Source organism: Pseudorca crassidens, chromosome 18 (genome assembly GCF_039906515.1).
Source record: "Pseudorca crassidens isolate mPseCra1 chromosome 18, mPseCra1.hap1, whole genome shotgun sequence".
Taxonomy (NCBI): Eukaryota; Metazoa; Chordata; class Mammalia; order Artiodactyla; family Delphinidae; genus Pseudorca; species Pseudorca crassidens.
Genome location: NC_090313.1, coordinates 78,308,615 through 78,860,597, shown reverse-complemented (window position 1 = coordinate 78,860,597; position 551,983 = coordinate 78,308,615). Strand labels below are relative to the sequence as shown.

The window sequence follows — 551,983 nt, the reverse complement described above, 5'->3', positions numbered from 1 at the left end:
GGGAGACAGATGACCCTGTTGAGTGAGTCCGTGACCTTGGCCTCTGGGATGGACCTTGCCGCGGAGGGAGCACAGGAAGGGCAGGCACTCATCCCTGCCCAGGGCGTGGACGTTCATCTCCCCGTACCGCGTTCTTCTCTTTCGTGACGAAAGCAGATGGACAACGCCTGTTTGCCAGGCCCTAAGCCAGGTGTTCTAGTTCATGTAAAGGGGACAAATCATGTCCCAGCCAAGGCGGCTCCCCCATACCGCCTTGTGGGACAGCTTCTTCCTTCAGGACCGTGGCGTTCAACAGAGCCTGGAGGACATAGGGCAGCTCTCCGTCCCGGAAGTGTGCAGCTGCCCTGAGGACTGCATCTGCAGAGTCCCCACTGTCACCGCCACCCAGGAACTCCAAAATGCCATTTTAAGTTCCCGTTCCGAGCTGAGGCTGGGGAAGAATAAGGGCAACTAGAGGTAGCTGTGAAACCATTAGACCCAGTTTACAGAAGCCATGTAGCTATAAATATGGAGAGTGAAGAAGAAAAAACCCCAGAAACTCATAAATTTAGAATTAAACTACAATTCCAAAACACACACACAAATCTAATACTAAGAGAGAACGCAAAAAAATAAATAAATAATAATTAACAATAAGAACTTGAATTTGGGACTTCCCTGGTGGTCCAGCGGTTAAGGCTCTGCACTTCCGATGCAGGAGGGCTGGTCGGGGAACTAAGATCCCACATGCCGCGTGGTGTGGCCAAAAAAAAAAAAAAAGAACTTGAATTCACTGAAAATAATTTTATGAAGCAGTCTTACAAAGGCTTTTAAAAACAGTATATGGCACGAGTTCCCTAGTGGTCTAGAGATTAGGATCCAGCACTTTTACTGCCGTGGCCTGGGTGTGTGGTGTGGCCAGAAAGTAAATAAAATAAAATAATAAAAACAGTATATGGCATGCCCAAAGGGGTAAGTGAAAAAATAATTTCCATCTGAAAAGAACAAAAATTTTTGAAACAAAATAATAAAAATTGGGAAAAGAACAGGTGGATTTTAAAAGTAACCATTTAGAAATCTTCAGAATATTAAAATATTGTCAAATTAAAAACTCTGAATAGACAGATTCTAATCTGGACACTGGAGAAGAGGGATTTAGCAAGTTGGAAGATGGTTCTAATTCATCCAGAACACAACACAGAATAATTTTTAAATATGAAAAGCATGGAAGATATACCGGCAGACTTAAACATACATTTATGATAAGCGTTCCAGAAGAGGATGAGAGGAATGTCAAAGAAATGAGTTTTGAAAAGATTAAGTATGAGAATATTCCAGAACTGAAGAAAGACATAAGTCCTTAAAACCTAGACACAGAGTAGTGAAACTATAAACATTTAGAATAAAGAGAAAAATCTTTAGGATTTTTCAGATTCCAGAGATAGAAATCAAATTTCCTTTGGTAACCAAAGGAACACTAACTACACTGGCAGCTGACTTCCCTCTCAGCGATAACAGATGCCAGAAGACAACAAAGTGGTATTTTCAGTGCTGAGAGAAAGTAATTAATATCCCTAAATTTTATAACCAGAGAAATGATCACTTAAGAGCAAAGGCAAAGTGAAAAGGCAGCCAATGGAATGGGAGAAACATTTGCAAATCATATATCTGATAAGGGATTGCTCTGCAGAAAATGTAAAGAACTGGCCCTTCCCCTCCCCCTGGCATCTCCCACCCCTCCGTCAGACCTGGCCCATCTCTGCCTCAGGGGAGCCTTCCCTTAATCCCTGTCCTTGCCTGGCTGCTAAGGAATTGGTCCCAATCTCACAGGACCAACTTTCCCCCAGACCTTGACTTTACTGAATGTAAAAGTAACATTTCCACTACCCATCCCTTAAACATCAGAAACGCTCCATCCATCAGCAGAGATGGGTTCCAGTTTATGGTGCCTTTTCCGCCCTTTTCTTTTTTAATCTTTTTATTTTGAAACAATTTTAAGTTTGCAGAAGAGTTTTTAAGATAGTAGAGTTCCTATATAGCCTTCACTCAGCCTCCCTAATGCTAACATCTTATAAAACCATGATGTATTTATCAAAACTAAGAAATTAACATGGATACAACACTTTAAACTACAGGCTGATTTTTACCAGTTTTCCCACGAATATCCTTTTCTGCCCCAGAATCCCACTTTGCATTTAGTCGCCACATCTTCTTAGTCTCCTCCAGTCTGTCTTCCTTGCTTTGCATGGAAAAACACTTTCAAAAAGTACTGGTCAGAGGGCCTCCCTGGTGGCGCAGTGGTTGAGAGTCCGCCTGCTGATGCAGGGGACGCGGGTTCGTGCCCCGGTTCGGGAGGATCCCACATGCCGCGGAGCGGCTGGGCCCGTGAGCCATGGCTGCTGAGCCTGCGCGTCCGGAGCCTGTGCTCCGCAACAGGAGAGGCCACAACAGTGAGAGGCCCGCATACGGCAAAAAAAACAAACAAACAAAAAAAAGTACTGGTCAGGTATTTTTCAGAATGTCCTTCAATCTGGGTTTGTCTGATGTTTTCCCATGACTAGACTGCGGTTGTGGATTTGGGGAAGAAAAGCACAGAGATGTGTGCCTTTCTCATCATGGCAGGTGGATGTGATGTTGACAAGCCTACTGTTGACGTTAGCCTTCATCACGTGCTTAAGGTACTGTGTCCACTGTAAAGTCACAATTTCCCTTTCCCTGCACTCTGCATTAGAAAACAGTCGTCAAGTCCAGCCACATTCAAAGGGAAAGGAATTAAATTCTACCTCCTGCAGGGAGGAATGTCAAGGACTTTGTGGCCATCTGTTCAACTTTGGGCGAGGTACTTTGAGGCTATGCAAATATCCTGCTTCTCTGCAAAGTTTCTCCCACTAATTTGAACATCCATTGGTGGCCCTTGGCCGCACCAGGCCTTTTTCTTTTTCTTTGCTGTGTAGTTGACTAATGATCTGTTTGTTGACTAATGAAATGCAGCCAAAAAGTGTGTCCAGAGACTCAGCTGTCACGGTGGGATGACAAATAGATTCCTGACCCTGATGACTGCAAGAGTTTCTGGTTTGGTTAGATCTGTGTTTGCTCATCTGGAATCTGTCCCCAGAAAGCTTCTGGGCCACTGGTTCACTGATCGGTCCAGGCACGTGTTACTGACTGCATTTAGGCTACAGGGAAAGCCTGGGTTTGGCTGCTGCCTCGGGGAACATTGACTCCCTACCAGAAAAGAGCAGGTTTTTAGGAAACATTACGCAGCTCTACTGTCTGCATTGCTGTTATCTGTCTATGATTGTTCTGGATTGAGAACTGACAAGTTTCTGGCAAACAAAGGCAGAGTGGACACGCCATTCCAGACAGGAGAGGGGCACAGGCCAAGCTCTTGAGTGTGTGTCTGTGCGTGTGTAGGTGTGTGTGTGTGAGGGAGTGTCAGTATTTGGAACTGCCCTGCAGTCATTCAGCCTCTCTATGTTAAACCCCTGTATGATACACTCAGGTACTTCTCCTATGTATGATTATTTAATTAAAGATACTTTCCCCAGACTGTGAGCTTTCTGAAAGAGGGACTAGGTCTGTTTTGCTTCCATGGTGAGCCCAGCACACAGTCGGGCACAGAAGAGGCACTGAATCATATTAATTGACATAACCTGGAATTAGGGGTGTCCATGCTTTCCCCACAGTTTTCTCAAACTCCCCATAACTCTGATCACAGAAGCAGTCTTGTATACGGTGGTGATGTTCTTAGTATTATTAGAATAGCGTTAAAGCTTATTTATATCATGAGGTGAAGAAACATTTGTGGACCAGCCTAGGAATGGAACCATGATGTGGATAAAGTGACTTGGGCATAGTGGAGAAAAGATGGGTCGTGGTGTCAGTGACATTTGGATTCAAGCCCCAGCTTCCTCACTTGTTAGCTATATAATATCGTGGGATTTATCTAAGTTCCCTGAGATTCAGTTTCTTCTATCAGGGATAATAGCATCAATCTCACAGTGGGAGGGTTAGATGAAATTTTATATACAATGTATGTATATACAGGTATATATGTAGTATATGTAAAAATATGTGTATATGTACTTGTATGTATACATGAACCTGTACATCTACTGTGTGTATATATACTAGTATGAATATACGTATGCTCGTCTACCTATCTTGTGTACCTATAGTTCCTGTTGTATGGTCATTTTATCAGTTAGGATTCACATTAAGTATTTCGACAGAGAAAATTTACTACAAGGACGTGGTTAAACAGGTGTTAGAGAAGCAAAGAGCAAAGGGGACTGAGGTCCCACAGAGGAAGCACCTGCAGGAAGAGCCCCCCACCCCTGAGGCTGGGGCACAAAGAGAAGAGGGGCAGTGTGTTAGGATCCAGAAGCTTGAAGGAACGGCCCCGGGCTGCTTAGTGAGGGAAGCCTGCCAATGGTGCTGGTTGTCCGGGAGAACACAGCGATCTGGTTCTGGGAGTGCCAGAATGTTCACAGCAACCGGAACAGTGGGAGACTGGTACCAAGGGCTGCTAGGGTGCCGGCTGGGGCTCTGGGGACATTGGCAGGACAGCAGCAGATGGGAGCACGGCCCAACCCAGCATCACAAGGCTGACTGTGTATGGGAGGGAGGGCTGGGAACAGAGACAACAGCTCAGCAACTAGCAAAATCACGGAACTTAATCTGTTGCGTTCATCACGTTAACCACTGCCTGGAATTCCACTGTACAACTCTAGCACAATTTATTTATCACTTTCATGGTGCTGGACATTCAAGCTAGTTCAAATGAATACAAATTAAATTTGTATTAATTGAAATGATGCTGCAATGAAAATTCCTTCAATTCACTTTGGATTGTAATGTTTTGTCACTGGGGAGAGCTTGTATGACATGCTGTAAACCATAAAGGAGTTATTAATTAATACTATTTTCTCCCAAGATTGAATGTCTAAATATTATGTAAATCCAGGTGTTATAAATGTTAGAAGGAAAATATTTTCTCCCGTTTCATCCTCTTGGAAAGAAAGCTTCCATACAGGGAAGACTAGCACCTCGCAGAGTGCACTGGATAGAGCAGGTTCAATAGAGATTTGATACTAACGCTGCTGAAGAAATAACCTACCCCAAATACAATGCGTCACCTAGAGATTCCAGAGGTTAATTTCCTTCCTCACTGAACATAAGCAAACACAAATTTCACGTGAATGGGCACCATGGTAGTGCCCTGTGTTCATTTCTCTACGAGCTGGGGGATATTTAACCAAGGCTCGTCCGGCCAAAGTCTCCTACGGGGCTCCTTCAATAAGTCATTTTTGAAATACTCTGTAATTTTCTGGGTATTTGCTTGGTTTTTCTGTTAAAGGTCACGCTTGGTGCTCAAGGAAGATAAACTATTTTGGAAAAGCAAGAGTGCCACCTTGTGGAACATTTGTGCTGAAGTTCTTTTATTTTAAAGGAGCTGCCGGGCTACGTCCCCGGACGGGCAGGGTTCTCCTCATTTTCTCCCTGAATCTCATCTTTCTGTCTCATTTATTCTACGGCACTGGGATGCTATTGGTGTCAGCTTGCCCCCAGCTTTTGAGGACGTGCCGTTTCCCTTAAACACACCTTAGCTCCTCGTCTGCCCTGTGCTGCCTTTATCTACTTCTCTGTTTCCTTCTTAGCATCAGACTCTGATTTTGCTGTTTGCTTCGTACCTCCCCGGGGAAGATCGGGGAAATTTCTTTAAAAATCCACGTAACCGTTACAATTTAGAGAGAAGTACCTGCCGCTTAGGAGGAGAGCGGGGCGACCGGGGAGTTGAACAGCCCTCCAGAGGTCAGGAATCCTCCGCTGAGCTCCAGCCTCTGTCCCGGGCTGACTGGAGGTCGGCTCAGCTGCTCACCTTGTGCTTTCCTTCGGAACAAGGTCGGCAGACAGGGCGGCGTCTGGAGAAAGGCCTCACGGGTCACTAAGAGGAGGTTCAGGCGCCCGTACTGCAGGGCAGGTGCCGCCTTTTCTCCCTTCTCCTTCCTCCTGTTCATCACCACCCGGGCGGAGGTGAGGGGTGGCGGGATACGGGACACTCGGAGGCTTAGAAAAGAGAAAAGACCCGGGGCTACAGGGCCTGGCCGGCTCCTCTCTGCTTCGCCACGTCTCACCGAAAGTCTAAAACGTGCCCCAGTAAGAGGAGGAGAAAATAAAATATACAAATCAAATGAGAATCTTTTCCATAGCTGTTAATTTAGGGAACACTTTCAGATATACTGGTGACAAAGGGTTACATATGGAGAATTCTTGGATCAAGTCCTCAGTGGGCAGCCGACTTCTTGAAATCGCCCCTGATCTCTGGCGCTGAGTCATAGACCTGCGGGCCCCCGGAGACCCCCAAACTGGTCTCAGCCGTTAGACTCTCCACGTGGGGAGGAAGCACCCACCCTCGCCGCCCTCTGGGGGCAGCAACCCCCTTTTGATAAGCCTCCTTCTCTGCCCCCTCCAGCCCTGGGGGTCAAGGAAGCTGCGCGCGTTCCGTACAGACGCCACCCTTCGGGGCACACATGATTGGCCAGGGGTGGACCCTGGCCCCGGCGGCAGCCAAGCAGCACTTCCCTGGTCCTGCGCTGGGCCTGGCGCAGCCAGAGAGGATGGAGTGACGCGCAGAGCAAACGGTGGTGCGGCCCGGTGGGTCCTTTAGTATAGTAGTGTCTGAACATGTGCATATTGATTATACGCTATTTTATTATAAATTAAAAATATAGGTTAGTGCTTTATGTTATTAAAAATATGTAAGGTTATGTTACGTATAAATTTCATTTCAGGATAGTATAAGGGCATTAGAAAAAGAAATTAAAAAAAAATCGTGGTGGTGGGGAAAGGATATTAGGTCTCACTTGGTGGAGAACCAAGATGTAGATATGAATCCCTTCTTGGCTTCTGACATTTCCAAATACTTTTTCTCAACTATTTACCACTGGTTAACCTTGTCCATATCATACATTGTTTTTTAAAAATAGCTTCTTTAAGGGGCTTCCCTGGTGGTGCAGTGGTTAAGAATCCACCTGCCAATGCAGGGGACATGGGTTCGAGCCCTGGTCCGGGAAGATCCCACATGCCGTGGAGCAACTAAGCTCGTGCGCCACAACTTGTGAGCCTGCGCTCTAGAGCCCGTGCGCCACAACTACTGAGCCCACAAGCCACAACTACTGAGCCTGCACTCTGGAGCCCGTGCTCTAGGGCCTGTGCTCCGCAACAAGAGAAGCCACTGCAATGAGAAGCCCATGCACTGCCATGAAGAGTAGCCCCCGCTCGCCGCAACTAAAGAAAGCCCACGCACAGCAATGAAGACCCAACGCAGCCAAAGATAAATTAAAAAAAAAAAAAGCTTCTTTAAGATATAATTCACATACCATATAGTTTACCCACATAAACAATTCAGTGTCTATTGGTGTATTACAATACTGATTTTTAAAAATTACGTTAAAAAGGATATATATGTATATACACACAAAATTGCCCTTTTAACCATTTTAAGTGCACAATTTAGTGGCATTAATTAAATGTGCAAACATCACCATTATGCATTTCCATAATTTTCCATCACCTTAAACCCGAATTCTGTAACCATTAAGCAGCAATCCCCCATCCCCTGTCCTTCCCAGCCCCTGGCAACCTCTAGTCCACTTTCTGTCTCTATGAAGTTGCCTATTCTAGGGACCTACATAAGTGGAATCATACAGTACTAGTCCTTTTGTGTCTGGCTTATTTTACTTAGCATAATATTTCCAAGGTTTGCCTGCACCTGTCTTGGAATCAGCTGTTTATCCAGAGAGTGGAACATGTTTTAAATATTTGCACTATTCTTGAGAAGCATATTAAAAATAATTTTTATTTGCCATATTTAAAATATTTATATTTAATGCCAATTAAATTCTAGTACAATTTTAAACATTCACCCATAAACCACTATATCCCAAGAGACCCTTATCATGTGATCAAGGTTCTCCCGATCACACTTTAAAAAAAAAATTTATTTGTTTTATTTATTTTTGGCCGCAATGGATCTTTGGGGCGGTGCATGGGCTTATCATTGCGGTGGCTTCTCTTGTTGCGGAGCACGGGATCTAGGCACTTGGGCTTCAGTAGTTGTGGCACGCGGGCTCAAAAGTTGTGGCTCATGGGCTCTAGAGCGCAGGCTCACAAGTTGTGGCACAGGGGCTTAGTTGCTCCGTGGCATGTGGGATCTTCCCGGACCAGGGGTCAAACCCGTGTCTCCTGCATTGGCAGGCGGATTCTTAAGCACTGTGCCACCAGGGAAGCCCCCCAAAATGTAGTTTTAAACAGTACATATAAAACAAAATGCACCTCAGTAATTTTTTATCTTTATAAATACTTTATTCTGTTTCCAGAACATTCCAGAATACTGAAATTTACATATTACTTTAAAGACAACTAATATACAGCTCACTGAAATAAAATGTACAAGAAGTCTATGAGATGTAAGGTACAGATAAGAAAGCCTGAAATGTTTTAACTTAATTTGCCCTACTAGGAGCATCAGGACTGCAGAATTGATCCTGGCCTCACGTCAGTGACTCTTCCTGTGCGCCTGTTGACTGCTCCAGAGAACGTGCTGTGCTGCTGTGTTGACACCAGTGAATGACCAGGTCTTCCATCTTATCAAAGTGTTACTTCAATCCTAGGCTTTGGACAGAGTGCACTGTCTGTTTTTTTAAAAGAATACTTTCTTTTTACGAAGTTCTGTAATGAAATCTTACTGAGAAATTATTGAATCAGAAAGCAAATACAAGGCATCTTTATATTACAAAGGAAATCAATGAAGACTTAAGAAGATAACCATCTAGTACTTTAAGAAATCCCCAGTTCCGACACTTGGAGCAACGTAATTCCCACATTATGTTTTTCTACAAAGGACCTCTTCCTGCTTGTTTCCAGACTTCTTTCACTCCTTTAATGCTTTCTTTTTTCACACATTTCCAGTATTCTTGTATACTGAGCTGTTGCGGCACCTGTTAACCAAAAATGAAAACGAAGGGTCACAGTCTGCGAGTTAAACCCGGTTCACACGTGCTTGTCACTGCACAGTCCCACATTCCTCCAGAAAGGACTGGAGGTGATGGCGCTGTGAAGGTGACTGCAGCAGACTGTAAACTAAAGGTAAAGGATGAGAAGTGAATGTGAGTGTGAGTATCCCAGGGTACCGAGAGAATAGAGGCTCCTCCCCAACAAGGAAACAAAGACTTCGTGTGGCTTTCTTTCATATGTTGGTTTTAAAATGTAATTATTTCATAATGTTTTTGGTTTTCTGGTGAACTTCAGTTAGCTATGTGGAACAAAAATTATAAGCCTAAAACTTTGACCTACCCTTGGCTAAAATTAAAAAGAAAGAAACCATAAGTCACAATATACTTGATGAGAAGCCTTAAGAAGAAACAGTGGGTTGGCCAAAGAGTTCGTCTGGGGAAACACGAATGAACTCTCCGGCCAACCCAATGATATGGTGATATATAATATACTGTAGTTCTCACAAGTACTGTGTGGCTGTGATTTCTCTCAGTTAAAGGAGAAGCAAAGATTAGACACCATCTGGCTCCTGGTGGTCATATGCATAGCATGGCTGGAAATCCACCAAGTGGAAGCAAAAGTCGATTTCAGATTATATTTATGTCCTTTTCCTATCACTGATTTGAAGCTCTTCTCTTTAATATGTTTTTGAGAAACGGCAAAGAGGCTGCTGGATATGTTAAACTGTTAACTGGAAAGGCTGGTTTAATTTCCAGGAATGTGATCGTTAACTATGAGGTGCTGGATAAGCACAAGCTAGTGGAAATCACTATTTGTTCATTTTCCGTAAATAATGTTTGCAGCAGGAAAACGAATGTGCTCTTCTAAGTTGTAATTGAACAGCTCTGTTTACATGAACCCACCGCAGTCTCTCTCCTGTTCTCTCTCCTGCCTTTCTTCTGCACTCATTACCTACTTATCATCTCCTGGAACCTTGTTTTCAGCCTGCGGATGGCTTTCATGAGTGTCCCTAGCAGATTCTAATCTAAACAAAATTTTGAGTTTGATTTGTCCCTCAGTTATAGACCACTACGTGAATCTGAGTGAACAATGATAAGAGCTAACATCTACTTCAAGTGTCTCAGCCACTACATTAAATATTTTACGCTCAACTCTCATAATAATTCTTTCTGGTAGATTCTGTTTCTCACTGTTACAGATGAGGAATCTGAGGCTCAGAAAAATTAAGTGTCTTTTCAAGATTTGGCAGTTAGTATGTGATAGGGCTGGGGTTTGAGTCTAGGTGTCTAACTACAAAGCCCAAAGCAAAATTCTAGGCTAAGACTTCTGAGTAGCGCTTCCTGACTCAGACTATTTTAAAAAAAAGCAAAGAAAAACGGTGGATCCCACCTGTAGGAGATACTTCAGTTTTGTAACTATAGCTTATGATCTCTTTAAAAATGATGAAAACTCCATTTAAGACTGTACATTTGCTCAAATTCTAGGTTTACTTCCATTCATTCAACTACATGTGAACATGTAACTGTTTAAAAACTCAAAATCTGTTACCCATAAACCTCGATGCATCCTGTTTTTTAACACCCCAAGAAACTCTTCATGACTGAGACACTCATCACCATCCAAATCAAAGATCTTGAAGACGGTGTCCAAGATATTGTCGGAGAGTTCTTGTCCCGTTGCTACCTTCACAGCTCTCTTAAACTCCGCTAAAAGGAGAAAATATAAAAACTCATCAACAATGTAAAATAGTCTAAGTCTAAATGTTTATTATTTGAGAAGTAAAAACAACTCTATATATTTATCACTTGGGAAGTAAAACAAGAACAAAAATGTGTTCAAATAATAAACCTGGCTGAGAAATGTCAGCACACTATTTTAATGTAATCAGTGTTTTGAACACAGATATTTAAATATTTTCTTCTACTTCTCAGGGGAAAGGTAAAGTAAAAGCAAAAAAGTAATTGTTAATAAACTGTTGTAAATCTGGAATAACCACATTGAATTCATTGAAAGGCCAATCAACTGTTTTTTCTGGTAAGCGGTCCCTTGATTGGTATCAACCAGGTGAAGAACAGAGTGATACTGTTTACAGATGATACAAATTAAGTGATTCATATAACTTACCTAGTCTGACAGGGCGATGAGCTAAACTGAACATCTGCATGGCAATAGCGAAGTCTTCCAAGTGGGTCGCAAAATGACAAAATGACTTGAACTCATCCAAACTAATGCTCTAATAAAATAACAAAGTGAGTTTTTATTACAATCTTGTAAACACATTAAATGATTTTATGAATACAACTGTGCGTCCTCTTTTCTGTCATAAAGCCTGTGCACTTACATCTTTCTAAGCAAGTCTATTGAAAAATCTGAGATGCAGGATAACAACAGAACTATAGATTCTAGAGATTAGGAGGAACCCCAGGAGGTTACGTGCAGGGCCCCTGGGTGTGCCCGTGCAGACTGAGCACTGTGTGAGCATGAGTGCATGGCTGGGGGCCCCGGGGCTGTGAGCGTGGGGCTGTGGGCGTGTGTTACAGCCCCGCTGTATCTCCTCAAAGGTCCTACGTGGGGCTTCCCTGGTGGCGCAGTGGTTGAGAGTCCACCTGCCGATGCAGGGGACACGGGTTTGTGCCCCGGTCCAGGGAGATCCCACATGCCGCGGAGCGGCTGGGCCCGTGAGCCATGGCCACTGAGCCTGCGCGTCTGGAGCCTGTGCTCCGCAACGGGAGAGGCCACAACAGTGAGAGGCCTGCGTACCGCAAAAAAAAAAAAAAAAAAAAAAATTGAATTGCTGGAATGTGACTCACTCCTTTCTTTTCCTGCCTCTGAGGCTGGCGTTTCTAGCAGATGGGGGAGCTCCAAAGGGGCGGAGACTCGGAGAGTGTGGGTCCCCCAGCAACTGCGTGGGCAGGGTCTCCCACCAGCCCACAAGGGATGTGCAGCATGACTGAGAAGGAAGCTCTCCCGTGTCAGCCTTGGGCTTCCAGGGCTAACGTGAATGTGCAGCAAACCTAGGCTGTTCAGACTGTACAACATTACATTTACAGACTGATTTAAGGGACAACTGCTAGGTTTATAATAGTAAGACATTCTAGTCAATACCAGGGGGTGTCTCTACAGTTAGATAAGTTTTCTTTTCTATCCATCAAGGCTTTAAAGTTTTTTCTATATATTTCTTGTTAAATTTATTTCTAATTGTTATATATCTCTATTGCAATTATAAATGAGATCTTCATTATATTTTATTATCTTTTTCCTCATTACAGAGATAGATTTAAAAAAATTATATAAAAACACATGCCCACTAAGAGGTAAAATGAGGTCTGGGTTTAAAAAAAAAAAAATTATTCATTTATTTATTTTTGGCTGTGTTGGGTCTTCCTTGCTGCACGCGGGCTTTCGCTAGTTGTGGTGAGTGGGGGCTACTCTTCATTGCAGTGCGCGGGCTTCTCACTGCGGTGGCTTCTCTTGTTGCGGAGTGCAGACTCTAGGCACGCGGGCTTCAGTAGCTGTGGCACGCGGGCTCAGTAGTTGTAGCTCGCGGGCTCTAGAGCGCAGGCTCAGTAGTTGTGGTGCACAGGCTTAGTTACTCCGCGGCATGTGGGATCTTCCCAGACCAGGGCTCAAACCCATGTGCCCTGCACTGGCAGGCAGATTCTTAACCACTGTGCCACCAGGGAAGTCCTGAGGTCTGGGTTTTAATTTGGGGTAGTGGGGCACATAATGAGGGAACTTAAAAAACAAAAAAACCCCCCAAAAAACCACCTGCCCATTTGAAAAAAAAGTTTTTTGGAACAATAAAGTAAAAAATTACTCAAAATCTTACCACTGTCCATTAACCATTATTAACAATCATCATTTCATGCATCACACAATTATATAATAGACAGTAGGTTCGTCTTCATTAATTTGGAAGTTACTTTATTGAATTATATAAACACGTCTAACTTACTGTTTCATTTTCATCATGAGCGTAATAAAAAGGCACACCAACCTCTCCTGCGGACAGCTTCTCTCTCACATTTTTCCAATAAACGTCTTTATTTTCAGTGTTGGTGAATAAAAGGAGCCATTCTGCGAAGTCTTCTTTTCTCATGAAACTCAGACCTTTAGAGAACTGAAGGAACTCCATTTCTTGGACCTCCGTCTGCAAGTTTTCCATAAATCTAAATGTTAAAATATGAGATGGATGTCAGTAACTCATGGCTTCGCCTTAGTGCTATAAAATGGACTGCAGGCACCTTAAGCAGCACCTCTATGAGTTTCAATACGTTGCAGATCCCCTTACGTACCTTCCACGTGTTAAAAGATCTGTACTACATGTCATGTCACAATTTAACAGAAATATACATGGGGAGCAAAATATATTCTCGTTCAATGGGAGAAGAACTGTCACTGTTAAAAATTTACTTGCTTTAGAGCCTGCATTTATTCCGCAGACCTTAAAAGTATGACGGGGAAGTTTGATTTCAGGCTTCTACCTATGTGATAGGTAAGAGTCGGTTTCCTACAACATTTTCTGAATGTACTGGATACATGAATTTATTTATCAATGCCGTGTGTCTTTGGGTCAAAGCAGAATTTTATCTAAAATTTGAAACATTTCAAGTTTGGGCTGATCAACTAACTCTTTTAGTGATACGCTTTGTCCTCCATTTTACTGAGTTTTACTTTACTGGGTGCTGTGATGGCATCAACTGATTCTTACAAGGACTGTTAAAAGGGTGTTTTACTTGCAAATGAGTGTACAGTGATAAAGGAAGTAGAAGATAAGGTATAAAAACATTACTAACTGTTCCTTTCCTTTTTCTTTTTCTTTGGGCTCTACCTGAGGTTGAAATATTATAAACTTAATTGTTGTTAAACCATCCACTGTCTGGTTTAAGCTCTTTCATCTTAGCTAATTATACTACTTCTGAAGAACATTAAATATGCTTAATGATAAAATCTTGTCTCAAATTATACGTCTTGTCAAGACATGAAAGTCTGGGACACGATACTGGCCATAAATATCTGAATTGAAGAATTTACAGTATAAAAGACCACCAAATGCATCCTGAACAAATTAAATAGTTTATAAATTAGTGTCTTAATTGGAAGACAGTGTCATAATTGGAAACAACGGGAGAAGTCTGTTTTGCTTATCTGGGTTTTTTAGGCCACAGTGTCTTGTAGAGTATTTACTACTAATTTGCAAGTTTACCAATCAAGGCCATTCTTCCCGAGAGCTGATCGCGGAATATATTTACCAGCACAGCACTGCTTACAGACATCTCTGAATTTATAAAAGCTCTTCATGAATTTAGAACATCCTCAACTAATCACTGGTATTTCAGAATAAAAAAAAAATCCCAGTCCTAGAAAGCACATCTGCATCAATATCTTCCTAATTTTTCCTGATGAGAAAACTTGAGACCAATTTTCTTCCCTTTCCAACCACTTCCCTATCTTCAGTCACAAAGTTATTTTAAGCTTTAACTATTTATTGGAATAAAAAATGAGGTCAAACATACCACACAGGAAATAAACACAGGGGTTATTTCTGGTCACTAGTTTTAGGGCTAACCGTTGAGTTTAGAGGAAGAGAAAAAGAAATGCAGAAGACAAGTCCCCAGTAAAGTAAGACGACAGGGAGGAAGAGACAGGAAAAACAAAGAAGACAAACAGGCACTGGCACAGAGCAGGTAAACACCATGGCCAGCTGCCTGCGGAGTCTGAGCTTCAGTATTTTTCCCCCTGAACTATATATATGCTGATAAAGAACTGAATTTTCACAATTAAATTACCTGTTGATTTCATAACAATGAATAGACACCAAAATTCCAGGAGATAGAACTTAAATTATACTTTAGCTTTTACTGAAATGGCTAAGTGGTATTTCAGCTGGAGAATCTGACTAGTTGTAGAAGTAAAAAAAAAAAAAAACCCAAACAAGCCACCAATTTATCCACATGTTCCCTCAGTCACTGGTAAGTTTCTCTTGACACCTGATGGCATCTACTAAGTCCATCTGTCCCTCTGGTCACCTGGGGGGACTACTTCCTTGAAAGCCTACCCAGTGCCCCCAGCCACCTAGCCAGCAACTGCAGGACCACCTCTTTCAGAAACTCTGTGACTGCTCGAAACTTAAGACAAACCTGTGTCTGAATTTCACCTCTCCAATTTCTAGCTACATGATCTATTATAATAGTTATACCTACATCACATATAAGCTTGTGAACAGCCTCACTGAGTGGGTCTCATCATCACCATCTCACTGGTGAAGGAACAGACCCGACACTCAGGTCCAATCGCTTGTCAAATCAAATCACACTTAGCAAACTGTCAAGTTCCGCACTGGAACCCAGGTTTGTCTAAATCATAAATATGTGTTTTTTTTCAAAGTATAATATTGTTTCTCTAAATAAGAAAACTAGTATCTCTAGGTAAATACCATAATTAGCTACCACAATGCTAACTCTGTGTCACCTTCCCTGCCTTTCCTTGAGACTTATAAGCTGTACTTTATAAAACAATATCCTTTATCAGACAAGCTGTAAAGAGGATGCTAAGACAAAGGTCAGAAGAGAGAAGCAAACATCTTTTTATAAGGAAGGATTATACGTTATACTCCCATAAAAACAAAACTATAAGCTCCACATAACACATACTGAAAGAACTTCTTGTGCAATTTCAATGAGTAATTTGGCCACTATAATGGTGACCGGTTAAAAATTATATATATAATTTTATATTATATTATATATACATAATATAATATAATATATGGAAGCTATTTTCTGTTACTTTACGACTTACACAAAATGTTAAAGACATGTTATGATTACCGAATTCTAGCCCAGTGCACCTGTAACGTTAATTTCAGGGGCGGCCTCCTCCATCTAAGAGCCAAGTCCCTGAAAAACTGCATTTTTTGTTAATTGGATTCTTTGTTAATTGGATCTTTTTTTTAATTGCGTAATGGTATTACAAATTTCACAGGGCCCATTAATTACAGAAACTTTAAGAAAAAGTTTAAAGTAAGAATTCTAAATGAAATTATTCCCTTTAAGGAAAGTTAAAGTTAGAAGCAACTTTAAACAATCACTAAGCCCTACAATTTTATCTCCTAAATGTGTCTTGAAAACTCCCAGTCCAAAGTCTTTATCGCCACCCCACTGGTTCAGGGCTCCTCTCACTCCTCATCTGCAGTAGCCCAGCGGGCTCGTGTCGCATCGGATCCCCCTTGTCGTTGCCCACCATCTTGCCAGAGTGACGCCCATCTGACCAGGCACCAAGTGCGGGACGCCTGCGGGGCCTCCCTTACGGAGTAACTCAAGCTGGACCTTCTGGTGCGTGAGCCCTCACACAGGAAGCGTACGCCTCCCGGGCCTCCACCTTCCCCTCTGCCCACCCCTCATGCTTGTTTATTTCTCTACCATGCCTGCCCTCTCTGATTCCTGGACAAGCCATATGTTCTCCCGCGTGTCCTTCCTCGTGCTGTTCTCCGTCCCTCCCTCCCCGACCATTTCTCCCTGGCTAATTCCTGCTCACCTGTCAAGATCGGCGTAGAGCTATTTCCCCCAGAAAGCTTCCTGATCACCCACTCCAGAAGTGATCTTCTGCGCTGCCCCAAACCCTATCCACCTGTGACAGCACTGACCGAATGCGTTTAAATGTTCTCTGCACGTTTACTAGATGGTTCCCAGGAGGGACCAGCCCTGCGTCTGAGGCACAGCCCGGCACATAGCAGCACGTGGAATACACTCCGTCAGTCTTCAGTTAGCTGCACTGAGTTGACAAGAGGCGTCTCCTTCCTCCCAAATCGGTGCTTTTCCACCATTCTGAGCTGCTTCCTGGTATTTGTTCTAAGACTCTGGTTAGTGGGGAAGCCCGCGAGCACAGGGTCTGGTTCCGCATGGAGTGGTGCTTGCCGGGGAGGAGGTGAACAGGACACGACACTGCGGTGCTTACGATGCCACAGACTGTAAGTGCGATTCCCTCCCTGCAGGTGAAGACGTGAGTGCAGCGAGGTCCGCAAGCTGGACTGGACCACAGACACGCCCACCACGTACCAACGCATCAAGAGGCCTGTGCTGTCCACAGCTGCTTTCACGCTGTGACGGCTGAGCTGCGCAGCCAGGACAGAGACCGTCCTCACTGCCTGGCCCTTTACAAAGAAGGGCTGCCGACCCCTGGGCTGGGGGCGGGGACGGCGGGAGCAGAGCTGGGCTGTCCCAGCTGTGCCGTCTCAGCAGAGCCGGCCCCAGCTCCTGCCAACCATCAGCAGACGGCAACAGCAGGGGCCCGTCCAGTCTAGAAGGCCCGATTCTGGCCCCCGCTGGAGAAGCACCCAGCTGACCCAAAGACTCATGGCAATAACGAATGGTCACTGTTTTAAGTTGGGCTGGTTTGTTGTGAATTAAGAACTAACTGATACGAGGGGCATCTCTCTCGTCTAGCTGCAAACAGTAAGTTACTAATTATTGTAGTCTGTAAAATGAATACTACTTTTCATAATAGGTTAGAGGTATTTTTGAGCATAGTAACTTTAGTTTACATTTCACAGGTTTTGCTCTCAGAGATACTGTATCTGGTTTTATGGCCGGCAGTTCTGGGACATAAATAAATGTATTCAGTTGTTTCTTTACCTCTTACCTATAAAATTTCTCTAAATGAATATAAATATTTGCATTTACCTTCGAAATTCTTTATAGTGAAGTTTTCTTTCTCCTCTTTTTCCAAAGAAACGTATCTGAAGGGTTGTGTTAATTTCAGGTTCTTTCACTGTCGGTTCCTGTAAAAAAATGATACAATAATTTCAAGTAATTATATAACCAAGAACAAAAAATGGATCCTGTAGCCTGGAATTCTTAGGACAATACCCACAAAAGATTCTTGTAACAACAACAAGAGGGCGAGAACAGATGTCGCCATTCTGTCTGTTACTCTGCATGACACTATTCTATATCATGGCTCAAGCAGGAGGGAAACAACAGGGCTAAAACGCTCAAAGGATCCAAGGTGGACTTCAGCAGTGAACGACATTTTGGATCAGGCCAAAAAGAGAGCTTAGAATAGTGAGATGAGTTATTTTCAAATGTGACCCTTAGGCATTTTCTAGTAAAGCAGGACTGAGAGAATTAAAGCAGGGAAGTCTTGGACCTTTTGCTGAATGCTAGAAATGAAGCACTAGCTTTTCCTAGTTATAAAGTTACCGGCTGAGGATTCCATTCAAGGCTACGAGAGAAGCAGATTCACAGACTCTTCCTCCTTCAAATCTCCAATAAAATAAACAAAAATAATAACAAAACAGAGCTGCTAAAAAGATTATCAGCAGCAACTAAACAACAAGTGGGGGTACAAACTTAAACCAAATAATCTGAAAAAGAGCATCTGCAGAAAGAAATTCAGGCACTGGATGGTCCAGCCTGCTCCCCAATCCTGCCCCCACTTCCCAGATACAGCAGCAGGTGGGGTGACTGTCACATGGTGAGAACTCATGAAAGCCTGGGTGTAGTGGGCGAGAAGGTGGCTGGTACCCGCGAGGCTCCGAGACAGCGTGTGGGCTCAGGCAGAGGGCGGGCCGGCTTCCGGACTTAGAACCTTCTGGGCACTGTTCAACTGAAGGATGATCGGGAGCCCAGAGAGGGGAATGCGCCTTGGAGGGCGGAGTGGGCTGTGGTCTAGGGCCTTTACGGCAGCACAGGAAAGTGAGCACAGTTTAGTCCTCCAGCAAGGGCTGCAGGGCAGGGCATCAAAACGTGACCACCTGCAGCTCAGAACCAGAGCTGGCCCGGGGAAGGCAGCGACAGACTTGAAAAGAGCCTGAGGTGGGACGGGGGCCCAGCCTCCCAGCCCATGAGCAGGGCTGCATCTGCAAGCGGACACCCTGCTCAGTCTCTGCTCGACACCGGCCATGCGGACATGGGGACAGCTCCCAGGAGGCCAGGCAGAGACGAGCGCAGCCTCAGGTTCTGGAGGGGACAGACTGCAGAGACTCAGCGCAGGCAAGTCACCCACACATCCAGCAACCAGCTGGCCACAGCCCTGGGCCTGCAGGGGGCTCGCCCACACCTCACCGCCCCTGCCAAGGGGTCGGCTCATGGGGAGGAAGCGGTGGTCCCAGTGGGGCTGATTGACACAGAGCCTTCCACAGTACTGACTCTTAAACACTTGACTTTGTGTCTAATAATTTTATAAAATAGTCACTATAAATACAAATGTGGATTTTAACTGGACTTCCACACAAGTGTGGGCAGGAAGTCATGCCTGGAGTTTTTTCTTAATTCCCATATAAATGCTCAGGAGATATACTAAAACACAAAACCGTATGTATTCTCGTTAAGGTTAGAATATGATCAGGATGTCTACCAAGAACACTATTACTAAACATTTTTGGGGGTAATTTTGTCCAATACATAAAGGAATAAACTAAGATTAATATTATTTAGAAATAATTTTATACTTAGAACAACCAGGAAAATCAACATAAAAAATAAGAAAATTCAGTAAAGATAGACTGGTACAGAAACATTAAAAATTAAATGAATTTCCCGCTTAACAGCAATAATTTTTCCTTTGAGGGTAAAGAGTCTATTTATAATAGTAAAAAAGTTAAGTAATGAAATATCCCTAGGGATGCCCTTAAGAAACAAATTTCAGATGAATGAAAAATTTATATGTAAGAAAATAAAACCACAACTAAATCAGAGGATAACATAGGTTAGTATTTAACAACTGACTTTGATGTGGGGAAGGCATTTTAAAGAATGAAAGTAACTGAATAAATAAAAAGACAGCTAAACATGACTACATTAAAAATAAAAACATCTATAACCAAAACATCATAAACAAAAACAAATCTGAAAAATATTTCAATAATTTTGACAGACACTAGGTTAATATTCTCAAGTATATGAAGAAAAACCCTAAAGAAATTCCCAAAGAACAGAAACAGAAAATTTGGGTGTGAGGGAGACCCAAGAGGGAGGGGATATGGGGATATGTGTATACGTATAGCTGATTCACTTTGTTATAAAGCAGAAACTAACACACCATTGTAAAGCAATTATACTCCAATAAAGATGTTAAAAAAAAAGAAACAGAAAATTTATAAAATAAGAAACATGAATGGTATACATAACTATCTTAAAAAACAATCTGGGATACCTTTTCCCCGGTCATACTGACACAGATTAAGAAACAAAACAAAAAAGATACCAACCCTGGAGAACCTGCCGGCAGGCCCGTAGACTGTCACAACCTTTGTGGAAGGCAGCCTGACAATATGGGTCAAAGCCTTACAAGTAGTCATGTCTTCACCCGACAACCCGACTCTTAGATCTCTGTCTTAAATTTACACATGTAGCTATTTACTGCATCGCACAGCAAAGATTCGGAAACAGTCTTAATGACCAAGAACAGGCCAATGGTTAAAAGTGCTATATCTGGGGCTTCCCTGGTGGCGCAGTGGTTAAGAATCCACCTGCCAATGCAGGGGACACGGGTTCGAGCCCTGGTCTGGGAAGATCCCACATGCTGCGGAGCAAGTAAGCCTGTGCCCACAACTGCTGAGCCTGCCCTCTAGAGCCCGTGAGCCACAACTACTGAGCTCACATGCCACAATTACTGAAGCCCACAAGCCTAGAGCCTGTGCTCTGCAACAAGAGAAGCCACTGCAATGAGAAGCCCGCGCACGGCAATGAAGAGTAGCCCCCGCTCGCCGCAACTAGAGAAAGCCCGCGCACAGCAACGAAGACCCAGAGCGGCCAAAAATAAATAAATAAAATAAATCTATTAAAAAAAAAGTTTTAAAAAAGTGTTATACCCATAAGATTAGGTATTTTTTCATTCATTAAAAACTATTTACGGAGTATATAGGGTACGCCTGGTGCTTTACCAGGCTATGCAGATACAACTTGTATAGTAAGGAATTAACCTTACCCAGATGTCTGGCCTTTTTGCCCTGGGCTGCTAGGAGGTGGTCCCTAAGAGAAGGTGTCTTTGTTTACCTGGGGGCCTTGGGCCACAACAGGTAGTCCAACAATGAGATTTGGGGTGGAGGCTTTGGGCCATAGGGTATCAGCTTGACCTCCAGAAGGGCTAGAGTCTGAGGTCAGCCACGAGGACAGCCAACCAGGTTTCCATGGCTGACCCCAACAGTCTCTGGACACCAAAGCCCTGGCTGGCACTACTCCGTGTGTGCTGTCACAGTCACTGCTGGGAAAGTCAGTGCTTTCCACACTCCCCTGGGAGAGGATGACCAGAACCTCTGGATTCTGCCTATGAGTCTCTCCCCTTGGCTGATTTTAACCTGCACCCTCTCGCTGTAATAAACCGTAGCCCCGGACCTAACAACTTTTGGGGAGTGCTATGAGTCCTTCCAATGAATTATCAGACCCAAGGTGATACTGGGGGGCCCCTGAGCCTCCAGCTGGCATCAGAGGTAAGGGTGGTCGCGTGGCCTGCTCCCTAACCTCACACGACCTCAGAAAGAATGAGGATGCGCACGCTCCAGAAGACACAGACCATTAAACGATTACCCTAAGGAGGGGCAGGTGGTGTGGCAGGACACGCAGGGAGCTGAGGACACAGAGGAGGTGCACACCTGGGAGGCGGGGCACCATCAGAGGGCCCGGACACACGAGAAACAAGTCCAGCACAGGGCTGCTCAGAGGGAACGAAATACAAAAAAATTGTGATTCTAATAATTTGCAAAATTTGAAGCAGACATGCTCTAAAAGATGAAATGATTTGGAAATTTAAGAAAATCTAACAGAAAGCAAATTGTGGAATTACAACTGATTAAAAGATTATCAATGGAAAATTTAAGGATATACATTGCTGGTGGGAATGAAAGTTGGTTCATTTTCTACAGAAGATATGTGCCAATATTTATCAAAGTTTATCAACAACCTTAGAAATGTTCATACCTTTTGACCCAGCAAGTGAATTTCTGGGAAGTTACCCCTTGGATATATTCACATATATATAAAGTGATATGATTACAGATTATTAACTGCATTATTTGCAATATCAAAAGACTGGATACATGTTAAATATCTTTCAAATGGGGAATGGTTACATCAACGGGTACATCCATCCATACAGCGAAGTACTACGGAGCCATTAAAAAGAATGAGATATTCGGAGATGGTAAGAAAAAATGGGAGGATATGGAACAGTGTATAGTATGCTACTGCGTGTATAAAAATGGTAAAAAGAACACACGGAAATGTTTAGTTGCTTATTTACATACATGCTTATATACACATGAAATATCTCTGGAAGAATACCCAGGACCTGGGTCATGGGGAGGAAAGCTCTGCCCTGCATACATCCTCTTGTGAGTCTTTTGAGGTCTGGATCATGTGAATGTAGAAAATCTATTTAAAATATTTAGAAAAATTAAGTTACTGTTAATTTCCCCAACTATTTGGGAATACTTATTTGAGCAAACAGAATAGAGAAGCTATTGTAAATAACATCTGCTTGGAAATATTTAGTTCATTTGCACATACCTGGCATTCTGTTTCATTAGTTATTCTTGTCTTCGAGTCATCCTGTTTACTTATGATCTTCTGCAGCTAGAAAGAATGCAAACATGAATTTAGATGCATGTCTACTGGATTTTAAAAAACAACCTAAAAAACAGATGCTAAGTTTTTATTATAAAATGTTTACTAGTTATTTGTTAAATATTAAATTATTTTTGCATTGTAACTCCTAATATTAGTTTTTACCCCTTAGATCATATAAGAATCAAAGGAGAAAACAGATATGCAAGTATTAACATTATTATGAGTTGGACCATTTGTTCTCCTAAGAAAGCTGGCTTACTTTATGTGTGTATCTATCTATCTATCTATATAAAATATATACACACACATATATATATTCTAAAGGCATCACTGTATAAAAACTTCATGATTACCCTCATTCTTCAAGAGAATTTTTATTCCCTTCTTTTTTTCTCTATCTCTTCTCTTCTTTTTCTATCTCTGGTGCTTTATGACCACATTTCAAGTACCTAGCTCTTAAAAAGCTATTCGTATCATATAAATGCTCTTCCTTTTTCTCCTTATGCATTTACAAAGCATTAAAATAATTTAAAGGGCTACATTTCTACTAATTATAAACTGTCAATAGTACCTTCAAAAAAAACCCAAAAAAACAAAAAAAAAACAGTACCTTCAGACTGAGTATATTAAAAAACCTACCTACCTTTCAGAGTCATTTGTACCAATCCTCACATGGAAAGCAAATTAAAAAAAAAGTTTTTTAAAAAAATTAAATGTAGACAAAATCTCAAACTATGGATTCAAATCAATTAGGAGACAAACCTTCACCCATTTTTTCTAGGCTACTTCTTTCTTAATAGTTTGAAAACTGCTGCCACTAAATTCCAAATTAATGAAGTAGTTGCTTCTATTTTATTTGTTTTAGGCATATGGTTTATCTCTAGTTCTCTAAAGCCCTCAAACTTTTCAACATTCTCCCACCCCCACTTATTTTAGGGAATGAAGTTGAAAAGCTTTCATTTGTTTTATCCTTTATTTTTAAATTGACCATCAACATACTGCCAAGTTCAATACCCAAACACTTCTTGCTTTGCTTTCCACACCTCCTCTTAAAATTTTTAATAATAGAAATTTCAGACATAGCAAAGAGACTCCTATAATAACCCACCATATATACACTATTCAGCTTCCACAGTTCACAGTATCCTGCCATTCTCGGTCCAGCTATACTTCTACTACCTATTCTTGGTTCCCTTCTCAATTATTATTATTTATATCTCTTCTGGAAAAATTTTTATCCACTGAAACGTACACATCTTAGCCATACAGTTTTAACCTGAGTAACCAATCCTCTGCCACAGAGCAGAACATTTCCTTTCCTCAGAATGCTTCTTGTGTCAATTCCCAGGCAATGCATTCTAGCTGCATCCCCACAGAGGCAGAATCAAATTAGTTTCACTTAGTTTACAAATTCAAATAAATGGTATCAAGGAGTACGTGTTCCTTTGCGTCTCTTTTCACTCAGTATAATGATTTTGTGATTTATCCATGTTGTTTGCATATCAGTAGTTTGTTCTCACTTATTGCTGAGTTGTATCCCATTTGTATAAATACACCAATATTTATCCATTCACTCATGATAGATGTTTGCATTGCTGTCTCCAGTTTTTGGCTACTGTGAATCAAGCTGCCATAAACTTTCCGTTTTCCCAGCTTTACTGAGGTATACTTAATATACAGAACATTGCACACAATAATGTACACGTTTTGATGAATTTGTACCTAGGCATACACCCATGATACATCACCACAATCGAGGTAATAAACGTATCAATCACCTCTGTTTTTGTTTGTTTGGGTTTTTTTTTGGTGGTAAGAACACTTAGCATGACACTCAGCCTCTTAACGGAGTTTCAAGTGCAGGGTACCATATTGCTAACTACACCCATTATGTTGTACAGCACAGCTCTGCCACCAATTTTCCTGTTTTTGACATGTTTTAATATTTCTCTTGAATAAATACCCAGGAGGGGAACAGTTAGGTCTGTGCAACTTTACAAGAAACCACCAAACCCTTTTCCAAAGTGAATTCTCGTTCCTTCACATCCTCACCATTTGGTGTGATCGGTTTTTTTAATTTCAGCCATTCTGTTGGAAGTACTGTACTACTTCACTATGGTTTTAACTTGCATTTCCCTGAGAACTCACGTGGAGCACTTTTTCAAGTGCTATCTCCCATTTGTACATTTTCTCTCGTGAAGTTTCTGTTGTAGTCTTTTGCGTACTTAAAAAATTTTTTTTAAAACTATTAAGTTGTAAGCATTTGTTATATATTCTGGATACAAGCCTTTTGTTAGATATGTTTGGAAAATATTTTCTCTTATGCTACAATTTGCCTATTCGTTTTCTTAATAAACAGAAGTTATTAATTTTGATGATGACTACTTTATCAGGTTTTTCTTTTACGGTTACTGCTTTTAGTGCCCTAAGCAACTCTGCCTACCCTAGATTCTGAAGATATTCTCTTATATTTTTTCCCAGAAGCTTAGTGGTTTTAGTTTTTATGTTTATATATATAATACATCTCAAATACATTTTTTTTCAAATACATTTTTTTTCAAATACATTTTTGTATGTGGTGTGAGGCAGAGGTTATGACTAATCGTTTTCATATATACATCCTATCCGTTTGTTCTAGTGTCATTTGTTGAAAAGACTTTTCCCATTAACTGATTTGGTGTCTTTATTGAAAATTAAGTGACCATGTAAGCGTGGACTCTTTACTATCCTCCACTATCTACTTGTCCATCCTGTGGGCAATATCACAGTGTCACTGTTACTATAGCTTTGTAGTGTCTTAAAGTCAGGTAGTGTGAGAGTCAACCAGATTTGTTCTTGTTTCTCAAGATTGATTTGAGTATTTTAGGTCCTTTGCTTTTATTTATTTATTTATTTGGGCCACGCCTCATGGCTTGCTGGATCTCAGTTCCCCAACCAGGGGTCTTAGGCTCCCTGCAGTGGAAGTGCAGAGTCCTAACCACTGGACCGCCAGGGAATTCCCAGGTCTTCTGCTTTTTTCTTTCTGTCTTTTTTTTCTTTTATAAATTTATTTATTTATTTGGCTGCGTTGGGTCTTCCTTGCTGCACGTGGGCTTTCTCTAGTTGTGGCGAGCGGGGGCTACTCTTAGTTGCAGTGCGCAGGCTTCTCCTTGCAGGGGCTTCTCTTTGTTGCAGAGCACAGGGTCTAGGCACGTGGGCTTCAGTAGTTGTGGCACGTGGGCTCAGTAGTTGTGGCTTGTGGGCTCTAGAGCGCAGGCTCAGTAGTTGCGGCGCATGGGCTTAGTTGCTCTGCAGCATGTGGGATCTTCCCGGACCTGGGCTCAAACCCTTGTCCCCTGCATTGGCAGGCGGATTCCTAACATTGCACCACCAAGCAAGTCCCAGGTCCTCTGCTTTTAAATATACACTTTAGGGACTTCCCTGGTGGCGCAGTGGTTAAGAATCTGCCTGCCAATGCAGGGGACATGAGTTCGAGCCCTGGTCTGGGAAGATCCCACATGTCGTGGAGCAGCTAAGCCCATATGCCACAGCTACTGAAGCCTGCACGCCTAGAGCCCGTGCTCTGCAAAAGAGAAGCCACTGCAAGAAGCCCGTGCACTGCAACGAAGAGTAGCCCCTGCTCGCCTCAACTACCCAATGCAGCCAAAAATAAATTAACAAACATTTTAAAATCGGCTTGTCAACTTCTATAAAAAAAGACTGCTGGGATTTTGCTTGGCAAAGTTTAATCTCTAGACCAATTTGGGAAGAACTAAATCTTCTAATCCATTAACATGGTATATTCCGCCATTTACTGAGGCCTCCTTGAATTTCTACCAGCGATGTCTGAAGTTTTTGGTGTATGTTTTTTGTTAAATTTATTTCTACTTATTTTATACCATCCAAAAAGAACTGATCTTAATTTCATTTTCCAAATGTTTGCTACTAATTATATGGAAATACAATAGATTTTTCCATACTGATCTTCTATGCTTTGATTTTGTTGTTGGTTCCTTAGTCATATTATCTGTGAATAAAGTCAAATATACTTCTTCCTTTCTAATATTTTTATCTCTCTATTTTCTTTTCCTGTATTGCTGTTATCTTTAGAATCTCCAGTAAACTGTTAAACAGCAGAGGTAAGAAAAGACATCCTTTGCCTTGTTCCTGATTAAGGGGAAAGCATTCAGTATTTTGTGTTGTAGCATGACATTAAAAAAATTTTTTTGTAAATGCCCTTTATCAGTTTGAAGAAGTTCTCTCCTATTCCTACTCTGAGTTTTACACAAAAATGTTTATTTTGTTAGATGCTCTGTCTGCATGTTCTGATATGATCATGTTGGTTTCTCCTTTATTCTGTTAATATGATGGACTGCACTGACTGATTTTCAACCATGAAATGAATTTTGTATTCCTTGGATAAATCTCACTTGGTTGTGATGTATTATTTTATATGGTGCTTGATGTGTTTTGTTCTATCTGGTTAGGTATTTTCATACCTCTGTTCATGAGGAAAGTTGGTCTATAATTTACTTCTCCTGTTAGGTTTTTGCCAAGTTTTAGTTATCAGGGATATGTTGGTCTCATAACATGAGGGAAATGTTCCTTTTTCTTGTATTTTCTGAAAGAAACTATGCAAACTGGGCACAGTTTGACAGATTTCACCAGTGAAACCATCTGAGCCTGGACATTTCTTTGTGGGAAAGTTTTTGATAACAAACCCAATCCTTTGATACAGGACTATTTAGATTTCTACCCCACCTCTTGTTTTGGTAAGTTTTGCTTTTTTTTTTTTTTTTTGTGGTACGCGGGCCTCTCACTGTTGTGGCCTCTCCCGTTGCGGAGCACAGGCTCCGGACGCGCAGGCTAAGCGGCCATGGCTCATGGGCCTAGGCGCTCCGTGGCACGTGGGATCTTCCCGGACTGGGGCACGAACCTGTGTCCCCTGCATCGGCAGGCAGACTCTCAACCACTGCGCCACTAGGGAAGCCGTGAGTTTTGCTTTTTTAAGGCACTTGTCCAGTCATCTGAGTTATCAGGTTAATAGTCACATACGAATCAGTTGTTCACAATATTCCATTTTTATCCTTCTGATACCTCTAGGATCTCTGGTGATTTCTCTCTTTTCATTGCTAATACTGGTAATATGGATCTCCTTTTGTTGTTTGTTTTTGCTAGATCAAGTACTGAAAATTAGTCAAAATTTATCATATAATTAAAAAAACAATAGATGTTAGTCATAAAATGATAAATTTTATAGAAAATTCAAAACATCTTTTTTATTATAAGACACTTAATAATGTTATAATAACCTTCACATAGTTATGATAAATAGTTAAAACCAAACAAACGAAACAAAAAAGCAAATAGGATTAGTTGACTGAAATACGAATTTTTTAGGAGGCTTATTACAGTACTGGCTTATTCCAATTTAGTGTAATTTATTAGAACAAGGGTCTGTCCTAAAGTCTACCCATGTGGGTTTAGTGCCACATAAAGCTTGTCCTGTCAGAGTCGTATCTAGAACATTTTGGTCTGGACTCAGGGAGAGTGTTACCCAGGTTGGTGCATGTTGAAATTACAGTGCTGTATATTTAGTTCTATAATAGCCCCATTAGAAACTATTTTGTATCCAGGTATCCTCTTAGGCCAAAAGGTCTCTCTGGTCTACCAAGATACTTTCTAAGATGGCTTGTGCATGATGCTGATTCATGACAGCAACGGACTAAGTGCCTCTCCTGCAACCATTCTAAGTGCTGGGATATAGTGGTTACGGAAAGATAACATCCTTGCTGTTGTTAACTTACATTCTAATGGGCCAGAGGTAACAAACAAGTGAACAAATAAATAAGAGAATTTCAGATGGGGGAAAGGGCATTCTAGGTGGAGGTAAGAGCAAAGTCTGGCAGAAACAGGGGTGCTTTCTTAGAGAAACCAAAAAAGGTAAAGCTTTTATACATAAGTGGTAAAAGAAGCAGGAAGACACATTCAAATACAAATTCTGAATGTCTAAAAAACTACCAACAAATTGACTGACTTTATACTGATCCATACTTTCAATTTCAGGCTGAAAATGAAGAAAGTACATAGGGTCAATCTAACTTATTTTTGCTTCCAGGATGGATCATACTATTAAATTCTGGAGTAAGAACACTGTTCCAAAATCAAGAAGGATAAATTCTACTGAAGGCCTTTATATTTAATAATAACTCTAGCAGGTGTATTTAGCATGATAAAATTATAACCTGACTGCATTAAGAGCAGTCCTTCCTACCAGTATGGAAACAATGTGAAACCAGAGGACCACCTAAGGAGAAATTTATACTAGTAAACAGACTTGTCAGTCTATCTATTTATTGTTTAAAGAAGTTGCACTGAAACCCTGGCACTCATCCCAATAAGCAGATGTACTACCCATCAAGGTAAAAATTAAATGGACTTACTATTACTGGCTTTGATCATTGCTGGCACTGTGTGTTATTATCTGACAGAGAATGGCTTATACGCTTAGTTGCTATTTTACTTGTTCTTGGGAGAAAGAAGTAAGCGATACACTTACCAACACAGTTTGTAGATCTGGATATTAATAAGACAGGAATGTACCACAAAACACAAAAGTAATAAACTAAGGCAATTTGTATTTTAGGACATCTTTACAAGACTTTATATTAATACATTTCTTCATTACTTTTGCATTTGCTGTTCAAATCACGTTGTTATATCTATGTTTTGGGTATAAAAGTAACTCTCATTACTTTTCTAGCAACAAATAAAATGCACAGGGGAAACATTCAGATAAGCTGAAAAAAAGAACAAACCCACAAAACTCTGCCTTTTAAATATGCTTTTCTGATCTGAAAAGAACTGTTTGGTGCTTTCAATAAACTTTCAGGGCTTCCCTGGTGGCGCAGTGGTTGAGAGTCCGCCTGCTGATGCAGGGGACGCGGGTTCGTGCCCTGGTCCGGGAAGGTCTCACATGTCCCGGAGCGGCTGGGCCCGTGAGCCATGGCGGCTGAGCCTGCGCATCCAGAGCCTGTGCTCCGCAACAGGAGAGGCCACAACAGTGAGAGGCCTGCGTACCACAAAAACAAAAAACTTTCAAATAGAAGATGCTACAAACTTAGGTGTCCTAACACAAGGACCATGGAAATGAAATAATTATTTAAATAATTAATGTAAGCATAGTTTTTTCTCCTCTATGCTGTTATTTTACTTTTTATTTAAAAAAAATTTATTTATTTATTTTTGGCTGTGTTGGGTCTGCATTGCTGTGCATAGGCTTTCTCTAGTTGCGGCGAGCGGGGGCTACTCTTCATTGCAGTGTGCAGCCTTTCTCAGCCCGGTCCTCCTCTGAATTCTCCCACATGCGAGGCAGGGTAACACTGAAGAAAGAGCGAGCTCCAGAGCTGGACAGACTTAGAATCAAACCATGCGCTGCATAACAGTTTCCTCATCTGTACGGCGGTGACGTCTCTTGTTGTGGAGCACAGCCTCTAGGTGTGCGGGCCCAGTAGTTGTGGCTCGCGGGCTCTAGAGTGCAGGCTTAGTAGTTGTGACGCATGGGCTTAGTTGCTCTGCAGCATGTGGGAACTTCCCAGACCAGGGATCGAACCCGTGTCCCCTGCATTGGCAGGCGGATTCTCAACCACTGCGCCACCAGGGAAGTCCCCTATGCTGTTATTTTAAATCGACAAACTGCATCATGCTCATGGGTTATCAAGTTTAGTGTTTTATTCCTAAGATCAGCACAAAGAACCCTTTATAGACTTAGAAGGTTGAGCTTTATAAACTTAAACTTAAAAAAAAAATCAGTGATGTATCCTAACATTCTTTTTCTTGTTTCCTTAATTCATGGATTGGTCATCTAAGAATTTCCCAAACATTTAAGGAAAAAACTGTAGTATTTAGAAAGTGTTCTGTAAATTCAGAGTGTTCAACTATTACGTTAAAACAAGTACTTGAAAAGCTTTTGAGGCAGGTTTGCTCAACAGGTGCAGGAGCAGAGGCTGCCCACACAGAAAGGAGACTGCTGGGTGGCCCTGAGTCTCCCCGAGAAGAGGACTGAAAAAGGAAAGGGGACGAGGACGTTCAGTGTCGGTCGGGGCCACCGCGTGACCGCGCTGCAGAGCACCTGAGCCTTGGTGCTGCATGTGTGACAGTGAGGTCACCAGGGGCCCCACTGTGTCCACTTCATGACGCTACCTCAGCTTTCCCGTTCTGGGGGGGCGGACAGTGGGGACAGCGCTTCTAAAACCTGGCCTCCTCTTGTGACTCCCAGGAAGGAACAGAGCAGAAAGTTCACCCAGGGCTGAGGGGTTACGGTTTGCGTGAACTTACACCCTTACCTAGCCCAGCCTTTCATGATTCTTAACCTCTACTTGAATAATAACGACCATCTCAAGCACATCCTTCTCCCGGACCTGAGGCAGCCTGAGGTGCTGGAATGTGAGGGGCTCCGTGACTTATGACACTGGTATTTCAGGTCCTACTTGTGCAGACAGACACATTTTCACCCTCAAGCTAACCTCAAACCAGTTTCCTTCCTTAATCATCAGACATCCCAGAAGAGCAATTTTTCTCTGCTGCCACCAACTCTGCATTTCCCATTCACGTCTTCTGTTCCGCAGCCTCGGTCCCCAGTGACCTGCAAGTTTAAGGGGCTCCCCGCGGCCCCTGTGGCACCTGAGGACGCCTCAAGGAGATGGATGCTGCGTGCTCTGCCCCGAGCCCACCGCCCGCACTCTGCCGTGCTTCTCCTTCTCTACCTGCTCCTTCTTTCAGCCCCTGGCTTCTCACCCTCAGCTTGGTCCCTTAAGCGAACCTGTTCTCTAGACTCTGGCTTACCCACCTCACTCTACATTCTCCGCTCTGAGGTCACACACGCTCAGGACTTAACGGTCACCTCTTCCAGGACGCTTCCTAGTCCCAGCCCCACTCGGGGTCTGCAGACAGCTGCCTGCATGGATGTCCTACGAGTTTAGCAGGCTCACATTCCCAAGCTCAGAGTTAAGGCCTTTCTCAGCCCGGTCCTCCTCTGAATTCTCCCACATGCGAGGCAGGGTAACACTGAGGAAAGAGCGAGCTCCAGAGCTGGACAGACCTAGAATCAAACCATGCGCTGCACAACAGTTTCCTCACCTGTAAGGTGGGGACACTACTACTGATTTTGTAGGCTGCTGTAAAGATCTAATAATATAGCACAGACGTCATAACCGATCCTCCAGAGAATGAGTCCTCTGTGCCCTTTGATCAGTTAGCACTATCATGACTCCTGGTCAGGCTGGCCGGAAAAAGCAGTGACCACCGTTGATTTCTTCCTCATGCTGGAGGCTGGGCCCCACAGAGCCTGCACGCAGCACCTCGTGCGGGATTTCCCACTTCTCACTCCCAGCTGAAAACTGGATGATGACAACAGCCTATGGGCCTCCTGGCCTCCAGGCTCTCCACTTCCGGTTGGTCTTTCACACTGCGGCCAGAGATGAATCTGGAACACTGACGAGCCGGCTGGTCTCCCCGACAGAGTGCAATTCACATCCTACGTGTCTGTGCACATTTCAGCTGCACAGCTTCAACCACAGTTTCAGACAGCAGCCTATAGGTATTATTTCCCCAAGGGAACACTAACGACGGTCACTTAATCACTGTTTGTGCCAAACACAGCAATGTTATTTCTGCTTTCCTTCACCTGAATGGAACTGATTTCAAAGATAAATTTATGATGACTATCTAGTATTTCCCTTCTTTCGTGCTTTTCGAGTATTTTTAACCCAAGGTCCTGAGTAAGAGCTATGTATGATATCTGGAAATTCTTGGTTCTTTCCATTTTGTCTGTTTACAAGTACCTTCAACTTCTTGGTGGAATTCCAGGCTGCTTTCATAAAGCAGTTGGTAACTGGTTAACAGTGATAAACTTTACCCACGCTGCTTCTTTGGAAACAAACAGATTTGGTAATGTTTGTTCACAATGACCTAATGAAACACATTTTTGTTTTCAAATCCATATCTCTTACATATGACATATTTGAATAAATGAAACATTCAAAAGATTCTTTAAGCAGTTAAATGGTACGGTTTTCTCTATAGATTTTCTATTACATTAAAAAATTTATTATTATTTATTTTATTTATTTATTTTTGACTGCACTGGGTCTTCGTTGCTGTGTGCAGGCTTTCTCTAGTTGCGGTGAGCGGGGGCTGCTCTTTGTTGCGGTGCGCCGTCTTCTCGTTGCGGTGGCTTCTCTTGTTGTAGAGCACGGGCTCTAGGAGCCGGGCTTCAGTAGTTGTGGCTCACGGGCTCTAGAGTGCCAGCTTAGTAGTTGTGGCACACAGGCTTAGTTGCTCCGCGGCATGTGGGATCTTCCAGGACCAGGGCTCGAACCTGTGTCCCCTGCATTGGCAGGCGGATTCTTAAACCACTGCGCCACCAGGGAAGCCCCTCTATTACTTTTAACTTCTCCCACTTTGAGAAAATGAATTCCACAAGATCACGACCTGTTTCTCTGAACAGTACAGTGAAACCTCACGTATCTAGAGAAATACTTCAGGCAACTCCAATCCTTGGGAATCCTCCAGCTTTCTTACCTAAGCTGAAAACCCAGAAGTAAGAAAAACCTTCTCAGCATTTGAGACAACTGTCATAAAGAGCATGTAATAAGATATACTAAAAAGTTTCTAAAAATCTACAGCCTTGTGTGTTCTAAAGCAGTGCTGACCAACAGTGATGCAATGGAGCCACACAGTGATTTCAATTTTTTAGTAGGGCATTAAAAAGAGCAAAAAGACAAATCTGTATCACGGTGCTTAGCACGTATTAACTACTTAGACAAGCACTGACGAATTAATGAGTACTCACATAAATGACTAACTTATGACTTTTAAAAAAAGCCTTTGAGATATGAAACAAATGGAACTCTCTTACATTGCTGGTGGGGATGCAAAATGGAACACAGATTTTGGAAAACAAACTGGCAACTTCTTACTTTATACTTAGCATATGACCCAGAAACTCCACCCCCACATATTTAGTCAAAGAAAACATATGTTCACCCAAGACCTGTGTATGAATATTCACAGCAGCTTTATTTATAACAGCCCCAACCTGAAAACCACCAAAATGTTCATCAAGTGACTAGATAAACAGATCACATCCACACAATACTACTACTCAGCAATAAAAAGGAGCAAACTACTGACAAATGCAACACACAGATGAATCTGAGTCAAACAAAGAGTACATATCAATACTTTCTGATTCCATTTATACGAAACTCCAGGAAAGGAACACATCTATGCTGGAAGAAAGCAGACCACTGGCTGGTCTCCTGGGGCCAGGAGACGGGAGGAACTGAGTGTAAGGATACAGGAGGACTTTGTGGAGTGTGGAAATGTTTTAGATCTTGACTGGGCTGGTGGTGACATGAGCAAGTGGACTCTTTGAACAGGTACATCTGATTGTATATAAAGGATCCCTCATATCCCTTTGATAAGGATCCATCCACAGGCTTTGCAAATTTAATTACTAAAATATTTGGTTTTATATGTAGGAAACTATCTCAAAGATTAGAAACAAACAATATAGCAAAAAAGGTCTTCAGTAGGGAATACATTTATAAATCAGTGGGATCCCGCAAAAATTAGGTTTATAAATATTTAACATCTTTAGAAGTTATCTGGAAGAGGGTGTATAGTATATAAATCTAAGCGTAAAGTAAATGACAAGAACACATATGTGAGTGGGCAGTAAAGCAGCAGGTGAAATTCTCAGTGTTGCAGCTTGAAGTGCAGCAGAAACCATTTACTGCGGCCAGTGTCGGTAGTTGTTCAATTATTCTAAAAAGTTTGTTAGGTGGCGCAGTGGTTAAGAATCCACCAGCCAATGCAGGGGACACGGGTTCCAGTCCTGGTACGGGAAGATCCCACGTGCCGTGGAGCAACTAAGCCTGTGCGCCACAACTACTGAGCCTGTGCTCTAGAGCCCACGAGCCATGACTACTAAGCCCACGTGCCACAACTACTAAGCCCGTGCGCCTAGAGCCTGTGCTCTGCAACAAGAGAAGCCACTGCAATAAGTATGCGCGCCGCAATGAAGAGTAGCCCCCGCTCGCCGCAACTAGAAAAAGCCTGCGTGCAGCAACGAAGACCCAACGCAGCCAAAAAAAAAAAAAAGTCTGTTAATCTGGGGAGTCATTTGAAAAAATAGATACCTACATAACAAACATTTAAATTAACTTAAAGAAGTAACATCCATTTTAGAACCAAAGCCTTTTTTCTTTGGAGTGAAGCCACTGATTGAAATTACTGGTTATTTTTCTTGCCTAAGTATTTTATTTATTTATTTTTTTGCGGTGCATGGGCCTCTCACTGCTGTGGCCTCTCCCGTTGCGGAGCACAAGCTCCGTATGCGCAGGCTCAGCAGCCATGGCTCACGGGGCATGTGGGATCTTCCTGGACCAGGACACGAACCCATGTCCTCTGCATTGGCAGGCGGACTCTCAACCGCTGCGCCACCAGGGAAGCCCTTATAAAAGATAATTTAACATCTGTAGTTTCCAGTTTCATTTTTGTTAAAGTGCAGCAAAAAATATAAAGAAACAGGTGAAATTAATATCTCAAAATTATGACTTTATCATGTACTCAATACAAGAATCAAGATATTTTACATTCCCTTCTTTCTTCTTCAAACTCCAGTGCATATTTTACATTACAAGACACTCAGATAGTGTATTTCATTGGCAATATGGGCACACGTCGTTTTATTGTGCTCTGCAGATTTTGTGTTTTTTACAAACTGAAGGTTTGTGGTAGCCCTGCATTGTCAGATGATGGTTGGCATTTGTTAGCAATAAAATATTTTTAAATTAAGGCATAGACATTGTTTTTTAAAGATATAATGCTATTCCACACTTAATAGACTACAGGATAGTAAAAACATAACTTTTATCTGCCCTGAGAAAGTAAAACATCTGTGTGACTTGCTTTATTGTGGTGGTCTGGAACCAAACCCACAATTTCTCCAAGGTGTACCTGTACTTGATCCATATTTAGATTTTGTAAAATTTAGAAAAGTAAATAAAAAGTAAATAAAAATTAAAAAGCAGATCCACATACTCAAGTTGTTTCAAATATACTTGAAAATCTGCCAATACCTGAAGTGAATGTCAGTTTTTAAATTTAAATTTAATTAAAATTCGGAAACTCAAGTTTCTTAGTCACAAGTTATATTTAACAGCCGCATGTGGCTACTGGCTACTTGACCGAACAGTCCAAGAACGACTCGTTTTAAATATAATTTCAACAAGCCTTGTGGTCTGTCTTCCCAGTACACTGGGGACTGGGAGAAAGACACAGAGGACAGAACTGACTTATCTTCTCCATAAAGCGCTGCTCTAGATCGGGAACAGTAAGCTCTGCCTGGCATACTCCCCGCTGTTTACATGCACTGACGTACTTTTAACAGTACCATCGACTTCCTTGGAACGGAGTAAAATGTACTGCTGGCGTGTTACAGAGTTATGTCTTGGGAAATATCATTTAAACATATTTCACCTTTTCAATTATGAGCCTTCACAAATTCCTAGAGAATCTGAACCAATTTATACCTTTTGTGGCTTTTTCATTTTCCCTCCCTATTCTTCCTGAAGGCTTAAGGTTTTATTTTCCTTATTCTTTTTTTGGTGGGGGTGTATCAATAATTTTTAACCATCTATAAAGTGCTTTCTGTTGTATTATCATTTGCTGAAATCATAAAAATAAAACTCTAAAACATTGCAGATGCTTAAGTTCATTTCTCCTTTTGGAATCTCATGCTCTGTTCTGTAACTGTTTCCTCAAGGCTGTATTATAGAAAATTTAATATTTTTGAATGTATAAATGATTTCTTGACATTTCATATGTAAGCAGTAAATATAATTTTCATTTTAATGGAAATGTAAAATTATCACACAAACATCCAGGTGTTTTATAATAAACCAAAAATAACTAGAATCTACTTACTTTAAAAAATTCCTTTTTCTCAACCATCTCATCACCATCTGCATCCAACATCTGAAATGCAACATGAAACCCAGTATGGGGTTCTGCAAGTGAAAAATGAATAATTATGTAAATGTTGGTGGAATGCAAGTTACCTGAAGATCTACAGGTCTTCAAACTTGAAATAAGCAACCAGAAACAACATGAGTAAGTGCCTAAAGTAGAGGAAAAACAACCTCTTCTCAGGATAACAATTTTCAAAGGCTGATATGTTTCCATGGTGTGCCGTTCTGCTATTAAGTGTTCTGCCCTTCAAAGCAAAATTCATTTCAGAACGTATTTCTTCCGCTCTACTAGGGGCTTTCCTATATTCTTACAGTATGTTCTCTATTTTCACATTGATTACTACTCTTTATTTCCCTTTCCCAAGAGTAGGGTTTTGTAAAAATTATTTTGAAATAATCTTAGGCTTACAGAAATACTGCAAAGCTGGTACGGTGAGTTCCCACGGGCCCCCACCCAGCCTTCTCTCATGGCCGCATCTTGCATAACCATAGTACCTTTACAAAAACTAAGAAATTAGCACCTTTAACTAAACTACAGACTTCATTTGGATTCCATGGTTTTTCTATTCTAGGGTCAAACACAAGGAAGCCTGTTGCGTTTAATTGCTATGTCTCCTTATCTCCTCAGAGCTGTGAAAGTTTCTCAGTCTTTCCTCGATTCTCATGACCCGGACAGTTTGCAGAGAGTTACTGGTCAGGAATTTTGCAGAATGTCACGTGAGGGATTTTTAATATTCCTAAGTGAAGGCTGCGTCTGACTCTTCAGTTCAATAAGCCTTCAATTAAGGAGACAAAGTTGTGGGGAGCCTGAGTGCAGGGGAGGTGGTAATCTCACCCAACAGAATCATCCTGTAGGTACAGAACACAAGGCACCAATAACATTTTTCACGATAAAGATATAAATACCAAACTTCCAACACTCTGTCTGGTAAGACGAGAGAATTCCACATGATCGATGAGAAAAACTGTGGAATACTTACTAGTGAGGATTGTAAGTAAGAAAAGATATTCGGTATATGAAACCAGCCCTGAAAGAGATAAAGACATCAGAAAGCAAGTTTTAGATGGTTTAGAAGTAATCATATACATACTATATGGAACCTTCACCTAATTAAAAACACACACATTGTTACTTTAAATTACCTCTCTGGTATAGCGGAAAATTTTCATAAGAGAGTTAAGTATAGTACTAATACTTCAAAAACAAGGAGACTTTTATTAGGTCACTATTACTAGAAAGGAAGGGGAATGGTCATTGGTCAGCAAGTACAAGTGTCCACTAGAGGTTTTATCTGCATGGCATTTTGTGTAATTTCACCTCAAATTTTACTATTCATAACAGCTCAAGTGAAGCAAACTTATAAATTCAGTAGAGTGACAGAGAATTGGATATACCAGAGGTCAAACCATGTTATTTAAAATGAAGGAATCAAATTTCTGTAGCAGTGACTTGATTTTAATCTATAGGTTCTCCCTGGTCTTTCTTCCCCTCAGTTTCAACTTAATTGTTGAAGAAGCCTGGTCATTTGTCCGGTAAAGTTTAAGTGTAGAAGATTTGCTAACTGCATCTTTTTGGTGTCATTTCACATGTTCCTCTAACGTCTATATTTTCTACAAACTGGTACTTACTTAGATCCAGAGCTGTGCTCAGATTCAAGTTTAGTTTTCGGCAAGAATTCTTTTTTTTTGGCCGCACCGTGCGGCATGCGGGATCTTAGTTCTCCAACCAGGGATCAAACCTGTGCCCCCTGCATTGAGAGCGCAGAGTCTTAACCACTGGACCACCAGGGAAGTCCCAAGAATTCTTAATAGATGGTGCTGCATACTTCCACCAGGAGGTCAAAATGTAAATGTTTACAGAAGATGCTAAATACCACTGAGAGATACTGATAGTGAGTTCCAGGACTTAAAAAAAGGTGAAGTCTTCCAGAGTTTAGATGACCGAAGATGTCTCAGAGGAAGTAGTTCTAAAAATGGTCTTTGTTCCTTTTTATGGTTGAGTAACTATACTCCAATAAAAATTAATTAAAAAAATGGTCTTTGAATGATAGGTGAAAACTGCAATGAAGCCGGGGTGGTATAAGTGGGAAAGCCATATGTATAGGAGAGATGAAGCTGCATATGAACACTGAAAAGCGAGTATTTGTCTGCAAGGATGTTCCTGTGGAAGAGTCAGTGGGAAGCACAGCTACCTGGTGGCTCAGAGATGAAGAAGGAAGCCTGGCAGAGGGTGATGGCAGCGGATCTGCACCATCCTGCTGTGAAGGAGGACCAGCCCCTATGGGCCCCCGGTCAGATACAGCAGAGACACACGGCCGAAAGCAGTGCAGAGCAAATGAGGCAGGTAAGGGTTTGACACCCAGGTAGTTCAGTGCTTCAGCTAACAGGCAACTTCCAGTATGTATTTAAATGCTCTTAATGACTTAACAGTTTTTTACATTAGCAATTTTTCTGTCATTTTCATCTTGGAGCAGTTGTGCTTCCCTTTAATAAAAAGCCTAGAGTAAGTCTTCAGGTATTTTTTCCTAGAAATATTCAGTGTTTATATGAAGGGAGAATAAATTAAATGTGTTTTGTCATATCTCATACCTGAGAGAAATGCTCTAACGTTAGTTGAAGGATCAAAGTATTTCATATCTTGGCAGCCTCAAAAAAGTGAACAGTTTTTTTCTGATTTTCAAAGGAATACAGCAATGTGAAAAAATGGCCAAACTGCTGGACTGAACTGGGCTTGGTGCCAAAAGGAGACCTCACTTTTCTTTTCTCGAGACATAGGTACATGTCCTGTGCAGAGGGGAACTTCTTGAAAAGGAAAATTCTTTGAAATACTGACTTAAATAAAATGCTTGAATAAACACAGTTGAGACAGTGTAAAAACAGCTCCCTACACTCTCAAGATAGATTATAGACAATACAGCTCTCCAACAGCATTCTAGGCACCTGCCTCTGAAAAGCTTTTAAAGGAAACTGACACTTCTGAATACTTATAGGAGAAACAGTTTAATACATATTTGTTGCACTGAATTGTAAAATAAATGCCGTTAAATGTCAATGTTTCAAAACTGCATGTCAAATAGGAAAGTATTTTAAATAATTTATATTAAAAAAAAATTTTTTTTGGCTACACCGCACGGCCTGCAGAACTTCCCTGACCAGGGACTGAACCCCCTGCAGTGGAAGCGTGGAATCTTAACCACTGGAGCACCAGAAAAAGTCCCTATATTTAAAAATTTATTAAAGAATCCTTAAGGGTCACTAGAAGAGATGATTAAATTCTGTTAGTTACTATGCTTCTCTAGAAATATTTTAAATTTGGAACCGTTGAAAAATATGACTTGCTACTAACTGCAATTTTGAGAACTCTGTTCTCCAAAGAGAAATTACTACATGTATCATAAGAACACATTTATATCTTACAATATATGTTATAATTTATATTCAGTATATCCTTGAGGATGGTATTATGTTGAGAATTCTGCTCAGTTTCAAAAAATACATAATAATTATAACTTATAATTTACTTTTCTTTATAATAATGCATGGAGGTGGATTATTTTATTTCAAGACTATACTACCCTTTTGTTAGTTATGATGTAATATACATTTTGATAGTTCTTTTAGGTGGTAATATAGAATATTTTAAATTGTTCCAAATGTAGCTAAATTTTACATTCTTTTTTTTCAAATGACTTCACTAATATCAACAAAGGAGTATATCTGGAAAAAAGTGTATCTTGAATCTTTCCTATAAAATATTCAGTGTTTTTTCTTTAAGCTGGAATGTACATTTCAACTCACGTATTTCAGAGAAAAACTAAAAAAATAAGTCTTGTTAAGTCCTTCCTCAACATTTTTTCTTGTCCTGTAAGTTCTCTAGAGGTGGGAGAAGAGAGGATGAATTCAATAAATATTTAGAAGGCAAAATTAGAAAGATCTGTGTTTGGCTGCATATGAAGGATGGAGGGGCAAAGAGAAAGGGTTCAAAGCTATTTCCGGGTTTCAATGAGCTGGGTGAAAAGTACCACCACCCAGTAAGACACAAACAAAGCCTGGGTTGAGGGCAGCTGGCGTCTGGAGAAGCGGCAGTGCTTGGGGAGGCCGCAGTGGTTCTTACTTGGCCTTTTCACTCACTCTTCTTCTGATCCCTCACCACCACGTGGCTCTGTTCTCCTGCATTTCCCTGTCAGTGGCTTAATTTCCTTGTCACCAGTAAGTTCTACCATCAAGTCCCGATTTCCTTACCAGTCCTAATTAGTGACGGCTGTTTTTAATACACCCCCGCGTGAACGGCAGGAAGTTAGGTTGAATTCTCCTCCTGCCGCTGCCCAGCGCACATTTTCATTCGTCCTCTCTGACTCTGAAGTGGATGCTACCATGGTCTCTCTCTCCCTGCAGTCACTTCTTTCTTCTAGTTTCCCTTAAAGCCTCTCTTTCCTCTATTTCTCCTACTAATATCCTTACAGATTTGCCTAAAGGGGGAAAAAAAAATCAACTTTCTGCTTTGGACTTACATCTTCTGTTTATTTTTCGAACAGTCCGTCACTAAGGGCTTTCTCCCCCGTCATCCAGAAATACTGACTTTTTATTCTTTAAGAAATCTGTGTGATGCCCCTGTTCATTTTGAGAATATAAGTAGTCCTCCAGTTACATAAAGAACAGGGAACGAGAACTATCGAGTGAGAAAAGTGAGTGAGTAGGCTAATGGATCTGTCTCCTATGGTTAGAAAGCGGTACGTACAGATGGAGAGACAGAGCTGGAGATACAGATGTGTATGTGTCTGTTACTGAAAGTTAGAGACAGTAAATAGAAGTTACTAACCACCTTTCTCAGTACCCTCTGTATTTCCTATGGTATGGAAGCAGCACAGCTGGTAACGACACAGATTCACAACCCTCCTTCCCGAGACCAGACCGTGACTGCGGACATGGCCCGGGCCCAGCAGAACCTCTAACTGAGCAGCTCCAGGGACAACCCCGCCCCCGCCCCCCAGCCCGTCTGAAGCGCTACGATTGTAACTAACACAGTTCTGGAAGCTGCACTAACTGTCTACTTCCCCTCAGGTCGAACTGCTGCATTCAGGCCTCCACGAACCAGGAGCCCGGAAGCCTGGCCACTCCACGCTGTCATCTCCGAGCCAAGAACACGACGGTCTGCTCGCTGCTCTGAAACCTCCACTCCCCCGTCGTATAGGAGGCCTCAAAAACATTGCCCTTCGCTTGCCAGGGAGCCTCCCACTTCCTTCAGTTTGTTAAATCTTGCTTTTAAACCTCGGTGTCTCCTGTGAGAACAGAGTGTCTGCCGGCTTTTCAGGGCTGACGAGTGGCTTTGCGCTCTGCCTCTGTCCACCGTGCCGCCCAGCGCGTGGCCCCTGCAGTCACTGCGGAACCTCCCGCCGTCTCCTCTTCTGCGCCCTCCGCAGGCGCCTCGGCCCCCTCTGCCCAGACGAGAGGGGTTTCTCTCATCTGACTTGTGGCCTTCTTACAGCTCCCCCACGGCAACCCGCCGTTCTCAGGACAAGGCCCACGCTCCTGGACACTCCCTCCCATGCTGCCTACGTACGGCTGAGGCTCTGCTCACCTCTCTAGCTTAGGTCCAACCGCCCTCAGCGGCCACACCCCACTTTCCAAACGGCCTCTGTCCTCTTTGTTGACACACCTGCAGCTGGTCTGCACTTCATCCTTCCGGAACCAACCAACCTCCATGCCTCTGCTTCTCCCCGGACACTCTGCGACGCTCTCCCGAATGGCCTTCCTCAGTAAACACCTTTAACTGGTTGCCGTGTGCTGAGCCCTGCCGCACCTGCAAGCGGCTTCTCCGCTTGGGACGCCGGCACCCTTGCAGACGGCTCAAGTGGTGACTCCTCTCCCCACTGCCATGCTCATCCCAGACCTTTGCTCTTCCAACCTCTTGCAGAAACCTGTTACTCCGAGGCTGATGCCGTCGAGCTGACCACCTCCGACTTTCTTCCTGGTCACCTACCCAGCTCCCTCTCTTCAGCCTTCCGTCGCCGGAGGCCTGAGCGCCTGGTCCATCGTCCAGCACACAGGACCACACTCTACTCTCAGACCTGGGGTCACCTCGTCACATTCACGCTGCCACTTACTCTGCTCCAGCCGGCCGATTCCATGACCGCACCCGAGGCCAAGCTCACCTGCAGCGGCTTCTCCGAACCGGAGCGCAGACCCCGGCTCTGCGCGCACGGTGGGCCCCGCTCCTGGGTTCCCAGCTCACCTGCTCCCACCCTCACTGGCCGCTCTCTCCTGAATTCCCACTTTCTTTCCATCGCTCTTCCCATCTTACTTTTTTCTCTCCAAGGCTTGTTACTTAAAGACTCTCGTGTTTTTAAGTAAAACTGCTGCCCTCGACACCGTTAACCCCCTAGCCCACGACTTTTCTTCCCTGTGTTTGCCTAGTAACACCCTAACCGCATGCTTCTGTGTACTTCCCGGCCTGCCCGCGGCCAGGGGAGAGCCAGCTGGTGGCCACTTCAAACCTCCTACTTTCTCCACACCCTCCACTTTACGAAGGAATCAGGGCCACCCTCCAAACCCGCCTCAACTTCTCAGCCCTGCTCTGCAAACATGTGCGGTAAACACCCGCACATCATCCCTCCCCACGCGGTACAACGCAAAGCTCCCCGCTGAGGGGCGCGCCCTCCACCGAGCTCTGCACACCCTCCGCCCCCTCACACCCAGACGTGCGCTCAAAGCCCTTCGTGCAACACAGACTGCCAGGACCGGCCTCCAGCTCACACCCGCCCCGCCCCGCACCACTGTCCTCCACGCTCTGCAATCTGCCCCCAGAACCCGTCCCAGCACCGCCCCTGCCCTTGCTGACGCGCGGGAGCACCTCCCCACCGCCAGTGCTAACCACGTTCTAACCCCCTTCCTTCACGGGCCCTGCACACTGATGCTCCCTCCCTCCCAGGCTCCCGAGACTCCCTCTCCCCCTCTGATGCCTCTGCCTCCTCTCCTGCACGGCACCTCCTCCTCCTCTGCTCCCGTGAATGCTGGTGTCCTCTGCGCTATCTCTGAGGCTTTGTCTTCTTACTTTAGAATAATCACTTTACTTACTTATCTGGCTGCACCCCTCGGCATGCAGAACTTCCCTGCCCAGGGATCAAACCCGCACCCCCTGCAGTGGAAGCACAGAGTCTTAACCACTGGACTGCCAGGGAAGTCCTTTCTCTTCTTCTTCTTCTTCTTTTTTTTTAAAAATATTTATTTATTTGGCTGCGTTGGGTCTTAGTTGCGGCACTCGGGATCTTTTGTTGCAGCGTGCAGGCTCTTAGTTGTGGTGCGTGGGCTTAGCTGCCCTGCAGCATATGGAATCTTAGTTCCACAACCAGGCATCGAACCCGAGTCCCTTGCATTGGAAGGCGGATTCTTAACCACTGGACCACCAGGGAAGTCCCAAATCCTTTCTCTTCTCTTTTTTTTCTTTTATAAATAAATAAATAAATTTATGTATGTATGTATTTATTTATGGCTGCATTGGGTCTTCGTTGCTATGCGTGGGCTTTCTCTAGTTGTGGCGAGCGGGGGCTACTCTTTGTTGTGGTGTGCAGGCTTCTCACTGTGGTGGCTTCTTTTGTTGCAGAGCACGGGCTCTAGGTGCACAGGCTTCAGTAGTTGCAGCACGCAGGCTCAGCAGTTGTGGCACACGGGCTTAGCTGCTCCGCAGCATGTGGGATCTTAGTTCCCAGACCAATTGAACCCGCGCCCCCTGCACTGGCAGGTGGATTCCAAATCATTGCACCACCAAGGAAGCCCATCTCTCCTTATTCTTTTTTTTCTCTTTTTATTTTCTCTCTTTTTTTCTCTTTTTTTTCTTCTTTTTTTTCTCTCCTTATTCTTGATGCTCTGCCTCACCTTTCTCTCCAAGCTTACTGAAATCAATGTTTAAATAATTTTTCTGTGATTGCTCAAAGAGTTTAAGAAAAAGTTGCTTCAAATGTAATGAGTATTTTATTATGATTTAAAAACATCTATTAAATAACACACTTATAACATTCTCTCTGCAGATTCTCTAATGTATGTTCTTCAATATGCAGCTGCAAACCTCATAACTTAATTCCTTAATAATACTTTGGTTAAATAAAACACAAGTAAAACAAATAAAAATTACCTTTATCGCCAAGGTCTCTAAAAAAAGTTGATCCACAACCAGCTCCTTTGATTCCTGCCAGTACGTCCTCAATATCCTTTGAATAAACATATTAAAATCTTTCAATTTAACTTATAATAGTTGATTTTCTATCTTAAAAAAAAAGAAAAAGAAAAAAGACCTTCACCTCCATTGCTTACCTTATTTGTCAGCCTCTTGACTAAAGTTTTACCTATAGCAAAGAAGAAATATTATTTAGTACCCATATACCTTGGTAAAATTCAACTTCCATTAAGAAGAAAATCACTTAAAAGACAAAACAAATAACTAAATATTTATAAAAAATAGAAGTCTGGCAATTTCAGCTAATATCTTTAAACAGAAGTTATGAGCCAGAGAATTCTAAGTGTAAACACAAACACTGTAGTTCTTTGTAAGACCTATGTTCACTTTCACTCACTCCCTTCCAGAAATATGGAACCTTCTAACCATCTCTCACTCATCATAGCTGTCTAAGAGAAATAAGTTTGTGCCAAACATTATTTCTTTCTTTACATGATTATTAAAATCTGTCTCCTTTTGCTTTCATTGACTAAAAAAATACACATTCATCTTTCAGAAAGCTACCTTTTTAACCCTGAAAGGTTCTTAAGGTCACAGCTCTGCAGTCAGATCTAAAGGCTGGTCGGGGGCTTCCCTGGTGGCGCAGTGGTTAAGAATCCACCTGCCAATGCAGGGGACACGGGTTCAAGCCCTGGTATGGGAAGATCCCACATGCCGTGGAGCAACTAAGCCCGCGAACCACAATTACTGAGCCTGCGCTCTAGAGCCTGCGAGCCACAACTACTCAGCTCGTGTGCCACAACTACTGAAGCCCGGGCGCCTAGACGCCATGCTCCCCAACAAGAGAAGCCCGCTCGCCGCAACTAGAGAAAGCCCGCGCGCAACGACGAAGACCCAATGCAGCCAAAAATAAATAAATAAAATAAACAAATAAATAAATAAAATAAAAGTAAAGGCTGGCCAAGATGGCTGTTCATTCTAAAGTGATGTTACTTTTAACAGTTTCCTACTGGATAACAGATTAAAATTCTTTCAGGCTTTCTGCCATCGTCTTTAGGCTGACTTCATTTTCCTCTTATCCACTGTAATTCTAAAGCAATCACCTTGCTTCTTTTGTTGAGACTTTTTCTGAAGACAGCCTCAAGCCATTTACACATCTAGAACACTGAAAAATATTTTGTTAATTTTATTTCTTACGTAAGCCATATGCATCACAAACTTCCCTTCTTGCTCTCAAAATTATCCATGAAGTTTGTTCAGTGCAATTACATGGTGTGTGAAAATTCAGGTGACAGGTTGAAAAAAAACAATACTTTTAGATGTGGCTTTTTGCAGTTCGGGATGCTTAAATTTGGATTATAAATCTACTGGGGACAAATTCTATTATTTACTGTTAATAAATTATCAAGATTTTATTTTTGCTTTAATAATTAAAACATTAATTGTGAACATGACCATATAATTTTTAGAAACATCTATGACCATGTTTGTAAGCTTAGGAGTTACTGTTTTGGAAAAATTGTCACTGATAAACTATTGTTACCCAATGACAAATAACTCGATTCTAATGTTAGATGCTATTATAACATGAGATCATCAAATAGATAGAAGTTACCCGGTAATTTCATGTTGACTACAAGTTCTGCCGGATACCTGTATATGTATTTGATTATCAAAAATGGAGAATCCATGTACTAAATGAACTTGTCTTGAAAAAAATTTTTTTCAAAATGGAATATTAGAAAATGGTAAAGAAATTACCTTTGCTGATAAAAAGTCTGGGGTACCTCTGTTACAGAAAATTCATTTTTAGGTTAAAAAAGAAAAAGACAAGGCAGAGCTCCTAGGAGAACACCCTGTCTTTCTTACTTCCTTTCTCCTAAGTCAATAAACATTTCTCTGAGTAAGAGAGGAGACTGTGGTGTTTCCAACCCAGAACCCTCTGCTGGGGTTTCTTAGTGCGTCTCACCCAGGCTGCCTGGTTTTAGACCACTCGTTTATGGGCTCCCCAAGGAGAGAGACCAAGTATCAGATTTAAGAGGGGTGTGGTCTGGTCGGCTACACGAGGGGCATGACCTTTGTCCATCTGACAACAGTAACAACACAAAGACACATTAAATATACTTAAATATATGTATTCATTTTTGCCAGTCCTCTCCCCCCTACTTTTTAAAAAATTGAGGTAGAGTTGATGTCCAATATTAGTCTCAGACATAAAACATAGTGATTAATAATTTTGATAGGTTATACTCCATTTATAGTTATTGTAAGATATTGGTCATATTCCCTGTGCTGTAGCAGGGGTCCCCAAACCCCGGGCTGCGGACCAGCATCGGCCCCGCGGCCTGTGAGGAACCAGGCCACACGGCAGGATGTGAGTGGCGGGTGAGGGTGTGAAGCTTCATCTGCTCCCCCATCGCTCGCATCACCGCCTGAACCATCCCCCCCCCCGGCCCCGTCCCGGTCCGCGGAAAAACTGTCTTCCACGAAACCGGTCCCTGGTGCCAAAAGGGCTGGGGACTGCTGCTGTAGAGTATATCCTTGTAGCTTATTTTACACAGAGTAGTTTGTATCTCTTAATCCCCTATCCCTATATTGCCCCTCTCCTTCTTCTCTTTCCCCACTGGCTTTCTCTGTATCTGTGAGTCTGTCTCTTTTTTGTTACATTCATTTGTTGTATTGTTTAGATTCCACATATATGTGATAACATAGTGTTTGCCTTTCTCTGTCTGACTTAGCATAATGCCCTCTGGGTCCATCTATATTGCTGCAAATGGCAAAAATTCATTCTCTTTTATGGCTGAGTACTATTCCACTGTATGTATACACCACATCATCTTTATCCATTCATCTATTGATGGACACCTGGGTTGCTTCCGTATCTTGGCAATTGTAAATAGTGCTGCTGTGAACATCTGGATGCATGTATCTTTTCAAATGTTTTCTTTGGATACATACTGAGGAGTGGAATTGCTGGATCATATGGTAGTTCTATTTTTATTTTTTTGAGGAACCTCTATACGGTCTTCCACAGCGTGCATCAATTTACATTCCCACCAACAGTGTAGGAGGGTTCCCTTTTCTCCATATCCTCGCCAACATTTGTTATTTGTGTTCTTTTTGAGGACAGCCACTCTGACTGGTGTGAGGTGATACCTCATTGTAGTTTTGGTTTGCATTTCTCTGGTGATTTGCAATGTTAAGCATCTTTTCATGTGCCTGTTGGCCATCTGTATGTCTTCTCTGGAAAAATGTCTATTCAGGTCTCCTGCCCATCTTTTAATTGTGTCTTTTGTTTTCTTGAGATTGAGTTGAATGAGCTGTTTATGTATTTTGGATATTAACCCCTAATCAGCCACATTATTTGTAAATATTTTCACACACATAAGAAACGCATTCTTATTGTTTTCATAGCTATTTCATATACATTTATGCTGTCATATAAAAATAACAGAATGGGAAAAACTTAACAGCAAAAAAGGCAGATCTAGAGTTGAGGATGCCTTGCTTCACTGTGCTAGTATGAAAGGATGGAAAATACATTGTAGCTTTTCTTGGTAGGGGAAGGGATAAATCTTCAACACTATGATAGAATTTTGGCTCAAGAAGTAGAGTGTTTTAAAAGGTCTCCACCTACTCTGGAGATTCCACCACGTGGTTTTCACTGTTTACAGAGGATTTCTGAAGTTAAAAACCAGGAACAAGCACATCTTGTTACAGGCAAACAGCCATTTTAATACTTTAAGTAAAACTGCAACAATACATATTAAGTGTTGTTACAGGTCAAATAAATCTTTGCCTGTAGCCAAAATAAAGTTATTTGATAACCATAACTACAAAAACATTGCTAATAGTATCTAATTCAACTTCATTTTGCTAGAGATAAGTGGACTTTTGACACATAAAAATTGCACAGTAGAGACATTTACATCATTTCACATCTTGCATAAATACATGGAACAACTTAGCATCAATATTAGAATTGGTATAAGAGCTGATTACACACTTGCTTGAATTCAGTCTCAGCTATGATGGAAATCAAGGCAGAAAATAGCACATTAGCAAAGTGACTGAGCTCCCGAATATCACTAATAAAAGTGATAACTGGAGGAAAAAAAGGAAGGCAAATTTCAGTGGTGCTATTTTCTTTCAACAAAGCATATGGCTTGTTTATTTTGCTGGAATATTTAAATAGTGAGAGCCAGAGATGACCTCTGGTTGGCATTTCTTCTAGAGGAAGACAAATGTGATGCCCTAAAATGCCTAAAACTGGCCTCCTTGCCAACTTTGATAAGTCGCTTCTTGAAATACATTTACATCTTTTTTTTTTTTTTTTTTCGGTACGCGGGCCTCTCACTGCTGTGGCCTCTCCCGTTGCGGAGCACAGACTCCGGACGCGCAGGCTCAGCGGCCATGGTTCACGGGCCCAGCCGCTCCGCGGCACGTGGGATCTTCCCGGACCGGGGCACGAACCCGTGTCCCCTGAATCGGCAGGCGGACTCTCAACCACTGCGCCACCAGGGAAGCCCACATTTACATCATTTTTGAATGGACAAACGAGAAATGTGACTTTCTTTTTTGCAACCTTAAGCACTGTGAAATAATTAATAACATTATACATAACAAATAATTTAATTACAGCTTGAAAACTGATATAAAGGGGGAAATAGAAAGCTAAGAAACTAAACAATGGGGAGCGGGGAAGGTGAGGAAAAGCTTCTCCAAATGAGAGTTGCTTAAGTTAAGACCTGACAGATTAGCAGGAATTAGCCCAGAAAAGTGGGGCTGAAAGCGTTCCGGGACTAGCAGGTGAATCGGGCCTGAGATGGAAGGGCTGGAACCCTCTGCCAACACAGCAGGCCCTGCGGTGCCCCCCCACCCCCGCCATGAGGTGGAAGAGCGCCATGGTTGTGAAGGGGGTGTTACTATCTCACGACCTCTACTTTCTCTTTGAGCGGCGATCAGGTCCTTTGCTGGAGTGTGTAGGACAAAGTGTAAGGCCACGACACAGCGGAGATGCTGGTGTACAGAAATACAACCGATTTTCATACAGAGGTGCTGTGTCCTATGACCTTGACAACTCCCTTACTAGTTTAGTAGTCTTATTATTTGTGGATACTTTGAGATTTTCTACATAATCATGTCTCTGAACAAAGACAACTTCCCTTTCCCTTTTAAATCTGTAGGTCTCATTTCTTTTCCTTGCCTTTTTGCACTGGTCGCTACTTCCGGTAGCATGGTGAATACAAGCCGTGAGACTGGACAGCCTTGCCTACTCCCTGATCTCAGAGGCAAAGCATCTAATCTTTTACTATTAAGAACGATACTAGCAACTGGCTGTAGGCCCACATGGCCTTTCAGGACCTAGCCTTCAAAGTGCCACACTGTCACATCCATGCATCTCTAGGAGTGGAAGTCGCAAAGGTCACGGAGAGGGGATACAGGTCCCACCTCTTGATGGGGGCTGACAAAGTTCTGGAAGAGCATACGGGACCAGAAATACCGTTGCAGCCATTTTTGGAAATACAACCTGCTGCAGCATCTTAACAGATTTATCCCCTCAGAGGGAATATTCTTCTCCCTTTTGTTGTTTGCTTAAGGAAATGTATCCATTTTTCTCACACCCTTTGTGAAGTCATGATTCCTCCAGCTCTCTGATGAAACTACCACATTAGATAGTCTATTACCCCAACTCTACACTAGATTGTGAATTCCATTAATATCTGTTTTATTTACCACTACATCCCCAAGGCCTAACACAGTGCCTCTTACATGAGGTGTAGCCAATAAAATTTTTAATAAAGGTGTGGATTATAACTCATCATTTCATTATATAATAACTGTTGATATATTTACTTATTAAGCTGTTTAATAAATACTTGTGCCAGGCACTGTGCCAGTCCGGGAACACGGTCGAACGAGAGACCGTGACGGGGCCGTTCACCAGCAGAGGGACGGCGGGCGGGGAGGCGCAGGGCACCCACAGCACGTTTACGGTTGCTGACCTGAGATGCCTCTGGTCAGATGAGAGGTCTGGTCTGGAGACACACACGTGAAAAAGTCAGTGTTCAGGCACAGCTAAGTCACTGATGGGGGCAAGGTCCTCGAGGAAGAAGGCAAGGAGGAGAGAGGACGACCTGAAGATGGAAGCTTAAGAAGAACTCGTAAGGGGGCATCAGTTTTGTCCCCAAGACTAGACCGGAGACTCTCTGAGGGTGCGTGTCACATTTACTGTTTACATCCTCCAGGATTTTCATTTTGGTGTGAAATTAAACACCAGACTGATCTGATCTGGGCTGCTCTGTGTGTCAGGTTCCCCATGTCCCCAAACACCATGGAAACCAGCTGTCCTTATGAGGGATTAAAGTTGTTCCTCGTGCCACAGCCTCCACTTGATAAAGACGCCACAGGATGAAGCTGGGACCAGAGCTCAGCACTTCAGTGTGGACCGAGCTTGGCACTGGGGAATAAACCTTCCAGGCTAATGCTTCTTGATGCCACATTCCAAAACCGTCCAAACTGTTGATAAATGACCTTTGAAATACATACAGTGAACAGTTCTTCCAGTTTCTTATGACAACAATCACAAAAATAAGCCAGAAGTCATATGTATATGAATGTTAGAAAACAGAATCCAAGTTTTAATTTTTTTCTCAGGATGCTGAATGAAAAGTTGAATCATTTTAGAATTAAACGTCTTAATTTTTACTTTTTATTTGTTGTATACAAGCCCGGTAAAGTAGGCTTACATTGGATGTAATTCCAAAGAATCTCATATTTAGAATGATTTTTTTTTTTTTTTGCGGTACGCGGGCCTCTCACTGTTGTGGCCTCTCCCGTTGCGGAGCACAGGCTCCGGAAGCGCAGGCTCAGAGGCCATGGCTCATGGGCCCAGCCGCTCCGTGGCAGGTGGGATCTTCCCGGACCGGGGCACAAACCCATGTCCCCTGCATTGGCAGGCAGACTCTCAACCACTGCGCCACCAGGGAAGCCCCTCACCCCTTCTTTTTAATGATTCCTTTTTATATCATTCAGAGAACAACAATAAGTAAGCTGATTAAAAGCATAAGAATATAAGGGTAGAGGGAAACTGACCCTCCTGAATATCCTTCCAAGGAGGAGAAATCTGTCTTTAAGAAATAAAAGCATGGCCCGTGGGCTTTAAACCTGTTCTTCTCACACAGGAAAATGCATCCTCCCCAGTCAGGGTGAGGGGTCATGAGCTAGGTAGGGGACAGACAAACTATTTGCCACCCTGCAGTCTGACGACTATGGACGTGCTCACCACGCCCCATCTTAGGTACGTGTGTGCATGTGTGTGTTTACAAGAAGACCGGGAGAGGAGAAAGTATTTACGTGTGGAGATGGGTCAGCACTCAGATGCTGCCAGGGCAGTGTGCTCACGGCCCACTCTTACCCACGTACTGATTGGATGGGAAGGAGACTACTTAGTGAGTCCTTGGAAGCCTAAGCAGCTAATTTTTTTGGCAAATGAATTTATCAGCAATCTGTGCTTTTAAAACTCCTGAGATGGCTCCTACAAATCAGTTCACTCTTCTGTAAGAATTGACCTAGATGAATATGTTTCGGTTTAGACCCACAATGAGTTCTCTGATATTGGAAATGCATATAAAGAGTCATGTTTGGGCTTCCCTGGTGGCGCAGTGGTTGAGAGTCCGCCTGCCGATGCAGGGCACACGGGTTCGTGCCCCGGTCCGGGAAGATCCCACATGCCGTGGAGCGGCTGGGCCCGTGAGCCATGGCCGCTGAGCCTGCGCGTCCGGAGCCTGTGCTCCACAACGGGAGAGGCCACGACAGTGAGAGGCCACGACAGTGAGAGGCCCGCGTACCGCAAAAAAAAAAAAAAAAAAAAAAAAAGAGTCATATTTTTATTATTTTAGCGTCTCCATTTATTTTTTGCAAATAATTTTATTTATTTATTTATTTACTGTATTCATTTTTTTCACACACACACACTGTATTTTATTTTTACAAGAGATAAATAAACTGATGCCAAGCATTGTAAATGGATGGCCACAACAATGACTGCAATTACCAAACACGAAACACACTCACACTGTGTCATAATATTGACATTCAGTCCAGGAATCCTCCATTGTAACAGCTCCTTTACTCTGCAGTGAAAATTGATTTGTATGTTTTTTTGCCTCTGGGTCCTTGTGGGATTTTTTTTTTTTATTCAAACAGAAAGTCACAAAAATTATAATCATCCTCATCAGTTCACTCAGTCCCATGTAATTAATTTTTTTTCATCTTGGTCTTTTGTTAGCACTGTTATGAATTCATCAGTTTTCCATTAGAGTTCTGAAAATGCTTATTCATTCAGTTCAGCAGTATGGTCAGTTACCAGAAACCTGTACTTGTCAGAGTCATTTCCATGAAAATAATTTTAAAATTAATATTTTCAACTGGGAACAAGGATTGGTATTTTTCTATGTTTTTATAGCTTTATTGCGATATACTTCATATATCACAAAATCCGTCCATTGAAACTGTATAGTTCAATGGTTTTTAGTATATTCAGAGTGGTACAACCATCACCACCACCTACTTTCAGAACATTCTCATTACCCGCCAGAAGAACGGAAAGCCCATTAGCAGTCACTCCTTTTCCCCTACGTGTGGGCAACCACGGATCTACTTTGTCTCTACAGATCTGCCTATGATGGACACTTCATATAAATGGAATCACACTACCTTTTAGCTGCTCCCACTTACTCTCCCCAACTTGTAAATGCTGGGTCATCCCAGAGCTCATTCCTTCCACCCACCTTTCCCATCTAAACTCACTTTTGCAACCTCATGAAGTCTCAGCTCTCATGAATCCACTGAAGAGTCTTCAACCTACATTTCAGTTCCGTTCTCTCTCCTACTTGTACATCTAACTGCTCACTCAACACTTCTTCTTGGACGCCTGACAGAAACTCCTGTGAATGAATGAATACCTACTATGTGCCGGGCACTACTCTGGGTATTTTGTTTATGTCACTGAGCACAAGGGACACACATTCCTGTCACGGAGCAGACGCTCTAGGGGGAGAAACAGACAATAAACAGTAAACTTCAAAAGTAAGGAAATTGTAAATACATATTATAGTAAACATTAGGGTGTGACAAGTGCTATGGAAAATAACTGAACAAGGTAAGAGGGATTGAAAGGGCAGCAGCGTGGAATAAGATGGGGCTGAGATGTGAGCACAGCACTGTGCTTGTAACAAAAGCCTCTGGAAAGAGGGGTAGGCATTTATCTTGTGGCTCCTGGGGAGCTGGACAGTCTCGTCACTGCTGTTTGCGCTGGCGAGTCAGCAGTCGGTCTATCCTGCATTTTCCACCGCAGTGCCTGCAAATGAGGTAAAAGAACCCTGACGCATCCTTCACTGACTTCTGTGCATCCTGCCTTGCTTTGGTCAGCTGGATAAAAATGCAGCTCCGTCTGACTAAACAAATGGAAATAATGTGTCCTTAACAAAAGTTACTAAGGTAGAAAGACACAGTATAAACGCTCTCTCTATGCTGTTACAACAGCATTAGTTCTAAGGTAGAGCTGTACACATTTCATAGTAACAGAACATTACATTTGAGCGTGCAGGCCATTAAGGCAAGAAGGAAAATTATGCTTGACCACAACATTTTCTAATATAAGATAATCTTTCTAATAATATAAAGCCTCATTATGGTACCCTTAAACACATTTTCAGCAAATTTTTAATTCTGAAGATGCTAAAATTAATTCAATAAAATTGCAATGTAGAAGGAATACAATAAACATCATATTCTACTAAAATGAGCTGCATGCTAAAATTACTGTGAGAAAAAGTCATAAGAAATTTGACTTTTAATAACATTTCTCCAAGTAAAATTTAAGTGCTTTCCTCATGACAACGACATATTGTTGCTGTCTTACATAAAGAGCTTTAAATGGAAGAGTTGGTTTTTAAGTTGCTCTGTATGACGGAACCAAAGGGTACCACCCACAGGATAGACACAGGCACAAGTCAGAGCAAGAGGGCTCCGAGCAGTAAGTTAAGAGCTCCTAGAACCGCTAAACGCGTTTACGGAGAGTAAAAGGATCAGTGTGTTGTTCAGAAGAAGGAGGTCCAGCCTGAAGGAAAGGAGTCCTTCGCAATAATCTGGGGAGAAGTGCTGAGGGCCTACCCTGAGCAAAAGACACAGAGGACACAGAGAAGGACAAAGAGAAGTGGAGGAGGAAGAATAAGCTGCTCTTGGTGACGGAGCAGATACAAAACATGAGGCAGCTGGACATGTCCACGAAAACTCCCCACAGCCTGAGTGAGCTGGGGGAGCGCCACCGCAGGGAAAGGGTGTGATGGGGAGGAAGCGGGCTTCAGTTTCGGATGCGCTGAGTTCCAGATGCCTGTGGGGATAACGCACGAATGTAAGTGCCTGATGCACAGCGAGACCAGAGCTTCTAGGGGCCAGCGGAGAGCTTGAGACACGAAAAACGACCCTGAAGCAACGGTGAAGCTGTGAGCAGCAATAACCCCCTGGGGGACTGTGTCTAAGGGAGCAGCGCTGAAGGGAGGGAGCATTTAGGCGCTGGTAGGAAGAGGAAGCACAAAGGAAACTAACGGCAGGAACACATCGCTGAGAACAAAACCACAGGCGCCCAGGGAGAGACGTCCACAGCAGCAAGTGCTGCTAGAGGGTCAGTCAAGAGTCAGGCGAACAGCAGCCGCCCGTCTTGGCCATTTGGGGGCCACTGCTGACGTTCAAGAGAATAGTCAGCAGAGAGGGGAGGCAGGAAGCCAGACTGCGGTGCAGGCCGCGAGAGCAGGGGCCGCCCGCTGGAAAGCGAGTAGCTGGCGGGGCTGACTGTGCTGGGGTCGTCAAGGCAGTAAAGACACAAGAGGGTCTGTAAGCTTCAGACACTGAGACGGTAGAGGCAGAGAGAACGAGGGAAGGAGATGCAGAGAGGGTGGTGGAGGAACGAGTCTCAGCAGGGCAGGGAGCAGCGCTGGCAGAAGGCTAGGCAGCGATGTGTAAATGCCTTGGAGAATCTAGGCCAAGTTGAAGAACATGAATTTAGTGGCTCCAATCTGCATAACCATGGGATTTTCTCCAACAGTTCACAGCAGTCTAGGTTCAACAAGGACAAAGGGGAAAGATACTGGGAAGCAATTATTAAAGAGTGACAAAATGACAAACCATGTGGCTACAGGGAAGGAAGAAGGTCCAGAAGGAGTTGAGAACTTGGGAAAAATGGGATAACTGAGAGCAGAAGCTTTTATGAAGTCAAGAATAGGTATGCTGGGTATGAGAAAGTGGGTAAAGTGGGATTCTGTAATTTGGGATTTCAAAACTGGGGCAATTCTAAGTAATGGACATGGGAGGTGAATGATAAGAACGAAGGTCACTAAAATTGAGAACTAAGTACTGTAAGGCTAACGACATTCAGTAGAAAACAGCATCAAAGCTTGGAATTCAATAGAAAAGAACTTAAATAAGGGAAGATGGTGTTTTAGCTAGATAACCTAATTCTGAAAGGAGCACGTTTTTATGGTTTTCTGAGTGTGCAGTAAGGGATTAGGGTGACACTGATCTCCCCAAACCTAACAAATAATGAAGGAGAACAAAGAGCCAGCATCCACCTGAAAGAGGCGTGGGGAGAGGGTTCAAATAAGCCCCATCATAAATAAAGTATATTATTTGTAAGAAGTCCAGGAAGATAAATACCAGGTAAAAATGAGTTTAGGAGCTAATAGATTTCAGACTGCTTTATTTCTTTCTGTTTACACGCGAGGATCACAGGTCATTGGGGTGCCTCCCTTTTTTCTTGTTTTGCTGTTCATCATGATCCGTAGGAATGCAACCAAGATTCTTCGTCTTCTTATCCATGATGAAAAATGAAGAGGAAGGACATCATATGCATAAAGGATGTATTATTCGGCCTTCAAAATTACTCAATTCTTCATTTAGCTAAATGCCTTCTGATAGAGTTTAACTGCATTCCAATGAATAATAAAGTGGAAACATTATAAGAACCTAAATTGGTTGAATCAAGGGTTGCATGAAAACAACAACAATGAAAGAAAGAAAAAGCCATGTAAACTTTGAACTTCATTAGAAGAACCTGGGTCTATGGCTAAAACAAAGTAGAGCGAAGTAAAACTTCGATTCAATTGAAAGAACATAAAATGGGAGAAAATTCTTTTTTTTTTTTTTGGTGGGGGGCCTGTGCTGCACGGCTTGTGGGATCTCAGTTCCCCAATCAGGGATTGAACCAGGGCCATGGCAGTGAAAGCCCGGAATCCTAACCACTAGGTCACTAGGGAAATCCCAGGAAAATTCTTGAAAGAACATAAAACGGGGCAAATTCTTCGACGACACTGAGCACAAGACTAAATAGCTCCTGTTACATGAGGAAGAAAATACAAATGTTTGTGAGAGAAAGTCAAAGGAGTGAACCACTGAGTCAGGTAAAGAGAAAACAGACATTAACACATACTGTTTACAAGTATATGATATGTTAATATTCTGCTAATCAAGCTTTTACAACCTCCACTTGAAACCCTAAATGAAAAAATTAGAATAAATTACAATACAGGTCACAGCACAGACATTTCTGATAAATAAGAACTGTTTGCCTATTAAGTATTTCTAAAAAATTCTTTCATTATCCTTTGTTTTCTTTCATAATATCATCCTGTTTTGTACCTTTCAGATAAAAATTTTTAGAAAAAGCAATCTATACCTGTCATTTTCATTTCTTTCTAATTCTTTCTTTAACTGTCCACCACTCTCTTGACACCGATCTACCAAAGGTCCTGGTGACCCATGCTGATGACCAAATCCAACAGCCTCTCCCCAATTCCCATCCTACTGGATCTTTCTGGACACCACACTACTGACCAAACACTTCCTGCTCCCGTGACACTGCACTCTCATCCGTGGCCAATGGTCTTATTTAAAAAATCTCTGTAACTGGCTCTTCTTGCTTCACTCACCTTCTAAATGTAGATTTCTTTAAGACTTTTTTTTTTTTTTTGCGGTACATGGGCCTCTCACTGCTGTGGCCTCTCCCGTTGCGGAGCACAGGCTCTGGACGCACAGGCTCAGCGGCCATGGCTCATGGGCCCAGCCGCTCCGCGGCATGTGGGATCTTCCCGGACCAGGGCACGAACCTGTGTCCCCTGCATCGGCAGGCGGACTCTCAACCACTGCGCCACCAGGGAAGCCCCTAAGACATATTTTTAACTTTTTCTTTTTAATGCAAATAACAAATATTTGTTGCTGATGAATTAGAAAATTACAAGACAAAAAGAAAATACAAAAACTGGTAATTCCAAAAGTAAGAGTGAACTACTAGCAATGTGGCGAATATCCTTGCAGACTGTATGTTACTTACACGTATATATAAACAAGGAAAAATGGGATCTCACTCTTCATATGCTTTTAGAAAGTTGCCTAACTGACAGACTTGAAGGGAAAAAAGACAGTTCGACAATAATAGATTTCAATACTCTACTTTCAACAATGGACAGAACCGCCACAGAGAAGATCAGTAAAGAACTAGAGAATGCGAACAACACTATAAACCAGCATGCTGAAACTTACGGAACACAGTAAAAAATAGGAAATGTGAATGTATCCAAACAAGTATGGAGTGTGAATCAGTAACCAAAAACTTCCCAACGGGGCTTCCCTGGTGGCGCAATGGTTGAGAGTCCGCCTGCCGATGCAGGGGACACAGGTTCGCGCCCCGGTCCGGGAAGATCCCACATGCCGCGGAGCGGCTGGGCCCGTGAGCCATGGCCGCTGAGCCTGCGCGTCCGGAGCCTGTGCTCCGCAACGGGAGACACCACGGCAGTGAGAGGCCTGCATACCACAAAAAGAAACAAACAAAAAACAACCTCCCAACAAAGAAAAGCCCAGGGCCAATGGTCTCACTAGTGAATCCTACCAAACATTTAAAGAATTAACACCAATCCTCCTCAAACTCTTCCAAAATCTGAAGAGGAGGTAACATGTGTGAACTCATTCTAAGAGACCAGCACTACTCTGATACCAAAGCTAGACACAAACAAGGAAAGAAAACTACTACAGGCTACCACTATCTTTTATTAATATTGGTGTAAAATTTCTCAAAAAAATACTAGAAAACAGAATCTAACAGTCCATTAAAAGCATTATACACCATGAGCAAACGGGATTTATCACTGGAATGCAAGGTGGTTCAAGATATGAAAATCAATCCATGCAATAGACCACATTAATAGAATGAAAGAAAAACCCCACAAGATCATCTCAATAGATGCAAAAGAAGCATCTGACAGGGCTTCCTTGGTGGCACAGTGGTTGAGAGTCGGCCTGCCAATGCAGGGGACGTGGGTTCGAGCCCTGGTCTGGGACGATCCCACATGCCGCATAGCAACTGGGCCCGTGCGCCACAATTACTGAGCCTGCGCATCTGGAGCCTGTGCTCCGCAACAAGAGAGGCCGCGATAGCGAGAGGCCCGCGCACCGCGATGAAGAGTGGCCCCCGCCTGCCGCAACTAGAGAAAGCCCTCACACAGAAACGAAGACCCAACACAGCCATAAATAATAAAATAAATAAATAAAAATGTTAAGTGGAAAAACAGTATAAAAATTGGTCTAAAAAAAAAGAGAAGCATCTGACAAAATCTAACACCCTTTCATGGTAAAAACACCCAATAAACTAGGAATAGAAGAGATCTTCCTTAACATTATAAAGGGCACACATATGTAATATGAGAGCTAACATCATACTCAATGATGAAGACTGAAAGCTTTAACAGAAACATTAGGAACAAGAAAAGGATGCTGCTTTTGCCACTTCTATTTAACATGTGACTAGAACTTCTAGCCAGAGTAATTAGGCAGGAAAAAGAAATAAAAAGCTTCCAAATAGGAAAGGAACAAGTCCAGTTAAATCTGCTCATAGAAAACATGACCTCATTATGCAGGAAATCTTAAGAAATTCACAAAAAACTGTTAGAGCTAATGAGTGAATTTATCAAAGTTATAGCATACAAAATCAACACACATAAATCAGTTGTATTTCTATATACTAGCAATGAGTAATCCCATAATGAAATTAAGAAAACAATTCCATTTGCAATAGCATCACAAAGAATTAAATATTGGGGAATAAATTTAACCAAAGAGGTGTAAAACTTGCACAGTAAAAGCTATAAAACTTGATGGAAGAATTAAAGATTTAGATACATGGAAAGACATCTTGTGTTAATGGAGTGGAAGACCTAATATTGTTAGGATGACAGTACTACAAAAAGCAATCTTTCTATTCATTGCAATCCCTATCACAATTCCAATGGTGCTTTTTTTTTTTTTTAACAGTACGTGGGCCTCTCACTGTTGTGGCCTCTCCCGTTGTGGAGCACAGGCTCCAGACGCGCAGGCTCAGCGGCCATGGCTCACGGGCCCAGCCGCTCTGCGGCATGTGGGATCTTCCCAGACCGGGGCACGAACCCGTGTCCCCTGCATCGGCAGGCAGACTCTCAACCACTGCACCACCAGGGAAGCCCCAATGGTGCTTTTTGAAGAAACAGAAAAGGCCATCCTAAAATTCATATGGAATTTCAAGAGACCTTGAATAGCTAAAAGAATCTTGAAAAAGAACAAAGTTGGAAGTTTCAGACTTCCTGATTTCAAACCCTAATACAAAGCTACAGTAATCAGGCCTGTGTGGTACTAGCAAAGGATACACATACAGAACAACAAAACAGAATTGAGAGTTTGGAAATAAACCTATACATTTATTTTGGATATTGACAAGGAAGCCAGGAAAATTCAATGGGGGAAACAACACTCTTTTCAACAAATGAATAATCAGATCATTAGATAACAGATAAAAATAATTAGATAATAAATAATAAACAGAGAGCCACATGCAAAAGAATGAAGTTGCACCCTTTTACTTCACACCACTTACAAAAATTAACTTAAAATGGATCAAAGACCTAACCTCAATAGTTAAAACTATAAAACAGGGGCAAATCTTTATGACTTTGTATTTGGCAATATTTTCTCAACTATGACACTAAAAATATAGTCAACAAAAGTAAAACAAATACATATGACTTCATCAAAATTAAAAACTTTTGTGTATCAAAGGACACTATGAAGAGAGTGAAATGATAATCCACAGAATCAGAGAAAAACGGAATTTGCCCATTTCATCTAAGTTATTTGCATACAGTTGTTCATTGTATTCCTTTACGATCCTTTATGATCTAAGTTATTTGCACACAATTGTGTTCCTTTATGATCTTTTAGGATCCTTATGATTCCTTTATGATCCTTTATGTATTCCTTTATGATCCTTTTGACTTCTGTTAAGGTTGTTAGTAATGCTCCCTCTTTCACCGTTTTCTAATAGTTTTGAGTTTTCTCTTTTTTTTCCCTTGGTCAATTTAGCTAAAGTTTTTTCAACTTTTGACACCTCTTTTCAAAGAAACAGCTTTTAGTTTCATTGATTTTCCTCTACTTTTTCTAGCCTCTATTTTCTTTATCTATCATCTTTGTTATTTCCTTTCTTTTGCTTGCTTTAGGTTTAGTTTGCTCTTCTTTCTCCAGTGCCTTAAGATGACAGGTTAGGTTACTGCTTTGAGACCTTTTTCTTTATTAATACAGGTATTTACTGTTGTAAACTGTCCTCTAAGCACTCTTTTAGCTGCATTCTATAACTTTTGATGTATTATGTCTTCATTTTCATTCATCTCAAAGTATTTTCTTTTTCTTTCTTTTTTAAGAAATTCAAGTATAGTTGATTTACAATGTTGTGTTAGTTTCAGGTGCACAGCAAAGTGATTCAGTTATACATATATACATCTGTTCTTTTTCAGATTCTTTTCCCTTATAGGTTAATACAAAATATTGAGTATAGTTCCCTGTGCTGTACAGTAGATCCCTGTTGGTTATTTATTTTATATATAGTAGTGTGTATATGTTAATCTAAAACTCCTAATTTATCCCTCCCCTCCATTTTCCCCTCTGGTAAAGTTTGTTTTCTATGTCTGTGGGTCTATTTCTGTTTTGTACGTAAGTTCATTTGTATTTTTTTTTTTTGGTTCCATCTATAAGTGGTATCATATGATACTTGTCTTTGTCTGGCTTACTTCACTTAGTATGATAATCTCTAGGTCCATCCATGTTGCTGCAAATGGCATTATTTCCTTTTTTTTTATGGCTAAGGCTCCACTGTATATATAGACCACATCTTTATTCATTCATCTGTGGATGGACACTTGGGTTGCTGCCATGTCTCGGCTATTGTATACAGTGCTGCTATGAACATTGGAGTGCATGTATCTTTTCGAATTAGAGTTTTCTCCAGATGTATGCCCAGAATTGCTGGAATTGCTGGATCATACGGTAACTCTATTTTCAGTTTTCTGAGGAACCTCCCTACTGTTCTCCACAGTGGCTGCACCAATTTACATTCCCACCAACAGTGCCAAAGGGTTCCCTTTTCTCCACACCCTCTCCAGCATTTACTGTTTGTAGATTTTTTTTTTTGTGTGTGGTACATGGGCCTCTCACTGTTGTGGCCTCTCCCGTTGCGGAACACAGGCTCCAGACGCGCAGGCTCAGCCGCCATGGCTCATGGGCCTAGCCGCTCTGCGGCATGTGGGATCTTCCCGGACTGGGGCACGAACCCATGTCCCCTGCATTGGCAGGCGGACTCTCAACCACTGCGCCACCAGGGAAGCCCTGTTTGTAGATTTTTTGATGATGGCCATTCTGACTGGTGTGAGGTGATACCTCATTGTAGTTTTGATTTGCATTTCTCTCATGATTAGTGATGTTGAGCATCTTTTCATGTGTTTGCTGGCAATCTGTATATCTTCTTTGGAGAAATGTCTATTTAGATCTTCTGCCCATTTTTTGATTGGGTTGTTTGTTTTTTTGATATTGAGCTGCTTGTATATTTTGGAGATTAATTCCTTGTCAGTCATATTGTTTGCAAATATTTTCTCTCATTCTGTAGGTTGTCTTTTTGTTTTGTTTATGGTTTCCTTTGCTGTGCAAAAGCTATTAAGTTTCATTATGTCCCATTTGTTTATTTTTATTTCCATTACTCTAGGAGACAAATCCAAAAAGATATTGCTGTGATTTATGTCAAAGAGTGTTCTGCCTACATTTTCCTCTAGGAATTTCATAGTATCAATCCCACATTTAGGCCTTTTGAGTTTATTTTTGTATTCATCCTGCTTGGTATCCATTTTGAGTTTATTTTTGTATTAATCCTGCTTGGTATTCTGTGAGTTTCTTGAATCTGTGGTTTGGTGTTTGTTAATAATTTTGGAAAATTCTCAGCTGTTAATACTACAAATATTTCTTCTGTTCTTTCTTCTCTTTCTGGTATTGCCATTATGGGCATGTTACACTTTTTGAATTATACCACAGTTTCTGAATATTGTTTTTTCCAGTCTTTTTTCTTTTCAGTTTGGGAAGTTTTGACTGACATACCTTCAAGATCACCAATTATTTTCTGGGCCCAGAGGATTATTCTGATGAGACCATCAAAGGCATTCTTCATCTCTGTTACAGAGGTTTTTATTTCTAACATTTCCTTTTGACTCTAAGAGTTCCCCTATCTCGGTTTACATTACCCATCTGTTATTATATGTTGTGAACTCTTCCTTTTAGAGTCCTCAGTATATTATGGTTATTCAGAATTCCTGGTCTGACAATTCCAAAATATCTGCTATATTTGAATCAGGTTCTGATGTTTGCTTTTGCCTCTTCAGATGACGCTTTTTGCCGTTTAGCATACCACTTGATTTTACTGTTGAGAGCCAGATATGATGTGCTGGGTAAACATTACTGCAGTAAATAGGCCTTTGGTGTGAGGTTCTATGTTTACTTGGCTACCATTAGGCTACCATTCTTATTAGTCATCCATTTTATCCACATCAGTGTATACATGTCAATCCCAATCACCCAGTTCATCCCATCACCACCCCACCCCTTGTGTGACCCTCCTAATTGCTCTAACCTAGTTTCTTTTTTTTGCCCAATTTAAAACATCAACACCACCAAAACGTAACATCTTGGATGAATTAGTTACCCTATTAAGAACTTATTTAGTGACATTTAAAAACTTACCTATTTTTTCCCTCTCTTTAGGATACTTTTTTTTTTTTTTTTTGCGGTACGCGGGCCTCTCACTGCTGTGGCCTCTCCCGTTGCGGAGCACAGGCTGCGGACGCGCAGGCTCAGCGTCCATGGCTCGTGGGCCCAGCCGCTCTGCGGCATGTGGGATCTTCCCGGACCGGGGCACGAACCCGTGTGCCCTGCATCGGCAGGCGGACTCTCAACCACTGCGCCACCAGGGAAGCCCTTTTCCTCTTTTTAGAAAAACCCACATACAAAGCAACTATTTCTTAGATAAATAAATAAATAAAAGTTTAGTCTCACAAGGGTTGAAAGTCTAAATAATTAAGTAAACGCATGGTACAAAGAATGATGATAATTAAGATGAAGAAAAGCTGTTACCAATTCTATAAAACAGAGGTTTTTCAGCCCTAATATTTGATTTTTTTAACTTAAAAAACAAAAACACAACTTACGTTCGATTTGGTCAAACATTACTGAGAAGAGGAAGTCCCGTGGTGTCATGTAATACTCTCCCCCGTGTTCCAGTGAGGAAAACTGCATGAAGCGCTGTTTACGAGGAGACGGTTTCCCTTTCATCTCTCCAGAGTCCACACTTTCCTAAAAGAAAAAGAAATTGCAATTTCAGATTTTTTTCAGTATCAGTCCCCAACTTAGCTACTTCTACAATAATCTTTAAAGAGTAATTTTAGTGTTTAGGTATAACAACCTCCAAACTTTGAAGTCATTTACTGAACAGATATTTACTGAGTGCACAGGCACTGAAAACAGAGCAGTGATGAGGCTAACCTGAGGAACCTGCATTCCCAAACAGGAGAATGACAATTAACGAATAAATGTATAAAATAATATAAGACACTAAGAAGTGCCATGAAGAGATATAAAGCAGGATAAGAAAGTGATTAGTAACATTTCGGGGCTTCCCTGGTGGTGCAGTGGTTGAGAATCCGTCTGCCAATGCAGGGGACACGGGTTCGAGTCCTGGTCCGGGAAGATCCCACATGCCGCGGAGCAACTAAGCCCGTGCGCCACAACTACTGAACCTGCGCTCTAGAGCCCTCGAGCCACAACTACGGAGCCCGTGTGCCGCAACTACTGAAGCCCGCACGCCTAGAGCCCGTGTTCCACAACAAGAGAAGCCACTGCAATGAGAAGCCCGTGCACTGCAACGAAGAGTAGCCTCCACTCGCCGCAACTAGAGAAAGCCCGCGCACAGCAACGAAGACCCAACGGAGGCAAAAATAAATAAATAAAATAAATAAATTTTTTTAAAAAGTAATATTTCATTGGGATGGACAAGGAGAGCCTTTCCGAACAGGTGACATTCAACGAGACTAAATGAGGCAGGCCTTGTGGGCTTGGGCTCTGGAGGGAGAGCATTCCAAGGAGGAGGTAAAGAAAGAAGACAGACCATGGGACAGGAACAAGCGTGGTGTGCTCAAGGGTGGTATGGCGGAAGAGAAGCTCAGGGAGACAGGACGGCAGCAGATCATGTAAAGATGAAGTACATCCATTCTGATCAGTGGCCCTGATTTTAGGAATATATTAACATCATGGGTGCACAGTGCTAAGAGAAGAAGAATGGCTAAGATATTGTTACTGTCAGAGTCTGTACCTTAGACAATGGGACCTGGGCCTTGACCCAAATGCTGATAGAGACGATACTGAAATATTTATTGCTAACCTTTCACGGAGCACTTACTATGTGCTAGGCACTGTACTAGTTAAGTACCCTCCGTGGACTATTTAGTTAATCCTCACAGTAACTGAACAGTAGATACTACAGTAGATATGAAAACTGTAAAGTAAATGCAGAGCCAGGATAAAAAACCAGGTGTGTCTGACTCAAAAGTGTTTCAATCTCTTAACTACCACAACTACCCTCCTACCCATGGCTAGGCACTGTGCCCTAGGCAGCCTGGAAGAAGACGACATACCAGTCAGCACACGTGCCAAGGTCAAAATAGGAACCTTGACTCAGAACATGTCATCTGTGAAATCCAAGAGCACACTGGCACTCGGGACCGCTTTCCTGAAGGTAACAAGCTAAATCAGACCACGACATCCTTCCTGGACACATCGCTTCCTTTCCATGCTGACACACAAGTCATGTTCAGTAAGTGCTGAGTGGAGTGAAATGGGGAAAAACGGCAATTCCGGTTGCTTAAAGCTCCAAATTCAAAGCCGTCAACAGCTCCCTTTAGCTGATCTCAGTCCTCTAACCAGTATTAATTCTCTCTCCCCAGTTTGACAACTGGCTTCCTTGAGTGCCTACCAGAATACTGGCCGTATACAGAACACTCAATAATACTGCACTGAGAGTGCCCTGTCTTCTCCAGATCTTGCCTCTTCATGTCTTTCCTTTTCTTTCCCCTTAAATTACTACTATAAAAATAACTCAAGGGGCATGTCTTAATTATATGAGTCGATACTCTTATCTCAGTCATCAGAAAATTGAATTTTATTAATATTTTCTGAACATTTTATACATGAAGTAGATAAATTATCATTTGATATATTATCAAATGGATAGTATTTGTAGGAAAACAGTGGTAAACAAGACAAACAGTAATTCCTACTAGAATGTACTAAGTGCCTTGGCAGTGAATTTACAGAAAGTATACAGATGGGATAGGGAAGGGAGAGGGGTAAGAGTCTTCTCAGTAAATGTCACAGCACTGGCAAAGTCCTAGATACAAGAGTAATACAGTGTATTGAAGAGCTGAAGAAGTTAAACACGGATATATACATTATTAGCTTAAAGAATATTTGTGTTTATTATACTAATGTTAATATATAGTCTATTAGATTTTAAAAGGTAAATAATCTATATAGAAATAGGTATATGAATTTCCAAATCTTTAAATAAATGTTGGTTCTTAAAAAAAATTATTTATTTATTGGCCACGCCACACGGCATCTGGGATCTTAGTTCCCCCACCAGGGATTGAACCCGTGCCCTCTGCAGTGGAAGTGCGGAGTCTTAACCACTGGACCGCCAGGGAAGTCCCAATGCTGGCTCTTTTATATTATCTTGTATCTAAGTTGTTCATGACTAGTTAAAAAAATATCTTTTACCAACCACTTAATCCCTTTTATGCAAACAAACATATTCTTCTTTCTAAACTTCAACCAACTAAAAGGGGCCAATTACTCATTTATCCTCCTCAAGTGCTCTCATAACAGGATGGATCGTTATTCTGTCTCTTTTGGTTTTCATGCTGTCCTCTATCTTGTGGCAATCTTCCTCTTTCCTGGTCCTAATCTATACTGAAAATGACCAACAAGTAAAAACACAAACCTCCCACTCTCTTGCAGCAAGACATGAAAACTATTCCTCCATCTCATGGTTACCATGTTCTATACACTTGTATGCGTCTATAACTTGCATAAGCGTAACATTTCTGAAGATTCTTGAGAAGAGTCAATTATTCTGGGAAGTGTCATTTTATTTTTATTTTAAAAATATTTTTAAACCCTTTACTGAATTTGTTACAATATTGCTTCTGTTTTATGTTTTGGTTATTTGGCTGCAAGGCATGTGGGATCTTAGCTCCCCGACCAGGGACTGAACCCACACCCCCTGAAATGGAAGGTGAAGTCCCAACCACTGGACCACCAGGGAGGCCCCCTGGGCAGTGCCATTTCAGATAATGGTTGATTGGGTTGCCATCCCTTCCGATTTTGGTTAAATATCCTCCCCAATGAACAAGAAAAGGTAGAAACTAAAGCTCCCTTCCCTGGGTTGATTTCTGAACTTGAAACTGCCATATGAATTGTAGCCCATGAATTTAGAAGGTCACTTACAAGCAAATGACCTCCACATTTGCCCACCACCATGATCCTCTACCAGTAGGCGATGTGGCATAAAACTATCTAACGACCCCCTACTAACATCCTTACAACTCAACCTGGTGTCATACCTTTAATTTCTGCTACTTCATAGTATAAATAAACCTATTCTACTACCCCCAAATCCTGCAACTCCCTTTGCCAGCACTAGCAATGTCTCTCCTTTTTCTATTCTTTTCCACCACCTCTCACACTGCTTACTGAGGACACAGCTATCAGTTGGAGGCCATCACCTGTGTAGATACTAATCCCACCATTTCCCTTATGCAATATATAGTGGAAGCCTCCAAGTCACCACCTCTTACTACTAGAGTCTTTCCCTTCATCGTAACTTCTACCCGCCGACCTCCCAAGTAAATACGTAATCAAGCATCTGCTAGTGTGAGGGCACTCCAGGAAGAGACAGGACACATACTAATCAAAGGGGCAACAGGACAGTAATAAACACTAACAATAGAGCTAATGTGAATTAAACACATGCAAGGTAGGGTGCTAAAATCTTTACATACATGGTCCCACTCAACCTTCACAATGACCCCAATAGGAGACTTCATTTTATCAGCCTCATTTTACAAAAGAAGAAACCAAAGCTTGTCAAGGTTAACCAGCTTGCCTGGGTTAACATGGCAAGTCAGCGGATAGCATAGAGGCAATATGACAACCTCAGCTCAACCACTATCCTATGCCCGCTCCTCTAAGGATTACATAAACTAGGAAAATAGAGAAATCAGTGTGGGTAATGACAGTTGAGAAAGTTTTCATAAAAAGAGTGGGATTTAAGTTAGGCTCTAGAGAATAACAAAGAATAGAACTAGAATTAGCCATCCTTAAGACCTGGGCTAAGAGTTGTCCATTTCCTAAATGACATGTATTGTTTCCCTTGTTCAATAAAATTTAAAATAAGTAGGATGTTATGAACACAATTCTTCGCTACAGCAAAATTTACGCAGAGGAAAGAAGAGTATTGTTCTGAAATTTCCAGAGCCTTTCTAATTCCAAGTTGACGAACCAACAAATCAATTTTCTTTAAGTCCCCTTTGTCATACAGCAGTTGAATTTTAAAGGACCACAAATTGATGTGTATTATATATTTATGCTTACTTCGCAGAATTTGGAAGATCAATTGGCATTTTGAATCTTTTATCTATAAAGTTTATTCTTGCCATACTTCACATGTATGACCACTACGATCAAAGCTCCGATGGATGGATTTAACATCAAGAATTAACAATGTCTGTCTGCCCCCAACCCTTCCATCCTCTCCCCTGGTGCTCTCCTGCTCACGTGAGCATGCTCTCTCTGCCCACATCCTCCTGTCTCTCCCCTCCTTCCCGCGCACGTTTCAGGTGGCTTTTTTCTGTTGCTGCTGCTTGCGTATTCCTTGAACTGACCATATGGTTTTGGGCACTCATTCTTCTCTCTCGTTTCCCCTGTCTCTCTCTCACAGATATGTGTACATGTGGCGTATCTGTGGTCAGTTGTGCTTGGTAAACTGAGTTTGAGTTTGGTTAAGTGCAGGTAGAGGATCAGTGTGGATGCGGAGGATGGGGAGGAATAACCAATTCTATCTGAGACAACACAAGGGCAGATGCCCAGCTTAGTGCCGTTAGTACTGCTCCATACCAGGCGGTGAAAAAGTCCACAAATTCATCTTCAAACATTTAAGAACCTGTTATGTGTCACTGTTCTGCAGATATACAGATGGACACTGTGAGGTCTCGGCCTTTAAGGAGCTCACAAAAGGGAATGCTGGAGAGCAAACAAACAATTCAGAGCACTGGCTCCAAGGTCAAACTACCCTGGATGCAAATTCCAGTTCTGTCACTCACTAGGTATGTGACCTAGGACCAATTATCAGCTGACTCACGAACAGTGAGGAAACAGGAATCAAGCTGCCTGGACTTAAATCCCAGCTCTGTCACTTGGCCAAGTTCGAACTGTGACTTCTCCCTAACTAATCTGTAAAATGAAGAAGACAGTAGTATCTACTTAAAGGGTCTTTTATAAACCGTGTGGTTCAATGAAATAATACACATACTACGTGCTCTGGAAGGTCAGCCATTACTATCATGATCGTCGTAATTCAAACAAATGCTCTAACAGAAATATGTAAAAAATTGTAGGAGAAGGCAGAGAGAGGACCAATTAACTGCCTTGTTAATTGGAAGACTTAACAAAGGCATCCCAGGCCAGGAGAAATGGGACCTGGGCTGCAAACGGTGAGGAGTCGCCAAGACCGGGAGCAACAGTAGAGCAAAGCGTGCTACAGCCAGTCTTGAGGTCTGGGCAGCAGGTCCAGGGGGCAGAGAGTCTCTGGGGGACGCGACCAAAATGGACAGAAGGGGAGAAGGGCAGACACAGTGCACCAGGAAGACCGTCTTGGATGTGGGCATTTTCTTTTAATTCACACAAGAGCCAGCGTAGACGGAAGACACTGGAAGGTACACGGCTGATGCTGCAGGATATCTCATACCATGATTCAGCACTTAGTCTACACATCCATCCAATACGCTTGACTTTTCAGTCTCAAAACCCCAGCATATTAGAAACATTACATTACAAATGCTAGAGTCAAGTATACTAGTGGCAGAAGGGAGATCTTACAGCCTGAAAGTGAGACAGGAGAGAAAAATTAAAGAAGCCAGACCTGGCCACAATAGTCTGGATCAATCTATGTCATGACGACCAACAAACAGCCACTAGGTCTATTTATGTGATGATGGTCTTCAGTCACTTAGAAATTGCTAATTATGTAGGGAACATTTTGTTAAAAATGTGTAATGTAGCTTAACTGTTTTTAATGTAAATCTTGCATTAAAAAAAGATGTTTTATTACTTACGAGGGTAATTTTAGTTGTCTGGAAGATTCACTTACAGGGCATAACTCATACCCCACTGACGCTGTATAAACTCAGCATTACTCTCTAATCTACTATATATATCCAAAGCACTTTGTAGAATGTATGTTACATAAAAATACCAGGGCCACGCTTATATAAACTGAAAATGATTAGAACTGTGAGTAAAAGCACAGTGTCTTTCAGAAAAATACAAGTAGACATAGTTCGGGCTCGTCATAAACACTATTACATGTCATATAAAATTAGACCACAGGATACAAATCTTTTCATCTTCCAACACTGTTAACAGTCACTTTTAAAAAAACTTACTACTAGTGTATTCTTAGTCATGATGAGCTCTCACTTACAGGAAAAGCATCTATACAAATAGCCATTCAATATGCTGACACCTAGGTTTCAGGATGTCAGGAGAAATCTGAATGTCATCTCCTAGGGCTAAATCAATTCCTTTCAAACATAAAAGGTATCATAAGGCAAACCATAATTTTAAGTAGTTGATATAGGATATAAATAAATGTTGCTATGCACGTCTAAAAATCTGTTAAATTCCAGGAGCCGTTTCAAGGGTATGGTGAGAATACCAGCACTGGAGGAACTCGGAACCTCCAGCTTTTATTTTTAAAAATATTTATTTATTTATTTAGGCTGCATCGGGTCTTAGTTACAGCACGCAGGATCTTCACTGCAGCACGTGGGATCTTTAGTTGCGGCATGTGCGATTGTTTTTTTTAGTTGCAGAATGCGGACTCTTGGTTGCAGCATGCATGTGGGATCTCGTTCCCCAACCAGGAATTGAACACAGGCCCTGGCATTGGGAGTGTGGAGTCTTACCCACTGGACTACCAGAGAAGTCCCGGAACCTCCAGCTTTTATAGGCTCTGCTACAAAAAACAAGTTTTCTTTTTCCCTTTGGATTTTTGGTTTTCACTCTCAATCTATACGATTATCCACTTGCAAATAAAATTTGGGAAGGTCCTTTCTCTATGCTAAAAAAAGAAAAAGGTATAATGTACCTTCCTGAGTTAACTCTTAATGCAATCAAAGGGTCATTAAAAACAACAAAAACAAAAACAACAAAAAAAACAAAACCATAAATTGATGAGAAAGCAGTAAGTAAAACTTCTTAAAATCTCCGTCCCAAAACCTGACAAAGAACCAGAATGAAAACCAGAAAATAAGGACAGCCATGCTGATGCTAGCTCCTACCTCCCACTCTAAACTGTTCTAGAAAGATCTTCTATTGATAGATACTGATAATGCTGACCCACCTGCACGACAGTACTAGGAATGAAAACTAGTTTCCTCCCCCAGAGTGTGATGGAACGAGAGGACGAGATTCTGGAATCCCTTGCGGATGGGGCAGCTGGGCCTGGGTGTGTGCACTGCACGCCTCCGGGGGCCCCCTCACACTGGGATCGCAGACAGCTGTGGAGCAGATGGCAGGAAGGTGCACTGTGGAAGGTGACTACCTCTAACCTGCAGGGGTAACGCTGTCACTGAGAGCTCCCAAGTGCAGGGATGTGCAGGCCAGAGAGGACCGTGGGGAGTCCCCCCGGAAACCCCTGTCACTCGCTGCTGTCACTAGAGACCCAGCACATGCCTCTTTCCCCTCCTGCGTCCTGTCAAAGGAGGGCTGGCATCAGCAGAGGATGCCGGGCACGGCTGGGCAGAGGAAAATACTGCGTCCACAGCCACGCTGACCAAAAAGCCAGCAACTATGTCCGAGGGCACTTCTCTAAAGGGGCAGGCACTCCAAACAGGGGGAATCGCAAAGGCCACCCCTGGGGATGCGCTAACCCCCAGCGTGGCAGGAAGGCAGAACGCCCAGAGGAGAGCCAGGACACACCTCGCTCCTCCTCCAGTCCCGCAGGCAGCAGACTGACCCACAGTCCATGGAAACTATGAACATCCTGCTCTGCAGCTAATGTTCTGATGTGAAGGTAAAGAGTGCTCAGTTCAAGATGGAAAGGGTCAAGCTTATACACTCACAATGTCCTTGGCAAATAACGTACCTGGCTAGACCATCTGTTTAAAACCTGATGTTGGGCCTGTCCAAATTCTCTGGGAAAATGCAGAGCAATAGGAAACAACAATGAAAATCAAATTCTGAAAGAAAGCAGAAAAAAATCACAGAAAACAAAAGACGTGATCGATGCACTTTAAACATCCGAGAGCAAAGATAAGATGCAAGATGACAGAGGCCTCTGAAAGGGAGCCAGCCCAGCCGCACAAGCGGAGTAGACACGAAAGATGCCAGTATGAAACGAGAAGCTCTAAGAAACAGGAAAGACTAGAACCAACACTGCAGAAAATACACAAACTACGGATAGGAAAAAAAACCACATAGAAGGCAGAAGAAAAGCACAGAGAAAAGCATTTAGGGAAAAGAATATCCACATGTGTGACAGACACCAAGGATTCAACATGAAAACTGCTGTACTTCAGGAAGACAGAGAACAAATCAGCAACAGATTTGCTCAAAAACAGCGTGGGAAAACCTCACTGAAACCCTCAAAGACCTGAATTTACTACCCTATCTGCCACTGCCCTATGTGAATATACTCAGGTTTGAATAATCCTAGAAGACCTCGGGGGAGATTGGTCAGTTTTAGTTCTTTCAGAAAACCTAAATAAGGCAGATGTTAGAAAATCTAAGTAAGGTTAGAACTATGATGCCCTTATTGCTGGATTCAACCTCTTAAAAGCGGTTCTCAGAGAAGATAGTACAAAAAAATGACACAGTAAATGATTAAGCAAGATGTGGTTCTAAGATAATGCTTAAAAGACACACATCACCCTTGTATACTAAGTGAGGAAATGAAAGCAGTGTGAGGGGGTAACATTCTCAAGCTATTCAACCCGAAAGGCTGGGGAGAATTTTTTTTGCCCCTCTTCACTCCAACTTATTTATTGCAGTGCAGGAGAACTATTCAGTAGGAATGGACTAAACGGTACCAATCTTAATGTTTACCTGAAGGAGATATCCTAAGTTACTTGGACTCAACCCTGTCGGCCTCAGGAAGAAGAGGAGCCTATGGAATGTGCTTGTGGAGATCAAAGCACTGCTGAGGGTCTGCTGGGGGCTCTGCCCCTAAACCTCCCGGGACTGGGTGGAAAGTGATGGGAGCGGGGATGAGTCCGTCCCAGTACCACTAGATTTGCTTCTCAAACCTGCATCTAAAGCTAAATGTATGGGAGAGGAGGGGCAGAATCAAAGCTGGGACTGGAGCTATCCTCAACATGTGAGAACCGTCCACATGGTTCCGGTTAAATGTAAAATGCTCCATGGCTTTCAAGGATTACTTGTAATGCAGTAAAAAATGTGACAAAGGAATTAAGAGCAATGAGTGATATGAACTAGATAAAAGAGATCTTTGAAAGCTGATGACTTCTGTGAAAACATTTCACTAGTTTATTGCCTTTAAAGCAACAGGTGCTTCACCATTCTGTCTCTACTTTTCATCCATGAAGTGACAAATTGGAAAAAGTGTTCTGTTCTTTGTTGAACATTCTTTGGTCTCTACATTTCTAATGAAAAAAAGTGGGAAAAGAAAAGCCCTTCCTTACAATGCTTTCAGTATGCCCAACAGATATACATTGCATCAGGCAAAGTGTAGTAAAACCTATTCATTTGCGGTTTTTATTTTGGAATTTGCAGTAATCTGGATAAAATGTAATTGTTTTGTTGTCTTTGAACTTTCTGTAGTGTAATTAAAGAATATCTTTTCTTCTTAAAGAAAACTTCACAACTGGAAATTTTCAGTCATTAGACAGAACTTTTCCATTTCACTCTGAATCAGGGAGTTTTTATTGTACATGAAACAAAATACTACCAGAGTAAATTAGAACTATTCACTGCATAAGCTATGCTTCACGATAAATTCTACAAAATGACAGAGTATTAGTGAGGGAGACAAAAGTCATTCCTGGGAAAACTGGGAGCAACTAAGTAAAGCTTCTCCTGAGAAATGATGGAGTCGCTTTAGCCTACTGCCCTACTCGCAAGGGAAATACTACTCTGTGAACTGCTCCTACAACCATTCAGTATCAACTTATTTAATAAATATTACATGTCTCCTACGACCAAGCACTGTATAAAGTGACACATGAACAGACACCCCCTTTCTAGTGGGGGGAGGCCTAACACAAGTGGGTGAATGCTAGACAGAAGTATGAAAGGAGCACTAAGCACTTAGCAAACGTGAAAGTCCCACAGTGATAAATTCCAATCTCTGATAGTTACTTTTCCAATATTACTTATCAACCATGACATTCTGACTTCTTTCTTTTCAAAATGAGAGATATGTACACGTACCACAATGTTCATAGAAGCACTATTCACAACAGTCAAGACATGGGAGCAACCCAAGTGTCCATCGACAGATGGATGGATAAAGAAGATGTGGTATGTATACACAAAGGAATATTATTCAGCCATAAAAAAGAATGAAATAATGCCATTTGCAGCAACATGGATGGACCTAGAGATTATCATACTAAGTGAAGTAAGCCAGACAGAGACAGACAAATATCATATGACACCATTTATATGTGGAATCTTAAAAAACAAATGAACTTGTTTACAAAACAGAAACAGGGACTTCCCTGGTGGTGCAGTGGTTAGGAATCCACCTGCCAATGCGGCGGACACAGATTTGAGCCCTGGTCCGGGAAGATCCCACATGCTGCAGAGCAACTAAGCCCGTATGCCACAACTATTGAGCCCGCGTGCCACAACTACTGAAGCCTGCGTGCCTAAAGCCCGTGCACCGCAACAAGAGAAGCCACCGTAATGAGAAGCCCGTGCACCGCAAGGAAGAGCAGCCCCTGCTCACTGCAACTAGAGAAAGCCCACACGCAGCAACAAAGACCCAACGCAGCCAAAAATAAATAAAAAACAAAACAAACAACAACAACAAAAAAAAACAGACTCACAGACATAGAAAACGAACCTATGGTTACAAAAGTGGAAAGGGGGCAGGGATAAATTAGGAGTATGGGATTAACAGATACACACCACTATATATAAAATAGATAAACAACAAGGGTTTACTGTATAGCACAGGGAACTAAAAAAAAAGAGAGAGACAGAGATGTACCGAACTAATATTTTTCATTATTATATAATTAAATTTAAATAGAAGACTCCTAACAGGTCTGGTATCAGCAAATTTATCTCGGTTGTGATCTCTCTTCTTCAGGCAACTGAGAAGTACAGCAGAGCCTAACAAGGAGCCTTTTGTGATATAAGCTACGATCTAAATTTCAGGACCCTTACAAACCCATGCAAAAAAGTCTCCTCAAAACTGAGAACTTCAAGTATGCCTGGGGAAAGTGCTGCTATCAAAGGGCTGAGTCATAAACAGAGGCTACCATGAGGGTTAACAACATTTAGGATATTATATCCTACAACACACACAGTGTGGAGCGAAGAGGGGATGGATTAAAGGACCCCTTCTCGCCTTTCTCCCATCCCTCCACAGGCAACAGCTGCAGTCTGTAGCTGTATGTATTTTATAGTTTAGGATTCCAGAAGGAAAGTGATTCATCCATACAGTATTTTGCATTGCTTTCCCCCCATGCTCCCACATTCTCCATGATCCGCTCAGGCTTCCATACCCCCAGTCCCCAGCAAAAGACTGTCCCCGCTACATGCTTCCTCGGTTTACAGGAAGCACAGAGTGAGGATGGCTTTCTAAAGCTTGTGGCTGAATACTGACGGCAGTTTGCCTCTCTACCACCAAGTCCCTTAAGCCCCACACCCTAACCCTACACAAAATTTGGTCAAAGACTGGAATTAGTTAAAAAAACAACAAGAACAAAAAACCCCAAACAGCAACACGTTGCTTGCATACAAATTTTATCCCCAAAATAGAACACATTTTTTGAAAACCTTCGGATAAATGGGAAAATAATGAAAGCTTGAAGGGGCAGATATGCAATTTCCTATTAAAAACAAAAATTACATTTCTATTTTAAAATTCCATTGATACTATTATTTTTATGAATTGGTCTTGTACGAAACAAATACGGTACTAATTTTAAATGTCAACCTTAGTTTTGGTCTTTGCTAACATAATTTTCCTGAAACTGACTGGGTTTGCTGGTGTGTCCTTAGCTTCAGTTTTCGCCTTGCTACCTCTGATGAGCTTTAATAAACCTCTGCTGCACATCTTTCCAGAAGACAGATTAAATAACCACTAACCGCTTCTGATGGTAATTAAACCTCACGAAGCTAAGCGTGTGATAGCTGCTTCTGGCCCTTTCATTTGTTAGGGTTCCGGTACTCCCTCCTCTAAGAGCCCTCCCCCAGTGCCCATTCTGGGTTAGGGTGTCCTAGAGCGAGTGTACAGGACTCAGTAAATGCTTATCAAAGCCCTGGTGACTCTGCACTGCATCTGTCTGCCCCCGGCATGCCTTCCTTTGGTTAATATGTTAAATGGTTAAAAAAGTGTGCCAGGAATGAGTGAATCTTTATGAATGGGAACCAATTCCAAACTTGAAGTGTGATATTAAAAAAATAACAATTTAAAAATAGATTTCAGTCCTTGAACCAATACGCGAAAGGGTTTTGTGCTTATGTATTTTAAACCCTATTAATAATTTATTAAAATATCTTTAGGTAGCTAGGTATGTACAAGTGCACCCAAGTGTGCACACAATTATTTCCTCTTATTACAACCACAAATTACTGCATACTGTTAATTACTTTAGATTTTAAAAATGCCTTCATAACAGGAGCACAGAGGCAAAGCTGTGGACAGGGGGTGGCAGTGTTAACTGTACCAAAAGGATATTGCTCATTTTGCGCCTGTTGCACAAGCCATGGAATCTCAGAAACAGATGCTCTGAAACTACGCTGCACCAGCTGCTGCGCACTTTCTGTCCGTAAATCTGAATGATCTGATGGATTTCAGGCCTTATATCATGTTTGGCTTGGGTTGTAACGGATCTTTTCAGCTTCCGCTTGGAGTTTGTGGACATAACAATACAATATGTCTAAGATAAAAGTTTTGATTAAAATGTATTTGTAGCAAATGAGCAGGGGATGAGCTGAACATTTTACCAAGCATTGACAAAACACATAAAGATACTGCTTTTACAAAAAAGGTACTAAGATGCATGTCATTTCTGTTGATGTTTATAAATTAAATCACCAGTAAATAAAGTAATACATAGATTACATGACACAAAAAGAGTAACGCACATATATGATTACACATTTTGGCAAATTAATTTACTATTCAATAAAGCTCTGCTTTGTGTCTGTAAACCATGAACACAGGACAAACCGTTTAAGACCTGGCAAGGACTTGCCAGAATCTCCCTCTTTGCTTTCACCTGATTCTTTGGACATATTTCATGCTCGTAAGACACCCATGCTCTCATTTAGTAATTTCTGAAGATACTTTAACAGTGAAGATTTTAAAAGATTCCATAATAGAATCTGCTATATAATGGCTGAAAAACCAAACAGACTGTTTGCTTGTTTGTTTGTTTAAGGTAGCACCTAACATAACTAAAGTAAACAACCGCTAAATAAACAAGCTGAAGAGAATCCCCACTTTCCCACTTCTACTGCCAGCACTGCTAGCGTTCAGCCCCTTTTCCCTTCAACTTCACCACCCTTCTCTGCCTTTAACGACAGGTGGTATCCAACGAGGATACACGAGTTTCCACATCTAGCCTTCATGTACAGGGCAAAAGCAGGATAAAACTGTGCCAGTTAATCATATACTAAGTGAGCAGAATTGTTAGCATTTGCCCAAGGCAACAGTGAGCCTGTACCAAATACGAAGTTTTTGGGTGCATGCTTCAGAAAAATCCTTATCTTGACCCTTAAGAATTTTTGAATCTTATATGAGAAACAAAACCACTGAAAACTTACAGTTTATGGTAAGTTGTTACATACACATTTAAGGGTTGGCATGGACAGAACGAGCACTTGGGTAATCTTTCCCTTTTAAAATTTATTTGGTGGTGAATTTACTCCTGTGCTCTTTATAATCAAGAGAATAATCCTAGTTAAATCTTAACTAGGATTAGGGAAGAAAGGGAAAAAGAAGGAACAGATACTTGTAGGCTAAAATAGAGCCTGAAGTTCTGAAATGATTCAGGCAACCCTAATCTCCAAACTTGAACTGCTAGTGAAGTCCCAAAGAGTTACTCTGAATATTTAAAGACTCGGATGAACTTTGTCACCTTGTTTAGTGTGAAATTAGTTTCTAAATATTCATGGCTGTTGTTTAGATACTCTTTTAACTTATAATAAAAAACTTCATATAATTATATTAGTACCAATATTAAAACTGTTACTATGAAATCATCGTTTAGGCTCTGAGTTCCTGCATGACCCACCTCACTCGCATGCTAGAGGGTAAAGAGAATAAACCTGAAGACACTTTCTTGGATAATGGACCTTTATGATTTAAAGGAGAGGGATATGGTAATAGACCAAGGCATCTGTGACACTTACAAAGGTGTAAACAGGATAAGCTAGTACAACAGGGCTAACAGAAGGCACACTGGGCTAGAAAAGAGAATGTACAGTCAGAACAGAAGTGAAGTACTGGTAAAAGGGAAGAGTAAATATCATAAAGTAAAGGTAAATATTGTAAATTATCTGATCTGAGGGTAATATCCAAAACCGAAGAGTAACGCAGTGACAGGATCAAAACAGTTTACTTGAAAATAATTTTAGATATAACACCTGAAACATTTTGCAATGTAAAGAAGGACAAATATTAAGAACCTAGAAGGGACAAGAATATAACCTAAAAATTTAGAGCAGAGCCTCATAACCCCACACTACAATGCTTCCTGGTGCTTGTGACTCCTGGAAATTATAGGTGAAAACACTGTATGAGCTTTTTGGGAGACAGTACATAACTTTTATCATATTCTCAACCTATTCAAAGAATAAATGACAGGGGACTTCTCTGGCAGTCCAGTGGTTAAGAATCCGCCTTCCAATGCAGGGGACGTGGGTTCGATCCCTGGTCGGGGAACTAAGATCCCACATGCTGCGGGGCAACTAAGCCCACGTGCTGCAAACTATAGAGCCCTCACACTCTGGAACCCGTGTGCCACAACTAGAGAGAAGCCCACGTGCTGCAATGAAGAGCCCGCGTGCCACAACGAAAAGATCCCACATGCCACAACTAAGACCCAATGCAGCCAAAAATAAAAATAAATAAAATATAAAAAAAGAATGACAAAGATGAATCAGCAAACGTGAGTAATAATATGGTAAAATACAATAACAATTAGTAAAAAGAAAAAAAAGCTCCAATTCTAAGCACTGCTCATGTTAGAACAGCATAGAGTTAATTAACTCTAAATAACTGAGATGATCCGTTCTCAACACATGGCTGTAGAAGACTTAAAATTGAACAGAAAAAGTTTTCTCCCGCAGGACTAAATATAAAATGAGAAAACAATTAATTCCAAGTCCTTTAAAAATCTTATATTTTCCACCAGCTAAAGCACATTAATTAAAATAAAAAATACACAACAGCTGTACAGCCAGAATAAAGCAAAGTACTAAAGGACATCATCGTTGTATAAAAAATTCAAATAAAAGCTTGGTCTTAATCAAGTCTTATATGTGTATCTGCACAATTCTGATTTTCACATTGCTTTCTCTTTCCGCTGATATGGGCTAAAGCCATGTAGGCTGCCTTCCCCAAACCAGGCACTGCCCTATATAAGCAAGCATAATAAATACTCACAGCCTCTAACAGAGAAACAACTAAAGAGCAATACAGACGAAAAGAGCCTGGAGAGCAAGGAGACAGGGGCAAGAGGTGGTCTCCAAGAGGGTAGCGTCAGCTCACTGTCACTAGAACGACCTCTCTGCAACTACACTTATTTCTTTTTTTAAAAAATTTATTTATTTGTTTTATTTTTATTAATTAATTATTTTTTTGCGGTACGCGGGCCTCTCACTGCTGTGGCCTCTCCCGTTGCGGAGCACAGGCTCCAGACGCACAGGCTCAGCGGCCATGGCTCACGGTCCCAGCCACTCCGCGGCATGTGGGATCTTCCTGGACCGGGGCACGAACCCGTGTCCCCTGCATCGGCAGGCGGACTCCCAACCATTGCGCCACCAGGGAAGCCCTATTTAATTTATTTTTTGGCTGCATTGGGTCTTCAGTGCTGTGCGCTGGCTTTCTCTAGTTGCGGCGAGCAGGGGCTACTCTTCGTTGAGGTGCACAGGCTTCTCGTTGCGGTGGCTTCTCTTGTTGCGGAGCACGGGCTCTAGGCACGCAGGCTTCAGTAGTCGCAGCACATGGGCTCAGCATTTGTGGCTCGTGGGCTCTAGAGCACAGGCTCAGCAGTTGTGGCGCATGGGCTTAGTTGCTCCGCAGCATGTGGGATATTCCTGGACCAGAGCTCGAACCTGTGTCCTCAGCATTGGCAGGCGGATTCTTTTTTTTTTTAAAACATCTTTATTGGAGTATAATTGCTTTACAATGGCGTGTTCGTTTCTGCTTTATAACAAAGTGAATCAGCTATACGTATACATATATCCCCGTATCTCCTCCCTCTTGCGTCTCCCTCCCACCCTCCCTATCCCACCCCTCTACGTGGTCACAAAGCACCGAGCTGATTTCCCTGTGCTATGCAGCTGCTTCCCACTAGCTATCTACCTTACGTTTGGTAGTGTACATATGTCCATGCCACTCTCTCACTTTGTCACAGCTTACCCTTCCCCCTCCCCATATCCTCAAGTCCATTCTCTAGTAGGTCTGTGTCTTTATTCCCGTCCTGGCAGGCAGATTCTTAACCACTGCACCACCAGGGAAGTCCCCACACTTATTTCTTAACTTCACAGCCATTGGCTATATTTCTATAACATGAGAGAACGATAGTTGTTAATACCTTAACACTGCCTTGCAAAGTTTTAAATAAGTTTTAATCAAAACCTTCTCACTCAAGATACAACACCCAAAACTTTAACAGTAACTAGTCTCTTCAAGTCATGAAGAGGCAAAATGGTTCTTATGTGTTTCTTTTTGCCACTTTTCCTAAATTTTCTATAACATATGCATATCTCAATAAGAAAAAAGCCAACATAAGTAATCTTTAAGAATTAAGAAAGAGCCAACAGCTGGAACTCCCTTCCTAATATATTTCAAGAAATTTCAATAACCATAATAAAACAGCATTTCTTTAGGGTTTTAAGGAGCAATCTTTTCATGACTGTAATTGAAGACGGATTTAATCACTGCCTAATGGCAGTACTAATAAAATACAAAGTCCTAATTTAAAAACAAAACAGTTGCAGTATTAAAGTCAAGCTTCAATTACAAATAAAATATGGTTAGTATTAAGTTTTTAAGAAAGAAAAGTGTGTCTGGCTCACAGGCTAACCCTCACTGTCGTCTTTCCACTGCAGCAGTTCCTGGTTAAACCGCAATGTTCCCTTATCACCACCCGCTCCTGCTGCTCACTAAAGTAGCTCACTCGAGAGGAGCTCAGCCTTTCACATCATACTTCAGCGCAAGCGGGACTGTCACTGGAGGAACGTTAGGAGGTGTTCAGCTGCTCACTGCCTCTCCTCGGCAGCTGCCGAAGCCACGCACTTAGAGCAGGATGTACCACAAGAGCAGGCTCCTGACCCTGACTTCAGCCCTGGACCAAATCCCAGCATTCCAGAACTCCCCACCAATGTGGGTCTGAACAGAGGCAGAAGCCCTACTAGGGATCTGCTTCTGATCTGAGCTGGCTCTTAATTGGTCAACTATGACCAAATTTAAACTGAAAAAGATTTTGTCTTTAGAACACCTAATGGTGTGATTTAATCTCTTGGTATTTATACTCTGCACACACTCAAAAACATAGAAACCCCATTTATAATTTCTTATTATGTATAATCTTCTAATTGTGCATAGTAGCAAATGAGAAGAATGACTGATATTCCCAAATAGCAGATAGACTAAGCCAATCATACTTTGCTTTGGAATATCTACTGATAAAACAATTTGTGGAAAAACACTGTGCTTTCCTATTTAAGGTTCATTTTATCTAATTTAAAAAATGGTTTGCATGTCTAGGGCACACAGCAGCCAAGTGATGAGGACAGAGGAGGGAGCCTCCTGGAACTATGCTTGTGTAGCAGGAAACACTGAGGCTGCACAACTGCTACCACAGGCACATCACTCATACAATACACATGTGGATAAACTGAAGATTTTATAAGGCTGTATTTCTTTTTTTTTTTTTCGTCGTCTTCTTCTTTTTTTGTGTGTGTGGTACGCGGGCCTCTCACTGTTGTGGCCTCGCCCGTTGCAGAGCACAGGCTCTGGACGTGCAGGCTCAGCGGCCATGGCTTACGGGTCCAGCCGCTCCGCGGCACCTGGCATCTTCCTGGACCGGGGCACGAACCCGTGTCCCCTGCATCGGCAGGCTGTACAGGCTGTACTCTTCTTAATGGAGAGTAATCACAACTTTTATTCTGCGTACCACACATTCATGAAACTTTCACAGATGTCAGTGAAAAGTTTCTATATAGACTAGGGTGTGCTTAAATATAGGATCCACTAAGTATTATTTCTATATTGAAATTATTTATAATCTGAAACATTTAACTATCTTTTTTATGGAGAGCACATTAAGAGAAGATATCTGCTATGGCTTACTTTACCAAATATTTACCACTTTTTAAACTGTAAATTTTAAGTTCATATACTCTACTATTGATGGCTTAGGATATGTTTATGCACTGTTACAATTCATAAAACTCCAAACTCACAGTAACAAAAGCATTAATTTGAATGCATTATCTACCAGAACATATGCTTTATAGAATAAGAGTAAATAGTAATTTTTTACTCAGGTTCAGCTAAATAAATATAATTGCAAAAGGAAAGATTAAAAAATGCTTCTGCTTTTACATTACAATTTGTTTTTCTTCCCTTCTTGGCCCCCTTGTCCCCCCTCCCCAAGAAGCACCTCCACAGATGTGCAGTAAAATACAGAAAGAGTGTCATATCACACAAGGAAGGAAAGTAAGACAACCTCTCATTCATGCAGGACAAATAGCTATGCCAAAAGCACAAATTACATCTAATTAGAGGGTATAACTTTGTCATCTTTTTTTTCATAATCTGGCCATTTACACACTTTGATTTTTGACTTCCATTTGGGTTTACTAACATCAAAGCTTTGTCATCACTTATATATTTCCAGAGACATTTTTACCTGAGGCAATAAAGTATAAAAACTTCTTTGCATTCTTGCTGTACTGCTGTAAGAAAGCTTTAGTCTTCATTAGGCTTACAATGTTTCACGGTTATTAAACTTCTGTATGTTGCTATAAAGTTCATTGCCCTTGGCATACCAATTTTAAATGTACTATCGTTAAACCCAATGCACTGCACACAAATACACTCCAACCAAGTAGACTCCAATATATTATTGTTTTACTCTTGCTAAAGTCTTACTAATGTCCTTTTCTCCCCTTTTCACAAAAATAATGACCACAAATATACTCAGACAACTCGAAATAAAAGAAAGCAATGCCAACTTAATTTTATGAATTGTTTAGGGCTCTTATAGCAAATTAAAATAGTTCCATCTCATTAAATACATTATTTGAGCTTTTAAAATACTCATTGATATGCAATAGAAAAAGAGTCCTGCATCTAATGACACTTGCAAAATCGCTTTCCCAGTTAACATATTTCTGTTTGACTATTTAAACATGATGATCCACATTCCTTGCTTTTATTTATTTAAAATTTGTGATCACCATTTGTTTTAGTCAGGTTGTACTCACAAAATGTGAGTTCAAAATGTGAATTTAAATAATATCAAAGAAACACCACATTTGATGTTCTCTTACTATTTTAGAATTTTAAAATTTAATGCCACGATGCAATATATTCTTCTCATTAAACTCATAATACCAAGGCTTCTTTTGTTTTAGACATTAAAATTAATTAATTAATTAATCTGGCTGCATTGGATCTTCGCTGCTGTGTGCGGGCTTCCTCTAGTTGAGGCGAGCAGGGGCTACTCTTCGTTGCGGTGCGCGGGCTTCTCATTGCGGTGGCTTCTCTTGTTGCAGAGCACGGGCTCTAGGTGTGTGGGCTTCAGTAGTTGTGGCTCGTGGGCTCTAGAACACAGGCTCAGTAGTTGTGGTGCACGGGCTTAGCTGCTCCGCGGTGTGTGGGATCTTCCCGGATCAGGACTCGAGCCTGTGTCCGCTGCACTGGCAGGCATATTCTTAACCACTGCGCCACCAGGGAAGCCCAAGGTTTCTTAAAAATAGTTCGTTAGGTAATATTTTTTAGCTACATTAGAAAAACTCACCAAAAGCAAGCCATCAGAAGTTTGTGGCCAGTGGTCCTATATTCATCCTAACTACTGTTTCGAAGCTCTCGTTCTTCATGAACGGTGTTAAACCCGTCGCTCCCTTCCTCTCTGGGTTTTCTCTCGGGCAGCAGTCATTACTGCTATGACCCTTCTGACCCGCCCACGTTTCCCTGATTCTACCTCCTAGTTTTCTGGAGCAGCTCACCATCAGGGTCTCCTGTCTACAGCCAGCTGGTAGGGTTAACCATGCCCTCTGCTTTCACTCCTGTCAGGTTGAAGGAGGAAAACTCGTTAGTCTCAAAGCCCAACCTTCTACCTGGGGTCTGACTCCAGGTAACCTCCTTCCTCAAAGACCTCCACCTATAATCACCCCCACAGAGCTGGACCAATTTTTGCCTCCTTATATCATTCTCCCAGCCAGCGTCTCTTTTGATACCCTTTACAGCAACACTTCTAGAAAGAAGCATCTCTATTCACTTTCTTTGCTTCCTCACTTCAGTCTCTCAACACATTCCAATTAAATTTGCCCCCAGTATTTCACTGAAATGCCTTTTGTCAAGGTTACCAACAACTCCCCTACTGCCACACCCGAAGCTCAACTGTCTGTCCTCACCCTCTCAGTAGCAACAGACTTAAGTGAGTTACAGATTCGAAGCAATCCCTATCAAAATCTCAATGACATTTTTTATGGAAATAGAAAAAAAATTCTAAAATTCATCTAGAACCACAAAAGACACTGAAGAGTCAAAGCAATCTTGAGTGAGAAGAACAAATCTGGACGCGTCACACTTCCTGATTTCAAAATCTATTCCAAACCTACAGTAATAAAACCAGAAGTAGCAGGTGCTGAAAAGTATGGTACTGGCATAAAAACAGATAATACGGACCAATGGAACAGAAAAAGAGACCAGAAGTAAATTCATGCATTTACAGTCAACTGATCTTCAGTAAGGGTGCCTAGAACACGCAATGGGTAAAGGATAGTCTCTTCAAATAATGGTGTTGGGAAAACTGGACAGCCACATGCAGAAGAATGAACTGGACCCTCATCTCACACCTTATACAAAAATTAACTCAAAATGGGTTAAAGACTTAAATGTAAGAACCAAAACAGTAAAACTATGAGATGAAAATATAGGGAAAACTTCTTGACATTGGTCTGGGCAATGATCTTTTTTTTTGGATATGACACCAAAAACACAGGGAACAAAAGCAAAAATTCTCAAGGCTACATCAAACTAAAAAGCTTCTGCACAGCAAAGGAAACAATCAACAGAGTCAAAGACAACCTATGGAATGGGAGAAAATATTTATAAACCATACATCTGATAAGAGGTTAATATCCAAAATATTGAGGGAACTCAAGTCAATGGCAAAAAAACAAAACAAAAAAACCTTGATTAGAAAATGGGCAAAGGATCTGATCAGCATTTTTAAAAAGAAGACATACAAAAGACCAACAGATAAATGAAACAGTGCTGACGATCACGAATCATCAGGGAAATGCAAATCAGAACCACAGTGAGGTATCACCTCCCACCTGTCAGAATGGCTATTATCAAAGAGACAAGACATAAGTGCTGGTGAGGATTGGAGAAAAGGCAACCCTCAGGCACTGCTGGTGGGAGTGGAAATTGGTGAAGCCACTGTGAAAAATCCCTCAAAAAATGAACACAACTACCGTATGATCCAGCAGTCCTGCTTCTGGGTATGTATCTAAAGGAAGTGAAATCGCTATCTCTAAGAGACATCTGCACTCCCAGGGCCACTGCAGCTTTATTCACAAGAGCCAAGCTATGGAAAGAACCTGTTTGCATCAGCAGATAATGGATAAAGACAATATCGATACACACACTTACCCACAAGATGGAACACTATTCAGCCTTGAAAAAGGAAATCCTGCCATTTGTAACAACATGGATGAACCTGGAGGACATTATGCTCAGTGAAATATGCTCAGCCAGATACAGACAGACAGATACTACATGGCTCACTCATCTGTGAAATGTGAAGAGTCAAGCTCACAGAAGAACGAAGTAGAATGATGGTTGCCAGAGGCTGGGGCATGGGGAGATGCTGATCAAAGGGTAGAAGTGTCAGTTATGCAGGATGAATAAGTCCTGGAGATCTAGAAGACAGCATGATGACATATACACCATACATACAATACTATATCATATGCTTGAGGTCTAGATCTTAGACCTCAAGAGGGTAGATATTAAGTGTTCTCACCAACCCCCCCACCCCCCCAATGGTAACTTCATGAGGTGATGGATGCTAATTAGCTTGACTGTGTTGATGATCTCTGTTACACAAAGAAAACATCAAGTTGTACACCTTGAATATATACAGTACACCTCAATAAAACTGAAGGATAAACAAAACAAAAACCCCTTCCAGGAATGCTTTTAAAAACCTGGGAATGGGAGGGACTGCCTTCTCCAGCCGCCTCTCTTGGGCATCGCTCCATCCGATGCCGCCTCTGCTTAAACCACAGGAGCCGTGTGCAACTCTGCCCAAGCCCTGAGAATATACCAGACTTTAGACTGGGTGGGAGGTGGGGAGATCAACAGGTTGTAAGAGAACACACCCTTTCCAGTCCCGTACCCAGACTTGCCTGCGTGCTCTAAATTCTCCTGCCCTCAGGCAAGCAGCCCGCCCTCACCAGTGGAGCCTGAGCCACACTCACGTCCTTAGGGGGCTGACTCTTCACGGGAAGCACTGGCCATGCAAACCCAAACCATTCTTCCCCAAGAGGAATTCAGCCAGTTGTTAACAGACAGACCTTGTTGTATTTAAATCTTTAGTCAGTGTAATCAATACTACACAAAGTGTGTGTCATGCATGTAACTACAATATCAAAATATAGTGTCTATTAATACAGTTGGTTTTAGGCATATGTCAGGATTATTTTCCAAATTTAAAAATAATTTAATTGGCTTGAGGTTTAAAAGTTGAAGCATCTCAATAATTTGAATGAAAATGCAATTAATTTTATTCTAAAATTTATTCTGATTTTTAATGTGATAGCTCCGGACAAAAGCTTGCTGTATAAAGACAGATATAAACATTAACAATATGAATTAAAATTAAATATCATACACAGTAATAGGTGAAATGGACCCACCTTTAAACTTTTGAGACAAAGGTATACCAATTATTGTTTCATTATAGATTTCATCAATTTATTTACCCATTCAATAAATACTTAGCACACCTACTATGCACAAGACTCTTTTCTAGGCTCTTGGGATATAGCAGAAAGGAGCAAGGTTTCTTATTTACTTAGAAGGTTTCTTTACAAGGTTTCCTACTGGGAAAATGGCATATGTCTCTATGACTCTAAGTGTGTAATTGAGTGTACATAGGACATTTAGTAACTGAGCTGATTCTGAACATTTCTAGAAACTGCCTATTATTTCTACGAAGACTAATCAAACCAAAGTTAGACAAAGTCACTTCATTACATAGTGCAGTTCATTTATTTACTCTTTGGATAAACATTTATTATGTGCCATTGTGTGACTGTGAATGTTTCAGGCACCAAGAATATAGAGATGAAAAAGATAAGAGGCCATTCTTCTGGGGGAGACAAAATAAACAAGTAGATAAAATAATTTCAGGGAGTGGTAAGTTCTACAAAAGAAAAGAAAAATGAATTAAATGTTAAGAAAAGCTTCCAAGGATTTATAAATACAAATTTAAATAAACATATCAAAGGGAATCTGATACTTATGAATCTACAGAATAAAAAATTTGGATTTATTTAGAATAAAAAGCATTTATACAGTATTATAGACTAGGTTATATAAAACAATTCTACCTTAAACATGGTGGAAAAATTTTTCATTAAAAAGCAAACCAAAAAAATCCTATTATGAAGTCAGAGAAACATATATTCAATATCACATATAATTTGAAAATTAATATAAGGCCAAAAATTATAAAAATTTAGAGAATAAATGAAATACTCATTCAACAAATCAATAAGAACAAATAAAATATTATCACTGCTGTCACCTGCAAACTGTAATGCATTTAACTTTGGCTTTATGGTTTTCTCTTTACTTTTTCTCCCCCCTCAGTTTTAGGCCTTATTTACAAGGATTTATAATATCAAAATGATTCAGAAAAGCTTTACTTTTAACTCTGATCTTACATGCCATTGAGGATTTACTTAGTAATATGGAAATGTTTGTTTTCATCAGTTTTTGGTTTACCAATATATTATTTCTAGCTTGCAATAGCAAAATACAGTAATAGCAAAAAAACTTTTACATAGTATTGAAATTCCTGCAGGAAGATTATTTTGCCATTGCAACTTGAAAACTCTAGAGCTCTGTTTCTCCATGAAATAACTTTCTATATTTTTTAATATACCAAGGTTTATTAAGAATGCAGCTATCCTTTTAAGGCAGAATGGACTGGAATAATAGAATAATTTTGTCTTCTCTCTTCTATCATTTATCTGATTTTACTATGCCAGAATCAAATATAATAATACTTAAAGAGAGTAATACTAAAATCTAGAACAGTTTTCAAATATACTTAAGTGTTTCAGAGGAAGCAGCTTACATACAAGTAACTGACAGGCTGACATGCTCTAAAGCAAGTCATGCCCTAAAGGATATCTGTAGGAGCAATATGTTGTTGTCCAGATGTAATCGCTTGTTCAGGACTCCTGTAGGGATCCCCCGCTTCAGGCCACTTCGCTTTCACCAAATTCACCAAAGACCTACACAGTACTCGCTCCCGCTAACCCAAAGAAACCTGGAGATTTTCGCTTTTACGAAAAAAGGCAAAAATCAAAAAAATTGCTCAGCCTTTGTTTTTCAGCGACCCATTAAAGGGGCAGCGCACAGCCCAGGCAGCAAGAGCGGCCCTGGGGACTACACTCAGCATCTCAGCATCAGATGCCAGAGCTCTGAACTGTGTCTGTGAGCTTCTGTGCTTCATCTCCATTTATTTTCTGCATCCGTTAGCAAGACGTGTCCTAACGGCTCCTTCACTTTATGCCATTTCGGCTTACAAAAGGTTTCACAGGAATGCTCTACTTTTGGATAGTGGGGGAGAACCTGCATATGTTCTGAAACAATACAATTACATTTTACACAAGACTCCTGCAACTTAGACTCTGCAAATTTATCTTCTAAACTTCTTTCAAATTCATCCACTAATTTAGCCATCACCAACTCTCTCCTGAATTATTTCAACAGCTCCTGACCTCACTTTCAATCCATTCCCTTCACTAAAGTCTCCATATACTCTTTCCAAAGGTCCAAGTCAAATCTGCAATATAGTAATATGTGTAATTCTTGATTTATGCGTTAAATAACATGATATGGTGGCATGTTTAATAAGCACTGTAATTTCAAAGAAGTGATACTTTGAGATATCTGTAACAACTGTATCAGAATAGGAAAAGATCTGAGGTTGAGGTTGTTACACTGTCAGTTACTGTTAATACTTCTGTAGCTAGTTGCCTACATTCACAATTGAAGAAAATGTTAAGTTATAGGTCAAAGAAAACAAAAATGTAATCTTTTTCTATTTAAATTCAAAGACTCCCTGAATTCTATGCCTGTATTCTTGGGGGACCATGAAGGTTAAGAAGCCCTATGATGGCTCCCTGCTGTCCTCAGGATAAAAATTTCTTCATGACCTGATTCCCTGCCACCTCTACCTGTTCTGAACCTCATCGTGTACAGCTCTCATCCTACTGAGTCCAACTCCTCCCACCAGACCTTTGCAACACTGTTCCCTTGCATGCAGTATTCCTCCCCTTCTCTTTGCCCAGCAAACTCCATTCATCCCACAGGCATCAGTTTACAGGTCACTGCTCAGGAACACAAGCTTGTGGGAGGGGCTCTTCCAGGTGCCCCCAGAGCACCCAGCACTTACCACCACTATCGCCCTGTATTAAAATTGCCCCCGCACTAAACTGTAAGCACTTGAACCGTGTCTTGAATTCCCCACTCCTTGCATACTGCCTGGCACACAGGTAGCACTTCAATAATTGTGGAAAGAAGAAAGAAAGAAGGGAAATGCCAAAATATCTGCTGTTTCATGAGCTTGAATTCTACCCTTAATTCCTGACTGACCCTCACAAATGCAAGCGCTGGTCACAATGGAAATCTGAAGCGTATGAGTCAGTGAGTATAAATTCACTATTTTTATTGGAAAAATCACTTACTGTGATGACTGAAAATGAAGGACATTATCACTATTACTAAGTCCATGTCAGGAAGACTGTACCACCTTGCAATGCTAAGCAAAATAACTATGTAATACATAAAAGTGTATCAAGAGCACATCTATCTCAGCAGCTTTCGACCATGCACACATGACTCCAAAGCGGCGGTGGTGCTGACGGCCGGGGCGGCGGCGGGACTGACAGGCCCTCTCTTAGGGAAATGTTACCCCAGCCAGTGAGGTGGAGGGAGTTTTCAAACTACAGGCCCCTCAATTCCTGCTGTATTCAGCCACTGCTGCTGAGAGGAAGGTGAGGTCGTCTTCAAGTCCACTGGGGTGGCAAAAGGACGAAAATCACTGTTTTAATCAAAGTCGTCCAACAGCAGATCAAGCAAATGCTGTGTCAACAGACCTTGTAAACCCACTGATCATACAATGGTTTCTGTATTACTTTAGCTGGGCTGCAAGTACCAAAGGTTGCAGGGAGGGAAGGGAGCTGGGGAGAATTCAAAACACCACACTGGTGTAAAGTTTTAGCGTCCTGTCAGGAATTGAAAACACAAACAGGCTAGCAGTGGGCCACAAAAACAGTGACAAGGATGGACTGAACCCGGAATCCACAAATTGCTGAGGGGGTAAAACCGAAGCCATTTCTGGGCACACGGAGTGAACCCCTTTGATAGACAGTGTGTCTGAGGAGCGCTAGGTCAGAGCGTGACGACAGATGGCTCTGCGCGACAAAATTTAAAAATGTGGATTTCGTCCTAGGAGCACGAGGCACTAATGGTTTCTGAAGAAGCGTATGTCATGTAGTTAAAGTGATACTCTTGGGAAGATTAAACAGGATGAGTTAAGCGGTTGAGAACAGAGGCAGAGAAACCCAAGATGGATAGTAAACTTAACTGCTTGACACAAAATGAACAAAAATACTATAAAACACCGTTAGACAGATCCTTCCACCTGTAATCAGAACTGGTGTGAGAATGGGGGGAGAGTTATTGCCCGTTTTAACACTGTGGCCTCTTAATTGAATACAAGTAAACATACTGTATGTCAATACCTAACTTTAATTCACAAGGCCCGCCTTCCTCTCTTTGGTTGTATATGACCGTTGAGTTTTTCAGAACTCAAGGCACTTAGAAAGGCATAATGTAAATCTAACCAACAGAAAAAGAATACTGCTTTTAATTTTCAAAAATATTCACACAAACTTAAAAGAATTAAAATGTCCTTTAAATATTTAAAAAGTAGTACTCTTTTTCAAATGTTTTGCGTGACAATTTGATATTGAACCAGGGAACATGACCTTTACTTTCAAACATGGTAGTTTTAAAAGAAACGTCTTTTGTGTGGTACTCAGAGTCCGCGGAAGCATGAAGGTTTACGACATGTGATACTGTTCGTGACAGTTGACCATCAAACCTGGCAAGCATCGACCAGCCGATTGCCTCTTTTATTATTAAAAAGGTCACCTGTTAGGACAGCTGGACCACGGGGCGCAGCTGCGGGCCCGGGCCCACGGGACACGCCCCCACCGTCCCCGCGGGTCCCTGGCGCAGGCTGCCGGGGTCCGCCCCAGCCCCCCACTCTTCACCCGCACCCTCCACCCGCCGGGCGTCCGAGGACTGAGGGGCGCGGCGGGGCTGCCGCACGGGGCCCGTCCCGTACCTGGGCTACCACGGTGAGGCCGCCCTGGGGCGCCGCCATGTTCACGCGGCCGTGGTACCACGTTGCTCCTGCTCCCGCCAGGGCCACGCCGACCACTGCCGCCGCCACGGGCCCGGAGTTTGGCCAGGCCCGCCGGCCGGCAGCCAGCCCGCGCCGCAGCCTTCCGCCCCAGGCCGCCAGCCGCGCGCCGCCCACCGCCACCGCCATTTTTGCGGAAGCGCCCAGTAGCCGCGTTCGCGTCGCTTCCCACAGCGGCCCGAAAACTCGCCCGCGGCCGCGGTGTCGCGAGACCCAGGCAGTCTCCGTCCCGCCCCCGAGCCCACGCGCTGTGCTGGGGGCGGGGACGGGGCGGGGCCTCGGCGAGGGGCGGGGCCTGGTAGGGGCGGGGCGCAGTGGCCGGGAGGGAGTGGGCACGCCGCCGGGTGTGGCACCAGGATCGCCTTGCTGTGTAAGGGGGGGCGTGTCCTGTGGGGCCAGGGCCGGGCGGGGGTCAAGGGCCTGGGGCCGGGGTCGCGCGAGGCGGCTGGCTGGCTGGCACCGGGCGGCGGTCGCGGTGAGCCGGGAGCCGCTTTCTCGGGGGGCGTGATCAAGGCGGTGCGACAGGGTCCCTGGTGTTGGGCGCTGACGGACACGCCCTGCGAGTCCTGGGAACCGGGTCGGCTCGGCAAACAACGGGCTGCGTTCCGAATCACTTATCTGAGTCAGAAAGCTGCTCAAGCTCTACATGTTTCCGCACAGGCCTCGAGGACACAACCTGGTTTAAAAATATTGTATTCTATTGTCTCACTGTGGCAGCTAAGCAAACTTTTTAAAAAATGTATTTTTCAGTTGGTGAAATATACATAACATACATATCATCTTAACCATCTTTTAGCTCACAGTTCGGTGGTATCAAGTACATTCACGTTGTTGTGCAACTATCACCACCATCATCTCCAGGACGTTTTTTGTCTTGCAAAACTGGCGAACTTAAAAAAAAAAAGCGTCTTCCCTGTCTTTTAAATCCTTCCAGTCCTTACATTCTCATCTGCTCTTTGGTTTTTGCTAAATCATCTTCTTTCCCAGCCGTCTAACTTTGACGAAGTAGTTTGTTTTTTTTTCTTTTGCGGTACGCGGGCCTCTCACTGTTGTGGCCTCTCGCGTTGCGGAGCACAGGCTCCGGACACGCAGGCTCAGCGGCCGTGGCTCACGGGCCCAGCCGCTCCGCGGCATGTGGGATCTTCCCGGACCGGGGCACGAACCCGCGTCCCCTGCATCGGCAGGCGGACTCTCAACCACTGCGCCACGAGGGAAGCCCTGTTGTTTTTTTTTTTTTAATAAAATTTTCTGTTTTTAAAAAATGTATTCTATTTATTTTTTATTTTTTAAAAATTTTTGGCTGCATTGGGTCCTTGTTGCTGTGCACGGGCTTTCTCTAGTTGCAGCGAGCGGGGGCTACTCTTCGTTGCAGTGCGTGGGCTTCTCACTGCGGTGACTTCTGTTGTTGCGGAGCATGGGCTCTAGGCGTGCGGGCTTCAGTAGTTGTGGCACGTGGGCTCAGTAGTTGTGGCTCGCTGGCTCTAGGGCGTAGGCTCAGTAGTTTTGGTGCATGGGCTTAGTTGCTGTGTGGCATGTGGGATCTTCCAGGACCAGGCAATCACTATTTGCAGTGTTGGCTTTAAACTCTTCTAATAAAGTGTTTGATGGTGTCTATTATCCCACCTGGCCCCGAGTCAGATGCAGCAGCACACCTTCCCCATGTCTCTAGCATCAGGGACCCAGGTGTTTTCCCCAGCACAGGCTTGGGCAACCCTCAGTCCTGGCCGTTCCACTGATTATAAGAAATGATTTAGCTGAGGCAGATGGCTTGGCTTTGTTTTGTGGTCTCTGATCCTCAGATTCACTGCTCTTTACTTTTCAGAGTAAATTTACTTAATAAACTTGGTTCAGCCTCTGAAATGTCCCTAAGCCATCAGAAGCTTTACTGGGGCATGCAGTAACTTACAGCCCATGTCAAAGGTGCCAAGAGTCCTCATCACATAATCACTGCCATCTTGAAGTTATGCAAAACAAACTAAAACCCAAAAACAAAGAACAAGTACCACACTAAATCTACTTTGACCACTTGATGCCTTGGGTCCTCTTGTCACGATCCGCCCTTCCTTCTTGCTCCCTTTCCTTAGCCAGCTTGTCTAAACTGCTCTGCAGTTGGAGCTTCCTCATTTTACCCAGCTGCTGGAACCACTTTTGGTGTCCTTCCCAGGCAGGAAGTAGAGGGACTCAGTGCACAGCTGTCTGATCCAGACCACAGGGTTTGCATCCTGCCTCTACCGGCATGATCACTGTGATTAGGGGCAAATTACTTAAACTCTCTGAGTCTGAATTTTCTCAACTATAAACACTGTCTCAGGGTTTGGGGTTGGGGGATTACATGAGATGTCCCACAGGAAGCGACTAGTCAAGTGCCCTGTAGACTCACCGCAGATGTCAGCTTACCCTCTTCAAGATTTGGTTCACTGCTGCCTTCTGATCACAAATGAGCTTGGCCAAATGCCAATGAGTCCAGAGGGCTGGCCTGTCTAACCCGAGACCTTCCCGCTCTTTCCTACCTGACTTGACCCCGTAGACCTCTGGTCCGTTTTCCACCTCTGCTGACTCTGGTAGCTCTCGGCATATGTCCTGCTTTTCTGGGTTATTGACATCTAGCTCGTTTCTGTCCCTGGGGATTATAGGGTTTCTAGGACATGTTTGTACATCCTGGATGTCTTACCTTAAAGCTTATTCTTTTTTTTTTTTGGCATGCGGGATCTTGGTTCCCTGACCAGGGATCGAACCCATGCTCCCTCTATTAGGAGCACACAGTCTTAGCCACTGGACCACCTGGAAATCCCAAAGCTTATTGTTGATTTCCAGGAACCACAGTTACAACATGTAGTTGTGTGGTTGTGTGTATACATGCCACCTAATTCACAGTTCCTCTACACATTTAATGAAAGCTGGCATCTATCACGTAGTCATGATTCCAAGCCCCAAATAGGGGTCTATTCCTATTAGAGCACTTGGTGTCTTTAAAAACATTGTATTTCTCCCACAGTTTGACATCCTCGTGGGCGAGGATATCTTATTTTTCTGAGCACAATGCCCCGCACATATTAGACATTCAGTGAAGGAGTGAATGTGTCACCAAGCGAGGACGGCACAAGTGAAGCACTGCTGTGGCGATTTCCATTCTTCGGGCATCAAACATACAGAAATATTACTATCGTGTAATTTATTTTCCAAGACAAAAGCCTCATTTTAAATTATTTTCTTTTGCTGAAAATCTTTGAACCTACTTGAAAAACTGTGCTTTGTAATTATTATTATTATTTTTGTGTGTGTTATGTGCCCAGGCCTCTAGAACTCTCATTAAGACTTAATGCATTCCAACTTTTCTTTTGCAGAGGAAACACATTCTTATAATAGAGCCAGTCTCTAGCCGACTAACCATTCTAAGTATGAAATCTTCCCTGGCAGCTGCTGACATTTGTCTGAACACATTGAATGTATTGGTCTTTTTAGGCTCTGGCTTTGTTCAGTTCTTCCTCACCAGCTGTAGAGAAAGTCCCTGGCTGGGATGTATTTTCAACCACGTAGTTTATAAACCAATCCCCGAATGAGGAATGGCTTCTAAAGCTATCAGATTTATGCTGTTTTAAATGGTGATTGGAGAAAGACAGAATATAAACACCGATCGTTTCAAAGTATCATTCTTAATTCACTTACTCTGTGCTCCTTTTCTGTAGGAGGGACAAAATTTATATGGAAGAAAAACTGTGCTCAAGGGGCGTTACTTTCACTGGAGAGACCAAGCCTGAATTTCAAAACAATGCAGGATGGCGTTGAACTATTGTACTGAACAGAGGAGGAAGAGTGTGGTGAGCTTGAATAGAGAGGAAGGCATCTAGGGAAGCGGGGAGACTTGATCTAGAACTTGGGAAGCCAGAAGGGTTTCTACAGGTAGAATCCTCCAAGACTGGAGGAACACTAGGGTTGACAGCCTGGGCACGAGGTAGATATGGTGGGTGTTTCCATGGCTTGGAGCAGAAGGGCTGGTTCAGGGCTGCCCTGGAGTAGCTTGAGGGCGGGGTCATGCAATAATCTCCACCAATGTATGGACCGGTTGTCATCTCTCTTGACCCCTCTACATGTTTGTCTTTGGGGTATTCATGCCTCCTTTCTGGCATCCCCACCCACCTCGTGCCTGGTCTCCTCTGCAGCTCAGACCCTCTCTGCCCTTGTCTTCTACCTGTCCAGATTTTATCCTGGCCTTTCTCGCCCACTGTCCCATGGGCTTCTCTAAATCATCTTCCTTCCTGCTGACAACCTGACTTTGATTTTCTCTGGGTTGCTGGTCTTGAACAAAAGAGATCACCTAGCTTTTCTTTTTCTAGAAAAAAAAGCTTTTCTTTTCTTTTTCTAGAAAAAAAAGCTTTTTTTCTAGCTTTTCTTTTTCCTTTTTTTCTTTTTTCTTTTTTTTTCTTTTGCAGTACGTGGGCCTCTCACTGTTGTGGCCTCTTCTGTTGCCGGAGCACAGGCTCCAGACGTGCAGGCTCAGTGGCCGTGGCTCACGGGCCCAGCCGCTCCACGGCATGTGGGATCTTCCCGGACCAGGTCACGAACCCGTGTCCCCTGCATCGGCAGGCGGACTCTCAACCACTGTGCCACCAGGGAAGCCCCACCTAGCTTTTCTTATTGAAGGCATTTATTCTATCGTATCTCCATTTAAAAAGATGAAGTTATCAACTCAAATGCATCTTTAATCCTAGCATGTGTGGGGAAGATAAAAAAAATTGCTATCCTGATTCTGAAAGATTGTTTGCTGTTATATTACAGAATAATGGGTGTTAAGATTGATTATCTTAGGTGGAGGAGAAAAAAATATGGAGGGTCTCAAAAGATAAATTAAAGATGTTGGACTCAGCCCTGTAGTAATAAACAGTATTTGAATGGACATTATAAAGAACTATTGCTTGGAATAGACAGAGGTTAATCTATATTTATGGTGGATAATTGTGTAGCAGAGGGTATGAATCATCCTCAGAGGCCCTAGATGAGTCAAAAGAATTGCTAATTATGTCTTTTTTGTGCAGCTTGGGGCCACGGGTAAAAATATCTGGGTATCGTGATTGATACCAGCATGTGTAGAAATAGGTCAAGATGAAATCTTCCTGACAGTGAAAAAGCAGTGCCAAGAGTTGCATTTTCAACGTCTTTCAGATCCTCCTCTGCTTCTCATTCCCTCCCCATCACCCAGCTCACAGTCTCGTCACTGCAGGCTTTGATGATCGCCGTCGTCTCTTACCACGGACTGTTGCTTCTACTCTTTTTCTCCTCTGAAGCAGCCCATAGATCTATGTCAGATCAATCTTCCTAAAACATTTCTTTCACCATACTTCCATTAGCTGTGCGATTTAACCTTCCTAAACCTCCGTCTCCTGGTTGGAAAATGCGGAGATTGCTTTCAGTTTATTTTTCCAGTTCTAAAATTCTCACTCTGTGCCACTCCAGAGTGGCTTTTTCTTTTCGTTTGGCAAATAATACTGAGTGTGGAATCCATGCCAAGCAGAGTGCCACCCCTTAGAGATGCAGACACAGCCCGCGGCCACAGTGCCCTGTTATGGGCAGGGGTCTCCTCACACTGGATTGGCCCCTAGGCTTGGAACTTGTGGACGTGTGTGACCCCCATTTGTGTATGTTTTTTCCCAAATCTACACATTTACAGCTAAATGTTAAAAATCACATAATAAAAACTTAAATGGTGAGATAAAAGATGAAATAGTATTTATAAAATTTAAATTTTATTATTTAAGGTGCAATTAATGTTTTGCTCTAAAACTGTTAATATTATTTTAGTGAGATCGGTGTGATTACATTGGCTTCATTAACTTAGAAAATCTTTTTCTAAAATACTTTTGAAAAAAATTTATTTTGTTTATTTATTTTTGGCTGCTTTGGGTCTTTGTTGCTGCGCGCAGGCTTTCTCTAGTTACAGCGAGTGGGGACGACTCTTCGTTGCTGTGCGCAGGCTTCTCATTGCGGTGGCTTCTCTCGTTGCGGAGCACGGGCTCTAGGCACGCAGGCTTCAGGAGTTGTGGCACGCGGGCTCAGTAGTTGTGGCTCGTGGGCTCTAGAGCGCAGGCTCAGTAGTCGTGGTGCACAGGCTTAGCTACTCTGCGGCACGTGGGATCTTCCCGGACCAGGGCTCAAACTTGTGTCCCCTGCACTGGCAGGTGGATTCTTAACCACTGCGCCACCAGGGAAGTCCCTGTTTTGTATTTCTTAATAATGTTTGTAATCCAATGAACACACAAAACTTCACCGAGAAAAAAATGCTGGGAAGTTAGGGGACACCAAGGAGTGGAGAGAAGAAGAGTGAGTGAAAAGTCTTGTTGTACAAGCATGTGTCACACTTCCACATCCCTGGGAGAGCTGTCTGTGTGTGATGAAGTGCACTAACGAAAGCGTGATAGCACAACGTTTGAAGTTGCAAGCAGGATTTTCTCCAGAGAGCACATTTATGAAACAGACTGTGCATGTCCGGGATATTTGATTGTTTTCAAATCACTTATAATGTCTCCAAAGTTATGTATATTCCACCAAGAAAGAAAATCAACACTTTTTTTTTCCTCTGCCCTTTTTCAACTGTAAACCATACATCTCAAGCAAATCAAAGACGGTGACTGAAGAAGAGTTAAGGAAGGTGGCGCGTCTGTCCAGATGAGCAAGGGAAGACGGGGACAGGAATGAAAAACCTAATGAGATGTTCTTTGATCGCAAGATTTCAGCAGAAATTTCCAAGTCCATGATATGTGTTTATGTGATCAAGACACCCAGAATACCGTAGATGTCTTCAACTGTGTAAAAAACTAAGGCGTTAAGTTAGTGCAAAAGCTTTGCTACTTTCATTGTTTCACAATAAAAAAATTTCAATTTCATTATGCTTTCCCTTCCCCCAAGGGTAGATCTGTTCTTTTTCTGTCTTCAGGCTACCACGCTATGTGACCATGTGGCCTAAGGTGACTTGTCCAGTGGAGGCCGTCAGGGTGCAGGACGGTCATCTGACAGCAGAATCTCAGGTCCCTCCAGAAGCTTCTCTCTCTGTCTTGGTTTCCCGAGTTTCTTTTGTGCTCCAGGGACTCAGAAAAACACACGGAGATGGTCACCATTCAGTGGTTCCCCCGAGATAATGCTGATCCCAAGGTGCTGAGACTTGTTGCGGATCTGGTAGGGAGGGTGGGGTCTGGGGGACAGGCGACCCTCCAGTACATCACCGTGAGACAGCAGACTGATGGCTGGGCATGTCGGGGACCTGCTTGGTAGGCAGGGAGGTGACGCCGGTAGCCTTGAGGGATTCGGTCTGGCTATGTCCTCCTGGCCATGACCACAGTGACCTCTGCCAGTTGTGAGGCCTTCAGCTGCGACCTTTGGGTGCTGGGGGGAGGGGAGGGCCAGGACGCTGAGGCTAAGAGGAGCTGGGTGGAAGCTGGGTGGCTCTCGAGAGCCAGCAGCCCTGGCCACGCCAGGGGGACAGCTTCAGAATTTGAGCCAGTAACCCGAGTCTGTGAAGAGACGTGCAGAGCAGCATCCCGTTTGGGGCTGGGCTTCAGGACGGGGACGTTGGTTTGTAGAAGAGCCGGCACAGGGGAAGGATGGGGCTGCTTCTGGGCTCCTTGGGGGAAGGGGTGACCGTGGAGGCCTGTCTTCAGGGAGACAGCCAGGGAGACAGCCACGGGGTGGGGGGGCAGGCCTGCTGGTTCCCCCAGGCCCTCTGACCTTCCACACCAGCTCAAGTGGCTGATTTGCCGTTACTCTTTGGGGGTCCCCGGGGCCTCCTGGGGTGCCTGAGATGTTTTGCAGGGTTGGGCTGGCAGGGCCACGTGCCTTCAGTAGGAGGGCTGGGGTGGGAGACCCGTCCAGAGCCGGGGGGCAAGTGAGCAGAGGCAGCAGGAAACGGAGGGTGTGAACGCTGAGCCCGGGCAGGAAGGCTCGGAGGCTGCCGTGCTTGTTCCGATTGCTGGGGTGACGTTGAGGATGGCGGACTCTTGGCAGGGCTGCAGGCTGGTGGCGTCTCTGTGGGCCAGTGGCTGCCCTCGGCTGCTTACATGTGGTCCCGCGTGGATGAGCTGTGAGCCCACGGCTGGGGCCTGGGGTGGCGTGAAGGCAGTGGGGACATCGCACGATCGGCGCTTCCGACCGCGTGGCCCGGATTCCCACCGTGACATTTACGTAGAGTCCCACCTGTCACCGAGCCAGCCAGGGTCTGCTCCCCCATGCCCAGAAAGCCAGCCCACCGCCGCCGGGGGATGGGAAGGGCAGCTTTTATCGCAGAACCAAGCAGGAGCCCGGGGGACACGGAGCCACGTACACAGGGACTGTGGGACTTTCCACCTTTTTGTTGGACTGAAATAAAACGACGCGTGGGAACTTTAACATCTCGCTCCTGCGTCATCCGTGGTGCATACCCTCTCCTTTGAGAACAGCGGGTCTGGTGCATCCTGGAGCAAGTCCAGCCTCCCAGCTTAGCGTTCCCAGTGGTGGGAAAGACAACCTCATAGATCCGCCAAACCCCAGTGCTTCCCTCTGCGGGGGGCACGCAGGCAGCTGCGGTGAGATGGCGTTGGGCCACCAGGTCCGGCCGCGCTACATCAGGGGAGCTGGTTTGCATCCATTCCGAGCTGATGAGTTGAGAGCCAGCGAGCCATACTTTCCTGCTAAAAAAAATAAAAATAAATCACTCTTTTAATGTTTCTTTAAATACCTCAAATACTTGTTGGTAAAGAAGTTGATATGAACACATTAAGAAATATGGAGACTTTTACTGTTATCTGTCCTATTTTTCAGTTAGAATATAGACTAGTTTGTAACAGGTTTTCTAGGTTTTTGTAGCTTTCCCAATAACATATAATAAATATTTCTTGGTTGATTGATTAATAAAGATGTTAGTATATGTGTTGATTTAAAAAAATATGATTGATTAATAAAGATGTTAGTATATGTGTTGATTTTAAAAAAACACAAAAAATGTGTTGATTTAAAATTCCATTTTAAATTTAAAATGGAATCAGATGGGATAAATGGAACAGAAGTTAGGAGAAGGGATATTATAATAGTAAATGATTAAAGATCAGACAAACTGTAGGTATATTTATATGGTGTACATGTATTTTGTGACATATATGCTTTTCTATATTTCAGTTCAAATGATCTCAGTGTGTATTGCAATCTTTTTGTAAGAAACATTTTGTTTCTCACTCAAATGTAGGTATTGAGAAGCATAATAACTTATTCAGGCAGAAAAGTAGTGTTTACAAATTTCATTAAATATCTTTTTATGAAGTAAAAGGAGAAAAGTAGTGGCATAGTACGTGGGACATTTTTTATTAACGTAAGAATTGTTTAAGTATATTTTCCTCTAGTGCAAATACCAAGAGCACAACGGCTGCAGAGAAACAGATACTGAAACGCTGCATTGTGATTTTTTTTTCAAAAAAGATGACAGCAATGATGAGTTTCATAGTGAGTGAAGGAGAGGTCTGACAATAGCCGTATCTACCTGCCAATGTCAGGCGGAACAGCAGCTATGCTCAGCTAGAGTAACGGCCACCAGGACACAAAGGAGGTGCTGCAGACACTTCCTTCATTCCTTGGACGGCCGTGATGTCCCCTGGGGTAGGCACTGAAAAATCGCCAAGGCTCTGGGTCCCTGTTAACGGTAACTCCTTAAAGAGCTGCCTGCAGCATCAGAAAGATACACGATGTTTGAAAGCATGGTTTTCATAGGTGAATTACCAGAAGAAAAATATATGTGACTATGTAGTGTGTGTGTGTGTGTGTGTGTATGTGTGTGCGTGTGTGTGTGTTACATTTGCTTATTTGTGAACAAACGTTTGTTTGAATTTGTTTGTGTGAAGTATCTTTTTGTAAATGATAATATAATGCGTCCAGAGGGTGTCAAATTCAGGAATGAAGGATTACTTATCCATATATAATACAGTATATAAGGTAGTAAACTGTATAGTATAGATCTGAAGCATTCTTGGTAAAATAAAAAAGGTGCCCTTTGTTAAAATTTCACAGTGCTTCTTTCTTTGTGAAGTCTTATCAAAGTTCTAAGTCCTTTTTCTAGCATGTGTGAGATTCTTCAAAAATACTTTCCTCAGAGATCAAAATTCTAAATTTCAGATTGGGTTAAATACATTTTATAATTCATCCTGCAGCTGTCGGAGCTATAATGGGGTAAAATGAGAATTGCTTTTTAGGGCGTATTTCTCAACAGAGCAGTTTTGAAAATGAAACCAAATTTTCACGCTCCACTTGACATTGGAATTTAAAGTTATTTTTACAGGCTCCACTGCAGTCACTATGTGAAACATTAAAAAAGTTATTAGAATATAGTAAGTTAATAGTTAAAACAATTTTCTTCCAGCATCTTATTCGGTAAATAAAAAACAGCAATACAAATTATATCTTGCTATCACCTTTAATGGGTTTTTGTATTTATGCTTTAACCAAATAACACATTTTCTTGTGTTGAATGTTTCCTCCCTTTTAATTATAGCCAGATTCGCTGCCTCGGCAGGTAGAGCTTTTATTAACTTGAAAGTATGTTTGTTTTAAGTAAGGGCTGTGTGACAGACCCTTCAAGGGAAACCACATTTTCTCTGAAAGGCAGTGCGGTGTCTAAATATAGCCCCAAGTCCCTAGAACATTGAGGGACTGGAACATTGTCAGGTATCCCTACTGGAGACAGATCTGCTTTCGATTTTACAAAGTAGTGACTGTATGAAATCACTGAAGCTGGACCAAAAAAAAAAAAGGCTTCCAATTCATGGTAAATCCCAGAGAAGACAGACAAGCCACAGAGCAGGAGCGAGAAGACCTGGGTCCAGCCTCCTTTTTGTCTTTGATTTGGAAGGCCTCTGACCTTGGGCACCCCCGTGAAGTGGGGCACCACGTTTTTGTCTTATTCTCCGTCCTCCTTCCGTGACCTCCCGCCCCCCGCAAGAGCCTGTCCCCGAGGGCTTGGCCCCCTGACGGCCAGCTAGTCTGGGTAAGGGATCTGTGAAGGGCCCCGTTCAGAGAAGGGGGCTTGCTGACCCTAATCCCCATGACTCTGAGAAATCAGGCTCAGGCTACAGCTTAAGGATGGAAGGATTTGGGTTCTTTTACAGTGGAGACTGTTAAGTATCACTCCCGTAGTAATTCCGGAAGGCTTATAAAATGAGAGAATTTCTCCTATGTCTGAGACAGCTTAACTCTTGACATTAACCTGGGAGGCCATGAAGATGTTGCGGCGAAGAGTAAATTCTGGGTGACCTACTGGGCTTAGATGTGTGACTTCAGCGCCAAGCCCTTTAGATACAAGAGACCATCTGAGGTCCGATCACTACTCCTGTGAACTTCCAAAGAGACTGTGGGTCCCAGTATGAGAGCAACAAGTAGAAAACCCTAGTTTCATATATTTAGATGAAGAGTAATGAAACAACAAAAACAAAATAACTGAAACCTAACAAAATGAATGGCTTGCCCAGAGTTCTAGCACAAAATAAGGATGGCATCAAGAATAAAAAATCCAGGTTTTCTAGTCTCAGTGGAACTCTCTTTTCACAACAATATACTACTTCTCAAATTTAAATTACGACAAATGAACTTATTTACAAAACAGAAACGACTCACAGACATAAGAAAACAAACGTATGGTTATCAAAGGGGGAAGGGGCTGGGAGAGCGGATAAATTAGGAGTTTGAGATTAACATACACAATACTATATATAAAATAGATAATCAACAAGGACCTACTGTATAGCTCAGGGAACTCTATTCTAAATATCTTGTGATAACCTATACAGGAAAAGAATCTGAAAAAGAATACATATATATGTATAGCTGAATCACTTTGCTGTACACCCGAAACTAACACAACATTGTAAATCAACTATACGTCAATAAGAAAATAAAATAAAATTACCATTAATTAGTCAATTGATGAGCTTTTCACGAATGATTTAAATATCCCCCCAAATATAATACTGGCTGAAGACCAGCCGATTACCATTTTTCTAATAAGAACAAATATTTAGTGGCATCAGTGTGGACAATTCTGAATAGTTTAGATCAGTGCTTTTCGACCGTAATGTGCAAACAAACGACTGGGATGTCTTGTTAAAATGCAGGTCAATTTCTGCAGGAATGAGGTGGAGCTTGCATTTCTAACAAGCTCCCTAGAGATTCTGATGCAGCCTGACCAGCAGGGTTAAGACTGAGCACGGAAGACCCTACCACCCTCGGAAAGTTTCCTGCCTTTAGAGAACTCCCACTTATGGCAGTAGATGAGACAAATGAACAGAAGTAAGACAACAATAAATATAACTTGAATTCATCTGATTTTTTAAAAATGTATATTATTTCTTTCTGAATGATAGATTTTTCCCAATTCGCTGAACGTCCCTCCTGGCCAGCTCCTTTTTTTACTTTTTATAGAGTGTCTAGAAAATCACTCTGTACATAGTAGCTGTTAAGAAATGCCAACTACCTGTCATCACAGGTCATTGCAAATACCAGATGGAAATTCCAAGAGGAACCGGATCATTCAGGCTCGTGATAAAATTCCTTTCAGTAATGGATTATCCGAATGGCTGGATGGTGGGTTTCTTTGCAACTTCATTAACTCCCCCCAAACTCGCCCCTTCACAGGCAGAGCAGGGGCAGGCCGCCTCTTCACTGCCTGGGGACATTCTGCAGATCGCGAGGCTGGTAGGCAGAGTGTGTGCAGATGGATGGCTATGCACTGTCTCCTGGTTAGACCGGGGCTTCAGGGTGAGGAATCAGGAGATGAAAGCCATGAAAAAGCCTGGGATTCTCTCAAAAATAGTCCAGAGCTGTGCTGTCCCGGACAGGAGACACTGGCCACTCGCAGCAGTTTAATTAGCATTAAATGAAAAATGTAAATTCAGTTCTGCAGTTGCTCTGGGTACATTTCAGGCACACACATGGTTAGTGCCTACTGTGTGGGAGGATAGCGGTGCAGATACAGGACATTTTCATCATCCCAGAAAGTTCTGTTGGACACAAGGGGCAAAAAAGGAATGAAAAGCCTGATTCGTGTGGTGGCTGGAAGTTATCAAAGAAACGTTCAACTAGACAGAGATTGCTCAATGACGGCATTTCAGCCGGAGAGCAGGGTAGTGGAATGGGGCAGGTTTAGTTTGGGGGGAAGGGAGAAGAAGGATAAAATTAGTTGCTCACATCATAACCAATTATTTTGACTTTTTACATTCTTTTTCCTGAGCAGTGGGTACACACTACAGAACCCATCCACTTAGAAAACATTTTCTTTCCCTGACCATATAGTGCTTTCTGCAGTGCCGTCGTGTATTGCTTTGCACATAGTTTATGCTGTGTAAACTGCTCTTGACTTTGGGGGTCCCCCATGCCCAATCGTAAGCCCATGTTCTTGTGTAACTCTGATTAACTTATGAAAACTCTTTATGCTGGTGGATCAGAGGTTCTGCCTTTATGTCTTATGACATTTTCTGATAATTCTCTTTCCATTCACTTGACTCATTCATTTGACGAGCGTTTATTAAATACCTCCTAGGTGCCAGGCATCTGTTAATTCTTCTTCTTTCTTCTCTTCTCCCAAGACGGCTTCTTTCTTCTAGTTGAGATTTTAAACAGTAATAAAATGAAATTTCCCAGCCAGAACTTAATATTACAAAATCTGTTCTAAGTGGAGCAAACCACACTCTTTAGCAATCTGGGCAAATGGATTGACTTTGATCTTAGGAGGAGAGAACTTTTATAGCGTTCTTCTCTGGCCTGAGATCCCCTCTGATGACTTAGCATCCTTAGGGCCTGTATCAGTTTCCTAGGGCTGCCATAATAAATTACCACAAACTGGGGTGGGGGGGAGCTTCAAACATAAGAAACGCATTCTCTCATGCTTCTGGAGGCCGGAAGTCTGAAATCAAGGTGTCAGCAGGGCCGTGCTCCCTCTGAAGGCTCCAGGGAAGAATCCTTCTTGCCTCTTCCCACGTAGTGGCTGCTGGGAATTCTCAGCACTCCTGGGCTTACAGCTGCATCCTCCAACCTGTGCCTGCATCATCACATGCTGTCTTCCGTCTGTGTGTGTCTGTGTGTCCGTGTCCAAACCTCCTTCTCTTTTCTATTACAAAGGCCCCAGTCCCTGGGTTAGGGTCCATTTTAGTCCACTATGACCTCATCTTAACTTGATTACATCTGCAAGGACTATTTCCAAATAAGGTCACGCTCGCCAGGACTGGAGCATCTTTTTGGAGGACACAATTCACCCACAACAGACACACCCACACAGATGTATACATGCAGGTCGTTGATTTTAGCCCCGGTAAAAGCAGCAAGGAAGCAGGACTCCAGGGCGAGCCTGACGTTCGACAAGAGAAGAAGCAACATTGCTCTGACCCTTGGTCCTTCCAGCTTCTCTAGGGAGCAGATGGGATGAGCCGTGAAGAAGATCAAAGACTGCTGGGGACCAGAGGGCAGAGTGCTGAGCACACGGACACCAAGTGGATTGTAAATCACTTCTGCCCCTTTCGTTCTCTCCTACTACTCTTCGTTCTGCCTCCTCTGTCCTCCCCTCCTTCCCTTCTCCTTTCAGTCTCTCTGTCATCCCTTTTCTTTGAGCCCAAAAGCAAAGAAGAAATATATTATGTGACCAAAGAACTTCTGAGGGACACTAGCTTATTCCCCATTAGGTTTAATGTTTAATTTAATTTAATTTAATTTTAGTGTTTAATCCAGAATTCTGAGGACAAATCATAGGGCAGGGTTTGTAAATTTCATTACGTTGGCCGTCAACCAAGTTTTGGTGGGACTGACTTTCTCAACCAATTTTCTCCTTTCTCCTGTCTTACTGATTTCCATAGCACACAGTAGCAACGTACAGTATCTTGTTAATCAATACATAGACATAAAACATTTGTAAAACAGGGCATCTTCTCTTAACATTTCCTAAAGAGCTGACTCGTTATAGGTTAATCTACTCCGATTTTCGTGAAACTTTTGTCCATTCCTATTACAAATATTTATAAAGCACCCACTATGAATAAAGGATTTTGCTAGAATTTGTGGATGATGCAGAAATAACTAGGATATAGTCCTGCTTTCAGGAAGTTTCCGGTTTGGTGGGAAAGAGACTCAGATATAAATTACTATGATATAAGGTGAAATGTGATAAATGCTGCAATCCAGGTTCAGATGTTTGGGGACAGAGGGGTTGATAATGACTGGGAGGGCCTTGGAAGAGGTCAGGAGTTTGTACTGGGAATTCAGGAATGGAGAGTGTGTCAGCTAGCAGCTGTTCCTTGAAGGACGTTGCCCTTGGAATACGTGGGCAAAGGTGTTGATTTGCAGAGTGGGCAGGTCCTGGGGGAAGGAGCAACAGGAGGGTGTGGTTAGAAGGATGTGAAGTGGAAATAAGGCTGGAAAGAGGTCGAACGATCCAGAAGACAAGGGTTTTTCTTTGAATTCCAGATCGAAGTATTTGGACTTCATTCCATACTTAACGGAGAATCATCAAAGTGTCTCACTGGCGGCCCAGAAGGTCAGTTGGGAAGCTGTTGAAATGGTCCGCGAGTCAGGATGTAAAGATCTGACCTAGAAAAGGAGTGGAGGATGTGGAGAACAGGGGAAATCGAGGCACAGGTGGAAGTAGAATCACGAGAACCTGGCAGCGGACAGGATGTTGACGAGGAGGGAAAACGGAGTGCCCGGGAGGGGCCTCGTGCAAGGACGTGGTGAGGGGGCCATGGAGAGTCTATTGCGGTCTTCTGGTATTTTTGAACCATTGATGTAGGGAAGTCCAGCAGGGGGTGAAAAAATGCATGTTTGGAGTTGTGAAGAGCAGTCAGAGTTAGGGATGAATATTATTAACTAAAGAAAGGATTTTAGAGAGAAAGGTGATGTCCAGCCTTTCTACACTATAGAAATATTGTATGCTTAAGGTAAATTTATCCTGTCGGAAAAACACTTAGAAACAAGAGCATTATTACTTACTAAACATAACTGTGTCTAGAGAGGGAAAAATATATAAAATGGAAAAACACCAAAGGGATAAGAAAAGACTTAGGATCCTAGGGAAATAAGGGTTAGTCCTCCCCAGGGGCTAGTTTAAAAAATTATGTGTTGATTGAAGGGAGCCTTGTTATTGATTTTATATTTCTGATTATATAATTGGTTATTGAGTTTATGTTTTATGATGGGTCCCTGAAAGGTTGTAGAACATGTTTAAGTAAAAGTATCACAACCTTAGTGTTTGGATGGGGCCGTCAGATAGAAAGCCGTGCAGGCAGCCCATGACCTGGAAAGTATTCTGCCTGCAATTCTTTTTTTTTTTTTTAAAAGAAGATGTTGGGGGTAGGAGTTTATTAATTAATTAATTAATTTTTGCTGTGTTGGGTCTTCGTTTCTGTGTGAGGGCTTTCTCTAGTTGTGGCAAGCGGGGGCCACTCTTCATCGCGGTGCGCGGGCCTCTCACTGTCGCGGCCTCTCTTGTTGCGGAGCACAGGTTCCAGACGCACAGGCTCCGTAGTTGTGGCTCACGGGCCTAGTTGCTCCGCGGCATGTGGGATCCTCCCAGACCAGGGCTCGACCCCGTGTCCCCTGCATTAGCAGGCAGATTCTCAACCCCTGCGCCACCAGGGAAGCCCCCTGCCTGCAATTCTTAAGTCCTTTTTGTCAATTAGAAAGCATTTCTAGTTTTATGTAATTTGAAGATGAATTTCCCAACGGTTATGAATGCCCAACAATGGAAGTGGCTTCTTCAGGAGGCCTTAAACTTCCCGCTCGGGAAGTGTTTTGGGAAAACAGGATTGGCTCTCTGTTGAGGTTATTTCTGAAAGCGTTTTATTTGGATGGAAGTTGGCCCTAATGACGGTCACCCTGGGACTGAGCTCTTGGCACTCCCCGCCGGATCAGGAGTTGAAGGGCGAGTTGGGTGCTGCACGGTTAGGGATTGGGTCCTGCCCTCGGCCCAAGGACATTTCTGTTCAAAGGCTCACAGGAGACTAGAAATAACCTTAGTGCCTTTCATCTTTCCTTTATTTTCTAACCTTTTAACATTTTCAGTCCTTGGGTGTGGAGAGTAAGACTGGACACACGTTTTAACGGATGTTTTGTTTTGTTTGAATTTTGAAGGCAGCCACAAAGAGAAGCTTTATTTTTAAATTATATCTTTAAAATTTTATCCCAAGCCAACTTTTGGAGTTTAAATGGAAAAATTAACAAAGTATGTCTATGTTATGATATTTGAAGACATGGTATCAGTACAAAATACCTTAAATTTCTGAATTGACTGTAACACTGACCATTTTGTCTATACCTAAGTGGTACAGTTCATCACTTAACTTATTTGCTTTTTCACTTGAATTGTAATCTCTTTTCTATACTTACCATTTGCTTACCATTATTACAAAATTAGTCAACTGAATATGGCAAATCTCAAATAAAAAATGGTAAATCTCAAATAAAAACAGACATAAAATACAACTACTTAGTATTTTCTCCCACTGCAGTAGTCTTCTTTTTTTAAAATTAATTAATTGATTTTTGGCTGCATTGGGTCTTTGTTGCTGCACGTAGGCTTTCTTTAGTTGCGGCGAGCTGGGGCTACTCTTTGTTGCGGTGTGCAGGCTTCTCATTACAGTGGCTTCTCTCGTTGCAGAGCATGGACTCTAGGTGCGTGGGCTTCAGTAGTTGCAGCACACGGGCTCAGAAGTTGTGGCTTGCAGGCTCTAGAGCGCAGTCTCAGTAGTTGTGGCACATGAGCTTAGTTGCTCCACGGCATGTGGGAATCTTCCAGGACCAGGGCTCTAACCCGTGTCCCCTGCATTGGCAGGTGGATTCTTAACCACTGTGCCACCAGGGGAGCCCTTAAATATTAATTTTTAAAAAAGATTTGTCATTTAATTCACTTTTTCTCTGTCTGCTGGCTGGAAATTACACATTCTCTTTTCACATTTGAAATCTTACTATGCATACTTACTTTATCAACATTTAAAGTTAATATTTTAACCCCTTGTAAACAATTCAGGTCCTCAGAACACTCTAGCTTTGATCATTTTCTCCTAGTTTACATGTTGTGTTCATCATCCTATCCTTTTCTTTACAAACCAGACATTATTATTAATTCAAAAAGCAAATATTTACTTAGGTTTTCCTACATTCTAAAGAAGTTATTTGCACACCTTTCCTTCCTGCACCTTGGTCCCTCCTGAGACCATTTTCCTTTTTCCTGAATACATCTTTCAGAAGTTCCTCTGGTGTAGTTTATTACTGGTTAGCACTCATTTTTTAATTTATCAGAACACGTCTTAAGTTTGAACTTTTCCTTGAAATTTAAGTTTTCTGGGCATACAATTCAATACATCTGAAGGCACTTTGCTGCTTTCCTGCCTCAGTTATTGCTTCTGAGGTGTCCACTCACAACCCAATTGTGGGTTCTTGGTGATGTGTCATTTTGTTCTGAAGAGTCTCATTATGTGTTGTGAACAGTAGTTTACTAAAATGTGTGTAGCTGTGGATTAAAATTTGTTTTCTTGTTCAATACATGTTGTACTTCTAACACCTGTGAAGTCATGTCTTTCTTTAGTTCTGGCAAGTTCTCAGTCATTATCTTTCCAACTACTGTCTCTTCTCCGTTCTGACTAGTTTCTCCTTCTGTGAGACTTTTACTTTCCATTCTCCTATATCTATTAGTGCTTCTTCCAGATTTTCTACTTTCCTGTCCCTCTATGCTGCCTCCAAGTAGTTTTTTCGGATCAGTCTTCCAGTTCATGATTTTCTCTTCAGCTATATTTTCTGCTATTTAATCCACCAAGGTTTAAACATTTTAACAATTATTATTTATTCATTAAATTAAAAAAAATTGTGGTAAAATACATTTCAATAAAATTTACCACCTTCACCATTTTTAAGTGTACAGTTCAGTGGTATTAAACACAGTCACAGTGCTGTACAGCCAACACCACCACCTGATACCAAAGCCAGACAAAGACACAATCAAAAAAGGAAAAGTACAGACTAATATACCTTATGAACATTAATGCAAAAATCCTCAACAAAATACTAGCAAACAGAATTCAGCAGCATATTAAAAGAATTACACATCAAGGTCAAGTAGGATTTATTCATGAAATGCAAGGATGGTTCAACATACGAAAGCTAATCAATGTAGTTTGCCACATCAACAGAATGAAGGGGAAAAAAACACATTATGATCTCAATTGATGTGAAAAAAATCATTTGACAAAATTCAACACCTTTTCATGGTAAAAACACTGAATAAACTAGGAATAGAAGGAAACTATCTCAACATAATTAAAGCCATATATGAAAATCACATAGTAAACCTCATACTCAACAGTAAAAGATGGAAAGTGTTTCCTGTAAGATTAGGAACAAGGCAAGGATATCATCTCACCCTTTCTACTCAGCAAAGTACTGGAAGTTCTAGCCAGAACAATTAGAAAAGAAAAAGAAAGAAAAGGAATCCAAATAAGAAAGGAAGAAGTAAAATTAAGTCCATTTGCAGATGATATTATCTTATATGTAGAAAACCCTAAAGATTTCACAGAAACCTGTTAGAACTAACAAATGAATTCAGTAGCAGGATATAAAGTCAACACACAAAAATCAGTTGTATTTCTGTGCATGAACGATGAACAGTAGCACCAAAAGAATAAAATACTTAGGAATTAACCTAAGCAAAGAAGTGAAAGGCTATCTCCATGGGAGGCCTCTGCCTTTATGACGTAAAGGGAAGAGCGAGCACAGAGAATTATACACAAAACTCTGCTCTGTAAACTCTCCGGTGACACTTGTCATCCAACTCACATTTATTGGGGGAGAGACCTGGGAATACCGTCTTCCATACGCCCGGGGAGGGGTAAGGAGGACCAGAGACTAGTCAGCCTTAGTGATGACTAACCATACCTTAGTCCCATAAACCCAGCACTGAAGCGAAAGTGGTGTTTCATGCAAAATTCATTTGTTCCGCGGTGAGTTGTCCTTTCAGACTCTCTAGCCTGTGATTCCACCGGATTGGGAGGCCCCAGCACATTCTCAAGTGCGCTAAGACTTGAGAGCCATGCGATGTCACAAATCCTACTTTGAGTTTCCAAAAACTCAACTGACTAATTTTGATAAGGTGTATGGAATATGAGATAGTTCCTAATGCTATTTACTCAAGAGCAAATGCTTGAATTATTTAAATGTAATGAAATAGATTATAGTGGATATCAATTTGGGTAGAGAAAGCACAAAGTAGTATATATAAATATAAATGAAGATATTGGGAAAAATACAGGTCAAACAGGACTGAGAAAGGTAAATGACTTTTGGAAAAAATTATAAGGCACACATGCTATCACTCACACTGCTCCTTTGAAGCAATTGAATATTCCAGATTCCTCTCTGATAAGTATTGATAATGGTACTTGGGTGAAATGATTATTTCTAGAAAGTTTAGGATGTGTAACAGTAGTGGAATTAGTTCTTGTTAATTCTTATTAGAATTATTAATTTTGTTACTTCTTTTATTGACCGTTTTCTTTGTAACATGTGTTATAATATGAAATTTTATATATATGCAAATCATATATATATGCAAATCATATATATATATATATATATATATGTCTCTAGGCTCTAAAATAAGCTGAATTAAGAAGCATGATAGGGCTTCCCTGGTGGCGCAGTGGTTGAGAGTCCGCCTGCCGATGCAGGGGATACGGGTTCGTGCCCCGGTCCGGGAAGATCCCACATGCCGCAGAGTGGCTGGGCCCGTGAGCCATGGCCACTGAGCCTGTGCGTCCGGAGCCTGTGCTCCGCAACGGGAGAGGCCACAACAGTGAGAGGCCTGTGTACCGCAAAAAAAAAAAAAAAAGAAGCATGATAAATCATGTCAAGATTAACAATGTTAATTGATATATTTTGCTCCAAACTCCAGTAAGATTTATTAGGGTCTCTGTATCTAAGTCTAATGTGAATAACAGAGTTTTGGATAATTGCTATTAAGTAGAAGAAACAAGTTAAGTAGGAAATAAATCTATTAGGTCACAACACTATTAAGGACACAAGTATAGAATTACTAGTGTTTAAATCTATTTTCAGTATTTCAAAATTATATGTTGCATGAAAATGCTAAACTCGGAGAAGATTATTGAGTCTCTAGTTTCTCCGTGTGAGCAGCTGCTAAAGGCTAATGATTATAATTAATATGATTATTGTTAATAATAATAATTAATAGTAAAGTCTATCTTAAAATGTGATGCTTTAAAAAATAATATTGGAGATAACAAGTGTATGTAATTTTTTCCTCAATAAAGTTTAAGATTGTAAAACTACATCACAATTATTGTTTCCTATAAAACACATCATATTTTAACTGGGATTATTTCCTGTAGTCAAGGTAGTTAAAGAAAATACTTCTGAAAAACACATGAAGCTCCTTGGGAAAAGAGATGCCACCTGAATAGAGGAAAAGGTATTATCATTCTAATATTTGTACTAATGACAAGGGAAAAAGACCCATTTGACCTTTGTATGTAATGATAGGAAGGTTTGAATTCTCTGGAAGTTAATTTTATTGTTGAATGGCTATTTAATTGAGCAGAAAATTAAAAACACTCTTTTCTCATGATAAATTTTGTTATGGGATTCTGCAAATTTCTTATATTACTAACAACAAAAAAAGTTTTTTCTTAGAACTTAAGTGTGGTTCGTAATGGCCACACGGCTGGCAGGATGCTCTGGGTGTGAGGCCGTTCACTCTCCCCCGCAGCCGGAAGGGTAGGTCACCAAACTGGGTGCAAAGGGACCGAGGATCGGAACTGGGGGGAGTCTGATTTCCAGCCATCTTCCCCGACTCTGGGGCTGTGTCCCCCGCAGCGAGGAAGGCTTGGAGCCACCCACGGATTTACTGCTCTTTTTAGAGTTGACCCTCCTGCAACTGGCTAATTTTCAGTGGGGTCACAGCTGACTCGTGTACATACAATAAAAACAAGGCAAGATACTGGATACACAAATCTAGAGTTAAGAAAAGAAAAAGGTGAAATTTGAAATCTCTTGTTCAATTGTAAAAGGCATTATATAATTTTAGATTGGGAGAAACATTTGACATTTTTTATTAACTCTAATTTTACAAAGGAGGTAAATGAACCCAGAGACTGGACGGTTTTTGTGCTGATCTTGCAATAACCCAGGCCTACCGACTCCTAGTTAGTGACGTTCCTCTAGATAAAGATTTTCCTTTTTTTTGAACACCGTCTTGTTACTAGGCTTTAATAATTTTGTTTTCTACAAACAGACGAGCAAACCTGAAGCCTACGGCGTCAGGCTGTGAATGACCAAGCTCTTGTTTACTTCTTTCCTGCCTTCAACTTTCTCTTTTTTCTTATGTGTCTTTATGGATGTATTCGTGTGTAATGTGCATCCGGCTTCTCGAAATGGGTGGTGACCGGAAGATGTGTTTCCTTCTTTTGACTGACAATAAAAAATCGTGATATGAAATTAATGCTCTACTTGTCCATGACAGTGTCTTTGGAAGATGTTTTGTCCCACGGGTGCCCCATTGGAAGGCAGAGGGAGGTCAACTCCGTAGCTCGTGGTCGCCAGCCTGATGGCTCGGGTGACACTATTTTGGGGCGGGTCTACACCTCACATCCGGTCAGCCACGGTGTCACTCTTCTGGGCTGTGTGGTAGGCAGGTTCTCACACTGCCCGTGCTCTGTCCTCAGCTCAGACTCACAGACAGGAGGGAGAGGCCAAGCGTGTCTCGCCCCTCCTCTGCCTGCTGGGCCACTGTGTGCCCATCGGCCACCGAGGGACCCTGGTTCCCTTTTGCTTCAGGTGTCACTGCTAATCTCCGTCACTTCCTAACACCTCCATCTCAAGTGCATTTGACTCTGGAGCTGAATTTTTAAAAGACCAGTCCTCCGAGTTAAGTCCAAGAGCTGCCACTTATAACCTGACTGCTCTTCTCTTGAGTTGAGTTAAAACTTTTCCTTCCTTTCTCCCGGGATTGTCTGTGGCTCCAGTGAGATAATGTCAGGGGAACCTTTGTAGTAAAGAGACGCATTGTTATTGTGTGTTTCTGTCATCAAAACTGATAGCTTATCTGGGCTTGAGCCCCTGGCATAGAGATTCTGATGTCAGTTGTCCTGGGGGTGGTCTGGGCACCACATTTTCAGAAGTTTCCAGGAGGTTCTAACAGTGAGACTCACACTGCACTTCCCATCAGTGGTTCTCCAAATGCGGTCCTCAGACCAATAGCATCACCTGGAAACTTGTTAGAGGGGCACATTCTCTGGCCCCAGCCAGACCTGCTCCCTGGGGCTCTGGGGAGTCTGCCACCCTCTCAAAGGGGCGGGCAGGGGGTGGACGCTGCCCGGCCTCCACTCCTTCCCCCCTGCTCCCCTGTGGCTGGAGGAGGGGAACTTTTCCCTCGCAGGCCTGACCAGTCCTTCGTGCAGGTCCCACCTTCTAGCAGGCCAAATTCGGACATCGGAATGGGGTTCATTTGTGTGACACCCAGATTCCAAGCACCCAGCATATGCCAGCAAGGCCTCCGAGTGCTACAGTCAAACGGGGAGAAGGCCGCTGCCCCCGCGGCACTGACGGGCTGAGGACAGAGCACCCCACGGCTAATGCTCCCAAACAGCTCTGGCCCCGCTGTGCCCTCCGGACGTAAGGACAGCACTGTCATGTCTCTGAGGACAGGATCACGAGATTTACTCAGGTCAGGTTTTCTTTTCCACATAATGAAGGTTCTGTGAATGCACAGTGTTCGACAGGGGGGCCCTGTTTCTTCGATGTGCAGCCATAAGGCCAGGGCGGCTTCGGGGTGTCCCGAAAGGGTGGGCGCCTCTCTCAGCACAGGGGCCACCAGCCCCTGGGGCTCTGGAGATGCACAGTGGGTCTGCTAAGGAGACTTTGGGAGGCAAGGCCCCTGATTACACAGCACGTGAAGCTCCAATGTCCTTGCTTAGCGGGACGCGTGTTCATCTGAGCAGTAATTAGGAAGGTGAACGTCTTGGAAAACTTACCTGTGATTTGGGCCGTAGTCTGATGTGGACGAGCCATCCTGACGTGCAGTGTCGACTCCGTCCACATGAGGGCGCCTATATTCTTTGGTTTTATTTTCCACCTGGAAACCACCATTTATATTTTCACCCCGGCACAGGATAAACAGAAGAGTGACTTAGCTTTTGCTGTTTGCACAGCTGATTGCGTGTCACTTTTGACAGTTCTGTTACATTCCAAACAGTTGTGATTTTTTTTTCCATCGGGACTTTGGGATGTTAGTTTAGGACATCAGGAAATATGCGTCCCTATGAACAGTGTCCCTATAAAATATGAGTTCTGTGCTATTTGGATTATCTGTGAAAGTATCTCCTTCATCGGTGCCCATGAGCAAGAGCTGTCAGTAAAATGCTAGTCTCCAAACTGCGCTGCCGCATATGGGAAAGAAATTGACATAACAGAGAAAGCAAGTGGATTCATTTAAGATAGTGAAACAATGGAATGATACATTTCCTCTTGTCGAGACCGTTACAGCTCTGGAGACATTCCGTTAACAGGGTCAGATGTGAGTCACATGACGCTTTTCAGATAGCTCCCAGCTACGAGGAAGGGGCTGCAGGTGAGGACACAGGTGGACAAACACAGACTCCTTGAGGTGGCCAGAAAGCTGGAAATTCAAACTTGTGGCTTTTTTTCGAACTCAGTGTGAAATTGCAGCACAGATAGAGGACTAAGCAGCTCAGAGGTGGAGGAAGCAAGTTAAACTCGATGACACCGGAGAAAAGCATGTGCACAGCAGTGCCTGAGGCCCAGGGGCCTCTGTCCAGTGGTCCAACCCACGGCACCTGGTGGAGATGCTGCTTTTAGAGCAGATTCACGCCATCTTCTGCTTTCCCGGGAAGTGTTTCCCTCTCTCCCTCTTGGCTTCCCTGCCTCCCCTTTTACTCCTAAATTAATGTGACACAGGGAGGGGTTCGGGTTGGCTTTTTGTTTTGTACCGTTTTCTGCAAAGAGAAGAGACATTAAAAGCTCTGCAACTCATGGTTTGCCCCCCCTGCTCTGAAGACGGGGAGCTGGAGGAAACTTTCTACACTCCTCTGCGTGCCCCGCACTCTCCCTGCAAGTGCTGGATGAGGCCCAGTGCTCTGGGCCCCCGTTCCCAGCTGGTTAGGAGGAGGCCGGGGTCTGGGGCTGAGCTCTGAGGATGCGCTGACGAGATCATGGGTGAGGGGAGAGCTGCATGGCTCTGGGGGTCTGCAGCGGGACCCAGTCCATCATTATCTGGGGGTAATTGGAGTTGAGAGGGTAGGACCTCTAATGAGCTGCTTCGCTCCCTAATGGCCGGGGGCCTGGGAATTAGCGCGGCCGCTCTTCCACATGAGTGAGCCCCGGCCCCCGGCCACCAGCGAGCCCCTCTGGGAAGTTCTCAGCAACTGCCTGATGGCAGCCACGCTGATGGCGACAATGACCGCCGGGCCTTTGCAATGAGGCCGTGGGCACCAGTTAGAGACGAGCCTCATGGAGTGACAGTGGCCTTTCAGCGACGAGTGCCCCAGCACCAGTGGCTGGGGGTCCAGGGGTGCCTTTCCAGCCCCCGAGAGAGCCCAGACAGACAGACGGACTCTAGCCTGCCTGCCCCCTCGTGCACTGACAGACCCCCGAGCTCTGCCTGCGGAGCCCTGCCCCTCCCCCAAAGGCATCGCTGCATCCCCACAAGCACAGAGCCCGTGCGCCCGGGCCTACTCCTCCATTTCCCTGCACCATTTCATCAGGCGCAGTGGAGACAGGAGACGGGGATCCCACTTAAAGGACTTGCCCAGCTCAGCATCACGGGTTTAACGCCACAAAGGGACCGGACGGGGGCTTCCAGGCCTGGCAGTGAGGGTCACTGTCCTTTAAGGGACTGTTAGTGGGAGCAGCCCCGCCTGGTCCCATCGTCCTTGCCGACCCCAGCATGACCTAGACTCGGGGAAGGGAGGAAGCAGGCGTCCCGCTTGGGGCCCCTCCAGGGCAGGGTCAGCTCCTCGCCAAAGCCTCCTAAACCTCGCATCCTGGGCGACTCACTTGCCCACCCCAGTCCCTCCCGGGAAGAGACCTTCAGTTCTAGTCACTCTTTCTCGAAGTGAATTCACTCATTTATCTTTACTGCACTTAACACCTTGATAAATTTGCTGTAGCATGGACACATATACTACCTCCTCTGTAGAGAAAGACAGGAGTTGCATGAATTGCAAACTGTTTTTAAATACAGCAACTAAGAAAAAAAATTAGGACAGTATTTTTACTGGGTGGATTTGGAGATAAGCTGGGGTTTTTTTGTTACAGGAATTTTTCTTGAGCGTAACTATTGACTCAAATCCAGGCTTTTTTTTGGGGGGGGTGAAACGAAACATGTGAAGCTTTGAATTTATTTTAGTTTTTTGGAATTTGCATGTGTGACAGGTGTTGATTTATCATCTCAGAAAAGCCAGGAGGAGAGAGAATGACAAATACTTTTAGCGTACTACTAAGTTTTAAAGACAGTGGTTGCTGTCTTCTTCAGGGTGGCTGGTTTCAGCTGTAACATGCAGACACAGCCATTGCTTGTAAAAGGTCATTTCACTCGAAGATGATTCCTGTTCGGTCGAAATGAGGAGCCAGTGCTGAATTCAGCTCACAAGTGACCAGTTTAACTTCTATTACTTGTGCCTGAAAATAGTTGCAGGTGCAAAAAGGGAGGGGCCCTTTTAAGAACTGGACTTTGGTGTGCTGGGTGCAGACACCCCGTCCAGCCGGGTCCTGCAATGGTCCTTCTCTGCTTTGGCTGAGTCATTCTGGTGACTTGCAGCTTTAAGGGAGGGGAGGTAAGAAGAAAAACAGACTTCACCTGATTTACAACAAGAGTTTTCTATTGACTGGTTTTATTCTTTTCACTGCAGCATTTAGAGAAAGCAAGCAGTTCACAAAGCACCTATTTCTGGTTTGAAACGCAACTTGTGGTTTCCCACTTGTTAAACGTTTGCTGTATTTTAAGACACTTTGCCTAAGAGTTGATAAAGTACTTGTAAAGCAATGGTTGTTGGGGGAAATTCCCCGAGGAACTAATTTCTTATTGTTGTTATTCTCCAAACAGAATGGGAGTTCGTCTGAGAGGACAGTGATTTCCTGCCGTGATTTCTAAATCAGAAGTGGATTCAGGATATGAAGTTGCTTGTGTGTATGTGTGTGTGTGTGTGTGTGATCTCTGGGTGAAGAAGCAAATTCCTCACTTTGAAAGCTCAAACAAATGCTTTCCTCCGGAGAAATAGAAAAAAAAAAAAAATCCAATGGGCTGGGTAAACATCCTTGAGTCCATAGAATGGAGCTCGACCCCACAATTAAGTGGTCCTGACGTGAGGTGACGGTCAGGTGCAGCCCTTGGTCCACAGAAAAAACCCAGCACATGAGCAGAATGGTGGCCATGGGCAGTCATCAGGCCAGGAAAACAAGAGGCAAGTACTCGGGAAAATAAAGAGCCCGCAGTTCCTACACACCCGTCAGGAGGTATGAGTAACAGAGCACATACATTTTTAAATGTGGCCCATTTTTGCTGCTCAATAAATGTATCGTAGTAATCACCATCACATTTTTATTAGACACTGTGCACTCAGAAGCAAGCTTGGTGGTCTCCTTGGGTGTCTGCCAAGGTCTAATGGAGCCTTCAGGGTTGCTCAGATCCCTCATTTAGGGTTTTCTCTCCTTTCTGCAGGGTCTAAGGAACGATGGCAAACGTCCCTACAGTGAAGGGAAAGGAAGAGGGGAGCTCGTATTTTACCTGAGGGTCAACCTGCCCCAAAGGTGAAGAGGAGATAATCACCCACAAAGGACGAGGAAGACGTTAGCATTAACCTCCTGCTGAATAATGGGTTTCTGAGCCGGTGTCAACATTCGCTGACCTATCGTGCCAGAGGGTATGCTTACTTAGAAGGATGGCAAGGCTGGGGCTTGGCATGAAGACATCGCCTTCAAAGTCAGTGCTGTAACATCAAGGCCGACGAGTATAAAATACCTTGAGTGGACGAGGAACGTTTTGGAAAGCAGCCGCAGGCACTATCTTAGAGAACGCAAAAGCTTCTCCTCTTGTGAAGGGCAGTCAGGCACCCTGCCGACCAGCACAGTGGTGTTGGGAGACGGGAACTGAAGGCCTGGAAGGTAACAGGCCCTCTTGAGGAGGAGGAGCCCCTTCTGGGGACTTGGACGTGTGGGTGACAAAGCCTGACTTGCAGGGCTCACCCCCCGGTGGTGTTGGGAGCATGTCCTACTGCATGGGACGTGCAGAGAAAATCCAAGACATAGTGTAAGGTCGGAAATTGAGGACCATGGAAGTGGGATGAGGAAATCGGTGGAAATGAGACTTATTGATGGCATTCAGATCACGAAGAATTGTTATCCGAAGAGGACAGTGAATGTCTCTGCTGAGGACAGGACAGAAGGAACAAGTCAACTAGGAAAGAAATCTAAACGTGAGGGTGTGGAGGGATGGAGAGCGATGCCAGCAGGGGAGAAACAAGGAGGTCAGTCACACGTCGTACCTGGAACAGCCCTGACATATTGAACATAAATGAACAAAGAATCGCCTTAGAGAGATAAACACAGACCGTGAACCACACACAGCTCTGCATGTTAGAGAGCGAATGCGTTTTGTGTCTGACCTGCAGATGGGAATTCCCGGAAGGAACGTGCGGCATGACATCCACGTGAGGGGCTGGGTCTCACTTCCGGGTGTGTTGTCTGTGCCCACCCCCCAACGCAGGTGTGTGTAATGTATATTTATATTCTTGTTTATTTACTTACTTATTGCAAGATGTACAGCCAGCATCTCCCAGAGGAGAACTGTGTGGGATGCTCTTGGGTGATTTCATCTCCGGAAAGGCGGCCAGGTACTGGGAGTGGCCGGGTTCATGGGGCGGGCATAGTTAGTGGAGGTTTGTAGGGCCATCGCCCCTACCTCTGTTCTCCCTCTACTCTTGTTTCCATCACCAGTTGGCACCTGACAGCATGATGGCGAATCCCCTGAGGGCGGGGACATGCAGCCTTGAATTCCCAGCACGTCGCATGGGGCTGTGCACTTAGCAGGACCTCAACCCATGTTGATCGGCTAGAGTTGAATATTACGAACAGGTTAGGAAAGCCTCCTGGTGAGAAGGGTGACACCACGAACGGCGCTAAAGGGGAAGGTGCTTTGTGCTGCACGACCCCGGGCGCACCTCTCGCCTCTGAGCATCGTGTCCTGCGGTCCTGCGAGGAGGGGTTCTGACTTCACGCCAACCGATATTGCCTAGCATGGTCCATAGAGGGAAGAACTGTTGGCAGTCCAAACACTAATCAATAGGAGAAATCGTCGAATTACAGTGCATCGATTCTACAGAAAATGATGTGGCTGTGAAAAAAGAATGAGGTAGAGCTTCCCTGGTGGCGCAGTGGTTGGGAGTCCGCCTGCCAAGGCAGGTGACACGGGTTCGAGCCCTGGTCCAGGAGCATCTCACATGCCGCGGAGCGGCTGGGCCCGTGAGCCACGGCTGCTGGGCCTGCACTCTAGAGCCCGCGAGACACAGCTACTGAAGCCTGTGTGCCTGGATCCCCTGCTCCGCAGCAGGAGAGGCCACCGCGGTGGGAGGCCCGCGCACCGCGGCGAGGAGTGGCCCCCTCTCGCTGCAACTGGAGAAAAGGCCACGCACAGCAAAAAAGACCCAATGCAGCCAAAAGTAAATAAATAATTTAAAAAAATGTGGATGTTTTGGTCCCACTCCAGACATATTGAATTGGAATCTCTATGGGTTGATCGCAGGAATGTACATTTTAAACAAAGATCCCAGGTAACTTCCAGGTAAAGTTCTGGAACCCCTGGTGCACAGACCTGGTTCAGTAGCATCATCTTTATTTGGTGGCCACTTAGAGGAAGCTGTCTGCTGTGGGAAGGAAGGTCTTTTAATAAATTATTGAATTTGGTTTAAGAAAAATTAATTCATTAACCTCCCTATAGAGGTAATATATTTCAGTAACTGGTTTTGCAAAACTAAAGAAAAATTTTCTGATTATGTTGACGACTGTAGCTATAATAATGCTGTAGCTTCAGAGTTTGGGGCTAGTAGCACCTTTTTGTCTAAAGATCTTAACGTATTTTATCGACATTCTTCTTTGTTAGCAGATAGATGTGTTATAAATTTATAACTGAATTCTGAAAGGCTGGTCCCTGACACTGATCAAGTTAAAGTCGATAATCTTTTTACTTTTTTGTGATTAACCTCAGAAATGACTTCAGTAAGACTCTTTCTGATAAAAAAAAACAAAAAACCCTCTGTTTTAGACGTGGGAAAAATGTAGTTGTGAAAACACTGTTTCTGAAATTGTAGGCCTGTTTTTTTGTATCGTAATTTGCATGCCCAACACCCCTTTTTTTGCTTTTTGCTTTGGGCATGTCTGAAAAAAGCAAGTCAAAAGTTTAAGTAAAAATCTAGACCAGCATTCTCACCAGAAGGGGAGGGAAATCCTAGCAGTTCATCTGAGATGAGTCCCAAGCAACTATATTTTTTTGTCACCCGACACAGAATCCTCACGCATCATCAGCAGGACGCAGACCGATGCCTAGGGTTTCCTTTGATGGTAACAATACTCTGCTTAGCACAAATCAGTCCCTGCCGTGTAACAAAACAATAGGAATTTTTTTGTGTGTGTTAACAAAAAACAGGAATAGTGAAGCATTATTTTGCCATGATAGGTGTGTACTTTTCCCATGCTTGTTAGTGGTCAGCCTCAAATCTTAGTCTGATATTTAAATGCTTATTATTTTAAAGTGTCTGAAATCAAGGTTCCATCAATAATTTAAGGGAAACAAAAATCACCGTCTTATTGTTCTTTATCACTCTGAGAGGGTATTTGGATGACATCATCACAAACTTTCCTTCCAATTACGTGATTCCATGTTACTGCTCTGATAAGTGAGTACCTGAGAGCATTAAATAGATTTAAATTTCTACGCCTGGATGAGTTATATATCAAGGTACAATAAGAATCCACGTCTGTAATGGTAGAGCCTGTGCAATGGTATTTAAGAAACTTTTCCATGATACTAAGCCATCTTCTACTACACTAAAAAATAATGGTTTATGTATATCAGTTTGTGGCTGAATTAGTCTATTTAACTGATTCCTTATTATTGGACATTTAAGTTATGTCTGTTTTTTCTTCCCTTTTCCTGTCCTTTTTTCCCTCAGTGGGTGTGATGGTTAATTCTATGCGCCAGAAATTTGGTCACACATTATCCTGGGTGTTTCCGTGAAGGTTCTTTTGGACGATGCTGACATTTATATCAGTAGCCCGAGTAAAGCCGATTGCCCTCGAGGGTGGGCCTCATCCAATCAGTCGAAGGCCTGACTAGAACAACAGGCTGACTCCCCCCTCCTGAGTAAGAGAGACTTTTCCCACCTGACGGCCTTCAAACTAGGACGTGGGCTTTTCCTGCTTCTACAGCAGCTTCGAGCCTTTGGACAGCCCTGCAGATTTTGGACTTGCCAGCCTTCCTAATCGCAGGGGCCAGTTCCCTACAATAAGTCTCCCTCTGTGTATGTCTTTAAACATATAATGCAATAGTATTACATGTAATCAATCTCTCTTTCTCTCTCCATATATGAACACACATATATCATATTGATTATATTTCTTTAGAGAATCCTGATTAATACAATGGGGAATGAAAACCCCACAGTTTTCAGTTTATTTTCAGCCTTTATGTTTTCCTCAATGACAAATATATTGGATTGTTAGCAGAACATGTATTACACATAAATTAGAATCACTGGGCGTGAGGATGCTACAGTTATGATCTAGAAAACTTCCTCTCCTGCCGCATTTGAGATGAAATGGATTTTGAAAGGAGCACGTGATATTTAATGTAGGTTCTGTTAAAGAATAGGTGAAAATTGAGTAAATCACTTGAAATATGTTACTTAAAAAATCAATAACATAAATTATGTTTCATGATAAACTAACAGCACTGTGGTGGACATCTCATACATGTGATCATATTTAAAGATTTAATACTACAATCAATAACAGTAACTTTCACTCAGAACATGTGTGTTTCAGCTAGTTTCAAAGCAGACATATTTTCTTCATCTTACTCTTTCAAAATCACTAAAAACTCTAATACGATTCTGAAGGGAAATGTCAGCAACGTCTGGAAACTAGAAGTTAAGAAAATTTAGCAAGTTTATTTTCTTTATAGCCTTAGTTTTTGAGGAACTTGAGTGGAATTTGTGGCAGGACTCATGCTAGACCAGGGTTTCTTAACCTTGGCACTAGTGGCATTTGGGTTGGATAATCCTTCATTGTGGGGTCCTGTGCTGTCCATTGGAGATGCACCTCTACCCGTAGATGCCAGCAGCACCCCTCCCCCTGCAATTGGGGCCACCAAACAGGCCTCCAGCTGTTGCCTAGAGTCCCCGGGGGCAGAATGGCCGCAGCGTAGACACGTGTGACGAGAGCAAGGCTGGTTACGTGGATAAGTAAGGGACCACAGCCTCAAGTAAGCTCAAACAGGAGACTGCCCGATGAAAAGGTAAAAATAGAGGTTAATGAATCTATTTTTAGAGCCTGCAGTGTTGGCTCCTGGCACGTGATGTGCGGTTAGTAGGAAGTGGCTTTTGCCGTTCGTGAACTTTCCTGGTTCCTCTCTACGTTGGTTTCGCCAGGATCAAAGCAATGGCCTTTGTTTTTACCCAGAATAAGAACACCGTCCAGTGACAGAGCTTTTATACCCATGTAGTAACAACACCGTATGTGATTAATGATGGTTCAGCTACGTGGAAAGCTCCCGAACGACCAAGTGTTGTGTCCGGCTGGCCTAGGGAGGGAAGACGGGTTTAGCAAGGACCTTGCTTCCCGAGAGCCCTGTTTCTGGTGGGGTCTGAAATGAGCTGAGACACCAGCGGCTTTAAGTAAATGAGGAAGTAGGAGAAGATCAAGGAGCGCAAAGTTGGGTGCCTGCGGGTGGGGGGTGGGGCGGGTCAGTGTGAGTGTCCACCTGGAGAGGCCGCAGCCCCCAGTTATCCAATCAACAGTCCTGCAGGCTTGCTCTCAGGTATTTGTAGGTGGTGTTAACATCTGGATCAGATGGCGTTAAGTAGATGAGATTGTCCTAGGTGATCTGGTGGGCCTGATCCAATCAATTTAACCTTAGAAGCAGAAGTAAGGTTTCCCTGAAGTAGAAGAAATTCCTCCTGCCCCAGACTTTCCGGCCTGCAGGCCTGCCCTGCAGAGTTTGAATTTGCCAAGCCAGCCCCCACAATGCCTTGCGGTCAACCTCCCGGCCTTCCCCTCCCTTCCCCTCCCTTCCCCTCCCTTCCCCTCCCTTCCCCTCCCTTCCCCTCCCTTCCCCCCTTCCCCTCCCTTCCCCTCCCCCTCCCCCTCCCCCTTTCCCCTCCCCCTCCCTCCCTCGCCCCTCACTCCCCTCCCCCTCCCTTGCCCTCCCCTCCCCTCCCCTTCCCCTTCCCCTCCCCTCCCCTTCCCCTCCCACTCTCTCTCTCTCTTTCTCTGTTTCCCTGGAAGCCTAATGAACAAGCTGATTTACAATAAGAGAACTACCACCATTGTTATTGTCAAGGGACATATTGAGGACAGAACCCTATCTCATTTATTTTGTTTCCTTCTGGACTCTGGCCCACAGGCTCTCAATAAACGATGAATTGAATGAAATTATTATTAGCAATTACGCAAACAGCTCTGGAGTATATAAAACAATATTTTGAATGTCTCTGCTAGGAAGTTGGTAATTTTTATGAGAAAGGGCATCATTTAGCTTTCAAAATTCAAAAACAACTTTTTTCATTATGTAAGTAACATTAAGCACACGATTGAAAGCCTGTGAACTAGAACACAAACGCTCGGCAAGGTCAAGATCGTAACAAGCAGGGCCTGGCATTCCGTTTGTCCACCAGGCTTCCCTCCCGAGCCCCTACCCCATTCAAACGTGGGTTTGTATGGGGGGATCACACTGTGTTACAAGGATTTTTGGTTTTTGCTTTTCCCTTTGTTATTACCTAGTCTCCATAAATACCATTTCCTCTTTATCTTTCCTTTGTCGAAAAGAGCTTTACTGTTTATGTAAAATTAATTTCTGCTCATCAGTAAGACGCACTTTTATTGGGCCTCTTTTAGGTATCAGGCATTTTACATGGTCTCTCTGTTTTTATTCTCAAAACAAGTACGGGGCAAATATTATCATCGTCCTCACTGTACAGATGAGGAAATTGTCTTAGGACCTTTAAAGAGCTTGTCTCGTCTGCCAGGTGGCGGGGTTCTGAACCGTCCTCTTTCTACTCTGCTGTAGTGTCTTGTTTTGCTTATTTGACTTTATCTTTCCTTCTGTGGATACAGGGGTTTATGAATTGTGGGGGGACATCCCTTTGCATATTGTTCTGTGGAAAAGCGTATGTCAGAGATTCAGGCTCTGATTCCATAGTTTGTCATGTAGTGTAAGTGGTTTTCTACAACTCAGCAAAGGGGAGCACACCTTTCTGTAGGTGCGTGAATATTGATGTTTACTTCAATTTATGTTTGCAAATTTAGTTCACATTCCAATAATTTTTACAGAGGAAAAAGCCATAGTTTTTAGGTTTGGGCTTAGTCACTGGTAACTATCCCATTCGAAATCCACATAATCACGTACGTACTTGAAACCGACAGAAAAAGTGCTACGTGAGCATCCAACCCAACTGGAAAGATAGAAAGTAAAATAAATAAGTAAAATTCAGCTATCGTTAAAGAAATGTTCAAAGATTAAGAATGGGCACTATCAGATGGCTCTCCTTGTAGTTTTTCCCATGAGAACTGATTCAAAATATAGCATTCTCTCCATATTAGGGTATACTTAGAAATACTAAGAACTTTTTATTGTCCTTTCCCTGTGTGTATTAATGTATTGAAGTAAATGATGCCATACTAAAGGAAACACCCCAAATGTGGGCGGTTGATTAAAATACGTACATGAACAAATTACAGCACTGTGGAGAGGGGAACATCACCGCTGCTGGTGTTTAAAACATGCTTTCAGAGAAAAAACAAATACCGTATGCTAACGCACATATATGGAATCTAAAAAAAACGGTACCGATGAACCTACTGACAGGGCAGGAATAAAGACACAGACGTAGAGGATGGACTTGAGGACACAGGGTGGGAAGGGAAAGATGGGACGAAGTGAGAGAGTGGCATGGACATATATACACTACCAAATGTAAAATGGACGGCTAGTGGGAAGCTGCTTCATAGCAGAGGGAGATCAATTTGATGCTTTGTGACCACCTAGAGGGGTGGGATAGGGAGGGTGGGAGGGAGGCTCAAGAGGGTGGGGCTATTGGGATATATGTATACGTATAGCTGATTCACTTTGTTATACAGCAGAAACTAACGCACCATTGTAAAGCAATTATACTCCAAAAAGATATATTAAAAAAAAATGATTACAGAAAGAAATAAAACCACTTTCACTTCCTTTGCCCTCAAGTTGCTCCTGTATATTGCAAATAAGAACGCCTCACCAACATTAACTGTCTACCGTGATGTAGTGTTCTGGGCGTCTCTGTATTTTCTTGCTTTTCTTTAAGCCCATGCTATTTAATTATTCTGGATAAATGCTCACATACCACTTGATACTAATGGTGTCTTCTGGGTCTGGCTAGTTCATGAATAAGACTCCCTCTCTTTTCCCCTCTGATTTTGTGGTTGTTGTTGTTTGGTTTTAATTGCAGTAGTGTGAGGGGAGAAGTTTTGGGCAGAGAGACTTTCTGGATTTCGTTCAGAGGCTACTGCAGAAATCCTGCGCACCACCATGCTGAGGACCAGCTCTGAGAACAGCTGGAGGCTGTCCAGGAGCAGCCGCTGTGCCCCAGGAAAAGGGCTTTGTGGAATTGGCCAAGATATCTACAAGAAGATGCTTAAAGATGCTGTGCTTTCCACTTTCTTGCAAGGTTAGCTTGGTAAAGTTCTCTAGAGAGATTGTAAGGATAAACAATATTCTCTCTGTTTTATAATATCGAGAAGCCAGCATAGTTATCTAGAGGTGAGTTTACATACCAACGTAATTCATGAAATTAATGTGCCAGGAGGTTCATATAGGGTACAATTTTACTGCCATACATATATCCTTAGGCAAATTTGGAATGTAATTTTTGATTTTGTGTTTTCTCTGTTCAGTAACTCAGTGGAAAATGCTGGTTGAGGTGATTGTTTCATGAATGTTGTAAAGCCGCCTTTATGAAGACCTAAGAAGGTAATTCACTGATGACCTTAACCTTCACCTTGAACCTGTCTGCATTCATGCAGTCTTATAAGTGAAGGCTGGCAAGTCTAAGTTAGTTGTTGAAGGCTATGCTTTTAGCCTAGTGAATAACCTCTCATTTATTTTTATGTCTTTAAATTAGCATCAGTGCAGACAAGCTAGGTCTTGGAAGAACTTGGACAAGCCCGCTTGGCTTTTCTCAGGGACAGTCATGCCCAGGGGGTAGGACTTCAGTGACTCCTCTGAGGCAGGTGCCCAGGTTTATCCATGTCCCAGACTTGGGAAAAGGTTCAGTTGAGATAGTGGATGTGTAAGATCTTTGAAAAGTGGAAGACACTATGAAATAGACGGTAGGATCCTTGAAATAATAATTCACCACTATTTTTAGATAGCAGGTGGTTGGTTGAGGCAGGACAGTCGTCCTACTGCAGCTAGGAAAAACTGGAGAAATTACAAAAACGATATCTTTAAAGACACAGAACGTTGTGGAAGAAACTAGATGGAACTAAAATTACAGAGCAGGGACATTGTTCCAAGGTAAGCTGGTGATTTATATATATATATATGTATGTATTTTTAATAAATTTATTTATTTATTTTTGGCTGTGTTGGGTCCTCATTGCTGTGCACGGGCTTTCTCTAGTTGCGGCGAGCGGGGGCTACTCTTTGTTGACGTGCACAGGCTTCTCAGTGTCGTGGCTTCTCTTGTTGCGGAGCACGGGCTCTAGGCGCGTGGGCTCAGTAGTTGTGGCACACGGGCTCAGTAGTTGTGGCTCGCGGGCTCTAGAGCACAGGCTCAGTAGTTGTGGTGCACAGGTTTAGTTGCTCTGCAGCATGTGGGATCTTCCAGGGCCAGTGCTCGAACCCGTATCCCCTGCATTGGCAGGCAGCTTCTTAACCACTGCACCACCAGGGAAGCCCTAAGCTGGTGATTGACAGCTGTTTTTGGCCCCGGCGTACTCGTTGATTTTGGACACAGGTTGAGGCTCAGACTTGGCTCAGGCAGAGGGTCCTTGTGAAGGAAAGAGAAACTGGCAAAGCTTTAGCACCCATGGGACAAACTGGAAACTGGAGCGGCTTCAGACTCAGAAACTTTCTGGGGCCAGGAGGCTGGAGAGCTGGTTTTAATACCTCTGAAGGGTAGAGAAAGATTTCCCATAATCTTTCAGGGTTGAGGAAACTGATACCCACCAGCCTGCCCTTCAGAAGCATGGGGTCGGGGGCTACACCAAGGAGCAGCGATGAACCACAGGTCCAGAGTCTGCCTAAAAGTGCAACCCAGCACCAACCTAACTCAATTCCTGGTTGGATTAAGGTGATCAGCCCCTCACCCAGTCCTTCCAAAAGAATGGAACTGCACTGTGTTGTCCATTGTGTGGACCCTTTCGAGGGAATCACTATCAGTCACAATGGTTGTTCATCACACCTGGAATGACGCCCAACTCCTCAGCAAGGCTCCCCAGGTTCTGTAAGATCCGGCCCATCTCTCCTTCGTCTGACACGACTCCAGCCTGCACTTATGCTGCTGCCGCCATTGGCCTCTCTTCCCCAGTCATTTCACTCTCATTCTTGCTGTGGACTCTGTACAGCTGGAATTCTCCTCACCCAGGTCTTAGCAAGGTCAGCTCCTTTCTGTCATTTTCTTAGAAAGAAGAGCTTCCAGGCACCTCTGCAGGACTCTTATTTTCTGATAGCTCACGATACTCTCTAGAATCACCTTCTTTACTTGTTTGTTGTCTGCTTCTCTGCATGGAATGTAAGCTTCACGACAGCAAGGGCCTTGTCTATTTTGTTTATTGTAAACATATTGGCCAGTAATGATTATTGTGACAAAAACTCATGATAGTGGGTGACAGAAGCGCTGTTTTAGGTAGAGTGACCAAGGAACTTCTCCCTAAGAGGACGGCAATTCCATGGAGACCTCCACAAAGCCATGGGGTGTTTGAGAAAAGTGTTCCGAGCAGAATGTCAGCCAGAAGATGGAAACATACTCGGCACCTTAGGGAAACTCAGGGAGCCGGCTTTGGGGAAGCAGAGGGACCATGTGGGAAGTAGGAGATGATGTCGGGAAGAAGTCGGGGCTCAGGCGCTCACAGGTGTTGCAGGTAATTAGTGTAAGGGCGACGGGGGAGTGACAGGATCTGACGTGTTGATGTGGCCTGGATGACGCGCTGAAGCAGAGGAACCAGAGGGCAGGCATTGCAGCATGTGGGGAGATGCTGGTGTGAAGCCAAAGTGGCATCAGTGAAGACGGTGACAGGTGGCTGGGTTTGGGATGTGTCTTGAAAGTAGAACTGTTAGGGTTTGGATGAAGGGTGACTCGCGTTTGGGGTCTGAGCAGCTGAGTGAACGCCGGTGCCTCGGACTGAGACAGGAGATACCTGGGTGCCCAGATTTCCGGGGGGAGTGGTAGCTAGGGTGTTGGAGGCCCCCTGGACAGTCAGGCGGAGGTGGCAGGGAGGGGGCTGGTTACACATTATTATTTAGGGGAGAGGGAGGTCCAGAGAGGTAATTTGGGACGTCTCAGTTCCTGGACTGTATTTAGAGATTTGGGAGGAAATGAAATCGTCTAGGAAGGGAGTATAGAGAACGGCTCTGGACGCTCCAAGTGTTGGATGCTGAGAAGCAGAGGGGGATGCGGCAAAGGAAACCGAGAAACTGAGAAAGTGATGCTGGAGGAGGAGGAAACCGAGGATGTTCATAGTCGTGGAAGACGCGAGACAAGTGTGTGCAAGCCGAGTGCCATTAGCTCTGTCAGGTCCAGCAGGGTCAGTGCAGAAGGCTGAGAACCTCATTCATTTCAGGAGAATTTGGGTGGCACCAATGAGACCGATGAGTAGTGATTTGCTACTTGTTTCTAACCATCCTTGGAGAATACTAGGTACGTTCCATCAACTATAAAGGAAGAAGCAAATATTGAAGAGGCCTTTAGAGAAAAAGGGAAGCTTTTTTTCACCTAATTGGTCGAATGGAAGAATCCCTAAGTTAGCTATTTAAAAAGACCCCACCCCCGCCTCAGTTTTAAGTTATTGTTAAATTTCACGAGATATTAAAGGAGAAGAAAACTCAAGATTTGGTGTTGGAAGGTCTATGTTAGAATCCTCTCCCTCACTTAGCTGTGTGACTTCAGTCAGGTGTCTTAACCTCTCTAAGCCTCAGTTTCCTCCACCTTAACAGACAGATAATAATGTCTGAGTCACACTGTAATGAAGTTTAAATGAAATAATGTATGTGAAGTTCTTTCTGTAAATATATATCTCTATAAATATTAACTTTCTATAAATATGTTTTATACATATTATTGTTTTGTTGTTGTTGTTGTTATTGTTTGACCTCCATCTGTATTCTAAAATTTAGGGAAATAGGCAAGAAAAGTTAAAATGGGCTACGCTGGACTGACCAAAATGAAAGTGAAGAAAATTGGAGTTAAAGAGGCAAACAAGAAGGGGAGACCCCGTGAGGAGGCTGGCAGCTTGCTGGCCACGAGGATGCCCGCGGAGTGGGAGGTGGGCAGCAAAGTGATGTAATGTTGGGACAATTGTAAGTGAAGAAAGTCCCCGGCTTTGTCAGCCACGTTTTGTGACAGGAGAAATAGGGACAGGCAGGAAGGCAAGATGCGCAGGAAGAGAGCTGAGCACGGCTAAGGAACGACAGGCACTGCAGTGGAAGAGACAGGGAGGAGAAGCAACCCACAGAGCTGCCCTGGAGCCTGAGGGGTTAGACGTTGTCACGTTTTCAGAGATGTGTCAGTTCATGCTCCTGGGGTTGTGTGTGGGAACGTGGTCCCTAATCACAGCATCTTCTGCGGTTGCTCCCAAGATCTTTGCATCAGGCACTGTGCTTCCACTCCTTTGAAGGAGGGAAATGTAATTATTAAAAAAATTAAACCGGGCTTATGCCTTTGTAAATAGATACTATATTCACGTGGTTCAAAAAGGTAAGAAGTGTATATAGTGAGAATTCTCCCTCCTACCTCTTATCCCTCAGCTATACAATTTCTTTTCCTGGAGGCAACCAAAGAGATTGCATGTATTTATAGAGATATTACTTACATGTATAAATAGAAAAGCTTTCTTTTTAGGACAGAAATGATGGCATAACATATGCACTGTTCTGCACTGTACTGTTTTCCTTCACAATATTCTTTGGAGATTAGTTCATAGCATATACAAAAAGCTTCCCTTTTTTTTTTCCTTTAACAAACTGCTCAAGATTTTACTTTATGGATTTATTATAATTCATATGACCAGTCATTCATGATGGACATTCTTGATGGGCTGTTTCCAATCTTTTGCTACCACGAGTAGTGCTTCAGTGAGGAATCTTCTACACACACGATTCTGCACATGTGCCCATAGACATCTAAGATAAATTTCCAGAAGAGAGATTGTCGAGTCAAAGGACCTGGGTGTTTGTAATTTTAGTAAATATTACTGAAGTAATAAATGCTGTCTCAATTTCATCTCCACAGTAATGAATGAAAGTGCCTGAATCCCCCAGACTCTAACACCAGTTCATATTATTTTTAATATTTGTCAAATTTATAGGTAAGAAATGGTACATCAGCACAGTTTTTTTTGTTCCTTTTTGTTATGAATGGAGTTGAGCATATTTACTAATGTTTAAGAACCATTTGCATTTCTTTTCTTGTAAACTGACTATTTTATCCTGTTGTTCGTATTTTTCTTTTTTCTTTCAACACTTTAAATATTTCATTCCACTCTTTTCTTGCTTGCATGGTTTCTGAAGACAAGTCTGATGTAATTCTACCCTTGTTCCTCTATAGATAGGATATTTTTTTCCCTCTCTGGCCCTTTTCAAGATTTTCTCTTTGTCTTTGGTTGTCTACATTGTAGACATGGAATATGATATGTTGAATATGATATACAGCATAGATTTTTTTTTTTTTTTTTTTTTTGGTACGTGGGCCTCTCACTGTTGTGGCCTCTCCCGTTGCAGAGCACAGGCTCCGGACACGCAGGCTCAGCGGCCATGGCTCATGGGCCCAGCCGCTCTGCTGCATGTGGGATCTTCCCGGACCGGGGCACGAACCCGTGTCCCCTGCATCGGCAGGCGGACTCTCAACCACTGCGCCACCAGGGAAGCCCAACAGCATAGATTTTTTGGGTATTTTTCCTACTTAGTATCTCTGAGCTTCCTAGATCTGTGGCTTAGAGTCTGTCATCAATTTTGGAGACGTCTTAACTGTTATCAATTCAAATGTTTCTTCTGCTTTTATTCTTTTTTCTTCTCTCTTTCTTCTCCTTCTGATCTTCCCATTATGTGTATGTTATACCTCTTGTAATTGTCCCACAGTTATTGGCTATTCTGTTCCAGTGTTCCTTTCTTTCTTTTAATCTTTGCATTTCAGCTTGAGAAATTTCTATTCACATATGTTCAAACTCACTGGTTCTTTACTTGGCTGTGTCCAGTCTATGGATGAGTCCATCAAAGGCATTCTTCATTCTGTTAGAGTGTTTCTGATGTCTAGTATTTCCTTTAGAGCCTTTCCTTTAATCTTGATCTCTCTGCTTACACTACCTGCCTATTCTTGCATGCTGTCCACTTTTTCCAGTAGAGCCCTTAGCGTAGGATCATGGTTATTTCAAATTCCTGGTGTGATAATGCCAAAATCTCTGTCATATATGAGTCTGTCTAAGTCTGGTTCTGGTGCTTGCTTGTCTCTTCATACTCTGGTTTATTTGTTTTTTTAAGCTTTTAGCATGCCTTGTAATTTTTTGTTGAAAGCTAGTTTGATGTATTGGGTAAATCTTACTGAGGTAGATAGTCCTTTAGTGTGAGGTTTTACGTTTATCTGGCTAGGAGCTAGTCTGTTTTTACTGTTTGCAGTAGCTATGGTGTCAAGGGCTAAAATTTCTTCTGGTGTTCTTGTTTCTGTCTCCCCTGTTGTCTTTGGGTTTCCCTGGAGACTCCCTAAATAGGGTCTGCGTCTTGCAGTTCTTTTAGCTCTAATCCCTGTTATTACATGGAAGCCCTGTGGATGTGGTGGTGAGGTGGGGACACGGAAATGTTCTGTGGTCCTATGACTAGGTCTCCGTCTTTCAGTGAGCCTGGGTCCGGTGTTTCCCTTCCCCACATTGAAGGCTGGAGTGGGCTGGAGTTGGATATTTCCCTCCCCCCAGGTGGGTTGGGTCCTGGTAAAATAGGTCCCCTTGAAGGCAGGCTTTGCTAAGGAGAACAGAGAACTCTGGGCATGTTTCAAAATGATTACTTCCTCCCTCTTCCTGAGGGAAGCAGGAGGGGATTTTTCTCAGATCTCCTCAGTGAGAACCTGATGGGGCTTCTGGAGGTAAATCTCAGGAGAGTGTGAGGACCCATCTAAGACTGGGCCTCTTCTGGGTTTTTCAGCTTGTCCACACTGAGCTCCCAGCAATTCATCATTTACAGTTTAAAGTGTTCCTACTGATACTGGTTCCAGCTGTGGGCTTCTGCTTCAGTAAGAATTCTCTGTATCTGTCTGTCTTATCTCTCCAGTTTCCAGACCAGCAGTTTGTCCTGTGACCTCAATTCTTTGATGGATCTAAGAAGTGTTGTTGACTTTCAGTCTGTTCAACTTTTTTCTTTTTGTGAGCAGAGGGGACCTCCAAGTTCTGCATGTCAGACTGGAAACCAGAAGTCATATTTTTCTTACTGATGTGTGGGAGCTCTTAATATATTAGGGAAATTAGTCCTTTATCTTGATATGAGATGGCCATGTTTTTCTATTTTGTCATTTATCTCTTAAATTTGTGTTTTCCCCTGCGCAGTTAAACAAATGTTTTGTGTGTGGTTGAATTTATCATTACTCCCTTTTAGATGTTTTGATTCTGTGATACAATTACTAAGGCCTTCACAACTCAGATTATAAAGGAATTCTTCCGTTATTTCTTTTAGTACTTGTTATGGCTTTATTTTTTATATTTAAATAATTGTTCCATTTAGATTTTACCCTCATGTAGAGTGTGAAGGATAGGTACTACTGCTTTTTTTCTAGTTGTCTATTCAGTTGTTTCAAAACTACTTACTCAATAGTTCATTTTCCCCCCATTGATTATCATGTATTAAATTCCAATATGTATTTGAGTTTATTTCTATAATTCCTATTCTGTGTTATTGCTTTATCTCTTTATTCATATGCTAATATGAATAAGTCATAGGATAATACTACTCTGTTTTAATTAGTACAGCTTTAAAATATTTAAAATATTGTATGGCTAGTTACCCTTTTATTTTTCTTGTTAATTTCAAACATTTTTTTTCTCAAGTTAAATTTAATTTTGTATATTAACTTTAGCAATCGGTTCTTCTAATAAAAAAACACTTATTGGTGTTTTTATTATGATGTTAAGTGTTTTTTAGAGTAATTGCACATTTATGAAATTGAGTTTTTCTATCTAAGAACATTGTGTGCCTTTCCATTTGTTCATGTTTTCTTTTGTGTCCCTAGAGAGCTTTAAACACATTTATTCATATAAATCTTGCACATTTTTGTTCATTGTTTTCCCTAGAAATCTTATCTTTCTTTTCCTATTGTAAGTGTGGTCTTTATTTCTTAATTATGCATTTTAACTGGTTGTTTATACATGTAGATAAGCTGTTTATTCCTATATGTTTATTTTATGGAAACACACTGTTTCTGAATGTTTAGAAGCATATGCGCAGTATAACAGAGGGCAGCTGGGGGTCTGCACCGTGGGGCTCTGAGGTCTATGGACTTGGCCCCGGGGCACTGCACCTCTTACTCAACCTTTATAAGCCAGTTTCCTCATGTGTAAAATGGGACGATAGCAGTACCTACCTTGTAAGGTAGTTTTGAGGATTAAAAAGATAAAGCAGGAAAGCACTTAGTCGAACCTCTGGAGCACAGTAAGCCATAGATTAATGTTGGCTACAGTGGTTCTGTCCTCTTAACCACTGAAGCTCAAACCTAGTCAGACATGGGGGTCAGACTGGGAACAGACTTGAACCTCCCAACCAGTACTCCCACGCACCACTCCTCAGAGCTCCCACACCAAAGCCCGCCAGTAGACAAAAGGCTGTGGGGTGGGAGGATGGGGGAAGTGGACACAGAAGGACCCTCACCTGACTGTTGTAGGAAAGGAATGAAAGGGTTCTGTGGTGGTCTGCATGTGGGGGGTCCAGGGAAATCAAAGGAGGAGACACATGCTAATGAAGTAGTGGAGGTGGACAGGGCACTTTTCCCCAGTGGTCACCTTGGATCACCAGGCCGTTTCTACACACAGGCATCCTAGACCCGTCTTTGCGTCCGCTCAGCAGTTCCGTGAGGGGGGAACGGGCAATCACAGGGGGTGGGTGGGATGGGGGAAGCCGGGTCCAGACGTGCAGACCCCTATCCAAGTGCACATTCCCCTCCGGATCTCTCTTCACTTCCCTTGTTACTTCTCCTATTTGGGTCTCAGTCCCAAATTATCAGTAGGGAAGACAGGTGACAAACTGGAAAAAGGAGAAACAAGAGGGATTAATATGCTGGGAAGAGGTAGCCTAAGGGACCGTTGGGGTTCAAATCAATAATACCATTTGCTAAATACCCCATGGGCAGCAGAAATCCACAGAGCTATATTAGGAGTAGTGCACTAATAGCTACCGTGTCTTAAGTGTCTATTGTGTGCTGCCTGTTTCATGGGCATTTTTTCTTTTATTGCTAACAAGTCTTCCAAGGCGGTGTTATTAAGCCAATTACACCACCTGTCTCTAGGAAGCAAGGCCTCAGTCCTCCTGGAGCTTAGCGTTTGTGTACTAACTGAAGAGTATTTGTGAGCGGAGCTCTCGACCACGGCGGGGCTGGGCAAGATCTTGAGGGAGTCAGCCCTGGGCAGTGGGTGAGGTCCGGAGAAACGGGATGTGATCGGTGAAAGGAAGGATACCGTGCCTATTACTGTAAGAGGAAAGCTCGACCCGAGAGAAGCAGGGGGAGAAGCCCGATGGGCAAGTTCAAGGGGCGAGGGAGCAGCACAGGCTTCCTGCAGCTGGAGTTGGAGCCGCGAGGAAACGCGGGCTAAGCAACTGCAGTGGGCAAGAGGCGCCCGAGGAGGCAGCTTCCAGCCGGGAAAGTGCTCCATCAGCTCCCAGCCCGCTCGCCCACTGCTGCATCGCTTTTAAAGGGACAGTCACCGGGCTGCCGAGACTTCGGAAGCGGAAATGGTCTCTGCTCACTGGCTGACGGTCTAAATTCAGACCGAAAGAATGTGCTTGGAGACAGCTGGTGGAAGCTGTCCCAGGCCTGTCTTCAGTGGACATGTCCACGTGCTGCTCGTCTTGCCCTGTCAAGCGTCTCCCTCTCTCCATCGCGCCCTCCGTCTGCCTGCCTGTCTTTCTTCATTAGGCTTTACAAAAAAGTAACCAACCCCGCGCCTTGTACCCAAGCAGTCCAGTAACGCCTGCGTGATGAATGCGAGCTACTCGGGTGCTTTATGAGAAGTGACACTTCCTCCCCAGCTTCTTGTATCTGCCACTGAGCAGTTAAGGTGAAAGCCCACCGCCGACGTGACTGCTGTAAATACCACGGGGCAGGGCTCTGGAGCTCACTAAACGCGTAAGCGAGACGCACGAGGCAGCCTCGGACGCCCCATGACCCGGGACTGCGGCAAAGGGTGTGGGAACGGAGAGGGAGGACACTGCGCCCCCTCCTTCCTCCCGGCGGGCCACGCACACCTTCCCGCCCGGGGGGCAGGGGCAGGTCGCTCCAGGTCGCCGGCACCTCCGGCGCCCGAGAAATCTGCAAATTCATTGCTCCCTTTCATCTTCCGGCGAAAGCCTTCCGTCCCGAGTAGGGCCAGCCCCATCCTTCGCCGCCAGCCTCGAGCTGACCGCCGAGGCGGATCCGACTTCTCCCCATAAAAAGGCTCCGGTTCCCTTTCCCCGCGCAGGGGTCCTAGGCTGCTTTCGACTTTGCTTCTCACTCGCAAGTCCCGCGGTCTGGAGCGGTGCTCAGTCTCGGCAACTTTCACCAGCTCGCCCCGGGAGTCGGGCCCTTTCTAAGACAATGTGAACAAAGAGGAGCAGGGGCGAGCGGGGCGCGCGGGCAGGCTGGGGGCGAGCGTCGGGGCGCCGCGCTCCAGCCGGCCCCGCGGGGATCGGGCGCAGAGAGCGCCGCGCGGCTCCCGGGCGGCTCGGGCGGCGGGTTTCTTTGTCCCAGCCCCGGGCCGGGCGCGAAGGCCGCCGGCCGCGAGCAGAACCGCGAGCCGGGCTCGGGGCTCAGGCTTCCACATGCGCCCCGCGGGGGCAGAGCAGGAAGCAGCGGCCGCGACCCCGTGCGCGACCCGCGCCGGGCTCCCCCGGTTCGGCGGCGGCTTCGGGCCGTGGGGGACTCGGGGACCTTGCCTCTCGCGTCCCCGAGGGCAGGCCCTGCTCGCCCTCGGAGCGCGGTTCGGGGTAGGGAGCCCCCGGCGCGCGCTCCTGCACCCGGACTCTCCGCAGACGCGCGCCAGGCGAGCTCGGGGACAGAGGCGGTGCTCTGGCGCCCCCCAGCCGGCCGCACCGCGGGGCGGGACCTAAACGCAGCGCCGGCCCGAGATGCCCAGGAAGCCCCGAACCAGACCGGGAGTGCGGCCACAGCGGCCTGTGTGTGCGCGTGGGAGGGGGCTGGGTGCACGCCCCCGTCTCACCTGCCGCACAGCTTGCGCCTGTGTGTCTGCAGGAGGAAGGAGAGAGGAACTGCGGTGTCTGTTCAAGCTCATTAGACCAACCCCATTCCCTCCAACTCTCAGCTAAGTTTTATTTCATAACGCAAAGTAGCATCAGAGCCCAAGTGAAAACTAGTTTCCCGATTTCAGTCTGCACCTCCGCCACCGCATCGACCGAGGGTTCGGTTCCCGGCTTCGACTCCGCAGGAGAGCGGCCGCCCCGGAGTCCCGGGGCTCCGGCCTCGCGCTCCCTTTGTGAGGCCCAGGCTCGGGGCGCCCCCGGTCCCGCGCTCGGGCACGCGGCGCGGGGCCTGCCGCAGCGCGGCGGGCGCGGCGGGCGCTAGGACCGCGGGGAGCGCGGGCGGCGCGGCGCTACCTTAAACCCAGCCCAATGCCGCTGCCTGCGCCACTCTGCGCGCCGCGGGGCTGCGCAGGAGGAGCGCTCGCCGGCCACCTCGCCCCGCGCCCGCGGCGACACCTGTTCGCGGCCGCCGGCGGCACGCGGGTCCCGCCGCGGCGCCCCTCGCTCCCGCCGCCGCCCGCCGCCCGCGCTAAGCCAATGGACGCCTGCCGAGCCCCTGGAGAATTCTGGATACCAGCTTTGGACGCCTAAAGTTTTTCCTTCTTTTTGTTTTATTACCATTATTCTCATTTTTGGAGGGAGGACGGGGGCAGATTTGTCGCCGCCACCAACGTGAGATTTTTTTTTTCCCCTTGAAGGATTCCTGCTGATATCTGCAGAGTCGGTTAGAGTGAAAACGGCGCATGCCTTCCTGGATCCGTAAATTCTGACGTAGCCCGTGCATCTTAAAACCCCCTATAATAACGCCTAGGCATTTAAGTTGCTATGGTCATTCTGATCTCAAACCAAATGGAGAAACTACGGATTTTTTTTCCTTATTACGGTCGGATGGGATGAAGACCTTCCTGCCTGCTGAGAGCCGGGGAATCTATCTGTAGAGATACATAGATACGTTTATCAATATGTCAGTGTGTGAGTATAAAGTGGTGGCTTCTTAGACTATCCGTGGTTTGACCTTGAACCTGTGCCAGTGAAGCAGCAGATGACTTTTATTTATCCATTTAATGGATTGAAGAAAAGGACCTTTTTTCTCTCTCTGCAACTGCAGTAAGGGAGGGGAGTTGGATATACCTCGCCTAATAGCTCCTGGGTTGGCACCATCATTATTGTTTATCGCTGTGCTCCGAAAGCCGAGTCTTCTGATGGCTCCCCTAGGTGAAGTTGGGAACTATTTCGGTGTGCAGGATGCGGCACCGTTTGGGAATGTGCCCGTGTTGCCGGCGGACAGCCCGGTTTTGTTAAGTGACCACCTGGGTCAGTCCGAAGCAGGGGGGCTTCCCAGGGGACCTGCAGTCACGGACTTGGATCATTTAAAGGGGATTCTCAGGCGGAGGCAGCTCTACTGCAGGACTGGATTTCACTTAGAAATCTTCCCCAATGGTACTATCCAGGGAACCAGGAAAGACCACAGCCGATTCGGTAGGTACACCATTAACCCTTTACTGTCCGTGCTGGCATGTTCGGATTGTAACTACCGAGAAGGTGGCTGGGCGGGGGATGCGGGAAGGGGTCTCTCCCTCTCTCAGTCTCCGTCTGTCTCTGTCTTGCTAGCTCAAGGGGGGGGGGTGGGGGGAGGGAAGCCTCCGGAATTGCAGATCTGCCGCTGGCACTGATGCGGGTCTACATTGAAAGGCCTTTTTTTTTTTTTCTTTGTAAAGGAGGGCGTGATTTATAAATATAACACAAGCCCCTAGTTCTTTTGCATCAGATACACGGGAAGATCGGGTTTAGGAAGTTTCTTTTGAATGGACTGATTCCACGAGTTTAAAGCTTTAATGATTAACTACTGAGAACTTAAAATGCATTTTCCTGAAGGCAGTTATCATCTTGTGTCAAATGAAGTTTTTGCCCCTTCCCTTTTTTTCCTCCAATAAGTATCCTGCTTGAATTTTAAATTAAGCGTATTGCTTACTCCCACCGTGAGGGTCTGGAACCCTTTAGCCGAAGGTTGCTAATTGTTCTGTTGGGAAGAGGACTAAAGTCGTATTTTAGACTCTGGGCTGCAGAGGCACTGGGGGAAAATGACTCGGGAAGGGGCAGGGCGCTCACCAGGGGCGTTTGTCCATCCAGCCACGAGTTATTCCCTGTGCTTTGTAATTTCCATGGCGTGCAGCCCTGTGTGGCTCTGGTGTAAGTGTGTGCGCCCGTGCAAAAGCTGCGAGCTAATTTTAAAGGGCATTCCGAGGATTTCATTTCCCGAGGAGGGTATTTGTGACTCAGCATGGATAGCTGCAGACCCGAGGGCTGGTGACTGCCCCCTTTAATGAGTGCACACACGTGTCTGCTGGGCCACCCTGAGCCCGACAGCAGCGACTCGGCGAGCACAGTCCCGGGGTGGGGGGAACTGATGGTGGAGGGGCGACTCGGGTTTTCTCCTTACTTACCAAAAAAAAAAAAAAAGAAAAGAAAAAAAAAGGAGGGGGGCGTTTGGGCAACCAGACTGTTGGAAGGAGTTAACTTATTGAGTAAACCCACCTGACAACACTTAAACTAGGTCGTAAAAACAAAGTCCTGTGGTGACTTCTTTTCCTCAAGCTTTAACGCCAGATGTTGAACACGATCTAAACTATCTGTATAGGTTCGTGGGCCGCAGACGATGCAGGAGGTGAGGACGGTTCGGGCCTGAGACGGGGCTGGTCCCGGATGCACGAGCCCCGGGATTTTCTGCCTCGGCTCACCCCGCACTGAACCTACCGGCATGAACGGCGGGCTGCCTCCCTTCTCTGCTTTGCAGCTTTCAATTACGGAAACGTAGCCCAGAGAAGCGGAGGCAGCTCTGGCCGCTGCGGAACGGGGACGAAACTTTCCTAAAGTGCTCTCTGCGGCCGCTCCCGGGGCTGCTGCAGGACCCGGGGCGGCCGTGGGCGGGGGCGCCGAGCCCAGACGGGTCCCCGGCGCGCCGGCCGGCAGGTGCCACTCGGCGGCCGCCGGCCAACTCCGCGCGGTCCTAGACGCGCTCGGGTTCGGCGGCTTGCCCCCGCCCCGCGCGCCCTCGGCTGCGGGGACCGCTGTGTCCCGGGCGCCCGGCCGGCTGGCGCGCTGCGGCCGCGCTTAGGGGTCGGGCTCCTTTTGCCTGAGCCGCGTCCCTTCGCGCTCGCCGCGTGTGAGTGCGGGTCCAGCGGATCCAGCCGCCGCCCGGGCAGCGCGGCCGCGCGCGGGGTGGGAGCTGCCGGAGGCGCGCGCGGCGGGGGACTCGGTGGCGGGGCCGAGGCCCCTGAGCCCCGTCCCGTCTCGGACCCTTCTCCCTCCTTCGACGCTCACAGCCGGGTCTCGGGAGCGGTGGGCTCGCGGCGCCGGAGGTGGGTCGGGCCGGCCGGCAGGGCGGGAGCCGCGGGGAAGGGAGGGGGACAAAGGGCGGCGCAGGCGGCGGGGGCCGCGTGCCATTGTTACCGCTGCCGAGCGGGGCCCGGCGCCCCTCTCCGCGCCCTGCGTGGCTGGGCCCCGGCCCGGGGAGCCCGCGGTGGGCGCCCGAGTGCGGCCGGCGGCCTAGTGTGCAGTCGAGCCCGGGCCGGGAGCGCCCGGGACCCGCGTAGAGTGGGGGGGGGAAGCTCCGGTTGGGGCTCCTCCACCCCGCCCCCACCGTGGGTGTTTTTTTTTTTTTAAACGCAGTCACCTTTCGTGTAGGACGTTCGCTACACGCAGCCGAGTCATTAGGAATCCGGTGACTCCGCCACGGGGACAGAGAGGGACCAGGGTGGTTGAAGGGGACCGGGGACCGGAAAGCGGGGAGCCGAGAGGCGCGCTCTGGGATCAGCCGGCAAGGACGCTGGCACGGTGGCTGAACAGAGACCGTAAAACAAAAACCCGGCCTCGGCACCCCACCTCCGACCCCGGAGATGACACGTCCACTCCTTGTCCGCCCGGCACTGCCGGCGGGCTGGTAGGCGCAGTGCTGGGTGGGAGGCCGGGCAGCGGAAGCCCGGCCGGGGGTGGGGTGGGGTGGGGTGGGGTGGGGGCCCGGCCCGAGCTCGGGGGTCGGCCGGGAGCTGGCTGCGGGGGAGGGGCGCGCCCGGCGCTCGCCGCGCCCTCACCCGGGTTTGGATGCGGCTGAGTGGGTGGTGTGCGCAGTGGGGGCGGGGAAGGAGGGCGAGGCGGGAGGCTTATTTCAGCTTCCATCCGGTGGCAGGGAGGAGCGCCCCCGGGGTGACAGCAGTGCCGCGGTCTCCCGCTGCGGCAGGTCCCAATATTAGCAACCTCTGCAGCGCCGCGCCGCCGAGCCTCCCACCCTGCCTCCCGGCCCCGCCCGGGGCGCCGGAGGGGGCGGGCGGGCGCTAGGACCCGGGTCGGGGCTGCGGCCGTCGCACCTGGCGCTCCCGCCCCCGCCCCCCCCCGCCTCACCTTGGGCCCTCCCCCTCCCCCGCGTGCGCCCCCCTCCTCGCCCGCTGCGCTCTGGGGACTTCGAATGCAATCCCGGTTTCTCTTCCGAGTCCATAGGAAAGAGTAGCTGTGGGTAGGGGCGAGGAGGGTTTGCACCCTGATTAAAACAGAAGGTGCCTTTTCTACCTGAAACGGAAAGGCAGGAGGAAGCGTGCGGGGAAAATGACGTGCTACCCCCCGCTGCAGCTGCAGGTGACCGCAGCTGCTGGCAAGCGTGGCGGTGGCACTGCGGCGGCGGTGCGGGTCGTGGGGGGGGGGGAACCTTACTGCTGTCCCAGCAGGAGCCGCGCGGTGACAACTTAGGTGGGACCTAGAGGGAGCTCTTTGTTTTCCTTTCGGGGGTGCTGGCGTGGAGCTGAGGCCCAGCCTGGAGAACGGGAACCGGCACTCGTATCTCTGGGTGATAGGCCAGGGGAGCCAGACGGTTCGTTTCCTTTTTTTTTTTTTTCCTCTTTAGAGCACTTGCTAGACGGAAAAAGTGAGCAGAAAATCAATTGAGGAAATGGTAATGTGGAATAATAAAAAAGTGAGCGTCGGGCCTGATCCGTTATTTGACTTGGCACGAGGAGCCTGAGCGGGGTGACCCCGGCCTGGTGCGGAGATGCCTGCGTCCCTGCCGGGCGTCTTCCGGCCCTAGTGCAGCTCCGCCAGGCCGCCTGCATCAGGACCAGGGCTCCCGGCTGGGGCTGCCGGGTCTAGGGGTCAGGTGAAGTTGTACCAGGGCGGAGAAACATGATAACAGTACACTTTAAAAAGAGGTTCAAAAAAATCTTACTTCCAGGGTTTCGCACTTGAAACAATGCCGTTCTGGGTATCTGGCTCTTCAATATCTCAGTAAGGGAAAGGCTGCCTATTTAAGGAGCTGTTTCAGGATAGGTTCAGATTCTCGAAAAATCGGTGGGGTTATGGCTCCCATTCAGCTAGTCATTTCCCACATGAACTCTGGGATTTGCTCAAGTTGCTGCAGACTCGGGCTTGCTGGGATTGGGGCTCTGAGCTGATTGATTTGGCAACCCTGGTGCGGGATTCTCCCGGCCAGCAGGGAGCTCTGTGTGTGTGTGGGGGGGGGGGGGGGCGGGCCGGTTAATCTATTTTCGAAAGCCTGTGTCAGGCCTCTCTCCACAGCCTGCACACATTCTTGTCCTCTGAAGAATGCAGCTCTGTTAAGTGTTGGGGGCTTTTAGGCTGGAGGGTTGTTTAACACGGGCCAGAGTGGAGCTGCTTGGGCTGGCCCTCCCACTTCCCATGGCCAGCGTGGAGGTGAGGCCCATGCAGAGGGGCTCTTGGGAGCTGGGCCAGCTTTGGGGTCATGGTCCACGTGAACAGAGCTTGGGGGCTGAGCACTGCTACCTAGTGAGTCCGGGGCGAGGATGATGCTCTGCTGAGGTCATTTTCCTGCAGTGGTCCCAGGAAGTGACCTGGCCTCTTGCGGATCACAGATGACCGTGGACCCCACCAGACCCCGTCAGGCTTCCTGGGCCCAGTGAGTGCATCCTCACTGGAACTGTTGCCTGCCGTGAAAGGGAATCGCCAGGTGCCACTCGTCACTGACCTCATGCTTCCCAGGCCGCTCCATCACTGCCCATTGCTGTGGCCCTTCTGACCTGCCTAAGAGAGCTGGGCCACCCTGGGACACATGTGAGGGCCACACTTCAATCTCAGGCACAGCCCCACCATTCCCTCCCTCCCTTTCCTCCTTCTTCTCTTCCTAGCTCTTTCCTTCACTCCGTTCCTCTCCTGTGGATGGTGAAGCCTGTCACCGTTAATACCCAGAAGCCTTCTTCTGGGCTTTTCCCGAGCCTCACGCCCACGTGAACAGCCACTGGCGGAGCGGCCCCGCTCAGACCAGTGCGGTTGGGATCACTTGCTCGGCAGTGGCTCAGGCCCAGGGAGAGGTTAGCTGACCTGGTTGAGGTTCTAGAGTTCATGGTGGACACGATGGTAGCAGGGATGATAAGGATTGCAGTCTGCGGGGGGCGGGAGCTGGTTCAGGTGGTCAGGGCTTTCTGGCCTCGCAGCTTTGGCCCCCTCTGCACGTGAGGGAACGGCTGTGACTCAGGCGTTCTGAGTTCTGCTTGCCCTCGGATCGTGAGGTGACCCCATAAAAAGCTGGGCTGCTCTTTCGAGGTCTCTGCTTCTCAAGGAGCTGCAGAGATAGGGGTGCTGGTTTGAGATGATGAAACCTTTTCCACCTGGGGTCCCTAGATGTAGCCCCTTCTCATGTGGAGCACGCCTGGGAGGCTTGTCTCGGCCCGATTCCTTTTAGGAAGCCCCTCTGGCTCTCCTGGTCCAGCCTGAGTGAGCCGCCCAGAGCGTACCCTGAACACCTGCCTCTCACCGCGTTTCCCACATTGTTATTACATTTATCTGGTTATTTGTCCTTCCTCCCACTAGACAGGAAGCTCTTTGAGGGTGTAGGCTAGACCTTGTTCATCTCCATACCCTCAGCAAAGGGCATGGTGCTCGGCTTACAATACAGTCACTCCTTAGTTTGCTGACTGAATGAGTGAGTGCATATCTTGCTGATGCCAGGAAGAGATAACAAGATAGATGTCTTACTACCTTCATTTCCAAAATGTATAATAATCGTTTCGGACCTTAAGTCCTTTAAAAAGAAAAAAACCCATGTGCACAAAGAACAACGTGCGAAGAGTGTGCACACACAGGTGCCCACCTTCCCAAGTCCTGTGTGATGAGAGCACGGTCCCAGGAGCTCACGTGTCCCTCACTTCCTCTGCTTCTAGTCCTGTGCACTGGGCCTGCAGAGTCTCACCTGGGTAACATCTTCCAGTCACTAGTGAGGGACTAACTATATAAAAGTGGTACAGAAATCACGGATCCGTGAGAAAAGGTAAAAGTGATGGGAAGGTGTACCTAGTCAGTAAGGACCTAGGCTTTGGAGTCTGATCGCTTGGGGGCAAGTTATCCTTGAACCTACTGTCCCCACGTGTCATCTGGAGATTAGCGTATGGTAATGCCTAGGGCTGTTCTGAGGGCTGAATGACATCAGGCCTCTCACTGGGCACAGACTAGATGCTCGAGGAGTCCAGTTGTTAGGATTGTCACTGTTGATATTATTACTTCTGATGTTCTGCTGACCAGCCAGTTACATGGTTTTGCGAGATCACATGCACTTATTTTTTCTTAGGTCTGATGGGCAATGTCAGTTAATAGTCTCAGAGCTGCCTCCTGCTTAGGGAAAAGAGAAAGATCATCAGATACCCTCTTAGAAGGTGCCAGTATTGTTTATTTTAGTTTTATGACTTTCAGTTTTATTGACATGGTGTATTAAATCGGCCAGATGCAAAGGGGCCAAATGCTTTCATTTTACAATGAAAGTTGGACATTAATGAATTCCTTATACTATTTCAGGATAACAATGACTTATATTGTGTGTTTTCAGGTAGCTAAGAGAGTCACATGTGTGTGACTCCTATGGTAATAAAATGCTACAACATAAGTTATTTTTAATCATAAGAGTTAGACGTAGTATAATGAAATAAAATGATTCATCAATAAGGATGTGCATCTCACAAGAAATGACTCTCATGGAACTACTGCCTTATTTGTCTTTCCATTAGGTTTGTGAGGTAGGGATGGCTGGTAATGAACTTATTTCACATGTATTTTTCACTAGAGAGTCACAGGTTATCAGATCCAGAACTCAATTTGTAACTTCTCTTTATATTTATTCACACACTATTTCACATTCTGTTAAAATACATAGTTTTGCAGGTCCAGATAGACATTCTGTAAAGTGTAAGCTCAAAATATTTGTTGCATTTTGTGCTGATAACAGAATTAGGAATACCTCTTTATAAGAAATCTCTTTCCCTTTGTCCGTCACCTTGGAACCTTTGCTTTATTACATTTATGTAGTTCACATCTTCTTGTGATTGCAACACAGTCTATTTTGCGAGAGTTGCAAAATTAATTGTTTAAAACTACATGTAAGTGCTTTTCTATGAGTCACGTGAGACTGACTCTAGCCCAGGGTTACCCTTAGTTTCTTTCTAAATTCTTAAATGTAAGTAAGTTTTTTAATATTTGGAGATATTTTAAACAACTCAGTATTTGGTATGTGTTCATACAAGGTTTACACAACGTGTAGCACTTTAAGACAAAATGGAAAAAATGGTCGAGCATGAGTGATATTAGCATCGTCCCAATATACCATTGGGTAATCATGTTAAAACAACAATATGGTTATAGAACCTGGAACTGCTGTTGTATGACCACAAAATTCTGGGTTTATGCCCAGCTTAGGTATTGTTATTCTTAGTGAGGTAAGCAAGGTGAAAGAAGGAAATAAAAGAAGATCGTTATGTTGATTTGATTTTGGGATATAGTATTCCACGCCTATTTTAAATCAAGAGCATTTTTGGAATCAGCATTTTTTTCCCCCAGAATATTGTGTTATCTTAATTGCTTAACTGTCTCTTTGGGGCTTAGATAAGCACAGTGAAAATCAATACTTTGTTTAAGCAGAAATATTTGGGATATGTGTGGGCTTTTTAGTTTTCCAGATGGAGCTCAATACAGTTATACAATAGAGAGCTGGATAACTTTCGGTGTAAACCAGACAAGTCTTTGGTTGTCATCTCCTATTCTTATTATGAGGGGCATAGACCCTTCTCTGAATAGAATTTTGTTTTTCCAATCCATGGCCATACACAGATACTTAATTTCACATTTTTAAAGTGGAAGTAAGTTTTCTCTCATACATTATACTCTTTTAAGTTAATTAGAACACGTGCATTGGTTTACTGACATGTCACTTCTCACCATATCTATGTAAATGCTAGCTTTTTTACTTAAAAAATATTTTGTTACGTGTTGTGTTGATAAGTTTTTTTGTCTCATTACTGTAAGATAAAATTTAGTTGAAAAATCAATTCTTTGGGGCAGTGGTTTTAAGAGAAGACACTTCTCGAGTGAAGGTGCGGCCTTCCTCTTAGATGCTCCCAGGGATGTGGACGCTCCAGGGGAGATGCTCTGTGCTCTGACCTGTCTCCCTCTGCTGTTGGTCTCGCAGGCATCCTGGAGTTTATCAGTATAGCGGTGGGCCTGGTCAGCATTCGAGGCGTGGACAGCGGACTCTACCTCGGCATGAATGAGAAAGGGGAGCTGTACGGATCAGTAAGTACCGTAGAGACCTTGCCAGCCTTCCTGACTCACGTTTGCCGGAAACTGCTCTTTCTCTAGCTTATAAATAGAAATGAAACAGTGGTGGGAAGGGGAGTGTAGGTTTTCACTTTTTGAAGAAAACCACTTCATTTTTATTAATAGATATCAGCCCTGGATCTTCACGAGACCAAAGTTTCTAAGCAAATGCTTTATTTATATGCCAAGCCATTTTCATTGTCAAGGAAATAAAAAATTCACAACTGTGAAAAATCCCATCTTCTTGTATTGAATGGGAGTTATTTTTGAAACGAATTGAAATGATCTTCCAAGCTTTGCCAAGCATTGTAATTAAAACTAGAAATAGACCATGCAGTGAGTATAAACCCTTTCTCTGAGCTGCATAAAATTTTCATTATGTAGAGAGAGAAGGGAGATGGAAATTATTGTCAGATATTCTTGTATGTGAATAAGAATATAAAAATATAATAATTATTTGCAAGTGTTAGGAGTTTCTTCCTTCCCCGGTCTTACTTCCTATCTCCACTGGGTCGTAAGCTCCTTGGGTGAGGCAAAGAAGAGCGCTCACTGTAGCCCGCCAGGCACGGCTCTAGGTGCCAGGGTTGGGAGGGCAGAAATGAACGAGAGTCCCCCGCTTCTGCTTTGAGAGGAGGGGCAGACTTTGTATCTCTTTACTGCACAGTAGGAACTGGACACATTTCTGCTAAAGGTATGAGTGTGAATACTAGGTTATCAGTTACTGTATATAACTTGAGTTTTCAACAAAAGATTTGTAGTGAAGTCAGCCTTCGGTTTCTTGTTGCCATTATTGGTGGTCAAATGGGGATTTAATCCATGTTATCTGCAATATGAGAACTTTGGCTAGAAGCTACAAAAAGTTGAAAATTAAAAGACGCTCAGAATGGGAGAAGTTCTGGAGTCCTCTGTTGGCAGAAGTGAAGGCCATTTTTATGTAGAATCAGGAGAAATTTTTTCTAGATATCCTTTTTTTTAATCCATATACTAGTAAATACACACACACACACACACACACAAGGGTTGGGAGTAGTATCCAACTTTTACTCAGAAACTCCAGGAGACAATAAATGGTATAGTTTGAATATAACACCCACCATTTTTCATGACACAAGGATGGTTTTTCTGCTTTGGTAAAATTTGAATGTAAGATTGATTGCTTTTGTTAGACATTTGTCTTTTTAAAAAAGTGCTTCCTCGAGAGGCTTATTTTAAAATAGGTTTTTAAGCATAGGATTGAGTTTAGTTTTTTAAACACAGTTCTTGGTCTAGATGAAGTTATTTACTTCCTAAATTATCTTCGTCAACGCTTTTAAGTGCAAAGATTCAAGATGTAAGGAAGCTTTTAGATTTTTAAAACATTCAGTGATGTTCTCCTTTTGTCACCCCTCACTTTTTCCTTCACTTTTAGGTCCATAATGTGGATTTAATTCAGTCAGTCATAGGTGGGCTCAGTAGAAGGCTTTCTGTGTTGGGTCGCAGTCTGACCTTCTGTGGGTGGGGGGGTGGAAGGGACTGTAGTTTATCACCGTGGTCTCCAGATGTTTTGAGTGTGGATTTCAACACTGCATCTTAAATTATTTGAAAATTGCATATGGAACGCATAGTTCGTATATGTTACGTTATTTTATAAAACACGCCTTAAGGCAAAGTGTTTGGAAGGCAGCGATGAGTGAGCAGACAGAGGCCATGCTGCTTGTCCTCAGCCCTCGGGCCACGCGGACAGCCGATGGCCTTGCGTCCGTGAGGCCTCGGCCTGGCGCAGGGGCGCTTCCGGGGGCCGCCGGCCCCCTCCCTAATGCCGCCCTCCTCCCTGTGGCCCCATCTGAGCCCCGCTGGGACGAGACCCGCTGACAGCGGGGTGGCAGCCAGGCCGGGAGGCCGTCTCCTGGGAGGCAGGGAAGCCGGACTGGAGGCCCTGCTGCCTGATTTAGGCCTTTCAAGACCCGCCTGCACCCAGCAGAGCTGGGACAGGGCCCTCTCCCTATCCGTCCCTTCTCACCCGAGGGCCCTGCTGGGAGGCCGGCGTGACCGGGCCGCTTCCGTGCCGTGGGAAAGCGTCTCAGGCGGCTCCACTGCTCCAGCCTCTCCCGCCTCCACGCTCGTCCCCTTCCCCACCCCAATGGGAGGGTCCCTTCAGACCCAGACACGGGCCACTTCCCGCTCGGATTCCTCAAGCCTCTGCAGGCCGAGCCCCCCGTCTTGCTGTGTCCTCTCCGCGAACCACGCTGCTGGTCCGCTTTGCTGTGTCGCCTGTGTCCCTGTCGCTGTGTAGGCCGCGTCCGCCTCGTTGCGCTTCTGCGGACACTGGCGGGCTGCTGGGCCGCGCCGTCAGGTCCCCCGCCCCCCCCCCCGGCCCCGGCCCCGCCGTCCCCTCCCCGCTGTGCCCGCGGAGGCAGCCTTCTTTCTTTCAGATTCCGTGAAGATGCTGCCTTTTCTGCAAAACCTTCCCTACGCCCCTAACTCGGACCCTAGTTTCTGGTCAGCGTTTATTGTGTTGGCCTCTGGGCCCCGGGGATGCTTTGTTTGTGTTTCCGTCCTCACGCGAGGAATGTACACTTCCGGTGTGGCCGCGTCCCCAGCGTGTCGAGGGCCTGGGCTGCAGCTTTCCTTTGAATATCGCCCCCCGCCCCGCCACAGCCCGAGCCCCGCACATGTTGGGTTGAAGGCGATCGAAGTCGGGGTTCATTCGTGGCTTCACTGGCCCTGGAGGTGCAGCCCTTGAGGTCATTGTGTCCCTAGGGCCCCGCTGGAGGGAGGAGTCCCTCCCGGCCACCCTCGTGCTGAGCTGGGCTGTAACGCGTCGTCCGAATGTCCAGCCCCAGGGGACGTGGCCGAGTCTGGAGAAGGTGGTGTCTGGGGGAGAATGGGGACGGGCATCAGGACATCAGTGGGTGCCCTGCCTGTTCCTCGCATCCGCGAAACCAAGGGCTGGACTTACGTGGCCCGAATGCTCCTGCTCTGGATCTCAGGACTCTGCAGGCTTCGCTCCCGAGTCTTGCCTGCCTGGCCCACAGGGTGCTCTACGGCATGATGTTATGCAGCAGGACCATCTGTTCCCAGCAGCCGGCCTGGTTTGCCTGTGGCCCGTACCTCATGCAGGTGTGCGGAGGCGTGGGGGAGACCATCTCCTCGGGGGCGAGGAATCACTTTCCACTGCGTTTGTGCTTGTCATCCTGGCGTGGCAGTGAGAATGGGGGGGACACCCACATGTCCCCTTTTCATCCTGATGAGATGGAGAGAAGGAAAGAGAGAAACAGGCAACGACACTGTTATTAAATACGCTGGAAACTAGCCCGAGGAGTTTGCTTGTATGAAGCTGTGTGAAGCTCCGTAAAGTGGAAAAGGTGTGTTTCTAAACATTGGGGAAAACTTGCAAAGACTGATCTCATTGGGAAAGAAGGTAAATAGATTTGGGGAAACAGCCATCACTTTTATAAAGTAAGTGAATGTGTAAATGTAGCAAAAGTTAATCTAAAATGTATTTTGGGGATTATTTTTCTCTTTTCATCTATGTAGATCTTTTGTTTCCAAGTTTACATTAGGATTAGATCTAAAAGGCCAGAGGTGAATGGGGTAATACTTCTTCAGAAAAACATGTGGGATTGTGACATCCTATTAGATTGTGGAAATAGGAAAAACTCTATTGCTGGTGTGTATCATTATATGATTCAAGGAAAACCTGAGTTGTTCTACTTCTGGGATGGAGTTTGATTATTGTATTCATGTGTTCATTCATCCATGCCTCCATTCATTTGCTCATTTGTTCACAAACATTTATACCTACGATGTGCCCAGCATTGTACTAAGTGCATGACAGTGCAACAAATATCTCAAAATCTGGTAGGAGAGATACAAATAATTCAGTGCAATGTGATATGCACTGTATTAGAGGAATCACAAGTATCTTGGGAGTCCAGAAGAGTGTTTAAATAACTCCTTGGGGAAATTGGATGGGAGCACTTAATTGGGTCTTGAGGGATGAATAGGAGTCTCAGAAAAGGGAGGGCAGACAAGGAAGGGCACATAATGTTTCAAATGTAAAGATTAGAATATCCTGCCTGGGTGAAATTTAGGGAGGGTATTAGATCTCTCACATACACACTCATTTGGGTGCACACTTGGGCAGAGGATTAGAGTATTAGTTTACATTTGTCACTTTCGTTCTTATCAAAGAGACTAGAAGTAAGGCTCAGTTACTTTTAGGGTCTTAATCTTAATTATCCGAGTATCATCAAGATACTTCAGTGTGTCAAGAATAATTGACTGTAATAAATATCTCATTAAAAAAGAATGCCTTGAAAAAAAGTTAATCTGTTTCAAGGAGCCTGCATTTCATGAGAGATATTGACCTTTTCATTAAAAAAAGGTAGCACAGTCACTAAAATTCTAATGATACAGGAAAGCAAGCATGGGATCTGTAAACATGGTGAAAAGGATGACATGGATTTCTGGTTTGTATCCCTGTTAGCACTTACTGTATTCTGTCCAGAGTTTTCATTCCCCGTTGGTCTTTCCCGCTGGATTAAGTTCTTAGGAGACAGACTCTGTCTTTACAGTCTGTATGTTTCCTGAAGGCTCTGCATGAGCAGCTGGCACATAGGGTTTGTCACCCCAGCTATCCAGCCGGTCATGCCCTCGTGGACAGCGCTGCCCAGGATGTCGCTGCCCACCTGACCGTCCTGGACTTCCACAGGCGGGACCCTGCTTAACTGTCACGGCTGAAGGGTAGGGGGTGGGGTGACTTGCTCCGAGGCTGGAGCTCGGGGGCCGGTGGGCCAGAGCGAGGACTCAGACCAGCTCTAGGGGGCCTGGCCACCGCGCTGACAGAGGTGCTGCTGTTTGTTGTTCCGTTTCCAGAGACACAGCTGGGCCCGATTCGGTTTCTGTGAGTCCGTGTAATCAGTAATCAGTAACCAAGGTGTGATGGATTTGGACTGTGTTTCCAGTGCACAGGAACTTAAAAAAGCCCAAAGCATTGGGGCAGTTGTGGACTGGGTGAACGTGTGTGAGCCAGAGCCGTCCCTTGTGCGGTGTTTCCACGTGTGCAGTGTTTCCACGTGTGCGGTGTTTCCACGTGTGCGGTGTTTCCACAGTGGGCGCAGCAGCAGGGGGCCCAGGATGAAGGAGTATGTCTACCTCTGTAAGAGGAAAACGGTGAAGTATCTCAGATCCTCAGAACCCCATTTGCCTTAGATTATTTTTATTATCTTATTTGAATATGTACAAACACGAACCCCTTATGCCTCTTTGGCAACTGCAATTCAAAACATATTTATATTAAAATTCACACTGGACTATAAGACCAATAGACTCTGAAGCAGTAGGGTGGATCTGATGTGATGGCTGAGATGCTGCCTCAGTGTCCGGGCTTTGAGCTTGGCACACCTGTCCCCCAGGGCTTCTGGGGGAGGAGGTCCTCCCCCCGTGTCTTCCGGGGCGAATTACTGGGAAGCCAGGTGTCACCTGACCTTCACCGACGTTCCAAGGATGTCGTTTCTCTTCCCGGTAGCCCTGATGGTGAGAGTTGTACTGCTTAGCGCTGAAGGTAACTTTAGACACACGCACATTCTTGGGCGGCAGTATGTGGTTATGCGCGGTCATCTGGAAGGTCTAGAGTGGCCTTAAAATGACCCCTTTACTTTTTCATGAAATGAAGGGTCAGAGAAAACGCTCTTCCAGGAAGCTTGTTGCCCCCAGATTTGGTCCTTTATCCTCCTGGGATCCGTAGGTGCCAGTTGTGAAAACGCCTGGGGCTGGGAGGCCCTGGCAGGGAGGGTCCCTGTTGTTTGCATTAGGTGCTGCGGTGCCCTTGTGAGGGGCTTTGGAACAAGCAGAGTGAACGTGTGTGTTACGGAACAGGACACCGTACCCGATGGCCTGTCCACACTGGACTTAGCAGTTTGTCATTTTGCTGTGTCAGTTCAGATGACTTTGATGGTGGATGGTGAGGCGTGTCCTGTAGGTCGAGTCTCCAAGGAATGTCATTCCTGTAAAGGGTCATTTGTGCAGTAATCTCCTTGATGGCGGGCGTGCTCTGGAAGTGGGCGGTTTTAAATAGATACTTCGGGTGATAGAGCAAGGCCTTCAATTGCTAGTGTAGTTGCCAGCGTTCAGAGGATCAGGTGGTGACTTTGAAGACAGGAGGGCAGCGCCTCAGAAGAGCATCTGCTGTGTGAGCTGATTTCGTTCATAGTGTCCTTGTTCTAGAGGTGACGGGAATGAGAGTTTAGTGGCTTAGCGACTGAGTCAAGGTAACACAGAGTACGTAAGGACTTACTATTTGAACCTAGGTGAATTGGTAAATCTTGCCGGGTACATGTGCATGAGTGGCCAGCCGTTCTTGTGAATAAAAGATATATGTGTATATATATATATTATTATTTTTTTTGCCAGAAATAACCCCGTATTAGAGCAGGATTGTAGTCTCCCCTTCACAGATAGGACTTTGAAACAATTGTCTCTTTCTAGTACTAGTTTCTATTTAGTGGTTCATTTGTTTCCTTAGCATCTATACTCCTGGCCGTTAATTAGTGGAAAATCATCTTTTAAAATCATACCTTCTTAGTTGAGTTTACATACGTTTACGTTGTGAAGCATGGGAGCTGCCTCCCCTGACGGTCTGAGGTGCGTGGAAAACCTCGCAAGTTAGTGGTGGCTGGACTCACCCAGCACAGGTCTTCGTGGGCTTCGGGAAGGACCCGGTTTAATGGTCGAAGCTCACGGGCGGGGCCCTCTCCGTGTGGCAGGAGAGGCGGGCAGGGGATGGTTCCAGGACCCGGGGCTGTGCTCAGTGCGCAGGGAGGGTCTGTCTTTAGGGTCCGGGGTCTCCGGCCCGCCCCTCCCTGCACCCCGCGCACATCGCGCCTCTTTGCAGAGGGTCGTCTGTCGGGCACGCAGAGCCAGGCCGCTGCTTGGATGCTGGGGACGCGGGGCTTCCGCTTCTGCTTCCCACCTCCCCGCACGCTCCCCGCCACACTCGGCTGCCCTCGCTCGCACACTCGTTTGCTTTCGCAAAGCCAGGGGACGTGACCGTGTCGCTGCTCACACGGGCCGGCCCTTCCGTAGGTGCCAGGAGCACAGGTGGCCCTCGTGACCGCAGGCTGCGTGCGCGCACGTTTGTCTGCTGGCTGCGGTTGCCGCGTGACCCTGCAGTCGTGTCGCTCGCCGGCCTGCACAGAGGGGCAGAAGCCGCGTCTCGAGGGGGCAGCTCCCACTGGGCAAGCGCCCCTTCTGCCACGGGTATCACGTTTTTTGTGCTTTTGGTGGTGGTTTTGCTGGTTAGAATGCCCCCGGGGCCGAGTGCTGAGATGCTGTTTGGTGTCCCAAGTGCCGGAGGCTGGGCGAGCCTCACGGAGGATACGCGGACCTCAGAGGAGCCTCCGTCGGCCTGAGTCACTGCCTGCGTCCACGGCTAATGAGCCAGCACTATTAACTTGAAACACAAGCAGGCGTAAAACAAGGTTATGTATTGATTTGTTGACAAAAATGTCACGAGCAAAGGCTCACAGGACCCTAACCCTGTGTTTCCCCGGGAGCCGCGGTTCGGGGCCCCGATCCACACACAATACCCCGCGCAGGTAAGTGCTGTTTTCTCCTGGGGTGACCTTGCAGCTTCGGGGGGCAGTCAGACGTGCACACCAAGGCTTATAATTTGGTGCGACTGGTGTTGTGACAGAACTGTATACAGAAAGGCCTTGGGGAGCATGGGGGAGGGAGCTCCATCCCTGGCCTGGGAGGAGACGTCAGGATTACTCACAGAGGAGATGGAGAAAAGTAGGCAGGTGGTCTCGGGGAGGGAAAGGCTGGCGTGAAAGCAGCTTCAGGGCCGCAGGCTTTGGAGCCGTGGCTGCCGGGAGGAGCCTGATTCTGCCATCTTTACTCCCCCTCCAGCCCCAGTGGTCCTGGCTCTGCTTCTGTTTCTCTCAGCTGCTGCCAGAGGCCACGACACTGACATTTGGAGGGTCCTCCACTGTCATCATCATTGCCATCTGGGGGTGCTGCAGCCTGGCTGCTCCCGTGTCCTGGCCCGGGAGACACCCCCTCCCAGAGAAAGCCCCACCCGCTCGCCCCAGGGCCGCCCCCCTCCTGCCCCCTGCCAGGACTGGCTTGTCCGCTGCGTGTCCATCGACCTGGGCGTCCCGCAGCATCCTTGCAGGCGGCTGAGAAGAGTGTCTGCCTTCCCAGCACCCCGCCGCCGAGGCTCCCCAAGGACGGAGAGGTTCTGGCTTGGAGTGGAGCCCCACAAAGGGCTCCATGAATGCTTTCAGTCCTGACATAAATGCATCCCCTCCTTCCTCAGTCTTTTGTTGTGACTTTTCAGAGAGCTCTCTGCTGCAGTCTGCTTTTCCTTTGTGGGGAACCGCCCACGGCTCAGTGCAGTGTTCTGAGCTCGGACTTGCCAAGGTCATGCCAAGGGCACCCTCCCCGGTGCGTGCTGGGCTGGCTCTGCTGTGGCCGGGAGTGGCTCTGTCCGTGTGGCTGCCACACTGCCCTGCACGTGTGCACGCTTGCTGTCCACTCCCAGCCCGAGGCTCCTCTCTGCCCTCCCTCCCTCTCTTCCATTTTCCTTGTGAGTCGCTGTGTGGCAGGTCGTTTTCTCTGGACCCTCTGGGGTGGCTTGTATTCCTTTTCTTTCTCTCCCTGTCCTTTGAGTAGATTTTCAGTTTGCTGTGTTTCGATGGAAGGTTCAAGCCTGTACTTGCATCCTGAAGGGTTTGAACATGGAGATGCAGTGACGAGTAAGGGCAGCGCAGGGCCTGGGCCGCTCGCTCCGTGGCTCGTGGGCTGTGCAGCCTTGGGCGACCTCCTCAGGCCGGCTGGGCTGGGACTAGGAACCAGGGTAACGAGGACAGTGGAGACGGGGCCCAGGATGCGTCCGGCGCTGTCCTGGCCCCCGGGGCTGTGCAGCTGCTGCTTCGCCTCCTTCAGGGATAAGTGTGGTCCCAGAAGGAGACGCCTGCACGGAGGCGCACGGAAACTGTGCTTCTTGCAAGTCTGAATTCAGAAGTTCAGATTTAGGACACAGTCTGTGAAAGTAAATAAACATTTCCCTTCAGATCGAACTGTGGCGCCCCTTGCATTACACTTGAAACCGTAGAGCTTCATCTGCTAGGGTTAACTTTATACACCTTCTCCTCAAGTGCAGCACGTTACTATTGTACCCACTTAATTAAATGGAAAAGTTGGACTGTGTTTTAGGGGCTTAGCTCCCATCGTGGTGGTGGTGAGCATGACTTCTCATGCCTGCATGTCGGTGCAGTCACTACGCTGTGGCAGCGCTGCCCTGGCCTCCCCCGGACTCGGCGTTTCAGGGTGAAGGTGCTGTTGTGGAAGCGGCCCACGTTGGTGTGTGGCTCCGGTGCCTCGGGGAAGCAGGCCGACTGGCCGATGGTGTGAGCTGGGATTCGTCCTGGAAGGGGGCCATTTGCAGAGGGGCCCCGAGAGAATGGGACAGCCACCCACGTGTGAGGAAGGGACAGCAGCACCGGTCACTTTCCACGAGCGTGGGGCCATTTCTCTAGCGCTAGGCGGGGGCTGGGAGGAAGAGTCTGGTTCCAGAGAAATATGGGCTGACGCGAGTCCAGCTGGAGCTGGTGGCGGGCAGTAGGGGGGGCCCCGGGGAGTCGAGAGGTGCCGGAGACACGCATGTGCTCGTGAGCCCACTCGGGGTTCCTCTGTGCACCTCGGAGGGGGTGTGACTGGGTGTCTGAGAAATTCTGGAGCCCTGGTGTCGCTTCTCTCCAACATTGCCTTTTATCTGTCTTGTGCACACGTCCAACCTTGCCTCCAGCTCTGGGCACTCTGTGACTTTGATAACTTCTTGTTTTCCTCCAGGATTTGGTTTTTCTTCCCAGTAAGTCCTCTGCGGGCAGCTGATGACGTAGGGTTTGTTGGTCAGGCAGACGTTCATTTGTGAGCTGTGTTTTGTGAGGCCAACACCGGGGGACATCCTATCGGTCTCCCAGGGAGGGAAGGAGGGGCCCCTTGTGCCGAAGCTGTGTCTTCTTCCCCGAAACAGCAGCCTCCCCGCTTGGCTGCTTCTGGAAGCATTACTTAGCTGTCCGTCTCTGCAGAGGTAACGGAGCCTGAACGTTTGGGCGTGTTTCTTCCCCTGTCTTCCAGCAGCTTCTTTTCCGTTTCCTGGTCAGTGCGTCCTTCCCAAGTCGTTGTGGGTGGCTAGGCCTCCACACTGGATGCTCTAAGGCCGGGTCACTCGACCTTAGACTCAGAGAGACCGTGGACATCCCTGAGTCCAGTCTCCTGTCTTCACAGAGAAGGAACTTGAGGCCCAGGGTGGCTAATCAACCCCACTGTGTGTGTCTGTAGGAGGCTGACATTCCTTTACCATAGAAATTCCGTGAATCTCTTAGTTCTTCAGAAATTGCCTTTGCGCTTACTTTGCCGTCATCTTTGTTAATCTTTCAGTTGGTCTAATTTTATTTCTGCACTCAAGGCCTGAATTCAGCCTGCTTTGTCTACCGTAGAAGATCTCTGGTACGTGTTTCTGTTTCGATTCTCCCTCCTGCGGTGCGCCTGCAGACGCGGTGGTTGGGTTCCAATGTCTCTGCCTGGTGTCCTTAATAACAGGAATTATTTCCTTCATTCCACCTCCCAGCCTTGAAGCTGTCCACTTCCCCTCCATGGTCTGTCCTTCGACTTTCGGTTTTTACAAAGAGTAATATTTAGCTTGAAGTGTTTTCAGCTTTTGCAAATCTCTGATGTGCATTTTAAGTGGTCACTGAATGACTTACTTCTCTTATCAGATGATCATTTATGATAAGAAATGTTACCTGTGCTCTAGGACCCTAAGAGAAACTTCACAAACTTTTCCTGTAGGGCTCTCGGCAGAAGCACCAAATGTGCACAGTCTACCCATTGGCAGAAGCAAAAATATTTCATAAAGTGAGTATTAAACTTCTCTGCCTGAATTCTGTTCAACCTTGGGCAGGATTTTCTTTCCCCTGTGGGGCTCCACCTCTGAACATATATCGCAAGTTTATGAGCTCACTTGATTTGCTAAACAAATGTCCGTTTCTAGGGTGGCTGCTAAGGACAGCATCTAAGTTGTCTGGTCTGCTCTGTGGTACACGCTGCGGGCGCTGTCCTTGGCTGTGTGGTGGGTACCATGTGGCTGGTGAGCCCACACCATAGGAGATGTCCAAGGCCGGATCAGATTCAGACTGGGCCCTACCTTTGAGTCCACAGGTACACCTAAGTACGCAGCTTCTGGAGCGAAGCTGAATTCTGTCTTGTTTTGTCTGGTTTGGTGGGGGAGGAGTGGAGAGAACGTAGGAATTCTTACCTTTTTGTGTATTAGACGAGACAGACGTTGCCCGCCCACTTGCTTCGTTTGTGTACGTTGACCAGACACAACTGATTCAACCGTTCCCACAATTCCAGTGGCAGTTTTGATGGCCAGGATCATGGGTATGAAAGCAGGCCCGTGGGAATGGTAGGGATTTTAAAGAGGTTTTGAAAAATGGGCCTTGAATGAGGCGTGTTGAGGGCTTAAGGGGGCTGGATCCGAAGGGAGCTTCAATAAAATGAGAAATAGTGCCTTCCTGCCTGTTCTGTGTGTTTGTGGCTTTCCGTTTGGGGACTTCTCCCAGGAGAGAAGCGTTCAAATACCTAGCTTCTTATTAATGATCCTTTCGTCATTATATTTAATCACCGCAATGCTTGCAACAATTCCCATGAAGACTTTACTGCTAGATTATTAATGAGGAAGGTACATCTCTACGAGTAATTGTAGTTAAGGGAGGTTTAAATACCATGACTGGGGTAAACGGTAGGCAGAGAACAAGCGATTACATCAAATCAGTAACTTACAAAAGGTTCGGGAACTCTATCAAGGCAGTTTCTGACCTTGGGCTTTATGTGTTGTGAGTTTATGCAGGGAGGTCAAACAACCCGTTGAGTTGAACACAAACAACCATTTGGATGGTGTGGTTAAAGCTACACCATATGTTTATATGTATGGCAGCATAAGTCTATACATTTTCAAGGAGGACTCTTGAATCTCAAATTTTGAAAACTTCTGATTTCAGTTTTTAAATGGGTACAGATAGGAGTCAGGCATGGTAACGCCCATGTGGATTACACATTTTCCAATTGTCAAATAGTTAAGATTAGTGTCCATATGAGTTGATGTCGTATAACATTCCTAAACATTCTCTGGGGTATACTATAATTTTCACATTATTATCTCATACTTTGGTTTTAATAGGATTTTGGTAAAAGTTTTGAAGTTTTAATTTCAGTTTTTCCCACTGCTCAGAATTTGATGATATAAAATGAAAAGGGGTTTCCATAGCTGCTCACATTCACCAGATTTTGTTCCAAAGCATGGGCTTTAGGAGACTTTTGAATTAAATCCACATTCTCCACCCAAGCTGAGTGACATAATCCAGCAGTTCAAAGATAGGTATGCCATAAACAGCTATAGTTAAATAATCCCCCCAAAATATTAAAACATGGAAATACAATAAAAGAAGAATTGATCACTTTATAGTGGAATACTCTATAAACTGTCTGCATTGGAAACATGTGGTGAGTTTTAAAACATCTGAGTTTTATAATTCTAAAGTGTATAGTTTATTTGAAGGCAGAAACTGTTTTTTCTCCTCTGTGTATATATAAGAATACAGCTTAATGTATATTTTTTGCCGTCGCAGTTTGCATTCACTTTCTTATTTTTAATTTAGAGAAATCACTTTGGAGTACAAATATGTAACATAAATATATTCACCTCAACTAAATATTTTATCGCTAAGTACTAAAGTCTAATCATAAAGATTAATTCTGTAAATCTTGTTGCTTTGTCTACCTTTGTCTGAAACAAAAATCACAAATAGCAAGAAGAAATTATTTGAAAGCATATACATGGTATAGAAAGGTATCAGGGTCTTTAATTTTTATGATCATTTAAATTAAATTTTTTTTTTAAGGTCTGCAGGTTTTTCTGAGTGGCGTTATACCCCTTGTGTAATAATTACAGGACTGAACTGGATCAGGGGTTTTGCAAGGTAATGTCTGCACGGCCTCATTTAACTAGTTAACTGAGGTTATCCAACCCTCCCGTGAAGGAGAGGACTGAACTCTTAACCATCACAAAAGCTGCTGTCTGTAGATGACAGTGTCCTCCGTGGAACAGTCACTTCATTTTCCGCATTGCCTAGAGCATTATATTGTGTGTGTAAAGGATGTTACAACAGCCTCATAAGGGGAACAGAGCCGTGTTTGCTGAGCAGTGAAAAGGTTAGTTCAGTTTCTCACCTCGTTCAACTTTTTTAAAAAGGTTTTTTTTTTTCCCCGCAAACTGACAGTACCCCCAAAACATGTGAATTGAGGCTCATCTTCAATACTGGACTCATGAGTGTTTCAGTCTTAGCGTGCAGTGTCCTTCCCACTGCAGAATTCTGTGCATACGCTCTGTTTTCTCTCCACCTCCACCCGTTCCTCCTGCAAAATGAATAGTGTTTTTAAAAAATTGCATTTTGAGGTAAAGAAGAAAGGCAGCACGTGTGATTGTCAGAATCAGAGGGGCTGCACCGAGTTGTGGAACGTGGTCCGTGGAGCCCCCCTCCCGGCCCTTTGGAAGGGGCCTCGGAAGTCCCTGGACGGACGGGGTGTCTGGAGGAACCCTCCATTAGTGAGAAGTGGAAGGTGCGGGATCTGGGGCAGGTGACCTCCCTTCCAGGCCCCCCTGTCTCGGGCATTTTCCGGGGAAAGTTGCAATACCTTTTGGCTGAGGTTGGCTCCAGTCCTGAGAGGTTCTGAACTCATGGTTCTGACATGCCCCCACAGTGACTGGGGGCGTGTCCTGGACTCTGGGTGCCGATCCCCGGCCATGCGCCTGTAATGGCCTCGCCTCAGATGTGACACTGACCTGCTCCAGGTGAGGCTGCTGGAGCAGGGGCTGTGGCTCCAAAGCCAGGCCCCTCATGGTGTGCAGAACCTGCAGGTGCGACTTGTATACAAAGCAGATAGAAGCTGGGGCAGACCTTGGGATCCAGAAGGAGGAGGGAGAGCCTTATTATTATTATTTTTTTTGCGGTACGCGGGGCTCTCACTGCTGTGGCCTCTCCCGTTGCGGAGCACAGGCTCCGGACGTGCAGGCTCAGCGGCCATGACTCACGGGCCCAGCCGCTCCGCGGCATGTGGGATCTTCCCGGACCGGGGCACGAACCCGTGTCCCCTGCATCGGCAGGTGGACTCTCAACCACTGCACCACCAGGGAAGCCCGAGCCTTATTTTTTAAACCAAGTATCTGTCAGGTAAAGTGATTTCCTGCTGAGAAAAAGAAAGCTTAATTTGAATTCTTTTTTCATCTCCTTGGTAGAACTGAAGGCTCTACAATTCCCTACTTCGGTCCACCTTTATTAAGTAGAAAATAAATGAACATTGCTTGTTTAGAAAATTTACTTACTCACTGCAAACTCAAACCAGACATTTTAAGCCAGGAATAATCTTGTCTGTGGGGAGAATATTTATTGTACAGATGGAAGTAAAGTCTGAAATAGCTGTTAAAGTCTTTAACACACTATTTTTATTTTGTCCGCTTTAATGGAGACGAAACAGAAATCACGTTCAGCCTGGTCTCCCCAGCATAGGGGGTTTCCTCTAGGTTTGCTCGTGGAGGGAGGTGAGGGGGCTTCTCTGCTAGCGCCCAGGTGAGGGGAGCTGCAGGTGCCACTCGCCCCCTGCAACGCACCTTGTCCCTATAAACCCGGCGTCAGCTGCCCAGAGTTTCCCCATCATCCTGTCCTGCTCGATGCTTTTGGTTGCTTTTGTTGCTTTCCCTTGTTCCAGCTCAGTTAGCAGAGACTGGTCCAAGGAGATAAGATTTTGTTACCAACCTGCTCAGTACATTTTGATCACCTAGAGCAGCGGTCCCCAACCTTTATGGCCCCAGGGACCAGTTTCGTGGAAGACAGTTTTTCCACGGATTGGGTGGGGCGATGGTTCGGGAGGTGATGCGAGCGAGGGGGGTGGGGGGGGCGGGGGGCGCGATGGGCAGCGGCAGATGAAGCTTCGCTCGTTGCCCACCGCTCGCCTCCTGCTGTGCAGCCTGGCTCCTGACAGGCCGCGGACCAGTACCGGTATCGGTCGGTGGCCGGGGGTTGGGGACCTCTCACCTAGAAGAGCAGCTCCCAGGAGGTGCAGGTCCCCTGTGTTTCTGGGTGGTTCAAGCCTTCCGTGAACGGAGGAGTGACGTGGGGAAACCAGCTCACGCTGGCCGCGGGCTTTCAGCATCCTCAGCTTGACACGCCCCCTGTCCCCACCCTCGCTCTCCCGAGGCGACCACGGCAGCTGGAGATGATGCCTTCTGCCGGGCTGGCTGTGAATCAGTGCACTAGGTTGTGTCCTCAAGTGTGTAACTGCGTGGACATGTATTTGTAGGTTTTCTTATTTACATAAGGGGCCAGGTGGGCAAGAGCAAGGGGAATGTTTTCAGAAGCCGTTTTAGTGTTTATTTTTTAACACTGCCATCTGGGAAGGTGCTGATGTTAAAGTTTCAACGTGGTGAGAAGAAGAACAAGGAGCTGATCCACCCCACTGCCTCACTTCTCCAGGCGCAGCTAGAAGCACGTGTTTGTGCCTGGAATGCGTTCACGGTTTGGGGTGTGATGTGTGCATCGCTTCTGGTCCTTACTGCCCTCGAGACACGCGGCTGCAGGGGCCCTAGGTTATGGGGTCCCAGGGAACCCAGGCTCTCATAAAGCTCTGGTGGAGGGTGAAGGGTAATACATTTATGAGATGTGGAACCTTTCTGCTTTTAAACTGGGGGGAGTGTGTGGTGGTTCTTCTAAGTTCAAGGAAACAGGAGGGCTGGGATGTTTGTCTTTACTTCTTTGTACTCAGGAAGACCCAGACCTGATAGAAAGCATCGTATCTCAAAGTGTGGACTCCGGCTGCATCGGAATTACACAAGGCCTGTTGGAAATGTGTATTTCCAGACTTTCTGGATCAGAATTTTAAAAGGTTGGGGATTGGAAATTTACACTTAAAAAAAGCATCCCAAGGTGATTCTTCTGCACACTGAAGTCTGAAAACCACTCTTCTAGTGTAATGAATAACCTCCACTGCTTCAGAGGGCAGCAGATCTCTGACGTCGCTGGTGATGTTGGTCTGTGTGGCGAGGACTTTATGAAAAGTACGCTGAAGATGAAGCGGCCGTCTGAGACTCTTTCTTCGAAAAGGCCCTCCCCCCAGGATGGTCACCATCCTAATTGCTGTGGTGAAAATGGGAACAGCTCATGGCGTTAGCTGCCTTTGCCTACTGACTCATTCAGATAATTGGCATGTGGAAAAGTTTAACTAGAAAAAAATTAGACTCTTTTGTGCTTTAATCATTATGAAAAAAAATTAGGAGGTAGTTACATTTATAGAGGTAAGCAGTTTTTGCAAAGTGCACTTAAAGTGGGTTAAAATTGGTATTTTGTCACCAGTTATGTTATGTAGCAATTGCTTTCAGTACGGAAAGTAGCTAATTTTTGCAAAATATTTGCTTTTGTTTTTCAACAGGAAAAACTAACCCAAGAGTGTGTATTCAGAGAACAGTTTGAAGAAAACTGGTATAACACGTACTCCTCGAATCTGTATAAACACGTGGACACTGGAAGGCGGTTCTATGTCGCGTTAAATAAGGACGGGACCCCCAGAGAAGGAACGAGGACTAAACGGCACCAGAAATTCACACATTTTTTACCCAGACCAGTGGACCCCGACAAAGTACCCGAACTCTATAAGGGTATCCTAAGCCAAAGTTGACAAAGACTGTTTCTTCACTTGAGCCCTTAAAAAGTAACCACTATAAAGGTTTCACGCGGTGGGTTCTTATTGATTTGCTGTGTCATCACATCAGCTCCACTGTTGCCAAACTTTGTCGCATGCATAGTCTGACGGAGGCGTGGAGGGGACATACTGATTTTGTTCTCCAGGCTCGTCCTCTCTCGGGACCCCCTGCCCACTGCTGCCGGGTGGGTGGTGAGCAGAGGGCAGGAGGCTGCAGGGTGAGGGGGTGAGTGGGGCTGCAGAGAGGAGGGAGCAGAGAGGACCAGCCGATGCATGTGGGGATAGATGCGCTTTCCCGTCCGATCTCTTGTCCTTCATCCTCATCAGCAGAGCTGCCACACCTGGACGCATCGGGATCTGGCTGGCGGCCCGAGGGGGGCCCCGCTGCATTTTCACAGGCAGGAGGGTGCGGTCTGACCGACGAGACTTTCTCGGTTCATTGTCACGGGTGTCATCCCAGTGAATTTAAAGCAAAGACCTCTTAGTTAAAAAAAAAAAAAGAAAAAAAAAGAAAAAAAGTTAAATTTATTTATAGAAATTCCAAAGGCAACATTTTATTTATTTTATATATTTATTTATTCTATAGAGTTTATTTTTAATGAAATATGTACAGGCCAGATAGGCACTTTGGAAGCTTTAGGCTCTGTAGGCATTAAATGGCAACGTCCGCTACAAACCTGTGGCATATTCATGAAGCGAACGTGGCGTGCATGGATGTGAGACACTCAGATGGCCCTAGTGTCCTAAAGGCGACAATCGCTTTTGTGCCCATGTTATTGTAAACTGATGCATACCGTTCATGACACTGAGTGTCCACTCTTCAGACTGCTTGTTCCATAGCTTATCCCAGAGGATTAAAGATAAACTGGGTCTCAAACTTTTATTCTGTGTCTGTAATATTTTCTCTCTCATAAGTTACTTCCTCCCTCATTGTAACTTCACGGTTGGAAAATAGAAGGGTTGGTATATATTCTACTTGTCTAAATGTATCGCAGAATATACCAAAGCTAAACGATAACTGCTTTTATTTTAGTCGATCTCCAGAACAACAGGACTCATATCAAACATTGTACTGGTTTAGAATTCTCAAAAAGGAAAAAAAAAAAAAAGCTTACTTGGCACAGATTTTTCTTCTTTTTTAGGGGACAAGAATCAGAGTCAGAACAACAGGGTAATTCTTATAAACTTCTTATTTGTGCACTTGGCTCTCAAATATGAAATTACACAAGTACCATAGGGGTTATTGTAACACCTTTTATAGAAAATTGCTCTCGGTGTGACCTGCCATAATACCTGGTGAAAGCACCCTTCAAGTAAAACTTGCAAAATGCAACATAACTCTCCATCGATCATGACAATGAGGGGGAAAGTATATATTTGTTGACTGTGTTTTGTTTTTTAAAATGGTCTTCACAAGCACTCGATTTTTTTAGAGGGGAGGTTACTCTATAGGTTATCTTTTACAAGGCTTTTATAACATTTGATGCTGAACAGCATAAGAATACATATTTGTTTAGTAGCAATAATTTTGAAACTTGCCCTTGGGCAAGGGAGACTATTTCTTACTATATACTAAGGAGAAAAGAGCCAAATTCTTAAAGCAATATTTAAGAAAAAGAAATTTATAACAAATTCTCATACCACCTATAACACTTTCTAGCCATTTGTGTGGGAAATGGAAAGTGACAGTTAAACAATGTGTTGGGATTTATGTAACTAATGTTAAAATTTAATATTCCAACTTTGTTTTGCTCTGATGCACATTCTCTGTGAAAAATAGAAGTGTGCCACTGGTGGGTCAAAGCTGTTTCGAAGTAGAAGCACCTGGCTGGTTGTCATGAGCGTGGGGGCCCATCTCTGGTCCAAAGGGCAGAAAGGACAGGGCCTCCTGTGGATGTGCATTAAAGAAAAACTAAGTCCAACATTTGGAATTAAGAAATATGCTGGGCGGGGGGAGGGGACAGAAGCAATGTAAAATAGCTGATTTGTGGTAAAAGTCAGAATGTCCTCTTCATTTATTTTCTTGTTTCTTTTTTTTTAAAACTTTCTTAACGGAAACTGCATTTAATTCCAAGAGGTAGTATTCTTATTTATTATTTAACCCTTTGCTGCTGCTAAAATGTGCACATATTCAGGCTTTAGTTTTTCCAAAAGGCATTTAATCTTGTTGGCTGAAAAACATTAAACATCTGATCACAGGGAAGAATCAAGTTTCTAGGATGTCAGAGGTACAATATTTAGCACCGAAGAAATTGATTTTAGGAAATAGCCAAAAGTAATCTTAAAGTAGCATGAGATGCTAGATTAATCAGCCTAAAAGAAAGAAAACGATTTGTGGAAAAGACTAAACTCTCCAAGCATTCCTAGAAAATGCTACTTTAACGTCGACTTTTGGAGTTATTTTGTTTTGGTTACTTTTTTTTTTTTAAAAAAGAAAAACAAAATGTTATATGCTTTTGGCAATTGATATGATAAACTGTAATGGTCTGTAAATAAATAAATACTGACTTATGCAATTTCTGTCCATAAGTGTTCTGGGAGAGTAGATGGCTCAGGGTTTTGTTGCGGGCGCTGTCCTGCTGGGCTGCAGAGCGAGTCGCCCCAGCTCCTGGCTTTGCAACTGGTTCTTGTCATAAGGGACCCAAGGCTGTGGCTGGCTGCTCAAACCTCTGTGGAATGATGGGTCCAGTTTTCACAAACACAAGCCCGGCCAGCCAAACCGCTATGTCGTTTGTGCCAACACTGCACCTTGGTCACAGACTTAACAGGCACGGACTGACCCACCCCCCCATCTGTCATGAGAATGTCCCCAGGCGGTGCCGACGTGCCAGGTCACCTTGGGGCACCTGTCCCTGCCAGGTCCTGTTCTGTGGATAAGTGGACGGCTTCCGTTTATGGTTTTCATTCGATTTCATCTCATTAACACAACATTGTGTTATTTACTTGATAATCTGTAATTGTATGTAAATACATAAAGGATTATGTAATTTGTGTAAATACATAATTACAGACTTTGGAAAACTGGTATTTTTTACTTGATGTCCATGTTGGAGCTGCTTCCGATTCTGTGCCTACGTGAACCGATGGAATTTTAAAAACACGATCTCCTTGCTCTTACAGCTGTTGCGTGTGTGTTGAGGGACGAGGGGGTGTGTGGCGATGATGGGGGGGAAGAGACGCATCCGGATGTCCTTTCTTTTCTGTAAGCGTTAGATGAGGGAGCGCGGAAGCTTCTGGGATAAAAGATTGATGAACTTGCATCAAGCAAAACGCAGTGTGTACGCACGTTGACGTGGATGGTGAGTGGACAGAGGCATATTGGCCGAGGTCAAATTCTGTTTGCTGCATCGTTTGACCTCGAAATGTGCCGGATTTAGATCCACTGTTTGTGGTCACTTGCATGAAAGAGCAATGAAGCGGCGGGGGTCGGGGAATACGCCAGATGGATTCAAAAGATGCGTTCGCCAAGCCCCTGTGTCTGCGTGTGCGCGCGTGTGTGTGTGTGTGTGTGTGTGTGTGTGATACACGCGACGTAATACCCACGGGCATCCATAGACATTTCACATTTGAAAATTGATACTTTATTGTTGCAGGTGGGGTGGGAGGAATTACGTGTCGGTCAGTAAGTAGCCCTGCGTTCCGGGCTTTGGGTGTGGAGGGCGGGCCTGACTGCGGGCGAGAGCCGCGCCCCACGTGGCTCCCCGCTCTACCTGCCCCGCCCCTTGGCAGCCGCCTCCCTTAGGTCTTCAGAAGAATTTTTCTTGTGACGTCTTCTTCACCGGGGGGAGCGTGCAGAAATGAGAAACGGCCTCTTCTATAATTTTCTCTGGAAAGAAATGATGACGAGTGTTCTTCACGTGTGTGTGTGTTCTACGTCTCGGCGCTGCACCAGCTCGTACTCGGCAGGTTCGTGGACGCCGGCTGTAAGGTCGGACGGTGTTGTGAGGGCCACCAGTGAGGCAAAGAAAACACCGAGGAGAGGCCTCTTTGCTACTTTGGTTGGTCGTCAAAGAGAAAATTCATACTTAGGTTTCTCATTTCTCTCCAACTCTATTCCGGCATATATCTTGGAAAACATTTTTAAAACAACTTTAATGAAAACGAGTTGTAGGCATCCCTGATATCTCAGTACCTCTTGGCCAGATGTGCTAGTAACTGGCTCTTGTTTTTTCCCATCCCCTTCTGAAGATGCTTCTGTTTGCGGTTTTGGTGATGATTCCTGTTGTCATTAGTGGACTTAGCTGGGAACATTTGATCCTGGGAACGAAAGAGTTAAAAGACAACGTGTAAAGGGGACATTCAGAGCTGAGCATCTGAGTCTGCCCTCCGTACACAGTGGAAGCGCAAGTATTACTGACAACATTCACGGCCCGGCTTGGAGAAACTTATCGGAAACACACTCACGCAGGCTTTTTCCTAAGCATTTTGTGGGATGTGGCAAAGCATTCTGTAAACTCCACCCGGCTGTTGCCTTTCGCTTCTAGTGTCTGCGGGTGTACAGGGTTGGTCCATGACAGCTTTGGGAGATTTCTGTTTCTGATTCATAAAAAGAGGGCTTTTCCTAGTCCATGAAGATGTTAGCATTATAGCTGCTCTTTCAGAAGGAAGCGGTACTCCGAACATCTCTTCGCTCCATGGCTGACCAAATCCTGCCCCCTCCCTCCCTTCCTGTTTTTCTTTTCCTCCCTCCTTCCCTCCTTCCTTTGTCATATTGTGGAGCTGGCATCAGCAGCAAAAGGACAGGCATGGTCTCTGATGGTACACGGAACTTAAACCACAGGCATCCTGAGGTGGTGTGAGGGACCCTGGGATGGGAGGGTACCGGGGGCCGTGGGACATCCGTGCAACCCCTATGGACTTTTGAGGGCCTGAGGTCGTCATGTCTGAGCTGAGATGCGAAAGAGCAGGAGGTACAAGAGGGAGAGCTTATAGTCACTGGCTTTCTAACCGTGTCAAGATGAAGTGCTTTGTTCTTGGAGAATCTGGGCTCATTGGATCTTTTACTGACGTTTCCTGGGTGCCTGTGATGGACCCTGAGGATATGAAAAGTGCTGGCTGATTGGCCAGCATCGGTCGTGGCTTTGGTTCCTGGAGATGAAGGGGACCAGTCTTTAGTCAGACCATCTCTGCTGCCCTGTGCCTACCGGGGCCACGCTCAGAACGCTCTTTGGCTACTTTCGATTGCTATTCAGAGGAAGGTGACTCTATTGGTTTTTGTTAATATTACTCGCTTTAATTTTCCCCTTCCACATTTACCTCATGTCACAGGAAAAATTCACAACAGACTAGCAGTGAAAATATATGGTAACAAAAGAGGTGAAAATATAATCTTTAAAATACCCACTTCATTCCTTCAATAAATATGTACTGAGCAGCTGCTATATGACATGGAACAGTGCTAAGGATATTGTAGAGGAAAAAAAGACAATATTTTGATCTTGCTACTTAATACCAGGCTGGGTTCTATGTCAATTGTTATATCAACATGCAGGTTAAGATACTGTAGGACTGGGATGCCCACGTTATAAGGCAATTAGGATAATGTTGACAATTTTCCATGGACTTCACCTGTCTTCAGCTATGTATTCAATTTACATGAATATATAAGAACCCAGTTAGGTGCAGACCCATTCAAGTCCTATTGTTTTAAGTAGGACAGCGTTTTCTATTTTGTTTACTTTTTAAAATATTCTTTTCCATTACGGTTTATCACAGGATACTGAATATAGTTCCCTGTGCTCTACAGTAGGACCTTGTTGTTTATCCATCCTATATATAATAGTTTGCATCTGCTAATCCCAACCTCCCACTCCATCCCTCCCCCACCCCCGGGACAGCGTTTTAAAAATGTGTCCTCAAATTTGATGATACAGATTCTTTCAGTAGATGATCTCCTCCTTGGCAGTAAATGAGTTCCTTTTGAAATAGAGGCCGTCCCATTTTTCCTTCCTTGGGAAAATCCAAAGGAAAAGGAACCGCAATTCCAAAAGTTTATCAATTACACATTTGGCTGTCTTTTAAGGATACCAGGACTCTGAAGCTACAAGAACCAATGAAGCTTTGGAAAATACCTCATCTCCCTTACAACCCACCTCACTGAAATATAAATGGGCGTGTAACAGTAGCTTTTATACCACAGAGATGAAATTATACATCTCGGTTAGAGGGATAAAACTTTTCGTCTTCACCAGAATTAAAAATCTGTAGTTAATCAGCTTCCGGCTTCCCCTGTGGCTTCAGTTTCCTCTTCTAGTTGTAGGGGAGTCCTGGCTTCCCACTCTCTTGGGTCTTCCCCTCTCTGTCCTACATTTGAAGAGTAGAGATGCTTCGGTGCCTGTTACAGAATAAGTAGAACAGGTGGGATGTGATGGGTGGTCTTTAGAATTTCTCCAGAAGAGTTTTATGATGTTGAGTTTGGTTTAGGGAACGAGGGCTAGTTGAATTACAGCAGCATTCAAAGCAGGACATATTGGCAAGAAAAGAAACTCTCTGTCCTTCAGGAGATATGCTGTGACTGTCCCTGGATGGAGAAACCTAAGGGCAGAACATTTCCCTGACGCTGCCATTCACCCGATGTCGTACCACCAAGAGATCATTCTGAGTTATGAATGCTACTTCGGTAGATGGGTGCAAAGTTTGAAATCAGACTATTTCTTCTGATGATCTGCTTCAAAGAAGCAATTTAAAATTTTGTGGTGACTCTAATGTGCCTATACCCATGCTTCCTGTTTCTTCCTCTGGCCTATTTCCTATTCAAGAAGGCTGGATTCTACTAGTCTCATCTCAGAGCTTTCATTTGGTTCCAGATGCAAAGTGCTATTTCTTTTAAAATGTAGATTATTAACAATGCTTCCTGCTGAAGTACATGAGTTAACTTGCCTGAAAATACAGTCTAGTCACGTCAAGTCCTTTTCCATGAGCCATTGCCCCATTCTGCATTCCACATGGTCCTAAACGTGTTCCCAAATGCATCAGTTCCTTGAGATGGCCAGACTTCTCTCAGACGAGCTGTTCTGTTTCCTAATTAGCTGGTTGCTATAGACACTTGGGTCATGTTTTTTTTCAAATAGTAGGAGCTCAAATTATAGGAAAACTAAAAATAAAATAGAAAGAATAAATATTATTATTGTAGTTGGGATAAATAAAAGTTACTTTTTGTAGTCACATTTGATTCTTTAAATTTTTTAAACCGTTTAAAATTGGTCAACTATTGAGTTTTATTCTTAGAGAAACCCATGATTTTTCAACATGTCTATATAATACCCAGTGGATTATTTAGAACCTGGCCAGAATTTAAGTGAAGGGAACTTTTCCCTGAAGCTCATTAATTTATTAAGCAAGCAAATGTTGATATATACCATATTCTGGGATTATAAAGTAAAACAGAATTGTTAAAATTTGTTTTCATATGCAATGTGAATATGTATTGACTCACTTAGCTTGTGCCTACCTCTTGTGAAAGTGTCATGATTTTATCGTCATAATTTTCTTCTTGTCTCCTTTATATAAAATATCACTTCTCCCTGGAGAAGACGACTGGGATGTGGTTTAAAACAGAGTGTCATCTCCTTAAAGCAGGTACTTTATACTGTAATGGACTTGTGCCATTTGGAGATCTTCTTTTGGTTCCCATTCAACTGGATGCTTGCAATTGTTCTCAAAGGAATTCCCTCTTGGTTTGACTTTGAACTGAAAAATGTCTCTGAAAAATAAAACGTGCATAAAGTCAATATGATGTAATTTAGCATATTTTTTGGTCATGTTTTATAATGATTAGTCTCTATTTGTAGCTCAGAACAGTAATTAAGTTTCCAAATTCCTGTGTGACTGTTTTTATCTCAGAAACATGTGATGGCTTGTCATGAGGCTATCTTATTTGGGGACCACACCTGATGGTTCTGAGCACACTCAAGGAGCTATATTAAGGAGCATGTGACAAATGTATGAACAATTTGTAAATACATTTGATTAGTAATTGCTCTCTAGAAAGGGGCTATGTAGTGATTAGTACATGAATATAAGGAGATTAGGTGAGGACAGGAAAGAACCACCCTAAAGGATGAGAGGTAACAGTACTGGGCGCTCCCAAAGGGTGAGGAACAGTGCCTCTTCCTACCAGACAGACTAGAAAACCTCAAGATTCATAGAGAATTAGGTAGAGAACACAGAAGGGTCTTACCTCAATTGTGGAGAATAATTCGCCTTAGACTAAACACTGTTCCAATTCTACCTAACATATTTTAAAAGAAAGGATCAAACTATTTTCAAGTGAACTTAGCTTTATCCCAGAACAAAACTCCATAATATTTATGGGAATAAAGAATACCAAGCAACCAGCAAGATAAAATACACAATGTTTGGCATCCAATCAAAAATCACCAGACATGGGCTTCCCTGGTGGCGCAGTGGTTGAGAGTCCGCCTGCCGATGCAGGGGACACGGGTTCGTGCCCCGGTCCGGGAAGATCCCACATGCCGCGGAGCGGCTGGGCACGTGAGCCATGGCTGCTGAGCCTGTGCGTCTGGAGCCTGTGCTCCGCAACAGGAGAGGCCACAACAGTGAGAGGCCCGCGTACCACAAAAAAAAAAAAAAAAAAAAAAGATCACCAGACATGCAAAGAGGCAGGAAACTACAACCCAAAACGAGGATAAAAAAGCTTTCAATTCAAGCTGACCCAGAACTGACCAGGATGTTAGAATGAGCAGAAAAATACATTGAAACAGTTATTATAACTACATTCTGTAATTTAAAATAGTGTGAGACAAGAAAAGATACAAGAAAAAATTCAAACTTGACTTCTAGAGGTGAAAAGTACAATGTGTGAGATGAAAAATACGTTGGACAGATTTAATGGCAGTTTAGACATTACAGAAGAAAAGATGCAGATACTCAAAATTACAGTAATAGAAACTATCTAAGATGGAAGACAGAGAGAAAATGGAATCAAGAAAAATTGAACAGAGCGTTAGTGAGTTGTGGGAAAACTGCAAGAAGCTTAATATACATGTAACTGGAGTCCCCAAAAAAGAAGAGAGAGGAGACAAAAAAATTTAAACAAGTAATGACCAGAAAGTTTCTAAACTTGATAAAAACTATAAATACAAAGACCCAAGATGCTCACTGCACCTAAAACATAAGAAACATGAAAAAAATAACCTATACCAAGGCACATCATAATCAAATTGCTGACCAACAGTGGTAAGAGGAAATCTTAAAAGCAGCCAGTTAAAATAAACAAACGTATATTACATACAGAGGAACACAGTTAAGAACGACAGAAGATTTCTTGTCAGAAATGATGTGAACAAGAAGACAATGAAATAATACCCTTAAAGTACTGAAAAAACAAATCTGTCAAACTGGAATTATATACCCACCAATGATATATTTTATTTATTTATTTTTAAAATTTATTTATTTACTCATTTATTTAATTTTTGGCTGCATTGGGTCTTCACTGCTGCTCGTGCCTTTTCGCTAGTTGCTGAGAGTGGAGGCTACTCTCTGTCGCGGTGCGTGGGCTTCTCATTGTGGTGGCTTCTCTTGTTGCGGAGCACGGGTTCTAGGTGCGCGGGCTTCAGCAGTTGTGGCACATGGGCTCAGTAGTTGTGGCTCGCGGGCTCTAGAGCACAGGCTCAGTAGCTGTGGCGCATGGGCTTAGTTGCTCTGTGGCATGTGGGATCTTCCCGGGCCAGGGCTCGAACCTGTGTCCCTTGCATTGGCAGGCGGATTCTTAACCACTGTGGCACCAGGGAAGCCCCAATAATATATTTTAAAGACAAGGGTGAAGTGAAGACTTTTTTCTGGCATACACAGGCTGTAAGAATTCATCAGCAGCTGGCTCATACTATAGGAAATGTTAAGATTATAGGTATTAATTGCTAATGTTAAAAGCTTAAAATCCTTCAGGCAGAAGGAGAAAGATACCACATGGAAATAGGAACGCATACAAAAGAATGAAGAGTACCAGAAATGATAACTACATGAGTAAATATAAGATTTTTTCTTACTTAAATCTCTTTAAAAGATGATGGATGTTAAACAAAAACAATAACAATGCACTGTGAGGTTTATCACATTTGTAATAGTAAAACATATGACAAGAATAACACAAACTTGGAAGTGGAGAAATGGAAGTACATTATTGTAAGGTTCTTATACTATAGGTGGAGTGGTATAACACCATAATAAGTTGAAGATGTGTGGTATAAACTCTAAACCAATCACTAAGATAATAAAATGAAGAGTTATGACAAGATGATAGATTTAAACCTGTCTATACTAAATGTCACATTAAAAGTAAATGGTCTAGGGAATTCCCTGGTGGTCCAGTAGTTAGGACTCAGTGCTTTCATTGTTGGGGCCCAGGTTCAATCCCTGGTCGGGGAACTAAGATCCCACATGCTGTGCAGTGCAGCCAAAAAAAAAAAAGAAAAAAAGCAAATGGTCTAAACACCACAAGACAGAGATAGATTGGATTATAAAAGCACGATTCAACTGTATACTCTCTACAAGAAACACACTTTAAACATAAAAACACAAATAGGTTAAAAGTAAAAGGATGAGAAAATATATACTTTGATAGTATTCTACCAAAAAAAAAGCTGGAGTGGCTATATTAGTATCAGGCAAACTTAATTTCATAGCAAAAAATGTTACCAGGGATAAAGAAGGTCATTTCTTAATGATAAAGGGGTCAATTCATTAAAAGAACAGAAAAATCCAACCTGTGTGCCTAATGAACAGAGCTTCAATACACACGAAGTGAAACGTGATACAACTGCAAGAGGAGAAATAGTCAAATTCCCAATCATAATTTCAGATTTCAAGAACCTTCTTTCAATAATTGATAAAACAAGTAGACAGAAAATCATTAAGAATATAGAATGCTTAAACAATACTTCCAACCAGTTTGACTTAATCGACATTTTAATTTTATTATTATTTTTTAATTTAATTTAAGTTTTTTTAAGATTTTTTTTTTTTTGATGTGGACCATTTTCAAAATCTCCATTGAATTTGTTACAATATTGCTTCCATTTCACGCCTTGGTTTCTCAGCTGTGAGGCATGTGGGATCCTAGCTCTCCGACCAGGGATCGAACCCACACGCCCCACATTGGAATGTGATGTCCCACCGCTGGGCCCCCTGGGAAGTCCCCCTAACTGACATTTTTAGAACACTCCACCTAACGATAGCAGAATATATATATATTCTTTTCAAGTGCACAAGGAACATTTACCAAGATATTCTGAGTCATACAATTAATCTCAATAGAGTTAAAAGGATTCAAGTCATACAAAGTATGTTTTCTAACCAAAATAGAAACCAACTAGCAGAAAGTTCTCTGGATAATCCACAAATACTGAAAACTAAACAACATACTTCTAAATGTTCTTTGAACCCATGGTTCAAAGAAGAAGTCAAGTGAAATTATAAAGTAGTTTGAACTAAATAAAAATTAAAATACAACAGATCAGAAACTGTGGAACACTGCTAAGTTAATGCTTAGGGAGAAATTGATATTTACTAAATTCCTTTATTGAAAAGAAGAAAGTTCTCAAATCAATAATCTGAACTTCTATTTTAAGAAACTAGAAAAAGAAGAGAAAATTTAGCCTAAAGTGAGAAGAACAAAAGACATATAAAGATCATAGTAGAAATGAATGAAATAGAAAATATAAAAACAATAGGAAAAAATTAATGAAACAACAACAAAAAACCTGTTTTTTTGACAAGATCAATGAAATTGATAAACCTTTAGGCAAACTGATCAGGAAAAAAGTAAGAAGACACAAGTTACAGATATAAAAACGGAGAGGTTACAGTACTACACATTCTACAGATGTTAAAATAAGGGGATACTAGGGACAATTGATGCTACGGTTTAATATTGAATAAAACGTTTATACTAAATGGACAAATTACTTGAAAAACATAAAGGGCCAAACACCAAAGCTGACTCAAAAAGAAGTAGATAATTACATGAATAGCCTTATTTCTGCTCATAGGGTTAATATTATTGCTATTAATATGTAAATGTTAAATATTAACATTAATATAATAAGGTATAGATATTAATATTAATTACAAAATTAATAAATGAATTTGCAGTTAAAAACCTTCGCACAGGGCTTCCCTGGTGGTGCAGTGGTTGAGAGTCCACCTGCCGATGCAGGGGACACGGGTTCGTGCCCCGGTCCAGGAAGATCCCACATGGCCGCTGAGCCTGCGCGTCCGGAGCCTGTGCTCTGCAACGCGAGAGGCCACAACGGTGAGAGGCCCGCGTACCGCAAAAAACCAAACAACAACAAAAAAACCTTCCCACAAATAAAAACTCTAGACTCAGAAGCATCACTGGTAAATTCTACCAAATGTTTAAGGAGAAAGAAATATCATTTTAAGATAAACTGAGAAAATTGAAGAGAAGGAAATATTTTTAAATTTATCTTATAAATTAAGGCAGAGAAAGACTTCACAAGAAGAGAAAATGAGCAATCAATATCCATCATGAACATGGATTTAAAAATAAGAGCCAAACACTGGGAGAAACCCAGATGTGCCCTCCAGGTGAATGAACGAGCTCTGATATGCCCGGACAATGGAATACTGCTCTACTATCAAGGTGAGTGAATTACTGAAACACTCTGCAGCATGGACGAATCTCAGAATAATTGTGCTGAATGGAAGAAGCTAGACAAAAGAGTACGTACTGTATGTTTCCATCTGAATAAGATGCTACAAAATTAGATCTAACACACAGCTATAGAAAGTAGATCAGAGGTTTCCCGGAGATGTGCAGGATAGGCAGGGGTGGGAGGAGGGACGACCAAGGGCCATGAGGAGACCTCTGGGTGATGGATTTGTTAATGATCTTGATTTACTGAGCGTGCAGATATGTCAAACTTATCACATTCTACGTTTCTGTGCAGTTTATGGCATGGCAATTATACCACAGTGAAAAAATTTAGAAGCATTATATAAAATATAATATATATTATAATATAATATATATAATATATAATATAATATATACATTATACATAAAATCTATTTATATAAAGAGCTATCCTGTAGCTGAAATGAGATGATGGGGATGGTGTGATCCTGGCACATCAGTCTGCTCCCCTTACTTACAGCCACAGCCTGATGCCTTTCCGTCAGGGAAGAGGTCCTCACGTCTGCTACACAGCAGGGAAGGGAGCACCCAGAGGAAGGGAAGCAGGGTGAGGGTATTTGTCCCTGATCACCATTTTCTAAAACTCAGTTTCTGGACTGGGGTGATCTTCCAGAGAGAGGCAGATGAATCTGGGGCAGGGGAGAGCAGCTCTCCATGGGTGATGGCCCAGAGAGCCCTCCCCCCCAATTCCAAACTAAACCTCCGTGTGGGGACAGCACACCGTCGGCAGGAGAGAGTGGCTTGACTTACAACATATAATGAAGGAGGCGTGCAAGCAGAAGGAAAAAACAACAGCAAGGCAATCGAGACATGTATGTAGTGTCAGATAGAATACCTTTCTGGGCTTGCTTTGTAATGATTAGTTCAGAACTAAAGGAGTTAAGTTTCAAAATTCCCGTTTAGCTCTTTTTATCTGGTGACAACTTGTCATGAGGCTAAATTGGGAACCACACCTGATGGTTCTGAGCACACTCAGGGAACTCTTTTAAGGGCCGTGTGACAAACGTATGTACAAACTCCTTCGATGAGCTACTGCTCTCTGGAGAGGGCTGAGCATTTGAAGCAAATGCCAGAACACCTACTGTGCTGTGAAGTTCACGAGAGATTAGAGGGAAGAATTAATACAACGTGTAATCCAGTGACTGAGTCGCCCATGCTTGGGACCGTAGGACTTATATTGAAGATAGATACAAAGGTCAAACCGTAGGATTTCAGATTAATGGTCTGAAAACAAGTTCTCTATAAAGGAGAGGAGGCCAATCAAAGCTTTGTTTCTACAACTACGGTGAGAACTTTGCTCTTGGAGGGCAGCAAAGAGGCCAGCTATGGTTTGTCTCAACAGAAATTAGGCCGGTTTGTGCCTACATTGAAGGGGAATCTACTGGACTTAACAATTACACATTCCCACCATGCTGCCTAACTGTTTACAGAGGGATTGAACGCATGGAAATAGTAATTGTTTACACTGCCGTTAATTCACCTTTGGGAGATGCCAGCTTATAAATATTTATTTGCGTCTTCACATGGGATGGAAGATCAATGAGGCTGATGGACATTTTCAAAAGAGTGGAAGTTACATGAGTGTCATTTGTCTGCATTTATTGAATACCCATTCTCCACCAAGCCGTTTAGCAGAGGTTTACAAGCATATGCTTTGCAGTCTGGTGGCCTGAATTTGAATCCGGGGACACGACCATGTTCCTCGCTGTGCTTTTGCTTGGTCCTCTAGCTCTGCCTCTGTAAGGGCTGTTGTCAGGATGAAATAAGTTTGTAAAGAATTGTGAATAGTGCCGGGCACACAGTAAGCGTGCAACCGGATTTGGCTGTCCTTCCACACCTTACGTTCGAATCCTTAAAATAACACGAGGAGGAACTAATTATCTCTGTTTCACAGAAAACAAACTAGCTAGTTCATGCTAGTCCTGTGAGTGAACCTAGGCTCTCTGACCTTGGCCCCAGCTTTCCTCCTCATACTGTATCACGGCACGGGAGCAGTGCTGCCCACCAGGAGTTCTACTTTTTGGAAACGCCCACCTAGCATTTTCCTTCAGTCGCGGTGGATTTCCGTGTGCACCTCCTGACTCTGCTTGGGCAGCCCGAACACGAAATCTATGGTCCTTTCAAGCGGCAGGGCATCCCGGACAGCAAAGCAGAGGGCGAGTGTGATCTCACCTACTTTTGCCACATTCCAGGGAGGAGAAGCCACGGCCCAGAGCTAGCTGCTGCTGCTTCTGCTACTTCTGCTCCTACATCTTCTCCTCCTTCTTCTTTGGAATTGGAAACAAATGGGTTCTAGAGAAATGAAGTGACGTGATTTGGTTCAGTTTCCACCGGGAGTGAGGGACAGTCTGCCTTAGAAGACCAGTGATCTAATTTTCACTTTAGTTACCCCAAAACGTGGCTTCTCTTTCAGTTTATTTTGTCTTCATGCAGAGGAGACCAGGCAGGTAGTGGTCCAGGAGCCCCGAGACGTACCTGCCTGGGCTACCCCTGTCACTGGGCTCGATGGCGGAAGACCATGGGCTGTGATTCCTGGTCAACACGTTCAGTAGCAGGTTTCCCTCCTGCCAGCTACCTCAACATCCCTTGTAGCTGGGCTGGACCACCCAATTGATTTCTAGTCATGGAACAAGTGCAGAAGAGGTTTATGGCATTTTTAGACCTGGCCTCAAACGTCACACATCACCCGCCCCCCCCACCTCTCTCCTTCCCACATGACCTTGAGACTCAACTCTGACCATGTAGACAAGCCCAGTGTCTGAGGGGCTGGTGGGACAGCTCCTTAAACATCCTCCTCTGGGCTGTTCAGAGGAAGCAAGTGCATCAGTGACCCTCTGTCGTTTGGCCTCTTTGCCTCACCTCTACATCCCCTATCAGGGCAGGGCCTTAGTTGTCCACCCTCAGCAGCTTTCTACTGGGTATTTTAAGTGAGTAACAAATCCTAAAGACAAAACCAGAAAACAGCCCGTAAGTTGCGCTACCATCTCCGTTCATGGAGTGAGACGAATTTGTCTCGTGGAAAATGGCTTTGCGATCTTTCGTAATTCCCCCGTGTATTTTCCACTCCCGAACTACCCGTTTGAGCAAAGCCGCCTTGTTGGTGGCTGTTGGCTACCTTGCTGGGCTTCCTCCCTGCTTGGGAATTTGATGGTTTATCGCCAGAGGCCACACCTGCATTTTAGAAATGACTTCTGAAACCATTTCAGAGATTACCCAGAGAAGACGAAAAATACGTATGAGGAATCTAGCACTAGGAAAAGTGCGGTGGTGGAGGTATATGGGATTGTCTTACATCTGCCAAACGTAATAACAACTCAGCTGCGAGGGCTCTGTAGCTCCTCATGACACCAATTTCAGGAGATGCACAAACACGCCCTCCCACCTCTATAACTCAACAGCGGGCCTCTGTTTTCTTGCTGTATGGTGGTGCTTGAGGTGCGACCGCAAGCTTCCCCTAATAACTGGTCTGTCTGGAGTTAGCGAAAGAGGACGTGGATGGAGACAACCACTGGGCCGTAGGGGAGGCTGTGTAAGGAGACCGGGCCCAAGGGGAGCCGCAGCTTCGGGGGCCAAGTCAGCTCAGGGAAGCAGGAGGAACGGACGCCAGGGCAACTCGGGAGCCTTTTCTGTGCTTTCCTGCACCTGCCTCAACTGTGCGACCGACCTTATTTAGGGGGTTTCTGGAGAGCATGGCCAGACGTTCCCTGCCCTTCCCTCCTTGCTGGGCGGAAGATAATCTGAATGGCCTCTGCTCCGGCTCACTCTCTGAGATTTTAATTTACCACCACGCGATACCAAACGTCTCCCCGGGGCTGGTAGCTCGTGTTCCCAACTCCCTGCTGGATGCCTCTGTCTGATTGCTCATTGCAACTTCAAACTCAGCACATAGGTTCACGGGGAACCTATTATTCTAGCCCGAATCCTGCTCTGCTCCCTGTCAGCACCGCCTCAGAGGTGACACCACCGCCCACGCTGGCGTCCAGGAGACTTGGGAGTCCGTGCTCCCGCCCTGTCCCGTCCCTACCTCTCACCATCAGCAAATCCTGCCGATTTATCCCCAAACCGTTTCCTTCCCTCTATTCCTTCCAGCACGCCACAGTGCAGACCCTCCCTCGCCGCCTGGATAGCTGAGCTGGTTCCTCACCTCCGTCACGGCCCCTCCCATCCATCCTCCCGGAGCTGCTGGAATGGTAAGCCCTGCAGCTCCGTGGCCCTGGGCCTGCTGTGTTCTGGAATGTTCTGGAGTTTGGGAAGGGGTTAAGGTACACGTACCCTGTATTAGGTGACACCCCAGCAGGGTCTGACGTAGCACCTCAAGTTCCAAAACATTAGTATTTCTGCTCAGAAAAATTGATCACATTAAGTGGTTAAAGTCCGTACATAGCTTCAGACCCGTGGAGGTCAGGCTTTGTGGCCTTACGTTCAGACTTTGTCACCCGAAGTGTTAAACTTGTGCGCCGAACGTCTTGGATTCCAGGTGTGAACTCTCCGCTGTTTCTCTGTCTTGCCCTCTCCACTTTGGGAACTGTTAGGGCCCCCGTGGCCCTTGGGACAGATTCGAGTAGAATTTCCCAGCTCCGTGGGGAGCACCTACCCTCCTCCCCCCACCAACGCCCCCATGCACCCAGCTGTTTCCCGTTCCTCCTGCCTGGGGTCCCCCCAAGCTGTGCACGTGCTCAGACCCACTTCAGACCTCCTCCTTCAGGGTATCCCCCCAGGCACTGGTCGACTGCGTGAGCCCCGGGCTCCTGAGTGGTGCTGGGCTCTATGCACAGTGCCCCCCCTTGCGCCCCCCATGTGCCTGGAGCCCGGGGGCGGCAGCAGCTCTGTGGAGTCAATCGAGAGATGGGTTTCCTCTGCTTGCTTTCTCCCTGAAGTGCATTTACTGTTTTATTTTGGGTGTTAATGGGGGAATTGGGATTCCACAGATGGACTTTGGGCTTTGAAGTTGACTTTTCCAGAAACAAATTTATGCATCAAGGGCTGTCTGGACTTTGCCTCCAAATTTCATAACTACAGCTCATCAACCTCGGCTAAACTGACAGAGAAAATCCTGCCCTCACCACAGATCTTGGCAGACCTGCACCTGTAGCCTTGTCGGATGAGCTGCTGCAGAGAAATCTGGGGTGTGGCTGGGTACCCCCAGGAGGCGGCCCAGAGGGCTGGGATGCTCGGCAGGTGGCCTGTGTGGTTTCTGTCTTGAGATACTTAAGTTAAAGCCTCAGTCTCTGCCCTTGTAAATAACAAAATGGCCCCTGGGAAGCTCAGTAAACCCCTGAGCAGTTCTGGCTGAACTATGAACTGGGTGACCCAGGGCAGGTCACTCTACGTAATCAGCAAACGAGGTGCTGAGTTACACACAGGTTACAGCCAGGTGTGAGCAGTGGAGCAGATACTTCTGGATTCAAAATTAAAAAACCCAGAAAGTGTTCGTGTGCGTGTGGGACTGTGCTGGGCCCCGCGTGGTCTCGGGAAGGGCCTCTCAGGACGGTCGGGGGTTATTCACTTTTTTGTAATAGTAGATCAGAGTGGCTTCGAGGTTTTCCGTGTGAGAATGTCCTTCTCACGCAGCTGCTTTCTGATAGGCATTTTCACGGTTGAGAGACAGGGATGGACATACACTAGTGTGCCGGAAATTGTGCAAAAACACAGGTGCACACGGGAGCTGGTTTGGGGAAAAAATTGAGAATCATTGAAATGTAAGATTTTTTTTTTTTTTTGCGGTACGCGGGCCTCTCACTGCTGTGGCCTCTCCCGCTGTGGAGCACAGGCTCCGGACGCGCAGGCTCAGCGGCCATGGCTCACGGGCCCAGCCGCTGCGCGGCATGTGGGATCTTCCCGGACTGGGGCATGAACCCGTGTCCCCTGCATCGGCAGGCAGACTCAACCACTGCGCCACCAGGGCAGCCCCGAAATGTAAGATTTTTTAAAGGAAATTTTATTGACGTATAATTGGTTTACAGTGTTGTGTTAATTTCTGCTGTACAGCAAAGTGACTCAGTTATTCATATATACATTCTTTTTCATATTCTTTTCCATTATGGTTTATCACAGGATATGAATATCGTTCCCTGTGCTATACAGTAGGACCTTGTTGTTTATCCATCCTATTGGAAATATAAGATTTTTACTGGCCCTTTTAATCTTAAAATTCTGTATCTTACAATCCATAGCAGTGATCCTGCTAGGCCTTTGGTGCCTTAACATTATTGTTACTAGATGTCATTTTTGGTAATAAATGCTTTCTTTCATTTATTTCTTTGCACACTGGTCGTTCACCCCGCTTTCATTCCGCTGATACTTATGGGACGATGGCTATGAGATGGGCACTGCCTCAGGTGCTGGCAGCCACCAGTGAGCGAACCTGGTGCGTTTCCACTCTGCTAAGCTTGCCGTCTGTTGGGACAGAGGGTGACAGCTTAGGGCTATAGCAGTTGGGGTAGGAGTCACGCAGGGTGAACTGGAAACCAGTAGGACTTAGAGAAGTAGGACTTCCTCCTGCCGGATTGGAACATTACTTCATAGTATCTTTAATTTCTCTGTCTCCATCTCTCTGCCTTAAAAAAAAAATGCCCACACAGCTTTCTGTACGTTCTTCATAAACTGTCCTTTCCTCCGTGCTACCCTCCTTTCTGGCTGTGCCTCCTGGTACCAGCTAAAGAGGGTTTCTGCGGCTGTGTGCATGCCTCCATTATTTATAGGCTGCTATGTTTTCCCTGGGCTCACCAGTCACCACCCAGACGTGCTGTACATAGTTAGTTATTTTAATCTTTCCCAGTAAATCAATTCTCCCTACCTCCCCATCATTTTTATTGCTCGGCTCTGAACTCCCTTCAGCTTTTCTGCATCTTTATGGTATTGAAGTGCCCGGAATTTAATGTGATTTTCCAGGTGGGGTTTGGGAAAGGCTATTAAAGAGGGACTCTCACCTCTGTTCTCTGCTGATGAAACCATTGGGAACAAAGCCCAAAACTGCATTAGCCGTTTAGCTGCCGTATCAGCTTTACTAACTCGTATCTCATTTTCTTTTCACCATCACCCTGCCGCGGCAGCTGCTGACTGGACAGAATGGGCTTTGGTGCTCTTATGATGCTCTTACTAACTTCTAGCTTTTAGTCAGGCATCAGCACCAAAAATCGGAGGAGGAAAGAGGGAGAACAGAGCCCCAGAGAGCAGGTGTCGTAGTGTGATGAGTGACAGTGACAGTACCGCCACGGGGAGGGGGGTAGTGTGCGTGCTGGGGCTGCAGGACTTGCGTGTCTCGCATTCGAGACACATTCTGCTCACGCCACACATTCTCGCTCACGTCCTTCTGGCAAGGAGGCTGAGGAACAGGCCCAGAGACGCTGGGTAAGTAGTGGGAAGTCACCCAGCACAGCTGGGTTGAGTCGGGGCAGCTGGACCGTAAAGCCTTTGCTCTGGGGAATCGGCGCCTCTCACGAGGGGATGCGGGGCAGGTGGGGTGACGGTGCCGCCTGGAGCCCGAGGCACCAGGGCCGGGTGCTGAACCCAAGTCCCGTCTCTGCGTTACTCACCGAGGAGTCCCTGCCCGGGCCCCTTCCACATCGTCCTCAAGCGTGGAGGAGAGAGGACCACAGATCTTCTAGCAAGTGAGTGGAGGTTAAGTTCCTGGCTGTAGTGGACACTCAGAAAGCATCACCTCCCCCCACCTCCACTCCATCACCTGGAAAGCAGCTTCTGGACCAGAGTCAGGACACAAAGTGCAGCCAGGTGGACCCTGCAGAGCAGACCTTTCAGAACCAGCCAACTGCTGAGGACGTTTCTAAAAGGAACTTGACCTGCAGCGTCTTAAAGGCCCATCGCGGACCTCAGCAGCGGTACTGCTTCTTGACATCTCACTTTTGTTTCCTCCTCCTTTCTAGGTCAAAGTTCAAATGGAGTAATTCGACTTTATTTCTCCTGATGCTTATGTAAACCTTGATCAGGGGTCAATGAAACATGCAGTTTGATGGGGAAATGCGGGTGCAAACGGCATATTTAGTGTGCAGAAGTATGGCGTGTTTTTTTTTTTTTTTTTTTGCGGTACGCGGGCCTCTCACTGCTGTGGCCTCTCCCGTTGTGGAGCACAGGCTCCGGACGCGCAGGCTCAGCGGCCATGGCTCACGGGCCCAGCCGCTCCGCGGCATGTGGGATCTTCCCAGACCGGGGCACGAACCCGTGTCCCCTGCATTGGCAGGCGGACTCTCAACCACTGCGCCACCAGGGAAGCCCAGTATGGCATTTTTTGAGAAAAGACAAGAGTCCGTGCTCTGAAACCATGGCTGCGTTGGAAGCGTGTTGCTGGGCTGCCCCTCCCTCTACCCGTTAGTCCTCGCAGGCTCGTTTGCAGGGCAGCCTGGTGCCGTGGAAAAGGGCTGGCAGCTGGGCTTATGCAGATCTGGGTCCCAGGCACTGTCAGTACTTAGATTTATAAAATCAGGCAAGTCGTTTAATTTATTTGAGCCTAATTTGTCTCATCTTTAAGTTAGGATTTCTACCAGTGAGTTGTTGCAAGGTATGAATGAGATAATAGTCGTGCTTGGTGGGCTGGTGTCCCGCAGCTGCTCCACAGGTGTTGGCTTTCACTTCTTCTCATCTCTACCTCTTATTCCCCTTGAGAGGCCCTGAGCATGTGGGTTGCCAGGTGACCCACATGACAGTGAATACTTCTAAGTTATCTACTGTATGTTCAGAACGGTATGATGTATACTATCCTCCCCACCACCATCACCATCATCACCATCAACCCGCTATCACCATGCCACTGTCACCATCACTGCCACCGTTACTGCCACCATCACCATCACCACTATAATCACAGCACCATCACCACCATCACCACTATCACCACCATCAGCGCCACCACCACCACCATCACTACCAATCACCACCAGCAACAGCACCAGCAAAATCACCACCATCAACACTACTATCACCATCACCTCCATCACCATCACCACCATCACCTCCATCACCATCACCATCGCCAGCACCACTATCACCACCACCACTATCACTAGCAGTTCCACCACCAGCATCACCACCATTACTATTACCACCGTCACCACCAGAATCACCTCCACCACCATCATCACTATCAACAACGCTACTAACACCACCACCACCATCACCGCCAGCGTCACCAGCACTGCCATCACCGCCTCCAGCAGTGCTTACTGAGCGCTCACAGTGTGCCACGCACTACGCTAAGCACTTTGCAGACGTGTTCTCGTTTATTCTTCAGAACTACCCTTAAAGTAGGTACTATGGTTACTCCAGATTTAAAAACAAGAATACTGATGCTTTGAGGGGTTAAATAACTTATTCAAGGTCGTACTGGACATGAGAGATAAAAGAGACACATGAGGCACGAGCCCTGCCCCGAGGAAGTGTAGGATTGGTGGGAAGCAAAATTAAAGCATATGCAAAACTAGTGACCTTCAGAGACATTGTGCAGTAAGTGTCACATTGCATGGTTCAGGCTGGAAACGCTGCAGATGTTCAGGGAACAGCGGCTGGTGAAGCTCACTGTGTGTGGATGGTTCTTTTGTTTTATGGGATTAACACCTATTCAGATTCCCTTAAGTACTGTAGGGATACAGGGAGACAGGAATGTCTCTGATTCAGACTTCGTAAGAATCCAGGAAGCGCTCAGCACACTGGGTTCTTAGGGAAAGCAGAGATTGAGTTAGACCTGGCGCCGTAGCAAGTGGGCTCGGGAAGCCGCCCCGGACCCAGGTCTGCTCTGCTGACAGGGCTGCCTCGTGGCCTGGCAGCTGCAGGACTTCGGACCCCTTCCGTAAGGCTCTGCTGTTAAGGAAACTTGCCCACTTGCAGATGTGTGCAGCCCCGCTCCTATAGGCGCGCGCTCTCTCCTGCCCGGATTGCGAAGCACGGGACTCCCGTGGCTCTGCACGCTCTTCATCCTGCTCTAAGCAGAGCTTCTGCACCTGCCCCGTCACACTCGGCAGCCGCCAGCCAGCCCACGACCGTCGGCCTAGGTTAGGAGCCCATTCTCATCCAATCAGCTTTGGCCAGAGAGTCTTAGTCATACAGAAGCCGGTCACCTAGGGGGCAGCAGGAGCCCCCCAGCAGGGCTGTGTCACCAGGACTGGGTCCCACAGGTGCCTGTCACAGGAGCTCTGGCGTGGCCATCCCCTTCCCTGGCCTGTTGACTGCAGCCGAGGAAGCCTCCATGGAGGGGCGGGACCCGGTGGGCCAGACCTTTAGGAGAGGCACGGAGGGTGGACGGAAGTGAACTTCTGGCAGCAGAGGACACAGGAGAGGACCAGCCACGTCCGCCCGCTCGGGGGCCTTGTGAGCGGAAACATTTGGGCAAGTTTGGAGGCCCTAGGGTGCCATGTGGGGTGTGGGAACCGGTGCTGAAGGAGGACCAGAGTCGGGGATTCCCGTCAGGAGGCGCTTACCCTCTTCCGAAGTGTGGCCAGAGACAGGAAAACAGAGACTCCTCTGCAGGGAGATTCTATTTTCTTATGCTTAGGCACCTTTGGGGATTTCTAGCCCTTCCGCAGACTCAGGCAATTAACATGTTCACATGACACTCTGTTTATAAGATAACTCACACAGTCCGGTTTGAACAACAGCAAAAGGCCTAAATGAACTCAAATCATAGCGTCGGTTGGTAATGAGTCACAAGTTGTTTTAAAAATAGCTACTTTGTTTACTGAATCCACCTGCTTGCTGGATTCCTGAGCCAAACCTCCATACCTCTTGCTCTCAGATTTTCTCTCCTATATTTTCTGTTTTCAGACTTTTTAAGAACTCCCCTCTCAGTTTCTACAGAGGCCACCTCGATTTTTATTCTTTAATTTTTATGCCTTCTTATGAGCTGCCGCCAGAACACACCCAGCGCTCGACCTGCTCCCCTGTGGTCCCTCCAGGAAACACACGGCACCCAATGCATAAGAGAGCTCGATCAGCTTTTATTCAAGAAAATCCTTCTGAGTCTAAAAGCTTCCTTAGTAGACAAGATTTAGAAACGAGACTGACAGACGACACACCACGTTGCTTGTGCTCCCTCTGAAGTCACATGAACCATCTGATTTTCCATTGTATTTTGAACACATTCAGCATATTACAAAAAAATGCAAGAACCTTCGTAAGATACTTCCTAGATTTAGAGAGGTGAAAAATTAATGCGTAAAAAATAGATGTGTAAAATGGGAAAAGAAGGCGTCTGAGACTCGGTGAGTGACGATGGGTCACGAGAACCTCTTGAGTCATGTGTTCAAATGGGAGGCAAACCCGTGGGGGCCTTAATTCTAGGCCAAACCCTAACCTTAATCCTGACCTGAAGGCTACCTAACCCCACAGTAACCTAATCTTAACCCAAGCTTATCCTCTTCCTCTTGTCCACTCAGCTGATTACTCAAGTCTTTTCATATCATAGTAGAAACGATTCATGTTTGAGATGACTTCCTAGTTGCCTTATTTTGGGCTGCCATTAACAAAAGACCACAGACTGGATGGTCTAAACAACAAGCATTGATTTCTCACAGTTTTGAAGGCTGAGAGTCCAAGATCAAGGGGCCGGCAGGTTGGCGTCTGGGGAGCAGATGGCTGACCTCTGATTCTCACTGTCCTCGCGTGGCAGAGAGAGCAGAGGGGAAGCGGGCTGTCTGCCATCTCTTCTTCTCAGGGCACCAATCCCCTCGCGAGGGCCCCACTCTCATGACCTCATCACCTCCTTGGACCCGCCTCCTGACCCCATCACACTGGGGGTCGCGATTTCAGCACATGAGTTTGGGGAGGACACAAAAACACAGTCCATGATGCCAGCTGCCTCCCTGGCTTCCCAGGGACCTCATCCCGGCCTGCCTGGCCTCTTAGGCCAGCCTTGTGTCTCTGCCTCTTGTCTCACCCTCTTCCGTCCTTCCCTGTTGAAGCTGTTTGTCTTTCTACGATGAAAATCTCATGCCAGTTTTCTGCTTAGCAGTTTCTGTCCTCTACCTGGAACGTGCTTTTTTTCCTTCTTTGCCTGGCAAAGACCTAGCTCATATGTCATCTTTGTGACCTCTTTTGCGACACCACCAATAATTTTTGTTGCTGTGTCCTCGTAGACTCCTGTTAGCACTTCGTCCAGGAATAAGAGTGTGGTCTGGCGTTGGGAGGAGATAAAACTAGGGCATGTGAGGGTCGGTGCTGGTAACAGGCGAGAAGGAAATGTCCCATCTGTGGTCTCCCAGTAGGGCTCTGGGAGATTATTGAAGACCAAGAGCTATGGTTCCTGAGAGGTTCAGGTGAGAGCCCACGGGTGTTGGGAGGCTGCGACACGGAACATGTGCCTGGCTGAAGGGCTGCTAAGATTGGTTCCCTCCCCGGGCTCTTTTCTTGGGTTCTCTGTCTGGATCAGCTCTGCATCTGAGGCCACAGGTCAAATCTGCTTGCTGACTGTTTTTGTAAATAAAGTTTTATTGGGGGACAGACATGCTCATTTGTTTGTGTGTCGTCCACTGCCGCTTCCACACTCCAACAATGGCAGCAAGTCTCTGTGACAGAGACCACGTGGCCTGCGAAGACCGAGCACGTTTCCTCTCTGGCCCTCGGCGGAGAAAGTCTGCTGACGCCAGGCCTGAGACACCTCAGAGGCACAGTCCTGTGGTGCAGGCTCTTTAAGCAGTCACTTCTTGTCCCCACTAAAAAAAAAGGAAGTAAATGATGAAACAAATGTTAATAAAAATAAAGACGAAGTTAAAAGTAACACATAAAAAGAAAGAAAAAACAAGCAGTAAAAACAAAGGACTGGTTAAAAAACAACAGACCCAAGGTCCAAGCCAAGGTCTTTGTCTGAATGAGTCCCTCTGAAAGTGCCTGGAAAATGCTCTGTGTCTGTAGTGAGAGCGCAGTCGCCGAGACCAGAGGCCTTGAGGGCCGAGAGTGCCACGGGCAGGCTGGCCTTCGGGCCGTGCAGGGAACTTGTTTCGTAACTTAGGGAGCCTGAGCCCTCTCCATCCCCCCGTCCCCTGCCCTTCCTCCTGGCTCAGCCCTGTCCCAGCGGACAGGAATCTCTGGCACCCGGCCTGTGACATGGATACTCTCCTGCCTTTCTGTCTGTGGTCCCCTGGGTGCTAACCTGTGTGCTTAGGAAACCCAGGATGTACAGTGGGGAGGACAGAGGCCGGGCCAAGAAGCCTCTCTTTCCAGAAGTGGTGCAGATCAGCTGAAGGGCCGCGCCCTTCCTTACGGAACGTATGTCGCCCAGGAGAGAGGCGAACATGGGCTCATTGGAAGGGAGCCTCTGGTCCCTGGTGGGCGCAGCCTCAGAAGCTGGGGGTCGAGGAGAGAGGGCATTTCTGTCTCCTTTCCCAGCTGCCTTCTTTCCTGTTTGTGGTCAAACGTCCTCCTTTATCAAAGGTCTCTGGTGGTGACAAGGGGTAAAGGGGGGTCTCAGGTGAGCAGCTCACAGGCACACAGCCCGGCCCCTGGATAAGCTGGTGTGTGGCTTGCATCCAACAGGGCCGTATGTCACCTAACCCTAACCTGGACCTCTGCCAATCCCTGCTGTCATTCAGAGGCGGGTTCCAGAAGACAAATCCAGGACTCGTGGACCTTAGGGGCAGCGGAGGCTACGCCCAAGTCAGAAGGCGCAAAGCGCGCTCCTGGTCCAATAGAAAGACAACGGCCCGTTGATCAGTGGTGACGTCAGGACCATCCTTGGGAAGGAGCCAGGCAGAGGGAGAGCCAGCGGCAAAGTGCAGTGACTCGATGCAAGTCCTCGGTCCCTAGACTTGGGGGTGACGTGGCTCTGAGGGGTGACGTGGAGATGGCCCTGTCTGCTGGTGCCTCAGGCAGCACGTCGAGCTCACATGCAGACAGAGCCTCCCCACGACCCCGCCGTTGTCCCCAGCATCCCGAGGCCTGTGAGGGGACTCCCTCCGCCCACACCTTTAGCCCGTTTGTTGTTCTCTTGCTGGTGACTTTCCTCCTCAAGTCAATGAAACGCATTGTGTCACAGACCCGCTGTTCCACAGGTATCGGGCAGCGACGTTTGGGCACACAGCTGGCTGTGTGTGCACGCGCGTGTGTGTACTGTATTAGGATAAGTGTGACGCAAGAGGAAGTGAGAGAGGAATAAGTGAGAAGCTGATGGGATTTAGAGAGAGAAATCATGTGCTATTTGGGGGATGAAGAATGATTTGATGGAAGTGAAATACGAGATTTGAGAGGGTCTTGGGAGAGGGATGGAATTTCATCAAGAGAAAAGCCATCCAGATGAAGCATGAGGAAGGGCAGAGGTAGGAAAACAGATGCATTTCGGGGAACAGCACGTAGCTTAGTTTGGGTGATGGCTGGGATATGGTTTGGGGAGTGGGGAGAGGTATGTTAGGTGGGATCGGTGTTAGCAAGGATGAGGTTTGGCTGAGAGAGACAGAAAACCAAGGGGAGTGATGGCTTAGACAAGATAAACACACGTGGTCCCCAGGGCTGGCACAGTGCCACACTGTGTCCCAGACCCATACTCGTCATGTTAGTCCACAGTGTGGGCCCTTAGATGACGGTCTCAGATTGCAGCGTCATGTCCTAGAGTCAGGATGCAGAAAGGGACAAAGAGGAAGGGGTGAGGGGCATGTGTTCATCTCTTAGAGGAGGTTCCCAGAGACGACTACCAGGACTTCACGCTCATTCCGTTGTTGAGAACTTGCCATGTGCCCACACCTAGCTGCAAGGGATGCTGGGAAATATACTCTGGTTTAGGGGCCCATGTTCCTGGCAAACTACCGGGGGTCCTGCTGCCACAGGAGGAGGAGAGAACAGCTGTTAAAGGACAACTGGTTGTACCCGCCCCAGGTCACTGGGGACCTCAAATGCCAGGCTGAGAAGCGCATATGGAACTTCAGAGACTATCGGAGGCTGTGAAGCTTGGAGGAGGGGAGTTACCTGAAAAGGAGCATTTTTAGGAAGATTAACCAGCCCGTAGCGCATAGATGGATTAAGATGGAGATGAAGTGAAGCTGGGAGGCCAGTGAGTCTACAGCAGTGTCGCAGCAGAGAATTCATGGTGACAAGGGGATAAAAGGAGGATTTAGATTCAAGACCTGCTGCAAAGGTAACAGAGCAGAGCTGGCCAGCTGAGAGAAAAGGGAGGAAAACGTTGACGCGGATGTGGAGGCTTCACACCTGGGCGCTCGGGAGAGCGGGGTTGGTGATGTCTGAGTTACAGACCACTGAGAGGAGCTGGTTTGGGGGAGGTTATGGTGGGTCTGAATATGTTACTTTTGAGGGTCCAGAGAGGCTTTCGAATGAGGCTGAAAATGAGCAGGTGGACTTGTGGGTCTGGAATTTTGCGTAAATAGTTGCTCACAGGTCACGTCTACTTCCAGGTGTGGCTTGTTTGCCCTGTATGGGTTTCACCGGCACCATTACAAAATGAATTAGTTGTTCATTAATTGCTTATAAAAATCTGCACTTCTGACTTCTTTTGAAAAATCTTAAGAGTTGGAGCACCAAGCGCTCATTCTCCCAAGACAACAGTCAGCTGCAGTTGGGAGTGAGTGTGTGCTCCCACTTTGCTGCAGTCCCCATGGCTCCCTACCGCCCCCCTGTCCAGCCTGTAAGAGTTATTTATACCACCCACCTGGCCCCTGTAGGTACTGGGGTGTTCAGTCCCTATTCTGGGGTTTGGAGAAGATGTCAGGGCCACAGATGCAGATTTGGGAGCTGTGATTTGAGAGAGATGAGTCGAGGCGTGGACATGAGTGAGACTTACGAGGGGGAGAGAGTCGAAGGTGAAGCAGCAGGGGGTGGAGGGAGCCCACGTGTGTGAATCAGGAGGACAAGGGGCCCGTGACAGAGCCCAGGGACTCGAAGGTCTGCAGAGTTTCAGTGCAGCGGGAGGGCCCAAGTTACGTGCAAGTGCTGCTTGATGTGTGTAATAATTTGAGTTCATCTGCACAGAGACACTGTGGTGTGGAGGACGGCAGGCACACCTGGGACTGGCCTTGCTCTAAATTTCTCCCTTGCCTGGTGAGAGCCCAGGTCAGGGCTAGGCAGGAGGCGAGCAGGCTGTCCTCCAGGGGGAGGGCGTGTCTTGAGTTCCACACCCACTCAGGGCCGGGTGCCCATTAATCCTCACGACGACCTTGGCAGTGGGCCTTGTTATTTGCATTTCTACAGATGAAGAAACTAAAGCTTACGGCGGTTTGAGATACGCTCAAGTGACTGAAAGAGTGACTGAGCTTAGAGTGAGGATTTGAACGTGGTCTCTCTCATCCCTGTTCTTCTCACACACCAGCCACTTACCCTGCCTGGGGTGGTTCTCGGGCACTTAATCCCTGCCTGGGTCACCCCTCCAGTGGGCGGGAGACCTTTCTCACTGCTCCTCAGCACTGTTCCGGCCAGCAGTCACGTCTTGCTCTGCAATGGCTAAAGGACATTAAGTTCTTTTTAGATGTTGAGGGTAGGCGTTTATTAATTAATTTATTTATTTTGGCTGTGTTGGGTCTTCGTTTCTGTGCGAGGGCTTTCTCTAGTTGTGGCAAGCGGGGGCCACTCTTCATCGCGGTGCCCGGGCCTCTCACTATCGCAGCCTCTCTTGTTGCGGAGCACAGGCTCCAGACGCGCAGGCTCCGTAGTTGTGGCTCACGGGCCTAGCTGCTCCACGGCACGTGGGATCTTCCCAGACCAGGGCTCGACCCCGTGTCCCCTGCATTAGCAGGCAGATTCTCAACCACCGCGCCACCAGGGAAGCGCAACATTAAGTTTTAAAGAGAAAATAACTTGTTTTGAATCTTGTCATATTGCTCAGTACATGAAAGGCCTTTGCTTTGTTCCAGTTACACTAACCTCTCCTAGGGCTCAGTTTATTTCTGAAAATCGTGTGTCATGAGTAACATCCACATTATCACCATGAAAAACGAAAATGGTCTGTGTTCCGCGATCAGGCGATCAGTGCTCTGGACTTAGCTCATTATCATCTTCCAGTACAGGTCAGAGCTCTGACCAAAACCCATTTCATGAGAGGGGGACAGAGTCACAATACCTCCTCATAAGACATGAGGCCCTCCAAACACATTTGAGTGAATGAAGGTGCTCTCGTGGAAAATCACAGCTCTGCACTTGTCCATCTACCCTGCATCTTCTGGCTTTGGGGAGATGAAGACAGAGTTCAGAGTCAACATTCTCACAATCCTCCCATTTCCCTTACCTTTTTTCCCTTTGGGGAGTCATCAACATCTAGCATAATAAGACCTACTATTTCTTGAGCACTTACTACACGCCAGATACCACAGTAAGTGCCTTGACCGACATTTCCTTGTTTTATTTTCACAACAACTCCTCCCGGTAGGCATGCTTATTATTTACACTTTACCAATGAAGAAACAGAGAGGCTGAGAGGCCTGGAGGATTCTGCCCAAGGCCACACCGTCAGCCGCTGAGCTGGAATTAGGTGGACTCTTCCCTGTCTCACTGTGTGCCCACACAGGATCAGCTGGCCCAGGAGGGACCATGGGGCAGAATCGACTAGTATGATTATCAGCCAGTCTTCCCTCCAAGGCAGGACGGCACCCTGGAGAGATCCGCTTCTCACCTGCGCTGGCTCGTTCTCTGCGGGAAGATGTCCCTTCACCTCCATTTGCAAAATGGGGGACTTCAAACCAACGATGGATCCTAATTTCTGACCCCAGAACCAGGCTGCCTGGTCTGACAAATGATTGTTCTCTGACTTGTGCCATTACTTATATGGAAAATTTTGCCAAGAGTGAACGTGAAAATCTACTTGCTTCCATGTTTAATGACTTGGCGATTAAAAAGAACAAAATGAAAAAAAAAAAAATTGAGATCGTCCTGGAAAATCTGGGGAGCCTGCCTGCTCAGAGAGCTCTTCCATCTCTGTAATTCTAGGAAGGGTTTTGTCAGGCTGGACTGGGCCCAGATTGCTGCACAATCCTAAATGCAGATGGCTTCTCCTTGGGGAAGTGGCAACCTCAGTAATGGACCCCTCGTGTTAACAAGAAACATAAGGTGGGGATGGGCAGGGGGCTTAACAAGGTATTTATCACAGCGATTGTGCCCAGGGGTTTCTCACAGTGATTGCTTCATAAATTTTAGTAATCTTTCCTCCTCTGATTTATATGGCTTTTCTAAAGGGCATTGTTCGCCAGCACATTAACGCGATGCTAAATTTAGCTGGAAAGCACCCAATCTCTGATGCTCCGGTGCCCAGTGGAAGGCAGGCATCTACCAGTCCATAACCTACTTTTGTTCCAGTCTCTTCCTTGCTCGAATAGATCATGTCGTAGAGGCTATTTATATCCGGAGAACATGCTGAAAGTTGTCAGAAACCCTTCCTGCTGCAGCGAGCCGGCCCTCCCCGGAGCCGCCGAGGGTAAGCGTGCGGCCAGCCGTTCTTCCCAGCAGCCAGCACCGAGTGACCTTGATGCGTGCCATCCTTCCTCCGAAAACAAAAACACCAACTTGGAATTTTAATTAAAAGGCATCGAGTGGGCTATCAGGCTGGCCGCGTTGGCTGAGCCGCTGTTGATCGCAGTGTGGATTGGAGGTCACCGTGGTGAGGACCTTAGGAAGGTTAATTTATCAGGGAAAACACGGCCGCTGAATGCATCTCCTGGTTCAGCAGGAAGGGGAGGCTGAGAAGGAGACCTTTTTTTTGGTTCATAATAGAGACGCGGTTAAGAGTGAAGGGACGTCTAGGAGGACAGTGCCAGCCGAAGGGAGGCAGTAAGGGACCCGACAGACAGCATCCCTCGGTGGGTGCCACGTGGAGCCCATGCATCTAACCCGCAGCGCTGGGCACCGACTGGTGGCAGATGAAACTGCTCCGATTCGGGGCTCAGCGCGGCTCTTGGAGCGCCGATGGTTCAGCTGCCCATAAAATGACTTCGGTCTGCTTGAGTGGGTCGTTTTGCATTGAGAAAGTTATTTAAAGCCTTTTAAGAAATGGCATTATTGGAGCCTGTTGTTGGTTTACATTACTTTGTAAGGAGGCACCCGTTGTTTATTGCAATAAAGCTCTCCCGATTCTAAGATTAAAAAACCCTCTCAATGATGGGATCAGCCCCATCCAGGATCTCCAGATTCCAAACACCTGAGGGGGGGGCACGCACCTGGGGGCCCACAGGTGGGCGGGGCTCCCCAGCCTGGGTGGCAGAGGGCTTCCAGAGCGTCTGATACAGGCTCGACCTGGGCTTGCCAGTGCACTCTTCTTCAGTGAGTCTGACTCTGTGCCGGAAGGGGTTTCCCAGAAGATTCCCATGACTGAGATAGTCAGGGAGCTCTTGGTTAGGAACTTCTGGAAATCCAGTCCAGTCGTGGGAACACATGGGATTTTCAAAGGAGAGGAAGCAGGCCTGTGGTGAGTCCACGTTACCTCTCTCCTGCTTCTCCTGTGAAGATATCGAGAACGTCCCAGGACAAGACGGCAGTGGCTGCGCGGGGCTTGCTCTGTGCCTGGTTGTGGGGATGCTCCGGGCGCCACGCCCCTTGGTCCTAACAGTCCTTGGGCAGACGTTAGCACCTCTACTTTATAAATGGGGAACCAGTTATGGAGCTGTCAGGCCTGACACAGCCGTGTCCTGGAAGGAGGGAGGGACCCCGGCTGGCCCCTTCTTCCCCCACCTCGGTTTCCCCTTTGGCTGATCTCTTATTTACCATCTGTAGGCACAGAGCCGAGTCCCCTTCTGCACCCCCGCCCCACTTCTGTGGCTGGGACCCCCGCATCCCATCCTCTGCTGTTCACAGCAGCAAGGTTTGCCAGACTCCACGGTGATGTGGGCTGGTGTCCTACACCCCCTGATAGACCCCAGAGCTGGAGGGGAGAAGGGGGCAGCACCACAGAGCTACCACTGCAGTTGTCGAGGAGACAGGCAGGGTGATGGGATGGGGGAGGCCTGATTTATAGGGTCTGCTGATTTCCATGGTGTACCTACTCTCATCATGGCTGATCTCAAACTACCCTCAGCTTAACAACTGCCTTTGAAAGTTCCTGGACATTTGACCACTGAAAATTGCAAACCAGCCCTTAAGAGTGTGCCTGGTGTCTGTGGGCCAGTGTCCATGCCACGCTGGCCCCCTGCCCGGGGGTCTCACCCCGCGTTGTCTCTCACACCCTTTTGTGGTGGCCTTGGTCCCACTCCTGCCGATGGTCTGATGCACCTCTGTGTGTCTTGCAGACATGGTGCCAGGTGACGACCTGCACACAGGAGGTCTTCAGTAGCTACCGCCCGAGGGGATGGACCTGAGAGTCAGGCCCCGCTCCATCTGGGCCAACAGCTAAAGCTACACACTTGGGCAGAGCGCAGGCGCCGTGAGCCTGAGGGCACTGGGAGTCACCTCTGAAGCCACAGTTCTGGGGGTCCTGGGGTGAAGATGGGGGCGCGGTGGAGCTGAGGCCAGCAGAGCGAGCGGAGACGGGGGGGCCTCCTGGAGCCCAGGCTCTGCCCGAGTGGGTCTGGGGTGGGTGACGAGCAGAGCCAGGTGCAGGACGGAGCAGCTGCGGCCTCTCGGCAGGGACAGCGTTTGTTCACTGCGCGGAAGGACCGAGAACCGCGCCCTGGAATTTTTAGCCTCTTCCTCTTGCACACCGTGCCCACAAGCTTCCTTGAACAGGACATTGGTCATGCAGAGGTGGCGTCTCTTGTTTAACTGTGATCTAGTGATGTTTAAACCTCCCGCGCTCAGCGTGGTGCTCACCCCGCCCCCCACCCCGCCGCTGGCTGGTCCCTAGGAGCCTGGGGACCTCCAGAATTCAGCTCCATCCCTCCAGCCGGAGCCTCTCGGCCCTGGGCTCCGTGGGGATCAGCTCTCCATGGGATCTTCCTGCCCCTGATTGCAGCTCCTCCCACCTGCCCTTCACCCTGTACGATGTTTTCTCTGATGAAAGTCTGATCATTGCCTTGAATTACATCTCCCCTGTCTTCAGGTTGGAGTCTGGACTCTGTGAGGCATCTGAGTTCCTGACCTGAACCTGGAGTCATCTCTAGGTTGGTCTCCATCCCTGTGCACCACCCTACGCCGCCACTCCCCCCACCCCCCACCCCCGAGCTCCAGCCCTGCCTACGACCCTGCTTCGCTTCCCTGGAGGCAGCCTGGCTCCCACCAGCCCCGCCTCAGCTCTGCTCCTGGACACGTTCCCCTTGCCCCCCTTCTCAGCTCCCCTGGGCTCTGAAGCCCCTCATGCTTGCCTCTGAGCACCCAGGGCAGCAGCTCTGTGGCAAACGTGTCTTGTCCACTCTGGCGCCCACGACTCCACAGAATGCCCAACGTGCAACAGACACGAAAATACGTGTTTTAAGGGAACTGACTCAAATGGATTATTCACCTTTTGCATGTTTGCTTTAATCACAGCAAATCAGAACCCAGTCTCAACAGCTCTCCTTAAGGATCATGGAGTGGGTGTGACGGGGTCACGGAGCATGCTCACAGCACCTCTGCCCCACCTTCCTATCCGCCAGGCCCAGAGCACTGATAATTGGCTGCATGCATGAGCACGTACAGCATTCTGCTATCAGCTCTAAATGGAAGGCAGACAACACAGGTACCCAGTCGGCTTTGCCAGCAGCCTGGCCCGGGCCACGGACAGGCAAGATCGTGACCAGCCCCCGACACCTCCCGGAGCCCACGTGTGTCTGGTGCATCCTGGCATCGCGTACGCGTGTCTAGTTGTAGAGCACGGTTCCTGACAGCCTCGTCCCGTGAGGGGCAGAACTCCGCACAGCATCAACCAGGGAAACCAACATCTGTGCTGTTGTGTAACTGGCTTTCATCTTGCCCCCAACAGAAGGTGGGTCATTGACATGTGGGCTGAGCACAGCCTGCGTGATGCCTGTGCCTGGAAAGGACATGATTTAAGTCCTGCCGTGGCACTCTGACACCAGAGGCCACAGTACCCTGACGTGGGTGGCAATGTGAAAAAGACAAGCGGCAGCCTTCTGGGAGAACTTGGCCCTTTGCCTGACGTGTCAGTGGTGATTTCTATGATTGAAGATGCAGTGAGTCCACAACAATAATGCCCACGGCAGCCTCCGTGGAAGCCGGGCGGACGGGCTGTCTGCTCTCATTCTCCACCAATTTCACAAACGCCGACCCCTGTGCATTTAGATGAGCAAACGAACAGACCGAGGGCCTCTGCAACTCGGTGTTTCTTGGTCACAACTGGCGACTTCCTGTTTGGGGCCAGCTTCTTTTTCACCTGGCAACGTGCTCCCTGGATTCTACCGAGTTTGGGGAGAACACTGCTATTTTATTTTTACATGTGTGAGTAAATCATATCACATTTCATGGGGCATTTAATACAACTTTTCAATAAATAGCAATTTGAAGTAGGCTACTGAGAATATAATGAATATATATCCCAAGACCTAGCCCTTCCTCTGTAATCCCCAAGGAGACGTATTAGCGCTTTGGTTTATCAAGAAGTCTTGACCGAAACGCACTTCACAGTCTGAAGACTTTTCGCCTTCATTCATTGACATCGGAGGAGATCACTGGCTCATAAACGTATTGGGTTTCGAGTTACATGATCATATGGAGAAGTGATGCTAAGTAGTGGAACGACAGAAGTCAGTTCCATTAGATATCACCTTGTCACCAGTGACCGTGGTGGTGATGCTCTAGAGGAATAACTCGTATGTCTTAAACTCAGATTATGTGACAAGAGCTTCCATGTATTATCTCATTTAATCCTACCAGGTCCTTCCGGTTATCACGTCCGTTTTACAAATGAGGAAACTGAGGCTTATGTACGTTGTGTAAGATCACTTGGTGAGTGACAGAGCCAGGATTTGAACCAAGTCATTTCACTCCAGAGCCTGAGAAAACATTCATTGCAGGCACAGGCAGAGCTACAGACTCAGGTCCACAGTCTAGACAAACTGCACCTCGACGGGAAAGGCCTCTGCTCTGGGTTCGATCTTCAGGTAAAATGAGACGCCTTTATTTGTTCCAGGGGTTCTTTGTGACCCTGTGTCCATCCTGGAAAGTGCACTGTGGTTCTGGAAGCTGGGCAGGCTGGCCTGCAGGGTGGAGCCTGTGGCCCTGTGTGCGTCCCACAGGGAGAGTTCTGTGCATCTTACCGCCTGCCCACACCCACGTCTTCCCCCTCCTGCACCCTCAGATCAAACCAGCTGTGCAGAAACCAAGCCTGTCAGGGTGCCACATGTCCACAGTGGCCTAGTGCCTTAATGGGCCATTAATGAATCTGTTATCCAAGGTCCTGGATGCTCTGATATTCATGAGCCATGACACTCAGAGGAACGATTATGGGTTGAACGGTGTCCCTCCAAAATGTGCTGAAATCCTAATCCCTGGCACTTATGGATGTGACCTTATTTGGAAATGGTGTCTCTGCAGAGGCAATCTAGCTAAAACGAGGTTATACTGGATCAGGCGGGCCCTAATCCAATGACTGGTGTCCTTTAACAAGAGGGAAATTTGGACACAGCCCCACGGAGACAGAGGCGGAGACTGGAGTGCTGTGTCTAAAAGCTGAGGAACCACCTCTCACCAGAAGCCAGGAGAGAGGCAGTGAGGGGCCTTCTCTAGCACCTTCAGGGGAGCAGGCCCTGCCCACACGTTGTGTTCCGGCTTTCAGACCCCAGAACCACGAGGTAAGTACCCTTGCTGTGCTAAGGCGCTCAGTTCGCGGCACTTTGTCATGGTGGCCGGAGCAAACTACAGTAATACGGGGACCTTGGTTACAATACATACTCCTTTCCCGCCCGCCCCCAGTTTCTGAGGGCATTTACGGGGGTTTTTAACAAAGAACCAGTTGATGCTGATGTGGAGGGTCACGAGGAGTAACCCCGGCCCAGAGGGTGCACTGGACTGACTTACATCCCTCACCTTCACCGTCAAAACTACAGTGTTTTGTTAAGTTTATTTCATGGAACAAAAAGATGCTTGTTTGTCACTGTAAATGATAAATAAAGAAAAAGAAAAAAAAAAAAGCCTGCCGCTGGTTTCGTAAGAGAGGGTGTAAAAGGAAAGTGTCTTGAGACGTGTTCTGGATAAGGCCTTGCTATCTGCACACCTGTCTGGGCTCTGAGGCCAGTGTTTGGGTTCACACCTGTCTTATCTTTATTACTTTCTTTATCTTTAACATTTGAATGTTGACCCAATATGGGGCGGGGCGGGGGTGGGCGGTGGGTGGACGTTGTTTTGAACCTAGTGGCGTTGGACATATTTTTATATAACTTGAAGCTTGCCTTCTGCCCTTCTGACCCCCGAATCCACCAGAGCCAGAGGGAGCTCCCTGAGCCACAGCCCGACGCTGCCTTGCTCTGCTTAGCCCCCGGCCTCAGCACCTGCTCTTCAAGACCAAGTTCAAGCTTTTTAACTTGGCGGGGGTCTGTTTGCAACTCGGGCCCATTTTTCTCTGCAGCCAGTGTCCCCAGCTTCATCACTTGATCTTCTACACCTCTCTCCCCCCACCCTCTACCCTGGCCAATTTACTGGCTTACCCTTCCTCTGGTGTCCTCAGTTTAGAAGTCGTTTCCTGTGGAAAGCTTCTTAACCCTCCAAGGCTGGGTTAGGGCCCCTGCGATGTGCTTCTGTAGAGTCCCTGTAGCACGTGTCATGCTGGGTGGACACTGTAGGCTTACTCCTGTCACTTCCTCTCCAAGTTCATATGTTGAGATCCTAGCACCCACCACGATGCTGTTAGGAGGTGGGCCTTTGGGAGGTGATGAGGTCGTGGGAGAGTGGAGCCCTTGTGAATCGGATTAGTGTCCTTATGAAAGAGACCCCATAGACGTCCCTCGCTTTTCCACCATGTGAGGACACAGCCAGAAGTCTGTGACCTGGAAGAGGGCCCTTACCTGACCATGCCGGCACCCTGATCTCAGACTTCCAGCCTCCAGAGCAATAAGTTCCTGTTGTTTATAAGCCACCCAGTCTGTGGTATTTTGTTAGAGCAGACGGATGGACTGGGACAAGGCCTAGCCCTGGATGTGATGGGACTAGGAGGTGGGGCCTGAGGGAGGTGATGAGGTTGAGATGAGGTCATGAGGAGGGGGCCCCCATGAGGGGATCAGTGCCCTTAAAGAAGTGAGACAGACCAGAGCTGCTTCTCTTCACTCTCTGCAAGCCCAGAAGAGACCTCTTACCAGAACTGGACCAGCTGGCACCCTGGACCTGGGCTTCTCATACTCCAGGACTGTGGGAAGTGTCTGTTGCTTAAGCTGCCCCATCTGTGGTATTTGTAGCAGCTGAGCTGCTAAGACAGTATGGTTTCTCTAACGACAGGGAAAGTGTTTACCCCAGTACCTGACACATTGCCTGACACACAAGAGGTGCTCAGTGGATGTTTTTTGAGTTGATGGCTGTGAAACAAACGTTCTCAGCACTACCACTCAGCCTTCACTCCTGGCCCATGGTCGGCCGCAGAGGCCTGCGTCTTCTTTTCCTCTTCTCCTGCACTAGGGTTTGTGAGCAGTGCTGAGAAAGTCACACGGTTGTGATGACAAGACAGCACCAGACCCACACTCCAACCCCGGTGCTTCTCACACTGCTCTGACTCAAAAATTGTGGGCATTGAGGCTGTTCCCCACTCAACAATGCCAACCTTCTATCCTGTTCCATCCTCATCATGCACCCGAGAGAGGCCTGGCCACCCGAGGGGACCTGCGTCAGATGTCCTAACTCCTCGCTGTCCTTCTCCTCCTTTCCACATCCAAAGGGAAGGGTTGCTTCCACCTCTTGGCTACTGTGAATAGTGTTGCTATGAGCACGGGTGCCCAAATATTTCTTTGTGACTGTGCTTTAATGCTTTTGGATATATACCCAGAAGTGGGATTGCTGGATCATATGGTAGTCTTATTTTTTGAAGGACTTCTATATGGTTTTCCATAGCCATTGTACCAGTTGTTGACTTTGTATCCTGCAATTTTACTGAATTTGTTTATTAGTTCTAACAGTTTTTTGGTGGATTCATTAGGGTTTTCTGTAAATAATATCAGATCATCTGCAAATAAAGACAGTTTCACTTCTTCCTTTCGATTTCTTTTTCTTCTATTTCTTTTTCTTGCCTAATTTCTCTGGCTAGGACTTCCAATACTATGTTGAATAAAAGTGATTATGGCGGGCACCCTTGTTCCTGATCATAGAGGGAAAATGTTCAGTTTTTCACTGTTGAATATTATGTTAGCTATGGGTTTGTCATATATAGCCTTTATGACGTTGAGGTACATTCCTTCCGCACCCAGTATGCTGAGAATTTTTTTTTTTATCATAAATCGATGTTGAATTTTGTCAAATGCTTTTTCTGCATCTATTGAGATGACGATATGATTTTTATCCTTCTATTTTGTTAATGTGTTGTATCACATTGATTTGCATATGTTGAACTATCCTTGCATCCCTGAAATAAATCCCACTTGATCATGGTGTATGATTCTTTTAATACACTTTAGAGTTTGGTTTGCTAATATTTGGTTGAGTAGTTTTGCATCTAAGTTCGTCAGGGATGTTAGCCTGTAATTTTCTTTTCTTGTGGTGTTCTCTGGCTTCAGTATCAGCGTAATGCTGGCCTCATAAAATGATTTTGGAAGTGGTCCCTCCTAGTCTACCTTTTGGAAGAGTTTGACAAAGATTGGTGTTAATTATTCTTTAAATGTTTGGTAGAACTCACCAGTGAAACCATCTGGTCCTGGACTTTTGTATTTTGGGAGGTTTGTGATTACAAACTCCTTTCTAATAATTGGTCTATTCAGATTTTCTATTTCTTCATGATTCAGCCTTGGTAGATTGTATGTTTCTAGGAATTTATTCATTTTTTCTAGTTTATCTGATTTATTTGCGTATAATGTTCATAGTAGTTTCTTATTATCCCTAGTGTTTCTGTGTTATCAGCTGTAATATTTCCTCTTACATTTCTGATTTTATTTGTTTGAGCTTTCTCTGTTTTTTTCTTAGTGAGTCTAGCTAAAGGTTTGTCAATTTTATTTATCTTTTCATAAAACCAGCTCTTAGTTTCACTGATGTTTTCTACTGTCTTTTTAGTCTCTATTTCATTTATTTCCACTCTGATCTTTGTTATTTCATTCCTTCTACTAATTCTGGACTTCATTTTTTTCTTCTTTTTCTAGTTCCTACAGGTATGAAGTTAGGTGGTTTATTTGAGATCTTTCTTATTTCCTAATGCATGTGTTTATCCCTATAACCTTCCCTCTTAGAACTTCTTATTGCATCCATAAGTTTTGGTATGTTGTATTTCTGTTTTCATTTGTCTCAAAATATTTTGAAATTTATATTTTAAAATATTTTTCTATTAAAAAATAATAAAATTTGTATTTTGATTTCTTTCTTAACCATTGGTTGTTCAATAGCATGTTCTTTAATCTCCACATTTAAAATTTTTGTTTTTTTCTTATAATTGATTTCTAATTTCATATCATTATGGTTGGAAATGATGCTTGATACGATTTCAATCTTCTTAAATTTATTATGACTTGTATTGTGGCCTAACATATGATCTATCTTGGAGTATACTCAACATGCACTTGAAGAAGAATGTGTATTCTGCTGTTTTTTAAAGGAATGTTCTATAAATGTCTGTTAAGTCCATCTAATCTCGTGGTTGTTTAAGCCCAATATTTCCATATTGATTTTCTGTCTTGATGATTTATCTACTGATAAAGTGGGATATTAAAGTCTCCTACTATTATTGTATTTTTGTCTACTTCCTCCTTTAGGTCTGTTACTATTTGCTTTATATATTTGAGTGCTCCTATGTTGGGTGCATAAATATTTATAAATGTTATATCCTCTTGTTGGATTGACCCCTTTATCATTATATAGTGCCCTTCCTTGTCTCTTATTATAGTCTTTGTCTTAAAGTCTATTTTATCTGATATAAATATAGCCAACCCTGCTTTCTTTTGCTTTCCATTTGCAAGGAATATGTTTTTACACCCCTTCACTTTCAGTCTGTGTGTGTCCCTAAAGCTGAAGTGAGTCTCTTGTAGGCAGCCTATAGCTGAGTCTCCTGACTGCACAATTGACGGCCCAATTCAGACTCTCTTGGGGCCAGCAGGGAACCATACCTCTGACAATGGACAATTTCAAATTAGCTTTGATGCTACTAAAGTATATACATTGATATTGACTAATTTTTCCAGTTGAGCTCCAGAAGTTATTTGCAATATATCATGATGAGGCATCTATCTCCTTGACATGCCTGTGTGCTCCTGTTCCCTGGGACAGTTGGAGCATGGGACTGGTGCCTGCATACACCTCCTCACTCTGAGAAGCAGAGCTGCCATTGATTTTGCCTTGATGTGCCTTGAAGTGTTGGATCTGCCTCCTCACTCCTCTGCTTGAAATGTCTTCCCCACAGGCCTATACTTCCATCACTGAGTATTCGTTTGTGTCTTGAAAGCTCATTGTGTCTTCACACAGTATGTTAAGTCACCTCAAGCCAGGATGGAAAACATTTGGGCCATGTCTCCCAAGTTTCATGTGGCTCTTTTAAGGGCAGCCTACACCTCCCTCATCTCTGTGTTTCTGAGGTGGTGAAACATGACAGGAAGAGCATAGGAATATGGTTGAGAGAACTGGATTCTAATTCTTGGGCTACTGGGAATACACTGTGTGACCCTCAAGAGTTTTTTAGCTTTTTTTGGCTTCTGTTTTCTCATTTTAAGTGAAAATGAATGATGAGAAGTCTTGAGAGCTTTCATTTGTTGAATGCTCACTGTACCAGACTCTATATTACATGTTTTCCCTGCATTTTTCCTTTTGATCTTCACAGAAACTCTTTTTGAAGACTAGTTGTTTTTATTCCTATTTTATGGCTGAAGAAGTTGAAGCTCAGAGAATTAAGTTATATGCTGGTAAGTGACAGAGCTGGGTCAAAACTCAGCCTTATCCATTAAGTTGTATGATTAGGTCACTGCTAAGGTTCTTTCCATTTATAATATTCTATGAATACAGATGTAGAAGATCTACAGCAATCTCTGTGCTCTTGTGGTTAATAGTATTTGAGCTTCAGAGTTACATAAATATAAGGACTAAAGACAAAATCATTAATATTTATTGTTAGGCACCTTATGTACCTCATTTTTAGACAATGTCTCTTTTAATACCAGTCTCCATTCCTTCTGGAATTCCAGCTAGATATTGGACATTTTCATTTTACCTCCATTTATTTAAATCTCTTTTCTCTTTCTCTTTTGCATTCTGTATAATATCCTCAGGTTTATCTCCGGTTTACTAATTCTTTCTTCAACTTTGTTTAATAGTGTGTTAAACACATCCACTGAGATATTTTAATTTCATTGACTATACTTTTTATTACCATAAGCTCTATTTACTTTTTAAGTCTGTCTCCATTTTTTTAAGAGTGTCTTATTTATTACATTTTTATTACTTTTCTTAAATCATTAATTTCTTTTTTAGTTGCTAAACAATAGTTCTATTATCAGAAGTTCTTAAGAATTGAATCCTGCTGTTTATTTCGTCTGCCGACTCTCAGTGCTGGTGGTTTCTTGCTTCTTGTGCTGTACATGAACCCGAGTTTGAGAATTATGTCCCTCCAGAGAGGTTCTGCATGGTTTTCTAGGTGATCCAGGATCTCATGTTGGGTAGCACAATCTCCCCAACTTGTTTGAGATCTGGCCTGAGGCTTTGAATTCTCAGAGGGGGAAAACTATCAGAGATACAAAGGCTTTCTCTTTCTCTGCCTGTGCTGTGGGTGAATTTTCCCTAGTTCACTGTTTCCTTGATTCTTCAAGAGTTGTGTCTTTATGTGGGAGATTCCATTCCACATCCTGGTCCCTCTGGGGAACTAAGGTTGTTACCCCCTTCTCTCTGGAGTTGTCAGCGTGGGCTCACACAGTTCTCACTCTGGTTTTCAGTTTCATTTCTGGTTCTTTGGGGAGTTCCAATTTTTTTTTTTGTTTGTTTTCTTTTTTTGAGAACTCAGCTAGGCATTTAAAAGGAATCTCATGGTTTATGTAGTATCTTAAATTGTGTTATAGTGGGAAAGTTTCCAGGTTATTAAATCTTTAATATTGTTGGAAATGGAAGTTCTCCATATATTAACTATAAACATAATAATAGTTCTTCAAGGCAAGCATGGTTATCTCCAGTTTGCAAATAATAAAGTGCTTAAGAGAGGTTTAATGACTTGCCCAGCATCACATGGCTGGTAAACAAAGGAGTCCAGACCTGTCTTTCTCCAGCCAGTGCTCTTCCCAATACATACGGGCTGGGAGCCTGGGGTTGGGAGCCAGCCTTGGGTGGGAGGAAACTGGCTGCAAAGAAGGCTGGGATCTTGCCAGCGCACACTGTCCCTGCTTCCCACGTTTCCTAGCACCAGTTCTGAAGCCCTAATCATTTCAGGGCTGTAGGTTTGGGGTACCAAAAATGTGTCCTCAAGTGATAATCACAATATGATCGGGAGGTAGAGGCAGAGAGAAATGGTTCTTCCTTAGCTTTGTGTTTGCTGATTCCCTGGTCTCTTGAGAAGAAGGTGCTGGGATAATCTGAGCAGGAAAGCACAGGGAAGTCTGCCTGAGGGTCACCTGAGGAGACAGGTGGTGGCCGAGGCAGAGAGGCCAGGCTGTGCTGTGTGGGTCGTGGTGCCCACATCTCCTCCCTCAGGCTGAGGCTCGCCCCCATCAGCCCTGCAGGTCAATCTGCAGCACAGCTCAGGAAATCCAACACTGGGCGCTGAAAGTGAATCCCTCAGCTCCATTTTCAGCGACTTCTTCTGCTCCTTGTGTTTCAGTTTCCCAAGGGCCCTAACCCCAATTAATCCATCAGCTGGTGAAGGTATTAGGTTCAAGCAGCGCTAAGTGATTCTGGGCACCAGGCGAGCAGGGCAGAGTGAACACCCGCCGTGGCCCCTCCTCTCTCTGGTGGCGCTGCTAAATGGACAATAACATGGCGATGTTAAAAAGGCATAAACCCACCAGGTCAAAAGGAAAAGGAGAGCAGGTAGAACACGTTTGCATTTGAATGCATTGTGAGGAGGTTTACAGAACTAGAGGAGAATTTGGAACTGAGTTAATAAGAACATAGAAATGAAAGAAAATGAAAAACAGATAAGCAAATTATTGTGTCAGCTAGGAAAAGAAACGATTGTATTACATGAATAATCTGTGAATAGGATTTACAGAGATATAATAATGTAATGCCTGAATATTGGTCAAACTAAATTGGAAACTTTTAGAAAGATAATGTATGTATGTGTATGTAGGGCTGGGGTGAGAGTCAACAGATAATCCCTAAAATTGAAGTAGCAATATATGCAAGTTATTTAGAGACATGGATGCAAATGTGAAAATAATTAGCTAAAAGATTTGAAAGTGGTTGCCTTTGGGGAGTGAAAAATGGGGCAGGAGCTTTTATAGTTTTTTTCTTCACAAGACTTGTAGAACAATATGACATTGAACTAAAGCACATGTCTAATTTTGATAAAAATCAAACAAAATAAAAATCAGTATGCAATTTCATAGTAGAAAGTATTTCATTTTTAAAAAGTAAATTAAAAAAAAAATTAAGTGACTCTGAGCCTTATCTGAAATCAGAATATCTGATGGAAATCTTGGTGTGAAGTCCCAGGGGAACTGTCCTGCCCCCAGCACAGTCTGCTGGGCCCCTTGCCTACTTCCACATGTGGGCCTTATGCTGCAGTGGCTTCTGACCAGGACTGGCTCTTGGTCCTGTCCTTATGCTGCTCTGTTTTCTCTGCTGTGCCCTTGCTTCTGGGGTTTTCCAGGTTCTGGACCTGCTGCCCAGTCATTTTTAAAAACTAATTAATTAATTAATTATTTTAAATTGAAGTAGAGTTGATTTACCATATTAGTTTCAGGTGAACAGTGCAGTGATTCAGTATTTTTATAGATTATAGTCCATTTAAAATTATTGCAAAATAATGGCTATAATTCCCTGAGCTCTACAATATATCCTTTTTGGTTATCTTATGCATAGTAGTTTATACCTCTTGATACCTTATCCCATCTTGCCCCTCCCCTCTTCCCTCTCCACATTGGTAACCACTAGTTCGTTTTCTATATCTGTGAGCCTGTTCCTGTTTTGTGTGTGTATATGTGTGTGTGTGTTTGTGTGTGTGTGTATATATATATATATATATATATATACACACATATATTCCTTTATTTTTTTAGATTACACATGTAAGTGATATCATACAGTATTTGTCTTTGTCTGACTTATTTCACTAAGCATAGTGTTTTCTAGTTCACCCACATTGCTTTAAATGGCAGAATTCCATTGTTTTTTTATGGCTAATATTCCATTGTCTATATATACCACATCTTCTTTATCCAATTGTCTGTTGATGGACACTTGGGTTACTTCCACATCTTGGCTATTATAAATTATGCTGCTATGAACACTGGGGTGCATGCATCTTTTCGAATTAGTGTTTTCATTTATTCTGGATATGTACCCAGGAGTGGAATTGCTGGATTACATGGTATTTCTATTTTTCATGTTTTGAGGAATCTCCATACTCTTTTTCACAGTGACTGTATCAATTTACATTCCCACCAACATTGTATGAGGGTTCCCTTTTCTCTGCATCCTCTCCAACATTTGTCATTTGTGTTCTTTTTGATGATAGCCATTCTGACAGATGTGAGGTGACATCTCATTGTAGTTTTGATTTGCATTTCTCTAATAATTAGCAATGCTGAATATCTTTTCAACGTGCCTGTTGGCCATCTGTATGTCTTCTCTGGAAAAATGTCTATTCAGGTCTTTTGCCTATTTTTTAATTAGTTTGTTTGTTTTTTAGATGTTGAGTTGTATGAACTGTTTACATATTTTGGATATTAACCCCTTGTTGGTCATATCATTTGCAAATATTTTCTCCCATTCATTAGATTGGCTTCATTTTGTTGATGGTTTCCTTTGCTGTGCAAAAGCTTTTAAGTTTAATTAGGTCCCATTTATTTATTTTTGCTTTTATTTCTTTTGCCTTAGGCAACAGATCCAAAAACACATTGCTGTGATTTATGTCAAAGAGTGTTCTGTGTATGTTCTCTTCCAGCAGTTTTATGGTATTACATCTTACAATTAGGTCTTTAAAACATGTTGAGTTTATTTTTGTACATGGTGTGAGGAAATGTTCTTATCTCATTCTTTTACATGTAGCTGTCCAGTTTTCCCAGCACCACTTGTTTACGAGACTGTCTTTTATCCATTGTATATTCTTGCCTCCTTTGTTGTAGATTAATTGACCATAGGTGTGTGGGACTTTTTCTGGGTTATCTCTTCTAGTCCATTGATCTATGTGTGTTTTTGTGCCAGTACAATGCTGTTCTCATGGCTGTAGTTTTGTAGTATAGTCTAAAGTCTGGGAGCCTGCTTCTGCCAGCTTTTGGCTTATCTCTGAATTTCCTGGTCCTAGCTTTCCATCCTGTTTATTTTATTTCATTGTCCAAGGCTATTGCTCAAAAGCAAATACAAATGACTTCCTCATTTTCGTTATCAAAAAACATGTATCAACTCTCCAAAATCTGAATATTAACCAGTATTTTCATCAGGTATATCACACAAAAAGTGACAGTTAGACTTACCTTTACAGAAATGTCATCCTTGTAGTGTGAGATAATGGGAATGCCCTAACCTGCCTCTGATGGATGGTCTCATCTCAGTGAAGTCTGCTCCTGGTTTACAGCACTATGGCATTTATTACAATTCCTTACTTAACCATTAAGTTAATTTCAAAGGCATTTTGTATGTACACGTTTTGTGTGTCTCTACCTGAAACTCGACTTTCTGGAGACCTGGTGTAAGGCTCTTCTCCATGGTGAAGACCCTCCCCACCAGGTACTTCCTTACATACAATCCTGATATTATTCTCTGGTTGTCTCAAGAATATCAGCGTGTTTTGTTTTTCTAGGGTGATTGCAAAGTCCTCTAGAACAGATTTTTTTTCATTGAGTCCTTTCTTTTTGTGGAATATAGCCCTATTTCAGGGACATAGTGGGCTCTGGGGAAAAATGGATACCTTAAAATAGACTTTCACTTTTACCAAAAACCTAAGAAAATAAAGATGTTAATAACTTTTAGCTTGATGAATCTCCAAACCTGACACTTATTTAAAGGTTCAAGGTGAGAAAACTGTTATATATCACCCTCATCATCATTTAGCATTTAATGACACTATAGCATAAGTTGTAATTTGTTTCTCGCAGGCCAGAAACACAGAGGGAATCTCACATTCTTAACTTTATCTGGTGAAAAAAATGCAGCAGTAAAAATACTGGCCCAGATTTGGAATCCAGAATCGGAAGTTCCAAGATGACGATTTCCCCTTTTATGATAGTTTTAAACCTAACCATTGTCATGAATAAAATGACTTTAGTTTTTATGACTGATAGTAGAAATATTACATCACCTTATCAATTCAAAGGACTTCGTGGACTATTGTCTATTTTTAGGCAAATATTCCAGTCATTTTCACTCACAGTCACTATCAAAAGCCAATACTTATGTCATAATTGTTACGTTTCTTTGTACCTATGTTTACCTTTGTCTCATGTTCCTAACTAGTTGTTGATTTCCTTAAAGGCTGGAGTTGATGTGTGACTGGTCGTGGCACTTAGTTTTTTCTTTTTTCTCTATTTAGCAAACAGTTTTCCGGGCCTTTTAAAAAGCTTTACAAATGTTAATTTATTTAATCTCCATAGCTTCCTATGAGGTAGGTATCCTGTAATATCCCCATTTTACAGATGAGGAAACTGAAGCACAGAGATATTAAGTAATCCGCACAAGTCATAAGTGATACGGCTGGGATTGTAACCCAGGAGGTCTGGCTCTAGAATCTGTGCTCTTAACTGACATGCTGTGTTGTGCCTCAAAATTTTTTGCTGTTGATGATTTAAACTGAACAGAATTTTAACACTGTGGGGGAAGGGGGAGGAAGAAAATGTTCTTCCCTCTCTCAAAAGAGAGCTGGAATATAGGTATAGGATTATACAATGTTTAGTGTGGCACTCATGGAATTTAGCTCGCAGTAAACATGTATTTGATTTCCAGCTCTTTGCAAAATGCAAACAAGCTTTGTACTTGTTTGTCTTAGGGTTATGTCTTGGCGTACTCTCCCAGATGGTCAGATGAGGACTTGGAAGTTGCAGAAGTAATAGTTTAACTGAAAGGCTGTAAAATTAATGGAGTCTTTCTTCAGTGCCTTCTATCTGTCTATCTCCCTCTGGTTGAGTGGGGATTAGAAGTTGGACTAATACGAGAAAAATAGGAGTCTGTGAAGTGTCATATCTGATGCTGGCAGCATCCTGCTCTGAATGGGGTTACAGAGATTGCATAACTAACAGAGATAGGGTTTAGGGTAGGAAAAGGAGGATTAAAAAGAAATGCCAAGTTGTGTTTTTATGTGGAGGGTAGAGTTCATTTTAAATTTAGAACTATTTGTGGAGATCTGTAAACTTTTGTTGTCCTCCAGCACCCAAGAACCAGAATTACAGTTATCAAAACGTAAGTGAAACAACCGTGATTTTTTTTTTTTAGTGAAATGGACCCTGACAATATACATAATTTTTCTTGCATGTGTCTGACTATTTAGTTGCAGAGAAAGTAAACGTGATAAAACGTTAAATAGAAGGGGGCGTTTTTTGAAAGAACTAATTGTTAACAGGTTGTTTAATTATGAAGATTAGATCCTTGAAAAAAGAAAAACTACTCACATTTCTAACTCCAGATCCTCTTCTTTACTGTTGTCACATAAGCAGCTGCTCATTATTCTGTCTGGTTAAGGCGTCGGAGCTACAGAACTCGCAGACAGCTTTACGGTGGACCCAATCAACCCTTTGTGAAAAATCTAAATGTGTTTTAGTTCAGACTTTCGGATGTGGGACCAGATTCTAACCACCAGGGTAGAACGTGGCCCAAGCATCTGGCCCAAGTGTCCTTGCAGAAGCGAGAGGGCAGGAGCAGTGAGACTTTCATCTAGATCTCGTCAAAGGGGTAGGTTTTAAATTAACTGGAGTCTTCTTTCTGATTGGCATCCGGGAGATGGGGCTGAGGTGGGTTGCAGAGGCTCACACCTCACGCTGTGTTAATCCGTAGAGGCTTTGGGGCTCTTCCACACGTCACTGGATCCTGGGTGACCCAGAGTTGAGCCACGGGATCCGGTGCCAAGGGCTTGGAATAGAAGAGCCACGGGCTGTCTCGGTAGGAGGTTTTAACCACGAGACCAACCAGGCTGTACCCTCCTTACAGATCCGGCCAGAGGCAGGCCCTCTTCTCTGGGGAAAGCTGTTATGCCGGAGCGTGGCAGTCATCGTCTACCTAATATTCTTCCTGGTCTAGGTTTCCCTGGACGGCTTCCTTCTCCTGGCCTACACCTTGATCTTCAGGAAACTTCACTTAAATGAAAGCGCATGCAGTTTGGAGTCAGGCAGGCCTGAGTCCAAATCTTGTCACCATCAACATTAGCTGTGTGCTTGGGGCAAACTGTCCTTTCTGGCCACTGATACCTTCATCTGTAAAGTGCAGTCAGAAAAGAAACACACGGAATTAATGAGGATGAACTAGTCCCTGTGCGCGTGGCCTGGTGCTTCTCGGTGCCTCATAAGCGTCGGGCTCCTCCCCAGGCCCCAGCTCCGCCGCGGGCGGGCCCCTGAGACCACAGGTGTGCGCACGGCTCCGGAGCTCGCAACGCCGGAAACAACCCCAACACGAAGGCAGGAACCATGTGTTCAGTAGAAGAACGCAGGCCAGGCCGCAGAGCGGGCGTCAGCCCCAACCCGTGGCCTGAGGGAGGGCCCTCGTCTGCGGGCGGGGAGAGGCGGGTGCGGGGACTCAAGCGCCACTGGTGCCTCCCCCGCAGACTCTGACAGGAAAAAGGGCGGAGCGGAGGACGAGGTGTGTGCGCATGCGCGCGTGCACGTCCGTGCGTATGCGTGCACGCGCACGTGCACTCTGGGCGCGTCCACGGTGGCGGGTCCAGTACTGGGAACCGGAGGAGGAGACCGGTACTTGTGAAGCAGGGCGCGGAGCCTGGGTGGCTGATGGCGGACAGGTACGCACTAAGGTTCTCGGCGTGAGGGGGCTTCCAGGTGGCCGCCGGGAGCCCGGGGACGGCGCCCCTGCCGTGTCCGCGCACAGGACTGACTCCGGGACGACGGCCCCTCCCTCCCGTGAGGTGGGACAGGGCCTCGCGGGCGGCACGGGGGTGCGGCGAGCTCTGTGCACGGGACGCCTTGACTTCCACGGAGAGAGGGGACCGCAGGTGCGTGTGCGCGACCTCAAAGAGCCAGTCTGTCAGCTTCGTTACCGTTGAAGCCGAAGCCGAGCGTCGAGTGTTCCTTTGTCCTGCTCTTCCGAGTGTCTGACTGGTCTGAGGTGTGAGACCCACGCCGCCCTCCGAGATGCGCTTCTACCCGGGGTGTTAGCGGGCGAAGCGAGCGGCCACACTCAACCCCAAGGTTCAGGGCATGAAGCCACCAGCCCTAAGAAGATGGGTCTCCTTCTCAGACAGGGTTGCTTCATTGCTTTTTCAAGACATATGCCACAACATGGCTTTCTCATCTCCCCAAACGCCCTGGTTTCTCCTCCGAGCCTGCTGGAGGGAAGAAAGGGGAAGAGAGCGAGACGTGAGGTGTGCGGAGGGGAAGGACCCAGGAAACGGATTCTTGGCAACCTCGGCCATCGCATAAGCAGCGTCGGGTTATACATTTCAGTTTCAGTTACCCCTTCACCTGGGCTTTTGTTTGCTCTTGATTTTTATCCACGGCACATTGATAATATTCTTGGTTAAGATGTGGGACTTTCCCGGACTCAACCCCACGGTCGTAAAACAACCTTTCAAAATGTCCCTTTTTTTTTAAAAAAAAAGTGGAAACAAAAATACACATCTAGATAAACAAAGAAGTACAGATGCTGCAGCAGAGTGGCAGGTTGACGAAGCCGTTTTCTCAATGAATACATTAGGTATTAAAACCCAGGACTTAAGTGAAGAGCACAGATTGACCGCTAATGGTGATGCTCTAAGAGCTCACAACCCCCTCTGGTAACATAGCCGAATTTAAAAAGCAATTGTAAACGTAGGAGGAAAGAGAAATATGCATGAATATTTGAAACAGAGTCAAGCCAGCAGTACCACCAGCCAAGAACAACTGGTCGTCCAGAGCCAACGGAGCAGGGCCGGCCAGGGGAGACCTGCACCGGCGGCCCGCAGCTCGCGTCTCAGAATGTGAGTCTCCCAAAGGACGCCCATGGGAGAGCGGAGGTGTCGATCCTTAAGCGGGGCGGTTACCCCCTTCCATCTCGCTGCCTGTCCCCCAACATCCTAGCACCTAGAACGCAGTCTCCAACGCAGAGCAGGAGAAAACTGTGCCAGAAAAGAGTTTTCCCTTTTACTTCCCGAGAAGTAAATTTTAAAAAGAATATCCTTGTATTGGGTCCTCTGACTTCTCTTATAGAGGAGCACATGAAGATTTTAAACTGTTTTCATTCCGATTGATCTGCACCCCATCTCCAAATTATTTCAGTTGTGTTTCCTTGGTCTTTCTATTTGCAAGGTTACAAGTTGCTGACGTGGGGTTAGCGGAAGGTGAATGCCACCTTCTAGAACCTTTGTCAAATCAGCCCAGCACATCTCTCTGCTTTTCATAAGTTAATTGCTAACTTCCAAGGAAAAAACACTGTTTCTTACTTTCTGGTCTCTTATCACACATGCTGAGCACGGCTTGGTTAAGCAGTAACTCTGGCTATGCAGGTAAACAGAATTCCCCGCCCTACCCCCCTTCTCCATAGGAGTCTAAGAAGTGGGGGGAACAGTCAGTAGCTATTAATAACTCGCTTAACTGGAAGTGATTCAGTTTCATTAATACACTTTGAGAACATTTACATCCGCAAAGGACAGAGTGTTTACAAGGCCTGAGAAGGTTTTATGGAAAAGCAGCTTTCTGAGCCCTGGGGGCACTCTCCTGCCAGTGCTGACTTTCACAACAGTGGGCCGTCACTTGAGGGAAAACCTCAAGCTTTTGCTGAAGTTGGCCCTCATGCTGGCTTTTCAGGGGTTCTATAAACGGCCGGCACCTCGAGAGCCAGAAGTGGTTTTGGGACTTGGTAGAGGGTGAGTCTGAACGCCATCCAGGCCTCGGATGCAGAGAGTGGAGGAGTGATGGCCATGCTGTGGCTTCCTCCACACGAGCAGGCGGAGGAACTGGGCCACCTATGTAGTGTGACTTGGAAGTTGCCAGGAAAGTAGCCCCCTGACTGAGAAGTAGGCGTCTCTCCTCAAAGACCTACCTCAGAGTCTGAAGTTTAGACCAGGAGATCTCTGCATTTTGGTTTGGGCATGGTCTTCAAAACATCTCCTGTGAAGTGCAAAAATTCCACTTAAGGGAGGAAGGTATTAACACAGCAGCACCCAGACCATGTACTAAGAGTCACCTGCAAGGTCCTAAAGGTGGGGCCCCACGAAGTGCTGCCACCGCCCAGCTGGCTTGTGACCAGGGCCTGGGCCCTCCCTGCCTCATCAGGCCCACGCCACCTGCAGGTCCCCATGAGCGCCCGTGCAGAGAGCCACTGCTTCTGTTGCCTGGAGCTCGTGTTTCTTGTGGTGGCTCTGAGGTTTCTGCAGCAGTGCTTACATTCAGGATTGATTTAGGATCTTTCGCCGGGAACAATACAAGATCTTCCCCTCCACGGCCACGAGAAATTCAAATGCGTTCTAAACTGCAAAGCAGACATAGCGACCAATGAACTCAGCACTGAGTTTCACTGTGGGAACTAGCTTTTTTGCACTTTTGGAAATAGGAAATGTGCAATCTTTCAAATCTTGTCTTTCTTGGTTCCTGTTTGCTAGTACCCTGAGCGTGTGCTTACCTTGCCTACCCGGCGGCCTGGCTCCTTCTTCACTCCCAGGATCCAGTTACTACCCGGAGCCAGCCCACCCAAACGCGTTCCGTCTCTGAGCGCCAGACTCCCCTCCGCGGTTGCCCAGCAATTACGTCCGCTCACGTGTCCGCAGTCATCTCCACGTCACCAAGTGTGAAACAGAACTCATGATCTTCTCCTCCAGATTGGCTCCTCTTCCCGTTTTCCCCATTGCACAGAATTCATTCAGTTGCTCAAGGCAGAAATCTTAACGCCCTCCTCTTGGTCACCCCGTATCCAGGAGCTCCGTGAGTTTCCCCCGTCTCTCCCTTCCATCGGCTGTGACTTTACCCGCGCTGCACCGCCCACCCCACGCCGTTCGCTCCCGCCTGGTTTTCCTGCAGCAGCCTTCTCGCTAAGCCTCCTGCCTCTGATCCTTTGGTCTCGGACACCCACCGTGCGCCCTGCAGCCCGGGAGACCCTCCTACCCTGACCTGCCACCCGTCTGCCTTGCCAGCCTGCGTGCAGTCCCCGGGCTTAAGCTCGCTCACGGGGTCTCCAAGCCTGCGGGATCTGGCCGGGCTTTCTACTCCAGCCCATACCCGCCCACCTCCCGCCTCCAGTTCTGGCCCCTGCCATAGGAAACGGCTGTAAACGCCCACAGCACGGAAACCTGCTTCCCTTCGGGCCTGTGCGAACGCGGTCGCAGCCACTGGGAGCGGCCTGTCCGCTTTGTACCCGCCTGATGGAACCTGCTGCGTCCCTTCCTGGGCAGCTGGAACCCGCACGCTGTCCCTCCCAGCCCGGGCACCGCACCAAGGCCGCCGGGGGTGGGCGTGCTGACGTCATCTGCGCGGCCCCTAGCACGCTTCCTGCTGCACGACCAAGGCTCGGTAAGTGGATGGCGGGATTCTCTTTTCAAGTCTGAAGGGCACTGTGGTTGGCGCTGAGGTGACGGACTTCGAGGCGGCGGTGCTGCTTCTGAGCTGTGAAGGTGGGGCGTGGTGGGTAGGGCGCAGGCCGGGCCATAAACCGTAGCAGCGGCCGGCGTACAGTGATGCGTCCGCTGCTTTATCTGGGGCACCTCAGGGTTACCCTCGACGCGGACAAGGAACCTGAGGCCTCCCAGGTGAAGCGTGGAGGCCAAGGTCGCCCAGAAGGTGTGGAGGGGAGGGGGCGGCGGGATGGCTCGCCTGGCTTCCTGCTCCCGGCGCCGCCTGGGCTGGTCTGTGTGGCTTTGGCCACGTGCAGGAGGGTCCCTGACACCCACTGTGGCTTCGTGCAGCGGCCACCCTGTCGAGTCACTTTGCTCTGATGTGTATGATAGCGTTTCATTTGCGTCAGTGGGAAGGAGCCTATTGGGTGCGTGTGCTTTGCAGGGCGGGGGAAGCTGGGGAGTGTGACGTCGAGTTGTTGGGTTGAGTCGTGGAGAGAGTAGCATTTGCTCTTTCGAATTTCGTGGCCTGTTTTTCCAAATGGTCACCTCAAAAATCAATGAATTAGTTCATTCCTTCACCAGATGTTTATTAAATAGGATGCAAGATGCTGTTCTGTACTGAATATCAGACGGTCTTAATCTAGCCGCGAGAGAGGAGGCGGGCCCCCCTCCCCCGCACAGAGCAGAAGCTGGGGCCGCCGGCCTGGGTCTGGGAGGCCTGGGTCTGGGAGGAGTGGCGTGTGTGCTGAGACTGAGGCCATTTCTCGCTGTGGTGACTGGAGTAGGCGGCATGTGACCTGGCTGCCCGCAGTGGGGCGTGTAAGCTGTTCGATGTAAGCATGGCAACGAGCCTATGGCCCTCCCCGGGGCCATAAAGCAGGCAGTCCATCAATATTTACTGAGTTGGCTTTTAATCTCAGGTGCAGCATGCAGCCATCCAGCTGAATAGAGGAATTGTGTTTATGGCTGAGTCTGGTACAGTGTATTTCATTAGTACAATTACGATGAAAAACAATTCCTGTGTTATTTGCCTCACTTCTAAAATGCTTGTATATCTTAATTATAAGGTCAGGATTTTTAACCTGGAGATCTCAGATGCACCTAATCTTTAGACCCGGATATTAAATGCAAAAATTTGTATGTATATGTAACTGTTTATTTTTCTGCTTAGCGCTTTCATGAGATTCTTAAGGGAATATGTAGGAATTTTATTGTTGAAAGAGGTATATTCCACAGAGGGATAAAGCTGAACTTATTTATTGATTTCTTACGTAAAATCAACACATTCTTATAAGTATTTACAAGAAAATTATTTACAGGTAACTTTTTAATTTTTAAATTTTTGTTGAAGTATAGTTGATGTTACAGTATTAGATTAGCTTCAGGTAATGTTGTAACTTTTTGAATGTTATAATTTGTAATAGATAATGGGTCTAGAATATGTCATTGTGGCTTGGAATGTGAGAAAAGTTCAAGTGCTTAAGGAAAGATTTGGAAATAAGTGATAATATTATCTAAATTGAATGATCAAGGCACACCAAAATCCTTAGCTGTATTCCATGCATGTGCCAGAAATATAAAATCAACAAAGGATCTCCCAGACTCGAGTTACTGGACTCCAGTGACTTGACAAATGTTCGGAGCAGGCTTTGAGGTCCCTTGAGGATTCCTGCGCTTGGTGTGAGCACCACCCTATTAGGGAAGGTGGCAGAATGAGGGGAGTGAGCCGGCAGCCAGCTGGGATGGGAGACTGTCTGTGGTTGGACACTGTCTCAGTGCGGGTTCTTCCAGAGGTGGATTCTGAGATAAGGATCCCAGCACAAGTAGTTTCCCTGGGAGGTGATCCCAGGAGACCCAGGAAGGGAGTGAGCCCGGGGAGGAAAGCACGTTCTCAGGCAGGTGCCACTGAGGGCATCTGGGCCTTATTCCTGCCGGGAACTCTGGGGCCAGTGCCGGTCCTGTGCCTCTGCGGTACCCCGCCCGGGGCGGGGAAGCACATGTTTCCCCACTGACTCCTGCTCTGTCTGTCGGTTGAGAGCCACTCCTGGGAGAGGGGTGGACACCCCAGCACAGCTGGCCTGCCCGGAGAGAGGGGTGAAGTCCTCGGGAGGGTTACAGGGGTTGGCAGTTGGGGAGTTGGGCCAGCCTGTAGGAAAATGGTAAATGCTGAGGACATAGGGGCAGGACACGCACGTTTCTGCTATTGACACCTTCTACTCTGCTGGCCAGGCCACTGGATGGTGCTTGGGGGTCAGCAGACCCCAGCTTCTCTGCTGTCCACCTCCTTTGCACAGTGTCAGAAGTCCGGGTACCACCCACAGGTTCCTACAGAGGCTCCAGCTCTCAGTCTGGGGCCCTCAGCTCTGAGGTTGCAGGCAGTGCTTCACGTGGTGCGCTAACCGGAGAGATTAGGGTGGCAGTAGTGGGTTAATATTAGACGTGATTAAGGCAAAGAAGGGTGCCCTTTCTCTGCTTTGAAGAGCTTTAGACTAAAGTAGTTGGCTTATCAGTGCTTAGGAGCTGTGGTATCACAGGATAGACACCCCCCTCGCTCCCTCTCTCCCTCCCTCCTCCCTCCTGCTCTTTATTTTCATTCACTCTTTCTCTTTCTAAGAACTTGCACGCAGAAAGCCTTCTCTTTCTTTCAATATACTATTTTCCTCACCCTGTCTTTTCTGTCCTGCACTTCTGAGCTCAGGGACCATATTTTGTTGATCTTTGTGGTACTGATGCTCAGCAGAGTTCCTGGCATATATGGTGGGTCTTGAGAAAACGTTTGTTGAATGAATGCATCTTTTTGACGTCCTGAAGTGGGGCAGGGCAGGGGACTGTCCGGAAACTGCCCCTCGTGCGGCAGTTTCTGCCTGCGCTCTGGAGCCCTTTCTCTCTGCACACAAAGGGAGACTCAGACCTCCTGACTCGAAAGGAAGCTGACGTCCTCTTGGGGTTCAGCAACGTCTTTCAAAACTAAACATTTTTCTGTTGAGAATCGGCAGAAAACCCTGGTAAGTGGAAAACTGACGAGTTTTCTGTAGTTGCTGTCTAAAGAAATTTTCTCTTTGTAATTGTTTAAATTCAGTTGTGGAACTTATTACTGACTGTGAAATTAAATGCCATTTTCCCCACCACCATCCAGGCCTACCCCAGAAGTGTCTCCTGTTAGGCTCCTAACTGCTGCTGCTACTGGTACTTTTCTTTTCCTGTTGTCTGTAAACTCATATTTATTATTATCTTTTGAGTCTCTGACAAAGATAATACATATACATTGTAGAAAACTTAGCAAAAGATATGAGAGTATGAAAATAATTTCATCATTCAGGATAAAACCTCTTAACATGCTGGTAGAAAAACTTTTTATGCATATAACGCAGATAATGTTTTGTTTTATAACAAGCTGAGAATACTTGTTCTAGTTTCTATTTAATTAACAGGCAGCGGGTATCTGAGAACGGGGTTTGTTGGGACCATTTCCCATTGAAACCTCTCTGCAGTTTCTTTTCCTGCCTTCAGTTGGGTGAAGAGTTTTATAAATGAAGTGGCACGAGATACAGTTTGTTGAAGCAAAATTTTTACAATGCTTAAAAAATTCACTGTGTAGAATAAATATTTTCTTTTTCACATGCCACCTAGCTGCTGAAATTTGGACTAATCCTTCCAGTTTCAGCTTTGAAACTGGCATGCAACAGCAGTAAACTCCTCCCGTGAGGTTTTGCTTATTTCGTTTATTTCCCCCAAATTAATTTTACTGTGGTAGGCTAGAATAACTTGTCACTGAACATTTGGGTTTATGTGGTGAGGTTCAGCCAATGAAAGCAGGAGGTGGAATGCAGCTGTACTTGAAGGTTGACATAGAAGGGACTGAAAAGCATCAGTGAGTGGTTGGAAGAAGTCTTTAGAGGACATGGACCATTTATTCAGAGAGCAGGCTCGGTCAGCGTGAGGGGACAGTGCTTTCAGCCACCTGAATCTCACGGCTCCTGTAGATTCCATGATTACACAAATACTTGTTACAGGATAAATGCAACTGCCCTAGTTGGGTTACTGCATCCTTGCCAAAAAGTCGATGTACAGGAAGAGCCAATTGGGTTAGTTTACTCTTACTGACAAATACAGAGGCTACATGAATGGTCAGGGAAGTGGCCAGTGCAGCTGGACTGGAGGTGCTTGTGCATCAGACAACACCTGGGATTTTAGAATAACACACCAGCACCTCTACAACAACATTTACCAGAAAATAAAAACAGGGACGGTATGTTTCACATTTCCCATGGGCTTGCTAAAATATAACTTAAATATACAGCCAGTTAGAGACTCCTTCTGCAAAGCTCACCCCCCGCCCCCCCCCAAAAAAAACCCTCTAGATTGACCTTGAATGCTTCCCCGTAAGCAGCTAATATATGAGAACACGGTGTGTTTAGAGCTTGGTTTCTAAATATTATGCCCACTAAATAAACCAACATTCCTTGGAGAAATGGCTGGTTTCAGGGCCAGGAGGAGAAAGAACAAGATGAGTCTGGCTTATCTCATTAAGTCAGAAGGTGAGGAAGCAGTCACACGGTGATAGGACACCACACAGGAGCACAGACAGGCTGGGGGCTCTCACTGCAAACGAGGGACAATCTGAGCGGCAAAATGAAAGATGACAGGAATAGGCTGTAATTCACTGAATTGTATGAGAATCCCCAGGTTCATGGTGCTAATAAGTAGGTAAATGGAGAATAAAGGAAAGCTCTTTCTTAAAGCAGAATGTCGTGTAGAAAGAATAGAGTTAGAAAATGACCACTTTGTAACCGTCAGAGTAAAGATCTATTCAGGCTGGAATCACTAATGGATGCTGAAACTATTGGTTGACAGTTTCTCGGGAGGAGCCAGATATTTCCATTGTCTCAAAGTCTTCCTCACAGACTGCTTACTAATTGCAAAGGTAAGAATGGCAACTTTACAGTGAAGAAACTTGGGAGACACTTATTAACAATCAAGGATTCAAAGCACAGTTTCTGTCACCAAATCACAGGGCAAACTGTTTAACACACGGGTCCTGTTGTAATGCTTCTCCTGCCTAACGTTTCTGCCCGAATGCATAACCTACATCTAATTCAAATCGAGGGACAACTGACCTGAAATCTTCAAAAGTGCCAGTGTCATAAAAGACCAGGGAAGTGGAGGAAATGTTCCAGAATAAAGGAGATTCAGGAGACAGGACCACTAAGTGTAACACATGAGTTCTGGATCGGGTAAGACGGATGGAAAAGACATCGTCGGGACAGTTGGTGAAATCTGATGTGGACTGTGGAGTAGATAACCCTATCAAATCAAAGCTCACTTTTCTGAATATTTGTTTATTGTAATACAGGAGAATGTTCTCATCTTTGGAAAATGCATGATGAAGGACTTTGGGGTGACGAGGCAGGAGATCATCAGCTGACCCTCAAAAGGTTCAGAAAGAATGTAATTATATATGATATTGTATAGGCTATGTAAAATATGTAAAACGTGTTATATATAGAAAGGGGATGATAAAGCAAAGTGTTAAACTTGTGAATCTGAATAAAGGGCGTATGGAAGTTCTTTGTACTATTTTTACAACTCTTATAAAATTATTTCAAGATGAGAAGTGAGAAGGAAAGAAGTTACTAATTTTGCCACAGTTGGGGTGGAGGTGGGCCAGAAAGTCAAACCCACATCTCCGTCCGTCTCTTCTGTTCTCCGTGTCCCGTGGTTTCCTCTAGAGCCGTCTGCCTCCGCGCCCTGTGGCCGGGCTCCCAGGCCCCAGACGGCAGTGACAGCCCCTGCCTGTCTTGTCCCTTCGTCCTGTCTTCCTTTAGTTTGGCTGCCTCGGTAGCCCTCCCTCCTGCCAGCCCGCAGGTGAGAAGACCCCCGCCTGCTCCCTCTTCCCCACCACTTGCTGTTCGCCATGTTGTTTCCCTCCCCAGGCTGTGGGCCCCTGGAGTTGGGCTTAGACAGTCCAGCTCTTAGGTCTTGGTCCACCTCTTCCGGACCGCTGCTTGAGGGGACAGGCCTTTCATTTCCCCCCAAGGAAACACCGTCATTTCGGTGGGACGGGATTGGTTTCTTCAGGAATCACCAGACAAATCCTACCATGGGCTTCCTCAAAGTGTCCCAGCGCTGAGGTGCGTGGCAGGATTTTGAAGCTCCCGAGGCCACCAGAGCTGGCAGAGCCTTTGCTCCTCACCCCCCTTCAGGTGTGGCCCCTCGTAGACCATCACATGCCTGCCACTCCTTCGTGTGTGGGCTGTGAGATCAACTAGGTTAAAGCAACCTTGAAAGATTCTCATGTGATTGGGAATAACTCTTTCACATTAAGGGAGTTTGATCATCTTGGCATTAAGACAATTTATGAAAACACTGTAACTCAGCAAACCCGGAAATGCTGAGTTTTGGCTTGTGCACCCAATGGTCTGTGGTTCTCATGCTGGGATTTCCTTGTCCTTTTTTTTTTTTTTAAACTTGTGCTGGGAAGGGGGATTTGAGCCTTTAAGTCCTGGTTAAATTTAAGCGTAATTATTTTATCAGGTAGCAGGGGTGTAGCTATTACCTCAGTTACTCTTTCCATTAAGGCCGAGTGTCCAGGACTGGATGACGGTGCAGGACCCACTGCAGCTTCTGTTCATGATGTGCGGTGTTAGTACATTACCAAACACGTAGCTTTCATACTTTGTATCTATGTCGGCTGTTGTAGCCTACTTGCAGAAGATCCTTCATTCCAGCGGTGTTGACAATGGAGTGCTTTTGACTGCATCAGGCAGGGGAACAGCGTCCGGGGAAAGCTGCTGACGGGTTGGACCTCTCATTGGCTTCCTCAGACCTCCTGCTGGCCCATTTTACTTAGAATACTAATAACGAAGTAGTTATTTTTCCAAGGAGAAGAGTTCTGCTTCTTTTGTCCTTAACCAAAATAGGGACCAGTTGCTGAAAGTTGTATTGGTATTTGCACATGCCCAGCTTTCGAACTCAATGTTAAGGTAAAAAAAAAAAAAAAGAAAAAGTGAGACAAACAGCCTTTTAAAGCAAACACGACCATTGTAAACCACTTGGCTTTGGTAATTTCTTCTTTTTCCGTATAGCCTTGACTTTGGCTGAGACAGCGTGATTTACAACATGAGTGAACGTCTAGAGGGCAGAAACTATGTCATACATGGTCTGAGCTTGCCACTTTCTGTTCTAAGATATAAATCATATAACATTTGTAGTAAATTAGAATGTTTAGGTGTATGATTAGTTGCTTTGTATAACTAGTTTTTAGAACCTGTTTATAGAGTGTATCCTTGGTAATTTTGATTTTAAAATTATCCTTTAAAAACAAAGGTAATACATGTACAGGGTTTAAAAAACAGTGCACACTGGGACCTATAAAAAGAAGCAGTGGTCCCCAGGCCCATCCTTCCTCATCCTTTGTCCCTTTACTCAGGCCCGACTTCTTTTATCTCTTTTAGCTGTTTCTTCTGTTAGTTATTGCCAGTCCCTAAATATTGGTTTATACTGTTATTTCTCTAGTCTGATGGGATAGTTGAGGAGTTACATGTCCTCATCAGCATCTCTCCCAATATCTCGATACAGTCAACCCACATTTTGAGTCCCTTCATTGCTGGATTACTTTGTCACTTTAGGGAGTATAAGTATAGCTTGATTTCTTGTTGCATTAAGTGCTGGGAGTATGTCAGCTTCTAACTGTGCACTCAGCCCCGGGACAAGTTACATACTTTTTAGGGACAGTGGAAAATGAAAATGCAGCACCCGTTGTTTAAAAAAGTATTATGAATATCACGGTGATGACAGAGAGCGTTAGACCAAGCTTGGGGCCCTTCTGGTGGCATCTCTGTGGGGCTGCAGGGGTGGCACATCCTGACGTTGCTTCTCTTTCCCTTCAGCTCTCTGCTCTTAACTTCTGCCATTTCTTTCTTACTTTTAAATTATCAAGAGTAATAACATTTTAATTGTGTCCTGTAACCATATATATCTCATCCATTCATTCTCTATAGGTTAAGTATCCAAGTAGAAAAATAATATATAGTTTATTTTTGTGACTATGCAAATATTATTCATTGCAGAACCAAGTAAACCAAGTATTTTCTTTCTTGTACCTCCTTTTGTTTTTCCTGGAGTTTATACTTGCTTTTACTTCTGTCTTGTCCTTTTGCTGTATCACATTCTCTGTTGTAACCAGTCTATCTAATCAGCTGTTCAATCTGTTTTTCCCCAGAGGCCTCTTGCAGTCCTGAACAAAGGGCCTCCCTCCTCTATCTGGACTTAACTCTCTCCAGGCCTGTTGCCTGGCTGGTGTACTGGGACTTTTCTTTATTTCTTCCCTGGTTTAGTTTCACTGCTTCCTAGATTCTGAGATTTTATCCTTGGTTGATCCTTTGCTCTAGGCCCTCCTCAAATAGCTTTAAAAAATTTTTTTTTTAAATTAATTAATCAATTAATTAATTTATGTCTGTGTTGGGTCTTCGTTTCTGTGCGAGGGCTTTCTCTAGTTGTGGCAAGCGGGGGCCACTCTTCATCGCGGTGCGCGGGCCTCTCACTATCGCGGCCTCTCTTGTTGCAGAGCACCGGCTCCCGACGTGCAGGTTCAGTAATTGTGGCTCAAGGGCCCAGCTGATCCGCGGCATCTGGGATCTTCCCAGAGCAGGGCTCGAACCCGTGTCCCCTGCATTGGCAGGCAGATTCTCAACCACTGTGCCACTAGGGAAGCCCTCAAATAGCTTTTTGATGTGAGTACAGGAAGAAATTTCTGAGTCCTTCCAGTTCTGAAGATGTTGATAATTTATCCTCTCAATTTGCAGTTATGAATAGAGCTCTAGGTAGAAAGTAACGTCTCTCAGATTTTTGAGAGGATCTCTGGTTGTCACTGGCATCCACTGTCATTGATGACAAGGCCACCTGATGCGTCTAGTTTTACACTGCGGTAGTTTTTTGTTTTACAGTGTGGTTGATTTTTCTCCCTGAAGACAATTTCCTTGTATTCTTGGTATTCTGAATTTCACAACGTTGCCCCCAGGTGTGGCACAGGTGTGGGTCCTTTCTCACCCATTATTATGCTAGGCATGTGGGAGCATTCTAAACCTGGAGATTGCTCTTTTAATCTTTGGAAAATTCTCTTGAATACATTATTGGATAATTTCTTCCCCTTTGTTCTTCTCTTTTTGAAAGTTCTATTAATTGGATCTTGGACCTCTTGGACTAATTCTATATACTTGTGAATATCATCTCAACTTTGTCTCTCCTTAAGAGACACAGTTCTCGTTTTTGGGAGGTTTTCCCAATTTATCCTCCACTCTTTTTATTAATTTATCATGTTTTTCGTCCCTAAAAGTTTTGTTTTTCTCTAATTTTTCTACTCACTGCATTGTTTTTGCTTTATGAATATCATACCAATGACTATACAAATTGGAGTATTCAAATTATTCCTGAATACTCCATAGTATTTTTTCCTATTTATCCTGCTATTTTTTTTTTCCCCCATGATGGAGGCTTATATGTTGGTGATTCCTGACTGACCTTTGAATTTTGAGGTGAGGCACTAAAAACCTGATGGTGAGCTCTAGATACTTAAATAGGGCTTGTGAATTGGTGAGGTTTGATTTAAGGTGATAGGTGGTGACAGTATTTTTTACTGGGAATTCTGTATACTAGAATGTATAGGTCTTTCTTCTGTAGCGGTTAGATGTTTTAGGGTGAAGTTTTAGATTTTTTTTTTGCCTGGAGGTATTTTCCTGGGTGGAAATCGAAGTGTGTGGAATTGATGCCTTCTTACAATAACTTTCAATCACTTCCTCATTTTCTTCCCCAGAGCCCTCCCTGCCCCTCTGCTCTCCTGGCTTGGCTGCACTGCTTCCTAGGTGCTGTACATCATGGCTCTGATACTTCTAGGTACCGAGTCTCTGGGGTTCCACCTGGAGGACAGCCCTGCTGAGCTCCCTGGAGCCGTCCTGCTCCATCAGTTCTCTGTAGCTTGTCGCTCCTGTAAATTCGCCGACCTCTCTTCCCCCCTCCTTCTCTGCATCGTTGTTGGTTTATCACCACTTCATTTCTTTACTGTCATTTAAGTGAGGTCTTGAAGGAGGAGGATGCTGTTTATATGTTTTGAGGAAGATTTGCCTTAATCTTTTCTTAAACCACCCGTGGCTTCTGTGTGTGCCAAGGATGGCGGTGCCCAGTGCGTATCAGCTGTGTTCACGCAAACACCATCCATTCTCGTCACACCTGTCACTTGTAGAGTCGGAGAAAAATCAGTGTAAATTTTACGTAGGAAAACCGTAGTTTTCTAAATACCCATGTGTGTGTCTGTGTGTCTGTCTGTGGTTATGTAGGTAGCCCCTCCTGCGGGGACATGGTTCAAATGTGCAGAGCCTCTTAACAGAGCTCAGAGAGGATGGGCACGCGGTTGCCTTGGGGATGGATTGGAGGAGCTTTTGTTCTTCTTCTTCTTCTTAATCAGCAGAAAGTTTAAAAATTTTAAATTAAAAAAGTGGCTTTAGGCTGCTCCATATTCTCCAGGTCATCAGGCCTCATATCTTTATGTTATTTTAAAACATACTTATGAACTGACTGAGATCCACCTTTATTCAGTCATGTAAATAGATTGTTTAGTAAAGTTCATATTTTTTCTCTCCAGGGTTTGGGGCAAATACTGCAAACGTAATGTGTAAAATGAAGGAATCGGTTAAGCTGCCGGCACGTGCTTGTAGCACTTGTTATGTTGTTACTGTAGCAGTTACACTGGTGATTTACACCCGCTTAACCACAGCTCCTTCTCGGGGGAGATCCTCCTAAGCGTAAGTCTGGACACCAGCCTGGGAGGCGTCTCTCAGCTTTCAGAGACCTTGTTCACACCTCACAGAGGCTTCTGTCTGTAGCGTTTCAGTACTTTTCAGGGAGAGATCTTTACATCCAAGGAAAGCAAAGTGGCCAGCAGCTCTTCATGGCTTCTCTCCACCTCTTTCCTGAGTGCCCGGCAGACAGTGGTGACACTGGGCAAATATTTCTGAGCATTTGGTGCACATATTGGGACACTGGTTCACTAGCCTCATGGTGGGACCCTGAGGGAGGTGGCTGTGAATTTGGAAATGTGCGAACCACAGTAATGTCCATGGGCCCTTGGTCTGAATACTGCATGTGGAGAACAACAGGCCTATTGAATACTGAGTGGGAGAAAATGGAATTAATCTAGAGGAGTTTAATTCGGCTAATTAAAAGATCTGTTGGGGGTTGTAGCATGGTTTGTTTATTTTTATTAATTTTTTAAGCAAGCACATAGCACTAGCTAGATGTCGGGCAGTATGCAAACGTCTCCTTGAATCGTCATCGTTTGATATGATGTGTCCTGATCTGCCATCTACAGAGGAGGAAACCGAGGCTCAGAGAGGCTACAGGACGATTCCCTGGGGTCCTCCCGAGGTGGAGTTGAGCCTGTGGGTCTCTGGAGGCCCGTCTCTGCAGGACATCTTGCCTGCCCCACTGTCTCTGTCTGCAACCTTTGTTTGACTTGCCCTTTTGCCTGGAGCACCCTCTTTTACTTACTGAAATTCAGTTCCCCCTTTAAGTCCCAGCATCAACGCCAGCAGCATGACATCTGCCCACGTTGCAGAGCCTCAGTCATGGCTGGTTTCTACCTTTCTCTCTCCGGGAGAACTTCTCAGCTCCCAGGTTGGTGTTACCTTCCTCCCTTGGGTTCCTGTTCCCGTGCAGGCACTGCTGTCTGCGTGCACATCCGTGTCCCCCGCCGGCATGCACGCCGTCTAAGATCATCAGCTGCGTTGACGTCCTTTCTCTCCCATACCCACGGGCTGACATGGTGTCTGCTGCCTGTCGGACCCTGGGATCTTGAGGAGAATCCAGTGGGCCCACAGTGACGCAGGACTGGCCACCCAAGTGTGTGGTTGGTTTCTGACATTGTAGGATCAGTTAACGTCTAGCTGTAGAGACATCGTTCCTGCCTGGTTTTTTTTTTTTTTTTTTTTTTCTTTTTTTTAATCACTGAGTTTTCTGGGGAAGATAGAAGACTCCATAAAAACTACAAGATTGCTCAGGAAAAAAAAAAGAATGTTTACTAGGTTCTAAGATATTTGAAGGCAGGAACCATTTGTTGCTCTCCCAGCCCCACTCAGCAGCTACACACTGCTTTGCAGTACTGTTTGGACCATTGAAGGCTGTTGGGTGGAGAGCCAGGGGTGAAGACGTGCCTGTGTGGCGTGGAGCTGCCCTCTTGACTCTGGGATTCCTAAGGCTTTAACTAGAGTTCTTTTTTTTCCCCCTCTTTTTATGTTTGCGTGAATTCTCTCCAGTGTTTCATCCTCACTTCCAGCAGCAATTTTCATTCTTCTCCTTAGCTGTAATTGCTGGGTATTAAAAGACTGTGTGACTGTGTTATGAAACAAAATTGTATTGTATCGTACGAATATTCTTCTCCTGGGGTTTTCCTTTCCTGTGATGATGTGAGAAATCTCTTTTTTACCTCCTGTGAAGTCTCTGAAGGGATTTTCGCAGCTAATTTGGGATAATAAAGGCATTCTTAGTGTAATGCAGCTCTTCTTTTTAGGAATATGTATATATATTTCCGTCTCTTCTGTATAAATTTGCCTGAGCTGAACGAAATTCCCTGCAGAAGGGCTTTAAAGCGATCATGTGTTTGCATGCCTCTGCCCAGTCCGGCCACCACCCACCCATGCTCCCAGTGACCCTACAACTCAGCCTTGACGTGTGTCACACCAGACGGCTCCTTGGGTGCTCTGAGGCTTGTTCACTGTGGTAAAAATGAAAGAGACGGAGGAATTAGAGGTCAAAACATTGTCAAGGAGAATAGAAAACTGTTTGGCTTGAAGGTCGTCTTCTTTTTGACTGAGCGTGTAAAGGGCAGTGGGAACCAGAAGGGTGAGCTGTGCTTCACTTTGGTGATGCTTTGCTTGGCTGTTTGAAATAAATGTCCATTAAACGCACAAAACACGCCTGCCAGCCCCCTGGACACCGGCGGCTTCCCGTTTGTGTCCTTTATGAGAGAGGCACGTGGACTGACGGGGACAGGTCTTTTCCCAGCCCCACCCTGCCAACCCGCCTGTACCTGCTTCTGCTGCTTCCCTGCTCCCACGCACGCCCCCCGCCTGCCATCTTCAGGGCACTTTTCTTTCAAAGAAAATGATTTTTTCCCTTGTGTGATGGTTGGTTCTGTGTCAACTTGGCTAGTATGTGGTGCCCAGTTGGTTGTCGGGGCAAAACATTTGAAAAAGAATAGATACATGTACATGTATAACTGAATCACTTTGCTGTATGCCTGAAACTAACACAACACTGTTAATCAATTATACTCCAATATAAAATAAAAAGTTCAAAACAAAAACCTAGTCCAGGTATTTTGCGATGTGACTGACATCTTACGTCAGTTGACTTTAAGTGAAGGAGATTATCCTGGACAGTGTGGTCCGGCCTCATCAATCAGTCCAAGGCCTGAAGAGCAAAAACTGAGGTTTCCTGGAGAAGAAGGGCTGCAGCCTCCGACCGGAGCATCACCTCCTGCCTGAGTGTCCAGCTGCTGGGCTGCCCTGCAGATTCCAGGCTTGTCCCATAAACGCATGATTGCATGAGCCAGTTCTTTAACTCTCCCCCCTCCTGAATATTTACGTCATCTGTATCTATATCTGTGTCTGTATCTGTATCCCTATTCTGTTTCTCTGGGGTCCCCTGATACACCGTATTTCAGATGTCTAGACACACAGCCTCACTAACTTTGATAACGTAGCAGGAAGGTGTTCTTCATCAGTGTGGGTTATAGTTATTACTGAAGAATAATTTTTAAAGCTCTGGGTCAGCAGCATATTCACTGCCCAGCTGGTCCCAGAACTTCTCCCCCAGGTGGTCCCCTGCATTCCTGGCCACGCTCTATCACTTTCTCCTCAGCGGTTGTTCTGGGGGCCGCCCGCGTGCGTAGCACTCTCTTCCTGTTTACTGTTCACGTTTCCTTGGCCTCCTTACAGAGACCAGAAAACAGGTGACCTTACAATTAGCAGGGTGAGGAGGGGGGATGGGCCGTTTCCTTGCTACTTCTACTTTTTGCCTGAGGGTTGTTTATCGCAATGAATGGATTTGCAGAGTGAAAGTTTGAAAAACACGGAACATGTTCTCCAGGTGTCCTTCCTTTTAAATGAATATGTCCTAAGAAAATGTGAACCTTGCAGAATTGATCAGGGAGAACATACATTGTAGCTCCCCAGACGGGAAGTCTTGAGGGGACGTGTCAGGAGAGGTGGCCCTCCCTCCTGATGAAGGCTGACTGGAGGAGGGCCTTCTGCACAGCCATATGGAAAGGGTCAGAAGGGCACCAGAAGACTAGGACTGTGAGTGGGATGTTGGGGCTCAGAGGTGATGGACGCGGTGGTCAGACAGAGACGCTCACGTTAGAAGGGGTTCCTGGACCAGCCTGGCCACCCTACTGGAGCTGGTGGGGACAGAGCCTGGGGCTCTTAGACCCAGCTCAGCGCTCCGTCCAGATGGGACACAGGCTCATCAAGGCTTCCACTGACCAGCAAAGGAGATTTGGGGGTAAATAGCTATGTTTTAAACATAAAGTTAATGAAAAATCAGATTTTATTTCAAGAAACTTTGTTTTCAGCTTCTCCGGCGCACGCCTGGTCTACAGAGTGAGAGAGGCTTTCCGCCCCGCCCAAGAGTTCTAGGCTTTTCTGGCTTATACGTCACTGTCACGTCACCTTTTGATTACCTTCTTGGCCTTCTTGGCATACTTCTGAGCACAAAACCGTTCTTTTCTCGCAGCTTTCGTTCGTTTGCTAACATCTCCCCAGCGATCGTGTGACTGACTGAGTCTCTCTGAATTCCTGTCTGGAGAACGGGGACTGAGATTCATGACTTACTTCACTTCTCACGGAAGCTCTTCCCATCTCTGTCGAGCTGAATGAGTGTCAGCTTGCCTCATACCCTTGAATGAGTGGTAGGAGTTTGGGGGTCAGAAAGCCTTGTCTTTCCCCCAGCCCCATCCTTTCCCAGTGGTGGAACCTTAGACAAACCAATTCTCAGCTTCTCAGTTTTCTTATCTGTAAAACAGGACAAACGTCTGTTGTAAAGATTCAGTAGGAAGACAGGTATAAAACAGGAGATGGTTAATTATTGGAGACTGTTATTATTCTTTATCGAAGGCCGTTGATTTGTTTTCCAGGCAAGAAAACCACATCCACATTATATCTGTTCTAAAGAATTTTTACCTCTTCTTCCTTTTACCTTTCTTCTCCCTTTGATTTCGTAAGAATAAGTGCAGATAGAAAGCCAGAACTGCTTTCGTGTTGTTATATTATTGAGTCTGAGGAGAAAATCTTTTGGAACTTTAAATAAAATTAAAGTTAAGGGTCTTTACCATTTGTGAGTGTCACCATGGAGACAAAAATGTGTGGTCACCATGGCGACCTCTATCAACATTCTCGTCTGAAATTCTTACATATAAAATTAGGCATGGCTGCTGCTATGAAAAGACAGAGTATAAATAAGTGAACTCTCGTGATGACAATGCCTGCCCGATTTGGTGTCACGGCGCAGTTCTAAAAATGTCATTAATGGTAAGGTGACACCCTGTGGATCCTCACAGAGCCGACGTTTGGCTATGCCCTTCTGCCTCTGAGCTGGCAGACGTTCTTAGATGGGGTTGTTCCTGGTTTCCTCTTTAGTCTCCTGCCTCATTCGAGGCAGCCTTTCTGTGTCTTTGCTTTTTATGTCTGCCTCCGGTGCTTCCTGTGGCTTCCTTGAAGGATACTCCATGAGTTCCGTTGTGTTTGTAAAAGAAAGAAATCACATGATTTTATAACAACTCTCATATACAGTTAATAGTAGTAATTTCGTTTTAGATCATTGTTTTTGAAAAGAGATGAGTGTTCTTCTATAACATGCTAAGATGCATCTCATAACCTACCACACATTATGTATCTAAAATGAATCTGTATTTAGAAATAAATGATTCCCAAATGTGTGACAGGCCATTAGTTTATCCAAATGGCATAAAAATACCCACAGTGTGTATTAAAGTGGAGGCACCCAAGTTGATCAGCTGTTAGATCCCCTGGTGCAGGATGGTCTCCCAGGGGTGGGGATGGCCTCCTTCAGACTCGGGAAGAGTTGGTTGTGTTGATGGAGACCATCCAGGGCAGGACAGTGAGTGACAGCCAGCGGTAAGGAGACAGGGAGGGCGAGGTACGTGCAGGCTGAGCCCTGTTGGACAGCTCTGAGGAGCATACTCTCTTGTTTTCAGATCTTCTCTGCTTTCAGAATACTACCCCAAATTTGAATTAGATAGGAACCTCAGAGCACTCTTAAATACAGACATTTTGTAATCAGTTTTAAAATTTCAAAACAGAATGGACAACTCTTCAAGCACATCTTTTCAAACATTTTCTGGCAGTGCTCAAAAGATGCTGCGTTTGAATGGAAAAATGAACTCTAGATTATTGGTTTTTGAGCAAAACAACTTCCCCAACCCAGGATCCCCCAGAGAGATGAAGGTAAGCTCTTTGTGGTGCACCCCGGAGGGAACAGCAGGCTTCCCCTCGTGGTACACTGATCAGACTCGGATTCTTCTGGTGGTGGCATCTCTTTGCTGAACTGAATGCCTTCTGCAAATCCAAAGACATCTTGAGCCAAACCTGGTCCTTAGGGTCTCGGGATTGTTTCCCTGGGCAAAATGTTGACCTCTATTTCTAAGAAAAAAGTCTTTGAAAAACTCTTTGGACGTTGAAATAGCTCTACAAAATAACATTTTGGTGCTTTAAAGTATAAACTAACCAGAAACACATGAGTTCAGTTACCCACAAATCACAGAGGGTTTTGCCTAAGAGAAAAATGCATGTCAAAACATGTCTCGGGTAAACAGTTTAAGGTGGTAATCTGCTTGCACAAGTAGGTCAAGGATTGGGGAAGGTGACATGCAAATTTGCACCCAGGTGGAGCGTGGAGGGCATATCAGCATCAGCTCACAGCTGCTGGGAGACAGGACGCCAGCAACGTTGTGATGGATGAGAGGGTGGCCCTCGGCTTCTCTGTCCTTCTGGTGTGAGCCTTTATTTGGAATACTTACAGAGAAAATAAGACCAAGTTATTAAGTATTCCAGTCATAGCTTCATGGCGGCAGTGGACTTCTGCTGCCCTGCACTTAACCTGCCCGTTAACCCGTTGCTCCCCTTCATCTTCTGCATCGGTGGGTGGATAAGAGGCACCGACGACCAGCACACGTGAGCAGAGCTTCAGAGCTGCGTCAAGATACTGGAAAACATGGCCAGCGTTTAGGAATACTCTGTATTTGATACCCTTGGTGTTGTAATTTGTCTTATTTGTGAAGCAAGTTTTTTCTAAGGAAGGTCCTTGATGAAATGATCACAGCGTGTGAATTAATAGAATCCAAATGAATTTATAAATGTATAAAGTGAGTATAAAAACATTCATTTGACTTGCATTTAGGTTGTGAGGTTTGTTGGGAATTTCTTGGAATCTTCTTGACTCCTGGGTGAGGGATCTTCTGAGAAGCAGGAGGGGAAGGGAGGGGTGGGTATGAAGTATCTTCTGTGTGTCATGCATTGTGCTTTTAAGTGTGTCCTCTTTTAAACGCTCACAGAAGTCCTTTAAGAAGGCTGGTTATCTTTATTATCTACGTGCGTGAGGAGACTGAGGCTGGAGACGTTAAGGTCATTTGACCACAGTCAACAGTGATGATGGCTGCTCCATGGATCCGTTTGTAGCTTATCTCATTTGCAAGATTCCCTGTCTCTCTTGTCCAAGGCTGACAGCTGGGATGGGAATTGAAGATGCAGAAATTAGAAGGCCAAAGACCAATCCTCGTTCCTAATTTAAAAAAATTTAGAGAAACCCACAGACTTAAAAGAGGTTCCTTCATCACGTGAGCCCTGGTGTTGGTGAAAACACTCGGAGTCGCAGGAAGCCTGGCTTCTGATCCACATAGCGCCGGGGGCAGCCTGCGCCAGTCAAGTCCTCAGTCTGCTCGTAACAAAATAAGTAACGTCGTGACGAATAGTAACAGAATAAGTAATGATGAAATAAGTAACCTCATAACAAATAATTATCGAATAAGTAACAATGAAATGAATAAAACGATAAAGGTAATAAACTTTATGTACATTCTGACACTTGGGGAGAGGCATTTGCGAGGATGATCTGTTACTATGTAGTCAGTCACTGTGAGGGCACAGATGGCATCCTGAGTCGGCAAAGCTTTTCCCCGTCCAGTCCTCCAAGGAGGCTGGTCCAGTTGTCCTTCTGGTGCCCTGGTGGTGAGTGTGGTACTGTGTCCTTGGAGTCTGGCAGCAGTGGCGGTGCAGTCTGTGCTCAGCGATGGAAATTTCTCCAAGAGCTGTTTCTAAGAGTCACCGTGAATTCATGCATTTGGTATGTGGCTGTTTGGGCAACAAGTAGCGTCTTTCCCTCACGTGATGGAAGCTGGAGCATTAGCTGGTTAATATTAACGACCTTCTCTAACCGAAGTGGGATGTGGTGGGTGGGGTCTGGAAACTCGTGGAAATCACAGTCCCTGTGCATGTTGAAAATCATGGAGGACTGGCCCTCTCACGATCGTGGCCACAGAGAAAGGAGAGGTGGAAGTTCTGGCCATCGGCAGCTGCCTTCGGGCCCTGTGACCACACATGCTGCACCATATGCTGAAAAGGATGCTTCAGGACGATCATCTCTTTTCCACCTTGAAATATCTGAGTTTCAGTATTTTTTTTAGGGGCACAGGTTAAGTTCTTAAGGCTAAATTTGTCATTTTTTTTCAGAGTGAACAATGCTGTTGAATTGTATGAGAAAACAAGATGCTTAGAAGGAACTCTTCACTACTCAAATTATTTTTCGAAGCCAAAATTCAACCTTGGGCTTCTGTACTGGTTTCAATAAGCATTGGCAGGAGGAGGCAGAGCATGGTGGTTTCTGGACGGTGATCACGTCTTGGTTCCTTCGGCAGTGTGCTGCTCTCTGGGACCAGGTTTTTGACCTAGTATTTTAAGGATTGAGGGCCCTGAAGGGGAGCACGGTTGTGGGGAGGACTTTCCCTTACTTTGCCATCTGTTTTTCCAAGGTACATATCAGTGTTTAAGGAGTCTAGTCATAATGCATAAATGTCATGGCTCTTGTACATTTAATTTATTCTCCTGAAGATGGGGCTTTGTATTCCCTCCCCCCTCCCCCTGAAGCAAGATGTTAACCCTCTCAGATCTCAGAGTTCAGGAGACCTTTCCACGCCTCTTGTCTGAATCGACCACTCTGCCTACTTCCGTGGTCAATTCCGGCTGCTCGCTTGCACAGAGGAGTTGGGGTGACCTCCTGCCCGGAGCGTGTAAATCACGTCCTTCAGCAGTGGTTAGGTGAACATCTGGGGTGTGCTGGGCAGGTGCGTGGCACAGGTGGCCCTGGGGCTAGAGGGCTGGACAAAGCAGAGGGGTGGCCTACGGGGGTGCAGACATTGAACGTGTGATGGAAACCTTGATGACTGTTCGGACACGGAGGGCTGGGGGCTCCGGGACGTGGCCAGGACTGGCTGGGGGAGGGCTTGCTGAGGAAGAGGTGAGTGACTGAGGCTGAAGCAGCTGCCAGGTGAGGGGCGGGGTGGAGACCCTGGGGCTGGAGAGGCAGGCTGTGGCTGGGAGGCGCCGGGTGCGTCCCGGGGGCAGTGCATTCGCGGGTACCCTCCTGCTGAGGGTCAGCCCCCAATAACAGCAGTGCCCACTCCATACTTGGGGACAAGTGAGCTTCAGTCAGGAGGCTTAATCAGTAGCTTATGGAACAGTTAGCTTCTAATCCAGGCACCAGAAAATTTGATCTGAAGTCTGTGTAATGATTATCATCCTGACGGTGGCAGCATTTTGAATCAGCTAATTCCTGGGTTTGAGGACAGTTGAGTGTATAGACTCAATGTCTCAGCGTTTGAAAAGAGAATCTCAAAAGTCATTTGGCCCTCTCTCCACCCGATGTTAATATTATCATTTAGCACCTCCGGGGAGGTGGCACTCGTGGGACATGGTAAATGAGGGCAAACTCAGGGTCAGATAGAAAGTCATGGGAAATTCCTGACGCTGGGGTTAGGGGTTTGGGACAGAGTGCCGCAGGCATGGAGTTCTTTCTAAGCACATCCCGTCACAGGGCACATCTTTGGAGCGGTCAAACGTGCACGTGAGTAAGGTGTGTCTGGCAGGCCTCTTCACTGGAAACGTGACTGTTTTCCCCTTTCTGCACTCGGTTCTTTGGAATTAGGTCACTAAGTCCAGCCCACATTCAAGAAGAAGGGAGTTAAGATCCAGCCTTTTCTCTCCAGGGCCTTTCATATCCCAAGCCTTCCCCCCAACTCCAATATCTTATAAATCGTTAGGAGAGAAAGCTACTCCCTCATGAGCTGGATGAGTCATTCTATCTATCTGTCTGTCTGTCTATCATCTATATCTATCTATTGTCTATCATCTATCTATCTATTATCTGTCATTTGTCTGTTATCTGTCATCTATTATTGATCTATATCTATATCTGTTATCTATCATTTATTATTTATTATTGATCTCTATCTATCATTTATTGGTCTATCGTCTATCATCTATCTACGAAACAAGAATAACAGAGCAGTTTGGGACAGCTAATAAGAGTCTAGGAACAGTATCTTCTGAAAAGAAAATCACTGAGGCCGAGCACTCCAAGAGTCCTTCACGTTTATCAGGAAGGGTGCTTAAAGATTTCCCTTTCAGTTTAATCCTTTTGTGGACCCCAGCAGGAAATAGGCAAAGACTCATACAAGCACAGATTTCCCCACAGTCACCCACATGTTTAGATTCACATTCTGCTTGGCACATTGGGTTTTTAATATACATATAGGACAAGTTGTATTAATCAGTAAGAATTTCTTATTAGTAAGAATTTCTTTTCTCAATTGAATTTGGTTATAAAATATTTAAATAAAGCAAACAGAGAAGTACAGGCAAAACCATAACATTTTGCCCTATCTTTTAAAAAGGAAATAAAAATAGAGGTACAGTTGAATGCCCACCACAGTAGTGGCCCAGCCTCTGGCTGTAATTTCTCACCCTTCCTCCAGAGGAAGTCATTATCCTGAAGCAGGCATGCACTGTTTACATCTGCGCTTCAGTACCTTCCCTGCTAAAGCAAATCCTCTTTTCATCTCTGCTATGTAAGTATGTATAAAATTAAAATAATATATGGTATTTTGGGGGTATTTAAAAATCATACAAACAGTATCCTACTGTACAGCTTATATTTTGCACTATTTTGCCTCTCATAATTATACATCTGAGACCTAGTCCTATAGGTATGTGTAGAACTAGTTAATTCATTTTATGTTTATTTGTTTATTTTTTGTTATTTTGGGTAACCTTTTTTTTTAACTTTTTATTTTATGTTGGAGTATAGTTGATTCACAATATTGTGTTAGTTTCTGGTGTACAACAAATTGATTCAGTTATACCTATATCTATTCTTTTTCAAATTCTTTTCCCAATTAGATTGTTACAGAATACTGAGCATAGTTCCCTGTGCTCTACAGTAGGTCCTTGTTAGTTATCCATTTTAAATATAGCGAGTTAATTCATTTTAAATGTGCTCCATCTTGCTATTGTATGAATAAGTTAGAATTTATTTATCCATTCCCAATTGATTTTCCACTGTATCAAGGGATATTTAAGTTGTTTCCACTATTTTCCCTATTAAAATGCTGCAAAAACCCCCCAAAACCATTCCTGTCCACGTCTCCTTGTGCAGCATGCCTGGAACTTCTCTGGGGCGTGTCCCCAGCACAGAGTTGGTGGTGGTCTGACTTCATGAGGTGTTGCCAGGCTGCTGTTCAGTGTGGCCACACCGGTGGATGCTCCTGTCCTCTGACACACAGGGGCGGGGTTCTCCCTGCTCCATGCTCCAGCCCTCACGGGGTGTTTCCAGACTTCAGAAGCTTGCTTATGTGGAATTATGTTTTGCTTCATTTTTCTGATTACTAGTGATGTGACATATATATTTTCCCGACAATTTAGATTCCCTCTTCTGGGCATTGTCTGTTGATATCTTTGCCTGTTTTTATTTTCTCTCTTGACTTTTTCTTATTTGCTCGTGGGGGATATTTATATATTATGCATACTAAGCCTTTCTTGGCAATCTGTATTGTAAGTATCTTCACTTAGTGTGATTTTCCAGTAGAGGACAAACCAAGCAGTTTGTGGAAAAAAGATTTTTTGCCTCATCAGGAGACTTGGGCGTTTGTTCTGGTTTGGCTACCAACTTGCTATTTGGCCTTGGGCGGGTCATGTAATTTTCCTGGACCTTGGCTTCCTTACCTCTAAAGTGGTATAATTTGATCCCAGAACCTCAAATCTCTGCTAGATACACAGTCATATCAGAGTTAAACAAAATTAAATGGAGGGAAAGCTCTTTCCAAATTAAGGGGAAAGTCTGCATGCTGGAGTATTTGAAAGCAGATTAAATTTTTGCTGGTTTAAGAACATAGATAACTGGGATTATGTGGATAAAGTTGGCCAACAGGGACTTCCCTGGTGGTGCAGTGGTTAAGAATCCGCCTGCCAATGCAGCGGACATGGGTTCAAGCCCTGGACCGGGAAGATCCCACATGCCGAGGAGCAACTAAACCCGTGTGCCACAACTACTGAGCATGTGCTCTAGAGCCCATGAGCCACAACTACTGAGCCTGTGCTCTAGAGCCCTCGCGCCACAACTACTGAAGCCTGTGTGCCTAGAGCCTTTGCTCCACAAGAGAAGCCATCACAATGAGAAGCCCGTGCACTGCAGCGAAGAGTAGCCCCCGCTCGCCACAACTTGAGAAAAGCCCCCGTGCAGCAATGAAGACCCAACGCAGCCAAAAAAAAAAAAAAAAAACAGTTGGCTAACATTTGGACAGCACTTCAGTTTTCAAGAGTACTTCCGCATACATGATTTATTTCTCATAAACTTGACTTGCAGGATCTTGTTTTAGTCGTCAAATATGTCATCACGTTTCAGGTGCCGGGCCAGGCAGTGTGTCTGTCTGCTCTGCCGTGGGACTCCCAGTGCCTTGAATCGGGCTGCACGTGGAAGGCTCGGGGTGAGTGGTTTGTCGAATGGCTGAGAGACGGGTGAGCAGCTCATCAGTGTTAATAAACATCTCAGCACTTACCTGTCAGGGCAGTTCTGAAGAACGGTCTGCATTTCCCCTCTTAGGTGTCGTAGCATTCTCCCCAGTCTCGTTTACTCTCCTAATAAAGGGATAATGTTGGTTTTCTTAAAATGTTTCTTAAAAGGTACCTGTAGAGTCTGAATTAATGAATTTTTATTATGACTCAGAGTGAGAATTGTTTTAATTTGTTGATGCTTTTATATTTTGTAAAGGGCATGACAATGGTCATAATGATTAACAAAATCACTTATTACTTTTCTTCCCATTGGCCCAACAAAGCAGCTAGAGACACACACTCTCTTTAATAAGCATATCCATCTCAGACCATGGCTGTGGCAGTGAGCTTCATTTTAGGAGAATGAGTGTGAGTTTATTTTGTCTCCTCACGGCTGCTCTGGTGCTTGACCTGGAACAGAAGCCACCTGTCACCGCCATCCACTCTGGTTTGTGCGGCTCGTCTGTGAGGCTGTTGGGCTCCTCCAGGACCAGGGATTGCTGGACATGCTCGGTGCTCCGTGTGCCTGCAGTGGAGCCCGGGGTCGTCTGCCTGCTGACACGTCCTGCTTCTCCTTACGAAGTGCTGAGTGCGGGGGCGGACAGGGCTTCCCTCATTCCTGCTGAATCCCCTGACCCCTCTGCCTCGTACTCGGGAAGTCGGGCGCCCGGGCAGCCCTGGTGCGGGTGTCTGTGACCGCAAGACGCACCTCCATCGCTGCCTGAGAGAACTCAGTTTTCCCCAGAAAGGAGGGAAAGGTACTTTTCCTTCCCCATTTGTAGATTCTCTTTCCTTTGGGTTTTTTTCCCACGAGGGAACACTCTGCCGGTCATATTGAGGAAACGCTGCACAGGCATCGGGAGAGGGGCCCTGGAATGGGTTACCGGCTCAGGGACGCCCCGGGGAGAAATGCCGAAACAGAGCAGCAACTGGAGGAACTGTCCGGATGCTGAACCGAGCCGCCCGACAAGGAGCCAGAGATGGGGATTCGCCCTGAGGCCAAGTCAGGCCAAGTCAGCACTGTGGCTGGGAGACAGAATCAGGACTAGCAGAAAGGAGGGCGGCGGCCCAGGGGTGGCCTCTGTCGAGCCTCCTGGGCCCCTGGGCTCTCGGAGGACCCGTGTGACGTCCACCCCGGCTGTCGGGGTCCCGAGTCACAGCTCTTCAGTGATGGCCACCTCCGCCTGCACGTGGCCAAGAGCTGTCTTCACCAGCGGGCCCCCCGGCTCCCGGCGGGGAGGGCCGGTAGAGACGGCAGTCAGCCTGTGGACGTGGGTTGAGATGCATTTAAGAAGTCATGGTCCAGTGTGCACGTTTCAGAAGGCCCTCGTGCAGGAAGTGTTTCCCTGTCAGTGTGATAATTGCTGAGGGAACATTTGGTGTCTAGAAATACCAGGAGCTCTAGCTTTACAGGGCAAGTCTGAGGCTTATAACAAGGTTAACTGAACGCGGGGAGGGCCTTAGGGCCTCACAGAGATCACTGGCTTCATGTAACGGAGTGACCTTTCCCTTGTTTTATGTTGATGCTCTGGACAGAGACGGGCTGGCTGAGACCAGGGAACTAGCGGGCACAGCGAGCTCTCTTCCCTCTGGCGTTGTGAGTGGGCAGCGGGCTTCTTCCGCTGGAGGGGGCCACGGACTAGGGAGAAGCCCTTCCAAGTGTCCTTACACGAGCTGGCCGGGCCTGGGCTCCGGGGGGCTCCGACTTCAGGACGTAGGTTCGGGGCAGCCAGTCCTGGCCAAGGCGGGCAGGGCCCACGGCAACCCTCCACCCCAGTTCCCTCCTCTCTGCCCTGCCCCTGCCTGTGTCCTCCGTGGCTCCCTGGCCGCTCCGTGCTGGGCTCCCAGCCACCTCGGCTCTAGCTCCACTGTGCCCTGTGTCAAGCCTCCAGAGGCCCCGGGGCAGAGCAGCTGAGGTGGGATCCGCAGCTGCCGGGGGGTCGGCCCCTCCCGCGGTCTGGCGCCTCGCTCCTTCCCCCGCTGACCTGCGCACATCTCATGCACCGCCAGGTCGCAGGAATAAGCTCTTCCCCATGCTGCCATCGCCCTGCCTTCTCCTCTGCTCCCGCTGGGCCCGCAGCGCCTTCCCTGTGGCCTGTCTGTCCACTACGTGGCTTAGCTTCGACCATGGGCTTGCTCTCTTCACAAGGTCTTCCTTGGCCCCTGCTGCCCCGTGACTGAGTCCCCGAGTCCTCAGGGCCCCGAGTCCAGGCTTGGGCCCGCGTCACTTCCAGCCTCAGCCCCAGGTCCCACCCTGTCCCAGGCCCCGAAGGTCTTCGCTTCTGTGCATGTTGCCCCCTCCCTGGACGGCCCTTGCGTCTCGGCTCGTTCAGCCGTGAGGTCCTGTTCATCCTGCTGGGTTTACAGAAAAGAATGTTCCTTCGTGGAACTTGTTTGCCGACTGAAACTCTGGAAGGGCCGCCTCATCTTCTCCTTTCTGTAAGACTCCTCCACCCACATGCGTCCCTACCCCTGCCCTGTTCGGTCACCTGCGGGGACACAGAGGAATGCAGCGTGGGGTGCCTGCTCTCAAGGAACTCTCCCAATGGCTGTATCAGAACTTGGCTTTTCCAAGTCCATTTTTAGAACCTTTTGTCTCAATGGAATGAGAAAAAGTAAAAATAGCCCAAGCAGGCATTTCAAAGGTGTCTTAAATTATTCTCCACTAGTTTTTCTTCGTATGGTGTGAATATCTTTAGCTTCTATAGAGGGACAAAGAAAAGAAAAGAAAATTCCTGGCAGCCGTGAGTTCTATTTATACCCAGTGGTACATTGTATTTCCATAGAAATAGCTCGGGAGGCTGGAAGCCTGTTTTCGTGGAAACGCAGCTCTTCTTGCGGCTGTTGACTGCCTTTCTGTGCATCAGCGGGGTGGGAGGTGTGTGTGTGTGTGTGTGTGTGAGGGACGCTCCCCCTCCCACCGGGCATCCCCTGAAGCAGCCGCATCCTGCCCACCCCCCATTCTGGCTTCTTGGAGAAATGACCAACGTGACCAGGCTCAGGCCTGTGACAGCCAACAGGAGCCAGAGGCGCACACACGTGGTGACAGGGCCTTGAGAGGTGACGCCTTCCGTGTCGCTGTGCTGTGTTCTGCCACCACATGGGGCCTGTCCCCCTCCACTCCAGCGCCGCCTGCCTTTGGCCTTGAGAGCCTGGCGGGAGTTCGAAGGTCGCCTCTCTGTTTTCTCATGAAACCGTTTCCCCCTGTTTGTTCCGTGATGGTGCTTTGGGCAACAAAATACAAAATATCAACTCAGAGTGAAGGGACTCCTTTCTGATGAAAATGTAGTGAGCGTTTCTGTTGACGGGGGAGGAGGGGGCTCAGGGTGGGCCAGCGGTTTTGCAGCCTGAACAGGGACAGGACTGGCTTCTGTTGCATAGGAGCAGGGGGGCAGCGGAGCCTGGTCCATGCCAGCCACGTCCCGGGAGCAGGGCCAGGGCTCAGCGGACGCAGGCTGTTTGGCGGGCTTAGCTTCGCGTCGCTCCTGCTGTGCCGACAGCTACTGGTGTTCACTGTACGGTGGTTTCGCCTCTTTCCTCCTCTGCACCCCTGATCACTTCCTGGCGGGGTGGCAGCTGGAGGAGACCGTGGCTGGGGACCACCACCAGCTTCTGTGGGGCCGCATGATGCCATTCGGCGTAACTGTTTCTTATTCAGGAGGAAAGGTTCTGGAAAGGATAAAAAGTGAGCGGGCGGTCTATGGTTTCAAGCAGGACCGAGGCCCGTACTGCGGGTAGATGCGCTGCGTCCCGGGAGAGGCCGAGAAAGAGCTTGTTCAGGGGCAGCGGGTGGGAGTGGGCTTCCTGGAGGAGCGGCTCCGGGGGCCTCGCCGGCTGCCGGGACGACTGAGTCCAGGGAAGGGGAAGGGAGGCCGGCAGGGGCAGGAAGGGACGGCCGCGGTCAGGGCGTGGGCTGGGGTCATGCTGGCGCCGCTCGCGAGTGTCTCGGCTGCAGTCTTGTTGTAGTCAGTTCACGAGCCGGATCCTGCGATGCCCGCCCTGCTGCGGCCGCCGCAGGCCTCCGTTCCCTCCCGCCCCCGTGAACACGGGGAGACAGGAGGTGCTTCCTAAAGCCCGATTCTGCTCTAGAGCTTTTGGATTCCAAAGGACGGGAGTCAGCTAGGGGGTCTGTCCAGTGGTCTCTGCACGTAGTCGAAGAGACTGCTTGGACTGGGCAGGGGATGGAAGGGAGGGCAGATGGGACAGAGGGGCTCAGGGACGGTGGATGCCACAGCGGAGGGAGACGGGGTGACCGGGGCGGGTTCCAAGCCCGGCTGCCTGGGGAGATGCTGGTGCAGGGGCGTTGGACAAAGAGCTGGTTTTGTGGGAGGGGGAGCCCAGCCTCAGACACGCTGCTTTGGGTCCAGGTGGATGCGTCTCCCAGGCTGTCACAAGGTGCTTCGGGAGGGCGGTCAGGCTGGAGGGGAGACCTGCAGCGCCTGTGCGCAGGGTGTATTGGGGCCCCGGATGAGGCTGGAATGGGAGAAGCAGAGAGGGGTGGGGGGCGAGGGGGACCCTCACCTGCGCCAGGTGCTGCCTCCAAGGAGACGGGGCCTGGCGGGGGGTTCAGAGGAGACAGAAAAGACCCCCAAAGGGTGATGGGGCCCCAGATGGTTTTCTTCCTGTTAGATCTGGGGTCACTGAAATTCAAGGAAAGCGGAGAGAGAGAGAAAGGGAGGGAGAGAGACATGGAGAGAGAGAGGAAACCAGCGCTGTGAGACGTGGGCAGAGATGGGCGCTGGAACCCTCAGGAGAACTTCTCGTCCTCATTTCACAGTTCTTCTGACGTCTCGGGGGTCCTGGTGTCCCCAGTGGTATCCTTTACTGAGAGCAGACTAGATGAGATTTAGAAGTAGCCTCAACTTGCTCCCCAAGACAGACAGCATGCGGGCTCAGCGCTCCCCGGGGTCGGGGGTCGGGTAATGGGAACAGTCATCAATGAGAGACGAAAGCCCCAAACTCAGCAAACCCCAGGGCAGCCTTCGACTGTCCGGCCACGTAACCAAACCGCTGACAGCAGCGTCCCAGCAGTGCTTCGTTTTGTTTTCAGGGCTAAGACGTGGGAAGCCACCGAAGTCAGCCCGAAGGTGAGGGCAGTGGAGCCCGGCTGTGCCCAGTCTCTGGCCTCTGGGCCCCGGCTCTGCGGCAGGTCGTGACGGGAGAGGCCCCCTGGGCCCACCGTGCCAGCGCGGGATCCTCCTGGGCTCCTGGGCTCAGGCTCCGGGCTTGGGTTTCGGGGGTGGGGACCTCTGGTGGGCGGTTGGCAGGCAGCCCAGGTTCTGGAATGTGTGCTCTGCCTGGTGGGCTAGCAGCCTGGCATCAGGTTCCTGCTGGGACTGCAGGGGAACAGAAGGCAAGCGGCTCCAGGGCTAAGTAGCTGGTGAAAGCCCTGGGCGGGGCGGGGCCAGGCTCGCTCCTCTGCCTCTGGGGAGGCTGCTTGAACACTCGCGGGCCTGGGGGTCCTGCAGGCCAAATGGTGCAGCAGGAATTGGAGCCAGAGGGGAGGAATCGACCTGTGACTTGGGTCAGAGGGTGGCCAGCGGTGACCCAGTCCACGACAGGGCCCTGGGTGCAGCCGTCTTGCTGCCCTGGCCCCCGGCCGCGTGCCCACGGATAGCTGTGTGCAGAGACCCTCCTGGCCCGCACCAGCCGTGTTCGGGCTGAGGCACTGCCGTGACTTCATTTCTCACGGCAGAAGTGCTCTGTCTGCACCATTTGCTTTCACGTGTTTAGTGTTTTAGTGGGGGTGGGCTGAAATGAGGGCCAGGCCGTGGAAGGCTTCAGGGTTCCTGGGACACCAGCCAAATTCTTGGGGGAACGTGTGTCTGGATTTTGTGGAATCTTAGGTTTGAGAGAGTCAAAAGGTCTTGAATATTTGACAGGAAAAATAAGAGTGATTTTTCATTCAAAATCATGCAACTCAACTCAGGACAACTCAGACTTACATGAAGTTGAATTGAGAATGCTATTTATTTAACAAAAGTGTTTACGACAGGAATCTTTGAATAAGAAGTCTTTCCCAAAGGCTGTGAAACATAAGGAGGTGTTTAACTTACAGCTTTTAAGGTGTTCATCTAGTTTAGAAGACGAGAGCCGCCTTTCATCTGGATCGGGGTCGCTGGGAGAAGCTCTCCAAGTGGGTAGAGGGAACGTGTTGGTTAATTGGGTTTTTAACACAAAACCTCACTTCTCTGCTTTGGCAGCCCTCTTGCACTTGATCCCAAATCAGTATTTTTCTCTCATTAAGTGGCTCCCTCGAGATTCAAGTCTCAGGCCCCCCTTCAGAGGCCCCGGCAGGGCTGTCGCTGAGGAAGCAGACGTCTAAAATATTCCCCCCAAAGTGCTTCAAAACCAAAGAAACATTGGTTGAAGGTGATCATTATTTTTCTAAAAGGATGGAAGAATCACTGCTTATTCGTGCGTCTGGGAAGGTCTGCCCTTTGCAGAAGCTCGCGGTTCCAGTGCGGGCTCATGCAGCCCGCGGCCTGGGAGGGTTTCCGGGCCGCCAGCCCTCCCCGTCCCCAGCCCGGGCGGCTGATTCTGGCTTTGGCCGGATCCCCCGGGGGTCTGTAAGCACAGAGCCTGGGAACAAGTCGGTACCACTCTGGCGTGAGCCTGAGATCCCCTCTTTGTTCTGTCACAAACGCTCTCTCCCTCTCTCCCCCGCCCCGCCCCGTCTACCTGACTGTTCATCCACGCAGAGGTCCTGGACCACCCTTGGGACACCTAGATTTTTCTCTGTGAAGCGTGTGAGGTGATTTGACAGCTGGAGACCTTCCTGTTAACAGCCATTATAATAAAACATTCCCTCAAACCAAATTCGACAATTATTAACATGTTTAAACAGAAAGCGATGTTTACTGAGGCATTCTTCCCGGGGCTTAACATATCCTGCGAAGAGGGTGCGGGGCAGAGAGGGGTGGGTGGAAGCCGGGGCCCTACCTGCAGTGCGAGGTGAAGGCAGAGCTGGAGGACAGTGTCGGCAGGTGGAGGCCGTGTGACAAGTGCGGCGGGTCAGTGACAGCCCCCTCGCTGGGGGACGCGGACCCCAGGCCGCCCCTGCCCCGCGGCCCTGGTGGCACAGCGCCGTTTGGGAGGGAGACCCGGGCCGGGGGCCAGGGGGCAGGCCCTGCTCTGCCGCCGCCCGCGCAGCGCGGTGTTTCCTCACTGCCTCGTGGCAGCAGTGGCGGCTGGTGTCCGCATCCTTCGGGCTGTATTTGCATGCGATGGGGCAGCGCGGGCGGCGGGGGCCGCGCCTGGCCAGGCGAGCCCTTCTGTCCTCTCCCGAGGCGCCCGTGCCGAGGCCCAGGGCCTCCCGGCCTCCACGGAGCCTCCCTGCAGCCGGGGGCGTGCAGTGGGCCGGGGCCGCCCCTGGGTGAGGAGGCGGGAGGCGGTGTCTCACTTCCAGCGTGCACGGTTCTGCGGCAGACACATGTCTAGGCAAATACGAACACTCTTTCTTAAGAAAACCCGAAGTGTGTGAAAGGCACTGCGTGGGGAGCAGAGGAGGAGGCGTCCCGCTCTTCCTGAGACCAGGGGACGCGAGCCTGTCAGAGGACCTTCTCAGGGCGACAAGTGACAGTTTGTTAAGCGTTTATGGTGTGCCAGGCCCAGTTCTGAGGGCACACGTGTTCGTTCACATCATCGCCACACTAGCAGCGAGTTTATCGCCGTGCTTTCTAGGGGCCGAAGCTGAGGCCTGCGAGCCGGCGACTTGCGCTGCTGGCGCGGGGCGGGGCGTGGATCCGGGCAGCGGCGTGGCCCCTGAGCCCCGGGGCCCAGGCTCAGGAGGAGGGGACACACAGCCCCGGGGGCGAGGGCCCCCGCGCGGCCTGCGCGCCTGCAGCGGGACCTCTGAACGGCGCTCACGGGAGGGGGCAGGGCTGGGATGCTGACCTCAGGCTCTAAGGAGCTTACTGTTCCTCTCTAGGTGACAGTTATGGAAGGATTTTAAACACTGAGGTGAAGTATACAGAACACAGCGTTGAACCGTGTTAACCATTCTGAGTGCAGCATCCAGTGGCGTGAAGTGCATCCACACTGTGCTCCCATCGCCACCGTTCATCTCTGGACTTTCATCCTCTTCCCAAACTGAAACTGACCCCACTGAACAATAATTTCCCGTTTGCCCCTCCCACCAGCCCCTGGCACCCCCATGCTGTGAACTTGGCTGCTCTAGGGACCTCACGTGAGTGGCATCATACGGTATGTGTCGTTTTGTGTCTGGCTTATTTCACGTAACATGATGTCTCGAGGTTCATGCGTGTTGTAGCGCACGCCAGAGTTTCCTTCCTTTTTAAGGCTGAAGAATATTCCACTGAACACGTGGAACACACTTAGTTTACCCGTTCATCCGTCCGTGAACACTTGGGTTGCTTCCACCTTGTGAGCCGAGGGACTTTAATTTGGGAAATGATGTGTCAGGTTTACATTTCAGGGGCACAGAGGGCACACCTGGCTGCCCGTGGCAGGCGGACAAAGCCGAGGCCACCTCTCTCTCACACTCCCTGCTCCAAGGGGCTCTATTTGCAGAAACGCCTGTAAAAGGTAGAAAGTAACCTTACACCTAGGAGTTGAAGTAAAGGGGATTAAATGAAAAGGGAAGATGAAATGATACGATGTACCTGGAAATACACATGAGCCGTAAAGCGCTGTATGTATATCAGCTCTTACTCTCCTCGTTTTCTCTGTGTTTCTGGGCGAATTGCTTTTGAGTTCAGAATCCAGCCTTGACCAGTATCTCTGCAGCTTCGTTACAGCAAAGTTCCCTCTTCAAAGCTCCCGAAATCCAGATTTCCTACAGCTGTCTCCATTACTCAAGTGAGTTTATGTGAAATATTTGAAGTTCCCTTTGTACAATGCCTCTTTTTCCAGCTTAAAGGTACCCGTGTGTCTCAGGTGGATCTGTGTCCTAGATTACCTTAGGACTTTGCTTGAGTGTAGAAAGACTAGAATCCCTGACCACATGAAAATATTTCATTGTGAAAAATTTCAAACACACAAAAGCAGGGGGAATAAAGCGTATAGTGAGCACTGGCATATCCATCACCCAGACTTGACAGTTACGACACTTTGCTGCTTTGCTTACACTCCTCATTTATAAAATGAAAAAAATATCTGGACCCTCATTTCATTTTACTCCCGCATACTCCAGACTGCATCTCTAAGAAGTATGGACATTTCTTCTATAACACAAGGCCATTTGCACACCTGAAAATTAGCATTACCTGCGTAACTAAATTACCCTCATTGGCTCAAAAACGTCTCCTTACACTTGGTTGTTCCACTGGGGCTGATGTCTTAGCTCGGCCTGCTATAACAAAACACCAGAGATGGGCTGGCTTAAACAACAAACAGTCACTTCTCACAGTTCTGGAGGCTGGGAAGTCCAAGATCAAGGTGCTGACCAATTCGGGGGTTGGCGGGGAGAATGGTCTGGTGAGACCCTCCCCCAGGCTTGCAGACAGGCTCCTTCTCGCTGTGTCCTCCCGTGGCAGAGAGAGGGCTCTGGTCTCTGTCTCTTCTTGTAAGGGCACTAATCCCGTCATGGGGCTCCACCTTCACCGTCTCATCTAAACCCAACTGCCTCCCAAAGACCCCTCCTCCAGGTACCATCACACTGGGGATTAGGGCTTCAACATATGGACAGGGTGGGGGGCTGTAGGCCTTCAGTCCATAGCACCCCTGTCACACGTTGTACTCATTTATAATGTCTTTCTTTCTTTTTTTTTTTTTTGCAGTACGTGGGCCTCTCACTGTTGTGGCCTCTCCCGTTGTGGAGCACAGGCTCCGGATGCGCAGGCTCAGCGGCCATGGCTCACGGGCCCAGCCGCTCCGCGGCATGTGGGATCTTCCTGGACCGGGGCACGAACCCGTGTCCCCTGCATTGGCAGGCGGACTCTCAACCACTGCGCCATGAGGGAAGCCCTATAATGCCTTTCTTGAGTCTTTTCACGCCCCTTCATGAATTCTTGCAGAAACTGGGCCAGCTGCCCTGCAGAATGTCCCCTGTTCTGGCTTTGTCCACTAGCCTCCTTGTTCAGTCTTTGAACTTGCCCTCTACCTGCCATGTTTCCTGCAGGTGGAGGTCGGCTCTAGAGGATCGATTCCATTTAGGCTCATCATTTTTGGCAAGAATATTTCACAGGTGCTTCTGGTTGCTTCCTGTCGCCTGTGTTGGGAGGCCCCCAACCTCTGGTCATCCCATCTCAGTGCTGCTGAGAATCACTATGGATCCAGAGTAATCTTTAAAAATAAGTAGTAAAAAATTATTTTTCTTCTTATTCCAAATTAAGACATATTAATTGTAAAAGGTTTACAACATATTTATTTTCTTTTTGGCTGCGTTGGGTCCTTGTTGCTACACGCGGGCTTTCTCTAGTTGTGGCGAGCGGAGGCTACTCTTCATTGTGGTGCACGGGCTTCTCATTGCGGTGGCTTTTCTTGTGTGGAGCACGGGCTCTAGGCATGCGGGCTTCAGTAGTTGTGGCACGTGGGCTCAGTAGTTGTGGCTCGCGGGCTCTAGAGCACAGGCTCAGTAGTTGTGGCTCACGGGCTTAGTTGCTCTGCGGCATGTGGGATCTTCCCGGGCCGGGGATTGAACCCGTGTCCCCTGCATTGGCAGGTGGGTTCTTAACCACTGTGCCACCAGGGAAAGCCCAAGATTTACAACATATAGATAAGCAAAAGAAATAAAACCATCTTAACATCCTAGCCCTAGATAACTGCTATTGAAATTTTAGTGTGGAAACTTCTAGTATTTCTTCACAATATAATTATATCATGGCCATCTCCTTCCACTTGCTGTGAATATCTCTTAATGTCGTGAAATATTCCCTTACTATGTCATTGGCCATCTAGTCCTCGAATGGTGGAGTTGGAATTTATTTAATTAATGTACTACTTCTGTACAAGTTGTGAAAGTTGCAAATCCACTGTCCAAGACGCTCATTCAGATTTAGCCCCAAAGCCCTCTGAGAGCAGAGGGCCGCGGCATGTCCGTGTACCTCCTGGGACTGCTGCTGTGTCTGCTGGGGGCCCAGGCGGGTGGGGGATGGGAAGGGCGGGGGTGCCGCTGGGGGTGGGCTGCAGACTGGGTGCCGTCTGAGAGCTCTCCTGAAGTGCTGCAATACGTCTTCTGTGTCTTGCTCGACGCTTCTGTGTCTTGCTCGACGCCCTGTCTCGTTCTGGTGCTCAGGGCCCCACCCCACAGTCACAGCTCATTCCCTGGGCGCCTCCTGGGGGCTTCTTGGAAATACGGAGCTTCAGGCCCGCCCAGCCGGGCTGGATCAGAACCTGCATTTTAACCACATGCCCCGGGGTGCAGTGGGAGAGTCACTTTCTAAGGCTCTTTTACCCAACGAATGCCTGGAAAAGCTGGTCCATTCGTGAAAAGTAAGATCCACGTGGCAGGAGCTGTGGGTGGAGAAGAGCCTAGTAGCCGGCCAGCTTGGGATGCCACCTTTCCACGATGCAGAGCAAGCCGTGCTGAGCCTGTGCTGAGCCGGGGGCCGGGAGCCGGGCTCTGCAGTTGATATTCAAGCTCAGCTACTGCGTGGCTTCAGTACGTCACAAGTGGTCCCGTCTTCGGTTTCCTCCTCAGCGTAATAGAGACCGTACTTTCTTATTTCATAGGGATGGTCTGAGGTGTAAATAAAATCGTGTGTGTGAAGCAGGAGCACAGTGCCTGGCACAGTGTAAGTGTGCAGCCAGCCAGTGTTGTTAATGATCACAAAATGCTTCTTGATGAAGCGGTGTTGAGAGCAAAGGTTAATTGATAAGTATTACTTTGGGGAATTGCCGGGATGGTGAGCTCTTTTCCTCCTAACTTCAGCTGCAAAAGAAGTCACCAATCCATTCTAACAGCTGGTTCCACGTAGAGAAAGTGATAAACCGTGTTGGGTTGGACACATCCATGTTACACTTGAACAGCCATGCACTGTGTACCATATGCTGTCTTATTCTTTAACCAAACGAGAAGAGAACAGCCCAACTTCCCCTTACTCTTTTTAAAAAGGTCTTTCTCTTCAGTACAGGCTGAGGCTGAAATGTGCTTTGATTCCAGAGAGATTGTATTTAGAAAGTACCTTCATCTTTAAGAAGTTCTGGCCGGTTCAGTTCTGTTACATTCCCAGGGCAGTCACCATGGGGTATGCACTTGACCGTGCTTTCTGAAGTCGATGAGATGAAACCAGCACCAGAGGCAGCGTGGACTTTTCCAGCCCCTAAAATAAATACTCGTAAAGCGAGCTCGGTGGCATGAAGACCATGGTGACGGAGGGTTAAGGCGTGATAACGTGATTCTTAAAGATGGATCTCCTGACGATCAGACATCGGATTCTTAGCCTGGGACTGAGCCAGGATGGGTCAAGTACTCAGGAGTTAAGTACTCTCCCACGCGGGACAGCACTCTCTGGGGGGGGCACATTTAGCTCCAGTGAAAGGCATCAACCCTGGGATCTATAAAAATAAGTTTACCTGTATGAATAAGCCCTACATTCACATAGCACCGTGTCCTGACTATTTTGCACCTTCTTAGTTTTCTGTACTTCCAGGCTAATACTTCAAACTCATCTTCTTATAGCAACATTCCAACTCCTTCCCATCCTATGACTCTCCCCTCCCTCCAAAGAGAAGACAGCACCGTCCGTTTTCCTTGAACCCCCAGCTTGACGACCCTTAGGGCTGCACACTGTCTCCTGATGTGCAGACCACGGACCGGCGTTCATTTCCTAAGGAGGCATCTGTTGATCCTTCACCCCTTTGTCCTTTGAGTGACTGTATTTTCAAAATCCGTTTGTGATCTTCATCGTCACGAGCTTGGAAGTATTTAGGAATAACTTCCGCAGCCCTCAGAAACAACGAGGAAGCCGCAGCGCTGACTTTTCCCGGAGCTGAGTCAGTGCAGCATGGGGAGGGCTCCGGCCTGCCTTCAAGGCCGCCCTGCTGGGAGGCCCCCGTCGTTGTTTGGCCACTTGGTCTGAGGACCTGGGAGCGGGAATTTTTCGTAAATATCACTCAGCCGCAAACATTTTTGTTTTGGGCGTTTATAATGAAAGCCATGAGCTGGGGAAAGTCACTATTTTATTTTTAGACTAGCTGGTTACAAACAGGACGACTCCAGCTCTGCTGACGTTCGGTTGCCTGGTTAGTAATAATGCTGTGCTGTGCAAACATGGTTCGCCCCGAGGTCCTCTGGGGCCGTGGGCCCCTTGCTTTTTAAAAATTGTGGTAAAATGTACATGACATAAAGTTTACCATTTTAACCGTTGTAAAGTATGTAGGCCAGTGGCATTCAGCACGTTCGCAGTTGGGCACCTTTGACATCTTGCCACCGTCATCCCCAGAACGTTCTCATCTCCCCACAGAACCGCGGTCCCCACTAACCCTACCTCTCCGTTCACTGCTCCCCTGCTGTGGCGACCACCCTCCTACTCTCTGTCTCTATGAATTTGACTCTCTTAGGTACTTCACACAGGTGGAGTCACACGGTGTCCATCCTTCCGTGTCTGGCCCATTTCGCTCAGTATAATGTCCTCAAGGTTCATCCACGGTGTGGCCTGTGTCAGGACTCCCTTACTCGTTAGGGCCAGACGACATTCCACCGCACGTTTATACCACATTCTGTTTATCCATTCATTGGCTGATGGGCACTTCGGTTGTTTCCGCTGTTTGGCTCTTGCGAATAATGCTGCTGTGAACACGGGTGTACAATTATCTGTTCGAATTCCAGCTTTCACTTCTTTTGAATATGTACCCAGAAGTGGGTTTTCTGGATGATGTGGTAATGCTGTTATGTCTTTGAGGAAACTCCATGCTGTTTTCCACAGTGGCTGCGCCATTTTACATTTCTACCAGCGGTGCACAAGGGTTCCAGTCTCTTCACATCCTTCCCAACACTTGTTGTTTCCTGTATTTTTTTCTTTAATAGTAGCCCTCCTAGTGAGAGTGAAGTCGTATCTCATTGTGGTTTTGATTTGCATTTACCTGAAGACCAGCGACGCTGAGCATCTTTTCATGAGCTTGTTTGGCCGTTTGTATACCTTCTTCTGAGCGGGTCCTTTGCCCGTTTTTGAATCAGGTTGTTGTTGCTGTTGTTAGTTGCCCTTCTGGACCCGAGAGAGAGAACGACTCCGTCAGTTTGCCTCCCAGCATCTCGTAACCTGTGTGAGTGCAGTGCTGTCCTCAGCTGGTGCTGAGTTCCGTTCAGATGGCAGCCGTCAGGTAACAGGACTGGGTATTTTCTGACAGGCTGGCTTCACCAGGTAACTGGGCTTTACCAAGCGGTGTTGCAGGGGCTGCACACCAGATCGTGGGAAGCAAGGGAGGCAGTGGGCCCCCCGTAGATCAGCGAGGAAAGCTCTCTGATCAGAACATCCCCTCTTGCACTGGCGCACCAGCCCTCTGCTCCCCACTTCAGTCTCCAGATCTCGTCTAACTACTGGGGGGAGCGTCGGCCCTGGAACAAAACACACTTTGGCACTTAGGGCTTTTCCAGATAAAAGCTTACATTCCTTTTTTTCCAACATTTCTTTGAAACTGGGGACTTAACATGATTTAGGCTCACGAAAAGCCATCGCTAACATGCACTCTTCTTCAACCACGACACGGACCTTCACTCCGTGCATTCTCTAAACACAGATAATTGCCATGGTAACCACAGTGTTTCACGACTCGCACACACACACTTGCACCTTCCTTAAAGAAACACAGAGCACAACAATGTAGAATTAAAACAGTAAATCATTTGAATGTTTTTTATTTGTTGTTACATAGTTGTCAGAATCTAGAGAAGAGCTGGACATTGTCATCCGCTATCAATTGTACTTGGAGAAGGTAGCCATTTGGCCGGGCCCTTTGACATCTTGCCAGAAAGTAGGGTGCTGTTTGTAACATGTAAGGAATGACCGATGGGTTTCTAGCTTGTCAGGGTCAGGGACTTTCAAAGCAGAAAAGTCATTAAGAACACCAAGTACTGAATAATACAGATTTTTACATGACACATTCACTGGGCCAACTACCTTCAGTTACATTACAGTTCTGCTACCCAGACGTTGGTAAAAGTTTGCACAGACGTGCTTTTCGGTCGTATCTAATTCTGTCTGGTTGTATTTGGAAACATGCACAACAATTTCGCTGTGCTTTCAAAAGCCTCTCTCTTTTGTGGTGATGTAAACAAGTCTTTTACTGCCCTGTGAGTACCTGACGAGTGGTCAGCAGAGTGGAACCCACGTGAAGCTTTCATCAGGAGACATCTCCAAGTGGCTTCTGGCTATAACTGCAGCCTCTGGGTCACGGGGACCCAGCAAAGTCAAGGCCCACAGGCTGAAGGTAAGGAATTACACATGCTTTTAGCAAGCCACCCGCCCTCAGTTCTGAATGTTTCACAACGTTTTGTCCACGTATGAAAAGAACTATCTTTCTGTAACTCTGCGTGTCATGAGGACTGCCTTCCTTCTCGCTAGTGGAACGTAGCTCTGATTTCTCCATCATTAACTGCTCTGTCTCTGGAATATAAATGTTTTGATGAGAGAGAAGAAAGGACCCACTTCTGTTTGATTGTTTTCTTTTAAATTAAAAGTAGTAATAAATCTAACTCAACCAAAATAACTGCTGAACATTTCATATTAACATAGCAGTGAAGATGAACTTGGGCAGCGCATGATAAATGTCTCTGTGTGCTTAGATTGGAATGCCTCCAACCCCTTCAACTCCCACACCAATTTGGAAAGGCCTACCTGAGGTTTTTATATCCTTAGCCTGAAGATTCATTTTTCATTTACAAGATAGAGCCCCTGCGTTTCAAGGACAACTATGCTATACTTCTGTAGAAAGTACACAGAGATAATGTTGGAATGAGGAACTTTTTTTAAACCCAGCGAGTATATTATTTGCCTTCCAAATCTGTCACGTGTCTGCTTTTCTATAATTTGATTATAACTCTATAACTTTATAAGCTTAAATTATATGAAATAAATAAAGAAATAAGAAATAAATCAGTTGGCAGTGTTTTTATTAAACATGTACCTACTGTGTGTGGGATTAGGAACAGATGTGGCATCATTCCAACCCCCACCCGCTTTCCTGTCAAGGAAGATGGCGCATAGAATGCCAGCGTAAGACAGCTGCTCTCTGAGCCCGGCCAGCCGGGTGAGTGCTCTCTGCTCTCGCTGCACTGGCTGGGAGGCAGGGGAGCAACCTGAAGAGGTGCATGAAAAATGGGTAGAATTTGGAGGAAGACCAAGTGATGATGTGAGAATTCAGCTGGTGATGGACCTCTGTTTTAAATAATCATTATTTATTTCATTTCTGCGTGCGAAAGCACCCCAGATGCTGGACGATGTAAAGGGTTTATCTTCACGGAGTTTAGTTTCCTTTAGTTGGGAGTGAAGAGAGGGCTGGTTGGTGCAGACCTGGGGAATCAGGTCTTCCTCGAGGCTCCCATGGACTGAACCTGCCTGCCACAGGGACTTGCCTAGAACACCTGCCTGCTGGGGGATCCCTCCTCACCCACAGACCTCAGTTCAAACATTGCTTCTTCGGGAGTACGTTCCCTGATGTCTCTGGAGAGGTTAAAAATCAGCCCCCGTAAGCATGCGTAATCCCTTGTATTGCCCTTTGTAGTGGCAGTCCCAACTTTATTTTTTTTTTGAGGTATAATTGGCACACAATGTTATATCATATTAGCTTTGGGTGTTCAACACAGTGATTCGGTGTTTGTATACACTGTGAAATTATCATGGTGAGTCTAGTTGACCCGTCACCACGCATAGTTACAGAATTTGTCCTCTTTCATTGAGAACGTGTAAGATCTACTCTCTTAGCAACTCTCAGATATGCAGACAGTGTTGTTAGCTGTTGATATAGTCGCCACGCTGCACATCACATCCCCAGGACTCATTTATTTTATAACTGGTAACTTTTCAAGTTGGTACCTTTTGACCCTTTACCTATTTTGCCCACTGCCCACAGCGTTAACTTTCATTTGTGTGATTGTTTAAGGATCTGTGAAACTCCTAGTAGCCTGGGAGCTCCATGAAGGCTGTTGTTGAGCCCTCTGGTCCTAGGATCCAGTACCTAGTACCTGGCACAAAGTAGAAGCTCATTGGTGTTTGGTGAAGCAGCCAGGTGGATTCCTGGCGGGTGCTATTTGAGTGTGGTTTACCTCTTAATGGTTGTCACGCCTGTTCCCTTTCTGTAACTCCATGAGGTCCCCTTTATTCAGTGCTCATCACCGTTTTGTCGTGGACAATTCCTAAAGCCTCCAAGATGGTTTTGTTGTCCACATTTTGCCCTTTTTTATGTAAACAGCTGCTGTTAACAGCCCGAGTAAGCCTCAAAAATGCACATGTGGCCATGCTGCTCTCCACAAAGGGCACAGCATCCTTGGTGCTGTGGGGATCTGCCTTCCTTCGCCCAGAGCTCCTGACCCCGACCCGTCGCGCCCTTGGCAGACTCCCTTCAGCTTCCCGAGCCCTCCCAGGTGTCTCACTCTTCCCTCGCTTTGCACACGTCGTTCCTCTAGGCGGGGATACCTTTGTCCCCTGTCTTTTATCTGGAAACGTCATACTCATTCTCAAGACCCAACCCAAATGGCTCCCTCCATTAGGACCCCTCCAATCAACCCAGCGGTCCCTCTGCTATCAGCTGTGCAGGTGGAGAGCTCTGCCCTCTGCTCTTACCACGCTGTGCCACAATGACTACTTTACACGTCTGTCTCGCTTGCTGGATTGCGTTCCTGGAGGGCACAGAGCATGCTACTCGTGTAATTATCCCCATTTTGTCTCCATCGTTTAATACAGTGTCTGTCACTTAATAAATATTTGGAATGAATAAAAATTTCTCTTGTTAGTCTTATCCACGTCTTAGGAATTTAGTAAATTTTTTCCAGGAATGTCAGCTCCTCTGCTAAGTAAGATCTCAAGCTTTTGGAGTCAGAAATAGTATCTTACATTCTCCTTATGTATCACTTTGTGCTAATTGTATGTAATAAGAACATACTAAACATTCATGATTGATTGAGCACTAGAAAGTCAGTCCTTTTAACATATTTTTTTGGTATATAAAAATAATTTTGGCTTATAATATTGCTAAAAAATATATCAAGAACTATATTTATCACAGTCTTGTGAAAATGTCGTTTTAAATAATATATCTCCAATCCTTTTTTTGATAGGTTGCTCCGTTCACATTAATGTACAGAATTACAAGTGAGGTTTTTGAAAATTTTATTTTTGAAACAATTCATTTCAATTAATAAAATTTCCTGTGCAAGTTCATATTTTTTTTCTAAAATGTGAATTAGAGATTCAGTAACAGATCATTGTCATAAAAGTTTAGATTTCATATCAGGGTAATGCTGGGCTCAGAAAATGAGTTTGGTTGTGCTTCTTCCCCTCCTATCTTTTAGAAGAGTTCGAGAAGTATCATTATTAATTCTCTAAATGTTTGGTAGAATTCACTAGTGAAGCCATCTAGTCCTGGACTTTCTTTGTTGGGAGGTTTTTAATTACTGCTTTTATCTCCTTATTAGTAATTGGTTTATTCAGATTTTTCTGTTTCTTCTTGATTCATTCTAGGTAGGTTGTCTCTTTCTATGAATGTATCCATTTCTTTTAGGTTGTCCAATTTGTTGGCATTTCATTGTTCAGAATAGTGTCTTACGATCCTTTGTATTTCTCGGTATCAGTTATAATGTCTCTTCTTTCATTTCTGATTTTATTTATTTGAATGTACTTTCTTTTTTTTCTAAGTTAAGTCCAGCTAAATGTTGGCCAATTTTATCTTAAAAAAAAAAAAAAACTCTTAGTTTCACTGATCTTTTCTATTGCCTTTTTAGTCTCTATTTCATTTATCTGATCTGATCTTTGTTCTTTCTTTCTTTCTATTAACTTTGGGCTTTGTTTGTTCTTCTTTTTCTAGTTCTTTGAGGTATAAAGGTAGGTGGTTTATTTTATCGCTATTAATGCCCTCTTAAAACTGCTTTGCTGCGCCCCATAAGTTATGGTATGTTGTGTTTCCATTTTCATTTGTCTCAAGGTATTTTTTGATTTCTCTTTTGATTTCCTTTTTGGCCCATTAGTTGTTCAGTAGCATGTTGTTTAGTCTCCACGTATTTGTGAATTTTCTAGCTTGCTTCTGGTAACTGATTTCTAGTTTTATACCACTGTGATCAAAGAAGGTGCTTGATATGATTTCAATCTTCTCAAATTTATTGAGGTTTTTTTTGGTGGCCTAACATACATTCTATCCTGGAGAATGTCTCATGTGCGCTTGAGAAGAATGTGTGTTCTACTGCTCTTGGATGGAATATTCTGTATATATCTGTTAAGTCCATTTGGTCTAATGTGTAGTTTAAGTCCAATGTTTCCTTACTAATTTTCTGTCTGGATGACAGTTCATTGTTGAAAGTGTGGTATTAAAGTGCCCTAGTGTTATTGTATTGCTGTCTATTTCTCTCTTCAATTCTGTTAATATTTATAAATTTAGGTGCTCTGATGCTGGGTGAACAAATGTCTAGAAATGTTTCCTTTCTCTTTTGCATACCTAGTATAGGTTTTGCTTTGTGGTTACCATGAGGCTTATATAAAATATCTTATAAAGGTCTATTTTAAGCTGAAAACAACTTAATTTCAAATGCATACAAAAGCTCTACATTTTTACACCACCCCTTTTTATGTTTTCTTAAATTTTTTTAATTAAAAAATTTTTTTTTAATTTATTTTTTCCCTTTTTATGTTTTCGATGCTACAGTTTGTATCTCTTTATATTATATATCCATTAACAAATTATCATAGTTTTAGCTATTTTTAATACTTTTATAATTTACCCTTTTAAAAAAATTAATTAATTTATGGCTGCATTGGGTCTTTGTTGCTGTGTGCGGGCTTTTTCTAGTTGCGGCAAGTGGGGGCTACTCTTCATTGCGGTGCGCAGGCTTCTCATTGTGGTGACTTCTCTTGTTGCAGAGCACAGGCTCTAGGTGCTTGGGCTTCAGCAGTTGTGGTGTGTGGGCTCAGTAGTTGGGGCTTGAAGGCTCTAGAGCGCAGGCTCAGTAGTTGTGGCGCACAGGCTTAGTTGCTCCGCAGCGTGTGGGATTTTCCCGGACCAGGGCTCGAACCTGTGTCCCCTGCATTGGCAGGTAGATTCTTAACCACTGCGCCACCAGGGAAGCCCTGAAATTTAACCTTTATACACAAGGTATAAGTGATTTAGTCACCACTATTACATTAGAGTATTCTGAATGTAACTATATATTTACCTTTTCCAGTGAATTTTTTACTTTCATATGTTTCCATGTTACTAATTAGTGTCCTTCTGTTTCAGGTTGAAGACGTTCCTTTAACATTTCTTGTTAGGCCAGTAGTGGTGATGAACTCAATCTTTTGTTTGTCCAGAAAACTCTTTATCTCTCCTTCGATACTGATGGAAAATTTTGCCAGGTAGAGTATTCCTGGCTAGCAGTTTTTTCTTTCAGCACTTTGAATATATCATGCCACTCCCTGTGGCCTGCAAAGTTTCTGTCTAAAAATCTGCTAATGGTCTTACGGAGATTCCCTTGTATGTTGCTTTTCTCTTGCTGCTTTTATGATTTTCTCTTTGTCTTTAACTATTTTTTTTTTTTTTTTTTTTTGCGGTACGTGAGCCTCTCACTGTTGTGGCCTCTCCCGTTGCGGAGCACAGGCTCCGGACGCGCAGGCTCAGCAGCCATGGCTCACGGGCCCAGCCGCTCCGCGGCATGTGGGATCATCCTGGACCGGGGCACGAACCCACGTCCCCTACACTGGCAGGCGGACCCTCAACCACTGCGCCACCAGGGAAGCCCAAAACTGCCTCTTTGTTGGCTACAGTTGTGTGGAATTTGTGACTGCAAGGCTTGGCTATCAGAGCTACGTGATTTGGGGACCTGTCCTTTGGGTGGCAGCTGTAAAAACTGGGGCTCCAGACACACGTACAATCTGTTTCTAGAGGGGTGCTGGTGACCTGGTTTTATTGTTAGAGTGAGCTGGAGGAAGAAGGTGGCGGCAGGGCCCGCTGGCTTCCCTGGGCTCTGGGAAGGATTGCAGCCATGCCCTAGATGCATGCTAACTCATTCATGGGTGAAGCCCCATTGGCTTTCAGAGCTAGATGTCTCGGTGGCCCATCCCTTGGGTGGGAGCCTTAAAAGCTGGGCGGTAGATGTTGGGTGGAGCATCCCCTCAGGGAGATGCTGGGAGGTGGAGATCTCTCCCAATCTTTTGGTGCTGTAGGGGGATGGGGTTCATGGTGAGAGTGTGTCTTAGCCTTTCCTGTCCTTTTCCACGTGGGTTATCTTCTCACTCACCACGTGTGGGAGTCATTCTGGATTTCTCTCAATGGAATTGTTCCCTGTGTTAGCTGTGTATTTGGTGCACCTGTGGGAACTGGGACTGTTTATTTTTTGAACCTGATTGAAGCACTTTATGATTATCCCCTAGTGTATTTGATGTTGGTTTTGGTCATTTGTTCCAGTCTATTGAGATCTTCTAAATCTTGATCCTGTTATACAACGTATTGTATAGGGTCACCCAATGGCTTGAATATTGTGTTTTCTGTATTTGTTAAACCTGAAATGTTCAAGTCAGGCCCATGAACTAAAACTTTAGCATATCGTTGGCAATTCAAATTGACCTCACTTTGTTAATTAACAGTCTTTGGCAGTTCAATCAGCTAGGAATCTAATAAGCTTTATTTTTATCTTTTAACTTTTATCCCCACCCGCAAAATATATCACAAGAGACTTCGCTAAATACCTGATTGAAATTAAGATTCCAAGTGTCTATAGCTTTCCCTTCTCTCCCACCCTGGTACCTGAGCCAGTGGGTCACAATGGGGTTAATTTGTGGAGTCTTGCTTTTGGTGAATCGGTGTTGTTCCCAGTGATTGCCGCCTCCTTTTGAAAGTGTTTACAAGCCTGTGTTTAATAATTTATTTAAAAATTTTTCTGGAGATTGACCTAAGCGCTTAAATGATAATTTTTAGCCATTTTCCTTGAGCCTCTTCCTGTGTTTGGAAGTCAGGACATTTGCTTGTCTCTAAGCCTTTGGCACCTCTCCTGTTCTCTCTGAAGTTGAAATACAGTGATTCTGTCATCCTATTTGCACATTCTTTTAGTAGTTTGAGTGTAATCCATTTGGACATAGAGACTTGAATTCATTTAAAACAGCAGGTTATGTGTCTTACTGTTGTTATTTATTTTGGCTTTTAATTCCTTGAAGCATTTTTATGTTAGCCTTTCAATGTTAAGACCTTCCTCCATGAGGGCTCAGAAACACATCTGCTTTATTCATCACTGTTTCTACAGTGCCTGACCCACAATAGGCTCTGAATAAACACGTGTTAGACGATGGAATGAAAGTTGAATTACATGGGGACTCTGCTTACTAGATTGGTGACCCTGTGAAGACGGCTACAGGCGTGGGTCCCTTGTAATACTGTGGATATTCTCGTTGCCTCAATCATGTATTACTTTATTTTTTCTATATTTTTGTTTTCTTACTTTAAAAAATAAGTTGGTTCCCCCCAAAATCCTGATAATACCTTAAAATGCAAACTTTACTTCTAAAAGCGGCTTATTTTCATTAATAATAATGTTAAATGTTTATTTCCAGTTAGAATAGTCTCATTAAATATGTTCTTAAGGTTTAAATAATATTTTCTCTGATAAAATCTGGATCTGTGACATTAAAAAATTTCACCCCAAATGATTGTAATATGCTTCTAGTCATGTGCCTTTAAGTTGCTGGCAGTCAACAAGAAATGTCATCCTAAAATATCATCCCCAAATCAGACGCTCTGCTCAGTCTTATGTAGCCTCATTCTGTGCTTATATGAATGGCAATACTTACTGGTTTTTATATACACGAAGAATATCACTTTGATTCAAAGTGATTTACAGCAATACCTTCTTTATTAGTACCCGCGTCCTTAAACTATTGGCAAGATGGAAGACACAATCATTACAGGTTGAAACTCAGGAGAACCTATACTTAAACTTAGAGATTTGCACCTGAAAAAAGCCACTGTCTGGAATAGTCAGATAAAATAAAAGATGGTTATAACTGTTAGTGGTAATATTGATGTTTCACCTGCCGAGGATGCCTGGCATGGGGTAGGGTAGGATGGGGACTTATCCGTGATGAGTCCTACAACATGCCAATGGGGAATACCTTTAGGATTTCCTCTTACCTCATTTCCTTAAAAACAAATCCCTATGCTTTCAAGTATTGGCTCCACAGCCTTGGCCCGTGGGTGGAGAAGTGAGTAGAGGCCAGGTGAGTGACTCACAGCACCATGGAGATGAAGAGAAAGAAATGGGTATAAACTGGGAATACTCTGAGTGTCATGTCAAAATAAGACGGCGAGGTGGAGAGAAAGTCAGGACGAAGGACGAGAGCAAAGGAGATGGAGCTGCCCGTACTCAGCAGAGGCGGCTCGAGGGCCTGGGCTTTGGAAAAGGCGGTGGCTGCATGTTCTTCTCCCTCAGCGATTCCTGGAACTCAGCCTCCACTGAAGCTCCATCCCCCGGGGAGGCAGGGAGAGGCCTGAATGCTTAGGGAAGGCCGGCCGGCGCGGTCGCCACCTGTTCGCCCCCTTTCTTGGTTGATGTGGAGTTCAGCTGAGCAAAAGCGTCCACCCCGAAGCTGAGGGGTTGTTGCAGAGGACAACGTCCTGTAGCCCAGACTGGACAGGACCTGGAGATAGGCTGACCTCCGAATGGCAGGAGCTTCTCTCCTCTCGGGCACGTGGTTCCCAAAGCCTGCGGTACAAATTCTTACATTCCTTTTACTTCAGAACCCCGTCCTTCTAAGAGGGCACAGGGCAGGGGAGCTGCCTGAGGCTCGGCTGGAGATGGTGCTGGCTTGGAAGTGAGGTGTTTAAGGTCGTTTCCAGGCCGTGGTACCTCTGTTTCCGAGTCAGCCCTTCTACGTTTACATTGGCCTCTGAACCTGGGAGACTTGGCCCTTTCGGAAGCATCTGTTCAGGTGTGTGTTTCTTTCCTTAACATGTCAGCGCAATTAAAAAGGTATGATTGGGCTTCCCTGGTGGCGCAGTGGTTGAGAGTCCGCCTGCCGATGCAGGGGACACGGGTTCGTGCCCCGGTCCGGGAGGATCCCACATGCCGCGGAGCAGCTGGGCCCGTGAGCCATGGCCGCTGAGCCTGCGCGTCCGGAGCCTGTGCTTCGCAGTGGGAGAGGCCACAACAGTGAGAGGCCCGCGTACCGCAAAAAAAAAAAAAAAAGGTATGATTTTGTTCCATTCTTGTGTTGTAATATTAATTTAAAATTTAAGTTTTGTTTTGTAATTTTTATGGGGTCCTATTGTAGCCTAGCGTTCCTCTCCTCACCATTTTGGTGCTAGTCAGACCACCATTGGCCCAGGGTGCTGAAAGTCTGGCTGCCTCGTCCGTTGCCCCCAGCCTTCGTGTCCAGCCAGCGGGAGCGGGCCGTTCTGCTTCCAGCTACATTTCCCGCTCCAGCCCTCGTGGTGCAGTTTCCAGGAGCAGCACAAGACCTCTGGGAAGCAGCAGTTGAATTGGAGCAGGTAGACTGAAGCAGAAGTTGTGGCAGGTGTGCAATCAGGACGTGGCAAAGGGAGGTTTTTCACAGATTGTTGAAAAGTCTGATGTTTCGTGGAAACATCAGAATTTGACAAGCCTCCCAACGTTACACATTGTAAGAACAATATCATAAAATTGGGTCTTCTTGCAGGCAATCTCAGGTAATTTTCCTGAAGGCATTTGGGATAGGAAGACAGGGCTTTCCATTGTGAGCGTTTCTGGTCACATTTAACAGCAAAGGAAGCTCCTGGAGGATTTTCTCTCCTGTGTATGTCTTCACTTCTAAAAATAATCGTTTGCTGTTTCTCTGTTCAGCTCGAATGACTTGTTTAATTAGAAACGAACGTCAGAGGCGGTCTCTTTGGTAGCATCCATGCTATGCGGGGAGCCCAGTTCACTTAGGTTAATCACAACAGCACCTTGTGTGTGAAGCGTGGTTGCAGAAATCCTTAGTTAACTATATACTTAACTGTATTTGAGATGACGGGCAACAGAACCGACACAGCAGCTCCCTATTAAAGTGAGCAGGACCGTGTGCTGTCGCGCTTCCTAGAGCACCGGTCCACAGCGACAGGGGGCCCTGGGGCAGCCGCAGGCAGACCCCGGGGATTCAGACTCTACTCACGATGTCCCACCTGCACCTCCTCTGTCAGAGGACCTTGGAGAGACGTTCCTTTTGGTCTCAATGGTTTGAAATGCGCTCGGAGACATTTAAGCCCCGCTATTCAACCAATGTGCATATCAAAAGTAATTGATCAAGTCTTTATTGGAGGGGAGGGCAGCCCCGTGCGCTGTAGTGGGGAAGGCTCCGTGGGGTGAGGGGAAGACCGCTGGACCACAGTCAGGGCATGGATTTGAGACTTTGAACCAACTCACTCAATCTCTCTGGGCCTCCTTTTCCGCTTCTGGACGAGCTCCGTAAGGTGCCCTGCGCCTCCGAAGGTCACGATTGTACGATTTCTTGGCTTAATCAGCGTTTGTGAGGCCGTGTTGCACACACACTCACGCTCCTCCAGGTCAGCGCAGCTGTTGGGGGGAAGGGTGTCCGTCTGCGCGTCTCGCCTGTAGCTAGTGGAGGGCAGGACCGTGCCTGCTGCCCCGTGTCCGTCATCCAAGCGCAGGCCCCCCGGGGACGCCTGTGGCGTGAGTGAGGGCTGGCTCACAGCTGCGGGGCAGAAGCAGCGCCGCTGGAGGAGCCCCTGTGTCAGTGGGCGGGCTGCTCGCTCTGGCCGGAAGGTGCTCTTGCGTAGTCTTCTTTTAAAGATGGACCTTTGCTGGCTGAAGATGCAGTTGCAAAGCGGATGTTAATCTGAAAGTAACAAAGGGTGAGTTTTAGAGGCTGTGGACCTCTCAGGGCCCACCTGTTTCTCCTTCGTGGGGAGAGCCTTCCTTACTCCCAGTGCACTGATGTCCTCTTGTTATTCTCTCCACACTTCAGAAGAGGTTGAGTTTTATCTAAACTAAGTCTCCCATAAGGTTTTAATGGCAGCCCGAGTGGAGTCCTTATCATTCTTCACTGAAATCTGTAACCTCTTTAAAAGTTCCGCTGAGATGTCTGTGTTCCTGGGTCCGCCTCGAACTTCTGTCACACTGTGGGTATAGCCCCTCTCCTGTGTGACCAACCCTAGGTGGCCGCAGGTAGGGCCATCCTCTCCGCAAGACCCTGTGCTCCAGGGTGGGTGCCGCTGGTATATTGATCTCATCTGCCCTCTAGACCCTTGCCCCGCCCCTTCCCCACATGGGTCCCTAATAGGTCTTTGCTGCACCTGTGAATAAACCACCAAGCGATTCATTTGATAGCCTGGCTTCATTTCGTAGAACACCCTCTCGGTGGGGCGGATTCTGGGATTTCGACTCGGCCGCAGAGACTCAGAGTCAGCTGCACCAGGTACCGCAGCTGCAGAGAAGATGCTGTGTTCAGGGAGCAGAGCTGCAGCCCCGCCATCCCTGTGGGGCAGGGAGCAGCAGTCAGGGCCTTGGTCAGGGCCGGGACTCGCTCTTAGAGCCCCTTTCCTCCTCTGCCTCCACTGCTCCACTTCACGTCTTGCTGCACCGTTGTTTGGTCTCCTGTGTCCAATAAAGCACCTTTCATACTGAGTACAGAAGGTGCGGCGTTGAGTTTGTCTAGTCCAAAGTGCTGAACAAGCAGTAACCCACCGCCTGCCCTTGACCCAACACTGCACACCTGGTTCAAACAGCACAGTTATCTGAGATAACCACGCCAGGCGGCAGCCGGGAGAGTGACACGGAGCCTCAGGACCTGCTTGGGTGTGGTGCATACTGCTGTTTCTCCTGACGGTAAAGGTCTTAAACCCCGGCTGTTTACAGTTCAGAAGTCTTCTGGAGGGATGATTAGGGCAAAGTGCATGAAATAGGAAATGACTGAGCGCCTTTTAGGAGGTGAGGGCTTTTGATGATGGACTGTCCGAAAGATTTCAAAATCGGGATATCCAAAGATTTTATTACCAAAGTAGAATTAAGCAACAAATTCTTGAGACTCTCCATAAATCAAAAATTACCCCCCCAACGAAATAAAAATATCTGGCTGAGTTGTGGGGAGTGAAGATATTAATTTATCTAAATGACATGTTGACTGTAGCTTGCTCTCAGACCAGTTTTCCGTATTCCATCTGAGATGTCCGCTCATCCCTCCTTTCTGCCTTTGGAATTTGTAACACATTATAAAAGGTCCATTCCAATTCTATCACAAGGAATGGAATTTGAGGAGTTCACAGTTATTTCAGCTCTTTAAACTTATAAAAACATTTTAGTAAAAGAAGTACTGTACTCTCTGCTTAAGAGAGTTTTTAAAAAATTCAAAAATTATAATTACAGTGGAAATTTAACAGTCCCCCCAAATTCTTGTCTCTAATTGATGTACAACTTCTAGCAAGTTACTTCAGTTCTGTGGGCTTTGTTTCCTTGTCTGTAAAATGGAACGTGTTTGATGAGCTTCAGTGCTAATGCTTCTTTGTTTTGATCATTTATTCAATATCTGTGACTTCAACACTGGCTTAAAAAATAGCTGAAGGAAATTGAAGGAGTCATACTGGTCCCAGAACTTTGAATTTTTGTGTATTATCCATATTTTAATTCGTGAGGCTTTAGGAGAGTTCGTGGCAACATGTTTTGACCATGTTTGCTGTCTCTTTGCTGTGTGTGTGTGTGTGTGTGTGTATCTTCCAGCTTGTAGGAAGTGACACATTCCATGCACCTGAGGGCTTGAAATGTCTCTTACAGTCTTTGCTGTTTAAATACAGCAAAGACTCTAAGTTTAATAGGAAATATTAAAAAAGGCTCAGGGTGGTGATATTTTCAAAATTAACGAACACTGTAATTTTAGTCCTATTTTTGTCCAATAAGTAAAATGTAAAGGTATGATTGTTACCTAAGATAAATGGAATTTCCATCCATATCTGTTGAATAGTCTCTGGGGGAATTCAATAAACATTGCAGCTCCTCGTGAAAGGCTGATGGGCTCCTGGTGTTGAGGGTCCAGGATGGTTCTGTGACAGGGAGACGCAGGGCTGGCACCAGAGGCCCTCAGTGGCGAAGAGAGAATTCTTGATGATCCCCTTTGGGCAGCAGCTTGCTAATCAAAATGAAAACACTTCTGAATTTGAACATGACAAAGTTCTGATTTCTCTTCCTCATTTCTCCTATGCTTTGAAAAATACTCAACTATCAAGTCATTTCAGAAATTGTTGTTTTGATGTGTAGGTGCCCATGCCTTGCCTTGAGATATGTTCAGAGCTAGGGTCCACGGGCCATGATGGGGGCAGTGTGGTCCAGCCGTCGCAAGGACAGATGTTCTCATGGGTCAGGGTTACTGGGTTAGACCACCCGTTAGATGTTTCTGCATTCGTGCAGGTCTTGTAAACCATCAGGAAGATGCAGAGCCTACTTGAGTTCCTGGCACATACTTAGGTTCTCATTTATATAGCATTTTTCTACCTAAGGATGTTGATAAGTCAAGGAATGATGCCAGTGTTTACAGAGTGCACGTGTGATAATATCAATATACAGAAATGCCCGTGGATGTGGATAAATCTTCAAACGAGGATTACACACATTTCGAAGCACAGTGTCTCTTTTCACCACGTAATAGCGGATGGCTTGTTCTGCGTTTCTCTTTGTGCAAGCAGATTTTTTCAAAGTTTTGTTAGTTAAAATTTTCATACCTTTCACTCCTTCAGCGTAGGTTTTCGTATTTTTTTTGCATAAAATTATAAAGTTATATATAACATTCTCATTGTGCAAATAAAACGACAGCTTGAAACTCGTAGAAACATCTCGCTGTAAATGACTAAAGTGGTGGAGAATCTGGAAAAAACCTTGTATTCAATTTCCACTTAAAAGTTGTTTAACATTATGTAGCACAGCTATATGACACAAATATGAATCTACTATGGGTCAAATCATGTTTTCTGAGACTAGCTACAGTAAAAGCCCCTCATAAAATTATTACAAGGAATGACCTTAAGTGAATGCCTTGCTTGTCGAGTCAGCAAAAATCTGATTTCATAACATGAAAGTTGGTAAGACTTCCACTATACATGGCAAGGTCAGTGTTTCCAAATCTGTAAATTTAAGATAATTTGAGGCTAATGGGAAGGTATCCTGCAAAATAGCACGAAACATATTAGGATGTATTTAAGCGCGTTAAATCAGAATAGAGCGTTTTAGCGTGCGTATGGAATGACATGCCGCCTCGTGAGGTCAGCGTCTCAGGGAGTTCATATTTAAGCTTGCCTGGGATTCGTTTTTCACATGTTATTAAAAAATAGGTTTCAGTAGCTTAGTAAGGTTTGAGGAGAAAAAGTGAATTCAGTTATAAAGTTATGCCAAGATGGAAAACGTACTTTGATTCAATATGAAAAATGGCCAGAATTCTTTTCAGCGTGTTTGCATAACAAAAATAGCTGGTGCTATGAGTTTCGTTTTTGCCAAAATTGTGGCATTCATCAGGGGAAAAAAAAGGCACACGAACCATTTATGTGGATAAACGTACGCTCCAAGTTGCGAGGTCGTTCGGTGAGGGAAACTGCGTTAGGGATTTATCTTTGCCCCGCTGAGATTTTGAATCTCTGTGAGGTTGTGTTCTCTAAAATAGCTCTTTACTGTGATTGTCTTGAATTTGGAGACACTGAGGTCGTTTTGTTCTGGATGCTAACGATTTTTGTCTCTTTTTCTCTGTATTGTATTTATTTAGACGCTATATTTAGATTTTTTTTTCCTGAGCCTTTTATGGGAAAGGCAGTCCCTACAGTCCAGCCGAGTAAGCACACAGCTTGCGGAGTTAAGGCCTCTCTGCACCTGCTTGCTGGTTGGTGTCTCGGGATTTCTGAGGAGCCGTGAGATGGCTGCGAGTGCAGCCTGCCATCTGCTCAATCAGGACCGTGGCCTTTCCGAGGATGCCTGTCTTGAGGGGTGTTGCGACTTCCTCTGGCCTCCTTTGGACCCTTGGGCTTCGCCAGCAGCTTGCTGTGGTGTCCTCCTGGTTTGGGGGTGTACCGGGGTGATTCTGAAGCGCATTCTTCAAGCCGGGACGCCATGGTGACGATGTTTGGAGACACGTGTCTGCAGTGCACCAACGGCGGCAGTGGGCCCGGGGCTCGTGTCTCCGGCGCCCCCCGCCCTCCACACTCTTCTCTGAGTCCCACCCGCTCCACTCGCCCTGTCGCTCGGGGCCATCAGGGACTTGCGTCAGGGCGGTTCCTCATCCTTAGGCGTTTACGCAGGCCCGGGAGGGGTCAGGTGCTGTGTGAGTCGTGGCCCCCACGCCCCGGGAGCTCGGCTTGGTGGCGGCAGGTACCCGGGGCGCCCGCGGTGCCCGCGGTGCCGCCGCAGGGCCGGTGGGGAAGGCGGAGGTCGGGTTGTTACGGCGCGGGAGGGCGAGGGCCCAGCTCTGCCTGGTGGAAGGAGTAATGCGCGCTTGAGTTGGGAAGCAGCTGCGCAAGTGAACAGCTTTGTCAAACTATTAAGGAAAAGAAATTGAGGCAAAAAGTATAACATCTGGTAGGAAACGTGATAGGAAAACAGTTTTACCAGCTTAGGGCATTTTGTCTGTGGGACCACGTGTCCGTTCTGTAAAGCTGGTGCTTCTTGGGAACCTTTAGAGGGTTACTGCATGGCCGCTTATCTCTAAAAGAAAGTTCTCATTAAAGTATTTACACCACAAGGTTGAATCAAAATAAGGACGTTGCTTCCTGGTCAAGTCGTGGTGCAGTTGCTCGAAGAACCTTAGGCCCCATTGTCAGCAGATCCTCTTCTTAAAGGTGTTCGGATGTGGGAAGTTGGTGTGTGTGTGAGCCCAGCCTCGATACAATTATCGAGTTATCCTAAGCTTTGACAGCAGGTAATAATTTCAGTATTTCAAAGCTCCTTTGCTGGCTTCTGAACCGATTGGGGAGCTTCACTGGTTACTTATTCCTTTATTTTGTAGGTATAAAGATTAGAAAAAGCCCATAACAACATAATACCCAAACTCCCCCAGTCCAGCCCTGCCTTTGGATGGAAAAAGCAAACCAGAAATACTCCTCAGAACGTTTCCCGAATACTTTGACTTCGCCTGAATTGGTGCATGGCACCAAAGACTTTCGTTCGGATCTTGGAAACAAGCTTTAAACTCTTCAACAAAAATGGATTCTTACACTGTATATTTGTGTGAAAATTCTCTTATCTCTATGATCTGATAACCACATATCTATTGTCTTAGTTCTTTACCACTGTGCATTACGGCCGTACAAATCGTGCCATTCTCTAAATGCTTGTTGTTTTAAACACTCCAGTGTCTTGCATTGTTTTTGAAGAATATTAGCTAGTTTATCCATGAAACTGCTTACAGAGTTCCTTTTCTTTCTGTCCCATTAGAGAGACCTTCAGATCTTCATTTCCGTGTTCTAGATCCATCCCTTTCATTTGGTGTTTCACTAACTAAAAAAAAAATACCCCTAGTTTCTGCCATCACTGGCTTAGCTATATGGATTAAATCCTATTCTAGCATAGTTATCTCCTGAAGTGATTTTCCCCACGTAGATCACAGTATATACTGTAATAAATAACCTTGACCAGACTGTTCCTGGGTGTGTACGTATTCTTCCCCTTGTCCATCTTGAGTAATGAATGGTGAAGCACGTGTGAGAGAAGGAGATTTAAGTTTTTGAGCACACTGACTTTGATCAAAGGTAATGTTTATTTAGCCTGTTCGTTGCTAACTCTGAGGGGAGGAACTACAAACCCAATCTTTGCTGATTTTTTAAATTGAAAAAAGAAAAGCAAATTAAACTGACAGGCTGCCTAGAGGCTACAGATCTTATCCGAATAGCTGGTTGGGTGTACAGGGCTGGAGCGGAGCAAGACCCAGGGGAGAGGCAGTCGTGGGTGGACAGGGCTGCCGGCTGCAGCCACGGTGGTGGCCGAGGTTCAGGGTCAGCCCTTTCTTCTCACTGCCTGGTGACCTCAGCCACGTCACATAACTCAGTCAGTGTCCTTAGCTGTCAAACGAGAGAAACTGTCCCCGATGTGAGGCTTAGAAGAGATGGCCTTTGCTTAATACAGACACAACGCCTGGCAGAAGGAGTCCCTCCTCCCGAGATCCCGTCGCCCTAAATGGTTCCTCTTTGGGGGCTCTTACGCCTTTCTACCTTGTAGTTGATTTTGTACTTAGTGCCAGCTCTTCAAAGACAAGGTCTGTGTTAGATTCATCTTTGTTCCTTCTACAGCTTCTAGTAGAGAAAATACTCTGTGACTGTTTGTTGAATGACTGTGTAGCGAGTGATCCCATGTAAGTACGGTTTGAATACTTTCCTTGTCCCTGGTAGGAATGTTAAGATATGATGTCTGATGCTGGCTGACCTGGATGTGTGCTATGAACATGGAAGTGTGTCATGTCACGGATCTGAACATCGTGAGTATAGTTTGGAACAACCTTGGATGGCTGCAGATAGAAACTTTATATTGCCTCAAAGCTAGAATCTGGCCAAATCTTAAAATAACCAATGAGTTTGTCCCAGATGGAGTTCCTAACTGCACTGCAATAGAGCCATCAAGGGCCCCAAGTCTTTGTGAAATAGATTTAAGAAAGTATATGATTTCCCCACCAGTGAGTGATCAAGGAGGTCCATTTTTTTTTTTAATTTTAATAAACGAAATAAGTCATTCCGTATTCAAGTGCTTTAAAATTTTATTCTGGTCTTTGAAATTCCTAGGCAACCGGTGGGCTGTCCACACGTTGCCTTCTACCTTGAGTCCACAGAGGTTCAAAGAACCATCCTTTGCTGGGCTTTGATCTCAAAGGAGAGCTGTGTAGACATGATCAACTTGAGTGCCCCACCTAGGCCCAGGGAACCTTGAAAAACATTGCACTCATTTGATTGTTTGTGGTCCTTGGAACACATTACACGTTTAGATGTGTCAGTTGACTACATCTTTACATCTGTGACTAAATCAATCACAGATTTACTTCCAAGACTAATATTTTTATCTTATTTACTTAAATGTTAATTATATTTAGTTTTGTATGGTGCTCCCTCACCCTCTCAAAAGGGGAGCTCAGATTAAAGTAAATGTAATCCTTACTCAGATGTCAACAGTATCTCGTTTTTTTTAATGGGATGAACTGCTCTGATACCATCCCAGGTATGTACTGCATACAGCTCCAAGTCATCTTGGAGACGCACAAAACAAAACAGGTCTGCATGCTGCCCTTTTACAACCACTTTCTCTACAATTATAATAATCTGCTCTGTCTTCTCATCATTTTCCTGAGTTCATATTAAGTTCTAGTAAATCGCCGCGTAAAATAAAGATCAAGGACTTTTTAAAATGATTGAGAGTATAAATAACATGCCTCAAATGCTGCAGAGAAGGTATTTCTGCACACTGAAAGAAACTGAATTCATTGTAACTGCTATTAGGGAGGGAAGGATTAGCATTTTGCCCTGTTGAGCACTGCCTTTGCCGAGACCTCGGTGGAGAGGCCAATTATGAGCCATCCTGGGTCGCCATCTTGGATGCCATGATTTCAATTCGGGGGTGACTTGGCTGCAATAACAGTTCCACAAACTCTCTAGCTGGTGCTCCCACCTTTCAGGAGAAGACACTGTATTTTTTTTTGGGTGTATTCATGGATTTCTATTCTGTTTATCTCAACACATTTTTTCATGTGTATATTTCTTTTTTTAATCATCTTTATTGGAATATAATTGCTTTACAATGGTGTGTTAGTTTCTGCTTTATAACAAAGTGAATCAGCTATACATATACATATATCCCCATATCTCCTCCCTCTTGCATCTCCCTCCCACCGTCCCTATCCCACCCCTCTAGATGGTCACAAAGCACCGAGCTGATCTCCCTCTGCTATGAAGCTGCTTCCCACTAGCTATCTATTTTACATTTGGTAGTGCATATATGTCAATGCCACTCTCTCACTTCGTCCTAGCTTACCCTTCCCCCTCCCGTGTCCTCAAGTCCATTCTCTATGTATGCGTCTTTATTCCTGTCCTGCCTCTGGGTTCTTCAGAATCTTTTATTTTTTTTGGATTCCATATATATGTGTTGGCATACGGTATTTGTTTTTCTGTTTCAGACTTACTTCACTCTGTATGACAGATTCTAGGTCCATCCACCTCACTACAGATAACTCAATTTCGTTTCTTTTTATGGTTGAGTAATATTCCATTGTATATATGTGCCACATCTTCTTTATCCATTCATCTGTCGATGGACACTTAAGGTTGCTTCCATGTCCTGGCTATTGTAAATAGAGCTGCAATGAACATTGTGGTACAGGACTCTTTTTGAATTATGGTTTTCTCAGAGTATACGCCCAGCAGTGGGATTGCTGGGTCGTATGGTAGTTCTATTTTTAGTTTTTTAAGGAAACTCCATACTGTTCTCCATAGTGGCTGTATCAATTTACATTCCCACCAACAGTGCGAGAGGGTTCCCTTTTCTCCACACCCTCTCCAGCATTTATTGTTTGTAGATTTTTTGATGATAGCCATTCTGACTGGTGTGAGGTGACACCTCACTGTAGTTTTGATTTGCATTTCTCTAATGATTAGTGATGTTGAGCATCCTTTCATGTGTTTGTTGGCAATCTGTATATCTTCTTTGGAGAAATGTCTATCTAGGTCTTCTGCCCATTTTTGAATTGGGTTTATTTTTTTTCTGATATTGAGCTGCATGAGCTGCTTGTAAATTTTGGAGATTAATCCTTTGTCAGTTGCTTCATTTGCAAATATTTTCTCCCATTCTGAGGGTTGTCTTTTCGTCTTGTTTATGGTTTCCTTTGCTGTGCAAAAGCTTTTAAGTTTCATTAGGTCCCATTTGTTTATGTTTGTTTCTATTTCCATTTTTCTAGGAGGTGGGTCAAAAAGGATCCTGCTGTGATTTACGTCATAGAGTGTTCTGCCTATGTTTTCCTCTAAGAGTTTTATAGTGTCTGGCCTTACGTTTAGGTCTTTAATCCATTTGGAGTTTATTTTTGTGTTAAGGAGTTTTCTAATTTCATTCTTTTACATGTAGCTGTCCAGTTTTCCCAGCACCACTTATTGAAGCGGCTGTCTTTTCTCCATTGTATATTCTTGCCTCCTTTATCAAAAATAACCATATGGGGCTTCTCTGGTGGTGCAGTGGTTGAGAGTCCGCCTGCTGATTCAGGGGACACAGGTTTGTGCCCTGGTCCAGGAGGATCCCGCGTGCTGCGGAGCGGCTGGGCCCGTGAGCCATGGCCGCTGGGCCTGTGCATCCGGAGCCTGTGCTCCGTGGCGGGAGAGGCCACAGCAGTGAGAGGCCCACGTCCCACAAAAAAAAACAAAAATAAAAAACAAACCATATTTGCATGGGTTATCTCTGGGCTTTCTATCCTGTTCCATTGATCTATGTTTCTGTTTTTGTGCCAGTACCATACTGTCTTGATTATTGTAGCTTTGTAGTATAGTCTGAAGTCTGCGAGCCTGATTCCTCCAGCTCCGTTTTTCTTTCTCAAGATTGCTTTGGCTATTCGGGGTTTTTTGTGTTTCCATACAAATTGTGAAGTTTTTTGTTCTAGTTCTGTGAAAAATGCCATTGGTAGTTTGATAGGGATTGCATTGAATCTGTAGATTGCTTTGGGTAGTAGAGTCATTTTCACAATGTTGATTCTTCCAATCCAAGAACATGGTATATCTCTCCATCTATTTGTATCATTTTTAATTTCTTTCATCAGTGTCTTATAGTTTTCTGCATACAGGTCTTTTGTTTCCTTAGGTATGTTCATTCCTAGGTATTGTATTCTTTTTGTTGCAGTGGTAAATGAGAGTGTTTCCTTAATTTCTCTTTCAGATTTTTCGTCATTAGTGTATAGGAATGCAAGAGATTTCTGTGCATTAGTTTTGTATCCTGCTACTTTTACCAAATTCATTGATTAGCTCTAGTAGTTTTCTGGTAGCATCTTTAGGATTCTCTATGTACAGTATCATGTCATCTGCAAACAGTGACAACTTTACTTCTTTTCCGATTTGCATTCCTTTTATTTCTTTTTCTTCTCTGATTGCTGAAGACACTATATTTTAAATACAGGTCCTTGAAAACATTTTACTTGGAAGCCATCTGTTTTCTGGGTTAAGTTACAAGGGGACCATTTTTTCTGTAAGCGTAACTAAAATGGTAAATAGAAAGGAGTTTGGGGAGCATGCCACGTGGTCGGTGGGGGCATTAACTGTGCCTCCTTGGGCTTTATTTTTATTTTGTTTTCATTTTCAAACCAAGAAAAAGATGAAAAGAAGTTGGTAATGGAAAGTAACCTCAAATTCCCAGAAATGAACTGTATTTTTTTTATTCTTGCTCCTTCTTTTTCAATTTTTTTTTCATCTCAAACCTGTTTTTTCACGTGATTAAGTGAAAATGAGTGGTGTAGTTCATTAGCTCAGCCAGTAGAGGGGAATGATGCCTATACCCACTCATTACCGTGTGCAACTACTTCTTCAAACCCCTTTCTCGTGCTCCAGTGTGGTAATAGTGCAGCCTTGCAAATAAGCGCTATCTAGGGACGCCAGGGCCAATGACGTGGGGAGGTGACCTTCAGTTTTTGAATCGTGTTCCTATAACCCCCTTGTTTTATGGCTGTTTCTGACGTCCGTTTCTGCGTCTCTGCCACTATATCTTTGTCCTCCTTTCTGTGTATTTGTCTCCTGGCAAATTCTTGGTGTGTCCAGTTGGCCTTCTCTGTGCCCATTAAACCTAACAACCTCATAGGTACCTCTTTTCTAGAACACAGATTTTCACAAAGATTCTGTTCATAGAGGGAAATTACTGGAGTATTATCACTTGTTAAACCACCTGTTCATCCTAGATGTGTAAGCCAGAACTTCCATTCCTGGCTGAGGCAAGTCCACAAACAACTTCCTAGACTGTGAAGCCCAGGCCACCCTAATTGTGTAGGGTTTATCTATCACCTGTACAGGTGTCCTTGTCCTAACTTCAAAGCTCAACAGACTTGTGGGAGAAAAGTCCTAAGAGTGTGAAATCCTATATCTCATTTCTAATGCTCTGACTTTGCTTCTACTTTTCACCAATGTGTGTGCTTGAGTGAACATCTTGATTTTGATTCTACCTCAGGGGAGACCTTTTCCATTACTAGGTCATTGTAGTGTTCAGTAAGCACTCACCAGGCTGAATGTTTGCTCAAAGTGCGTTCTCCTCAAGGCAGAGTTAGGAGAATTTGTGAATTATAGCCCATAATAAAATTTGGTACTGGATTCCATCTTTTACTGAACAAGCCTGTATGTAAATTTGGATTAATGTGTGATAAAAATTGGTTTAGGATTATATAGAGTCTCCCTCCAACAAACTAATCTGTTGAGAGAGTAAGCATACATGTTTCATTTGATTGGTGAATAACAGTATATATCATTTCTAATTTTGAAAACTAGTCTTCAAGAATCCTCCGTTTCTATAGATGATATCAAGAGGGGTCAAATAATGTCCAAGTGGAATTTACCCCTGGGATGCAAGGTTGGTTTAACTTATGAGAATTAATCAATGTGATATACCACACATTAACAGAATGAAAGGTAAAAACCACGTGATCATCTCCATAGATACAGAAAAAGCATTTGACAAAGTTTAACATCCATTCGTGATAAAACTCTCAACAAAATATGTGTAAAGGAAAATTTCCTCAACATAATAAAGGCCTTTTGTGAAAAGCCCAAGGCTAACAGCAAAATCAACAGGGAAAAACTGAAAGCTTTTCTTCTAAGATTAGATATAAGACAAAGATGCCCACTCTCATCGTTTCTGCTTAATGTAGTATTGGAAGTACTAGCCAGAGCAATCAGACAAGAAAAAAAGGCATCCAAATTGGAAAGGAAAAAGTAAAATTATGCATTTGTAGATGACTTGATCATGTATGTAGAAAACCCTAAAAACTCCACAGGAAAACTGCTAGAACTAATAAATGAATTCAGTAAAGTTGCAGGATAGGAAGTCAACACATAAAAATCAGTTGCATTTCTTTACACCAACAACAATCTATCAAAAAAAGGAAAGCAAGAAAATAATCTCATTTATGATAGCATCAAAAAAAAATAGGAGTAAATTTAACCAAGAGGTAAAAGATCTGCACACTGAAAATGAGGACATATTGATGAAAGAAATTGAAGAAGTCACAAATAACTGAAATGATATCCCATGTTCATGAATTGGAAAAATTAACATTGTTAAAAATGTTCATACTACCCAAAACTATATACAGATTCAATGCAATTTCTATGATAATTCCAATGGAATTTTTCACAGAAGTAGAAAAAAAATTCTAAAATTCATGTGGAACCACAAAAGACCCTGAGTATCCAAAGTAATCTTGAGAAAGAACAGAGTTGGAGACATCACACTCCTGATTTCAAATTATATTACAAAGCTATAGTAATCAAAACATTATGATACTGGCATAAAAACAGGCATATGGACCAGTAGAACATAATAGAGTGTCCAGAAATAAGCCCAAGCATATATGGTCAACTAATTTTTGATAAGGGCTCTAAGTATACACAATTGGGAAAGGATGGTCTCTTCAATAAATGGTGTTGCGAAAATTGGACAGCCACATGCAGGAGAATGAAATTGGATCCTTATCTTTCACCATGCACAAAAATCAACTCAAAATGGATTAAAGACTTAAACATAAGACCGGAAACCATATCATTCCTAGAAGAAAACATAGGGGAAAAGCTCCTTGACATTGGCCTTGGCAATGACGTTTTGGTTGTGACACCAAAAGCAAGGGCAACAAAAGCGAAACAAGTGTGACTACATGAAACTAAAAAGTTTCTGTGCAGGAAAAGAAACCATCAACAAAATGAAGAGGCAGCCTATGGACTGGGAGAAAACATTGCAAACCACATATCTGATAAGTGGTTAATCTCCAAAATATATAAGGAACTCATACAAGTCAATTACAAAAAAAACAAGCCAACTGAAAAATGGGCAAAGGACATGAATAGACATTTTTCCAAAGAAGACATACAGATGGCCAACAGGTACATGAAAAAGTGCTCAACATCACTTATCAGGGAAATGAAATCAAAGCCATAATGAGATATCACCTCACACCTGTCAGGATGGCTGTTATCAAAAAAATGAGATAAGTGTGGCCTAAGATGTGGAGAAAAGGGAACCTTTTGGTGGGAGTGTAAATTGGTGCAGTCACTATGGAAAACAGTATGGAAGTTCCTCAAAAAACTAGAAATACAACTGCTGTATTATCCAGCAATCTTCTGGGAATGTACCCAAAGGGAATGAAATCAGTGTCTTGAAGAGATATCTGAGTCTTCATGTTTATTGCAGCATTATTTGCAGTAGCCAAGATATGGAAATAACCTAACTGTCCATTGATGGAGGAATGGATAAAGAAGATGTGGTGTATATACACATACCATGGAATGTGGCTCAGCCTTACAAACAGACATCCTGCCATTTTTGTCAGCACGGATGAACCCGGAGGACATTATGAGGAGTGAAATAAGCCAGACCAAGACAGGAAAAAGCTGCATGATCCCATTCATATGTGGAATCTAAAAAAGTCAAATATGGGAGCAGAGAGTAGAAAGACTGTTACCAGTGTGGGGCGGGGGAGAATGGGGGTTCTTGGCTGAAGGGTACAAAGTGACGGTTGTGTAGCGGGAACGAATCTAGAGATCTAAAGCACCGCATGGTGACTGTACTTAATAAGACAATTGAATCCTGGAAATTTGCTAAGAGGGTAGATTCCAGGTGTTCCCATCACAAACACACGCGCGCACGCGCGCGCACACACACACACACACACACACACGGTAACCATGTGATGGGACGTTAAGCAGCTTGACTGTGGTCACTGTTGCACTGTGTGTATGTGCACATCAGCATCAGCATGTTGTACACCCTAAATACAGTCATATTAGAAAATAAGATAACAATTAAAAGAGGGGTCAGATGTCATACATAGAAGATGGACATGAAGATTTGGTTTACAGCAAACTTTGGCGTGTTCTCGTGTTATGTTCAGGCTCGTGGTGTGGGAAGGCTGTCTGGGGAGAGGAGGAAGCAGGTCACACTGAGTTATAACGGATTCAACACCACAGGGAAAGGACAGCCAGCGGGCGGGGCACCAGCTGTGTGCCAACACCGTGGTCCCCGCGCCTTATCACGGACTCCAGAGGACAGTGCAGGGGGCGGGGGTGGGGTGGGGGGCAGTGAGAAAGTGGGGGCTGGGAAAGGCTGGGTCGATTTTCCTTCCTCATGCTGCTGGTAGGTGACAGGGCCCCGTCCCTGCCCTCCTTGGTCCCACACCACTGGAGCCACTTTCTCACACCAGGCGGCCTTCCAAGCTCTATCAGAGTTACTGTGATGCTCACGTGGCATCGCTTGTCTGAATAAGCTGTTCTTTTTGAACTTTCCTCTCTGAGCAATGTTCTTTTGTTACGTGTCATTTTGTGATTTAGGTCAGGAAAAAATATCAAATAGGAATTGCAAGTAACATTAGTTGATTTCATTTTCGGCTTGAAAGTCAAGGTGGATTCTTTCACTACGAGATCATATCCCATGTGTTCCATTGGGCCAAGGTTCTCCAAGTTGCTGGAGATCTGGGTCTGCCCTGGAAGGGAAGGAAGCTCTCTGGGAGTCAGGGGTGCAGTGGAGAGGGGTACGGGGAAGGCTACCAGGAGGGGCTTTCACTCCCCCAAACGGAGAGAAGAGACCTCCTACGATTCCTGGGGTGGGTCCAGGTTTGAGGACTCCTGCTTGGCAAGGTAGACGAAAGAATGTGTTTATTAGGAACTGGCCATGGAGCATAAATGGATGTTGAAATAGACCAGAACCAGGCGAAGCAGCCCACCAGCAGATAGCCATAAAAATAAGGTTACAAAACAGAACACATCCTTGCCCTGCCCGTCCGACTCTGAACTTGGGGTCAGGCCCTCGGCCTGAACCTCGCTTCCCAGCTGGTGTTTGCTTCACTCACGCAGACTCCTCGGCTTCTCTCCCCAGCCCAGGCTAAGCCAAGGTGTCATGTCTCACCATCTCGTTTATAATATTTATTTCGTATTATTTGTGTGTGGGACGGCTGCCTTTGAGTTTTTCTAGACAAGATACAGGCTCCGTTTTGACACACTGGACTTCCTGGGAGGAGGACGGAGGGGGAAAGGAGTTGCCTGAATGTTCTGTGGAATTCTCATCTAAGAGACCCCAACCCCACACCCCTCCCCTCTTCCTCCCACAAATAATTAATTAACCTCTTTGAAGACTGTCTTGACTCTAGCTGCTTCCAAACCTTCTTCCGAGAAGAAGGAAGATTTCCTTGTTCTCTAGGTTGGGGCCCGTCGCTGAGTCCAGACACAAGAGAAATGGCTAAGACTCAGATCACATAGGGTGGCCAGACTACACGTTACAGATGCAGTGCAAAGAGGCAGCTCAGGACTTGCTTTGCCAAAATTAGTCAAGGCTCCTACAAGTTTCCACTTCCTGCAGGATCTTTGTATGGGTGTGCCAAAAGGGGAGATAGAAGTTTGCTTTAATATCAAGATGATTCAAGTATGTTTCTGATTCCCTATCCTTTTCTGTGGCATGTAGAAGGTTCGGGAGTTTTTAAAGCGCCCTACTGTAATGCGAATAGAGCCTTAAATATAATAATGTCACGAAGTCCTTATGATTTTATGAGGTAGAGGTAATTATGAAGAAAATAACTGTTAAGTTCATGAGGCCTTCCCCATGATAGTGGCCTTTAAGGTCTCGAATACACTGCTTTATAGTGTAAAGATAACACCTGGTCGCTTAGTTTTTTCAATCAGCAGTAGGAACTTAGGGGTATGAAACTGAGCACGGAGGCTTCCTGAGTACAGGATTTCATTATTATTATTGGCCTTTTGAAGGACTTTACAAATTCAAAGTCAGAGTTAGCCCTGGAGAAGTATGTTAGAATTGCAGGGGAAACGAAGGAAGGAAAAGAAATATGAACTTTGTTTTCTGTACATGTGAAGATTTAGGCACAGTAAATACAGCAGGTCATGCGGTTCAGACCCAATTTACTGTTCTAACTTTTTAGCAGAAAAATTAGAGGAGGAGGAATAATAATTTCCCTATATTTTTTATGGCAGCTATAAATGCCTTCATAAATAGGGCACCTGTTCAAAGGAATTTTTTCTTGTATGTAATGCTAGAGTGATTAAGCCAATGGAAAAAGCTAGGAAGAATAAAATTCCAAGATTTGATACTTTCTGGGGAGGAGGTTGGAAAGGCAGTGATCTTTCTAATTTTATTCTCTTGCAATTTTGCTCCTCACTGAAAACCGTTTTCTAGTAATGAGAAACACACTAGGAAAAAGGAGTGATGCTCTAGTCTACTTGCTGATATCCTTACCCAGCTCTCCAGGCTTACAGAACCTCTAATAAAACGTCTGTCATGACTGATCTGTGTGTGCCTCAGTGATTCCTCTCAGTGCATCACGGGTGTAGAGCATTGATCAGGGCCATAGTTTTCTTGGGAGTGAAGTTCGATGGGATAGGAAATTGGAGTTTCTAAGTTTATATTGGGTCAGATACGTTTTTTATTCATTTAGGTCCCTTATGTGGAGAGTCATGCAAAAATCCTTTTAGAATTTAGAATTTGGAAAATATGTTGAAACCTTCAAACTATTAAGATGTTTCCTTTCCTCTCTTACCCTTCCTCCCATCCATCCATCCGTCCATCCGTCCATCCGTCCATCCATCCGTCCATCCGTCCATCCATCCATCCATCCATCCATCCATCCGTCCGTCCATCCATCCATCCGTCCGTCCATCCATCCATCCATCGATCCGCCTGAGGTAATGTGATCCATGTTACTGCTTGAGTTACTTTTTTGCTTAGTCTAGCTGATAGAAATCTTAGAGGTAAGTAATATGCTCACCTTCCATAACAAAAATAATACTTAGAATAGCTAAGATGTTTGGAGTACTCACTAGGCCTCTTTCAAGATGCTAAGGAAACACTTTACGTAATCCTTTCGTTTAATCCTTGTTACTGCCCTACCAAGTAGGGAGCCGCGTAATCCTTATTTAACAGCTGAGAGAGCTGAGGTTTACTGAGGCGTTGGCTTGTGTGGGTGACAGCTAGTTAGTGCTGGAGCCTGTGTTCACATCCAGGCAGCCTATCCCGAAGGCTGTACCTGCTCCAGCCTGGGTCTTCTGTCACAATATCTTCGTTCATAGTCTGGTTCTTATTCTTCTTTAATAGGTCAATTATAAGAGGGTCATTTGCTGTCAAGTGCTTCAGAGTTGCTTTAAAATCAGATATGACATAAATGATTAAGAGAAATATAAATACATAAATTCAGTGCTTATTTCATCCGACTGGCGTCCTCCCCCTTTTTTATCTTTGAAGGACCGTCTCCTCTCCTTAGCATGATTTTCTACACGGAGCTGAGTTCCTCCTTCCTCTTATCTATAATCATTTAGGTTTTTAAAACAATCATTTTGAATGATAAAGCGTTTCCATCATGAAGTGTAAATATTTTAATAGCTGCCTGTGTAACCACCACCAAGATAAAAGCGTTGTTAACATATAGACGCACACATTTCAGATTTCTCACTAAAAGTAAATAAAATGTAAAGATATATTTAAAGCCACCTTCTTTCTTCTCCTCCTTCTTCCTCCTGCCTTTCACAGAGGAAATGACCACACTGAAATCACCACTGACATCCTGGCATTAATTATTTTCCATGCAGTTTTTTATGACTTTCCCCTAAGTATATATCCCCATAACTATATGCTATTAATATGCTTTAAAATGTGCAGAAGTGATACTATATTATTTGACAGCTCATTTTCACTCCATATAATGTTTTTGAGATATAACTATATAAAAGTAATCCATTTATTTAAACTGCTATAAAATATTCCGTAATAGTAATAAGCTATCTTTTATCCACTTCCCTCCAGTGGACTGATGGTTTTGCTGTTGCTGTCAACACTGCACAAGCTTTCCTGTGTTCCTGATAGGACACTTGTGTGAGGGCACGGAGGGTCGGTAATGAGATGGAAATTGCGTCGGGCAATATGTGGTCATCCTTAACGTTGATCTGGCCAAACAGCTAAGAAGTTGAACCAGTTTACCCTCTGGCAAGTGGTCTTCCCATGTTCCTCTCAACACTGTGTGGGATCAGACCTACGTTTTGTCAGTCAGACGGAGGTAGATGTTATCTCTTTATTGTAACATGCATTTCCCTGATTACTAGAGAGGGCTTGAAACATTTATTTTTGGGGCATTTGGGATTCCTCCTCCCTGAATCCCTTTTTTATATAATTTGCGTATTGCTGAGTTAATTTCATATTGATTGGTCGTTTTCTTATATACCCTGGATAAACAATCTTTTGTCAGTTACTTGGTTTGGATTGTAAATCTTTCTCTTGTGGAATTGCTCTTCACTTTGATTGTAGTATCTTTTGTCATACAGACAGAAGTTTTAATTTTAATGCCATCAAATGCATTAATCTTTTCCTTTATGATTTTTTTTGTTTTGTTAAATAAATTCTTCCGTGCTGCAAATCATGAAGATAATCTCGTAAGCGTTTGTATGGTTTTTTGTTTCTCACATTTAGTACTTTAACCCACTTTCAAGTTCTTTTTGGAACTTATATTAGATCCTTGCTGAAAGAACAGATAAAAGAAGTACTTTGAAATGGAGAATAACACAGGAGGGAATGATTGATAGTAAAGTGCTTTAAATTTAAGCTTTCTAATATAAATTGGATTTGTTCATTTAATTCTTTTTCATAATTTCCACATTTTATATCTCTGTGTGATGCATTATTGATAATTTCCTCAGATCTTCTAATTTAAATCTTCTAATTTAATAATTTTTCATTAACCTGTACATAATCTTTAGTTGGACCTATTGAATTTTATATTGAATTTTATATTCTGATAACTGCATTTACTTGTGGAAGTTTTCGCTGGCTCCTTTAAGTATTGCCTATTCTTTTATTAAGGTTATAAGACGTTCTTGGACATCTTAAGTCTATTTTTTTGCGGTACGTGGGCCTCTCACTGTTGCGGCCTCTCCCGCTGCGGAGCACAGGCTCAGCGGCCATGGCTCACGGGCCCAGTCACTCTGCGGCATGTGGGATCCTCGCGGACCGGGGCACAAACCCATGTCCCCTGCATCGGCAGGCGGACTCTCAACCAGTGCGCCACCAGGGAAGCCTTGACTCTATTTAACGATGCCCGTGTGACGGTCTCTGTCAGATTGTTTTGTTATCTGCTGTTCTAGGGGTTCCATTGGTCTGTTTGCTCTTTGTGCCGACTCTTGCTGCTGCTGGATTCTTTCTTCATGTGTTTTGTAGTTTTGGGCTGTGAGCTGATCTTTAGCGGAAATTTAGCTGTTGGAATCCTGTTGGGTTTGAGGTTGCGGGCCATTCCCAGAATACAGTTTTATGACTATTTTTGTGAGAAGTACTGAAGATGGCCCAGGACTAATCTCTGTTATTTGTCAGCTTGTGGGGTTCCTAGACCATGTTGGTGGGTCATTTTAAACCCCATACACTAGTGTTTTGTCCTCTGGGATTTATAATTTCAGGGTTATTGTTTTTGTTTTCCCCCCAGAGCCCAGGCTGAGATAGACAAGAATCCCGGTCCTTGTGGGAGGGTCCTTGTCCATCTGTTCACTGAGAACACAGTCCTGGGGGGTCTGGGCCTCTGCAGCAAGTTTGGTTTGAGCTCCCACCGTGACTGGGACCAATGCCTGTTGCCTATCAGTGTGGTCGTGAAAACCTGGCCCCAAGGTTACCAACACCTCACCCCCGCCGGCACCTTGGGTGCAGGGTCAGCTCTTTGGTTTCAGCCGTCTCTTTATATTTGGTGCCTTGAAGTTTCTCCCTCTTTCTTCAAGCTCAGCTCTAATAGGTGTGTTTTTACTACTTAGTCTACCAGTTCTGGGTACTCGTGGTGCAATAATGTTCAGGTCATCTGAGTGACTGTTGTCTGAAACAGGAGCTTGAAGCTTTCACACTGTGTGCAGGGAGTGGAGACCCCACAGACCCCTGTGGACCCCGACCCCTTCCAGCCTTAGGACGGGACTCTCCGGGGTTTCTGGATCCTGGCTCTTCTGGGGAAACTGCCCTGTCTGCTTCCTGAGGGCTTGTCTCATCTTGCTCATCAAACGTCTCTGGGTCCCATTTACCCTTGATGAACTGTAACGAAGCAAATCCAGCCCTCTCTCCTCTAATACCCTCTCTTCAAGTGGTGAACCCCGCGTCTGTCTGTTTTCCCGTTGTGATCTGCCATTAAGATGTCATTTCCCTTTCATATTTCTTGAGTCTCAAATCAGCTTCTAAAATCTCAACATTTCTTTTAAAGATACCTCTCCTGTCTTCCTTTATTTTGATTTCATTATTAAAAAACACTCCCCATCTGATAATAAGACTAAACCTGCTTTTCAGGCCCGTCTAGTTTCTCTTTGATTATTCAGGCGGACTGAATTCCTAGGTGCAGGGTATTCTGGGCAACAGCCTTTTGAGAGGCAGGCTTCATATTTGGGTTTGCAGTCATCTTATCAAGTTATTTCTTTATCTCAAGTCAAGATTGTGGCATATTCTCTTTTTAATAAATGCTTCTGTCATTCAGGACTGTTCAGTGGGCACCTGCTGAACACTAGGTATTTCTCTAGACCCTTGGGAGACACCTGCAAACAAAACAATTCTCCTTTTCTGTCATTATTCATAAAACTTTATGATCCTCTTGAGGAGGAAGCCGCAGTTCACGTCTCTGAAATCTGAAGTCAGATCCTAACATAATTCATGAAACTGGCTGTGCCGATCTGAGAGCTCATGGGTGTGGGTAACTTCCCCCAGCTGCTGGACAGCAGGGCTCAGGCCCTGAATTCAGGCAGTGGGTTCGGGAGCCCTGCCGTCAGAATCAGCCTGCATCCCAACACCCATGGGCTCTGCAGCTCGACGTCCTGTGTCCCAGCCTCCCGCCCACGGGGATGGCCAGGTTGTTCCCTCCTTTAACGCTTAAAGGCCTCTGGACAGGAGGGGCCTCTTCTTTCCGTAAGGAAATCCTGGCCTGTGCGGAGCCCATGCCGCAGCCTGCTTTCCAAGGCTGCTGCCTTTCCCCCTGGTGCAGGTCCCAAGTGGCGGGTATCTGCTGAATTCCAGCCTCTTAGGAGACAGGAGCTACAGACGTGGGCAGAGGCTGGCATCCCACACGACCGGCGCTGACTGTGGCCGCCTGCCTTGGTGGCTGCTGTCTCCTCGGTGTAGAATTTTGTTTTCCAAATGCTGGTCTTGGCTCACCTGGTAAGGTCCGCAGTCCGTGCAGCCAGGTGTTGGGAGCCTAGGGAGTCAGAGCCCCGGCCCTCTTCCCCGGATGAGTGTGAGTGGCTGGGAGAGAGGGAGGGGCAGCCAGGGTGGCGCCCGGGCGGGTGGACGGCGGGCTGCTAGGGTCTCCATCAGCCCCTGCCGGTGCGGCTGGGGGAGGGGGCGCCCCTGGCTGCGGGGGGCAGGCGCGGGGGCCCTCAGGCCAGGCCGCGGGGCGGGCCGTGGGTTCCGACCCCTGCCGCCCCGGAGGAGGGAGAGAAGGGGGAGAGAAGCACGAGTGTCACCCTCATGCAGTTCCTACCCCAGAAACATGAGGAGCGCGCTTGTGTCGGGGGAAACGTTCCACTAGCGACAACCCTCCTGGTGTAGTTCTTGGAATCTGAGGGTCAGCGTCTGTCTGGCTGTCTGTCTCTTCCACCGTTTGGACTGGATCCTGTGTAATTCTCATTTTCCTCCGTGTCCCGTGCATGTTAGGGGGACACGGATGTTGACTGAAGGAAGGCCTGTCTTCCCCGTGGAACCAAGGAGAAGATGCAACCCTGGGCCGGGTGGTGGATCACACAGGGCGGCTGTTAGGACAGATGGACACTTCACCTGCCGTCCTCTCAGGGCATTTTCCTACCTCTAGTTGTTGAAGGAAGTTGGAAAGGAATTTCGTAAAGATGTTACATGTCAATTCACACATTTCTTAGCTCTCCCATAGAAGAGGCAATTAAAGCCCTGGAAAATGTAAACCGGGACAAGGCTTATGATGACACCGACTTCCTATTTAACTCAGAACAAACACCCGGTAACCTAAATATATTAAAAAAGAACTTTACCCCCTAGTTCATCTTGTAATGGTGTTTCCAGCGATAATGAAAGGTTTTGGTATATATTTTTTAGCTTAGTCCATTTAAATAGTGTTGCAGTTGTGACCTTTATTTTGAGATGTTGACGTCCAGGTATTGGTGGCAGGGCTTGTGTTCCTCCCGCCAGGCCTTCCAGGGCTGCGTCTCCCAGGAGCAGGTGAAGAAGCAGAGGCTCCGGAGGAGAAGCATCCTCCTATGTCATAGCCCGCGAACTGCAGGGTCAGGTTCCAACCCGCGCACCTGACCCCGAAGCGGGGGCACATCTAAGGGAAGCGTGTCCCTGGACCAGGAGCTCGGGCCCTGGGCAGCTTCACCTGAGCTTTCAAAGTGAGCCAGCTTCATCCTACTTACAGTTGACGACACGATGTGTTGGACAGTTTTTTATTCTATCATAGAATTGAAACCAGGACACGGGTTGGATTGAAATCTCTCGGAGAAAATACAACACAGAATAATGTAAAGTTTCAGTGATGTCATAGATGCTAAAATAGTTCCTGGTCGATACAGTGACTCTTGGTGTATTTTGTTCCTAAGAGCTCCAGGCTCTGGTTTAGATTTACCAAAATCACAGCCTCCACTCTTGAAATTCTCTGTTTGCAGAAACTTGCATTTTAGGAGAATTTTCAAAAATTTCTCATTTTCCTCTTTCCCAAGTGTTTGCAGCCTCCCCTGGCCTCCGACACATGTTGCCCACAGCAGAGACTTACACGCGTTCTTCGGAGCATATTAATTTATTCCAACAGTAATTCCTGGCAGTCCCGTTGAGGTCCATTTTCCTGCGTTGTCTAATACACACCAAGTCATGTTTATCGTTTTAACACCATTGGATTCAATAGAACTCTTAATTTTGCTCAAGTTTCATATTCATCTGGATCTATATTTCTCCCAATTGTGAATCAGAGGGTAGATTTTTACTTTTCTATTTCTTCTGCTAATTAGATAACTTACGGAAGTAAAAATTTGAAACACCACTGAGTAGCTTTATGTGTCAGTAAATTAGCCAAGACAAGAAGCTAAAACCCCATTGCTAAAGCTCTGTTCAGACCAAGCACTACTCTCTGCTGGGCCTGCGTCGTGGGATCCGCAACAGAATCATACTAGGTGAGGACTGTAGCAGATTGTCAGGGGAAAATCGAGAAAGTGAAAACTTCTGAAAATGGAGCTGATAAGACTTCAAAACTATGGGAAGATTTCTCGGCCTCCCTTAAGAATAATAATAAAAACGATGATTCCAGAAATTTTGTAAGTTTGCAATAACCTGCTTACGACTGAGAGTCTCCTGGCGGTGTTATCATCCCTGTTCCTTAGAGACAGTTTATGGAGGTGGTTTTATGATACATTCCTGAAAAGCCTCCAGATTTCAAATATGCAATATAAACCACCTTATGAAAGCTGCAGTTTTATAAATAGTACCACACCTACCTCAGATTAGATAGGATTTCCACATTTTAGAGCAGCCAGCGTACGGTAAGAGACGGACGCAGAAAACCCACGAGCGGGTCAGTGTGTCGGACCTGTCCGGGTTATTTAAGTGAGAAGGTCTTGAACTTGCTGGCCTCACAATTCCTTTACGCTCTCAAAAATGATTGAAGATCCCAGACAGCCTTCGTCGATGTGAGTTATAGCAGTCAACACTGACCGTCTTACAAATTGAAATTGAGAAAAACTTAGATCACAAGAATATATACAAGAATGCATCCCAGGAGCCTACAGAGGGTAGGGGCCAGCACCTGCTGCGTAGCCTCTGGAAAAACCCATTGTACGTCTGAGAAGAACGAGAGGGGAGGCACATGGAGCCGACCGTCGTCACGAGCATCGTTTTGACCTCGTAGACCCCCTGGGAGGGTCCCCAGATCACACTCTGAGAACCGCTGGTTTAAATGATTTGACGTTACTATTTAACATTTATCCACACCTCGTAGGAACTTAATTAGTAATAGGTGGTGAATTATTTCAAACCATGGTTTCTGATCACGGCTGTTGGGATCAGCCACCTTCTGTGTGATGCCCTGTTCTCTGAGTTTCTGCCTGTGAGATCTTGGGCAAGTCCCTTAAGCACTCAGAGCCTTCGTTTCCTGAGTGAAACTGGGGCTCGTAGGGTTACTGTGAGGATACCCAGCACGCGACAGGTATCCAGCCCGTGGTGGTTACGGTGGAAGAAAAGAAACGGAACAGAGACCCAGGTCAGTGCAGGCTGGGGGCTCCTGCCACCCCCTCCCCAGGAGGAGGTTTCCTGATCACTGTGGGATGAAGCAGAGAATTCTCCCCAGGAAGCATGGCTGCAAGGAAGAAAGAGAGGCTGCATTTCAACCCTCCCCTCCCCCGCCTGACTCTTTCCCTATAGTGTGTTTATCTTTAAGAGCTTTGATCTGAAATGAGTAATTCCTGCACTTCCGAAGTCCAGGCTTGTTTGCTTCCCTATATTTACACTCCCTTTGTTGTGTTGTTAGATGGAGTTTTACTGCTGTTAATACAGGACACCTTCCATCAGTCTCAGCTCAGATTCCTCAGAACTATCCCAGCTCTGTCGTAGCAACATTCCTGCCTCAAACTCGCCCTTGATTGTGGAGCCAGTGTTCGGTACGATACTTTTCTGTAAGTTGCACCTTATCCCTGGTCATTTTCTGTGTGTCTAGGTTTGGTGCCCTGGGGCCCAGGGGGAAGTGGACAAGGGCCCTTTTGACTGGGATTCTCTTTAAGGGCAGCCGAGGGGGTGCTGCAGGTGGAGCCGGTGGAAGCTGCCGGCGAAGAGGGCGGTGGGAGGCCCTCCCTGCTGGGTGAGGAGAGGGGATCATCGCCCAGGGACCTGGAAGGAAGGGCCCCTCTGAGCCTTTGACAAGGGCCGCTGGACTGTCACAGCAGGTGGTCTGACGGTGATTCTTCTGCAGTAGTCTCGCGTGACCCTTGCTGGGCTTTTCTGAAACCCATAGGAAAATCTCCTTACCCTTCCAGTCCCTTAGATTACGGACTCTTGCTTGTACTCCTTTGCTTATTTCATGTGGTCAGTTGTTACCTATGGAGCTCCTGCGGTGTGGTGGGCTGTGCTGAGCTCTAGGGCGACTGGTGCACCGTGAGCTCTATTTGTGGTTCTGGGGGAGAAGAGGTGGCCCCGTCGGCCCCAGACATGGGGATTTAGGAAGACAAAGCAATCGTGGGAGCAAGGTGGTAATTTCAGCTTGGAACATCTATGTTGAGATGGTGGTAGGATATCTACATGAAAGACCCGTAGTAACCCTTCCTGTAAGTCGTTTTCAAAGTCCTGGGTATCAGGACAGCACAGCGTCTGAGCAACTTTGGGGTCCCGCAGGCCTGGACGTTCATGCCAAGTCCCCCATTTACAGGTCGAGCGGAGTGGGTGCACTTCTTAGCGCGTCGGCGGGTCAGTGTCCTCGGTGAAGTTGGGGTTCTTAATAACTAAACCGATCGGCTGGTGTGTGGGTTACAGGGTCGGCTGTCTGTGCTGGGAGCAGTTCTCGGAGCCTCGTGTGTTGGTTCAACACTTCACGTCAGCCAGTTTTTGTGGCTTCAGCTGGACCAGCGGGGCCCCTGATCTGAGCGACAGCAGGCGTGACAAAGCAGCAGTGAGGTGCAGGCAGAGGACCCACTCCTGAGCGTGCAGGGCTCGGAGGCGGAACGGAAGGTGGGGGCCCCGTCTGGAAGCCGGGTCACGTTCAGAATTCACCCAGGCTTGGGTTTGAATCCCCACCTCTGCTGCTTGCCTGCCGTGCGGGTTTGGCCCAGTGACTTAAACGCTCTCTGCCTCCACTTTACCATCCACAAACGTGTGGAAAACAACCTCCCCTCCCTCGTGGGCTGGTGTGGGAGTTCAGTGAGGTGGTGACTCTCGGGCTCAGCAGACGGGCCGGCGAACACCGGGCGCCCAGGAGATGACGCGGTTCCCGCCTCTTCCCCACGCTGCCGGCCACACACTCCTTAGAGCTCAGCAACGTGCCCCAAGGTCAGAATCTGAGTGCTGACCTCCAGCAGGGCGGCGGGCGTGCTCGGGGCTGCGAGCCTCTGCGTTGGCCCTGGTGGCCTCTGATTTTTCATGGACGTGATCACTCAGATAATTCCCACCTCTTGTTTGTAAGGCTCTTAGCTATACGTGAATCCCCGCTGGGCGCCCACTGCTCCTTCTCTGTGCACGCGGAGTCCCGACACAGCACAAGGCAGGGGGAGGGGACGCCTCGCCAGGACTAGGAATCCAAGTGTCTGTCCCCCTGACCCGTCTGTGACCCTCCTGTTGGCTTCATCTTCGTGCTGCTCAGGGCATCTAAACTGAATTCCACCCACCAGGTAAAGGCCAGTGTCTTCCTGTGGTCTGAGAAGGAAGCCTGTTTCTCACCTGTGCCTGCTGAGGGGTGATTCGTGAGTGCGTTCTGGTTCCCCTGAGCGAGTCTCTGCCCAAGGTCCCCACTCACACCTCACCTAATCAGGCCACGCTGGGCCCTGGCCACCAGCCTGGGTGCCATGATTGGCAATGAATGATAGATACCAGCTCCTGAGTCAGATCGACCTAAAGGCAGCTTGAAAATACCTTATCGTGGACACAGAGGTCACCTTGGAGACACGTCCTCATTGTGGAAACCTTACTCCCCCCCCGCCCCGAGATCACTCTCTCCGCTTCCATGCACATGTTGGTGTCTCTTAACCAAAGCTACACTTCGTCCCACGCTAGGCTCCGTGACCAGGTACCATGGGGATGTCATACCCCTGTGGTCGCGAGAGCCTGGGCGTGCGGGGGGCTTGCCGGAGGTGCTCCTGGCTGTCCCGGTGCCTCCGTCAAAGTCGTTGTGTTGAGGAAACAAAGGCAGCTCTCGGTGGCAGCTCTGCGATGCTCAGTCCTGGGCAAGGGAATTGAATGTGGAGACGAAGTGATGTGAAATGATAGGTCTCAGCACAGGGACGTGATGACACCACACTCACCACCTGGGGATGAGCAAAGCCGGGGCGTGGATTCTGCAGACCAGCGATTACGCATAAAGGGCTGGCTGGTGGCCCCAGAGGGGACGTGCCCGGCCGAGCTGGAGCCCCGTCGGTGCACAGGCAGGAGTGGGCAGGATCGCCATTGTCTGGCTGTGCAGGGGGGTCGCTGCAGGCGGGGGCTTCTGCGCCAGCCTGCACACGCGGGGCCCGCCCAGGTCGGGTGCTCTCCACCTGTTCTATGTGCTCACTTTCCTTGCGATGCAGGTGGCAAGGCCACTTCTGCTGAACCCACGGTGCTTTCGTAGTTACAGGACAGGAAGCTTTCTGAGGCTGCCTGGCAGAATGACCGACGCACCTTGTGTAAATCTAGTAGAACTTCTTTCCATGTTGGGGAAAATGGAAAGCGAGGGGGTTGGGAAAGGAGGAGACGGGACAGAGCGGCGGTGAGTGGCTCCAGGCTGCTAAGGTCTTGGCCCAGGAGAAGACTGGGGAGGGAGTAAGTGCGCTTTTGCACATGGGCGTCGTCTGGATTTGCTGAGTGCCAGCCAGGGCATTTTTAACAAGGGCTTTGGGGGAGCACCACCTGGCCTAAGGTCCAGTCAGGGTGGCACTGCTCTCCTGTATCCAAGGCCTTGAACGCGGTGCCAGACTTCCTACAGGGACAGACTTGTGTCTGTGTCCTGGCTAGTGGAGGTTTCAGCCTGGGCCGGTTTCCAAGTCAGATTCCTCATCCATAAAATGAAGATGCTCTCCGTCCCTGCCTCGTGGGGCTGTTGTGGGGTTAAATGAAGTAACGTGGGCGTAATGCCTGTCTCGGCACGTGGACATCCTCCCGCAAATAGTAGTTATTGCATTCATTACCCGTAAGGTCGGTGATTCTGCGTAGGGAGTGTGACGGGGAGACAAGGTGAGTTGGAGGTCACCTGAGGGGTGGGAACCCCGCGGGGCTCCAGATTTCAGAGGCGGCAGTGGGTTCAGGTGTGCACATGGTGAGTTCGGGACGTCAGGGAGAATCTTGCTTGAATCAGAAGTTAAGACAGGGAGCAGTCTTGGAAACGGGACCTGCAGGTACTGTGCCCACGGGCGGCCCTTCATGTCGATGTGGTGTCGCCCCAGAGCCATCTCCCACCCGGCCCCCTCCAGGTGGCCGGGTCCCCTCCGTACTGCACAGCCCCGTGCGTGTGATTCCAAGGCCCGGTCCTACCCTTGCTGTGCACGACTCCGCCTAGTTGTGACGTGCGTGGTGGTATTGACACGCATGGACTCATGAACTCCACCGTGCGGTAACACTGGTGACCTCAGGCGTGCGTGTGGCGCACAGGATGCAGACTCCGCGCTTCCCCTGACCTCTGGTGGCCTTGGTCTGACCCTCTGTGGGAGGAGGGCTTTGACTAGACACTTCCCCAAAGGCCTCTCATGACCCACCATTTCTTCCGTGGTCGGCTTGGATCCTCTCAGCCGCGGGCCCCTCACTCCATCACCGGGTTGTTCAGGACACCCTCAAGAGGCCTGCTCTGTGGCCGCATGGGCTGGACGCTGTGTACGGGGCAAGAGGAGGCTGGGCCTGCCTGGCCGGGTCTGAGCAGGTGAGCGCCTGCCTCCCCAGCCTGTGCTGCCGTACGGCAGAGGGACCGGCAGCTGCCAGGGGAGCACGGCAGAGGGCTCTCAGCCTCGCTCTTCTCTTTCCTTTTCTTCGTTTGGCTGCACCGGGGCGGAGCAGACCTGCCTAGGAGGTGTTTCCCACCTGGACCTGCTATCAGACAGCATCACTGCAGCTGTGCTTGGCTCACATCTGGGAGCCCCAGCCAGCAGCATCCAGGGTTGGTCCCCACAGGACGCACACCCTTTGGAGGCCACTGAGCGAGGTCGTCTCCCATGGCTGCTCATCCGTGGCTCCGTCTAATACAGACAGCAGTCCATCTGTTAGAGCTGCTTCTCTTTCCCGGACGACAGAAGCGGGGGCACACATCTTGCTTTGATGGAAACGCGGGCTGGTGTTTACCTGTCCCCGAGGTGCCGTGTGGCTGTGTTTATACAACGTCAGTACAGAGACGCCAAGGGCAGAGGATTGCGCAGCTCTTGGGTCCCTTTCAGCCAGGGAATAGAGGCCAGGTTGTGACGCAGACGCTTTAATATGGTCCCGTTGTAGGTTTGGAACATGATTTCTGCTTATTCTAATTTGGTCCTGGTAATATGTGAAAGCAATACAGATGCGTCAGCTTTTCAGGCTTATGAATAAAGAGCACAGATATTCCACATGAGAACAGGCCCAGGGTTCTTTTATGGGATGGAAGGGGGTCCCTTTGCCCACATATATTAAAGTGTGCACCTGCCTTCAATAAGCCCGAGTCAGCACATGTAGCCGAACTGCGTGCCAAATGTGCCTTGTGAACCCATAATAAAAAGAACAGACGTGTTTCTGGGCAAAGGAAAAAGTGAAGAGGCTCAGCAGAGATTTGTGAGCTGAAAACAATCGGTAAGCCAATGAAATATACTCTGAAAGATCCTGTATGATTGGAGTAGTTTGCAGATTTCAGTATTTCAGAAAGTCACCGTCGCCTTCGCGTGGAGGAGGATTTACTAATGCTTGGCACCATTAGACGCCATGACGCCACGTGGCATTTGCTGCTGAAAAACAAAACCTGCCCTTCCTGCCGCCACGGAAAACCAGGCGAGCCGGCCCGGTCCGGTCATCCCTTTAAGGCTTCTTAAGAAGACTCGTGGTCAGTGGCTGGTTCCCTGTTCCTCGTTTCCTCCACCTGACTCAGAGCTCCCGCTGGAGACCACGGATCCACGGGTAGTGTGGTCCACACCTCTGATTACTCCGTGAACAGTTGTGTGTGTGTGTGTGTGTGTGTGTGTGTGTGTGTGTGTGCGCGCGCGCGCGCACTTATTTAGATGGTGAGGCCTAGAGTCAGAGGGGCACAGCCGTCTGGGAAGATGGATTTGCAGGACAGTCTGCAGTCTTCTGGGGCTAGGATAGGAAGTGAAGAAGCATCAGCACATGGGGAGCTATTTCTAGTGGCTGAGCATCGGGAGGGCTGATGCAGCCCACTCTGGGGTGGGGGGGGCACTGGAAGTCTTTCTGAGAAAACAGAGAGTGAATGAAGGCCTGGTGTAATTGATAGAAGCAGAACAAAACGACCTGTAATTCACCTGCTTTTTGTTGGACTCGGTGATTCCCTATTGTCTGTAAGCGGTTCCCTTACCACCCACTGACGAGTCAGGGCGGCCTTCATGCCAGCCCCTCCGACCTCAGCTCTCGTCGTCCTGTCCTGATGTCACTGCAGAAGCTTCCCGGGGAGTCCGGGCTGCATTGTTGGTCACCGGTGTTCATCACTGTTTATAACCACCGACTGCAGTTTACATCCAGGTCCAGGTGGTACGAGGTCCAGATCGTTGGGGACTGCACTCCAGCGTGGAGTTCTGCATGATGGTTCGCTGTTTCCGTTTTCCCGTCAGGAGGATGTTATTGGCCCTTCAGGGGCTGAGTCACCTTCAGACGCACATTGGTTTGTAAATGGGGCCTCCACAGGGCAAACGGGAGGGGAAAGTGTTAGGACATCTAGTAAAAACTGTCTTTTGGTTTCACAGTGGAGGGGACAGTCCTAAATGCATGTGGACACACTGACCCAGAGGTGGCTGTCTTAGTGCTGGGCCTTTCCAGCAAATCCAGCTACGGACACTCGAAATCCACGGGAGTGTGTCCTTTGTCTCCAGGGACAGGAGAGACGGCCCCAAGCCTGCCAGGCCCTCGGGGGCTGCCCCGAAGTCTCGCCGTGTGGTGACCGGTGCCGGCCATGGTTAAAGCCGGTCCGAGCGCGTGAGGAAGAAGGTTCTGGAAGCTGCAGCTGGGAACAGGGCGGGGTGACAGGAGGGTGCTGGGCGAGACCTGGGCTCTGTCTTGGTGCTGGACCCGGGCCAAACGGACTGACCTCTGGCGGCTTTGCTTCCCCACCCACAAAATAGGAGTCAGAGTAGCAGGGACCCTGCCAGTCTGTGTTTCTAAAATATCTGTTTATTTATTCATTTATTATTTTTGGCTGCTTTGGGTCTTAGCTGCGGCGTGCTGGCTTAGTTGCTCTGCGGCGTGTGGGATCTTAGTTCCCCGACCAGGGATCCAACCCGCGTCCCCTGCATTGGAAGGCGGATTCTTAACACTGGACCACCTGGGAAGTCCCCGGTCTGGTTTTTAAGTTAATTAATTTTCTTCGAGGCTTCCTGAGATATAACTGACACACAGCACTGTGTAAGTTTTAGATGTACAGCATAATGATCCGACTTGCATACACGATGAAATGATGACCACGGTAAGTTTAGTGAACATCCGTCATCTCATATAGATGCAACGTTAAAGAAATAGAGAAACATTTTTTTCCTTGTGATGAGAACCCTTAGGATTTAATTTCTGAACAGCTTTCCTGCATAGCGGATAGCAGTGTTAGTTATATTCATCATGCCGCACATCACATCCCTAGTACCTGTTTATCTTAGAACTGGACGGTTGCACCTTTTGACCACCTTCATCCAATGCCATCTCCCCTCACCCCTGCCTCTGTAGCCGCAAATCTGACGTCTTATTCCATGAGTCTGTTGGTTTTCGAAGTATAATTGACCTATCCTGGTGCACGGTATAGTGACTCGATACTTCTCTACATTTAAAAATGATGACCACGATTAATTCAATTACCATCTGTCACCATACAAAGATGTTACATAATTTTTTTTTTTTTTTTTTTGGTATGCGGGCCTCTCACTGCTGCGGCCTCTCCCGTTGCAGAGCACAGGCTCCGGACGTGCAGGCTTAGCGGCCATGGCTCACGGGCCCAGCCACTCCGCGGCATGTGGGATCTTCCCGGACCGGGGAACGAACCCGCGTCCCCTGCATCAGCAGGCGGACTCTCAACCACTGCGCCACCAGGGAAGCCCGAGATGTTACCTGATTATTGACTGTGTTCCCCATGCTGTGCGTGTCATCCCCATGACTCATATATTCTGCAACTGGAAGTTTGTCCCTCTTCGCCCCCCTCACCTATTTCTTTCCTCTCCCCACCCCTTTCCCCTTTGGCAACCACCTGTTTGTTCCCTGTATCTGTGACTCTTTCTGTTTTGTTACGTTTGATCATTTGTTTAGATTCCACATATAAGTGGATTCATACAGTACTTGTCTTTCTCTGTCTGACTTGCTTCACTTAGCACAATGCCCTCTGGGTCCATCCATGTTGTTGTAAATGGCGAGATTCTATTCTTCTTTTATGGCTGACATGTGTATATACCACAGCCTCTGTATCCATTCATCTGTTGATGGGCATTTGGGTTGTTTCCTTATCTTGGCTATTGTGAATAGTGCTGCAGTGAGCTTTGGGGTGCATATATCTTTTCTAATTAGTGTTTCTGTTTCCTTTGGATATATACCCAGGGGTGGAATTGCTGGATCATATGGTAGTTCTCTTTTTAATGTTTTTGAGGACTCTCTATACCGTTCTCCATAACGGCTGCATCCATTTACATCTCCACCACCAGTGCACAGGGCTCCCTTTTCTCCACACCCTCTCCAGCACTTGTTATTTGTTGTCTTTTTGATATTAGCCATTCTGACCGGTGTGAGGTGACACCTCCTTGTGGTTTTGGTTTGCATTTCCGATGATTAGCGATGTTAAGCATCTTTTCATGTACTTGTTGGCCATCTGTATGTCTTCCCTGGAAGAATGTCTATTCAGGTCTTCTGCCCATTTTTCAATTGGGTCGTTTGGTTTTTTGCTACTGAGTTATATGAGTTCTGTGTCTATTTTGGATATTAGCCCCTATCAGATATCATTTGCAAATATCTTCTCCCGTTCAGGTTGCCTTTTCGTTTCATTGATAGTTTCCTTCGCTCTGCAAAAGGTTTTTAGTTTGATGTGGTCCCATTTGTTTATTTTTACTTCTGTTTCCCTTGCCTTAGGAGACAGGTCCAAAGAATATTGCTAAGACTGATGTCAAAAAACTGCCTAGTTTTCTTCTAGGAGCTTTTATGGTTTCAGGTCTTACATTTAAGTCTTTAATCCATTTTGAATTACTTTTTGTGCATGGTGTGAGAGAGTAGTCCAACTTGATTCTTTCACACATAGCTGTCCAGTTTTCCCAGCACCATTTATTGAAGAGGCTGTCTTTTCCCCATCGTATAGTCTTGCCGCCTTTGTCATGGATTAATTGCCCCTACAGGTAGGTGTGTTTTAAAGAGGAAGTCAGCGCCTCTGGTGTCTTCCCAGCTGCTAGTTTCAATTTACCTGATAACTGGGCAATGAGGATTGGGTTCCAGGCTTGATAGGAGAGCTCATTCTCAGAGTTCTGGCTCTGTGGCACTCAGGGAGCTTCTTGCTACCGTGTCTGTTGCTGGTCCCACCTTGGGGGATACACCGCGTAGACAGGCAGTAAGGACATGAACACAGAGGTGACTACTATAGATTGGTCAGCAGCACGTATTTGTACGCCTTCAGCCCAGCTCTTTGTGATGATGCCATTCACGAGTGAGGTCCCTGAATAAATGTCGATTGTGCACCTGTGATCAGGCGGGATTCCGTGAGCGAAGCAAAGCCCTTGACACCAGGGAGTTTACATCATAGAGTGTGAATAGATAAAATAAATAAACACGTGACCTGTCAGAGAGCAGTGATCACGGCAGAGGACAGCCCAGACGGGAGAGGGTGGGAGTCCTGGAGAAGGGGTGTGAGGGGCCATGTCACATGGGGCAGGTGGGGGGAGGCCGCCCGGCCAGGAAACACTGGAGCAGAGGCAGGAAGTCAGCCACGCAGGTGTCTGCGGGAAGAGCATTCCCGGCAGAGGGAACGGCGAGGACGGGGCCCTGAGGCTTCTGCAAAGCCTCAAGAATGAGGTGGGTGGGAGCAGAGAGAGCTGGTGGGGCAGGGGGTGGGGGACAGGGCCAATCACGGAGCGGCGGCCTGGGGGCTCCGGCTGTGTCTGGGCAGGACGGAAGCTGTTGGAGGGTTTTGAGCAGATCAAGCCGAGAGGTCTGTTAGGACGTGGTTGTGACTCTTCCAGCTGAGAGGTGGTGGGGGCTGGGATCAGGGTGATGGAAGTGAAGGCGGTGGAAAGTGATCAACTTTAGGGTATGTTTAGGATACAATGTGAGTGCAGAACTGCTGGTGGGTGGATGTGAGTGTGAGAGGAGTGTGGTGTGAATGGCTATGTGGTGTCTGGTCTGAGCACCTGGCTGGTTGTGCTGCCAGTTCTGGGGCGGGAACGTGGGCTCGTGTGCTTGGTTCTGGACGAGGTAGGGTTGAGGGGCGATTGGAGAGGCCAGGGAAGGGGGCCAGCTGGCCATCTGAGTATCCCAGAGGCGTCAGCGAACAAAGTTAATCTTCTTCAGTATTTGAGGAGTGAATTTGGGCTTAGAGTGGGGGTAAGGAGCTGCACTGATTTTGCCAAATTCCCTAAACTTCCTGCTGTTTATCATCCAATCTCCCCTCCGATTCTAGAGGTTTCCTGCCTGGGCACCCACCATTCTGACCACTGAGAGGAGGGAGAGGGGAAAGAGCAGGTGGAAAAAGAGCCTGGACCCCTAGTAACTGCTCAGGGGTGTGTGTGGGTGTAGAGATAGCAGGGGGAGCCGGGGGAGGGGTGCCCAGAGGTTGAGTGACCACAGAGAAAGAGAAGTGTCCTCTGTCAGCCTCGGCAGCTCCAAGCATTAGAGAGGAGACACGGAATGAGCAGGCGATTTTAGGGCTGACTGTGAGGGTCCGAAAGTGGGAGTTAGAATAAGCCTTCTCGTCGTGCCTGTTACAAGGCTGGTATGTTATCCTGGAGCTGGGGCGTTTCTAAATTTCTCCTAGTTGGTTTTCAGCTGGTCATATAAATGTAAGAAAAATAATGAGCAAAGTGATGATGGGCTGAAGACAAATTCACCAAGGCAGGGGTGCTGCCCACAGGAGGTTAGCGCAGAGGTGGGCCGAGCATGATGCAGGGGGGCAGGTTGCGATCTGTACACAGGTTTGCAGGATGGCATTTTCCGTCTTAACCCAGGGACTGCGTGAGCTGGTGTGACCCGGGAGGAGACTCTTCCGGGCTCACTGGACTCTTCAGGTGCGTGACGACGGACAGAAGATGTCAGTCTGCAGCACCCCATGTGGAGAGGGGTGCTGAGATCTGAAACGTAACCACGTCCTGGTGCGATGGGAGTCTGTGAAAACCAGCGTACTTGCGTGCAGTGGCTGGGGATCTCGTCCTTCGGTGGTGGCGGTGGTGATGGTGCGTCTGCATAAGGGGAGAGTCCAGGAACACTGAGCTCTGCCTGGGGTGGTGGAGGAATAGTCCTCACCTGGAGAGTAAGACTGAAAACGTTAAGAGACACAAACAGAACTGAACCTCCTGCCAACGGTCTCCCCGAACTGAAGCTGTACGTGGGCCGCAACTTCTCAAAAATAGGGATCCAGAGAATTTCCCAGATCATTAAAGCCCCAACTGCAAATCCACGACTCATAATGTTACCATCGGGCTCCGATGATAGATTGCTTTTTACACATCAGTGGGGAAAGGCTTACTGGAATACGGAAGAAGAAGGTCACCGGACGTTGGTTTTGAATCAGCACAGGTCTTCTGTCTTCTGAGACTTGACAGAACAATTCCAAATGTGTGGATAGATTTCCTGGAAAATTCACACCCCCCCCCCCCCCATTACATTGAAAATGCAAGTTCGTGCAGACTTGTGGCTCTCCTGGAAACCTGCTCTGAAACAAGAGCCAGCATTCCTGGGCATCACTGGTTCTCCCCGAGGATGGAGTGGCGGCAGGGGTGCTGTGGGGCTGCCGTCCGCCTCATTTTTGCCCTTTGCCATCCACATCTTGTGCGTGTGCCTTTATGTGTGTGTCTTGGTGAAGCTTTATGGTGAAGGAAAGTGTGAGATTTGTTAGGCAGTCCAAGGCAGAATAATTTTTATTTGCAAGGGCATTACACTCCTGATATACCTCTGAGTCCGAATAATATGGAAACAGTGAGAACACAGGCAAAAGAATCCTACCAGTGGACTGGAGAGTACTGGATTTGTAGGAGAGAGACCTCATAAGATTTTCCTGTTTGCCTTTAAAGAAAGAATCTGTCTATAAACGTAGAAAGGTATAGCTCTCCAGATGTTTTTAAACAATTGGTTATGTATTAAAAATGCAAGCTACTGTTTTGGTCTTTGAAATGGGACATAAAATGACTTCCGGTTGTTTCTGAAGCCACAACAGCATCGACATATGTTTCCAATGACCATGGTCTAGCAGGCATTAAGTTCTAACTATAAATTGTTTGTTGCAAATGGAGAATGAGTTGTCTGAAAGAGGTAAAAGGAATTTGGTGCTGTGTATCGTGCTCGCAAAGTTCCAGACTTGGATTCACACACCCAAAGCCTAGGGTTTTCATACTGAAATTTCTAGCGTTGTCCCAAAGGCTGAAAAAAGCCCCGTGATTGAGGAACGCGCAGTGGAAAGAGCTGGGTGAGTGTGGCATCGTGGGCCACCCAGAGCGCTGGGCGCTGGGGAGAGGGCTCCAGGTGCTGGGCAGGTCGACCACAGCCTCCGGCTTCAAACCAAGCATCTTGCCTTACGCTCAAAACGAAGAGACAATGAGTGCGATTTAGTTCTGCCCCAGTCAATTTGGAGCCTGCGTCGCTTATGGTTTGACTCAGCCTTTGCACTCAGATACTGTGTGTGTGAGCGTTTAACCCAACGTGTGGCTCAGAGTGGCCAGAGGATCTAGACAGTCCCGTCCTAAAGTCACATTAGTTCCTTTTTTGTTTCAACAAGGTGAGAATTAACTTCATTCTCTTCCTTCTTATGTTTAAGACTCATTCATTTGCTCCCAGATGCGAATCCCTAGTTGGTAGTTGGCATGTTAAGCGGGTTTATCTTAAGAAAAGCATTTTTCTTCTTTTAAATTTTTGGCTTTTACAACTCTCAAAATGGACCCCCGAATTCGCTAATGTCCTAGACAAAGCAAAAAATTGTAATTATTTTTTACATCACTACAGAAATCTCCAGAGCATTTTCCAGTATGTTTTAGAAGGCCAGCTAAGTGGTTTCTATTTCTTCTCATTCCTCTGTGATGAGAAAGTAAATAAGTAACCAAAATTTAAACCACAGCAACCAGCCCAAATAATCATATCTCAGTCATCTTTATTCACAAATAAAGGCTGTGTATAGGAGGCAGGTTTTAAGGAAGAATGAAATAAGTGCTATCTTGGTTGATTAGCTACAAAATCGATAAAAGGCTAAGGCAAATTAGAATCAAAGTTTAAAGAATTTATTTCATTTTTCCAATTACATAAAAATTCAAAACAGACCCGTATACTTGGTGGACTCGATTTTCACGCGGCTGCGATGCAGCTGGTGTTCTGGAGCGGAGGCTGAGGGAATCTTGAAGCAGCCTGATGAGATTTCCTGACTAGGATACGCCCCAGGCTGCCCACCTCAAGGCACGTTTGGCATTTCCATTCGAGACACAGGCTGTCTGGAACGAATGACTCTACCACAGATATCTGTCTGAGCCGCACGGCTGGGCCGGTGGCTTGGCGGGGCCCGGGTCCCTTGCAGGTGCCTGCGGGCTGTCTTCAAATACGCACATGTGACGTGAGGTGGGACGGGGCAGGAGTGACTTTAAAGTGGGAAAGACCAGGAAGTCCGAGGTTCTGCCCTGAGGGGACACAGAGGAGCACGGGGGCCCCAGGGCTGAGGCATCCCCCTCTCAAATGGGGCTTCTGGAAGATGCCATGGGAGGGGCAGCTCCTGGCTACTGCCCCCCTTGGGATGCAGAGCAGCTTCTGCCTGTGGGTGTCGGAAGTGGCGCCCCGAGGGGAAAACGGGACAGGAGCGAAGCTGAGGCTTTTTCAAGAACGTGCTGGTGGCCGGACAGAGACCCGGTGCCGGACTCCCCACCCGCGTGCAGGTGGCATCTCAGCTCCCACGGGGGAGGGACGAGAGGAGAAACCAGTGACGGTGCAGTTCTTCCTCAGGGCCTCGCCGGGAACTCGGCAGGACTGCGTGGGCGTGCAGGATCCAGGCCGGTGATGCCCGGGGGAGCCTGGACCAGCCCCCACGCCACAGCGCCTGGTCCGCTGTCACATGACCGCCGCTCTCCTGCCCTCCCTCTCTGGCTGCTCCCAGGACCCCAGAGTATCCTTCTCCTGCCTCTTGTTTCTTATCTCCTTTTGTCTTTTCAGTCGTCAAACCCGCCAGGGCCACCCTGGCACACGCGCCGTACCGAATCAGAACAAGGAAGGTCCTCCCTCTGGCGGGTGGCAGCCGAGGCCCCGAGTCCTGAGGCTCTGTCTTTCCCTCAGGGTGGCTGCCGATTCTGGATACTGGGATCCGGGGAAGTTTTGTGGGCCCAGACGTGCCCACGTGCTCCTGCAGCTCCGGGCGGGGGTTCTGCTGTGAGCCGCCGGGTCTCCTGCCCGCCTGGGGTTCCCTGAACAAAGACGGGAGGGCGCTGGGTGACCAGCGACCCTGGGACGTGCTCTGACTCACTGCTGAGGCTTTGCACCAGCGCCTGGGATTCTGAGAAGGTTTCAGGAGTACACACGGCGTGGAGGTTGCCGGGACCCCCCCAGGAAGGGTGTGGAGCGGCACGCAGCACCCGAACGGACCGCAGAGCCCTCGGAATTCTACACTTTGTGCTGTGCTGTCCGGGGCCGCTTGGAATTGCAGTCACAGAGGCCAGCTGTGCGTGGTCACCGCAAACAGAGCAGGCTGAGTGCAGGGTGGCCGGGACAGGCGCCGAGGCCGCTGCGCATGTATGTCCGGCACCGACCACACTCTGGTTGGGTGGCAACGAGGGAGCCTGGGGTTGGGCGTGACCACCTAGCTCATGGAGGTGCTGGCCAGGGTGGCAGTAGACTTCCTGAAATATCAAAACTTTGTGAGGTCAAAAGCCCAAATTGGGTTTTCACCTGACTTTGTGTGGGTGATTCTGGGGCACCAGATTAATGAGGGCTGAGATTTAGCGAAGGGTGAGGTGCCCATTCCTCAGAGTCTCTAGAACCCAAATCTGAAGAGCGTGCGGAATTCACTGGGGTGCGGTGGCCCATTTGCTCAGGTTGCAGTCTAGATATTGGAGGATCGGCAGTGCTCTCTCAAAGAGGCCGGAGAAACAGAACACGCAGCTGCCTTAGGGAGAACAGGCAGAGCTTAGCCGCTGCTTCTCTTACTTCTGACCATCCCTGAGGACCCAGGAAAACATCTAGTTCCCAAGGCTTGCTGGGCAGAGCGGGGAGAGATGTCAGGAATTCCTTGGAGTCCTTCTGAGTGGAGCGTGTTTTTTCCCTGCTAACAAATTCTTCCCAGGTGGAGGAGGGGAGAGATGTGGCCACAGATGCACAGGCATCTAAAGCCTGCCCCAGGAGACGGTGAAGTGCAGGAGCGCGAGAGAGGCGAGCACTTCCTTATCACGGTCTCTGACGGGCAGGAGAGGGAAGGAGCGCCAGTGCGAGTCCTGGGATTGTGCAAGGTTTTCAAGAAGCCTGCGTCACAGGTCAGGGGAAGAAATAAGTTCCAAGAAGCGATGGGCGGGAAGCTGGTGAAGGTCAGGTGTGTGCCCAGGCTGACCCAGCTCCTCTGGCATCCGTGCGGCTTCATCCCGGGCGGCTCCCAGCTGTGCCCGCAGGAGGCCTGAGTGGTCCCCACTACGGTGATGGTGCCGAGGCGCTGTTGGAAACACCGATCGCAGGCGTTCCCAGAGCGTTCGGTTCAGCGAGGCGGTGCGCTCAGCTCTCTCTAGGAGAGCTCGGCCACGCAACAGAGGTGAGGGAGCAGGTGCATCTGGGGCGCAAATCCCGAAGCCAGGCCCGCAGCCGCCCCTCCGCCGCGGGCGGGAGCGGACGCCCGGCTTGCGTCTGCTTCGTGGTTATTAACTCCCCTTCACCTGCTGTTCAATAAGCCACTCTCTGCAGAACGTTGTTTCAAAGACGGGGTCAGCCCTTCTTCAACCTTCACTGCTGTTTTTTTGACTTTAGAAGTCTCCACCCCCTTTTAACGTTATTTAAAAAAATATTTTAAAAATGTGATTAAAAAAACCCCCCACCATGCCATGCTTCTCCCCAAGCCTTTATCCAGAGCAGAGAGCTGACGGCACAGTGAATCAGAATCTGTCTGCACTTCAATGGGGGGTGGTCCAGGTGAGGAAAGAAAATTTATGGAGGTGGCCGGCAAGGCCATAGGTCAAAGACAAGAGGAAAAATCAAGAATTTTTCTGTATTTATGACCCGTAATTAAAATTGCAATCAAATGTGCAGAAACGGTAGAATGAGGAGGTAATAGGCTTTAATTATATCAAGAACGGTGAGTAAAAGTGGAAAGAAAAAACTGTATTTACTTTTGCAGCAAAAAAAGTCAGCACCCTATAGGGTTAAGGAAATGAGCACCTGCACACTTAAATACAGTTTACTAAACTGTCTTCTTGTTTGTAGTTCTTCAGAAACCTTAAGAATATCTTCAGAAATTCAATCAATCAGCTCTTTATTTTTTTTAAAGAAAATTTTCTTTTTGTCTTTGATATTCTTAAATTTCATTCTGATGTGATTATCCTGTGGCATCCACATGGAATCTGGGGTAGGGCCAGCAGTCTGTGCTTTTTGTTTTTTTTTTTTGCGGTACGCAGGCCTCTCACTGCTGTGGCCTCTCCCGTTGCGGAGCACAGGCTCCGGACGTGCAGGCTCAGAGGCCATGGCTCACGGACCCAGCCATCCGCGGCATGTGCGGTCCTCCCGGACCGGGGCACGAACCCGTGTCCCCTGCATCGGCAGGCGGACCCTCAACCACTGTGTCACCAGGGAAGCCCCAGCAGTCTGTGTTTTAAAAGTCCTCCTGGCGATTCTGATGTGGAGCCAGTGAGAAGCAGCGCCTTAGATTAATTTTCCACGTTCAGCCACAGGATCAGTTCTGGCTTGGGGGTGTACTGGGGGTGCCCTAGACCAGAAGTTCTCAGGGTGTGGCTCCTGGAAACCCAGACCCACCAAATCAGAAAGTCTGGGGCTGGAACCCAGTAATCGGTTCAGACCTCCTTCAGGCGGTTCTGGGCACGCTGACGTTTGAGACCCTCTGTTCTAGACCATTGGTTCTCAGAATCCTAGGCGCTTAAGGACCCCTGGGGATCTTGTTAGAATGCAGGTCGTGTTCTGCAGGTCTGGGGTGGGGCTCGAGCGTCTGCTTTTCTAATGCGTTTCCAGGTGCTGCCAGTGTTACTGATCCATGGACCACCCTCAGAGCAGCCGGGTTGTGAAATACTATGGTCCCTAAAAGTACACACCTTCCATGTAAATGGAGAAAGAGGCGTTCGAATTAAAATGTCACTCTCCTGTCTTGACAGTGAGCCAGACCTAAAATAAATTATCTCCTCCAGTAAACCTGATGACACTGTGAGTTCCTGAATGTAAAAGCCTGAGGATATAGCTTTGGTTGTTTGATTTCCCTTTGACATGCAGTAGGCACTTAAGAAACGCTACGGAGAGGAGAGAACGAACGGGGACCTCCCCAAGGTTTCCCAAGGGACCGATGCACCGGCAGTCACGAGCACCATTCTACTGAATCCTTTTTTAGCTACAAGAGTGTATTGGAGCAGGAAAGAGGCCTGTGCCCATACGGATGACCCCAGGGGCCCCAGGAAGGAGGTGGCAGTTCTCAGCATCTGAGTCTCTCTGAGACGCTTTTGCTGCTGTCAACACTTGGCTCATTTTCCCCTTTGGCTTAAGTTCACCCTTTTAATCAACTTTCATTGTTAGATGGCTCTGTGCACTCAGCACTAGTCATTTTTGCTAAATCCCGTCTCTTCCTCCAGTGCCTCTTTTGACGGCAGCGGCGGCTGGGCGGGGGCAGGCTTGTTGGCAAGGAGGGGAGTGAGGACCACTCTCCTGCCTTCCGGCTGGTGGCCTCTCTGCCCCTGCCCTCCAGGCCCACACCTCGCTTCCTCTGTTTTAGACATGTTGATCTTTTCCTCTGCATGTCTCCCCCCACCTCCCGCCCCCTTTCACAGGCTCGTCGTTCACAGGAGATGCCAGTCCTGCCCTTGGAAGGCTTACAACCCAGGGGTTCTTTCTGGTTGAGGAGATCTAGGCTGTTGGTCCTCGACCTTTTGTGAATCTCAGGAAAGAAAGGGTGTGGGCGAGTCTGCTAACTGGCAGGTTTACAGATGCTCGCAGGATGCCCAGTGGTTTGCAAACATCAGCTGTGACTTTAGCCACATCCCGGGCCCCCGATGGTCCGGGTCACTCAGGGAGCAGCTGGAAGCCTCCCCCGCTCAGCTCCAGCCTCGCCGAGGTGCCGTCCAGAGGTGCTCCTGGCACCTCTGTGGGTCCTCTTGGGACGGCCCCCTGCTTTCCTGCAGCTGCAGTCTGTGCAACAGCTCAATAAAATGGGCTTGCAAGCTTCTGTAAGCTTTGTCTAATCAGTGTTCTTTCCTGTACGTGTAGCCCTGTAAGACCTTATAAAAAATGTAAAAGGGAGGTGTCAAAGTTTCATCCTTCTGTTTTTTAGGACAGCAAAATGTTTGATTCCGCAAGAGGACCAGTAAATAATACCCAGAGGGGGAAATTAGGGAATAGATTTTGTTCCCCTCCCCCTACGGAAAAAGCGAAGGTGGCGTTGGCCTCTTTGAGAAGCCGAGCAAACCAGAAGCAGGCCTGTTAAGGTTAACCCTAAATGTTCTGCCCTGAGAGCAACCCAGTTGGGTGTTGAGTTTCACGCCCTCCCCGCCGTGCAGCCTCAGTGCCACGCGGCCGGCCTCAGCTCAGGGCCCCAGCCCCTCCGAGAGCTCCTCACTTGTTGCCGTATTTTCTGTAATGCGTCTACAAAGCTTTGACATCGGTGCTCCAGTGAGGAACAGAATTCAATTTCACAGGCAGAAAAATGCGCAAAGGAATGTCCGGCAGTCAACTCAATTTGCTTTCAGATTTGTGGAATTGGTTTTGAAAATGTGATATGTGGACTTTCATTACTTTGTAAATACACGCTATCAAATTTACGGCTAGATTCAGGCATGTAATGTGGTTAAATCACGGTTACTTTGTGGATCATGACTTCCCTGCATGGGTTCTAAATCTTTATCTTGCACTAGCCTGGATTTTTCCTCCTTTTGTCCTGAATCCTTCTGACTTTCACAAAGTGAAAAGTGCTGGTGCATCTCTTTGGCCAGGATGGGCACGCGGGTCTTTGCAGAGAGAACAGGACTGATCCTCTGGCTTAAACACCCTCTGCAGTGCGGCTGGCAGGGGCGGCCCCCTGAGGCAGCAGGAGTGGGGACAGCCGAGGACAGGCCCGGGACGACGAAGGCTCCGTGCCCATCTGCACGGCTGCTGCCTCGAGGCTGCCTGCCTCTCGCCTGGCTCGGTTGGGAGCGCAGGGCCCAGCCTGGGACCCGCTGGGGCTCCGGCCGAGCTGGGGGCTTTCCACCGTGTTGCCCACTCGGGACCCTCCTCCAGGGCCTGCTTCTGTTCTTCTGAACTGCTCTGGGCCACCAGCCCTGAATTTGAACAGAATGAAAAGGCAGGAAAAATTTACCCCCGAGAACTCTTAAAGGGACATCAGATCAGTCCCCCCCCCCCCCCCCCCCACCGAGGACGCCGTCACTGTCAGCACAAGCAGAGGGGGCGGAAGTGGCTTCACCTGTCAAAGGTGGGGCTGCAGAAAGGAAACTGGCCCCCTCCCTGCGGGGACGCCAGCCTCTCCAAGCGCAGGTAGTCACTCACGACTGGCTGCGTTTCAGTTTGCTTCTTAGTGTGCCACAGTCAAGGTGAACTCCAAGACGGTGGCAAATGCCAGATGGGAAGACGTATTTCTCACTTGGCCGTGTGTCCACTCAAAGGACCTTTGAGGGTCCTTGCCTGGTGCCCACCTCGTCTCCCATGCCCAGACCCTTCTTGTGTGGCCCTGCGGTCAGTCCACCTCTTATTAGAATGGCACATTCAGGGGCTGGAGGTCGGTCACCCCTCTTTGCTGTCTGTCTAATGCAGCTGAACTTTGAGATCGAAGCCGTGCTGCTAATTCAGGTCTTAGAGCACTTTGGACCGTATCACACGGAGGTTGTGGCTTTCGTTTCTCCTGAGGATGCTTGAATTTAAAGTGATAACCCAGTGATTCTTTTCTTTAAAGAAATGCCTTAAAGGATAGGACATTTCTACATTTGCTTGCGCTCCAGGACAATTCTTTGATAACGTTTTAACGTTGACAGTGTTTTGGCTTCATTTGCGCTTAAGTGAGAGTGGCTAAGAAACAGACTTGTGACAAACCCCGAGATACAGCGCTGCTAATTCACGCACCAGCGATTTCCGCTCCTCCAGTTCACAAACGAGTTTTTGGAGAGTCATTCCCCGGAAGTTACAGTCTGGGCGTTCATCTGCCCCTTTGACTGTCTCCTTCATCTGTGCGCATGGGGGGCCCCTCACAGGGGAGAGGACGGCGCTTCTCCAGGTGAGATGGGTGACCAGGCCTCAGAAGGAGGTGCACACGTTGCCTCTCTCGGGAATCAGGTCTTGTGACTGTGAAGATGCCCGGTTGTCAAGGAGATGGAGCAGGGAAGCCAGTCTCCTGAGTGCAGCCTCAGTTGGTCAGACTTTGGGTGGAAGCGGTGGGTTTTCTCAGGTCCCCTTGCTGTCATCCTCTCTTCTTCCCCCTCTGAGGTCATTCTTGTGGGAGGTTTGCTCCCCAGCCCCTGCTGCTCCCGAACGTATCTCGGCTCGACTGGAAAGCCCTGCTCTGCATTCTGGAGAGTTGATCTTCCTCAAAACACAAGGTTGGCGTTTCTTGCTCGAAGCCATCCAGGTACAGGGAGCTCGGCCCCCGAAGGATGCTGACTCCTGGCCGGCTCCACGCCTGCGTCTCAGCGGCCCTTGTGGCCGCACATGTGACACTTCGCAGCGGCGGGGCTCGGATGCCAGACGCTGGGCTGTGTTTTCCCAGCAGCGGTGGCAGCGTGGGGACCTGTGTGGACCGAGCTCGCTCACTGGCTTCTCCGCCGGCCCTTCTGCAAAACGCTCGACAGGCTGACAGTCGGCCTGCTGCCTTGCCGGCTGCCGTTGTGTTTGACTCGCTTTCCATGGCGCAGACTTTACTGGCTCTGGGTGTCAAGTTCCTGTGCAAACTCCTGCCCGGGCACGTGCGAGTCTGTGGACCCATGTCTTTGATGAGGCCTCACCCTGTCTCCTGGTCCCTGGTCTGTCCGGTGTGGAGGGGCGTCCAGGAATCCCTGGGACCCGTCGAGCCGAGTTCTCCTCCGGGGCCGGGAGCAGGTGGACTGGGCTAGAGGCAGGGATAGGACATCTTTCTGCAGGGATGGGGGGGGGGGCAAGGAAGGGGTGGGCTCCCTCCTTCTCACGTTACGTGTGCAGACGGCCAAACGTGCTTCCTAAAAACGGGTGGGTCCTCCATTGCCCAGCAGGGCATCCTGGGAACACGGGCTCACAGGGCAGACGGGACGGGGGAGGCGGGAGGCGGGAGGGGGGACGTCCTTCTGGAGCCGCAGGGCACCCGCGCGCTGCACGAGGTCGGCCCTGCTTCCCTGGGCTGGCTGAGTGTTGGGTCATTGGCCGACCGTGCATGGATGCCAGCCAGGAGCTCACAGAGTCTTCTCTGCCCCGGGCCCCCAGGACTCACGTCACGTTGTCCCTGGTGGACGAGGAGGACAAATAGAGCTCCAGGAGTCCCTGTGCTGGGAAGGCAGCCTGGGCGAGTTTCAGTGTGGCTGGACTTCTCCTCTGTCCGCAGCCCCGTGTCTCCCCTCCTTCCCTTCATGTTGTCCCTTCTGGCCCCTGAGGTTCTCACCGTGCACCCTGCCTCTTTCCCCTCGGGACCTCCACTTGCGTGAGCACACGTCTTCTTTTCTTTGTGCCAGACCAGCCCCGACTTACCTCCCAGATCTCAGCTTCCATGTCACCTCCTCCAGGGAGCCTTCCCTGATGTCCAGGCCCAGGGAAGGTGGTCCTGCCAACTTCCCATAGCAACCTGTACCTCTCCGGAGTAGAGACCGCCTCTGGCTGCGCCCTGCGGTACATCCCTGACTCCCTTCCCGCTGGTTAAACTTGGCTCAGAGAGGACTTCTGGACAGTGATTGGAACATGATAGGCTTTTAAATGAGTATTTGTTGCGTGCCTGAACGTGGGTTTAGGCTCTATTGACCCTTCCCTAGACTCACTTCATACCGAAAACATCTCAAAGGAGAGGGTTCTTATAGCTAAAAGTTGCAATAATAATTGCTGACATTTTCTGAGCACGTACTACGTGCGGGAAACCGTATCAGAGCCTTTACGTACGTTATGTATCAACACAGCAGCCCTGCCAAGTAGCGATCCCGCTTTCTGTTTTTCACATGATGTTTTGTGGATGATGAAACTTCTCTCCTGGCCAAACAGAGAAGAACAGAGGCATGGTAGCACCATTGTTCGGCCTGGCTTTGGCCCTGACCTAGCTTGTCAGCCCTGCTGGTGACCTAGTATGTCAGGCAGGACATGGCAGGTCAGGCTGCAATGGAACAATGACAACAACCAAACAGACCTCTGCAGCTCAGCGGCTTTGAACAAAAAATCTGTTTCTTATCCACACTTCGGTGGGACACGGCTTATTGCAGCCTCTCAGGGACCCAGCCACCAGTTCAAACAGTGGTTCCAGAAGAAGATTGAGCACTTTACACAGGAAATCAGGTGTTCAGTCCCTTTTGTCCCAACTCATTAGCTCTGTTTAGCCTCTTGGTCTTAACCTAAAACAGAGGCTTGACAGGCTGGTCCTGTCTGCCTCCAGAGCGAGGAGAGAATTACCAGGACACCTCGCATCCCGTTCTCTTGGGCGCCAGTGGGAAGGATGGCTCATCCGGGGCCGCAGAGCTGCTGTTTCCCGTGGGCCTTTCTCACCTCCAGCCAGCTCGGGTACTACTCTCAGCAGCCGCTCAGCCCAGATGAAAGTCATGGTTGTAGGTTGAAAGGCAGAAAAATACTTTAACGTCCTGTCAGTTCGTTTCCTTTCCTTTAAGCCACACCGAAGTGCACTGATGACGGCAGATCTCTTGGTTGTGAGAATCATCAGCCTGAAGTACAGGAGGAGAGGAGCATTCCTGCTTCTGCTGACCTGCAGCCCTGGGCTCGTCTGCCAGAGTCAGCCTGTGTGGCTTCCGTGTCACCATCTCTGTTATTTATAAAAAACCTCAGCGCTACTGTGGGGTGAGGGGTCCCGGAGCCCCCATGTTTCTGCACCGGCGAGCCCAGCGCTGTGGGGAGGATGGGGCAGGCTGATTACTTCTGGAGCATCCTGTCTGCTTTTGTTAGATATTCTGTTATTAATTAATTAATTAATTTATTTTTGGCTGCATTGAGTCTTTGTTGCTGCACGCGGGCTTTCTCTAGTTGCGGCGAGCGGGGGCTACTCTTCGTTGCGGTGCATGGGCTTCTCATTGCTGTGGCTTCTCTTGTTGCAGAGCACGGGCTCTATGCACGTGGGCTCAGTAGTTGTGGCTCGTGGGCTCTAGAGCGCAGGCTCAGTAGCTGCGGCACATGGGCTTAGTTGCTCCGTGGCACGTGGGATCTTCCTGGACCAGGGCTCGAACCCGCGTCCCCTGCATTGGCAGGTGGATTCTTAACCACTGCGCCCCCAGGGAAGCCCAGATGCTGAACATTTTAATACCGATTTACTTAGTAAGTCAGCCAGGAGTTAGGGATGCAGAAGCGGTGAGCCTAACACCTGCCCTCAGGAAACCTCACTCCAGTGAAAGGTTAGAAAACAAGCAGGTGGAAGGGAATGATTTAGAGGCTAGTTATTATATTATTATTATTATAATTATTATTATTTCTAAGCAAGCAGTATAAACCTGGGGGTTGGGTACATAGTAAAGATATCGCCCTTTTCTATGACTCCTTAGCCTCCTTCTGTAAATGTACAAGAAGACCCTTATGAACTCGTTTGTAAGATCAAAATGTTCAGTGCAGCCAAGGTGCTGCTGGAGGGAACCCTCTTGGTGTCCTGACCCCCAGGGCGTCTGGGGCAGAGGAGGGGCTTCAGGACAGGTCTGAGCGAATAAACCCAGAAATCAGGTTAGGGCTAGAACCAAATATGCTGATCAATACTGACTGAATGCTCCTGCAAGGAAAAGAAAGACGAGAAAGAAAGGTGGCCTCTGTACTGTATGTAGGTGGGTCTTAAATACACCTGTACAGGTAACTACACTCATTATGTGTACGCGCGTGTGTGCATACACGTAACACCTCAGCCAGTGAGATGAAACTCCACCTTGACACCAGTCACTTCACGAGGAAGGACTATCTGAAGGTCAGGGCACCTTTAATGACCCCAGAGTCCCCGGACAAGGGAGTGGGCACATGGGAGTCGCACCAAATTGCAGGTTTGCCTGTGTCTGGGGCCCCGTGGGCGTTGCAGGCAGGGTGCAGAGCACAAGTCCTCACAGCTCTGGGGACCACCTATGCAGCCGGCCGGCTCTCATTTTAGCTTGAACGAACAAACAGATGACCTGGGCTACCTAAAAATTGTCCTTAAAATTCAATTTAAGAGCAACTTAAAACTTTTTGTTCAGGAGGTATGCAAAACCTACATGGATCTCGTGCCTGGAAGAAATCGTCCTGGTATGTCTGTTACCCCGACGGGCTTCTGTCCCGGCTCAGCCGAGTGCAGCACAGGCGGCCGCCAGCCCCCTCCCCGCTCCTTTAAGGATCACTGGGGGTGCCGTGCGTGTGGGCCGGCGGCCATGATGGGCTCGTGCTGCAGAGGGGCGGGTCGTCGTGTTTCCTGGAGCCCCTTACGAAGAGGGCGAATCAGTCCTGAGCCTCCGTCACAGGGGTACAAAATACAGGGCGAGGCCAAAGCCGGTGTGAAGTCTCACCGTTTCGGACGGGACCGCGCTGATAAGGGCTCTTCTCTCTGAAGAGTGCCCTACTGTTTACAGGTCACTTTCCACTCTAAGGCTTACACAGAAGAACAGATGATCCTTCCTTTATCCTTGGAGGATCTGCTGAGAAGATCAGCGCTGAGCGCATAGTGCATCCTCTTTGCTTAGTTTAGACGGACGAGTGCAGACTCGGGCTTAGAGGTGATACCCCTCTGCTTAGGGCGGGGCTTAATGGAAGAGACCTCCACCCCGTCCCCAGACCCTTCTGCTCTGGTTTCTCAGGCAGAGGGAGAACGTCTGGGGAGACATGGGAGAAACAAGGTGCAGGGAGGCCTGTGCCCGAGACTCCCCTAAACTGTAGCGATGAACAAGCAACCCACGCGTGTGTGAGCCTGGGGCTGAGACCCTCCGGCTGCCGCGACAGATGGTGTCGTGAAACCAAGCGCGAAGGTGGGGCTCCTCCACCCTGTGACCTGGGTTCCTCTGGGGCCGCTGCCTCCACGGGGAGTAAAGAGCTTCCTCTGGGTTAGATGCCGCTTGTCCTGCATCACTGTGCGGGTCGAGGGGAAACTCAGGGGGCGGCGGGTGTGAGAGCAGCCTGTACCGTGTGTGCCTTCTGCTGTCACCATGCTCGCGGACACCCTTCCTACGCGCCCCTCCCCGCAAGAGGGCAGGAGAGACTCCAGTTTGGGGAGGGAGAATATTTTTTTTTTAATTTAAATTTTATTTTATTTGTTCTTCTTATACAGCAGGTTCTTATTAGTCATCTATTTTATACAAATTAGTGTATGCATGTCAATCCCAATTTCCCAAGTCATCCTACCACCCGTCGCCCTGTCCCCACACTTTCCCCCCTTGGTGTCCACACGTTTGTTCTCTACATATGTGTCTCTATTTCTGCCTTGCAAACAGGTTCATCTGTACCATTTCTCTAGCTTGGGTGAGAATATTAAAAAAAACCAAAAAACACTCAGAGGACTGATCACAGAAGCAGGCTTCTGAGGCTGTCATTCCATACGCCCTTTCACAAACGCGGCTCCCAGACCCTGGTAACGGCCCCGGCGGGGAATCGGCTCCCGTTTTCCTCAAAGGAGGGGCCCACATGTGGTTCTGGAGGAGGGCCAGGCTTGGGAGCACCCCGGAACCGTGGCCGCTGGTGGCGCTCCAGGCATTTGAGCCCCTTCCACCTCTACACGTGGGGAGAGCAGCACACGCGGGTGAGCTCAGACTTTACCTGGTACAGGTCAGTGGTGCCAAGCTTCACTGTGGATTAAAACACAGAAGAACTGGTTAAACCTGGGCATTCCCAGGCCCTGTGTCAGTGCTGCTGGGCTAGTAAGACTCACGGGAACCCAGGAATCTGCATGTTTACAAGCCCTCCAGTGATCTGATGACGGTGGACCCAGGATTACGCTTTGGGGATTAATAGTGTATGTTTCCAGGGTAAAAAGGGACAAGTTACTGAAGCACAAGGCAGACTCACACGGAGTGAACGCTGGGCGAGCCCCGTCTGTCTGCCAGCTTGTGGGTGAACAGTGTCACCCGGACCTCCTGTGGCTCCGCTGCTGTCCTCACTGGTGGGCTCACTGGGTGAGTCACCGTCTGCAGAGCCCCGACCCAGACGTCAGCTGGGTTACACCGGCCACAAGATCAGCCCCCACATGACGCCTTGGTGAGGAGCACGGCCGGGCAGGGTGGCTGGTGTCACACCGCCCGGGGTTGCAGGGTGGGGGGGTTAGGGACCAGGGCCGGGAAGCCCGCGGGCAGCTCCTAGGGGTCCCAGGAGAGAGGGGGGGCCGAAGCGGAGCCTTGGGAGGTGAGGAGGGGTGGAGGGTTGAGGAGAATGGCAGAGGAAGGTGCAGGGTGCCCGCCTGGAGGGTCCAGAGGCCCCAGTGTTTCCAGTCATCCAGTTTCGGGTGACTGGTGCTCAGAGAGCCCAGGTGGGTGGGGACACGGGGGGCTTGCAGCACTTCCGGGTTTGGGGGTGACATGGTGAAGCTGCCCCAGCTTCCCCTCGGCCCCTCACAGACCACCGTTCCCTCCTCCCAGCGCCGGCCCCTCGGGCACGTCCCACGTCACCTAGTCCACGTGGTCCAGGAGGATGAAGTGTGTCTTCCTGCCCCTCCACCTCCTGGGCCCTGGTCAGTCGTGGTTCTGGCGTTGTGGACACCATTTGACAAAACCTGTTGTCGAGATTCATGGTAACAAAAGACCTGACAGCAGGGGTGGTTTTGATTCTGAGGAAATCCCAGGTTACGCGTTAGCACTAGTTTGTTTGCTCACCAGGGAGAGATCCGATGGCACGTCTCATTTTGATTCAGATATGATGACGCCACGCAGAGCACGTGTGTGGTCGGTCCCGGCCCCCGGGCCGGGGGAGCTTCCAGAGCCGTGTCCTCCGTGGCTGTGGCCCCTCCTCCTTCTCCGTAGACTTGGTGGGTGTGTGTCACATTTTAGTGACATGTCTTCCCAGGGCTCCTTCAATCCTGAGGTTCTCGTGTACTGTTCTAGGTGGGCTGTGGTTGCAGCTAACAAGAAGGATAAAGCAAACGGAGAGATGCTTCTTGGTTCTTGAATCTCAGGGTTACGTTTAGCTGGAGGTGATTATTTTCACTCTTTGAAACTACGAATATATGAATAGTATTTGGGGTTTGTTTTCCCCAAGGGTACAAGGAAAGCTTTATGGCTGAGACATTAAAATACCTGACCTAATGTGGATTCTGCTGTCTTGGGCTCTTTATGTCCCAGGTGTTGGGGCTTCTGACGTGACCCAGTGACGCTCCCCCTTAGCAAGCCCAGTGTCCGAGTTTCCCTCCATCCACCTCCACCTGTGTCAACCGAACCACCGCCTAAGACTTGGCTCAGGTGATGCGTCTCCCCCGAAAGCTCCCCGAAACCTCTAGCTGGAGATGATCCCCCCTCCCCAGGACATTCTCCCACAGTCTGTTTCTTCTCATGTCCTCATCCTCTTTTCCTCATTTTTCTGGCACGTTTCACTCACTGACTTTTGTCACAGTTAATCTTCTGGTTCTGATGTAAGCCCCTTAGATCAGGAACTGTGTTTATTCTTTACATATTTCCCAAGCTTAATGACTTGCCTTGTGGTCACTGATACATAAAAATTGCTGGCTGACTCACCAGTGAATCTCCATTCACTTATTAACTCAGCAGTGACTTACTGGGAGGGTCGGGGGCTGGAGGACACGTTTTGCCCAATGCGCTGGGTGGGCTCCTATGACGCGCTGGTCCCCCCATCCCGTCCCGGCCCTGCTTGATGTTGACGGTGGTTTGGCTTGACTGCCCCTAAGTCTCACGTGGTGCCCGTCTACACCTCCAGGGCAGCCGTTCTGGATGGTCCTGGGTTTCCCGGCCTCGATGGCCAGAATAAGCATGATTCTCGGGGAACGGGGAGCTTGCTCCGTGATAGGTTACGTACCTGCTGCCCGGGGCGTGAGGGCTGTAACTCAGTGTGATGAGCGTTACTAGCAAACACACGCGAATCATGAGGGTGTCAGTGCTCAGAGCCAGGGTAGCAAACTACTTCCTGGTGAAGCTGCAAAGCCTGGCTTTGATGCTAAGAACAGGGCAGAAGGATGCAGTGCAGGTTGTCAGAGCAGTCGTTTCAATGACATCTTGATGATTTTCCCATCATCAATATTTTTCTTTACTTCTTTTTTTTCCTTAAATAAAGCTTTCTTCTTTTTTAAAAAAACATCTTTATTGGAGCATAATTGTTTTACAATGGTATGTTAGTTGCTGCTGTATAACAAAGTGAATCAGCTATACGTATACATACATCCCCATATCTCCTCCCTCTTGCGTCTCCCTCCCACCCTCCCTATCCCTCCCCTCTAGGTGGTCACAAAGCACCGAGCTGATCTCCCTGTGCTATGCGGCTGCTTCCCACTAGCTATCTGTTTTACATTTGGTAGTGTATATATGTCCATGCCACTCTCTCATTTCGTCCCAGCTTACCCTCCTCCCTCCCCGTGTCCTCAAGTCCATTCTCTACATCTGCGTCTTATTCCTGTCCTGCCCCTAGGTTCTTCAGAACCATTTTTTTTTTTTTTAGATTCCATATAAATGTGTTAGCATATGGTATTTGTTTTTCTCTTTCTGACTTACTTCACTCTGTATGACAGACTTTAGGTCCATCCACCTCACTACAAATAACTCAATTTTGTTTCTTTTTATGGCTGAGTAATAGTCCATTGTATATATGTGCCACATCTTCTTTATCCATTCATCTGTTGATGGACACTTAGGTTGCTTCCATGTCCTGGCTATTGTAAATAGAGCTGCAGTGAACATTGTGGTACAGGACTCTTTTTGAATTATGGTTTTCTCAGAGTATACGCCCAGCAGTGGGATTGCTGGGTCGTATGGTAGTTCTATTTTTAGTTTTCTAAGGAACTTCCATACTGTTCTACATAGAGGCTGTATCAGTTTACATTCCCACCAACAGTGCAAGAGGGTTCCCTTTTCTCCACACCCTCTCCAGCATTTATTGTTTGTAGATTTTTTGATGATGGCCATTCTGACTGCTGTGAGGTAGTCTACCTCACTGTAGTTTTGATTTGCATTTCTCTAATGATTAGTGATGTTGAGCATCCTTTCATGCCTTTGTTGGCAATCTGTATGTCTTCTTTGGAGAGATGTCTGTTTATGTCTTCTGCCCATTTTTGGATTGGGTTGTTTGCTTTTTTGATATTGAGCTGCATGAGCTGCTTGTAAATTTTGGAGATTAATCCTTTGTCAGTTGCTTCATTTGCAAATATTTTCTCCCATTCTGAGGGTTGTCTTTTCGTCTTGTTTATGGTTTCCTTTGCTGTGCAAAAGCTTTTAAGTTTCATTAGGTCCCATTTGTTTATGTTTGTTTTTATTTCCATTTCTCTAGGAGGTGGGTCAAAAAGGATCTTGCTGTGATTTACATCATAGAGTGTTCTGCCTATGTTTTCCTCTAAGAGTTTTATAGTGTCTGGCCTTACGTTTAGGTCTTTAATCCATTTTGAGTTTATTCTTGTGTATGGTCTTAGGGAGTGTTCTAATTTCATTCTTTTACATGTAGCTGTCCAGTTTTCCCAGCACCACCTATTGAAGAGGCTGTCTTTTCTCCATTGTATATTCCTGCCTCCTTAATCAAAAATAAGGTGACCATATGTGTGTGGGTTTATCTCTGGGTTTTCTATCCTGTTCCATTGATCTATATTTCTATTTTTGTGCCAGTACCATACTGTCTTGATTATTGTAGCTTTGTAGTGTAGTCTGAAGTCCGGGAGCCTGATTCCTCCAGCTCCGTTTTTCTTTCTCAAGATTGCTTTGGCAATTCGGGGTCTTTTGTGTTTCCATACAAATTGTGAAATTTTTTGTTCTAGTTCTGTGAAAAGTGCTATTGGTAGTTTGATAGGGATTGCATTGAATCTGTAGATTGCTTTGGGTAGTAGAGTCATTTTCACAATGTTGATTCTTCCAATCCAAGAACATGGTATATCTCTCCATCTGTTTGTATCATCTTTAATTTCTTTCATCAGTGTCATAGTTTTCTGCATACAGGTCTTTTGTCTCCTTAGGTAGGTTTTTTCATAGGTATTTTATTCTTTTTGTTGCAGTGGTAAATGGGAGTGTTTCCTTAATTTCTCTTTCAGATTTTTTGTTGTTAGTGTATAGGAATGCCAGAGATTTCTGTGCATTAATTTTGTATCCTGCTACTTTACCAAATTCATTGATTAGCTCTAGTAGTTTTCTGGTAGCATCTTTAGGATTCTCTACGTATAGTATCATGTCATCTGCAAACAATGACAGCTTTACTTCCTCTTCTCCAATTTGTATTGCTTTTATTTCTTTTTCTTCTCTGATTGCTGTGGCTAGGACTTCCAAAACTATGTTGAGTAATAGTGGTGAGAGTGGACATCCTTGTTTTATTCCTGATCTTAGAGGAAATGCTTTCAGCTTTCTCCACTGAGAATGATGTTTGCTGTGGGTTTGTCATATATGGCCTTTATTATGTTGAGGTAGTTTCCCTCTATGCCCACTTTCTGGAGAGTTTTTATCATAAATGGGTGTTGAATTTTGTCAAAAGCTTTTTCTGCATCTATTGAGATGATCATATGGTTTTTCTTCTTCAGTTTGTTAATATGTTTTATCACATTGATTGATTTGCATATTTTGAAGAATCCTTGTATTCTTGGGATAAACCCCACTTGATCATGGTGTATGATCCTTTTAATGTGCTGTTGGATTCTGTTTGCTAGTGTTTTGTTGAGGATTTTTGCATCTATGTTCATCAGTGATATTGGCCTGAAGTTTTCTTTCTTTGAGACATCTTTGTCTGGTTTTGGTATCAGGGTGATGGTGACCTCGTAGAATGAGTTGGGGAGTGTTCCTCCCTCTGCTCTATTTTGGAAGAGTTTGAGAAGCATAGGTGTTAGCTCTTCTCTAAATGTTTGATAGAATTCGCCTGTGAAGCCATCTGGTCCTGAGCTTTTGTTTGTTGGAAGGTTTTTAATCACAGCCTCAATTTCAGTCCTTGTGCTTGGTCTGTTTATATTTTCTATTTCTTCCTGGTTCAGTCTCAGAAGATTGTGCTTTTCTGAGAATTTGTCCATTTCTTCCATGTTGTCCATTTTATTGGCATATAGTTGCTTGTAGTAATCTCATTATCCTTTGTATTTCTGCAGTGTCATTTGTTACTTTTTCTTTTTCATTTCTAATTCTATTGATATGAGTCTTTTTTTTTTTCTTGATGAGTCTGGCTAACGGTTTATCAATTTTGTTTATCTCTCAGAGAACCAGCTTTTAGTTTTATTGATCTTTGCTATCGTTTCCTTCATTTCTTTTTCATTTATTTCTGGTCTGATCTTTATGATTTCTTTCCTTCTGCTAACTTTGGGGTTTTTTTTTTTGTTGTTCTTCTTTCTCTAATTGCTTTAGGTGTAAAGTTAGGTTGTTTATTTATTTTAAAATATTTATTTATTTATTTTTGGCTGCATTGGGTCTTCGTTGCTGTGTGTGGGCTTTCTCTAGTTGCAGTGAGTGGGGGCTACTCTTCATTGTGGTGTGTGTGGGCTTCTCATTGTGGTGGCTTCTCTTGTTGCAGAGCATGGGCTCTAGGCACATGGGCTTCAGTAGTTGGGCTTGTGGGCTCCAGAGCGCAGGTTCAGTAGTTGTGGCGCATGGGCTTAGTTTCTCCGCTGCATGTGGGATCTTCCCGGACAAGGGATCGAACCCATGTCCCCTGCATTGGCAGGTGGATTCTTAACCACTGTGTTACCAGGGAAGTCCGGTTAGGTTGTTTATTTGAGATGTTTCTTGTTTCTTGTGGTAGGATTGTATTGCTATAAACTTCCCTCTTAGAACTGCTTTTGCTGCATCCCATAGGTTTTGGGCAGTCGTGTTTTCATTGTCATTTGTTTCTAGGTATTTTTTGATTTCCTTTTGATTTCTTCAGTGATTTCTTGGTTATTTAGTAGTGTATTGTTTTGCCTCCATGTATTTGTAGTTTTTACAGATTTCTTCCTGTAATTGACATTTCATCTCATAGCGTTGTGGTTGGAAACGATACTTGATATGACTTCAATTTTCTTAAATTTACCAAGGCTTGATTTGTGACCCAAGATATGATCTATCCTGGAAAATGTTTATGGGCACTTGAGAAGAAAGTGTATTCTGTTGTTTTTGGATGGAATGTCCTATAAATATCAGTTAAGCCCATCTTGTTTAATATGTCCTTTAAAGTTTGTGTTTCCTTATTTATTTTCATTTTGGATGATCTGTCCATTGGTGAAAGTGGGGTGTTAAAGTCCCTTACTATGATCTTGTTACTGTTGATTTCCCCTTTTATGGCTGTTAGCATTTGCCTTATGTACTGAGATGCTCCTTTGTTGGGTTCATAAATATTTACAATTCTTATATCTTCTTCTTGGATTGATCCCTTGGTCATTATGTAGTGTGCTTCTTTGTCTCTTGTAACAGTCTTTATCTGAAAGTCTATTTTGTCTGATATGAGAATTGTTACTCCAGCTTTCTTTTGATTTCCATTTGCATGGAATATCTTTTTCTATCCCTCACTTTCAGTCTATATGTGTCCCTAGGTCTGAAGTGGGTCTCTTGTAGACAGAATATATATGGGTCTTGTTTTTGTATCCATTCAGCCAGTCTGTGTCTTTTGGTTGGAGCATTTAATCCATTTACATTTAAGGAAGTTATCGATGTGTATGTGCCTATTACCATTTTCTTAATTGTTTTGGGTTTGTTATTGTAGGTCTTTTCCTTCTCATGTGTTTCCTGCCTAGAGAAGTTCCTTTAGCATTTGTTGTAAAGCTGGTTTGGTGGTGCTGAATTCTCTTAGCTTTTGCTTGTCTGTAAAGGTTTTAATTTCTCTGATGAATCTGAATGAGATCCTTGCTGGGTAGAGTAATCTTGGTTGTAGGTTTTTCCCTTTCATCACTTTAAATATGTCCTGCCACTCTGGCTTTCTGGCTTGCAGAGTTTCTGCTGAAAGATCAGCTGTTAACCTTATGGGGATTCACTTGTATGTTATTTGTTGTTTTTCCCTTGCTGCTTTTAATATTTTTTCTTTGTATTTAATTTTTGATAGTTTGATTAATATGTGTCTTGGTGTGTTTCTCCTTGGGTTTATCCTGTATGGGACTCTCTGTGCTTCCTGGACTTGATTGACTATTTCCTTTCCCATGTTAGGGAAGTTTTCAATTATAATCTCTTCAAATATTTTCTCAGTCCCTTTCTTTTTATCTTCTTCTTCTGGGACCCCTATAATTCGAATGTTGATGCGTTTAATGTTGTCCCAGAGATCTCTGAGACTGTCCTCAGTTCTTTTTATTCTTTTTTTCTTTTTTCTGCTCTGTGGTAGTTATTTCCACTCCTTTATCTTCCAGGTCACTTATCCGTTCTTCTGCCTCAATTATTCTGCTATTAATTCCTTCTAGAGAATTTTTAATTTCATTTATTGTGTTGTTTATCATTGTTTGTTTGCTCTTTATATCTTCTATGTCCTTGTTAAACGTTTCTTGTGTTTTCTCCATTCTATTTCCAAGATTTTGGACCCTCTTTACTATCATTACTCTGAATTCTTTTTCAGGTAGACTGCCTATTTCCTCTGCATTTGTTTGGTCTGGTGGGTTTTTGTCTTGCTCCTTCATCTGCTGTGTGTTTCTCTGTCTTCGCATTTTGCTTAACTTACTGTGTTTGCCGTCTCCTTTTTGCAGGCTGCAGGTTCGTAGTTCCTGTTACTTTTGGTGTCTGCCCCTAGTGGCTAAGGTTGGTTCAGTGGGTTGTATAGGCTTCCTGGTGGAGCGGACTGGTGACTGCGTTCTGGTGGATGAGACTGGATCTGGTCTTTCTGGTGGGCAGGACCACGTCCGGTGGTGTGTTTTGGGGTGTCTGTGACCTTATTATGATTTTAGGCAGCCTCTCTGCTAATGGGTGGGGTTGTGTTCCTGTCTTGCTAGTTGTTTGGCATAGGGTGTCCTGCACCGTAGCCTGCTGGTCGTTGAGTGGAGCTGGGTCTTAGCATTGAGATGGAGATCTCTGGGAGAGCTTTCACCGTTTGATATTACATGGAACCAGGAGGTCTCTGGTCGACCAATGTCCTGAACTCGGCTCTCCCACCTCAGAGGCATAGGCCTGACACCCAGCTGGAGCACAGAGGCCCTGTCAGCCACACGCCTCAGAAGAAAAGGAAGAAAAAAAGAAAGAAAGAAAGAAAAAAATAATAAAGTTATTAAAATAAAAAAATATTAAAAATAAAAAAATAAAAAGTAATAAAAAAAGAGAATAAAAAGAAAGAACAACCAAACCAAAACACAAATCTACCAATGATAACAAGCGCTAAGAACTATACTAAAAAAAAAGAAAAAAATTGGATAGACGGAATCCTAGGACAAATGGTAAAAGCAAAACTATACAGACAAAATCACACAAAGAAGCGTATAGATACACACTCACAAAAAGAGAAATAAGTATATATATCTATATATAAAAAAGGAAGAGAGCAACCAAATCAATAAACACATCTACCAATGATAATAAATTCTAAATACTAAGCTAAGATAAGCATAAGACCTGAAACAAATTAGATGCAGAAAGCAGACCCCAAGTCTACAGTTGCTCCCAAAGTCCACCGTGTCAATTTTGGGATGACTCGTTGTCTATTCAGGAATTCCAGAGATGCAGGGTACATCAAGTTGATTGTGGAGATTTAATCTGCTGCTCCTGAGGCTGCTGGGACGTCTGAGGTCTTCTGCCAGCGTTCAGTAGGCGTTCTGTAGGAGTTGTTCCACGTGTAGATGTATTTCTGATGTATTTGTGGGGAGGAAGGTGATCTCCACGTCTTACTCCTCCGCCATCTTGAAGGTCTCAAGGTTTGTTCTTAAAGGAAGCTTTGTATCATCTTGTAAGGGAAGAGGTAGCACCTTACAGCACAAACACGCGGCTCCCAGGTGGATCATTGTTTCCACATAACACCTGGCGCCCCCAGATCCACACTGGGAAACACTCACCTGGCTAAGGAGCCCCGGGTGGAGAGAGGCCTTTCTGCCCACAAAGTTGGGTGGTTTGGGGAACGTTACTTAGGTCTTTGAGTTTCCATTTCCTCGTCAGAGAAAAGGGGACGGTGAAGCCTCCCTTTGGAGTTGCTGCATCACAACAGGAAAAGTAAGCAAAGTCATACTGAGCCCCACGCCTGGAAACAAAGGTACAGAGGGGAGGTAATTCGAAGGCTTCTTTGTTTTTCCCAGTGAGCAAGTGTGGTGAGAATCTTTATCAGGGAAGGCGACCAGCCAGCCCTGGAAGTGCTGTCACAGATCCACTCTCGTTGAACCGGAACCTCATGTCTTTGGCCTGGAGCATTTCACACGTGAGGGTGGGGAGCGTCTGTGAAGGTTGGTGCCTTCTTCCCTGTAGCCAAGATCTGGTGTCAGGAGCTCGGGAATGAGCTCTTCCAACGCACACGGCTGCTTCCCTTCCTGACGTCTTTCGTCAGCACCTGCTTATTCCTGGGCCCATGGCCTCCACCCCAGGCTCCTCTGCAGCCTCGGGATGCCGGCGTCTCCTCACCTGATCCTGGGGGCCCTTCCGTAGCTGGAGGAAGGGTCTGAGGCGTGCCACCACCTGGACCCAGGGGTGGGGTGCCTTCTGGGGCCTCTGGCTCTGGCCACCTTGGAGCCCTTGCCCTGTCCCTGGTGTGGGCCACGTCCCCTGCCCCCAGTGACCTTCAGGAGCCAGGAGGCAGTCACCGCAGGACCTGCGGTCCTTCTGCTGGTTGTGGTGTCACCAGAGCAACCAAGGAAGAGAGGGCAGTGCACACTTATCAAGGCTGGAGGGACAGTGCCGGGCGCTGGTCGTTCACATCGCGGGGCAGGAGCCAGACGCTTTATCGTGGGCAGCTGGGTGTTTAAAGCAGACACTCTAGTGGCCACATCATTCCCCCAAGTCCTCCCACTACACTGAGAGGCGGGTGAGCTCACAGGAAATGGAGAGCCTGCTTCTCCCAGGCCGGCTATGAAGCCGAGTGACAAGCACCTCCCAGTTCAACCACCGGGAGTGCATTTGTAAGTCACTTAATTGGAACTCAGAACTCACTTATCTTATACCTTTTCATAATTATTTTATGATGGTTTTAATGAAGGTCAGACACTGGACAAGGCTAGAAAACACTTTAACTCATGTTGTAACTCATTTTGCAATGCAAAGTAAAGGAGATACAGTGTTTGCTGTGTTTGTAATTAAATTACAAGAAGTCAGCTATGAAAACAGTGTAGCATGTTTAGATTGCTGTCTAGTGCTTTAGAAAAGTGGGTCTGCACTTAGGGCAGCCTGGGGCTCTTTGCTTGTGAAGATAGGGTTTCCCGGCCAGTTTTTCAGGCCTGTAGAGTAAATGGGACAGCTCATGCATAAGTGGCTAACATAGAATGAGGCAGAGGTAGGATTTCATAAATGTGAACTTCCCGCCAGTTGTCAGGAGGAAGTAAATGTTATACTATAGACAGAATTCCAGAAGGAACTTACGTTAAGTTGGCTGACAAAAAATGCAGGTTACAAAGGTGGAAGCTACTATACTAGTCTGTCTATCTATCTATCTATCTATCATCTATATGTCTGTTAGTCTATTGATCGAGTGATCTGTTTACACACACACACACGCACACAAATATAAATACAGATAACTAAACTTGGGATAGCAATTTTTCTCCTAGTTGACAGGGACTGTTTTAAATTTTAAAAGTTTCCTGTCAAGTAATTAAAAACATGAGAAAACTGTGGCCCCGTGACCTCCAGGTTTGTCTTTCTAATCTCTTCCTGTGCGTCTCCACGTGACGGCTCAAATCCACTTATAAAAGCGTTACCTTTTTATTTGCTCCTCTTAATATTTTTCATCCTGGTTAATGGGTGATGCTTTGTCTACAGAGCCGCCTAAGTCAGAAAGCAAAGACATCACACTCAGTTTTCTTCTTTCTCACATCACGTCCTCGTGGTTGGTGTCCTGCTTCCTAAACGTGCTTGGTTCTGCCCCTTCTCTGCCCCCTCCCCTTCCACAGCTGTATCTGTACAAGTGAGAGGTAAGAAATTCGTCACTTAGAAGGGAAAGTGGATTCTCCATTTATTAAGATAACTTTCTATACAAATCTTAGGGTAATCTGTCAATTAAAGGCTTGGAGGGGAGCTCTGAAAACAGTGCTAAGTCTTCCTGTGGAAAAGGGACATCTGGGCACCTCTCCTTCATGCTGCCCTGGCCTGAAAGGGGCTTCAGCTGCCCCTTGGAAGCTGTGAAAACCATGACGTATAATAGATCATCTAATTGCAATTCCATATTTTGAGTTTTTTCCCAGGAAAATGAATATTTATACTTATTTAGTGTATATTTTATTTCTGGTTCCCATCTCCGTGTAAGTCCTACGTTTCTTCTGTCAGCAGCCTCTACTTTCTAAGGGCTTCCCTTCTTGTTTTCTTTAGGTAATCCTTGAACTCTCATGATTTTCACTGTGCTTATTTTTTATAGGTTGCAATATAACATTCCTAGGAATGTTTTCTTCCCTTAGGTTTGACTGAAGGGCTCAGTGCATCTGAATAAACCTGGTTTTGGATTAAACAGTTTCTTGATGTTTCTACTGTGTCCTCAGGATTCTTAGTCCCCTAACTATTAATAAGGTCCCATTAACTACTGTATCCTGAAGAGTTTGCCTGGTCCTTGTCCCAGGGTCCAGGGAGAGAGCCACGAAGCCGAACCCTATGCCCTAGGAATTTCCCAGTGGTCAGGGCGCCTTTGTTATTCATGTGGGTCCCTCAGACCACACCTGAGTTTATGCTAATGAGGTGACTCCGGGCAGGTTCCTAAATAGTGTTAGGATGGAGTCTGGTGGGCCATAAAAACGAACCTTGTGATTAGGGGCTTGGGGCTTTGATGCAGCCTGACCTCCTGACCTCTGGGGAGGGATGGCGGTGGGGCAGGTTGGGTTCAGTCAATCATCCTATGTCATGAGACTCTCCAAAAACTCTGGACACTGAGTGAGCTTCCTGGTTGGTGGTGCACAGGAGGACACACCCTGAGGGTGTGTTTGGGACCCTCTGAGACTGCGCCCTGTGCGTCTCTTCACTTAGCTGGTCCAGATTTGCATCCTTCATAATACCCGTCAGCATGAGCACAGCATTTTCCTGAGTTCTGTACGTCACTGCAGTGGATGGCCAGACTGGACGGGGTAGGGGGAGCCTGTTGGTCAGAAGAGCGGGTGGCCTGGGAACCCCCCGCCTCGGGAGTGAGGGGAGGGCAGTCTGGGGTAGTGTCCGAGCCCCAGCCTTTGCCGCTGTGGATCCCGGGTGGCCGGCGTCAGGACTACACGGCGCTCAGTAGCCTTCGCACAGTCAGGGCTCACCCGAGAGCGACACGTGGAGATCTGAATATGAGAGGGGTTTTGGAGGCCGAGAGGCCCACCAGCTGCCGTCTGCTCGCCCGAGGACCCTGAAAGCTGGGGCTGTGGTTCCGTCTGAGGCTGGGGGTCTGAGAGCTGGAGGGGGAACAGCTGCTGTGGGTCCCGGATTCCCAAGCCTGAGAGGCAGGAGCCCTGATGTCAAAGGCAGGAGGAGACGGAGACCTCGGCCCTTCTGTTCTCTCCAGGCCCTCAGTGGATCAGACGAGGCCCTGTGTTGGGGAGGGGGTCGTCTTTACCGAGTCCGCTGCCTCAAATGCCCCTCCCTTCCCGGGACACCCTCACAGACACCCCCAGAAATGTAGCCCCGTGGAGGCGATGCATGGAACTGAGCCCAGGCCTCCCATCCTAACGTCTCCTGCTTTGGCCACGGGCTTGGGGGCGGCGTCCTTCCTCCCCGTACCTGTCCAGGTGGGCTTCTGTCCTGCTTCTTAGAATCCCACCTTTCTGTCCCTCCTGCGTTGCCCCTCCCCCCCTCTGAACTCCTGCCACGTAGGAAATAGATGTTTATCTGGAGAATATATACTATTTTCCTAGCAGATTGTAAGAGACACTGAGGCCCTGACCTTGGGCTTTCTATTAGGAGCATCCCCTTCTCTGCTCTGCACAGTGAGGAAAGCTTACAACTTGACACCCACGGAAGACTTGAACAGCAGTGGACGGAAACGGCTCACATGCTTACACGCTGTGGACCATCGCGGGTGCCCACTCGAGGGGGGCGGATCATGGGCTCCAGGATTGGGGGGACCTTGAAGGTCATGTGGTCAGACGTTTGTGTGGCTCAGTGGCGACCCTGTGAATACTTGTTGAGTGAATGAAGAGGGAGGGACTGACTTGCCCTGAGTCCCAAAGCTACGAATACTTATTAAACCGACACACCCTGACGACCCAGGGCAGCAGTGGGGTCAGGCCCTCTTCTCCTGCGTGACTCCTTCAGCAGCCGTCCCCCTCGCTGCCCCGTCACTGAGTCTCTTCTGGGGCTGACAAAGTTGAAATGGTCTTAAATCTCGTAGAGGCAGTGGTTTTCTGCTCACTCTTGCTGAAATATAAATGCTTTACCTCGGATCAAGCAGGTGAACTCTATGAAACCACTTAACTTCTTAATGAACACTTCCTCTGAGAAGGCTTATTTTACAGAGACTGAACAAAAATTCCATCTCTAATCCTAGTGTCCAGGATGAAAGGGAAGCAGAAAAGGCAGTGTCTGAGGTCTGCTCCTACCACGTGAAAGCCCTGTTATTTCTGTTAAGATGCCTGTTTACTTACTTCTGAGTAATGGCCCAAAGGCGCTTGTTTTCTAAGTAGTGATGTATTATTGCCTAGTAAGACATTTTGGATATTTCACAGTGTGATATTAATAGCCGTTTTGCCAGCTTTCCAGATGAGCAACGCTCCTGGTGTTGCACATGGTGATTCACTCAGGGAAAACAGTGGGCGACCCTGGCTTCCCTTGAGGACGTAAGCAGAATTCTTTACTTGGCATCTTTTAGCTGTAACCCACCAGGGCTGGCTTGGACGAGCTCACAAGTAATTTCCAAGTGGGTAGCTGCAGAGCATGCCTGGGAGACGGGGGAAGAAAACAGTATCTGACAAGGTTTTGGTCTTTGCTTAGGAATGAAGCCAGAACCCGGGGGTGGCCCCCAAGCACCCGTGGCCGTGGGAATCTTGTCTGCAAGGCGCCCTCCTGACGCTTTCCTGCTCTGCATGCAGCTGTCGCATCGCTGCAGGTGAGAGCGACCTCAGCCCCCCTTGGAGGCAGCCCGTGCCTGAGCGCTTTCCGAGCCGGTGGGGATCTCAGGAAAGGGGTTGAGGTTGAGGAGGATTCTTCGGAAGGGAGGGGAGGGTGTCGCCTCCCAAGCTTGGGCTCCTGTGGCAGAACCATCGCGGGAGCAGCTCTGGGCTGACCTGCTTGACTTTGGCGGGTCCTTGGTCCTGCACAACCCCTTGCTCTGCATCCACTCAGGCTTTGTGTAAGGACCGAACGAGGTGATGTGTGTAGAGACTCAGAGCCCAGTGCACAGGAAGTGCTCAGTGGTCTTTGCGAGTTCACTTACGCTGGAAGAGGAACAATGGCTACCCACGGGGCCCATCCCGTAGGGGCTAGGACGCAGCGGGCGTCGGGGCTGTGACAGAGTGAGCCCCGCAGACGGTTCAGACAGGACGTGGTGATGATCTTGGCCTGGCCGTGTCCGACCAGGATGACTCAGACCAGTTGTCGTTGCTTGTGTCGGCTGGTTACCTGCACGCCTGCAGGGGAAACCTCAGGCTGTGTGGGTGAAGGAGGGGAGAAAAGCAGAATTTCTTTCTCTCCATCTTCCTGTATGTGAGGGGGAAACTGGACTTTTAGAGTTTTAGTGGAAACTCCCAGGCCCAGGTCTTTACTCCAATACGCTGCTGTTTGTTTTGGTCAAAACGGGCTATTCCTTTAGTGCATCCTTGTCTTAAGTGCTATTTACTTCCTAGAGAAATCTTATGGATTTGTTTAAAGATGATTCCAAAGTATTTGGGTGCTTTTAAAGGATGCTTTCTGTTGCGCTTTAGAAGAAAATAAGATTGTGTAACCCAAGGCAGCTCGTTGGAGTTCAGTGAGTACTGAGGCGTGAGGATCAAAGGCGCTCAGTTTACAGCAGTGGGTGGGTGATCAGCTCACCTGCAGGACCTCCTGTGTTCATCTGGGGGAGGAGGTCTGGAAGTGGATGGCGAAGGGCTCTACCTGGGCTGTCCAAGGAAGCCCCCCGCCCCCAGCCTGCTCTCTGTCCTGGGCTGTAAGGACACAGACCCCCGGGCGGCGGGGCAGGTCAGCCTCGTCTTCAGCTCTGTCCCTGGGACACATGGTTCTGAGAAATCGTTCGTACGGTAATCGCACTCAGAGCACACTGGGCTTCCCCTCCCCGCTCAGGGCCTTCCCTGCAGGGCCGGTGTGGTCGTGCTGTGCTCCGCCGGGTGCACGGTACCCGTTTGCAGAGCCCACGACAGGACTGTTAAGGCAAACGCCAGCGGAAACAAGCTTCAGACGTGTTTCCAGGCACGCGCTGGGCAGCTCTTTGCGGTTAACTGCGGCTGGTGGGCCAGCTGCGGAGGTTCTGGAGGCCCGGTGACACGCTTGTCCTTTTGTCCCTGAGACCCTTCCAGGTGGGGCCTCTGTGACCCTCACTAAACAGAGGCTCAGGTGACAGGAGCTCTAGGGCCACACCGCCGGGCAGCGGCAAAGCCAGGCCAGAGCCTCAAGCATCCGTGTGTCTGACTTGTAGGCGGTCCGAGGACATGGGGGCTGCAGGTCAGGGCACATCCAGCTGGAGCCCTTCCCGCCCGGCCTTGCTCTTCCTCAAGGAGAGGAAGTGAGCGTCTCTGGGGTGTGCTGAGCACTTCCAGCACCCGGTCACCGGGTCGGCATCTGCAGGAGGGCAGACTGGCCGAGAGTGCGCCCCCTGTGCACCTCCTGCTGAATCGGAGAGGGTGCTTCCCCAGGGCTCTCGTGGGACGACATTGCCCCAGCGGCTGCTCACATCCGGGCCCAGCTCAGCGGGGCTGGGGCAGCAGAGCCGGGTGTGTGAGCTGGGTGGGGGGGGGGCTGCTGTCGGGGGGCCGTGTGGGGGCCGGCATTCCTGGTGGTGCTGGGAGGGCTCCTTCGTGCTGCACCCTCTGCCCTGACAACACCTGCAGGTAAGGCTCTACAGCCTGGGGCAGAGCTTGGACCACCTGCGGGGATGCCTTTTGTGCTCTTTTGGTGACCATGACAATCATTTGTAAACGAGGTCATTAGTGGTGATGAATTGTTGAACCATTGAACCAAATGGGGAAAAAAAATAAACATCACCTTCTAACTATGAGAGTTAATAATCACTTCTGGTAACAGTTGCTGGCACTGACCGGACTCCATCCCAAGAGCTTTCCTTAAAGGGCCCTGGTGTCTTCACGACTCTGAAGAGTAGCCCATTTTGTGGCTGGGCCGACTGAGGCCCCCCCAGGCTTGGCACACACAACGTGCCACCGTTAGGCCTCCTCTGAGCTCTGGGCACCTCACCTCCACTTTCCCTGTGCTCCGAGGAGAGAGGCTTTGTCTGGGGCCCACAAAGCCCCCATGTCCCCTCAGTGTCCCTGAGGGCCTCTGTCCTCTGGCCTCTCCTGACTGTGGCTCTTGGTCCTGTGGATGTCAGCATCTCTCTCTCTGTCTCTATTTGATTGAATATTTTACTGTAAAAAAGCAATTTCATGGATTGATTGATTGAAGTATAGTTGACTTAACGATATTATATTAGTTTCAGAGGTACAACATAGTGATTTAAAAAAAATTCTTAAGGAAGATTTGTTTAATTAATTAATTTGGGGGCTGTGCCGGGCACATGTGGGATCTTAGTTCCCTAACCAGCAATCGAACCCACACCCCCTGCATTGGGAGCCCAGAGTCTTAACCACTGGACTGCCAGGGAAGTCCCCCAACATAGTGATTTGATATTTTTGTAGATTACGCACCACACAAAGTCATCCCAATATTGTCGACTCCATTCCCTTGCCGTACATTACATCCCTGTGACTTATTTATTTTGTAACCAGCGGTTTGTGCCTCTCAACCCCCTTCACCTCTTTTGTCCATCTCTCCAGCCTCTGCTCTCTGGTGACCGTGAGCTTGTTCTCTGTGTCTGTGAGTCTGTTTCTGTTTTGTTTATTTTGTTATATTTATTTTGTGTTTTAGGTTCCACATAAAAGTGAAAACATACAGTATTTGTCTTCCTCTGTCTGACTTATTTCGTCGAGCATATCACGCTCCAGGTCCGTCCACGTTGTCACAAATGTCGCCTCTGCTCCCTTGACCCCCAGAGTGCTGCCTGCAGTACTGCCATGAGAGCAGGTGTTCGCGAGGCCTGAGGTGGTGGAGGGCTCTGAGGCCTGTTCTTGCTACTGACTGCATCCCTCTTTGGCTCCGACGCGTTTGCCATTGACTGGAGCCCCCCTTTGCCTTTAAACTGTGACTTTGGTTTTCCACTCTCTAGCAGGATAAAGTATCTGGAAGTTTTGCGCTTCGTTTTGTCTTTGACAGACTCACCCTCGTAGATGTTTCCTTCCCTGACTAGCCTCTGCTGGAAATGCAGCTGCACAGGTGTCTGTTTTCTTGTCCAAAGCCTCCAGGGTCACAGGCGACCTTTCTCCTCCTGTCGGCTCCTATACCGAAAGTGACCACGGAACCCAAACTTGTCCCCATCTGTCCTGCCTGGGACACCGTCTTGACTGGTGTCTCTACTGGTGTGCAGACCTGGTATTTATTTCTATCTCATTCTTTACCATTCCACGTGCCATGAAGGCTCCAGATGGAGCTGAAGCTGGGGTTACAGACATGTCCGGGCCTCTGATGAACTGCGTGAGGCAAGCCCAGCATCTGTGTGGTTGGCAGGGTCTTTGTTTGTGAAACGATGACTGGGGAACCGGAAGAGGTCCGATGAGCTGATGACATCTCCCTGGAGACTGGCCCCCAGCCTGCACCGCCTCACGCTGCACCAGAGCTGCAGGCAGAGGTAAAGGAGCACGAGTCTGGGAGTCTTAAGGCACAAGAAGCCCCAGGGTGACCAAGTGTGACCCAGAGTCAGGAAAAGGGCCCCTGTCACTTCTGCATGGAACACTGTGTGGCTTTAGGGCATGCAGTGCACGGAGTAGGACTCAGGGTGATTTGCTGAAGGAAGGAAGGAAGGAAGGAAGGATGGATGGAAGGAAGGAAGGATGGAAGGAAGGAAGGAAGGATGGATGGAAGGAAGGAAGGATGGATGGAAGGAAGGAAGGAAGGGTGGAAGGAAGGAAGGAAGGATGGAAAGAAGGATGGAAGGAAGGAAGGAGGGAAGGAAGGATGGAAGGAAGGAAGGATGGAAGGAAGGATGGAAGGATGGAAGGAAGGAAGGAAGGATGGAAGGAAGGAAGGAAGGATGGAAGGAAGGAGGGAAGGAAGGAAGGAAGGATGGATGGAAGGAAGGAAGGAAGGATGGAAGGAAGGAAGGAAGGATGGAAGGAAGGAAGGAAGGATGGATGGAAGGAAGGAAGGAAGGAAGGATGGAAGGAGGGACGGAAGGAAGGAAGGAGGGAAGGAAGGATGGAAGGAAGGATGGAAGGATGGAAGGATGGAAGGAAGGAAGGAAGGATGGAAGGAAGGAAGGAAGGATGGAAAGAAGGATGGAAGGAAGGAAGGAGGGAAGGAAGGATGGAAGGAAGGAAGGATGGAAGGATGGAAGGAAGGAAGGAAGGATGGAAGGAAGGAAGGAAGGATGGAAGGAAGGAGGGAAGGAAGGAAGGAAGGATGGAAGGAGGGACGGAAGGAAGGAAGGAGGGAAGGAAGGAAGGAAGGAGGGAAGGATGGAAGGATGGAAGGATGGAAGGAAGGAAGGAAGGATGGAAGGAAGGAAGGAAGGATGGAAGGAAGGAAGGAAGGATGGATGGAAGGAAGGAAGGAAGGAAGGATGGAAGGAGGGACGGAAGGAAGGAAGGAGGGAAGGAAGGATGGAAGGAAGGATGGAAGGATGGAAGGATGGAAGGAAGGAAGGAAGGATGGAAGGAAGGAAGGAAGGATGGAAAGAAGGATGGAAGGAAGGAAGGAGGGAAGGAAGGATGGAAGGAAGGAAGGATGGAAGGATGGAAGGAAGGAAGGAAGGATGGAAGGAAGGAAGGAAGGATGGAAGGAAGGAGGGAAGGAAGGAAGGAAGGATGGAAGGAGGGACGGAAGGAAGGAAGGAGGGAAGGAAGGAAGGAAGGAGGGAAGGATGGAAGGATGGAAGGATGGAAGGAAGGAAGGAAGGAAGGAAGGATGGAAGGAAGGATGGAAGGATGGAAGGAAGGGAAGGAAGGATGGAAGGAAGGATGGAAGGATGGAAGGAAGGATGGAAGGAAGGATGGAAGGATGGAAGGATGGAGGGAAGGAAGGATGGAGGGAAGGAAGGATGGAAGGATGGAAGGAAGGAAGGAAGGACGGAAGGAAGGAAGGAAGGAAGGATGGATGGAAGGAAGGAAGGAAGGATGGAAGGAAGGAAGGAAGGATGGAAGGAGGGACGGAAGGAAGGAAGGAGGGAAGGAAGGAAGGAAGGATGGAAGGAAGGAAGGAAGGATGGAAGGAGGGACGGAAGGAAGGAAGGAGGGAAGGAAGGATGGAAGGAAGGAAGGATGGAAGGAGGGACGGAAGGAAGGAAGGAGGGAAGGAAGGAAGGAGGGAAGGAAGGATGGAAGGAAGGAAGGAAGGATGGAAGGAGGGACGGAAGGAAGGAAGGAGGGAAGGAAGGATGGAAGGAAGGAAGGATGGAAGGAGGGACGGAAGGAAGGAAGGAGGGAAGGAAGGAAGGATGGAAGGAAGGAAGGAAGGAAGGATGGAAGGAAGGAAGGAAGAAAGGATGGAAGGAAGGAAGGAGGGAAGGAAGGATGGAAGGAAGGAAGGATGGAAGGAAGGAAGGATGGAGGGAAGGAAGGATGGAAGGAAGGAAGGATGGAGGGAAGGAAGGATGGAAGGATGGAAGGATGGAAGGAAGGAAGGAAGGAAGGAACATTTGATGCTCTGGAGGCCTGAGCATCACCTCCAGGATATGCAGTGTTGAAAGCCTCAGAGGACTGTGCCTGTCGCAGACTTCTGAGCTGTCCTGCTGAGTCCTGGGTCCAGACCTCAAAGGCCTCAGGGAGCTCCTGGGCATGTTCGCCCCAAGGGAAGTCTGAGGGGAAGGAGGGGGCCGCCAGGTGCAGAGCAGGAATGTCAGGGAAGAACACAGGCTGTGAGGGCCCGGAGGTGGGAGCTGAGGCACGTGACCACCGAGGTCACGAGCTCCAAGGGTCCTGCTCAACAGGGTGGAACCCTCCACCCCGACCTGCAGAGCTGGCATTACCTGGGGACCCTCATTCTGGTGGCGCAGGGGCCGCACACCCAGCAGTGGCCGCAGAGGCCCCGCGATGGTGACCTTGTTTGTACCTGGAGGCTGGGGAGCCCCGAGCAGGCTCACGGCTCACCCAGGTGTTAAACCTCTTTAAGGGAAGGCGTTCAGCTTACGCAGGTCTGTTTGCCCCGCAGTTCAGGGCATGGCGTCTTTCATTGGAAACTCTTCAACAATTACTGATTGATTAACCACTGTTGTCTACTTTGGTCTTAACAGACTGGTACGGACACACAGTATGTGTACCAGTGTATCTGGGTGGTGGCAAAGCTTCTCCTGACTCACCTGTGCCCCGTGGCAGCACAGAGGGGTCGGGCTGAGAGGCGGGGCTGGGTGCCTCGGGCCTGAACCACATGCCTTGCCGCAGCCTCCCGCCTGGCGGAGTCTCTTGAGGGCTGTGCGCTCAGGTCCGCGCAGCTCCCAGAGCACCGCTTGGTGCGTGAGAAGAGGTCGGACGGGCTCCTGTAAAGTGACCTTTCACAGCCATCCGCCGCTCCTCCCACGGAGCCTGCTTGGAGCTCTCGGATCATCTTTGCCTTCAGAAATGGAGGGGAGCCTGTGTGGGCAGACGGTGGGGCGCACGTCGGGGGTGCAGGCTGACCCCTGCAGACCCGCGTGGTCCAGGGGGCAGAGGTGAGGCTCACGGCTCCTGCCCTGGAACAGCTCACGGTTGGGTCCCCATTGATGGTTACACTTGCCTCGTTTCCTCCGGTGTAGATTCACATGCACTTAGATCCCCTTTAAAATGGAAATACTTCTGAATACTTTGTCGGCACATCGTTGCATGCGTTAGCTCAATCCGATGCCTTTCCTTGTTAACGCAGTGGTGTGATGGCACGGGGAATTTTGGCGAGGCAGAGAGCATAGCACTAATTTTGGAAGAGATCTGAACAGAAACTCATGACCCCAGGGTAGAGGGACTCGGAAAATCATACAGAGGACCGAGAGATCAAAGTTCACTGTTCTCCAGAGTTGGCCCAGGACCTCCTCTGCCCCCAGCAGTTCATGGAAGGAGGGGACACTCTTCCCGCTCCCCCAGTGTGCCCTTCTGGTTCCCAGTGAGTCTCTGTTCTTGAGACCCAGAACCTTTAATAGAAGAATTCTCCCACTTCGTGGGCTCAGTAAGCTTTCGCTGTGTCTCCCCCCAGACAGCTCAGTCGTTCCCTGCAGCCTACTGAGGCAGCTCCAGGCACCACCCCAGCCCGCTCCCTGCTCCCTGCCTGACGCCCTGTGTCCAGACAAAGGGGCCTCGTGGCTGGGGTGCTGGCGAGTGGGTAGAGGCTCCCGGATGGCTGACGTCCTCCTCTTGCTGGGCGAGGGGAACAGGGTTTGTAGAGGGATTTCTTCTCCCTCGTGGCTTGTGTGAGGGCCTGGGGCTTTCAGCCACTTGGGGGGCTCCCTCCCCACCTAAGAAGTCCTTGGTCTGGGCAGCCTGGGCCGGTTCTGCTCTAGGTCTTGGGGACAGGTATGTGTCTTTCCTTTGCTGCTGTCTTCTGAAAAGGAGGGACACCTTGGAGCAGAAACCCACGTGTTGGAGAACTAACTCCCAGCAGCTCTGGATGTGACCGTATCTGGAGAGAGGCCCTTTCAGAGGTGATCCAGGTAAAAAGGTTGTTAGGTGAACCCTAATCTGATAGCTGGTGTCCTTATAAGGAGGGACGATTAGGATGCAGACACACAGAGGGGATGACTGTGTGAGGACACAGGGGGAGGGGCCCACATCCCCAGGCCACGGGGCCAGGCCTGGAGGACGCGCCCCTCCCACTTCCTCCATCTGGGGGTTCCAGCTTCCAGGACTGGGAGACAGTGTTTCTGCTGTTTGAGCCCCCAGCATGTGGTGCTTTGTTACGAGCAAAGCGTCCTCACCGACCCCCCAAAGCCCAGGGTTGAACAGAAGTCAGCAGCCTCCGGCCCAGGCTCTGGCCTCGTTCGTTACGGTTCAGTCCCTGTGGCCCGCGTGTGGTCCAGTGTAAGTCACCAGGCCGGGGTGACCTGTAGTAGCAGACGGGCTTGTCCTGCCGCCTCCTGGCTCTGCCCCAGTAGGCCGACCGAGACCGCTCAGGGGGCCGCTGGGTCAAGGACTGGGATTCTGGCCAAATGCCTTCCCGGCTCCTCACCACCAACACTAACCGTCAGCTGCCGCTTTGCGTTCATGGGAAAATACGTCCTCCGCTCCCAGGGACTGTTTACAAGTGCAGTTTTGGATCGCAGCTTGTTTAAGCTGAGGACCGCTCTTTGTACATTTCTTACCAACATTCAAAGGGAATATACTTTTTACTGACACACTGTAGAGTCAACCTTTCTACCGATGTGGCCCCGTCTTTCCATACTTACTGCTCATTGCTGTACTTGTTGGTCAGGCTGAGTACATGATTTCAGAGGAGTCTGCAGATATAAATAATAGACTTGAGAAATCTTTGTCTTTCGAAGTACTGAAAACCCCTGACAGTGCAGGAGGACGGAGCTGTTTATTCTCGGTATTGAGATGCTGTCCCCTATTTATATGCAAATACTCAGCTTGGAAACATTGAAATGCTGCTGAGAGAAAATGATGCTTTTCTCGACTTGCCATGAAATGTCCTGTTCTCTTGTGGCATCTTTAGTATCATGTACAGGAGGATGAATACAATGCACTTCTTTAAACATACAGTAAACGGGCTTAACGAACACTGGTTAAAGGCTGACAAGCAGGTTGATGTTGCTAACCAGCTTCTAACTATCAAATCCTGCCTCTGGTTTCACAAAAATGATTGAACAAACATTTATTGAACGCCTACTCGTCTCCCAGCACTGAGCTGGGACGAATGAACGTAGTGCCTGCCTTTAAGGTACTGACAGTTTAGTAGGTCTGATTCGTAGTCACTCAAAAATTTCCCTCTCACGCCTATTCGTTCTAGAAATGAAAGGAGATAATCGTATAAAGTGCTTGGCCCAACGCTCAGCGTATAATCCAGTGTTCCATAAATGTTCATTACAATTGTCATTATTAGAAAAAATAGCAAAGGAAATGGAATGATGTACTTTGCTGTCCCTGGATTGGCTTCGTCCTTAGTCATCCTCAGGGCTCTGCCTGCAAAGTGATGGTCATTCCTATACGCATCTGCGAACACCTTCCCAGGTGTCTGATGACTGTGGCATCACCTCTGCTACCCAGGGATAAAAATACACAGCCACCTCTCCTGGGTGGCCTTGCGTTTTGCAGTTCAGACCTAGTAGCTCTACGAACATCCTCATCTTTTCTGGCTTCTGGACTCGGTTTGGGTTTTCTGAGCACCCTACTCCCTCGCCCGCGATAGCTAAGTTGTTCAGTCCACTTTGCATCAGATTCCGGTCCCGCGGTCTGGACTTCTGCTTGTTGCTCCACTTATATTTTTGCAGCTTGTGGTCCTGCATTTATGGGGAAGAGTGAACAATTACAGCTTGATGCTGAGGCCCAGATGAAGGCCGGGAAGTGACAGGATGGTGACAAGAATATCCCGGGCACTGTCCCCGTGGCCTCTCTGGGCCATTACGGGGCCAGGACAGCTCAGAGGCTTTGGGGGACGGCTGTGTTGTAGGAATAAATTCCATCCTGTTTAAAAATGTCCTCTCCCTGCGGCTTCAGAAGCTGACCGACCCCTTGAGTGGACAGGGCACGACCTCACCCAGGCTCTCCAAGGCGCCCACACCAGGCGTCCAGCTCCCAGTGCCCTTGCTGCCACGGCCGGGGTTTCTGCAGCAGCTGGGCGACGTCAGGGCCCATCGTGTGCCCGTGTGGGAGCCATTCTGCACCGTCACCTCTGCCGCTGAGGGCGGATGTGGATCCCGAAACTTGGGCGCATCTTGACTTCGGTGGGCGTGGGACTCTTTAAAAGCCTGCACTTCAGTGGCAGACAAATCTCACTTTCCAAACAGCTCCCCCGGGCAAGCCCCCTCGTGGAGTCAAGGGCCCCGCTTGCCTTTTCCTCTAGCACAGGAGCTCCTTAATTGAATATGTTTTTTGTTCTCCAAGAGAGGGGAGAATTTTTATCTTTTGTGTGTGCTGAGGACCATGCTTCTTTATCAAAGGAAGCAAAGTACTCTCATTGGTCTGGGGTGTCCAGCGGTCCCTGTTCCCATATTTCTTTTCTTCCAACCCCTCAGTCCAATGTCCTTTCTCCTGTATTTTAGGTCTTAGTGCCCCTTGTTCGAAAGACTAGTTTGCTCTAATGGGAGCAGTTGGTTAGAACTGGACCCTGGGACAGTGCCTGCAACTGCACACTCCAGGCTCAACCCGAATGGGGCCCCTCATCCTGGGGACTCCACACACTCAGGGGCCACACCACAGAAGAGCTTTGCTTTCACCCCTTTGGCCAAGACCACACAGACCCGCCAATAGGGCCTCCTTTGCAGAGGGCGGGGGCCAGGATGGGCTCGCCCAGTGCTCATATGGGCAGGGGCTGCGGCCACATTAGGCGGAGGCAGTGAAGAGGAGAGGTGCCCCCCTGCCTCCAGGCCCACTTCTGTCTGGAGGCTGCATGTTGCAGAGAGAGGAGCTTCCAGGGGCAGGAGGCTGGCTTTGCCTCGTGAGAAATCAGCCTTTCCTGTGTTGGGACAGGGATCTGGGGATTTGCCTTGTTGGAAGTTAATATTAGTTTCGCAGACTAATGAGCACATTCCGCTACACACCAAACAAAAACCCAAGAACACCTTTACAGCAAGTTTTGTAAAGTTTCAGATGATGAATTCCTGCTCAGAGAAGGTAGATGTAAATTTGTGTGTGTTTTCACAGGGAGGGCAATATTTCTTCTCCATTGTGAGGTGAATGTCCAAGTTGGAGAAATCAGCCATTTGTGAATTAATATGTTTATAAAATGATAAGAAGATGCTGCAGCATCTGAAAGTACGATTTTGGATCAAGTTTAAACAGGCTGTAGTCACTGCATTGAGCTTGTAGCAGGGTCACCTCATTACCGCCGAGATATTTCACACGTAAATAAAAATGGTACCCGTGCCCAGACTTCACCTTCACACTGCTTGTACTTGAGAATCCACAGGAAGTTGGGAGGTGTGTGGCACACTCGTAGGATGTGTCAGAGAGAATGTTGGCTTTGACAGCTCCAACTCCGAGCTGGGGGACAAGATGGACAGGACAAGACGTGAGGTGGGGTGTCTCTTTTCCACCCATTCCTACCTGACACTTGTGGAGCCACCAGTAGTCCAAGGAGGAGGTTAAAAGGAGTTCCTCACTCAAAATGTCATCAGAACTGTTCCCTGTTTGGACTTGAGGGTGTAGACACCCCAGCAGCCCCTACTTCTGCTGAGTTCCAAGAGCTCCTGTGACCGTGTACAGTGACCACCAGTTACAGGCAGGCGCGGCCCAGCTTCCTGGAGCTGCTTCCAAGGACTTCAGTTCTTGGAATTAAAGGTATCAAGGATGTGGCAGCACAGAGTCAAGGAAATCAACTGGTGGATAATTTAAAACATTCACATTGTATCAGAACACACATAGGGAATATCATGCATTAAAACACAAACACTTTGGAGTTTGAGATTAACATATACACACTACTATCAATGTGTATAAAATAGATAATCAACAGGGACCTACTGTACAGCACAGGGAACTCTACTCAGTATTCTGTAATAACTTATGTGGGAAAAGAATCTGAAAAAGATTGGCTCTATGTGTATGTGTACCTGACTCACTCTGCTGCACACCTGAAATAACACAACACTGTAAATCAACTGTACCCCAATATAAAATAAAAAGTAAGTTAAAAAAATAAAACACAATCGTTTTGCATGAACGCTGAAATTAAAACACTCACTTCAGGGACGATTTTTTGCTTGACATCAGCCCACGTACAGTTCTGTCCCCAGACTTCCGGGACTGTTCACTCAAGGTTCTTTGTTCTCAGGGGACCTTGATGGACGTATTTGAGAAGCTCCGAGGGTTAGGACGGTCTCAAATGTCCTCACTCCGATTTTTATCTGAGCAGTATTTGTCTCCGTGCTGTATAGAGCTTTAAGAAGGGAAACTTGATATTTTAAAAATTCTGTAGATTTACTTGGGAGAGCTCTTCAGATACCTATTGAACAGTGAAGAATAAAGGAGCTCTCACTGATGTTATACAGTGATCATTGCAGTTGATCAAACGCGTTTCAAGGCCTGAGGAAAAGGTCATTGTTCCTTGGAATAAAGATATTATTTGTATGTGAATGGATTTAAGTCAGAGGAGGGCTGTTTGCAGAAGCTGGTTTTCTGCACGTAACTTTGGGGATGGAAGGTTTGAAGTCTGGGCTACGTAGGTGAGGAGTCACTGCGGGGCAGGGAGCTTTCCTGGGAAGCTCTTTTTATCCAACCCAAGGAAACCAGCATCTTTGCTGGAGGGGTGTGTTTTCTTCTCGGATATTCTAACGCCAGGGCTCTGGGCCCCTCGGAGTGGAGCCAGAGAAGGTGGGGTGCCCCTGGTTCCATTTTGGGGCACCAGCCCTGTTTAGCAGTTTACTAATAGAACCTCCCGTTTATGTAAAAATTAACACTTTACGAAGTACTTTGCTATGCATTAGAGTCAGAATTTTGGACCCAGAGGGAATGTTGAGGCGCCTCTGTATTAAGGGTGTTGAGAACACGGAGGTCCCTGGATCCTTTGTTTTGGGAACGAAGGCCATGAGGCCCAGAGCAGCGGGCTGTGCGGGGCTCGCTCGGGGGTCCAGACCTCTCGGTCCAGCGGGCCGTCTCCCGGACCTCAGCGTCCCACCGTGCAGGTGCGGCTTTGCCCCTGGGGTGACGGACGCACTGCTGGCAGCCTTGCTGGCGGCATGGCCCTTCCAACGACCCTTTGAGGGAGGAGGGGTGGGCGCATCTCTAAGTTACAGAGAAAGAAATCGGGGCTCAGAAAGCGTGACATTTTGTTCAGGCCACACGACTGGTGAGTGACAAGCCCGGGAGAGAGTGCAGCTGTCCTCCTGGAGATCTTCCTGTCTCACTGCCTGGAAATGCGGCCCCAGCCCAGCCCGGGGCCCGCTGACCCCTCGGGGCGGCTGGGAGCCCCTCCTGCAAGTGAGGGCGGCTTTGATCCCAGACCACGGACAGAGGGTTTAAGGAAGAAATAATGACTGGGATCTGTTATCTGTCCAACCAAAGAGCAGTTTCCTCGCAACGTCGGGTGAGGACAGTGGGTCTTGCTGTGGCCTTTGCAGGAGGAAGGAGCCGGTTGTCAGTTGTCACCTTTGGCCCACTTCTGGCACCTGCTGACTTTGAGAAAAACTTGTCTGAAGATGAGGATTAATGTAATGGCTGATTCCATTACTTCTGTACTTTTTGGATGAAATTTGATCGTTCGGCCTCACATTCCTCCTCTTCACCTGCTCTGGAAAGAAATTGAATTCTTTGAAAGAAAATGCAGTCCAGACCAGAACACACACAGAACCAGCCTCTGCCGTCCGCTCAGACGTCAGGGGCTCCCCGTGGCCGCAGATGCGTCTCTCCTGGTTTGTTTACACTGCACAGTTTATTCCATTAAGGGCCAGTTTCAGGTGCTTGGTGGGACCCAGATGGCTGAAGGCCGGCTGCCTTGAACCCGAGCCAGTGAACAGTCCCTGGACTGACTTCCTCAGGACTGGAAACTCCGCTGGGGCAGGGCTCACTCGCCTCGAAACCGGGGGGTTGTTCCTCCGCCCCAGCCGGGGGTCTGTCTGCTAATCTGGCTCCCAGGAGGCGGGGGGCTCTGGAGGCCCATCAGCTCCCTCCACTGCCGCTCCCCACGCCCGACCTCAACAGAGAAAATGTCATCCACATAGCGGTACCCCTTTCTCCCCACCACCTTTTAATTTATTTAATTTTTAGAGTTTTATTTTTTAAACTAACATATGGTAAATGACACTTCTTTTGGCACGTAGTTCTAGAAAATTTAACACACGTATAGCTACCGTGAAAACCAGAATGCAGGTCAGTTCCGTGGCTTCTCCTCTCTGTGTTACTGCTCTGTATTCATACTTTACTCCCGCAGTGAACTTCTCATGACCATGATCTTCCTCACGACCCTGTAGTTTTGAGGACATTATACAGATGTCCAAATGAAACGATACAACTTACAGACTTCCGAGACTGGCTTTTTCACTTAGCATAACCATTGAGTTTCATACCGTGTGTCCTATATATCAGTAGTTCTTTCTTTTTTATAGATGAGTAGTATTCCTTTGTCTGGATGTACCACAGTTTAAAAAACTCCATTAGCTCATTGAAGGGCATTTTAGTTGTTTCCATCTTCAGGTGATTTTTTCAATAGAGCTCCTATCGATGTTCATGCACAGGTTTTTGTGTGAACCTAGTTTTCATTTCTCCAGAGTAAACCCACCACCTTTTTAAAAATAGCTCCGTGTCCAAGTTTTCTTCGTTAGCGCTTTTTAACATGTGCACAACCCATAACTGATACTCTTTGCTTTCTGAACATCTAGTCACATGATTTTGAAATAACAAGAGGTGAATCTATTTCATCTTGCAGTTGAGCAGACGAGTGATGAGGAAATGAGGGAGGTTGAGTGGCTCGAGCGAGGACCCCAGACCCATGATGTTGCAGCCCAGGGGGTCCCAGTGTGATTCGGCCCAGACCCACCTCCGGCTCCGGGCCTGGCTCTGGCCCACCCGTGTGCTCAGAGCCCACAGCCTCAGGTCCTCCGCCCAGGACACACTCAAGCCCCTCTCCTCCGTGGCTCTAACCCGCTGGAATCCTTCCATTTCTGAATTTCTTTGCACTTACAGTCCAAGTTGAACGAATTAACGCGGAAAGGTTCTCGTGTTGTCCGGGGGTCCTGGTCTTCTCCCCACCCCCGGCCAACCCAAAGCGTCCACGGGAAGGGATCTCGTCATTCGCTCCTGGGTTCAGGCTAAAGCAGGGCTGGCACGTGCAGCAAATACATTGATGGATTAATTGCTTGATAAACACAGACGTCGTAGCTACCGTCGCCACTTTAAACCCAGTGAGATGATGTTTTACTAAGTGGGACCTGGTGGATATGCTGTGTTCTGTGACTGCTGGCTACCCAGATCTGCCTGGTAATGTCGACCGGCCTTGCTGGCCACCTCGTGATGGCGGCAGCCCCCTCGTCGCCCGCTGCTGCCATGCTCCAGGCTCCAGGGCCTCTGGACCAGCTGCAGCCACTGGTCTGGCACACGCATGTGCCCCGTGCTCCTGCCCACGTACCGGGCAGTCCTCTGAAGGTGTGCTCAGTGCACCTCCCGAGCAGGCAGAGGATTTGCTGCTTCCTCTGTGCCCACAGGCGCTCGCAGCCCATCCTGTGAGCATAGAACTTGCCTCCCGTGTCACGGTCACTAGTTCGCACATCCTCTTCCTCCACTGCCCTTGTGGGTCCTCACCTCCGGGACCTGCCTCGTGTGTCTTTGCACCAGCCCTGGCCCGAAAGCAGTGCCTCGAAATAGCTGCTGATGGACGTGATTTCACTTGCGTTGCCAGAGGTGGGAGAGGAGGGACACAGCAGTTCTGGGCACACGCTGCCCTCCGACCCTCCGACCCCTCTGAGATGACAAGACCCCGCCGTGTCTTCAGTGGACTTGCCATCTGTCGGGGAGCAGCTTAGAGGCAGATTTACCACGGGGCACCTCACTTGCCCAGGCCCCTTCTAAGGTCCTGTACTTCATTTTCAACTTGTAATTTTGTATTCTTTTCCTTAAAAAGAGCTCATAAAAATGTAGAATTTTAGGCCTGCAAAAGTGGGATCTGCCCCAGGAGAGCACAGGAGCTCCGTCCCTCCCCGAGCTGCAGGGCGGCTGGGCCTCACAGGAGTGGGAACTGGGGGTCTCCTCCAGATGCAGAGTTCTTCACGGGGCGAGATGAGACAAGGAATGATTTAGGAGGAAGTGTGGTACTCACCCTCAATGACATCTGCCTCAGAGAGGTGGGAATGCATCTGGAGCTGACTCTAATTCAATCAACGAGCCACGCACAACGTGTTTAAACTGTTTACGTGCTTTTCAAAGTTCTTTGGTGTTTGTTACTGGGCTCAGCCCTCCCACGTGCCCTGGAAGGTGGGTGCCACATCTGTCAGCTGACGAGGACCCCGAGGCCAGGTCAGGAGCTCACGCGAGGTCCCAGGGCAGCCAGGGTCATGGCTGAGGCAGGGCTTCAGTGTCATGATCAATCTACACGTTGTCTCTTTCTTCATGAGCTTCAGGGAGGAAAAGCGTCCTACACCACGTGTGCAGAAGAGGACGGACTTCTTTCTCCCCAGAAGGCTTCCATGCTGGTGAACAGGGAGGGCTGGTCTTTCAGGGCTGGGGGAGGTGATCAGACAGGAAGGGGGAAAGAAGGAAAGAGGGGGCGGTGTGTGCGTGTTGTGTGTGGTGTGTGTGTGATGAGCGGGATGTGTGTGCACAAGGGTGTGTCTTCGTGTGTATGTATTTATGTGTGCATGTACAGGTGTCGGGAAGCTTGTGCTACCTTGGAAGATATAATTAGGCAAGAAGGTTGTGGACCCACTTACATCCGACCCACAGATGGAAATGTTGGGGAAGGAAGGAAGCAAAGGGCGTCGAGGGTGATGCTGGTGCGATTCATTGGCCCTTTTGGTGGGTTATTCGGAATTTAGGATGGAAAGAGGCAGCTGGAGCTGAGATATTTTCAGTATTTAGCATCCGTTCAATCCTTTGTTTCCTAATCCAGCGCCCCCTCCCCAAAGACACGGAAACCCTCTCCCCTCACTTTGTGCCAGGGCTGCCGTGACCAGGTTGCCTCTGGAGACTTGTTGGAAGTTCACGCCTGCGTTTTTCTAGCGTCTCCAAAGCCCTTTAGAAATGCTTCTGACGAATCTTCCCAATCTGTCCGTGAAACAGGTAGGACACGCAGTGTCCGCAAGTGTCCCGTGGGGCTGGCGAGGCCGTGGGGACTGTGGTGACCCTCGTCCCCACCCAGCACACACACATGTACGTGTCGAGGCTCCGGGCAGGACTGGGGCTCCGTCTGTGAGCAGACCGGCAGCGGCGGTCTCTCTCCTGTGGTCGTTCTGCATTTTGGGTGTCATACTGCAGTCACGTGAGGCAGCTGTTTGTTCCTCCTGGTTCTGTTCCATTAACTGCTGTTTAAAACGGTAATGAAGTCGCAGAAGCGACTGGTAAATCCTGCTTCTGATGTCCCTTCGTGGAAACATCACGCAAGTTAGGAATGTTTTTGAGCAGAGCTGCAGAGCCTCAAGTGAGCTTCCTGACCACCCTGTCGCTGACAGCTAATCCACGCTTTAACCGCCCAGCGTCTGGTTTGTACACGGTGTACGTGGGCACGTTTTCATACACGGAGTTGGGGTCAGCACAGCCCAGAGCCTGAGCCCTGGGGCACGCGGCCTTGCCACGCTGGGTCCCAGAGCAAGGCGAGTGGTGCTGTTTTTAGGTCTGGGCGCAGGTGGAGGTCTGGGGGTGGAGCCACAGGCCTGGAGCCACAGAAGGTGAGTGGAGACGGCGGTTGAATCAGATGGATTAGGGAGATGAGAGCGGGAGAAAGATGAGAGGCAGGGGATTAGCAGAGAAGAAGTGTCAACTCCGCGGGAGAAGCTCAGGTTTTATGGAATGTGCCCCGTGTAGAAAATAGCCGCATTTTGATGTCTCTTCCAGGCTTTTCACGGTTAGACAGCTGCAGAGGGAGAGGAAAGCGCGGGCCCTGAACAGGAGCCGTGTTTTCAGAAGACGTGAGGCCTGTGTCCTCTCCGTGATATCACACAACTCCGAGACCTGGCCGGTCGCCAGCTGCATCCGCCTTCCCTGTGGCTTTACGGGGGCAGCAACCTGTTTGCAGAGGGTACCCCACACCTGCCGAGACACACAGACGGATGTGGACGTGAGACCTCGCCTCACCTTTGAGACGTGGAGTGGGTCCATGTAGCTGTGGCTCTCGATGTTCAAGTACAGCTAAGTGTGCGGGTGCGCACACATACAGACACGCACAGACACACATGCACGGACACACACACCCACACGGGTACACACACACAGACGCATGTACACACTGACACACACAATGAACACAGACACACAGACACACACAGGTACACACAGACACAGACACATGTACACATTGACACATGTGTGCACAGAGACACACACAATGAACACAGACACAGAAACACAAGCACACATATCTACACAGGCACACACACAGACATACATGCACACACAGACACACAAGACACACATGCATACACACAGACACACATGCACGCACACACACACAATGAACAATAGACACACCACACACACACTCCAGAGATGGTTTAGAAACATGAAAGTCTGGCTCCGTCCTTGGGTGCCGTTAAACTGCTTAAACACAAGGCAAGGCGCGTTTGCAAACAAAAGGACTGTCACTCTGATGGCTGCACAGGGGAAGGTGTGCTTGTCCGCCACCAAATTGCTCCATTTCCGTACAGTTAATCTTGTGAGCTTCTGTTCACGTTTCATTCTGATTCCCACTTTGCAGAGACTTGCTTTTGCTATTTGGACAGGTGAAAGCATCCACCACACAGTTCTGTTAGAATAATAGCTTGTTTGTGTGAGGAGAGAAGCACCTCAGCGTGTATCAGTTACTCTTAGCGTCTGTTCTGACGGCTCTTTATTTATGGAATATTGGCATATTTTTATCTGTCAGGCTGTCAGTTGTTTTCGGAGGAGAGAGATTTAGAGTAAAATGAGTGATGGGCACAGCCATGGACAGCCAATTCTAAACTAAATATTCTTTTCTCGATCTTACCATTTTATTTTTTAAAAAGAGAAATTAGCGTGAGTTCACTTAATATCTTTCAAGGTTCAAGCCAGAAATAATTCCATAATCCTAGTGTGGCTCCGACTTAACGCTCCTCATTAAGCCTTCATACAGCTCTTTGAGTACATGTGCCTGTATTTTAGTTTCCCCTTCCATGTTTCTCTAGGCGTCTGACTTTGGGGTCTGTCTAATGCATACGCCTTTTCCTCTGAATTCCCCTGAAAGCTCATCTCTTCTGGGGAGTCCTTCCAGGGCTGATGCGCAAACAGCATTCGTATTTTTATGCTGGGCATTGAGGGCATCTGTCATCCTTGTTTTATTCTGGACAAGGGGGACGCGGCGACAGTGGGTGTGGCTTTTATCCAAAGTGTAAAATAGTTTTGCAAACGTCCATATGGAAACCATCCACACCATGCTGGGAGGACAGCTGGGGGTGGGAGGCCCTTTGAGTGTCACGGGTCCCTTGTTTATTATGATGACCCTTTCGTCACTAGGAGTGTGGTGGCTCTCAGGTCAGCCCAGCCTTAAATCTGCAGCCAGCGGAGAACTTGAGTTTTGATGCGTATTTTATGAGACACGCTTCAGGTGCTCTGAACCTAAAATCTCATGGAAACCACTTCTCTGATCTCTTCCGTATTTCCTGCTTCCAAGGGTGTAGTGAGATTTATTTCTGACTTCAGAGGCTGTTAGAGCTTTGGTTATGGTCACAACTCGGGTTGGCTGGAGCCGCTGCAGGGTCCACCGGGCCAGGCGTTGGCCCAGCTTCATCCGCGGTCCCCAGCCCGCCTCTCCGTCCCCAGTGGAGCCCTTCTTTGTTCCTCCGTCCTCTGGTCCAGCAGACATGCAATGAGACCCCGCTGGGAAGCAGGTGCCCACGGGCCTGGAGCGGGGAGGGGACGGGGTCCTGCTCTCAGGATCTCGCAGGCTGGGCGCCAGTTACAGGGGTGACTGTTTCCTCCCCCTGCAGCAGGGCAACGTGAGGAAGCGCCCCTGGGGAGGGACCGTCGGTGGGGGAGGCGGGGAGGGCGGCTGTCCTGAGGGGCGTGAGGAAGCGCCCCTGGGGAGGAACCGTCGGCGGGGAGGCGGGGAGGGTGACTGTCCTGAGGGGCGGCCTGAGCACAGCCTCCGCGAACCCCGAAGGCAGCTGCCGCTTAAAGTCCCAGGGACTTTTGGTGTCACAGGACCTGTGGCTGGAAGGGTGTGTGTGGGATGTTGTCCTTCGCCTCTCAGCATCTGTGGCACAGGGAAGGGTCAGGGCTAGGCACTCCCCCAGCACGACTGCGACGAGATGCCCAGTGGCTTCTGTTCCGGAACCTTCTGTCTCCTGCAGTCAACCCTCTGCCTTTACCGCAGTTGAGTAACAACTGTCCGGGAAAGTCTTTTAGAAGCTAGGCCTGCTCAGCGGAGGGCAGGGTAGGGTGCAGGTGCTCCAGAGTTGATGCCCCCGGCTGCAGTGGGTGAGGCCCTAGAGCTGAGGCAGAGGCAGGGGAAGGGTCCCTACTGCCAGGATCCCAGCCCTCACGACTGGGGCAGCGTTTGTGATCAAGGTGCTGGAAGACACTGCAATGTGAGATGTTGCACGTCGCTAAAATGTCGACCGGCCTGGAGGGACGCGGAAGCGATAGGTGTGTCTGGTGAGGCGGCCGAGTCCCAGCTGAGTCCCTATTCCTAACTTCAGGGTGACACGGGGCCGGGTCTCGAGGATGCCCTGGGCTCCGTCGGGAGGGGCAGGTCACTCGGGGTAGAGGCACCGGAACAGGTGGAGGTCTTTTTCAGTCAGAAGACGGAAGAAATCGTATAATTTTCTCCTTGCTGTTCTGGCACTGGATAGAGACTGGTTGGGATTTATCATTCACCATAACAATTTTGGGGTACGGTTTTGTAAGAAAATTCTTGCTTTGGTTTCTAATGAGACCCTGTGGCCTCAAGAATCTGAAGAGATTTTGTGGTTTGGTTTGACTTTCGTAAAAAGACCAACAAACCTCTGGAACACAATTTGATTCTGTGTTTTAGGTTTGCTGTGTAGCTTCGGACAACCACAAAGCTCTCAAGCTTTCAAACTTACGTTGACTGAAGGAGGAAGAATTTCTTCAAATTCAGAGAAGCTCGTGAGCACTGCAGGAATGTGTCCTGTTGGTCCACTGCGGGTCACATGCCTCTTTTTAGTCATAAGAGTTGGAAGGATGAGTCACCTATAATTTCACGTTTTTTGAAAGTTTTCCTGAGAAGTCATCCCTAAGTATCTTGTCCTTAATTCTGTATCATACTTTTATTGCATTTATATTTTGGGTTAAATAGGCCTCATAAATGGCTTAGCCAACTGGAATGGATTCTTTACCCAAAAGGACTTTAATGTCTGATGAAAATTGTATTTTCTTGGGAAAAAGGAGAAGATGAGTTTTTCCTGGTATTTCTTCAAAGCTTTGATTTGCAGTCTGGACCAGCAGTTGGGCATGAAATTTTGTGAGGGTTATTTAAAAGGCTTTAGTTACCGTTTGCCCACATGGCTTCTTCCTTACGCCCTCCTATAATTATCCTATTTGTTGGAACCAAGATGTGCTGAAACATTGCAGGGGATGTTTCTCCCGCACGCAGACTGGAAGTGGTGTGCAACCTAAAATCAAGTGTGCTGGTGCAACTGTCAGCCCAGGATCTATGGATTTGTGGATTGGGAAGCGGTGTTCCAGGGAGTATCTGAGGAAGTGGTTTCTAAGGGACAGTTCGACAATCTGGAGCTTTCCTTCCTGGGCAGACAGAGTGATTGTTTAGAGCATGGCTTCTGTGGACTCTGGATTTGGAGCTGCTCTTAGACCCCATGTGATCGTGGCTGGTTTCCTTAGCCCGTCACACCCCTGCCTTCTAACAGGGGGGCGGGTACCAGCATTTGGCTCATAGGTTAATAAGAGGATTCCCTGAAGTCAGACTGAATTCACAGAACATCACAGGGCTCAGCACAGTTCCTGGAATAGTGAATGTGCTGAATTAATGTTATTATTATAATTAGTGCTATTAATGACTTTCTGTCCAGCCTGGTTCTTTATCTGCTAAATTTAAACAAATGCTGAGTGAGTTGGTGAATTATTGTTAATGGAGCCATTTACAGGCCCAGGACTGTGCGGTTTCTAACAAGTGCTACCCACGGCTATGAGTAGATGGGTCTAGTACCGGATGGAGACAGAATCAGAAGAAAGTGGTTGTAATAAAGTAATGACCTGTGGGGCGGTTCATGATGGTGCTGTAGGAAGAGCCTGAACCCACCTCCCCTCCCACAGCTGCCTGTGGATCAGTTCCGTCTGAAAGGAACCTGAAAACCAGCTGAGCACCTGCTCCAGGACAGAGGATGAAAGCCCATGGGGAGATGGGCAGGGGAGGCAGAGGGACCTGGTGGCGCACAGCGGTGGTGGTGGGGTGTCTTGCTGGACCAGGCTTCTCCCACAGGATTGAGGGGCAGGGCCCCCATCAGACACCTGGCCTCTGGGATCTGCACCAGAGCTAAGCCCCCAACGTGTCCGGCTCAGAAAACCAATGTGGCTGATGTCCACGTGTCCCAAAGTTCCCAGGGTACTGAGAGTCCTCTTAAGCGCTCACGTGTGGTCTCACTCGCCTAAGACCAGTGAAATAGCAGTAGTTGGAAAAGCTCCCAGACTGTACGTGAAGGAACATCATTTGTGAACCTGAGAGCATCGGCGGAGGGGTGGAGACAGTGAAAATGTCCCCTGGAGACCCAGGCACTGGCAGACACCATTACTGTGCCCTGTGTAAGCTGCCAGCATAGGCAGGCGAGCTGGATGCAGGGGTGAGGGAGCGGGTGTTGTCCTGCCACGTTGCTGAAGGGGAGAGCGCCAGCCAACACCCCCCTCTGGGGCTGGGGGTGGGGCACGAGCAGTCCTGGCATCCCTGGGCCCTGACCTGAAGCCACGTCTGTGTGCAGACAAGGGGCTCTCACTGCTCAGCCAGCCCCGCCCCTACACTCTCCAGCTGCGTAAAGTCAGTGGGTGTGGACAGTCCACACAGGGACACCCCTTGATCACCTGTTCCTGGTGGCCGCAGGGCTGGTGTCCCTGAGCTCCCTGGGACTGTAACAACCACGAAGACAGCTCTTGTCAGGCCACCACCCCTGGGGCCCAGAAAGCCGACTGAAACACAACCCGAGTCTTCCTGTGAAAAAGGCCTATTTACTTAGCCTGGAGCTTCACCCTGAAGGACAGGCCTCATGTTTCCCTCACATCCAGATGCTAAGGAGGTGACCCCAAGGAAAGTAAGAGGGGTCACTATCCCTGTGCACCCCCTTGGCTTCCCTGCAGCTCAGTGAGCTCCCCAGAAGGAAACCTGTACACTTGTCAGGAGCCTTGAGTTTTCCAACTCTTTCCCAGGGGACACCTCTGGATCTCGTGGTCTGGAGGCCAACAGGAATTATGATTGTTGCCCCACAGGACTATATATCTATATCTATATCTGTATCTATATCTGTATCTATACCTGTATCTATATCCTTTAAAAGCTCCTGCCTGAGGGCCTGGCATCCAGTCACCCTGAGAGTAGGAGCTAAGTGAGATTCCTACCCTTGGAACACCGACAGGTCTCAACACACCCTCAACAACAGGGCTTATTAAGACTAAATCGGGCAGTATAGACAACAGCAAAAGTTTGAGAGACAACTGAGAGCTAGCGCAGGGCTGAGTGAGAAGGATTGCCTACACAAGGCCGCTCCTCCAAGACTGAGAGAGTAGCTGCTTCCCCTAATACACAGAAGCAAACACAGAGAGTCAAGCAAAATGAGGAAACAGAGAAACATGTTCCAAATGCAAGAACAAAAGGATAAGACCTCAGAAAAAGCCCTTAAGGATATGGAGGTAGGTCATTTACCTGATAAGGAATTCAAGGTAATGGTCATAAAGATGCTCAACAAATTTGGGAGAAGAACGGATGAACACAGTGAGAGCTTCAGTGAAGAGTTAGACAGTGTAAGAAAGAAACAGTCAGAATTGAGGACTATAATAATTGAAATGAAAAATATGTTAGAAGGAATCAACAACACATTAGATGATACGGAAGAACATATCAGTGATCTGGCAGACAGAGTAGTGGAAAATCACCCAAGCTGAACAGCAAAAAGAAAAAGGAGTAAAAACAAATGAAGATAGTTTAAGGGACCTCCGCGATAGCATCAAGCATACTAACGCTCCCATTATAGGGTCCTGGAAGGAGAAGAAAGAGAAGGGGGTAGAGAACTTATTGGAAGAAATAATGGCTGAAAACTTTCCTAACCTGGGGAAGGAAACCAACATCCAGATCCAGGAAGCACAGAGAGTCCCAAACAGACACATTATAATGAAAGTGTCAGAAGTGAAAGAGAAGATTTAAAAAGCAGCCAGAGAAAAACAACTAGTGACCTGTTAGGGAACCCCCCCCCAAGGCTATCAGTGTAGTGTTCAGTAGGAACTTTGCAGGCCAGAAGGGAGTGACAAGATATATTCAAAGTGCTAGAAAAAAAAAACCCCAAAGGACTTTGCAACCAAGAATGCTCTGTCTAGCAAGGTTATTATCAGAATTGAAGGAGAGATAGTTTCCCAGACAAGCAGAAATGAAAGAAGTTCATCACCACTAAACTGGCCTTAGAAGAAATGTTAAAGGGACTTCTTTAAGAGGAAGAGAAAAGGCCATAACTAGAAATAAGAAAATATCTGAAAGAAAAAAACCTCACTGGTAAAGGCAACTATCTGGTAAAGTTGATGTATCAAGCACATCTAAAGCTGGTATGAAGGTTAAAAGACAAAAGTAGTAAAAGCAACTATAAATAAAATAAATAATGAATGAACATACAAAATAAAAAGATGTAAAGTGTGTGGAGGGTGGAGTAAAAACGTAGTGCTTTTAGAATGCATTTGAACTTAAGTGATCGTCAGCTTGAAAACAGACGGCTTTATATACAGATTGTTACGTAAGAGCCGCAGGCAACCACAAACTGTAAGTCTGTACTTGATACACAAAAAATAAAGAGAAAGAAATCCGCACATAACACTAAAGAAAACATCAAAACACAAAGGAAGAGAACTAGAGAAGAAGAAAGGAACAGAAAAGAACTACAAAAACAACCAGAAAAAAATAAACAAAATGGTAATAAGTACATACCTATCAATAATTTAAATGTAAATGGACTAAATTCTCCAATCAAAAGACACAGGATAACTGAATAGATAAAAAAATAAGATTCATCTATATGCTGCCTATAAGAAACTCACTTCAGATCTAAAAGACACACACAGTCTGTAAGCAAAGGGGTGGAGAAAGGTTTTCCATGCAAACGGAACTCACTTCATTATACAGCAGAAACTAACACAACATGGGAAAGCAACTATACTCCAATAAAAAAAAAGAAGGCTGGAGTAGCAATACTTATATCAGACAAAATAGACTTTAGAACAAAGATGGTAACAAAAGACAAAGAAGGGCATGGCATAATGATAAAGGAATCGATCCAACAAGAGGATATAATATTTGTAAATATTTATGCACCCAACATAGGAACACCTAAATATATAAAGCAAATATTAACAGACATAAAGGGAGAAATTGACAGTAATACAATAATAGTTGGGACTTTAATATCCCACTTACATCAGTTACAAGAAGAAAACAGGAAAAAACAAACACGTGGAGACTAAACAACACGCTATTAAACAACCAATGGGTCAATAAAGAAATCAAAGAGGAAATAAAAAATACCTTGAGACAAATGAAATGGAAATACAGCTTTCCAAAATCAATGGGACACAGCAAAAGCAGTTCTAAAAGGGAAGTTTATAGCCATAAAGGCCTACCTCAAGAAACAAGAAAAATTCAGATAAACAATCTAACTTCATACCTTAAGGAACTAGAAAAGGAAGAAAAAACAAAACCCAAAGTAGGTAGAAGAAAGGAAATAATAAGGATCACAGCAGAAATAAAAAGAGACAAAAAAAATAGAAAAGATCAATGAAACAAAGAGCTAGTTCTTTGGAGAGAGAAACAAACTTGACAAATCTTTAGGCAAACTCACCATGAAAAAAAGAAAGGGCCCAAATAAAATAAGAAATGAAATCTGCAATTTTTTTTTTTTCTTTTGCGGTACGCGGGCCTCTCACTGTTGTGGCCTCTCCCATTGCAGAGCACAGGCTCCGGACGCGCAGGCTCAGCGGCCATGGCTCACGGGCCCAGCCGCTCTGCGGCATGTGGGATCTTCCTGGACTGGGGCACGAACCCGTGTCCCCTGCATGGGCAGGCGGACTCTCAACCACTGCACCACCAGGGAAGCCCTAAAATAAGAAATGAAAGAGGAGAAGTAACAATCTCAACTGATACCAAGGAATAAAAGGATCATAAGATACTGGTCTGAACGATGAAATGCCAACGAATTAGACAACCTAGGAGAAATTGATACATTCCTGGAAACATACAGTCTTCCAAGACTGAATAATAAAGAAATGGGAAATCTGAATTTACCAATTACTGGTAATAAAAATGAATAAGTAATTAAAAGCCCCCCCAAACAACTTTAGGACCAGATGGCTTTACTTGTGAATTCTAGCAAACATTTAAAGAAAAGTTAATACCTATCCTTCTTAAATTATTCCAAAAATTGAAGAGGAAGGAATCCTTCCAAACTCATTTTACAAGGCCAGCATTACCCTGATACCAAAACCAGACAAAGATACCACAAAAAAGAAAATTACGGGCCAGTATCACTGATGAACATAGATGCAGAAATCCTCAATGATATATGAGCTCTTATGTGCGAGTTCAATACAGATGGTAGCTAGACTTATCGCTGTGACCATTTTGAAATGTGTATAAATCCGACATCACTATGATGCACCCCTGAAACTAGTATGAGGCTGTGTGTCAATAAAAAAATAAAAAACTAGTATGAGGCTGTGTGTCTTCAATAAAAAAATAATGAGCTGCCATGTGATGTGAGCTGGCCTCTTTATATGCGTCACTGGAATAACCTTTATGGAGGGAACATGAGTCATTAGGGACGTGGATGCGCTTCTGCTGAGAGAGGACGGGGCGCAGCCTCCCCAGACGAGGTGCCCTTACCTGCCTTTGAGGGCGGGGCCTCCATTTCAGGAAGCCCTCTGAGTCTCCGAGGCTGATGCCTGGGCTCGAGAGGTTCGACAGGCCCTTCACATGTGGTATTTTGAGTAATTAGTAAAAGTAAGTATTTAGTTGTTAGTGAAATTAAGTCGGCTGGCGCGGCGGGTGTTGTGCTGTAGACCCCCAGCAAATGATGGGCAGAAGGGACCAGGTGTTGCAGGGGCTGTGGAAGAGCCTGGGGAAAACCACCAAGATGCGTGTTTCCTGAGGTGATGGGAAATGCACGGACCTACTCGCTTAAAAAATGTTCTAAGTAAGTTAGTAGTAAACTGACCTAAGTGACTGACCCCTTTTCATTGATCGCTTCCAAGGAGGCAGAGCCTAGGTGTCTTGTCACCGGGCCATCCCATTGCTCCTTGGTCTGGCTCTGGTCCTCGCGAACCACATGACCCCAGGCAGGTACCTAATCTCTCCAGACAGTGTGCAGAGCACGCTTCCAGGAGCGCAGGGAGGCTGCATGTAAGACGTTTGTGTCCTGTGACGTGCTTGGGAAAAATTCACGCTGCTGTATCGTGGTTTTTCTGGAAGACCAGAGGCAGTGGCTCCGTTACTTTCGTGGCCGAGTCTGGTGGCAGCTGGTGGCACTGGTCCAAGGGTCTCAGGGTTCCTGAGGGTGATGCACTGCGTTTTGCTCCAGAGCTCCCCGTCTGAGCTTATCATTGACGGGTTGCTTTGAAAATGTATCCGGCAGGCTGTGAGAAAGGGTGGCTGGGTCAGCACGAGACCACCGCGGCTCCCCCGGGGTCCGCCCGCAGAGCGTGAAGCACAGCTTCACTTAGGAGTGGAAAGTGGACCCAGAGTCCTGCGGGCTTAGCAGGTCTCTTCCAGAGCCAGGGTCTCCCCGGGACTCAGCCTGCACCAGAGGGTGGTTTTGCCCGCCTCACTGGTTTCCAGCTTTGGAGCAGAACTGGTCCTAGTGGTGAAAGAACCGGTCCACCTCCGGGCGGCCCTGCTGGAACCTGCTGCAGTTCCTGGCTCATCCGCAGCCGCGGGGGGCTTGGAGGAGCCCTGCTGGGTCGGCCAGGTGTCTGCTCAGGGCTGAGGTGACCCAGGGCAGGGATGGTTCCAGCCCAACCCTCTGCTGTGCGTCAGAACCGGCACAGGGATTTTGAGGAAAGAGATTTCCCGGCCTGAGTTTTGGAGATTCTGCTCCGCGGGGGCAGAGAGGGCGGCGTGAGGAAGGCTCGCTTCGCCCTGCGGGGAGAGGCTGTCTGCACTTATGCGCCGTGGGCCTTGCAGACACTGCCTGGTTTTGCTGGGTATTTATTTATTTCTGGCCGAGCACAGGAGTGAACGCTGCTGCTGTTCTGTGGGTCAAGCAGGGGCCCGGCCCGTGCACTGGCCTTCAGGCTCCTCTCCTGCTTCTAGGCAGCTGGGTTTGGAGCATTCTGACCTCTAGAATTCTAAAATATGAGCGCCCACGTAAACCGCCAAGACTGTGCCCATGACGGCAGGGCCCTGGGAGGACCCCCAGGCCCGAGCCGCCCCCCAGGGTCTGTGGAGGCATCCACAGTGAGACGGGGAGCCCCATGATGGCTGTGATCGTCTGAGAATTGCCATTTTTTGGGTGTTGGCAGGAGAGAGCTCCCTCCGCCCTGGGATGGACCCCTTCACCTGGGCCCCGTGCACTGCCCTCCCTGCCCGTTTGGGCTTGAGGTCCTGCCCTTGGTGGGAGTGGGCCCTGCGGGGGGGTTGGTGGCTGCCGCACGGGCTCCCGAGATGCGTGGAGAACAGGAGCAGGAGAGAGGGACTGCCGTGCGTTGTGATTTCCTTCCTCAAAGTCCTGCCCCGTACGTGACCTGAGCACACACTTGGAGCCCCTGTGACGGCAGCTGCTGCGGGACCTCCCCCCGGCCCTGCCCCACGGCAGCGGGAGAGCACAGGCGTGGAGGCCTCACCACCCCCGTCGTGCCGCCGAACTCCTGGCCGGCAGCAGCTCGCTCCCGTACACGTGAGGGGACCCTTGACGGGACAGCCAAGGCCTCAGACCAGCACACCCAGACGGCCCACTGAAGGCGCTGCCCGCCAGCCCGGGGCGTGCGCTGGGCCCCACGACACACAGCTTCGCGGGCAGCGATGGACGGTGGTCAGGACCCCCCCACTGCCCGGCGGATATGACCACACCGGCCCACAGAGTCAACAGGCGAACGGTAGGGAAGGGAGGCCGGGGGCCCTTTGAAGTGATACGTTCTTAACAAACCCCAACACTTCCCGGGACCACACGATACATTTTCACAGGAAGAATATACAGGTTTTTGGTTTTTGAAACAGGATTTTAAAAAACAGGTTATCTTTAAAGTGAAAAGGTCAGCTCTAGGCAGAAATAATAACTTATAATTTCTCTAGTTTTATTCAGCGAATGGATTACTGTGAAAATATCATCCCTGTATCAAGATAGGTGTTTAAGATACGCACTTGATTCCACAGACCTCTCCTCCTGACTTTCCTCCATCCCCTGCTGCCCTGTCTGTCCTCTCTGCCCCCTCCCCCAAGCCCGGGCGCAAGGTTCACCTTGGTCACTCCTCCCTCTGCCCGTGTCAGGAGCGTCCTCCAGGGACCAGCTCGCAGGGCACGCGCTCAGGGCCCCTCGTCTGTCCACCCAAACACCAGCCGTCTCCACCTCCGGCACGTCCCCCACCCCCCTGTTACGAGGGTCTTCCCATCACAGGACGGTTTATTCCGGGAACGTCCACCTGCCGTACGTGCTGGCGAACCGAAGGAAGCAGACGTTGGCTGTTGGATCCGGGGCTTCAGGGGCCCAGCGAGGCGTCCGCCGGGGAGCGAGCACCCTGGTGTCCCTGCCGAGGGATGGCGGGATTCGTGTGGCCCAGCAGGAGCGGGGGCGGGCAGCCTTCCTTATTATCCCATGAGACCCAAACACGTGAAGAGTCTTGAATCCTAAAAGGATGACAAGTGGATGGCAGTTCCTAGAATAACTCCCGCCTTGAGAAGACAAGGGCATCGCACAGTCACGGGCGACTCAGAAAATAGCACGCGTTGGACACAAAACCCTGAAAGTGTGCATTTTAGGCACGTTTAACTATTTGTGGGTGAGGAGGCCAGGACCAAAGGGAGAAGTGACTTTCCAGGTGTCACCAGCTGCCTGGGAGGGCGGGTGGCTCCTTCTCTGGCTCCCAGCCCTGAGCGCAGGTCCAAGGTCCATGGCAGGGCTGCCCTGGTAGAGGACAGACTTCAAACACCAGAATGTATTCACACATGGCCCAGGACTTCTCTGCTTCAGGGTTTACTTCCTAGAGTCTGTCATACAGAGTGAAGTAAGTCAGAAAGATAAAGACAAATACCGTATGCTAACACATATATATGGAATCTAAAAAAAAAAGTCATGAAGAACCTAGGGGTAAGACGGGAATAAAGACACAGACCTACTAGAGAATGGACTTGAGGACACGGGGAGGAGGAAGGGTAAGCTGTGACAAAGTGAGAGAGGGACATGGACATATATACACTACCAAACGTAAGGTAGATAGCTAGTGGGAAGCAGCTGCATAGCACAGGGAGATCAGCTCGGTGCTTTGTGACTGCCTGGAGGGGTGGGATAGGGAGGGTGGGAGGGAGGGAGACGCAAGAGGGAAGAGATATGGGCGTGTATGTATATGTATAACTGATTCACTTTGTTATAAAGCAGAAACGAACACACCATTGTAAAGCAATTATACTCCAATAAAGATGTTAAAAAAAAAAAAGAAAGTCAATGATCTGGGTACACATTGCAAGTGAGCCAAACCGGGCAATAGGGCGGTGGGACCAGTGGAAGCTGGCTGGGGACCGTCTTTCAGGTCCCCAGTGCTCCGAACGGCAGCAGCATTCCTGAGGGTTCCGCTGAGCAGGGAGCATCTCTGTAGGGCTTCCATCCGTCATGGGCAACTCCAGAATCCACATTGATTTTGCTGTTTCTAACATAAACAGAGTCTCTTGCTGTTGTTTGAGGGTTTGTAACGAGCAATAAAATACAAGTGGACGTTCAATTTACTTAGAGCTTATACATGTCAGCACCTAACTAAATAAAAAAGAGGAGGAAAAATAAACTGACAATGATTAATATCACTAATGATTTGTTTTGCTTATTTTCTAAAGGAGTAACTTGATCCTCTCTGTTGAAAGTAAGGCAGAGAAATGATACCAGGAAGCTCCCAGGCAACAAAGCTGCTGTCCTTACTTGTTTGCCACTGTTGGGGAAAATCTGATTAGCTGTGGAGTTAAATGTGCAAATATTAATTTTCAGTCACCAAGGAACATGTAAACGAGGTTATGATATATTAGTAAAGATAAACGTGTCTGGTTGAACCGCGATTGTTCGTATGACCGGACTTGCTGTCGATGTTGTGCCTGGTGGGATACTGGTTTCGTGCCATCTATGGTCACAAACTGTAAAGTCATTCATTAGCTCTGTCTCCTACGAAAGAAGTCCTCAGAGCATGTTTAATGTTGGCAAATTTTGCTCTTTGTATGAGCAAATCAAGAATGATACCAGGGCTGGAGCCTGGCAGGGATTTGGGGAGTTGATTGAGACAATTAAGCTTTCGCTTTTAGATAAGAACCTAGAAAAACCCACTGGCACCCACACTTCCCTTGTTCAGATACTTAAGATCAGTGGACTCTCCTTAAGACCTCAGTGTGGCATCATTTTCTTTCTTCTCACATTGCCCTCGAGAGCAAAATGTTTCTGGCATTATCCCCCCTTTTCTGGAACTCCTCTGGTTTGATGACTTGGAGTGTTGAACTGCACTTTGCAAAATTTGCCCCAGAAACTCCAGAGTATCCCTGCAAAATCAGGTCCAGATGGTGCCCATTAAATGGTGTCACAATGTCGAAATGCAGCTTTGAGCCACAGATTTGGGCTGTAAAGGCACTGCCGTCAAGGTGTAGAGGAAGGCAGAGTGAGTGTTTCAAAATGGCGCTGCCTCGTGAATTGTGTCACTGGCACTGGCTTGAAAGAGCCCCTCGGTGTCTGAGCGTTTGCGTGGGACTCCCTTCCAGCCGGGCAGATTGTTGCCGCAGAGAGTGCCCAAGCGTGTCCTGTCATCTTGAAGGAGAGTGGTTGGCTGATTACTTCTGACGGGGGTGGGGTGGGGGGATGGCTTGTGATGAAACATGGTGACGATGGTGAGAATGCAAACCAGGCTCCCTGGGACGAGTGGGGCCCGGGGTCCTCACTGCTCTGCCCTGCGAGGCTGCGGCAGCTTCTTCCATACCCAGGGGACACGGGAAGATCTCATTCTTCCTTCCTTCTTATTGGCTCCTTAAGGCTGCTGAATAAAAACAGATCGTTGAAAAATACCGTGTTAATTTAAACGTGCCTGTGATGCTCTAAAGCAGAGAGCGGCAACATTTGCACCGTGGGACCCACCACCTGGCTTTTCTAATATTTTTTAAAGTGGGAAAGATTCATCTTTATTTCATTTGGCTAAAAAACCCCAGAAAATCAATATAAAACTCAACGTTGGTTCAAACAAACAAAAAACAATAGCCAAAGCCAGGTATACATTTCTTCTTTCTATCTGGGAGACCCGGGGTAGATGGTGAAGACCCGTTTAGAAACGGCAGACTGTCTCCTGAGCGTCTCTCAGGTACATTCGAACACCATTCAGACCCTGGTTGAGGTGTCTTGTGAGTTTACAGTTGTCTGGGTTACAAGGTTCTACGTTCCATCGGTCACCTATGGTTCAGAAGAACAAAGCCACTGCAATTTAATACTCATAATTTAGCACTGAAGAGCTGAGGGTTGAAATGAAGTTTAAATGAAATACTGATATGTGGGGTTCGGTCTTTCTTTGGAGTTTTTAACCATTTCACTCTAATTCTACTCTGGGTAGTTCCTTAGGGCCTAGTCGGATGGGGTGCATTCTGCAGGTGAAGTGAGGGGAGGGCGGGAACGGAGTAGGAGAACCAGAGCTTTGGCCCTGGCCACGGGGACGCCTTGTGCAGATGGGGAGGTGGTGGACAGGGGTCATCTGAGGTGTGGAGGAGAGTCTGGGTTGAACCTGAGTCTCTGTGAGGGACACCATAGTTGACGTCTGAGTCTTAGTTCCTTCAACTGTGAAACTAGAAAACTTGTGTAGATGCAACTTACCTTCTAAGATATTGTTAAAGTCAACAAAATTAATATAATAATACACTGTAAGCTAGAAGCCCCAGAGAACTAGAGGTGTCATAGTCAATTTAAAGAATGAGCGTCCATCCAGCTCATGGGCGGTTGATGGGCTTTTGTCTTGTGTCCACCTTTGGGTCCAAAGTTGGCCATAAAATGTATCTCCTAAAAGTGACCCAAGTGGCATGAAAGTGGGTCCCTTTCCTCGGGGGTTACCATCTCACATTTATGAATTTCTCTAAATAGTGAAGAGAGAAAGGTGTAACAAGAGATAACCACTTTTATTAAAGAAGAGTCAAGAAGACATAACTGAAGAAAATGATTTTAATTTCTTCAAGTCCAAGCTGCTTGGTCTGTCCAGAAAAACAGGCCTCATCATTTCAAAACAGTGGGTTCAGGGAAAGTGCGTGATGCTGTTCGTCCTGGAGCGTTGCAAGCTGGGCTCCTGTGAAAAATCTGTGTGTTTTGTCATGAAGACTGGAGGTTTTATATAATCCTGTGAGTACACTTGGTTAGCTTTGCAAGACCCAGGAGATCTGTGTTTATTGTAAAGTCTGATTACCTATTGAACAAAGCAGAAAAGAGAATTTGGAAGTGATTGTTTTGGAAAGCACAGAAAATACCCATTTTCTTGCCAGAGTTTTTATCTGAAAGTGGAAAAAACAGGGTTTAGAATGTCTGTTTGTGAAACAAGGAAGCTTTTAGCTCTGGCCTCTAAGAGGACATTCTGGATTTAAACATTTGTTCTGCTGGGTCTCAGAGGTCTCCTGATGTTGGAAGGATTTTAGCTATAAAAATATTTTAACAGGTCTTGTTATTTAGTCATGAAATAGTGGAGATTGTACACAACATTCATTTAGAAATATTTTTTTTAGTAGATCATGGGGAGATGGCTTGATGGTTCATTTTAACTCTGGACATTTGAAATTTAGGCAACGACTTCCCTGAAAAAGGCTGTTGAAACGATCTCGCGGTTGTCGCGGGCCGAGTAGAGCGTGGACACGGGTCTGCTCGCAGGTGAGATGGGGTTAGAGTTCCTCTCAGCACCTACATTCTAGATGCTCAGCGTCATAGAAGAGACCCCGATCTTTGTACTTACAGGGTCTGCTGCTTCTCTCCCTTCTTTTTCCTCCTTCCCTCGCTCTCTTCAGGGTGGGGCAGGGGTCCCTCTGTTTTCGACGTATCCACTTGTGTTCCCTGTAACGTTTTCCTTACAACTGTCCATTTTTACCCAAGAAGAGCATCTCTCAGAGTTGGAGGCATACATCACCCTTCAGAGACAGTTCGATTTCTTCTTCTTCTTTGCAGATCACTTCCCTGAATGCTCACCGTTCAGCTCCTGTTTTCCTAGCCCCTGTTCTCTGACATACTTCACCTTAACAGTATTTAAAGCTTCCCTACTCGTTCCCTTTGCCCTTTGGAGACGTTTACCTCCTTTTTTGTATTTTCATGGATGTAGGCTGCATAAATTCTCCGTTACTTACTAGCTGTGTCCTTTTGCAAATGTTACCTAACTGCTTTGACCTCAATTTTTTTCCCAGTTTTATTGAAATATATTTGACATATAACATTGTATGAGTTTAAGGTGTACAACATAATGATTCGATGTACGTCTGTGTTGCAAGATGATCACCAACCTACATTTACTTAATATCTGTTACCTCACATAGTTATAAATTTTGTTTTTTCTTGTGTTGAGTGAGCCTCAATTTCATCATTTGCAAAATGTAAGAATCCTGTGCAGCTCATGGGGACTTGAGAAATAAGATGATTGAGGTGCAGTGGCCCCTGGTGCATTTATGGACTCTATGTTTAAAGACGAATGCGTGAACGACTTGCAGTGAGCATGTGACAGATTTCCTTAGACCATCGGTTGGCTTCCCACGTCATCCTTTCTGGTCCTTAGTTCAGGTGTTTTCTGCTAGAAAAAGGCCGCTTTGTGGTGTCTGCTGAACAGGCTCAAGCTCTGTGCTAACCCCCACTTGTTCGTTCCTCAGGCCTCACGTCACCACCGTGTAAGTGGGGAGATGATGCTCTTAGTCATACATCATCAGTCGTTTTAAATTTCAGTCCTGGATCTCCAGTGCAAAACGCTAAGTGTCAGAGGTACCATCCTAGCTTTAACAATCTCTAAGAAATGTCGAAGAAAAGGGACCTTCTTGATGACCATCCCCTCCTCGCTATGCCTGGCCTTCTCTTGGGCAGTGTGCATGGGGCTGGGAGGCGACACACCACAGCTCGTGACGTTTCGGGTGGAATAAGTGGAGGCTGCTATCACAGTGGTCATCCTGACCAACGCATGCATTCAAGGGGCTGATGGGTTTAGACGTTGTGCTTCTCCTGCTGATTGGGGTTGGAGTGGAGATGCAGGTGATGGGGAGGGTTAGGATATAACACACTCTGGCTTCGCTTTTCACAGAACGGAAGTTGCTTAGTCGGTGATTATTTTGTGTCCCACTTGCTGATTGAAGAATGGCCACAGAGGCTATAGGCAAAAGGGTCCAGCTCCAAAATGCTCCTGCGTGTATTTTCTCGGAGACTGTCTCTAACCCCACGCACGCTGCGCTGAGCATCGTAGGCTCTATAGTAAAAAGAGCACGCATGAACGCATGTGCGTCTCTAACCCCACGCACGCTGCGCTGAGCATCGTAGGCTCTATAGTAAAAAGAGCACGCATGAACGCATGTGCGTCTCTAACCCCACGCACGCTGCGCTGAGCATCGTAGGCTCTATAGTAAAAAGAGCACGCATGAACGCATGTGCGTCTCTAACCCCACGCACGCTGCGCTGAGCATCGTAGGCTCTATAGTAAAAAGAGCACGCATGAACGCATGTGCGTCTCTAACCCCACGCACGCTGCGCTGAGCATCGTAGGCTCTATAGTAAAAAGAGCACGCATGAACGCATGTGCGTCTCTAACCCCACGCACGCTGCGCTGAGCATCGTAGGCTCTATAGTAAAAAGAGCACGCATGAACGCATGTGCGTCTCTAACCCCACGCACGCTGCGCTGAGCATCGTAGGCTCTATAGTAAAAAGAGCACGCATGAACGCATGTGCGTCTCTAACCCCACGCACGCTGCGCTGAGCATCGTAGGCTCTATAGTAAAAAGAGCACGCATGAACGCATGTGCGTCTCTAACCCCACGCACGCTGCGCTGAGCATCGTAGGCTCTATAGTAAAAAGAGCACGCATGAACGCATGTGCGTCTCTAACCCCACGCACGCTGCGCTGAGCATCGTAGGCTCTATAGTAAAAAGAGCACGCATGAACGCATGTGCGTCTCTAACCCCACGCACGCTGCGCTGAGCATCGTAGGCTCTATAGTAAAAAGAGCACGCATGAACGCATGTGCGTCTCTAACCCCACGCACGCTGCGCTGAGCATCGTAGGCTCTATAGTAAAAAGAGCACGCATGAACGCATGTGCGTCTCTAACCCCACGCACGCTGCGCTGAGCATCGTAGGCTCTATAGTAAAAAGAGCACGCATGAACGCATGTGCGTCTCTAACCCCACGCACGCTGCGCTGAGCATCGTAGGCTCTATAGTAAAAAGAGCACGCATGAACGCATGTGCGTCTCTAACCCCACGCACGCTGCGCTGAGCATCGTAGGCTCTATAGTAAAAAGAGCACGCATGAACGCATGTGCGTCTGGGGAAGCCTTCGCTTCAAGGTCTTGTCTTTAAAGTCATCAGAAAAGAAACAGTGGGGAAAGACTTTATTAAGCTTGCGAGCATTTGTTGAGCTCCCATCATGTCGAAAGCACTGGGGTAAGTGCTAAAGACAGAAAATCAACCATATGTCAATAAAGTTAAAAAATAAAAATAAAAAAGGAAGAATAAAAAAGGCAGGGAGCCTCTGCCCTCAGGAAGTCTGCAGACATTTGGGAAGACAAACAATTACATTAGATGTGATAAAGGATCCAAGAGAGAGAAACCAAAAGTGTCGTAGAGATTCCTGGGGAGACTCAAGGCGGGGCTGCGGTGGGGGAAGGGGTGGAGCTGAGCCTGGTCCAGCACCGGAAGGGGGCGCTGCTGCTGTGGCACGTGCGGGAAGCGCTCCGTCAGTGAGAGCGCCTTCAGGCACCAGCGCCCCCTCGCTTTACATCCCAGTGTCCATAATGGAAAGACGCACCACACAAAACAGGTGCAGAAAGCTTTATGCTGCAGCACATTCCTGATTGAACATTAAAGGGCTACAGTAAGAAGTGTGAAGAATGCAGCGTCTCCATTAGCCCAGACTTCTGTGTTCAATCATTAATAAACGGAGAGCGAGTTTCCTCCCTCTGCCAGGCTCTGTTCCGAGACCAGGGATACGGGCGAGAGCAAGATGGTGTTCCTGCCCTTGAGTGGACTTTCAGTTTCTGCTGGGAGGGGACAGACAGCAGACACACACGTAGATAAATAACGCAGTGTGGTTTTAGATATTGATGAGCGTAGCAGAGCTGGAGAGCGGCGAAGGAGGAGCTGAACGTGGCTGCTGTCAGTAGGGGGTCAGAGAAGGCTCTCAGAGGGAGAGGTATGTGATGAGAGCAAAGCAGCACATGCAAAGATCCTGGGGCAGGGACAGGCCCTGAATGTCTGCATGACGGAAAGGACAACAGTGCTTGCTGGGAGCTGAGGGATCCAGGTGGGGGATGGGGGGCAGTGGGGCTGGGGCATAGAGGTCAGCGTCAGAAGCCAGGCCAACTCTCCCAGAGGGGAGACCCCACACAGCGGTTATGGAGGAATAGCCAAGCGATGCCAGTATGAGAAGAACCACTGTTACAAAAACAAAACACTGTATCTGAGGACGGTGGGACGCCTCAGCCATCACTCAGGCTTCTGTAGCCGTCGGAGGCTTCAGCCTCTGAATAAAAACACAGAGGGGACCACCGGGGAGGGTCTCCCCCTCCCTCGGAAGAGCCGCATTAGAGGAGAATCCTGTGGTCGCAGTAAACACGGGGAGCCTTCCGGGTGGGTTTATCACGGGGCCGTCCTCAGGGATTTACACAGGGAGAGCAACCCTGGGCGTGTACCGCGTGTGCAGCAAGATGTGAGACGCTGAATTCTGTGCTCCTGATGCAGTCACGGGTGATACTTTACAGATGCCTTTAGAGTTGCTGTTTGAAAGAGGAGAAAGCAAGCGTGGTCGTCTGGGGTTAAAAAGGGCCAGGGGCAGACGAGCCAATGTCCCATGAGTCTTTCCAGAATGTTCTTGCTGGACAGCATTTCCTGTCTGAGAAAGCAGGACTTGGGAAGACGAGGAGGCTACCAGTGCCGTGAGACATGGTCGGCTGTCTGTCGGTCTGCCTGCACCCCTGAGCGGGGATAGCGGACACCAGCTAGAGCCAGCCGTCCACATGCAGGGCACAGCTGCGTTAACCACCCTCACTGCGGAAATGTCTCTGCTCCTGCAAACTCGTGTTCCTGCAGCTCACTTTATTGCTCTTTGCAGGGGCTTCCAGAAAGGCCCATCAGCTCTTCCGTAAAGAGCGTCAGCTGACAGTTCACCCTCCCCCCCAAACCTTTGTGTTGCCCCATCCACCTTCAGCTCCCATGTCGTGATCTCCATCCACGCCTAGCGAAGCCTCCTGCACTGGAAGAACCACTTTACACCGAACTCCGCCATGCCCGTGAAATCCAGCTTTGCTCTTCTCCTGAGACATTACCAGCCCTGCTGGGGGGCGGGGGGAGGGCGTCCTCCCCAGCAGTGGTGGGCAACGAGCAAGGCTCTCCTGTCCCCAGGTGCGTACTGGTGTCGGAAGTGGCGCTGATGGGCCAGAATCCGAGGTGGGGGGACTTACCAAGACCAGTGAGACAGAGCCTGAGAGCTTTCATCCCGGTGCTTGAGGCAGATTAAAACATAACAAAATCAAGAGAATGAAAAGACGAACCGCAGAGTGGGAGAAAATATTTGCAAAATTCATACCTGATAGAGGACTGGTGTCCAAAATACACAAAGAACTCTTCAAACTCAACTGTAAGAAAACGACCCAATTAAAAAATGGGCAAAAATCTGAACGGACACCAAAGAAGGTATACAAATAACAAATAAGCATCTGAAAAGATGGTTAACATCACATGTCTTTAGGGAAACACAAAGAAAAACAAGATACCACTCCACCCCTACGAGAAGGGCCACAACCCGGAACACTGACGACACCAAACGCTGCTGAGGGCGTGGAGCAGCAGGAGCGCTCCCTCACTGCTGGTGGGAACGCACACTGGTGCAGCCACCTCCGAGGACGGCGTGACAGTTTCTTACAGAGCTAAACGCATCCTTACCGTACCATCCAGAACGACACTTCTTCGTGTCTACCCAGACGAGCTGAAAACATGTCCACGCTAAAACCTGCACACGCATGTTTATAGCAGCCTTATCCCTAATTGCCCCAAACTGGAAGCACCAAGATGTCCTTCAGCAGGTGAGCAGATCAACTGTGATGCTTGTCGACAACGGCATTTTATTCGGCGATAAAGAGGACATGAGCGACATGGAGAAAATTTAATGCAAGATGCTAATAACGGGGAAGTGCAGTGGTGGGAGGGGTGATGGGGTACGTGAGGACCTTTCGTGCTTTCTGCTCCATTATTCTGTAAACCTGAAACTGTTGGAAAAAGTAAAATTTATTAATTAGAAAAATAAAACACAATCCCAGACAATTATAATCAGACGAGATTAAGTCATTTGGTAGAGATAGGCCCCGACCGAGTACAGTGGAAAATAACAGAACAGCCTCCTGGCAGAGCCCTGGGGGAGGGGAACACCATCATGGGGGAGGAGCTGGATAGGGGGGCGGACCCCTGGGCAGAGTCCTGAAGGGCGAGAGAGGATTAGAGAGGGCAGTTTAGGACAAGGAAGGGGTACTTGATGCTAGGGTGTGCGGTGGGCGTCTTCAAGCAACAAGGAGGGGAGACGGGAGGGCCCAGCTAAGGAGAGAAGGGGCTGCCTTTGCGTGGAGAGGAGTGTCTTGGTTGGGGAGAGGGCAGAGCAGAGGCAGCAGGACTAATTAGGAGCTGGTGCAGGGCGCGAGGGACGGGGGCCCACCGATCGCCCTTCTGCTGGGTGCACAGGCCAGTGCGCAGAGAGAGGGATGGGGGCCAGATGAGCAGAGACGGGCGGGGCCCATGCTTTCTGTAACTGGACTTGACACAGTCCCAGCTTTCTCTTCTGCCACATCTCCAAGGGCACAGAAACGTCCTTTCTGAACCCCAAAGAGGAATAGATGATCTGGTAACTATAAAAAATACTTGACGTGTTGGGTTGCCCCGAAAATCTGTGTTGTGTGGTCTGTTTTGAAGAGTCAGAGGAGTGAACATTTCTCTTTATAACCTTTCAGGAATGAAGATTTCATTCTGAGCTCTTGTGGAAAGAGTAGGAAAAAAGAGTTCAAAAAAAAAGAAAAGAAAGGTCTAGATTATGTTTCATTTGTATAGTCAAAGACTCCAGAGCGGCGTAACAGCGCGACTTTTCAAAGCGCATAATGAGCCTCTTCACTAGTTTCAGCAACTTGGTAGCGTATTCTGGAGGCAGGATTTTCTGTGAATAGGGAGCAGACACGTATAGAAGAGAGGTCCCCTCGCTGACAGCGTGATAATAGCTCTGTCGCGTTACAGAGCAGACGGCCACACAGCACAAGTGAGTTCAAAGTCACTCGGTATTCAGAGAAATTTACTGTAATTCCTCACAAAAAAGGACCTTTGAAAATTACGTTTAACATATTGTATCCCTGTAATCCTTCATGTTTTTGGCCTTCCTATAATTTGTGCTGAAGTCATTATCCGTTAAAAGAAAATTTTAAATTATAAGATCAACGTTTTCAAGGTATAAAAAAAAGACAATCTAGGTCAGCTCATGTGTTCCCCTCCCTCCCTCATTTCTCTGTAACTTTTCCTCCATGTTTGCTGCTTCTTCCCAGGAGGCTTTAGCTCAACGGCCGTCACCATGCGGGCCTTTGCGTCCATCCACACCACGAAAGGCGGCTGGGGGTCTCAGCCGCCTGCCGCCCCTCTCGGGCGCCCGAGAGGCGCCTAGAGGCGCCCCTCTAGGCCCCTCTCGGCCTAGAGCAGCTCTGCCTTGATCTCTTTGTGGTTGGGGACGTCTCTGTGTGATCTGAGTTGGAGATAGGGCTCCTGGTGCAAACGAAACAAAAGGAAAGGCCGAAAACCCCTGATCTTGATTAAACTGGCAAACAGACCAGCTCATGTATGTATGTGTCCTCTGTCCCTTGTGGCCCCAATTCTTGTCCTCGAGACTTCAGCCTGCACTGATCACTAGCTGTCTAACCCGGGAGCTGAACAGGCTTTTACTAGTAAGTCAAGCCGTACTCATCATCTTATGCAGGAAGCAGCGACTTCTTCCTCTTACAGAGTGTGGACCTGGAAAGTACACGGAGCAGAGTGAGCCTGCGGTCACCTCTCACTGGGCACGATGCTTTACTGCCCTCGGGCAGGTGTGTGTGCACGTGTGAGTGTGCACGCGTGTGCATGCACGCAGGTGTGTGTGCATGTGTCCACGTGCCTCTGTGTGCACGGGTGTGCGCGCATGAGTGTGTGTGTGTGTAGGTGTTTTCTTAGATTCCTGTTTGAGACATTAGGATAGAAATATTATGGAAAGTTAAAAGCCCAGAAAGTATCGTGTCCGAATATCGTGTCCAGATGTGGCAGATGAGAACGCGGATCCATTTCCCGTTGAGTTTTTCTCTGGTTTCATGTTTTTCAAAAGTCCAGCATGGGATTCCGAGCATGTGGGGGTGAGTCGAAGTGGAGGAGCCTCAGGAAGCGGTGGCCTGGGAAGGGCTTTGCCTCCTGACGAATCAAGACTCAGATTCACATTTTGACGCCTTCTAGTTGGTGACCTTTGGGGAGATGTTAATCCCTCTACACTTTGGTTTCCTTCTCGGTAAAATGGGGATGATGAGGCCTCACCCTTTCGGCATGTCGGGAGGGGAGGAGGAGAGAGCGGGAATGGGTATGGTTGTCAGCCGCGTGCTCTGCCGGGGCGGGGATCGCTGCCAGGGCTGCTGAGTCCGTGGTGTCTGGGGCAGCACCCAGGACACGGGAAGTGCTCAGAAGTGTTTGTAAAATACATACTTTGTGTGTGTGTCATACTAGCAAAATAGTAACAAAACTCCGAGATGAGATTGTATTGAGCTTTCCCATCCGTTTTCCACTCCCCTGTGTGCGTGGGCGTGGGGAGTCCTCAGGTCAGGAATGCGCTGGATAACGCTCCGTCCTCGGTGGGACAAGGCAGAGCCGTGGTGGGCTGGGGCCTGCTTAGAGCGCCTACACTTCAGTCCTGCCCTCGCCAAGGAGTCTCCTGGTGACGGCGCAGGGAAGGGCTTGCACAGGGGTGGCCGCACACTCGCGAAGCATCCGTTTGGCTCGAGGGGAAAATAAAACCGGAGCGCGCGTCTCCGTGCAGCTTGTGGGCGGAGGTTCCTCCCCTGGACAGGGCAGCACGCGGCCCTGCCCTTGGAGAGAGGGAGCCGGACGGGGAGCTGGCGTCCCAGGTACGCGCCCGGAGAGCAAGTTCTGACACGGAACTCCGAGCGCTCCTGAAGCCCTCGGTTGGTCTCTATGACCTCTGACGGCTATTCCAGGAGTTGTGGGAGGTCCCCTGATTCAAAGAGAGTGAAGTGAGGCCGCATGAAGAAAGGGTGGTGCTCCCAGCTGCCGTCAGGAGGCCTGGGAAGGGCCCGAGGAGCCTCACGCAGGGCCCGCTTTCTCGGAAAAGTGAGGCGTGACATTTAATGTTGTAGAGAAGCTGGACTACACGTTCGTTCCCAGGAGACTTCTCCAAACACTTCAACTGCGTCAGGATCGACTGACTTGTAAGGACGCTGCTCTGTCGTCCTGGGCTCCACAGCTGAGCCTGACGCGCTTTGCTGCTGTCAGAGCCCAGGCAGAGGGTCAAGTGGAAGGCGGGCTTCCGGAAGGGAAGGACCAGCTTCCGCCTCACTCAGCATCTCTCTTCGTTTGTCTTTGTGAAACTCTAAACTGTCTAGATTTGGATGTCGACAAAGTCAGGAAGATTATCATTAAAAGGACAAAAAACCAGCAAAAACCCCTTCTTTGCCGGTGAAATTAGTGTAGAAAATTAACAGTTTTCTTCAGAAGTGATTTGTTCCCTGTGTAAAATCAGCCCCCAGATCGCCTTGTGTGGCCTGCTTCCCACAGCCTGTGTCGGGAGGGGATAGAGCAGTAAAGGAACCACTTGGATTTCTCTCTGTCCTCCTCATGCCTCCGTGCCCTGGGCCCCCTCCCTTCATTCAGGTCATTCCTTTCAAAACATTTCAAGAGAGGGGAGGACCTACCAGTTATGGCATCTGAGAATATTGTAGGAAACTCTAGTCCCAGAGGACACAGAGAAGCGGTAGAACTAGGAGATGAGGCTTTTAGCTCAGAGCTGCCGGTAGGTAGCTGTGCAGCTTTGGGGAAAAAAAGGAACTTGACTGCATTGAAAAATTACTCTGTGTCATGTACTTTACATGTACTTTCTTAGTTAATCTTCACAAGATACCCATGAGGGGGGTAGTTTCATACTTATTTTGAAGATAAAGAGACTGAAATTCAGAGTGAGTATGTGAGTTTTTCAAAGCTAACGTCAGTAATACGTAAAGGAAAAGAAAACCGGGGGTCCTGTGGTTTCACAGGAAGCCTTGGGGGCCACCCTGGGAGAACGGCTTGGGGTCTGGATACAGGCCGGATACTGACTTGTCACATGTTGGGGGACCTTAATGTCATCCAGGGCGTAGAGGCCAGGAGTCCTGGTGGACACCCTGCAGTGGTGAGGGCAGCCCTCACACCACAAGTTCTCGGGTCTAAATGCCAAGGTTGTAAAACCTCGTTTCGTGTATGGAATTCCATAGGTTAATTTACAGAATTCAGTTGGTGGAGGGTTCAAAGAATCGGGGAAGGCGGGGCTCTTCCTGGTAGTTTGGGTCTGTAGGAAATGAGGGCTTCTCTACCTTGGGAGCAGATGCCCCTTCCCCACCTCACTCCCAGCCCCCCTCCCAGCACAGCAGGATGGGGACCCGGCTGGACGGATGGGAGGCCACTTGGCTTCGGTGTAGGAAACGGTCAGAATCGGGCTGCGGAAATGGAAGCCCGGGGAGATGGCGGGGTGACTGGGGGGGCCTAAGGTTCCAGCTGGCCACCCACCATTTTGGAGGACCAGCCTGGAGAACTTGGAGCCAAGAGCCCCCTTCCAGCCATTTCTTGTTTCCCCAGTGAGCTGAAACCACCTACCAGCTCAAGCAATGCTCTTCCGTCCCCATCATGGACTGAACCCGCCCCCCAGGCTTTGGCATTTTGTGGTGCTCGGCCGGGACGCTGTGCTCCCCGGGTGTTGGCACTGCTCCTTCCCTCGCAGCTTACACCTTTCTGCTTAAAAGTCACCCTCTCAGAAAACCCTTCGTGACCTTAAAATAGGCTTCACCCCCTTCATACCTTCTGTTCCTTCAAACTGCATGATTTATATCTTCACAGCTCCTTCTGAGACTTGAAATGGTTGTTCACTTGTTGACCTGTTTGTCTTCGTCTCTCGTTAGAATTTAAGTTTCGTGGGAGCAAACACTTTGCTTGTCTTGGCCAGTGCTTTAGGCAGTATTGCAGTACCTTGATCAGTATTCGATACTTTTTTTTCTGAAGGAAGGAATGAATGCCTGTGTGTGTGCGTGTGTGTGTGTGTGTGCGCGCGCGCGTGTGTGTACACCTGTAGACCAGGGAGCTGCACAGTTCCAGGGCACAGCAGAGCAGGCCACCGGGAGCACAGTTTTGAAAGATCTTTCATCACTTGAACTCACGGAACCCTTGTAGGGATTATCCATATAAGGATTACAAGTTCTCGATTATATTCCCTCTAAGGGTTGAGAGTAGCGACCAAGTTACGAAGGCAGCACGGAACGAGCCCTCTGAGCGCCTGGCCGGGTCAGTCTTTGTTTAATTTACTGTGAGCACCGGACGAGCCAGCATTTCATCTGGAGTTTAACAAAAACTCTACTCAGACCATCTGCTTCAGAAACAATAAATAAATAGAAAATACAGATTTAAAAATAATTAGGAAGACAGCCCACTGGCCCATCAGTCACCCATTTGGGAAAGACAGTGATAGCCGTGTTATTCTCAAACTATCTCAGTTATTCCTAATTGATCAAAATACCCTGATGTTTATAGCAAATGAGAGAATGACTCAGAATGAAATGAAGTCAGCGAAATGCCAGAAGTTTTTACATCCAAAACAGAGACATGGCCCATATGTTCAGAAATACTTTTGTCCTTAGGAAATGTTTATGAAAAAAAAAATGGATAGGCACTTCCTCAAAAAGAGACTCAACTAATAGTAACACAGTTCAGATAACAGAAGCATTTTCCTATTAAGCTCACATCGCCTTTACTTACTTACTGATTCTCCACGAGCGCGTTTGAGAAACCATTCAGAAAGCAAATGCAAAAAGTTGCCCTCATGGCATATTCATTTCACCTGAAAAAATTTCAAAAAGTTGAAAGTTTTCAGAAAGTTTTTCATGGTATCGTCCATGTATTGTTTTGATAAATAAGCATGATACGTGATAAATAAGGCCATTGCCTCATAATATGCAAAACATATCCACACGTTTTATAAACAACTATAAATCTAAAATCTGCACTCCCTACAATCCCATAAAATTATATTGGCATGTATAATCATTTGATCGGTTTTCAAAGTGAGAAGACACTTAAGTGGTAAAAAAATACGGTAAAAGAATATGGACTAAGAAAGGCAGATGGTGGGTGCTCCGTGGACGCCCCGTGGGGCAGGACAGACGGGACCGCCGACTGCCTGAGAGAACAAGTGCAGGAATCTTGATTAGAGGGAAGTTCGGATCCCGTCTCGTGAAAACATTTCAGTGGTGGTGTCTTATCAGGAGGGCGGGCACCATGTATTTTGTCATCTGGATTGGGGCATTTGCGGGAGTAAAAGAGGGCCTTATGGGTAATGACGCTGGGACAGCGGGTGTGCACTGGAGCTGTGCCTGGGCGCTCCTGTCACGTCTGTGGGGCTACTGTTTCCACAACTATTATTCGTAACTGTGTCACCACTGCCACCCCTCTTCCTGGCGAAACTCCTGAATGTCGCTGGACCCGAAGATGTGCTTCTCACAAGTAGGATCCGGAAGTGATGGGCTGTCACTCTGCGATGAGGTTACAGAGCGCGTGCCTTTTGGCCCCCTCCCCACCCCTGGCTTCCTCCTGGGTCCCTTCCCCGGGAAGCGGGCTCCTGCACTGTGAGCTGCCCTACGGAGAGGCCCACGGGGCAGGGAACCCTGTCTCTGCCAACTCGGAAGCCAGCCCACATGAGGTGACACCACCCAGCCAATGCCTACGTCACGAGGACCCCGCTGAGCCCATCCACAGGAGCGGGAGATGGTAAATGTTTGCTTTTCTAAATCCCGAAATTTCAGGATCCTCTGTTACATAGCGAGAGGGAACAATGCAGAGACCTTAAGATGTGGCGTCCTAAGTGACTTTTCCCCAGGGCTGAGAGTCAAGATGTTTAAGTACCAGCACAGCACAGGCACCAGGCAATCGGGTGGACGTGAGGGGCCCGCTGTCCCCTACTTCTCCTTGAGCGAAAGCCTCCTGTTTTGAAGGGGGGTCCGAGGAGGGTCTCAGCCTGGGAGGACAGGCGCAAAGCTGCCGGAATCAGGTCAGTGCTGGGAGTGAAGAACGTGGCTGCATTTCAGAGCACACGAGGCGGCTGACGGCCTGGCGGTGGAGGCGGGCTGCAGAGGACGGCCCCTGGGGCTCCAGGTCCACGGACATTTCCTTTGCCCACACAGTGGTGGCCGGTGCAGAAGCTTGAATGTGAGCACATGTCGACGTTTGAATGCTGGGAAGTATCCTGTGAAAACCCAGCTTCTCGTGGAGGATTGGAAGATGCAGCCCCAGGACCGCCCAGCACCCGTGCCCTCGGGGCTGGAAGGCCCGGCTGCCCCCAGGACTGGTGCGTACGCGGTGGTGGGTGCCTCCCCCTCGGGCTGGCTGACCGCAGGGCAGGCGGCCCTGGTCTCTTTTGCTCCCCACCCTCCTGCCCCTCATCCTCTGGGCAGGCATCGGCTCTGGTGTGTTTTATCCTGGAGTTCCCACTGCGGGCCAGATCTGTGGACGGCGCCCTCTCAGGAGATCGCTATGGGTCTGCCATTCGGGGTCAGAGCAGCCGCCTTGTTCAGTTTCCCTGGAGAACAGGCAGTACGGGCCCCCGAGGGTGATGCTGGGAGCATGTGCTGTGTGCATTCTCACTCCCCTTGAAGGAAAATAGAAGCTGAGTTTGTTTCTCTGCAAACCTCCTTCAATTTTCTGTTCTCTGACCATGGTTCCCTTGAATTTAATTGAATTTAGACTTTTAGAAAATGGGGAAAGAAAGACAAACAAAAGCAAACTGCGTTGAGAGTCCCATCACCAGCGGTCTGTGGCTTTCCGGGTGTCCTGAAACAAATGTTCTTTAGCCAAGGTGTGTAGAATTCAGCTCAAAATTCATGGTGAAATGGCCTCAAAATTATTTGAAGTTCACACAGCAGGATAATGAACTAGGAAGAAAAAGAACACAATCCACTTCTCTCTCTCTTCTTTCCCCTTTCTCTTTTTCTTTCTTTTTTTCCCTTCCTTCTGACCTAACTTCTGAGACTGTGAAACTACTGCACTGCTAGTTTTTTCTCCCCCAAGAGGTGCTCCTCAAAGGGTTTTAGGCAGACACATCAGGGTTCTATTATGAGTGGCTGCCTTTCACCATGTGGAAAGATTGAAATTGAATTTATTTTTGTGTGCTCTGTGCCTGATGTGTTTAAAGGTGCACAGGGCACCCCAGGGCCCCGAGGTGAGCGCATGAAATGACAACAATTAAATGAGATCCAACTGAAAAAGTAGGAGCTGAAAGAATACAACCCAGCATTGGGGAAGGAGCCCAAGCTCCTGCCAGCGCTGGAGGGGCCCGGAGGGGACAGCAGTCGCCTGCGTGGGTTCCAGAGCCGGTCACGCCTGGGGTGTGTCCCGAGGCTGCCACGGGGCTAAGCCTCACCTACCTGTTCTGTGCGTTGGGGGAAATAATTAGATCCAGACGTGGGATGTGGCGAAGAGGAAGGGAACAGTCCGGTAAAGTCCAGTGTGCAGAGCACAGGCCGGTGCCACCCTGGCTCTGGTTTCCCAGTGGAGCCGCCGGTGCTCGCCTTTGCCTCTGTGCCGCCCACTCCGCATGTCCGCGGACTCCTGTGCTGCGTGGGAGCCGATCCCTTTGTTTCGGCCGTGCCGTCCAGCTGGATTACAGAGATCTTGTGCCTGTGAAAACGGAGGCTTAACGAAGAAGTTAAGCGAGGATTTGAATTCAAGTCTGTGTTTGTTTGTATGGAAAAAGGAGAATTGTTCTAAAATAATTTTGTTTTTTAGTTCTTTAAAATTTATTGTACTGACGTACAGTTGATTTACAGTGTTGTGTTAGTTTCTGCTGTACAGCAAAGTGATTCAGCTCTACGTAGGTATACACTTTCTTCTCTATTCTTTTCCATTCTGTTGTTTTGTTCTGTAAGTTTCAGGTGTGCAGCATTATAACTGGACATCTGTATGCACTGCAGAGATGCGTACACACCACTGCCACGAGTCGTTACCCGTCGTGAAATAGTTTTTGCAGTTGCGTCTGCAACTTTATTCAGAAAGTTCTGGCCTGCAGGAACGGGGCACCCCGTTGAGTGGCTTGGTTGGTGGTTGTCATTCGTTGAACCCATGCAAGGGGGCGCGGGCTTTCCACCCCCCAGCCCGAAGCCCCCATACTGTCCTGTCCAGGTGGGTAGTTGGCTGTTAACCCTTCGGTGTCTGCAGCTGCTGACTCTCCTTCCTCATCTGTTACAGAGTCTCCAGGAGGAGAGCTCATGGTGGATGGCAGCAGTGATATTAACGGCTAATTGAAAAGTCATCGGCTTTTCAGGCTCAGAAAGGTTTTCACAAAGATTGATGGGGCCCACGGATGCGAGGCTCACCTTGCCCGCTCCGTGCGGGACCCTGTCTGTCCTGAGGGTGTGAAGTAGGCTGGTCACTGCCTCCTGTCCCCACTGCCCCTGCTCTCCCTCTCTGTCTGTTAAATGGCTGGATGTCATTGACTGTTGGAATGCGGGCTCAGTAATTTCCCTTCTCTTTTCAGTTGCAAACTTGGGAGATGATAAGAAGGCCTGGGATATCTTGAGCTGGCTTTTTTTCCGTGGGTGGAACTGCGGCTGTGATTTATTCCACATCGTGGGAAATATACCTATACCTTCTTTCCTGAAGTGGTAAAGAGACCCTTTAAACAAAGAAATGTCATGGTGACACATGGGTGGTGACGTCACCAACACCTCATAAATAAACAATAGTATTTTACGTGTTGTGCAGTGTTTCTGCTTGCCCAGATCCTTGCAGCTGTGACATAAGCTGCTTCTTGGAAGAAAGCCGATGTGAATGTGGGTGAACCTCCGTTAAGGATTGGGAATTTAGAGCTTTCTCTGTAACTGTCACTCTGGTATGGAGAGCTCCCAGGGGGTCCTCAATCTCCCCATAGACGAGGTTAGTACTTCTCACACTTTAGAATTTCATGCAGCAGTAAGATTTCCAAAACCAACAGAATCCTGACATGTTTGTCAATTTTTAATTTTGCTAAAAACTAAGAACATTAGAAGCATTTTAAAAAACCCAAGCTAAAATCACATCAACTAGTCCCTCTTTGACCTATAACCACTGAATATTTCATAAAAGAAATAAAATTTCAACACCAAAATACTTGCAAAGCTTAGGTCCCTAATTTTTAAATAAATGAGTCTTAGATATCCTACAGTTTGCATTAGGAAAAGTTTACTGCATTTTTCTTATTTTATTGTGGCCTCATCTACTTTTTTAAACCTCTAACAAAGGTGGAACCAAAATACATGATTGATTAACTCTGCCTGGGTAAATATAGAAAAAAACCCACCTACTGAACATTGCTCTCTCTGGCTGGTAAAGCCAAAGAGGTGATTTTTAATTTTTCTTTTTGTTTATGTGTGTGTATTCTAAAATTTGTAAAAAACCAAACCAAACCAAACCAAACACTTAATGTTATTACTAATAATAGAATTACATAAACTATGTTAGATCCTCAAACCAGATTTTCTGAGGCAGGGGCGGCCATCAAGTCTGGAGCGTTAATACAAGGGTCAGACACCGGGCTCCTCCCGCGTGTGTACCCTTAGCAGCCAGCGGTGGTGGGTCCCCTGCCTTGTGGTGACTGGGGGAGGGGTCACTGTCTTTGCCTCTCCCGCTTCTCCCGCTTCTCCTCCCCCCCAGTTCCCGCCCCACCTCCCAGGTTCCCGAGAGCTTCATCTTGACGCCCCGTGGTCCTGCTGTCGCGTGCTTTTGGTCTGTGTGCTTTTCAGCTTCTCTGTCCTCTGCTGGCTGGTCGTCTCCAGGGGGACTTCCTGAAAAGGGAAGATGCTGGTTCGGCCTGTGGTGGATCCTGCCGCCGTGAACAGGGGCTCGTGCAGGACCCCGCGGGGGCTGTCCCAGCTGACTGGCTGGCTGCCTTGGGGCCCCTGGAAAGACCTGGGAGGCAGGTGACGAGGCGGAGCTCACCTGAGCGCTGTGCTCTGGGGGAGACAGCCCGGGTGACGAAAGCCTCCCCTGTGGTGCTCCCAGCAGTGGCCACCCACAAAGACCGCCTGCCCTCGTGCGCGGTCCGGTGAGACGCAGCTCCCCGCTCCACGTGTGGCTTCTGGGACTCGCGATCACGCTCTCGTTTATTCCCCTCGACGAGGCCCCCCACGTTTCTCACGAATGCACGTCCTTTCCGTGGCAGCGGCCTAGTAAAGTCGCCCCTGAACGGTCTGGGGCACTTTATCTTTGGCATAAGAAGTTCTTCTCCATTTCTATTCATGAGTGAACTGAAACTCGCCCCAAACCACACGTTCGAAAATGGCTGGGGTTTGGTTTCAGCAGTAGCTGTGGAACAAGGCTCTGAAGCCGGGGCATCAGGTGGGCGTCGCCGGGCTGCTGGAGGCTTGCCCAGGAAGGGGCTCCGAGCGCCGTGCGCTCCTGCGGGCCAGTCCCCAGGACTGAGGAGGTCCTCCTGTGTCGCAGACACGGAAGCCGACACTTTTTCCTCTGCAGCTTTGTGTCCCTTCAGAAGCAAGCACTTGGGATTCTCCCAGAAGCAGCTACGCCGCTCACCATTCTTACACTGAGTGCCAGAGTCTTGGCGAGAAGCTGGAAGAATTCAGATGTGAGAATAGGCAGCAGGCTTGTCACTGACGTGAGCCTGATGGGCTGCATGCTCGGCGCTGTCCAGAGGACTTACAGCTGTGACTCCGGAAAGCTCTGGTCACTCTGGTTATGGCCCAATGGCAGAAAGAATTGCTTTTTCACTGGCTTCTCAGGCTACAGCCCTGGACGATTACGCACAGTTTGCTTGTCTAGGAGACGCTGCCCTGGAACTTGTGTCTTGAATAAAACAGATGTGTGCAGCCCTCGTCCAAGTGTGTTGCAGAGACCACCAGCCCAGCTGAGCACGGGGCTTCTGGCGCCTGTGACGGCGTGGCCCGGATGGCAGGGGCTGCTCTGGGTGGGACCTTTCTCTGCTTCAGGTGCCACGTGTGTGTGACAGAAAGTCTGACCCCAAATGTATTTTGGGATCCTGAGTACAATTTAAATGAATTCATGATCTACATACTCTGTACATTATGAAATTCTGCAAATTTATTTCCTCACAGGATCTCCCCCTGAATTTTCAATATCAAACAACCCCGGTGTCTATAAGGAACCAGTGAAGACCTTCATGAATTAAGTTTTGCTGCTCTCGTGTCCGTCAGGCAGGGGAGGGGCAGCGTGGAGGGGCCGGTGACGCTGGCACTGATCACACAACCCAGGCTGTCAGCATGTACTTTCGTCCTGGTTTTAAAAAAATACCTGCACACACCTCACAACAGGTGACGATTCTAGAAAATGCTGATTTTCTTTCTGTCTCTGGAGTATTTGAAATTATTCTTTCCATTTTAAGGCTAATGGGCCTCTCCTTTTTCTCAAACAGAATGCTATTATCTAACCTGAAAGTATAATACATTATTTTAAGTCTACTTGAACCATTCACATAAGTAGAGGAAAAGGATATTTCCAGAGTTCAAGTGTATTAAAAACAAAATTAATTCCCTACTTTTGCTTTTCCAAGGCCTCTGGCTTAGCCTTAAAAGCCAGCTCTCTTCATAATCTGCATTTAGGAAAAACAAAAATAATAAGCCGTGTCCTGAGAATGAAAAGAAAATGTATTTACATCAGTGAATTCCTATTAAGTGAGACATGGTTTGAACACCAATGGAGTTCAAACGGCTTGTTCAAAGATGGTGGCAAAGAAAGGCAGAGTATCCTTGTGCCACCCTGCAGTGTTGGTCTTTGCCTCCTGGCCACGTTTCCTAATAAAAACAGGGCCTCTGGAATTTCATTGTCTGGGATCAAACCCCTGTCCTTCCACTTATAAAACCTGTGGTGAGGCTGAGTTACCTGGCTGTCCTAGTCTGCTCAGGCCGCAGTCACAAAAGGCCATAGACCGGTGGCTTGTAAAAAAAGACGCTTATTTCCCACACTTCCGGAGGCGGAGAAGATCAGGTGCCCTGAGATCCAGTGTCTGGCGAGGGCTCGATTCCTGGTTCCTGTGTCCTTACACGGTGAGGGCGTCTCTGGGACCTCCATAAGGACACTCATCCCATCGCGAGAGCCCCACCTACATGACCTCATCGCCTCCCAAAGACCCACCTCCTAGCACCATTACACGGAGGTTAGGTTTCAACGTCTGAATTATGGGGCGAGGGACCCATTCAGTCTACAGCACTAACCTTGCTGAGTGTTGAGTCCTTCTCTTTGAGTGGCGGACGCAGACTCCTGGGGCTGGAGGTGGAGGGGCTGTAAGGAGGCAGTTGTGGGTACGTTGCCCAGAGCAGCTGCATGTTACGAAGGCAGGTGTGCGCTCCTGCCAGCACCAGTCAGTGTCCAAGCTCCTACTCTGACCGCAGTTCCGTCTACTTCACCGTTTTCCTCCCCTGTGATGAGCACAGCACCCAGCTGCTCCCACCCGCCGTCCTGCCGCACGCGCCCCACTCTGGGCCCAGGAACATGCTTTTCCTTCCCGGATGAGCAGAACCTGCTTCTGCACGGGAATCCCCCTCGGCCATGCCTGGTGAGGAGTGAGGGAGGACCCTGAGTCCCGGAGCACGTCCGGGGCCGCCACAGTGTTTCGAGGTCTGTGCTGGGTGACCAGGGTCCTGCGGTGACGGGTCCTGAGAAAGCATGCTCTCTCTCCGTGGTGGCCGTGCTCTCATACACAGGGAAGTGCTGCAAGACGGAAAGTAAGATTCGAGGTGCTGGGGTCACCTCGTTCGTGCCCCGCTTTCCTGAGTGCGGGGGAAGCTCCACGAGGCAGAGCTGACATCCCCTGGGCCTGAGAGCTGCAGGTCTCCCCAGAGCCCAAGGGAGACAACTCTGGTCCCCAAGGTCAGCGCACACACATCCGGGTTGTGTGCAGATGGTCGAGGTGAGAAGGCAGGGAGCGTTTTCTCAGAGTGCGAACGAGTCTCCAAACTGGCTTCAACCCCAGCCGAGCTGTTTGCTGAGGCCTCAAGAACACCCAGGGGAGCTGCCTGGGCGGCTGGAGGGACGCAGCTGTGCGCCGTCAGAGGGGAGCCCGCGTTGTGCACGTGGACCAGCTCCAGTGCATCCATGCTGGCGTCTGGCCCTGGACCCGGGGGTGACTGGCCTCCGGGGGTGCCGTGCCTTTCCCAGGCCCTTCTGAAGGCCCTGCAGTTGCTCCGCAGAGAAGCCAAGTTGAACATTCTGTGCATAACTGAGCACCTCCTAAGGGGAGGGGACATCGCCGAGTGTCTGGGATAGCTCAGTGTCTGGTTCAGTCGGGAAACTCACCAATAACCTTGACCTCCCAGTCATCCGGGGCTACGGGGAGGGAGGAGAACCACTAGGGCCCTTCGGTCCGCCTGCATATTCTTTTACTCCATCACTTTCGCAACTCCTTTATCACATTCACGAATAACACTTTGTTACTCTTTTCAATTAAAAATTAGATGTGTAGTCAGAAAAATCTCATCAAGATGAGCCCTGAGGTGGGTCTTCATCCATCTGGCAGTGCCACCTCTCTGCGGGTAAGACACCCGCATTTTCCAGGAGGTGTGAGAAAAGCCCAGAGAGACCCAGTCACGCCAGTTCCAATCACAAATACCCACGTCATCGGGGCCGTGCCAAACTCCAACTCCAGTCATCCGCCCGGTGAGCAATGGCAGGTGCTTACCTGCTCCACGTGCACAAGGACGGTGCATCAGAGCAAAGACAGGAATGTACAGATTCTGCATCATCTTACACCTGCACCTGCCCCCCCCCCACACACACACGCACACTCAGGGATGCTGCTGGAAGATTCTGGGGAGCAGGTGGGAACAGGCGTTGCACTGAAGAGCTTCTGTAGGAGTTTTCACGCCCCACGAGGTAGCTACTTCTGTGCACATCTGCATGGCCTCCACCGTCACCCTGGGAGGTGTAGTTCGGCGTCTAGGAAGCAAAGTTTCCGGAACTCACAGTTGCTCTTTGATGTATTGCTGAAATGTGTCTTCTGCAGGTGTTGTTTCTGGAGACCAGTGCTGCTGTGAGGTCTTCACTGCTGTCCTGTGACCAAGCCGACCCCAGCAGCTCCAGGGAAGGACCAGTCCTTCCTCTAAGAAGGGCATCTGCCGGCCTCTCTTGAGTGAGACCGTGTCAGGACGTCTGTGGTCACCGTGAAAGTTGATCTGTGATTGTCAGGCACACCTAAGCTTTCTGTTTTTATGTATATTTTCCTATCAAGGTTCCTGCAGTCAAGCCCCGATCCTCCGGAATGGCCTTTAAATTCAGGCTAATCTCTGTCATATGCTTGGCCACTGGCGTGAGTCACTTTGACATTTCTGAGACTGCAGATTTCCCAGAAGGAGAGGAAAAGAGAAAGTTTTATAAATACTGTGACCTTGAAATTAAAGTCACTTTGCTTTCCTGTTCCAGATTTTACCACGTGCTGGCTTGAAATCCAAGTGAGAAAAGGCAGCGAAGTTATGAAACTTCCATTTGTCCTTGCAGATCTGCATTGAGCAATGCATGCTTACCGACGAGATGCTGTTCTATGCGATGGTCATTCCCTGGAGAACTGGACTGAGTTGTTAGGGAGGATTTGAGGGGTTATAATGGCTTAAAAAAAATTTTTTTTTTGGTAGACTGTAACCCTCACCACAAACCCCAGAGCTACGTGTCCCAAGACTTAAGCACGGGGAATGAAGTCCGCCCGCCCGCTAGGCACCAAGGGAGATGAGGAAGGTTGGAGATTTGGAAAATGACGGAGCACCTTGGAGCTGAGGGGAAAGGTGTTTATAAGGGACTATAGGGGAGGAAAAGATGAAAAAACTAGGCTGCACAAGGCCCACGAGATCACTTTGGTGCAGGCAGCTAAAGCCATGTGTCTTACAGTTGGGTGGACAGAAATCCACCAACCCGAATTCACAGTTCTGTAATGCTTTAGGCTTTACGGATAATATGTAGTTTTGTCATCTCTTTGACAATCACGTGAAGTAGGTGAGGATAACAGACATTTTTATTCAAGTGTGAAGAAACTGGGACAGAATGAGTACCCTCTCTAGGGTAGGCGAACTTCACAAAAAAGCCCAGGAGCTATCAGAGCCCAAGCTTCTCATCAGTACTATGGTTTTTAATTTTACTTCTGAAGGTAATTCTCCCCCCTCAGTATGATAGTAACACACATTCTTTGCTGACAGTTTTGAAAATGCCAACTGCATCAAGAAATAAAGTTAAAATCACGTGTACTTCCAACTACCTAAAAATAGATACTGTTGTGGTATAAATCCTTCTAGCCTTTTTTTCTGTGTGTAAACACACGCAGGGAAACATTTTCCAAATTGGGAATCAGAGATGCACTTCCTGTTTAAGAAGCTGAGATCTTCACTTAAGATTGTGAATTTCTTATGTGATCAAATATTTCCTGTAATATCCTCTGTACTAGCTGTATATAGTATTTGTTGGATGCTATACTCGATTTAAAAAATCCCTCATTGTTGAGCTCTTTGGTTGTTTTCATGAGTATCGTTTATAGATAGATATTTTGATTGGAAGTTGACTTGGGGAAAAGGGAACTCATCTTTTTTTTAAAACTTAGAATTTACAGTACCCGATTCTCCTTCCTTAGACATAACTGTAATGGCTTATTTGATGGCTGTGTAATTCACATGTAGTGAAAGTCACATATCTTAGCTGTGCAGCGTGGTGGGATTGACGCATGCATTCACCCCAGTCAGGTCACAGAGGATTTCCACGTCACAGCAAAAGCGCCCACACGCCTTTCCTAAGTCAGCCCCCATCTCTTCCCACTGCACCGGCGTGTCTGAGTTCTATCAACACGCACACTCTGGCCTGTTCCAGAGCCTCTTAGAAACTGAACCATGCACCCTTGACATCTTGGTTTCTTCTTTCAACATCATGTTTTTGAGATGCATCCATGTTTCCACAGGTGTCTATAGTTTATTCTTTTCTAATTGCTGAGTAATATCGTATTATATGAATATGACACAATTTGCTTATCCGTTCTGTTGACGGCTACTTGGGTGGTTTCTAATTTTTGGCTATAATAAATAAAGATGTTATAAATGTCACTATGCAGGCTTTTGTTTGTTTGTTTTGTTTTAGTTTTTCAAACGTATGTTTTCATGGGCGAGTGCCTGGAAATAGGATTGTCGGTCCTGGGTAGGCCTGTGTTTAACTTCATAGGAAGGTTCCCAGTGGTCCTCCAAAGTGATGGTTCCCTATATCTGTGTGCCCCACAGCAGTGGATGAGAGAGCTGTGGTCCAGGTGATGAGGACATTGTGTTGGAAGTCTTTTTAATTTGAGCCATTCTGGGGGATATTCTGTGGTTTCCGTGTGCATTTTTCTGATAGCTAATTATGTTGAGTACTTTTTCATGGGAACATTGGTCATTCACATATCTTCCTTTGTGAAGTGTCTGATCAGGTTTGCAGTCCATTTTCAATTGGGGTATTTGTCCTTTCATTGAGCTGCTATTGTTCCGTGTATTTTAGGCAAAGGTCCTCTGGGGGATTTTATCTGTGAAAGTTTCCCCTGAGTCTGTGCTCTGCTTGGCCATCTGTGTCCTGATGTTTTGGTAGCAGATGAAGCCTCAGTTTTTTCCTGAGCGGTTTGTCTTGTGCTTTCTGTGTTCTAGGACAGCTCTGCCGACTGGAGGTTGAAAACGTATTTTCCTATATCTTCTTCTGTAAGTTTTTCCATCTTTGCTTCTGCAGTTAAGTACACGCTCCATCTCAAATTAATTCTTGAGTAAGACGCGAGGCACGGGTGGTACCATGTGTTTCTCACAGAGAGACCCTGTTGCTCCAGCTCCAGTCGTTGGAATGACTCTCCTTTCTCGGTTAAATTGCTTCGGCACCTTTGTTAAAAGCTAACGTACCGCATAAGTGTGAGTCTATTTCTGGCCTCTGTCTTCTGTTCCGTAGATGTATTTGTTTATCTCAATGCCATATTGACTGGTTACTGTTGCTCTACAGTAAGTCTTGAAATCAGAGAATGTAATTCTTCAATCTCGGTTTTTTTCCCAAGTATGTTCTGGTTACTCTAATTGTTTTTTGGCATGTCACATACATTTAAAAAAAGAACTCGTCACCTTCTGGGGAAAAAAAAAGATGGTTGGGGTTTTGATGTTGATTGTATCAATCTGTAGATGAATTTGAAGAGAACTGGTATCTTAGCAATTTTGAGTGAGTCTTCAATTCACAGACTTCTTGTATTTCTCTGAGATTGTGTTCTACAGTTTTCAGTGTGTAGGTCTGACACATATTTTATTAACTGTATCCCTGATATTTTATGTTTTTAGCGTGATTTTAATTACTACTGTTTCAACTGTATTTTCAAATCGTTCATCGGAAATATACAGAAATACCATTGACAGTTTCTATATTGACCTTGTATCCTGTGACATTACACTTCTTGATTCTAGTAGTTTTTTGTCTTATAGACTTTTTAGGATTTTCTACATAGACAGTCATGTGGTTTGTGGATAAAGACAGTTTTGTTGTTACCTAATCTTTACATATTTTATTTCCTTTCTTACTTTATGCACTAAGACCTCAGTATGATAATGAAGAGAAGAGATGGCGGAGGGCGTTCTTGCCTTGCTCCCAGTCTTACAGGGGCACAGTCCAGAGTGTTGGCGGAGGGCGTTCTTGCCTTGCTCCCAGTCTTACAGGGCACAGTCCAGAGTGTTGGCGGAGGGCGTTCTTGCCTTGCTCCCAGTCTTACAGGAGCACAGTCCAGAGTGTTGGCGGAGGGCGTTCTTGCCTTGCTCCCAGTCTTACAGGAGCACAGTCCAGAGTGTTGGCGGAGGGCGTTCTTGCCTTGCTCCCAGTCTTACAGGGGCACAGTCCAGAGTGTTGGCGGAGGGCGTTCTTGCCTTGCTCCCAGTCTTACAGGAGCACAGTCCAGAGTGTTGGCGGAGGGCGTTCTTGCCTTGCTCCCAGTCTTACAGGAGCACAGTCCAGAGTGTTGGCGGAGGGCGTTCTTGCCTTGCTCCCAGTCTTACAGGAGCACAGTCCAGAGTGTTGGCGGAGGGCGTTCTTGCCTTGCTCCCAGTCTTACAGGAGCACAGTCCAGAGTGTTGGCGGAGGGCGTTCTTGCCTTGCTCCCAGTCTTACAGGAGCACAGTCCAGAGTGTTGGCGGAGGGCGTTCTTGCCTTGCTCCCAGTCTTACAGGAGCACAGTCCAGAGTGTTGGCGGAGGGCGTTCTTGCCTTGCTCCCAGTCTTACAGGGGCACAGTCCAGAGTGTTGGCGGAGGGCGTTCTTGCCTTGCTCCCAGTCTTACAGGGGCACAGTCCAGAGTGTTGGCGGAGGGCGTTCTTGCCTTGCTCCCAGTCTTACAGGGGCACAGTCCAGAGTGTTGGCGGAGGGCGTTCTTGCCTTGCTCCCAGTCTTACAGGGGCACAGTCCAGAGTGTTGGCGGAGGGCGTTCTTGCCTTGCTCCCAGTCTTACAGGGGCACAGTCCAGAGTGTTGGCGGAGGGCGTTCTTGCCTTGCTCCCAGTCTTACAGGGGCACAGTCCAGAGTGTTGGCGGAGGGCGTTCTTGCCTTGCTCCCAGTCTTACAGGGGCACAGTCCAGAGTGTTGGCGGAGGGCGTTCTTGCCTTGCTCCCAGTCTTACAGGAGCACAGTCCAGAGTGTTGGCGGAGGGCGTTCTTGCCTTGCTCCCAGTCTTACAGGAGCACAGTCCAGAGTGTTGGCGGAGGGCGTTCTTGCCTTGCTCCCAGTCTTACAGGGGCACAGTCCAGAGTGTTGGCGGAGGGCGTTCTTGCCTTGCTCCCAGTCTTACAGGGGCACAGTCCAGAGTGTTGGCGGAGGGCGTTCTTGCCTTGCTCCCAGTCTTACAGGGGCACAGTCCAGAGTGTTGGCGGAGGGCGTTCTTGCCTTGCTCCCAGTCTTACAGGGGCACAGTCCAGAGTGTTGGCGGAGGGCGTTCTTGCCTTGCTCCCAGTCTTACAGGAGCACAGTCCAGAGTGTTGGCGGAGGGCGTTCTTGCCTTGCTCCCAGTCTTACAGGGGCACAGTCCAGAGTGTTGGCGGAGGGCGTTCTTGCCTTGCTCCCAGTCTTACAGGGGCACAGTCCAGAGTGTTGGCGGAGGGCGTTCTTGCCTTGCTCCCAGTCTTACAGGGGCACAGTCCAGAGTGTTGGCGGAGGGCGTTCTTGCCTTGCTCCCAGTCTTACAGGAGCACAGTCCAGAGTGTTGGCGGAGGGCGTTCTTGCCTTGCTCCCAGTCTTACAGGGGCACAGTCCAGAGTGTTGGCGGAGGGCGTTCTTGCCTTGCTCCCAGTCTTACAGGGGCACAGTCCAGAGTGTTGGCGGAGGGCGTTCTTGCCTTGCTCCCAGTCTTACAGGAGCACAGTCCAGAGTGTTGGCGGAGGGCGTTCTTGCCTTGCTCCCAGTCTTACAGGAGCACAGTCCAGAGTGTTGGCGGAGGGCGTTCTTGCCTTGCTCCCAGTCTTACAGGGGCACAGTCCAGAGTGTTGGCGGAGGGCGTTCTTGCCTTGCTCCCAGTCTTACAGGAGCACAGTCCAGAGTGTTGGCGGAGGGCGTTCTTGCCTTGCTCCCAGTCTTACAGGGGCACAGTCCAGAGTGTTGGCGGAGGGCGTTCTTGCCTTGCTCCCAGTCTTACAGGAGCACAGTCCAGAGTGTTGGCGGAGGGCGTTCTTGCCTTGCTCCCAGTCTTACAGGAGCACAGTCCAGAGTGTTGGCGGAGGGCGTTCTTGCCTTGCTCCCAGTCTTACAGGGGCACAGTCCAGAGTGTTGGCGGAGGGCGTTCTTGCCTTGCTCCCAGTCTTACAGGAGCACAGTCCAGAGTGTTGGCGGAGGGCGTTCTTGCCTTGCTCCCAGTCTTACAGGGGCACAGTCCAGAGTGTTGGCGGAGGGCGTTCTTGCCTTGCTCCCAGTCTTACAGGGGCACAGTCCAGAGTGTTGGCGGAGGGCGTTCTTGCCTTGCTCCCAGTCTTACAGGGGCACAGTCCAGAGTGTTGGCGGAGGGCGTTCTTGCCTTGCTCCCAGTCTTACAGGGGCACAGTCCAGAGTGTTGGCGGAGGGCGTTCTTGCCTTGCTCCCAGTCTTACAGGGGCACAGTCCAGAGTGTTGGCGGAGGGCGTTCTTGCCTTGCTCCCAGTCTTACAGGGGCACAGTCCAGAGTGTTGGCGGAGGGCGTTCTTGCCTTGCTCCCAGTCTTACAGGGGCACAGTCCAGAGTGTTGGCGGAGGGCGTTCTTGCCTTGCTCCCAGTCTTACAGGGGCACAGTCCAGAGTGTTGGCGGAGGGCGTTCTTGCCTTGCTCCCAGTCTTACAGGGGCACAGTCCAGAGTGTTGGCGGAGGGCGTTCTTGCCTTGCTCCCAGTCTTACAGGGCACAGTCCAGAGTGTTGGCGGAGGGCGTTCTTGCCTTGCTCCCAGTCTTACAGGGGCGCAGTCCAGAGTGTTGGCGGAGGGCGTTCTTGCCTTGCTCCCAGTCTTACAGGGGCGCAGTCCAGAGTGTTGGCGGAGGGCGTTCTTGCCTTGCTCCCAGTCTTACAGGAGCACAGTCCAGAGTGTTGGCGGAGGGCGTTCTTGCCTTGCTCCCAGTCTTACAGGAGCACAGTCCAGAGTGTTGGCGGAGGGCGTTCTTGCCTTGCTCCCAGTCTTACAGGGGCACAGTCCAGAGTGTTGGCGGAGGGCGTTCTTGCCTTGCTCCCAGTCTTACAGGGGCACAGTCCAGAGTGTTGGCGGAGGGCGTTCTTGCCTTGCTCCCAGTCTTACAGGAGCACAGTCCAGAGTGTTGGCGGAGGGCGTTCTTGCCTTGCTCCCAGTCTTACAGGAGCACAGTCCAGAGTGTTGGCGGAGGGCGTTCTTGCCTTGCTCCCAGTCTTACAGGAGCACAGTCCAGAGTGTTGGCGGAGGGCGTTCTTGCCTTGCTCCCAGTCTTACAGGGGCACAGTCCAGAGTGTTGGCGGAGGGCGTTCTTGCCTTGCTCCCAGTCTTACAGGGGCACAGTCCAGAGTGTTGGCGGAGGGCGTTCTTGCCTTGCTCCCAGTCTTACAGGGGCGCAGTCCAGAGTGTTGGCGGAGGGCGTTCTTGCCTTGCTCCCAGTCTTACAGGAGCACAGTCCAGAGTGTTGGCGGAGGGCGTTCTTGCCTTGCTCCCAGTCTTACAGGGGCGCAGTCCAGAGTGTTGGCGGAGGGCGTTCTTGCCTTGCTCCCAGTCTTACAGGGGCGCAGTCCAGAGTGTTGGCGGAGGGCGTTCTTGCCTTGCTCCCAGTCTTACAGGGGCACAGTCCAGAGTGTTGGCGGAGGGCGTTCTTGCCTTGCTCCAGTCTTACAGGGGCACAGTCCAGAGTGTTGGCGGAGGGCGTTCTTGCCTTGCTCCCAGTCTTACAGGAGCACAGTCCAGAGTGTTGGCGGAGGGCGTTCTTGCCTTGCTCCCAGTCTTACAGGGGCACAGTCCAGAGTGTTGGCGGAGGGCGTTCTTGCCTTGCTCCCAGTCTTACAGGGGCGCAGTCCAGAGTGTTGGCGGAGGGCGTTCTTGCCTTGCTCCCAGTCTTACAGGAGCACAGTCCAGAGTGTTGGCGGAGGGCGTTCTTGCCTTGCTCCCAGTCTTACAGGAGCACAGTCCAGAGTGTTGGCGGAGGGCGTTCTTGCCTTGCTCCCAGTCTTACAGGGGCGCAGTCCAGAGTGTTGGCGGAGGGCGTTCTTGCCTTGCTCCCAGTCTTACAGGAGCACAGTCCAGAGTGTTGGCGGAGGGCGTTCTTGCCTTGCTCCCAGTCTTACAGGGGCACAGTCCAGAGTGTTGGCGGAGGGGCGTTCTTGCCTTGCTCCCAGTCTTACAGGGGCGCAGTCCAGAGTGTTGGCGGAGGGCGTTCTTGCCTTGCTCCCAGTCTTACAGGGGCACAGTCCAGAGTGTTGGCGGAGGGCGTTCTTGCCTTGCTCCCAGTCTTACAGGGGCACAGTCCAGAGTGTTGGCGGAGGGCGTTCTTGCCTTGCTCCCAGTCTTACAGGGGCACAGTCCAGAGTGTTGGCGGAGGGCGTTCTTGCCTTGCTCCCAGTCTTACAGGGGCACAGTCCAGAGTGTTGGCGGAGGGCGTTCTTGCCTTGCTCCCAGTCTTACAGGGGCACAGTCCAGAGTGTTGGCGGAGGGCGTTCTTGCCTTGCTCCCAGTCTTACAGGGGCACAGTCCAGAGTGTTGGCGGAGGGCGTTCTTGCCTTGCTCCCAGTCTTACAGGGGCACAGTCCAGAGTGTTGGCGGGAGGGCGTTCTTGCCTTGCTCCCAGTCTTACAGGGGCACAGTCCAGAGTGTTGGCGGAGGGCGTTCTTGCCTTGCTCCCAGTCTTACAGGGGCACAGTCCAGAGTGTTGGCGGAGGGCGTTCTTGCCTTGCTCCCAGTCTTACAGGGGCACAGTCCAGAGTGTTGGCGGAGGGCGTTCTTGCCTTGCTCCCAGTCTTACAGGGGCACAGTCCAGAGTGTTGGCGGAGGGCGTTCTTGCCTTGCTCCCAGTCTTACAGGGGCACAGTCCAGAGTGTTGGCGGAGGGCGTTCTTGCCTTGCTCCCAGTCTTACAGGGGCACAGTCCAGAGTGTTGGCGGAGGGCGTTCTTGCCTTGCTCCCAGTCTTACAGGAGCACAGTCCAGAGTGTTGGCGGAGGGCGTTCTTGCCTTGCTCCCAGTCTTACAGGGGCACAGTCCAGAGTGTTGGCGGAGGGCGTTCTTGCCTTGCTCCCAGTCTTACAGGGGCACAGTCCAGAGTGTTGGCGGAGGGCGTTCTTGCCTTGCTCCCAGTCTTACAGGGGCACAGTCCAGAGTGTTGGCGGAGGGCGTTCTTGCCTTGCTCCCAGTCTTACAGGAGCACAGTCCAGAGTGTTGGCGGAGGGCGTTCTTGCCTTGCTCCCAGTCTTACAGGGGCACAGTCCAGAGTGTTGGCGGAGGGCGTTCTTGCCTTGCTCCCAGTCTTACAGGAGCACAGTCCAGAGTGTTGGCGGAGGGCGTTCTTGCCTTGCTCCCAGTCTTACAGGAGCACAGTCCAGAGTGTTGGCGGAGGGCGTTCTTGCCTTGCTCCCAGTCTTACAGGGGCACAGTCCAGAGTGTTGGCGGAGGGCGTTCTTGCCTTGCTCCCAGTCTTACAGGGGCACAGTCCAGAGTGTTGGCGGAGGGCGTTCTTGCCTTGCTCCCAGTCTTACAGGGGCACAGTCCAGAGTGTTGGCGGAGGGCGTTCTTGCCTTGCTCCCAGTCTTACAGGGGCACAGTCCAGAGTGTTGGCGGAGGGCGTTCTTGCCTTGCTCCCAGTCTTACAGGGGCACAGTCCAGAGTGTTGGCGGAGGGCGTTCTTGCCTTGCTCCCAGTCTTACAGGAGCACAGTCCAGAGTGTTGGCGGAGGGCGTTCTTGCCTTGCTCCCAGTCTTACAGGGGCACAGTCCAGAGTGTTGGCGGAGGGCGTTCTTGCCTTGCTCCCAGTCTTACAGGAGCACAGTCCAGAGTGTTGGCGGAGGGCGTTCTTGCCTTGCTCCCAGTCTTACAGGAGCACAGTCCAGAGTGTTGGCGGAGGGCGTTCTTGCCTTGCTCCCAGTCTTACAGGGGCACAGTCCAGAGTGTTGGCGGAGGGCGTTCTTGCCTTGCTCCCAGTCTTACAGGGGCACAGTCCAGAGTGTTGGCGGAGGGCGTTCTTGCCTTGCTCCCAGTCTTACAGGGGCACAGTCCAGAGTGTTGGCGGAGGGCGTTCTTGCCTTGCTCCCAGTCTTACAGGGGCACAGTCCAGAGTGTTGGCGGAGGGCGTTCTTGCCTTGCTCCCAGTCTTACAGGGGCACAGTCCAGAGTGTTGGCGGAGGGCGTTCTTGCCTTGCTCCCAGTCTTACAGGAGCACAGTCCAGAGTGTTGGCGGAGGGCGTTCTTGCCTTGCTCCCAGTCTTACAGGAGCACAGTCCAGAGTGTTGGCGGAGGGCGTTCTTGCCTTGCTCCCAGTCTTACAGGAGCACAGTCCAGAGTGTTGGCGGAGGGCGTTCTTGCCTTGCTCCCAGTCTTACAGGGGCACAGTCCAGAGTGTTGGCGGAGGGCGTTCTTGCCTTGCTCCCAGTCTTACAGGGGCACAGTCCAGAGTGTTGGCGGAGGGCGTTCTTGCCTTGCTCCCAGTCTTACAGGGGCGCAGTCCAGAGTGTTGGCGGAGGGCGTTCTTGCCTTGCTCCCAGTCTTACAGGAGCACAGTCCAGAGTGTTGGCGGAGGGCGTTCTTGCCTTGCTCCCAGTCTTACAGGGGCGCAGTCCAGAGTGTTGGCGGAGGGCGTTCTTGCCTTGCTCCCAGTCTTACAGGGGCGCAGTCCAGAGTGTTGGCGGAGGGCGTTCTTGCCTTGCTCCCAGTCTTACAGGGGCACAGTCCAGAGTGTTGGCGGAGGGCGTTCTTGCCTTGCTCCCAGTCTTACAGGGGCACAGTCCAGAGTGTTGGCGGAGGGCGTTCTTGCCTTGCTCCCAGTCTTACAGGGGCGCAGTCCAGAGTGTTGGCGGAGGGCGTTCTTGCCTTGCTCCCAGTCTTACAGGGGCACAGTCCAGAGTGTTGGCGGAGGGCGTTCTTGCCTTGCTCCCAGTCTTACAGGGGCACAGTCCAGAGTGTTGGCGGAGGGCGTTCTTGCCTTTTTATCAGATGGAAGGAAATCTTTTCTCTTCCCAGTTTACTGAGAGTTGCTGTTTTTAAGTCATGAATGGGTGTTGAATTTTGTCAAATGTGTGTTTTCTGCATCCATTGGGATAATCGTACAGCTTTTCTTTTATAAGCTGTGGAACGGTGAACCAACCCTATATTCCAGGCCTAAATTCACTTGATATATTGCTATCCAGTCATGATACGCTATCGTTTTTATATTTCTTGGCTTACTTTAACTTCTTAATGTTTTGTTAGGGCTTTTGATGTTCATTAAGTGTACTGGTGTCTTTCTTGGGAGGAAGGGTCATCTCTTTTTTGATTTAGGTTAACGTCACAGCCCAAGCCAGGAAGTATTCCCTCCTTCCACTTTCTGGTTCTTCTTTCTTTAACTATTTCCTGTCTCCACTCCTCTCTCTTTCCTCCCGTGAGTCCAGCTGCCCACGTAGTAGACCCTTAGGGCTACAGTCCGGAGGGCACCGAGCCTCTGGCCGTCCAAGCACGGTTTGGCCCCTGGACTCCGGATGGTGGGCTTCTGCTGCTGGAGGCCCAGCTCTGGGCCCCTCTCTGAGGAGGGGGCACTGCCGGCGGTGCAGGCAACTCCGAAGGGCTCACAGGGCTGGTTCTAGGGATGCACAGAAAATGAGAATTGACTCCAGCTGCTGGGTTGATTGTGGGCTCTGCTGACACTCGGCCGAGAATGAAACCCGGCGGGTCCCACTGCCCTGCGTGTAGCCTCCCGGTTCCCAGAGGAGGCAGGGCCTGAGTGCAGGCAGCTGCAGGGGAGGCCGGCCCTCGCAGCCTCTCAGACCAGCCTCACAAGGCAACGTCTGCGGGGCGGGCGAGAAGCCGCGAGACAGTCGCTGAGCAACGAGCAGAATCCTCTTCCAGCCCTGCGTGTCTGCACGGGAGCCGCGGCGACCTCTAAAACGCACGGTGCTTCCCGCCGCGCTTAGATAGAAAGCCTCGGTGTGGCCTGCCGGCCGCTCGCCCTTGAGGCTGTGCCCTCGCCTGCTGGTTCCAGCTTCTTCCTCTCCACGCCCACTCCGCTCGGCCGGGACCTGGCAGGACCTACGTCACCTCCCTCCCGTTCGCAACTCAGACGGGTCTGTCCTCCCAGCACGTGTAAGCTGGGCCCCTCTCCTAATCAGCAGTAGGAGTTTGCTCTTAGGTGTGTGTGTTGGCCACCACGATGCTTTGATTTGTCTTTTGTCGGTGGCCTTGGTGGACTTGGGCTGCAGGGCCCCGGGTCCGGGAGCTGGCACGGCGTCGGTGGTCAGGTCACTCATCCATCAGTGAGCTATTATCTTCATTACCAACTACCCCCAGCAAGATAAGTGCTTCAGATAATTTTAGGGAGAATAGAAGGATTAAACGAAGGACCTGTGGGCAGTAGAGCGCGGCCTGGGACGGACCGAGGCTGACTTCACACCTTACTTGTCTTCCCCCACCTGCTCCCTTCTCAGAAAGGCCCTGTGCCCTCTCTGCTGGGATCTGTGAAAGTGCTCCTAGTTTTCTGGGAAAACAGCTATTATTGTTGTTTTTCAGCATCTCTGTTTGACCCGATGACCCTCACACCAGCAGAAGGTAATTTAGACAGATTAGGACCTTGGCTCCGTTTCAGGAACCCACAGAAGCCTTGGAACGGAGACAGTCCAGAAATACACACGTGTCCACGTGACCCAGTCTCTAGAATGGGCTATTTTTAACCTGCAGGAGCTTGTTTTCTCCAAGGATAATTTCCACCCTGTTACTGGAGGGTTGATTCATCCAGGTTGCTGTCTCCTTTGCCGAGGCGTCTTAAGGGGAAGGTAGATGAAGGAACTGTTCTTCACGTGGTAGGAATTTTGAGACAGGAAGTGTGCTTAAGTGTACGGGTTCTGAGCAAAATTGGATCATTAGTTTGATCCAAATTTCACTTTTCAGGAAAAGGAGAGATTTTAAGGCAAGGTCAATGAAGTCCCTCAAGCAAGTCCAGAGCAGACTCGAGCAAACACAGAGTGCGTCAGACTGTTTCCCAAGCTCTGTAACTGATTTCTCAGTCCCTCAAAATTGCTAATTGTCACTAAGAACCACTCGTGGTGTCATGGCCAGGAGGCACCGTGCCAGGAAGAGCAGCGAGCTGCTTCCACTCAGCAGAGGTAACATAAGCCTTTGTCACGTAAGTTGGAGTGAGATGGCCCCATGGGTGATGAGACTCAAAAGGGGTGCGGCCTTGGAAGGGCCACGTTGTCTTGGATTTTATATTCTCTGCTCTGAAAATTAAGCCATCGTTCCTGAAATGAACGCCTTTGAAAGGGGGGAAATGCACAAAGGAAAACATACCTTAGAATGGAGGGCGCAGGGTCCTCACATTCTCCCGGGAGTGAGGGGAACATCAGGGGTTAACATTCCTCTCATTTTGCCCCAGAATAACCGGAGCTCGGTCTCAGGCCGGCAGCCCTGGCTGGCGCTCCGACCAGGCCTGGAGCACAGTCCTGAGCTCGCAGGGGTCAGCGGGCCTGGGGAGCCTGCTGCTGAGGTCGGCCTGGACCCCAGCGAGAGCTTGATGTCCCGGGACAGCGCAGGGTTCTGCACAACAGGACCTGTCACTCTTTGGAAATGCACAACTCGGACAACCGTTCAGGGCCCCCTCTGCTGCCAGCAGAATTCGAGGCTGGCGTGCAGGGCATCAGGCGTGCAGCCTGAGCAGGACTTCGGCCTGCGCTCTCTCGGTTACGTTGCATATTCCTCGAATTTTCTATTTAAAATACTCCTGCCTTTTCGTGTTGTTCCTAGTTTAAAAAACCTATCTAAAAGCCTGGGCGTGCCTGGGCCCCTCAGCCAGGGCCAGCAGGTGGGAGGTGGGAGGCCTGCCTCATCCTGAAGTGGCTCATGGAGGTGCAGAAAGGCGGGACCCCGGGAGTAGGGGCTCCCGGGGTGGAGCAGGGAGGCGCCTTGGGCTGCCCACCTGCAGCTCGGCTGGGCCTCTCCCGAGAGCCCGGGGGGATTCTGTGTGTCCATGGCCTGTCCCAGCCCTGTGGTCCATCCCATGCTGAGGGATCACTCTGGGCCCCAGGTCCGTCTCCTTGGTTGAGCTCTAGACGCTTCCCCCCGGACCCCCTGCTCCTGGAAGCATCCCTGCCTCCAGCAGTGACGGTGGCAATGGTCACAGTACTGAGGATGGAGCAGGGATAGCCCACCCCCAGGGCTCCAGGGACTCAGGAATGCTCCACGTCAGAGCTCGTCTAACGTGCTGGAGAGCATACGTCTGACCGGGCGGTGCTGGGCCATCTGCCCTCAGAGCTCGGGCTCTGCGAACCTCAGGGAGGGGAACGTGTGGGGAACCGAGGGCTGGCAGGGCCGGGGCTGCCCGGACCACCCAGCTTCAATCCACTCCCGGGGGTCATCACTGCCAGGACAGTACGCATGTGCCTTTAAAGACCCAGCGGGCCTAGACCCCACGGCTTTGGCTTTTGGGGCCCCAGAGCCTGGGTGCCTGAAGGCCTGGCCTGTCGGGGGCCCGCCCTCCACCGCTGCCCGGCCGCCTGGCCTCCAGCCCCTTTGTTCCTTAAGGCCAAGCCTGCAGCTGCTATGGTGACATCAGGACCTCATGAACTTGAAGTAAATAGCACAAAATATGCCAGCAATCTAATCCTGGCCTCAGCCTCCACCAGCTATTTAAGGAGAAGAGGGATGGTCCAGGAATGAGCTAGTTGCTGCAGGCAGGGGGCCCTGCTGCAGCCCCGCGCCCCAGGAGGCTCTTGAAGAATCCCAGTCCCCAAGGAGGGGCTTCCCCCTCTCCTGAGCCGCTGACCCCCCCGCCACGGTCCTTTCTCTCACGTGATTCTGGCCCGTCCACCCGTGATACTGACGCCCATGGCAAACCTTGTCCATGGATGGCGTTTCCGGAAGGGGTCAAACCTGCTGGATTCTCCATCTCGTCCCCTTTTCCCTGGCGTCCTCCGGCTCGGTGCTTCCCTGGTTGCGTCCTTCTCCTGCTGCCCTGTTCCCTGACCTGCGCTCGCCAAGGCTTCAGGTCCCTCTGTGAGGGCTGGCAGAGGGGAGCGGCGGGCCTTCTCGGCCGGCTGGGCCCCTGCACGGGAACCAGGAAGGCCCAGCATCACCCTTCCGGGCAGCTGCAGCCGACCTGCCTGGCCACGGACTCCAACCTGCTTGACCTCGCCCAGGGCTTGTTCTCAGCACGCAGCCTGGTGTGGTGTGGACCATCAAAGGGAAACCAGGCCAGGAAATCAAAGAGAAGAAAAAAGGCATCGGGAAACTAAAGGCAGTGAAACTTGCCATGTGGTCAGGGAGGCACTATCAAGGGAAGCCTGGTGTCCTGTGAAGAAGGAGTCCTGGACCTGCTAATTGAAAGCTGCGAACGAGGAGCATTTGATATCCGTACAGTTCACTTACCCAAATTACTGTTATTAGTGAGGAACCATGACAAAGACTTCGCCTGCATCCACACATTTAATTTTGGTGATTATTATTTACACGTGATGTATTACCCCCAGCGCAAAGCACAGCTGGAAGGACCACACGGATGACTCACGATTTCCTAAGGCCACATTTTTGTTTTGTTTTGTTTTGTTTTGCCCAAATGATGGTTTTATCGAATGCCGGGATGACAGTCTGCTCCTGAGACGTCGCTCGTGCCAAGCGCACTGGAGGAAATACAGGGAAACGGAATTATAACTTTGTTCCTAATGAGAGGTTCAACCTCCCCTTTGTTCTTAAACAAGACGCTCTAGGCGGAGATCTTGAGAAGGATACAGGTCTAGAACTCTCCTCAAGACAGGAGCTGCGGACTACAAAGGGGACACAGTGACACCACGTTGCATTCAAAGCGCTTGAAATGATTTAATGGCCGCGTTTGTGTCTCGGGGAAGGCTGCTTCTCCAGGCGCCCTGAAAAGGCACACAGCACATTCCTGAGCCTGCACACAAAGAATTTGCATAATTGTTATATTCAGGGAGCAGTGGAGCAGAGAGGGTCACATTCTTGTCCCTGTATGTAATTCTGTGCCAGGCCACACTGTGCCCTTGCTGGGGACGACCCCGCCTGCTCGGGTGGAGCTGGGCGGCAGTAGGCCACGTGCATCACAGCACGCGGATTTCAATAAAAATCTCTTTTCCAGAAAACTTTGGAAAAGGGTCAGCCTAGCCTATAGCAGACAAGGGACCAGAGCACCAGCGATTTGCAGTGAAGTGGACTAGATGAGCTTGGACAGGTTAGAGCAGTAACTGGTCTCCCCAAGGATCATGGTCTCTGGTTGTCTAAGATTTTCAGGATTGTGATTAGCCACCTCCCGTGTGCACTTGGGCTCCAGCAGGACACTCCCAAGACCGGCTGGAGGAGCCTTTGCTCGTGTGTCTGGTGCAGAGGCCTCTCAGGCCCTGGGTCTGGCAGTCAGGGGTTAAACAGGAAGCCCTCCCCTCCCCCACCCGGCCACCTCAAGCACGATGGGGCCACAGGCGGTCGAGGCTTCCTTATTTATCCATCGCCAAGGTTTCCATTTCGTAGGCCCGTAAGTTCACGAGAGACCCTGTCTCCTTATCTGTTGGCTTTACTGCTTTCTGTTCCCAGAGTCTCTGACATTTAGCATAAAAGCCACCTTTGCCCAATTCTTAACCGGATGGGTAGATGTCTTTTCTTCAGTCAAATATTAAGGCAGAGACTTCTATCAAGCAGAGGTGGCTGAATGCCGGAGTGCCCCTCCCCCAAGTCTCCATCTACTTAGACCCCAAACCACCCCAAATAAACACCCGTCCTAAGTGAGAGCAGCGCCCTTGCCAAGGAAATGCAGATTCAGGACGACTCCTTTCCTGCTCTCACCACCCCAGATTGCCACCGGCTTCCTGGTCACTAAACTGCTCCTTTGTGGAAATCCAGAGTGAGCAGTGAAAGACCGCCTTTCTACCTGCAAAGACCCCCCTTCTACCTGCAAACTTCCATGAGGTCTGAGGGAAACTCCACACCAAAGCTGTCTCTGGGCTCCCTATACTATGCGTAACCTGGAGACTCTCCTTTGTTCTGATTTTTCCCAGAAGGCTTATTTTTTTTTAACAAATTTGGAAAATTTGAAAAGTGAAATCTTTTTAATCCAAAAGTTAAACTGCCTTGCCCTTTAGATGTTCCCACATGTCATGTCTTTAACTCCGTTTGTTTATTTCTGTTCCAACTAGATTTGAACCTAAATTCCTCCCCGTTTTTACTAGCACTTTATCTGGAAGACAACAATTTTCTGGCTAAAAGGCAGCTCTAGGCACCAGCAGACTTCCTGGTTTTGCGATAGGGCATCTGCCGTACATGGTGGAACGTTCAGGACATACCTAGGCTGTCCTTCTCCATGGATGAAATGAGATGGCATCGTGGATGTGGTGCAGAGATCAGACTGTGTCCTTGAGAGAAGTGGGAGCTCTTAGGATGAGTGAGATTTAAAAACCTGTGGGAAACCCTCTTCCTGCCATTCTGCTGACCCTAAATCACTGGTCGCCTGAGCCTTTGCTCTTTGCTAATACAATGGTTGTTTGTGGTGAAATCTTTTTTTGTTTTGTTTTGTTTTTATTTATTTATTCATGGCCGTGTTGGGTCTTTGTTTCTGTGCGAGGGCTTTCTCTAGTTGTGACAAGTGGGGCCCCTCTTCATCGCGGTACGCGGGCCTCTCACTATCGCGGCCCCTCTTGTTGCGGAGCACAGGCTCCAGACGCGCAGGCTCAGTAGTTGTGGCTCACGGGCCCAATTGCTTCGCGGCATGTGGGATCCTCCCGGACCAGGGCTCGAACCTGTGTCCCCCGCATTGGCAGGCAGATTCTCAACCACTGCGCCACCAGGGAAGCCCCTGTGGTGAAATCTTTGAAATGCTGCATGATTGCAAAATGCTTTCTGAATCCCCCCAAAGACCTTCTGCGTGCATTCAGAAAAGTTTTACTATTAAGTCTATATAGTCATAGTCTAGACATTTAGGCAGACAAGGGGTAGTCTTAACCATCAATCAAAATCCTGTGATAGAAACATGGCAGGAGGGTTTATTCTCTACAACAAAGAACATCCTCTCTCTCCCTCTGTGTCTGTCTGTCTCATAGGCACACACTGTGACACACACAGACACACAAACATCCAACAGCACAGGCTAGAACTCAGTAGAACCCTTGATTCCTTTTTCTCCAGCCTTATCCTAACAGACTCATTTCCTCTTTTTACTCTAGGGTGGACCTTGGTTAACAAAATCTTATTTTATGGACGCCAAAGACCTATCACAAATTGTGCTAGAGATATACAAATTCCATTTTCTCATATCACATATATATAAATGTACGCTATATATATAATATGAGATAATAAATTCTGTATAATTAAAAACTTAGAAATCCTGCATTTTGTCCTTTTCAGGACCAGCACCTCAGAGCTTGTGCCCACACTCCTAAATTGTGTATTGTAGCCTACGACTCTTGAACAGGGAGTAGCTTTAGTTTCTTTTAGATAAAGGTAACTTTTCTTTGCTAAGAAAATACGTTTTGAAAATAAAGACCTCGAAGGTGTTTCATAATATTTAAATCTAAATTTAAATCTAAGTTTTCACATCTAAATTTCTACTCTCTAGAAGAGAAATACATTCTGTAGATATATAAACAGAAACTGGTGGGAAAGGGAACATGGCCTGTCACTGGTGCTGGCAGAGTCCACGTCTCTCAGACACAGAGCAGTGGACAGATGCTGTGAAGGTCACGTCCCAGGCCCCCCAGCATCTCAGCACTTGGTAGTTCAAGGAACTTGAGGGCTTCCGTCGGTGGAAGAGGCTGCTGGGGGTATAGTTCAGGCCTCCCAGCATGTCCCTGCAGGGTTTGTAGTCACCGTTTCTCAGGGGCAGGGTCTCCCCGTGACCCCAGTCCAGGGTCGGGTGAAGCACTGTGTGTGGCGCACCAGCCAGGCTGACAGAGACCCCCCTGCAGCCTCCCTGGCCGACTCCTGCCCCCCGTCATCTGTGGGGGACCCCAGTGCTGCTGTGCAAAGCCCCATGCCACCCAGACGCAACCATTCCCATTCCAGTGTGCTCCTGGCTCACATGGGGGGCGGGCGTCTCCCCAGCGCCCCTCCCTTCTCACCCCAGTGTCCCCACTTAGCTCACACCCCTGCATTTTTGTATGCATTCAGGTGTGCATTACAAACTTTGTCAAATGATGTGTGTGGTCAATCCATTTTAGCTGCAGTTGGGTAAGCCCACTTTATAACTCTCTGAAACTAAGTTTAATCAAGTAAAGTTTCGACTACAGTTTTTTCAGCGATATCATGCTTGAGAAGTCCTCAGCGTCCCAAAACGAGTCCATTTGGAATAGTTGTGGGCAAACGTCTCTGAAATAAATGATTCAGGCCTGCATTTTAGTCAGCACCTAATTACAACCTTGAACTTTCCAAGCGAGCTCTCCTGGGGGATGGGCATGGGGACCAGCCACCCAAACCCAGGCAGCCAGTCAGTCGTCTGTGGAGTTCAGCTTCTTACGCTCAGAACTCAGTACAGTATTTAGCACGAACAGCGTAAGAGTGAAAGCTCGTGATGGGACTTCCTGACCTTGAGTTATTGGTGGGAGGAGTTTGTGGACTGTCTGAAGAATGAGAGAGGATGCTTTTTGTCAACTGCAAACCTCCACACGCTGGTGGTGTGTGTACCATCAGCAAGTGTGTGTACACGTGAGTGTGTGTGTGTGTGTGTGTGTGTGTGTGTGTGTGCGCCCTCTGTCCTATGTAATCATTTGGAGACTTCTCAGGCAGGTTATTTGCTAACATACAGCTCGTAAAATAAACGTTAAGTCTTAGACAGGTGTTGTCAACACAGATCTTGGTCTCTATAGAAATGGAGAAATGAGTATAATGGGACGGATTTACATCTCGGAAGGCCAGGTAGAGTTCCACATGTACATTTCTTCCCCAGAATGCTGTGTCCGGTGGCGGGCAGGTGGGGAGGTGTCGTGTACTGGCTGCGTAGGAGAGAATTGCATTTGGTCAGGATGGTGACACAGACGTTTTACCTGAATGAGTAGCGCTCTCACCTTGGGTGAAGCCCGAGACGCTGAGAAACCGCCTCCGTGAAGCCTGATTCCTGCCCCTGCGACACCCTTTTCTCTCTGGATGTGGCCTTCGTTTCTGGGCGAGGGGTGAGCTGTTTCATGAGCTTTGCAGCCACCAGCAGTGACGTGCCTCGTGTGCTGCGTGGATGCTGGGTGATGATGGCTCACCGGGTGGAAGAGCCTTTGTTCTCCATCCTGTGCCAGACGACGCTGCAGCTTTGAGCTCCGTCTGCAGCCACAGAGCCATGGGGCAGGCAGTGCTACCCCCCCCGCTGTCCAGGTGAGCGTGGGGGCACCAGGTGGGGCGCACCTGTCGTTTGTCCGTACACGTGCTGATGAGTCAGAGAAGATGCTTGCGTGCGTGTGTGCGCGTGCGTGTGTGCGCGTGCGTGTGTGCACATGTGCTCGGTGGTAGCTCAGGAAGTAGGGCTGGAAGAAGGATGTTCTTTCTGCTGCTCATCTGAGATCTGTGGGGAACGTCCTTCCGGGGCTTTGGGCGGTCAGCTCTCCCCGCCGTAGGGCCGAATGCTGTGGGAAGATGGGTGTGGCCACCCCAGGACCCAGCCTTGGCCATCATGTGTGTAGTGCACTTGAACCTGCTCATTTCCGTAATGAAAAAAACGTGCTGCTTCTCATGGGTAATAACTTCTGACTTCCTGGACAGCTCTTTTGTTTTGTTTACTTTAGCATAAAGTATTCCACCCTTTAAAAATATTACTCTCTCTTTTATCTGTTTTATAGTATTAAAATACATCAATGTGTTTATATTTAAAGATGGGAAATGTCAAAAACATTTTTACAGCATCTTTTAATCTTTGTTTAAAGTGCAGGGCAGGGGGTGGAATAACCTCTAGGTTATGTTCAATTTTGTCCATTTCTGGAAGGGCTTTATTAAGAATTCCAAGCCTTTTGTACTGGATGGATGTTCAGGATAAAAAAAGGGCATATCATGTCTCTCTGATCACAGTAGTTTGTGATATATGTTAATACAATGTTAGAATCACTAGGATTGAAAATTTTTTGCTAATGATATTTACATTTTTTAACAGCATTTAACTCTTTGAAAGATGCTGTGTTCTGATGTATGTTTCATTTTTGGCTTTTGCTATTTGGAAAGTAACTTGCGATGCTGTGTTATATGTCCTGGGGTGATTATGAGTCGTCACAATCATGGTTGAGTTGGAGGCATGCAGAACCCCCTCCAGAGGTGCCCTAAAGTGCTCGACTGAGTGAGTGAAATCCCCCCTTTTCTGTGCCAAATGCTGAAATGCCTGTGTGTCCTGCAGTCTGGGGACAAGGACGAGAAATGCCCTTTGGTGTTGGTAACTCCAGGCTGGCATGAGCAATGGGCACGGGAAGGCTTTCGGTTGGTGACAATATAAACAGACAAATTCTGGAAAAAACTTCTGCCTTTAAAAAAGTCGAGAGTATGGGGGGTTTTTTCACTTGGAAATAATGAATCAAGCACTTCTGTGCAAGTACAATTTGCACAGAAATTGGCGATGCTTCCTAGTTTTTGTTTGTTTGTTTGTTTTTTGCGGTACGCGGGCCTCTCACTGTTGTGGCCTCGCCCGTTGCGGAGCACAGGCTCCGCGGCCATGGCTCACGGGCCCAGCGGCTCCGCGACATGTGGGATCTTCCCGGACCGGGGCACAAACCCGTGTCCCCTGCATCGGCAGGCGGACTCTCAACCACTGCGCCACCTGGGAAGCCCGCTTCATAGTTTTTGTTTTTTGTGGGGAAAGCATTTATGATCATTGTTCTCTCTTCATTCTGAGTTTTATTTTCTCACAAAAGCTCATTAAATCAGGTGAAAACCTGTGATAATCTGCTGTTAATGCCAGAATGACTAGGAGGAAATGACAGGATGTTATTAATTTATTAGAATTCCTCGTACTGAGAGTCATTTAATTAGCTAGAATCACAGAGATACTCCTGAAAAACAGTCAAGTTAAAAATCATCTGCTCTTAAAGTTACCTCATTAATGTTTTATGCCATGGATTTGTACATTCCTAAAAAAAAATCGAAAAAAAAACGCCCAGAAATCGAAATAATCACGAGCTGATGCCTCCCCTATACTGAGCTGCCTGTCAAGGACCCAGGACATTCCCTCCTTATTTCTGCATCCCCGCTTCCTTGCACACAGCCAGGGCCACAGGACAGACAGTAGTATTATTTGAAGGGATGTATTTGAATTCACCTTTTTTCTTATTCCTATCACTTTCTCTTATAAAGGAAAGTTGTCCAGATGTCCTCACGGTGCATGGACCGAAGCAAAGACGTTATTTGTGCTAATTAATCGTCCCCCGAGCCCAGACGCCCGTAACAGGCAGTGCTGTCCATCTCTGTAAACTATTTCCAAAGCTTATTAGGAGCCATAGTTGAGGCCAGAAACAGACGGGGTTTCTATAGCCCTCACCATTCCACCCTTACACCTTCTGTCCTCACCGGGGCAAGCGGGGAAGGGTGGGGTCCCCTAGGCCTCGCTTCCTGTGTGCGTCTCTGCTCGTCTGTGGCTGTGTAGCTGTGGGATGTTACTGATGTGCCGGGGAAGACAAGACCCGCTTCAGGTTGCCCCTCGTCACACGCAGGTCAGCTAGACTGGATGTTCACATCCATCTCCTGCACTCCAGTTGATTAAGTGAGTTTTCAGCCCGCAGAATCCTAGCAGAATTCACACTCAGGTCACCCAGCTCCTTTTACTTTTATTATTTTTTATTTTATTGAAGTGTAGTTGATGTACAATGTAGTTTACTTTCAGGTGTACAGCAAAGTGAATCAGTTATATATATATCTATTCTTTTTCAGATTCTTTTCCCATATAGGTTATTACAGAGTACTGAGTAGAATTCCCTGTGCTATACAGCAGGTCGTTGTTGGTTATCTATTTTATATGTAGTAGTGTGTGTATGTTAATCCCAAACTCCTAAGTTATCCCTCCCCACCGTGTTTCCCCTTTGGTAACTGTAAGTTTGTTTTTGAAATCTGTGAGTCTGTTTCTGCTTTATAAATAAGTTCATTTGTATAATTTTTAAATTACATTTCACATATGAGTGATAGCATATGATATTTGTCTTTCTCTGTCTGACTTAACTTCGCTTAGTATGATAGTCTCTAGGTCCATCCATGTTGCTGCAGATGGCATCATTTCATTCTCTTTTATGGCTGAGCAATAGTCCATTGTATATACGCGCCACATCTTCTTTATCTGTTCATCTGTCGATGGACACTTAGTTGCTTCCACGTCTTGGCTACTGTGCATAGTACTGCAGTGAACATTGGGGTGCACGTATCTTTTTGAATTATGGTTTTCTCCAGATAGATGTATGCCCAGGAGTGGGATTGCAGGATCAGCAAAACTAAAAATAGAACCCAGCTCCTTTTAGTATGCGCTAACTCGTGAACTGAAAAGTAAGTGAAAAGAACATTCCTTGGGATTCAAAACACAAATACCTTTACACCAGCCAGTATCTGAACTGTCACATTCTCTTACAATGTCGAAAACTGTGGGATGTTTCAAAACTAGTTTAAAAAGGTCTGCCTTTTAAGTGCATGGCTTGCTGTGTTGAATGACCTCACAAATGTGAAAATGCACAGCCGTGGGACGTTGAGGTCACTGCCGCCTGTTTGTCATTGTGGGTCAGGTGGTCAGCACACAAACACGTTTCTCCTCAGCACCCGCAGGACACGGGGGGGCCCAGCCGGAGTGCAAATTGGAACAGCTGCCCCTCGGCCCGTGGCAAGAGCTTGGTGGACTAAGCATCCGACGTGGCGAACCCTGCCTTTGGAAAGGCCTGTTCGCACGCCGCAGACTGAGGCCCAGACGAGCGAGGGGAGACCAGCGTCGGCAGACACAAAGGGTCCTTCGGTGCTGGAGCAGGGACGTCCCTGCTCTTCTCCGCCAGAGGTGACCCCTCAAACGAAGACGGTCTGCGTTTCCAGCCGCCTTCGCCACCACGCACTTGACCGAGATACGTAGTTACTTTACCTGCTTTGACCTGAGGGTCTGTGAACCCCTTCTCCATTGTTCAACTTGATGCCCGCATCTCTGGAACAATTGCTGTGAGTGTGAAGCAGATTCCCCAGACAGCTTTCTCCTCGTTCCACTGCCCTGACTCCTGGCGTTGGGCCTGTAGTTCTAACTCCTGCGCTCACACACTGGCCTTCCTCTCCACTTCTCTATGACTTTCTTCTCTATGACTCTCTTCCCATCCAAATCATATATATGCCAAAAAGACTGGAAGAAAATTGACCAAAATATTAAGAATAGTGTATTGGATGGTGGGATTATGGTAATTTTTATTTTCTGTGGGGTTGTTTTTTTTTTTTTTTTTTTTTGCGGTACGCGGGCCTCTCACTGTTGTGGCCTCTCCCGTTGCGGAGCACAGGCCCCGGACGCGCAGGCTCAGTGGCCATGGCTCACGGGTCCAGCCGCTCCGCGGCACGTGGGATCTTCCCGGACCGGGGCACGAACCCGCGTCCCCTGCATCGGCAGGCGGACTCTCAACCACTGTGCCACCAGGGAAGCCCTATTTTCTGTGTTTTTTTAAAAAAATTGTATAATAAACATGAATCAGTTTATTATCAGAAAATATTATTGAAATGGTTCTGGAGAAGTAGAAATCCATAAATTATAAGATAAGATATCTATATCTAGATATTGATATATATTTAAGTATTTTATATAAGTAAAATAAATGTATAAATGTATGTAAATACATTTTAGTCCCTGTTGGATAAGGACTGGAAGAAAGAGTTTTACCTCAAGGGACAGGTGTTCTAATTTAATACTGTCTTTTACTGACATTAAGGGCCATCAATGCTGTGACATAAGGGCATTGGGGTATGATTAAGAAAATCCCTGCCCATTAAATTATGACACTCCATGGTCATAAGGTACATCCTAAATGTAAAGATGCTAATATACACATTTTAGAATTGATAAAATATGAAAGAATTCCAGTTTCACACAAGCTCAGAGAACAAAGGACTCATTTTAGGACGCAGCTGGCAGCTGCGCTGGAGGGGGTGCCAGGGCCACGGTTTTGCTTTTGTGCCGGTGTTGCGGCTTCCTGGAAGATTCTCGTCCTCATTCTGCCTGAACTTCCTGGTGAACTTTCACTCACAGAACCGTAGCTCAGATGCCCTTTCTCCTACCCTGCCTTCTCCATATTTCCAGATAAAGCCGGACTCAGCTTCTTCATCACACTCAGAGTTTGCGCACTTTTTAGGAGACAAATCACGTTGTGTCAAGATTGTCTGTTTCACCCGTGCTTTCCCTTTAGGTCTGTGCGTCTGCAGCTCAGGGATAGGACGCCTTTCTGTCCTAGTGCCTTACTCATTTTTGTACAAATGTAGTCCTTAGTCAGGAGATTGAATTGAATTCAGAAATCTTACACATGCTTCCCGGTATGAGCCGAGCTCCTCTGAGGCTGTGTAATGTTATCGAAGCTGTTGAATATTCTGTGTCCTAGCCCCTCTCCAATTGCAATCCATCACATATGTGGGCATGACAGCCCTCGGTACCTAACAGATGCAACTGTCATCTCTAAGCATTTGTATTGTTATGACATGTCATATGATATTACATTATTTCCTGAATTCATCATACTCCAGTTTTTTCCCTTGGTGAGAAATATCCTTGAATTCATGTCAAGGATATATTTTAATACATGTTTTAGGGAAGGTAAAGATTCAAGTAATTGTTGATAATTTTGGATACTTTGATATATTTATATTAGGAAAACCGTAAGTTATTATAAGAGGTAATATTTCCTTCAAGAATTTTCTTACAGGGTGAATTCGATATTGACTGCAGTATCCTCCATAAGGCAGAACTCCACACGTGGGGGAGAACTTTTTCAACAAAGTTGGATCAATTATGGATGTTGGCTTGGTCCCCAGGTGGCCGGATGATTGATTGGGACAAACGCACCACCACTTCCTGGCCACGTTTGTCGTCTTCGCCCTTTCTTGTAGCTGTAAAGCCTTGGGCGTTCTCTACAAAACAGTTTCCTTAGTTTGTAAAGAAATAGGCCTGTCCGTTTTTCGTCTGTCTCCTCTGTGGCACATGTGCTGCCCAGGTACTGGTGGAACACGTGGATCACACGTGGATCACACGTGGATCACAGGGGAGCAGCGCCCCTGCCTTTTGTGGGAGCCGGGTGTTAGCAGTGAGTGAGTGTACTTACCTCACATCACGTTTGATTGTTTCTCTCCACACTCAACACCGATGATACCATGCAGCCAGTCTCCTGCATGTTTCTTTAAGGAGTTGAGAGCACAGGTGGTACATGCATCAGCTGTCCTTCTGAAGATCCTTCAAAGAAAGAAGGTGAGGAAGACACGTTTGCAGTCGTAAATGAAGAGCTTAAGACAGAAGGGGAGCTGACGGGCTGATGCCACGATCGCAGCGTGGGCGTGAGGGTCACCCAGGATGCGTGGGAGGATAAGGACGACCCACTGCATGGCCCAGAGCGCTTTGAGGATGTTGCGTTACGTTCCTACGAACTCGTACTTCTGAGCAAATGTCATAGACTCTTACTTGAAATGAAAACACGTATCATGAATTACAAATGTTTATGGCTGATCTACACGCATCAGTCCCTATGGCCTCTCCCCAGCGTCTTGTCCCCTGTTGCTCCGAACAGGAAAGTTGACCGAAGAGCAGGCCAGAGACCCTGCAGCTGACGCGCAGCCCTTCGTGCACGTCCTGAAAACCCCGAGGCCCCCTTGGCTTGATGGAGAATAAGTTCAAAGATGCGTCATACAATTCTTCTACCCTTAGCCTGGTCCTTGCTGAAGCGGGATTTTCCTCCCTCCAGGAAGGGCATCCCTGAGACCATGCGGTGCCCATCTCTCCTGGTTGGGCTGCTCTGGGAATTTTTGCCCACGAGAGTCAGGTGACTAGCGTTTTCTTATTTGATCGGTTGCCATGTGGGTTGCGTTACGTGAAGACTGTGTGTCATGGGCAGTGGGAGAGGGTGGCTGAGCCTTGCGAAAAGGCAACCCCGACCTAATGGGAGGATTGCACAGAAGAAGATCTTAACAAGCACAGAGGTCCAGGCGGTCAGCCTGCGGAGATGTGGGGTTTCTTGCCAGAGTTCCCATCTGTGTGGACTTCCTGTGTGCCAGGAGTTTGCGTCAGGTATCCACTGGGTTTCCAGGAGAAGAATATTATTCCTCTGAGCACAGAAAAAGCACAAGACTAAAGTGAGAGGATGGTGATTTCTTTTAATAAAAGAGTAAATCAGGGAAATGTCGCTTTTAATGTGGGGTGGGATAAGGAGGGTGGGAGGGAGGCTCAAGAGGGAGGGGATACATGTATACATGTAGCTGATTCACGTTGTTATACAGCAGAAACTAACACAATGTTGTAAAACAGTTATACTCCAATAAAAAAAACGTGAGGCTTAGATTTCCTGATTCATTTCATTAGCCTCCTTGGTTCAAACTTAACCAAAAGACACAGCTCCAGACCCAGGAGGCCAGGGAGGTGTCCATCAACCCGGGAATCCCCTGCCGCCTGCCTCGAGTCCCCTGCTGCCCCATCTGCGTGCCAGGAGAGCTCTACTCCCAGACGCAAATGGGGACCGGGCCGGCCTCCGCCCTGCGAGGCAGCTGGCTTCCCCGCCAGCAAGTGCTCGCCAAGCACGGTATTGCTGCTGGGTCTCGTGGCCTGGTGGGACGTCCTCTGTAGGGATGTAGTTTAGGACAACGGAAGGGACAGCGGCAACCCCCACCCAGATCCTCCTTAGTCACTTCCATAGAGATGGTGACACCCCACAAGGCAGCTGGACACTTGGACGTTTGCCTTTTAGAAGACGTTGCGCTTTTCTGTCTTCTCTGGAGAGAATGAGGGAAGGACGGCTTCTTTTCTGATCCGTATTTTTGCAACTTGATCAGCTGTGTTGTTGTGAGCACTCTGCTGTTTTAATTTTAATTTTCAGACGACGTATTGTTTAGCTTTGCGTCCATTGTGTTTAGTTTTATAATTAGCCTCCGTTTATGACAGGTGATCCTGTTTCCTTTTTTCCTAATGGTAGGATATTTCCTTTTGAAGTACGTTGAATTAGACTAAAAATCAGTCCTCTTAGAGAAAACTATTAAATACTCGTGCAGGGCACTGGTGTGTGGGTGTGCTGAAATCGAGACCTGCCTCAGTGGCTGAACTTCATGGAACGCCGCGCGTGAAAAACCCGGATATGACCTCTCCACTCTGTTCCTGAAGATGGTGAAACTGACTTTCCCTCCGTTCTGATAAGACTACACCCCAAGTGTAAGATTCTAACACCCAGGGTCTGATAACCCCCCGGCGCTGTGTGTCTCACCGTCCGTACCTCTGTCCACAGCGTCCGGGTAGGACCAGATCACGAGGTTGGAGTCCACAGAGTCCTGCTTCCCTGCCTGAAGCACCTCCTACGTTTTTGCTCAGTCAGCAGCTTTGCATTGCATTGAGAGCGTCTCTGCAAAACTCTACTTCTTTTGGTTTATTCTAGAACTGTTGGGCCATAATTACAAAGATGTGGCCAAGGCGTATAACTCTTCAGAAATCTCAAAAGCGTGAGATGACTTTGGTCGGGGTTTGAGTTCCCAGACTGGCTCCCTGGAGCAGGTGTGATCAAGTGTGAAGAAAGGGCAGGGTTAGAGAGGCCTCAAGGGCTGAGCCTGACCACATCTTACGTACCTGACATTTTCATTCTTCTTGCAGAAGAAAAAGATTCTTGGAAAAGAGACATATCTGGTTCTAGTTCCTACTGGAAAAAATATCACACCGAGCTCTGGACGAGAGGCGCTCTTTCCAGTGGAAACACTGACTTGTAGCACCACAGCCTGTTGTAAAATCTAGTGAAACGTGCATAAAAATCTTGCATCTGGTGTGAGGTTTATCTCTGCTACTGAGTCAGCCTGTCTGCATTTTTGACTCTGGTTGGTTGTTCATCCAGGGGTGAGGGCTGCCTCACAGGGAGAGAAGAATTACTGTGGAAAGCATCGAGAATGGGATTTTCTTTTGCTATCACGATGGCTTATTTAGAAAAATATTTTCTAAACGAGCTGGCAAAAGGTAGGGTGTATATGAGCTACTGTAAGGATGTTCAGGTAGCGGCTTTTGGGGACCACAGTGCCGTGCCCTTCTCACAACGAAATTCATGAATTAGGCTACCGTAAGGATGTTCAGGTAGTGGCTTTTGGGGACCACAGTGCCGTGCCCTTCTCACAACGAAATTCATGAAATAGGCTACCGTAAGGATGTTCAGGTAGCGGCTTTTGGGGACCACAGTGCCGTGCCCTTCTCACAATGAAATCCATGAAATAGGCTACCGTAAGGATGTTCAGGTAGCGGCTTTTGGGGACCACAGTGCCGTGCCCTTCTCACAACGAAATTCACGAAATAGGCTACCGTAAGGATGTTCAGGTAGCGGCTTTTGGGGACCACAGTGCCGTGCCCTTCTCACAACGAAATTCACGAAATAGGCTACCGTAAGGATGTTCAGGTAGCGGCTTTTGGGGACCACATGCCGTGCCCTTCTCACAATGAAATTCATGAAATAGGCTACCGTAAGGATGTTCAGGTAGCAGCTTTTGGGGACCACAGTGCCGTGCCCTTCTCACAATGAAATTCACGAAATAGGCTACCGTAAGGATGTTCAGGTAGCAGCTTTTGGGGACCACAGTGCCGTGCCCTTCTCACAATGAAATTCATGAAATAGGCTACCGTAAGGATGTTCAGGTAGCAGCTTTTGGGGACCACAGTGCCGTGCCCTTCTCACAATGAAATTCACGAAATAGGCTACCGTAAGGATGTTCAGGTAGCAGCTTTTGGGGACCACAGTGCCGTGCCCTTCTCACAACGAAATCCATGAAATAGGCTACCATAAGGATGTTCAGGTAGCAGCTTTTGGGGACCACAGTGCCGTGCCCTTCTCACAATGAAATTCATGAATTAGGCTACCGTAAGGATGTTCAGGTAGCAGCTTTTGGGGACCACAGTGCCGTGCCCTTCTCACAATGAAATTCATGAATTAGGCTACCGTAAGGATGTTCAGGTAGCGGCTTTTGGGGACCACAGTGCCGTGCCCTTCTCACAATGAAATTCATGAATTAGGCTACCGTAAGGATGTTCAGGTAGCAGCTTTTGGGGACCACAGTGCCGTGCCCTTCTCACAATGAAATTCATGAATTAGGCTACCGTAAGGATGTTCAGGTAGCAGCTTTTGGGGACCACAGTGCTGTGCTCTTCTCACAATGAAATTCATGAATTAGGCTTTGGTGTAATGCACGTGACTTCAATGTGGAGATTCTCCGAGAGACAACCATTGCAGTGCTGTTGCGACACATAAAAGACACGGTTTACTGTTTCTCAGCATCCCTGTGTGCTGCCCCCAGCGAGGGAGCAACTTCAAAGTACGCGCTGGGTGAAGCTTTGCTCTCTGCCAGGAACTGGTTGGTTTTCTCTATCGAGAAGCTGTTTTACAGTCGTGTTCGATACACTCACTCGTAGCCCGTTCGCTGTCCCTGCAGGGGTTTACAGCCTGCGTGTAAGCGGCTCATTTTCCCACCTGCTGCTCCGTTCTAGTAGAATTTCCCCTAGTACTGATTTTTAAAAATTTTGACAGCGATTTTACCATCTTAGAGTGTGGATTTCTAGTAAGTTGCTACATCTGTTTTGCGGAACGAAGGTGTCTGAGTGTGGCATGCAAATTCGAGAACATTTCCTTATCCTGGCAATGACTGTTGGAATAAGTTGTGAAATGCGTCTGTTTCTCTGATTCAAATGACAGTGGAGTGTGCATGTTAACACCTGGCTCAGTCCTGCGGCTGCTGCGAGTCAGCTTGGACTAGCCCGTCTGAAGGTCAAGAAAAGTGCTGCGTAACGGCCTTTAGCCTCATCTGGGAAGCGAACTTGGTGTGAGGAGGGTTCCAGCGTTGACTGGGGACATCGAGTTTGGAAACACTTCTTGGAACTCTCCACTGTGGACCAAGGTGCTCGGAGAGGCTCGTCTGGGGGCTGTGGCAGTGACCCTGGCAGGATCCAGGACCCAGGGACTCGAGGAGAGCGGAGGGAGATATTTGGGGAGATTCTGGAGGGTCTTCCCTGTTGTCACCGTGCCCTGCAGCAATTCTGCTCCTCTTCGGCATCTTTCTTCCCTTTCTCTCTCTTTCTCTCTCTCTCTCCCCCAGCCCTTGGCAACCACCCTTCTACACCTGGTCTCTATGAATTTGCCTGTTCTAGGGACCTCATATAAGAGGAATCATGCAATACTCATCCTTTTGTGTCTGGCTGATTTCACTGAGCATCGTGTTCAAGGTTCACTCCTGTTGTAGCCTGTGTCCGAATTTCATTCCTTTTTTGGGGGGCTGAAAAATATTCCGTGTATAGATCACATTTTGTTTATCCATTCATCTGTTGACGGGCATCTGGGTTTTTTCCACCTTTTGGCTATTGTGAATAATGCTGCTATGAACATTTGTGTACGAATATCTGTTCCAGTCCTTGCTTCCATTCTTTCGGGTGTACACCTAGGATTGAAACGGAGGCATCTTATGGTAATTCTGTGTTTGACTTTCTGGAGAACCCCAACATGATGGTCTCTCCATGCCTCACTCCATACCGTGTATTGTGTTGTCTGCCACGCATAAAGAATGTTAGCTATCGTTGGTGTTTGTCATCATCCCCGAAGTAGATAGTCTGATATTTCATACTGGTTTGTTATGGGAGGTGAGCTTAGAGCATGGGGAAATATTTTTTGCCAGAATTCTGTATATTTTGCTTTCAGTTCTGACAAGACCTGAGCAACATTTTTAGCAACGTCTTAACATGACTTTACCTTTTTAAAAAGAGGGGCAGGCTACAAAAGAGGTCCATAGATTGTCTTATTTCTGGATCTTGGTTAACTCAGGAATTTGTGAGGTCGTTTTGAGGAAACTACATCCATTCAGCTGTCTACAAAATCTTCAGACTTCCTCTGTGCTCACAAAGTTGTGTATTTAAAATATATTTTTGATTTTTTGTAATAATTTTTATTTAAAAAGTATATACATACTTGGAGAATTAATGATCGTTTTTAAGTGTCAGCATTAAGAGAATATAGCCTTTGAAGTGAGTTTTAAAGATGTTTCATTGCTTAAGCAAAGGTGTCTTTCTTCCAACTAACCTGAAATAATTCTCTCTGCTTATTCTACGTTAATGTCACATGATGTTTACAGACAGTGACTTCTCCCTAACAGTCATGGGCTTTCTCAACTGTGCATCCAAATGGTGAGATTTCCTAGATATTCGACCAAAAAGCACTCTTGGGAAAGACTTTCAAATCAATTTTTCATTTTGTCACAGTCGTACAGCCACCAAAATACACAGGCACAACTTTCTTTTATGAACAATTCTGTATTTCCATCACTCTTTGTGTTTCTTTCAACTTCTGGTCATTTTCTTTCTTTGAAAGTTATTATTAAAGGTGTGTGTGTGTGTGTGTGTGTGTATGGGTGTGAGAGTGTGCGTGATTGCGTGCGTGACTGCGTGTGTGGCTGTGTGTGTGTGTACCAGACAAATGCTACATTGTTTCTTTTCTTTCTTTTCTTTTTTTTTTGCTGCTGAATTTTTTGCTGTGTCATTATCCAATTGATCTTAATTATCTCCTGCTAAATTAAGTTTCTTTCAAGGGAGTTATCTTTAAGATAGTATTTCTTTCAACTATTCTTTGTATCTCTTTTAGGTTCTTTTTTAAAGAAAAATGTTTTCCATGCCAGAAGAGATTGGTGGAGAGTGGCTTTTATTTTTCTCGCTAATATAGGAATCATTTTGGCATGCATAAACAAAGATGAAAAATAATCAGCTGAAGAATTGCCGTCATTAGTTGATTTACATTTTAAGGCCAGATTTACAGAATTCCTTCTTCTGTGTTAAATGACAACAGATCCACTCCCACCTGAATAGCAAGGTTAGGGGAACGTCAGTGGCAGAACACAACCCCATGCCTGGGGTCCCTTCTTCCTCTGCCACCAACCAGCTGTGGGCGCTTGACAAAGCTCGAGCCTCAGTGGGACTCCTCCGAGCCTCAGGGTCTTAGTCTGTTAAATTAAGATGTTTCACCAGATACCTCTACCGTGGACTTCAGTTCTAAAATACCATCAGTCTCTGATTACAGTAGATCTCTTGGAGACACAGAGTTTTAGCTAACCAGCCTCTTAATCAACTCTAGGTCACTGAAAAGACACTGAATTCCTTGTTTAGAAAAATGTTTACTGTAGCACGCCAGAATAGCGTGAATGAATATGGGAATGGTTTCAACTTCTAATAAGGATTCTCACTGTTGTGGGACATTTAAGTTGAACCTAAAATTAATAACATTTTTTACAGTGTGGAGTGCTATGTTTTAAATATCTAGTTTTATCTAAAGCGATTTCAAACATGTTTTATTAAATAAAGATGTCCAGAAGAAATAGAAATTTGTGAATAATATTCATGTAAAAAGAATAGATTAAAATGTAGGAAAAGATCAATTCAATCATATGTCATCGTTGATCTCTCACTGTTACATGGATGGTGAGCTCAGGTAATAATGGACATTGTGAAAATGATGACCATGGAAGGAAAGTGTTATGCACACAGGTACGTGTATACCCTGTGAAGGTTGTGTGCTTATGTTAAAGGAGTTTTCCTAATTCACGACATTTTTGTAATTGGGGTAATGACAGTTCACAAGGCACAGCCTTTACCAGACACAGAAGGAAACGTTAATAGAATATTAAAGAACAGCAGTGCTGACCTGTCCTTGGAGTTTTCAGGGAGGAAGAGAAATTGCTGAGACACCAGCTTCAGCAGGAGTGGGAGCCAGGTGAGCTCAGGGTGACACGGTGGCATCACAGCCAGGCAGTGGACCCCCGTGCATCTTCAGGGCACTTTGAAGACTTGAAATGGGTCAGGGTGCATGTGTGTTAGCAGAAGTAAATGACAGGAGAAATCACTGCCTTATGAAATCAACATTTTTAAGTCCATGGTAAGGATGTGAGGTAATCGGTAGTCATCAAAACAATTACCTGCAACATTTACTTCCTAATTACATGTATATTTAAAATGTATTTAGACTGTTGCTGGATTTTTAAATGACATGACTCTCTGTCTTCACCCTGGTGTTGAACGGCCCAGGTCTGGACCTCACATAATCCACATGTATCAACCCCAACAAGCTGGGGACCCTCGAGGCAGGGCTTTGGGGGCGACGTGGTGAGGGGGGACCAGGATGTGGCAGCTGGTGCCCCACATCCCAGGCAGATATGAGCCGACATGGCAAGTCACTTGCAGATAAATGATTGAATGTGATCGGTTTGGATGGGTTAAAACGCTAAGCCTGTACTTGGGGAGAGCTGCTTTATAATTTATGAGCAGCGTTGCATCTTCTCTCTGCCCTATTTTCTCCCGCAGTCCATTTGTGTGTGTGCGTGTGACTCGCTTATGACTTAGGTCCCTGTGATGGGTTTTTAATAGCAGGTCCTTATCCCTGATGACTCTGCTCTCACCCTGTGTCTTAGCCACGCAGGGCACTCTGTTGGCCTGCTGTGTTACCAAGTCAGAAACTGATCATGATTCCCTAGCCTCGCAGTTTTCTTCACTCTGAGACTTCCCAGTATTGTTGGAGGCTTTTTTTTATCATTGCTCAGAATCTGGAATATGCAAGCTTCCATCCATACCCAACTTCTCCCATATATTTCATTCATTCATCAATTATTTATTAAACACTTACCATGTCAGATATTTGTCCTTGCTTTTTTGTTGTAGTGTCCTGTGCTTACCTGTTCAACTACATCTATCCTATTGTTTTATGTCTTTCCTAGTTTAGTAGGTTCCTGATGGTAAGAACAGTGCCGGGTTTACCGCTGTCGTGGTATCTCGCCAGTTCACGGAACATTCTAGGTACTCCATAAAAGTTTTCTCTTCCTTGGACTTGAGTAATAATGCTAAACCTTTTTTAAGCTTAAGTTCTTATGATATTATTCATTTACTTATTTCAGTATAAAAAATTTAAATCATGCAGAAAAACATAGTAAATAATACTAAATAATAGTAAGTAATAATCAAACACAGTATCCTGGTGGTCTTTTCCACCAAACTTTGTTAACTCTCAAGTGTTTTACTACTTTTCCTCCAAATTTTTACTACGTGTTATAATTCCTACAATATTATTTATAGAAAATATTGTAGATATAGTTGAAGGCCCCGTGTACTCCCTCCTAACCCCATCTTTCTTCCTCACTCCCCAGAGGAAGGAAGATCTGACTTTGTTGTCTGGTGTAGGGTTTTAGGCTTCTATTTGCTGTGAGTGTATTTTTAAACAATAGCGAGTATTGTTTGGCATGTTTGTAAATATATAAAAATGATGTGATGTGCTCCGTATACTTTCGCAACTTGGTTTTCTCGGTGTTAACGATGTTGAAACAGTCCGTGCTGACTGATGGTGCTGAAGCGAGCTCATTCCCTCTAATTGCAGGAGAGCATTCCATTGTGTGGACAAACCCACACAGCATTAATCAATGCCTCTGCTGATGGGCATTTAGGTCGTCTCCAATATATTTGCCATTGCAAACAATGTGGCAATTAACATTCCTGTACAAGCCCCTATTCGCATGTATGGGAGGGCTGGGTCAAAAGGATACATGAATCTTCAATTCTCCCAGGTATTGCAAAAGTGCTGTTTTGTAAAAATCGTATCTGATACCTTTTGTCTTTTTTTTTTTTTTTTTGCGATATGTGGGCCTCTCACTGTTGTGGCCTCTCCCGTTGCGGAGCACAGGCTCCGGACGCGCAGGCTCAGCGGCCACGGCTCACCGGCCCAGCCACCCCGCGGCATGTGGGATCTTCCCGGACCGGGACACGAATCCGTGTCCCCTGCATCGGCAGGCGGACTCTCAACCACTGCGCCACCAGGGAAGCCCACCTTTTGGCTTTAACTAGCAAATTAAGCCCGTTTTTATTATTACAATTCCTCATATATTTGGTTTCATCTCTGCCATCTAATCCTGATTTTCTGTGCTTTCCTCAGGTCCCCTCTTTCCCAGCGTCTGTCATTTTATCCTAACTCCTACCTTCTTTCTGCTGTTTAGAGGTTATATATTTACCGTATTTTTATTCTCTGGTAGCTACCCTCAAAATTTAACATGTGTGCTTGAGATAGTCTAAAGTTAGTCAATAGCTATACTGTTCAGGGAGATACAGCTGCATCCGGGAGCCTGTAACATGCTCAGTCTAATGAGCCCCATCTGTCTCTCGCATTATTTTTTTTTCAATTTTTAAAAAATTTATTTATTTATTCATTTATTTTTGGCTGTGTTGGGTCTTCGTTGCTGCACGTGGGCTTTCTCTAGTTGCAGCAAGCAGGGGCTACTCTTCCTTGCAGTGCGTGGGCTTCTCATTGTGGTGGCTTCTCTTGTTGCGGAGCACAGGCTCTAGAACATGCAGGCTTTAGTAGTTGTGGCACGAGGGCTCAGTAGTTGCGGCTCATGGGCTCTAGAGTGCAGGTTCAGTAGTTGTGGTGCACGGGCTTAGTTGCTCCATGGCATGTGGGATCTTCCCGGACCAGGGATCAAACCCATGTCCCCTGCATTGGCAGGCAGGTTCTTAACCACTGTGCCACCAGGGAAGTCCCTCTCACATTATTTTTCTTCCCCAGTATTTTAGATCCCAACCTGTTTTTAAATCCATACTAAATAGTGATAAATTAGATTTAACCATAAATTTGATCATCTCATCATATCTTCTTGAATATTAGTCATTCCTTTATGTTTCAGTTTTCTTTTTCAGGAATGTATTCTTAAATAGGTCTCTCAATGGAGGTCTGTTACAAGTGAAATGGTTTGGGGCTTTTTTTAACCTAAAATTGTCTTATTTAGTCCTTATTCTTGAGTAATTGCTTAGCTGGGTACAGAGTTCTACGTTACATTCATGTCCCTCAGAACCTCAAAGACACTCTTCTCTTGTTCTCTGTCTTCTTCTGCTGTTGTCATGTTGGGATCGTTTTCTTCTGTCATTGAAATTTTCTTGAGTGAGGACGCATGGTTAGCAAACTCCCTCAGATTTTGTTTTTCTGAAAATACTTTGTCCCATTCTTGAAAGATGTTTTTTCTGAGTGTACAGTTCTGAGGAGACAATTAGATTCAGGGTTTTGATGACCTACTCTCCCTGCCCCACCCCACCTTCTGTGGTTACTGTTGAAAAGTCAGGTTGGATTAGTTGTTCTTCCATTGTAAATTAGCTCTGTTTCCCTTCTGTCTGCTTTAAAAATGTTCATTTCGTCACTGATACTTGGCAGTTCCCTGTGCATCTAGGCATGTCTTTTCCAGAACTCGTGTGCTTCTTGAACATGAGAACTGGGGTTCTTTAACCAGTTTTGGAAAATTCTCAACTATTGTTTCTTCATATCTGATTTCCCTTATTCATTCTCCCCCTTCTTTGAATTCCAAGTAGATATATGTTAGAACTTCTCACCCTATCCTTGCTGTCGATTAAACTCTTCTTACTCTATTTCTCTCTTTGTAGTTCTGTGCTTGTGTTAAAATGTACCCAGGGGCTTTTCATTCATGAGGGTGACTGAGTGAAAACATGAAGAGGTCAGTGCCACTGAAAGAAACATTTGCTGTTACTTGCAATTTTCCCAGGAAAATAGGCACAGCATGCCGGGCCACACGTGGAAGCAGCAGAGCTGGTCTGGAGGCAGAACAGGGGGTGAGGGGAGAGCCTAGACCATAGCCTTTGCTGGGGTTTCCATGGGGAAGGCAAGGCAGGGCGGGGTAACAGTTTGGACTGGCTGGTTGAATAATTTCAGTGGCTCTGGGGCATGAGGGCTGTCCTTAGTGGTCTGATGTTTGCCCTGGGTTTAGAGCAGATTTAGAGCAGATGAAATACTGGTTTGGGCTTGTGAGAGTTATTAGCAAAAGGAGGCAGTTGATTTGTGGATGAAATGCATGTTTGCAGGTGAGTCATTGATTATCTCTAGGAATTAGCCCTTGGAAAGGCAATCTGCCCTCAGTCAGCAAGATGTCAAACACCATAAAAAAAGATGCATACAGTGCTCCACTCTGGAAAACTTCTTCACCTTCTGTTTTCAATAGACTCTAAGTATCTATGAAATCCATGCACTGAGTTTCTAATTTTGATTAGAATATTTTTTATTTCTAAGTGTTCTTTTTTGAGTAATTAAATGAGTTTTGCTCTTTGCTCATAGTGTCAATTCTTTATTTACTTAAGCACAGTATGTATGACATTTTATGTCTGTATGTGGTAATTCCAATATTTAAAGCCATTGTGGGCCTGATTTTGTTCTCTGTTATCTCTGCTGGTTCTTTTCTTTCTTATTTTGCCTTATTTCCTTATGTATTTTGTGATTCTGTGAGTTCACATTACTTGGAATTTGTGAAAATTATGTGAAACTGAGATAAACATATATTCTTCCAGAGAGAATTTACCTTTACTTCTGATGGGCACCTGGGTACTATCAACCTAGGATTACCATCTACATTTTAAAAATTGAGGTTTTTCAGCCCATCAGCTAGGGCTACAAATTTGCAGTACAGACAGCCTGTGGTTACAAATTGTCAGAGGGAATATTTTTCTATTTAGTGCCATTTTGCTAGAGACAGTTTGTTTGTTTTTTTTACGGTTCCTGGTGGGTGTGGATATGCACTATTTATGGTTAATCAATATTCTTGCAATGTAACTCTCTCGGGTTCTGACTTTATGTAGATGGTCTTTGATCAGATTCCACCTCTGAGGTGCCCCTATAATTTTTCTTCTGGTCCTTGCACCCACAATAGCCCACTGTTTCATAGGTTCATTTGGGAAATCCAACCTCCAGCACTCATATTATTTCTCTGAATCGCAATTATTTATTTATTTATTTATTATTGCCTTTCTGAAGCAGCCTTATATTCTTGCCATCTCATTGATTAAAGTTTTGTACTTTAAAAACATTTTATGTAACATTTTTGTTTGTCTTCAGTGGGAGAGTACTATCAAAAATGGAAATCTCTCATGTTTTTCCTGTATTTCTCTGATTCACCTTTTGGAAATTTTCCTCACATCCATTTTCCAGTTAACTAAGTCTCTTTTCAACTGTGTCTAATCCACTGTATCGTTGTTTTTTCTCCATTTTTAATTTTAATGATTATATATTTAATTTTTAGAAGTGTCTTTTGGTAACTCTTCTGTTCCCATGTGGGAATTAATCTTAAGCTTAACCTCCCTCATTACTAAGAATAACAGCCTGACCTGTATCTGCTGCTGGATCCCTCCGCTCATGTTATTGACATTTAATGATTGTTTAGGAAAACATGCTTTGGCTATTAGGGTATAATGCATAGGAATAATTTTGAATTTCATTTCAAACCTTTAAATATTTTCTAGTTTGAAACCATATATTTCAGTACAGTCAGACACATTCTCTGCTAGAGGAAAGAAGAACCATTCATTCAGAGGGAGTTTGCCTATTGTAGAGATAATACACGTCTTAGGAAGTAGGCTTTCGCACCCCATCACCTGTGATGCCCTTGATATCATGTCATTTGTTTCAACACTTAGAAAAGTATATTAAAAATTTGCTGTGGAAGTTTTATTTTGTGGTGGGGGGGAGGAGATAGGAGCTTGTGTAGTGAGTTTTTTCCTTATCCGATGGACTCCTCTGGGGATTTCCCCAAAGTCTCTCTTTCTGACATTCAGTACAAATTTCTTGACCTGTTCAATGGCAGTGTGACCTTGGTGTAGACAATGTGATGAAGCGTCTGGGTTTCCTTGAGAGTTTGGAGTTGTCATGCTGTCCCTGTGACACCTCCAACGGGAGAGCTTCCTGGACTGTGGCCCGGAGTCCTAGGGAAGCCGCTGTGTCATCCCCACTTCTTTGAGCCACTGTCTCCTCATCCAGCTCGAGGGCAGCATCCTGGTTTGCCTGCCTTGGCCATGTGGCTGCACCCTAAGTGCAAGGTAAGCTGGGGCTGTGAGTATTAATCACAAGAGGGCTTTTTGGCTTCTGCTCCAGGAGGCAGGTTCAGCCTCAGCTGGGGACTCCCTAAGACGAGTGAGGGTACAGACAGAAGAATAACTAATGCCCACAGCCACTCAGAGGCAGAGCTGTTCCAGGGAGGCCAGGACACTTGGTGTCCCCTCTCTGTGGGAACCTTCTCTGAGCCACTTCCCTGTTGCTCCTTCCTCCTCCCAAAATGAAAGTTCAGCCAGAGGTCCGCCTCAGACCACCACACCAGCCCTCAACTCTCTTCTTTGGGGTTTTGTTTATCCCTTTGGCTTTGAATGTCACGTCCATGAGGGTGAATCTCAAATCTGGGGCTCTATCTATTCTTGACCTCTCAGTGAAGTTCCAGTATCATCTTAATATATTTAGAAGTTACTCCAATATTGTGACTTTAGCCGTTTCAAGTTCATATTTGTCATATGTTTGTGTTTTTTCTCCCCCAGTTAACTCCTGTGTATCAGTCAGGGTTCAGAGTTCTCCAGAGAAACAGAACCAATAGAATCTATACCATCTATCTATCATCTATCCATTTATCTATCATTTACAGAGAGAGGGAGACAGAGACAGAGAGGCAGATTTTAAAGAATTGGCTTACGTGATCCTGGGGGCTCACAAGCCTGAAGTCCACAGGGCAGGTCAGCAGGCTGGACACTCAGTCAGTGTTGCCATCTTTAAGCAGTGTTCCTTCTTCTCCAGGAAACCTCAGTCCATGTTCTTCAAGGCCTTCAACTGATTGGGTGAGGCCCACCTCCTTTATGGAGGGTAACCTGCTTTACTCAAAGTCAACTGGTTGTAAGTGTCAATTACTTTTTACAATATCTTCACACCAATATCTGGACTAGCGTTTGGCCAATTAACTGGGCACTGTCACCTAGCCAAGTTGATACATAAAATTGGCCATCACATCTTGGTCCAGGTTTGTTCTAAATGGTGTCACCAACTGCACTCCCCAGAGATACTGCTGAGTTCTCCTAATTCCCATCTTTGGAGTCAGACGAACCTGGGATTGCATCTCAGTTCTGCCCTCATTATCTGTGGGATCTTAGACAAGTGATTCATTCTCATCAAGATTCCGTTTTGTCACAGATGAGATGGGATAAAATGGGAACGATGGCAGTACCCGTGCACCTCATAGTATTGAAGTGGGAGGAAGACATACAAACTCCTGGGTACAAGAACCTGACGTGTGGCATGTCCTCCCTCAGGGGCTGGAAGCTCGGCCGCCGAACTTCATTGGGGCACCTGGGCTACGCTGTTGGCAGTACTTCATCCATTTGGAAGGTCAAGAGCTGAGAGGTTAGGAACTTCCCCCAAGTCACAGAGACAGCACGTGTCAGAGTCAGACTCTGAGGTGAGAGCTTTCTGAGACCAAAGCCAGAGTTCTCTTTCCCTCCACCGAGTGGTGGGTGCTCCGAAGCATTGAAGCAGATGATTCGGGAGACCCTTGGGTAGGAGGAGCCCACACGTGTCCATCCACACCCCGTCCCCGCACGAGCCTGGAGCACGTGAGCTGCGTGTAATGGGGTGGGAGTCCCCCTTAAAACCCAGCTCACCGAACCTCTCAACCTACTGGAATTGCCCCATTCCCCTTATGGTTAAGACAAACAGACAAATAGCACAAAAACTTATTGGATAAAATAAGTTTTTTAAATTAACATTTGGGGAAGACAGTCATCTGAAACACCTGCCTTTCTGTTGCCGCAGAAGAAGATTCTGTTTGCACTGAGTGTTGTTCATTTCAGGAAGACACATTTGCATCAGGTTTGTTGTGCGTTAGGGACACAACAAACTCAGGAAAGCAAGCCAGCATGTATTAAGAACGTTTACTACAACAGAGCTGGTAACAAAGAATGCCTTTCAACATTCCGCTTTTCCTCGTGTCACCTGGGCCGTGAGCTGCCCCAGGTCCGAGGAGCGCTGCTCCTGGACCGTCCCTGTGTCTTCACTGCTGCCCTCTCCATGGCTGTGGGATTCCTCTTCACGTGTCTCTCCCCCTCCCCACGGAGTGTGACCTTCTGGAGGGCGTGGCCAAGGCCCAGTCCCCCTTTGAATGGCCATACTCGGGTATTCGGTACACGCTCGAAGAGTACTGGAAGAACACGGGAAGGAAAAGGCAGGACAGGGGAGAAGGTGTGAGGGAGGAAGGAAGGACGGAGGGAAGGACGGATGGGCAGAGAAAGAGAATAAATCGGCCGGGGCCTGAGCGTTCATGCTGGCTGAGTTTTACTCCATTTTCTTTTTTTTTTTAATTTTTTTTTTTTTTTTTTTGCGGTACACGGGCCTCTCACTGTTGTGGCCTCTCCCATTGCGGAGCACAGGCTCCGGACGCGCAGGCTCAGCGGCCATGGCTCACGGGCCCAGCCGCTCCGCGGCACGCGGGATCCTCCCAGACCGGGGCACGAACCCGTGTCCCCTGCATCGGCAGGCGGACTCTCAACCACTGCGCCACCAGGGAAGCCCCTTCATTTTCTTCCAGCTGCGTGCCCATCAAACCCCAGCACTCAATCAATAAGTCATGTTCTTTCTTCCAGTAACGTACGGGCACGGCATGTTAAATAGAGAGCGTATTTCGTCTTTGTTGTTAATTATAGCTTTCCTCCAGCTCACAAAGCCGGTTTGCAGCCTGGAGAGCATGAAGAAATGCAGCTTGAGGGTTTGCCGGCGACAACTTAGCTTGCTAAATAAAAGCCGAGGCCCCAGGGGTCCCGAAGCCCCCGCGTCTGCTCACGGCATGGAGAGGGGAAGCTCCGACTGTCTCCGCGTGGACAGCACGTGGCTTGATCAGCTGAGCCTGGCAGCGGCAGAGGCTTCCAGAGGACAGGCTCCACCCTCCTCACCTCTCCGGCCAACTCAGAAGCATCGGCCGTGGTGACACCTGTTATTTGTGGGATGGGTACTGTGTTAGTTGCTCTACTTCATTTAATCCTCAAACAGTCCTACGGTGGAACGGTTATTATCCTCAGTTTAGCTGTGAGGAGTTGAGACCCAGCCCACGCCCAGACACTCATCCCATGAAGGGAGGATCCAGACTGGGATCTGAATCGTTCTGGCCCCAAAGAGCATGATTGTAACCACCTTGTTACACCCCCTTCTTTTGTTTTGTAAGGAGAAGGTATGTAAGACAGGATCACTTGGATTTTCCTAGAGCCAGGAAAGAAATTGCCCAAAACATCTCCTTTGTGTGTTTAGAGAACTAGGGATTAAATAATGGAAGGGAACTTTCATCAATACTCACTGTTTTCCTTCCTTCTTTTTTTTTTTTTTTTTTTTTGATAGCGTAGAAACTGAGCGTGAGCCTGGTGGACCCACTGTGATGTCAGTCAGGGCTCCGGGAGCGAGGACGTGTACCCGAGTGGTACCCTCCGAGCTCCGCTGCTCCTGACGTGGTTTCTGGCAGGAGCCTCTTCTGCATTCTCTGGAAGCAGGTGGCCGTCATAGGCGTCCACCTGTGGTGCCTACGTTTTTGTTCAAGCTTTACTGATTTTAAAGCACTTCCACAAACGGCATAGGCAAGGCCACATTGGGGGTGTCAGGCTGTGTGCTGGGCCCAGGAAAGCATGGCCCCTGGTCCACAGGGAGGCCTGGCTGCCTCTCCATCTCCAGGTTCGGGGACATCCCACAGGCTTCAGGGGCTTGATGGGCAACTGGGGAAAGAGGCCGTGGTCTGCATTGCTTCAAAAGAGCAGAAGCGCCAGACGGTACATCCAGGAGCCCCCTTTCCTTGGCGCTGTTTCTGCCCGACAAGAATGGGCTGCCCGACGATGCTGGGAGCCCCTCCTCAGAAGAAGGCTGGGCTCAAAAGCCCAGCGTGACCAGGGAGGGGACGGTGCTGATGTCTAATGCTCTCTTAGCTGCTGGTCTGTGACCTGCAGCCAGATGACCTAAGCTCTAGTTTTGGCTGTACCACTTGCTGGTCCTGTGAACTTGGGGAAAACGACAGTCTCTCCCTCACCTGGCGGCTGTGGGGATTAAGTGAGTTAATGTGAAGCGCCTAGAACAGTTTCTGGGGCTTAATGTCATCAGTGAACGTGAGCTCTTATTACCAGGGCCCCTTCCGACTCTGTTGGCTTGTGGCTGTGTTGGGATGGCATGCTGCGTCGGCTAATCATTACGGAACACTCGGGTGATGTTATGATGAAAATTTAAATAACCGTGTATTATGAGCAACGACATACTCTGGGAAGAGTGGGAGATGCAGACAAGTACAGGGCATGTCTCCTGGCATCAGGGGTCCACATTCTGGATGGAAGGCGTGATGCATGAAATGGTAACCAACAAGTGAAAACAGTGTGTGACCGGGTGCCTCGTGTGTGGTCTGGGAAATCAGACAGCCTGGAAACCACTTCCAATCAGGCAAGGCTCCCCTCGGGGGCAGGATGAGTCAGACGGACAGGTTTGTGCCACGTGATGGTAGATAAGAGGCAACTCAACACCTCATGGGTTGAAATCAGCCATTACACGTGGTTCGGCCTGTGCACCGGTTACTGCTCAGCTGGTCACCACTGCAGGTTCTGGACCACTCTGCACGCATCTCATCTTAGGACCCAGGCTGAGGAAGCGGCCCTCAAACGGGGAGCTAAAGGGCCAGCAGCAGCAGGGGGTGATGCTTAAGGCCGTGACTTGGAGCTGCACCCTGCCCCCATGTTCTCCACCGGCCATCGAAGGCCACATGGTCAAGCTCACCGTGGAATGCGGAAGCCTGCTCTGCGCACGACAAGCCCGGGCGAGGGCAGGGAAGAAGCAACAGTTGTGAGCGAGTAGTACAGTCCACACGGATTGCTTTCAGATGTGAACATCAGCTGTTGGCGCTTGATTAGCTTCTCGGTGTCTTGAAGGGAAGAGTCACAGTGTTTACTCTGCACGTGACAGGCACGTGACAGGCGTGGGTGGTTTTCACACCACCCCCCCAGTTGAAATTGGAATCACAGCAAATCCACTGTGCCCTTGCAAGATGACGCCTGGTCTACCTGGAGATGGGCTAAGGGAGAACAGTCCCTGCCCCAAGGAGCTCCTGGGCTGAGAAGGGCTGTAATTAGGCCAGAATTGAGGTCTTCGTCTCTCCACCTGGCTGTTGGAAGTAGATCGTTACCAAGTGTCGCTCTGAAGGCCTGTGGTCAGTTGAACATCATGAGTGTCCATGTGGTTTCCCTGTGCTCCCCGTGGCCTATGACACGACCCCTAGGAGGGGTCAGGGGAGCCCCGGACTTGTGGAAGGCATGCTCTTACTGGAGGTTCCTTCAGCACTCTGGTCGCCAGAGAACGGTATCCTCACAGCCACGCCTCTGCAATGAAAGATGCTAGGAAGTCACATGCCAGCCTCTCGTCTACAGGCAGGTGACACCTCCACAGGCACCAGGAAGCAGGAGTGGAGCCAAGTGCCCTGAACTGGAGCCAAAGTCAGGAGCATTGTCCCCCTGGCCTCGCCTCCAGGCTGGCTCCTCTCTAGGGTAAAGTGTATAAACACAGTATTAACTAGTGTTTATTATTCGCCCAACACTGTGAGTGCTTCTGCATTTTCACAGTGTTGTACATGCATCAAATCCTTTACTCCTAAAAATGTCCTGTGAGAGAGGGATCCTAGTTCCCCGTAAAGAGGTTTACGGAGGACAAATGTCTTGGCCAGTTCACCTCCAGAAGTTGGGCTTCTAACCACCACTTTTTCTTCCTTCTATTTGAATCAGTGGTTCTTAGTTTTGGAGCAGACCTAGACCTTTTTGAGAATCTGACATTAGCTTCAGACCCTCTCTCCTGAACCATGTGTGAACACACAAATGGGCACAGTTTGCAGAAAATGTCAAGGGATTCACTGACCTTTTAAAAACCACTCATGGAAGAAAGGGTAAAGGTCCCAAGTAACAGTAACACAGACTTAGCCTGATAGAGAAAAACTGTGTCCTGACTAAGAGCTGAAGCGTGGAATTAACTTAAAAACCACCCATAGATTTTTGGAAGAAAAGGTGAGATCCCATGAGAGTGAAGTTTCCTTGTCCTTTGAAACCAAGTGTGTGAGCAGTGTAATTCTCTCTCTCTCTCTCTCTCTCACACACACACACACACACACACACACACACACACACACCTGCATGGCAAACACCCCCAAAGCCCCGATTCTTGGACTGGCTGATTTTCCGAGTAAGTGTAGAGATGGTTCCCTCTCCCCTTGGGATCTAGAGATACTCAGCCTGACACCTTCTTCTCGTTTTATTCCAAGTGACAAACCGCGAGGCAAGGATGGTAGATACTGTTACGAGGGCATCTTATTGAGAAGACGCCAGTTCTTCCCCAGTTCTTCTTGAAGCTGAGTCATGTGTGTCAGGAAAATCCCCTCTCAAGGCATTTTGGCCAAATTCAAATAGGTCAGAGTCCCAGAAAGATTAGTTAACTGCAGGAACTGTTTCTTGGCCGAGGGGAGCACAGAACCTATTATTCCCTTAATGAGGCAGTTTCCTCGGTGAATCTGGGGAGCTTGGACAGACTCAGGGAAAAACAAAAGGACTTTTTAAATTAAAGTGTCATATGGTCTTCTTTCCTGATATCTTTGTTACCCCAGAAATTATATCGTCATCTTGAAAGGGGCTGGCTTAGAGCTTTATGTGTCATTTATGCAAAATGAATATTGTTTGACTTCAGTCTTAACAAACAAGCTGGGCAAAGCACATTTTATTTCCCCTCATTGGGTCACGTTTAATGTGGTTGCCTTTCCTTATAATCTGTATGACGATGAACACATTGGGATGATAAAAATGAGGGCTTCCCTGGTGGCGCAGTGGTTGAGAGTCTGCCTGCCGATGCAGGGGACACGGGTTCGTGCCCCGGTCCGGGAAGATCCCACATGCCGCGGAGCGGCTGGGCCCGTGAGCCATGGCCGCTGAGCCTGCGCGTCCGGAGCCTGTGCTCCACAGCGGGAGAGGCCACAGCCGTGTGAGGCCCACACACCGCAAAAAAAAAAAAAAAAAAAAGGCTAATACTCCCACCTGGAGAAAATTCAATAAAGACAAGGAGACACATGAAGCATCATCAGGGAATCCCATGCATTCTGGAAGGAGCCTTTATATTTTTGTCTTTACGTGTTCATTTCGGAGAGGGAAACTGAAGCATCATGAAAGAGGTGGGCCAGGAGGAATGCCAGCAATGTGACCTGGTCCTCGGCAGTGAGACAGAGGGGTCAGTCAGTGCCGGATCAGTGAGTCAATGGTCTCGTGCTCACAGAGCCCCTGTTTTATGCCGGGCGCTGTCCCGAGTCCTAGGGACGTAGCTGTAGGCGAGACGGACGTGGCACTCTCTCTGTCCTCCGCTGAGTCGCTTGAAGCTTACCTTGCTGGACCAAAGTGGGCCCACAGGATGCTACTGAACACGAGCCAGTTGGGGGGAATACATTTTACTTCCTCAAGAAATAGCTCCTTGAGGAAACCACCTGTATTGTAGCGCCTGGAGAAGGAGTTGAAATACTCAGGGAGGAGGGATATCCCGGCAGGAGGGACAGCCTCTACGAAGGGCTGGAGACTGAAAACGCACCTCCGTAAGTGTGTGTAGCACGTGCAGTGAGGTGGCTCCCGTGGGCGACGGACGGGGCTGGCCAGACAGAGTCCTGAGGCCTCGAGGATTTTGAACCCGGGTCTGACACGGAAGGGCGTGCAGCAGGGGGCTGACACGATACGCCAGTCATGCTGAAAAGACCATTTAGGTGTCAGTGTGGACAGGACGAGAGCGTTGGCAAGACAACAGACCACACCGTGACATGACCGTGTTTCAGGGGGCCTGGTGACAGTGGTGGTCGGGAGAGGGGTGCACACGAGGGACTGCTGAGGAGAACTGACGGGCCTCGGTGACGGACCGGATGCGGGGATGAGGGCTGGTTGGCCATGGAAGCCCGTGTACTTCAGGAGCGAAGGAGGTAAAAAGCCAGGTGTGGGGTGCTGGCATCAGAGGGTATCAGTGCCTCTCACGTCCTGGGTAGATATTGTGCTCAGTAGTTCATGTGCGATAATCTGTTTAATTCTTGCAAACATCCTGCGGTTGAGTTCTCAGGAAACTCCCTCCTGATCTAAGTAGATGCCGTCACCTCCGTCGGGCCTCCGGAGAGCCGGCAGCGGGGGACGCGGTGCTTCGCGTAGGGCTGACGACTGAGGCCCGATGCAGCCGAGCCCCTGCACCTGCACCCCGGGGGCTGACCCGAGCAGAGGGTGTCCCGTGGCTCCTGGACACGGCCCCTCCGGAGGAAGGACAGACCCCGCGGACCTGGGAACGGGGCAGGGACTTTGAAGCGACGAGTGCAAGTGAGAACAGGCCCTGCGGGCTGGTGCTGTAAGCGGGGAGCCGAACGGGGTGGGACCCCCGGACAAGGGGAGCTTCTGGAGGAGATGAGGCGTGAGCTGGGCTCCTTGGCCTTTTCTGAATAAACTCTTAATTTCAGAGAAGTTTTAGATTTACAGAAAAGTTGCAGAGATGGTACAGAGAGTTCCCATAGGCCCCTGGGGGACTCCCCAGTTGTGAACATTTTACATTTTCCTAGGGCACGCTTGTCACGAGGCGTTACTATCAGCCAAAGCCCAGGCTTCCTTTGGGCTTCATCAGTTTTTCCCTAATGCCACTTTTCTGTCCTAGGATCCCATTCGGGTCCCACGTGACGTTAGGTCACCAGGCTCTGGGGCTCCTCTGGCCGCGACGGGTCGTCAGCTCCCTTGCCTTGGACGGCCTTGGCGGGTCGGAGAGCGCCGTCTGAACAGCTTCTCTTCACCCGTGCTTTGCTTACACGTCGCGGCCTCGGGAAGTCTTGCGTGCAGCGCGGTTGAGGTGAGACCCTCAGTGTTGTTCCCACGGCGCCCGTGCTTTCAGGGCATTAACGTGTTCATTCTTTGTTTCTTTTCATTCACTCCAAAAATATTTGTTCAGCAGTTAATTACATGCTACGCTGGTGTTCAGATGCCAGAGATGGAGCAGAGGACAGGCGTGGGGAGGACTGGCCGTGAACGCGCACGTGTGACCCGCCGTCTGTTAGGGGCTTACACGCACCTGGGGGAGAACACAACACAGCGGTGAGCAGGGCATGGATGGGGCTGGGAGAGTTCTAGATTCAACTGCGGCGAGCAGGGGACGCCTCATGAGAAGGGGACATACAGGCAAAGACGGGAAGGAGAGAAAGGGCCCACCATGCAGATACCTGGAAGACCGCTCCAGGTGAGACCCTACCTGCTGAGTCCCCGAGTGGCCAGAAGCTGGGTTGCAATGTCTGTGTGTCTAGATATCAAGGAGACAATTCACGTGTGGCCTTGAGTTTAGGGTTCGGACCTTACTCTGGGGATACAAACTGGGGATGTCAGTGTTTGGATGGAGTTGAAGATGTGAGACCAGGTGAAATCCCAGGAGAGATGCTCAGGGAGTGAGTTCTGGGGCACAGGAGTTCTCCAGGTTGGGGAGGTGACAGGGAACGGGCAAGGGTGCCAGGGAAAAGCCAGCAGGGGGACAAGCAGGCGTGGAGTCCCGGAAGCCAAGTGAAGGGCCAGGGCGTGACCGTCTGTTAATCCCACGGACAGTACCGTGGCCAACACGGGCTGTGCAGCGAGCCGTCTCGGTCCTGAGTCTTTACACCCATTGGCTGGTAGCGTCATCATAACCCTCTGTCAGACACGCTCCTCTAGGAGGTCTGTTTTGCAGATGGTCTGGGGTTATTTAACCTGACCTACTCCATGGCTCACAGGTGCTGGAGCCGGGGTTGTACCCAGACCTTGTGGTCTCAGAGCTCACGACTCTTAATGCCCCGCCGTGCCCACTGACCGAGGATGTGGGTTGATGGTGTGGCTGGCAGTTCCTGGGGAGTTTGCAGGGCGGCTGCAAGTGAGTCGAGGGGGAGGCGGAAGGACGGGGTGGCCGGTGGGGACCAGGGCATGTGGGTGGACGCGGGTGACAGAACGTGTGCCTGAGCAGCTGGGCTGGAGGGGACCCAGGAAAGGCTGTGAGGGCTCCAGGGACGGGGCCGTGCCGGGGAGCGTTTTCCAGTGAGAGAAAGCGGGGTCCGTTTGTAGGCTGGCGGGAACAGAAGGGTAGAAAGGGGAAAAAGTGAGTGCTGTCATAGCGGGGCGAGTTAGCTCTGCGTCTGCGGCTGAATGACTGTGCGGTTGCTCAGTTTCTGTCTTCTCTGCTGAAGCATCGACCGCTGGGTGAGGGCCTCTCGCCCGTCTGGGCCCCGCCGTCCCCGTGTGCCCACCGCAGGGCCCTGGGGGGAGTGGGTGCTGCCCCCACAGGTCACAGGTGGAGTCCCTGCGTCCCCAGGCCCACGGCTTCCCAGGCGGAGCAGGACGGCCCCCAAGAAGTTCTCTGCCGGCGGACCCGTTACTGAAGGGGACAGAGAGGGAGAAGCAACAGGACAGTAAAACTTCCCCAAAGCCTCTAAAAGTCCCCTCTCCCGGGGCGGCGCCTTCCTCCCGTGACCAAGCCTACGTCCTCCCAGTGGCAGGCTCCCCGCAGGCCCTCGCCGTGTCCGGCCCCGGGAAGAGGGGATGGGCTTCTGGATGCAGGGTGCTCGGATGGGGCTTCAGCTGAGGTGCTCTCGCTGTGAGGACACTACTTCCCAGACTGACCAGAGACTCTAGGAAATGCAGCCTCTTTCATTCTGCCAACCCCGGGGGGTGTTTCCGAAGCTCCAGGGTGAAGTTGGGGGGCTGAACTAGCTCCCCTGCAAGCCTGAGTCTCCCCTGCCAGCAAGCACTTGATTTCAGGGCCCCTGTGGAAGCGTGGGGAGGGGTCTCCAGCCTCAGGTTTGAGGGCAGGGCTTGTGCACGTTCGTAACAAATGCCCCATGTGTTTTTCGAGGCACCACACGTATACCCGCTGACACCAGCCCACCCGCCCACAGGGCGCGCGCACACACACACACACACACACACACACACACACACCTCCTTCCCCAGCCAGATGGCCTGGCCAGAAGCACAGAGGGAACGGAACCCTGAGCGCATCCGGGCCTGACCTGCCTACACCGTTTGCCTAAAATACTTGCGAGTGTATATCCAGCCTGGGACAGAACGAATTTCTGGAGCAAGTGTTGGGAGCCCCAGGGCACTCGGCCGTTTCCTCTTGTCCGTAAAGCTGTTAAACTAAATTATAGGGCTGGGCCAACGGGAGGCCAGCTGCGCTTCAGCCGCAGGGCCCCAGTTGTGACGAAGTGAGAAGTGTAGGCACCAACAGATCATTAACTGTGTGGCCAAAAATAGGCTGATGGCCGGATCGCGGGCTCTAAGGGGAGGAGAAGGGGCCTCCAGTGCGCGCTGGGTCCCGCCAGGATGGGACCCACCGTCCTTGGCCAGGGCAGGGGGGCGGGCGAGTGTGCGTGGTCTGGGCGTTTCATTATGTTGGGACAAATCTTATTTTTGCCTAAATCTTTCTTAAAATGGACAGGTTTTTTCTGTGTGTGTTTCTGTTTTGGTTTTGTTTTCAAAACAAATTTCCTGTTGTGTTGCCTCTTTGGCCGAACTCAGCTTTCCTGTTTACTGTAGTTACCGGGAGGCTGGTGACGAGAGTTGACATTCAAGGTGCGCTGCACTTGGACAAGCCCGGAGACGGACCATCGCACGTGGGTTTGGGGTTGCCCGTGTGTTTCGTCTCGATTAACAAGTCGCCACGGCTCCTGGTCGAGTTTGCATGAATCACTGCCGGGCACTCTCTGGGGCATGTAAGCAGCGCTCATCAATAGTGGCTCAGGGGTGAGGTTGAGTAAACGCCTCAGTGTGAAGAGTTGGCCAGCAGGGAACCAAACGGTGCTTTGAAATGAGACCTTTCTCGTTTGAGGGAAGTGGGGACAGAAGGACCAGGGCACTGAAAAGTGGCAGTTTAATCCCTCGATTGTAGGGCGATCCACTCGTGAGCACGGATGGTTGACGTGGTCTCCCCGAGCCTTGGCCTCCCTCTTACCTTCTCTGAAATGGGCACGAGGGTCTACCTGCTGACGTTTCACGCGCTCATGGACTCGTTCCGCGTTGGGAGGAGGGCTAGCAGCTTTCTTCCACCATAGTCAGGTCACACGAAGGTGGGTATTTTGACCTCGAAGGGTCTGTAGATCCCTCCAGTTCCAGTTCAGCATCTTTGTGCAAATGGGTCTCGGGTCCCAGGGGAGCAACGTGTGCTTTCTCGGGGCCTCGGCAGTCTGCCTGTCAGCGTGGCCATCGGGACCTCCTTGTCCCTGTGGGTAGCATGGGGGGGTGCCTGGCCATGGCAGGGGTCAGGGAGGAGATGTCGGCCTAGGAAGAGTCATGAAAGATTTCAAGTCTTGAGGTGACTTAAAATTTAAGCTTGCATAGAGGCAAATGTTTTCATCACAGAGCTTTATTTTTCCTTGGAATATTCTTTTTTTGCATCATCTAAGATGTTGTTAAATAAAGGACAGAAGGAGAGTGCTCCTGGGGACGGGGTAGGGGACCTCACTAACGTCATGATATTGATACCATTTCCTCAAGGCTCACGACTGCCAGGATTTTATGTAACGCGGTTCACACGCAGCATCTCATTTACTCCTCATAACACATCTTTGAGCACGTTTCATGATTATCACCATTTTATATTTAAGAAAACCAACATTTTAAGGAGGTGAACTCATTTGTCCAAAGTCACACAACTGGTGATGTGACCAGCATTTTAATTGTGACCAGGAGATTCTGAAAACCCACACTGCTGCCTTGTCTTTGATTAAGTCTTTAAGATGCCAGAACTTTCCAGGACTCACCAGATGCCCAGATGGCCCACCCCAGAGACGTTCTGTTTGGAAACACTCAGATGATTAGCTGACTTCTTGCGTCTGTGCAGCGAACGCTTGGGGGACGCCACGCAGGAAAGGGCCCTGGGGTTCCACCGATGGCCCCGCCGGTCACAGACGCGGACAGGCCTGAAGGGAGCCATCACCTGGAGGTGGCTGGGTCTCGCCTTGGTCGTGAGCTCCATGGCTTCTGCTGGCGATGCCCTCGCACCCTCATCCTGCCTGACTTGTGTCATCCTCGTGGCCCAGGAGCAACCCGCTCAAAGGGAACCCAGGCACCGCCTCCAGACGCACTGGGTCAGCTGTGTGACCTCCAGGGATTAACTGGTGTCATGGAACTCACCTGCTTTTGTCACCTGCACTTCCCAGAGAGTGGAAGTAAAATATTCCTGGGAGAGGTGGCACGTAGAGTAGATGTAAGGCGTGTGGGTCAGTAGCACACGCTGACAGAGGAGACATCCCCCGTCACTGAAGGGCATATTTAAACATTTCACATGTTACGATGCCAGAGCTCTCAAGGAGACACCAGGCACCCGGGTGGCATCCCCAGTGCTCATGCTTCTCGAGAACAGAAGCCATTTATCCTACATTGTGTTACATTCATACATATTAGAGACCCTTGATAGCTGTTCCTAAAAATGCTAACACATATGTGTGTGTGTGTATAGATACAAATATAAATCTGTGTCTTATCCATACTAGCGCTAAAACCAAAAGCGTTTATTGTATATTATTGGATACATCGCTCTCACACATGGAATTCACATGTGAAATACCTAATATGTAGAATTCAGATTCCACCTGCAGTTTCATCAGCCCCTCATCCCCGCCAGTCAGTGACTTGAGGAGTAGCGTCACTACGGTTTTATGGTTTTGTTGATGGAGATGTGGAGTCAGATCCTTGGGTGAATCGAGAGAGATCCAGGGCTCCCGCCTCGGCGTCGGGCCACTCCCGCGGGTCCCGGACACCGCAGGCCGTGTGCACGGGGACACCAACGCACCTCGACACGTTATTTATGCCTCCCTCTCCCACCACTTACTGGTTGCTGTGCCACAAAACCTGCGTGTCAGCGAAGGCTCAGAACCGGATCTCACGTGCGCACAGGGAACAACCCTCATTTGTTCATTGGGAAACCAGGTGGGTGATGGACCGACCACGGGCCCCGGGGGCAAAGCCCGGTGAGAGCCGGGTCGGGTGAGTGGGGTGGGAGGCTGGACCAGGAGACGTCTCGCACCTTCCCACCTCGGCAGTTGTGGCAGCACCTAATTTTCCTGCCTTTTGTTCTAGAGGGCAGATTCCAGGGACAGCATCGGCACCAAATGTTACTGAAGGGAAATGGAAGGGAAATCGTACCAGCTGCCCTTTCTGTGTCAGTGAGATGGAATTCGGGGGCCTCCCCTGCACGCCCCTGGGTCTCAGGAGCAGACGGTGATAACAACCTGCTGGGATTCCATCCACTGTGGAGGCGTCACCATTAAGTCCCAGGAATGTGCTCTCCCTCTCCTTCTCTCTCCACGGCTGGCCTTTGTTTTCTGAAACGAGCGGGATCCTGGGTGGGCAAGGGACCTCGCTGGGGGATCTCTTAGCAGTCCCTCCCTCAAAGCCCTGGGATACTTTCCAGCTTATCCGTGGTGCCCAGCACTGAAAGCGCACGCAAAAGAAAGCTTTTAGATCGAAGTTGAAAGAGAATACCAGCAAGGGCATTTGGGAGCAATGAAATATGGCCCTCGACAGATGAGACGGGCAACACTCTGTCCTAGCCGTAGATTTCACGAGCAAATTTCAGGGTCGCACAGGGCCATTAAAAGCAAAACAAAACCCATAATTGCCCTTAATCTCCATTCATTCTGCATGTGCAAATCTTGTTCAAAGGGCGGTTTCGAGGGGGGAAGATCAAGAGGAGAATAGCAGGGATCTCTGGCCAGAGCCAGATTGTATCTTCCTGCTCTGAAGACGCGTGAAGAATAGAGTCAGAAGCTGAGGTGTGCGCTCTCCCCGGTGGCCGACTTCTTCCCATGGTGTGGGCCGCCCCGTCTGTGTCCACAGCCCCCTTCTGTGGAGGTGAAATATCTCTGCTGGGTTTTTGGCTCCAACGCAGAGCAAGATGAACGTGCCTACATGTGTGCTTTCACTTAACTTTCCATAAAAAACAACCAGCTCTGCTTAAATTACAGTGAAATTACTTGTGAGCCTAAGGGGTTACAGGTTCGGAGCGGAGGCTGGGGGTGGGAAGAGAATGGCCCATCTAACGCGCTGTAGACCCAGGAAAAGCATTCTTCTAGTAATTTATGGTTCTCCTCCGCAGTTCCTCTAAGAATAAAGATCCTTACCAGTTCTCAGTGGCCTGACTCATGGTAACATTGTTTTTAAAATGTGAGACAGCTGTATGCAGGGCTGTGGATTGTTAATGAAAGAAATGTATTATTTTCTAGGTAATAAAAAGTAACAGCACGTGACCCCAGTCTACGCAGACGAGAATGGGACGTAGTTACGCTGTGATAGACCCAGGTTTCATGATCCCAGTTGAGAATATTTTGGATAATGTGCGACAGTTGGGCTCTTCTTTACTATAACGTGTGCCTTGCACAGGGTCTGATATATTATAATTTGCACTGGTACCACCTTAGGCAAACATTTTGCAATAGACTGACTGACCGTAATCCATCCAAGTCTTATTTCTCTCCGTAGATTAGATTGAGATTATTGGGTTGATCGGGGGGACAAGACACTCCAGAAATTCTCCTCTGCCTCCCTCTCTTGCCTGTCATCTGCCTCTCCTGTCCTACATTTTTTCCCAAGTGAAACTCACTTATTCTCACGATATTTCTTTGAACCAGAGCCTCACTTTTAGACTGTAAAACTCTCTCGATTGTCTTTGACCGTTACAGCCAGATTCCCTTTCTCTCAGTAGGTTTAAAGCAATTTTTCCCCCATTTTTCTAAAAACCAGATTGGACCTTAATGCTTGGTCTCAAAGTAAGGGAGACTTTGAATGAATGGTATTTCCATGAGTCTTTTTCTCCTTGGAATCAGAAGTCATGGACGAAGAGGAGGAATGCTTTTCTCCAACCATTTCTGGTCTGATTGGTGTTGGCGGGAAAACAGTTTTCTGATCATTTGGTTTAGGACCAGTTAGCCTGGACCCAGTTCCATGGGTTCCCGTGTTTGGTTTGAAGCCTTTGTTGGCATTCTTCTCTTTGATGGGCGAGTGCCAGGCGACAACTCCACTTCTGAGTTCTCCACCAACCTGCGGCCCTGAAGTCTCTGCCTCTCGTCCGTCTGTAACGGATAGGCCAGTGAGGGACTCTCACTTCTGTACTTTATGTCACTTTGATCAGTTAAACTTTAAAGGGTGATTTCTTCAAAAGATGTTGAAAGCTGCTTTAAGGTGAGTGACCTCATAGCAAATACTAAGCTACTACTCCTCATCAAATTTCCTCTTCAGGGAGCATCTGTGACTCTTCCAAACTTTCCTTTATTCACATTGTCACACTGAACCAGGAGATCACCCATGAGAAAAACAGAGCCCATCACGATGACTGTCTCCTTGGTAAAGTCAGAAGTTATGCCCAGGTTATTGCTCTCTGAGAAAGTATAATTCTTCGTGTGACAGACTGTGACTTAAACCATAACATTGGTTTTTTATGAACTCAGGGCAGAGAAGAAATGGAAACGTCTTGAAACCCCATGGAGAGTAGCTTGCTTCCATAGGTTTCTTAGCTGCGGAATGACCTAGCTGTTTTCTTGGTTGGTTTCTGCAAAATAATGGGAATATTTGCAAAATATGCTGTGATGAGAAACAAAAGCTTGGCTTTGTTACAGAGGATTAATTTAAAGAAATATGAGTTTAGGTAGAGCTAATGTAAGGTAAAATAACAAGAAAACGCAGGCAAATATTTATCTGATCTCTCTCTGGGAAAAGACTTTCTAAAGTAATAAGCAATGGGAGGAATCACAAAGGGTAAATTTGCTTGCATAAACCTTTAAAAACCTTTATATACCTTTATGCGTTGAAGCTCCATTGATACATTTTTTAAAAAAAGTATCTGCAATAAATCTCATGTTGAAGGGTTACTCTTCTTGATATATAGAGAACTCATGCAAATCGGTAACTGAAACCTACAGTCAATAAGACTATGTAAATAAGAAAAGAGGAAATTAAAATGTCTAATAAACAATAATATTCAACCATGTTAGTGACCAAAACAGAGCAAAAATTTTCCATCTAAGCTGGTATCAAAGAATGAAAAGAAACACCGATCACTGGTAAATAGGCCTTTGTATGTATCACTGGTACAGCTATAAACTGATAGGGTCTTTTTGAAAAAGTTAGCACTGTGCAACAGGAACTTTCTAAACAGTTTTATTTCATTGTGGTGTTTTTGTGTTTGCAGAAAATTAGAAAAAATCAAGTAAATTATTATGGGTCTTAGGATATGTAGTGGTACAGTCATTAGGTAATAGTCATGGACAAGTTTAAAATTAAAGGAGGATGCTCATGCTGATTGTAAGAAAGAAGAACACAAAATGATACATTCAGTAGGACCAAATTGCAAAATTCTGTCCATGTTAAAAAATTACATAAAGGTACACCAAAATATGGGGGGGGGGGTTCTGGATCTTATTTTGTGTACTTTTTGGTATTTCCACTCTTGTAAAGTATTTAAAGTACTATCTCTAGTAGCCAGTCAGAGATCGCAACTATAGTGCAGAACTTTATAGCTGAGTTTCAGTTGTCCCATTTTCACCACAGACATTATTAGTGTGCACGTGTGTGTATAAAATTACTCTCTATATTATTAGTAGATATCACATATATATGATATAATAGTATATGTATGCTGTAACATGTGAACGTAGTATATTAATGTTACAATATTAATACTTGTTGATTTGCATATTATATTAGTAATTATATATCAGTAGGTTGATATCGCCTGTCATGTGAACAAATGCATCTAGGTATGTATTTTAGTTTGTGTAAAGTAACTGATTTCTGCCTACATCGTGGACTGATTCTGGTTGACCCTGAATCTGAGTTGTCTCCGTGGGTCCCACCTTCTCTCCTAACAGTAACAGGTCACGAACACAGTTTCCTTACACGGGTGTCCAAGCCCAGGGTTTCTGAGACACCTCAGTGTGCCTATATTTTAAGCAGCTTGTGCCAAGCAGATGTCCAGCGCAGGGGGGCCTTTTGGATGGTGCCCTCATCCTACGTGATACGGTACGACTTTTATAAGGTGTTAAGCATTGCTGTGGGAACGGACATTGTCGCCTGTAACTTCAGTGCTCAGATTAGCTAAATACGTTGCCTTTGTTAAAAAAAAAAAAAAAAAAGACTTGAGTTCATCTCCGGGAAAGGACAAACACACGGGAGAATCAAAGGGCTCTTTCAGATTTGTAAACCTAATATCAAAGAATTTAGAAGTCTCACCCAGCCTCACAGGTGTCCTTTGCTTTGATCACTAATTAAAATGTGACTTCTATCCGCAGTGTCACCGTTGGAGGACTTGACAAAACAAGGTGCGTCAGGTACCTGACAATTTCTTATAATGCCCTGAAAGACAGGTGTTCATTCCTGCAGAAGCTTTGAAGCTAAAAATAAAATAAGACAAAATTTAAATTAAAGGATATTCCCGAGCACATAGTAATCATCTTAAGACACACACTTCAGGGTCTCTTTTGCTCCCAGATGATGGTGGAGGTGGTGGGTAGGGGGGTGGCTGGTGGAAACGACAGGCAAACCCTGGCTGGAAAGGAATGCAGAAAATGGGGTAAAGTAAAGCCTTGTAAGTCATTTGAGATCAATTGTCAGAGAATGTGTCTCTACGGTGTCATTATCAGATTAATATTTGAGTTCCAATTTAAGCTGGAATTATTTGGATAACAAAACTCAAAAGGAAAGTTTTTACAAACAATTTTGCCTGGAGCAAGAGAAGCGAGTCAGGGATAGGATTTTTGTGATTTTTCAGCACACCTCCCAAATTCCTGCAAGCTTCGAGAATCACGGACGTCCCTACCTTCACAGCTCTGCTTTGTTTATCTTCAGCCAAGACTGGAAAAAACCCAGATTCCTTCTCATTTCATATGAGTTTCCAGTGGACTCTAAACTTTTGGCAAAATCATCTGCAGAGTATTTCTAATCATTGTGAAAGCACGATTTATCTGCTGGGTCATTCCTAATTGAAGACGAAGAGCTGCCTCCTTGGTGATAAAAGCAAACTTTTAACTGATTGCTTCTTGTTATTTGCACATCAGCATTTCTCGGAGCTGGGGAGCTCTACGTGTGAGCTTGTTAATAAAGTGTCTGATGGCCAGCAAAGTAGAATAATAGGCAGCAATTAGCAAATGAAAACATTCAGCGAATCTCTAGATCCATCCACGTTGCTGCAAATGGCATTATTTCATTCTTTTTTATGGCTGAGTAATGTTCCATTTTGTGTATGTGTGTGTGCGTGTGTGTGTGTGTGTGTGTGTGTGTGTGTGTGTGTGTGTATACACCTCCGGCATCTTCTTTATCCATTCATCTGTCGGTGGACATTTAGGTCGTTTCTTCAATAAAATAAATTTTAAAAAATTCAGTGAAAGACATAGACTAGAAAACTGGAGACAGGGTTAAAAGAAAATTTGGGATGCGTTTATTATGCTTAGTGGCCACGTGGACTCAGTGGGGGGGGCAGGGGCAGGGGCAGGGGCAGGGGCAGCATGTGTTTAGTTAAGAGAGAATTCCCACTGGCTTTGTCTGTGTGGCTCTTCCCGGTGCCCAGAGATGTGGGGAGCCTGTTCCTGGGGGTGCTGGCTGGACAGGAAAGGTGTGTAGTTGCTCATCTAACTCCCAGTGTGCAGGCGTTCAGGGTTTTTTCCTAATATCCTTTTCTCTGGGAAATACTGAGTGCAGGGGAGCAAGGAACCTATGGCTGACTTCTTCAGAGAAGCCCAGAACACCTGGGAGAGTTTCAGGTGACAGAGCTCTGACTTACGTGTGGTCCCAGCTCTATTCTTTGCAAGGTACTGTTGACCTTTCTCAATCCAGCCAACCATTCTGGATGTCAGTGTCGTTACGGTGGTGGTGCTGTCCTTGATGTTATTGATGGAGTGCTTTCTATGCGTCTGGCGCTATACTGTGAATTTCTACCTCACTTTGGTCTCCCAGCAATCCTTTGAAATAGGTGTTTTATGTTTACTTATTATTAAGAAGATTTAGCCTCAGCCTTTGAATAAGTCACAGAACTAGGGAGCAGCCAGTACAAGGTCCCATTTCTGTCTCCAGCCTGGTTTATGGGAGGGCACACAACTCAGCAAGTACATGTGCGTTGCTCTTTTGATATTTTTAAGGGATATGAGCTGCTTGACGCATGGTAAGCCTTCAATACTATTTTTGTGTGTGTGAATACATGAAGTTTCAGGAATTTCTACCATACTTTTGAGGCAAGGTTCATAGACCCGTCCTGGCCATCCTGTGGTGGGCAGGATGTTCTCTAGAATTGACTGTGAAACTCTCTGTCCCTCTGACATCGAGGCCCATGGAGAGGAAGTTGAGGGGGGAGGGGGTAGACATTCACTTTCTTTCTTCAGCTTATTTTGACATTTTATTTGAAATACTGAGTTGACTTCACTAAGCAGATACACGTGGGCTGGTATCCTGAGATGCGAAAGACGATGTTACCATTGAGGACGGGCCGTTGGTCATACTGCCAGGAAGCCAATGTTCAGGTCCACTTTTGCTCACCCCTAACCCTGCTCACTTTTGCTCACCCCTAACCCTGCTGTCGTTCCAACGTGACCATCGAAGCTGTACAGCGTGGGGTTCAGGGATGTCCAGGAAGGCAGTGCTGTAAAAGCAGTGGGGAGAGAATCTCTGGTAAAACGTGGGAGCTGATTCCGCCGATGGGTCCAACTTAAGAAAACTTCAATCCAAGGTTGTTGGCTTAGGATTCCGGCAGCAGAGCCACGTCTGCAGAGTTTAGGATTGTGAAGTCTTGATGAAGCACTGTGAGTTATGGAGATGGACCTCACAGGACTGGATCTTCTTATCCAATTCATCTGTCCAATTCCATGTTTCCAATCCAACAGGAAGGAACCTGTTCCTTCCCCTGTGCACAGCTGCAGGACCCGACGAGTCCGCGGTCAGTGTGATTTGTCGTGCCCCAGTGTCTTCTCTTTTCATCTCTTCTTTTCCTTTTCTCTGCTTTCTTGCTTTGTTCTTGCAGAAAAGGCAGCTCAGCCCGATGGGAACTTCCACCCGGCAGATTCCGTGTCTCTGCCGCCATGCCCCTCAGACCTGAGGTCCCTCGTAGCAGGATGTATCGCTGTTCCCACAGACGCCAGGAAGTCAGGATTTGTTTGGCTGGAGAGGTGGCAGTGACAGCACATAATGAATTTTAAAATGTTTGAATGACTCTCCCTTCAGCTTGGTAAGCTCCAGGCAGGGATGTAGTTCAAGCACGTGGAAGGGTTTTACATCATTGCTGCCAGAGCTGTCATTGGTTATAGGGAGAGGAATATGCAGATTCTTAGCTGTGTCACCGTTGTCTCCAGGTGTTGTGACATTTCTACCTGTGCGCAGAAACTGTTGGCTTACTTGTCTTCCTTGTAGATGGGCCACATGTATACTTAACAAGTTAAAAGCTGGTGGAGTTTCTATCTAGGCAAAGTATGAGCATTTATCCAAGGTGAACTCAGGTTGCCATTAATTTGCTGATTTACCAGGTGATTAAATGCAAAAAGAAAAAAAAAAAGGATAGAAACAATTGCAAACAGCTTGGGAAAATGTCCTCTATACTTTCCAGAATATCTTGATTTTTATTACCTTTAACATCTGTACATTTTAATATAGATCATCTGCTATAACAAACAGTTTAGATTAAGTACATTTTTAAAAAACTCTCACTCGTAAGTACTGACTAAGTAAATTGTCCTCATTGTGGTAACAGTGAGAAAGCAACCTGGTTATCATCAAGTTGTCAGCATTTCATTCGTTTAAAAACACAAATATCTGGGGGAAGCTTCCCCTCTTCACTCCTCCCCACTCACCCAGCCTCAGTCCTGATTGGTGTGTTTTCACTCCAGAGAAAGAAATCTAAGACATGATGCCTGCTTTCAGATTTTGAAAGATAGTACTCTACATAGATTATTTTTTCACCTTTCTATCCATATGTCTTTGCTTTCATGGTTTCTACTAGTTCGAATGCCTCTGGATTGATGATCAGAGCAAGATCCTCAAATCCATTTCATTTTAGGGATAAAAATATACAACGATGCACTTATTTTTTGGAGCCTTCCCAAATTCAAATTAGATTTTTTTTAAAGTTTGGATTTACTTTAAGAAAAGAAGAAACCCTTCAATTGTGATCATCGAAAATATACCAAACCCACACCGATGGCTGATCGAACTTTTCGTGTCACAACTGACTTGTTTTCGGTAGGTGGTCTTAAAGAAAAAAGGAAAGTAGGGCTACCGTGTGTTTGCTCTTTGAGGAATCATTTTATATCGTGGGCATTTTGTTTAAAAACACAAGAAGTTTTTAAAGGACAATACATAGCTCCAGGAACTTGATTGTCTCCATGTCATGTTATAAATTAGAAATATATGCCCCGGTTACTCATTCATTTATTCAATAAATATTTTTGAAATACTATGTGTTGGAGACACATAGTCTGGGAAATGCTGACATGACAGGACACGGTCTCCACTCAGGGTTAGAAGGAAGCTGAGCTCTGGTGGTCAACCAGTCTCTACCTACTGGGCCAGGCTGGACTCTGCTCCAGAGTTCTCAGAGCAGAGGAGTCGTCACTGAACCCACCTCCAGGGCTGCTGGGCACCGGGCAGAGCAAGGACGTGGCCCACAGGGTCGGTTGCAGGGAGCCCTGCCTTGTCCGGGGCTCAGAGGAGAGCTCATCAGAGAAGAATTGTTCGGGCTGATTTCGGAAGTGAGAGTCACAGTCGGAGGGGAGAGCTTGTGCAAGGCGGTGAGGGGTTGTGAACCCAGGAAACACGAGAAGCCTGGTCTGCCCGGCCAAGTGAAGGGATGGAGAGCTGGGGGACCCTGGGGCCAGTGGAGAGCACCACCCCCCGGAACCCCCTGCAGCCTGAAGGCTCCCCAGGGCACCTGGTCTGCAAAGCAGCCTCACCATCAGCTGCCCCGGCGAGCACCTCCGGGGCAGACACACCCTCAGACCCAAAGGGAAGGCTCGGTACGTCTCCCTCCAAACCCGTGGCTGCCGGGGACTTGGTGTCAGACCTCAGTGCCTTTACGTTAGCTCTGCACCCAAGTTCCCAAGGCACATCCGTGCTCAGCCGACACCAGCCTCCAGCTTCTGACTCAGGGTCCCGGGGTTTTCAGACTTTCTAGGGTGGTCTACATTTCAGTCATATTCTGTCCCCTTTGGTTCCTTCAGCAGACCAGGCGTCTTAAGATGGCTTAGGCTTTCATCGTCAGGGCTGGAAGGAGTCCAGGAAAGATGAACATCTCCTTTCAGGAGGTAGAAAAATGATAAGCCAAAGTGGACATCGGTGTGTAAGAGGGAGCTTGTGAAAAAGATTAAAACGCGACTCAGAGGGGTAGGGTCGTTTTGGAAAGGTTTTGCATAGTTGAGCAATAGGGCCCATAGCAGAGCTGAGCTTAGTAGCTATTTGTATTGGGCCAGTTGTTTGAAATGAAGGTTTGGGTTTATGTACAGAGAAGATAGCAATTTGGGGAAGAATTAGTGTGACAAGATTTTTCAGATGAAAACAGCACACCCAGATCTCAGCATCATCTGCACATATCATCTTGATTTACTGTCCTCCCATCCAAAAAGACAAAAAAAAAAAGCACATTCTCCGGCTCTTTGGGATAACATGCCAGGTATAATTAATATGTCTTTCTCGGGCTTCCCTGGTGGCGCAGTGGTTGAGAGTCTCCGCCTGCCGATGCAGGGGACACGGGTTCGTGCCCCGGTCCGGGAGGATCCCACATGCCGCGGAGCGACTGGGCCCGTGAGCCGTGGCCGCTGAGCCTGCGCGTCCGGAGCCTGTGCTCCGCAACAGGAGAGGCCACAGCAGTGAGAGGCCCGCGTACCGCAAAAAAAAAAAAAAAAAAAGAAAAAAAAAAGAAAATGTCTGTTGGATTTCCTGTGTGGCGGCACCTCATAACAGTTTAGAAGAATGTTTCCTTCCACACTTGCGTATCATCAGCCATTGGATCCAGGGCTCTTGCACGTCATCAGCCTTTGGTCCATGGGCTTGTTTTCTCAGTTTTAGTAACACTGTTTGAAGCCTTGCTAAGCATATTTGGGATGAAATAGTCCACAGGCGTCTCTCTTGATTTTTCGAATCCACACACACTAGTGAGATTTGCAATGTTTAAATGCTTACGACACGTAATGCTCTGTTCCCCCAAACTGGAACACACTGGAGTAGACAGATGCTCACATTCTTATTTATTTACTTACTTGTTTATTATTGAGTATAGCTGATTTACATTACCGTGTTAGTTTTAGGTATACAGCACAGTGATTCAGTTATGAATATATATGAATGAGTTATGAATATGTATATTCTTTTTCAGATTCTTTTCCCTTATAGGTCATTACAGAATGTCGAGTATAGTCCCTCACATTCTCTTTTAAACTTCGCGTTTTCATGGAAATTGTCCTTGATGCAAACCAAAGTATCCTTCCTGCCTCAGCTGGGATTTGGCAAGTGCGTTTATTCGGTTTACCTTCGCTTTGTACAGGCTGGTTAGAAGTCACTGATTCGCTGGGCTACAACACAGTGTGGTTATACCACAAATGGGAAAAGATGTGATGACAAACCACTCAATGGGACGAAGGTACAGTTTACCTGGACACGTGTAACAAGTCACCTGGAGGCAAATGGAAGGAGGGCGCTCTTAGGATCAGACCCACTTGACTCCAGATCCTGACTGTGCTGTTTACGGTCACTGAACTGTCTGAGTCTCAGTTATTTAGCTATAAAATGGGTATCATACCTGCTCTAACGGTTGTGAGGATTAGCGATAATACACATAAATGACTTACCTGATTCCTGTCTGTTTAGCACGAAGCAGTTAATAAACGGTGGCTATTGTTATACTTAATAATAATAATAATAGACGTCATGCATACCCACGTATTTTCATCAACAGAGCTGTCCCCTTCAGAGAGTGGATTCCTATGAGCGTGGTAGCAAAGTATTGCCCTGAAGCGCAGACTGGACTTCAAATTAAACGATCATTGGAGTTGGAGAGCTACTGAAATGGAACGATTTTGCTACAGCAAAATCTGGGACCAGTAGATGAAGCTTGCAGGAGGATGTGCTTGAGCTGGACTCATAGATGGGTTTTCCAGTGAGCAGATGCATTGTGGGAGGAGTGGGGCTGTGCCCCTGGCCTGGATGTGTCCAAGCAGAGGCTAATGGCCACTGGTCAGTGCTGATGCCAAGGAGATTTCCCCCCGGGGGGGAATGTGGATGGAGACTCTTCACATGGCTTTTCTGACTCTACGATTCCAGGATTCTGTGGCAGGATCCATGGGTGGTGGTTTGGCATGGAAGGGCAGGAAGAACTTTGAAACCAGTGTCAGGAAAAATTTCTCAAGAGAACATGTTTTCTCTTCCCAAACACCCAGTTGTGGTGAATATGGAAGAGGGAAAATAGTAGCTGAGGCTCATTTATTTTGCAGTTTAGACTCACATTCTGTAGAGTTGATAAGGTTCAGGAAGGTTGTCATATCTGACCTTTCCCCCCAATTACAGAATTTGCTAACACCATTGTGAAAGGGGGTCACAGAGGCTGTTTGATCCCTTCCAGGGCCAGGAAGCTTACTTCTCACTTAGCAAGGCTGGCCACGATGTTGATGGGCAGTTCTAACTTTCTGAAGCTTCTTCAACATATATGGGTGAAAATACATGAACGTCCCTATTTCTGAGGGATAAATCAGGTTTCTGGGCCAAAGGTCCATCCTGAGACGTTGGCACACTCACCAAGTTAATGGCCTCTTGGGAGACAGTGGCTGGTGTTCCCTAGGGGCACACAACAATGGGCCATGTCACAGGATGGGATGAGAGGCTCTTTGTGTAACTGGAACTTCCCCTGTTACCACACCCTTTTCATGACCTTCACGTGGCCTCACTGCACTGTTAACTCCTTTCGTGTTTTGGTAGAACAGAGTTTGTGTAAAGTCATGCCACACAAGAACTACATCTTCTGCGTGAAGAATTGTAAACATAATTGGGTTAGATGTAATCCTCTTAGTTTCGAATCCATCGCACTGTTTATTATGGATTCTCATTCCTGCCTCCTAGCCCAGGGATTACCAGATTACAACCTGTGGACCAAATCTAGGCAGTGGCCTCTTTTTGCAAACATTTTTTTTGGGGGGAACAGAGCCACACCCATATTTTTACATGTCTATGGCTGCTTCTGCCCTACCATGGCAGAGTTGATTAGTCAGGACAGAGACTGTGTGACCCCCAAAGGCTAAAATATTTACTCTGTGGTCTCTTATAGAACAAGTTTGCTAGCCACTGATCCAGCTTATTAGTTCTTTTCCCCAAAATTGTGTGTTATTTGAAAGTTAGATGAACACTTCTAGCCTTCTGATTATGTTGTTTATAAAAATATTAGGTGTAACAGGGCCAAGTGATATCCAACATAAGATTTATTAATCAAAGCACTGTAGATGCAACCATCACTGTACTTGGGTTGTGGCGAGAACTGCTGATGCTCACTATTATTCATGTTTTCCATGCTTTCCTTGACTTCTTCTATCTACTGCTGGACCTCGTTTCCCAACCTCCTTTGCAGATAGGTGTGGCCCTGAGACTGTAGAATGAGAGTGGCAGTGATGGGAGCCACTTCCAGGCATGATGCTCAAAAGCCTCTCCTGCTCAATCCTTTCTAGTTCTCCTTATCTCTGGAGACCCAGGGGAGGCACAGCTACAAGAGGGAGAGAGGTTTGAGCCAGGATTGCTGGCATCCCTCAGAGTCCCTCTACTGATCCACACTGGACTGTCATATATAGGAGAAATAAACCTGTGTTATAGCCAGCCGTTGCAAATCAAGGGTTGTTTGTTATGGCACATGGGCTACCCTGAGTAGGACCATAATCAGTCCCGTTCTTATCCCTCTTGTATACAAAGATATCGTATGAAACTTGTCAGATGTCTTTTTCAAACTTAGATAAATATGTTCATAATATTCCTTTAATCTTAGGTGAACATTCATAAAAGTAAATATCATTTTATAATTTTATAAGTTTTTATTATTTCATTATAAATTATTCAATTTATTTAAACTAAAAAAAAAAACAGTTCACCCATTTGTCCCATCATGAAATACCCACCAGTTAATACCATTTATAATAACTTTTCCTGGGTCGGCTATTATATGCTCCCAGTAAACGCTGGTTTTTCTAGGTTTCCACCAATTATTTGTCAAGTCATTCATTCCTTAGTTTTTTCAATGATCAAGAGGATTGATGACATACTTATCATTCCCGTCTTTGCTTTGGATATCTGTGTTTTCTGAAACCTTTCTGGTGTCTATTTGTGTTTCTCAGCTGCCTCATTTCAACCGTAGCCCTTGAATCTTTAGGGAAATGGCTGTCCAAGTCTGGAGAGTTGACTAGACCTAAGTGGCCTCTTACTAGTTCCTCACACGTTCCTTAACCTTTCTCTCTCTTCTAATGGTTTTAAATGCAGCAGACCTAGCTTCACCCCGTGGACACCAGCAAGTTCATGCAACCCGACACACCTTCATCTCGGGTGTCCCTGTGTTTCTGTTCAGGACCTTGGTAGGGAGAAATGGAAACCTCTCTGTTTCCCTCTTGTTCCTTTCTCCCCTCTAGCTTTCAGTATTGTTTTTCATTATATGAAATTCCAAAGTTTTGACTAGTGAGTGAATAAATAAATATGTATCTTTTCCTCAATGATTTGTACCATTTTTATTCCTCCAGGAAGTTACAAAGGATAAAAACAACCTCAATAAACATGTATAAAATGGCTTTGAGAGGATTTCTCAAAAGTTGTTGAAAGCTTCCCTAGAGTTGGGTTTGCTAAGCAACAGGGTGTGAATTCAAATGTAGGCAGGGGGGCTTCCCCGGTGGAGCAGTGGTTGAGAATCTGCCAGCCAATGCAGGGGACACGGGTTCGAGCCCTGGTCTGGGAGGATCCCACATGCTGCGGAGCAACTAGGCCCGTGAGCCACAACTACTGAGCCTGCGCGTCTGGAGCCTGTGCTCCGCAACAAGAGAGGCCACGATAGTGAGAGGCCCGCGCACTGCGATGAAGAGTGGCCCCCGCTCGCCGCAACTAGAGAAAGCCCTCGCACAGAAACGAAGACCCAACACAGCCAAAAATAATTAATTAATTAATTAAAAATGAATACCTGCTTATAAAAAAAAATAATAAATATATTTTAAAAGATGTAGGCAGGAACAACACTTCCCTGATTTTTAAAAAATGCTTTGAGATGTTATCCGATACTCACCAGCACTTCAGAAAACTGTCACCGAGGAAGCCTGCTTCGATGCAGTGGCTTCAGCCCTCTCTGTGCTTGCTGGACCATCTGGTTGGATGTGACCGTGAGGAGCCTCCTGTGTACCCGGTACTCTGTTTGGAGGAAGACCCTGCAATGTCTTCTGTTTGCCACTGGCACGTAAGTTAGAGCCGATGAGATGCCAGCTTTGATCTTCAAAAGGGTGGAGCTTATGGGAGAGATCAACTTACCTTGAGTTCACGTGTTTCACGAGGTGGCACCAGCAGGGAGTGGGGTGACACAGCTCAGTTCTAGGTCACCTCACTTCTGAAGATACGTGCCCCGAGTACCTGTGACGAGGTGGGGACTTGAGTGACCCTGAACCTTCTAGAGAGGCAGCCCGTGTTGGGCAAGAAACACGGGACCCAGGATCCCCGCGGGGCTGAACCTGCTTCCTGTTCCACACGGAGTGCCCAGAATCCCTACTTGCCTTCTGGGGACGTTACAAGGATCAAATGAGATAACAGCTTAGAGATCTTTGAATTTTCAACAAGTGAAGTCACTTCTTTCCTTTAGGGAGGGAATTAAATAAGTTACGTGGCAGGTTTTCATCTTCCTAGAACCATTGGAAATAGAGGCTCGAAGCTCGACCGCCCTCTTCTGTCGTGGAGAATCACACCCTGATTGATCGAGTAGGTAATTGCCGGTCGGCTTGATCATGCCAATCAATCTGGATTCCTCATTAATCAAGCCGTATAATTTGAATTCCCATTAACGTTAGCAGGATCAATTTTATAAGTTTTCCTAACATCTAAACATGTCAGAGTGCTTAGGTGATTGGAAATCACGTCGGCAGGTCATGTTTCCCTTTCCCTCTAGATACTTAAAAGATCATCTTCCATCTGCTGACACATCTGGTCGTCGCTATGAACCTTGAGGGTGCTTTTACCCATCAGGGCAGACAGCTCAGCAGGAAAGAGGTCGTAGGTTCCGTTTTCATACGTGATGGTGATTTTCTCTTCTCCATGAGTGAATTCAGCCACTCCTTCAGCAAATAGGCATGGACCACTATTACGTGCTGTGCGGGGTCCTTTCCCTCCTTTGGCTTAGAGACTAGAGGTAGAGACAGACATTCCTCAAGAAAATACTAGCTGTAAAGGGAAAACATACGGCCCAGGAAATAACCATCAACTGCACTTAAAGAATGAAGTCTTCAATATCAGTATCATTTTCACATGTGAACATCCCCATATTATTATTTTTACATTTATTATTATTCATGAGATGGCTTTGTTTCTATCTTCTCATAGCCCTGAGAGTATTACTGTAAAGAGGGAGATTTTTGTGCTGTTCAGGGAAAGCGACTAATCAGACACCATCGAGCTCATTGTAATGGTTGCTCATCGTTTCTCTTATTAAAAAAAAAAAATCTGCTGTAGCTCGGTGCTATTTTATTTTCGTCTTCTTCAGCCATGGTCGGCTGTGTTGAAACAATGCCAGACTGAACATTGATACCAGGTGCCCGTCCTCATAGAGTCCAATATCACACCTGCAGATAGAGTATAAGATTACATCATGTGTCGTCCTGGGCCCCACAAATGACTCTGTACTTCATCTCAAATAACATCATAATTTACACTTGGAGACCTCAGACTACGTAGCCTTGGCCAAATGAAAGTTTTTGCAGCCAAACGCATCAAACTCAATACATTTTACTGTGCCGATGGGATTGTTTTTTTGAGAAAGTGGAACATAATTCAATCTATCGATGGCATTTCAAATCAAAAGTACCTGTGCCAGAAAGGTAGGCTCATAGACATTTGGCTGTTAATAAAGAAGATGCCACAGAGTTTTGTGCTGGGAACCAGAGAAAAATGAAAGGACCCCAGTGTACTCTGTGGATTCATCAAGAGTTCACAGAGGAGAGGAAGAACAATGGGAGCTATTGTTTCCCCCAAAATGTCTTAGTGATGAAGGTATGAACTTAAAGTTGGAGAAGCACTACAGGCAGAAATGGAAACCCTCCCAATTGAAACATTTTCCCAGCTCCAGCACACAACCTGCAGTGATCTTCGCTGAACCTTTGGAAACGTTGTGTAGCTGTTTCAACACCTACTCACCCCATACATTCTAGTTTTCCCCTTTGCACTCTGGTGCCTGACGGGCTCCTCTTGGAGAGCAGCCATCGTCACCTGCTCACACGTTGATCCGCTGGCTGGAAAGCAGCTGCTCTGCCTTGTTCAGAAAACCATCGCAAATGTTTAGACGAACAGAGGAGGGGAGGAATGTCTTCATTCCCCGTCTTCCCCTAGCGACTTCTTCAAAGGCTTGGGAGAGCTTTCCACCTGGCTATTGGGTTTCTATGACTTTTGGACTCATTCCATGGTTCTGTTATTTTCTGTGGAATTGCCCCAGCATTTTGAATCTTTCAGACAGGATGATTTTATGTTTAAAACTAGTAGCCAGTAATCTTTGGTCTAGGTATGACTGTAGACGTGCCGGAGAGATCATTACCACCCCGCAACCCAAATAACTCCCTCTTAACTCTGCCCTGATTTTCTAGTATTTCCATGATACTTTGGGAACCCTTCCTAGAGTTCTTGGCGTCCTGACGTTTCCTGTGTGTTGGCACGTGTGTCCTAAGGATGCGGGGCATAGGGAGGGAGGGAGGATGTTTTTGGAGTGTCTACAATTTTGTAATGAGGATCCAGGACAACTGAGAGATGGTAGGAGAAGATCTGAAAACAGTTATAAGAGAAGTAAAGAATCACCAGAGAAACTTGCTTTACGTCCTGGCTCTGTGACCACAAGCTACTGGTTTTATCATACGGTGACGTGTAAGTCAGATGGACCTGGAAGTAGAGAGAAGAGGATTTTCCACTTCCAAGTGAGGAATGGGTATTACTTGCTGTACAGACACATCTTCTCCTCTGGTCCTATGGTCAATTTTTATTTGAACAATGATTTTCTGTGACGTGATTTTTATGGACCCTTCACCAAGGACGAATATGTACTAGGCAGCCTCTCTGTGGTAACAAACAGTCCCTAAGCCTCCATGGCCTCCAATAATGTTTATTTCTTCTCAGCATCTCCTGCTGGTGACTACAGTTGGCTGTCGCTGCCGTAGCTCTCCTTGGGGCTGCTTGGCCCTGCGTCGGATGTCTGATTCTTGGTCTTAGGCTGAAGGAACAGTATCCATTGGGACAAGTCATGCTTGGAGAGCAGAAACGTGTGCAAAAGCTGGTGGGAAGCCTGCAGTACTTCTGCACACAGTCACATCTGCTCCCTCGTCATCTGTCCCACAAAGCCACATGGCCAGGCCATACAGTGGCGAGGGGAGGTGTGTTCTGTCTACACGGAGGCAACGCCAGCCATAGAACAGCGGCAGGAAGGCCATCTTCTAGGGAAGGGAGTGAACAGATGGGAACAATAACACAGTCAGCCCAGCATGTCTGTTCTCATGTGGCTTCTTTTGCTCAATTTCATAGAAATCCCAAGTAAACTGAGCTTTAGCGATTCAGAAGCATTGGTGCGTATACAGCCAAACGCTCCCAGAGTTCTTGGCTATCTATCTATAGCTATTCCTAGTCTGCACACGGAGCGCTAATCAGTATTTTCCAGTGTGTCATTTGTCATTCAGATTTTGGTTTTCAACGCTGAGTGGGAGTTCAACTAAGACCTAAGCTGGACTGGAAAAAAAAAAAGTTTTCTCCTATATTTAAGGGTTTTTCTCTTGAGTTTAAATTTTACTTCATTATTAAATATACGATGATAAAATGTTCATATTTTCCTCCAAGTGGACTCACACAAACAGTTAAGGAATTAAATACCAATGTTATTCACAAGTCGTGACGGTAATTTACACGGAGCTGTTACCCCAGTGGCAGGTCTAGGGGTGTTCAGCCGCCCCTGGTAATCAGTACCCTGAGACCCTAAGTGGTTAGGTCATTAACGAGTTCTTGGCACTTTACCTAAAGGCGTCGGGGTGTTAATCCTGGTTCGCTGGTCAGATTCCAACTAGGGTCATGGATTTCTGACTTCTTAAATTACTCCTGTAATTTTGGTCCAGCAGGATGCTCTCTGCACTTTCTGTCCCATGTGGTTTCACTCAGCGACTCACTGGTAGAGATCTGCCATCTTCCTCTGTAACTGAGATGAGAATAATTTAAAAGCACTTCGAAAAACTTCTGAGCTGCAATGGTGCGCTCTGTCTTGAATCCGTCGTGAGTCTAGATGAGGGCTGTCTCCTGACGGAGACCCCTAACAGAACCTCATGCACGTTAAATTCCTTCCTCCCTGTAATTTGCTTGGATGCTTTGTCCTTGGGTGAGCTCACCCCACAGAGGATCCCCAGCCAGAAGGTCCTACCTGGGTCCTCCTCTGAATGAGGGATGGACAAGTTCTCAGGAACCTCCCTGATGTCTTCCCCCCAGGCTGACCGGAGAGATTCCACGCAATCTCTCTTGGAAAGGTTGGAGATTATGTCAAAGCAATTTTGGATGGTCATCAAGAACTATTAATAAACGTTTCTTTCTTAACGTTTAAGGGTGTGTTTTATTATGTATACATTAAAATACATCTCACTAACATAGCCTATTTAGAAAAATGTGTATCCACGTGCACGTATTTTCAACAGAGCAAACTCAAATCCTGTTTTTATTATTAATAAAATATGAAGTGACGTACAAGAATTGAAGCAACTGATAGCCGAATGGATGCTTCATGACGGTGTATGTATTTGACCTCCTAGGAGTCACACTAGTTTCCAATGTTTTCACCAATAAAATCCTCATTAATTAGTTTTTGCCCTATTGATTCCAGGTTAGAACGATTTTTGCCTCCTGAACAGAATGTATTAGGTAATAATTCATTCACTTCCCTATTTTTCTGTTTTTATCGAAGACACGTGTAGCTGATAATCAGTGTTATTATTATTGATCACCTTGAGCTCACTATTGGACCGTGAGCTCCCCATCCCAGGGGCTCTTCTGAACAGGGGGGAAGACGCCTTGCGGATCAGCTTCTCTGGGTGGAGCAGCAGACACGGCCGCTTGACCCCTCTGTGACTGTAGTTTCAGAGCTTTGAGCTGGACACGTGGCCTCCCAGGTAGAAGCTACACTTTCCGTCGCCCTTACATCTCGGTCTGGCCGTGGGCTCTGGACTCCAGCAGACGGAGCCCGAGCAGGAGGGATGTGGGCAGATCCCAAGTCGTGGGAGCGTGGCTTCTCCTCATTTCTTTGCTCTTCCCGGGGTGGGATGCTGGTGGGGAGCCGCCCTCGTGGACCAGGACACACTGAGAATGTACAGGGGGACACGATAGAGACAGTCTGGGTCCCTGGGCTCCTTGTGTAACAACCAGTGAAGAGATGCGGATACAGACGTGAGCGGAGGCAGGAGTGATGACGCTGAGATCCCAGGTCCTCCCTGTGTATTACTGCCAGCCTTGGCGCCGTCGGCCCGGGCTCCCGCCATCCTGCGTGACCCATTCTCTTCTGGGCGTCACTGTCGCTGTCACAGCAGCCCAGCCTGTACCTCACGCATGAGTGGGCTCAGATACTCGTGAGGGTAATCACGAGGCACTTGCAACCCATGTATGCTTCTCCCGAATGATGGAAAGAATAATTTCTACAGTGAATAGTGTACAGCTTCTCCTGCCCTCAGGCATCCACCCCTCTCCCTGGTCCCCCGCAGGCAGAGCTCCAAGCCTGTTTATAGGTTTGTTTATAGAGTCCAACGCATCCCTTCCCGCCCCAAGGAGCACCTCAGGTCACATCGAGGCTGGGGGGACCCAGGGGGGCTTTGAGATTGTCCTCCTGTCGGTGTATGTATTTGACCTCCTAAAGCTGCCCCTGAAGAGTCTATCTGTGCTCTCAATGTCTTCTTTTTCCAGGAGGATGGGCACTTAAGGGGCTGAGCCCCCCACCACCACCGTTAAGGGAAGTGACGCTGTTTTCCCAGGTCCAGAGGACAGAGCCGCACCAGGGCACAGTAATGAGAACAGGGCCATCTCCTCACTGCTCGTGGGTTTAAGTTTTCCCATTTCACAGATGAGTAAATGAGGAACAAGTATGTTTAAACAACTTACCCAAAATCTCATTGCCTTTCAGGTTTCAGCACCAGAATTTGAACCCATGAAGGGTTTCCTGATGCCGACCCAGACTTGCAGCAAACGTGGCTGTCCGAACCTTCTGGGAGCTTGTTAAAATTGAGGTGAGTTCCCGATCCCACGTCGGGGCTATCTTTCCAGTAGTTTTGGGATGAGTCTTAAGGCTTTGACTTTTATTTGTAATCAACTACCCAGGCAATTCCAGTGCACGGCGAATTTGGGAACTACTGTTTGGTGCCACACAGGCCACACTGGTCTCGAAATGTTGACAGTCTTTTCCCCTTTGCCCACTTCCTCTCTCGCCCCCAGACAAATGAATGATTCAGAGTGAGAGCAGTGTGTCTTAAAGTGAAACTCAACACCTGTTGAGGCAATGTTTTGAAGATTAGTTACATGAATGCATTATCCCTTTAGCTATAACCGCCATCCAGTTTGAAGGGTGTTTTCCCATCCACCCGTTACTCCTTACTGAGTGATGCTTTGTGACCCCATCCCCAGATCGCCTGAGCTGTCCATGAGGGAGACCAAATGACCTGCGTGAGACAATTCAAGGGTAACAAAAAATGATAAATTCCAGGTTATAGCAACTGACACTTGGTGGACTTGAACCAGAGGGAAGCGAGTTACAGGAAACGGGAGAAGTAGGGAAGGTTTCCTAATAGAGGTTATGCTTGAATTAAGTCTGGAAGCAGTCAGGTTCGGAAAGGCAGGTGTAGGATGGAAAAATCTATGTAGTGGGAAGAGATGCAAAGGCACTCGCGTCCTAAAGCAACCGAGGGCCATGAAGTAATTGGTACTTATTTCCTGAGTCGCTGAGGATGTAAACTGGAATATCAACAATCTAAAAGTGTGTGTGTGTGTGTGTGTGTGTGTGTGTGTGTGTGTGAGAGAGAGAGAGAGAGAGAGAGAGAGAGAGAGAGAGGCTGGAGCAAGGTGAGGCCAGGGTGGGTGGGGAGCATTGCTGGAGGATGCTGGCTGCGGGGTGGGGGTGGGGGGGTCGGCTGCTGGTACACATATCTGGGGAGGGGGGGGATGGGCAGGTAGCGGGAAGGGCAGGTAGCGGGAAGGTCTCTGCTGGGGCACGGAGGCCACAGACCCAGGAGGGCTGTTCGCAGTGAATCGACGACCTTCCTAAACTCTCCTAAGCTCGGGGGCCTGGGGACACGTCCCTCCCTGCCCCTCGGAGTCAGGCTGCTTTGGGAAGTGAAACATTTATTTTATTCTCCCTTGAAAACAAACTTGACATCATTGATCCGCTGCTAAAAAATGTTTGTGCTGAATTCCTGCTTCTAAGCCAGGGCCTATGACTCAGATGGTGTGCATTTCAAAATTCTCTCAACATAATTTCACATAAAAAAGAAACATCTTACATTGGGCCAACTCTGTTAAAAACCAACTGCCTTGTATCACTAATACATAGCTGGATTGATTCATGGTGTACATCTTCAAAGACCTGGATACTCATCTTTGTTTGCAAATTCTTTATTAACGTGGAGATAAATGTTATCATAAATTGAATTTTCATGCGATGGGCTAAATGTTTGGGTCTTTAGAGTTCATTTCCAGAATGTTCGACGGCACGACTGTAAGGGCTGCGTGGCACTCTCCCAACTGGACACAGTTGGAGATTTTTTTTTGGTCTCCTTTTTCTTTAAGCGAGATGATAAACACTTAATAAGAAGATGGAACTTATGGAAATTAGCCAGAGGAGAATAGCATTCTACCGATGGAATTCCACTTCAGATGCTGGGCTGGAGAGAAATCCTCCTCTCAAGCTCCTTCGCCTTTGGATGATGGCTTTCAAAACTGTGAAAACAGAGAGAGCCAAGTGTGTGGTCTTGGGCAATTTCGTAATAGCCTGTGGAGGAGACAGAGGGGGTGCTTTGCTGGAAAAAATGATTAGCTTTTTCTTTACGATGACAGAAAACAGTTGCAATTCAAAGATGCCAAAGGTTCTGCAGCCCTCCCATCACTGCTCCCAGGTGGTGCTTTCAATAAAGGCCTCGGAAAGTCACGCCCCAGAGATGTCCTCAGGGCAGAGCCATTGTCAAGGGGAGAAACTCGGAGAATTAGTCAGAGCAGGGTTGGAGGAAAAGATGCTGGATTTTCCTTCAGGGCAATCTGCTCCTGAGTTCCTGGAGCCTTCAGGTGCCTCTGACTGACTAATGAGCGTGAAGTCTGCTCCTGGGTTTCTCAGGCCGAACTGGAGGAGCCCTTCTCAGGTTCCAGTGTTATTATTGTTGTTGTTTGACTTAAGTTATCCCAGGAAGCCTCAGGCCCACGCTGAGGTATCACTCCTCTGGGGTACGCAATCTCTTATAACAAAATAGGTTTTAATTAACTAGTTACCTTGCTCGTAATACACCACACGACGGTTTTGACCTTTTCAAACAAGTTTTCCGGAGACTGGTTTTTCTTTTGTCCCTTTGGCAGCGATCTGATCGGCCTGGCCTGGGACCCGCGCCCCAAGCCCAGGCTCTTTCCCCGCACCAGGCCCTCCATGTGTAACGGGGACTAGGGGTGAGGCGGACAGTCGCCTGTGTCTGTTGAGTCAGTTCAGAGCTCCTCCGTGAGCACAGCGCCAGGCCTGGGAGCCCCATGCTGGAGAAGACCATTCTCATCCCTGACACCCTCGGCGCAGTGGCGCTCAGACGCTGGAAGGCGACAGTATCACTTTGTGGGGCCGACGGGGACTAGACTCGTGCACAGGTGCTCTGGGGGGCTGCACACTTTGATTCCACGAGGCCATCCCAGGTCAGCTGGCCTGTGATGTGCGGCCCGAGGGAGCTGAGTGGGACGCAGGTGTCCTGACGGCCCTGCTCTGCATCCCCGCGACATGGGCCCCGCCTGCTTGCTCCGCTCAGCCTGTAACAGACCTTTCCTGCTGCAGAACTCATAACCGTTCGGTCCTGTCGGCCCCTAGAAGTAGCAGACTTTCCAAACTGGGCACACTCAGTCCAAACTCTTCTAAGACTCCCCAGGGTTGAGAGAGCTCCTGAGGGTGAATTGTGCTGAAACTGGCGTCTGGACGCCTGTTACTTGAGCTGCGCGTCTTCTGCGCTTTCTCGATTCTGGTCTGTTGGGCAGGTTCCTCAACAGCCCTGGAAAAATGCGCAGCAAGTTGATCCACCTGCCCTGAGCCTCTCCAGGACCCTCCTGCTGAGAGGTCCCTTAACTGTCACCCAGGGTGACTGGGAACCTCATGTCTGAGGACCATCGAGGTGCTGGAGACACGTCGGAAGAAGTGACTGTGGTGGGAATAGTACCTAGGCCATGGGATGGAGCGGGGTTGTTACCTGCCTCTTTACGGGGACAGGTGAGTGAGGGATGGAGGTGAGCATCTTGGTGGTGGAGGCGGGGATGGCACAGGTGTGCAGCAGCAGACTTCCGCTGAGGGCAGGAAGGTGCCGCAGGGCAGGATGCCCTGGAAGAAAGGCCTCCTGCCGGAGGGAAGTGCTTCTGTTTACTGGATTCCTCTGCTTCAAGACAGAGAGCCGCCTTCTTCCTCAGCATGGCCTCCCTGATCCCAGTGAAGCCCTCCAGGACCCCGTGGGGCTCCTGGGCACGGAAGTCTTTCTGTGTCCCCCGTTCCTTGTTTGTAGGGAATAGACTCCAGCCTCCATGATCTTCCCTGAGTTCTAAAGGGCAGGTTCAAACCGTTGCTGATCAGGGAAGGGAGAGAATGCAGAGACCAGGGAGAAGCAGTCCAGAAATAGCGCTTGAGAAGCTCATCAAGCTCATCAAGAGAACGTTTGAGGCCCTGCACACACCCTGACCCTTAGGAGCAATCTCCCCCTTGAACCATTGCTATAAAACTCCTCACCAGATCCCCCCGGGTTGGGACACAGAGTTTTTCAGGGCACGAGCCTGCTGTGTCCCCCTTCGCCTGGCAAAGCAATAAAGCTGTTCTTTTCTGCTTCATTCAAAACTCTGCCTCTGGGATTTGATTCGGCGCCGGTGCGCAGAGGCCGGGTTTTCGGCATCTCCAGCAAGGCTGTGATGGTTTTTGGTCTCTGACGCTTTGAGTTTTCTTGCCAGCTCTGCCTGTCTCTGGCCGGTGTTAGAGTGATGGACATGTTCCTTAAAACACGTGCCCAGGTTGTCAGGCTCCTCGATGCAGGACTTGTAAGACGTGACCCGTGAGTGCTGGCTGGGTTGAGCCCTCGCCCGTCCCTGGGTACTCAGGATCCAGGCCAGACAGGGATTCAAGGACGGGGACAAATCACACCAGCTCCCTCATCCACAAGCTTTTCATCGAATAAGAATGCATTGAAGATAAACATCAAAGGGAACTTTAAAAGTGAAAAGTAGTAACAAAAGGCTAAGCGTGCGCTGAAGTGCGTATTTGGAATCAGAAGGGGCGCCATTCGGCGTGCTCTGTGGGAGAGGCTCGGTTTATAGCTTGACTGCTGTGCTCGAGCACACACACGGGAACTTTCTTGTTTTTAAAACACCAGTTTTAAAATAACTCTCTTAAAGATGAGTTTCACCCTGGTGGCCTCACTGCATCTCTGTCCACACCCCAGGGCTCTGAAGACCACTCCTGTGAAGCCGCAGACCCCCAAACACACGACACAGCAAGGGGCACTCCTGAGGTTGGGGAGGAGACCAGCGGGGCTGGGACAGTTGTGGGGAATAAAGCCCAGGGCCCGAGGCTTCGGAAGTTCATAGACTGCCGCTTTCCTATTATCCTGGCTGTGGTTTGATATCTTGCAGCTTAATAACATCATTTTAAACGTCTCATTGTGGAGAATTTCCAAGCATTACCCAGCTAGAGAGAGTAGCCTATGGACCCCTGTGGACCCATCACCCAACTTTTTTGGTCAAGAATGAACTAGTGGCCGATCTCGTTCTACATACTCCCCAGATAGATACTTCTAACACTGATGTTTTCAAAAGCTGACGCTGTTCAGCAATGATTTGGTAGAGTGAACCCGTCGCAGGGAGAGTCCACAAAGCAGTCTCTGCCTTGACGCAAGGTTGTTGCAGATGGGGAGAGAGAAGCGTGTATCAGAGAAACACAGAACAAATATGGGTAAATCAGGATCTTGATTAACTGTCTGTAAGAAGAGCTTCCAAACAATGTCAATGGGTTGAGTAAGAACCAGAAAAAGAAGACGGAGGAATACAGCTGGCTCTGGAAAAAAAAAACGTTAGCTGAAAAAGAAAGGAGAAAACGTACAGGTTAGCACAGACTAAAAAAGGGCAGAGTGACAAAGCCGTAAGTGGTCACAAATGCACGTGTTTGTGTGTAAACCACAACAGCTGGCTGGACGATGGCGAGTCAAAACAAATTCTCTGGGGAAAATGAATATAAGTCTCTTGGGCCAACATCTGTAAACACTGAACGTTTTTGTTTCTTGGAGGCAGGTGACCACCTCCTGCCGTCAGCTCCAGGGCGAGATGTTTCCCTAAACCTGTGGGTCTCCTTTCGTGCAAGAGCCCATCAGGGATTCAGTTTGAATATTCTATTTCTGATTCCTTTGTTGTGGCATTATTTTTCAAGTTAGTTTGAGTAATGTTAATCTTTTCAGAAAATCACATATATATGATGCATATATATAATCTCTCGGGCACTCTTACTCAATAATCAGGATGTGTCTCTTTTTTCCCAAGAGAGCGCGTCCGTAATTAAATGGACGCTAACACCTCGCTGATGCCTGTCTGTTCCGTGCGGGATGCTGGTGGGGACGAGGCTGTCTGTCATCTGCGGGGTGGAGCGGGGATGGGCGGTGTCTGGACAGGCAGCGTGGGCTGGGTCCTCGGCCCGCGGAGGAGGGGGCGGCCACCTGACTGCCATCGGGGGTGCTCAGGGCGTCGAAGGCTTGAGCACTGAGGGGCTGTCAGGGACGCGGTGGACGGTAGGAGCCACCTCCGGGGGGCTCTCCTGAGCCCGGAGTCCAGCTGTCGCTCGCTGATCACGTGGGTCCTGGGCATGTCGACTTCCCTCTGCTTTAGTCTCCTTGTCGGGGCGCTCACAGCGGCACTGACCTCCCCGGGTGCTTGTAAGTTAAAGCATCCTTGCTCTGCTTCGGCTCGGAGGGACCCATGGCAGTGCTGGCCAGGAGGAGGACTCGGGCCAGAGCGACCTTGACAGGGGTACCAGGCGCCAGGGGCCGTGGAAGCCAGGACACTGCTCACGGGTGATGGCTGAGCTGCGTCCAGAAGGGAGCGTGGGAAAGACAGCTCGGGGCGGGAGGATGTGGGTTAGAGTGAACCTGGCAGGAAGTGGGGTTACTGGGTACGCAGAGGGTGAATGTGGTCCAGCAACCCAGGGGCTGGCGGGGAGCACAGGGGCCTTGGTTTGCTGCCTCTGAGCCGGGGACCTCGCGTCTGTCCTGCCAGAGGCCACTTGGGCCGGGGCAGGTGCCAAACCCACACCGTGCAAGGGGTCAGGAGCCGGGCGCACTTGACCCTGGCTTTCTGCATTCCAAGCCCCACCTTCTTCCTCAGCCCCCGCCCTGCCTTGTTTAGGACAGGGAACAATAGTCATAAGGACACCCACCCTGCCGGCCCCGGGCTGTTCCCTCCTGGAGGAAAGAGGAAGGAGCCGCGGGGGGTGGGGGTGGGGGGGGTGGGCAGGGACCCACCACCTTAGTGACCCGTCACCACGTTTGCTGAGCAAATTGAAAGTTTGCACGTCAGCGGGAAGCCGGTGTCCTGTTTGCAAACCCTCCCCTTGCGGTTTCCCGAGTTGTGGCCAAGGCTGAGAGGCGTGGAGGAAAGGACCCATCGGACGTGCAGACCTGCCCGTGCTTTGATCGCAGCGGGAGACGGCTTTGGTTCCCGCCTCTCGCAGCCTTTGTGAAGGGCAGGGGCGTCTTCCACAGCAGGCCGGAGTTTGCGGCTCCGCTTCCGCCAAGCCCACTTTGCGCGTCTGTGCTCTGAAGATGACGGAGTTTGCGACAGCCCCAGTTAGGACCGATTGGGAGCGTGGGCGGCTGACCCCTGGCCAGAGAGAAGTGACACTTGGTCGTGTCTTTTTCTCTTTATTTCCAGCAAATAGTTTGAGTTGCATTTTATCCACAAAAAGGCTTCGTTTGCCTATTTTTTGTCCGTTTATATCCTTTTTTATTTTTCCTTTTTCCTTCATAATGAATTTTTGAATTGATCTAAACCTGAGAACTGATTCCGCGTGAAGCTGGAAGTGTGACCCTTGACCTTGACCCTTGACCCTGGGACAAGAAGCTGGAGAGTGAGGAGAGAGGGCTTCTGCTCCCGGGTTTGCTCTGACGCAGCCAAAGTCTGCGTGAATGACTCAGCTTCTCTCTGCTGTAGTTTTCCCACGTGGAAAACAACTTTAGTAATTCCTGGGCCCGCTGTGTGTGACAAAATTCCATCCCCTTGGAAGAAATGAACTATCAGATTATGGTATATGATTAGGTAATCCATAGCTTCTGATTTCTATTCATGTGCTAAGCTTAGCCATTTTGCGGGGGAGGTTTCTGAAAGAAAGAATTTGATTTTCACAATCGCTTGGGCTCAGGAGCCGTGATGAACACAATAGCTACGTGCCCGAGAAAACAAATTCTTCCCTTGCGCTGGTTCCATTGTTCTAGGCGACTAGATCTGTAGATGATTGTTCAGCCCCACTCTTTTTTCTGGTCCTGTCCCATCAGATACGCATTCCAAGAAATTACCTTAAGATTTGTTTCACCATGAAAGCTACATTCTCAGCTGTGCTCCAATCAACTGGATAAAAGTGGCGAACCCATCCTGGTTGACTATCACCTTTCAAAGTATGTGTGTGGAGGAGCGAGCCTGAGCCCTCTTCCCTGCCTCGCTATTGTTAGAAATAAGTAAGGATGTATTAGGACATGCTTTGTGTGCCAGAAGTTTCCGAAACTTTTTGCAGCCGCACACAGAAACAGGAATTACTTCACCCGCCGTTGAAATGTGGCCACTGCTTCGATGAGATGGGGCAGCTGTTTAAAACTGCACAGCAGCTTTAACAGAAAACCCGATGCACAGCAACATTCCAAAACGGGGGCCTGCAAGTGAGGGGCACCGTGCTGAAATCCCAGGGGACGCTTCCTGGGCTGGGCCCGCTGGTGCTGGGCTGTGGGGGCTTTAGTTTTGTGTCTCCCTGGGAAAGCCAGCCTCTTCTGTTCAGGGCTGCCTCCTGGTCACCTGCTAAATCATCCGATCCCAGACCGCCAACTGATGGGCAGCCCCCAGCAGTGTGGCGGGTTCTCCACACTGGCTGACGGAGGTCGGCAGCAGGAAGAGGTGGCCTTGCGTGAGGAGTGGTGACCTGACCCTGCAGCGACACTTACAGCTGGGCACGGCCCAGGGTGATGGAACAGAGAACACTGTCCAGTGCTTCCTGGTCACTGTAAAATATGTTCTCCGACCTCAGAGACACTGACATGAATTCATCAGCTTGGGGTCTACACTGTTCCTATATTTATCTGCTCACATGGGCCAGAGTATCTTGGAGACAGAGACAGAAAAGTGTCTCTTTTTCGGACCACAGTTTCATTAGCAAAAATCGCTTCTCTTTTAGGCAAAAGAAGGACTCAATTTACGAGTAGATTCCTCTTCTCTGGATAGATTTTAGTTTCGGGAAAAGCAAAGCTGACGACCACTGTACTCCCTCAGGCCTTCTTCTTCCCAGGGCAGTTGAGGATTTTCATGGTGAAAAGAGAAGGGGAGCCAGCACAGCATATGACACGCTAAAGCCCACGGCAGGCGGGCGAGCAGCGCCCACAGGAAGAGTATAGCTGGAAACACACACATCAGAAAACAGGAAAGCTCCCACGTTAATAAGCCACGTCTGCACCTCAAGGAGCTACAGAAAGAAGAGAAACTCAAACCCAGAGCCGGCAGAAGGGGGGAGGGAGGATTAAAGCGAAGATAAATAAAGTAGAAGCTAGAAAAACAACAGGGAAAATGGTCAAAAACAAAAGTTGGTTCTTTGGAAAGACCAACAAAGTGGACAGACCTTTAGCTGGATTGACTGAAAGAGGGGGCTGCTCGGCAGTGTCTGGGGGCTTTGTTCTTCCGTTTAGGGGGTTGATGGTGCCCGGCTGGTCTCTGCCCCGTCTGGGCTGTGAGCCTTTGCAGGGCTGTCCTAGATGATGGGGGGGTGGTGTGGAGGGTCGGAGGCCATCCCTGGGAGGCTTGTGATACAGGTTAGGTAAAACAGGGTGTTTTGCACACCCCGATATTTCTTCTGGGCAAGGGAACCAGAGTCCCTGAGGGAAACCCTACAGTGGGAAAGGGCAGCCTGGGGCTGGACTGAGGGAGGAGGTGCGGGTGGGCTTAGGCAGGTCAGAGGAGCAGGTGGTGGTGGGATGCTTGTCTAACTGAGCTCAGGCTCACAGCATTTGCTGGTAGATGCAAGGCCCCTTCTGCCCCAAGTCACTCCCTGAGCCCGGCATTCTGTTTCCTCCAAGCGCAGGGTCAGGGCCGCTGTTCCCATTCACCGTGTTCTGGTGACAGCTCAGATTCTCCGTGGAAGATTCCACTTTCCCAACTGGGTCCAAATCAGATATCGACTTTACTAACTTTAAGTCATTTTGCCCATAGACAGCGGTGCTCTTAGGAGGACACGCGGGAACGCCTGGGGGGTCACCACGGGAGACTGCCTGAACCTGGGCTCCAGAAGCGTGGTCCCTGAACGGACCCTCAGAGGCACGCTGGGCCTCGGCGGGCCCGTCCGTCGGCGCGGGTCGTGTTAAAATGACCCTCTTTCTGTCGCCCGCAGCATCTCATCGTCCTCCGGGTCCTGACGCTTTGTACCGTTCAAACCAGTGCCGAAAACCCCAGCTGGCCTTGCCTTCGAGCAGACGGGCACCCAGAGGCCTTGTGCTCGCCCCGGCCCCGCGTTCGGAAGGGAACGTGTGGCCACTGAGCGGGGGACGTGGGAGGAGCTGAGCCCACGGCGGGGGCGGCGGAGGCCATGGGGCTGCTCTGGGCTGACTTCCCTCCGTCCCTCACAGGGCCAGGCAGCCAAGGCGCGTGGAGATTCGGGACGTCTGTGTCCGCAGTGACCACGCTGGCACCTACGGGGTCCGCTGGGGATCAGAGGCCCAGGTCAGCAGCACGGCCCTTGCTCTGCCCCTGGCCTTCCACCGCAGGGACCAGGGCCAGTCCTCCCTGAAGGTTGCTGGTGCTGCCTGGGTCCTTGGTGTTCACACCCCCTTGGCTGGGGTGGCCTGTGTGCCGGAGGGGGGAGCCTCTGACGCCCCCCTGCCCCTCACCTGTGTGCGAGCTCACCTGCAGCTCCACTGCTCTATGTGTTCCCTCTCCCTGCAGAGAGAAGCTTCCCCGCGTGTGTGAAGGCATCTGGATTTGATTCTGAAGATGACGGTTGTTAGTGCGGTGAAGGTTGGGACTGGAATTTGGAGGATCAACCCGGGCGTGTGACAGGCGACCCCAGGAGGGATGCTGGGGTCTGAGTCAAGCACTGGGGGCTGCCTCTTCTCCCCTGCAGGGTGACTGGAGTTGATCCCCTCAGGACGTCCCTCTGTGACGGATGCAGTGGTTGGCGTGGTGTCTGCCTGCCCTGGGAGTGGGTGGGAGAGAGGGCTGGGCCTGGTCCTGCCTCAGGGAGCCCACGGGGGCTGTGAGACACTCCTGCGTTGCAATTACGGATTTCATGCGCGCTTAATGAGATAGTAGACCCCTGAGGTAAAAGCAGGGTAATTACTCAAAATAGAGGCAAGACATTCTCCTATATCCTGTAGATATTAGCAGTTAGTGACCCAGACAAGCATCTCTTAACACCCTCTTTCTCTGAGCCGTTTATAATATACTGAACTTAGTCTAGTTGCGAAAAAGCCACCATAGCACTGGCTTCTATTCAACCAACCCACCGTGACCATCTCTTCCAGAAAGTATTATTTCCACACTCAGTGCAAAAACAGTAAGCACTTATATAGTATTTTTAATATTCAGAATACTTACACTTACTGATTACTAATGAACCCAAACCTCGAAACCCCCAAACAAAACACACAGCAAAACCCAGCAAAATGTTAGGTATTTTATTCTCCAGGAATCATTCACTTTACAAAAAGGTAAATGGGCTTGTTTCCTAGGTGGGGACGCTGGCTGCCTTGTCTGTGTGAGTTCCAGGCCGTCCCTCCTCTCACCCTGCAGTCGGCACCGACCACCCACTCTGGCCTGTGGGCCTGTGTCATCTTTCCCCGTGGATTGGCTGGGAAGTAGCTGGAGGGGCCGGCGGGGGTGAGGGCATATCTGTGGCCACGAGGAAACCCTTCCTGACTGGGCTAGTTGGACCCTCTGTCCCTGCACCCGGCCCGGCTTCTCCCACGAGCCCCCGAGGCGGGGACGGAGGGAGCTGGGTGATGGGTAGACTGAGTAAACAAAAAATGAACTTTTCTCTTCTGCCTGTGTGTCCTCCTCCCGGAGAGGTGATGGGCCGGGGTGAGGGAGAGTGCTGTGTTCATAACGATAGGCCCGACTGTGATGGTGACAGTAAGTTTTCGGTTCTGACACCAAGAACCAAGGGCTCCGATTCATCTGGTGAATTTTGTCAAAGCTCTGCTCTTTGGTTCCCTGCTGCTGACACAGGACACCGCCCCCCCGGACAAGCACACGGGAGCCCCGGAGCCCAGCCTCCAGGACACCTCCGGGCACTGCACCCCTTCACATTCTGCGGGACCCACCTGACCCTCGCGCCCTCCAAGCGCTGGGCCCCTTCACTCCCCCGGCCCCGGGCTCTTCCCTTTTCGCCTCTGTTTTTGGAATCATTCGACCCGCTCGCCGGCTTGAGGGTCAGCACAGTGAACCACTGTGGGGTGCTCAGCTCAAGACTTGGCCCAGAGGACGCACCGGGTAGGGCCCTGCCCTCCGGCGGCCCGAGGGACGGCCAGGCACAGGGACTCACGTGGAGAAGCGAGTCGTCCAACTGAAAAATCCATTCTTCCTTGTCTACGCTCAGAATAAGTCCTGTCGCCCCAAGTCAGTCATGTCCGCAGAGCACTGACCAAACTGAAATCACATAAAGGCAGATGAAAGTACTTCGTGGACTGCTTGGATTTCTCCTTTTCTTCAGTAATTTTTATGTTTTCACATTTTTCTGGGCCTTAGAAATACCTTTCCCCTTCGCATCTTTCTCCGCTACGACTGGCTGGGGTCTCATCTTCACTCGTTTCAACTCCCCACGGCTCTGTCAGGTTCTGACCACGTGAGAGACGGACTCCACACGAGATCATAAGTAAACGGGGGTTCTCACAGTTCTGTCCTTTTGGAGCTAAGACTCCAGAGCTCAAATGAAAGGAAACAGAATTTTCAACACACTCTCTCGATGTGTTTCCATAGGGTTAGATTCCTTACAGAAACGATAAGCTATTTTGATGGGTGTCAGTGTCTTATAGAGACAGCCGCTGTTTTCTCTGTTTTGTGGGCAGGTGGGAAGGTCCTGGGAGGGAAGAAAGCTGTGAACTCAAGGGTAGGAGATGCAGGTGATGTCACTTCTCTTAAATTTGAGGAAGGACTGAGCGAACCAGGTTTGACAAAGACACACATGTTTACGAAAAGGAAAATGACAGAGAAGCCAGGAGATGAGTTCTAGAAAATAAGGGAAGAGGTCCCCAGTACCAGTATCTCTCCTCTTTTCTCTTTCTTCTCTTGGTTAAGCGGAGGGTGGGGTAGTGGAGACGCGGCCCGCGGCCCCTGGGCCCCCAGGCTCCCCGTCCCATGGAGCGCCGCCAGCCGCTCCAGCAGGCCTTCACTCTCCGCCCGCGCTTTCTCCTCTGTTTCCTCCCAGACCATCAAACGAGGGACGGCCACGGCTTTAGAAGAAAGCTGCCAGTGCGGATTTGCTTGTTTTAGGCCCGGAGTCGTCTGATTTTCACGAGACAGTAACGCAGCGAAGGTAAGAGTGAAAGATTTAATTCAACAGCTCCGGCTGTGCTTTTCTTGCAGGTGGGAGACGGTATTTTGAAGAGCTTTGAAAGGCAACTTATTTTCCTCAAACAAATGAATTGGTATTTCCGGCAAACTCTTTGGGGTGCTGGAGATGATCTAAGCTGATGCTTCTCTATCTGAATATTGTTCCCAGGGTTGTCCACGTGGCGCATGAGCCGTCAGCACCAAGATAGATAAAGAAAAGTGCCTGTTTTCACTTGCATCCATTGTTTGTGATATTTCGCACCTACTTCATGAAACTGATCTGTCAGTGAAAAACAGGTTTGGTTTGAGGCACGTGTCAGGAAGGGTCACGACGACCCATCACTTCTGCCTCTGCACCGTGGAGAGCTATGACGTCTCCGTCTGCGTTAAACGTTTCCCCTGGGGTTTTGTATCCGGTGTTCACTTGCTTGGAAAGTGTTAGCGTCACAGGCGGGGACTGTGGATCAGACCTGCTGTTCTTGGTGTTAACTGGGCGGGTTGGCGTGCTGCTCAGCTCCTTAGTTTCCTTCGTTGACCAAAGTAGGAGGAATAAAGTCTACGGGGCGGGATCGACCGCGTTCGGAGACGGTTGGGAAGGCCGCCGGGCAGTACTGCCGGCGGTGGGTGCGCAGGGCCATGAGGACGCTGGGGGCCCACGGTGGCCACAGCACGGCCTCAGCGACTCCGCTCCCACGATCCTAGCGCAGCTGGTGCTGTGAATAGCTTTGCTTTGTCCCAGTAACGGTAACTCCCTGCGCTGTTTTTATCCAGGAACAAAAGGAAGACTCTGAACTCTCGCTGCTGTTTGAAGCGTACCTTGAGAGTCCCGTGGTTTGTAAATGGAATACTGAGAATAAGGACTCCTTAGGGTCTGGGTCATGGAAAGCCAGTGGCTTGTTGCTGACTGCGAGGCGGAGCTGTAATAGCCTATTTAAATCCCCGGCGACAGAGGCGAGTCATTTGCGACTACAGTTATTCGAGCTTCCAAGGAACTACAGCCTTGCTCCTGCCAACAGTCAGGCTGCCTCCCTCGGTGCGGGGGTGACCGCTGGCGTGGCCAGGGAATGTGGACAGTGACGGTCTTCCAACATCCTCATCTCTTCAGGGTTTGGCATTTTATTTTTGGTGGCTTCACCGGCAGCCTTTGTGCCCTGACGTGTACCTTTTATACCTCACAGAATAAGCTTTCCCCACTAGGTCTTAATATCCAGCCCAGTACGCAGTCATCATTAAAAACCAGTCCCCTTGTTCTCACTCGGACGATAGGACAGTGACAGTGGCTTAGATCTGGGGATGCGGGCTGGGCTGAGCCGTGGAATCACTGGGTCTCTTGTCTGGGAGGCGTGTGTTCAGAAGAGAAGGCGCTTGGCCTGTATCTCATCCTGGGAAGTGGGCGAGGATTTGAATGGGAATTCATCCTAACGGGGAGCGGAGGCTGAGAGGGTGCCAGGAAAGTGGGGTGGGCCAGTGACAGTTCCTTGGAAAAGGATGGGCAGCTTCTGAGCAGACTCCAGTGTGGGTTAGAATGAGCCGCCGCCGACCATAGACAGTACACGTGAACCGTTTAGAGATTAAACGCTGGGTCGGGGGTGGATGGTGCCCCGGAAACTAAGCCTCCCCTTCGCCGTTCACTACCCTTCCCCTGGGCCGGGACAGGTTTTAGAGCAGACATTTGTCACGGCAATCGTTCAGGGAGAAATGATACCCAAAGTGGTCCAGGTTCCAGGTTAACAAAGAATGCAGTAGGAGAACCTTTCGTAAGAAATTCTTTCTAAATCCTCTAAAATCTCATTCCTGGGACTTCTAGGTTTCCAGAGTTAAGATATTAAGAGTTTACCTATCGCTCTGATTTCGATACATTGTTTGATATTTCCAAAGTTTTAATAAACATATATATGTACAGTTTTTAGAAAGATCGGAGGCTTTATTTATTCCTTTTGCTTTCACCGCGGGATTGGCATGTCCCTTATCTGTGCAGAATAAGCCACAAAGCAGCATCTAGAAGCGGTCGTTCAGATCAGACAGAGCTTCAAGAAGCACTTATTAAAGTACAGCAAGTCAGACCAACTGGTTCTCTCAGTGGCTTGTCAGGGGTGAACGGTCCCACATCTGAAGGTCTGTGGCCAATGCCTGGGTGTGGGTAAAGCTTCGGCCGCTGCCCTGGAAGCCTCACCCCTGCTGGACGATGGGGCCTCAACGTTGCCAGCCCAGATGCTTCTCTGCGGCGGATTTAAGATGGGTGGTGTGTGTCCGTGAGTGGGGCCCTTGATGACCAGATGAGCTTCTCCCTGCAGTTTCCCCTGAATTGGGAAGTAACCGATTCCATCCTAACCGACAGCCTCAAAACAAACACCACGTGCATTTAGGGGTTGAATCGACTCCCATGCAGCCTTCCAGACAGTTCCCGCAGCTCAGGCTGACCTAAGTGGGTTGATTGACGGGAAAGCACAGAGGACCCTGCTACGTCGTGAACAGACGCCTTGTGATAGCTGGCTAGGACCTTCCTAAAGGTTTCATTTTCTCTGTAAAGGAACAAGAAAAAGTTTACATTCTCTGATCCCTCCCTTTAAATGTCAGAATAGCGAGTTGGAAGGAGTCCCCAGGCCTAAAGTCAGAAGCCCTCAAGCTGAGTTTCCATTCTGGGAGGCACTTAGTGAAGTGCCTCTGGGACTCAAGGCAGTTTGCTCAGTCCTGCTGTCTCGGGGGCACGTGGATGGGATCGGGCACCGGGCCTGCACCTCTGCCAGCACCATCTCATTCAGCGCTAACGCCACCAGCCCCCTGCTGCCTTCTGCATAAACTAGGTAGATGAAGACGGACTAGGTTAAGATGTAAAATACAGATTTACAAAATAATACACGAAGAGATGCTCTTTTTTTGAGTACTTTCTGTCTGCCAGGCACTTAGCGCATATGATGTGTACTTTACATCTATCATCTCATTTAATCCTACAGTTAACTCTGTGGGCGGGTGCCGGTTGAGGCTGGGAAACCTCGGGTCACAAAGCCAATGTGCGGTCGTGGCAGGGGTGGCCGTGGAAATATCAGTATAAATCCCGAAACATCCGATTCCAGATCCAGAGCGATACTTCTTCATGTTTTACCAGATCTGTGCTTTAGCTTCTTAGAACTATCTTGAAGGACATATTATTTCTTGGAGTGATGAAGAAACAAAGTAGTGAGTGATGAAGACATTCACGTTTCTTTCTAATCCTTCTTCAGGTTTCATACGTTTACAAATACTTCAGAGTTTCCTTTCCACACGTAGCACAGAAGCCTGTCTTCTGTACCTAGAATGTTCCTCTGCAGACTGTCTGCCCTTTACCGTGGGAGGTCACGCCTGTGTCTTCACCGGCTTTCTGGTCCATTTCCAACCCTGTTCCCCATCCTGTGGGCTGCTGAAGACTGGCTCCAGAACCTTCTCTTTATTCCGACCATCAAAGGGACAAACAGACGCAACGCTCCGAATTCATGCGTACGTCCACTGTGGGGCGGTGCCCTCCTTGGTGAGAGCGTGTTTCCAACTTTGGAAAGCGTCTGTTCATGTAGCTGCAATCTCATAGAATATTCTGTTTGGATTTTCTTGTAGTTGCTGTTGACACTGTTATTTTCCCTCTAAGCATTGAGGTTAAGAGAGACAAACCTTCAGGAGTTGACTTCACTGAAACATTTGAGCTACTTGGGCAGAAAAGAGCCCACAGTCCAACAATGAATACGGACTTCCGGAAACACTGCGTATTTTACCATGATTTCACCTAATTTCTTGTTCCACAGAAAGACGTATTCTCCATATATCTATTATCAGAAAAAGAGAAAAAAAGACATAATCCGACATGGCTGAAGTTTGAGACAGACACTCACGTAGGAGAAAATTAATTTTTAATAAGTGACTAGGGACTAAAACTAAGTGAGGTGCTTTCTGTTCTTAGTCATAAAAATTGGCTTTTCCTTTGTTACCTATGCTGACAGTTTAGGTAGTTTCCCCAAACTCCAAATCCAGTTGCTCCACGGGAAGGAATTGCCTGAATTCTTTTTCCTCCTCCTCTCGAACATCAAGGGGCAGCTTAGACGTCTGGTCCTAGAGACTCTTCCCCACGAAGGGAAGGTGTCCCCCTGCTGATGGCGGAGAGACCAGGAGGGAGGGTGTCCAAGGTGTATGGAGAGGAGATGGGAGGAGGGCACATCCCCGCAGGGGCCTGAATGTGAGAGGCGACGTGGGCGTGGTCTGGGCCCCCAGGACCAAGGGCTGAAGGAGGCCAGTGAGCAAGGAGAACGGGGCCTGAGCTCCCAGCAGCAGGAGTGGAACCCGGGACTCCTCACGAGTTCCCCAGGCATATGGGGTCCAGTGGGACCAGAGCCAGTGCCTTGAAGACCAGTGACGCCACACCCCTGAGGACCAAACCTAGGTCAAGGGGACTCCGCCTCCCAACATGAAGATATGCCAGTTCCCCCCTCCACCCGGATGCCTTCTTAGGGACATAAGCAGGGGAGCAGCTCCAGGAGACGGGCCCTTTAATCTGAGAGAGGCTGGGCACTGCTTAGAAGACGGTTTCAGTGGTCTGATTCAAAGGCCAGGCTAATAGCAGTGCTCTGCGTTTTCAGGCACGTTTGAGTTAAGTGCACGGGTGAGGTGTTTCAACCCCATCACACCTGTTGACCCAGGGGGGTCTCTGGGTGGCGCATGAGCAGAGGGGACACGGACGCCCTTTGAGGCCTGTCCAAATCCCACCACGGGACACTTCTTTGTGTCTGCTCGTAAGTGGTCTGTGTTCCTGGGATCTGTTCAAAACTTCCACGGACGTGCCAACATCTGATGCTGCATAACTCAGCATCTCCAAAACATGCTGGACGAGCCGGAGGTCTGCCTTGGAGACCTTTCTGAGGAGCCGGTGAATCCCTTTTGGTGCCCGACACGTTTCTCTGTGGATCCTCAAGGCCTTTACCACGGCCTGATTTAGCGCCTTCCTTTGTTTTCCTCTCGCTCTCCACCGCCTCCCCCAGTAAGCATCCCAGACTTCGTATGGACCGTTCCTGCCTTCCCAGGGGCATTGCTTTCTGCAGGCTCTCAACTGAGAAGAAGACACTCCCCGACATGAGCGAGCCCCAAGCACCGTATTAAGTGGCTCCAGCACCTTCCGTGGAGCTCCGGGCCCGCAAGGGCTGTGCCGACCCGCACCCTGTTCTGCTCCTCTGAGCTCTGGGGTCAGGCTGAGCCGTGCAGCTGAGATGATAGAGGAGTGCGTCCCGCTCTCGCTCAGCGCAGAGTCGGGCTGAGGTCTGCAGCTTTGGACTTGGACTTGGAAGCCATCGGAGCTGGTGAGCAGGACGGAAAGGCCTGGCCACGGCCCTTCGCTCTCCATCCTGTTGCCTACAGTCCTGACCCTGCAGCGGGCAGACGGCAATAACCTGTGGCCACGCACGGCTGTCGTAGCTCACTCTGTGCCCGAGACACACTGCTGTCCAGTGGAATTAATTTACACACAGGTCACTTGTGGACCAACGTTTTTATTCTTCTTCCATACGTCATACGATTTCCATGACTCCAGCATCTGGGAAGGTCTTCGTGGCTAACTGGGCATCCCGTTGGTCAGGAGGGCAGGGGGCGTCCTGAGACGGAGTGAGAACAGATGGGGGTCTGCAGACGGAGCTTGAACTTGAGCGCTTCGCAGTTCACATGGCTGAACACAGAACCCCACGGGGCACGTTCCTATAGGCAGCGAAACTGACAAGCTTCCCGGGCCATGGGAGTTTCCCGTGTACTTGGCTGTCAGCGGTCTCCGTGCGGGGGTCACGGACACACTTGCTTCACCCTCCTGTTCCTTTGCCAAGGGCAAGGCTTCAGCCCGGCTTCCTTGAACCCGGGGTTGCGTGAAGGTGGCGATGCTATAAACAGGGAGAAAGGACTTGGCCTCGTTCTTGTCCTTTTTTAGCAGCCCTGTCTCTCCCCTGTAATTTCCCTTCTCCATTTAGACAGTGCTGCAGCCACAGGAAGCCATGCTCGCCCAGCCAGCCGACCCGGACCCTGGCCATCTGAAGCCTTCTGGTGTTTTGCAAAGATGTCATCTCATCCCACACATGTCGCCTTCTGTGAAGGGCCAGGCCATGTGACACACAAGATGGGCCAAGCTGGGACTAGCATGTGGGGAGCGTCGACTGGAGCTGGGAGGCTCCACCATGCGCTCGTTCTCAGACGCCACAGAACTGCAAGTGAGACGAGACAGTCAGGCTGTAAACGTACCCCGCGTGAGTGACCCAGCAGCCCCAGGGCAATCTCTTCTCTCCTGAAGGAGGTCGCTCCCTGCCTGGGTGATTTGCCTTTAGATGTCAGATGAGGTGGAGAGGCGACTTCCCGCCTTTCACGACGATGTCGTGTTGTGCTGTGCTGTGCTGTGCTGTGTTGAGTCTCCCTGCCCGGCTGTCGGGGTCCAGCGCCAAACTGTCCCTGGAAAGAGGGCAGCTATTCTTCTAGCACTTTCTCTCTGGGTTGACTTCCCACTCGTTAAGGAGGGGTTGGCTGCAACTGTGCGGTTTCTTCGTCCAGTGGTCAGCAGTGGGGAGGCTCGGGGACAGAATTCTCTCTCTCATTTCCCCAAGAGTCCACGTTATCCTGCTGAGAACAAAAAAACCACGTGGACCCCCAAAGAGTGCAAATGGTGAGTGCGGTTTGCTTGGTTCCCTGGGGCCGGAAGTGCCCACAGACGAGTCAGATGAGAACAGCGAAAAGCCATGCGGTCACCCCAGGGGCGGGTTCTGTAGGGCATCACATGTACAGATCCTCCCAAAGGGGCTACACCAGACATCCTGAAAATCATCCCGATGGCATCACCAACGAGGTGGCGTCTGGCTTCCTGAGAGGTGATGCTGGCTGTGCACACCAAGGATGGTGACGTGGTGACATCGGTCACCAGCTTTGGCTCCAACGCTCCCCCAGAGTCCTGCAGCTGCCTCGGGACTGGGTTAAAAGTCTCGTTTTCAAATGGTACCTTTTGGGCCAACACTGATCAGGGCCTCACCATCAATAAAATAGGGATGACAGCGTTTGCCTCACACATTTACTGTGGAAATAAAGTCTGAAAACTAAGTGCTTCATAGATAGCAGCTGCTCTGATGCTTATTCCACATTCTTCAGATCAGAATGCGTCAACGAACTTTTTCATTTTTCAGTTAGTGTTTATATTTTTACATTGCATGTTTGAGATGCACCTGTCTTATTTCCAACACGGAAAGGATAACAAACAATTGCAAGCATCAGGTTGAGGGTCGCCAGGTCAAATACAGGATACCCAGTTAACTTTGATTTTTGGATAAAGAACAGAACATTGTTTAGTATAAGTATGTCCCAAAGATTGCATGGGATATACTTACACTGAGGAATTATCCATTGTGTTTCTGGAATTCAGTTTTCCCTGGATTTTTATTTGCTAAATTTGGCAACTCCAGCCAGGTTGGATGGAGCAGCGGTTAGTTTGGGAGTGGCTGACGTATCTTAGGCGGGCACACCACTCAACACGTAGAATGTTCCTGAATCCAGAGCTCGGGTACAGCCCTGGAGGGGTGAGCACGATGAACCTGCAAAGCCAGAGCAGGGCACGTTGTAGCCTGCTGGGCTCCAGGACTCTCCGTGCTGTTTCCTCCAAGTAATTTGATTTTATTCGTAACTAAACAGTCTGCAACCAGGCGGGAGTTGTGGAGTCCATAAATGACAGGCTTCCATGAGGTCTGGATGACATACCCTAACCCCATGGGTTCGCTGAGGAAAGCAGGTCAGGCGGCAGAGTCAGGGTTAAAACTCAGGCTACTCTGATTCCAGAAGCCTTGCTCCAGATACCTGGGGAAAGACGTCTCAGAACCTGAGACTAAGTGACTGTGTGAGACGCAGAAAATGAGTCCACCTCACATGACGCTCTTCGAAAAATGGAGGACTTTGGTGATGGATCTATGTGGATGTGTAATTGTTTGTAACTTTTTATGTCTCTTGTGTACCTCCAGGTAACACCTGGTGGCCAAGGAGATGCTTGTTGCAATATCCAAAATGTCCAAGAAATGTCTACTAAGGGTTTTTGTTGGAACATATTTGTAACAATGAGATTTGCCCAATGAGGTGCTGTTCTTGTTGTGTTGGGTACAAAAATCAGTGCTGCGCACCTAAGATTTAACACATTAGTACAAATAATAAATTGTTAGGTCTCTGAAAGAAGAATAATCTGGTTTCTTACATGGGCTTACCCAGGTAGCCACTGCACCTGGCAATGCAAGGGTGGTTGAAAGTTTTATGGCCAGCGAACAATAGAGCATTTGAACATAGGAGGCAATGATGTGGGAAACAGAAGAAAACAGGACCTGTTGAAGGAGAATCCGGATGTCATCATTAGGATCCTACAAATGATCCCCCAGACAGGTTGAGGGAAAAATCTAGAATAAAAAACGAAAATTGAGAGAAGGCTGACTTACATCAAATAGTGATTTTAGCTCCAGGTTTTTAAATATTCTGTATCATATCTCAAATCTAATTGAAGTTTCCACTTTATAGCTTCTGGTGAAAAGAATAACCAGTCAGTCATGTTCCACAGTGCAGCACACAAGCTCCTGTACCCAGAAGTCTGCTGTTTCTCTGTCCTCTGTAGATCTGGACACCCTTGACTGAACGGGGGAGGTATTTTGGTTTTGAGACAGAAGGACTTCACGTCGTCTACATGCCCTTTGGCTGCTGTTCTCGGGGCAGTGGTTTCCAACAGTCATGTCTGGGAAAAATGATGACACTGGCAGTCCTGCCCACTCACTGACGCCAACACTGGTTCCAGTGGCTGCCCAAGTCAGGGTGGTTCTTCACGGTGAGACGGAGGAAAGGACAAAACCCCCATGATGTGCCTTGGACCCCAGTGATCAGTTTCACTGTTGGAACACTTAGCCAGGAATTGTTTCATTTATTTCTTCCGCAGTTATTCGCTAAGCACCTACCAGGTGCCATGCCTGTGTCGGGCGCTGGGCAATGAGGAAGAAGACAGGCCTTTAACCAGCCTCCTAAGAGCTGGATGTTAGTCAGAGAAGACAGACGGTTATTGGTAAACAAACACAGAGAAGGTACCTCAAGTTTAAACAAGCGACAGTAAAGGGAAACCATGGGGCTCTGCGTTGGGGGGGCGGGAGGGCTTCTGTTAGAATCTGGTGGCCAGAGACAGCTTGCTGCTGGAACTCCAGGATTTAAAACATCTCTGAAAGGCTTTGGATCCATCTCAGTGTTACATACGCTCTCAGAATTCTTTCCTCCTAAGTGGCGCCTAACACTTTACTCGGTGACAAGCAGGTAACTCTGGACGTTTGGTGAGTTGAAAGGTCACCCGCTGTTGGCTGGCTTCAGGCCTACGGCAAACCACCCTCGCTGATAAAACGGGTGCTGGCGGTAGTTACCGTAGGAACAGCTCACAAAGCTTTTCGTCTTCGAGGCAGGTTCAGCATCCCGATGAGGAGGTAGCGTTGTCTTAAATCCACAGGAAGGAGAGGGGGAATTTCACACCGCTTCTGTGGTACAGCTGCCCAAGGGGCCCCTTTCCCGCTGCCCTCAATTTCCCTTTGTCTCTGATTCTGAGAAAAAGCCGCCAGCTCCCCTACCTTTATTCCTCTGAAGAATTTTTCACCATTTTTATTCTATCAGAGCTGTTCCAGGTTCAGAACCCTAACATTTTGGAAAACAAACTGTATTCAGTGGCTGGCAAAGTCTGGGCCTTCCCAGATGAAAGGAATGGAGGACCTTCATTGTTCAGGTCAATAACTCCTTAGCTTGGTCTCGGGAAAGGATGTGCATTTCTCTCCAAACTCTGGAAAGCCCTTGAGGAACTTCTGAAAGGCAACAGGTGTGCATGAATCCCTTCAATTCTGGAGGACGGGCACGCCGGGTGAGGGATGCTTTCTGCAGTGCGTTAAAGGGGTTGAACATTTTCTTCTAACCCTACAGGCCAAATCAAGGAACTTTTCCCATTTCTCAGGCTCTCGTCACCTTCTCCCATCAGAAAAAAAAGCTACGTTTCCTTGGAATTCTGGTGATGGTCCACACTCCTAAACAGTTTTGACCGTTTTCAGCTGCTGCTGCTTCTGCAAGGCAGGAAAATGGAAACTCTCACAAGCAGCCCCCCTCCCCCTGCAACACACATATGTGCACACTCACAGTGCACACATGCACACACTCAACACACATACGTGCACACGTACACGCGCACACAACACACATGCACACGCGCACACACAACACGTGTGCACACTCACATGCACACACTCAACACATATGCGCACACGTACACACGCACACACTCAACACACATGTGCGCACACGTACACACGCACGCGCACACACTCAACACACATGTGCACAATGCACACAATCAACACACGTGTGCACACTCACATGTGCACAATACACCCAACACATGTACACACACGCACACACTCAACACACACATGCACACACTTAACACACATATGCACTCACGTATGCATGCAGACACACACACAGAGCCTGATGTAATGAAAATCCCAAGGCTTCTCCCAAGCAAGGAGGGATCTCAGGTCATGGGCTTACTTTAAAACATGAACGACTATAATTTGTAATATCTTATACACAGCGAACAAACATTTTTTAGTTTTAAATATCTTCCTTCCAACAAACTCAAAACAATGTCATTTTTCTCTCTTCACTGTGGGGTCAGCAGAACCAATATCACAACTATTTCACAGTTGGGGAAACTTGCCCAGAAGCTGGTGGCTTCCCCTGGTGCTGTGTTGGTGGCAGTGTCAGGATCTGGGTTTCTAACCCAGTGGTCGGTTCCAGCAGGATCTGCGGCTTCCCTCAGTGTTAAGTTATACTTTATTTGGGGAGACGTTCAAGTTTCCCAATTCCACATGATTTTAGAAATCTAGACCGAAGAGCTCACCGGGCCATTTATTGTTCTGACCTCTTGAATTCCAAGCCTCTTGTTTTTTATTCTGTCACAGAATCCAGGTGTTTCAGGGCTGGAGTTCAACCTAGGATTCAGATGCTGTAACTCTCTGAGTCCCATCACTGAGATCGTCCAAAAACTATGATAGGAAATCTTTTTGGGGGGAGGACTTAGAGTGACCTGCGGATTTCTGTGCTGGACAACTTTGGGGCTTTTCCATGCTGTAAAGTCTTGCCTCAGCCTACAAGCCGTCCCGTGGAACTGCTGTGTCATGCTCATGACTAGCTGGTCTTCTCTTTTTTCCCCTTAAATTAGTGATTCATAATTTATTTTGGTCTTGCGAATACACATTCTCAGATTGTGGTGACATCGACAAACCATTTGACTGAATTCAGTAAAAATAAAGGAAAGGGAACCCCAAAGAACGAAAAGGACTCCATCAAGCACTGATTTGTACGGACATGATCACAGAGAGCTACTTTGTGTTTCCCCCTGTCTGACAATCATTTCACTATCATAAAGACCAATGGTCTAATTATTCAAGTGGACCCTTGTGTCCCATCTCTTTGCCCCACAAAATGTGTCTGTCATGAAAGGGCGCTTAATTTTTAGCATGATTAAAATACTAAACACTCGAATTAAACATTTTCATGAGGGTTTATCTCCTACAAAAAACATTCTGTTTCCTTGACGCTGGAGCGCGTGTTTCATTAACGATCATAGTTTTCGATTTAAGAAGAAAAGGTAGCAACTTACTCTGGCTTTGAAAGGGTTTTGCGCTGCAGCTTGTCATTGGCTGTGGGTTGCTGAGGTCAAAGGTCAGAACCTGGCAGATGCTGGTGGGGAAGCTTTTGGTCTCTGCCTCCTGGTTTGTGGATGTGACAGTGCAGGAAGGAAGAAGGGGACAGGTGGTGACCTGCAAGTGCCCAGACCTCTCTGCCCAAGGATGGCTGTCCCTCACCTTTCACCGAAGCTTCCAGGAGCGTGCATTTTGATTTTAGGGCAAGGGTTGTATTTACTCACAAGGCACAGAGGGAGGACCCCAAACTCTGGACCGCTGTCTTGACGCTGTGACGCTGTGCAGCCCTGAGGGCACGCTTCACCTTTTCTGGAGAGAAAGTTGTCTTTTGTGACACACTGCTGTGCAACTTGTGAAAGAAAAAAATAAGAAAGGCTGGTAACTTCTCCGTGCCGTCAGGCGGCAGCTGGAAGGTTCCCCGGCAGAGGGTGACGCGCCTGACAGGGCTTTGAAGACAACCTCCCGAGAGGCATCGGGCCACACGAGGGAGGCTGCCCCTCCAGTCGGTGCCGGTCTCTCTCCTTGTGTTTCTCTTTCATCCTCGGGGTATCTTCTCCCTGCAGTGTGGACGGAGGCCACTGCCCACAATGAGCCCCTTGTCTCCCCCGAGGGCTCCCTCCCAGCTCCAGGTGACGGGAGGGGCTTTACCCTCAGTTCAAGGGCAGCAAAACTCAACACTTGCCGAGAGAAACCGCTGAACTGGAAATCAGTTATCAGACACTCTCCTCTTTAGTGATAAAAGGTCGGAGAGGAACCGCCTCTCCTCTCACTAAGTAACCTTGGAAAACTGCAGAGAAGGCGCTGACTTTTCTTTCTGTCTCCCAGGTTTACAGCTCAAGGCTCAGATCTTGGTAAAGACCCACCAGGTGAAATTTTGTTTTCCTGGACTGAATGGGGAACTTCCTGAAAGTCTAAACAAGTATGACTAGTTTTCAGAATGTTCTAAAGTTTTAGAAAAGTTCAGCTTGATAATTTACCAAGAGGGACAACTCAGACAGCATAATATTTCTGTGGTCACACACCCACTGCTCCACGAGCCCTGAACCTCACCCCGATATTAGCTCTGGGGGCATTGGCTTCCTTCCCACATCTGGGTCAGCATCTCCCCCTGACTCTCAGCCTCCTTCTTCCACTTTCCTTTCGTGCTCCAGGGGCCTCTCGAGCTGTCACGTGTGGTCACTCCTGAACCCGTGCCCATGGTGCTAAGTCATAAGGACACAGCTGGCAGATCCCAGGACCCCGTGACATCTGTACTTGCAGCTGACAGTTTTCGGGAACTTGAATTTTAAGGCTAATAACAAATAGAGTCAGAATCTTTAAAATAATACAACGGTGTCAATAATTTGTGTATTTCCTGCTAACCGTGTCTGATGATTTTGGGTCCGTGTTGAACCGGGGCTGAGCCTAGGAGCGTGCATCCAAAAGGTCACCCCAAAGAAGGGACCTCCAGGCTGAGATGTGAAGGGACGCTGAGGGTTCACTGGGCGAGGCTGGGGAAGAGCAGTGCAGGGCCTGGGGGTGGAGGGAGTACCGCCCATCCGAGGACCCAGAGGGCGCACAGGAGGGATGCGGAGAGGCCGGGAGCCTGATCCCTCAGGGCCCTGGAGGCCACAGGAAGGAGTCTGAACTTTGTCCTCAGAGCAGAAAGGAATCTGTGCCTGGTCTCAGCTCCTGGAGCCCCAGGTTACTAGCTAAAGGAGTCCCGGACAAGTGTTCTTCCTGGGTCAACACAAAGAAGGGAAGCTGTATCCCTTTGAAGTTTACCCAGCGGGGTGAGGGCCGGCGGATAGTTTGATGTCCTGAGGTCTCAGACACGCCATACACTCAGCGTTCAAATCATTGCTTCATTGGGCATGTTAATACGTGCACTGGTGCACAGGCCTGGCTGGGGCCGAGGCCCCTCTGCTTCTAGCTCCTGGTCTCAGCCGCAAGCAGCTCAGGATCTGGGCTGGAGTGTCCCAAGAGGTCCTACCCGCTCCGGATTGAGATGTTTGAGTGATAAATGGCAAAGGCTTCATGCGGGAATGCTGGGAAGGTTTGGGTAGATGATGATGTTTTTCAAGAAATCTTAGAACCTGAGTAGAAGGGGTTTTGTCGAGGGCTACTGGATTTTAAAAGCAAGGAGACGAACAGTGTCCTGTGTGTGGACACAAATTAAAGATACATGAACAGTACATACAAACCACGTAAGGGGCTTTAACATACGCAAAGAAAGCATTTTAAAAACACTTTTTGGAACAAGAATTTCTGAGCCATAGAACTTTCATGCAGTTCTGCACCCAAAAGGCATGTCTTTTTTTTTTTTTAACCAGCATTATGTGACAATCTTTATTTCAACAAATAAGTGCACTATAAAAAAATTTGACCTGAAATGTAAAAAGAGCAGCCAAAAATAAATATGTTTACACAGTATTGTAGAAATTATACAAAAGCGTGTTAAAATTCTCAGGACAAACCAAAACATGTCCAACTGTGTAAAGGCTCTTCCCTTGCCAGACACGGGAATAAAGCTGGGGACCCAGTTTGGTTTCACTGTTGAAAAGTGTACAAAATAACTTAGAAAAACCAGTCGAGGTCAAACGTGGTTGGACCCAACGTTGAGCCGCCATTGTCGGAAACAAAAGATGTGGTTTTTTCGGCTTCAGAGAAATCCGATCAGAATCCGAGCCACACAGCGGGGGGGGGGGGGGGGGGGGGGAGGGAGGGGGCGGGGGGGGCGGGTCCAGGACCTGCAGGTGTCAAGCTGATTGGTTCTTATGGGAAGGGGGGGCGGGCAGAGACAGAGTGGGGACCACAGAGGGGAGGGGCCACGAAGACTCACTCCTCCCAAACAGGAAGAAAAGCCACGGGCCAAAGGACAGGGCAACGACAAAATAGTAACCTTCTCCTACGGGTAGTTTCCGGATCCAAGTCCACCTGTGAAGAGTCAGATGGCGGGTTGAAGGTGCTGAAATGTGTTTGGACTACAAATCGGTACCGGTAATCGTCTGGAATTGTCAGCCTCGATGATCTGGGTCGTCTCCTCAATTTTCTGCCCCCTTTTCCAGGACAGGTCTATCTGAAGAGCTCAGGCAGGGTTCATACGGCCTCACCGTCATCAGGAACAATATTGAAATGCCTCTATTAAGCCAGTAGGAAACGGTCTGACACCATCCTTCTCTGCTGAGGTTTGGAAACCAAACGTGATAGGTTAAGTGGTAGAAGATACACACATGGTTGTATAATAGACACCAGATTATTACAAGCACGTGGGTTAAGTATTTAAAGTATGCCCAGGCCAAGGGTAAGGTCAGAATCCCTCTACAGTGGGTTCAATTGCAGCGTCTTGGGGTTTAGCCAGGGTGGGGTTAAAATAATCATCATGTTCCGAACAGCCTGGGAGGAAGCCAGAGGAAACGTGCTTTCAGGAGGTTATGTGGTAGAATGAGGGCCGGTGCCCTGAGGGGAACTTGGGTGTCTAGGATGTGAGCTTCTCCTCTTGCGAGGGAACCTCGCCAGGTCCACTTGAGAGAAACACGGAGGCTACGCAGGTGGGTGGGTGTCTCTCCTGTGGTCCCTATGTTTGGGGTCACAGCTCTCTTAGAGAAACTAACAGAAACAATGACTGTTTCTTCGGAAGACACATGTGCAGAACATGGACACGCACGTCTGCGTTTATAATTCAGGGACTCAGGAGTGGATGGTGAGGTCTGTGAAGGCAGGTGCACTGCCTGCAACCAGCATCGTATCTGGCACGTAGGAGGTGCTCAACTATGTCCACTCAACAGATAAAGGAGTGAATTCAGCAAACAAATGTCTATTGAAGGCCTCCATGTGTCAGGAGCAGGTCAGGTGAGATGGTCCACAGCTGAGACCGTGATACACGAGGTGGTGATGAGTACCAAGGAGGAATGAAGCAGGAGAGAGGCCTGGGCAGCCCCGGGTCGTGGGCGGGACGGCCCTTGTAAGTGGTGGCTGGAGAGAACCGCACTGCGAAGGTGACCCTCGAGGACGGGCCTGGGGGAAGTGAGGACACGGCCCTCGGCGCCTCGTGAACGGCTGGCTGGAGGCGGGGGACAGGAGCTGGGGTTTGCTGGGCGACCGCGTGACGGGCGCTGCCACAGCCACCCAAGACACCAGTCGGCGCCCCAGGGAGCCTCCGCCCAGAGCTCCAGACGGGGTGCCTGGGAGTGGGGATGCGTGGACGCATCGCCGAACCTCTAGGCATAGTGCGTCCTGCAAACAAGCTCAACTTTGGACATAAATAGCAGTGGACGTGGCCCGTTGCCTTGGAGGTGTTTTTGATTCCTTGGGACAGCCTCAGACGGACAAGCGAAGAGGATGCAGCATCAGATTCAGGAATCGTGTGCTCTGTTGACTCACCCGGATCTGTCCCGTGTCAGCTGCCCTGCCTGTTTTGCTCTTTGATTTTCTCTCAGCTGCAGTAGAAAATGGACAACATTTGGGAAATCTGTGTAATATTAGCGATCGTAAAGAGAGACGCGTGGATCAGAATGAACCCTGGGTAATCAACTCGGGAAATTTTTAGCAGTAAAGGTAGGATTAGTTTCACCTAACTCTAATATGTTTGCATTTCCTTCGTACTTACGGAACAGAATCATTTGAAAAGCTTTGCTTTTCAAAAAAAAGCTTGGCACTTTGGAATGCCAATAGAACTAGAAGAAAGGACCTCAATATCAGGATGCTTTGTCGTATTACTGGCCAGTCTTGGGAGTGTCAGAAATAATGTATAAAGGTGTTTTCCTAAGAGCTTTACACCTATGACCCGCAGCTTTCAACATCATTGGCTGAGACATGACGCCAAAGATCGAATTCAAACAAATTGCGTTTGACACGAGTTTTGCGGAGAAGCCGTAAAGACAAATGCTCAAGCCCTATGTGCTTTCATACTCAAACATTGTATTGTCTAAAACAAAGGAACACTTGGCTGCCTTTGCTAAGTATAGATTTCTAGTGAAGCGTTTATTTAAGAAATAGTTATCAAGCGCCTACCATGTAGAAGTGTCTGTCTAGATACTGATGTATGAGGAAATCGATTAGATGACTTTTAAAAAGTTTGTTTGAGAGTCCTTTTCCCCATCTATAACTCTATCTCATTTTTAAAAGCAAAGCTGCAATCGTGATGCTCTCATTCACTGACTCAGGGGTTTCCAAACTTTCTTGGCTCACGGCACCCCTAGAGTTTCACTCATTTTTTCACGGCACACTCCTGGGCCTAAAGAAATGCCTAACGGTTTTGTTTGCTAAGTAGTTAGGTCCAAATAACCTAAGTATTTATGTCCTAAAAGTCGCCATTTGCAAAAATGCTGCACATAAATCGAAAGAAAGAAAAATATCTTTATTTCATCGTTAAGCAGCCTCAGTTAGCTGCTAATGGCACCGCGCAGCCTCTCTTACACTGGCCTCTGCCACTCCTATTTCCTATCTGTGCGGATTTTCATATTGTACTTGCTTTTTTATCACCACAGTTGAAACCCAGCTTCGCAAAGATACAACACGTTGAAAGAACTGTGATGTGATTTCACGCCGAAACTGTGAACTCCCCCTTGGACTCGCGGTGTGTGGAGCGTCCAAACAGGTCTGTACTATCCTGTGTTTCTTCCTCAAAAAATTAAATCTCCCACAATGTCCCTGATGATACTGGCATCTTGGGGAACAACGTTTGGGAACCGTGTGCCTACATTTATTCTACTCACATTAACTGAACATTTCTTTAATGCATGATTCAATGTAACAACTTCTGAAACAATAATAATACCGAAGGATACGTTCCACTGAGGACAGCATGTCCGGAGCATTGTTGGGAAAGCCAAGTGTCTCCTGGCAGGGCTGTTCCACAGAACTTTCTGTGAGGATGCATTGTGCTCTATGTGTGCCCTCCAGGACAAGTGAGTGAAGTAAGTCAGACAGAGAAAGACAGGTATCATATATCGCTTATATGTGGAATCTAAAAAATGATAGAAATGAACTTATTTACAAAACGAAATAGTCACAGATGTAGAAGACTTTAATTAATTTAAATTTAAATAATCACACGTAGCTGATGGCTAAGATATTGGACACTGCAATGAAACTTTCTCAGGTTTTAGTTTCTTGGTATGATGTAAGGTGAAATACGTCCTACATTAGAGATATTTTATTTATATTAAATTCATAAAGTTATTGCTGAATGAACCAAGGTTGCATTTATTTATTATATGCATTCAGAATGCATGTGTGAAAGCTGGCATTGGGCTCACTGAGAATCACTGAGAAAGGCAATCATTTGAATTCTTGTAGGATTTAGGAGGATGTCACCAGAGTCATCGTCTACCACGTACAAAGTGGGATCGCACCCTTGCTTCTTCTTGGCTGTTTGCATAACCTGGCTTTAAACCTGAAAACCTTACTAGGTTTACCGTAGAGTTTAGATAGACATACCTTAGCATGTTCACAGAATTACTGACAATTGCTTTTTTTTAAAACTTTTTTTAAAAATAAATTTATTTATTTTTGGCTACGCTGGGTCTTTGTTGCTGTGCGCGGGCTTCCTCTAGTTGCTGCAAGCGGGGGCTACTCTTCGTTGTGGTGCATGAGCTTCTCACTGTGGTGGCTTCTCTTGTTGCGGAGCACGGGCTCTAGGCGAGCAGGCTTCAGTAGTTGTGGCACGTGGGCTCAGTAGTTGTGGCTCGCTGGCTCTAGAGTGCAGGCTCAGTAGTTGTGGAGCACGGGCTTAGTTACTCTGTGGCATGTGGGATCTTCCTGGACCAGGGTTCGAACCTGTGCTCCCTGCATTGGCAGGTGGATTCTTAACCACTGCACCACCAGGGAAGTCCTGATAATTGCATTTATTTAGGAATGTTCATGTTTAAATTTTTAATTCTTAATTTTTGTTCTGCCTTGTACTTGTAGAATTACGTTTGGAATATGTCACTTTTTTCTCCTTTGTGGGCTCTTTGGACTCTTTAATCTTATATTTTGACCTGTGTGTAGTTTGCTTCTTTTCTTTTGACAGTCATAGTTGTATACTGCTAAGTAAAACAAAACAAAACAAAACACAAAACTTAATTGCTTAAAGCAATACCATTTCACGATTTCTCATGATTCTGGGGTTCTCTGGGGCTCTGCTGGTCCCTCTGTTCTGCGCCACCCCCCATCCTGCTGAGGGCTCAGTCGGCCTCCCATCCTCTGAGGCTTCTCTCCAACACTGGGAGCCAGTGTTTCAAAATCCAGCCGAGTTTCTTACCTGGTGGCTAAATTCTAACGTTGCAAAGCAGAAGCTGCCAGGTCTTCCTAAAGCACAGGCCAGAACAGGTGCAGTGTCACCTCCACCCTTCCCTTTGGTTGTGAGAAGTCGAAAGCCCAGCGCAGCGTCAGAGGGTGGGCAGGGGATCCCACCTCTTGCTGGGAAGCTACAGAGATTGTAACCAGCTTCGGTCCATCACAACAGCTAAGCCACTTTTCTTTTCTGTTCATTAATATTTGGAGGTTTGGTCAGATCCATTTGTCAGACAGAGGGAGAGACTGAATGTTAATTTAGAAGTGAAGGAATATTTATATCCCTACAAACCTACCAAGAAAGAAAAGGAAAAGGGAGAAAATTCTCAGATAAGGATGACTATTACATTAAATAATCTGCACTTAAAGTTTCTGGTTGTATGTAATTTACATCCCAGTTTGTTCCCTTCTTTCCCAAGTCACTTTGTGTATCCACGGCTCATTTCCTGCTATCAGACAGACTCCTAACATGTAAACGAGGGGCACTCCTCTACTTCAAGTAACAGAAAACCGAATTAGAGCGACTTAAATGCACAGGGGCTTTTCTCATGAAACAAGCAGCCCAGAGGTCAGTGGCTTAGTGACATCAGGGCCAACGATGAGGTAGTTTCTCCGGCCTTTCTGCTCCTGGTCGCCAGATGGCTGCCGCACATTCAGCCACTGTGTCCACATCCCGGCGGAAGGAAGGGATGGAGTTAGGGAGAGGGCTAGGACCCCCCGCAAAGCACAAGCTCCCCCGGGACGCAGGGGAGACCAGGCTTCTGTCTCACCCAGCAGACCGTCATCGCAGGGCCCCTCCCAGCTGGAACGAGGTTTCAGAGGAGGAAGGGTTATGAATGGAGGTGGGGCGTACAGGCCACTGCCCAGAGACGGCCCCAGCGACGCCACCTCCCAGTGCCCAGGGTGACGTGGCCCCTTTCTGCCCAGTGTGCAGCGGACCGAGTGAGCGGCTACTGGTGGATGGGCCATGGACACAGGAACGCAGGCCACCTCTGATCAGGTTCAGGGTAGCCTGAGCCTCCAGCCTCAGGGGCTCCCCTTTAGAATGGCGTGACGTGGACCAGTGGTTGCCACTTTGAAGGCAAGCCTGTGAGGAGGCTTCCTCCTGGACGTGGGTCTGCTGGGGTCTGCCAGCCACCACGCGAGGGGCCTGGGGCGCCCCCTCCAGCCCCACTGGAGCCTTTTGGTGACTGCGGTGCTGGCCACCAGCTTGGCTGCAGCCTGATGAGGGAACGTGGGCCAGACACACCCACGGAGCCCCATCTGACTCCCCTTGTGCAGAAACTGTCACATAGTAAAAGTTTGCTGTCTTAAGTGGCCGAGTTTTAGGCTAACATGTCCCATACACAGCAATAGGTAGTTAAGACATTTGTTCAATCAATCAGCCATGTCAGTTACACCTGTACGTGAAAATATTTAAAAAAATAAACCCCAAAAATCTTCTGGATGAGAAGCTTATCAAAAGTTTCCCGAAAGCTTAGGTAAATTAAGTACACTGGTTCTCCTTGCCCTCAAAGTTACTTATCTCTTCAAAGAATACTAGCCTAATAAAGCATCGGATAAATTTTATGGAAATTATGTTGTTCTAGGAAGGCTTGTTTAAGTGTCTCCTGGGTGTGTTCTGACCCAGCTGTCGATGCCCCGATCCTGGTTTCTTTATTTGCATGATTGAGTCTTCAGGAGGCTTTCTTGTGGACCACTGGCCGTCAGTTCTAACTGGTATTTTGTTTGTTTGTTTGTTTGCGGTACGCGGGCCTCTCACCGTTGTGGCCTCTCCCATTGCGGAGCACAGGCTCCGGACGCGCAGGCTCAGCGGCCATGGCTCACGGGCCCAGCTGCTCCGCGGCATGTGGGATCTTCCCGGACCGGGGCACGAACCCGTGTCCCCTGCATCGGCAGGCGGACCCCCAACCACTGCGCCACCAGGGAAGCCCCTAACTGGTATTTTTGATGTTTGTACGTATTTGATAATTAACTGGGTCCTAAAAGATGCTGACGCTCCCACAGGGTTGCAATCAGTCATTCCATTCCATTAGTTTCCAAATGTCCATCTGTCCGCCCTCGCGTCATTGTCGACGGCGCTTGCCGCGTACGTGAGCTTTTGGGGGCTAATGACGAAAAGAGAATTTGAACTTGAAACAGCAAGTATCTGCTAGATAACAGTGGCTGGATGCATGGAGACTGTCTCTGGTGCCGTGACCATCCTCCCTCCTGCCAAACATTTTTGTCCCGTGGAGCAGCATGCAGGGCTCGCTTTATGTCCTGGAAACATTCCCTAATACTAAGCAGATTTGGGCTCGTCGTTCTTATTTCTCATGTGGCAAATGTTTTTCTCCTACTGACGTGTGTTTCTGTGTGTATATGCATAAAATGAGGAGTTGGCCAGAAACGGAGATGGGCGTGTGCACGTGGGCTGCCTCTGTTAGTGCTCATGTGTCTTCATCCGTCTGGCCTCACCCTGGGTTACTGGGACTCTACACGGAGACAACATCTCAGATTTATTATAATGTGAGGGAGGTAAGAGTCCCTCAATACACGCTCCTAGAAGATTATGACTTTCCAGTCTCTGTTCTGTGGCGATCAATCTAGAATCAGCCGCGGTAATTTTACCACATTCATAATTAACTACTCAGAAAAAGGAAAGAATTAGAATATATACATTATGATAGAATTTCATGCAGCCAGGTAGATGCCGATATAACGTTTCCCTTTTCTCAACGTAGAGTGGCCCCGAAAAGTGATTTCACTCTTCTTTCTTTTTAAGCAAATGTGGTTTCTTTTCCAATAGATAAGAAAAGACGTTCAGCGGCTTCAGGTTATGTGAGGTGAGGAAGTCAGGGGAGGCTAACAGGATAGCAGGTGCACCGCGCACACAGCTGGAGAGCCCGGGCTCTGCTGGCATCACTGTTACCTCGCGTGTGATAGCAGGAAACAGGGCGGGACCGAAATCACTCTTTCAGGATCGGACAGGTACATTCTCATCACTGTGCTCAGATCATTGGAGGTTCTGTTTATTTTCTGCCTCTTCCCACTTGATACTTATTTCTCGTTTCCAAGCAAGAGCCTCCCCCGCCCCCAAGGTGGTGGTCGGTACACAGAGAATTCCCTGTCTGGCAAATGGGACTGTTTTTCACGCGATCATTATCATAGTAACTGTTATTTACCACGTTCAGGACACTCCTGTTCAGATGCTTTGAATATTACAGACCCTCATCATTTTTAGACCTGTGACTTATCCCAAATGAAACGATAGGTCAGCTGGAGTCTTTAGTGACTATCGGAGAAATAAAACAGAGCAAAAAGAAAAAAGTACTCCACAAACCCATAACCACAGAAGAAAACTCCAGTGTCCTGTGCTGGGGTTTCAATGTAGCATAAAGTAAATTCTCACATAGTTGCTAAAATCCAGTTTCACCTCCAGGCCTGGTTAACACCCTACCTGTCTGTGAGGTTGGAGGAGGAGAAATTTGACTCCTGGTGATATCTAGTTACTCTAATGCTCAGTCCTTGGGTCATTATTTAAATATTTTGTAAATACACACACGTCATCATCATCATTTCTCTAGTACTTGTTTGTTTGTGGCATGAGAATAATAATTTGAAACTTTGTACAGTATCATCTAATAATTAATCCAGGATCTGAAAACATTTCTAGCTACTGTTTTCCATGAAATTTTTTTTAAAAAAGAGAAATTCGATTGCTCTAAAAAACAAAAATCTGCAGCCCCTGCAGCTGCGTCAATTGCTTTTTGCGACATGAATGTTCAATTCATTTAGATCTCCTAGAAAAAGAGACCTTACATGGGCAATGCTAATATCTCATCAATGTTGTAAAAACCTGCTAAAATTTATATTGTTTCAATGAGGGTATTGTATTCATTTGATGTCATGTGCAGGTGGGAAGCTAATTTTATAGGGCTTTTTTTTTTTTTAACTTTCCTATCTCAGACCTCCCTTGGAATTTGGAAATATTATCTTATATGAGCTCCAAATTTTCTTTATTACAATAAAATATTTTCTCATGTAATTTGGTTTATTGGGTGGCACTAACTTTACCACTTTGAACGGAAGAATAAGACCCATCACCCTGTCACGTGACTTGTCATTCTACGTCACCTGCTTCTAAGCATCCTTTGTCCCAAGGATGCTAGGGTTCTGGGGGCCACACGCTCTGGGGGCTGAGCTCCCTGAAATAGAAGCCGTGTTTGTCATTTTTGTCACTAACATGACTTAGTATCGTGACATCAGTCAGGTGTGGCCTTGCCAGATGGTAAACATGTAAAAAGAATACAGCTTCCTTCTGGCAGTAAAAGAGATTAGTTGGCGGAACTTAGCTGTGACAAGATGGGGTTGGAGAATGAAATCAAAGGGTTTGTTTATAAGGGTCTAGAGATAATCTGCTATCTGCATTATAAAGAGGGCTCAGCCTGTGGGACTTTAGTCCTGGTAAAATCATTTGGGGAAAACATGTGGCTCCTGGTTCCGTGCGTGCCTCAGACCTCTTCTGTGGAAGATGTCCACGTGTGCTTCATAGAAGAACTCTCCCTGATAGGAGAGCAGATTTCTGATTCCTAGAAATTTTTAATTAAAAAAATTGAATTAGTAAATCTGCCGTCGGAAATTCATATTTTTATCTTGAACGTAGGGACAGTTTGTTATCATTGAGATAACCTACATGTTTTTGGTGTTCAAAATATATGCCATACTTAAGAGAATCTGATATTAAGAGAATCTGACCTATTATATTATGTTAAAGATGTCAACAGTGTGATTAAGCTACTGATTTTAGACTTGAGATATTGAAATGTGTAAGAGAATCTGACTAAGCTCTAAAGTACTGGTTATACTTTATAAGATGTGTAAGTTGAAAGCTTATGGAAAATTGGGTTTTTGCAGGCTAATTTTTGTTTTGCAGGCTAATTTTAATAATTTGAATATTAGCTTAAAAAAAATCTGGTGACTGTAGATCAGAGTCTCTGGGCACAAAAAGCCCCCTTTCAACATGAAGACACTCACAGTGACACTTCGTATTGATGCAGAGACAGAAGTCCTGCCCATTGAGAAGTGCTACCTCCACCTCCTTGCCCTGATGTCCCTGCACCAGGTAGAGCCATACCCACCACGCAAGTCACTCCTCACCTGCAGCCACCTCTTCTGGGTCACTTTCTTTTTCTTTTTTTTTAAATTTATTTATTTATTTATTTTTGGCTGAGTTAGGTCTTTGTTGCTGTGCGCAGGCTTTCTCTAGTTGCGGCAAGCGGGGGCTACTCTTTGTTGCGGTGCGCAAGCTTCTCATTGTCGTGGCTTCTCTTGTTGCGGAGCACGGGCTCTAGGCACACGGGCTTCAGTAGTTGTGGTGCATGGGCTCAGTAGTTGTGGCTCGCGGGCTCTAGGCGCGTGGGCTTCGGTAGTTGTGGTGTACGGGCTCAGTAGTTGTGGCTCGCGGGTTCTAGAGCGCGGGCTCAGTAGTTGTGGCGCACGGGCTTAGTTGCTCCGTGGCATGTGGGATCTTCCGGGACCAGGGCTCGAACCCATGTCCCCTGCATTGGCAGGCCGATTCTTAACCACTGTGCCACCAGGGAAGCCCTTTCCTGTGTCGCCTTCTGAACTGTGTTGCCATCCTTCACTTCTCTCTCTATCTCTCACGTTACCCAGGAGCTTCCTAAGTATTTACCCCTATTTCTACCCCACCACCTACGAAAGGTGATGTTTTGTTCGTGTCTTTGTACGAGGCTCTCTGAGTCTAACAGACCCTCTACAGTGCTAGACAACCGCGTTCTAGAACCCGGGAAGCTTTACCATTGAATTCAGGAGCTGAGAGCACCCCGTGTGGAGCAGCAATGAGCAGGTGGTCCCACAGCTCCCGGAGGCTGTGATCTACTGGCCCGGCGTGAGCCTCAGGAAGCAATGTTTAAGAAAGTTCCAGAGGATTCCACTGTGCAAAGTGCTGGGTTGCAGGGAGGTGATTAGAATCCGGAAGCAGTTTAAAAGCACCAGATTTTTTAAATGAATGCTCAGAATTCTGGTTAGCATGTAGGCAATGAGAAGAGCGAGAAAATGACGGCAGTTTGGGGCAAAGACCCTTCCCCTGCCCCCCCCCCCGCCCCATTCAGAACCTCTGCTAATGGCTCTGGAGCCTGTGAGCAGTGGAGGCCTTGGTTTCTGGGGGTCTCCGTGGAGAGAATGATCATCGCTGGTGTTTCACCCCTGACCTGGGAAAGTGTCTGGAAAACTGACAAGGAGCCCAGGCTGAGGGCTAGAAGCAGCAGATCGTGGCTCAGAGAGATATTGGGACCTTTGTGTCACCACAGCCCCCTGAGGCCGTGTAGAGGCCCTGGGCCTCCACGAGACCGAGGAAGAGCTGGACAGGCAGGTGGCGGCAGCAAGACGGGCGGATTCTCTGCGTGTGCATGTGACCTAGAGGGAGGGACCACCCTGCATCCACCCCTGCAAGGACACGGCCTTGGCTTCTGGACTCGGCCAGACACAGTCCTGCCCAAGTTGAAGTCCACTCGATATACAGAGGGAGGAAGACCGGCTAGTCCCAAGCCTAGAGGAAAAGCTAACACCTGGCGGAAGAGATATTTAAGTTGAACTATTCAATTAAAAAGAGTACTTCACTGTCTAAACCTGAAAACACGATTTCCTAACTAAAGAGTTGATTGGCAGATTAAAGATGAGGTGGTCACTGTTGAGACACAACTTTAAGAACCGGAAGTTCACGTGGATGAAATATCTCAAAGCAGAGCACGATTATAGAGAGATGGAAAAATGGGGAAAGATGCATGTGGTGGAAACGCAGCTTTAAGAGTAACACACTCCATCTCGGTGAGGAAATATTTGGTAACTTGTTTTCAGAAAATAGTGGAAATTATGAGAGATAACTGTTAATGGACTAGAAAAGGGTGGTAGAATTTACATATTAATTAGAGGAAAAAGAGTAATTAGAGACAGACTAACAAAACCACGTAGATTTTTTTAAAAAGGAAGAAATGACAGTTTGAACTATTTAGTAATTCTGAAGGAAGATGGAGTATATAATCAAGGATATTAGCCATCATGACGGCTAATGGGCTAGATTGTGTACTATAACACAAACCCATTTATGTACAATTTGTAATGATCACACTTAAAACAAACGAACACAGAACACTTGAACATAAGGGTCAGAAGAGAATAACCAAAAAACAAGGCACGAGGCAAATATTAAAGAAAATGAAACCCGTAAAACACTGACCAAAAAACCCCTGAAAAGTATAAAACAGGAAAGGCAATATGTTAATGTATAATATAATTAATGTCATAATACAGTAAAATAATAATTTGCATTTAATGTTAAGCATTCATGAGACCAAATAGGGAGACAGAGTAATCATGAAAAGAAACCAGTCTCAGACCTCAGAGCATCAAAAACAGCAGCTAACTGCTGGTGGGAATGTAAACTGATGCAGCCACTATGGAGAACAGTATGGAGGTTCCTTAGAAAACTAAAAATAGAATTACCATACGACCCAGCTATCCCACCACTGGGCATATACCCTGAGAAAACCATAATTCAAAACGAGGCATGTACCAAGATGTTCACTGCAGCTCTATTTACAATAGCCAGGAGATGGAAACAACCTGGGTGTCCATCATCAGATGAATGGATAAAGAAGATGTGTCACATATATACAATGGAATATTACTCAGCCGTAAAAAGTAATCAAATTGAGTTATTTGTAGTGAGGTGGATGGACCTAGAGTCTGTCATACGGAGTGAAGTAAGTCAGAAAGAGAAGAACAAACACTGTATGCTAACACATATATGTGGAATCTAAAAAAAAAAATGGTTCTGAAGAACCTAGGGGCAGGATAGAAATAAAGACTCAGACATAGAGAATGGACTTGAGGACACGGGGAGGGGGAAGGGTAAGCTGGGTCAGAGTGAGAGAGTGGCATGGACATATATACACTACCAAATGTAAAATAGATAGCTAGTGGGAAGCAGCCGCATGGCACAGGGAGATCAGCTCGGTGCTTTGTGACCACTTAGAGGGGTGGGATAGGGACGGTGGGAGGGAGACGCAAAAGGGAGGGGATATGGGGTTGTATGTATATGTATAGGTGATTCACTTTGTTATACAGCAGAAACTAACACACCATTGTAAAGCAACTATACTCCAATAAAGATGTTAAAAAAAAAACAGCAGCTAATTATGCAAGACCAAAACTATGCAAATGCTATATATGATGAGAGCATGTTTATAACAGGAAACTCGAATATATCTTTTTCAAGAATGGACAGATCTAGTAGACAAACAAAAAGTGAAGCCTGGAGAAATTGCATAACACGATCAACAAACAGAATTATGGCTGTAAATGTAAGCTCGCATCTCCCAAGTAGAGGCCATATGTTTTTCGTATGACTTTCACACAAAAGGTGTTCATTCGTTAACCATGGAGAAAAACTTAGTAGAGATTTTCAGGCCACAGAGTCTGTTAAGAGGTCGTTAAAAACATCTTACTGCTTGAAAACTAAGAAAAACTCCCATAAAATCTTTGGATCAAAGACAGAATAAAAAGTGAGATCACAAACTACCTAGAAAGCAACCAGGAGGAAACCTCATACCAAATGTGGTGGGCACAGCTGAACTCAGAACAGCTTATAGCTCAAATCACTTTGTTATTAAGGAAGAAATACTCAAGATAAAGGAACTAAGGAAAGATAATATCAAAAAATCACCTGAAGGTATTAGAAAAGGAAAAACAAAATAAACCCAAGAAACCAGGAAGGGAGAATGACTAACAATCAAAGCTGAATTTAATGAAATAAAAAATGCACAACAAAGAAATTCAGAAAGGATAATTTAAACCAAAAACCTGTTTTTCTTAAAGATCAGCAAAATAGAACTTTGCAAGTGTTCTGATTCATGAAAAAGAAAATATAAAACTAAAAAAATGAACACACTTTGACAGACCATTCATTACATGGACTCAGCTTGAAAAAACAAATTATAAAGAGAGAAATAAAATGTAGTGTAATTCCTACCAGGCAGGAGATGCTGACCAAGGAGGTTATTTAAAATAGGAGAGACAAGAATTTTGCTACTGATGAGCAGGTCTCTTAAAGACTTTTCTAGCTTATCATATGATGATTCATTGACTAAAACTAAACTTTAAAGTATCTTTAAACTTGAAAGATGAGGGAGTCAATTTGTTTATAGTGGTGACATTCAGTATAATAGTTATTGGTGAGCTACACGTTCAAGGACTATAGCCTGGGCAATCTATAACCCAAGGTTATTAATGTCACCACAATCCACAGTTTAATAATTTGCTTTCAATATGTGTTTACATTTGAAAATATTGCTAAGTTGGCAGAGAAGACTAATAACAGTCAAGACAGATCTAGAAAGCAGAGAACTGTCAAGTGTTTAGTGATATGCTAAGGGATTAAATACATGGAATTTCTCTGATTTTGAACAATAGTAACAACATAACCTGGAACTAGAGAAACCAATATTATGTCACAGGTCAAAGAAGCAATGGTTTCTGTTACTATATATAATGCTTTTTCAATATTTGATACTTATTCTATATGTGATGCTAATTCACCTAAAATGAAACTTGAGCTTGAAAATGGACAAAAATAAGAATAACTTTGCATAAATGCAAGGTAGCGTTTAGGGAAAGAGCTAAAAAGTCTTGATTCAACTTTTTTCTGTGCCTTTATGCCTCTTTCATAGACGTCTGAAGTCGCCATCTGAAAGAAAAAGAAAACAAAGAACAACGCAAAAAAATTTTAAAGAAACACAGAGACACACATAGTAATAAAGCAGTTCACCCACGTAAGCATCTTGACATTCTCTGTCCCATACGATCTCCTTAAAAACCCTGAAGAGCGTGGCGGGTATGCTTTTCCTTATACACGTGAAGGAACCAAGATTCATGTACGCTGAATTGAGGAAGGCCATGTGGAGACCAATGGCAACTGAAGATTCAATGTTGTTTTGACAAGTCTTTCATCTCCTTGGATAAATTTATTCCTCAGCATTTTATTCTTTGGATGCTATTTTAAATGGAACTATTTTATTAATTTCATTTTCAGATTGTTTATTCCTGGTGTACAGAAACAAATTTTTGTGTGTGTTTATCTTGTATCCTGCGACTTTGCTGAATTCATTTATTATCTTTGGTCATTTTTTTTGTGGATTCTCAGTAATTTTCTAGATGCAAAATTTTGTCATCGTAAATAGAGTTAGTTTTAAACATCCTTTCCAATTTGATGTCTTTTTTTTCCTTGCTTAAATTCTCTGGCTAGGGCTTTCAGTACGATGACAAATAGCCATGGTGAAAGTAGGCAGGCGTGTCTTGTTCCTAATTTAGGGACTGATTTTAGTCTTTCGCCACTGAATATGATCTCAGCTGATGTTTTTTCCTAAATGTTCTTAATCAAGTTGAACAGTTCTTGTCTGTTCCTAGTTTGCTGAGTGTTTTTGTCGTGAGAGGGTAATGAATAATGTCAAATGCTTTTTCTGTATCTACTGAGATGATTATTCTATTAATGAGGTATATGACATGGATTTTCTTATGTTGAAACACCCTTGCATTCCTGGGATAAATTTGGGACGTTTGGGCCACTGTTTCTTCAAATATTTTTTCTTCCCCTTTCTGTCTCTCTTCTCCTTCTGGGCCTCCCATAGTTCATACCTTGGTATTTTCGATAGTGAGGCATAGGACCCTAAGGCTTTGTTCATTTGTTTCCTTTTTCTTACTGCTTCTCAGACTGGGTGATTTCAATTGAACTGTCTTTAAGTTCACTGATTATCTCTTCTGCCTGTTTGAATCTGCTGTTGAATACCTCTAGTAAAATTTTAAATTTCGTCTGTTTTATTTTCAGCTCCAGAAGTTTTATTTCTTTCTTTTTTATAATTTCTAACTCTTTTCAAAACTTATGTTATATTTTTTTACTGACTCACTCTCTCATTGTCCGCCTGATTTCTTTCTGTTCTTTGTGGTTGCTTTGAGCATATTGAAGACAGTTTAGAGACTTTTTCTAGTAAGTCCAATGTTTGGGATGTTTTTGTTAATTTCCCTTTTATTTTCCCTGTGAATGGGTCACACTTTCCTGCTTCTCTGTATGCTTTGTAATTTTTGTTGAGTACTGGATGTTTTGAATTCTGTGATGTGGTGACTAACAATCAGATTCTACTTCCTCTCCAGGGGTTCCTGTTGTTACTTGAGGAAAGCTGTGCTGTTGCTTTGTTTAGTGACTTTTCCAAACCATTTTTGAAAAGACTATATTCTTTGTCACATGTGGTCACTGGAGTATCTGTTTTGTTTTCTCTGCAGCCAGTCAATGACTTCCCAGAGATTTCCTTAAATATGTGAGTCCAATAAGAAAAGAAACAACTGTACCTGTCTCTTTAAATTTCCATGGACCAATGTAGGTGGAGAAGCCACTTCAGTCAGTGGGCATTGATAGAATGACCAGTCTCTGTGCTGGCCCCCCAGCTATGAAAAGCAATGCTCAAAATGGACAATTCCTGTTTCCGGAGGACTCCCTAAGTTTTTAGTGAAAGATATCTTAACAAAATATATATTTTTAGTATGTAATAATAACTCTCCACAAGAGAGTTATTTTTGCTATTTTTATTTTCTGATTATTAACAGGGTTTAGAGAGATCAATTCCTGATGTAGGTCTAATAGAAAACTAATTTTAAAAGTCTCACAAAAGAGGGAGAACTTAGAGATAATCTTGAATCAAACTCTCATCTTATATGATACCTAAAAGTGGTAATTGAATAAGAATCCAATTTCATGTTTTGTTAAGTAAGAATTAATTCTGAATTAATTATAAGTATATCGTACATGTTAATATATCAAAATCCTAGGTGTTTTGCATTAAATGCTTATAAATCTGAATTCATGGTAAAAGCCATGTTGTATAAAATTTAGCTCCTGTATTCATTAACTCTTTTAAGAAGCAAATGCTTCAGTTAAGGAGAAAAGTTTCTGAGCCTGTTGTGCGTCTCACACGTGTGTCTGGATTAATTCTGTGTTTGAAATATTTTATGCGACTTGATAAAAATTACATTAACCACAGATAATTAAAAAATAGCATAATATGAAAATTCACTTCAGGTGTGTATAGTTTTCGAGTCTGCTCTGTGCCATTTGGAAAGTTTACAAAATTTTACGAAGAGAATTATATAGATGCATACATATATATGTGTATGTGTATCTTTAAAATTTTCTTTTCAGAGAATAGAAAAGAAATGTTACCTTAAAGAAAATCATAATTATCCCATGGCTCTGGACATCTCTTTAAAGGTCTTGCTAGGCAGTGAGCTTGACTGGGTGAGACCATCACGTGACATGAGCAGCAGCTACAGGCCAAATCCATCCTGCTGGTGTTAACGGAGAGGGTGAATTATTTAACTGGGAGACTATGGTTCTCAGCTTAGATACTAATTTTCTAGCTACTGCAACTATATTTCATTCTCACTTTAAACACACCTGGCAAGAGAGACTCAGCATGAATAGATGTGTGGAGCTGTGACAGTTCATTCTCTGAGAACCTCCACCTTTGCTTTCTCCCCTGAGAGATGAATGTGTTTCCTAGAGCTCTTCTAGGAGCTGTCGGCATTTGGCTTGGGTCACCACCCTTTTGAGGCCTGTTTTGCTCTTTGATTTGCCGTTTCTCAGCAAGTCTCTTCTTTCCCGCTTTCCCGCGTGTGGCATCCAAGACGGAGGCCCCGCAGCCTCAAGCCGCAGCCAGACTCTGCCCAGGAATGTGCGCAGCTGCGACCGGGCGGGCAGGGGCTTCGCAGTTGCTGTGCCGTGGAATCCAATGAACACAGGAAACATTCCAGTGGGAAACTAATACTGCTTTAGGGAAAACTCACGGGGAGGGAAAACAGGTGAGACCACATGATCTCATCCAGTGGAAACCAGGGCACGGCTCTGCCTTATCTTCGGATAATTTACTTCTGAACACACCGTGGTGTGACTTTTCCTCTTTCTCCAGTGTGGCTAGGGGTGTATTTTCAATTCACTTGCACCATGAGGTGCCAAGAGATCACGGAGGGAGTTTGTGATGCGTCTGCTTCAGAGCTTCCTGGGCTCCGTACGGAGCACTTTTGCTTGAGGAGAATTGGAGATCCCCCCTCCCCCTAAAATAAAAAAACAAAATTATGCCATTTGCTGCAACATGGATGAACCTAGAGATGATCATGCTAAGTGAAGTAAGTGAGACAAAGACAAATGTCATATGATATCACTTATATGTGGAATCTAAAAAAAAACCTGTATGATACAAACGAACTTATATACAAAACAGAAATAGATCCACAGACATAGAAAATAAACTTACAGTTACCAAAGGGGAAAAGGGGGAGGGATAAATTAGGAGTTTGAGATTAACATATATATACTACTCTATATAAAATAATCAACAAGGACCTACTGTATAGCACAGGGAACTATACTCAATATTTTGTAATAACCTATAAGGGAAAATAATCTGAAAAAGTATATATATATATATGTATATACACACACACACACACACACACACATATATGAACTGAATCATTTTACTGTACACCTGAAACTAACAAAACATTGTAAATCAACTATACTTCAATAAAAAAATGAGCTCGAGGTCTCTTCTTAGAACTTTTATAAAGTGAAAAGTAAGTTTCAGTAGAGAGTCAACTGCGCAGCAGGGCTCAGGATGGGTGATGGACGGCAAAGCAGCCTCTTGCTCTCCTGCTGTCCCCCTCGCTCCCGAGGCTGGGTTTTCTCAACTTCCTTCCTTCCTTCCTTCCTTCCTTCCTTCCTTCTTTCCTTCCATTCTTCCATCCTTCCTTCCTTCCTTCCTTCTCTCTTTCTCTCTCTCTTTCTTTCTTTCTCTTTTCCCTCCTTTCTCCTCTCACAGGTCAGAGTGTAGCCCGTCTATGGGCCCACAGACCCCTTCCTCAAAGCGTTTGTGCTACATTTATATATGTATTGGTTTTAGAAATCAGCAAAAGATTCTGATACATGTTGAATGTGACTGAAAAGAAGCTTCCAGAATTGTGCTCCAAGAAGAGCAAGGCTTTGTACTTCATCAGGGAGTCTGGCGGCTTTCATGAGCCAGATGACACCAGTGCTTATGAAGTAGTTTCACAAAGGAGGTCCTGCCCAGAGTCAGGGTCAGGGGCTGAGGAAGAGCAGGTGTTTGGGGCACTGACGCCATCCCATCCCCTGTGCTCTGAGAGCCGCCAGGGCCGGGCTGGGTGACTTCACAGCGGGTCGCACAAGGTGGAAAGCTGGCTGGGACGGGCAGCGCAGATGCCCTGTGAGCTTTGGAGTGAATGGGGTACAGGGAAGTGAGGCTCTCCGAGCCAGTCTTCATGAGCAGCTATCAGTCTTGATGACTGAGCGATTCTACTTGGCTCCTGTCTTGTTTGCTTGGAGCGAGTAGCCTGGGTATTTGCCTTGTTGTCAGTGTTATTTGTCACAGGGAGAGGAAGGTATTTGGCGTTTATTTTCGAGACTGCGTTCCCTTGCCGTGTGGGCATCTCATGATGGGGTATCACGGTTATTACACTTACGTGACATGGCTTTTCCATGAGATCGTGAAAACATAATAGCACATTATTTTTTTATCATGATTTTCTGGCAAATTTTAAAGTGAGATGGATAATAGATCGACGAAACAAAACGATCTCAAACGATTCTCTCCCCAGCTCCACCAGCCTCATGGAAAAGCCCTCTGATCACAGAATTACACAAATGACCAAAAACCTTGGCACTTGGGGGTGATGCTGGCTGGAGGGACTGGCAGGATTTAGTAGTGAGAATAAATGCTGTGCTGGAGGGGAATGGACCACACTGACCCTTTGTGCGATGTTATGCTTTGTCTGAGGTCGCTGTTTGCCCTACGGCAGGCCAGCTGTGGAGGACTCAGCGGACGACTTCCGCTGGCCTCAGAGGTCATGGTATATTCACACTAGTTTTTTTTTTTTTAATGTGTGTGTCCTTGCACAAACTTTCAGATTTTGTGAACTCTGCTAAATCATATTATTTACTCGGGCATAAATAAAGACCATTCAGTTAACTAATCACAGTTAGCAAATGCTTCTTTTGCAGAGTACCTTACCAAGCCCTGCAAGATTCCTTGCAATTACAAAGACCATTTGTGGTTCCTGAAAGCCAGGCATGCCAGATTTAGTATTCCAAGGCAAAGACACTGTATATAAGCAAAGTAGGTTAATAACCCAGTTTATGTATTTAGATGTATTTTCAAAAGCACATAAGATTTATTTTCTCTTGACAAACTAGGGCCTGTCCTGAGAAGCAGAAGCCAGAAGATGAGGGTCTAGCATCATGTCATATGAAGAGAGTCGGGAGAATTAGGCATTTTTAGCCTGGGGAAGAGAAGACACAATGGGGGCAAGATAGTTGTCTTTAAACATTTGAGAAGCTGTCAGGTGGGAAAAGGATTAGACTGATTCTGTGAAACTCCAGAGGGCATAAATATGGTGGAAGTTTCAAGGAAGCAGATTTGGGTTGAAAGAAATGTCTAACAATTTGAGTTACACATAAACAAGTGATGCGTTCTAAAACACTGCAGGGTGGTTTCAAAGAAGGAATTTCTCTGCACCAATTAATCCATGGACACTTGGATTAGATATTTCTTAAGGTACCTTTCTTTTATTTTTAAAGAGTTATTTATTATTTATTTATTTAATTTATTTTTGGCTGCGTTGGATCTTAGTTGAGGCGCGCGGGATCTCTCGTTGCTGCGCACAGGCTATTGTTGTGGTGCGCGAGCTTCTCTCTAGTTGTGGCGTGCAGGTTTTCTCTTCTCTAGTTAAGGCGCGTGAGCTCAGTAGTTGTGGCGCACGGGCTTAGTTGCCCCACGGCATGTGGGATCTTAGTTCCCTGACCAGGGATCAAATCCGTGTCCCCTGCGTTGTAAGGTGGATTCTTTACCACTGGACCACTGGGGAAGTCCCTCTTAAGGTACCTTTCAACTCAACGTTCTATGATTCTTGGATACGCAAATTCCACTTTACACAAAGAGCTGGTTTTGTTGCCCACAATCAGTGTCCATAGCAAATCCACAGCTGTCCCAATATCCAAATGTAAACAGGGCATAGAGGCCCCTTGAGACCATATCCAGTGAGCTCTCCTCCCCAGTCTACAGCCAAAGGCCTTCCTGGTGGGTTTAGGTTTCTCTATTTGGCCAAGAACAGCACACATGTGATGGTCCAGGCTGGTCCTTCCGCCTGGAATTTCTCCGTTCTGCTTCCCTGTATCAACTCTGTAATCTCAATGCCAATGTCTCTCCTTCTGGGGAAACCGTTTCTGGTCAGCAGGTATCCCTGCCACCCTTTGAAGAGCCCGCATAGCACCGTGCTCTACCCTTTCACGATTCCTCGCTCCAGCTGGAGTCCTTTGTTCACGTTTGTCTTTCCTATCGGACGTGAACCTTGTGAGGGCCGAAGCAGGCCACAGACTCGAGGCCGTATCGGCAGCATCTTAGCACACCTCCAAGCACAAAGTTTCTTATTAGAAATATCTGCTAGATGAAGGTTATCCTCGTGCATTTTGAGATTCTCATGTATACCGATAGCAAGTTTACTTTTAAAATGTCAAGAACTCGGGCATTGTGTGTGGTACCAGAGTGCATCTCTGAGAGGGCTGTGGACATTTAGGAGTTGGAAAGCTTTTGAAGGTTTTTAAGAGTTTTGTATCCTTACCATATTGTTACTTGCAGGATTTCATTCCCTGGGAGGTGCCTTTGGAGTTCTTGGGGCAGCTGGGCCCACAAGTCACCTCGACTCTCCACCCAGCAGCAACAAAAAGCATGGTCAGAATTGCCCGATTTGGGGGCAGGGTGAGCCTGGAAGGGAAAGAAGTGCTCATAGTGAGAAAAGGCAAGAATTTCAGGTGGTTTCCCTGAGCTTCTTGGGAGTTTGGGGGCCAGACTGAAAAGAGAGATCCTGGTTTTCTGAGCCGTGGGACTCCACAAAACCAAATTCTTCCTCCCGTCCAATCCATACCGTTTGTCCTGAGGAAAGTGTAGGCCCCGTGGCGGGCAGCCACACAGATGGAACGCATGGCCCAGGCTCACGCAGAACATTCTCAGGGCTGCCCGCTGTCAGAGCAGTAAGTTACTTTATCTAGGGAAGAGGTGGTAATAACAGTTACGACCCCTTTTGTAGCTATTGCCATTGTCCTAGGACTGTCAGCCCAAAACGTGGCTTTCATAGTGAAAATGAGAGACGGGATGGGCCTGGAGCCACTACTGGGGGTGTGGTCTGGGGACACGCCAGGCCTGGTCTCACTTGGGGGTGGGGCTGGAGACGCTTTTTTCCAGGCCTGAGGTTGTGTCTGTGGTGAGTCCTCCTTGCTCCACTCTGGTCATAATCAAGTCAGCAACCATTTCCTGAGAAATTGAGAGGGACACTGTGATGAGTAAGAACCTACACTGAGGATCTTCGGGGGCTTAAAGGTACAAACAGCCTGGGCCCGTGGGCCTCAGGGCCTTGTTTGGGGACACGCGGATTAAACGCGTGACCTTAGTCCCATTAGCAACATACTCAGGTCAGTAGAGCCTGCAGATGTGTGTGTGTGTGTGTGTGTCTGAGTCTTATAGGGAGCAATACATTCTTGTCTTCTTGTAAAGCAGCATATGGGAGGGGGAGCTTCCCAAAGCAGCGGTGCTGGGAGCGGGTCGGTGGCGGGGACTCGAGAACCGTGACGGGTGTGAGCGCCACGCGGCACCGATGGCCTATGGCGGGTTAGGAGCTTGGCAAACAGCCTCTTGGATCCTACAGCTTGGGGAACAGTGCAGTCAAGTCAGAGAAGAGGAATAAACGAAAACTGACCAGTGAGAAGATTGTCAAAATAATTATCCGTGAAAGAATAAGAAGGAAATCTGGCTTCTGGAGGAGCAGCTGTCCTCCTGGAACCAGTGTCTCTGCTGGCACTTCCGTCTCTGATGTGACCCCAGCTGGGGGTGCTGAGAGGACCCCCTAATCCCGAGGTGACTCTTTGTGAATGGCTGCCTGTGTGTGCGTGTGCGCGTGTGCACGTGCGCGTGTGTGTGTGTGTATTCCTGCAGGAGCCCACAGCCCAAGTGAACACAGAATCGTTGTCTCCAGGGCTGTCAGCCTGTCACATTGATGAGTCCTAGATTTGAAAAGGAAAAGAGAAACAAATCACTCACATCCAACCAATAAGCAAGGTGCAGGCTGAGAAAGGAAACAGTCCACATGACTGGCGCGCTCTCTCTCTCTCTCTCTCTCGCTCTCTGTGCAGAAAAAGCAAAAGTCACCTGAATTCAAAGTTGGAACAGGGCTGCATCCTCTGCAAATCCTGGGATGTCTGAGGTTTTGCTGTGTTGCTCATTCTGGCAAAGACAGAGGGAGGTGACTCAGGACAAACTGCAGCTGCATGGAATCCTGGCACTGAATGTAGCCAGAAACCCCACGATCCTGTGGCTGGCTGAGTCCACTGCTGGGCAGGGTCCATCCACAGGGACCCTTCTGGGCCTTCAAGGACACTGGCAGAGAGCCAGGCGGTGCTGGAAAGGCTTTTAGCTCTTTTTCTCATTTTCTAAAACTCATGCACTTTTTACTTTTGTTAAAGGCTGGAATGATTGCCTTGCTCATGGCTTTCCATTACCTGATTCAAACAAGAACAGTGTGTGAGAAAACTGTCACCTCTAAGAGGAAAGTCTCTCTCCTCTTGGGCAGGTTGGGCTCCCAAACCTCGTAAGATATTCCCCTGGAGGGTGACTCACACCCACTTACCCCCATGACCCCTCCCCATCCCTTCAGAGGGAGTAATGTTTGGTGTCAAAGAAGGGGGAGAATTTTCCACAAAAGTGCAGCTTTCTGACAGAGAGCACACGTGGGGCCTGAACACTCGGCGAAAACAACTCACAAGTTTGAGAGTGAGAAAGAAGAGAGAAGACCACTGAGGTGAAGGCCGGGGAGGCCTGTGTGTTTTCCGGCATGTTCCAGAAGTTCTGTGCAGTTGTCTCGCCCGAAGCAAACCTGTTAAAGCAAATGTTTAGGATTTTAAGCCCAGTATGCCCCTTGCCTTCCAAGAAAGAGAGTTCAAAAAGAAAGTGTGCAATGTTCAAAGCAGGACTATTTACAATAGCCAAGACATGGAAGCATCTTAAATGTCCATCGACAGATGAATGGATAAAGATGTGGTATATATACAATGGAATACTACTCAGCCATAAAAAGGAAGGAAATAATGCCATTTGCAGGAACATGGACAGACCTAGAGATTATCATGCTAGGTGAAGTAAGTCAGACAGAGAAAGACAAATGCCTTATGATATTGCTTGTATCTGGAATCTGAAACAGTGATACAAATGAACTTATTTACAAAACAGAAACAGACTCACAGACGTAGCAAACAAATTTATGGTTACCAAAGGGGGAAGTGGGGGAGGGATAAATTAGGAGTTTGGGATTAACATATACACACTACTATATATAAAATAGATAGGGCTTCCCTGGTGGCGCAGTGGTTGAGAGTCCGCCTGCCGATGCAGGGGACACGGGTTCGTGCCCCGGTCCGGGAAGATCCCACATGCCGCGGAGTGGCTGGGCCCGTGAGCCATGGCCGCCGAGCCTGCGCGTCCGGAGCCTGTGCTCCGCAACGGGAGAGGCCACAACAGTGAGAGGCCCGCGTACCGCAAAAAAAAAAAAAAAAAAAAAAAGTAGATCACCAACAAGGACCTACTGTATAGCACCGGGAACTCTACTCAGTGTTCTGTAGTAACCTGTAACGGAAAATAATCTGAAGAAGAATGTGTATGTATAATTGAATCACTTTGCTGTACACCTGAGACTAATACACTGTAAATCAACTGCAGCCCAGTATAAAATAAAAATGAAATTAAAGCAAAGAAAATGGGCAAGAAACTGGAATCCTGATCCTTCCTGTGACCTCCATCTTTTGTATTTCATGTTCTCAGTGTTTACGTAAATAACATTATGCCCTCCCTGTCTCCCTTGATGGGCTGTACAGTAATTAGGAAGGTGAGATCATAGTTCTGTCCTCCCTCTGCCGTGGGGTGTAGGTGGCAGCCCCTCCCAGGGACGAGTGAGGGGAGGGTTCCCCTTGCAGAGGACGCTGGGTGTGCTGACTCAGCTGCTCAGCCTCAGGACGTAACCCTGGCCCAGGACAGAGCGGGGCTGAGCCCCCGACAGTGCCCACTGTTCACACAGACGTGCTTCTGGGCTCGGCCTCTAACTCTCCGTCCCTGTCCCACCTCTGCCGAGTCCACCCCGCGTAGTTCTCCCCCAAGGCCCCGCCCTGCCCCCGTGGCCTCTCCCTCCATCCGGCGCTGCCGTGACGCCGGCCCTGCCGCGGCCTCAGCTCCCAGTCAAGAGTCTCATTCCCCCTCGACTTAGAGTGTCTGCTGGAGCTCTGAGGCCTTATATGCAACATGTCCCCCTACCTCAGAGCCAGAATTTCCCAAAACCAAAGCTACTCTTTAATCTCTTATCAGTAAGCTGCTATGTGCCTGACCCTGTGCTGGAGGGGAAAGGGAAGCCAGCCGTTAACACACAAGCAGCCGTGGCATCCCTTGCGGAAGCAGGGCCTTTGGAGGAGGAAAGGCGGGGTGCTGTCACTTTTGGGCTGTTTGAACTCAGGCAAACTACACAACCTCTCAAAACGTCAATGTATTCACCACAAAAGGTGGGGCACAACCTGATAGTCTTGAAGTGCCGCGGGAAGGATTTAATGTGGGAGCGTGTGAGAGGCACCTGAATGAAGGGTTGAGATCAGTGAATATCGGTCACGGAAGACAGAGAGGGGCGTAGCGCTGCCGGCAAGGGTGCACGGGGGGTAACGAGAGGAGGCGGGGTCGAATGCGTGCAGGCATCATCTCGTGTGTTAACCTAAAGAAGCTCCGCTTCGTCCTGGAAGCTGTGGGAGCGCTGAAGGAATTGAAGCAGGAAAATGACATGATCAGATCCGCATTTAGAAAGAACGCATTGGCAACTGTGAGGCCGGGCTTGGACTCGTGCCAGGCTGCAGGCAGCAAGACCAGTTAGGGGCCGTCGCAGGAAAGCTGGGCAAGCGCTGATGAGGGCTGGATTAAGGTAATGGCTTTGGGGACGGAGAGGATGGCTTGGATGTGAGTGGATCTTAAGGACAGAGAATCTGTAGGACTTGGTAACTTGACATGAGGTTAAATGAGAAGGAGGGTCCGGGAGGCCTGCCAAGTTTCTGCTGTGGGCGAGTGGATGGAGGGTAGCATCTTGCAATAAAATAAAGAAGATTGAAAGAGGAAAACATTTTAGTGATGGGTCCAGTTTGAAACCTAATGAATTTTCTATTCGATTAATTTAACGGAAGTTGGGCTTTTCTTCCAGACATAAGGAGTCAAAATCCAGGAGATGCTGAGTGGTGCAGTCGGTTCAGAGGAAGAGTCAGGTGTCAGGTGAGAAGAACCAAAGGCAAAGACCTGGAGAATAATGGATATTTAAGGAAGGAAGGTGACAGATTGGTGACGTGGTCTAGCTGGATGAGTCATGGGGCTCAGAAGAGAATCAGGAAAAGTTGGTGTCACAGAAGGTGGATGAGGGAGTGGTTGATGTTGTCACAGACAGAAACATAAGTCAGAGAAGAGGAAACTGACCACTGGGCTGGGAAACACAGAGCCCATTAGGGACCCTGAAGAGAGCTATGGCCTTGGAGTTGAGGAAGGAACACAGGTGTAGTTGTAAATAACATGGGATGGGGTGGATCTCGGATATAGTCTATCGCGTCAAGAAGTCTTACCGTGAAAAAGGGAGAGGAGGAGAGAAAGGAATTTAGAAAGGATTTGAATTTGAAGAAAGTAGCTTTTAAATTTGCTTTTGGAGCCAATGTGTGAGAATGCTGTGAGTGTGTGTGTGTGTGTGTGTGTGTATGTTCTAGAAGGAAACTCAGTGGACGTGGAAAAGTAGAAGATAAAGGAGGAGTAGGTAATGGAGCATTGCCCTTGAGGAGGGGACAGGGGCAGTAGCAGAGGACCAGTGATGGCAGGGGCCCTGCAAGGAGGGGCCGAGACAAAAGAGAAGGAGCAAAGGCCAGTGCAAATGCATAGGTTCATTTTATTAATTTTTAAAATTTTATTTTTAAATTTTTATTAAATTTTGACTTTTTTATTGGAGTATAGTTGCTTCTTTACAATGTTGTGTTAGTTTCAAAGTGAATCAGTTATATGTATTCATATGTCCCTTCTTTTTTGGATGTCCTTCCCATTTAGGTCACCACAGAGCACTGAGTAGAGCTCCCTGTGCTATGCAGTAGGTTCTCATTAGTCATCTATTGTATAGTATGAATAGTGTATATGTGTCAATCCCAACCTCCCAAGTCATCCCACCCCCTTCCCCCCTTCATAGATTCATTTTAATGGAGGGGGTAGATAGTTCTTGCCTGTTACTCTGTATTTGTTTCTGTTGTTCGGGGCAAGTTCACCCACTGAGAACACGGAGGAGGTGGACTTGAGGGTAGACATAGCCCTGTAAACAGCTTTTCAGAGGAATAAGGGGAGGAAATGGCTAGTAGTTACTGACTATTTACTGTGTTCTGGTCAGAATTTTAATTGCTTTAAATTTATTAACTCTTTTAATCCTCACAATAACTCTATAAGGCAGATACAATAATCATCCCTTTTTTACAGAAAAGGAAACTGAGACACAGAGCTCTTTAAACACATTGACAAATATCTTGACAGAGGAGGACTTGAGCTCAACATTTGGACTCAACAGACCAGCCTTTAATGGATTCGTGTACGCATGGGGCACTAATACTTCGTTTATTCATTTAGCAAATGCGAATCGAGTAATCTGTGTGTGCCAAGCCCTTGTTTCAATCATGAGGGATGCACTGACAAACTAGGAAAGGTGCTTATGTTCGTATTTTAATGATGGAAGATTGACAAGAAACAAAGTAGAAAAATACACTGTGTAGTTTGTAGTTGGCAAAGAGTGGTATAGAAAAAAGGAAAACACAGAACAGGTGAAGGGGCTGGAGGCGGGCTGTGAGTGCAGTGGAGTGGGACTCATTTGGGATGGGAACGGGTTAGCCCTGTAGGCATCGGCCAGAAGGCATTCCAGTGCCCGAGGCGTGACTGTGACCAAAGGTATGTCTTTCTTATAAATCACAATATCACAATAATTCTTTTTCTGTCTTAAAATGAATACAGCCACAGGTCACTTCTGATGTCAAGTCCTGCCTGAACCCCAAGGGAGCCAAGTGCTTCCTACTTTGGGATTCACACACCCCTTTGCTTCATGACATGTTGTTTTGTGTATTTTAAGTTCTATAACCAATACTGTGGGACTCTGAGAAAGGTTTTTAAAAGATTCTTTCTCTGTCATAGCCCCCAAAGTGTCACTATTTAATCATGGTTATCCTCATTTTTTCTCTCCATCTCTAATGGTTTTTTTTTTTTAACATCTTTATTGGAGTATAATTGCTTTACAAAGGTGTGTTAGTTTCTGCTGTATAGCAAAGTGAATCAGCTCTATGTATACATACATCCCCATATCACCTCCCTCTTGCATCTCCCTCCCACCCCCCCATCCCACCCCTCTAGGTGGTCACAAAGCACCGAGCTGATCTCCCTGTGCTATGCAGCTGCTTCCCACTAGCTATCTATCTTACGTTTGGTAGTGTATATATGTCCATGCCTCTCTCTCACTTTGTCCCAGCTTACCCTTCCTCCTCCCTGTGTCCTCAAGTCCATTCTCTAGTAGGTCTGTGTCTTTATTCCCGTCTTACCCCTAGGTTCTTGATGACTTTTTTTCCCCTTAAGTTCCATACATATGTGTTAGCATACGGTATTTGTTTTTCTCTTTCTGACTTACTTCACTCTGTATGACAGATTCTAGGTCCATCCACCTCACTACAAATAACTCAATTTCGTTTCTTTTTATGGCTGAATAATATTCCATTGTATATATGTGCCACATCTTTATCTGTTCATCTGTCGATGGACACTTAGGTTGCTTCCATGTTAGTGCTCTGCTTAACACATGTGAGTATTCAAAAAGGTTTGTTGAAAGCAAAAAAATTAATTAAGTTCCAGACAGAGCGTCTTCCAAAGCCTGTCAGTATGATGCTGGAATATCTCAACAATATAACCTAAATGCTGACAGTGACCTCTAGAAAGGAGCATCATTTATTTCTAGTGACAGTTTAAATTAATAAGCTGGTGGATTTTATCAGTGAGGCAGTTACAGATTTCCAACGTTTGGACTCCTCAGAGCTGGGGAGGGCCCAGAAGGTGGTCCTGGGACTTTATCTGGGCCACCAGAGATGCGGACTCAACGTGGGTGTCATTCTGTAAACGCGCCGACCCCGCGCAAGGCTCCCCAGTCGCCTCGGGGACCCTGTCTTGGCTCGGAGGCCAGCCTCTCTTATCCGGACTCCAGCCTGTCCTCTCCGATCTCCAGAGTTGGGGTGGGGGGAGGAGAGAGACAGGAGAAGGTGCTTTGTTAATTGGTCTCTGATGGGAGAAGCCTCGGATAAGCAGCCCCATCTCGAGTCTGTGGAACGATCAGGGTAGGAATAGCAAACAAAAGGAATCTTTCTTTTTAGGTTCCTATGAAATCATAATAAGAAGGAAGGGACGATTTAAGTCTCTTTCATTCTCCTTGATTGTGAGTCAGCAATTTTGGAGACCTCTGACCACTCCTACTCCGAAATGAAGATGCCTGGTGTGAAATGCTGCGCCAGCCGGGCCTCCTGGCCATGCGCCTGGAGCGTCCCTTACAGCACGTGTGGCCCTTTCAGATCTCGCTGTTGTCGCCGGGGACCATTTCCAGCAGCCATGAAGGAATCCTACAAAAACCCTTACAGGGTCGGCACAAAACACACCCAGACCATCACCAGTACCTCTCCGCTTTTCTGCGGTGCAGCAGTGAGTTGCCTGAGCAGGGTTGTTTTTGTCTTAAGAAACCACCCCCCTGGCCTCCCTCAGCCTGGCTGTTCCTTGCTGAAAAATTCCTATTACCTTTTCACCCTGGTTGAAAAGTCAACCCATTTTCTAATGCTTTTTACTCACATTAAAACTTCAGAGATACAGAATTATTTTCAAGCATAACGCAGTGACATAGGATTTTTTTTTTTTTGCTAATGTTTTCACTAAGGATTGTTTCGATATTCCCAGGAGGTAAAGGTAAAGAAATTGAAGTGTTAACGGGCTGATTTTTAAGGTCGTACATTTGTTAGGGCTATAGTTAAAGGCAGAATCTCTGCTTCATGCCACCTGAACCAGGACAGCTTGGGAGACCACAGAGGAGTGGCACAGGTGTGCAGCCACGGCGCCGCGGCCTTCTCATTTAGGGACTCATTAATTGTGAGAGGTAGCGTGTCGATTTCATGTGTGAGCGGGTGCAGGCCTAGAGGTAAGGCAGTGTCCTCCGGGTGATACAGGAGTGGGCTGCAGACTGGCTTAGACGCAGACCTGATTGATCCACACTCTGAGCCGCGTTATAACACCCACGTCTCCTGGCCAGAGCTGTTTCCCTGTGACTGTCGTCACTGCCTTTGGCTGTTCAGGTGACGCCCTGGTCAAAGCGCCTGACTTTGGGGTCACCAGGTTTTACTGGGTGCACTCGTCAGCTTTGGGCCACGGCAAGAGGCCGTCTCACTGGGGAGGAATAGCTTACACTAGAGTATCCAGGGGACACTTTTTTCTTCTCGGTTTGTTGGAGGGGTGCCTTTCATGCCCCATCCACAGACGGGTTCGCTCACGTACCTTAGTACCTTGGCATTAGCACTGTGGCTGTCTTACCTGCCCCACCTGTAAAATGGGCCTGGGACAGAGCCAGGGCTTAGGAGGAAGCATTCCAAAGTTTATAACATTGTAGCTACTTCGTGGGGGAAAAAAAAAGCTATTTTCACTCAAAATAGTGTTATCTCTTTACTTCAGTGGGGTGGAACTCAATATGCAGGTCTGAGATTGTGTTCTTTTATAAAGAAACTTCAGAGCTCATTGAAAGTGTTATCAGCTACCAACTTTCGACGGACAAAAAAAGACTGTAATATTTACGAAGCAGTTAAAGTATCAGGCTACAGATGGTGAACTTTCCTGGTACTGATAATTGATGTTTCTGGTGAAACTCAATTCGGTGCCTTCGATGATACCGGGAAAGTCCATAAAACTTCAAACATCTATAAACAAGTCAGCTTCCCGACTTCAAATGTCCTAAGGTGCCGTGTGTACTTCAGTTTTTCCACGTTTACTGAGAAATAAAAGTCAACCCACAGGCGGCGGTTTGAAGCCATGTGGGCTCGTTGGGGAATTCTGAGCTCCTCGTGGGGGTGTGGATGCCCTGGGAGAGGTCGCCTCGTAAGCTGGTCCTCCCCGATCCAGGAAATACACCCTGTGGAGCCCCTTCGGCTGAGTGACTTAACAGGTGTGAACAGTGAGTGACCGATTTGAGGTCAGGAAGAGTGAGGGAGCTGAGTGGTGAACTTGGCCACGCACTTGCGTTACCCTGTGAAGCCAAGGCCACTGCCCAAACGGGAACACGGGCACACAGAGCCACGGTGGCTGTGAAAGCAGTCACGGTAGGTTCACTACCTCGGTGTGTTTCAGGCTCACTTTTGTGTCAGCGTGTTCCCCGCAGGTGTCACAGAAGAATCCAAACCTTGTTTCAGGTCAAGACCAATCCAACAGGCAACATTTTTTTTTTCTTAACAGCTTCTCTGGAGCTACAGCGCTCCAGTGCCATTGGCCTGACTTAGAAAATACGTCAGTCCTGGCTCCAGCTCACAATATTTAGACCCCAAAGGGGAAATAAATTCCTGGTGAGGCCTTCCCTCCAGTCTGAACGCTACCTAGTAGACAGCTTGAGCCACCGAAATGGCAGAGATCTCGGGGCCTACCAGCTGTTAGAGGGAGTGGAAGAGACAAAAAGTAGCCAGAAGGGGTGGCCCGGGAGGGCCTGAACACGGAGACAGAAGAGGCGCGTGTGGATTGTAGCTGCTTCCATGCAGCAGAGGAAAGCACGTCTCCTGCATGTGCGTGTATGTGTGTGTGTGAGCGTGTGTGTGCCTGTATGTGTGCGTGTGCATGTGTGTATGTGCGTGCGTGTATGTGTGCATGTATGTGTGTGTGCGTGTGTATGTGCGAGAGACTGAATGTGTGTGTGTGTGTGCGTGAGTGTGTGCACGTGTGTGAGACTGAATGTGTGTGCGTGTGTGTGTGCGTGTGTGCGTGGAGGGCATGGGGGAACTAATGAAAATCTTGCGGAGAAAAAGAAAATGCTTACTCATTTCTTAACAGTTATTCACTCAAAAACAGTGTCAGAACATCCAAGAACACGTGTGGCAGTTTGCTTTCTGTTTGGAAAAGCCAAACCCAGGGTTCAAGAAGCAGACAGAGTAGGGCTGGGGGGAGACGCTGCCAGCAGAGTGGGCCCAGGGACCTGGGTGTGAGTGTGTGTCTGCGAGTTCTAGCTGGTTCTCAGGGCTCAGCACTTCCCCCTGTGTGTTCACAGCCAGCAGTCTGATCGCTGACCTTTACAGAAACAGGCCTGCCGAGGTGGGGAAATTTCAACAGTTCCCAGCCGGCGGTGGGCTGGGTGGAGGGGAGCCTCCTTTCTGCTGCTCTGTTTTTCCAAATAGCCTGGTTAGTTCTCTGGGTGGAGTTGAGATGTCCAGAAACCTCCGAGCTTCAGATTTGTTTCCCAAGAGGGTTCTTTTCAGGCCTTTGAGAATATTGAGACCATATCGTCATGTTTATTTTACTTTATGTTTTCATTTTTCTAAAAAGCAATTTGATACATTTGTATTCCTCTCTGGATCAAATCACATGAAATTATGTTATATTGCTTGACAGGCTGCGTTGTAACCCTCATGTTGTGTAGCGTGTGTCAAGGAATGCATTACACACAGCGCACAATTACTGGACACACCGTAGTCTCTTAAAATATGGGTAAAAGCTGCCGTAAGCATCAAAATCTCTGTTCTCCCAAGAGCAGGAGATACTGGGTTACTGCCTGTTAGTCTGGTAGGTATAGTTTAAACACTTACTTTAAATAAAAATACACATAAAACACAGCCCATTTTGGATCACCTTTGATCTCTAAGTGGCACCAAAAGGGCTAGATTTTACTGGGAACTCACCTATCCTCTAGCACATTGGTTGGCTGTTCATGTATTTTTATAAAAGATAAATATTTTGTTCCTCCCCTGAGATCAAAAGAAAGTTCTATAAAGGTGTTTCCATGTCAGTTTTCTTTTTAAAAAGTGTTTTCTGGTTTGCTAAAATCTTCCGTACCTGCAGACTTTCTCTCCAGCCTATTTGTGCTGGTTACCTGATCAACACTGAGGTCCACAGGACAGCATTAGTGAGCCCATGAGTCAGGGTTCTGTGGGCACTTCATCATCAGAGTAAAAGCTTTGTTGGTTTAAGTTAAATCGTGTACACGACAGGAGTCACCATATGGAAAGTTTGGCTGAGTCTGTATTTCTAATTTTTCTTTGCTGAGAACTCCCATGAAAGTTCACATCTTTGAAGATGGAAAAAGCAATAATTCCCAGGTCTGGATTACATTCTGGATATGTTCCTGAGCATATACACATTTCTCTACCCATAAATGGGGGGGAGAATTAGGCTGATAATGGCTCATTAAAAATTTTTTAACGTTATATACGTAGTTAAAAATTATATGAATCTAAAATTTTACACATACCTCACTAAAGTTGTATGTATAATACTAAAAGCATTTATGTATTCATATTTATATATGCATGAGTCAGAAAGACTCATTTTTCTTTTTTTAAGAAAAATACCTTGATTGGTCATTTTGGGAGGCAAGTCAGGCTCTGGCACAGTCTACAGAGTGGGGATGTGAGAGCCTGGTGGAGCAAGAATTAAAGGAATAAGAACGCTTCTAGGCACAAGTCGGTCTACAACGCAGATAATAAAGAGTTTGCATTGCACTGATGTAAAGCTTCTGTGTGTCCACCCTTCAGTAACTTTGGCTTTTCACACAATGGAAACCAGGTAAAAGGGGCCCAGATCCATCTCACCAAGACCCATCACCCAAGGTGCAGAGAAAATACACTCCTTACCCAAACTGAGCGATAAGCATCGCTCTGTGGGTCCCGAGTACATTTCCTCGCTTTAATGTACATGGGCAGGTTTCCACGTGCAGGAGAAAAAGATGACCTTCCGTGAAAATGAATTTACTGGGAGTCCTTACGTTCACAGATGTACTCATACTCACCTTTCTCTGGGAGATTTATAACACGGTTATGCATCTGCGTTAAATTAGATTGGAAAATTTTCTGCCAATCTAACAAGTCTTAGATACAGGACATTCATGTTCTTTTATTTCAGACTGATTTCAGACATCGGTTCAGGCTTTTTACTACACACTTCACTCTGTTGTTTCGTGCTGGTAGGTGTAATTGTTTTCATTAAATATGATAGAAATAGTGTATTAAATGGCTATAAAATTGGCATAAAAGGAATCCTTGTTTGGGGAAAAGATGTCAAATCCGCATACAAATAGAGAAAAAAATCTTTTAAATTTGCAACACACACTGGGCCTATGAAGAATTCTGCGTAAATGTAACGGATAACCTTTAAGTAGCGGTAGTTCTCAATAAGTTATGATGGATTTGCTGATTTGTGCAGTTACGTTTATGTAGAATGGGAAGCTGGCATTGTAGATATCAGACCATGGCTCTATATAGAAGGCTTTCTAGTGAATTAGATGTTAGATAAACACCAGAGTGAGGAGGTTCCTAATCCATGTTACTTGGTAAGTTTAAAAAATATAGTTCAAAATCAGCTACTGAATTGAATTGATCACTTTGATGATCATTCAAATAAATATAGACAAAAGAAAATGCTCGAATTATTAAATAAGTGAATTTACAAAGACTTGTTGGTGAATAATTCAGACACTTTCCCTAAATTTGCATCTCTATTTCGAGTGGCATCCAGCAGGCGTTTAGAGGTTTTGTGGCCCTGGTTCCCCACTTCTGCCCCGATTTTGTGCCTTTGCTGAGGTTCTGCATGTGACTGCCGGTCAGAGGCGTGGGAGGCTCTCGGGACCAGGGACTCTGACCTCCCAGACTGAGGTAGGGCACGCTCCCTGGTTCTCTGGAAAGCTCCCAGGAGACTCGAATCCGCAGCCGTGGGCTGAGAGCACAGGCTCTGCTGCCTTTGTAGGTTTTCTTTCTTTCATTTTTAAAACCCATCTTTCCAATTCATCAGCGGGCCTTTTGGAGGCAGGGATGGTATCCCTGTCCTGGTGTAGAGTCTGGTCCATAGTGGGCAGTCACAGTGTTGGTTGGATGAATGAGTTTATGTGCCACATCTTCTAAGATGACTGCACTGACTTCAAAACTACACGGCCACACTGAAAATAGCTCAGAAATTAAGCTGAGCCACTGAGAAGCAGCACCCGCCTTCACAAAACGTGAAGAAGAGAAGCCTTGGCAAAGATCCCAGCCAGTGTGATCTCAGCAGGAGTAAAGGGCGGGGCACTAAAGTCAGCCCCCAGGGGCGTGAGGTCCAGAAGATTCCGGTTGGGCCATCAGCGCCCAGAGAGCCAGGGGCCAGGGGGACATGAGAGGAACCGGGAGGCATGTGTGGGCAGCGGGGTGGAGCTCAAAGGAGGGAACGGGACCCCGTACCCAGGCTTAAAGGGACCGAGAGGCCCCAGACCTGAAGACCGCCCAGGGCCACCTCAGGCAACAAGTGGGGTGATGTGTTTTTAGCTTCGCACCCAAGCGAGTTGAGATGAGGACATTTCCAAGGTGAAGGAAAGTGGACCAGGCGACCCCAAACTCACCTAGGATCATAAGCTTTGTCCTAGGCAGTCTTTTTTGTTTTGCTTTTACAGGTTTGCACTATGTTGAGGCTTAGAGAGGTGAAGTTACTTACTGAGCTAGAATAGCTCTTGTGTGATGTGTCCTGCTTGGCATCTGGGGACGAGTGGGTGACGGGAATGCAGAACAAAGGCAGCTCTGGGGGTCCACGTTCTCCCCCACGGGGCCCCTCTCCTCTCCTCTCCCAGCACAGACTCGGATTCTCAAAAGGCATCCTTAAGGCACAAAGATGTGAGATCGTTTACCAGCCTAGAACCTGTTTCTTTTATTAACAAGTGTATTGAAGTGTTGGTGCAGTGATGGGTTTTCCCTCCCTGCCCACCTATGAAGGGGCATTTTCCACAGAAGTTCTTATAACTGGCGGTAGGTGAGTCCTTAGAAACTCCTCAGCCTTTAACAAATACTTCAGCGCTGTGTAAGCAAAAGATAAGAAGGAAGAGTAATTTTTGGTTGGTTAAAAAAATAAAAGTGCTCGCTTGCTTTGGGCGGAACGAGCCTGAACACACAGGCTTGTAGGATCTGTTCTGTGCTCTCTGGTCTTTCTCATGTCTTGCCACCGTTAGATACCTTCTCTGCCTCCTTCTCCTGGGTCTTCAGCTGTCAGTTTTTCCTTATCTTGTCCTGCGTGTTTAGTCTTTTCCGCAGACTTTGGGGTAGGTGTAGGTTTTATACAACTCACCCAAGTCTTTTCTACTGTCTGGGTATTTTTCTTTAAACCCCATGCTAGCTGTAAATTCAGTTCTCAATCAGAGACTGGTTTATAATGGACGGGTCCTCACCTTGTGTATCACCTCCACTTGTTCTTTGATCTCCAGTTGAAAGGCAGTGCCCAAGCTCAGCCGTAGTTCTGCATAATCCTGTTCTGACGCTTGAGGTATCCCTTCTTTTTTCCCATATCAGCATCGTCTCATCTGTGAAAACTCTTGTTGTGATTTACAATCACATTGACTTTATGTGTTATATGTTATTTTTAGTTCACCTTCTTATTTGGTATTAGTTACTAGATCAATTCTCAACAATATGGAAGGAAATCATCCTGAACCAGATGCACAGAAAGGTGAAAAACCACGGTGCCACGTTCACCCTGAGACATTGGACGCTGATTCTCTCTGAACTGACGCCCCATCCAACCAGGTCCCTGAAGAAGGCAAAGAATTTAAGTTTTCACATGAATAACAGCTCTGCTGTGAAACATCACTGCAAGTTCCAGCAGGCCGGGCAGAATCCCATGGAGAACTGTCTCGGACAGTCACGCTGAAGGAGCGCCGTGCCCGGGCTACTCTGTCCACAGCACCTGGCGACCTTGTGTCCTGTCTTCCCAGTCACCATAGAGACAGGCTGGAGGAGATGTACCCCGAGGAGAACTGCAGGGGAGCAGAGGGCAGGACGGATTTGGCCCAAAGCGGACATGAAAGTGGCATAGAAGACCTGTGAGCGTCCCTCTGGGCTGGGGTGGAGGGTGCAGTGGGAAGAGGGCAGCACGCCCCAGGCCCCTTCTTCTGGGCCTCCAGGAGGGGCTCCACCTGCCAGGGATCTCAACTCCGGGAGGGACAGAACCAAGTCAAAGTGAAAGTGAAGGCCAGCCAGGCTTCCTGCTTCCTTGTGGGGTCGGCTCAGCCTGGACACGCACACGCACACACGGGGAGATGGCGGGGAGAGAACAAAGTGAAGAGAGACCCTGGCCCTTCTCCCGAGGAGCAGCACCTTCTTCCCTGCCCCCTGGGCCACCTGGGCCAGGGTCCTCCTGCCTGAACTCCACATGGCCGAGAGCATCATCTGGGGCCAACGGAGGGGCTTGTCCCTAGAGGCGTGTTGAGAAAAGGGGCCTGTGATGGGACGGGGACAGGAAGTTTGACTTCCTTGCAGACACCATGCTCCTTCCTCACCACCTCCCTTCGGGGCCGCTGAGGGCAAGGCATCCCGTCCGCTCACTTTGCTGCCCCGCCCCTCCGCCCCCACTTAATGCCTGGACTTCTCCCCCAGTCCTGTGAAGCCTCAGGACCCTTCACAGGACGATGTTTTAAATACAGAGAATAAGTCGCAGAGGATGACGAAGGCTGCCTGTCATACTGAAGTGACATCTACCGATGGATCCCTGGGGGAACATGGGGCCCCGGGTAAAAACCAGTGTTTAGTAGGGCTGTACGTAAGTCCGGGGCCCCGCAGGGAAGAGGTGGCGCGCCCGAGCTGACACAAGCTGAGGATTGTTTGATAAGAAGACGCTACAAAGCACAGGCAGGGTGTAGGGCACAGTGCAGAGCCCTGAAGCACATGGTTCCAGAAAGTACAGAGCTGTATCAACAGCAGAGACCAAAGGGAGGACAGGCGGGGGCAGGACACGTACCTAGAGAAGGTGACTCAGTCCTGGGAACAGGTGGCCACGCGGGAGCCCTCCGGTCCGCCAGCCCGGGCTCCCAGAGATGCTGTACGTGGAGCAGACTTCTAACAAAATGTAAATCAATTTAGGGCGCAGCCGTTCTCCTGTCAGCATCAGGGGCCTCCAAGTCCTTCAACTCCCCCCCGGCCCCGGTCCTGTGTCTCGTGTTCTCTTAACCCTGAGCATCGTCACGAGGTAGCCATGCGGCAGGTAAGCTACCCGCACAGACCACATGGCTACAACGTTCACTCACCATCACTCAGTCTTCATTTTTGTTGGCAAATACTTAAGAATACTTTAAACCATGTGTGGAGTTAGAGTCATTGATTTCCCCTCCTTTATGCTAGACTAATTTTTCTTTTATGATTGATTTAAGAACAACACTCATTGATAGTTTTCCCAGGAAATCTCATTACTTGCAGGTTGGCTGGCCCAGGACGTCACCTCACTGCGCTAAAGGAGAAAACCTTTACAGGTTTCATCTTGAGAAACAGTTAAATTTACCAAATTCCCTGGGAGCAGCGATTTAGCCTTTGACCCTGTAGGCAGAGAACTTGGGAACTATTTGAAAAGTCATTTGTTCCAATGTCTTGTATTGTCATTCTACAAATTACACAAAACTATTTAAAAAAGAAAGAACGATTATTATCAACCCGCAGAGATTCATTGAGAACGTATACCCAGTGTTCCGTGGCAGGTTTCCTTCTGCAATAATAGAGGGTAAGGGAAGGTCTGCCCCGGGGGGGCGGTTCTGCAAGGAGGCCAGGGGTCAGTTACTGGTGTTAAGAGATGGAGCGCATGCCTGGGCTACAGGGAGAGGGTCTGAGGGCGGCGTCCGTCTGGGAGCCCCCAGACCCCCCTCCTGGCTGGTCCCCTCTGTTTCCCCCGCCGCCGTCTGACTCTGGCTGTTTGTCTCCAAGTGTCATAATGCTCCCTTTTAAAGTACAAGTTCAAGTTCAAGAAGTTTTGCTTCCTAAAAAGCCAGCTCGGTGCCTGCATATGAAACATTGAGCTCCTGTCCACGGGGGTTTTTGTTCTGTTTTGAAGTACAAAGCAGTTCTCCAAAACTGATCTCCCAAACCAAGGGTGGGATGTAAGTTGTCTTCTGTGGCTGGCTCTCCTGGACCCCAAATTGCCACCAGTGGTGTTCTCTCCTTGTTTTCCTTCCACCGGGATCCTAACGTGGTCGGTGGCTTGATGACTGGAATGGGTATTTGCAGATGGGGCTCTTGGCAAAACATGACCTTTTCTTTTTCGTCTTCTTTTTTTTTTTTTTCAGGCAGTGACTCTCTGCAGAAGGTCTTTTTTTTTTTTTTTTTCTTTTTTTCTCCTGAATTCTCAGAGGGCACACAGAGATGTAGAGGGAGGAACGGCTGAATATTCCTGCTAGTGTTTGGACCAGACCAGCCCTAAAATGTTCTGGTTATTAACACGGGGCAGACGGGCTTGTGGAAAGCTAACACAGGGACGGCTCAGCTAGCTCGCTCCTTCTGTGGAGCGTCTGCGTGACTTTGGAAAGGCTGCCAGGTGCCCATCTGTTAGCAACACAACCTCTGCCACAAACACAGCTGTCGTGACAACCACGCCGAGTTCGTCTTTCAAATAAAACTTGTTAAAGCTACTGCCCTCCAGTCCCCACCCACTGCAGTTAACTGCCTTAAATCGCCCCCTGACTAGTGTTTATTTTCTTAGGCGTACCTTACTTGTGCAGCTGTGGCATGCCAGCCTTTGATTTAAAATAACCCACCAGGATAAGCATTTACAGTCCCCCAAAGGTCAGGATGTGTCTAGGGTCCCACCCGAACTTTCTCAGGCTGCAGGGCCGGCCTCCAGGGCCCTCTGGTCACCCCTCCGTTACATGGTCTTCAAGTCTGGCAGTGGATGGGTCAGCGGATGGCTTCCAGATGAGGACTGACCAGGTAGACATGCTTAGAGGAGAACTACCTCACCCTCAGGCCAGTGTCCCTCCCAGCACCCCTGGTTCCCCCATTTTCATGAACTTGGGTGGCAGAGGCAACTTTGGACTAACTTCATCTCACCCGTGGAATCTGAGTGGAGTGAGCGATGTAACAGTCCAGTGGCACGGGGCGTCCTGGAACGTGTGTTTTCTTTTACCTTACATATTTGAAATCGTAAGGGACGCGTGAACCCTTGGGATGACTCTTTGATTGAAAAGCAATTTAACGCTCTTAATATGTTCTCTGGAGCTGGTCCTTTTAGAAAACCTTTCTCTAGTAGAGAAGCGTCTTCAGTGCAGCCTGTAAAAACGGGCACTCTACTTAGAAAAAACATAGGCTAAGGAAGGGAAAGTGAAACGATGATGAAACATACTGTGTATCTGGGAATGCTTTGTACCTTCTGGAAACGAAAACCAGAAGAGCCGTTTCTGATTGTGAGGATATGCCCGGCGACCGCGCCTGGATCTGAACAACGTGGTCAGTACCAAGTGTTGGGGAGAACAGTTGTGCTTACGGCCCTGGGAGACGAACGGTGCGATCTGCACACTGCATCCCGCCCTCCACACGGCCGAAGTGCTGCAGACACTGATCACGCAGCGGCGTTTGTTGAAGGAACGCTCAGGTGAAAAGTGATGAAGATGTTGTTAAAGGAGAAACTTTCAGCGAGACTCCGATCCTGGCTCTCATAAAACGTGATCAACACGTGTCAAAAATTTTATTGAGTGTATTAATTAACAAAGAAAACAGTAAGGTAGCAAGACACCTGGTTCAAAAGAGAACTCCAGGGACCACACATAGATTTCAGAGAAGGAACGCTGACTTGAGTTTACAAATGGGTGTAAACTGGCCAAATGCGTCCGCGATCGCAGGGCAATGATCGATTGCCTTCCGAGGGACACCGTACGTATCTCTGTGGGCAGGATTATTTGCATAGTTAACACTTTTCTACAAATTAATTGTGTCTCTACCGACTTGTAAAATATCCTAGTTGACGAAAGCAAAGATGCGCGTCCTACAGCGTCAAACAAGCCTGTGGTCCCAGGAGTCCGCTGAGGTCCATCCGGCAACTTCACTCGTCTCCGAGGTCGGCACTCTGGGTGACTCTACTTCACAGCTGAGAGGAAGCAGAGAGAGATGGAGCCCCTGGCCCGAGGTTACAGAGCAAGGACGGGGGCCCAGCCGGGCAACTCCACCGCCCCAGGCTCTGCCTGAGGATGGAGGCCGTCAGGGGATCAACGGGCCCAGCAGAGAGGCCTCTGTTGCCTTTGGTCTCTGAGTCCTCAGGAACTGCCTCCAGGGGAAGTCGGGCCTTCGAAGTGTCCTGGATTCCCCGGGGCCTTTGGAGGCAGAAGTGGACACATTGTGCTTCTTGCTACCCCTAGTTTGCAAGTCACATCTGCAACTGGCACAGTGTTGTTTTCTCACCTTGATCTGCGTGTCCACCGGCTCTGATGCCGTCACCAACGGCTGAACAGCTTCATGGCAGGTCGAGTGGCACCTGTTCATCCCAGTGGGACACCTGTCCGTCACAGATCCAGGCAGCTGGCGACCTCAGGCCACGTACTGGTGGAATATGTTTGCTCAGGTGTCTCCAGTTAGAGAGGCCCCTCACGAGGCCTCCTGCGCCCGAGGTGCTGGACCACCCCTACTCCTGACCCTGCATCCTCCGGGGACCAGGCCTAGTTTCGTAATGTGGACCGTGGCCAACGTGGAGAGCTGCAAATTCCCAGACTGGCAAAAACTCTTCCTATTCATTTTCTCCCCCAGTTTCCACTGCTTCATATTAAAAAAGAAAGTCCAGGAAATATTTAGCACAGTCGGAGAGCTGTGCCCTGGGAGCTCTAAAACTTTACCATCCTTGGCCTCCTTCTGTGTCATCCTTACCTTCCCTGGAACCCGGGAGATTCTTCTGGGGGAGTTGGTGCGTTGGGTCACACACTTGCAGGTTAGCTGCAAAGGCTCCCGGGAAAGAAAAAGGACCGGGAGGCTCCCTTCCGCCCACCCAGAACCAGGACGGCTCGTCCACAGGCCGGCTGTGCCCAGAGCAGGTAACCAGGCAGGGTCTCCCTCCTCCAGCCTGGGGGTCCCTTTGCTTAAGAAAGACCAGAGAGGAGAGAGTAGGTCATCCACAGTGTGGAAGGACTGTGACTTTCCTTTTTTTTTTTTGCCAGGTTTTTGTTTTTAAATGAGCGTTGGCCCTCCTTGTGTAAGGACAGTTGGGGCAGGACCCAGTGTTATCTGATACTTCATGAAGAAAAACAAAACCAAGCAATGCAGTGATAATAGAAATAATTTAAAGTCTCGTTAAAAAAAATTGCTTTGTCCCTGAAAGCTTCCTTTAGAGAGATTTGGTGGGGAGGGATGTTGGCTCCCATGTGTCTCCAAGGGGCAAAGGGGCAAAGCTGGGTAGAAGGCTTCCGAGGGTGGGATGGAATGGGGGAGTTCCTTTTATCAATTCACCTTTTTCTGTGCTGGAGTCATAGCCCTTTGTGGGCGTCACTTCCTAACTCTTCCTGTCGTTGGTAGATTGAAGTTGGCCGTGGTGGGATATTTACACCATGGTAGTTGGCAAACACTACAAATCCAGGCTCCTCCACCCCTGCCAGGGTGCCAGGTCATTAAATGCTCACTCCACTTCACATACATCAAGTACCGAGAGCACTGTTTGGCATACAGCTGGTGCCCAATAAATACTTGTTGAGGCAACGAATGAATGAGTCTTGTTGACAATGTATAGGAAATTTAAGGAAAATTTCTCTCTACTAAAATAAAAAACATCCTAAGTTACTGAAGTTTAGAATTTTATCTCGAATTTCCTTAACTGTATCATGTAACTTCTGGTTTGGTAGGCAACATTTAAGCTGCTTTTCATCCTTTGCCTCTTTGAGTCTCCAAACAATCACTGGCAGAGCGGGAATTTTTCTCGTTATCACAGAGAGGACAGGAAGGTTCAGCGTAGAGCCGAGGGAAGGTCACAGCGCTGTGGAGGGACAGAGCTCACATTCAAACCCAAGGCTGGTTGACTTCAAAGCTGCTGCGTGGCCACAAGGCAGCAAAGCCTCATCGTGAGGTGAAGGAGGCCACGCCATCCGGCGCCCTCCCTCAGGTCCCGTGTTACTTAACGAGCAGGGTCAGTGAACCTCCAGCCCTGCACACGGTCCCTTATTCCCTGCTGGGAGATGCGAGAGCAGACAGGTATGTGTTTGGGACTCAGGGCGGTACATTCAGCCCCCTGGAGGATGAGTCTGTGGGCTGAGCAGGAAAGATGCAGCGATGTGAAGCAGCTGCCGTGTTTGCTCTCCGGCGCGAGGATGCCGTCTTTGAACGACAGTGCTTACTTGGTGCCGGGACCTCAGCACAGCCAGGCTCCCCTTTCGCATGCCTGCTGCACCACTTGGTTGAGGATAGGCAGGGGGAAGGATGGGAGAAGCCGGTCTCATCCATGAACATTTCAGTGAAAGAGGCTGAGAAAACAGGGTATTGAAAATCCCCACCATCGCCCCCTGCCCATACCCGGTCGTGCTCCGAGTCAGGGATACAGGCAGCCGCTTGCCCACCCATCCTCTCTCCTTCACTGGTGCTGTCCTTCTGGGGCCCTTCAGCTGCCCGTTCAGTGGGGCCAAAGTTCAGCCTGGAGGTGGAGAGGGGAATAGTGGGGGGACCACGTGATACAGCAGGACGACGGCTGGCTCTGCTCAGCCCACGTTCTACATGAAAGCGACATAAATGCATCACTGTGTGAACAGAAGCGTTTCACTAATGAGAGAGGTGCCTATTCAGCTGCACTGAAGGCACCGAGGCTAAAATTAGGACCGGAGGCGATCAGCCCTCCCGTACTGCCGTTGCCTGCTTTGAGTAAAGCTCACAGAAGTTCAGAAGGAAGCCCTGTCGTGCCGCTTTCCTGAAATGTCAGTGCTCTCATCCGAAGGGGTGTGTGCTTTCTCCCGTCTCGAGGAGGCGGCTATTTCTAAAACCCAGTTTTACACGTCGCCGGCTTTGGGGCTGGATCTGCTGCCCTCACCCTTCACCCAAGCCATGGTCCAGCCAGGTGGGCTCACCAAGTACAGCGCCTCACTCAGGAGGCCGTGGCATCAGGAATAATTCAGGCGGTTTACTTGTGGGCTCCTGTGAGGGTGCTGCTAACAGCGCTATTTCAGTTTTCGAAGCCAAAAATCTAGCAAACGATTTGCAACATGAGAAAGACTGAATGCTGCTAGTTCATAAAACCAATGCAGTGTAAATAAAGCTGAGAGGGAAATACAGTTGCCTGTGTCTTGGGCCCAGATTGCCGAGACCGGTGGGACGGGAAGGATAGAGCAGGTCCTGTTTGTGCGGCATCTCCTGGGGTGAGTCCGGGGCTTTGGACGTGGCTCTAAGTGCCGCGGGGACACCGTGAGGCATCCTGGGGGGAGCTCGGGGAGCGGCTGGCGGGACTGTGGCGTGCTTACAGCTGCATTTCCCAAATCCCCTTCTGGCTGCAGAGCAGGAAGAGGCCGGGTCACTGCCTGTGATGGTGACAACAGGAGGGCCCAGGACAAAGACACTGGCAGCTGCAGAAGCCTGGGGCTGGTGGCATTGAAAGAGAGTCAGTGGAATTAATAAATTTTTAGGAGGACAACGTTTGGACTCGGTGATGGTTTGGATATGGGGACAAGGGGAGGTGCCGAGGCTGGCTCCTGGGTCCCTGTCCGGCGACTAAGGCATTGGAGTGAGTGGGACCCCTGGGGGCCCCTAATGGGGGGGAGGGGCAGGTTGCTGCCGGGGCGGGGGAAGCGGGGTCACGGGTTCAGGGCGGCTCACTTGGAATTTGAAGTTCCTGTGCAATCACGTGGTGACAGGACAGGGGAGAGGTCTGAGCCGTAGGGACACAACTGACACTGAGTCCGCTGTGGGTCCACCTGTGGGCATAGAGAGAGGACGAAGTGGAGACGGCCCAGGGCCTGACGCCTTAGGAGCTCCGGATGTAACACGGGCAGACAGGAGGTGACGGACTTGGAGCAGCCCCGGAGATGGGGGGGCAGACGTCATAGGTGTGTCGCCGAGGAAGGAGCATCGCAGGTCAGAGGCACGGCCGCCTCGTCAAGGGGTTCAGCCCCACGGAGCTTCCTGGCGGCCCCGGCGAGAGTTGTTTCCTTGTAGCGACGAGGGCAGGGGCCAACCTGGATGAGTCTGAGAAGTAAGAGGCAGCTGCAAAGTGAGGATAGATAGAGATCTCTCCAGAAGCTTGTCTTCGCAGGGGAGAGAGAGGCAGCAGAGGAAGAAGGAGGAGCCCTTTGAGGGCGACGTTCAAGCCATGAGGACAGATCAGTGGAAGGAGGTTCAGGGCAGGATGCGGGTGTGGCAGACTCCAAGCACAGGTGCGTAAGTGTCTGAGCCTGGAAGAGAAGCAGCTGCTCTCGAGTGACAGGAGGAAGGGCTGACAGAGGTGGGATGGTCAGCCTGGGGGCCCAGGGGACGGCTCCAGCGCCCTCTGTGAAGCGGGTGGCTGGCTGCCAACAAGCGTGGATGCAGGAGTCTGAGGCGGAGGGGATGGACAGGGACCCTCGTGCAGAGGTCTTGGGCTACGGAATAGACCAACATCACGTAGGAAATCTGCCCAAGGTGGCAAATGGTTCATTTCTCAGCTGCAGAAGCTTGTCCACATTGATTTAGAAAGGGCCCCTTTGGGCTTCCCTGGTGGCGCAGTGGTTGAGAGTCCGCCTGCCGATGCGGGGGACGCGGGTTCGTGCCCCGGTCCGGGAGGATCCCGCGTGCCGCGGAGCGGCTGGGCCCGTGGGCCATGGCCGCTGAGCCTGCGCGTCCGGAGCCTGTGCTCCGCAACGGGAGAGGCCACAACGGTGAGAGGCCCGCGTAACACAAAAAATAAATAAATAAATAAAAATAAAATAATAAAAAAATAAAAAGGGCCCCTTTGCAACTGTAGCTGTGACACGAAAGGGTGTATAAGGTGCTGGATAAGTCAGCGAGAGCTGCCGTAACAAAATGCACAGACTGGGTGGCTCATACCTGGGAAATTCAGGTCCCACAGTTCTGAGGCCGGAGGTCCAAGATCCAGGTGTGGTCAGGGCTGGTCTCTCCTGAGGCCTCTTTCCTTGGCTTGCCAACGGCCGCCTTCTTGCTGTGTCCTGTGTGGCCTTTTTTTCTGTGCAAGCCCCTCCCCGTGTCTCTTCCTCTTCTTGTAAGGGCACCAGTCCTATTGGATTAGGGCCCCACCTTTATGACCTCACTTAACCCTAATTACCTCTTTAAAGGCCAGATCTCCAAATACAGTCCCAGTGGGGGTTAGCACTCCCACGTATGAATTATGGGGGACACAATTCAATCTATAGCAGGTAGATAAAGATGATTTTGTTTTTGTTTTTTTAGAAAATGACTACACCTTACTTGCTACCTTCAAAGTTTTCTTTAAAGGTTCCTGGTGAGTGCTGGCTTAAAAAAAAAATGTTTTTTACAGCTTTCATCCCTAAAGTCTGATGTGCACTTTGCACTTTATTTACAACTTTCTTTCTTTCTCACCTGCTGTAAGATCAAACACTTCATAGAAATGTCCCATACTTTGTCTTAGTCCAAAAAGAATTTAGTGGGAAAAGAAGGCAAGTTAAATTCATCCAATTTTTTTTTCAAGTAGATCCAGGGAAATGGCATCGTTTTTCCTGCTTCCCTAAGAATTGTCTTGAGCAGGTTTGCTCTAAAATATTTTTTAAAGGAACTGAATTAAAAATCTTTACAATAACCAGTCTTACAGTAAAGGTAGGTTAAAAAAAAAGAAAAGTGAACATTGATATTTTTTACAGTAACAGTGAGACAATTTCATCATTGTTTTCTTCTGAGGAAATTCTCAAAATATCTACTTCATCTAGGAAGATTCTGACAAAGTAAGTGGAGTGAATTTTTTAAAGGTTCGATTTGGTCATTCCCCCATTTCTTCCAACTTTATGCTTATTGATATCATTTTGACATTCTTTATGAACACATACCCACTTTACTCTTTCATAGCTCTTTCCATTAGAGACAAATCCCAAAGACAGCTTATTAGGATATCTGTATCACTTCAGATTAGGGTTGGCTGTAAGTTACAAAGACCTGAAAAACTGTGTGTAAAACAGGATAGGAAAATTTTCATTTCCTCATGTAAATCAGCCCAGAGGAGGGGAGTCCAGGACTGTGAGGTGGGGAACTCAGGCTTTTTCTAAGTCTCTGCCTTGATAAAAATCTCCTCATAGTCTAAGGTTGCTGCAAGAGCCCCGGCCATCTCATCTGAGTTCTGATCAGAAGTGGGAATGAAGTAATGACGAATGTCATATCTTCTCCCTTTAGGGAGCATCTCTGAAGTTTCAACCCACTTCTACTTCTTTTTCACTGGCCAGAGTTTGCATCTAGCTTCCTGGGAGCCTGGAGGGTATGATTCCTTGGGTACCATGGTGCTCGGAATCAAGCCAGAGCTCTGTTGCTAAGGAAGACGGGGAGAGCAGGTGCAGAGGTTACGAGGACTGGCTGCCCCTTTGAATAGCACACACGTGTCACTGCTCCGAGGGGCACTAAGCTGGGAGCTGTGGACGCCCTTGCTCTGGGCAGACGGAGTCCTCAGCTGCACACGAGCAATGATGGTAGCAGTAAATTCAGGAAGGACACGAGCATCGTTTTGCAATTTTGCGAGGATGTCTCATGGCAGTTATCTCACGTGGTCCTTATAATGATGTCCTGAGGTATAAACGTTATCCCAGTGACCTGGATACTCAAATTGTTTTGTAAATTGTCTAACATAATATAATCCCTAAGAGGCAAGGCTCATATTCCAGGACGCGGCTTAACAAGCTGTGCTCCCCGCCTGACCAGGCTGCCTGGCTCTCCCCGACGGTCCCCGAGCCCTCCGCCCGCAGCCTCGAGGGGACCTGGGGCATCCTTTCTCCGCCCCTCTGCACCCCTCCCACGTCCGCCACCCCCGTATCCCCTGACTATCCTCCATCCACGTTGCTGAATCTGCACTCCCTCCCTCCACCCCGGGACCACCACCTCGCCCTGGACTACACAGCAGCTTCAAGTTTCTCAGGCTTTCATGCGATTCTCAACTCCTTTCCAAACGCCCTGAAATGCAAGTCCGGGCACAGCACACGCCTCCTTTAACCCTCCTGAGGTTCCTGTTGCCTTCAGGATCCAGCCAGCTTTGGGGCAAACCCAGCCTTCGCAGATTTGAGTTCACTGCCCTTAGCGTTTGTCTCGCACTCCTGGGCAGATTTGAGTTCACTGCCGTTAGCGTTTGTCTCGCACTCCCGGGTGCCCAGATTTGAGTTCACTGCCCGTTAGCGCTTGTCTCGCACTCCTGGGCAGATTTGAGTTCACTGCCCTTAGCCTTTGTCTCACGGTCCCGGGTGCCCAGATTTGAGTTCACTGCCCGTTAGCGTTTGTCTCGCGCTCCTGGGTGCCCAGCGTTTCGTGACGTTCCTTTACCTGACTGTCCTCCTTCACCACCCCGTCTCTGTCCTGGCTGTGTCCTCAGCCCACATGCCCCTGCTTCCCTGAGCGACTCCTGTTCATCCCTTAGGGCTCAGTCCCGACCTGACCTTCCCTCCGCCGAGGAAATCCAGCTCTGGGCTGGGTGCCTGGCTCAGTGCTCAGCTCCGTGCTGCAGTTTTTGCTTCTTGTTCACTCAACAGCTAAGCCTGGAGAGTGTGTATCAAGCATGTCGTTTTTATTCTGACGCTTGGACATCTGGGCTTTGCTGACCCTGCAGGGATGGCCCCTCCCAGGGCTGGTCAGTTCCTAGAGATGGTAGAGGACGGCCCTTTCACACACTAACTCACCAAACCCCACACCCCCAGGACCCCACGGCTTACACTCTGGGCCACTACTCCCCTGCCCTAATCACCCAATCTGGGTCAGGACAGCCCCTGGGCCCCAAAACCCACTGAGATCCCTCAGACCGGCCTGCCCTGGGCCTGCTCACCCTGTCTCCGTGTCCACCCCCTACAATGAAGGCTCTTGGCCACGTTTCCCCCACACCCTCTGCCCCTGCCCACAGCCCTGGTGCTTCCCCATGTGGCCCTGCGTGCCGTGTCCCCTCCTCCTGGGCACAGTGGGGAGCAGCGTATTTTCAGTGGCTGTTGCCTCTGGATCTGTTGGGCTCGCCATCCCTGGATGATAATGAACCTGCCTTTTAAACCAGGAGAGGACTTTGTCCCATTCACACAGCGCTTGATGTGTAGCAGGTGCTTGGGCTGTGCTTGGTAAGCGGCTGGACGGAGTCACGTGGAGGGAGTGACTAACCCAGTGTGGGGGAATCCAGGACGGCCCCTAAGGGGCCCTCTGAATGGTCTTCAAGGAGAAGCAGGGTGTTCTTGCGGCCACAAGTGGCAGGCGGTCCCAGCGGGTGGGGGCAGCTCCCTTGGCATCCTCACCCGTCCTTCCTCACGTCCCCAATACCTCAGCTCCCTCTCGAACCAGGTGAGGCCACCTGATTACATGAGCCTCTTTTCTGTCCCAAGAACAGTTTGTGATTTTATGACGCAAACTTGAAGTTTGTGTTGATGAAGTTGGTGACCCTCCGACTCTCTTCACTAGACCATTGGCCCAATGAGAGGAAGGCTCTGTCCATCTCTGTTCACGATGGTGTCTCTGTCCCCCGAAAAATGCTTCTTCTAGTAAAGGCTCAATCAGTATGCGTTGGGCAGAAGAAGACGTGAATGAACGTAGGAAATGAGAGGGTTTTTGAGTGGCTGAAACTTACGGTCCACGTGGGACATGCCTGGAGACCCCTGGACCTGGGCAGGGAATCCAGGGTTTCTGGTCCTGCAGCCACTGCTCCAGAACCAAGGCTTTTATAGATGGAAGATGAGGCTGAGGCTGGGGAAGGTGCAGCATCTCAGGACCAGGGAGGGACACCGGAGCGGGTCTCGACAGCTCGGATTACGGGGGGCTGTGGTCGAACCCCTGAGGACATGTCTCATCCCTCTTTTCCAGCCTCAACTCCGCTGCCAGGACTGAGACAAATGGCCCACAGGCTCTCTTGGTCCAACAAGGGGCGACCTACTTTCAGTGTTCAGTCATCTGCCCCCTTTTCTACTCACAGCAATTTCTCACGAGCCCTCATTTTTTTTTCCTTTTTAGCCAGAGAAGATACACAAAAGAAAGATGTAGCATTTTCCAAGAAAAGTGCAGCACAGTCAAGAAAAACACATATAAGCAAAATGGCGAGGCGTCTTCCATGAGGCTCACTTGCAAGGGTGAGGTGTCAGATTCTCTTAATAGAATCCATCGTGTGCACGTGTATGGCCGTGTACAGCTCTTAGGTTGTTAGGACTTAAGCGTGGACAGTGCGAAAAGGAGAAGAGAGGAGCCTGGTTTTTCTATTTGTGATTTTAAAAAAGTAATGACGAAGAAAACAAATGGCAGTCTTGAATTCTTAAATCAAGACACACACACACACACACACACACACACATATTTATCCACCTCCCTCTGATGAGGAAAGGCCTCACGTCACAGCTCCTCATTGCTGACAGTCCTGTTGTTACCTCCTAATGGGGTGGGTTTAATGACTGGGAGACCGAGGGCCGTTGAGATTTGATGACCCTTCGGCGGTCTCAGGCCACAGGACAAGAACCAGCGAGCGAGGAGACACCTCCTGCAGACTTCGCCTTGGTGATGCCCATCGATGACTCCGCTGTAAATTATGGGGATTGTGCAGCCTCCTACAATTACTGGTGTTCTAATTTCCTGGGACTAATTTTAGAGGGTGGAAGATTGTAATCATGGAAAGGAATTGTTTTCATCGTTCGGACAAATGTCAGAAGCCCAATTGAAAGCAGGCGCCTGAGCGGCCCCCAGAAAATTCCAGGGGGTCGGGCGGGCCATCCAAACCTGAAAGAGAACGTCCGGAGCTGGGCCCCTCTGACGCTCCCTGGACTTTTGTCTCTCACTTACCTTTCTTTGTGCCACAAGGAAGCTGTGAGTCTAAGCATTTACGGAGACCTCGGAGCGAGTTCTGTGCACTGTTCTCCCTCGGAGGAGTCTCTAGGTGTTGAGAGGCCCTGGGTACCCGAATGTGGCCTCATGGTGATGCTGACTTTCTGCATCCCGTCCGTGGAGAGGCCTGCAGGGGAAGGGAGGGCAGGAGGGAGAGGGTGGCCCCCTCCCTCGCTCGCTGTGCCCCGGGTTAGAGCTTTCCTCTCTTCTCTCTCCACGTCACTCCTCTGACCCGAGATGGGAGGAGATACTGGCAGGGCTGTCCACAGGACAGCCCCACAGGACAGGGGCTTCTCCAGACACACCCAGGAACACGCCTCACAGCACTGCCCGGCCCGGCGGAACCCACCCTTCCCGTGCCCTCTGCAGGGCCTCCTTAGAAGTCATGCCCCTTCTCCCCAGCCGGTGTTGACACCGCCTCCCAGACCCATCCCAAGTTTCGGATTTTGGATTCGTGGGAAGACAGCTCCCCCTCTACTTACCGTCAGCTGCTAAAGATGGTGGGCATGCCAGGTGCTGGGGGGCAGAGGCTGGGGCCCGGGGCTCCTTCCGTGTGTGGCCGCACAGCCGTCTGCGCAGAGCAGCACGTCGGTGGAAGCTCTGATCTGGCTTCCACGGAGGCCCTCCTCCTGCTGCCTTGCTGCGGTGGGCGTCCGGTCTCTCCTCCAGGAATATTGGAGGAGAGCCCGTGCATTTCCACACACGCCAGCTCAGAAGAAGACTTCTGAGTCTCAGAGCACACCGTGAATCAGACCCATGGCGAGTGGGGCCTGAGGAGAGGCACCCTCAGCACTTACTCCTGATGCACTCGGTAGTGATCCGTTGTCCCCTTTTCGTTTCTATGATTTTTCTGCGAGCAAAGCGTATTTAGACCATTTGAAAGGTGGCACATGCAGATCGTAGCTGGCGGCGTCCGTTCTGCTGGGGCAGCTCTGATTCTAGGACCTTGGGCTAGAGGCTTTCCAGCCAGGACCCCGCCTGACTCGAGCGTACATATTCCTGGCGACCGTTTTCGAGGGCTGCTCACCTCTGCCTGCGGGCCCCCCGCTCAGTGGACACCCCTGCCTTCCCAGGCCACAGACTCCTGGTGGAGCAGCTCTCTTGTCAGAAAGGAAAAGGAGAAAGAGCAGGGTGTGGGGAGGGGTAAGAAACACTGACAGTCAATGGGTTTCAGCTTCCTGTGATTTCCAGGTACTCGACCTGCTTCCCCCGCAGCCAGCGTCTCCTCCGCGGACGTGGGACCTTTTCTCTTTGTTTTCCTCACCTGATGTCCTAAGTCCCTCAAGTATGCATCCGGTGACACTGCTTTTAGCCCCTCACCATTTGAAGGACTTCCTCCGAGATCAGCTGTAGTCAGTCAGACTTTTCTGTTGATTTTCCTGTGAAAGCGCCTTCCCTGAGCCCAGGCGGTGCCCTGAGTGGGTGCAGGCGGGGCACCTGGACCCCACGCGTCCAGCTTCCCCCCTAAGAGGCATTATTAACATCTTCGGTGGTGACATCGCGCTGTTAACTCATTGCAAGTTAGTGGTCCTCTCGAGCCCCTGCTTGGATATCTCAACCCGCTCGGTGAGGGCTCAGGACTGAGAAATAAACTCGCACTGTCTGGGTGGAGACGCAGATGCGCAGGTGAGTCAGGTGAAACTGGCACAGCTAACCCAAGGCCTCGGCCCTGGGAGGGAGCAGCAGCCGGGAGGGCCCCCGGCGGTCAGGCCGAGGGAGGTGGGTCCACGTCTGGGGGATGTCACGAGACCCCTTTCGGATCCAGACCCCCGTCTGCACAGACGCACACTCCGGGGAGGCTGAGTTGGGTTCAGCTAGGAGCTGGACCACGGCGCGGCCCACGGCAGGATGAGCGCGCAGAGAACGGGGACCGGTGGTCGGAGGCCTTCCTGCAGGGCAGGTGGTGGATGCCACGGGCGCCAGGGCTGCGGGGGGGCGGCCCAGAGGCAGGTGTCGGCGGCAGAGACCCTCTTCAGCTGTCTGCAGTGGAGAACAGCTGTCGCGGGGCATGGAGATGCTGAGAGCGGGGGACCGCCTGGGGGCAGGGCCCACGAGGGTCTGGGGGTCTGGCGCGGCCCCTGTGCTGGTCTTGGGAGCAGCGGAGTTAGTGCCTGGGGCACAGTGGTGTTGGAGGGTGCAGGGAACCCCAGCCTGGCATTGAAGCAGGTGAGAGAGAGGCCTGTGCCTTCCAGGAGGCTGCTGGAAAGATGACAGGACTTCAGACAGGCAAAGACCGGGTCCTGCAAACAGCAGAGGAGAGACGGGAGACGCTGCGCCTGCAGGTGTGACGCATAGATATCAGGCCTGGGCCCACAAGTGCTTCCTTACACAGAAAGGTTCTAAACTAACCAATCGGGCGTTGGTTTTAAGGGAAGATTCGTGCGAGAAACGACAGTGAAATAGCCACGAAATGTTGACTTCCCGAGCTGAGGGCGTCCAGGACCGCCCCGTGCCTGGGCCCTCTCACTGCCCTGGGCTGAGCCCCGGCCCGGCCCCCAGGTTCCCACAAGAATCAGTCTTTCCCAGACTTGGGGCTTAGAACTGTGAGAGGCCAGGTCAGACCCCAGAGGGACAGTTTACAAGGGAGGATCTGAGGGGCTTTTCTTGACTTAAATCTTAACGGTTTGAGAATCAGGCCATTTTTCCAAGTTTAATTGGAGGCTTCCCGTATCGCTTAACTTTCATAAGCATACCAGTTAGGAGGAATTCTCAGGTGAGATTTTTCTAGTTCGTTCTTGGACAATCCAGTCCATAAACTTGGAATCCTACCAGGTAGGATCCCTAAAAAGGCATCTACATAATTATGCTGTGCTAAGCTAGGGGACCCTTTGGAAACCCATTTGAACCCACATATCTCTTTCTTAATAAGGATGTACAGACAAGTTGGAAAAAAAGAACGATTTGACATACGTATCAGTTTGAGACCTGTTTTCAGATACGAGAGACACGTCCACTTAGGCTTCTTCACGAGGCGAGTTCTAACTCCTAAGCTAGTGACTCACTCTTTTTCTTAACTTGCCTCTTATTTTGCCCTCGACGTAGTATCGATGTTGCCTCTGTTATTTTTGCATTTATTGGATTACACCCGTCTTGATGAGGTTGAAACGAAAAATCCAAAGCGCCCAGACCAGGCGTCACAGCGAGCCCGCGTGGCTGGCGAGCCGGGTACCGCACCAGCAGGAACGCCTGCTTGGCGGGGCTGTGGCAGCCTCCTAATTGCTCGTGACAAGGGGCTGCCTTTTGATGTTGACCATGTTCTCCTAATTATTTAATCTTTGACAACATGAAAACATGTTTAACCACATACCATGAATAGAGATCCAGCATGGCTCTTCTCCCGAGGCCTGCTTTAGACCGTGTGTTCTGAACGCTAACAGCAACTAAGGCGAAAAAACATTCACTTCCTGTGCTCCATGGAGGGGGACTTGGGGGTGGGCTGCGGGGGGGGACATCCTGGCCCCTCCAGCTCCCCTCCCCCCTCCCCCCAGGAGTCCTCCGTTCTCAGCCTGACATGACTGTCTCGTTAAAGAACAAGACGTTGATTCTGGAGTTTTAAACGTGCTCATCTTTTCTACTTCGGAATGTTTACATTTAAATTTACTCGGTTCATGTGTCTGTTCCCTTCACTGGACTCTAAGCTGCTTGCTGGTAGGGCCCTTACTATTTCATCTATTTACCGCCTGTGCTGAGTAAATATTTGCTGGGTGAGTGAATGCATGAGAAAACTAACCCTCTCGTGAATGACTGAATATTAACTTACGTTTGCCTTAGAGGACTGAGCGAATGGCACAAGTGGAAATACTGAGGCCTCCCCTTGGGAAATTCAGAAGAAAATCTGTCAGTTTTCTTAACGGCGGCAAAAATCTATTCACGTGAAGATTCACATCCTGGATCTGAGCAATTTAGCCCAATGCTCTGTAGGTGACCCAGGCCCTCGACACTTTTTGCTCTGGTTGCATAGCTGCTAAGACGCCAACGTCTGAAGTTTAAACTTGCCTTCACGATTTATCACACTGATTGCATACACTGGAGGTATTTATCTGCACTTTCCTGGCAGAAGTGCATCCTCGGGTGACAAGGGGCCCACGTATTCTGTCTCCACCTGAGCCCCTCAGTCACTAGTGATGCTGAGAGCCTGCCCTGAACTCTGCCCCGTCAGCTTCTGTCCATGATGGAGGCCGTGTTGGCATCTGTGCCGTTAGACTGACGATCGCACACATCTGGGGTTGTCAAACTTTCTCTGTCAAGGGCCAGGTAATAAATACTTCAGTCTCTGTGGGCTTCGTGGGTCTCTGTCACAACTGCTCGACTCTGCCCTTGTAGCACAAAAGCAGACATGGACAATACATAGGGGCGTGCTGTGTTCCAGTAAACCTGAAATTTGAATTTCTTGTACTCTTTCATGTCACAAGATATTAGCCTTCTTTTGATTTCTTTGCAACCCTCTAAAAGTGTAAAAACCATTCTTAGCTTGTGGGCTGTCGTTTGCTGACCCCAGTAATGCATGGAAAATGTGTCCTTTTTGTAATATGGGAACAAGCCTGAAGCCTGCAGGAGTTCAGGGTAAAGGCAGCAGGACACTACCGGAAGAAGCCATTTTTGGGGAAGGGGCAGCATCCTTATTCGCGGTGGACTTCCTTTCACTTGGCTTCTAATAAGTCCTTTCACTTGGCTTCTAATAAGCTTCTGGTGGCGCTCAAGGCTGCTCCCGGCACCCACGTTCTGCATTTGTCTGTTTTGCCCACATCTGGGTCCCGAGGATACTTTCCAGGCTGGAGCCACGGCTGTGAGGTCCCAGGGAGCTCTCTGCGGAGGACATGTCTCTGCCGGCGCCCTGTTCTTCTGTGTGAGAAAACTAAGGGACTGTCCTTCCTGTTGGTTTGGCTGCTGGGAGGAGATGGCTTTGGACCGGGAGAAAGTATCCCATGGCATCCACACCGCTGAGGGGGAGGCGGGGCGTGGGATGGGCGGCACTGCCCGCCAGTCCAGACAGGATTCTCTTCGGGCCCCTGGACTTGCGTGGCCTCCGCGTTCACTTGCACGCAGCTGGGTCTTCTCTGAGTCTCTGAAGCCTTATGCTTAGATAAGAGTTTTTACCTTAAGGGGAAAATGAGGTGCTTTTTTCTTCCCATAATTAGCATTTTTCTAACTGTAAATGACTGAATGAAGCAATTCACATATTCTTAAAATTTTCCATTGGTCTAGCTAATGTCTAGATGTTATAGCTGCTTGTATTTTCTAAAAGACTGAATCTTGGGATTTTTAGCTCCTAATTAAACAAATATATTTTAGTTTTTAGAGCAGTTTTAGGTCCCCAGCGAAGCTGGAGAGGGGCCCGGAGATCCGCCCCGTGCTCCACCACATACACAGCCTCTGCCATCACATGGTACGTTTGTTACAACTGATGAACCTGCCTTGGCACGTCATCGCCACCCAAAGTGCGCCATTTACATTAGGGCTCTCTCCTAGTGCTGTGTCTCCTGTGGGTTTAGACAAATGTGTAATGACATGTATCCAACAGCGTAGTATCATACAGCATGGTCCCACGGCCCTAAGAATCCTCTGTGCTCTGTTCACCCCTCCCTCCCCACTAACTGCTGGCAACCCTGAGTTTTTTACTGTCTCCGTAGTTTGGCCTTTTCCATCATGTCGTATAGTTGGAATCATAAAGTAGGTAGCCTTTCCACGTTGGCTTCTTTCACTCAGTCACATGCATTGAGGGTTCCTCCGTGTATTCTCATGACTCGGTAGCTCGTTTCTTACCAGCTCTGAATAATATTCCATCGTCTGGATGGACCACAGCTTATCTATCCATCACCCACTCGAGGACGTCTTGGTTGCTCCCAAGTTTTGGCAATTATGAATGAAGGTCCTATGAACACCCAGGCAGGTTTCTGTGTGGACAGAAGTTTTCAACTCCTTTAGGTAAATACCAAGGAGCTTGACTGCTGGACCCTACGATGAATACATTTCTGTTAGAAACTGGCAAACTGTTTTCCCATTTTCACCAGCAATGGATGAGGGTTCCTTTTTTTTTTTTTTTTTTTTGCGGTACGCGGGCCTCTCACTGTTGTGGCCTCTCCCGTCGCGCAGCACAGGCTCCGGACGCGCAGGCTCAGCGGCCATGGCTCACGGGCCCAGCCGCTCCGCGACATGTGGGATCTTCCCGGACCGGGGCACGAACCCGTGTCCCCTGCATGGGCAGGCGGACTCTCAACCACTGCGCCACCAGGGAAGCCCTGAGGGTTCCTTTTGCTTCACAGCCTCACCAGCATTTGTGTCACCAGCGTTCCAGGTTTTGGTCATTCTCATAGGCGTGTAGTGGTATCTCGTTGTTTGGATTTGCATCTCACTGATGACGTATGATGTGCAGCATCCTTTCGTGTGCTCATTTGACATCTGTATATCTTTGATGAGGTGTCTGTTGAGTTGTTTGGCCCATTCTTTGGTTAGGTTGTTTGTTTTCTTGTTGTGTTTTAAGAGTTCTTTGTATACTTTGGGTACCAGTCCTTTTCCAGATGTGTCTTTGGCAATGTTTTCTCCCAGTCTGTGGCTTGTCTTCTCATTTTCTTGACACTGTCTTTCATAGAGCAGAAGTTCTTAATTTTAATGAAGACCAGCTTATCAATTATATCTTTTATAGATCATCTAGGTTTTCTCCTATGTTATCTTCCAGGAAGCTTATAGTTTTGCATTTTAAATTTAGGTCTCTGATCCATTTTGAGTTAATTTTTGTGAAGGTGTAAGGCCTGTGTCTAGATTCACTTTTTTGCATGAGGATGTCCCGTCGTTTGAGCACATTTCTTGGAAAGACAATCTTTGCTCTGTTGAACTGCCTTTGCTCCTTTGTCAAAGGTCAGTCGACTATATTTGTGTGGGTCTATTTCTGGGCTCCCAGTTCTGTCCCATTGATCTATTTGTCTATTCCTTCACCAACACCTACCATCCTGATTACTGTAGCTTTATAGTCAGTCTTGAGGTTGGGTCGTGTCAGTTCTCCACCAATATCGTGTCCCCTGATTCTTTTTTCAAACTTACTTTTGAAATGAAATGAAATGAGATGTAGAGAAATATGCCTTTGAATCATCAGAAATCAGCTTCATCCCAGGACGTTTTAATTTCTGGAGGATTTTTCTGGAACTCATTCCAGAAATAGACAAAGAAAGGGGGTAAGGCTAAGGAAAGATTTATGTGCGTTTTTTCTTCTTTGGTAAGTCCTGTGCTGCAACTCCCATTTGTCACACAGAGCCACATTATCTGATACTTATACTTGAAAATCAAGAATAATACATTCACATATAGATGGAAAGTTATTCTCTTAGAAATTCAAGGAGGAAAATCAGCTGTCGCTAAGCTTTTAGAAGGAAACTAAAGGATTGCCAAGAATGCGAATGTGATAGAGCATTTCTAGTAATATAGGAGACCCTATTTGCAACACCTGTTCTAAACTAAATAAAACATTATATGAAGCATTTGGAGCAACTTCTTTCTGCCCACATCTTTTGTGTTATCACAGAAATACAGAGTGCACACATATTCATATCATTATGGACACATGTGTCAAATTGATCATACTCCAAAATCTCTATGATCAAAAAGTTCTCCAGTAATTTTAGTCCTTGACATAATCCACTTCTCAGTTTCAAGACCTTTTAAAACCGTTTCCATGAACGCTGACTTAATTCACCCATGTGTGCGGCGCAAAGTCTGGAATGAGAAACACCACAGGGCATCAGAACCAAGAAGGGGCTCTCGTTTCAAAACAAAGCCAGTATTTGGGTTTGCTTTGCCTGCACAACTGTACTTCTGCACACATGTCTTAGTTTCAGGCACATCGTTCTTTTATTCAAAGGTTAAGAGTAGAGGCCAGGGTCTGTACTGCTTTTATGGTTCAATTTTCCAAAATTTGTAAGCTATAAGGAAGAGATTCTCACTCCTTGAAACAGTTTCCACACGTGTGTCTTCGTCTCGTCACTTTGGAAGAATGTACTTCCTGGTGATCATTTGTTCTAGGTGGGCACAGCGTAGAACCGGGTGTGTGGGTCCAAGCCACCGCACCCCACAACCCCCATCTAAACAAGACATGTGGAAACACAGGGAGACATGGGTGGCTCTCGCTGAGAGCCGAGTCTGTCTGCATTCTAATCCTTTCTTTCATGCTTCCGCCTCAGAAGTCCTTCTCTAGAGAGAGTGAGGCAGAAACCAAGTCCAAGCAACCCTCCGACGAGGTGCGTTTTGGGGGAGTTTTAAGACAACCCCATGGACCCACAGAATGAGCATTTCTGGGAATCACTACAAGGGGGAGTCATGAGGGTGTCATCGTACAATGTCTGAAGGCGACATTGTTGAAGACACGGGTGGACAGAGGTACAGAATATGTGAACAGAAGCAGGGTGCAGGCTTCAGTGTCCTCGGGCTGCAGTAGGTAAACCAGGAGTGTGAAGTGGCCAGATACAGTGAAAAGGCTCAGGGCATCTCACAACCCCCCAGAGAGCATTTGGGGTTAAAACAGGGATGCACAGCCCTGGCAGATATGCCCGTGGACCGCAAGTCTGCAGCCTGTGGGGAGCAGGGAGCGTGTCGGCGAGGGAACCACATGCACAGACAGAACATCGGAACTCAGGGCCCGAACAAAGGCCATAAATGGAGCTGAGTTCCGGAGTCACTGCTGGGTCTTGGCAGAAATCTCGTTAAGATCCCAGTCAGAGCGTGGGAGCAGCCAGCAGAGGGCGGGGGACGCAGCGACAGTTCAAATGCTGCGGGGAGGGGGGCCGTCGCTCGTTCCTTTTTTTTTTTTTTTTTTAAAAAGGAGGTGCTTTTTAAAAGAGTAACATGCTGCTTGCTTTTAGTATTGACGTTCCTGAAAATCAGGTAGGCTTCTCTCTGGGGGGATGTCAAAATAGAGTAAAAACGGCACGAATGATCTGTGGCTGTAATCTGTTCTTTGGTGTGTGCGGTCACCCCTTGCTCTCCTGAACATTTAAGAAGAAAAATACTCTTTCTTGCTATGGAGACCTTGCATCTCTGGGACAGTGGGACCCTGGGGGCGCAACGTTGCCGTGGCCGCCTCAGGAGAGAGGAGATGGCCAGCTGCTTGTGGAGGGGGACACACAGTGAGCATCTGAGGCCCCAGCGCCACGTGGTCTGGGGTGACAGCTGGGAAGGTGGCAACGTAGAGCACTTCACTCTCTAAGGAGCGTGGACGACACAGGGAGAATTTTGTGTTTTTTTATTTTTTTACAGTAAAGGAATAAAAACTTGAGTGCGAGTCCTTTATCAAAACGGAATGACGCTCGGCCCCTGGTAAATGGTCCCCAGGTGACCAGTGCGGTGGTGAGATGTCCACCAGTCGCGGTACCAGCAGCAGAGCAGAACCTTGGAGGCCACAGACCTTCGCATGAAGGTGCCGCTTCGGATGTGGACAGACCTGTCCACGGGACAGACGGGCCGCAGGACTGTGGGGCTCGAGGGTGGAGATGGGGCTCCGGCCTCCACAGCAACCATTCCCTCCCCTTTGGTGCCCAGGTGCCCTCCGCATCCTGCTGGTTCCCAGGGGGCTCAGGAGGCTGGACGCAGAACCCCAGCCAGCGACTCTTCCCCCGCCCTGATCTGCTGCTTTTCCTCAATCCCGGTCTGGAGACCACCTTGAGGGGCGACAGGGAAATTCCGTGTCCAGTCCCATCCTGTTCTTGGCCTCTGGGCCGCGGCTGCCCACGAGGCACCATTTAGGGGAAACAAGAGGCCGGAGGGAACCAGAAGCCGCTACTGAATTGCACGTGTGTTTTTTGACATCTCGCTTGAACTTCAGCCTGGCCTGGACTCCTGTGGGAGGGTTAAGAAGAAATAAACTCCGTCTCATTACCGCCAGGTACAGTGATGGGGTGGTGGGCTGGAAGAGTCCTGGACCTCTTCTGAGCCCTCGTTGGTGCTTCCACAGGGGAGGGCAGTCTTTACTGCTGCACTGTCCAGCTATGAGGCTACCAATCTAATTAGAAAGGCCAGGAGCCCAGGCCCATTGTACACGCTGAGACAGGACACACAAGCAAATCCAGTTAGACGGCTGTCCTTCACAGGTCTGAGCTGCCCTCCAGCCAGGTGCTAATGAACGACCCGGGCCCCTCCCGCCGCCCCCGGAGATAGGTTTCGCCCATAAACGGGGCCAGATGACACTGCAGTGGGTCCAGAGCACACCATCCCCATCCCGCGACGGGCAGCGCGGGTACCTGCTGGTCGGCCTTCCTTGGGCGTCTCCCCACCCCTGCCCCACGCGGGGCAGCCCTCCCCTCTGGACGGCCCTGCAGCCCGACTGAGCAGGTCAGACTCACGCTAACAGGTGGTAGTAAATCAGAACCACGGCTTTCACTTTTAGGAATGTTACTTTCTGCGCACCGGGGTCTTGGATAACTCGAAACAGACCCCTGCTCTCCGCCCCGCAGCCGGGCCTCCACGCCTTCGCTGGCAGCCCGTGTGGCTTGCATTAAGGCGCCTGTGTTGGCAGATTTCTCCCCGCCAGTCGGTCATCTGTTTAGTGTTTGGCGTGTCCCACTAAGCCGCCGTGGTCACTCGTGAGTCTATTAATTAGAAGGAGAACTAGTCAGAGAACGTGGGCCGAGGGACCAGGCGGCCACTTCCTACAGGAAGGTGGATGTAAGGTAGGCGGCAGGTTCCGCTCCGACACGTCTGATATCAGCAGCTGTTGTTGGCACTCGGCATGTGAGAAACACACGCTTGTCATCACCAGCGTCCACAAGAAGCTTTATGTCTGGGTTGGTAGCGTTGAAATTGTGTCGAGGTGTCCATTTTTAAAGCTCTATTTTCATTAGGTAATGACTCATTGAAAACACCTACTTTGTGTTGAAATCAGGCCTTATCAGGACAGGGAACACAAAGGCTCCTTAAATGCAGGGCAGAGGAAAGAACACGGTGTCTGTGGGCAGGTGGCACCGATAGACACTCCCTTCGTTCCGGTCAGCATTTCAGGGGCCAAAGCGTATCTCGCACCATCGATTTGCTCCCGAAGCCTCGTCACAGGACGCCGGAGCCAAGTCGTTTTTGTGCAGGGAGCTGAGAGAGTCGTTACCTGGGCAAACCAACCCCAAATGGTTTCGCCACCTCCAGCCTTGGCAGAGCTGGGAATTGCTGGGTAATTATCGTTTGCCTGTGAATGGATGATCGATCTTCTGATGGCTTTTGACCACGAAGAATGAGATTTTGAAACTCTCCTGGATAGAGAGTGTTGTAATATTCAGATCTGGTTAGCATTTTGTGAAAGTGGGAGTTTGCTTTGGCAAAGATGTCCTGTGTTGGATTGTTTCCTGAAAGAGCAGGTAAGCCGATGGATTGCCTGTTAGCCGACGTGGCTGTGAGTTGAGGACCCTGGCAAGACAGGCTGTGATGAGGCTGGCTGGAACCGGTTCCTTTTTCTGTGGTTTGTGGGGCTGGGCGCCCAGGGCCGGTTGTCAACGGCGTTCTCACAGAAAAGCAGGCGGGAGAAGGAAAGATACTGCAGAAAACTGAGGCCCGGTGTCGTTGGCAAATCAGCGGTGCCTCAACGGCAAGTCAGTCGGCAAAATGTACACTTGGCTCGATCAAAATCTGCTGAGCATCTACTCTGTGAAACCAGGGAATGTGCACAGACTTATCCGCGGCTTCCAGGAACTCCTCATCTAACTGGGGAGCTAGACACTTCAACGAGAAAACATAACCAAATGTTTAGAACAGACAGCTGTGTATTCGTTGCAG

At 47.3% G+C, this 551,983-nt stretch overlaps 2 protein-coding genes and 1 long non-coding RNA gene across 3 annotated transcripts; 2 read left to right on the top strand and 1 right to left on the bottom strand.

The window, feature by feature from the left end:
* Positions 1-8,340: 8,340 nt before the first annotated feature.
* MICU2 (mitochondrial calcium uptake 2) lies at positions 8,341-93,030 on the bottom strand. Its single transcript, XM_067713754.1, has 12 exons — positions 92,786-93,030; positions 64,346-64,490; positions 44,885-44,916; positions 44,706-44,781; positions 37,558-37,605; positions 36,534-36,616; positions 22,503-22,568; positions 17,679-17,776; positions 12,995-13,166; positions 11,122-11,230; positions 10,546-10,703; positions 8,341-8,981 (listed from the first exon to the last, which is right to left on the bottom strand). The coding sequence occupies exons 1-12, from the start codon at positions 92,990-92,992 to the stop codon at positions 8,877-8,879; spliced, it is 1,299 nt and encodes a 432-aa protein (XP_067569855.1). The 5' UTR covers positions 92,993-93,030; the 3' UTR covers positions 8,341-8,876.
* Positions 93,031-140,301: 47,271 nt separating this feature from the next.
* Positions 140,302-167,101, top strand: FGF9 (fibroblast growth factor 9). Its single transcript, XM_067713750.1, has 3 exons — positions 140,302-141,302; positions 149,296-149,399; positions 165,951-167,101. Exons 1-3 carry the CDS (start codon positions 141,026-141,028, stop codon positions 166,194-166,196), a joined length of 627 nt encoding a protein of 208 aa, XP_067569851.1. The 5' UTR covers positions 140,302-141,025; the 3' UTR covers positions 166,197-167,101.
* A 35,282-nt stretch (positions 167,102-202,383) lies between these two features.
* LOC137210841 (uncharacterized) lies at positions 202,384-493,215 on the top strand. Its single transcript, XR_010936745.1, has 5 exons — positions 202,384-202,484; positions 462,231-462,333; positions 474,969-475,076; positions 492,291-492,400; positions 493,102-493,215. It is a non-coding gene; the product is annotated as an uncharacterized lncRNA (long non-coding RNA).
* Positions 493,216-551,983: the final 58,768 nt, after the last annotated feature.

Coding starts and splice junctions, on each gene's coding strand:
- FGF9 (XM_067713750.1), top strand. CDS start 141,026: ATGGCTCCCCTAGGTGAAGTTGGGAACTATTTCGGTGTGCAGGATGCG. Junction 141,303..149,295: donor GAAAGACCACAGCCGATTCG/GTAGGTACACCA, acceptor TTGGTCTCGCAG/GCATCCTGGAGTTTATCAGT. Junction 149,400..165,950: donor AAGGGGAGCTGTACGGATCA/GTAAGTACCGTA, acceptor GTTTTTCAACAG/GAAAAACTAACCCAAGAGTG.
- MICU2 (XM_067713754.1), bottom strand. CDS start 92,992: ATGGCGGTGGCGGTGGGCGGCGCGCGGCTGGCGGCCTGGGGCGGAAGG. Junction 64,491..92,785: donor GCCTCACCGTGGTAGCCCAG/GTACGGGACGGG, acceptor TTTTTCTTTTAG/GAAAGTGTGGACTCTGGAGA. Junction 36,617..37,557: donor CTTACTTACAATCCTCACTA/GTAAGTATTCCA, acceptor TTTCACTTGCAG/AACCCCATACTGGGTTTCAT.